Genomic DNA, 532640 nt, shown 5'->3' with positions numbered 1-532640 from the left:
CGACTCGACTCGACGGCAGCTGGCGAAGTAAAACAAAACGTCAATCGGCGATTGTTTTTAAGCACGGCGCGGCGATCGGAGAGGTGCGAGCGAGATAGCAACGGCGGCGGCGGCAGAGTTTAGTTAATTTGTTTTGTGTTTTTTTTTTTTTTTTTTTTTTTTGTCACTAGTGCGCCTCTCTGTTTTTTTCGGTTCAAGTTATAATTTTTTATATTTTTCGGGGAGCAGTGCACGGAAAAAGTGAAGTGAGCGCTGCGAAATTTGAGAGACGAATGAGTGGAAGTCCGAAAGCGATGGCTTTTTTCAAAGCGCCAGCGAAGCGACGCCAAAAATAGAGAGCGGCTCCCCAAGAGAGCAGCGCGTTCTGAGTGAAGAGAGCGCAACGCCGGCGCACTGAATTTTGAGTGCTTTCCACCCAGAAGCACTCGTTCTGTGACTGAATTTTGAGTGGAAAGCAGGAAGCTGAAATATTTCTCTCATATTCACCAGCGATTTATTATTGTTTTTATGCCAAACAAATCAGCTGAGCACCGCAAACGAAACCTCTGTCACTCAAAAATCTCCCTTTCTCCAAAAATTAAAGAGCAGAATATTCTGTCTACAAAAATTAAGCATTAAACGTTGAACCCGCAATATCAGCTGATAGTGATGATAACGCCAAAACGTGTTCGTATTACCAGTGTCCAGGTATTTTGTATTGTATTTATTCATGGCCTTACAGGCGCCTAAAAGTATGACAGCGGTAATGCAGGGAAAAAAGTCCTAAATGGGCAAAGCGGAAATCGATGCGTGGGCCAAAGGAATCGCCCTCCCACTCCACAGAACGAAAAGTCGTAAACAGACCCCACAAATATTCATGTTTATCAGTTGGAAACAAGAACTTATTGCTTTTTCAATTTCCCGTACAGTAACAACTCGAAAGCAGCTGCCACACGAAAGGATTGTCTTTAAATAGAGAACAAATTTGTAAAGAAAATTGTTAGAAGCGATCGAATACAACGAAGATGGCGGATGAGTGATATTCCCTATTCAGCAGTGTGACCATGCAATTAAAAATGTGGTGTCATTAAGGCATCTTTAGTTAAAGATCCTGCTACATCAAAGATAAACTTTATGTGCCAACTAGTTCTTTTTCTCTGTATAGCTTGGTCATAATCCAATATTTCACAAATATGAGCTGGCATTGCCCAAGTCGACATTCGCTAATTTCGCCATAAAACTAAAGCCATTGCGTGATAGGCATAAAAAAGGACACACAAGCCCACACAAACACACACACATTCAGAGAGAGAGAAGGATAAATAATAGGCCTGCCAGGACGAAACACGAAGTGAAAGAGAGAGCAGACACTCGTCTGAAAGAGACGAGGCACGAGCAAAGTATTTGCAGAAATTTTACGATTTGCCTTGAAAACGAAATAAAGCGTTTAAGTGTGTAGGTGAGTGCGTAAGTGTGCGTCAGTGTGTGTGTGCGTGTGTGTGAGGGTATATCGCCTTTAGTGGTATTTGTCTTCTCACTTCTCGAGTGCATCAAATTTACACAACTCGCTGATGAAATCTCGTGAGCCTCTTCGTTAAAAGCTCACTTAAATGGAAATTCTTGACAGAGGAAAGGTGAACGAATGTGGGCGGTGGAAAGGTGATTTCCACTCCCACACGCCCCTCGAAAATGTCAGAATATCACCAGAAATGTGTTTCCCAAACCAGAGCAAACACATCCGCAGGAGAGCAGAAAAGAACATGGCAAACACCATATTAAAGTCGGAATGAAGGCAAATAAATTCGAAATGTTTATGCAGTTTTTGCTGCTGAGGAGGACAGAAATAAATTCAAATTAAATTCGGGCCAAACATTTTCTCCACCAAGGCGAACCATAAATAATTGGAGGCAGAAAAAATCAGACAAAGATACATTTGGCAACATACTACTGTCCATTGCAAATGTTGTTCAATCTAAATCTCGACAAATTAACCTTCTTATAAATATAATATCAATTGAAATATCAAACTTTGAAATGTTATTTAAATTCTTAAAATTGTTATGCTCTTTAAGTTCTTAAGGCAACCACCCCCTTTGCGTCTTATAGACAGTATATTACCATAGTGAACTCGATTCTGGCTTGCTGCCTGCGATAACCATTCCCATTCAATCCATTATCGACCCCTTTAATGAATCGATTATTATTTATCTTGTTGACTGGACAAGATCGAGCAGTTATCACCTTGTCAGTGGCTACATTTTCCGCATCTTTGATGGGAATTTTTCGCAAGCCATGAACGAACAGTGGAAATTGTTTTAAAAATAAACTCAAAGTGTGCCAAAACCAAACAAAACGAGCCAGAAGGAAGGCGAGCAAGTAAAAGCCGGACGAAAAAGACATTTTTTTTGGCTGGCTGGAAAGGAATTTTCACCCCTTTCGAGTTTATTTTCGGATGCTGCATTGGCGTCTGCGGGACTTTTGGACGGAAAGGGGAGGAAATGGGACTGGATGCCGCCGCAGACAAGCTGAAGCGTTCTGCAATTCACTTGGCCACAATACAAATCAACCGTCGGACTTCAATCACATTAAAAGCATGCACCCAGGAACTCCGGAATATATGACCCAAATAAATCAGTCGTCCAGATAAACCGGTCTGAACACTATGTATATACTCCATGGATTGTATACTCCATATACATCCACTCACCCCGCCAAATGCAATCCGACTGTCAGATCGCAAAGTGCTGCATCATGCTCAGTCGCCTTTCGGAATGACAAGCCCCCAGAAGTCCATTCGGCTGGAAGTTAGTCGTAAGCAATATAGTCCCATGATGACTCAAGACCATGACACAGGGATTGGTCAAAATCGGTTTAGGGGGGGGATAAGGTTTCTTATCTCCACGAATTCGACCGCAAAAACAAATGTTTCAAATGTTTACTTCAAATCGGAGCTGACGAACCTGGCTGGATTTATATGCGAATTTATAGAGGAAAGCGTTTACATAATACTTCTATTGAACACATAATACACGCAGTTCGATCAAAGCTGTTGCAATTAGAAATTGTGAATCCAAAATTTGGTTGCCAGGTGAGAAATCGAGCTCTTGATTTATCTTCTAAACAAATTGGTTTTATCACCATCTTTTGCAAACCCGCAGTGAACGAAGTACATTCATTAGTCGCAATAATTTCAGAAAGTAATACCCTACTAAAAGTTTGCTGGCATCCGGCAATCAAACATAAAGCAAATTGACTTATGTGCGCAGATAGCTATTGCACATCTGCCCACATGGATTCTAGCCAGATCGACATCGAAACCCATGACCATATCGAGAGCACTGGGTCTAGACTCGAGTGAGTGCAGTAAATCATATGCGCAGTTGCAAATCGGTCAGATGCATACAGACATACACACATATGTGCATATCAGCTAACCCCCAAATCCCCTGATGCCCCAACTTGTATATGCTTGGCATCTGGAGAATTATTTCATAAGTTCCGCCGGTGGTTGCAGCCCAATGTTGTTGCTGTCTCGCTCAGCTGCCACGTAATTCTGCCAACAATTTGCGAAACGAGCTCAATAGACGACGAATTCGTGAAATCGAAAGGGGCGACGCCGTTTCACTCACGTCGCTTCTACTGGATTTGCAGACAAATAGATAGGCACAGCAGGGGTCAACATAGTAGCATACAAGTATTTCAATTCCGAGCAGAATCAATATCTTCAAGATACTGCATCCATAAAGCGAACTGCTCATTGCTAGTTGGTAGTTGGTTGGTTTCCGGCTTGTGGCCCTATTCAATTAACCACAGGTGTGGTGGTCCGGCTAGTCACTTATGGGGCAGCAGGTGCAGACGTTGTTTTGGAATTCCGTGGAAATGCCCCCAGCAGAGGTCTGGGGGTCTTGGTCTGGGCCCGGTCTGGTATGTATGGACTTTTCAAAACTGGCATACGTGCCGAGCCGGGCACCATGAACGGCTCGAAAGCCCACTCAATGCGGAGCGAGTGAGTCGAAGAGCCGTCGTGTGTTCCGGCGATCGAGAGTCGGGATCGGAGGGTATGTGCTTCACGGGGGGTTAACCATGCTACCGCTCGAAAAAGTGCAAAAAGTGAACAGGCCGAGGCGAATGTGTGCCGCCGTCTGTGTTTCGCCGTTTGTGTGCCGGCCGGCATCTGGTGGAACTGGTTTCTTCTTTCCACGGGCGGCTCTCCCAGCACTTTGCGAAAATAATGAAAACAAAAAGTCGGCGAAAGATTTGGCAATGCACAGACACAGACACGGACACGTTCATGGGGAGTGGTGTGGAGGTAAACGAGAAACCAAACCGAACATCAGATCAAGTTTTTTCTGATTGCAAGAGTAAAAAACAATGGCCAACGACGAGGCAGTCACACAAAAAAAACAGAGATGAGGAATGGGAGCGGTAAGGGGGGGGGGGAGTTCTCCAGATAATTCGGGGGTTCTCTTCCGATATCCTCCCTTTTTCTACCTACTTAAACAGCTACTGTGTGCCGGGTTCCGCTTCAATCGATGATGCGGAATATCCGACCCGAAGATACACGATCAATCAAACAGATTTGTTCAAAATGTTTGGGCAAACAGGTGTGTTTGAATGGCTTGCGGAGTGGATAGGCAGAAAGACACTCAGATAAAACTGGTTTATAATTCCATTGTAGTCTTAAAAGAAAGCTGCCTTTAAACTCAGGAATGATATGCATTTATCACTATGTACGTGTGTTTGCTATTATTAAATGGAATCATTTTGCCCAGTGCACATTGAACTTCCGTTAATGGCTTGCTGAATGCATTATAAATGGGCCATAAGTTGACCAGAAGCTAATTGCGGATTGGTGGCACAGATAAGATTATCAAAGCTGACGCAAATCGATCGGAAAGTCTCGCCGTGGGGGAGGCCATTGGATAATACGCGATTTACGAGCAACCGTATCAACAGCGAATCAAAGGCCAAATCTTAGTGGTAGACCAATATTGATTTATCCTTTTGTGACAGCCCATGGATTTTATGTTTTTCGCAGGACGAAGGACAGCACAACACGCCACTCAAGTGTTGACAACTGTCGGAGAAAAAACTGCGTGGAATGGAAGGAGGCAGCTGGCTATTATATATCACACTTTTTGTGTGCTCTCGACCAACAGAGGCCGAAAAGGCCTCCACGTCCTGCTGCCCCATAAATGTATCTGGTTCCTCGGTAGCTGTATCTGTATATGTTTATCTAAGCGCCGCGAAATGAAGCCAACAAAAGGTACAAAAGCCACCGCTAAGAGAGATGGTGCAAAAGTGAGCGGGGAGATTCACCGACGCGCCAACAGGAAAGCGGATGAGTTATAGTCGAGATACAGATACGACGATAATGATGGATGTTTGGGGGAACACATATAAACAATTATCATCTGTTGTTGAAAAAAAAAAGTGGCAACACTTTAACAAAAGGTTAGTATGGGCTTGGGTACACAGAAAGAAATATTTAATACCTTTGCAAATGGAAAATGCCACAATATTCACTACTTATCTGTGCAATTTTATTTCTCTCTCGAATTTCGATGACCAAATATTGTATGGATGACGATCAAGATGGTATCGCCATCGAATAATTGTGTAGATTACAAATTGTGTGTCACGTTTTCTGCTGCCGAATCTTTGTCATGTGTTTTTGGTTTAGCGTTTTTTTTTTTTTTTACCCCCAGCTTTAATTTCAACAAATTAGCGACATAATGAAACGCTTAATTAAAATAACAAGCCACCGCAACAAAAAGCGAGAATGATTCCAGACAGCCGACACGCAAGTAACAACAAAACAATAATAATAAGTTAAAACAACATTTATTCTAAACAATTTGGCGTGGCATGATTGATGGCTGGCATGCCGGAGATGATGGTAATGATGATGATGATGATGATGATGATGAGTACTTCTCTCCATACAGCGAAATTCTAATAAAAAGGCCAAGAGCGCCGCAATTGAATGTCGACGGCGGTCGGGAAATTGGCTCCAAAACGAAGTCATCAAAGGAAAAGCCATTTGCCCATTTTCATTCGCTTACTCATTTATTCATTCGGTTAGTTAGCCAGTCCGGGCCAGAAGACTGGGCCATTGATTGCTCCCCTCCGGTGGGCGGGCACTTTTTGGGGGCGTTGGGTCACGAATTAATATTAAACTTGGTCTACTGTCCAAACAATGTCTGGCCAAAATAATAAAAGAGCCCACTAATAATGACCAAATGGCACGCGATGGTCGAAAGTGCACACAATCGGATTGGGAGTGGTTGGGATCAGCTGTTATACATAGGTACGAGAAACTTAAAGAATTGTCAAACTATAAAAATATATATATAACTCCTCAAAAACTCCTCATAACCAAAACTTCCCGCAGATGTCCAACTGATTTATGCACGTCGTTATGCGGGACAAATATAAATCTAGTTTGGGTCGGCAAAATTAATAAACTGGCTCGCAAATTGATAAGAAGAAAACGGCCTTTAAAAAAAGGGACAATGGGCAGCATAAAAACCGAGAAGGATGGAAAAACAAATAAAAGAGGGTCCTGCAGGATGTAGGATATACAGCCGAGGCGTGGCATCCATCAAAAGTCACTCAGGAACATGTGTATCGGATGCTCCAGCCTCTTCCCTGCGCTCTTCCATCATTTGGATTCCGGTTTCTCTTTCTCTGGCTTTTCGCTCGCTGGGAAATGGAATAAACCCACGTGCCTCGCTTTTCCCCCTCGACTCCCGCGGGCATTTTCATCGTTCTGCATGTGACCAGAATTATATTCTGCTTTTTTTTATTTCGGCTATTTTGGAAATACTCATGCCACGCGCTGTTTTCGATGCCTCCCACTTCTATTTTCATTCCTATTCCGCGCTGCACGGCAACAAATTTTCCGAATGTGTCGTTATCCCAAAGGAAAAAGAAACTGTGAAAATTCGACAAAGCTATTTAAATGGGGAATGTATTGTATATTTTTCAAACACATATAGCAGCTGTGTATGCATTTTCCATATTTTAATATCACAAATTTTTCTCTGTGTGTGCACACGCTGACCGCATGAAAGCGAAAGTGAAAATGAAAATGGGTTTCGGCATCGACAAGACCGCGAAGCATTCGAATCAATCTAGACACGGCGACAAAATTCATGTGACTCGCATTTGGCGCGCACTAATTGTTATTCGCTGCTGTGATACCCTGTAAAAAGAACATCTCGATATCTATGAGAAATGTAGAGCAGACTTGGTGAGATTCTGTTTAATGACGAAAGTAGCTAAAGTCCCCTTTCTTTTTGTAGTTTCCAATATTTATTTAGCTCTAAACACACTTAAATCTTTTCAAAATATTGCAATAATCCAAAAATGTTCTTTTCGAACAGGGTAATATAGGGCACCATATACCTATTCCACTTGCCCGCTGCTTTTTGTAAACAGTTTTTTATTGAATTAAGAGAAGCAGAGCGGAATGGGATGGAAAAAATGGAATGGGATGGTGACAAAAAACAAGAGGCTGGCGATTATTAAAATAATATTAGATTTAAAGCGAATTGCGTGGGATACTGGCATCCCCATCCTCCCATCGGGTCACATGTTGCAAGTGGAGCAAGAAGCAGCAGCAACAGCCAAATAATAAATAAAAGAATTAATGGAAAAAAAGTGAGGAGGCCAACGATTTATGCGTTCCCCTGATCCGATTATAGTCAAGCGGTTTGTCGCCCGATGTCGAGCACGGCAAATTATCATTAATATAAATAGCCAGATCGCCGGAATTTGTTTATCTAGCGCCCAGCTTCTCTGTAAGATCTTAGCACATTAATTTCAACAATTTCAGGCCTTGGCATTGCTCCAGCTCACGTAGGCCCAAAAGGGGCGGGGGGGAGGTGCGAGGAGCTGACCTTCCATCGGAAGGGGAAAGGATATATATTTCACAAGCTATCCGTGTCGTCATAGTTATGTCTTTGAATTTTTTGAATTATGCGTCTAAATGTACGCAAAATAAAACAACAAATTGAAATCAACAGTGTCATTAAGGATTAGAAAAACATAATGGAACTTTTCTTGAATATTTTATGGCTTGATTTGAAAATATATCTATATATCTAAAGTAACTAACCCAACATAGATTGATCTGCTAAGCTGGAAGATATGACTTACATCTTACGAACAATTGTAAAAATATTTTTCATCCCCTTGTTTTCTTAGGACCCCACTTTCCCCAGAACTCTTTCATTTCTCTATTTATCGAACCGCTGTTTGTCTTCTTTATTCTTCTTCGACAGTGGCTTGTGTCAACTTTGGAACCGAAAGTTCTTTAGTTTTATGCGTAGTTGGCGTGTTTTCCTCACTTCCCATTGACTTTTGTCTGCTTTTCGGGGCCGACGCTTTGACGCCCTCAACTGCCGAAAAACATTTCCATTTTGATAACTCGGCTCTGTCTCCGGGTTTCCCTCGGTTCTCCACTTGCGTAATTTGCAATTACGATGGGAAACTTTTCCCACCCCCTCCGGCTTTTCTGCTCACCACACTTCTGTCTTGGGGGCTCAGAGAACTTGAATATTTGCCAGCCGTTTGCGCCCCAAATTATGCAATGCCAAATGTTTGAGCCCGATAAGATGCTTGTCTCTCCTTCCCCTTCCCTGTTTTATCTCTTTTTTTATCATCTTCTTTTAGCGTTCCCAAAAAGACTTTCTGCTCTGAGAACTCAAAAATAAAATTTGGAAATAAACATTTAAGTAATATCGATATTGCTTATCGAGTCGATTGATATTTATCGATAACGAATTTCTTTTAAGACTCTTATGGAAATTGTATTTTTTAGTCGTCGAAAAGAAAACGTAAAGTTTGAAAGAAAGAACACCCCGAAATCAAGAAAAAATCCTCATTCCCTGAATCATTCTTCTTTCTTTTATCGCTGAACACAGCAGTTGAAACAACAAAGCAAAAGTCTGGCACAAAAAGGAGGTGCCACCACCTGGAGACAATTTACCAGATAGCCGTATTACCTGCAATCGCTCTTCACATTTAGAATAACGGTACACGTGCCGCCCCCGCCCCCAAAATCTCACACCTCCAACATTCTCCGCTCAGCTGTTTTCTGATTTTCTGGTGCAAGCAGGAACTTGTTACCCACGCCCTGGGAAGAGAGAGGAAAGCAGTGAGTGGTAAATGGTGGGAGGGGGGAGTGGTGCGGAATTTGGGAAATCGTCGCTAGCTCCAGTTCACACCAATGCGGCCTACTTTTAGGCTCAGAAAGAGAGCGAAATGCTCTCTTTAACGGCACAAATCTCTCTTGAGCATGCGGCCTACGAGGGACCTTGAACTCGAATTTTCTTTTTCCTGAAACACTCGGCTTTCACTTTCGCTTTTGCCGCGTTATGTAATCCCCCGGGGAGAGCGAGCGAGAGCATTAACACAAGAGAGAGCACCGTTTAGGCTCGTGCAATGGCATGGAAAATGAGCAGAACTTTCACTTTCACCAGTCAACGACACTCACACACACACACTCACACGGGGAGAGGAAAGAATGCGTAGAAAGTGAGAACGTTTGGGGTACAGAAAAAAAATAAAAGGCAAACACAAATGCGACGCAAAAATATTTGCAGGAACAACAAAACATATGATGATGTTGTTCTTATTGTTTTGCCGATTTTCCCCCTTGTTTTTCCTGTTAAATCGAAGCGCCATAAAAAAAAAGCTCAGCGAACAAACAAATAAATTTTGTAATAGGCGGCGAGAAGGTGAAATTGATTTGCCTTTTGCTCATGCTTTTTATTGTCCGACAAATGTCAGGGCCGGCCCCCAAAAAAGTATGCTAGGTAATTGTCACATCATTGGCGATGGATAGAGGGGCTGTTGTTTGCATGATGGGGGGAAGAGGAGGAGGGTGTGTTTAGTGAGGGGGAGGACCTTTAGGAACATCATTGCCCAAATCGCACGGCACGTGTATTTATAGCTGTGTGTTGGAGGGATTTCCTTGACCCCGAATAGGGCCTAAAAATAGTATCCGAAAATATTAATTAATATTAATTAATATTAATATTAATATTTTCACTAAAAATTCCCTATATATGGTCTGAAATCAAGTTGTTTATCTTTTGTTTTCCGTGTAAAAGGAAAAATGCGTAAAACAAAGTATTAAATCTACCAGAATTATGCGGCTACAAACGGTCTACGGTGAAAAACCAAATGGGGCGGATGAATAATGCTGATGTTTATGGGCCGACTCGCCCGACTCTTGGCCAACTTTAAAATGATGGCAAAGGAAAATACATTTCGTGAGCTAAATTACACAATTTGCTGGCCGAAGGACGGAGGACAAAACGGCCTGTCAGAGACAGGTGGAAGCGGAAATAAACAGGTAAGCACACGCACACACACACACACACACACTTAGGAGACACGCGTTCAGTTCGTTGACTTCCGCTTGGAAGGGAAAATCGGAAACCCCACAAGATTGGCCAACCAAACAAAAAAAAAAAAAAGAGGCAACGCCCCCACCCTTTTTTCGCTCATCTTTGTTCCTGCTGCCTTCTCCACTTTCTTCCACCTTTCACAAGCCATTCGCATTTCTCCGCTAAGTGTCAATTACATTGACGTTTATTCAAATATGCAACGCACGGCCTCGAAAACTCGACATTAGGAAAAGAAGTAAGGAAGCACAGGAAAATAATTCCACGGCGTATAAAAAGCTCTCAAGTGGGAGCGAGAGCGCAGTAGAAAGCGGGAAAAGCCCTGTGTGCGTGTGTCCCCCCGCACTCCGCCGGAAAAGTCACCTCTTTGCGTGTGAAAAAGTCTTCAAGTTGGCAACATTTTGTGATTTCGGGCGGATTTATCGGGTTTTATTGTGCGTATCACACAGGCCTTGCCTTGGCATTTGCCGCAGATATATGTTAATATGGTAATCCGGCACTTTTCCTCCCGCTCTTAACCTTCTTAACCCTCTACCGAACCCAAAACAGGCCAAAAACAAGAGCACTCCATCAACTTTTAAAGCCTGCTCTTAAAGCGGCTTCCCATCAAATTATGAACTGCCTAAAAGGAACCTAAAGGCCATCAATGTGGGCTTACAATAGAGATGAAAGTTAGATTCCACTTGGAAACGTGTAAGCCATAATTTTGCTAAAAGGCACGGATCATACCTATTAAATTCGTATTATTTAATCTATAAAGGTGGCTAGAACTATGCACCAGCATACTCTTTTGAATGAAGTGTGCAAAATATATTTTTTTACAAATTATTTTCTGTACCTTCAGTGTTTTCAGTGTATTAGCCAAACGATTGCTTCGCAATTCGATAACGTTGAAGATCCATTTTTGATGCTGGCAAATTTACAACGTTTACGTTCCGTTTGTCCGAAAGAGCTTGGCTTTGGCAACGGAAATTTTATGCGCAGCATAAAAACGTTTTCATGTGCAATCAAACCCAACTCTTCGCCGGCGAAATGGGGATCCAAATAAATGAGGAGTGAGCTCAAGATGCTGTCCTATCTGCGGCAGCAACAAGCCAATCAAAATGCAATTTCCACTCGTACACAGGACATAATTTAACGACACACATGTGGAGCTGTAACAAGCTTTTCATCCGCATCCGCCTTCCCCCTGCTTTTCCCGGCATTCCCACGCTTTCCTCGCCGTTTCCATCAAGGTACAAATAATAAATATGCAAACAAGTTGATTCAGCGGGCTCAGCTGTGACTATGAATTTGTCATTTTGTTGCCGCATCAGCAGGAATGATGAAAATATTTATACAAATAATGGGCGGCACTCGTTGCGTATACGCAATGTTGACGTTGATGGGGTCACAGCACACAGGACGGATGTAAATATAGAGATAGAGATAAAGATAAAGAGCCAGCGACTTCATCAAAACAGAATCAGCTGCAAGGCTGTGCGATAAGCAAACAATTGCCCAAGGATACGAAAAACTCATCCACAAACTGGCTTTTCCGTTTCTACTTCCCAAATTAAATTCCTTAAGTAGAGACAAAAATTCTTCACATCAACGTCAAGTGGTTGAAAATTCCCATCGCTTTACGTTCCAATTTTGTTGAGTTTACACGTGTGTGAAATGTTCCTTGCCCTCCCTTGCCACCAGCTGGATTTTCCGAGCATACCCCTAGTGTTTCCAACTGTGTTTCCAAGTGTTACCCCATTCACAGTTAATTATCCCGACGTCAGAGCGGCCACTTGAGTCCGCCCGGAAATCAACAAACATTTCCGCTCAACTTTGGGGATTGCAGGCTAAAAAGGGCAAAATTAGAATAATAAATTGGGCCAGAATGGTTTATCGAAAGCGAGTGAATAACTTCATCGCTCAGCCGCATTAATAACGCGGCTTTAATAAGGACTTGCCCAAGGATTCCACGATCGAACTGCTGCCGACTACGTGACCAGATAACTAAGCCTGCCTTATCGGTGCGGGAAAAGTAGGGGGAAATTTATAAGCAACGTTATTCTTCATTCTGAAGTACACCGAAAATATTAATTGACTCGAATGGTAGATATCTGTATAAACAAAATAGCTAAGCTCTAGAATCACACCTATGAGAGATGAGTTAAACAGAATATCATCGGGAAATCCGTTGGATTTATTTTTGTACGTTTTCCCACTGTGTATTTATTTTCTTGGCAACCAGGGATAGTTCTCCCACAATTCCCCACTCACATCTATGTGCCATTGTAACAGCCTTTTGGTAATTGTGCGGCCATAAATCTCTCCTTTGGCTTACTGCACTGACTCCGGGGCAATTTAGCGCCTGTCCGGCTGTTGCTGCCAAATACCATTCCATTTCCATTAAAGAGACACCGGAGTCAGGATGTGCAGGTGCGCGGATTGAGTGGAACATCGATCCGAGGCAATTAAGGTCAACGGGAAAAAGGAAGGAAAAAAACTCCAAGACTGCCTTCAACTTTTTCAATTAGCCAGGTGACCGAAGTTATCGCTCGGAAGAAATCAAAATCAAAATTACGACCACGCAAACATCAAACCCTAAAAGGGAAGTAAAAGGAAAGAAAAACTCTTTTGGGCGTAGTAACACAAACTTAGGAACTTGAGAACCCTTTGCCGTTGAGGAGAAACCCGTCAATAATCCCGATTAGAGCATGTGTATATGAAATATTTATGCTGTGGTCTGCAAATGGAATTTCTCTCTGCGAAAAGGTCGCCCATGAAAGCATGAATAATGCAATGAATGGTACAAAGTACAAAGGAATCGCAGTCTTTAATTCTCTTTAAAGCCATCTGGCCATCTTTCAGTTCATTTTATCGGGAAGGTCGGGCAATCATAATGAAATCCCCCTTTTATTGCCCCAAAGTATGCAACACATTTTTGGGCCTCCTGCTCGATGTCCTTAATTTATTGTTTTAATTTTTAGTCGCTCGGCCACAAAATGGCGTCCTGAGCCCAAAAAAACCATTCGAAACTTTGGGGGAAAGTGTTAAGAACTCGTGTAAATTCCATTAGGGCCAAAAAGCAGAGAACTGCAGCCCGCCACTCGCACTCTACGTCCACCCGATAAACACTCGGTACTCTAGGCACCCCGTTTTTTTTGACACCCTACTTGCGGCAACACAAAATACTCGAGTGTTTTACCGACGTTGTGTTTTTGTTACGAGTAAAAAAACCACCCGAGGCCTGCTGCGCAAGAGCCGTATGGGTGAGTGGACGCACAGTCAACGATCGGCCGCAGGTCATTTTTTGTATGCGGGCTGCAGTTCTCTGGTCATTTTTTGTACGCCTAAAATTTGTATGGGTGGAAGCGTGACGGGTATAAGAAATGAAGGGTAAAAGGGAATACCCAAGAAAATTTTTGTGCTCATGTCTTTGCTCTTTGATGGACTCAATGGGTGCCTCCCATTTCAAACACATAAAGTAATTGCAATTAAAGACGGCATTTGTTGATTTTTACGTTTTTTAATGTCTCAATCTAAATAATAAAAACATAGTGGGCTTAAAAAGTATCTATTAAATATAAGGACTTAATGTTGTTGGATCAGGTAGTAAGTCATCGACGTCTACCTGTTCCCCATAGATAGCGCCGATTTGTAGGAAAAACTTCACCAAATTTTTAAATCCGGCTCCGGTTACTGCAGAAAACGGCCGACAATCTTGGACAACCCATTGGGTGCATTTTTCAATAGCTACTTTCTTGTCGTTTTCCGAAACAATTTTTAATTCCGTTGGTCGTCTTAATGTTAGACAACATTTATGGCGGGATAAATTGGAGGTGTTTTTGTGTAAAAATTTGAGCACTTTCTGGCATTGCCTGCAGAACAGCCATCCGTCCAGAACAGTTTCATCTTCCTTTAAAATGTCACATAAAATGCTCCAAATAACACTTTTTCCTTTATGTTTATTGGCAACTGAGTATGTTCCATTGTTAATTTTATTTTTAACGAAATCAGCCGCTTCTGCCATTATTGTGACCTTTTCCTTTGGCTTCCAAATAATACTGAATCCTAACAAGCTAGTAATTGCATCGTAAAAAACAAAAAAGGGGCAATTAACAGCCGAGACACTGGACCAAAGACACAAGAACTCAACAATCATTATGTATGGCGCCATTTGACTCGACTACCTACGAGACCACTCGAGTATTTTTGGAAACACCCGAGTATTTTTGGAAACACCCATGTGTTTAACGGTATACCCACAAGTGTTTTTCTCACTCATCCCTTTTTAGGCACTGTGTGAGCGGCACCCGCGACGCAAAACACCGTATTGATTCGGGTGCGCACACAACGGGGTGTCTTGTCTGCATGTTCAGATTTATACTGTGTGTTTGTAAGTACCCGCGATGTGCGTGGCGAGTAGCACCCGCACACAAAATTGTAGGGTGTGAGTCGAGTGGTAAAAAAGTGCCACCCTTGCAGTTCTCTGCCAAAAAGTTTCAGGCAACGAGCAAAGCAAAACACAGGGTGTGTGATTTCAGCCGAAGGCTCTGCGCTGCGTCAAGTGCGATAAATCAAGAGAGGCAGGAGAGCAAAAACCTCTGCAGGACAAAGTGAGAGAGACTTTTGGTAATTAAAAGCAACGCGTGGCTGGAATTATGCAAGGACTACGGCTACAAGCTATAAAAATGCAAATTTCCTCCAGGACAGCGAGCGCAAAATCAACTAATCAATGTTAATTGGATTGGCGTGGGAAAATCGCGAGTACTCGCCGCTTTTCTTGGCTTCGCCAAAATGTGGGAATCTATAAATATGCAGCGGCAATTACGCATCTGAAACAGATTGCACCGCTCCCAAAGATAAGCGACCTTGAGTCAGCTGCCAACTGAGTGACGAGCTCGTTAAGAGAGAGCGGAGCGAAAGAGACGGAACAACGCTCGATCTGCACTGGGAAAAAGCTTGTGAATTTGTTAAATATAAAATATTACTAGAGTGAAGAAGTTAGAAAATTGAAATTGAATTACAAGTACTAATCCTTTCTTTGATTTATTCATTCATAATACTTTACTGCTCATTTTAGCTTGTTATCATACTGAAATCTTTGATATTTTTTTATCGTGCCACCTATCACATGTCTGTTGCGTTTTGAGAAACTGCTATCGCAGAGTTAATAAATCAAGCCAAGCTCCGAGTAAATCTAAATCCAAACAACATCCCATATATAATTATGCATATCGTATATAATGAGTGAGAATAACCCAAAAGGTAAACAAACAGTTCAAAGAGATTTTTTTTTGTTGGCAGTCTTTCAAAGGCTCACTCGCTCTCTTTTTGCTTGTGTAATATTGTTTTATTCAATTAGGCAAACAACATTTACAAAAACAAATAGGTCTAATATTTACAAGCAAACCAATATATTTGTTGTCATTCAAATGCACACGAGTGGAAAACGGATAGCAAATGAATAGAAATGGGTCGAATAGCTGTCACACTAAACATCAAAGATGAATAGAAGTGGTAAGTAATATTTAAGACAAAAATCTTCGTTGTATAATGCGAATATAATGCGAATATATAATTCAGAAACTAATTTATGTGTATCCTACTGATTGGTTCACATTCCCTACTTTCTAAAACCAATCCCCCATTTTTTGTGGAACGCACACGCACTGCGTAGTTACACAATCGATTTGTAAGAAGTTTAATCAAGGATTGAACAATTGAATCAACTTGATTGACGCAGTTAAAAAAGAACAATAAAGACACGAGAGAAATGAATAAAATGAATAAAATGGGGGACAGTGGGGGTGGAGGCTAATCACATGTTGTGTGAATTAAAGCAAATTGTCAGCATTCATTTGCACCGCATCACTGCATTCGTCATCATGTGCGGGTAAGGGTTACACCGAGAGAAATCACTGCCAATTTTAAAATTTATATTGTCTCTTTTACCACAATACAATGAGTAGTGAGTAATTAAATTCCATTTTAACTATTTTCTCTATTTCATCTAGAATTTGAATCATAATAAATCCCCTGGGCTACGAAATAATCGAAAGTGTATGGGAAACGACACGAGTTTTTAAACCCACAAAAAAGGTGCACAATTAAAAATGAATTTGTACTTTTGGTACACACGCACCTTAATAAAAAAAAATTAAGAACTTATATACTGCTCTTTTTATGAGTATATTTTATTTTTGGGGGGCAGGCGAGTGTGAATCTCGAAAAGGAAGAAGCGAAACAATGCACAAATATTTGCTCATACACGCTTAAATTAAGTAAATACAAATTGGTGCGGGGTACTTACCAGTCGAGCTGAAAAAAAATGGGGGAAACTGTTGGTTTTTTGGGGGGTAGGTGGGGGGTCAGAGGAGCTTCTTCATTAGAGACATTGTTAATTTATTATTCATTGTTGACCCGCACGTGGACTCACGCAACGTCCGTTAAAATAAAATATATATTATGTGGAAAACGCGAATGGAAAAACGCAAATGGAAAAGGCACGAAACGATGTTGTGCGCACGAAGCAAATCGAAAATATCGAATGGGATTATGAATATGGAAATTGAGGGGAAGGAAAATCGATTGCGGGATGCTAATTTGGCACTGTTATCAAATGGAAAATCTGGGCCACTCGCCGGTGACAATTCAATAAATGACGGATTAGAAAACCAAATCGTTGCGAAAAGTGGGGAAAACTTACATAAAGCGCCAGCTGAGGCGCAGAATTCTTTATGCAAATGCCGAGCACACGCACCATCGACCCACCACCACCCACAATTACCGCCCCCCCATTCAAGGCTGTTCAAATATTTGAAATGGAGAGGGGAAATTTGAATTTGGTCGATTAAAAACGGCAGGATTAATACGAAGAATTTCACTTCCTGTTTGGTGGCTTAATTAAATGATAAAATTAACTTGCCCAAAAATGTAATGAGCATATATCCGGCATTGTTCCGCGCCAATTGAAAATCCCGCCCAGTGAAATGGCTCAATTCGGTATTCTTTGGGACCCGTTTGTTGTTCTACGGTTAGTATATATATATATATATTGGAAATCTGACTGACTCACCTTATGACATAGTTAACGCAAACGACGCTCTGCGGCTTTAACTTATCGTAGACGATCGTGGCCTGGCTAAGAATCCAGCAGTAGCCACCGTATTTTCCCAGAAATCTGTAGCGGGAGGTCTCGCCCTGTCCCTTGCTCAGCACTAAAAGATACAGATACGCAGAGATAGATGATTAGATAGAATTAGTAGTGGCAAGTGGATGTAATAGATTGTTTTAAATGTGCTTCAAGTTCTGGTTTAAGTTCGCCCACTGCTCTTGGCAGCGAAATCGGATTACATTCGCCACCACAAAAAAAAACAATAAACAAAATCTTCTGCGGTCTGCCGCTCCGCCCATTGAATCTGTCATAATAATCGAGCCACGAAGCTCTTGAACCAGATACAAACCCGAATCGGTTACAATTTTGGCACATTGCGGATATTTTTAGGGATATTTAGGCAGCCAGGAAGGATATAATCATGGTCACTAGCCTAGCTACACTGTAAAGTATTTGTTCTAAATATCCAATTACCCATTGAAGTTGGGCTTTCGCACTTAAGACTTCGTAATTAAATTGTTTGACATATTAAAATATATCTTTGATATTCAAAATAAAGTGTAAATAACAGTGACATATCTCATTAAGTAGACATTTTTCATTACCGTGTTTTCTGCTGGTTGGCAAATTGTCAAGTCTCAAATTACGGCGCCAAAAGCGCTGGGGCATAAAAATTAAATAATAGCAACTCGCTGTGTGGGGCGTTAAAAAAGAAGGGGGGGGGGGCGTGGCATAAGGGTCTTAGGCATTTTCAGTGGACCAAAAACGTTGCCAAGTAATTTGGCCCAACGAGGACGCCACATAAACCCGATTTTAATTAAAAGCGCCTCGCAAAATAACAGGAATAAAATAAATATATATAAGGGACCAACCGCGCACACACGCGTAGGTAGAGCTTTTATCTGTATTTTTGCGACAGCTCCTTGCCTCGAAATCATTTCAATCAAATTTTTATGGATGCCACTGGCAGCGACAAGAACATTAAATAAATGATGAAAATTCATAGGAATTCGGGCCAGGCGATTGAAATTCATGGATGCTTTTGTAGCACGAGTCCAGCCACCATCGGGATTAGCTTGAGTGCACAGAAGGACACAGGTGCGCAAAACAGGGTCATATCCTGTTTAAGTCGCAGCAATAAAAATAAATTTGCATAAAGAACACCACGAACTAATTGAATCACCAAAGTTCGCAAGTGCCGAGCGACCTTTGCTGCAATTAAACCAAAAATGCGTAATAAGAGTGACTTTAAATCCTGGGAAATCAGGACGAACTTACTATGCGGTCTGAGATAAATCTCTAGCTAAACATGCTTCGTCCCACTCGGATTCGTGCTTTTATTTATTCATTCAGTTAATTCGAAATCAGCAGCAGAAAATTAGTTTTTCTTCTCTTGGCTCCTCTGGCTTAGAACTCAACCCAAACAAAACAAAAAAAAATGAGTAGAAAGTAGCGCGGAAACGGTTGGGGTAATTATGCGGGGTCATTAACAAGACAAGATCTAAGGAGGCCCAGCCACTGGAGCCGCCTTGGAGCCCCCGAAGTCCGCTGACAGCTCAGTGAGATTGATGCGAACAGGACATATGTGGCAACTAGTCCAGTTGAGTCCTTGGCTGGACCAGAAATACACAAAAGTGTCGAACAGAATCGTCAGTGCTGCCCTACTATTTCATATAGAAAGTAGCTAAAATGTAGCACTTTAAAAATTCAAAAAATGTATCTTTTGAAAGAAGATCTTTTTGGAATAGCCCAGTTTCTAACTGCCAAGATAACTATATCTAACCAGAAAGTAGCTAAACCAAGCAGCACCGCCTCAGAGCTCAGACGATTGCCATTTGGCAGTGTTTATGTGGAATTAGCAAAGTGAGCAGACAGAAAAGCAGCAGCAGCAGCAGCAGCGGGAAAAGCAACTGCAGTTGCTGCGAAAGCAGCTGCAGCAGTGAACTTGATTTGCCCTTAGCCAAGGACTTTTCCCAGAGTCCTGCCGGCATTTTGAGCTTGAGCTTGAGACGGAAAATATTAAAATATCTACGCGCGGCAGCAACAGCAAAGATCATTTATCAGCAATTTTTTAGCAGCATTCCTTGGCTGCCATTTGGAGCCATTGCCATTGCTGCCTTCCACAATTTATGAACACGAATGCAATCCGCTTTTCGCATGGCAATGGCCATGGCCATGGCAGTGGAATTGCCAGGACTTCGAGACTGGCGGAGTGGAGTGGAGAAACTGCGGAGAGAAGCTGGCCATTTGTACAAATAATCAAACAGAGAAGTTGGCAAAAGGGATAAAACCAGACTCTATTCGAGTCGAATGCAAGACAAACATCAAAACCGCATTCAAGGTTATGTATCAAGCGGGATGAGCACGGAACTCGAAGGATGCAGGATGCAGGACGCATAGGATGTGAATGTGGGATTCAGGATGCGCACAATGCATGCTCAGACACGCTCGAGTACACGGGCAAATCCTGGCAGCAACACAACAGTAAATCATCATCAACGCAGCGCACGAACCGAGAGTTGCCAAAGGAGCAGGTGCAGCAGGTCCTTAGTAAGGTGAATCCTTGGCTGGGTCAGTTTCAGGCGTGCACTGCGAGGATTACATCAAATGTAATACTATGTAATAGCCCGAATATAGTGAATGATTGGTCATTAAAAAGCTTTTGGTTATTGAACACTTAATAAACATTTGCTGACATATGTAATCTTATACATAATAATGGTTAGCACTTTTAATATTCCCGATTTAAAATTATTCCAGTATTCAGTAATTTCATCCTACACTCTCCAGAGTTCACTGTACCCCATTCGTTTGCTCATCCTGATTGCTGACCAGAGTCCAGGATGCCGAGTTGAGAGCCAGGAATGACGAGGATGGGTCGAAATCACATTGGCACAAGTGGATAAGGAAATAAATGTTTGGCTTTGGCTGCCCAAGGATGTGCGCATAAATCAAGGATTTGTTTGCGGATTGTTTCGACTACTCCGAGGCACAAAGGTAGTTGACTCGGAGCGTCTTCGATTTAGACGTAGCATTGACCTTTTGGCCTTCGCTTAGGGCGGCCACGTGGCGTATGCGTAATCTGTCCTAATTGAATTAAGCCGTGACATAATCCCCAATCCACCAAGCAAGCGGGCTTAAAGTCAATATGTGCTGAGAATCTATGCAAATTTCTTTTGCTATATATTTTTTACTCCAGCTTATTGAAAAGGAGCTGTGGTCTGACTTTCCTGCGTCTTCATAACCCGCCAGTCGTGTGGAAAATTGCATTTTACCACCTTTTCTTTGGCAGCCAAGACAGGACATTACACAGGACCGGAGAAACAGGAGAGGCAGGGAGTGCAAATCCCAGTTAGTAGCCAACGACTTGAAAGGGTTTCGGGCGTAATGTAAACTTACTGCCAAGAATTATAGACTTAAAGCTGGCCATTATAAGTTGGAGTTGCCTGCAGTGCCAATAAATGGGATAATGAGTGTTCCAGGAACCCCATGTTAACCAGAAGCAGGAAGACGAAGTGCACATAGAATAGGCCAAGTTTTGTGGTTGAAGGGGCGAACTATTTCACATATTGGCCAAGGAAAGGACATTCTCTCGATTCTATGGAAGACCGCCCGCAGCGAGGAAATCGACAAGTTTGTCGGGTTCAATGGAGCCCATTAAAAACTACTCAAAATGTCAGCGGGAGTGCAAGCCACATGGGTGATGCGGTAAAGGACGACCACAAAATGTAACAAATTTGCTTAATTTGCCGACCTTAAATATCGTTTCGTGTTTAACTCAAGTCAGTCTGCACAGCACAAAATCAAGATTACTTCAAATAAAATGAATTTACTTGGAAAGTAAGCTCAACGTAGAAAAGAATATTATTTAACGATTTTAAATGGTAAATTGTAAATAAGTAAGAAATCATTGAATTGCTAAGAATCTTTTTCAATCGAAAAAAAAAAACTGTTCTTTTTTCTGTGTGTCAAGGAAAACAAGTTCAAATGAAAAGCGGTGGAAACAAAAAGACCGGAAAAGCGGGGAAGGCAACAACGAAAGTGGAGGAAAAAAGTAATTGAAAACAAAAGTCAAAGAATTTACATATTTATTTGACGCACAGCCTCAGACTTCGACTTTGGCCACAAGTCAATATTTATTTATGCGTGCGGAAAATTTAAATGACTAAAAAGCTGACGAGGCAGAAGGAAACTAGAGTGCAGCGGGCTATGCGATTTGCAGCACCTCTCTTTGTTTTGCATTAATTAGAATTTAACAAAAATAAATGCTGGGTAATTGAAAACTTTCGCCGCCCCCCGCCCGCCCCTCTACCCAGTGAATCACCCCCATTATGCTCATTAATTCCATTCGCGGAGCGAAAATACATATCTCCGCCTTCATGCCGCTCATTTAATTAACTCAATTTGAGCGGAAGGAAAGTCATCATCAAGACATCAAGAGGAAGGAAGAAACTGGGATTGGGAACTGCCTCCAGGTGCTCTGAATTTGGTACCCCGTAACTGAGTTTGGAGGGAAACCCCGTTTTTCTCATTTTCCCTTAGACTGTTCAAACAATTAAGTGCTGATGGCTGGTAATTTTTTTCCCAGTTTCCTCGCTGAGGAGCAGCTGCAACTTTATTAAGCAAAATTTAATGGCGGTTGCCGTGCTCTGCCCCCCCTTAAACTATTTTTCCCCCTCGCATCCTGTCGTTTTTCATTAGCGCCGCCAACTGACTTGCAACAATTGTTGCACAAACAACAAGCTCACGAAACTTTGGCTGCAATATTTTCCGTAGGAGAAGCTTCCTTTTTGTTTTTTTTTGCCGCTTCATGTTGAGCAATTAGTTTGACTGGACTTTTCCGGGCACGCTGCTGCTGTGTCCATTTGCCAAACGTCTAATTGGACTTGCTAAAGATTTCTACAGAGATTTGGGGCAAGTTTTTTCATTTGCCGGCACTCCCAGTTGAACGCTTTTTTCCCGGCTAATAATTCAGTGAGAGAATGCTGGCTGCCAAAGCCCCCTATTCTTTCGTTCTTGCTCAAATCTTCTTCTCTACTTCATTTTGTTTGGCTTTATTAATAATTTAGGTAGAGAAAAGGCTTTCATTCATAATGGAATTACTTTCGGCATTGGTCAGGCAGGCAACCAATCAATAATGAAGGGTCCCAAATCCTTTCAAACAGCATTCGGTCAATGAACAGAGTTTGGGACTTTAGCTGGACTTGTGACGAAATTAATATACCTTTATTATATTTATGTATCTTTATAAATAACAAATATCGGGGTAGGGAACTGCCAGAAAGCTGAAAAGTATGCAATACCCTTGAGGTAAAGTGCTGAGGCCCATAAAAAAACTCGCGGTTAGAACACAAAATTTTATGATGCATCCAAATGTCAGCGAACGAGAGAGACGGAACGATCCACACGGAAAGGGACAGAGCACCCGAGTGTTGCTTAAATGTCAATCTATCTGTCTGACTGTCAATTTCAGCAATTGCAGCGGCGACGTCGGCAGAGGCTAAATGCGTTGAAGGAAAATTTCATTTGCAGATATCGTGCTGTCATTTAATAAACGAAATGTGAGACGGGGATGTGCGAAAGAGACGGCAGGGTGGGGGCAGAAAGAGACGGACGGACAGACGGACAAACGCAGCGATGCAGTAACAGATATTGGCAACACTTTTCCCACAGACATTGAAAAGAGTGAGAGAGACGGGGAGTGTAAAAGGGAAAGAGAGAGGGAGAGGGAGAGTACACACACATGTAAAGGAAATGCGGCAGACTGGAGAAAAAACCGAATGCTGAGCGACAGGCGGAGAAAAGGGAGGTTGGAAAAGGGGGTCTGGATTGAACGGGAAGGAAATTTCTCAGCGGGACATCGCGTAGGTGAATGCACCCATTGTATAAAACCAGCGCAAGGCAGACAACTTTCACAGATATGCGGGTACACTTCGAAAAAACAAGTGAGAACGCCTGATGTCGAGTGTCGCGACTATCAGATACCCGGTACTCAGATAATAAAGTTCTTAATGGATAGAGATATTTCGCACTTGGTCTTGCTCTCAAAAGGAAATTACTGTGGGAATATATTAATAGTTTTTCGCAGTGTACGTGTGCATTTCAGATTGGTTTTCTGTGTGTGCGTTCGCGGGTGAGTTTTGTGTAAATCCCGCTCGTCGCCAACTAAATGCCAATTTCAGAAAATGACGCGGAAAAAAGGAAGGCACACAGTGTAGCTGACACGCAATGCTTAATACAGAGGGGGGGGGGGGGAATGGGCTCTGGAAAGGTGGACTCAAGGCGCGGAGGAGCATGACCAAAACCTGAGGCGGCCTCCCTCATCCGCCCCAGCCAACAAATATAAATAATTGACAATGACAGAGCGCACCAAAAGACCAGCGCCAGGAACAACAAATTTAAAATCATTCTCGTGTCGAGCGACAGGCCAGAAATCAACGAGGGGCACAAGGTGTGCGAGTCACCATCAATCTGTCAAATATTTCCACGCCAAAAGTCAAAACTCCTTACGAAAATAGAGCTCGTCATTTTCACTTAGGCGAGGGGAAAATGATGTCGGAAAAATATTGACACACAGTAATGATGCCAAATTAGTTTGACAAATGCATCCAAGTTATAGATATAGTAGAGCATAAATTAATATAAATAAAGTTATAAATGTAAACTTTTATTTTCTTTTTACAACTTTAGGTATAAATAGGCTTAGTTTAGTCTGAATATATAAAGTGTAACAACATCCTTCAGGATTCCCAGAAAAGCAGGAAATGAAATTGATATTGATGGAAACAAACGCGGACTTTGGCATAATTTCAACATGCTGACCTGTCAACGCTGCGAATGGCCGATGGCAATGGGCCAAGAACAGTGTTCAACACTTCATTAGAGCCATCATGGAGTGAAGAAGGCCCAGGTCACGACGGGCAGGGAATCCTTCGCCAAGGACCGCAAATATTTTGCCAGTTTACACGACTTATTTAGCAGCAGCGGATCAAAGGGGGTTCCCAAGTCACAAGCGCCTTTTGATTGATTGCGCAGAGCCCCGGGGAACAGAAACGCAGACAAAGTCCAAAAGCCCAAGTCAAAAGGTTTTTTGTTAAGCAAATTGTGGCTGGCATTGTGAAAGGTTTCTTAAGCAGTTTGGGCAAAGGCCTGACATTTTGTTTTCGATTGTGAGGGGATTTGTAAGGGGATTTGCAGAGGCAGCAAATGAAGTGGGTCGCAAGTGGGTAAATATTAGAAATAGTAACCCTTAAAAATGGGCATATATAATAAATACTTTTGAAATAAACTATTCAAATGTTTGTCAAATGCACTTTCCAATTAAGTTCTTTCTTCTTCTTAAAGATCCCACTGTACCAGCAGCCAAAAAGCGTTGCATACTTTCAGGCTCATCACTTCTTTATCGATAAGAATTTTGCATGCAATTTCTGCGCTGTTTTTCTTGCTTTTTTCCCGCTTGCCTAAGCACATTTATTCGTTTTGTCTGACAACCTTTCCGAAAATGAAGGCCGAGGGGCTGAAGCAGAGAATTGGGAACGACTATCATCAGCACCCCCCCCACCCACACACAAGCAAACCTCAATGCAACTAAAAAAAAAACGAAGAGGAAAATTGGCAAAAGGAAAATCTGCGCCCGGCAGCCAAAAACATAAAACTTTGCACATTCATTGGGTTCGCTACTTTTTCCTTTAGATTTTTTGTTTTCAGTTCTCCTTTGCTGCTGCGACAATTTTCCAGCAGTGGGAAAATTGTGCGCTTTCTTAATTTAATGAAAATTTTCCACTTGGTCGATTGACATTTTGTGTTCTTTGTCGTTTTACTTTTACCTCCGCCCGCGAAAATCGTGTGGTGGGTGCAAGCAAAGTTTCCTCTGAGGTTTGGCAAATAAACACACAAATTTACTTAGCTTTCTGGGTGGGAAAAACGAGGAAAATGGGCGGGAAATGGCGAAAAGTCGCTGCACACTCTGCGGCGGCTGGCGCACAACTTTTATCATTTTGCCTTTGTTTGGAGCGTGTAATCAAATGCATATTTGCATGCCACCCACCTACGCAAAACCCTTAAGCTTTGCCTTCGCCTTTTGTATAATTTTCTGCAAGACTTGCGAAAATCTTGCAAAGGCGGCAAAACTTTGCTACCCACCCAAGAGCACAAAAGTATGCAACCCAAAGTCGCCGATAAAGAGGACATACAGTGCACAATGTCCTGGAGGTTACACGAATTTATCACCATCAGCAGTCAAAGTATATTTCACATTTTTATATTAAAAGTGAAAATATACTAAACGAACAATTGAAACAGCAAAACAATCGATAGTACATCGATATTTTCGATAGTAAGTTAGCTTGATTTATCATAACTCAAAATCATTTTGGAATGCATTCAAATATTGAAACTCTATCATTTGCACCAGTGTGCATGGCCGAAGGGGAAAGATGTGCGAGTGGGCGGGATGCCAAAGCGATTGAAGCGACTATAAACTCAATTAGCCAGCCCCCGGACTCCGAATGGCGGCCATAAAAGCGTTGAAGGAATCGAAATGAACTTGGCCAAATGTCATTAGCGCGGGCAGGCACATTAAATGTTATTAACGCATTCGCTTTTGTTGCACCAGCAGCAGTGCAGTTCGATGGAATAGTTATCTAATTTGATATGCCGGGCGAAAGGGGAGGGCAGGGTATAAATGCGAGGGGCTTGCTGCCATTCAATTGTTGCCTCAATTGTTCGGAAAAAGGGGAAGTTAACTCCCCAGCATTGTAACGTGACAATGGACGCCAACACGTAGCGGAAAATTGTGCAAAAGGATCTGCAACTTTAAGGCGTGAGATCCCGCCAGCTAAACTGCAAAACTGCCTGAAGGTACGAAAAGTGCAGCATTTACATTCATCATCATAAGTCACTGCCCGGACACAAATGAAATGAAATATCTGCAGAGGTGCCCGGATGGTCCAGGATATATTTCGGTGAATGGGTGTGGGCGGCATCCCCAAATAGAGCCATTCAGCTAAGCCAGCAACACAACACAAAGTGCATCCGCCGGGAGTCGGGATCGGGCAGAGCAGGAATTCTCACTTCCCCCCCAAAACTAATGGCATCCTCCGCAGGACTCACAGGACTCCGCAGGATTCCGCAGCAGTCGCTGGATGCAGCGCGGCACTCACGTAGAGGAGTTGCAGCTCCGGCATATTTAATAAACTCTCGCAAATTAAGCGGCGCGGGATGGAGGATGCCATAAATCAACAGGTAAGAGGAGCGTGCGTCCACCTGGGAGGCAACGCCACCATCGCAGTTCATTAACATTAGTCGAGGCATAAGGGTCCAAGGACCCGGGCAGATAATTTGGCCAGAAAGGAACCTTAACCAGCGCCATTTAACCGACGCTTGGATATAAATACGCTAATGGTTTTAGGTTTCATCAGTTGCCAAACATTAATTATGGAATGTATTTGGAATGAATTTACTCAAAAATTATTACCAAAGTCTAAGATTACACTTGGAAAGTCTTAAAGCCCCTTTGTTGCGACCTTAAGCCTATGTAATAAAGAGATGATGGACTTCCGAGCTGAGCTGTGACCCACCTGTTGGCAAATTGATGGACGAAAAGTGGAAAAAGTTCAGCTGGAAAAGTAATTTAGTTGGCAGCGCGCACAGGAAGCAGTCAGTTCCTGTTGCAGCCAAGTCAGTCAGCCACATCCGGCGCAACTTAAAGCCGCATTTCCGCTCATGCAATTTTAATTTGTCAAATGCAAGCGACGCGCTGAGGACGCTAAAATTAACTGGAAAATTTTACAATCCTTGCGAGGCGAGGCAAGGCGACGCAGGATTACAGAGCAGGACATGGCAGCATGAGTCGCTGCCGTAGCTGCCGAAATGAGGATGCCGACGAGCCACTCGAATTGGACCATTAGTTTCGACGGCATTAGTTTGGCGCTTTCATGGCCCAGACGATGCAGACGAATAAATAAGAGACGAGCAGCGGGACGCTGATGGAGACGAAGTTGGGAATAGATGTGGATTATCCAGGAGTGGGGAACGAAGTTCCGTGGTTCCCCCGCCCAGGGGCCGAGTGGACCGAGGCGGACCAGCGAGGATCCCCTGGCGAAATTATGCATGTAATAAAATGCGGCTGCCTCGACGGCAGCTGCAACAACCCGTGCCCAGCCACGCCCCGACGCCCACTTATGCCGCGAGCCAAATTTAAGTGCATTAACATAAAGCGGTCGAGCCACAGTGGGATAAACGCTTTCGAAAACATATAAAATACAAATATTCAAATGGCTTCATAAGATTCCAAAATTATCTACAAAAGTGTTTTAAAGTATGCAACAATTTGGAGTTCAAATGCCCCACAGACCCATTCCGATGGAACATTTTCCCAGACCACTGTGCACTGTTAGCCCCAACAAGATAAATAAACTTTTGTGTGAAACCGTTTTGGAGCAGGGCATGGTTTCCACTCCCCCCGAAAACGGAGAATTCGGCTGCTCTGATGAGTGCAACGACTTGGCAGCAGCGCTAAGCGTCAGCATCATCGACACTTTTGGCAGGAAGCATTCGCGGGGCTCAGACGTATAGTTTATATAGCGCCGACGACTACGGGACATGGCCAGGAAGCTCGTCTGGCTGGGAGTCTCCGGAGTGTGTGAGACATTAACAGACTCGTAAACTGGCAGTTGCTTGTTATGTTGATTACACAACTCGTGCGGGCGTGGGAGCAAATGAAAATAAAGTTCCCTAGCCCGACTTGCACTTGAAATCCACGCAGTCAAGTCTGAGTAAAGGTATTACACTCAACTTGAATACAATAATTCCTTGCTTCGTTTTCAGCCAACGGTCTATAGAACTTTGAGTCTTAATGATTCCTCTTCTTCTGTATCTTGGGCTACACGTTTGCAGCGGTTTAAAGTCACCTCGCGTAGGCCATCACCGAAAAGTATGCAACACTTGGTGCCACGCCCCATTGGTACGTGCCTGGCCAGGATCACACGCCCTTTCAACCCACAACACTCGCGCCAGCACAACTGTCAGCTGCCCTCTCGGAAAAGCTGGGAAGGAAACAGAAACTAAAAAAAGGAAACTTAAACAGAAACAAACAGCGGGAAACTAGCAACTGGCTTGTGGCAAGAGTTGAAAGTTGAATGTCTGGCAAATGCCGCGGCAATGCCCCCAGAATGCAGCGCCAGTGGAAAATGCATTTTCCGAAGGGGAACTTTTCACACGCAGCGCCAAATCTGCCAAAGCCACTTTTCGGTATTGTTTTTTGTTGCTTTCCAAAATTTATTGCAACACTCGCTGGAGGAGCTGCTATACTTCACCCGCACTTCCATCTCCATCTCCATCTCCAACTCCACCTTCATCCCTAAAAATCCAAAGCGATGCTGGCTTTATCTCTTCGCTGTCTGTCTGTCAGAGGATATTTATCTGGCACGTTAAGTTTACTTTTGCCCCCTTCGATCCACTGCCACTTTCCTCGAACATTTCCCTCGCTTTCCACCCGCTCGTTTCATAATTTTTCGCCTCGCGGCCAAATTGTCGTCTTTATTTGCAGCATGGAAATGCTCGAGCGCAATTTCCCATTTCCATTTCCATTCCACTACACACACACACACACACACACATCCGAACGGCAAACACTGCCCGATGCGAGATTTTCCCGCATGACATTTGCGATTTTCCGCACATTTTGTACTTTATTGAACTGTTTGTCACATGACGTTTAGTATTTTGCGAGCTGCGCCAGCTGCATGCGAACACAACCCACATGCACAGCATGAAAGCGGGAGGAATCGGCTAGGATTGGGGAGAAGTACTCCTCCAACTTGAAATCGGATGAAACTTAAGGGAGCCTAAAAGTAACGAAGGTACTTGATACTTCCCCTAAAGGTGTCTAAGAGTATGCAACAGTTATTTGACATTCATTTTCCGATTGATACGTAAGTGCATTTTATAGCAGACCATCCTTTGGTAATTCCACTGTACCTTCCATCACCATCATCATGCTCGAATTTTAAGGGAATAAAAGGGGAGGATGGTTGAAGCTTTTAAGGATGCACTGCACCAGCTGACCCCCTTATTACAAAGCCATGTAAACTTGATGAAAATCAAATGGAAATAAAAACGGACAGCACTCATAAACAATAATATTGCGGGCAAGCTTTCGCGAACGGAAACTTTTTGGAAAAGCGGGAAAAAGGAAACTTCCATCAGAGCGGCGAAAGCAACTTAATAAAAACAAAAATGTATGAAATACTTTTACGACTTTCGAAGACATTTTTACAACTTGCTGGCAAGTTTTGCTAACGATATGCGAGATGCACACAGAACTCGGGATCGCCAGCTGCATCCTAGGACTCGAGCGTCCTGGTCAAATGGATACGTCGCATCATAAAACCGAAAGTCATTTCGCGCAGAACGTGTCTACACGAAAACCAGGAGCGGGCGAATGTCCGGCCAAGAAGCCAAAGTCATCGCAGCCAATAATAATTCCAATTGTAGTGCAGTGACAATTTTCTGTTCCTTGGCTGCAAGGATGCGCTCTTTTGGGCACTTTTGGGTACATTGTACCCCGAACAATGGTCAGCAGAAGACTTTTTATTGCCCAGCGTTGGCATTTTAAGTGCAGCCAGCCAAGGAGCACCATCGTAGCTCCATCGCCGCTCCATCGGCAGTGGCAACATTATTTGGCCAATGTAGACGACATGACGCGGCCATTAAGAGCAACAAATAAGCAAACAATAACAAGAAGCCGCACCCGATGAGCTGGGGAGAAATTAAGAAAAAATGCTTGCAGCAAACACTTTCCCACTCACACTCTGCAATCGAAGATGTGGGACTTCATTGCACGGAAAGAAATAAGAGGTCATTTAATATCGAATTGACTCCTCTCTCTCTCTCTCGCATGACATTCATAAATTACAAAGAAATTACAAAGAAACTTACTTCAAAGTTGCTAGTTATCTAGCCAATATATATCACTATTTTCGTATTGTTAAGTGCCACTGGCATAATTCCTTAGCAAATAAATATAAATTCTTTTTTGTATAGAGAAAAGTGAAGATACAAAAAATATTTGCTCTCTATGGTCAGGCCATTTATCTATCGATCTGTTTGGATATTTCGACGCGGTAACGATACTTTGGCTTATGAAAATTGATTGCAAATGAGCTGGTGGCTTTGGCGCGTCTTCCATTTCTAAGCAAGATGGGTGGGAATATTTCTCTTGTGGCATTGCTGATAGTGAAGCAATAAGACGTAGCTGGATTATACAGATTTACTAGCTCAGGCATACGATATGAAATGGCGAATAAATAAACAAAAAAACAAAATCTAACATAATTGAATCAGCAAAAAACTCGTTGAAATGAAGAGATAGAGGAGATATGAAAGTGCAGATAGCGATAGATACAGAGATTTCAGCTGTCTCGCTGCCTGACCAATTCGTTTACTTTCGCAAAAGCTAATTAGCAACTAAAGTGAAATTAAAGCAGAGCCAAGTCAAGCCAACGACTAATGGTCTTTGTGTTGCAAAAAAGTGGAAAAGGGGCAGACAAGAGGAAGGTGCTACAACTAATTAAATGCAATAAGCTATGGCAACTGCTGGACGTGAACAGGAACTGCTTGGGATTCTAGGAGTCAGGATGCGGAGCAGAGCACAGGACAGGTAACGCCGCCGGACGAGTGACAACTTTGTTTTGATGTGCCGGACTCTTCCGGCTTCCTTCCTGTCCTCCGCGTCCATTGCAACCCACCAACTAACGACGAACGCGTTTTAATTTGCACATTAAAGTAATTAGTTTAGCATTAGTTAGCTGTAGTTTGTTTTAATGAGTCGCGAGTTTTCGGAGTTGGACGATGCCACTTACCGCTCTTGAAGGTGGCCATCAGGCGTTCGGAATCTGCTCCATGCTGGCACGAAAACAAAGAGGTGTCAAGTAGATCCTTGGGCGAATATCCCAGTAAGTCATGCATCCTGAAATCAAAGCAGGGAACAAATGAGAATTAATGTTACTATCCTCTAGACGGGTTCCCATTTTGATGCTTTTCTAGGCTGCTTAATATGTTTACGTAATCTATTAATTTGTGCTTGTTCATTATGAGTAAGTAAATGATAGTTAAGTGCCACTTTTGGCAGAGCAATTAGTCAATCCCTCAAAAAGAAACCTAAGCAGTTATGGTTTTTAAAATGGGATTTGCGTCTTTAATTCTGTATGTATCTCACTTGTCATCCACATAGGTGAAACGCATATCCAGGGAGTGTTTGGTAAGGAAGGTGCTAGTTCCCAACGGAATCTCAATGTTCGAAGGATGCGGAATTGGTCGGCCAATGGCCATCAGCAGACGTTCGCCCTTTGCATTGACCACCAAGTGTCCCGTGATGTGAATGACCTGAAAACCCCAATAAGGCATGGGTTAGTTGGTGCTATGGTGTCTCAAACTCATTTAGCTCACCTTATACGAAGCGCTCTTGATGTTGATGCTTCGTCCACGACTGGTCAAGGTGCACTTCAAGCGCACAAACAGATCCCGGTGATGGGTGCTCACTCCAGAGTTCTGCTGCGGCTCATCCTTGACCTTCTGGGCAAGTTCACGCTTTAGGCTGAGAGCCTCCTTGATCTCGGCGTGATCGCACTGGTGCGAGTACTCCCAGATCTGTTGGCCAAGTGTGTCAATCTGCGCAAAGTTGAGAGCAAGTTAGAATCTTCTTCAATGAAGTATTTGGATACATTTACCTTGGTGATGCCCAGATACTCGACTACGTTTTCGGACACGTAGGTGATGTCTCCCTCGTGGGACAAGACCAACAGGAATCCGTCCATGGTCTGTTTGAGGAGCTCTCTGGCCTCAGCTCCGTTGAGCCAATCCTCAGTGCCCACTTCCAGCTTGGGCTTGACTTCCTGCTGATCCTCTGCAGTTTCAATGTCCTGCTTGATGTCATCATTGCAGTCGCGCAAGCTGGGCACTGAAATAAGTAATATATTAGATGGTGCTAACAAAGATTTCACATCCTAAGGGAAACTCACCGAACTGCAGCATTTCGCGAATCTTGAGGAAAGCGATGGTGATCCTCATCACGGAGGCCTTGTCCAGTTGGTTGACATCGTCGGTTTTCAATGGCAAAGCAGCCGAGAGTTCCATGAATATCTCTGTCTCCTTGGAGCGACGACATCTAGCCGCATCGCGAGACTTTTCCTTGCGTTTTTCATTGTTCCTGCAAAGATCGATCGGATGGAAAATTAGCATAAGCTCAAAACGAGCACGTACGCCAATGATCAGTGGGAAAAGGGGGGATCTAGCACGGGGGAGGCTGCCTGAAATATGCGTGCATTTGCATGGCTGCACTTTTATACCCGTTTGATTGCTTCTGATTCAATTCACGCGGCCAGAGCTCGCAATTTTTCAATTAAGCAAAACGCTTGTAATTTTCGCGTTTGTTGCCAGGTCGAGCGAAAAAACAAAAGTCGATCGACACGGCGCCAAAGTTCTCGGCAGCTATTCCTAGCCGTCTTTTCGAAAAACACTAACTAATAACAAATAAATAAATAAAGATGAAGATCAAAGTAAATGCTGGTAATCAAAATACTACTGCAGAACAATAAATTATATTCAATTCTAATAAAGCCTCATATCTGAAAAGAATCTCAATGTCGCGACTTTGTAAAAGTATTTTTCTTTTCAACGATGCTGATAAGGAATTTCTACGCATTCCTCATCTACAGAGTCTTAAAAAACATTCGAAATAAATCCAATATTGCCTAGAGGATCCTGACATACAGAGACGACCTCCCTTGGGATGGATACCTGTGCATTCCGAGCTGGCAGAAGAGCCCGGGGACTTAGATAGTTTATAACGTCTGTTTCGGATTCCGAGAATAGCCGGCAGTCACACGTTCCACTGATAAAAAGTGGCTAAGTTGCCTTGGCACCAATTTTCGTGGTGGTGGTCTTTTGGAATATTTCGCCAGGGGATTGACAAAACACCGATGATTTGGCAATTAGCGACTCTGCAGAGTTAGTTGTCTTCGCTGGATGAGTAAGTCCCATTTAAACCCTGGGTATCGACTCGTCTACATTGGCGACGTGTTTTAATCGGCAACCAAGCAGGCAAATCGATCGTACACACTTGTAGGACGACAGAGCACTGACCTCACACACACGACTGACACTATCTTTATGCCAATACGAGTATATTGCGGGAAATTCTAAGAAAAGACGGATGGCCCTCCCGCGGGACTGCGGAAAAACTGTAGTCTGCCAAGAAAATCTCTTGAGTAGCCGCATGCAAGAACATAACTCGTGGCTCTTAATATTTTCTTTATTATCGATATAGTGGGCGAACTTGTATAATCCACGGGTGACGCCCATTTCAGCACGTATGTACATTTATTTCCTGGCATTTTGTTCAAAATTTGCCAACGCTGCTTTATTGATCCGCTGGGATGAAAAAAGACCTGAACACGTCAGGTGGTTCACTTGGGAAAATCTGCCCGGTAACAACGCGAAAATATCAAACTTTTTTGTTAACAAACCCTAAGTACCGCCTGTCAACGGAGGAGTCGCAATCATCAAAAGTCCATCATATCAGCCGACAAAGTCACAGTACAATATGATCTATTGTCAGTCTGCCGCCTGTCTAATAATGGCTTAAGTATCTATTAAAAACAGTATTCCCGTTTTCTTTTACTGTAAGTAAATAAATTGAATAAATCGAAGCAAACTACTTAGTTGTTGAACATAATCTTCTATTATGACATATTTAAATATGAGATAGGACCCCACTAATCGATCGATTGTAAACAGAGGAAATCTTAACATAAACAAATGCTAAACTTGACTTTGCACTCGAAAGAATTTCTATTATTAAAAGAGTATTCTGAACGCCCAGATAAAACGTTGATTAGGAAACTCTGTGAAAGTGAAGAAACAATGCATTCAAATAAATCAAAAATAAATAAAACAGAAACCAGTTTAGATAAGAGGGCTTTTCATTGTCAATCAACCAACTGATGGATGGAAACCAAAGTTTGAAGCGAAACTCGAATGGCTGCTCAAATAATTATTATATAGTATTATATTACTTCGCCAGCAAAGTGAATACTAATATAGGCGTAGACCCGTGGATTTCTATATATATTATATATGCATTAATAAACACAAATCCGATAGTTGCTAGCTCGTGGCCCATAGAAAGCGGCGGAGAGTGACTTTGAATTGCATGCTAATGGCCTGCTTAAATGGTGGGATATTCGCCGGGGGGGTGGGGTTTTGGTTTGGGAGGTATGCACATACATATATATATTTTCGATCGGCCCCATTGTCTGTTCATTAGAACAGAGGCAAGTACGGCATGTTAAATATTCTGCCTGCGCCAGCAGAATTGCCTTGTTATTGCCGCTGGTGCTGCTGCTGTTGTTGTTGCTAAGTATTTCCGCTCCAAAGCAGCTCAAAACACTGAACAAAATTAAGCTATAATATTGAAAGCACACCTTAATATGTGTACTACCCTTCCGTATGATGATTATAATGATGTAGTATGCTGATCTTAAGATACCATTTTCCGCACTTTGTGTATGAAATGAGTTTGAATATGCAAACACCACGATCGCCGCACGTGGCCATCTAAGTCCTGCTGGCTTATCCGACAACACCTTAGGATACTGACCCGCTGTTGTTTGAGTTTGAATTGCGAGCATTGCGAAATGTTGGCCAAGCTACCTCCAAGTGCGCCGTATCTCCGGGCGAGATATCAGCGAAAACACATAAAATACGACTCGAAGTGCTAATGCCAAGTTCATGGGACAGTAAATCGAGGCGCAACAGCGGGTCAGGGATGTTTGGTCTCTTCTTGGGAGCACCATATTGTGGGTGGAGTTCTTCGGGCAGCGCCGTCCTGCAATTGCGTCAGTTTGGTTTCGGCTCATTAGCATGGAGATGGGCCAGCCGAATTTGGCTTAAACGTGTGCAAAACGTAAATAAACCAAATCCGACTACCATTACGAAAACATTTGCTTGCTGCGCACGTTGCATGCAAAGTTTTCAAGGAGGTGAAGTCCAGGGAAAGGGGCTGTAATCTGCGTCAATCGCCAGATAATCGTATACATCAACCAGATGGATTGTGAAACCTTCAGCAGACCCCTAACGATAACTCCTTGGGAAATACCCCACATAAAATCATCGGCGGCAGATAACAATTACACAACAGCACAACTGACAAGCAATTTACTATTTCCACGCAACAATCGAAGTGAGAGAAAAAGTCTTTTCCAGCCCACAATCTTATAAACGGTACCTCTCTTGGGAATAACCCACCGAACCTTGACTCATACGACACCTCTCTCGCGCCATAGTTCCGTCCCCCTCGCCCTATCTTTTGCTGCGTATCTAAATATTATTATAAAAGCGATTCACAAATAAGCATAGATAAGTGCAGCGCCGTTTGCTTTCGGCTCGGGTTTTACAATGGAACACGGCCAATTTTCTAGGAGCTCAGCTCGTTCAGGTGCCTCCAGGAAAATGTAAATCGCTAGCGGCATTCGGCCACCGATTCTAACTGGTTTTTGTTTTGTTTACTTGAATGAGCTAGAGCTCTCCACAGTTATGTAACAACAATTATTAAGCAAAATTGTGTAAATATTCGTACTTGAATACTATTTGATAATGAGATTAAGGAATACCCTTCGTGAAAAACGCAAAATCACAGAATTACCCAAAACAACAAATTGACCAACCACTTTGGTCGTCACTCACATGAAATCCTCGATGTCGACAAACTGGGAGAACTGGCAAGGTTGAGTGTTCGTGGGCGCGTAGCCATAGCAGTAGGCGTAGCTCCAGGGGCGGCTTTCGCGACAGGGCGTGGCCACGTTCAGAAGCGATCCCCTCTGGCGATAGAAGGCGTCCTGGGGCTGCTGCTGATGGTACGGATGGTACCTTTGCATCCCAGTGGAGGACATATTGGGGCCGAGCATAGCGCCCACGAAGGGTTGGCTTCCGGGAGCAGGGCCATTGTAGAATGACCCGTTGCCAAAGTTCACAGTGGGTTCATTGATGGGCATTGGCCCAAAAGCTGGGCCATTTCTGCTCAGCTGCCGCTGCCGCTGCGGCTTGGAATCGCACTCGTAGAAACTAGAACCGGGGATCACATCTTCGCCGTAGAACGAAATGTCGCCGGTACACGAAAAATCGCAGCTCTCGAAGGAATTAAACATTGAGTGCGCTGGAATCCGGCTAAGCCCATCGATGATGAACACACACACGCGTGCGATAAGAGCTGATAGTGTTTTGATTTGGCCACAACTTCACTGCTCCGGATATTTTGGTAGAACACGACGTACGGGAGTTCGAGCGCTAAATGAGCGAAAGGTTCCATAGCCTCGAAGCCATCATATTTATACCTGGGCAGCCGCACCAAAAAAAATCGCAAAAGAGCGGAGAGCCGACGTGAACGTCATATTCCGTGTGCTATCAGACAAGTTTGCCTATCCGGACAAGTGCGCTCCGGCCGGAGTGATAAGATAAAGTCCGGTCCGCCCGCCTCGTAGAAGCATTCAGGTGGCAGGGAGCCAGCGCTTCGGTTCTGCCCAATGGGACGATAACAGCGAATCGAGTGAGTGGCGGATTCAAATTAGAGCCATATAAATTATGTCAGTGCGCCCCACTTCAGTCGATAATTGGCTCGGACCATATAGTCTACTTTGCAGCGACGCCGGAAAATTTCCGCACGTCCAGGACCCATTTTCCGCCCATTTCCCTCGCTCACAAAGTGCAGTGCACGGCAAAGTCATGTTATAATTTTAGAATCTCTGCACCGAGAAAACAGTGCCACTCACTTCGAAGTGAAAATTTGATATAATATTCCAAAATTTTGAGTATTTAACCGCAGAACTGATGAACCATTTTTAGGTATTTCGAAAACTAACCAAAATTCGCACACACAAAATGAGAAGAAATATTAGAGAATTGATCTTTTTCACTGTGCGAGAAAAGCTGCTTGGATGACTAAATACTATCAGACTTATCCATGATTTCCCTAGTCGGCCGATAAGAACTATAACATAGGAGTTAAATATTTGGATTAGTTTGGCAAACAGCACGGAAAGTGAAACGAGATAAGGGAAGCTAGTTCCCCAGACCAAGCAAACGTAATCAAATCGCAATGTAATCAGCTCGTGGAGAAGGCAAAGGAACAGGCAGGGTCAACTTAAATCACTACGATAACCCCTTGTTTACCTGTTTATGCTACACCCGTCTATCACTAAACTATTTCGATGTTTAAATGTATTTCATATAAAAAAACAGTAAAAGTAGTTATTAACATTGTGAGCTTCTTGGGCTTCTCTTTTTGCAGATTGCCAGGAGTCCTTGTGATCGTTAGCTATGGTCTCATCTTGCATCATTCAAGGACTATCTTATAGAAGGTCTGTCAATCCTTTAGGTTGCTACAGTAACACCCGACGACGACCAATTAATTCGAAAGATGTCGTAAGAAGTTCATTGAGTTGTGGCAAGACCAGTGGTTAATACTTAATCCAAAGGAATAGCTGTTTACAACAGAACATCGTAAAGATCTTATCCATTCCCAAGAAAGAAGTTCCTTTGTTCTTGTTAATGTTGTTAGCAAAAAAATGACTTCCAAACAGGTTTCGCAATAATCTTAATCCGAAATTTTTGCTCATTTCACAAAACCTGTGGGGAATTTTCAGCGACTGATTCCAATTTATCGCCTTAAATATAAATTTAAACTTTCCCTGCCAGCAATTGCCGAATCATAACTTACACCGAATGCGATGCATATAGACCTCACACGCAACTGAACAAACGAAAAAGATTCGGAAGCTGCGCTACCTTCACGCTGTCTCCCTCACTCCGCTTATATACGTCTCTCTCGCTGCATCAAGTTCAATTTCATACAGAGAAAGAAAATTAATAGACAAATATATTGAATATGGTACAGTAAGACTAATTTATCTTTTTCTAAGAGAGCGACTGAACTTCGGATTTTACTATTTGAAATTTGATTACCAGTTATTTTTTTCAGTGCTCCAGTAGCAAGCAAGAGTGTAAGCATGTAAGGAGAAGAAGGAGAAGATCAACAATAACTCCACGAGCCTAATACTTGAATACAATGCCATCCATCTTTCTCTTTCTCCCTACATATACAATATATATGTAGTAGCACCATAACACCCCCTCGGGCGTTTCCATCCTCCCCGGATCGTCACATTTTTAGTTCGATTGCGCAAAAAGTAGGTCGTCGTGGCCAGACATGAAACAACAACAACAACAACAATAACAACAGCAGGGCATATCATTTAAATATTTTACAATACACACATGCTTGTGTGTAAGCGTGTTTTACTTTTGTGCGTTTCTCTGCGTTGGTATTGAAATTTATTTATTGCCGACTTGTTTTTAAGTTTATTCATTAGCTTCTTGGCGCAGGCCTAACAGCTTATAGAAATAACGTAAATAGAAAAACAAACATGAAAAATCTTGATTCAGATTCTTTCCTCCTCCAAATTCCGCCAACCAAGTCAACTTGTAATAATTCACTTTTATTGAGGTCACACCGTAGCTGCAGTTACGATCTGTTCAAGATCGCGTGTGCTGCAATCGAAAGAGTCGACCGATAGGCAAAAGGTTAGCGATGAACAATCGGAAAAATCGATGTTCAAAATGTTTGGGAAAATGCAATAAGACAATCTAAATTGACGTATTTCACATGGTGAGACGACTTAAGTCAATTGTTTTCATGTGTCACACTGCAAAATACATTGGAACCAGTTTGGAACAAATGGGAAAGACTCGATTTGTCGGTCAATGGGTCTAATCGAAGCTAGAGCGCATTTTGAAAATGGTTATAGAACCGCTTTTCGGCTTTTCCACACTTATTTTACTGCAGTTTTACGGTAGTCACGTAGGCCAAAGCGAAACTTTGTTTCAATCCAATGTAAATGTCTTGAGTGAAACATAAACTTATCGGTTTATGGGCTTATAAAATAAATAAATTTAAGTATTCGGAGGGGCGTGGACCAAAAACGAAAATAAAACAAAGCCAACAAAACGAAACACGAGGAAAAAAAACGGGTTGATCTTGGAGCAGGGGGGGCAGCATAATCGAACAGGTTTTCCTCATTGTGTTTTGGGTTTTCGCCTCACTTAAAAATAACCCATAAGTGCGTAAGGAAAAAGAGAACAATGCACTCGTCTAAAAATAAATCGCATTCAACGGGGGGGCTTGTCTTTGTGAGCCCTTTAAGGATAAACCTTCTCAAGATAGCAACAAGTGTTTTCAGGCCTCTCTTCTTGCCGCAATGGGCACTCATTCTCCTATCGTATACCCCCTAGATATCATATTCCACAGCGGAAACCAACCATGCATATGCAAACTGAACGATTTCGGTTCGTCTCGACTTTTGTCTTTGAAAGCCTGAAGGTCGCGGGTCTCGGCCATTGGATTCGCCGTCGCCATCGATCGTATAATAATTGCCGCGAATGCAAAAATTAGTTGAACGCGTGATTAATGATTGGCTTTCCATTATATCCCAATGCCTGTTTCGTCAATTAGTGACGCCCATTGAGGGAAGTTCACAAATTCCAGCCAGGCGGGAATTGAAATTCATTAAGTGAAATGCAATTCGCTCCCGTAAGGGTTAAAAGCGCTCTTATTTTTGGCTCAAAATCAGGCAGTAAGGTTGACTCATCTATAAGATACTGATTGCATACGAAACCCATGAGGACCTCAACGAAAGAAAATCAATCAATGTTGATAATTAATTAATTAATAGAGTGGAAATATAAATTAAATGTCAAGACTGAAATGTATGTGTAAGTTAGGTGTCCAGTTTGTGAAAATAAACGAATAAACATTGTACGTAAGGGATTCCCGATTGGCACTAGATTCCATTGATGTATCAACATTCTGATTCCAGATTGTTAAAATAAACGAAATACCGCATACGCACTAGGAAATTGAGAAGAAACGCGAGAAGCGGCGGATGGCAACGAAAGCCGCGACGAGCAATAATATCGCGACGAAGAGCGGGCGAAAAAGAAAGCAGGCGCTTATGCAATGGGCAAACAAGCGATCTAGGCAGATCCAACCAACGGATGGGATTGTAGATCGGCGGTATCCGGATTGCAGATTCGTGTGACTCACCTTCTTTTCTCCTTTGGTTTGCCGCTGGCCGTGAGATTGGTTTTTGGGGCGCCAGGAGATGGGGAGCCAACGGACGAAGATGGTGGGGAGGACGAGAACGAAGAGGAACAGGAGGAGGAGGAGGCGGAGGTGTTGGTGACCACCGCTTGGGACTGCTTCTGTTTCTCGGCCGCCGCTTCGATTGTGTCAATTAATGAAACCATTGTGTCTCCGGATTTCAAAGTGCGGCAGCATTCAAAAGATCTGCCGATGTGGAGGTTCCTGTTTTCCTTATCGCGAGTTTTTCCAGCACTTTTTGAGACTCTTCGTTGTTGTTTTCTATTATTTATCGCTGTTACTTTCGTTGTTTTCCTATGTATGAAAACTATTGTGCGCTTGTATTGGTTTCTGCGTTTGTATTGTTGTCACTACGCACACACACACTCGCACACACTATAACTCTGTTTTCCTGTTAAACCGTTATTATTTAATCACTTTTACACCGTTCACCTCGATTAACTTTGTGTATATCTGATTTTTGAGCCACAAAAAACAAAACACAAGGTTATATTATTATTTCACTGCTGTTGCTGTTGTTGTCGTTGTTATTGTGGTTGTAGTCTCAACTGGCCAATTGCACTTTGCTTTTTTCGATAATTCGGATATTTTTGTTATTGCACCTTGAAGTTCTGCACCGACTTGATGTTGAATTCGCGTTTAAGCATCTCACAAACGCGATTTATCCGCAATATATGCATTTTACACTGCGCCTACAGCATTTTTCCTTTCCACACGAAATCTTAATACGCTTTTATTTTTCCGTTTTCTTTGATTGCTGCTTCGTAAACAGTGTGGCAGCAGGGTGGAAAAATACTGCCAACGAGGTGGGAGCGCTTCGAGTATATACCAGAAATACACAACATATGGAAATAACGGCCTATTGGCTACAGTGAATACAAGATACATTTACATTTTTTTATTTGTGTATTTCGCTATTTGTAAAAAAAGCGAGAATTTAATTGAGAAAACGAGTATCTTTTATTTCTGAAATAAGCACTATGCTGTTTCAACAATATCTCTGTTAATTCCAGACTATCTGGCTGATAAATGTTTCCCAGTCACGATCGATAGTGTGGGGATGGATTGAAGTTAATGACAAGTTTTATTTATTTTGTACGAAGTCACACCTAGCTCTTATCTTATGTACTCCCACCTAAGCCTTGGGCACCACTGAACTGCTATTGGGGGACACCAGCTCATCGCCGCCTCCGTTGTTGCCCACATCCGCCAGCGGATCCGCGTTCTGGCCACCAACTGAACCGGCATCCGTGTCCAAGGCCTCGCTCAAGCCATCATCGTCGTCGTCATCACCGCCAGATTTGTTGTACACGGTGGGGTACTTCTGGAAACAGTCGCGCATCTTGGTGAAGGCATCGTAGCAGTCCGATCCCTTGGGATCGGCGGTGCTGTTCTGGAAGCAGGAAAATGCCTCACGGAAATCGACGCCACAGGGACCGGTGGCCATGCCGCCGAGGCAGGGACAACTCCAGTTGATCTTGCCGTCCTTGGTGATCACGCCCTCCGGCTTTTCCGGCGGCGGCAGCTCGATGGTGCTGGGCGTGGCATGGTCCTCCTTGGTCACAAAAATCACCTTGTCCTTGCCGTACTCCTTGCAGTAAGAGAATGACATCCTGATGCGGTAATGCTAGTTAAATGCTACAAACTCCTCGGGGGATTCCTCAAAATCCAAGGGCTTTCGGGATGTGCTGAGCACCTGAAAATGGCAGGGCACCTCCTGGTAGTATCCTATTAGGGCTATAGCTACGCGAACGCGATCCAGGACGTTCTCGGGCACCCGGAGAATGGAGCGTTTTTGGCTGGAACTAAATTTCACAATTTCCAGTATGGTCTGGCCACCTATTTCGCCAAAAATACTAGCCAAGGAGCTATGGATGCAGCCACAGAAGAATACGGGCGTCAGAGTCACGGAGTCTGGATCACGGAGTTTTCTGGCGATTAAAAACGTGAATTATCTTAATTATATTTGCATGATGCACGTGCGCACGTGGGAAATACGGGGCTTTAAGGAGCGGGGCTGAGTGCCCGGAACTCACATCTTCACGTCCAGATATTGGTAACCACTCATGCTTTGGGTGCAAGTGCCAGTGCCCCTCTTTTTTTGGCGGAATCTTCGGGAAAAGTCGTCCAAAAGTTGCCGGTCAGTGTGTTTTTTTTATGTAATTACTCCCCTTTTTTGCTGTTTCTTTCTGCTTCTCAAACAGCTGTGCGCCGCCAGAGATGCCAGCTCGGCTCACAACGGACATGAGTAGTTATAAAATAGCTAAAATTATAGCCATTTATTAAAACATTTAAATTGTTATTGGAACTACTTAAATGCAATTTTATTAAAATGGTTACAAGTTTATGGGGTTTTTCCGCTTTTTAATCTCATTTAGTAGCCATCACAGAAATCATTTCAGTTCGTTGTGAATGACAAAAAAATCAGATCACAGTAAAATCAGTTAGGATTCAAATTCAAATTCTTCATGACGGTTATAATGTATATTACACTGAGTATTACAATTCGCTAGTCCTAATCATCGGACACAACCGCGACAGTCTTTTCAATGCTCTTCTCAAAGTCCAGCGATGATTTGGATGTTTCCAAGATCTCAAAATGACAGGGTATCTGCTGGTAGTGACCGATGAGCTCAATGGATATGCGGGTCATGTCGTGCAGTTGCTCTGGCACTCGAAAGATAACACGATGTTGCTGGGCGCAGAACTTCACGATCTCCAGTGTGGGTTTCTCCTCGCAGAAGAAACTGTCCAGGGCGTCAAGAACGCAGCTTCGAAACAGAGATGGGGTCAAAGCAACTGCAGTCGGATCCCGAAGTTTACTATTAAATAAATGAATATATTTACTGAATTTAATAACAACCAAGTTTATATTAATGACCGCAGAACATCATTCTACTCACAGTTTGATGTCGAAATAGTAATAGTTCGCCATGGTGATCTTGCGCGTTCCTTTTAAGCGGGATCCTCTGTAGTGATAGAGTTTTGTGCGTTCGGGGCGATTGGCAAACTGATTTTGCAGTGAATTGCGCGCCGCGCAGTCTTTGTCGAAATTCTCTCACGCAAGACGTGCAATTTAAATAACGAAACTCGAAACAACAAATAGTCAAATTTAACTTCGAAACTGTCAAATGGAGAAGCTAACGAATGTTCAGGCACAGCAGGAAGAGGAGGAGGAAGAAGGTCCACTCAGCGTGACTAAGTTAATAGTGAGTAGGCTGCGATCTCGACCAGGATTATTATGGGCATTCCCTACGATATCCTCCTCCTAGGGCGGCAGCATCACGGCCAAGGACATCAAGCTGCTCCAGCAGGCCAGTCTGCACACCGTGGAGTCGGTGGCCAATGCCACCAAGAAGCAACTGATGGCCATTCCCGGCTTGGGCGGCGGCAAGGTGGAGCAGATCATCACGGAGGCTAACAAACTGGTGCCTCTGGGCTTCCTTAGTGCTCGCACCTTCTATCAAATGCGTGCCGATGTCGTGCAGCTGAGCACGGGCTCCAAGGAGCTGGATAAACTGCTGGGCGGCGGCATTGAGACGGGATCCATTACCGAGATCTTTGGCGAGTTCCGCTGCGGAAAGACCCAATTGTGCCACACTCTGGCAGTAACCTGCCAGCTGCCCATCAGCCAGAAGGGCGGCGAGGGCAAGTGCATGTACATCGACACGGAGAACACCTTCCGTCCGGAGCGTTTGGCTGCCATCGCGCAAAGGTACAAACTGAATGAATCCGAGGTGCTGGACAATGTGGCCTTCACCCGTGCCCACAACTCAGATCAGCAGACCAAGCTCATCCAGATGGCGGCGGGCATGCTCTTTGAGTCCAGATACGCTTTGCTGATTGTGGACAGTGCCATGGCGCTCTACAGATCCGATTATATTGGTCGCGGGGAGCTGGCCGCCAGGCAAAACCATTTGGGCTTATTTCTGCGCATGCTTCAACGCCTGGCCGATGAGTTCGGAGTGGCTGTGGTAATTACTAACCAGGTTACTGCCTCGCTGGACGGCGCACCCGGCATGTTTGATGCCAAGAAGCCCATTGGCGGGCACATCATGGCCCACTCCTCAACCACGCGGCTGTATCTGCGCAAGGGTAAAGGCGAAACCCGCATCTGCAAGATCTACGACTCGCCCTGTTTGCCGGAATCGGAGGCCATGTTCGCCATTCTGCCGGATGGAATAGGAGACGCCAGGGAGAGCTAATTGTGCTCACTTATAGGTTAATTAATGCTAGGAATAGAGCTCCCTAACTTTCTAATGATTACTTATCCCTAGACTAAGAATTAAACTTCGTAGATTGTTTTTTTTTTTGTTTTAATGTTTACTTAGAATGTTTAGGATAACGACGAAATAAAACAGCCGTTGCGAATTGTATGTACCATCTATATTTAATTCAATATTATTCAAATCATCTACAAACTTAGAAAATATTTAGGGGTTTCGAAGCAAAAACCTTTTTTTTAGTCTGGTAATAAGCGGATGCAGCAGGAAAAGCCCCATCAGCGCAGCGTAACACGACATGCACCTGGCAGGCAAACAGAATTAAGGAATTTAGCTGAATTTTTAACCTAGAATTAAGCATAGCCCACTTGGCTCATCAAAACTTTGTCATCCAAAGCACGGTCTTTAAGTTGCCTGGTTTGTAACGCTTACGAGTAACTGCAAGAAAGAGGATTCTTGAAGATGTGTTTCAACTCAGCGGTTTGCGGTTTCCCATCCTACCTTATCATGTAATTGGTCCAGCAGAACTGGTCCTCGATCATTTACTGTGGAGCCGATCCGGCTGAAGCGGCGGCCTCCTTGGCCAAAACCAGGCTATTATATCCGCGCTCGTTCATCCCGACGCGAAGGTTTTCGTTGATATTTTTCGTATAGGTCTTGTAGATTTTTACCTTTTCGCAGAAGTCGATCCAAAAGTTGTCCTCGCTCTCGGGCTCCGGATTGAAGAGACTCTTGAAGCCATCGTATATGCCAGAGGAGACCTTGCGTATGGTCTGCGCCCTCTCCTTGAACTCCACCTCGTCGGACAGGTCCATTTTCCAGAGCTCCAGATTGCCCACATACCGGCGAAGTCGGCGCATTATGTCCACGCACTCCGGATTGCGCAGCAGCATCAACTTGGTGAACTCCACCTCCTTGAACTGCTCGAGGATCTCCAGGCATTTGCCCACATTGGCGCGCCGCAGGCCCAAACATTCGCGCAGCTGCTGGGAAAGTTGGATGAAGTCTCGCTCCATGAAGAGGGCATCCTCGTGCTCAATGAGCTCCTCGATGAATCGCAAAGCCTCCTGCTTGGGTATTTCGCTGCGTGTTGGCTCCACCACGATCCTATCGGGCATGGACTCCGGATTGATTTGGCCGCTCTCTAGTTTCAGTTTGAGCTCCAAGGCTTCTTTGCGGGCGTTCTCCATCCAGGCTTCCTCGGCAGCGGCGCTTTCGAAACTCTCCGGCTTTTTGTAGTTTATAACGATTCCCAAACACTTGGCTGTGGGCATGTACACCATGAGCATCTCGTTCCGGATGTTCTGTTTGGGCAAAAATGGAAATCAATGTATCGTAATTCATACTAGTTTATGTCTGGTGGTATTTCTGCATCGCACTTACATTGACTGGCCGCGACCGCTTCTGAATCGGAGTTACTGCAGCCGTGGGCTTGGATTTCTTCACTGATTTCTTGCTGGAGGTGGGGGTCGCCGCAGCCGGAGCAGCGGGGATGGCTGCGGCGGTAGCCAGACCCTCGGTGGGAACCCTTCGCTTGGCCGGCGGAGGTGCTAGTTCCGCGCCTGCTTCACTATCCCCGTCCACATGGCGCGGTGGTGCCTTGGTCTTCCGGGTGCCGCTCTTCTTGGGCTTCTCGGCCGCTGCTGCGACTGGTGCAGCAGTGGCTGGCTCCGGTCCCGGCTCCGGCTTGGGCTCCTCCGTCTTGACGCCATCACCAGTTGTGGGCGGAGCAACTGGCTCCGCGCCGTCGAGCAAATCAATGGGCGCCGAGTCCTCGCCGCGCAAGGCGCTCTCGATCTGATCGATGGCCTCGATGAACTTGGCCCGCTTCATGATCTTCTCGGTGGCGAAGCGCTCCTTGTTGCTGGCGTACGGGAACAGATCCTCCAACTTGATGTTGGCCGTTTCGCCCGTGCCGTAGAAGTAAACATTGTACTTCTTGTTGTTGTTGCTCTTGGTGATTTTGGCCGGCCAGGGCGGATAGCCCTTCACCTTGGCGAACACCAGGTCGCCAATGCTGTAGGAGGCGGCCGCCTTTTCCTTACCCATTTCGTTTGACTTCTAGCTCGTTTGGTTCGCGTGCAATACCAATATCTTTTGCCGTATTTCTGCGGCGTCTGCTTTTCTTCTTTTCGTCTCGCGCTTTCTTAGATATGGCACTTGGCTCCGATAACAGCGATGTCGATCGACAGTGTGGCCAGCTCAAGAGCCAGCCAGCGCTAGCAGTGCTCGTATGTGCGTTGGTCGTTTGCGGTAACGACGAAACTGTAGCTTGGCGGGCTTTTAGCTTTCGAATTTAAAAATGATGGAGCTCAATAAAATATAAGAGTTTTTCGTTAAATGTTTATATGTTTCTTATTACATAGTGAAACACACTGCTTACTATTCTGCATACCTTTTCAAGTTGGTATCCCAATCTTCTTTAGCTTATAGTTATAAGTAACTTTGAATGTTTTTAAGCCTAAAATTGTCGGCATATTTAGCAGGCATTGCTCATTTCATTGGCCAATTACGAGTTCAAAATCGCTGGCACAGCTCCCACAGGTGGAAGTTCGTTGGCAGGCGATGCCGGATTCCCACCTCGTCGCACCCACACAAAACACCTTTGGCGCACGCACCTCGTCGCGCGAATTCACCACATCAACTCGAACTGAAAACATTTTTCGAAGGCATTCCTATTCGTCGGCCAGTCGTCGTTGGTTGGCCAAAAAGAACAGTGTTGTCTCTCCCACGAGTTCCCAAAAGAACTTCAGTTTGTTTACCGAATCGAATCGAATCGAATTGAATCGTTGGAGAGCGAGCAAGGCGGAAAATAATTTTTAATTTTGGCCTGGAATCCGCGGAATTCGTTTATTGTTTAGCGCAAATTCCCGACTAAGTGGCCAGCGCGAATTTGTGAGCCCATAAACATGCAGGAGTTAATAGTCGGCGGCATCGCCATCAGTGGCGTTCCCTTCGCCAATGAGACGGTCGAGAAGGAAAGTCGCCAGAAGTGAGTAAATGCACGCACATTTTGCAGTTTGCTGCCAAGTACAAACATTTGTGGTCGACATTTGAGCCCGTTTTGTTAGCCACAAACACTAAGCACTAGATTTGCTCAAGGTCGCCATGATGTCACCTCGACAAACCTTTGTGGCTGCCTACTACCTAATTTGCTCGCTATATAAATAATCACACCTGAATCGAACAGCTAGTCGTGTTTACCTGGCGGAATAAAGCAAATAGAGTGTTAAAACAAAATCATAACAATGCCTTAGAATTATTACCTATTATATTTTATATTGAAAATCAGCTTTGAAATATCCATTGAAATACAATTCCCCCCTTTTTACGGAAGCACAAACTCCATAAATTTGGCCATAAAGCAGCATATGCAATACATTTGGCCACATGCGTTTTTCAAATCCGATTCGTTTTCGAGCAAAATTCCATTCTGAATTCCGATGTACTTACATGCGAGCATATTTCCCGCTTTTCGCCAGTGTCCCAAATTTGAATTGAAGACGGAAATCGATTCGGAACTGAATGCCTTTCATTGAATTGCACAATGTATTCGAATATTACAAATTATTCTTGAGTTTTCGGCGCATTCTTTATCGGTGGCCCTGACTCTGACAATTGAATTCAAGGACGGCATAATTGCCAAAATGAAATTAGTCATTTATCATTGAGGGGCAGACGGAGGTCTGTCTGCAGGTCTGTCAAAGTTTTGGCAGTCGAAAAATGCGGATTTTGAGGCCCCGAGGTGGATATTCATACATAGCTGGGATGTAAGGCATCTTGTGGGTTGGAACCCCATGCAGTTCTCTAGATAAACTGGGGAATGACTAGATGGATAGGCTCAGAAGATAAGCGAATACCGTCCATCCCGCCCATTAACCTAGATTCCCTAGAAAACAAAAAAAAAACAATCATGTGATGGACAATGGAGACAAGGATTTCGGATTCCAACGCTCGCTGGCGAATTCATAAATAATGGACTTGGAATTCGAAAACAGCTCAATTTGTTCTTGCCTTTATTTTTGCATTCGGCGATAAAGTGAATAACGAACGGAACATCGGGGGCGGTGTGAAATATTTTAATTTCACTTATTTTCAAATCAAGAAATTTTCTGCCGATGCCACTGCCTCTTTGGTCTAGTGAAAGTGACCGATGATTAATTTTGGCGCCGTGCCAGTGGAATTTGTGATTATTATTTAATGACGACGCCGAGTCGCCGTAAACATATAATAAAACCGAAAAGAACAAGCCATTTTGAAACAACACACAAAATGGCAATACTCTCGTTCGAATAAAGTAGTTTCGAGATGTTATTTTGGAAGAAATGTAACCTCCCAGGTGTTCAGAAGTATGCAATATAATATTTTCAGCTCGAAACTCAGCTGAAAAAAACTTCAATAACTTGAGTGTTTTGAAATCTCTGCGAATTTCTTTGGTTTCTAGCGAAGAGTGTAGACTTATTCGTTTTGAAATCAGCCGAGTGCTTAATTTTACATTCCTCAGTGGCAGGAGCTTTTGGAGGGCGATGACAGCAGGAAAGGCGGCAGGGATTGGCACCTTCTATTTGATCTCTATTTGATTGGATGACTGGGGGTGCCAAGGGATGAGAAGATGGAGCGGGCAAAGGGAAACCAGATGGCAGACCTCTGTTTCCATTATAAGGTTGGAAGTCAGGAAATGATATAATATGAAAATATGACTAATCCCAATGCTGCCTTCGCTGATCCCTTACTACATTATATATATCGAAGGTAACTGACCTCTTGGATTTTCCCAGCCAAACGGATTTGGATCCAAAAGATCGGAGGTGCAGTGGTTAATATCCCATTATGCGATGACTGATCTGTTTGTTTACGCATTCGCCAAATACCATTTTAGAACTGCGCTATTTTCACATCGCCTCCATTTATTATACACTCCGCGAAACTAATTATAAACAAGCATTTCTGAGGTGTACAGATACAAATTTGGATATAGTATATACATATATGTGTATATACTATATGTAGGTATTTTGGCAATATGTTTATTGTTTGTGCCTACGCAACGAACTCATAGAACCATGACGTCGACCCATAAATACGTAGGCGATGGGATGGGATGGGATCGAATGGGATTGGATTGGATGGGCTGGGATGGGTTGTTTTTCCATTCACAAAAACACACACGAATACCTGCCATTTGTTTATGGCCCATTTGTTTTTGGCTTAGCACCAGTTGTGCTCCTTTGTTCGCCCGCGAAATGTTCTTATTTTATCGGGTTTTTCACCCACTTTGAAGTGCACCAGGTTGTCCAGCCAAATATTTGCGCATTTATGCCATTTGGCAGAGCCCCCCAGAACTTTGTAGCTATGTAAATTTAACGCATTGCATAAGCTTTCTTTTGTTCGGAAAAAGAATGAGAACTCACCAGTATTCCCTCTTTGATTCCTTGCAGTCAGCTGAGTGCATCCACGCTAGAGGATCACACGCCGTTTCCCGGTCTGTCCCGCATCACTCCATCGCTGATCCTTTGCGGTGCCGCGGCGGTGGTGCCCGCCTACATGGACAAACTGGGCGTGAGCTGCGTCATCAACGTGGCGCCCGAGCTGCCGGACACACCACTGCCCAGCCAGAAGAACCCGCTCTATCTCCGCATCATGGCCCAGGATCGCTCCGAGGTGGACTTGGCCAAGCATTTTGACGAGGCGGCCGATCTGATCGAGGAGGTGCATCTCTCCGGCGGCTGCACGTTGATCCACTGCGTGGCCGGCGTCAGCCGCTCGGCCAGCCTGTGCCTGGCCTATCTAATGAAGCACGCCGGGATGAGCTTGCGCGAGGCCTACAAGCATGTGCAGGCCATACGTCCGCAGGTTCGCCCGAACTCCGGATTCTTCCAGCAGCTGCGACGGTACGAGCAACAGCTGCGGGGCAGCAGCTCGGTGGCCATGGTGTACTTCGCCTCGCTGGACAAGGAGATCCCCGACATACTGGAGCCCGAGTACAGGGCCATGGAGGACTTCTACCAGCGCTACCGCAGCTCCCTCAAGAGGCGATAGGCCCGTTGTGCCGCAATTAATCTTACTTGTGATACTCGTACCCTACCACTAGCCTTAGATTAGATGTTTAAGTTGTGTGTGCTTAATGATAATGAAATGAAATGCTGAAACTTACATAAGATGTACGCTTAAGCCTCGTTCGTAATTACAAATACACTTTTATTTTCGTTTAAGAACATTGAATCTACCGCGTTAATTAATCAGTTGTAGTATCTTCAATCAATCACAAAGTTATTGGCGAACACAAACAACACACTCGTATTATATCGCACATCATCTAGTATTATTTACACGTACACGAAAAGTAGCTAACTAAACCGTAACTCGAAGATTGGGTACCTTTAAATGCTCACGTTGTATTGTACTTGGCATCCGCGAGGCGAATTGAATAGATCTACAGGTATACAGATATACAGATATGAGTAGGAGGAGCAGGCGACCTCCGCTTGGGATGCGTGTATGTACATTAACACCTAGAATTCAGCATCTGTGCACAAGCGACTTAGGCGAGACTTAAATCGAACGAAATAATTGGCTAGCTAAAGGCAGAAGTAACCGTTTGTGTACAATCAGCTAAGTTAACTCTAGTTCTACTCAGAGGCCAGTGGCAACGGCGGCTGCTGCTGCATTAGTTTCTTTAGGTTTTCGTACGCCGTATTCATGATGCCCCAGCTGATGAAGGAGCGGCCTGTGTTGAAGGGGCATCCGCGATAGAAGTTGCCAATGCGGCGATCGCGCTCTACGTAAATTCGCTTGCACGCCTGCCAGCTGCCCTCAGACCTCTGGCCCATCTCACTCTGCAGCGACACCTTGATCACATTGAGCGGGTAGAATATTGTGCTTATGCTCGCACCGATCACGGCGCCCGCTATGAACTCCTGCACTGTTCGAGTGGATACGGATTTCTGTGGATGGGCAACGGATTGGTTAGTATCTTAGTAGGTTCGTATGTGTGATAGGGTCAACACTCACTCTCTTAGGCAGCCGGACGCTGGCCTCTTCTCGCAGTACGAAAAATAACGCGTTGGACAGGCCGTTGCGCCAAAATACTGGTTCGAGTCCCCTGTAGAGCTCCCGGTAGCCGTGGTGGGAAACCACATACCTGTGGAATGATTAAAAGCCATAAGAAGATCCCATTAGCAAACTTAAAGATCCGTCAGCTCACCTGAATGCGTTTTGTGTGTTGGAGAAGTGCTGGTGGAACTTGGAGTCCGCGAGGAGGGTTTGCACCCGTTCGAAGGGCAGGAGGATGGACTCGGCGCTGCCGGCCACCACGGCCGCTAGCACCTTGGCCCCGTAGTCGTTCAGGCGGTAGTCCTCCACGAGGTACCTCCTCGTCCCGTCGAACACACCGAACATGATGGACAGGGATATGGTCTTCTGGGCGAGCGGCGGCAGCATGCCGCGGTACAGGAAGCCCAGTCCCTCGTGACGCAGCTGTGCAAAGGCCGAGGTGATGGGCACGCCGTGCAGCATCTGACGGAAGATCATCTTGTAGATGGGATAGGTGACCGCGATGTTGACGAAGGCTGCTCCGCAGCCGCAGGCGAACTCCTCCCACTGAAAGGAGCCGAAGAAGCGCTTCGAGAAGACGCTGCCATGCAGCAGTTTCCCCGCCTCCCCGTCTCCATGTGGGCTGTGTGCTCTTCCGGATGGAAACCTTTTAGGGGGCGGTGGGTCGGTGGTTTTCGCGACGTTTGGTGCTCCATCGTCTTTCATCTTGCTGCTGTCCTGTGTTTATTTCGGGCGTGTGGAGAAGTGCGCATTTGTCACCGCGTTACCATTGTAACTATTCAAACACGGGGATTGCGCTGGTTTGGTTTGTTTTGGTTTCGATTCGCATCGGTTTTAATTATATAATAATGAAGAAGAACCACGGTTTGACGGCCACGGCCAGTGTGACCGTCGCTGGACCTCTGCTGCATACCAAAGGACTCTGTTATCCAAATTGTTCACAAGCCAACCAAAATTAATTGTCGAACTTAAATTAGCAGCGGCGGCTTTGAGTTTTGTACTCGCCCTTTTCGGTAATTTACAAACTTAATATAACACCGTATAATTAAAATATTCTTAGCAGTGCGTTTAACAGCACTGTCACTTTATTTTGACCGAATCACCCTGTGTACTTGTTCCACTGACGCAAAGACCACCCTATGGATCAGAAACTTATCATGTGCTGGTATGCATTGGGTGCTCTAAATCCACGACTTGGATGCTTTTGTATTAGCCTCCTAAACCTCGGGAACACCTGCTCCTTGATCGCTTCTGTCAGCTTTTTACTTTTTCATTCCCAGCTTTCTTATCGTTTTTTATCAGATGACGGTGCTGCAAAACATCTATTGAACAGCTGTTGCATCCAGTGTGTAAATGAAATATGTTCACACTGCACAGTGGGTCAAGAGGCAAAGCATATTTAATTATATAACAAACTCCACCAAGCTGAAAATAGTTCCATATTTTGTTGCACATAGTTGCAATCGTCGCAGTTGCTCGGATAGTGATTAAACCTGCAACACCTTATTTGACGCGCCCAAGTTTAAATTCATTACACGATGATCCGCAATATATCGCTTGGCATCGCCATGAACGAAACTATCGGCGAATCATCGACGCACGACGTATCGATGTTTTTTCACACCACCAGCTTTTTCTTTTCGCTTCTGGTTTCCGGCAAGGTATGTGCGTGATTTTGGGCCCACGTGTATTTCCATTAATTTTAAGCCGTAATTGTCGTTTTTGGCGGTTTCGAGTTGAACTGCGTTAGTCCGTGCGCTGTTCGCAAGTGTGCGGCTCGTATTTCGACCGAATTCGGATCGATTCCTGTGAGAGTTCGCCAAATGGCTTCTGTTTGTGATGGGAATTCGTGGGGCGACACACCGGAAACTCAATGGATACTGCCCAAGAAGCTAGCCCAACCTGGTTGAATTATGCATTAGTGGGACACCTTGTGTGTTATTAGCTTGATAAGTGATATTTCCAGTGGGTCAGTGCACTAATGGCTACTTTTGTTGTGTCCTTCCAGCTTCAAGATGACCATCCGCCCAGCATACAGGCCCAAGATCGTGAAGAAGCGCACCAAGCACTTCATCCGCCACCAGTCGGATCGATATGCTAAGCTGTCGGTGAGTGCCAACGAGGATTGTGCCAAATTGTACCCGTGTTTAATCAACATGTCTCCTTGCAGCACAAATGGCGCAAGCCCAAGGGTATCGACAACAGAGTGCGTCGCCGCTTCAAGGGACAGTATCTGATGCCCAACATCGGTTACGGATCGAACAAGCGCACCCGCCACATGCTGCCCACCGGATTCAAGAAGTTCCTGGTGCACAACGTGCGCGAGCTGGAGGTCCTGCTCATGCAGAACCGCGTTTACTGCGGCGAGATCGCCCACGGCGTCTCCTCCAAGAAGCGCAAGGAGATTGTCGAGCGCGCCAAGCAGCTGTCGGTCCGCCTCACCAACCCCAACGGTCGCCTGCGTTCTCAAGAGAACGAGTAAGCTTAAGATTCTTGAGAGTTCTTGTAACGTGGTCGGAATACACATTTGTAAACGTTAATATACCGGACTTTTAGTTAAAAAATGATGTGCGAGTGCCGAGTTCAATTGTCATTTCTGAGATTGGGATAGCAGCACCATTGATAACATGTGCATTATCTGGATGGATATCAGTTAATCCAGACCATTGCGGTCTTTCTTTCTGATAGCAACTGCCTCGAGATATTAGACCAATATAAATTCCTTGACGTGCCAAAACTAGACAGCATCAATCCTTATCAGGGAATTTTGTTATATATTTTACATTTTTCCCCCTTAGTATTGAAAGAGGTTGTTTATATGAAATCATATATATATTCGCAATTATTTTTACAGAACAGTGTACAATTATTATCGGAAATGCTTCTGTCTAAATGAAACGCAGTAATTGAAATACCAGTAAATTATATTTTGTAGGAATCTACAATAATCAAGTACAAAGAGGAGGAAATACACTAGGGAAAGATAAACAATTACTTATTGTAGGCAATGTAGCTTATTTCAAGACCACGTCGTGATCAAATTGCAAGTGGTGTTCGAGCTCCTTCTTGTTCTCGAAGTTGGTATTGCAAATGAGACAGAAGCCGCTGTTCTCATCGTTGTCGGACATGATGACGGTGACGGCCGCCTCCGATTCGTCGACGTCCACATGCAGCTCCTCCACCACCTGCTGCTCGTCGGCGGGCGCCTCCTCGCGAACCCCGTAAACGACGTCGCCCTCGTGGGTCTTCATGTGCATCTTGAGGGTGTAGCGCTCGGTGAAGGACTTGGGGCAGACGGAGCAGTAGTGTCTTGGGCGGTTCTCCTTGTGAATGAGCGTGTGATGGTTGAAGGTCTTGCGCGACTTGAACGACACATTGCAGATGCTGCATATGATGGGGTTCTCCTCAGCCTCGTGGCGCAGCCGGTGGTTGTAGAGTAGGTTGTCCTGGGAGAACCTCAGGCCGCACTTCTCGCACTGGTACTTCTTCTTGTCCCAGTGCATGCGCATGTGGCGCAGGGTGTTCACCGGGCGCGAGAAGCTCTTGGGGCAGTAGCGGCATTGCTTTTCCGTCTTGCCCTCGTGCAGATTCATGTGCAGCTCCAAGTACTCCTCGTCGCGCCGGATCACCCCGCAGATGGGGCAGATGTGGTTGGGCTGCTTGGAGTGCTCCTCGCTGATGTGCTTCTGCAGTTGATACCAGGAGTTGTACACCTTGCCGCAGGTAGTGCACTCCTGCTTGACGCGCTTCTTCGTCGGCCTGTCCTCGCCATCGGAGGACTTGCCATACAGGGCCTCGGAGTCGCCCACATCCACGTCCTCGCAGATGAACTCGTCGTCGTCGTCGTCGTCCTCCTCCTCCTCCTCGTCCACGAACTCTCTCTTTATCTCCGTGTCGGACTCCTCCTGATCCTTGACCAGCTCCACGAACAGGGCGTCCGCCTCGGCATCGGCGTCTGTCTCGACATCGCTTTGGGGTATCTCCACCTCCTCCACGAGTATGTCCTCGCCGGACTCCGGCACCTCGAACTCGGACTTTAGAGCGCCCTTTAGCTGGGTCGTCAGCCTCTTCTGGGTGGTCATCAGGTTCACCATGATCGTGTCGTAGTCGGAGAGCTCCTGAAAGCAGCGCGGGCACAGCCGGGCGCCGGGCTTCAGGTCCAGCTGCGTCTGGATGCAGTTGGCCAGGTGGGTGAGCACCAGGGACACTGTTTTCTGCGACGACGGCACCTTGGCCGACAGCGTCTCGTAGCGCATGGAGCTGGAGGAGCCCGTGTCGCTCAGATCGACGGCGCCGCAGAAGAAGCAAGTATCCATTGCGCCGACGATGGTCCTTTTAGCGATTCCGTTTCGTGCGGCGTTTGTTTACAATCTTTTAAATTGTGTATGAAATTTAATAGAGTTGGCAAAATGATGAATATCGGAAGCTATACTAAAATGCGTGAAATGCAACCATGGCATAATGCCCACCAGGGCTGGCGAACGATGCCGATTGATGCCAGGAACGGAACGGTGGGAATGGAACAGGGTGTGAAAACTGAAATATATGAGTTGAATAATAAAAATATGTGTTTGCTCAATATTGCAAACGGATATTCAATTTGCATAAATACATAATTTGTTGTTGATTATTATGGTGGTGTTGGTTTCTTTAGTTATGAAAACGAGTAGCATTTAATTTATTGATTCCCTGAAAAAATTGAATTGAATTATATAATTTTTTTATAATGGTATGTTTTAATTGTATTTTATATAAATTATGCGAATGGCTTCAACTTAATGAAGTAATTACATAAGTGTAAAGAACACAATTGACTTAGGTAGCTAATTAGAATCTTTGTAAGGATATGTTTAATCTTAATTAAGCACTTCAAGCCAATGAAGTATTAAAAAAAATCTCATACAGATAAGCCCGCGTATTTAGAATATGGCTCGCCCCACTCAATCTAACCTAAGAATCTCAGTGATTTGGAAACTAATAAGATCGCTTTCGCTGTGTCCGGATTCAGCAAGTGAGTCCTGTGGCCCGAAAACTGAGCAATTTCCGGTTTGTTTTACAAAGGATCGATGCCGTTTGCCAAAGGATCGACTGCTCCGCACAAAAGTTCGGGTTGCACTTGAGGGCACTTGAGCTTCGGAAGCAACTGAGGAATCGGGCTCCAGATTATCCCTGCATATCAAGTCCCTCAGCTTGGCCAGCACGGAGTACAGTATCTTAAGGCGCTTCACGATGCGCTTGGGATCCACTGGGACGTCCAGGTTGACCACGGCCTGGCACTCGCGCAGGATCAGAATGAGGTCCTTGTGCACCCGCTTGCCATCTTCACTGAGTCCCGAGTAATTGACGGGCAGCCGAAAGTGATCCACCACCACTCCGCCCCTCTGGACAATCAGCTTCAGATGGCTTTTGTCCTGTACGTGGATCCTCTCGCCCAGCATGTCCAGGTAGTTGTTGATCAGGGAGCAGCTATCGATGATTTCGTGGATGACGTTCCTAAAGATCAGCAGCTCCTGGTTAAAATGCTCCTGCAAGACCTCCGCGTGGTGTGCGGATGAAGTGGACTCTGGCAGCTGGAGAGCGGGCACAATGCACGCATCCAGGGATTCCAGTGAGGCCAGGCAGCTCCTGACAATCGTCTTCGTTTTGATGTCCTGCGAGAAGGCTATGGCCAGAACCCCAATCTGCTGAATGCGATCCATGTTCGTGTCGAATGCGGAGATTAGCTCCTGAGCTCCCGCAGGATCCCTTTGCAGTGCATCCTTTAGCTTCTCCACCGAAGCGTTTTCCAGATCTATCAGACTGACGAACAGCAAGTGCAGCAGCGCCTCATTGAGAAAGGATTCCAGGGCATAGAGGGCACGTTCCAGGGAGAGGGCCTCCAGCTTCCGATGACCACTGTTGGGCTCGCCCGCCTCCTCGTGGAAAGTGGCACATTCGGCGAGCAAGGTCTCGCACAAAGCCGTCAAAGCCTTCTTGTCCGAATGAATGGCCACATTGGCAAAGGCCAGGGCGTGGCGAACGATGTGATTAACTATGCTGGCCAGCTGGTAGGTGTCTTCCGTGAAGCTCTCTTCTAGAATGTGCAGCGAGTTGTTTCTCTGCTGGGCCAGCTTCTCCATGTAGTCATCCAAGTGGTCCAGAGCCAGGTCCATGAGCTCAACGAAGGAGTGATCCTCTAGGTTCTTGACTGGGGTCACGTTGCCTTCCAGTTGCGTCAAGGAGACGAGCAGTCGCCGCAAGCACCAGTCCAAGCGGTCGAGGAAGTGCTGCCTGGTCATATGCGGTGCCTCCATGCTGATGGTCCGCTCTAGGTGGGTGATGCAGGTTACCACCTGGGTGAGGCACAGGAAGATGGTCTCCACATCAAGGTTTGCGCCACTGGGCGCCACCTCCGGCAGCCTAGCCTTCAGATCGCTGGCGAAGTCCAGGAAAGTGGCGCAGAACTCGTTCAGCCAGCCAATGTTGCCGGTGCTGCTGTAGCCCTCTGCAATCAGCTCACTGCAAGTGTGTAATTGGGCCAATAGCTGTTCCATGCTGTTCTATCAGATGTGCTCCGGGAAACAGAAATGTTCAACTAAGTTCTGGCGGACGACGCAACACCTTTATATACTTTGCCAAGCGCACAGGTAGAAAGGACCTATTTTGGGGATTAAAAAACATCTGCCTGTTTTATTGCCATACCCGCGAAAATTCGCGAAATCCGCTACTTTACCTACTGGGGTTCCTGGAAAATGGGCGAAGAACGGCAAAGAACTGGTACTTTCCGTCAATAATTGTTTAGATTTAATTTTATGATACATACGCGCGCTAATGCACCCATGAGCTGGGCTTCTTAGATTAATCTAGCAAAGGACTACCCTAAAAGAACGTGACGGTGGCTTCCTTGGCCTCCGCCGACTCTGGCTTCTCGACCGGCTGGTGGACCCGCTTGTGCACCTTCAGGGTGTACTTGTCCACGAACGATTTCTCGCAGTCGGGGCAGGGGTAGCGCGGCCGGTCCGTCTGGTGGGTGCGCAAGTGGTGCTTGTAGGTGCGCTTGGTCTTGAACTGCTGGTGGCACACCTCGCAGATCAGGGCGTTCTCCTCGGCGTCGTGGCGCATCAGATGGTTGTACATCAGCCAGGAGAGCGAGAAGCGTTCGCCGCACTTGTCGCACTGGTACTTCTTCTTGTCCCAGTGCACCTCCATGTGGCGCAGGACGTTCCGCTTGTGCGAGAACTTTTTGTCGCAGTAGCGGCATTCAAGTTCTGTTTTGCCCTCGTGCAAGTTCATATGCAGATCGAGTACCTCGTCGTCCTTCACTTTCAAGCCACACACGTTGCAGGTGGCCTGCTCGCTCTTCTGGCAGGTGTCCGCCTTGATGTGCCGCTCGAGCACCTCCTGGCTGGAAAACATCTCGCCGCAGATATGGCAGGGTATCTCGGTGGTCTCGGTGAAGAACTCCTCCTCCGACGACGGCATGCTGTCGTCCGGCTCGCTGAACTGGAACTCCTCGTCCAGCATCTCCTCCTTCATGAATTCCTCGCACTCATCCTCCTCGCCCGGCTGCCTTTCGGGCTCCTTGAGGGCGGTGGCCTGGACGATCTTGAAGGCCGGCACCTGGACGCGGGCCCTCTTTGCCGCCTGTTGCTTGGTCTCCGCCTTGCCCTCCACCTGCCTGCAGCCGAGCAGTGCGTCCGCAATCTGGCGCTGCACTTGGCTGAGATTCCTCACCAGCCTGTCGTAGTTGAAGAGGTACTCCAGGCAGTCCCGGCAGGCGGCCGAGTTGGGCAGGAGCTCCAGCCGCTGGTTTATGATCTTCTCGAAGTATTTCAGTATATCCTTGATGGGCTTAAAGGTTCCTGGCACAATGCAGCCTGTGAAAAAGTCGGCTATCAGGACTTTCGAGTGCGGCGTAAGCGAACGTTACCTTCTATCAGCTGGAACACCCCCACGGACTTCTCCTTGCCGCAAACGAAGCAAAACGGACGCGTGGAGCTCATCTAGTCGCCGTGGAATCCAATCGAAAATTCGGCTTAAACAATTTAATTTGTGTATATTTTGTTGTGAACGCCAGAGCTGTGCCGATAGTGCCGATAGTATCGACTGCGTGCTGTCGGCGTAATCGATAAATTTGCTGTCACTGATAACAACGTTTTCTTTTTGAGTTTATTAATTATTACTAAAATATACTGAGTAGTACAAAAAACGTTTTCCCAAATGTACTAAAGAAATAACTGAATATTATAATTTTAATAGTATCGATACATAAGGTGAACGAGAATAAAAGTATCTGGTCACATTGCTGGACTAAAGCAGCGTTTTTGGAAAATTTGCCGGTTGGTAAGACATTAAATTCTGTTTTCAAACACTTTTCCACAATGAATCGCCTCCAACTGCTTTCCAAAGGACTACGACTGATTCACAAAATGTCCGAGGAAGCACTTGCCGGCGTGCCACTGGTGCACATCAGTCCAGAGGGCATCTTCAAGTATGTCATGATCAATGTCTTCGATGGAGGAGATGCTTCAAAGGCGGTGATCCGCGGATTTGCGGACTGCACATGGCATGGTAAGTCGGATCCTCATCACCCATCAAGTGCCCACTTAGCTTGGTTACTGTCCCACAGCCGACATCTTCGAGCGCGAGGAGGAGGTCTTTAAAAAACTGGGGCTGCGGGCCGAGTGTCCTGGCGGCGGTCGCATTGAACACAATCCCGAGAAGAAGTACTTGAAGGTCTACGGATACTCGCAGGTGGGTCTATTCCCTTGAGTAAAGGGGTCGCTGGGCAGTGGATGGACTGATGTATCTAACTACTTGAAAAATTTTCTGGAGTTCTAATCAAGTCTTTCTATTTAAGGGCTTTGGAAAAGCTGATCACGCGCAGACCAAACGCATCCTGGCCACCAAATACCCGGACTACACGATCGAAATCTCCGATGAGGGATATTAGCTGCAATCAACGAGAGAAGACTCCACATAAGCACACTGACATGAATTTATACCATTGGCTTTGATCCTGTGTGCCATGATTTTATTGGAAATGGCATTTAAAATTGAGAAATGCTCTGAAAGGCAGTTAGTCTGTAGCTTTGCAACTGCTCGCACTAAACCTTTTCGGATCTAAATTAATCAGTTTGTACACAAATTTCGTTTCTTTTCCTTTGGTTAAATAAAATGAAAATGTTCAAGTCATTGCGTCTGCTTCCTCATATTGTTTCTCCGTTTCGTAAGGCTTAGGAATATTCAATATTAAGATTTACAAGCCCTAATATACTTGGTTTTAGAAAAATGTTACTCAACCGATTTGATAAGTTTGGTAGGCGTTCCCCGGGTCAAGATAACCAAGGGTCAGAATCGTTATTTGTTGGTGAATATTCATACGCATGGCTTCACGAAGTATGGAAGAGTTATTGTCCGTGGCGCCGATGTTGACAATCACTGTGAGTTTCCACTGCTGGACGCTTAACCTTGAGCAGTCTTACAAATCCTTCTTTCAGTGGCGGTCTTCGACTCGATTTTGGAGGAGCTGGAACCCGAGGGCATATGTGCCAAAATCCTCGGTGGTGGAAGGATTCTCAACGAGGCAGAAAATAAAAAAATTAAGATCTATGGCACCTCCAGGGTAAGTAGAGGATCCTTGGTCCTTGAAGCACCGGCTAATGGTTCTTGATGGGTCTCCCTAGACTTTCGGCGGTGCTGATCACACAAGGACAAGGAATATACTTCAAGCGTGGACCACTTATAAGGACTTTAAGATAACCGTTAAACAATAAAGTTGCATAAATTTCGAAAATGGAAATTCAGTACTAATAAAAAGAAAATAGAATATAAAAGTAGCGCTCTTTCAATATTATTAAGGGGTAATCGAACAGGCGATTGTAATTGGCGGAATATGGTTGATATTTCCATTTCTGGAGAGAGTAGAAAGAAGAGTAATTTTGCATTTATAGTTTAGTTCATACAAAAATTTCTTTCACAAGATACAAGGGCTTAGTACTTTTTGAATGATCACATGTGCTCCGATTTTCGTGTCAGTCTTGAATTTAGCATACGACCGGAAGGCTTCTGACAAAATCAGTCTAGCTGGAGCCTTGCTACCGTTCATACCAGTTTCTTTTCGGAATATTTCATCTAAATTCCAGTGCGTTTTCCTAAAATTTTTCCAAAATGAAAACCTTGAATCTTTTGGCACCTGTTTCACAATTGTTGAAGCCCCTTCGAAGGCAAAGTTCTTCGCGCGTAAACGCCCTTTTGATAAATGTTCCTAGAGTTCAGCTTTCTAAAGGCAAGAACAAGTACCTTTTGATGATGATTCACATGCACGGTTTAACTAGGTTCGGCAGGACCATTGTAAGAGGATCCGCCTCCAAGGACCACGGTTAGTTCTAATAATCAGTATAGCTAATACGTGTTCTAATCGTTCTGTCGCCAGAGGAAATCTTTGAGGAAATCCAAAAGGAGATGGACAAAATTGGAATTTGCGCCAAATGCCTGGGTGGAGGGTTCATCAGCAACAAGGAGGACAAGAAAGTAATGAAAATTTACGGGTGCTGCAAGGTAAGTGGATGAAGTTGGCTACGATCAACCTGATTACTAAAGAGACTGCCTGCAGACTTTTGGGGAGGCGCCGCACGGCAGGACGAAGGACATACTGCTGTCTTGGACCAAATTCCAGCATTACAACATCATCTTGCCCAAAAAGAATCTGAACGCGTATCAGTGAAGGCGTTTGAAAGCTTGTTTTATTTTTCCTAACTGCCCTGTTGGCAATTTATAATACAACAAAAAATTAGTAAATACATGGCTACATATCGATTTGTTTTTTCGCTGGGTGTTACAAATTTTCAGCTTTTGATTTTGAGTTTCAGATCTGCTTTGTTGGTTAGCAGCCAAAGTTCAAATTTGGAAATTGAACCAGATCACATCGTCGATAACCGATAGCTGTGCAATCGGAGCCTTCTTCAGGGCACGGTCACACTGCCCCGAAAGTGTAAATAAATTTCAATCAAATATGAATTGCTGCATTTGTCAATTCTCGGTACGCGTACCGAAGGACATTCACACCGATACCGTCGGACATCCGCCGGTGCTGATCAGCGAACTGGTACTGCAGTGCACCCGGGGCACGAATTACGTCCTCACGGAGGAATCGTCGACGATCTGCAAGAAGTGCTGCGAGAAGCTCGCCAGATACCACAAGTCCATACAAATAGCGCGCAAGCTGCGAGGGGAGATCCTGGAACTGATCCACAGTCCCTACATGTCCAAGGACCACAAGCAGACCTCCTACAAAGAGGACGATCTCGACCGAGAGACCACCATAAGCAAATTCGATGGGAATATTGAGGAGGCACAGCAACAGGACGAGGAGGAGCAGGAACTGGAGAGCGTGGGCACCACCGTCACCCTGGTCGGTCCCGCCGGCATCGTGGAGGAAGTGGCCGAAGAGGAGCACACCTTCATTATCAAACAATCAGAGGAGGAGGATGAGTTCCACTCCGTAGACTTAGAGCTAGATATCGACAACGAGATTATCATTAACGAAGAGGAAGCCCACGAGGTAGAGGAGGTGGCCCACGAGATAGAGGAGGTGGCCCACGAGATAGAGGAGGAGGATCTGTTGCCACATGACAAGCAAGAGGCCCAGGAGGAAGACTTTTTTAAGGAAGATACCATGAGTGACTTTGACGAACATCTGGACGGCGCAATAGAGTACATAATATCCGATGGCGAGGACCAGGAGCAGGACAACGAAAGCTCCGGCGAATACACGGTCAACATACAATGCCCCAGCTGCCCGGAGAAGTTCAGCAGCCGGCGCGCTTACAATGTCCACACGAAACGCGAGCACTTTCCCGGCTACGTCTGTGATCAGTGCGGCAAGACGCTGCAATCGTACTCCGGGTTCATAGGGCACCTGCAGAACCACGAGCCCGTGAAGCAGTTCGCCTGCCCAGTGTGCCCGGAACGCTTTAGCCGCAAGTTCCGGCTGAAGCACCACATGGCCTGGCACTCCGGCGAAACGCCATACCAGTGCGATGTCTGCTCCAAGCGATTCGTTCACAAGGTGGCCCTGTACAAGCACAAGATGATCCACGACAGCGAGACCAAACGGCTGGAGTGCCAGGTGTGCGGCTTCAAGACCCGGACCAAGGCTCACTTGGAGCGGCACATGCGATCCCACACGGGGGACAAGCCCTTCGCCTGCCCGGTGTGCAACAAGCGCTTCTCCCAGATGTACAACATGAAGGCCCATCTGCGGGAGCACGAGAGTCCCGGAACCAACCGCCATCGCCGCTTCCACTGCTCCAAGTGCACGCATACTTTCATCAACGAGCAGAACTATGATGCCCACGTTCAGAGAGACGACTGCACGCCAGTTTAGCCCACTATATTGAATATATATAATAGATAATTATATATTGTGTAAGGCCCAACCCATCATCGACCATCATCGTGATCACCACCCAACCGAATGCAAGCGAAATCATTTGGATCATTACGTTCTATCCATGTACTTTTTTATTAAATCTATATGCATTTTGCTCACAAATAAAATATGTTTGATATAATAAATTTATCCGTTACTTGCATATTTCTGCGGTTATTTCAGTTTTCTTAAAAAAATATGTATAGTAAGTGTGTGTGTATGCATTAACTTATTTGAATAAATCAATCGATCGACCTCGTCCGTTCCGGCCAAGGGCCAATAAACCACCCACCCATTGTATTCCAGTATTGGTCGCTGCTGGACTGATCGAGCCCCAAATGAAATGTGCCTAATGGTAGATCGGTAGATGCAATTGACGCAATTACAATACATTGTATAAATACATAAAGTTAAGTGTGTATGCTGTGCTATAGATATACAAAAATAAAACAGATTATCTTTTGATTTTTTGTCGAGTTGAATAGAACTTTGTTAATATCATCATATCATCATCATAAAATGCACATTACAAAAATATTAACAAAATTTATTGCAGGCAGTCCGTAGTTAGTAAAAGGTAACAAACAAATCCCAATCGAGGTAAACCCATAAATCTTCCTAATAATGTGATTTTGTGCAGTAGTTCCTAAAGATCTCAGTCCCTGGCTGCGGGACTGAAACGCTTTTCGGACTCTGAACGTACGGCCGCCAAGGTGTGAACATAAAGAGGATCGTTCTCTCCTACCAATAGCTCCGAATATTCTCGTTATGGATTTACAAACGTAGAACCAACCACCACCTTTGTTTGGGTGGCTGGTGAATAGATCAGTTTTTGTTGTACAGAAAAATACATTGCCCCCGCAGAGAGTAGTTTGTGATGCTTACAAAAGCCGGTCGCCCGTACATATATAGCTTTTGATTTGTCGGAAATAGCTTCTCCAGTTGCTAGCTCTAAGATGCGTACACTTGGTGCGTTCGTTATCGTATTCGTATCTTGCCGAGTGCATCAGTGCACCAAGCCACACTCACGATTTGCCTTAATACAAAATCTACGCTAAATGCTTAATATTAATCGGATGGCTTGACAAGACCCATCGCTTTGTCTCCGAATAGCGGCAGTATGTCGGAGTCGTTAACAATCTCTTCCTGAATCACTGGACTGTCCGGGTCCTCGCAGTGCGTCTTGAAGAAGAACCTATGGATGCCACAAATTAGTTAGTAAGCATTGAGTTCGTCGAGTGTATAAGTAGATTTTACCTAAAGTGACCTCTTCTGGGCAGATAGTCCTTAAACTGACGCAGGGTTGGCTGAGTACCGGGTATTTTTATCCTGTACGGCACTGGCTCCTCGCAGAACGAGAACACCACGATCGTCTCCGGCGGCTTGGCCGGCAGAGGCGGTGGCTGGTGTGGCAGGCTGATGCTGCCGCCACTGCTGCTGCTGCTGAAGGAGGCCAGTGGCTGTTGCGACAGGTGCTGCATCGGCGGTTGGGCGTATCGACGAGAGCGCCGCGGCTCGTCTTCCAGTCTTCGTTTCGCCTCCTCCAGTTTCGAGGCCGTGCTAGAGCCAGATCGAGAACTTTAGCGGATTTGTTTGGTTAGTGGGTGGTGGGGTTAGTATTGAAGCCAATTTGACCTACCTCGCATCTTTGTACTTGGTAACAGTGTCGGCCGAGAACATGCTAATGCCACTGTCTGTGTTCATGGAAGGCCATTTGTTTGTCAACTTCCTCGAGCAGGAACTGTGATCCGGCATGGACTTTGAGTGCTTCATTGAGTGTCCGCCTGTGGGTGGATTTTGGTTTAGAAAATTGTTATTCCCTTAATCGTTCTGTTAGGCTTACTTAGACTCATGGCGCCATCGCTGACCATTCCGGAATCGTGGGTGGCTGTACGTCGGCGCGACGGTATGGGTGGGCAGGGCGACATCGTTCCCGGCGAGCGGTGCGGCGTTTGGTCCTTCCACACCCGCGACACATGCTGGTCCAGAATGTCTTGGTCGTTGTCTTCGTCCAGTGCAAACTTCTCTCGTATCGCCTCGGCGAAGGCTCGATCGCTGGCACTGGATCTTTCGTTGGTAAGCAGAGCAGCACCGGGATTTCTCTGTTTGGAAATTTAGCATAGTGTGGTGTTTGGTGCTTTTAACCTATTCATATCCTAAACTTACCTCGCGAGCTCTTTCCTCCAGGTCTCGCTTTCGCTTCACTTCCTCCAACTTGGGTATCAGCAAGGACACCAGCTCCTCTTCCTTCAGTGGTCTGTGCTCGTTCGAATGTAGTCGTTGTGTGCGAGGTATCACCTGTGAATCAAACTAATTGATGGAGATCAGTCCATCGATGATCGTTTCTCCTTTTACCTGAAAGGTGTTGGTCTCCTTGTTTGCCATCGCGCTCTGGCGGATCGCCTTGCTCTCCGTGGAGCTGTGTCTGCGTTGGATGTACGGGCGACCGTCCCTGAAACGAGGAATCGTTAGTCAGTCAAGCTGTGAATTGGTCTCCTCGTTCCGCGTGTCAGGTATTCATCCCAATTGGATCTTTAGGGAGACGGCTTCTCTACTGGCGCTCCTACTCACATGGAACAGCTGGAGATCGACATGGTGTCGGAGTCGGTGCGCCCGCCGGAGCTAACGCTGGCCCTCTCCGAATCAACCCGCGAATTCGGCACATAGGAGGTGTTGGTAGTGCTTGGATTGTACACGTAACCGTGGGCACTACTCGCATGCAGATCGGACCAGGAACACACAGTTTCCATGCAATGGCGCCCAATTGTATGATCGTGTGTATGTGGGTGGGGGATTCGTCAAGATCCACAAACAAAAATGTTCAAACAAATAAGGAAAACGCAGTGTATATTCATCGAGTCAGTGGTGTAGAGGTAATCATATGTACAATGCATATGCGGGTGGTGTTTGAAGGTCCAATGAGTGTGGTGGGTGGTATATAGTATATAGTATATAGTATGCGGGTGGGTTCGTGTTTTTGGCGTGCGTGTTTTTGTGAGAGTTCATGTACATATGTAAAAAATAAAAGAAACAAATATAACAAATTAGGAGTTAATCACAGAAAATCATCATTAACAATAAAGAACTTAAACATAAACATAAGAGTAAGGTGGATCTCGTGTGGTTTCTATATTCTATTTGAGGATCTTCTAAAGAAAGTTTAACTATGACTTGCTCGATTTCGTTATATACTAGCTTATATACAACGTAGCCTAAGTTTTGTTATCCACCAACGGTTAGAGTGGGCAAAAGAGAGCTGAGCTGACTTACCCAGGAGGTCGGATTTCCAGTCTTCTTTTCTGAGTTGCTATTAGTAGGTCCCGCGTGAGGCGAATCGGGTAGTCGGGCGCTCGCGCACCCGCGCCCACAGATCCAGAGCCGAGGGATCCGCCGCCCTCCTGCATCTGCACCTTCTCGAAGTCGTCGCAGAGCGACAGCACCGAGTCCTCGTGCAGCGTGGGCAGCGTGGAGCTGCGGGGCAGTGTGTCGGTGGCGCTTATTGAGCCGCTGGAGCTGGCCGAAGTCGAGGGACCGTACACACTGCCGCTGGCACTGCACGTGCCAGCTGGCGGCCCGCTCACGCTGCTCACCGGCAGGTTGATGAAGGCACCGGGCGGCACCAGCTGCGGGAGCTGCTGCTTGCCGGACGCGGTGGTCGGTGGCAGGGCACAGGCACCCGCTAGGCTGCTGCCGCCGCTGCCACTACTCCCGGCACTTCCCGATCCCGTGGCGCCGCTGCTGGTGCAGCGCTCCTGCTGGGCGGACATCTGCTGGATGTAGAGGATGTACATCTCGGAGCAGAGAAACGTGGGGTAGATGTTGTCGCGGATGGTGACCTCCACATGGCGCTGCATGGGATCGAATATGTGTGGGCTGAGCGGGATCTCGGGATTCGTCTTGATGGCCTTGATCTGGGCGCGCAGGTCATCGGAGATGGACAGCTGACTCTTGCGCAAGAATCTTTAGCAAGTGGGGAAGGGCGGCAAGGTAAGTGCTTCACCATTGAGCATTTGGCATTCTTCTAAGCATTCCACTCACCTGTAGATGGCTCCGATTATCTGCTTGATTTTCTCCGGATCCGTCTGCTGCTTGAGGCCCTCGCAGGCGAAGTAGAAGTTGAGGTGGTCGTTGTAGGCGGGCGCCTCCTCCTCCACGTACTTCTTAAAGAGCTCGACCCCATCGCGGTCCTCCAGCAGGTGGTTCAGCGTCCGGGCCCAGTTCAGGTAGGATGGCGACGAATTCTTCGAGGTATCTGCTACCCCTTCGGTCATCTGAGAAAAGGTATGATTATGCTATATCGGACTTCCATGTACAATGATTCCACTGGTCTAAGCACCTTTTTAACACGGCTCTCTTCTCCGGGTACTGGTGGTCGTGGGCCACTACACTCATTATCATCATGTTTCCGGATTCCCGATGGATGGCCACTCATGCCACTCTAAATTGGCTTCCCACGACAAGCGATCGCTGCTAAATATTTACCTAATATTACGCTTAAGTTACCAGTTACGATCAACGAACGTGTTCTCGGTTTCAAATCACAAACGCCCGTATTTTACAAATAGCTGGGACATGGAAGATGCGCTCGTTTGCGAATTTGGAAGGCAATTAGACAAGGCCTGCAACAAAAGAAGCACAAAGGATTGTATAAGTGGATGTATTCTTCGTGTGACTTCAAGAGGAATTCCAGTTCTGATTAAGGCATAATATCAATAGTATATCAAGTCGTAAGTAAAGTGTATTTGCATGAAGTTTAAGGAATGCACAACTGACTACTCTAGTGGCCCACTTTTGCATCTCAGGATCGCAATTTGCGGTGCAGGTATCGAAATCGAAACCGCACTGGTAATTGGAGCCGTAATGGGCATGGGAAATCCTCAAGGATGCGGATGCGAAGCCAGAATGAATGACCACTTGGCGGCGACGGCTCCTTCGCCTTTCTTCACAAAGGAGGACGCACGCAAATCGGCAAAGTGAGGAGCGGAATCGAATGGCGGCCATTTTGAGGGCGCTTTTGATTGGTTGACGTTATCGACCAATGCAGCAGTCGGGGCGCATGGCAAAGGGAGAACGGAAAGGCAAAAGGACAATAATCCATTATGTACAAAATTTGAACACAAAATACGCACACACTCACTCGCTTGCCACTCGGGCACACACCCCAATAAACCCATGCTAAACTCGGGGATGGTGGCAAGGACTCCGCTCCTTTAAAGTCCCCGGCCGCCTCCGGATTCCTCGAGCTGTCTGACGCGTTCGAGAGCAGGCGGAAACTAGAAAGTAAGCATCGCGTCGCGCTTTTGGTAAATCAAAAATATTCCCTTTTCTTCGTTGTTCCTTTTCCCTCCCCATTTGCAATGAGCACTGCTCAGGGCTGGTTGTTCAGCTCTTTTCCGGTTGAAAATCAATCTAAATGGTGGCCAAGTACAAATGAAACGCATTTGAAAGCTAAAATAATGATATAAGCTGATGATTAAGTACTAGATCTTGTAGCGAATCAGCTCTAAATCATTTAATCATTTATTCAAAATATTTAATTCCCTTATTTACCTCCACTTCGTTCCATTCTCTAACTATCAGATTAAGAACAGATTTACTTTAGGAATACATCTATTATATGTAGATCTATAGGATTTCTAACCATATAGCTAGCTTTTTAGCTGCTGAAATCGGTCATCACTGCATAAGTTTGCCGCCAACAACAGAGCAGCGACAAACACAACAACAAGATGGCACAAAGGACATGAGCAGAGCCTGGCGAGAAGTGGAGAGCAGAAGGGTTTGGGTTTGGGTTTGGGTTTGGGTTCTGGTTTGGCTATGAGCCTGGGCAGCACTTTCCTGCCAACCATGACTTACGGACTCACATACACAGGCGGCGAGCCGATGAAAGGGGATGAAAGCTGCTCTTGTTTGTTTTCGTTGTTTTGAGCAGGCAGGCAGGCAGGGCCGGGACAACTGGGGAAGCGAACAGCCAACAAGCATCCACAAAGCGATAGCGCCGGCGGAGAGCCAAGGAAATTCATCAAAACGCCATTTGCATAGCACTCCATTACGGCAAAAAGAACAAAGAAAGGCACAATTAAAACGCTCGGCACCGCAAAGGAACGCGGCGAAGGACTCGGGAGGCGGCCTGGCGATGGCGGCGCTTTCTAGGAGTAGGACAGCCCACGGCTCGGCCACTTGAGGCCCACATCTCCCCCGTGGCCAAGGCATCCGCTGCACAAAGACAGCGCCAAACAGCAGGGGAAATCGGCACCTCTTTGGTGCATCATTTCGCCATCTCACCAACCTGGCATCCTTTTGCATCCGTTGCATCCTTGCAGCGCATGCCGCGCATCTCAGGACTAACAAGTGCCATCGCCGACATCAAAGATTCGGCTCGACCTTAATGGCGTAATTGCTACTGAAAGCCCCGTAGCTGCTTTCTCTCGGGTCACAAAGAAAGTTAGTTGCCGGCGCCTTTTAAGGCCACCGCGATGGCGAAATGGAGAAATGGCGAAACGGGTTGCGGAACATTCATCCAAAAGAGGGAATTACCTTTGACTGATGCGAGTGGTTGCCTAAGCGGTTTCACAATCACTCAAGGAATACTTAAAACGGCTACAACTTTTCCAAATTCTAAAACTTGCAATGGTTCTTGGAACTAAAGAAATGCCATGCTCTTTCTACTTACATAACGTACTAAGCGTATTTCATAAACTATTTTATGCTTAAAACTGGCGAGATCAATTATTAGTTCAAAGATAAAAGGATATCTTGCTCTTTTGTACAAAACTAAACTAAGTTTAGTTTTATCTAACCAGGAACTCTACGATTTTAAAGTAAAAGTCCATGCTACACCACATGCTTGTTAAAAAAGATCCTAATAAATATCACTTATCATCATAATTAAATATCATAAAAATCTACAAGTCCAAGATAGACTCTATAGAATAGTAAGCTAAACCAATTCGTTGAACTATTTATCCAAATTAGATAGGAAAAAGGGTTTTAAACAAAGTTTAGAAGGATAACGACATTGTTCAAACCCAATTTTACATTGTTTGCCAATCTGATTGAATGTATCTTGGAAAAACCAGGAAAAGAAAGGTGTTTCGCACAAAAAACTATAGTTAAAGTGAGACAGGAGTATTTGGCAGTTAATTTCAATTTGATTTGCATAATAATGTCTTGATCCAGCCTCCTGCTAAACTATTTAAATGTGCCGCCGGTGAATGGCTACTATCTAAAGCCCAAAACAATCCTATTGAGAATCGTGTAAACTGTTTTTGGAAGCCATGAAGACATGGTCTCGCCCGATAAACGAATGGATTACAAATTGAAGGCACTCGGAGTTAAAGTTCAACCCCCGGCGAAGCAACTGGCAGCAACTAGTTTGTTTCATTGTTGTGCGGATGCAGTTGAACGGAAATTATGAAATAATTAAATAAATCCTTATTGATTTTGCTGCGAGCGAATGTTGAGCCGAGGAACAACAATGAAATATGAGCAGACCCTCTCGAGGGCAGATGATGATGATGATTTTTCTATCCCTATTAGATTGCGTACGCCTCGCCGGATAATTCTTTCCATTCTTTTCAAGTTATGAGTTCCGATGATTGGCAGGTAAGTCTAGCGTGAGATGAGGGCTTCCCATCCAGTCGCATGCCGGAGGCTACAGCTACTGCTCTGCCCAGGGTTTCCCTGCGAACGGTTGCCCAGGTGCCCAGTGCCAGGAGCCCTCGAAGGATTTGGCTTAGTTTCCTTTCAACCGAAGGATCTCAATACCGCAGGTATGCTGCGGCCCAACGCATGACACTAAATCACCTTTGATGCATCCACAATGCCGCGACAGGTTGCTCACTTCGGATCCGCGCGACTTTTCGGATTACTATCGCCACTAATTGTTGACAAATCTCGCCACGAGCCACGGAGCACAGGGATTCGGTGACAATGCCTTGACAAGCGGAAAGTCAAACTGAACGAGTGCCCGCGTCCCGAGCTGCGATTATGAATCCGAATCCTCCTCCAGCGTTGACAGCGATGGCAGATTTCACCCTGCCAGCCACGTATGTGCGCCCATGCCGAGCAGCCAGAGTACATAAACCATTTCGGGGTTGCGCTTCCTGGCCAGTCCTCCACTGCCGCATCCTCCGCTTGATCCTCATCATCGTGCGCACCCACCCACAGCCTCTTCCATTCACAATTGTTGCATGCGGACAGCGAGTATGGCGCTTACGTCGTTTATGTACGGAAATCGAACTTAATCGGTGAGCACATCGACACTCAGGGAAAAATCTAGTACTTCAATACCTAACTATTTGGGATTGAGAAAGTGGGTTGTAATCAATTCAACACGATACTGGAATATACAAATTGTAAATATTCTTACTTCACCATTATCAATCAACGATTAGAGCTCTTGAGTTCTATAAGCCAGATTGTATCTATATCGCAACTTGTAAAACTGAAAAACGAACAATGGCTTACTTTTTGGTAAGCTAGTTACGAATGTATACAGCTTAAAAGTTGCTTTATCACTTAAAAATAGTTTATTTACGAGCAATTGAACAATCTGAGACCCTCAAACAAACTTAAGCTTTCTGTACTGGACTGCACTTTGATTCTGAAACTCACTATACATGTTTGTGTTTTAAGAACGAATACAACCATTTCGAGGATTTTTTCTTAGTGGAGGACTACTGCCCCTTGAATATCCCGACCAGCTGTTGATGGACTGCCCTGCGGAGGAGCAGGAGTGCGAGTGGCGGTGCTGGGACGACCTCCAACATGATGATGCTCCATGTACATTGTACAACAGCACACAAAGGATGTTCTTTTCAGAGTGTCCGTGGTTGCGGCGGAGCAAGCGAGACGGCAGCAGGCGAATAGGAGTCATTGTGTGCAACCAATATGCGCAGGTCCAGATTGAGTCCCCAGACCCTGGTCCCCCCATTCTATGCCCTGCTGCCCAAGCCCAGACCAAATCCTGGCCCACTGCCAGAGTGGCAAGGCAAAGGAAGGACCAGACGCCCGCCCGTTCTTATTGTACATAAACAGAGCAGCGGAGTTGGGTTCGCATTGTAGTCCTTCCTGAAAGCCGAGGGGTGGGGCAAGGGTTGAGATGGAAGACCCACCTCCGGAGTCCGATTCCTCCCCTAAACACAAATGTGGAAATTATTTTCGAATAAGTTTGAAAACAATACGAAGGGAGGAGCGACCGGCGGCAGCCTCGTTTGTTTCTAATGAGGTTAAGACCGCCATTGCTCAACCAACCGCCCGATGAACGGCGTCTGATGGCGGTCTAGACTCCACGCCGGCATGGTCTGGCCCGGCAAACTGGGGGAAACACGGGCACTACTCACTGCGGCTGCGAGTATTGCCGAAGGTCAATAGTGGCACTTTGTGCGCGGCAAAAGTTGCCAGCACAGGCGGAAAAGTTCAGCGCGGAAGCGCCTACTTTTCAGGTGCAACGCCCATTACAAGGACACCGAAGGACCCGAAGGATGCACTTGGGCGCGGTCAACTGTTGCTCCTCTCCGAGACAACGGAAACTTATTCAATTCCTTAATCAGAGTGCTGCAGCCCAATAAACAATAGTGAAATCATGGTATCCTTATTGCACTAAGAGGATTTTTCAATTGAGTGAAAAGGTAGTTTCCGAATAATAACCAATTAAAAAGGATTTATTAAAACCCTTCAGGATGTCATGATTATTAGGTTTCGAGAAATGGAAAAGGACCTAAGTATATCAATGTAAATCAGTTTTTCATACTAGTTTATATTTCTGAGATTCTCGCATGCAATCGTAGTTGTCTTAAACTTCAAAACCATTGACAAAGTAAAAATAAGTTGTATACTCACATATGTAATTTGCATAAAAAATTCAACATGAAATCAGGGGAAGATATTGGTATTCCGAATGGTTCCAGTTGTTCCTGAAAGAATAGTGAAATGAAGAAAAGATTAGATCAATTGAAATCATTTTGAAATAAGCTAAGACAATATATAATACTAAAATATTTGTTCGAAAGACTAAGGTTGTAAACATATAGTTAAGAGTTTGGAAAAAAAAAAGATTAGAGCCATTGTTATCCATTTGGTATAAATTTATGTTATATGTTAAAGTTAAAGTTTTATCTGAAGACTAATGTTTCTAGCCTTACCAAGCATTATGGGATAGTTAAAAAAATTATGAACACTTTTACTCTGTTTTAAATATACATATATATAAATAAATGTATATAAAATATGTATATATAATAGGCAAGCTTTATACATAAGGATATTATCAATTATCAATTGGGAGAAAAGAGATTTGGCCATTGGGTATATTTTTGTTCGCCAAGAAAGTAAGTCCAAAACAATGAAAATAATTTTAAGAAAAATCTTTAGTCTCGTGCATCTCATAAATAATCATTCAAACCAAAACATAATACAAATACCATAAATAAATTAAACAAAAAAACTTTTTTATATGCCAGTCATAAATATTGCATCAAAGATAAAATTGGAAGGTATTTTAATAGAGATAAAATTGTATAAATATTATTTTTGGCTCAGCTTAAATAAATTTACATTTCAGAGCCCAAATCGAATTAGTTTTCAACACAGCGAACTTTAAATCAATCAGTAGCAACCACCCAAGTGCCTCCTTTTTTTCAATAAGCCATACATATTGGATTTGTGGGGGAGAAAATATTTCGCGCACGGGTGCATCCAATAAACGCCTAAATAAATCTAAAGAATGCTTTGAATATAAAGGGTGATAGAACACTAACCGATTAAACTCAAGTGAGAAATGGCCAACGCTTGAGAACATATCAATCCATAGCGCTGCAAGTCCTTTAAGATGGTTGAATCTTTTTATGTCCGGTTTGTAGAAATGTTTAACTACACGCTTCACTTAATTACTCTTATTCGCATAAATTCCTATTTACGTAGCTTATATTACAGTTGATGCAGTACATTCAGTACCTGAAAGAAGAGGATGTGTAAATTGTTAAATAGGTAACATTGTATATTATGGATATGAATGCAGGATGATAATATAATTATGTTTTACTGTTTTGTTAATTAATTGATTTGTTAATGAAGTTAAAAGATATATACAGTTTCTATGGGATCCCATTGGCACATACACCTCAGAAATAAATTAAATGTGCTGCAAACTAATTAATTGAGCAATATTTTAGTTGGATGATTAGAATTTGCATGGCGTTCTAAATGACTTTTTCAATGATCAGGTATCATCCTTCGATTTAATGAAATATACATTTCATAAAGTTACTATTATTGCAAAATATATGCTCACATTTCTTACAAAGGATCATTCAAATTACTATTAATATTTGAGATATTAGTTAGACGTGAATAAATTGTCTAATTCCAATCATTTCCCTTGATACAACTAGATCATTAATCAGACTTATGTTGTGCCTTTCTTAAAGTATTAATATTAGTCCTTAAGTAAGTTGTGCAAATCCAATAATCCACAAACTGCGTAAGAAAGTAATAGCATTAGTTATGGATTGTGCATGGGAATTCCAAGAGCAGTACTCACCCTTAGATTCGTGTATCCTCGGCTTCACTCAATTGGGATGGCAGACGACTGATCCTGGCGCAGTCCTGACGGCCCTGGCTCCAATCTTCGATGGCGGTGACGATGGCAATGGCGATGACGAGGTGGGTTTGGACGGGTGTAATTTGATTGTAGCTTTAACGGCTGGACGCTTCGATTTCAATTGCAACTTAGCTTTCAATTTCGATTTCAATTTCAACTTCAATTTCGATATCGACGAGGATGCTTTCATTTTGATTAGTGTGCTCAACGAGAGGGACGCGTGACTAACAATTAATGGAAGGACGATTTGTGGAGTTCAACAAACAAGCAAACGTAAACAAGAGAGTGTGGTTAACAAGGCGCTGGCACGATGACCGGACTAAATGCTAAACAAGGCTGCAGATCCTCTCCTCGCGCACGGATCCCGATCCTCTCCTCTGCTCTCCTCAACTCAAGTGGGCTGGCCCGAGGGCATATCCTATCCTATCCTATCCCGGTGTCTGAGCTGCCTGCTGTAAACAATGGCTGTATGTCTCTTAACTTAATGCTTCGCCAGGAGCAGTCATCCTCGTCCGCTGGCAACTTTGGGCTCTCCGCGGGGAGAAAATCGTGCTGAAGCGCCGCCCTCTAGAGCATTTCGGCGTCTCCGGGCTCCTGCACTGTGAGAAATCTGTGCTCGGTGGCCTTTCCACTCAGTTCTGCACCATTTGTGCACTTTTCCGTCTGCTGCTTCTTTATTTTGTGTATTTTGTTGCTGTTGCCTCCGCTGGTTGTGGGTGCTGCTGCTGTTGCCGTTCGATTTTCATGGACGTATCGCTGCGGGCCGCTGTGCGCCGAGTCTCCGGAACGCGCACACTCTTTTAGGGCTCCGTGGCGCCGCTTATTCAGTGGTAAATAATAGATTTATTGAATGGCAAAACAAAATGTAGTTCGACACAAATGTTAGACGGCGAGACGAACGATTACATGCTAGAGTTGCGTGGTTCGAAATCGAACTGGTTCGATAGCTCGCCTCGGGGATGCCAACTGGATTGCCAACACTGCGAAAGGTGGCAGCTCGACTTGGGGTCACCTTGTGGTTCGCGTCCGCACTTATGTTGCGCTACAAGGCCTACAGGTGGCGCCAGGGATGATAGAAGGGTAGATAGGTTTTCTATTTTCATCGACTGGAAAGGCAGCAGCACTCACAGCTTCAAATTCAAATCTTTTATTGTCGAACAATTCTCGAATTTCGTATTCAGCATGGACAAGCCTCAGTACGCTCGCGTGGTCGAGATCCTTGGACGCACTGGATCCCAAGGGCAGTGCACCCAGGTGCGGGTGGAGTTCCTCGGCGACCAAAGCCGCCAGATTATTCGGAATGTCAAAGGACCTGTTCGCGTGGGCGACATCCTGTCGCTGCTGGAAACTGAACGCGAGGCCAGGAGACTGCGCTGATGTATGAATTACACCTGTTTGATTTCCCAAATCAAGTTAATAAACGATTTTGTTTGTTCAATTTTTAAATCCCAAACTATCGATTTCCTATCGCTAAGCTATCGATTCTTGCCATCGCAGCCCTAACAGCTGTTTGTGTTGATTCCGATTCCGCGAGACACTCGGATACAGATACTCACGCTCAGATACTCAGTTACTCAGCTACTCAGATACTCGTTCGCAGCGGACGGCCGAGCTGAGATACTCGATCGCGAGCTTGTTGTTGCCCCAGCCAGGCGAAAGTGAAAACGGAACGCCCAGATGAACGCCGAATAAATCAAGCGAAGTAGCAACAAATGCGGGAAATGTGAAAATGCGCGCGGCAGTGGGTTGAAGCGAGACGGGTAGAGCTAGAGAGATGCCCGTTTGCCCGCTGTGCGTGTGTGTGTGTGCAGCGGCGGCCGTAGCAGCTGCTGGTATGTGTGTGTACCGCAAGTGCAGGAGCCTGCATTGCAAAAACAAAAGCGAGTGCGAAAAGAACAGCAAACAGGATTAAAAGTGACGGATTCGATTCCCCGGGGAATCCTACCAATTAGTGCAAATTCCGAAATGCACGGAAAAGCGAACGAAAGCTGCGAATTCGTTACACTGCTGCACTTGGACTTTTCGGGGCGCTCTGAAAAATCGATTGACCGCAAGGAAAGTGGCGACCGCGAAATAATGCAGGCATTGGGCTCCTTCGAGGCAGCTGCACTGCGCGAAAAGTCCAGCAAAGGTGAGTGCGGACAGCTAGGGCAATTAAAGCAACAAAAGGCCAAAGATTGTCGTTAAATTCGATCCATAAAAAGTGGGCGAAAAAACAATGCAAAGCGTACGGCGCATTTGCCTGAGTTTTCGTGTTTGTTTGTTTTGGTTTTTTGCCTTCGCTTTCGGCACGTCAATTTTCGCCACTTATTTCGTAACAACTAAACCGAAAATACCTGTTCGTTCCACGCCCCCTGCCACCGCCCACCTCCCACCGCCCCCCGACACACCCAAAAAAAAAGTGCTTGCATTTGCGAATAGAGGTGGTTCCTACACCGGAAGAAATTACTGCCTGCGATTTAATGTTATTATTCTAATTAAAAAGCCTATGCATTATGAATATTTCATTCATAAATAAATCAAAGTCAATGAACTTTTATCTGTTGCTGCAAGCGCTCATTTATTCATAGAAACTAGCTTAAATGGTGAATATTTCATTCGGTTTTCCAACTTCAAAATCACTTTCTAAGTGGTATTCGAAACTCCGCACAGTGTACTGCTATTCCTAGACCTTTCATTGCCTGAATTTCAAAGTCGCGTTCAGTCGTCAGTCAATTGGCCCACTTACAATTTATTAATAAAGGGACCGGGTCATTAATGTTCATTGATTTTCCGCACTTAAGTGCGTCAGATTGACGTTACCAGGAAACATGGTAATTAGTGGCCCCTGGCACAAAGGGGCGTGATTAGCTATTCCGCCGGAGTGAGAGTCCTGAGATCGGGAACTCCACTCTTCCACTGGCTTGGATTCGCAGTCAGTATAGTATCACATCTCATTCGTAATAGCACATTCCAGGGAACTTCGCATGTGACTTGGTTCTGGAATGTCCACTTGTGAATCGAAACTGCTTTCAACTGGCGGCAACGTGACTCCAAAGCAAACTAGTTAGGTTTCGCGGAAAAGCTGTAAAAACTACATACATATTATTTGCAGTGCCTCATTTTCAAATATCGTTTTTGGTTCCTCATGTGAGTAGTTAAGGCTCGGGGGAATTTTTAATGTTTATACAGATACATACTTGTATGTAGCTTATTACTTAGTTTCGACCTTGAACAACATCGCTGATATGAGCTAATTTCATTATTCTCCTCAGAATAAAGTGCGCTTCATATGTGTAAATATGAAAAAGTACATACACAGGCACGTTTATGTTGTATAGAAGTCTCGCACGTTACTCATGGTTGGTGGAATCATCTCTTAACTCTATAAGATGATTACAGCACAGCTCCAAATGGGTCACTGCGATTGCATCCAAAAACGCCCCCAAAAACATCACAGCAAACTTGCTGTGATGTTGCATGATTCTAGTGACTAGTGGCTAGTTGCTATAGTGGGTATTATCTAGTTCTTTCCCGATTCTGCCACACAATTGCGCTTCCTCGAGGCAAAGGCGTTCCACTTGTGAAATTTCGCTGAGCCGCCCGCCGACGAATCTATTTTTACGCCAATTGACGCGAGGCCGCGGATTTGTGATTTCAGAATTGAGATTTCAGACGCGTTCCGCCCACTCGGCAGGCTCTCTCGCCTCCACGCGACGTCCATGTGCTCCTCCACTCCGACCCGCCATGTCCACACATCGCCATTCATCTGGCGAGCTGTGAGCCTCCGACGCTAATTAAACTCAAGTGCCCAGTTCCAAGTGCCCAGTGCCCAAGCACGGATCCCACTCGTTACCCTTCTGATTAGCATTCCCATGCCGAGCTCCATTGTCCGCTCTGGAGAAACTGATCTCATCGGAGACAGGGCCCAACAGCCCAACAGCCAGCCTATATAAAAGATATTCCATCTTAAACTTACTTCTAAATTATGTTGGATTCCTTCACAAACAAAGCGAAAGTTTTATTGTGGTAGTATGCTTCTGTATAGAAGGTTATCATCTATGAAAGCATTCGAATCGTAGGAATGTACGTACTATCAATAGCTCAACTAATTCCAGATGACGAGATGAAGGCGCTCACCCAGTGAAGAGCCAGCAGTTACTCGAATCCGAGGAAGCGAGGAGCGACGAGATGTCGAAAATGAGGGGTAATTGTAATTGAATCGAGTTTCCGGCTTAGAAAAGCCAGCCTTGCTAAATCCATTAAATGTTTGCCATTGAATAGGTCGCATTCTGATCCCACTGCCCAATACCGGAGCGATGGGTCGCAAGCGCAACAACTTCTACATGCGGAGTCTGTTCCTGCTGGCCCTGGGCATTTTCGGTCTGCTCCAGTACAACAACTTCAATTATCGTAAGTAATAGGCGCCAGCAGCTCGCATCACCAGGTAAATCTTTACTTCTGTTGCAGTGGACTCGCGGGACAATGTGCTGGGCGACGCGGTGACCAACGACTCGGACGACGCCATCCTGGCCATGGTGCCCGCCACCCTGCACAAGTATCTGACGCCCCACTCGCGCAATCACAGCGCCTCGGGAGCAGGAGCCCTCAACGGCGCGGGTAAGCCTTCAGCGAGTTAGCCAAGATAATGAGATAGTTTAACTGGATTCGAATCACCCTCTAGCCCTGCTCCTGAATGCCAGTAGTCCGGGCGCAGCTACTGCCAGCACCATCAGCTTCGACGTGTACCATCCTCCGAATATCACCGAGATCAAGCGCCAGATCGTCAGGTACAACGACATGCAGATGGTGCTCAACGAGGACGTCTTTGGACCGCTGCAGAACGACTCTGTGATAATCGTGGTCCAGGTGCACACGAGGATCACCTACCTGCGCCACCTGATCGTCAGCCTGGCGCAGGCCCGGGACATTTCGAAGGTGCTGCTGGTGTTCTCGCACGACTACTACGACGACGACATCAACGACCTGGTGCAGCAGATCGACTTCTGCAAGGTGATGCAGATCTTCTACCCGTACTCCATTCAGACGCATCCTAACGAGTATCCCGGCGTGGATCCCAACGACTGTCCGCGAAACATCAAAAAGGAGCAGTGCGTATTGGCCATCGCTATATGTATGGCTATTTCTATAAGTATCCCTCGTTCCAGAGCTCTGATCACCAACTGCAACAATGCGATGTATCCCGATCTCTATGGCCACTATCGGGAGGCGAAGTTCACGCAGACGAAGCACCATTGGATCTGGAAGGCCAACCGGGTGTTCAACGAACTGGAGGTGACCCGCTATCACACAGGTGAGAGCAGAGAGCACTCTGAATAAGTACTATGCCATACTTAACCATTCAATGTCCACAGGACTGGTGCTGTTCCTCGAGGAGGACCACTACGTGGCCGAGGACTTCCTGTACCTGCTGGCTATGATGCAGCAACGCACCAAAGACTTGTGCCCCCAGTGCAACGTGCTGTCCCTGGGCACCTATCTCAAGACCTTCAACTACTACACGTACCACAGCAAGGTGAGCGGCGGAGCAGGGTGTTCCAGTGCCCATAAGTGCTAGCCCATCTTATGTATATCCTTCAAGCTTCCGTTGCTACAGAACACATTCATTCAAAGCGCATCCAAGCCATCCATTGTCGGGAGTCGGATGGCCAGCCAGAAGGGGCAAGGAGTTGCCCTAATGGCTACTGGCCACTCGATCATAGACCCACACGCACACACACACTTGTGTTTAAGCTCACCATCTGACTATTGTAATTTACCATTTGTATCTGTTCTATTCCGAATTCTGGCACGCAGACTAACAAGAAATCCTATGCTTCCTCGCTGATCTCGACAAACAGTCTATTAGGATACAATAGGAATAACAATAGAAACTCTGTGCAATTAGCTGTGTCGTCCTCTTACTCCTCCTCATCATCTGCGCAATCACCACCGCCATCCAAAGTCTATGTGGGCGACACATCTGACAACCAGAGAGCCAGTGACTCCAGTAGCAGGCGGGGCAACCTCATCAACACTGTCACCGACACAGCCACAGCCACCGCCGCCACATCCGACACCAGCAATAACGAGCAAAGTAGCCATAGCAGCAGCAAAAATGGTGCACAAACATGGAACTATCATGTCCTGCCGTCATTGTATTCCGTCTATCAGAAGGTAGCGACACCACCGGACTCCTGTCCAAGGGCTCCCGGCTAACCACCGCACCAGCCGCTCCCAGCTGCTCCCAGCTCCTCCGTATCATCCCACCCGATCCACCCCGATCCACATCCCTGTTTGCGTAGCTAGTCGGTCCCCGTTTACCATTCTTTGTTGCATACGCTCCATCCATTTACGCTTTGGCAATATGTTCTGCATGATCTGTTCTATCCTGTATACGCTATCATCCAGTTGGCAGCGATGGGAAATGAGTGAACTATTGGAACGGCCAATCCAACTCCTCTGAAGCTATCTAAGTAATAGCTGCCCATCGCTGCCTCCATGTTGTAATCGTTGTGTTTAATTGTACTTGTCTATGTGTCTGTGTTGGCATGCCACATCTCTGCCCCAATCCGCTCCTGATCGCGATTCCATCTACCAGCTGCACGCCCGCGTACGCACCGCGAAGATCGACAGGCAGAGCATCGTGAATGACTATCGCAAGGTATTTGGTATGGCGCGCACTGTACTCACTGTACCACCCCCGCAAATCCGGCTTAAGCACTTTGAATCCGCCTAGTGGTTAGTCCAGGACGAAGACGGAGCAAGTGCCCGTGGAGAGCGGAATCCGAACGACGCGGAAATTTGAAATTTGCATGCCTCCACTCCACCCCCAACCTTACCTTTTGCTAATCCGTTTTCTATATTGTTGCTTGCCCCATTATTTTGTGCATTGTGCTTGGTTGACCTGGTTCTTCTCTTCGGCAGGTGGAGGTCATGCCCTGGGTCAGCAGCAAGCACAACATGGGCTTCGCCTTCAATCGCACCACCTGGTCGAACATCCGGAAATGCGCCCGCCACTTCTGCACCTACGATGACTACAACTGGGACTGGTCCTTGCAGCACGTTTCGCAGCAGTGTCTGCGGCGAAAGCTGCACGCCATGATTGTCAAGGGGCCGCGAGTCTTCCACATCGGAGAATGGTGAGCATGTGGACCCCTGTCGTCCAACGGAGCGCCATAGTAATTCGTGTCCTCCTCCCTTCCAGCGGCGTTCATCACAAGAACAAGAACTGCGAGTCCAACCAGGTGATCTCGAAGGTGCAGCACGTGCTGCGCATAGCCCGCAACTCGCACCAGCTCTTCCCGCGCTCCCTCACCCTCACGGTGCCCAGTCTGATGAAGAAGTCGAAGCTGCGCAAAGGCAACGGCGGCTGGGGCGACATGCGGGATCACGAGCTGTGCCTCAACATGACGCTGGCCACGAGGTAAGGCCGGGGAGCCCACGGAATGGAAACCAATCAGTCAGCAGCAAGGAAGCCTAGCTAATAGCGTTATCTAAGTAGGATTATTAAGCAGTAGTCTTAGTCACTGTAAACGAACATTCAGCAAGTACTCTGCATTAGCTAACTAACCGAAAATAATCAAAGGCCAGAAGGCAGAAGCCGGAAGCCAGAAGGCATGAGCCGGAAACCGGAAACCGGAAGCCAGAAGCCCAAAGACCCTCGCCTCCGGCGCTGCACAACTCATACTATAAGTAACCCTCTAGTCACACATTCAATTGGAATCGCCGTGTTGTTGCAACCTCCAATCTTGTGCCGTTCGCCCTTCAGTTTGTCGATCATCACTGGAAGTGTTTAGGCTCCGTCCAGATCCAAAGATCGACAGAGTTCCAAGCGACGGGGCGGCAATCCTTCAAACTGAAACCAGAAACTAAACCTACGAATACTAGCGATAGACCATACACATACATACATATGTACTAACTCGTATCCCCAGATTGTGCCGAAGCCGTTTCGCAAGCGGCCAATTAATTTGAGTCTAGATCTAGAGGCAGCAAATCGCATAAACTAGTCATAGCAATGTATTACAGCACATGCGCTATAATACATCATAGATCAAACTTTTGATATATCTACGAGCCTACGTTTTAAGCCTGTACATAGAGGAATTGCGTTGTATACATCACATAAGGTCTTTTTATGATATTAACGCGGAACTAATGTAATTTGTTATTTTTTAATCGTTAGTCCAAAGCGCTTTTATGTATTAGGAATTTTGATTAATCGAACGAATAATCCTAGTGAATAAACGCCAAGTAAATGCTCTACCAGTATAGACTTTAAAAACCAAAACAATGTGTTTCATTCGCCTAAGAATTGCACTTATCAGCGTTCAAAAGTGGCGCCAAATGCACCAACAATCGATAAATATCGATAGCCGGTATTATCGAACTGCCCGTGCGTTGCTCAACACAGGCAGCTGGTAGTTTTTGAAATATCAAAATAAAATGTGGAAAGAAACAATAGATTTCAAAATTCCTTACCACATTGGAACACATTAAACAATCAAATGAGTACATCTACGTGAGTGCTACGAAGTGCAGAGGAGTAGGCCGCAGCTGGGCGGGATTAAATTGCGATCGGTGGAAGAGAGCTTTCGCCGCGGAGCTTTTATGGCGTTTTTGCTTGGCGAACCAGTTGCAAATTTGGTGCCGCAGCGGACGGAACTCAGCGCAGCAGTCTCTCCCCAGTGAAAACCCACCACTCATCGCCTCCTGCATCTCGCGGACTTCTCGCTTAACCCTTTGCGACGTGCGTGCCTACAACAGAGTACTCAGTACACACTACTACACTACACAGTCCACCATGAGCAAACAATTGGCGCGCCATGTGGGCCAGCTGAACAGCCTCCTGAAGACGGCGGCCACCGCCTCCTCGGTCTCCGCCCACAACAACTACTTCACCTACGTGCGGGAGCTGTCGCATCCCATCGCTCGAGAGCCTCCAATCGTCAAGCCGGAAGAGGCCGTGGCATGTGTAAAATCCGGTGAGTCCCACTGGCCCCCATATCATTTGGCCAGGAGCCCGCCACGCCCCCCCTTCCACCGTCCTAGCGGAACTGGCCTCCCAGTTATCGCTGCCTTGCGCTGTTTGCAATCTTTCGGTTATGTAACCTTCTAGTGGGCTTGCTTATGAAAACAGAATGAAAACGAGAACACCGGGTTGTGGGGCCATGCAAATGTAAGCCCATGTGTGCCCGCAATCCAAACTACTTTGGAGCACATATGCATGTACATACGTACATATGTACGTAAATAGGGAAGGGCACTCACAGGGTGCTGGGTATATGGATGGCTGGCATTTAATTGACCGTGATTAGGAGCCACTCGTGGGGATATATAATACACAAGTTAGAATCAAATATTTAGTGTATTGTATTACCTTGTGATAGGGAATAGGTTTTTAGTTGATTGGGGTTCTAGTATGATAAATAGTTAGGGGAGTTATACAATAGGGAAATCACACTTCAAGTAGCTGCCCTTATCAAAATGCTATCCTCCTTGTGGCGGCTATCAGTAGACCCCATGTTTTTATTCGTAATTCCTGGTGTTGCAGCAGCACAACTGTAAGTTATATTCATTTAATCGCGTGAAACCAGCTGTGCGTGCCCCTACCACGTACATATGTAGATATTTATACACATTTAATAATGCATACGAGTATACTCGGCGCTATAGATGAGTTTCCAGCCAAGTTGTACTTTGTACCCCGGGCAAAAAGAAGAGAAAGGTCCGATGCAAAGCTCAGCTTGGTGGCAAGAACAACCTTGTATGTAGCTCATAAACAAGTCAGCCGGCCTCTGGATGTGGTGCTGATAAGGCCTGCTCTCTGTAGGAACCTATATACCATATACTATGGTATATAGCAGCACCTCTATAAGAAGGCAAGGTTATGCAACGTGTATCAGCAGGTGAATTATGGAAACAAAAGCATGAATGGAGTGCTTCGAAAAATATTCATTAATTCCTAACAAGCTTTCTTATCAAAACGATAAATCTGTTAGATAATTTGTATATGTTCGTTTAACGAAACCAGTCATCTGATTTTTGGGAACCCTCTGCTCTGATTAAATTCAATTGTCCCAATTTGGAGGCGAGTCTCCTGGGATTCAGATGCAAACAAATATGTGGACACGCCCTCGGCGCCCGCTTAAATCTCAATTTCTTAGCACTTCTACGGCATCTCATCAGCAGGTCCCTGCAAATTGGTGATATTGCGGAGGGGGGCGGGTCTTTGGAGGGGGAGTGGCACATCGCAGCGCCCAGCGAAACGTCACCCAAAATCGGTATCTCTAATTTTAGCCAAAATCACCAACACGAGCCATGCCAAATCTGCGACGTAATTTGATTTGGAAAACTTTTTCGTTTGGCACGTTTTTGGCAGATAATAAGTGGTACAGTAGGCACTAGCTAACTAAGCCTATGCGTAAGAAATGCATAATTGGCCTTTTCAAGTAACGGTAAATAAATAAATAAATTGATTGTGAAGCCTCGCGGAAAACTTGACCGTGTGTGTCGACGTGGCTCAGACGTCTACCGATAAGAATCGCACTTATCGCATGATTACCCCAGTTGAAGGGGCTCGCTCGTTCGACTTAATGTACATCATGGTTCTTTCTATTCCCTCATACAGAGGAACTTCGGAATGCCAGCCTCTTCAGGGGGGAGACCAAAATAGATTGGCCAAACATGTTGCATGTGCTTAAGACTGCATTAGAGATGCAATTCAGATGTGTATTAAATAGATACAAAATTTATACATTTTTATAGACCAAGTATACAAGTATCATTCGTCCCAAAGTTCCGATTAAAAGCTACAATTCTCTTACGTAACACAGCCCAATCAGATACATTTTGATCAATTGATGTGCTTCTACTTTCTGGCTCGTTAATCAAATGACAAAATCTATATATTATACTATAATCTCGAATCGACATGTTTGCCATGTAATGCCAACTGGGAAACCGGTGTTATTTATTTACAAACATTCATTATCACGCGTTTCTGGGCAATAAGCGCTCCCACTCCTCGCATTCGCATTATCACTCTGCCTATTAACTAATATACATTTTTACATATGAATGTATGTATGTATAGCTATAGCTTTTAAGCTTTCGAGAGCAAGTGGAATGATCAGAGAGAAAATTACCGAATTTCGGAACAATTCGTTTTGGAAACAAATTTATAGTCTCAATGAAAGCATGACCAGCGCAATAAAAATATGTAAATAACCATGAATGACTTAGAGAAACATTATTTGCTGATTAAAGCTCTAAAGAATGTTTATATTACTATTTATAACAATTTTAATAACAATATAAATATATATATGAATGTTTTTTATTATCAATTATCAGAGAGTGTTCTAATTTCAAAACAAGTTTTTCTCTTAGCGACATTATAAACTTATTTTATTTCGAAGTGCATTAATTGCCAGCTCAGGATTCCATTGAATGGATTAGGCCACGCTCTTCAAATTAAGATATCATAAAGTTCAAGAACTGATAGTAATCCTGGTTATTTCGTTATCATTGAACACTCAAAGCATAACTAATTTAATTAGACAATATTGAAAAGCATTATTTGTAGGCGCTCGGATAGCATGTCATGCAAATCTTTAGATAAGACCTGCTGAATAGATTAAAGTGTACAATAACTGCCGATTGACTGATTAGCAGCGTGTGCGTAATAAAAATATTGGTAATAAAACCTGCGGTTTCTCGCCTTCATTCCATTCAGGTGACACGGTTTTCGCCGGAGGAGCAGCCGCCACGCCCGTGGCTCTGCTGAACGCGATGGCCAAGCACGGAAAGAGCAACAACCTGGAGTGCGTCACGGTGTGCCACATGCACACGGAGGGTCCTGGCGAGTACGCCAAGCCGGAGTACAAGGACCATTTCCGTTCAAACTCCTTCTTCATGGGCGCCAACGTGCGCAAGGCTGTTGCCGACGGTCGTGGCGATAATGTGCCGATCTTCCTTCACGAGATCCCGAATCTGTTCTACAAGCAGATCGTAAAGCCAGATGTGTCCTTCATCCACGTGTCGCCGCCGGATAACCACGGCTACTGCTCCCTCGGCACCAGCGTCGATTGTGTGCGCGCTGCGCTGCTCAACTCGAAGCTCATTGTGGGTGAGTTGCGTGAACGTCAGTTGTATGATTTATAGTGGGACTAATGCTACTCCTTCTTTAGCTCAAATCAATCCCAAGATGCCGCGCACCTTCGGCGATGCCATCATCCACAAGTCTCACTTCGACCTCGCCATCGAGGTGACCGATGATCTGCCTCAGCACGGAACTGGTAAGATTTCCGAAGTGGAGAAGAAGATCGGCAAGCTCATTGCCGAGAACCTCGTCAAGGACGGCGCCACCCTGCAGATGGGCATTGGCAGCATCCCAGACGCCGTACTCGCCGCCCTGCACAACCACAAGGATCTGGGCATCCACTCCGAGATGTTCGCCAACGGTGTCGTTGAGCTCGTGCGCAAGGGATGCGTCACCAACAGCAAGAAGAAGATGCACCAGGGCAGAATTGTGGGCTCCTTCCTCATCGGTGACAAGGCTCTGTATGACTTCGTGGACAACAATCCCTTCATCGGTAGGTTTAGTTCTGAAACACTGAAGTTGAATTGAAAATGTATGGGATATGAGCTCGATCTAATGCCTCACTGTCCACCTTTCAGAGATGTACGCCATCGACTATGTGAACAACACCAGCATTGTGAAACAGCAGCCTCGCATGACGGCCATCAACAGCTGCATCGAGGTGGATCTGACTGGACAGGTGTGCTCAGACTCGATTGGTCCCCGCTTCTACTCCGGCTTCGGCGGACAGGTGGACTTCATTCGCGGAGCGGCGGAGGGTCTCGATGGACTGGGTGTGCCAATTATTGCCATGCCATCGACCACCAACAAGGGCGAGAGCAAGATTGTTCCCACGCTGAAGGAAGGCGCTGGCGTCGTCACTTCGCGTGCCCACGTCCACTACGTCGTCACGGAGCATGGAATCGCCTCGCTGTTCGGCAAGAACGTGCGCCAGAGGATGTACGAACTCATCCAGATCGCCGATCCCAAGCACCGCGAGACCCTGGAGAAACAAGCCTTCGAGCGCATCAAGGTTATGCCCTCGCCGAACTAAGCAAGCACTGAAGAAGCACTAGAGATCACTATTTACTAGCAGCGACCCGCAATCTTTGAAGGCATTCCCGATATCGCTTTGATCCACTTCATAGAACTGCAATCATGATAGCCCTTTAGCATTACCAAATCTGAAATTTCAATTGATGAGTAACGAATTGATGGGAGAAATAAAACTGAAATTGATTAAATGCCTGGTTTCAAGAATGTTTGCTAAACGGGGAAGATAAGTATTTATAGTTGCCACTTAGTTCATCAGTGTAAGAGAGCGTTTAAAACGAACTCCCACTTTAGTAAAATGCAATAATATTGTTTGTATTCCGACAAGTTTATTTTCATACTGCAAATATGAAGGGGCGCGTACAGGAAGTCCGGCTTAGCTTTAGTTATACTTTAATATATATACAAATCTGTGTGTTCGATTAGTGTCCGGATCAGTCACAGTCCGATCCGCTCCCGCTTCCGGGTGCGGAACTCCTGGCTGAGCGACAGACCATTCGCTGGGGAAACACGACCGAGCACACAACGTTGTCTTTGAATTGAATGTAAAAGGAGCTGTTCAAAAGGAACTAGATTGTATTCTCAGTATGCATCGTATTGTATTATAGGGCCTAAAACTGTTTTTGCTTTAAAATCTACACGTTCATAGCTTAAACCTCGATGGATGATTGGCGGTCAGCAGTTTACTTCTTCTTGTTGTTCTTGGCATTTTTACCATCGGCGGCGTTCTCGATCTTGGCGCGCTTCTTTGGGTGCTCGTCCTCCTCGTCCTCGGCGACATCATCCTCCTCGTCATCCTCCTCCATGTCGACCACCTCCACATCGTCCTTGATGTTGTGCCCGTGGATGTAGACGGGTCCGCTGCCCTTGATCAGCTTGAATGTCACCTTCGACTCGTAGAACTCCACGTCGGGATTGACGGCGCGGGTCTCTCCGGCCTTCAATACGGCGATGGGAATTTGCACGGAGTCCTTGGGTGTGTTCACCTGCGTAAACAAGGCGAAGATTCGCAAATTAGATAGATTCATTGACTTTTCAAGTGGCTTATAAATAAATTGAAGTTAGACACGTTTCGAATGTTATCTATTGTTCACTTAGGTAGGAACATCAATTGAAACATCAATCTTTTCCTGCTTTTAACTGCATAAGATTGCTGGCCAAGATTGACCCATATAGATCCCCGTCATATGCCTTTCAAGTGGCCGAAGATAGTTGTTGAATTCCCAGATTACACCAATTTCGGATCCAGCGAGCAGATAGCGCGAAGTTCATCACGACTGGCCCACTTAATCGCTCTGCAGTCTTCGTCTTCGTCTCTATCTCTTATCGTTGTCGGCCGAACAGAACACCTTCCCCAAAACTAACTGAACTGTCCGATGATAACTGCCTACGCACTCACATATTCGCACAGTCGCTTTCGGTAATAACACCGTCGACTGGCGGCCGCCTGACCACTCGTCTGCCCACACTGGAGTGGATCGGTTCGTTCCCTTTAAACTGTAGCCAGGCTCATCTGAACCGGAGTCCAGCAAGCGCGAATCTAACAAGTGACTGCTAATTAATCATCCGCAACGTGTAATTCGAATCAAAACTAGTATTGGCCGATCGTAAAGTGCTCCAAAGATCTTGTCGACATGCGCGATAACGAAGGTAAGTGGAGAAGCGCGTTCCCTCAAGAGGATAAGTGAAAGCAGTGTGATACGAAGGAAACTACTCCTTCCCCTTCTATTAAAACCAACCAACTGAATATCAGAAAACACAAACTATTACTCAATGGGGCTATAATTAGTGAAGGAACAAACACTGTTTGATTGTGCTGTGATAAATAAAGAACTAGTTTACCTAAAACTTGATGAGATAAACTACAATTAAAGGAAACTAAACAAAGGTCTTCGGAGACATTACATTATTTATGGTAAATACCCGGTAATGAGTCCGTAATTAGACAAGAGAATCCACAAGATGACAGTGCTATTACGAGCTGCGAAAGATGAGTTATCAGTGACAAGCTGGCTTCCTGGGGATGAACGTGTCCATCAAGCAAGAAGGGATCAAAACGTAAATTTCCCCCGTTGAATAATATAAATGCATAAGATACAAACTAGCCAAGGATACTATATGCGGCTCACTAATTATCTAGAATATGAGACACCAAAACAGAGGGTTCAAAGTGCTAACATCAAGGCATTGTGCTGCCTGCTGGATGAACTTGTCTATCAGCTTGTAGACATCTTTGGTATTTTTCCAGAAGTCACAAGACCACCGAACCGCAGGAAATCATCGAGGCACTTCAGATCATGTGCAGAGATTGCGAATGGGTGTACATAAAAGAGCGTTTTTCAATCAAATAAACCACTTAACTATGGCCATATCAAGATTTCAAGGCGCCCCAGGAGGCACACCTACTAAATAGCCCACTTGTGCTTTCCAGATGATCTCTACCGGGAGCGTCTGCCGAACGTTTGCGGTGCCGTGAGCTCAAAGGCGAGGAGCTGCTGCAGCATGCGCTCCGTCCACAGATACCTGCCCGTCACCGATTGGCTGCCCAAGTACCAGTTGAACTTCCTGGCCATGGATGTGGTGGCGGGTCTCACCGTGGGCCTCACAGCCGTGCCACAGGCCATAGCCTACGGAGCTGTGGCCAATCTGCCACCAGCCTATGGGCTCTACTCCGCTTTTATGGGTGGATTTGTGTACATACTGCTTGGAACTTGTAAGGATATCACAGTGGGTGAGTTGGGGAGCCTCTGGTGAGGTGGTGCGCTAAGTAATTCAAATCGTTCTTCCACAGGCCCTACGGCCATCATGGCGCTTATGGTGCAGCCATATGTGGACGGCAACCCAGCGTATGCGGTGCTAATATGCTTTCTGTCCGGCTGCATCATCACCCTAATGGGTTTACTCAATCTCGGAGTGCTCATGCGGTTCATATCGGTGCCGGTGACCACGGGTTTTACGATGGCAGCCGCCCTAACCATTGCCACCGGCCAGGTTAATAGCCTCTTTGGCATTAGCAGTAGTGCCAGTGGGTTCCTTAACAGCTGGATATACTTCTTCGGTCACATAACACAAACACGCCGAAATGATGCCATCCTCGGCTGCTGCACACTTGTGCTCCTGCTGCTCATGAGGGTGGGTAATGCTTAATTAAATTGCTTAATTAGAAGGTTTGATTAGCGAGACTATAAATGTTTAAATAATTTCAGCAACTGAAAAACCTAACTTTCGGCTTCAAAAGCGTGTGGAAGTATATTTCACTGGCCCGCAATGCTGTGGCCGTGTTAATTGGCATACTCCTGTGCTATCTTCTGAAGAACGATGGCAAACTGCCCTTTCTAGTCAGCGGCAGCATCACTCCAGGCCTGCCGCCTTTCAAGCTTCCCCCTTTTCACACGGAGGATCCAGAGACTGGAGAAACCATTAGCTTCGGTGGCATGGTATCGAACGTAGGCACTGCCCTGGTGTCCATACCACTGTTGTCCATATTGGAGAGCATAGCTGTGGCCAAGGCCTTCTGTGAGTGCGGAGGAATAACTTCAGTTCATATTCCATAACTTGAGCTTCTTCTACTTTCAGCCAAGGGCAAGATAGTGGACGCATCGCAGGAGATGATTGCCCTGGGCGTCAGCAACATCCTCAGCAGCTTCTTCTCCTCCATGCCTATCACTGGATCCTTTACAAGGACAGCCATCAACAACGCCAGTGGAGTAAAAACCCCGCTGGGTGGTGCGGTTACCGGCGCTCTCGTCCTCATGACCCTGGCCTTCCTCACCACCACATTTGCCTACATTCCGAAGGCGACCCTGGCAGCCATCATCATTGCAGCCATGTTCTTTATGGTGGAGTACGAGACCATTGGCGAGATTTGGCGGGCTAAAAGTGAGTGCTACATGGCATTTGGGATCCCACGTGAAGTTAAAGTAAGTCTGGTTATCTTACAGAGCGCGATATGCTGCCTTTCCTGGTTACCGTGCTGACCTGTGTCTTCTGGACCCTGGAGTACGGAATGGTGGTGGGCATCGTCTTCAATGCGCTTTTCCTGCTCTACAAGAGCATGAAGCCGCAGTTTTTCTTGACAACCGAGAAGGTGAGCTGACACACTGCATATATAGGGCCTAATAATTTCTATTGGCAATCAACCTAGTTTAACGGCATTGAGGTGACCATGGCCGATCTCAAGGGCAGCGTGGACTACGCGGCAGCCGAGTACTTGAAAATGTCGCTTGTGTCGCACGTGACGCAAAGAAACAGCGAGGGAAGTGCCCCCACCACACTGGTGGTCATTAAGGGACACGAGATTGCCTCAATTGATACGACAGTGGCTTTGGTGAGTGCCAGCTTTCTTTGCTGCAAACTATGACCTTTGACCCGAAACCTCTTCTCTATTCCTCGCGAAGAACCTCAAGTCACTGCGCGAAGATCTCGCCCTGCTGAAGTGCGACATGATCTGCTGGAATTGGAGTATTCCGGCGGCGGGAGTGATTTGCCGGATGGACAGGAAGCTGCGCAGTATGTTCAAGTTCTCGAAAAGCTTTCCAGACCTAATGCAAACAATTGCGGATGCCGAGGCAGCCGATTCGTGTATCGCCGTTGACTTGAGTCAATAAAGAGTGCTCTTTTGTCTTGCCGTATGTGTATCTGCGTACAGTTGCGCCAATGAATTTGGTTCGGAAAGGTGGGGTACTTAAACTATGAGGATCTTGATGGTTAAGGTATAATGATGGTTAGGTACAACTAATGAGAAATTTTAAAGCACAAATTAAAAATATTTATTATAATAAAAATTATATTCTTTAAAGAAGATGTGCTTTGATAGTTATTCTCGAAAGTTCCTAACAATATACAAAACACCTAAGTCCCTGGATTTACTGGGACAGTTGTAAAGTACCTAGTACTTCTTTGCAAGTACCTTGTACTAAAAAGAATTTATGTACCTAGCACATCCCATTGGTAATGTACCATGGCAATCGAAAGTCCGGGGCTGGTTACTCGGCGGCCGTTTGCAGATGTACAGACACAATTACCCTAGCCCACCACAACGAGCGAAAAGTTCGAGGTTGTTCTGGTCTGGGGGAAAAATGGAAACCGGTCCCTGCCCCGCCGGCCGGAAAAATGCAACGAAAAAAAAAATGAAAAAGAAAAAAAGAAGAGGACACCAACCGGCGCGCGCATACACAATTTATGGGATTTACTACATGCACTGAATGCCCCGTTTCGCATACACAATGAATGGAGTACTCACCTCGACCACGTTGAACTCGTTCTCCTTGGCCTCGGCGCCCAAGAGGATCTGTTTGATGACCAGCTTCTGGCCGCGTGCGTAGTCCTCGTCCACATCCCACGTGACGCTGTCGCTCTCGGCGGTCAAAGTGACTCCTGCGGAGGGGATATAGTCGCCATTATACTTTCTGATTCGTATCTTATTCGCGCACTCAAATCCGAGGGTTTGAGGCTAGACACACACAAATTGGCCAGCGGCAAATCTTAGAGCAAAAACACCGGCAAGCTTCGCAGACACTCCGCCTTTTCGGTGGTAAATACGCCTTCTACGCGTCCACTTTTGCCCCCTTTCGCTGCCTATAGAGTGCAACTGCTAAATTGTAATTACCGTAGAATGATTCCTCAGCCATGGTAGGTAATATTTAATATTAATTCCACACAAAACCAGCGGCGAACACGTGTTGAGCAAAATCTTTTGCAAAATGGTAGCTGTCGCAGGGTTGCCAGGCCGACGTAAGGTGCCGAAATCGATGATTGTCAGACTGGGAATCAAAATCGCAGGGCTGCCACTTGTAGTGTCCAATCGAATGTGACAATCTATATTCGTTTGTTGCAAGCTAACGCGACAGTAAAATATATTAAAAAATATTTCAAGTCTTCATTACCAGTACTTGCGAAGTTCCCAACAAATTAAACGAATAATATCGATAGTCCTGCGCTTCGATAACAGCACCGCTCAACGCTTCACACAACTGCAGCCATCGCCGTTTTACGGGCACGTGTAGAGTACAAAAGGTTCTTTTATTAATTGACTGTACATCTGTGTTCCAAGGCCTGCAAATGGAGTCCGAGTCGTTTTATGGTGAGTACCATTGCCATTTGGGCTGGAAGAGCGCTCCAATAGCCATCCCATAGCCACGCTGCGAGCAGCTCCCCTCCAGCCGGCAAAAAGCAGTCGGAAATCCAACCCTTCTCGCCGTTCGTCCACTTCCAGGTGTCACACTCAGCGAGAAGGAGGCCATCGCACAGTTCGAGGTCCCAGATGTACCCGAGGAGTACATCGTCCACTCGCACAAGCTCATCATCAAACAGATTTCCCTCGGCCCAGAAGCGAAGACCGGCGAATTCAACGTTGTACAGGTGAGCCTCGATACCGGCAATCTGCCCCGCGTCGCAGGTCGTAAATTTAAAGGCGACATGGCTGATTTAACTCATATCATATTTCGCGAAAAACTCGGAAATTATACAGTGATAAAATGCACACAAATTTAATGTTTCGCTTCCAGGCGGAGACGAACATAAACGACGATGGCGAGAAGAAAACCTTGAAGATCCCCATTGCCGTGTTGAAGGTCGGCGAGACCCGTAGCTTAAGACCAAATGTCGAGTTCCCCAATGGATCAGTGACCTTCAAACTGGTGCAGGGAAGTGGACCCGTACACGTATGCGGCAAGGTGAGCTCCATCCATCCATCCATCCATCTATCTATCTTTCTATCTACTTTGGGTTCCTGTTCCTAACAAATTGCCGTACCCTCAGGTCGAGATGAACTTTGGCGAGTTTGACGACGGTCAGATTTACGAGGAGTATTCGGACGAGGAGGAGGATAGCGAACTGGAATTCGACGAAGAAGCAGCTCCTCAGACGAACGGCAAGAGTAATAAGAAGAAGTAGAAACACATTACACTCCAGTAAGCTAACTAAATGATCCGAAAAAAATAAAAACTTCAATACGACTTTAATAATGTAAAGAAACCATCCAATTATAATGACCTTTTGTTTTTGGTCTATATTATATGGAATTTTATTCATTCTGTGTTGCGTATGTTCAAATATGTCACTTAATGTAAACGAATTGTGGCAGTTTTAAGAAGAATGCTCACGGAAGATTAAAACAAAAGGAACCCACTGGGTTTTTGTGCTAATTACAGGCTCGGGCCACCGAAATCTTCTGGCGTGGCACTCTGAAAGTATAGATTGGTGGTTGGTTATCAGTATATAATTATAAAGTAGGAGGCTGAGCGCCTACCGTATGTGAATCACTCGACGCCTCTCGTCACTGGGATGTATAAGGTCCAGTTTCTGGCTCCACTCAATCAGCTTCATTTCATGGCGCAGCTTCTTGCGGTCGAAGTAAGATATGACGCAACTGATGGGAATCCAAAAGACTGCAGTGACGAGGACAACGGCCACTGAAAATATGATTGAGCAAGTGTGGCTTAGTGGGGATCTTCAGAATGTAATATTTAAGATTGCAATACTTACTGACAATGTTGTCCTTGAGAAACCTCAAGGTCTTGGCCACATTTATCTCCTCGATGATGTCCCAGAAGCGCTCCACCACATCCTGTATGGTCTTTTCGCATACGCCCTGAAAGAAATCGCAGCTTAGCATAATTATGGGCAATGTAAGGAGTCAATCCACAAGCATACCTTGTTGCAGAATCCTGTGATGCAGGGTGTGCCATCGGGTAGGACATCAGGTGGCTCTACGGGGAAGCAAGTCTCATTGATGCTCATGCGACAGCACCGCTTGCAGGCATCCGCGATGATATCACACATGCAGCTTTGGAGACCCTGGGTCTCGCAGTACGGCACGCATTTGCCATTCCGGCACTGACCCCGCTCCTGGCAGGTGGTTCCGTCCGCCATGGCCGGCGATTTGGGGCACTCGGCGTGGGCGCCGGTACAGCGAGCCTCCTGCTCGCAGGTGGCGTACTGCGCCTCGCGGCACTTCATTCCGGAGGCCATGAACTGACAGTTCTGGCAGCACGGTGAATTCTTGTCGCTGCACATGGCTCCTTGGTTCCGGCGCAGCTTGCAGTTCTTGTCGCAGCATGAGTCGTTGTCCTCGGTGCCCAAAAGACCAGCATCACACTGCTCGTCGCCCTCGACTCGCAGGTTGCCGCAGAAGGACTCTTCGGGCTCTGAAAAGCATCTGCCCGATTTGGCTTGCAGCACCTTACGGATCGAACGCAGGGAGCAGGGGGAGAATTTCTGTTAAGGAATGGAAAGGCGTTAAAAAATTCTATTGGTGGAGGTACAGGAGAACCATACCTTATTGTTCACATCGTAGCCACTGACGGAGTACGTGTACATGAGGAAACTGCCTCCTTGCGAGGCGCTAGGTGAGCACTCCGGAATGTCGGGGTCGTGTTCCGAGCCCCAGTTGTGTCCAAACTCATGGGCCGTGACCAGGTCAGCCTCCCTGGTGATGACCCGCTGACCATAGTGGTTGCGGGAGCTGCTCAGACCCGAGTTCAAGTACAGAGTGTAACCATTTTTGAAGTATTCTTGGAGACGAAACGAAAATAAATTAGTTTGGGATACACAACTTAAGGGTATGCAAGAAACCCTCTTGGGACTTCTATAGCACCCCTAAAAAACAAGCTGAAAACTAAAGAAAAAGGAAACCAAGGAAACGAAAGTCTATAAGCCAAATGAAAAGGACAAATATGAGAGTCAACTGGGTGTAGCAACCTGGAGTGCAAATGCCGCCAACGGAGTTGCGACGGGGGGAGCCCACGTAGGCCAGGCCCAAAATGCCGCCTTCGAACTTGAGATCGGTAAAGAGATGGGCAAGGCAAAAGTCTTTGTGGCTGTACTCCCGGGAGAAGACCTAGCCGGTGAAATGGCCACGGAGGAGTCGGAGTTAAAGTGAGAGATACAAGAGTTAGATGACCATGAGGTAGAGCAGCTACACGAAAAGTGACGGGGCTATGATGAAGTCAACTCACCTCCAGGAGATTGCGCACATCCCACTTCTCACGGATCATATTGTAGTGTGCCTCGCCTCCTCGCAGTCTCGTGGGCTCCGAGTGCACCACGATCTTCTTGATCACAAAGCCCATGCCCTTGAATCCCTCCTGATCCGAGCGGTCCTGCCACACAGTGTCGTTGTAGATCTTGTGCACCCGATCGATGAGGCTTATCTAAAGATTAAAAGTTACTAGATGATAGAACGTGGATTCTTTAAGAAACTCACCAAGTAGTTAATGGTGGTCTTGGTGTTGCCACCACCCATTTCCTGAAAGAATCGATAGTCTGCCACCAAGAGCAAGGGACACCGGGTTTTGGTGGGCGTGTACTCGTACTGATCGGACTGACGCTTCTCCCTCGTGTGCAGCTCATTGTCCAGAGTATCACCGTGCTCCTTGTCCTCCAGCTCGAGACCCTCCTTGATGTAGCCACAGGTTTTGGGGGTGGCACCCGCCTCATTCTTGTGCACTTTCACATCCGAGGCCTTGTAAGCCACCATGGTGTCCTTCTTGGCCTCCGGCAGGTGTCGCCAGGAGGGCTCAATGTGATAGGTTTCCTCCGGCAAATGAATGGACATGGTCATGGTACCGTCTTCGATGTGGGCACGCACAGAGGACTCCAGTTCGCCAAACACCCGACCCGAATAGAAGCTATCGTGATCTGCGGAGATTAAGTGCTTAGAAATTTGCTATGGATCTATATATACAATAGATCTTACCCATATGCACCACCGTTTCGTTGCCATCCGCATCCACGGCGTAGGCCCTGAATTTGCTGTGCAGGACATCCCTGTGCGGATGCAGGATCAGCCGGAAGTTCTTGCCCAGCGTGGTGAACTCCACTTCCTTGATGGTGTTGAAGGGATTCGTGCTGTGCTTGGCACCCCTTTTCACCACCCTGTGCACCACATCGTCCTTGTGAAAAATTTCGTAGTGGCGCAGCGTCTTTTGCAGGGCCGCTAACGGAAAGAAAAAGGACACTTTATCAAGATCCTTGCTTTTTATGGTCTATTTCTGTGCTCACCGCAATTCTCGACGAAAAGGCAGGCGAAAAAAACCGAGATTATTGCGAGGCCACAGCAACTAATGCATTTTGTAAACATTTTTTTTCGCCCGCTATTTCTGCATTATTGATTTTTACCGTTTGCAGTGTAACCGTCCACTTAACCGTTAGAAACGTACAGCTGACGAAATAACGGTAGTCCAGAGGTTCTGTTAAAATACGACAGTCCGGCAATATCGCTGATTTGAATTTAAATTGAAATTCTTTTTTGAAAAATGTAGGCATAGAACAAAAAGAATATTATATTTATCTAAGCAGTAATTCCACCAAAAATTTTAAATTGCTTGTTAATTTATATCACTACTTTCGGTGCGGAGGAGAGCGAGGATCTGCGACCGCCGGAACAGGAGCCAGTTTGTTATCCACCCCGTAGAACTGGCCATTCAGACTCTTTCGCCTCGGCTTGGGCATGCTAGAAGAGGATTGTTATTTCACGAAGTGCTTTCTAATACATTTTTAAGAAGATAACCCACTTGCTCACATTGGAGCCATACAAGGAGATGGTCACATAGCTGCTGGGAACATTATCTAAAAACTTCTGAAAGCGGCACCGCATATATTTGCTCTGGCGGCAGGAAAGATACGGGGTCAAGTGCTCGAATTGGTACTTAAAACTGGGCAGGACCACCCAGTTGTTGTCGGGTAGGTGGAGAAAGTCCCGCGGCGACTTATCCTCATCTACCTGGCGCCCCTTCTCCTCGGGCTGGAACTCCTTGATGAGCTGGTTGATGTCGAACTTTACCGGCCAACTGGTGAACGGTTCACAAATGGGATTCTGCATCTTGAGTGCCAACGAAACAATGAAATAAATTTCCCCCAAACTCGAAACAGAATTAAACGGGCCTGCTGCCAATTGAACTTATTTTTGAAATTCCACTAAATTTTATATTTGGCTTAGTATTTAAATCGTTACATACATATATATGTTAAATGTACAAATTCAAATGAGAATACAAGTCACGGGGGACGAGGCCTATAAAAAGCACAGAGACAAAGGCCTTAAACCTAAAGTTGTAGTTAATAGCTCTAGCTAAGTGATCAATCTATTTCGGGGCTATTTCGGCCATGCTAGCCTCGAAGATGGCCGTGTTGATGCGGTGCTTGAGGGCGACAAGCACCTCCCGATTGCTGATGGCGCGCATCTCGTTGGCCACGTACTCTCCATACGTTGCAAACTCGTCGCGCGCTGGCGGCAGGCTGACAATGGTGGGCGGAGGTGGACTGGGGATGGCTTGGGCCTGGGCTGGTTTGGGCGGCGTGTTCACCTTGGGCAAGCGCAAGTTACTCATGGTTATTCCGGGCGAGGTGGTCAGCACACTGCTGGCTGTGCCATTGGCACTGCTTTCCAGTGCGGGGGACAGAATGGAGGTGGTGTTGTGCGACGCTGGACTGGCTTCGTAGTACATGCGTTTGACCGGCGGCGGATGCAGTTGCGTGTGCTCCTCAAAGTAGCTATCCTCCTGCCCACTCGACGTGTCCCGCCGCTGGATCTTAATGATTCGTGTGGGCATTACGTGCACTGAGCTGCTGCCCGTGCTTTGGGTTGGTGTGGTCTGGTAGTGCAGTTCACCGCTCTCGTTGGCCTGGAAGCTGACGGCTTCCACGGCGTTGCCCTGGTGGTGCAGGTCCATCAGCGTCTGATGATGATTCTCCAGCGGCTCCGTCTCTTCCTGTTCGTTGAGGCTTACAAAGCGGACGCTCATCTCTTTCGCCTGCTTAGGCTTGACTTCGCCCTCCTCTAGCTCCGACTCATCAATGTCATCCACGTCTTTGGTTGTCTCCTCGATAAGTTTCTCCAGCTCTTGGGCCCGACTGCTGGCGTGGTTCTTGCGGAGGTACTCCTCGTTCATGTTGGCGTTCGTGTTGCTGTTGTGATTGGCCGGCGTGCTGCTGTCGCTGTTATGATCGGCGGTGACCTCGCCCAGGACAAACTTTCGCTCGTCGCCCTGCAGATCCGCCTTCAGGCGACCCTTTGTGGAGCGGCAGGCGTAGGGCGAGCTGAGAAACACCAGGTTCTTGAAGCCAAACCACTTGGAGTTGTAGGGCTCCTTGCGTTTCATGCGACTGATCTCGCGGTGGTACTGCGTGCGCAGCGTGTGGAACTTCTTCTCCAGCTCGTTGATCGGGATGTTCCCGCCCAGCACTTGGCTGACTTCGTTCAAGAGCCGCTGCTTGACGTCCTTCTTCCGGTACTCGTCGCAAGTCATGTCCCACAGCCCGCGTCGGCTGCGGTACTCACTGATCAGCTGCAGCGTCTTCTCGCGCGTCCACTCCATTTTTAGATCGCTGAGTCGGATCTGGCCGGGCAATCTAGAATCGGTGTCAGAACAATGGGCTGTCGGTTCTCCCTTTCTGTCGGGGAAGGGATCGCGCACTGGTTAGCCGGCCACTAATATTAATAGACCACAGAAGTTACCTCGATGCGGATCGGGATAGTCTCTGTGCTCGGGAGCGGGAGCGGGAGCTGTGCTCTGGTTTATTTTTGCTACTCCAAACAGCAGCTGGTTGCGCTCTGCCGATGTCGCTGCGCCAATTGGCAGGGACGGACTAGCCGCCGGGCCCTGGAACGGGTGCCTAGAGGAGCTGGAAGGATGCTGGGTCCACTTCCATCGGCTATAATGCCTATTTGGTTTGTTTAAAATGCACGAAAGTACAGCAGATTTCCGATTTCCACCCCCTTGCGCAAAAACAAACGCTGTGTATCCATCTTGGCCGCTATCGATTCATCGGTTGTTTCGATCAGACCGTATTCGTTGTGGAATGTGGTTGCTTTCGTCACTAAAGTAATTATGTATTTTTAATATCTTGATACGCCTCCTTAATCTTAAATTGTAATAAATAAAATAAAATCGAATCTTGTATAACAACAAATATCTTGTTGTAAAATAATAGTTCATACCTGCATAATTCCAAGCTGGTAACGAACGCGATTGTAATCGATATACGATATATGTATGGGAAGAACAAGAAACATAACAATAATAAATAAACGTAAAGACCCCAGACTCAAATTTAAATTAATTGTATTATCTTGAGAACAAACTTCACATGGGCATGATGGACAACAATGGCGTCGGCAAGCTGACACAAGAATCTCTAAAACGCAAGGAGCGTCTGCAAAAACTCCGGGAACAAGTGCAAAACAAAGGAGGAGACGCTGCCGAGTCCATTGAAAAGTTACCCAAGTCAGCAATACAATGAAATGCTATTATGAATCCCTATAAACCAGTTTCATATATCTTTGCAGACCAGTTTTCCGCAGCTACAAGCCCCAGAATGAGACCACCGATGGCGAGATTCTAGCACAGGAACCCACGGGCAACATAGAATCAGCTGTGGAGGATCAATTGAGTCTGCTCCAGCAGCCCATGGTGATAGATGAGATTGACATAACCAACCTGGCTCCCCGAAAACCCGACTGGGATCTGAAGCGGGATGCCAGCAAAAAGTTGGAGCGACTGGAACGACGTACCCAGAAAGCTATTGCTGAACTCATCCGTGAGCGACTGAAACTGAACCAAATGGAGGATATCAGCCAAGCGGTGAATGTGGCCACGGCTCATGCAGGTGAAAGTGTTCAGGAGGATTATGACTAGAGCTGAATAATACAACTAACTTTACTAAACTGGTACAAAAAACGAAAAAATGCATTAACAATAAGTAAAACTATCGCCGATTTTCTTTGCCCGTGGGTATTGCAAGCCGTTCTTTTAGAATGAGGATTTCTGAAAAGAGCAAGTTGTAAGTAGGTACACTTAAAGATTGGGGTCTCAGCTTACGTTTGGAATACTTCTGCTCCAGTCCCTGGGCAAAGTTACGCATGGATTGCAGTTGCTGGGGGATTTCCTCCCTCAGTTTTTCAATAGTTATTCGAGCCTCGCGCAGCTCATTCTCCCGCAGGGATAGTAGGCTCTCCTTGGCCTGAACCGCCTTCTCTTGCTGCAGAGCCACCTCTGTGCGCCAGGCAATGGTCTTTTTGAGGTTGAGCAGCTCCTGGCTTTGTTTAACGATTATCTGGTTGGCCTTGGAGATCTCCTCGGAGGCCATTTCCAAAGCCTGGCGCTTGGTGTGCAGGATCTTCTTCTCGGCCTCCAGTTCAGCGGCTATGTTGGCCTGCAAAATTAAAAGGGATATACTCTTCTGATGTGCATTATTCTTTTTATACACATACCTTCTCTTTGTTTCCCTTTTGAATATGTTCCTGCAGCTCGACAGTGTGCTGCTTGAGGTCCTCGATTTTGTACTCCAACTTGCGTTCATGCTTCCTGATATTGGCCACATCCCCGTGCAGTTTGTCATTTTGCTCTTTTAGGGTGCACACTCTGGCTTTGCAACAGGACAACTCCTCGGACAGGGTTTGACATCGTTTCTCGGCCTGCTCTTGGGCCGACTTTAGTTCTGCTTTCTCCAACGAAGCCTTGTCCAATTGGGCCTGAAAGCCGGAGATCGCTCTACGATTTCTCTCCAGCTCATTGCTGCGCTGCTCGTTTATTTTGGACAGTTTTTCCTGGTATTGATGGACCTCGGCAGCATGCTTTTCCTCTAAGATGCGAGTATTTTCGGCCAAAGCTTCCCTGATATTTGTGTTTTCCGTGGTCAACCTTTCCGCATGCGCGCGTTGTGCGTTGATTTCAGCCTGCATTTGCTGCATACTTTGCTCGAGAATATATTGCTTTTTGTGGGAGGCTTCCAGCATGCTGTTTATGTAGAAGAGTACGGTGTTCAAGGGAGCAGAACGACAAGGCAGGCTAAGGTGAACTAGGTTCTTAAAGGACCGAATTTCAACAAACTGAAGATAATAGTCGTGGACCTCCCTGCCGGATGAAAGGTTCTGATCCCGTGTGGTCAGGTGCAGCTCCAGTTTACCCGACTGGCAGTCCTTCAGCATGCGCACTACATTGTCAATGAACCCAGAGAATGACACATTCAGCGACTGATCCTGTTTAAGATCCTGAAAGGAGGCGCTGTCCACTGTGGTGATGTACATGCGCCGTTGATCGGACTTCTCCGTTAATCGGAGTTGCTGTGGGGCAGAGGATGTATTGAAATTTGATCGGAGGAGGTCTTGACAAGCATATTTACCAGCAGCTCCTTGAAGTCCACTCTCTCCGCGTACAGTAGACATGACCGTTTGCTAGACCGCGTCATTTCGCCATTAAAGTTCACCAGCATCTCTACGCTGGGCAGGATGTTCACCACGCTCTTGCCATAGTCCATTTTGGCGGAGTAGCTATCCTCGCTCCCTGGAGGCCACATGATAGATCAGGCTCGTGAGAAACCTTAATTTTTAAAATTTTAAAATTGGTAAACAAAAGTGATGGCTTGGGTCTATCGATGTCGATAGCTACCGATATGGCCGTGGAAGTAGCCATCGCTGGTCACACTGCCGGTCAGGTGCACAGTTGTCCATCTCCATTTCAATAAAAGAAAAAAACAGCGAAAAGTTGTAGAGAAAAATAAATACATGAATACTGTACGTAAGAAAGAGGCAGCGCCGCCGGATTGTCCATAGTAATCCGGAGTAATGCTAGCTTTATCCTGCAGACCGCCAAGGTGTTCGTCGGCAGCCTGCCGCGCTGCAAGCCGGAGGAGCTGCGTCGACTGTTCACCAACTATGGATCGGTCGTTGAGTGCGACGTGATGAATCGCTGCGCCTTCGTCCATCTGGAGAACACGGACATGGCGGAGGCGGCCATCGCAGCGCTGAATGGCACCATCTTCAAGGGCCAGCCCATTGTGGTGGAGGCGGGCAGGCCAAAGTACGGCCCGGGAGGTGGCAGTCGAGGTCAGCCGGGCTCTGGGGACAATCCGGGGCGCAGGCCCTCGCAGGGTAAGCTTTGATCACTCCAAAGATCCAGCATCTAAGTATTTCATCATCCTCAGTTCAAGGTGGCGGGGCGGACAAGAGACCTCATGAATCCAATACCAACTTCAAGCGCAACTTTCGTGAGGAAGTCGGTGGCAGATTCTCCAACGAAGGCCCAAGGAGCTCGAACTCCTCGGCCGCCAAATTTGGTCCCGTGAGAAACGAGTCCAACTACAGACAACAGCGCAGTGCTCCATACTCGAAAGGACCACCGAACAATGAGTCTTCCAATCAGGGACAGGGCTTTAGGAACAAATTTGCAGGCGGAGGCAAGTTCGGTGGAAGCGCGGGCAACGAGGGACGCTTCGGCAGCAATCGGTTTCAGCAGCGGGACAACAGTGGACCACAGCCTGGCAGAAGAAACTTTAAGAACAGTCCAACCAGCGGATATAGGGGAGGAGGCAATAATAGTGACTTTCAGGGAGGCAGCTCCAGCAGCGGGGGAGGAGGATCCGTAAATCAGAGGGCCGGCGGCGGCGGCCCAGGTCCAAGCCATGTGCGACAGGATCGACGTGGATTTGCCCTGCCTGTAGAGCATCAGCAGCAGCAAATGGGCTTCGGACGCTTTGGCAATGGACCAATGAACTCTGGCAATCGTGGGACTAATGGGTAAGTTGTGCATAAGATTGGGTTCTAAATTATATATAATATCTTGTTTTGCCATATAGAGGAAATCCACCGGGAGGACGTGGATTTTTCAATGGAGGAGGAGGCGGATTCAATGACAGACGCGATAGCAGTCACGAGACAAGCAGTCCCCAAGGAGGCCCAAGCAAACGCGGAGGTTCAGGAGGTAGAAATCACAATCAGAATGGCATAAATGCATATCACTCGGAGTTCCCGCCCTTGGGCAGTGGCGGCGGAGGTCCAGGCCAAAGAAACCGGTAGGTTCATTCATATCGTCTGCATAAAAACCACTAACCCCAATCATCGCCATTTCCAGCTTCAACGGGCCCAGACCCGGGCCAAATATGGGCGGCAATAGAAGATTTTAAGCAAGTGCAATGCAGCAACGATGTTTGCCAGTCCACGTGTACTCCACTTAATAATGTAATAGCCGAATTTTGTTTTTCATTGTTCCGCGCGCAGAATCTTTTAGTTAAGCCAACGACGACGACTTTTAATTTGTCCTATAGCCGTGTACTTTTAAGACCAACATCAACAGTATATTTGTTATTCGTAGTCTAAGATTGTTTCGATATTTATGCAATACTTAAATAATCATATTTCTTGTGTGCAACTAGATACGACGAGTCAATCAATCAATACAATCATAAACACCATTTGCGTTTTTAAATCATCCCGCCAAAAGATTACTGTTAGGGTCTAGGGTTGGTTGGGGACAACTATCGTTATCGAGACTTCGAAGCTTTGTGTGGTTATCAAACAGGTCCCCAAAATTATAAACAAAGAAATCAGAAATTTGGTAAACTTCAGACTGCCTGCTGTATATATGCGAACGACGAACGAACAGATCGCCAGTTATACGGTCGAGGTAAGGGAACTAATACCCGTTATAGCCGTAGACCAAACGCCGTAACCTGTATTCGCATGCTCACATATGTTTTCCCGCAGTCGCTGTGGTTCACTTGTAACAAGTGTGGCTCGCAAAATGTGGAACCACCCAAGCCAGCGCTGGCTCATCTTGATCTGCGTTATATGTTTGCTGTCTTTTGCGCTGGCCAATTCGCTTCATGGCTATGCTAATGCTGAAGGTCATCCAGTGGAGATTTCGGCCACATTGCCAGGCCAGCTGAAGTTTGTGCATGTCGTAAGAGTTGCTATGTCTATGTGTGCGTAGCTCCCGCTTTATCGGTTATGCTTTGCAGATATATCGCCACGGCGACAGAACGCCCGTGGATCCCTATCCCACGGACCCCTGGGGCGACAGGAAGTTCTGGCCCACCGGCTGGGGAGATTTGACCAATGTAAGTAAGGCTCGCACTAGTGACGGACCCAGGCTAACACGGATTTCGACCTTTAGTTGGGCAAGCAAGAGCACTACGACCTGGGAAAATGGCTGCGGAATCGCTATTCAAACCTCCTACCGCCTATATACTCCAACGAGAACATCTACGTTCAGTCCACCGACGTGGATCGCACATTGATGAGTGCCCAGTCGAATCTGGCTGGTCTCTACGAGCCGCAAGGGGAAGACATCTGGAACACGGACATCAACTGGCAACCCATACCCATTCACACCTCGCCCGAGAGGGAGGATCCCATACTGGCCGCTAAGGCACCTTGTCCTGCCTATGACTATGAGCTGGCCAGCCTGGAATCATCGCCAGAATTCAAGGCCTTGACCGAAAAACACCGAAATCTGTTTGCTTATTTGAGCGAAAAAGGCGGACGCCCCGTGAAGACCTTCATTGATGCCCAGTATTTGAATAACACCTTGTTCATTGAGAATCTGTACAACATGACACTGCCAAAATGGACTAAAATGGTTTATGGGAGAGAGGAGCTCACGTATGTATCGAATTTCGCTTTCGCCATCAGCTCTTATACGCGAAAGCTGGCGAGACTGAAGGCGGGGCCTTTGCTAAAGGACATATTCCAGCGGTTTAAAGAGAAATCCTCCGGGAGCCTAAAACCAGATCGTTCGATGTGGGTCTACAGTGCTCATGACACCACGGTAGCCAGCGTTTTGAATGCGCTGAAATTATTTGAGGTAGGAGTTTGACAAAGTTTTCATATGAGCAGCGGATTGAGGCTTTGTTCTTTTTTTTTTTTATCCCCAGCTGCACAGTCCTCCCTACACGGCGTGCATAATGATGGAGTTGCGTGTGGATGAGACCAACACCCCGTTGGTCTCTATTTTCTACAAGAACACCACAGCTGAACCCCTGCCTCTGGACATACCTGGTTGTGGGCCTTCCTGTCCGCTGACCAAACTTATGAACATCTACGAGGACGTTTTGCCCGTAGATTGGGAGCGCGAGTGCAAGCTATCCACGATGATGATGACTTATGAGGAAGCCAATCTTGGAACTGCGACGGGTAAGTCAACGGCAATTGGTTTTCAATGGAATTAAATCATCGAGTTTCATCCATCCCCAGGCATTCTCATTTTAATCGTAATTGCGCTGCTGTTCGCCAGCTATGGCCTCATGATCTACTACCGACGTCGCAACTACAAGCTGTATTCCTCGTACTCTCAAATGGCTTAGGAGGCTTACCCATGCCATGCAGTTGAAGGCCCTACTTAAATCTGAATTAAGAGCCTTGCCCGCTCTCTAGTTGCCAAAGTGATTTGCCTTTCTTGGTGTTTTCTATATTGATTTTGGAAGTCATTGGAGTCTCAGGCGACAGTTGTTGTTATTCGTGGTTACTACTTAGTTAAGCCGTGCATTTCACACAAAGTCAGTTTGTATTGATTAGTTTTGTTAGTTTAAGTTTGTGCATTTGAAATTGAAAAACACAAGCTCGATAGCATTTAAATGGAGTAATAACTGGTTTTGTTGTTATTCAGTGAAAGATATGGAATACAAAGACTGTGAATAGCGATCTTGAAGTTGCATACATATTATACATAACATATTTATACACATATACATTTTTATGAAATTATCATGAATGATAAATTTATTGTATTAAAATCGCTCAAATCAAAGACTTGTATGATGTTTGAATTTTTCTGGTGCCTAGTAAAGATAAAGGGCTTGTTGTCCAAAGATATTTTTGGAGAAACTCTTAACAAAATCGGCAAAACTTTATGGTTTAGTCAATTTAAATCAAGATAAAGTAATGAATTGCTTTTCTGTGTACGTTTGATAAAGATCCCGGAAGAAACAACAACATAGAACGAATGTTTTTGGGCTAGGAAGTTAAAGAGCTTAAACAATTGTTGTTTACAAGGTACACTTTGTGGGTTAGTTGGTAGTCTATAGCTTGTGGCAGGCATACCTAAAAGACGGCTGAGTAAATAAGTTGGAGTTTTCCCGCCCGCCGTCAAAAACACTTGAAATATGAATTATACTAGATTTGTTTATTCCGCATAAGCGACTTGGTTGCACTTAATTATGGTTAGACATAGATACAGTTAGGGTTACGGTTAGAATGCTTTAAGGCTATATACAACGTGGCTGAGAGCGGCGATATAATGTAGAACCTGTTTGCGGCGATGCGCCTGACTGACTGACTAAGATTGAAATGGACAGAATGGAGGAGTGGGAAAGATGAAGAGCCCCTCGATCGGCCGGCTGGCTGGCCGGCTTATCTGTAGGCCTTGTCATCCGAGTATATGATGTAGGGCTGGTGCTGGTGCGGATGCTGGTGCGTCAGGCTCTCGGCTCCATCGCCGTTTCCGCCGCCCGCTCCGCTAAAGTACGACATGCGGGACATGGTCGAGTAGGCAGCCGCTGCTGCAGCCACCTGCTGCTGCTGTTGCTGCTGCTGCTGGCGCTGGGAGAGATTCTGGCTGGACTGGTGGATGGAGGCCGCCTTGTGGGGCAAGGTGGCGTGGTAGGGAGGCACCGCGTACAGGGCTGCTCCCGCGCCATTCTTGTAGTTGTACGCCGCATTGTGGGCTCCCATTTGCATGCCCGCCGGGATGCCAATCATTGTCGCGTTCTGCTGGTACTCCGCATTGCTCATGCGCAGCCTTATGATGCAGATGATGATGATGAGTATGGCTATGAAGGCCACCACTCCTCCCACGATGCCTATGATTAGGGTATCATCGTTGCTTATAATCGGCGACTGGGCCTTCATCAGCGGTGCCTTGGTCTTCATCTTCTTCAGACTGGGCGGCTGAGTAGGCTCCAGGCTCCAGATGATCAGTGGCTCCTCGGTGGTGGAACTGCTCCTGGTCACCAATTGGCTGGAAGTCTTCAGTAGGTGTGGCACTGATGCAGTGGGTCTGGAAGTGGACGAAGTCATCCTTCGGGCATCACAGGTCAACTCATCATCCCCCACTTCAATGAGTTTCCGGTTGAGCAGGTAGGCAGGCGAGGCACAGGTGACATCCGGCATACCGGAACTGGGCAACCATCTTCGCAGAGCTCGAGCATTGCAATCACACACTATCGGATTGCTGGCCAATCCTTGGAGCTGCAGACTGGCCCTGCGATCTTCTAGAGCGTTTAAAAACTGTGGCACCAGCACGGTGATCTTGGATCCCTCGACATTCAGGCTCAAATGGGACGATCTCGGCACGGGGAAGAGCAAAGCTGGGGGCAGGGCATTTAGGGAAGTATTCCGCAGCTGGACGCTCAGATCGTTGCTCTTCAGACCAGCCAGCGTGCCAGAGGATATGGACTTCAGTCGATCACCTCTGATTCCCAGGCTCTTGAGTCGTGGATGCTTCAGCGGTTGTATCTGCTCGCTACCGATGCTAGAGTCCTTTACTTCGATATCGAGGACCTCCAAGCCGGGCAGGAGTTCCAGGATTCCCTGGAGATCTAGGTAGCCAAGCAGTGGAAGATCATAGGCCTCCAAGCTGACCAGATTGGGCAGCTGCTTGAAGGCGTTCTTCTCGATCCTCGTGCACTGGGGCAGGTGGCTCAAGCGCAGCGATCGCAGCATCTCCAGCTTGCCAAAGTTGGACTGTGAGACGATCTCAAAGCTGTTGTTGGACACGTCTAGGGATTGGAGCACCTGAAGTTGGGGCCAAGCCATGGAAAGATCTTCCAGGGACTCCAACTGATTGCTGGAGAGGTCAAGCGTTTCCAAAAGTGTCACCCTTTGGAACACCTCTGGCTTGACATTCTTCAGCTTGTTGTGGGAGAGATTCAGGAACTGTAGGAAGGGTGTCTCCAGGAGTTCCAGGTTCTCAATGCCCGTGCCCGCCAGACTGAGCTCTCTAACTGTCTTGGGTTCGTTGAGTACATTATGGACTGCCTTGGAACTTAAAGGATTAAAGGAAAGGTCAATCCTCTTGATGTTCACCATGATGCTGTCATCTCCTGGCAGCTCCTTGATCTTGTTATGGCTCAAGTCCACGGAGGATACAAAGAAGAACTGTCTTTGCAAGGCATTCAATGGAGCGTACTCAAAGCGATTGTGGGCCAGGTTGATGTTCTCCAGCATCTGGAGCTTCGTGCGCTCGAAAACTCCATCCGACAGCTCCGACAGGCGGTTGCCCTCCAGGTTGAGCTGCTCCAATCGAACCAAGCCCTCAAAAGTTCGCTCCCCAATGCGATCCAAGTTGTTGTGGGCCAGATCCAGGATCTGCAGTTGGGTGGAATTGTGGAAGGCCATTTCGCTGACCATGTCCAGTTGATTGTTGGCCACTAGTAGGACGCGCAGGCGTGGCAAGCGGGCAAAGTCGAGTTCCTCGATTGTCTTCAACTGATTGTGGGACAAGTCGATGTGCTCCAGGTATTGCAGGGTGGAAATTAGTTCCGCCGGGAAGAAGGAAAACTTGTTATTGGCTGCTCGAATTTCCCTAAGTCTCGGATGGATTCGGAAGGAGGAGGGAAATAGATAGCTTAGCTGGTTATCCGAAATGTCCAGCTCCTCTATTCCCGTGCCCGTATTGAAGTACTCGCCCTTAAAGGCGGACAGCTGATTACCATGGAGATCCAGCTTCTGGAGCTTCATCACATTCACAAAGGCTCCGGATCGAATGGATCCAATGCGGTTGTTGGATAGATCAATGGAGCTAATGTTCCACAGGTTCACAAAACTGCCATCTTGGAGCTCCTGCAGCTGGTTGTCATTGAGGTAAATATGCTTGAGATCCTGCAAGCCGGCCAGGAGGTCACCACTTATCTGCCGAATGTTGCACCCACTCAGATCGATGACCTGCAGGCGATCCAAGGGCTTGAAGAGAGCTCCAGTCAGAGGAGTCAGGTGATTGCCACTCAGGTTGAGGGACTGCACGTTCTCCAGCTCCTCAAATATGGTACTGGGCAATTCCGTCAGCGTATTGCCACTTAGGTCCAGACTTCTCAGCTCTGGAAGCACCCAGGGAGCTCCTCCTAGACCCGTCAGTCTGTTCTGCGACAGTTTCAGGGCCATCAAAGTGCTCTCCAGTCCGGCAAAGGTGTCCGCATTGATCACAGCTAAGGAATTTCCAGACAGATCCAAGGTGTGCAGGCTGCTGAACATCTGGAAGCTGCCGGGCGGTAGTTCCCGAATGACATTCCTCGACAGGGATAGCGTTGTTATATCGCCCGCCTGGAGCGATCCAAGGATCTCCGCGGAAAGAGCAGCAACTCGATTGTAGTCCAACTGGAGGGATGTCAGTTGGGGCAGGCGACCCAGAGCACTGCCGGGAACCAACAGAATATTGTTGTCCTTGATGATGAGGGTCTGCAGGCTGTCCAATCCCTCCAAGGCGTCGTCTTCGATCTGTTCAAGGATTTTGATTTAGGTTTAAATGTAAAACTTGGACTTGGTTTAATCAATATGGGCATACCGTTCTCAAGGAGTTTAAGCTGAGGTCCAGATACTTCAGAGCACCCATCTCCCGGAAAGTTCCTGGTGTAATGGTGGTTATGGTGTTGCGACTGATGTCCAAGCTTTCCAAGCTCCTTACCACCTGCATGTGGGTGTAGTCCAATTGCTGAAGGAAGATATACGTTAATAATTGCTCTTATCAGTCGGCGGCTGTTTTCATAAAAACATACCTGTAGCATATTCGAGGACAGATTAAGGTGCTTCAATCCGGGAACCGCGGCCAGTGCCACCGTGGGAAACTGACCGAAGAAGTTCTCGGACAGATCCAGTTTTTGCAGAGACTGCAGCTTCTCGAAGACGTCGCTGTTGAGGTGACTGATCCGATTCCCGGCCAGCTTGATCTCCCGAATCTTCTGCAGTCCCTTGAAGGCCAGACTGTCGATGCTGCGGATGACATTGTGGCGAAGATCGATAATCTCCAGCTGCCGCTGGGCATTGAATGAGTCCGCAAGGAGTGATCCTGAGAAAAGATTTTACGATTGTACTACTTTAAATTCCCGCTTTGATTGGTGAAGTTATAGGCTAAGAATTAATTGTTTATGCAAATTCAAGGTGCCAGGTAATTGCTTTCTCTGCGATCAAGATTACTGATTTCACTTTCAAATTTTCGAGTTGCGGCTTTGATTGCACGCCCCGCTGTTAACCATGCATTTAATTGGCTAATCAGTCTTACCAATCTGGTTCTGGCGCAGCGACAGGTGTCTCAGGGCACTTGGGCCATTCAGAGAGTTGGTGGGCACCGATGTCAGGCTATTGCGATCGATGTAGAACTCCTTCAGATCCATACACCCCTTGAGAAGACCCTCCTCGATCAGCTTGATCTTGTTTCCGGACAAATCCAGGAGACGCAGGTTCTTCAGCACATGCAGTTCGGCGGTGGAGAAGATGGGATTCAGATTGTCGCCCAACAAATTGTTCGCCAGTCGCAGTTCGTTCAGCGAATCCTTGAGGCCATCGAATGCCTTCTCCGGTATCCTTCGGATGAGATTGTAGGACAGATCCAGCTCCTCAATGGTCAGTTTGAGTTGACCAAAAGTCTGCGATTGGAGGGATTAAGTATTGCTTATTGGTTAAATTATAGAAATATGATCTTAAACGAATGGAAAAGTAACATTTCGACAGCATATACATATGAGTCAAATCGGTAAGAAATAAGATCTAATTGACCTCCATTTGGGGGCATTTATTGTGCCTGTGAAATCATCGAAGAGTGTCGAAATCCCCGATCTCTTCACAGCTTCACAGCTTATCTCCATTCGATTGCGACACTCACCTGGGCGGGCAGCACCTGTTGGCCGCTGTGACGTTGTGTATACGCCACGATGGGCGCTCCATAAGGCAGTTGCGGGGCATCGCCGTGGAAGACAACGCGATCGCAGTCCATGGCCACGGCTCCCAGTTGGCCAGTCGCCGCAAACGGAACCACATTGCACCTGTAATTGTCGTCAGGCCGTGGCAGGTGATTGCAGAAAAACAAAGCCAAATGAAATTGCAGTTGGCGGTAATTTAGTGATATTAAAATAATGCCCGACCGACGGCGGAAATTCGCTGTCGCTTTTGCTATGGTGACCACTGAGTGAATGGCATACTGTGGTCTAAGTGCTATGAAACTCACCTGCATGGCAGACGGAGGGCGGGACTGAGCTCCGGACAGGGGCGCCAGGCGAGGATTGGGTGGCCCAGGTGGGCGATGCAGGCCAGGAGAAGCAGCAGGAAACGCCCTCCGTTTGGCAGCTGTTTCCACGCTTCCATGTCGCTGCAATTGAGGAATGACACTATTATTACTGGGTTTCTGGCCCGAACGGATTTGGCCGCGCTGATAGAAACTCGTTTCGAGAGGAGATCTCTATTCCGCATCGTATTTGGTCATTTGGCCATTATCGCCGCGTTGGCTTAGAACATTTGATTTGCATACCGATCTCCGGCATCTCTGGCTATTTCGATACAAGCCGCATACTTGCGCCCAACAACAATGGTCCAATACCCAAGGTCCGATCGAAAGAACGAAGGCTATAATCCAAGCGATCTGGCCAACAAAGAGCCACGATTGCCCACGAGTGGTATGAGTAATTTTGGTGAACTTGGACAAATTAGAGGCATTTGTTGTTGTCTTATTCGTCATTCTAAACATCGAAGGTGTGAATCTAATGTGTTTTGCTGTCTATATGCCATGTATCTGCTAAAAGTAACTCTATGAAACATTACTACGCTCATTCAATTCAATTCATGAATATATTTCTTTTAGGCCATCAGCGAAATTCCAGTTTATGCTTGATAAGTAAGCGTTAATTACTAGAGCAGACAGTAGAGCCTTTCTATAAGCGAACACATCTCAGCTACCAAAATCTAAAATCTAGAAGATAATGAAATTCTACTTGTTGATCATAATCCAACCGCAAGGAATTTGTATCTCAAAGTTCTTTGATAAATGTTCTTTGATAAATACAATTTACGAGTGAATGAGTATCTGTGGAAAAGATTTATCTCCTGCCTTTTGTCTTATATATGATAAATTATTTACGATATTAAATAAGATCAACCCATCAGTACATCACTTCATAAAAACCACAACTGAATGCATAATCACTTGCTGAAGTTCGACTGTAAAGTTCCTATACAAAACGCCTTTGAAGCGCAAGAGCGGTTCGGTGAGCCATGATCTTTGGATTCTCGGCACTTGGGACCTGGATTCTTGGTTCTCACTCTCGCAGCATTAGCTGTACCGTTATTGCTAGTACGGTCGGCGGTTGCTGGTGGTTGTTGGCCGTGTTCATTGGTTACTGTTTGCTTTTTAATGCGCACTGACAATACAAAAAAAAAAAAATAAATACTTTTACGTCTGGCCGTATTTCAATTTGCATTACTTTCGGCTCTGCGTTTTTCAGCGTTATTTGTGCTATTTACTCTGCGGTCCATGGGCAAATCATGGAAGGTATTTGGCCAGTCTGTTGGCCAAATACACGGCTATCCGCTGACAAACAAGCCAGTTAACGTATGTAAATTTATAGAGACCATAAAGCGGGCTTTCAAAACCCAAATCTCCCCGAAATCGCTGTTTTGCTCATTGAAATGCATGGGCAATGTGCGATTCAATTCGATCCCATCCGATCCAAACCGATTCGATGTGGTGGACAGATCTTCAAGGTTGCCTTGCCACACGGAATGGGTTCGAACTGGGATGGGATGGGATGGGATCGGAGTGGAGTAGAGTGGATTCACTTCTTGTTCCACAGACACCGATGCAGATCGAGATACATCTGTAAGAGATACAGATACAGGTTCAGTTCGCGTTGCGTTGCGTGTAAACGCTTGATGGGAAATATGCTAATCACAGACATCTCGGTTTTTCTCCTCGCGTAACCTGTTTCATTATATTTTTGATTTATACTCTTGGCTTACATTTTCCGTTTCTGTTTTGGGCGCTGCTTGTAAATTGCACTTCAAACTTTTTGTGGCCTGGGAACTTGGCAACTTGGCGGTCTTTTGTTTTTGTCGCTGGTTTGGGTTTGGGTTTGGATATTGCACAAGTTGGCGATGCCGTGTTTACGTTTGTTTTTGCCCAGTTCTCTTTTGTTATACACAAAAAGAAAGCTCCGCTCGGGAAGAATGTTTTCCCAGAGAGATGGCCTCTGGCACACACTTGCACACTCGCACACACACTGGCCACCGCGGAAAAATGCAGACAAACCACTAAAACGGGCCGCTCGATGGGCGGGGGGCGTGGTAATTAAGCCGCAACAAAAACAAGTACGCCTGTCTGCGCATGCGCAGCGGTAACAATTCGCAGCCTTCGCGTTGCGTTCTCCGCCCGCCGGAGATTCGCTTCTCCCAAACTGAACGCTAGTCACTGGAATCCGGTCTGAATGGGCCAGCTCTTTTCACTTCCGCCAAGTCCGATCCGTCGGAGCGCCGCAACTCAACTGAAGCTGCCCGAAAGCCGAGCTCACTGGGCTTCGCTTTTGGGCCAACTCTCTGCGCTGGAGCCGCTCTGTAGGGGAAACTGGTTTGCCCCCCATCCCCCCATGCACGGCGCGAAATTGGAGCACTGAGATCGCATGGTAGAATGTCTGGAAAAAAATGTGTCCTAAGCCAGTTAAGTTAGTTGAGTAGGAAATTTATTTGTAAGAATTCATTTTCAATATATATTGTAAAAATCTAAATTGTAATAGATGTGTTTATACTTTACCTAACTTTAGTTTCACAAAACAATTATATATGCATGTGACCCCCCTTTTCTTTCTCTGCATCGACTGAATGGGTCTAAATCCCATAGTGGTACTAAAAGTGCGGGACCTGCCCCCGAGATGCAGGTGCTCTTCTCTCTTCTCCGGAGCAACACCATCCCAGACTCGTGAATGAGTTTACATTGTTCGAGTCTGTTTTCTTTGGCATTTGATGAGGTCTTTTCTTCTCTTCTGTTTTTTTATATTATTATTTTCTGGCGCTGGGTAAAAGTTTCGCTGGCTGTTCTTCGCAGAAAGTTTGGCTTCTTCTTCTGGCCCTTGTCTACCGGTTTCTTCTCAGTCGGTTTCTTCGATCTGCGCGCCGATTGGCAAGTGCGTCAATTCAGCTAATGGGGTTAAGCCTTCAATAATGCCGCAACAAAGTGACAACCAACAAGAGTTACTTTCCTCCTCGCAAATTGCTTGGCGTGGCAACTAATTACCCGAACAATCGCAGCACGCACCAGCCATTATCCATTATCCATTGGCCAGGTTATTCACACCAGACCTAACAGGTACAAGTGCGAGTTGCAGGTTGCGGGTTTGGGATGGAGTGGAGTGCAGTGGAGTACAGCTCCAACTCCAACTGCGTGTCCATGTCCAAGTCCAAGTCCAAGTCCATGTCCATGTCCAAGTCTCAATCAAAAGCACATACTGTGGCAGGTATGTGGTTATAATTTTTATGTTTAGGCATGCATGTTAGCATTAACATCCCAGTGGGCCGCAATTTCTTTTTCTTTCGCGCAGACCATATACTTTCCATTTTCATGAGCAAGTGCTCCACAAATGGCAGCCAGATAAAACACACATAACATAATAATGAAAAAAAAGAGCCAGAAACAACGAATGCCGCACACTCGAAACAAAAGCAACTCAAGAGCCCAGAAAAGTGACAGTGATAAGTCATTCTGGTTCTTCGCAATGAGAAATAAGAAGAGTTCTCTTCTAAAACTTGCACTGTAAATGGTTACAAAATTACTGAATATTTCTTATGATGTGATATGGTATTTCTGCAAGTGTATCTGCTAGCGCAGCAGCCCTGACGTGACGCATGCCATGTCTAACCATATAAATCAAATCGTTCAGCTGATAAATTGTGTCTAAGCTCAACACTTGACTGGCTCCTGGCTCCTGGTTCCAACTTCGTCTGCAGTCGCTGCTATATGTTTTGTGAAAACGCCACGCCCACCGCCGGATCCGCCTTAGAGCCCAAAGTCGCCTCTTTCTAATAAAAAACGGCATTGGCCGGTTAGAGCCGCACTCCCGATTGTTGCTTCAATCTGCATAAATGCAAATTGAGAAAAATGAATCATGGCCAAAGGTTTGAGCACTGACAGACACTGAGAAAAATCGCAGGTGATTATTGAATATGTTAATCACAACATATCTTAAAGGGATATGGCACCTCTATTAAACCTAATTCTTCTATTCAAATTGTATCTATAGCAAAGTTACTTGCATTCTTATTGGAATAATAATAAATCTTTTTAGGTCATGGTGTGCATTTTTTCCATGTGCATAACATGTCGGTTGTCTCAGATACTTTTTCATCTGCAAGTAGGCCGCCAGATGCAATCTGCACTCCAATTTTCAGCCCACCAATGCGGCAATGAAATTCGCGCAGCTTAATTAACCTCACGTAATTTAATGTTTGTGTGTATGTTTCAAATGCAAATTCAAAGACAGCCTCGATGACTTACCCATTATGATTTTGGGATGTTGCCGCTGGGGATGTGGCATGTCGGCCAAATGAATGTACTTTTCAATGCCAATAAAGATTAATGTGTCCGCATACAGGTCGTATATTATTGTTTGGATGGCGCATCCACACGTGGCCTGAATGGCCCACTGGGAAGGTTCGTGTTAGACGAACCTAATCAATTATAGCACCGCCTTAACCCTCTTCCGATATCCGAATAGAATGTCAACATAATAAGGCCAGCGTCCTTGTGGCAAACTGCTAGACCCCTCCACCACCACCTCCATTTCCATCTCCATTCCCATTCCCATACCCAGTCAGATGGCTCGTTTCCTTTTCCTGTTGCGTTTGCCTTTGTCGTTTCCTCTATTGGTAGTGTGGTTAATTTCAGGGGCGTTTCTAAAGGGGGGAGGGGGTGGTCTTGCCTTTAGTAATTTGCATTTAATTTGAATCCTGAAATAATACCTTTATATTAGATTGTAAGCTAAGTACTGCCTCATTCCCTACATCCTTTTGATTATTTGACATTTGTTCAGCTTTCTAAATGTGAAATCTTAGAAATTAACATGCCCCTGGTGGCATGGAGTTCCACCCCTGAAGATGCTCTCGTCCTTTTGCATAGCTCGTCCATCACCACGTTGGATTAGGAGGAACAGGCAGCCGAGTGGGATTATGGCCCCTTTCCGGATTTTTATTTTGATAAATTATTTAAACGCACAACTTGTGGCATTCGGCCGGTTATTGTTGCCGCCGAGCTCATATTTAATGCCAGACAATGTTGGTTCAGGATGGCCAGGATATACACAGAATGTCGGATGTACATAGGCCGGCCAGGACATTCAATCAAATTAGACGGCGAGTGACAGCAAACACAATCATGAGCGTGGCCAGCTCGGTTTATTGATCGAGGACAATCAAAGGAGCCTACATTTGGCCAGAAATTAATACGCTGCATTCGCTTTAATTCCCGTGTTTATTTAGCCCTTAAATAGTATATATATTTCTGGAACTCTGTGCAAATAGGCAGGGGGAATAAAATGTTTATTTTAGGAGCGACTTTATGGCACCTGTGTTTGCTGGAACGCCATTCACGAAATTACATTTACATTCAATTGCATTTGGGCCAAATTCGATACTCTAACCAAGTTGGATGTGCTCGTAAAGTGGGTTTAACCCTTCTGCCACTGACACCTAGCCAAAAAAAAAACTCAAAAACCCGATGGCTGAGCTATTTCGGGACGCACACTTTGGCCGCCGGCAATTGACTTTACGGCCGAATTGTTTTAGCCAAAAACTTTGGCCGTAACAAGCTTGGCCCGGCCTGCCACATCAAGCATACCGCCAAGGTGGCCCGTGCCACCTGGAGGCAGGAATACCAAGTGCTGCGGATCACAGGTGCAAGAGCACAGGTGGAATCGTTAACGGCAAACGAGTCAGAGATTCCAGGCAATCAAGTGTGTTAATTGCACCATAATTGGTCAGACAGGCAGTCAATAGCAGCAGCAAGCGCCCGATGCAACCGATGCTGCAATCGTGCACTGAGAGAAAGTTCAGCGGCTTACATCTTGGCACATTCCAAACACTCGAGAGCTGTTTTTATGCTGGACTCTTATATGATTAATAAAAAGTTACTGAATGGTTGGACGAATCCAAGGGCTTCTGTAAAGCCAAATGCCATGCACTTAATAAATGATAAAAAGGTATTAGTCCAACTCTTTATCTTGGACAGCTCTTTCAACAATTTCAATGCGGTAATCCCTTAAGCCTCATTAATTAGCGCGTAATTCATCTTTTTTCCGTGCAGCTGGGAGGTGTTCACAGTTGCGTGATTAATTCAGTTGCCTTATTGACGGATGCATGCGCAAACAAGGCAAAGGACTCAACCATGCCCCCTTTCGCCTACTCTCACCCCCTTTTGCCCACCTGACGGGCAGCTTAAAGGTGGAATCAGGTGCTATGGCAAATCAAAGCCAAACGCAAATCACACGCAGACAAACGCTTTGCAAAAGCATTTGCAGCTCATTGGCGTTGAAAAGAGGACAATAAAGCTTTAAAAAGGACACTGAGGTGACAGGTAACTGGCAAATATTTAAACCAATTTCGCAATGAGTTTGCCCAGCCGCATTTATCTCTTCCGCGCGCTGCGCTTTTCACCTCAAAATAAATAAATTAAAAAGCGAAAATCCCGAAAATATAAAGGTAAACAACTTGCCAAGAACAGATAGGCAGGTGTAGGTGTGTGGAAAAGGGTTCCTCCAATGCCTGATTGGAGCAAGGATTTCTGGGCAGATGGAGAGAGTCGGAAAAACTGGTAAAGCCCAAAAGTAGAGCCAAGTCAACTTAACTCGGCCGTGCGCCGTATTCGCAACAGTCAATTAAAACTTTTTGCGCTGCTCAACAAACGAAAACGCAAACCACAAACAAAGGCGAAATTAGTGGAGAACGAGAAGGGGTGTCTGCCAGCCAGCCAGCCACCCATCCAGCAAACACCCACCCACATCCCCACCACCCAGCACTCGTCCTTTCGCCATCTCTCTTCAGGGTCTAGATATGCACTGAGAAAAAGTGCATTGGGTTAGTTAAACATCTTGAGAATGTCAACTGGTATTTGAACGTGAATTCATTGGGTGATTCATAGATGGTTCATTTGATTCACTTTACAAATGTTTTCTATTCCTTTACAATATCAATACCATATCATATTTTTTTCACTCTGCAATGGAAGAGTAATGGAGTTGGGCTTTTCTACCCTATTCCTGGCATGCTTGAGTTGAGTGATTTGATTTGGGGCGCTCTGTGTGCGCCAATGAATGCGTAAAATGTAAAACTTTTCGCACGCGTATTTTATTTAATTTAAATGCAATTAAATCGTTTAATTTCAAAGCAAAGCGCCAGCAACTGGCGAAGCTGCTCCGCAAACGAATTCTATGGAATATAGGTGCCTCTGGAGGGGTATTTTCAATGCCCCAGGGCTCGTTTTTGAGTTGTTGGGCTGTCAAACTAGCACACCCATGTCATACATCAAGGAAAACATATACTCCTACACTCGGCACATTAGGAGGGCACCTGGTTCGGGTTTCAGTGCAATTTGCCGGCAAACCCGGGCGACGCTACTGGATATCCATTCCATCCATCGGTGGTTCCCGGTAATTGAAATACTATACGCCATCGAAGTGGTTCACCCCATTTCAGGTTGGCCCGGTCGCAAGGCATTGACTTTGGCCCCGAAAATCCCAGTGACAAGCCAACGCCTGGTCCCTGGGCCAGAACATTTGCATATTTAATGCCCGGGGTATGTTTTTCATATTCATTTTTTATCCGTATCTAAAATCAGGCAGGGCAAACAAATCGAACTTTTGCCGCACTCCCACACGGCATCGAGTATCGAAACTCGAATAACAAACACCCACCCGAAGCACACAGGCTGACATATTCGCAGTATGTTCGGATGATGGCTTCATCTTTGGGCCACAATTTCTAGTCAAGTCAATTTCTAGTGCGCCCCTCCAACGAGGTGTGAAATTGAAATTCGTGTCCTTGTTGCATGCCAAGGGTCCTGTACACTTGTTGTAAATATATAAAGGATCCCGGCACGAAGGCCTAACTTGATTACATTGACCCTGTCCCGGAAAATCGAGTTCATAAGGCAATAATTAATGTCTAATAATAGATACAGGGCTTTATCTCTGGGCAAAAACAATTAGATTTGTTTTGTAAATTTAAATTCACATTCCGAAGTCTTTAATAATCGAATGAAATTCAAATTATGCGTTCAACTGAAGCTGGTTTGCCATTCAACTGGCTCGATTCACAGTATTCCTTTGCAATTTGCATTCGGGGCACCACTTTGTGATGGGAAATCAATTAAAATTTATTGACTAATGGCCATAAATACTGGCTATAAAATACACAAACAGGTGAAGCAGCATAATGAGCACACAAAGCATACGCATACATATTCATGGCTTTGTGTGTCTGCGGATTGTGCAAACTTCGCCGATTTGACGTGGCATAAATTAGCGAATATTCTGCGGCTTACAACCGCGTAATTGAATTCATAATTGAGTCAATGGCGAAACAAATTTGTTGCCAGAATCGCCGAGCGACGGAAGTCGAAATAATAGTACCGTTAGGCGGAAGTTCACAGTGGCGCCCCCGTCATTTCGAAACTAATTTCGAAACTTCTAAAGGCCGAGTCTGAAACCAGTATGCAAATCGACTGAAAAGTGCTCATGAATATGCAACAGAGGTTTTCAATAAATGACTGGCCGTGCAAGAAAGAAAGCCGCCCAAATTTCCATTATCACGGCTTTAAGACAACACTCAATTTGCCGCAAAGTGGCACGACTCTTTAAGTGGCACGAACGGCGATGATACAGCTGGTTTGCAAAAACTGACAGATGTGCACCAGAAAAATTAGTAAGGAATTTAACGCCATTCGAACATAAATATCAGGCCACCAAAAGTAATTCAAATATTTCACATTTCTATTGTCTAGGGAATGTAGAGGGTTATTCCCTATTGCCAAATAGTCTTTGGTGTTTTTAGCTAACCATTAAAGTGGCATATGATTTTTCCTGGTGTTTGGATCCGACACCCGGTGCCCGACGAGGACCGACGAAATTAACTTGTGAGTGACTTTCGACATGGCTGCCGTCGCCGATAAGTAGGCAATACTTTGTCAGCATTCCTGCAGAGAATTCCGATCCAGCCTGGCTGCGAAGGAAAATGGCAGCAAGGGACGTGGCTTGTGGCAGGAAAACTATTTTTTGTTGGGAATCCCCATCCACCGAAGCACATGTGGATGAAACACTTACGTAACTTTCGGGCGATGTAGTCGCGTGGAGTTCAGACAAGGCGTCGCCACCTGTCGATGGCGTGACATGTGCAAATCTGTGAGCGGTGTTTGACAACTTGTGAAAACAAATACAATTTTCCGGGGAAAAGCGGGCAAGGAGCAAGCGACCTTTACGCACAGCTCTTTAAGACTCCGGCTGGCAATAAAAGCTCACAGGACAAGTGTGTCCTTTAAGTACGATGAGTGTGAGCAATAAAGTGGCTGCAAGAAAAAACCAAGTCTTTATTGGTAAACATAATTCATTGATAATAAAGTACGAAGTCGAAGCTTCATTATTCATGAAATTGTACGACAAGAATAGGCACTTCAGCCTTAAAATCATGAATATTAAGGACATACTTGTCTCCAAAGCCCCCACATCAATGAAAATTCTCAGGAACTCAATCTTTTCCTACAGAATGTGGTTCATTAAAATTTCCGTTTTTTACTTTTGTACACAGAGATACTTTCAATATCTCATTCATATGTATAGGAAATGATTTCTATTTTTATATCCATCCAAAAACCAGCCAGACTAACAGCTCTGATCCACTGATTGCCGGAAAGTGGGCAGCTCCAGAAGTCGAGGACTCCGTTTGACCAAGGAATCCAGCCCACATAAATAGGCATAAATTCTGTCTGCGGCAATCTCCGTAGGTCTATATATACATTTGTATATATATATATATATATATAAGCCTAACTGGCCGCGAAAAATTACATTAACAGTACAAAAGAAGTGCGGTAGCTTGGGAAGCAGATGCGCCACATTTGGAGAGCATATTAATTTAATATGGCGCGTCGTCTGCTCCGGGGGCCAAAATGGAGCTCCCAACTCTAAGCTCATTTGCCTCCGATTGTGTGAACATTTGCACAATGTGCCACGTCTAAGGATGCCGAGGACTCGGCCGCTTCTGGCCAGGCTTCAGCTACTCTAGGCCTAGATAAGGTCTCCTGCCAATCGCAGGCTGGAGCTTACAGAAGGGTTAAGAGCTCGACAAGGGCAAATGGTGTTAATGAGACAACAATGGGGATCATAAATTGTACGAAGGCCAGAAAAATACGCTTATCTTAGGCATTTAATACTAGACAATTTAATTAGCAAGCTAGTGCTAACTTGATGTGTCTTTATGATTCATTTTTATCAAGCTGTTCTAATATTGAAATAATATGAAGCTCCTCCTGCCACAGAGGAATCTCATATTGGGAATACCCACTGAAGTAGATAGACACACATCCCATCACCTGGCAAAGAGTATGATAACTTCATCTTAGGATCCCCAGTGTTTTTTTCCCGCCTGTCGCCGTCGCCTGAGCGGCAATTATGTTAAATTATTCCAAGTTGAATTACCATATTGTCGGGATGAAGCCGCCTGCCGAGGAATCCTGGTGGCAGCTAAGCTGAATCCGAGTAGGATCGCTGCAGAATGGGAGCACTTTGAGCGGGAAAAAGCGCTCAAGGACTGGCGTTCGTCGTTTATATTTTCCCCATCTAGGCCGCTGTGAGATGTGGCGTAATTTGTTCAATATTATCCCTTTAAATTCCCGGCTCCTCCGCCCCTGGTGGGGGAATTCTGCTTGACAGGCAAATTGCTCGGCTCAGTTCGTTGTTATTAAGAAAAAGGGGGGGGGGAGGGCTTGGATACATGCCCTAACTACGCTTTTCCATCCTTTTTTTTCTGAGATTACGGGCCGGGGCTTATGAAATCCGGCTGGGGCACATTCACGCTCAACTTCATTTGGCCATTCCGGGATGGTGGCTTCATTACGGAGCCCAGTAAATAAATATAAACTCTTAATTTTTCTGTGCTTCGATGGCCGGTTGCCGGGAACTTTGTCCACCAGTTTCTGCAAAATTTTCTTTCAAGAAAGGATATGAACAAACAAGGGTAGACAAATTATGTGGCTTTCCGGGGCGCAGGACGCGATGCCGTCAAAGATTTCCATCTGGCCAATGCGAATTACGTAAACTGTAATAAATCTGTCTGTCGGCACATTGAAGGCGCTGACGTCGCTTTAAAGGACATACTGTGGGTTTAGGAAAATGTGTCACCAGCGGAAGGAAGTCCTTCTCCTCCGCCAGCTGAGGCATCGTCGAGTTTTACTTATTTTCCAAGCATCCCGATGGCCCCGGGGGAAACTCCTCGGTGCGTTCTGTAAGCCAAAGGACAAGGACAAAGTTTTTATTGCCGGCCAATTGGATCTTGTCTTTCCGCCAGGACTCCGCACAGGACTCCTCCCCAGAGCCACGTCACCATTGCGGTTACAAGTTGTATTTTTATTGAAAAGCTGACTTCATGGCGCACAAATATTTGCCGGAGCATTCCGAAACTACCCTCACTTTAAACCAAAGCCACAGGCCATTTGTACTCGTAGTCCCCAAAATGGCATGGGACTACTCTTTATTTTCGGGCACTCCATGGAAATGAAAATTTAAATGGGTCAAGTGCTTAGTTAAGTGCACCCAGCAGTTAAATTAAATTATAGTCCAAACAAGGCCCCATAAAAAAAACCAACCCAAAGGGGTACACTTCAGCTTAACTGACGTCGTAGCTCGTAAGCAGACTTCAGCTTGTTCTGGGATTACCTTTAAGCACGATTCTCTACCAGATTACAGGCACCGCAGACAGGGACTTCCACTCTGAGGAACCTTCCTCCTTTCCGGCACGCAATCTAAACTCAAATCAAAGTTTTTCGCAACAATAAGTCTAGTGCTAGCAATGTTTCACACACAAGCGTCGCTCGATAAAAGGGAACTTTTGTGGGGATAAGCACAGTAATCCCTGACATGTCTACAAAGTCCATCTTACCTACAAAAATGCATACTAACTTATCTTTGTTTCAGTGTGTAATCGTGTACATGAAAAGGAGATCATAAATCTGTAGTCATTGCTAATCCCAAGTTGATTGTATCTCAAATGTGATGGGTTCTGCAAATGGAGATCCTGCTGTAGTACGCTATTCCCTCTGTTTCTGCAACTCCCATTCCCAATCACCGCCTCGCATTCCGAAACTTTGCACTTCAATTTGTGAACATGCATGCAAATAACGAGCGGCAGTTTGGAGGTGACCCACCTCTCGAGGGAAAACTCCTGGTACTACACTCGAAAAACATGGAGTGTACATAAAGTTTGTCTGCATCAGTTGCTGGTGGATGCACAGAGGAAGTTCGAATGGAACTTCACATATACCACCCATTCCCAAAGTTCATTTCATACCCATTTAATCCAGTTTACTCTCAAAGTTTGTGCAGTGTAGTCACAGTTGCCAACGGCTCCGGTTGAAGCCAATTCGCATTGATTCGGCGACCTGGCACATGGTCCTTGGGATGCTGATTAGATGCTTAGCTGGCGGGGTCCTTGATAAATGGCGGCAGTTTAAAGTCGAGTGCGTCTGGCACTCGTATGATTTAAGAGTTCAAGGTTCAATCCAGGACCCAAGACAGCAAGCGGACGTCCAGCGGAGCAACAAGTGGATGTGATCTCGAGCTGAATGACACTTCCAAACGCAGAGCCAGACGCATAATTAACACGGAATCGGGCATCGGGAATCGAATCGGGCAGAAAAACTGCCAACTGCTGTCGCACACTGTAAAAAAAAAAACAGTTCTCAAAGGTATGCGGTGGAAATTACCAGGCTTTGTACCGAAAACTTGGCCAAAATGCGACCTACGCGCTTGGGTATAACTTATTTTTGCAGCTTTTGACCTAAATAATCGATCCAAATCACTTTTTGGTTCATTTCGAAAAATTAATTTTTTGACCAATTTTCGAAAATTTGATAAGGGGTACCATCACTAAAATTTGTAAAAATTGGCCAAAAATGGATTTTTCAAAATCAACGAAACTTGAATGCCAATCGATTAGGCATTCAATTACGAGCTCAACGAGGTATTACATTCCATATTCCGAGCATTTTTTCAAAAAATTTCATACTGGCTTCCCCTGAGAGTTGGTCAAAATGTTGATTTTGGCCTAAGGACCAAGGATTTGCATCTTGGATTTGGGGTGACTTTATTTTCGAGTGTTACTGCTAACCAACTTCTGGCTTTCATCTTGGAGCATTCGTGCGCGCGGGGAGATGATGAGAAATGGACTACCTAGATTGCGATACCTTCATATTTCATCGCATCCCGCGCACACATGGCAGTCGAAAAAGTTTGGCCCAATCTGCTCCAGCTCCTGGTCGTGTCGTAGTTGATTTGCTGCTCCTTCGTGGCGCTTTTTCCTTTACGAGCAGCTGTCTAATGTAGCCGAAGGAAAACAAAAAGAGAGCCTTGCCTTGGCTGCGCTTTATGGAGATTTAACTTGGCCTAATGAAGCAGTGGCAGAAAAAAGCGGGTTCCGCCGCCTCGCATATTTTAATACAGTTTTGGCTTTATGAAACTTATGTTTGCATTTTGTTGGCCATAAATTCTGAATGGGAGGCGGTGCCTCCGACTCTGCCAAGTGACACCTGAGCCCAATGAAATTTTATGGCCCGACCTTGGATGCTGGAGGTGGTCTCACTCCTCCTCACCGCTCCACTTCGCTTTTCCGGCTCCGAAAGTATGCAAAACATTTGGCGAATTCTTTTGCATTTTCCGAGGACTTGTGGCTTTTTCGCCGCGGACCAAAGGGTAATTGGAAAAACGTGGCTGCCTAAGTGGAAATTAAAACAACCGAATGTTTCACATAGCTGGCGCCAAATCCAATTTGAAAGGCTTCTGTCTGTGCTGGCCATTTCGGTGGTCAGCACGGCCATCGCTAATTGCCGCGAAACACTCATGCAGAAACTGGCTAAAACCGCAGATGCGGCGCAGTGAGCGAGTTTATTAGAATGCACAATTTATGGAGCATCATTTAAAATTTCATAAACTCGCTAAAAATGTTTATACAGATTAAAAATGGCTGGGCATATTGCATGCTTTACAAATGAGTAATGATATTTGGAAAACAGATTGAATGATTCTTTTGATTCGTATCAACTAAATAGATGCTCATTCCAGCTGACCCTGTGGTGTCTGTTGGTTTTTCCAATTTATCCATCACATTTACAGCGACAGCCGCCCAGGACCGCCGAATGACACGCACTTAAAAACAGCGGGATACGCGACCAGATAGCCTGGGGAAAAAGGAAAATTAAATTTCCAGCGGCCGTGCGGTGGTCATCAATCAAACCACTCGTCACATGCTGTCGGGGCTGGCTGGTATTTAGCCAAATATACATTTTGCCAGCATAATGTTGACAAACAAATTATCATTCTGGCGGTCAACGAGGGGGCGGGGGCGGCAGGGAAGGATGATGATGATGAGGTGCAGGACGAGACGGGCTTAGCGTTGATTAAATGGGGTCATCAGCAGGGCATGGCACTGGTAACGAGCGTTATCCTTGCAGATAGTTAATGATGCCCAGCTGCTCGGGATATTGGCCATTGCAGGCGTACACTCGGACTCGCAGCTCGGTGCGAGCCACCAAGTTCAACTTGGTCCATCATAATCATTATGGATGTGTTCAATGGACTGCACGTCAGCGAGAGATAAAGAAATTTAATGACCTCCTGCTTTCACTGTGTATCCTCCTTCCACAAAATGTAAGACGAGAAAATAATCTAAATGAGACATCGCCTTCAAAGCGTTGGAAAATAGTTACCTAAGCTAGTTAAGTTGACTTGTTTCATCTTGGATCAGTCGAATATGTGTGCCAAACCATGGTGTAGGTCATCTCATTTTACATGCAACCCATTCGTTGCTCAGTTGTTACAACTAAATGGAGTGATTGATGGGACATTGATGCATGTGCAGCGGATGAAGTTGCGGGATTCCATCTCCGCCAGCAAATTAAGACGTCCGAATCTGGCGAAGAGGGGGAGGCATTTCGGATTCATTGCTTACTTTAGGCATTTTTGGCCAGATCAGCCACCAACACCTGCGGCTGTCTGGTGTGAAAGAGCCAAGTCATTTGGCCAAAACTAACAAACATACGCTCTGCACTGAAAACAATTTCTTTGTATGTATGGTAATTGTAAAATTGTAATTGTTTTATCAAAATGTAAATAGAGACATATTCTGTATGGAAAATAGGAGAATTTGCGGTTTTATACCCATAATTTGGCTAAAATCATAATTACAGTCAGTTTTATACATGTTTTTTGGAGCCTGTGACCTAAGCAATCGATCCAAATCACTTTTTAATTGATTTCGAAAAATTAATTTTTGGACCAATTTTCGCAAATTTGATAAGGGGTACCATCATTAAAATTTGCTAAAATTGGCCAAAAATTTATTTTTCAAAATCAACAAAACTTGAATGCCAATCGATTAGGCATGCAATTACGAGCTCAACGAGGTATTACATTCTATATTTTGATAAATTAATCCAAAATTTTTCGTAGCCTTTCCACTTGGGAAAGTGGAATTTTAATGGGAAATGGGAATTTTAGCCTTAGGACTTGGCTACCTTAGCAAAAATAGCAAATCACTTTGCACTGATAATCAAGATGTGTAATCTATTTCAATGATATACCCCTATTGAATTTGTAAACATGCATTCTAAACCTAAAACAAATTATTCGAGTGTATTGATAAACATCTTCCTTTGAATGTGGTATTAAACGCTTTGAAAGTGCTGTTTTGGAAGCGATATATTCATTGTGCATATGTGTGTATATTTTGTAAGACATCTTGGTCATTTGATTTTCCGCTTGTGCGTGGCGTGCACGTGGCAGAATCGCCGGAGTCCGGATTGTTTACGAATAGCCGTATGACAACAGAGAGCGAACGAAGGCAGAGCGAGAGGAAAAGATAGGGCGCAGGCGTAGAAAGAAAACACTCGGCAACACTGGTGAATTTGGGCGGGTTTCCGTTCGATTCCGTCGCAGATTTCAACGCTTTTCAAATGGAAACGTTGCTCATTGCTCCGATAAAATAAAAGGCCCTCAACGCAAAGGGGTTACGTGAGCCCTAGTCCCCAGTGCAACATCCCAACATATGCAACAAGCGGCCGGAGTCCCCGAGGTCCACGGGAACCCCCCCCGCCGCAGAAAAAAAAACCGCCCACTTTTTTGTGGCCCTTATTATAACACCGACATATCAGCGCGCACAGCCTCAGAAAATTCCGGCTGGCATTCAGTTTTCCGCTTTCCGTTCAGTTCAACGGCAGACTCGCGCGCGTACGGTTCGAACTGAAAAGGCGACGGGTCCGGATTTTTTGGACTTGTCGGTTCTCCGGGTTCTCGGTTCCTGAAATTCGCTGATGATAGGTGATAGCTGAAGCTGGCGGAGAAGTGTTGGAAAAATGCTGGAAAATCAGCTTAGAGCTGGCTGAAATGCCGCCGGCAGTCGATCCGTAAACGTAATTGAATTCGGCCCAGTGGATTGAAAATCAAATTCAATTTCGTAGCGAGCAAACACGCAAAAACGATAAACTAGTCGTTAAAGTGAATATACAAATTGGTGTTTTGATTAAAACTAATAAACATAAACACCGAAACCACAGAGCAGCAGAAGGCGAGCAGCGGAATTTATTTTTAAATACGATTTCTTTGTTATTCGCTGCCTGCAATTGGCTGACATTGCTCATACGCCGCGTTGGCCGAGCGAAGAAGTGGGGATTTCAGCATAGTTCCTGGTAAGCGGTCTCCCACTGCCCAAAGTATTTTGTTTTTTTTTTTTCATTCTCTTTCCACTCATTATTGTTTTTCCATATTACAAAAACATTGTTTTCGGGAGGTGGTGGCTTGAATTGCAAAGTTTATTGCACAAACCAAACCGAAATTGGTTTACAAGTTTATGGAAATTCGAGTCGCCAAAGTAATTAGAAAACTGCTATTTGTGGACAACTTTCGGCTGCCCTGGTAACTTTAGCTCGAAATGTAATTACATCGAGAGCCTAATCAAGTGACTAACCCAATTCGAAAGATCAAACTGTAGGCCATTCCCATTCATCCCGATTTTCCACTCAATTTGAGCAACGAGTTCCACGACTCCAGTGAGCTGAGAAATAGTTAACCGATGGCCAAAAACCATCACACCCAATTGACTTTGCCCGATGAAAAGGTTCTCCGATGATCTCAGATTTCGGAAATCTGGTCGGAAGAGCAAATCTCCTGGAATGACAATTAATTCGATTGCGATTTGCGTTTTTTAGGCCCACGGCGGAATGGAAATAATCTTTTTAAATAACGCACCAATTCCGTACATCCTGTGCCATAAAATAAAGTAAAATAAAATAAAACCGTGCGCATTGGCTTATCCCTTGGGTATTTTCACATGTGCCCAGCTCTGATGTTTATAATGCAAATAAGCAAAGTGTTTCAAATGTATTTATTTTGGGGTCGAAGGCGTTTCAGCGCTGGTTGTTTTTTTTTTTAAGCCATTTAATTTTAAGGGGAACGTAAATAGAAGCCTTAAATGCATGCAAACTTCCTGGCTGGATTTTATAGAGTTCATACACAGTTGATATTTAAGAAAAATGTAAACCAAAGGCAAACGAAAGTGTATCTCTTCGTTAGATGTTAAAACTTGATTAAGTGTTTGAGCAGTTAATTAATTGAATTTAATCAAGTACTTGTGGCCAAATGAACTCCACCCTGCAATCAATCGGAAATTTAAGTATAAATCATCAATCAAATCAAGGCATTCATTACCTCGAAGGTATTTCGCTTGTGAACTCCCGACATAATTGCCACTTTAATTGAAGAAAATTAATTCACTCGAAGTGTCCATTTCCAGCTTTCCTTCGAATTCGAAGTGAAGCGCTTTCAAGTGAATCCGCTGGCCAAACAGCACACTTAATTGCTCCTCCGAGATTCCAGACATCATCTAACTCAATCAGTGGCTGGCACAACTTTCTCCGCTTCTAAATATTTAATGTCAACTATGATTAGTGAGGAGGCAAAGTCCTGTGGTTTTAGGCATGTCGATGTGGGATGTGGGCTGTCGGATGTGGTCGGGGGTCTTTGGATCCGGATAAATGGCTGTTTGGCGGCCAAATGAACGCATCCGCACAAAAGCTTTGCCGACGGTCAGCTGAGCAAACCGAAATCCTTTCAGCGCGAATTGCTTGCGGAGGAGCAGGAGGGGATCCGAGGCCATTAGTTGGCCCCAAAAGGCGGCCTTTAAAGATTCAGGCAGGCGTGAACGGATGGGTATCTTTAAGCGAATACGAATGCGAATCAGTAATAAGTGAGTGGGGTGCCGTATGTTCCGTATGTCCAGTGCTGCTCCACAGTGCTGTCATGCATCAAAACATTTAATTAAATTGAAACCGATGCGGCATCCGCCCCACTGCTGACGTCTTTGCCCGGCCACACTGGACATTGGCCAGTGGACACTGGACTTTGGACATCGGAGCGAAGGAGGATGTGCTGCTGGAGGTGGAGGGCAGCATAGCAGGTCCTTTGGCGCCGGAGACGTGTGTAACTTCGGCTTTCTTCCCCAGCTTTCAGCATTCAGCATTCAGCTTTCAGCTGGACACCAGTTCACCATCTCCGCCCCGAATGAATTTAAATGAAGGCAGTGCCGGTCCTAAACAAGTCCGTGAATCATGTGCATATTTTAGCGGTGCTCAGTTGAGTTCGTCCCTCTTTTATGCAGCCCCATCGAGCTATGCAGTGTCCTTGTCGGTGGACAGGACGTGTATTCCACAGGGATAGCCTTTAAATAAATGGGTTAATTCGATGGCATTGTTCGCACACCCAGCACATGTGTCCACAAGACAATTGTCCAATTTATTGGCATTGAACAACTTTGTGTGTCTAATATAAAATGTTGCACATAACAATATGCAAATAACACTTGTGGCAGCATGTTATTTATGACTTTGTGAAGCTTAACTTTAATTTGGCATTTGGCCTTTGTCAAATATTTCATTTGATCGTAGATCCGAATAAAAATTCAATTTTTTCCCAAATGAAGTCGAGCGAATTGGTTAATATTTCCGGAGACGAAAAAAATCTATCAATTTTGAATAAGTGAAAGTTAAAAGCTCCAGCTGAGAAGTCATTCAATGGGCAAAAGCAATACAATTCAAAACTGAAATGTACTCAGTTGCCCCTCGGCCTCGCCACTGCTCCCCATCTTTCCACGCCGAGCAGATCTGCCAAAGAATATACACCGACTGGCAGATGATTGAAATGGGAGTGAGAGCCACAGCGCTGGGAATCGAATGGGGGGAATGGGGAATCGGAGGTAGCCTTTCTTCACTTCTGTCTCCGCTTTGTTCCTCAATTTACACATAATTGCAATAAATTGACTAAGTGGGTGCTGGGGCACTGAATTTATTGTAGTCCGAGTCCAGAGCTCCAAAGATCCATAGCTCCAGAGTCTTGGACATTTGGGCGGAACTGCAGCACCCGTCTATTTTCTCTTCTTACGTATTTATTTTTGCTCGGATTGCTAAGCAGGGCACACTGATAGAATCCGATAGCTGATAAGATAAGACATTGAAATGCCCACAGACCCCACTCATCGACTCACCAACTCACCAGTTCGCCAGCTCACCAGCTCACCAGCTTACCGACTCACCTGTTTGGCCTGGTTTATGTCCACTGGTGGTGGTAATTGGTAATGGTGGCACAAAGGCGATTGCCCGTACAACGGGGCGTATGCGTATTGTGGGTCGCACGAGGGCCGCAAGTATTTCTTGCAATCACTGCCATGGCTTTTGTGGCTTCTTTATGGGCCAGGAGAATGGCTTAAATGGCACATAATACTTAGGACTTTAGGATCTTCGCTTTCCCGCAATGCTAAGCAGCTTTAATTTCAGCAAAAGTATTCGAGCTGATTCATTGGTAAATACTTCCAATGCTCGTTATCTGTTATTGACCATACGACTTTAGAGGCAAACAAACACGAAATGCTCGACAATTAAATTCGCGGAGGCAACTTGTCCTGCCCCAACACATTCGATTGCGTTGCCAAGTTCACGAGGCACGCATGTGGATATATGTATATCTTCTGTTTATATAGTATTTTGGCGCTTTTATCACCGGGCTTTATTTATATATTAAGGGGATTGTTTAATTTCTGCGCTTGTTATTGTTTTCTGTCTGCTCTTCGGTAGGTGCGAAAGATAAATCCAGCTCGCAAATGAATTCTTGCTCCCGGCATCGCGAGCAGCTCATTAAACAATCATTTTGATGAATTTTACCCGCCTGCCGAGATACGGGAGCTACGAAGAAGGAGGAGGAGCAGCCCGCTTCCAGCGCCTCCAGCGCATGTGGCCAATTTGCAGCCCCATATATTTAATGCTCGTTTTGTGCCTAATTGTTTCGCCAGTGTGTGTGCTTGTGGGGAAATTAAAAACGCTCGTTTAAGCCAGCAAAAGGCGTTGGTAATTACAATACAAGTTCACTTTCGGAACCCCCAGAAATGTGCTTATTACGTTTCGCCTCGGCCTGGGCCCTTTACTTCACTCGCTCTGCTCGTATTTTTGTTTTTTAATAAATTGTTTTAGAACAGTACAGGCCGGCAGCAGGAAGTGAAAGTACTGCGAATGTGGACCGACATGCCACGAGGAGTGGGGTTGGGGGGAAAAAGGACGAAAGGGGGCGGGGCAGGGCACTAGGACAGCGGTCCCACTCCTATTGACACACATGTGTAGTGGCACACACACACGTCTATTCAGAGAAATATGTATTAATCTTATTTAAATCGAATGATTTATAACCAGAAAGAAGCAGGCACAATTCCCTCCATTTGTATAAATAGAATATTACTAGCCTGAATTGGTTTTAAAATGGAAAATACATATATATGTATATTAGCTTTGAAGAGCTACCCAACTTTTCTGCCAGTGCACTCCTAAGGGACTGGGCTGCCTACATGGAGCCGCACTGTTGCTGCAGTCACACTTCCCACCCACTGGGCCATCCACAAGCTCACAAAGACCCACCAACTATGGCGACTACCCTGGCCACCCTGTACTTGACTTGTCAAACACAAAAAAGGAAAACTGACGGTGGCGCGGGGAAGTGGAAAAGCCCGGACCTTTTATTCTGGGTCGCAATGAACGCTGCATGTGCTTTCCACGCTCCAGCGAAATAAGAAATACGAAATATGTGAAATGCTGTAAGCAGCAGTGGCGAGTCGGCGGTCCGAGGGGAATCGCTTTATTTTAACAAAAAAAGGCAGCTTTGCATTTCCACATAATCAATATTGAACAGATTTTCAAGCTCTAACTGTTGTCAGCTGAAAACCTGATTACCCACAAAGTCACATCGAAGTTAAAGTTGCTAAAGTGGAATATTTGCGTTTCCCGCCTTGAGCAAGCTGGTCCAAAGTTCGGCAGAGCCCGGTGTTGAGTGTTTACCCTGTTCTGTACGTTCTGAGGAAGCCGACGACGTCTGGAGCACTGGCGTACTCCAAGCTAGTGGGCTTCCAATGAGCTGGCAGTGCTACTGTCGTCTATCTGCGCTGGATGCGATAAAGACAGAGCTGGTGAGCTGCTGGGAATGGAGCGGGAAACAATCGCCAGTCAGCGAGACAAATTCGCTTAAAACTTTACAGCTCTGCGGCCGAAAGCTGCTGGCACAACACGGCGTATACGCAACCAACAGCAGCAGGACACTTTCAGCCGTATCAGCACTTTCCATCACTTTCGGTGGCTGCCCAATGGAACGTGACATTTTGGCCATTTTTCAAGTTCAGTGAAACTGCGGGCGAATCTAATTTTTTGCGATTATTGCAGAAAACGCAATTTCAACGGACATCGGTCAAAAAGATGCCCGAACATTGCTCAACTCGAAAAAAGGCGGACAGCTTTCAGTTGGCGTTGCGTTTTTTTCAAGTGTTTTTCAAATATTTGCTCGAACGATTAGTTTCGGGGGCGTGAAACGATCTGCCAATTATGGTGAGCATTCTTTTGAAGATTGTTTGCCCTTCATTAAGACTGCATCACTTGCACTTCAGTTGCCAGTTGCCAGTTGCCATTTGCCAGTTGCTAGACCGAACTAGAACCAGAACCAACTTAGTAATTTGTCTGTGGCATATGCTTTATTTTGTCTATTTGCAGTCATTATTTGTAATCGTTGCTCGGCAGACAAGCTGCCGGCAATTGATTGCTGCTCGCCTGGGTGTTTGTTTAATAGCTTTCGATGCATCGACTCGGGAGAACGGGATGCATCTTTGTTTCCTGGGGCATTGACTGGGCTGATAGAGTGTTCTCCCGACACACTAAACGGTGCACGGGGAGTAAAAAATACTTAAAACCTGATATCTCTTCTTTTAATATCTGATGAAACTAAATATCACTGAAAACACTTGCATTAAGGTGTCTAAAAGCATGCAACATAAAATGTGGTGCAAATGCGCACGGCTTTAAAATTGTAGCATACTTTTGGGCTGCGCACCCAAGCCGCATGGATCCCTTTCACTTTCTGCGGTCGCCGGAATTTGGATGCGCTATTCCTGGCTTACAAATATTTTTCTGCCCATACCTTTAACTTTTTGCGAACAAACACAGTTGGAAATTTTTCCATTCCTGCTGGCTGGACAGTAGCAAAGTACGAGTATGAAAGCCAGCAAAGTAATAAAAACGCCTCCAAGGAGAGGAAAAGTTGCTACTCGGATTATCGTTTTGTCAGACTTCAAGTGACGCGACTGGCCGTCGCAATTATCTCGAGCTGCCAAGGACACATCCGAGGCATAATTGAAGGACGACCAGGTCGCTGGCGAGTAAGGACCTTTCCCCACTCCCCACTGCCCTTTCAAAACGAGAAAAAAGCCATCGAAGAGAGGGTTTACTGTCGTTCTGAAACAATTGTTTGCGAGCCTTCAGACACTCGAAAGGCAGGTGAACTCAGCTCTGGGGACTCATAAAAAGAAATAGCTCTGCTCGGCTTTTTCAATTGGTTTTGAGCTATTTTGGTCACATAATAACGCACAAGATACAGATAATAACAAATTTATTTAGGCTTTAGGGTCATTCGTCACGTTAAATGGTTAATATCATTTAGCTAATAGAAAATTGTTTTTCATATAGCTTGAATAATATTTCACCAAGGAAATGTTTTTATTAAAGCAGCTTTAGTTCTTTTCCGATTGCCATTCATTAGCGTTTACAGTCATAAATTAGTATTATTGGCCCGAATGCGAAAGTAAAAGTTCGCACTGGACAAATCACCGGCATTTAGCGCTCCCGAAGTTTCCAAGGTATCCGATCCACTAATGGCCACCACATCGCAACCTCATCAAGAGGCACATACTTGGCAACTCTGCCGGGGGACGAGTAGTTAGGTTCTAGATTATTCAAGGCACTAGAAGGAAACCATCGAAAAGTTCTTGGGAGCAGGAGCAGAAGATAGGGCGAAAATGAGTCACGTAGGGCGAGAAGAGAAACAAACTCAAGAAGAAATCAAAATCGATATGAATCCCTTCATGAGCACGTAGCAGGAATGTGCAAAGTTTTCACTGAAAATGAGCATCAAAAAGCATTGTTTGCAACAAACAGCTACCAAGAGCAGCCAAACACGAGGCCATCAAAGATCACAAACCAAAAAAAAGAAATAAAATAAAACGAAACGAAACATGCCAGAAATGAAATTAGATGGTCCTGCCACCGTTTTCTTTGCATTTTTCAGGTCGAGCAGTTGGCAAATGGAAAGCAAATAAGGCAAGGCAAAGGGATACGCAACATTAAGTCCGGAATCGTTCAGTCCGGATAAAGACAAAGGAAAACACTCCGGGGTGCGGAAAACAACATCAGCAGCAGCAGCACCAGCAGCAGCCATGGAGAATCGCAGTGACTTCGAGGCGGATGACTACGGCGACATCAGTTGGAGCAATTGGAGCAACTGGAGCACCCCCGCCGGCGTCCTTTTCTCGGCCATGAGCAGCGTGCTCTCGGCCAGCAACCATACGCCTCTGCCGGACTTTGGCCAGGAGCTCGCCCTATCCACCAGCTCCTTCAATCACAGCCAGACGTGAGTTGAACTCGGATCCGCCGGCATGCCTAATTATGACACAAACTCAATTAATAATCAAACTCACGCACGAACAGAGCACTCGAATCATGGGAGTCTGGAACGTTCGGTTCAGGGAGGCTATCCATTTCTAGACCACCTTTAATATTTGTTTATTATTTTATATATATTTTCATTTCCCTTTCTCCCCTTCAAACCAATGAAACTTCTCATTTAAAGCGATATCAATTAAAAGAGTCGTAAAATACGCCTGCTACTTCATTGCTCCCAAATGGGGGATCCCTTACATTGCGTGGCTTTTTGATGGGTCCTGATGAGTCCGCCTCCGTTTCGGTTTTATCCGCGATTCAGCCATGATTGTGCCCACACCCACGTGCATCTCTAATGACGCCTGCGTTCAGTCATTCCGGCATTCAGTCATCCACTGGGGCATTTCCCTTCCGCTCATCACTTCCGTTTGAAGTACACAAAACGGCGGAGAAGGCAAACACATTTTATGCGGAGACACTTACTTTTTCCGCATACATATATACACAAAAAACTGCGGGTCTATGGCATTCAACTCTATTCTTTCCGGCTGAAAAAACGTCGGCACTTTTTGCAGACATGTCCCAAATTTACTGCCCCACCAGCACCAACAAATGGGTTTCGCTGGCACTGGAAGTGGAATAATTATTTGGATATGTGGCTATGTGGATATGGGAATATGGCTGCGTCTGACGCATCGAAAATCCATTCTGCGAATAACTTTGGTTTTTTTTGCTGGCCAAACGGAGGCCACATATATCTGCCTTCAGGCAGTGCTCAACAGTCGATCCTGGTAGTTAACTGGCTGCTCTTTTTCCCATCCGAGTTGTCCATTTCTGATGTCCGATTTATGTGCAAATAGAGACGGCCAAGATGGCTTAAAATTGGCAGGACGAAGGACTCAGCCTGGCATATTTTTCGGCACAAAAGAATCCGTGCATCAAAGCGTAAACATATTTGTACACATTCCTCTGACTGAAGTGGCACAATCACAATTTATTTGCCAAACTTTCCACATTCCCATAACAACTAATATGGAATACATGGGCTAATTGCTTTGATGGTCTATTTCTGGCTGAGGTCACACGTATTTGTTTGAAAAGAAGAATATATTTTTAAGGGAGAAAGTATTTACAACAATGGAACAATAGGTCTTCACTGTGGCATAAAAAGAACTTTTTAAATTGACTTTTTCCATCGTTATCAGGCATTTTAGAGGTATTTATTCTATCTTAAAGATCTTGCTTGCAATATTATTTATTAATTTTAGGAAACTTCCCACACCGACTCACATTTCTCTGTACTATTTAAACCGCAGCAGCAATATCAACAAGAATATAAGCTATGGCATAGTGAAAATATTTTTGTCGTGACATTTTCTTTGGCCCAAGGCATTCTGTTTTCCCATTTTCCTCGGCAGCCATTTCCCATTCAGCTCGTCATAGGCCTGTCGAGGCCCCACAAAAAACAAATCAATAATCCTCTTTGCATTTGGGAGCTCGAACAAAGGGCATTTTATGTAAATCCCCGCAGTTTGTCATGCGAAAAGGGTGAATGGGGTGTGTAAAGTGAGAATTACTTATGTGGGCATCTTTTAATTGCTCTGAAGAGTGAATAAACAGAGCATTAATGACCACCTTGCCAATCTAGTGTCGTCTCCCGCACACTGTGTGCATATTAAATGACATGACCTCCGTCCTGCCCCATCCTCCATCGCCAGTTCGTGTATCCAAATGGCGGACTAACCGGGATCTAGGCTCACAAATCCGATGGAGAGGATTCCGGCCGAGATTGCCAACCCTCTATTTGAACACTCTCCTAGATGCGAGCCTAAGCAAACAAGCCAGGACCCACAAAATATTAAAAAGATGACGACAGCCAACGATGAGTGAGTGGAAAGGAATGGAGTGGATGGAGTTGAGTAGATGAGGAGTGGGACTCCTGCCCTCCGGCTTAGCTGAACCCCATGTTTTATGTGGCAGACGGCGCTGCAGAAAAACACGGATTTGTCAACGCACGCACAATTACACACGCTTAATAGCGACAACATCCTGGAGTAGCACATATAGCTACACAGAGAGAAATCCTTCTAAATAATATAGAATAAATTCTATACACCTTTTCTGTTGTGATAGAGATGAAATTTCCGATAATTTGAGCATAAGACACATTCAAACTAGTATGTGGAATCACTTTTTGTTTTCCTAAATAATTCTCTTGAGTTTTTCTCCCAGTGCACATATCTTTTAAGCTAAGAGCACCCATTCGCATGCTTACATAGGCGCATCACCCACTTGGCACTCGTTTATGGCGGAGCGGGGCACACCGTGAAACATAACACACACACTTAATCTCGATGTCACTAATTCCCCATCGTAACTCTGTGTCCCATCCACATCCACAGCCTATCCACCGACCTGCCCGCCGTCGGGGACGTGGAAGACGCGGCCGAGGATGCGGCGGCGTCCATGGAGACGGGCTCGTTTGCATTTGTGGTCCCGTGGTGGCGTCAGGTGCTCTGGAGCATCCTCTTCGGCGGCATGGTCATTGTGGCGACGGGCGGTAACCTGATTGTTGTCTGGATCGTGATGACGACCAAGCGGATGCGGACGGTAACCAACTATTTCATAGGTGAGTGGGCTGCTGTTGTGTGTGCAAACGTTGCGTATACGCAATAAAAATCACTCATACGTCGCGTTGGCCGTGTGAGTTTAGTTCGTAAAGTAAATATTTGCTTGGTTAGTCAGTGTAATATGCAATAAACTAGACAGTTCAGAGCTTTGTAAGCATGTGATAACCGACCGATTTTTGCTAGAAAGTCTCGTTAATTTCCAAATTTTCCTGCAGTTAGAAAGTAACTTTCCCTCTTAAGTTTGTCCAGTCAGGTCGACGAGCTCTTGTCAAGAGTTTGCTTAAGTTTTGCCCGGGAAACTAACGAAAGGGTGGATTACCTATTTATGGGGCACCTAAAGAGTAGCTCCGCCTCATCCGTCTGCATTCCGCATCCGCCCCGTTGCATCTCGCAGATATTAACTTCGCAACCCTTCCATCGTTGGCAATTTTGATGAAGTGGCGGAGCAGCCCGGCAATAGGACGGAATTAATTTTAATTTCCTCAGCTTTGGCCATCAAATCAACTTATGCAGTTTGCCGGCTGAAGACTGAGCTCGGCTCTCATTAATTGAATGTGCTTTTAGTCACGTTTCAGAGTGCATTAGATTTGCATTTTGCAGCTCATCCAGCTCGTGCACACTAATCACACCTTTAATAATACAAATGTGCTCTTAACGAGACTCTGCCAAAGTTTGGTCAAAGTTTAGCAGCGTAATGACATTACCGCCATTTTGCTGGCTTGGACTACAACCACTTGGTTGGATACCTGATTGCCAGCTTTGTGCATGCGCAATTATTTTAATAAAACACCCAAGCAACTTGAGACGAAGGGCAATAAAAGAAACGTGGAATTGATTCCGTTTACTCAGAGCTTACCGCTAATCCAGCTCTTCTTCTTTAACGATCTCCTTCAGATACAGATACAGGTTCAGATACATATATGTATATATGTACATGTACAACAATGGCAGGGCACAATCATGCCGTCCTGAAGCATCCTCCTTCCTCTCTGGAATTCCATTGTCTGGCTGGGTAATGATTATTATTATTATTACGTAAACTAAACGTCCGTTGAGCTCGCAGGGCTTTTCGAATTTGCATTTATAAATACACATTGGCAATCATTATTAGTAACAAGTTCTGACGTTTTAATCATTTTCGGGCCCACGGAAATTTCAAATTCTCATCACAGACATCTGGAACGAACCGAGCTCGGGGTTTTTCGTGGGTTTGGGTTTGGAGGAAGTCAGTCACCGGATGATAATCTTCTTTGGCTTCATTATCAATGCGTATTTGCATCTTTTGTTCGCCGGGTAGAGCAGCGTTTGTACTCGGGGTCCACTCACTTTTGCATTAAGTAGAAGGATAAATTAATGTTTTAAAAAGGGAATTTTGTACGAAATGTTAAATGGCTTTTACTTAGGGCTTCTATAATCCTTCCTGCGAAATTATTTCCTCATTTATTCAGTTCAGCTTAGAGTTTTACAATTGAGATAGGATGCTCTGTTGTAGTTAGTAGTGTTTCAAACTCTGTAGGACAAAAATCATTTAATTGTGCTCAGATTATAAATGATTGTCCTGCTATCTCCGAAAGAGAAAGTGTAACCCCTGACACGACTGAGCGCTTAAAAGTAGCATTTGGTTATTAATTAAAATGGGCCAGAATCGATATTTGGGTACGTGGCTGACAGGAGCAGGCCCCGGGGATAATGGAGGCCAGATAGCCATGACGCAGCCACATAGTCAATGGCCCCAGGAGCCAGGGTGATTGTTAGAATGCGACACGTCGCCTCGTGTCGTCTTGTAGGCGTCGCAGGACTCGCAAGATCCACAGGACCTGCAGGACCTGCAGGAGGCGAGGAGGAACATGAGGACACGGGCTAATGTTCGGCAAAAGGACATTTGTTTTATTGTAGGTGCTGTTTCGGTTTCGTGATGCTTTTTATGCGCCGGCACTTCGTCGCCTTATCTCCAGTAGATAATGAAAAATAAACAAAGGCAGACTTTTCTTTTCCATTTTCCATTTTCTTTGCTTATGCCCCATGTTTTGTTGTCTATGGCATGTAAATCGTTCCATGCAAATGAAACACGATAAAAGTGTATCCATCGGTGGTGTACATATATACATGTACATATACCATTCATTTCCTGTTGATTTCGGTAGAAATGTGCGGGTGAAAGTGCACTTTATTCCAGTCCAATTAAAAATGTACAGCATTAATAAAAGGTAAGTGTAGGCCCTCGAGGCTGAGTGATTTTACAAAGTCATCGCTGTTCTGTTCTGCATAATTTTCCCAATCAGATGGTAATGCTGCGTACTCTTCTCTTCCTGATCCCCAGTGAATCTCTCCATCGCGGACGCCATGGTGTCCAGCCTGAACGTCACCTTCAACTACTACTATATGCTGGATAGCGACTGGCCCTTCGGCGAGTTCTACTGCAAGTTGTCCCAGTTCATCGCGATGCTAAGCATCTGCGCCTCAGTGTTCACCCTAATGGCCATCTCCATCGACAGGTGAGTGGATTACGGACTACGTGGACCGTGGGCTGGGCGATTATGTATGTTGGACCATTCATATGCATATGCATTACCAATATGCCTATCCGACCTATCCGAACCCATATCAATCACGGTCAGAATGCCGGGCCAAATAACCCATTCGCTTTAATAGGATTTCATAGGGCTGCGGACATGGGTGCACAATTGGATTGCCCGTCACAAGGATCAAAACGAAGCCCATCGAAATACGCGTGCTACAAAGTACATACATAAATAATGTTCCACCTACTTGGGCATTTATGGATGATTCATATATCTGAAATATACGGAGCTAAAATCGAATTATTCTGTCGAGTAAACATAGTAATCGACAAACGACTTGAAATATTATAAATAATCTTTCTTTCTTGTTCATTGTTAATTGGTTGGGAACTGTAATATATTTCCTATTTAATCCAGCCTATGCATCGAATCGATTTTGTAGTAAACAAAACAGTCTGCATTCGAACATATCTGCTGGAAATGTTTATAAATTATTCTCGATTTGCGTCGCAGCACTGAATATGTATTGAAGATTTATCTGTTTGAAGTCGTAAGCAGGCATATAAATTAAAATATACTGTCAAATCAATGCGTGTACAAATTACAAATGTACAAGTTCAACGGACTGGAGTCCTGAAAATTGAAATAGTATCAATACTTATAGACCAAAACAAAAAGTTTGACGATAAATAATGTTTCAGCTGTTTAGGCGAAAACAATCAGTGAAAGTAGAGTAATGTCTTGGCGATGGAACATATAAATTGAGTAAATTACAAACAGGCGACACATGAATTATGTTTGTTTTTAGCACATAAATTAAGGTAATGCCGCAAAAGAAATCATGAGTTATGTTCCCCAGACCGATGGAGCCATTAAAATTAATCACGGAAACCTAATCTTTTTAAAGGCCTGACCCAAAATCACAAAGAATGAATCCCGCAGGACGAAATACATATGTGTACCTCCACAACGTGATGCCATCCGCTGGCTATTAGGTTCCTATATAAACTCCCTTAATGACTGCAACTTTTAATGGCAGGCCAAAATTCCGCAGATTGAATTACTTTCGGGCTTTGGCGCGCTTCTGCAGCAGCGCCGTCCTTTAATTCCATTTCGAGGGTAATTTTTTTTTTTCGGGTGGCTACCCGTGCATTTCGATAATCAGCTTATGGTCCCAGGACCCCACTTCCGGCGTAAACTCATTTGGAGTGGCTGCCTGCAGTGGCAGTGGAAATTGTGTTAAGTCGGCACCTCTCGTTTCAGATACGTGGCCATCATCCGGCCACTGCAGCCGCGGATGAGCAAGCGGTGCAACCTGGCCATCGCGGCGGTCATCTGGCTGGCCTCCACGCTCATCTCCTGCCCCATGATGATCATCTACCGCACGGAGGAGGTGCCCGTCCGCGGGCTCAGCAACCGCACGGTCTGCTACCCGGAGTGGCCCGATGGGCCCACCAATCACTCCACGATGGAGTCCCTGTGAGTATCCTTTATCCTTTATCTGTTCGCTATTTATGGGCATCGAAGCTGTCGGACTTTGTTGGACACACCAATGCAGTTAGAGAGGACAATGGAAGGTGGTTTTGGACACTGCACTGAGAGGAAATGAAATGGGATCCATTCGTTATCTGGGTTCTGGAGAAGCTAGCCTTTAATTTCGTAGAAAAGTTAGGATACATTGAGATGTTCTTGAAATTGTAAACTAAAGTTATTGAATATTGCTGAAAAGCATCCAATTTGAGTGGTGTGCATAGAGAACAGTCACTGTTTTCCTTTCCATCGAGATGGAGGTGAAAATCAAAAAATCAGGACGTCAATCAGAATGGCGGTTGCACATGCAGGGACAATCGCAATCCTGATCCGCACTGGGAAGGGGGGATTACGGACGGACGGGGGAGGCAAAACTGAAGCAAGAAGTTCTCGTAAAAAAACGAACGAACGACTGACTGGATGGGTGGGAAATTGTGGGTGGTGGCAAAATCTTGGGGCAAAAAAGGAAGAGCGGCAAATAAAACGTGTTGCTTTTTACAACCATTTTGTATGGCAATTTGGTAGCAGTGGGTGTCCTGCGTTTTGCGTTCTGCGTTCTGCGTCCTGTGGCCCCCAGTGTTATGCATTGTGTCCCACATGCAAGGCCATTAATTTTAGATTCATTCCAAGTTGCTACTTGCTCAATAAAAATAAAACAAAAGCCGAAAGGCAGCAACAATGTCCGATGGAGCGATAGGGGCTTTTAAAAGCATTGCCCGCCCGACTAACTGAAAGGCTTGTAAACACCGTGTTTGGTCTCTGCTCTCGTTTAGCTACAACATCCTCATCATCATTCTAACCTACTTCCTGCCCATCGTCTCCATGACGGTCACCTACTCGCGCGTGGGCATCGAGCTCTGGGGATCCAAGACCATCGGCGAGTGCACGCCCCGCCAGGTGGAGAATGTGCGGAGTAAGCGAAGGGTAAGTGCTGGCCGGGATTTGGTGTGCTCACTGGCTCTGGTCGCCACCAATGAGCACCTGCTGTTGGCAGACCACCAGATCTGGGAATAAGCTTTTATTTTTAGGCAACTTTACAGATGTGCGAATAAATATACTAAGATTAGTTGTACAATTCCATTAAATGCTGTTAAATTAAATTCCTCTAACACGAACTGCCTTAAGCATGAAATTATTAAAAGTCCCCATTCCCATTATTAAATCCCCAGCTGATTTTATTGCACTCGTTTCCCGAGGGTTTTAATTGTTAGGGATTTTCCGAAACTTCTGTTTGAATTGGCTGCCCGCTGTTGTTTAATGTGCAGATTAACTTTACCTGTAGTTTCCGAACTATAAAAACCAGTCAAGGAAAGTTACAGCAATTAAGCAATTATATATTGAAATGTAGCTCTGAATTCTGAGTAAGAGAAAGAGCAGCTTAGAAAATTCCAGTTGACATCACACTTGATTATCCTTCTGGCCACAAAATAGACTAATGGCTTTTGGCTATTTGATAAGACTTAAACATTGCACTCACTTTGCTCTTCCCAGGTGGTGAAGATGATGATTGTGGTCGTCCTGATATTCGCCATCTGCTGGCTGCCGTTCCACAGCTACTTCATAATCACATCCTGCTACCCGGCCATCACGGAGGCGCCCTTCATCCAGGAACTTTACCTGGCCATCTACTGGCTGGCCATGAGCAACTCCATGTACAATCCCATTATATACTGCTGGATGAATTCGCGGTGAGTAGTAGCCCACTCGATTGCCACTTTATTTGGTTGCAGGATTAGGGCTCCATGTTCCTGTCCATGCCATGCTCATGTGGTTGCCTTAACCCGCAGCAAATTGGGTAATTTGCGGCTGAATTAGCACCATTAGGGCACTAAGTGCAGTGGCGGTGGCAGTGGCATTCAAGACATCGGCTTCTCGGCAAGATTAGTTGATTGGTTAGCCGGCTCCCCGGAAATTAATGAGCTCGTCATCATTACTGCATTACTACTGAGTGGGTGCCACTGCCTCGCACTTTGAATATAGTTTGTGGACACATGACAGCATGATTCCGGAAAACTGTCGTACAGCTGCGGCTAAAATAAAAGCACGCAAGTTGACATCCATTGGTGGCAAGTTTGCAAACAGCTGGGGTTACATCCTCGTTTCTTCAAGGAGCTGAACTTAAAGTTAGAACTTAAAGGGGTGCCAAGACTGAGAGAGATCATAGTGCCACTTTTGTGGAACTATTCTTGTGCCCCAACCTGTTAGTGTTGAAACGCTACATATATCATATATATATATCCGCACTTAAACAAAAGGCGTTGTTCAATATATATGGACGTACAAATTGGCAGTCGGTGCTCGTGGCCGGAAAAACGTAGCGGATTGCAATTAATTCCGCTCAGTCAGCGGATATCTGACTGATGGATAAACGTTGGCCTGGAAGGGAGACGGATAATGGGGTTACTACGTGGAATAAAAGCCAACGGGCCAGCACGTGAGCTCCGCCGCCCAGGATCACGGACAGCTTCCCACAATTGATGGCGCTCCATATGCAAATGATGACGACAACGTCAACGACAACGCAGCTCTTTATTTCCATTTACTACATTTACTACCCATGGGGGGGAACACGGGTATATTAACTTGCCGCGCTGGCCCGTAAAAAACACTCCCGTAGCACCATAGATTATATGAGTAAGCGGTGTCTAGCTCGGTGTGCTGGATGTCGGTGGGATGGATGTGGCAGCCAACGGAAAAGCTGCTCATAAATAAAAGAACTTGATGTCGTTCGGGGATTGTCACAATTGAAGTCCATAAATACTGGACTAAGCTAGTTAGGGTGAAGGTATCGAAGTGCCCTTGGGGCAAGTTAAAGTTTATTGAGCTATAAGTGGTATATAGCGGACGGAATGGGAACGCATTTAAGATTTGAATGATAATGGACTTGAGTTCTTCTATTAATCATTTAATTCATTTATTCATTCATTCCATCCAGCTTTCGCTATGGTTTCAAGATGGTCTTCCGCTGGTGCCTGTTTGTGCGCGTGGGCACTGAACCCTTTAGTCGGCGGGAGAATCTGACATCCCGGTACTCCTGCTCCGGTTCCCCGGATCACAATCGCATCAAGCGCAATGGTAGGTTTGAACACTCACAGTTGAAACAAGAAGGAGTGTATGCTAATGAGTTACACATTGATAGATACCCAGAAATCGATACTTTATACCTGTCCCAGCTCACCCAAGTCGCATCGAATTTCGCACAGCGGTGAGTTTGAGTCCAGTCCATCCTTAGTTGGATAAGGTGGCATCTAATCATACTTTCCCCCACTTCCAATCCCCAGGAACAGGTCGCAGTGCGACGCTGAGGAACAGTCTGCCGGCGGAGTCATTGTCGTCCGGTGGATCTGGAGGTGGAGGACACAGGAAACGGTTGTCCTACCAGCAGGAAATGCAGCAGCGGTGGTCAGGACCCAATAGTGCCACCGCAGTGACCAATTCCAGCAGTACGGCCAACACCACCCAACTGCTCTCCTGACAACCGGCCATCCAGGTGGTGCCGCCGGAGATGCAGACCCAGATCGTCTGCTCCTCGCCGTACAACAACAACTATCGGCGGGCCAATCCTGGCCTCTCCGACCGCGACTCGTCCGACGACAAAACCTGGCTCTAAGCTACTTTAAGGTCTCGAATTTACACTATTTCAAAGGTCCTTCGACTGGATGCCCACTGTTTCGCCCTAGTCTAAACTTCAATTCGTTCTTAAAGAAACCAAAGCTAAGTTAGGATAGCCATCCTCGACCTCGACGGCCCCTCGAGCATATCGGATATAGCCGGGCTGAAAATCCACCCACTAATTGGGTTTCCAATCACAATGGCTCACTGTATATCTGCATTGCCCAAGGGAAACTCGATACCTTGTTGGGACTCAGTAAGGAAAGGTTGTTGCGGTCAGTAAAAGACTAGAACTAGGACCTAGTGCTATGTAAGATTCCCCATCCTTTGGCCTCCTTATTCGGCGGCTACTGATCCATTTGAATCGCTGTACATATTCGGATTTGTTCCTAACCGTAAAAACCGTTTTTAACTCTTAATTCTCAACGCTTACGGCTGCTTGCTTAAGTTGCAACAAATAAGAAACAACAGATAACGAATAAACAAATAAATGACTATGAATGTGAGTGTACGTGTAAATATAAATGTCTGAATATAAACGTTATTGTGAATAAAGCGACTTGCTCCATCACCAAGTGGTTCCTAGTTGTATTGGGTTTCCTCCTTTCAGGCAGCTCGAAAATAGGGACTACTGTCAACATTCCAGAATGAGTGCGTCCCCGACTTTGTTTATTCAGCTATTCCATCCATATTATATTCGGAGTGTGAATGGGGGAATGGGAGTTGGGGAATGGGGCAACCGGGCAACGGGGCAACGGGAGTCGCCAGGAGTGGCAAACACTCTCGAAAATCCAGCAACCCTCAGCTCCAGCGAGGGTGTAAGATGAATTTAAATATGAATAATCCAACTGCCGGGGGCTGGTCTGGTCTGAATACACGGGTCTGAATGCGAACGAACGTATTCGAATGCACATGTGCCTGTGTCTATGCGAGTTATGCCCGCAAGTCATCTTTCCCGCCCGGCGTATCAATTTTTTATCAGTAACCATTTTAGAGAAAATTGCATTTGATTTTCGTTTTTTACGTTCCGTGTGCTTGACGTAAGTACTTCCACTTCCCCAAACCAACGGAGCATGAGCGAATTTCCAGCACATTGGGCGAATCCCTAACTCACTTAACTCCACGCCGCCTTATTCCTATAAGTTATGAATTATTCCGGTCTATGAAAATACCTGTCAAGTGGGAGTACAACGTTTTTCGGATTAATGGATGCGTTAAAAGGAGAACACCAATGGATTCCCACAAGGCACTAGTACGAGTAACAGGTACTGAATTTGAATCAACTCCCAGTACTCTTATTTATGAATAGTTATCATCATATTATTGTAAGAGTATTTTGAAGTCTTTACAAACATGGTTAAATTGCTTTCTTAAATCCCGAGAAACCGTGTATTTAAAGTCCCGTAGGATTGTTTTCACAATATTTGCATTAGCGAATGTCATACGACTTCGTTCTTTGACCAAATATACTTAAATACTTGCTGTTCCATTTCCATACATTTCCTCGGAAAAGGTTTCAAGCACAGCCTCTTGTGCTGCCGACAGGAACTTGCTAAAGGGTTTCGCATTCTGTCACATGGGCGTAGGCTTGAAGTATAAAGCGATGGGCTTCCGATGAAAGAAACACTCATAAATTTTAAACATAACTTGAACAATCGTGTTTAAAAAGTTTTCTAACACATTTATGGTACCCATAACAAGTGCATTTTGTGCATAAACATTACAATTTCATTGCACTTTATGCTACTTTAGCTTTAATGGTACCAGTAATCCTGGAAAGGCATAACATATCTGGATTAGTTTTTAGCCATGTAATGACCACTAACAATTGACTTATCTTAATGGCACATTCTGAGCCCCCCAAGGACGAGAATAATACAAAACACGAAGAAAAGGCCGACGTAATGCATTGGTTGATGGCCTTGCGGCCACCGCTGCGTATGCGTGATATGTATGAAAGTTGGCGGGAAAGCCCTTTAAATGCAGCTCGTTAGCCAGGCCTCAATCAAAGCCAGACGGGTTGTATTGGCCAGGGCTCATTAATGAGGATCATCAGTTTCCGCGGGCGTGGTCCCACATGGAGGAGGAATAAGTCGCAGCCCACTGTTGTGGACAAATCACAAGCAACGACCAAGGAACACACATAATGCTAATGTGCGTCTGCCGCATAAACATGTGAGCTGGGACAAAAGGCGGAAGCGGACACAATGGGCTCGACTTTAGGGCCGGGCCCAGCAGAGTCGTTAAATGCCCACCTTTTATAAGCATAAAACAATAGACGTACCTACATTTGGCCCACGGAAACGGTGTGCAAATCTGTGTAGCCACCAGCTAGGGCACGACGCCATGCCCCCGAGACATGTCAAACACATAAAGAAGGCCAACGGGGGAATCGGGAACCGGGGGCCTCAATAAGCAACCTGTACGGGCTGACTTGCGGATGCGGTGAGCCGACCACCAACCAACCACCCATAATTGAATCTTTGGGTCGCGCTCTGGCGCACATACAAGGCCAAATCCAGGCAACCAACCAGGAAGGATATCGAGCACACGCGGAGAAATAATCAATATACATAAATATAAATGTAGCATCATCTGGGTGCAACAAATATAACATTATGAAACAATTTCACACCTAATGCGGAAGATGTTAAATAGCAACGTCATCTTATCGGTTGAATTCACATCTTTCACCTTTCACCTTTGTTCTGTTTAATAAGAACAATAATAAGAACACTTGAAGTAGGTAAGCTTTTGTTTTCGCTGTAACAACACAGCCACGCAAATTAAATTTAACTCGAAAAATAGGAAGCGCTTTGGTTGAACGGTTTTGCAGAAGACAGGTTAATTTTTACAAGTTCCTTCCAATTGCAAGGGTTTTGCTTTAGCTTCATTTATCTGGCTCTGATTAAAATGCATCCATGCTCTTGTTGTAAGTTTTAAGTTACAATGCTGGCTTGTGGGCGGCTTTAGCTAAAACCGACGGAATTGATGGGATTTTGCGGAATTGGACAGCACATAGAATAACTGAGTAAAAGCAGAGGAAAATAATATACACTAGTTCCAGAGAAAAATTACCTTGTAATTCAGCAGTCATTAGGAAAAAAGACACGTTTTCTTTTTAATTTTTATTGCAAAAATTGTAACAAAAAATGTCTTTTTTGGCATAAAATACACAGGATTCTAGGAATACTTTGGACTAATCCGAAACGTACGCACAGATGCATATTTACTATCAATGTTGAATCCGACTAATTACCTTTAGGTAGTGGATCAGGTGTTCACCAATATTGGGCTTAATGTAGAAGATGCACTGCGATTGCCGCTGGATTCGGTCGTCCACATCCAGTTCGTGTAGCTGGAGCAGATCATTCAGCGAATCGTTGGCGATGCTTTGAAGTCGAGAGGCATTCAGGAACTTCATGATGCGCTCATTGGTGTAGTTGAGTTGCTAGAAACGCACGAATGATTATTTATGAGATATAACTAATGGCCGATCTGTTACTCACCCCTTCAAAGTCATCCCTCCTCTCGGATTTCAGACTCAAGTACAGTTTGGAGGGATCTTCGCGGTCCGCCAACACATCCACCTTGGAAATGGGAGAGGCGAAGGCCAGGTCTTCGCTATCCGACTGCATGATGGCCAATACTGACGAGGTTAGAAACAGCAAGGCTGGGCGCAACTGCGTGCTGATCTGCAGCATGATCTCACTAAAGAACAGCATCTGATCGCGGCTCAACTCCTCGGGCAAATAGCTCCATATGCGATTGGAGCTTCCATGCAGGGCAACGTTTCGAATGAAACTGGGCTCAACCTGTTGGGGCATAGCATTAAAGCCCACCGTATGCAGAACACCCTGGCCCGTGAGGGCTAGCATTTCAGCTGCTCCGCTAATTGGTTTCGTTAGTGCTCCAACAATGCCCTTGGTGAGACCAGCGATAACACCAACGGAACTTCGTGCCTCCAGGGTGTGATGGGCCAATCCGCCAACAGCGCCAAGTAAACTAATGCCCAATCCAGTCAGACCTTGGGTCAGTCCATCGGCGAAGCCCTGTGGCCGAGCTCTACGCCTCGCCTCGGTCAGTTCGATGTGCTCAGCGTCCAAAGTCAGCCGGTCGAGATTCCGAGCCACTGAACCAGCCAGTTTGGTCACGGAATTCACGGTTCCTGCTGTCACATTTCGCAGCAGAGAGGCAGAACCTTGCGTCACTCCCACGAGGAAGCCCCAAGGTCCGCGGAACAGACCCTGAACGGGCATGGACACAAAGTCTCGCAGACCGGTGCTGAACGAGCGCGCCAGCCCACTGGGACTTCCCAGTATCTCTAGGGAACCAACGACCCAGCCGGCTCCGAAAATCGCTCCGCTGAGGTAGTGCAGTCCTAGAGATTGTCCGAATCGGAGGGGAACTGTAAGGATTTGCTGACGCTCGTAGCGTGAAAAGGATAGGGGAGAGTGATCTAGTGCTATATAGAGCCTCGAAGATGTATGGACGGATAGCAATAGATTCAGGGGCTCTACCGTAAAACTATTAAGACGCAAGGGTTCCGATATGTACAATGATTGGGCCACAACTTGATCGGGCAAAAGGGTCATCCCGGCTGGCAGAAGAATTTGATCCTGCTCCACAGGGGGACTATAGACACAATTGGACGGTTCACACTCTACCAATGCTTCCAGCAGTTGATTCAGGTAGGCATCTTCGATGTACACCCTGAAGGGTGGAATCTGACATCGCACATTCTGCAGTTGCATTTCATCTTGGTAGAAAATGAACGTGAACAGAGAGACGGGAGTTCGTTGTGCCTGTTGCTTATATACATGGTCCAAATCGTAGACCTGTGGCAGACTACAATTCCTTCTGTACAGTTTTTCCGCACAAAGCAGGACGGGAAAATCATACTTTCCACTGGAGTACAACTGGTTATCTACCTGAAGGTTTGGCAACTGCAATCGCAGCTCTCGCTGATCGTCGTCGTCGTCGTAGATAAGCATGGAGTCATCAGCATAGATATTGCACACCTCCGTCTTCACGAAGTCATTTTCCCGGTTGTCTGTCTGCAGGCTGAACACAAAGCTCTTGATGAAAATTTTGATCCTTGTCTGCGTTTTGCTTTCACACTCTTCGTTGAAATGGGCACACGTCACCATATTCGGTAAAGTTACCCTTTTAGTGTCGTTCTCTTGCTCCGAGCTCTCATCTGGTCTCGGAGCAGCCTGCTCCTGCGATGGCATCAAAACATTCTCGGGTTTTGTCAAACGTGATCGCAAGTCTTTAACCGAAAACTCCAGCTGCTGAGCTATATAGTAGATGTTCAGTCGTATAGCTCGATGCTTGTCACAGACAACCACTTTCACGTCGCCGTGGTGAGGCACATGTAGGAATTTCTGCCAAGACTTGTCGGTGCGAATGGGTTTTGACCAAGCGATCTTGTTCTTGGCACAAAGCTTATCTGAAAAATAAAATAAAAAACTCATAACCTATTCTAGATGGCATATACTGAACTCCAAACCTTTGTAAACTGCCAAGGATAAATTACACATTGTGAATTCCACATCTGGAAAGTTAGCGTACATCTGCGGAGGGGTATAATAGCAATTGCTGTGAGGCAGGACCAGCTGATTCCACTCGAAGTTCCTTCCCACAAATTCCGAGTTTGTGCAGCTCACATTGCTGTTCTCCGAAGCACTCGTTTGGGCCACAATAAACTTGACATTCGTGTTGTTGCTAATAACAATGGCAGGTGCTGTGTCCCGGAACACATTTAAGTAGTGGACATTATCCTTCTCTATTAGGGTGATCATCAATGGGATGGACTCGGGTCCCGCTTGCAAGCTGAAGCAGCGTCTGGTGAAGGGTACGGCCAAGGGAATGGGTATGGAGATCTCCCGACTACCACCAACACTAAAGCAAACGAAATAGACGAATGCTGTATCACAGTTATGCTTAGCCTTATGGGCGTTAAGATCGTAGAAGACGTCCATTGCATTACCCGAGCTGCAAAGAAAGAAAGTTAGTAACAAAAAAAAAAACACGTATGACTGTAGTCCATACCAATTCTTGGTTGATTCGGATGAAACAAGACTGCGGGCCTTTTTGCAAATTGAATATGCCTCCACTTCTTCCCGCGTAGAGTTCTCCTTGTGGTCCATAGCAAGGGTCAGGGCATTAAGGACCACATCCGTAAAATTAGTGAATACGAATTTTGATCGCAATTTGAACAAACGACGTCCGTCGTCTTCCTGCCTGTATTCCAGTATTAGGCGCAATACTTCATCCCTTTCTACTATAACTATATCCACGAATGAATTGTACCGCAGATACAATGATCGCCCGGCGTTGCTGGACGATTTTTGGGTAAAGTCTTCCAAACAGATCGGAGTTGAGGATTTCCACCCGTTGTCAAATCGGACATCAATTGTGAAAGCACTTTTGAGTTTTGGCATCATTTGCAAACTGTTTGCTTTAAGATCAAGGCGCGCCTGCTCTTGGATCATAAAAATGGCTACATATAAGCCCGTTCCATTGATGAACATGCCCCAGGCAGTCACGTCCAGTCCTTGGCAGCAGGAGAACTCCCTCGTCGCCTTAGTCTGGTACTTTACATCAAAGGCATTTTCAAAATCTAGCACGCGGCTAACCCGCAATTCTTCAGGATCGTTCAGTGGCCATTTGCGCTTCGATGACTTGCCAAGCTTATGCAGAGCATTTTCGATGGTCCACACTGTGGGATCATAATAAAAGAACTTGTGCCAGTCCATTGTCCTTAACATAAGCGAATATTCATCTTTTGAAGATCCTCGCAAAATACCCCTGAAATTCAAGCGTCGGTTTAAATTGGATCGGATTAGGATGTTTCTCAAACTTACGAGAATGTAAAGCCAATGTTATGCTCCGTTGCATGGGTTGTAGCAGTGTTCAGTGCCCATCTGCCTCCCATGGCTTCGATTGTGGAACTTTCCCCGGTAGTACTTTCGGTAGCCTTGACCGCACAGCTGAGCATATTGCATATCTCAAAGATCGGCCATATGCAGATCAGAATCTTCTGCGGCTGAAAGTCCTCGGCGGGCTTATCCATTTTAATGTCCTCACGCAAGATTCGCACCCAAATGCTGATAAACTGCTGAGCAGATTGCGTAGGAACCTTGACCAGCCAAGGCAAGTTGTTGTTAGTTTTCAGTGGGATGTCGCCAGTGCGTCCTCTTCCAAGTCCGGCGGTCAGCTTAAGCCTAAAGAATGATCACATTTTTAGAGAACTTATAGAACTTACATTTGAAAGCAGTAAATTACCGCATGTTGATATCGGCGTTCCGCTTGACATTTTGGTAGTAGGATGATCTTTCTTTGGACAGGAGGAGATGCTCCGGTGGGGTGCTTTCGTCGTAATTTATTTCCTCCTCGCGAAACTCAGTGACCAGATTGAAGGGAACCATGCTAACCAACTCTATTTGTCCCTTGACCAGAATATAAATTTGGGTGGTGGAGAGTTTTGCTAACTTGAGAGTAATACAATACTCTCCGACCCGCAAATTATGGATTTTTTCTTCGTCCTCGAACTTAAGTGCTATATGTACTGAATCACTTGAATCCACCAGAAGAGTTTTGGGATTTGTAATGAAGAAGGTTAGTTCCTGGACGTGGGAGCAGCTGCGGAAGTGATAGAGCTGCACTTCACCAGGATTGACGGGGATTTTTTCGACAGTGTTCGTTTGCCCAAAGCTTATGGGCGTCTGTATCCGGTTAACTATAACCAACTTTGGCATCAAAACGTGCCGCACATCCTTCTGCTGCAAAACTTCCTGCCAGTGGTATTTGGAACTCAGCAAAGTGTGGATCACATGGGGTCCGCAGTTCAACCGAAGCTTATCCACTAGGAAATTAGCTTGCACTAGAGAGCGTGGATAGTCGGTCAGCCTTACATAGCTTGAGAACTTCATTGGTTCTAGAACATCTAGCATGTTTAGGAATCCATAGTCCAAGCACTTAACTCGAGCGCGCATTTCGGTCTGCAAACTAAAATCGTTTCTGGAATATATCCTCGAATGCATCTGTAGATCCTCCACGTGCACAGTAAGAAAGGTTTGCGTAATATTAGGGGTCTGCCTAAGGCGGTACTTGTTCAATTGTTTAGGCAGTTCACCAGTGTTATCCGTCTGGTTCACAAAATTCAGTTCGATGTCCTGGCAGCAGAGCAACAACTGCAGTTTTGGCACTTTTTCTGCCCTAAAAACGGTATCGATTCGCATGCAACCCACAAGAACTTTTGGATGCAAAATAAAATCATTGTTTTCGTCCACTTTGAAGTCCGACTGGAGGTACTCGATCTTAAAATAATAATTAATTATTAGGGACTTCATTTGTGTAGCCTTATATTAAAACCCTACCGAGAGGTCTTCATCCTCACTTCCTTCAAAACATGTACCGTCTACAGATATCAACGATTGCAGTATTACAACCCTCCAAATGGTTGCACAGATCGGACGATCTGGTGGAGTCAATTGCTTAGTAGAGGTCTCCGAGAGCATAAAATCGCAGTAATGCAGGAAAGTTTCATGCGTCTCACTAAAGTACTCCATGCGACATCTGATATGTATGGGTCTGCTTACCTTTTCGCATACAACGACATTAATAAGACAATGAAATATGCATTATCATATCATTAACTTACTGGCATAGGAACCGGATATATGTGTATGCTTGTCATCTGGCGCGGCTGCGGATATCGCCAGCAGATGATGCCATAGTTTTTCTTAATGATCTGCACCTGGTAGGGCATTGGCAGTACAGACTCGGAGTTCAGATACACGAACTGGAAGGCGCCAGCTCTGATGTGTAAAATGCATTAATCAGTGAAATATAGTTAGTTAGTGTGTTGAATATCTCACCTCAGGTCATCCTGATAAAATTCCGCGTTCGATTTCAACGGTCGTTTAATCCGCTCTATCGATTCGTGTGAGGGAGTGCACTTAATCAGATTGCAGGGTGAGACATCTTTCGGAGTGCCCAGAACAGGACGACTGCGCAGGAACTGCTGCCATTCCCGATCGGCATATTCGCGTATCCGGTTCACTCCTTGCTGTGCCTTTTGCAGTTGCAATATGCTGAAAACACCCGCGTCGATGTGAAGGTAATTTAGCTTGAGTGTGGCATTGACCAATAGCTCCTCAGACCATGGCTCACTGACCAAATCTACGGACAAACGCATAAGCAACGGGTGGAGCAGCATCTTTTCTCCGGACTGCACATAGAATGATCCTATGTTGGACCTTATAACCGCCTTCTGAGGGCGACTACTAAACTTGATGCGGGTGCTGACATCCAGCCAGACGAAGCTGCATTTATAGCTCCTTTCCTCATCGTAGAACTTGGCAGTTATACGATCACATGACAAGTGAAACCTATCCGCGTTGTAGCAATTCATCTTCAACTGGCGGAGTTGGGATCCTTCGGGCACAGGACGCGGACTACGGACATTAAAGCAGGGAGTCTCGTGAAGAACAGTGTAGATACGGAAAACGTCACTTGCCAATTGTTTGATAGTGTTTTCGCAAATCCTTAAAAGGATGGGTTTCCGAAGCTCCACATCTACTTCCTTCTGATGGAGGCGGTCATATTGAGTCTTAATAGTAAGCAACGGAGGCGGAATACCCGAGCTTCCCAGTTGTCCGGGTAATGTTGCAAATACCGACTCATTAAATCGTTCCGAATCTACTTTTCCATCAACATCTGCCTTGGCTACGCTTATGTTTACGTTAAAAATCGAGGCTTGTGTTACGGCTGCTTTGAAATTTTGGGTAGACATGAAACTGGGCTGAGATACAGTCATTAAAAAAAGTGGTTTCATGACAGGTCTTTCCAGTTCTTCCAACTCCAAAACGTCGTAGATCTTAAGAACGAATATACCGGCCACAAACGATACGCTACTGGGGTAACTCAGGACAAACGGTTGGCGTCCACTCCGATTAATCTCTTCCGCTGCAAGCGATCTTGAATATCCTTTCATCCGAGTGCCCAAATGAATTCCAGAATCGCTTTGGCAGGAACCGTAGAAGTAGTCACTACTGCCTTTGGCATCAGTAAAACTTGTGCTTGCATTCGTGTAACTTAACCTCTCGCTGACCAGCTTTTTAGATGATTTTGGGATCCAAGTATCCTTCTTAAAAACTTTTGGATCTGCTGGAAAATATATCGAGTTGTCCACGCTGTTGTATTTGGAAATGTTTCCCAGCGTTTTATGTGATCTCGCTTTTGGTAACTCAGCATTTTTAACACAGACCTGGTCGATTATACAACCCAATCGCTGCGCGCGCACTATGATGCAGCTAATCAGACTGATTTGGTGAGTGTTCAAGGAAGCCACAAAATCGGTCGCGCAATTATACTCCACACTCTGTCCACAAACCAAAAATCTATCGTAGCTTATAGCCGGTGCGTAAATCATGATAAAATCAAAGTCTTTGAATATTTCCATATGATCCAGCTCGGTGGATTGACTTTGATTGTTCCACTCGAATGCGGGATTGTCATGTTTGCTTGCCAGAGTCTTCTCTATGCGATACTCTTGAGTTTGCTTCCAGTTTCCGGTGGACAGAGATACCCTCCGAACACTAAGCTCATACTGGCGGTCCTCCACCAGTGCTCCCGGAGTGCTGAGCATGTTCAGCTCTGCTGCTTTTTGGTAGATATCTGGTCGGACAAGCTGACGAACTAGAGGATTTTCGAGACTCGGAGTAAGTTGAATACTTTCAATCTGCAATTCACATATATACAATAAACATGCTAAGGTTTAACAAGTATCGGCACACTTACCCTTAGCAGCAGGACACTGCAACTCTTTTTGCCTGTAGACAGAGGAAGATAAACATAGATTCCCTTGCTGTTTAAATGCACCATTGGTAGATCTTGAACTGTTGTGATCTTGCTTGGAACTGGAGCACTCGGTTTGTTCGCTGACTGTGCAGAGGCAGAATTTCCAATAATTTCAAGGACCTCGCATATTGGGACCATAAACTCGGTAATTTGGTCCAGGTTCAGCACCATTTCTATCGGTTGCACCTCGATGAGGACCTCAGAGATAGTGTGCTGCTTGTTGTGAGGGTTTCTTGCCCCAATCTTTGCGTAAAGATCCTCAAGGCTCACAGTGGTGATCACCACACTAATCAATGGCAAGTTTGTGCTATCTCCCAGCATTTTGATATGCAAGTCGTCGATCTTTTCCCATTCCTCATGCTTTTCCTCATAGTAGTTAAGGCCGAAGTTTTCTATTTTGGTGGTAATTTTGTTGAAGTCACTATGCTTGTCGATATTCAGGAGTAAGTCCTCAAGACTCATAACGATTTTGCTGTGTTTGAAATCATTGGAGTTTTCCATTTCAAAACTGATACGCGGAATTGTCCATTGGCAAAATAGTATAACTGAGCTTTTGGGAGCTAAATGGGATAATACAATTTTAATGCATTTCTTAAACCAATGGGTATTTATTCTTACCACTTTTTACTTTCGGTGCTTCGAAGTTTGGATCTAGCTCCAGGAACTCCTTAATAACCGGATAGTTTTGCGCACTCCCAGTGTACACTTCCAGTCTGGGTTTCATTTTTCCTGTCTGCCACTTGGATGCAGGTTCGTCCGGGCACAGCGAACCGTACATCTTGGAAATAATCAAGCAGTGCTCATGTAGCAATTTCACCTGGAAATGGGTTTACTTAAGCAAATTTAAATAGGTTTTACGAAAGCTTCGCTTACCCGCTGGGCAAAAATGTTAATGGCAGACATATCCACATGCACATTTATAGAGCACGTGTTAGCACACTTATCCTCTTTTCCTTTACTTCCGTCAACTTTATCAGATGTCTTGAAAGACAGAGCTAAGGTTATCGTGGTCCTCACTGGAGCTATAATCATCTCGGTCACATTAGCTCTGCGATAGCAAACGTTAAACTCGTTTAGGTCGAAGACCCAATTCAATAGCTCAGTGTTACTCGCAACTGGAATAACTCCTCTGATGTTTCCTCGTTGGATGGCCTCGCAATTGCCCGATTTTACTTTCATGTGCGGCAGGCGAATGGAAGTATACTCCACATCGGTATGTCCAGGAGTTTTTCGCATCATTACTTCACATACGTCAATCTTAGCCTGAGCGATCTCTACCAGCACTACCATTTTTGTCAGCCGCTTCACAAAATCGGTTGTATCGAAATTACTTGGTTGTGGCTTATTGGCCACTGGTATGGTCAAAGGTTCTGCCTGGGTGTGCCTCTCATCTCGCTCGGAACTTAGATGAACTGTCTCCTCGGGGACCGAGATCTTTCGACTATTGTTTCTGCTGATTCGACGCGGTTGAAAATCATTGAAGGCGATCGCAGATGCAGAAATCGTGGAATAATTCGAAACCGATTGTGTAATTGGTGGCTCCGACTGGTTCACAGACTCCAAATCAGTTTCTACTTCTGAAACCAGAATTAATTACTTTTATAAATATTAGTGATTTATATAGAATCACGTACCCTTGTCTTTTGTAATTTGCCTTCCACTGTTGTCCGAAAAATTTAGGAACTGCAGCAAATATATGTCCGTAGTGATGCGAAATGGTTCCAACCAAAGGCACACCACTGTGCCGGGAATTTTTTCCTGCTCCGAATGGACCTCCTCCAGGGGAAACTGACACTGCATCTCAAGCCACTTATTGTCTGCATTCTTTGAAGTGGACAACACCACATTGCGTATATTCATTTTGGTATGGACGGCATCAGTGTGGACACCTTGAAGTGACCCCACTGCAGCCAAATGTGTATGGTACTTGTGATAGACCAGGTTTAGTTTGGTGCCCACACTCTGCAGCTTGATCACATCAGAATTGACGTTGACATTGGCTACAATGTGGGCCAGATCACAAAGATCTTGGCCACTGAAACTCGAAATTAACGGCACCAAGCGCTTTGCGATGATTAGCTCGCGCTTTGAGAACTCTAAAGTTATGATCTCTGATTTTATTTCCGAAGTCTCTAAAGGCGCCTCGTTTTGACGCCAAAGATGAGGCGCCAAAAGGCGGTTCCAGTTCACTTGAACGCGTGGAATATTCAAAAGCTTGGCACGTCCATTATCCGGAGTTGTATTCATAATCATAAGCGCCAAGTTTTTCACATTGAAGTGAAAACAGTTGTAGCAGGCATTAACCACGTCCCGAGGCTTCTCTTCTAGATGAGTAATCAGTTGGACCAGGCGAACAGGATTCACTGGTCCACACATTGTGCCCTCGACTAGGGAGATCTTAAGCTGCAAATATGGTAGCAAAGATTGTCTGACTGTGGTCGTCAGTTGGTGTTGATTGATCGCGGATGACTCATCTTGCTGCTGGCGGGGATACAACTGAACCACAATGTTACGCAACTCAATTTTGTAGTTACAAGTGGGCACCAATCCCATCAGATACTCCAGATCAGGTATAGTCATTTCAGAGTTCTTGTTTTCCGGCTCGGGGACACCGCGATCCTCATCCTTCATCGATTCTGAACGATATCCCGGGTAATCGTAAGGACGAATTAAATCACTAATTACCTTTTTAACCTGGACGAACGACTGCGAAAAGTGGAACGTGATTCCGGCGGACAATAGACGATACTGGATGCGAACTCCCAGATCTCTGAGCTGGCTCTCCGCCACGGGATGGCTGCTGGGCTTAGGCACCCGGTGCTCGATGACGTCGAAGGCCAAAACAGGACTGCGAAACAGCATGTATTCATCCGTGTTCCTGGCCACGTAATCCGCGTAGTTGTAGCTGCACCAGGACCGTTCGGCGAACATGTAGTTCTCGTCAAACAGACTCTTGTCAATAAAGGATCGCTCTTGCTGAAACTTTATATAAAAAATAGTAAAGAGTGAAGGCAATAAACAGTCTTAGGATCAACTCACTTCCTGGGTATTGACCAAGTTGCGATCCACGAGATCGTCGCTACGGTAAGCACCTAATGGCTCCATGCACATGCTAGAAAGGCCCGCCTTGACGTTGGCCCAGTCGCACTCCTTTAGAATTGTCCGCTCGTAATAAAGTCCGCCCAAACTAATTCGCAATATTGGGGTGTATCGTATTCGCTTGATGCCACCCATGCTCTGGTCGGTAAAGTACTCCGAGTTTTTAAGCTGGAAGTTCAGCTCCTCGGCGTAGACTCCCAGATCGAAGGCGTGACCAGTGGGAGTGTCGCAGGACGAGGAAGGCGCCTCAGTATCGAAACTGGGCAGTAGGCTCCAGGCCCACCAAAAGACGCTTCGTCCTGCGGATTCGGTCCCCTGTTGCGACTCGCTGCCCTCAGCTACCGCCTCCTGATCTTCTGGATTCTGGGGGTCATCCTCAAACTCGGCTGGCTTAAGCTCGAGCAGCATTTTGACCAGCCTCATCACCATGGGGAACTGCAGAGATGACACGTTGATATCCAGCGACTTCGTGAAAACTCCAATGCGTGTTGTGCTTGTTGTGGACACCGTGTTGGCGTTGTACTTGCGGAGAACCCGGCACTCCAGAGTACATCGGTAGAGAACCGGCTCCTGGCACACCTCTATCCTACCAGCTGTGTTGCGCTTGTCCAAGCAGATGGTCAAATCTGAGACCTGGAGCAACTTGCGCATGACGACGGACACCGGGTGTATGTCCACCATAGTGGGCTTCCAGTCCTCGCCGGCGGAGCTAAAGTTAAGGGTCTGCACATTCATAGAGACCACGATGTCGTCCTCCACATACTTCAGGATGATGTTGTGGCACTGCAGGTTGATGTTGTTGATGATTTTGTTGACCACGCTGGAAGAGCTTGCCGGTCCAGGACTCTTCGTCTGATCCGGCTGCTCCACGGACTCCCGCTTCGATTTCCTTCGCTGCTCCCGCTGGAAGGAGGCCCTGCGCTGCTTGCTCTCACTATCCGGCAACTTGGCCACGAATTCTATGGTATTGATGACGATCTTCACGGGCTCGGACATAAGCTTGGTCCACGGCACCAGGATGCTGAGTTCATGAATGTGGCCGGAAACTAGTTCTACTGGGAGGTTCAGCTCTTCCTCGAGCACCTCCAGGCGCAGGTCCAGATTCTGGAAGGTGACCTCGCCTTCCCACAGCGACACTTGGGCATCCTCGTCGCGGAAGTTCTTCACGTACTTGGCCACGTAGCTCAGCAGAATCGGAGTGATGTAGGACTCCAGTTTGAACATGGTGTGGCGACGCCGGAGGCTCAGGCCTCGATCCCAGCGCTGTTGACTGCTCACTTATATGACACTCTTCATTTAATGCGTTGCCGGCGGTTAACTTGAATTTACATGCTGTGAATTTTGCTACAATTCTGGGCCGAATATGTTTAACAAAACAAACATAGCCATAGAATTTTGGATTGTTTACGTTTCAGCCCCGGCAATCTGCCAATCGTTATCGTTATCGGAAGGTGCGAATTGGCAATCGATAAATTAACCTGTGAATTGCGAAGTGTAAATAAGCCTTCGAACAGCTGATTATTTTGTTGACGTTTAACGTGCAGCGGTAGGCTTTCACAATTTCATAAAAATGCCGCAAATTACGGAAAATGGCCAGGATTTTGGTGAGCTAAGAATGGGTCTAAAGTTACGCAGAAGTGATAATACAAGCTTTCACCCTTAGATGTGGTCAAATACTTCCTGCAGCTCCTGGACGAGGACAAGGATCTGTCCTCCGGCATTGCGGCTATCAGGACTCTGCTAATGATCCTGGAAAAGAAACAATGTTAGTGGGCTAATAAACCTCTTTACTGAACCATTTTAAATCATCTACAACATATTCCTCAGTTGGAACCATTCATATTCTACACACAACCATGAGGGAAGCGGTGGCTGCCATGCGGAATACGGATTTGTCTATAGCAGCCATTGTTTCTGCCGGAGAGCTCTTTTGCAGGTTCATCACCCTCAGTCTGGACGACAAGCACATGGAGGAGTGCCGGCAGATTATGTTGAATCGCGGAAAAATCTTCCTCACCAAGTTGCTCAATTCCCGGCAGGTTGGCTCTCATACGAAAAGCTAGTGCTAGCGCATGAACTAACCCCTCATTGTACCACCCAATCCAGGTGATTGCCCAGCAGGCCCAAAGGTTCATTACCGATGGCTGCCGTATATTGACGCACTCCCGATCCCGGGTGGTCCTCAAGGCGCTGATTACAGCCTCGCAGAACAAAAAGTCCTTCCACGTTTATGTGACGCAGGGCGGCACGGGAAACTCTGGGTAAGCTAGGGTGTGTTTCCGATAGAATTCAGGTGTAAGCATTGTCCGTTCTTAGCGAAGAGATGGTTAAGGATCTGCATGCGGCCGGCATCGATTGCACGCTCATTCTGGACTCAGCCACCGGCTATGTTATGGAATCGGTGGACTTTGTGCTTGTGGGGGCTGAAGCCGTGGTGGAGAGTGGTGGCATTATCAACCGCATTGGCACCTACACCATGGGTCTGTGCGCCCGTGAGATGAAGAAACCTTTCTACGTTCTGGCCGAAAGCTTCAAGTTCAGCCGTCTGTATCCACTCAATCAGCGCGATCTGCCAAACGAGTACAAGGTAGGTTCTTACTGCGTCATTAAAGCAGGAACGGCGATTAAGAGTGGGTTTATTTATAGTACTCCCGCAAACACCTAAACGATGTAAGCAAAGTGCACCCGCTGGTCGACTATACGCCACCCGTCTACATCACCCTGCTCTTCACCGACCTCGGAAGACTAACACCCTCGGCCGTAAGCGACGAGTTGATCAAACTCTACATGTAAGGGCGAATAAAGATATTGCACTTAAATACCTTTGTTTAATATGACTGTTTGAGATGAATAAATAGGGGCTCGACATTACTGAATGTACATAAGCTATAAAGCTAGTTACTCTCGCTTACACCTATGTAGAATTTATATTGTGTCTTAGAACCGCATCCTTCGCGAATAGCTCGCGTCTACCTCGTCTTCTGACCCCCAGGGATCGTAGATGTCCACGCTGTAGTGGGACGCTTCGCTGTTGCCATCGTCGTTTGTGTACTCCTCATCTGTATAGATGTCACTGCCGCTTTCGTCGTCCGACCAGTGATCGTGCATCCTAAACTGATCGTCGAGGCCATCCTGAACGTCGTCCACATCGCTGGCATTCTAAACAAAAAAAATACCAATTTATAATGCCACATATGCATTTTAATAACAAGCAACAATAACCGTAAAAAAAACATAACAATCAAGTAAACAGGTTTTAAAATACGAGTATCAACGAATTAGATTTGCAAGACAACTGCATCACTCACAAATTGCCCGGACTGAATGTTGATCTCGATCTGCAGGCGGATGTCCATGACGAGAAATGCAGTTGTGACTATGACAGGGATGGTGAGACGACTTTTCCAAGCGAGGTCCGTGAGAAACATGAAGACTTTACCGAACGTGGATTCCATTGTGATTTTGTTAATGCTCAACCGAGGGCTTATCCTCCTACTCCTCCTCCTGAGCTTCTTCTGCCGACTGCTGCAGAGCGTCGTGCTCCACTATGTGGAAAGTTTCGCCCACGTTTACGGCCTGAACGGGCAGCAGGTGCCGATGGAGGCGACCGCTTTCGATGGGCGCGTCTAGCTCAAGGAACTGCTCGAAAATGGAAATGGGCACTCCCTCCGAAGACAGCAATCCCCGCATGCAATCCTGCCGCTTGTCTCGCAGGTTGTCCAACAACTTGTTGCCCTTCTGCACCCGGGCCAGCTTCCGCTCTGAAATGAATGCTATTTAGTGGGCTGCTCTTCGTTTGACAAACTGTGTCCCCGTACCAAGTAGCTTTAAATAGTCGCTGGAATCCGGAAGGGGCTCGATTTTCCCGTCCTTTTGGACGTTGCTCTCGTTTCCAGAGGGCAAGGGCGTGAAGTTGTCCTCAAAACTTTCGCTATTATTCGCGGACCCGGAGATTCCTTGCTTAACTATAGTATTTTTCAAGTGCCAGGGATCGGCATTGCCAAGTGACATGTTTTAAAAACCAAATAAACCTACATAAATCCAAAAAACTCCTACGAAAATATTGTATTATTTGCAGTGTGCCCGTTAGGGCAATCCTCCTGAAATACCAAAACGCCCCGCGAGCATATTCGACATCCGCACGACATCCGCAATAATTTAATTTTAATAGGTTTCCTCAAATTTAATAAAAAATAATTGTTTAACTAAGATCGTAAAAGAACATATTTTCATGTATCTGCTCTGCATAATATTTAAAGAGACTAGCATTAAAAGTTTTCGCATTTAAACAAATTATCCGCAAATTACCCACCCGGTATTTTCACGCTCGCGACACGGTCATACTGCTTGGATCAACGCCATCAACACCATGGATGTTTCGGCTCTTTCGGAGACAACTTTTAGTCCTGCGGAATGGATAAACGCAAACTACAAGAAGTTTGTGGAGGAGAATGGTCGCGATGATAGCGAGGCTGCCTCCGCCTTCATCAGGAGTTACGTGGCCAAGTTGCAGCTGTATATATTCAACGTAAGTGGAGCTGCACATCCATGGATCTGTTGTAAACATTATCGATTTCCAGGTAAACAATGCTGTGGAGGAGTCAAGTCGCCAAGTGGTGGCCAGCATGCCAAGGATCGCTAAGGAATCCGCAGCGCTGCAGGCAGATGTACACCGGCTGCAAGAGAAGATGAGTGCCATGCGATTGGAGGTAGCTGCAGTGCAAAGCGAAACCGGCGAATGCATGGCCACCTTGGAGCGCTTGAACACCAAAAGCCAAAAGCTCCAAGTGGCCAAGGAATCGCTACAGGAGTCTGATGGCTGGGGAAACCTACTAGCTGAACTAGAGGATGGATTTGAACGCAATGATCTAAAGGTGTGCATAGCAAAGCAGTCTCACTACTGAGATCCCATATTAATTAACTCTTTACAGGGAGTCTGTGATAAGCTAATAGCCCTGCAAAAGTCCCTGCACGCCCAGGAACAGCTGCCAGGCCACGCTGAGCGACAGACCCAAGTGGAGGACTTCAAAAACCGCTTGGAGGCGCTTGCCTCCCCCAGCGTGGTACAGTGCTTTGCTGAAGGCAATACGGAGCAAGCCCAGCACTTCGTTCAGATCTTCACCAGCATTCAGCGGCTGCCACAGCTGCAGCAGTATTACCGAGCTGTGCAAAAAAATTTTTGGCAGCAGCAATGGAAGCAAACTCTGGAGTTGCAGGGCACGGAGTCCCAGCCTCAGCAGCAGCAGTTTCTTACCCTTTACTACGATCAGCTGCTCGAGCACTGCCAGCGCCAGGTCAAGTGGTGCTCCAACCTTTTCGGCGAGAACTCCCCGCAGCCCTTCCTGGTTATTGCCGAACTATTGCCGGCATTGCAACCCACACGGGATGCCCATATTTTGCAGCTTTTGAAGACCTCCAATGAAAGATTAGAGATGCTGGCCTTGTTCGCCAAGGTTAATCACAGTTTTGTGCTGCACTTAAACTCCCTTCTTGAGCAATCGCACATAACCTTGTCCGAGGAATTGCATCGCCTGCTCGGTGAGGCGATTTTCGAGTATTTCCACAAGTTTATCCAACAGTACCCGCGCCTGGAGGAGACCCAACTATCCACACAGGTAATGCCATGTAATAGCTAAGGAATTTTGAATTTTATTCATAAATATTCCATCTCAGGTGGATCGCCTTTCCTCCAACCAAGCCACTCCCAGCGATGGTGTGCGACATCTAGAGGAGAGTACCCGGAAGCTCTACGAGTGGCTGAAAGAGGCCTGCGAACGTTGTGCCTCTATTACGAGTGATTTGGCTCTTTGCAAACTTATCACCTTGCTAAACGGCATATTCAAGCGGCAGCTGGAGAGCTTTGGGCGCATCCAACGTCAGATTGGACTCAGCCTGGGATCCAGCAGCTATGCGGCTCAGAGTGAAAACTGGTCGCTGTTGCAGTACACCATGTCTCAGCTGCAATGCCTGGCCGACTTTCAGGTTCAACTGCATCAGTTCGAACAGGACTTGCACACGCGCATGGTCATGTTGTCCAATAGGCTGACTAAGCCATCCAACCGAGGCCCCATCACCATATTCCAGACCTGTGACCATGCGGCTCGCACCCAGCTATTGAATAGCATAGCTGATTATCAGCAAAAGAAGTCGGAGGCAACGGATAGCCTGGGTATCTTTCCGCAGATTTATGCCACGTTAAAGAGTCACTTTGCCGATACGCATGACATCACTCTTAATATATTGCTGCAACCGATTGAAACTCACTTGGCGCACATTCGTCCGCCTGTGCAGGATCACGCTGCGTCGGGCATTGAAATGCCCTCGTTCAGCTTCGCCCCGCAGGAAAGCATCACCCAAATAGGTCAGTATCTACTGACTTTGCCGCAGCACCTGGAGCCGCTGCTGCTGTCGCCATCTTCTCTGCTGAAACAGGCTCTCGAGGTGTGCAACATCAAGTATACGCAGGCCATTCCATGCGCCGACGTCCTGCTCTCGCTGGTCGTAGAGCAGTGCTGTGTTCTGTACGTTACGCAAATACTGCAAATCAAGTCGTTGCCTTCCTCGGCGGCTACTCAGCTCAGCGTGGATATCGAGTACCTGTCCAACGTTCTTGAAGAGTTGGGCTTGTCCATCAACCTTCAGTTGTCTCAGATCCTCACGCTGCTAAAGGCTGCTCCAGATCAGTATCTGACCCTCAGCAGCGGATGCGAGCCGCGACTGGTAACAGCCATTCGGCAAATGCGCAATATTATATCTACACAGTAGTTTTCAAATAGTTACATTCAATATCCAAACTTATATGTAATTTTAAGTATGTATTTATATAAACTATTTTGTTGGCCTACAGTTAAACCGTAGATAACTTCAGACATGCATTCGTACTTAAAGTAGAAACAAAGGGAATTCAAATGTTTAATCAAGTGTCCAGTAACTTGGGTCGGTTCAGCTCGTTTTAGCAAATTGCACTTACTTCGATCTCACTTTACGTCAAACGTAGGCTGACTTAGTCTCAGAATGTACTTCTTTTTCTTCGTTATTCGACGGGCGCAATATAATTGGTATACGGCAAATACCAAATCGAGAATTCGGATCATAGCTACCGGAATTTTCACAGTCGGCGTAATAGTGATTACATATATTCAGTGCCGTGCAATGATGAGAGAATCCTTTCAGAAGAACATACCATCGAATGACAATTCATTGAAGGATATGAATCCTGACGATATGCGGGCGAAGATAAAGGAGATGATGATGCACGCCTGGCGAAACTATGCTCGCGTTGTTTGGGGCACCAACGAGTTTCGTCCGATTTCCCGTCGTGTCCATTTTGGTGGCGACTTCGCAACCTACAAGCTTGGTGCCACTATCATCGAGAGCTTGGACACTTTGCATTTGATGGGTCTGAACAAAGAGTTGAGGCGTTCTCGGGATTGGATAGAGAAATCCTTCCATTTGGACCGGGTTGATGAAGCGTTGTCCGTTTATGAACTGACATCCAGGCTGCTGTGTCCCATGCTCACTCTATATTCCCTCACCGGGGATTCCCTCTACATGGACAAGGCCATCCATATTGCCGATAAGATCCTGCCTGCCTTCGACACGCCAACTGGTATACCCAGACGACTAGTGGTCCCAAAAGAAGGCAGCACCCTCACGAAGTACCTAAGTGATATCTCTCGCACTTCTGAATTTGGCTCTCTGCACCTGGAGTTCTACTATCTCAGTGAAGTCTCTGGATATCCGGTGTACAGGGAGCGAGTGGATGCTATCCGCGAGATATTAGCTAAAACAACCAGGCCCAATGGCCTTTATCCCAATGCCTATTGCACAAAATTTGGTAAGTGGGAAAATTACAACTGCTCCATGCACCGACTTTATGATACCCTGCTAAAGTCATGGATTCAGTCCGGGAGAACTGATACTCAAAATGCTGATACCTTCAAAGAAGCCATGCTAGCTGTGGCTCAAAATCTGGTTGTCATCAATCCCGAGGACGTGACCTACGTGTCCACGTTCAGGAATGGCACTCTTTTCCATCGTATGAGGCACTCCGATTGCTTTGCCGGCGGGCTTTTTGTCCTGGGAGCAGCAGAAACCCAAATGAAGCACTGGGAAAAGTATGCCCATATTGGCATAGGCCTCACAGATACTTGTCACGACAGCTACTGGAGTTCTCCCACTCGGTTGGGTCCGGATACGTTTGCCTTCACGGAGGAAAGCCAGCAGGAAATAGAGCCGCTCCAGAGGAACTATTACAATTTACGGCCGGAAGTCGCGGAAACTTACTTGGTTCTGTGGCGCATAACCCATCATCCACAGTACCGCTTGTGGGGATTGGAGATGGTGCAGGCGATAGAGAAGTACTGCCGAATGCCCTACGGATATACTGGAGTGATGGACGTTAACAACGTTACTTCGGAACCGGATGACGTGCAGGGGTCCTTCTTCTTGGGCTCCACTCTGAAGTATTTGTATCTGCTCTTCTCCGACGACGACGTGGTTTCGCTGGAGCAGTGGGTCTTCAACAGTGCAGGCCATTTCCTGCCCATTAAGGGCGTGAACCCAATGTATCGTCAGCATAACTCATCGAACTAAACATTAGCCAATTACCAAAATAGTTAGCATCTATTTAAAGTTTAACTTTTAATGCAGACATGTATAAAAAACTTGTGTGATCTAATACTTTCACAATGAATTACAAAACCTAATTTCTAATTAGCTGGGAGCACACACATTGAGCACACCTAAAAGCACATACACACATAAATGTCAAATGTCGAACATTGGCCCGCTAAACCATCGCTGGCATCCGCCCTAGAGCTCTAGAGCTGGCTGTTGGCCAGGTGGTTGTCGATGACCCGCTGGATGATCATCAAGCAGTGGCGCTGCCTGGCCACCGTGTTGTCGATCAGCTGTTCCGTGAACTGACTGGCCGCAATGTTCGTGTTGGGCGGTATATCCTGCGTGCAGGATATGTACCTGTTGAAGATCTCCGTGTTCAGCGACGTGGCCAGATACCGCTCGCTCTCGTCCTGCTGCTGCAGCTTGTCCAGCTCCTGGGCGGCCAGCAACAGCTGATCCTTGGCCTTCTGATATGATTGCAGCTCCTGCAGGCTGGCATACTCGGCGCTGCTCAGTTTCACGGACCTGCCGCCGTCTTTCGTCATCTGGCGAATGTGGTACTTGCGCTCGGCCACAAAATTACCGAGCAAGTATCCTGCGAAACCACGACACACAAGAGTGACTCATTAGGCGCTGTCCTGTGAATGCACTCACCTGTTATCAGCATGAAGAAGCCAATCGTTAGCACCAGGGAGGCACAGGTGCGCTTGGAAACGTACTCGCGGAACTCCCGAGAGCTGTTGGCCCGCACCGCCGTCTCGTAGCTGAGTACCTGGTGCATCCTGATGACCTGGTCCCCTTGGGGATTATAATCTGTGGGGCCTGCTTGGCCTAGTCACGTCGAGACACTCGGATGTGTCCTTCAGAACTGGGTGGGAACATGGTGCTATCGGTGGTATCTAGTGCCTAAAGCATGGAATTTGTAATTAAACATTAGAAACTGTATCTGTGAGTTACAGCTGTAAGTTTCTTAATTACTTCGATATGTTCAAGGATTTAAGAGCGCGGAACTTGGAATGATATAACACCTCTTGGTATGTCATGTCAGGATTTAATGTTCTCCTTTCACATTTTTAGTTTGAGCACTAAAACCGCAGTGTCAATGCCCCGAGTTCCTGTTCTGGCGATGCCGCTGATACGGAGGAGCGTGACTTAATCGCCCCACCTTAAAAGGCAATCGCGAAGCCCGTTGTTATGGGCATCGCACACGGCAAACAGCGCGGTCCTTTAAACGCTTCGTCGAACACTTTTCACTCACTCGCTTTATAGGATATCGTCGGCTTGGCTCGACTCTTGTGCTGCCAGGATGGGGTACATATGCATTAAATTAATTAATGACTGCACTTTTGTGTTGCACTGCCCGAAGGAAGTGGGCTACAAGTGTGGGAATGTCCTTTGCGAAGGGAGCGCGCTCAACTTTTAATTGTATTATTTATGCTTTATTTACTCGTCGCGTTCGCTCGGATCCTTGCGCGTTATCCTTGCGAGCGGTCTGAATGCCCGGACGCCCAGTCGGGAACTGACTCACGCTTCGTTGGGGGTCGGCTTTAATAGCTCTCCGTTCTCCGTTTTCCGTTCCGTGTGGTGAGTTTCCTGCCCCGATATGTTGCACATTTCAGCGTGGCACTACGTCGGCGGAAGGACGGTCAAGGGGAAGCTCGGAGAATGCAAACAAAGGCATTCCCAGTAGCTTCCTAATGAGGAATGGGTCCGCCATTTCGCCCACTCCGCCCGAGGCGTTCCTCAGAAACTATATCGGATTTCAAGCCATCGCCTCACTTTGAGTGATACTGCTGCTCCGTAGTTCCGAAAGTGGACCTCCCTTTTGATTGCCATAATCGTATTTTCTTTTCTGCTTCACTATTCCCTGCAATACTTCAAGGATATCACATGACCCTCGATTGCCATTTCTGTTCCTTGGGGTTCTTTGAAGTCCCCCCCATGACACCTTGCTTGCACATTTTCACTTGTTGTGCTGTGACATATATTACTGGGAATTTATGCATAAACTCAACCATTGCATACAATTTGAATATATATTTTGAGGTACGATTATAAACTTTTGCTTTTCTGAACTTGAAGTACATAATCCCATAACGCACTCTATTACTAAGTTAATCCATTGGGTGGCATAAATTAAAATAATTTATTGCACGATAAGCTTGTACACTTCTATATGTGCATCGATAGTGACTTCATTGGTCTATATAAAAGTGTGAGACCAACAGGAGATTTTAGTATACAAAATGAAGGCTTGCGTACCCATATTGGCAGCCCTTTTTGGATCAGGGAGCAGACTGGCATTTACTATTAACCATGGTTAATAATTCTTTATGATTTAATAAAATTAAATGAATTAAATTGCTTGAACTTGTATCCACTCAGAATTGATTGAAGCACTCAAAACACTCTTATTCCCTTTGCTAACACTTCATTCATACTGCCAAACACTCGTCTTGAGTATCTGCTAGTATAAATCAAACTTTTTCGTTGATAAAAGTGCTGCGAGATAAGATTTCGCACTTTGAATTAGCATCGATAGTGATTATGGCTAAGCTATATAGTATTGGGACCACCATGGGAGCCTTTTAGTCTTTCAATATGAGGGGTCTTACACTCTTGTCGCTCGCCTTCCTTGGGGTCTGTAGTGCCCTAACTGTGCCCCATTCGCTGGTCCATCCACGCGATCTGGAGATTCGTCATGGAGGGATTGAGGGTCGTATTACCAACGGAAACCTGGCGTCCGAGGGTCAGGTTCCCTACATCGTGGGTGTGAGCTTGAACAGCAACGGAAACTGGTGGTGGTGCGGCGGATCCATAATCGGACACACTTGGGTGCTCACTGCTGCCCACTGTACCGCTGGGTGAGTTATTTGATTTCACAAATAATTAACGCTCTTTGATAAATCATCGTATTGCAGTGCTGATGAGGCTTCACTGTACTATGGTGCCGTCAACTACAACGAACCTGCCTTCCGCCACACAGTGAGCAGCGAGAACTTCATCAGATATCCCCACTACGTTGGACTCGATCATGATTTGGCCCTGATCAAGACTCCCCATGTGGACTTCTACAGCCTGGTCAACAAAATAGAGCTTCCCAGCCTGGATGACCGATACAACTCTTACGAAAACAATTGGGTTCAGGCCGCCGGATGGGGTGCCATTTACGATGGCAGCAATGTGGTGGAGGATCTGCGAGTGGTGGATCTGAAAGTGATCTCCGTGGCGGAGTGCCAGGCTTACTACGGAACTGATACCGCCTCCGAGAACACCATCTGTGTGGAAACTCCGGACGGAAAGGCCACCTGCCAGGGTGATTCTGGTGGTCCTCTGGTCACAAAGGAGGGTGATAAGCTTATCGGAATCACTTCCTTCGTCTCCGCTTACGGATGCCAGGTTGGAGGACCGGCTGGCTTCACTAGGGTCACCAAGTACCTGGAATGGATAAAGGAGGAGACTGGAATCTATTATTAAAAAAAAACTTTACTAATTTCAAAGCAAAAAGGTGCTTAAACAAGTTTTAAATAAATGAAGAACATATGCTGTTATATTTTGTGTATTATTAATTTCTTGGAAGATAGTGGCATATTCATGTTTAGAGATAAAATTACCAATAATACATAATCAATACATTACATATTACATAATACATACCATTTAATACATTACCTATGTAATATTAACCTATTAGTGTTTTATTTTTTGATAATCTAAAAATCAACTTGTTGAGAACAAAAACTGTACAATGTGCCGTATGAGTAATATTTTATCACACTTTTTTTTGAAATTGGTAGTAAATACTTTCAATAAACATTATTCAGAATTTAAATTTCTTAAAGATCATAAAATACTTTACTCCTCATTTGGGTAATCTGAGTATATAATATATTTTAGGTGAAGTGAATGTCCTTACATGATACTATCATACTGAAGAGTAAGTTGCAAATAAGGCACATGTCATTCCACTTCAAATTTAGGCCATAATTTACAAAAAAAAAAAATCACCTGTAGTGGACTTATCAGTCGACGATGGCTCGCGATGATAACTTGATTAAAATTTACTGCCCTCCCATTTTACATACGTGTGGAAGGAAGGGCTCTTGGTCGAGATAAGACTACGGACCACTTCTGTATATAAAGGCGCTTCGACATCGGAACACCATTGAGTTGCAAGACTTGACCAAGATGAAACTGTTCGTATTCCTGGCCTTGGCCGTGGCCGCAGCTACTGCTGTGCCCGCTCCCGCCCAGAAGCTGACCCCGACGCCCATCAAGGACATTCAGGGTCGCATCACCAACGGCTACCCAGCCTACGAGGGCAAGGTGCCCTACATCGTGGGTCTGCTCTTCAGCGGCAACGGAAACTGGTGGTGCGGTGGCTCGATCATCGGCAACACCTGGGTCCTGACCGCCGCCCACTGCACCAACGGAGCCAGTGGAGTGACCATCAACTACGGAGCCAGCATCCGCACCCAGCCCCAGTACACCCACTGGGTGGGCAGTGGCGACATCATCCAGCACCACCACTACAACAGCGGCAACCTGCACAACGACATCTCCCTGATCCGTACCCCGCACGTCGACTTCTGGAGCCTGGTCAACAAGGTTGAGCTGCCCAGCTACAACGACCGCTACCAGGACTACGCCGGATGGTGGGCCGTGGCCTCCGGATGGGGCGGCACCTACGATGGCAGCCCACTGCCCGACTGGCTCCAGTCCGTCGATGTCCAGATCATTTCCCAAAGTGATTGCAGCCGCACCTGGTCTCTCCACGACAACATGATCTGCATCAACACTGACGGAGGCAAGTCCACCTGCGGAGGCGACTCTGGTGGCCCCCTGGTTACACACGACGGCAACCGCCTGGTCGGAGTGACCTCCTTCGGATCCGCCGCTGGCTGCCAGTCTGGTGCTCCCGCCGTCTTCAGCCGCGTCACCGGATACCTGGACTGGATCCGCGACAACACCGGCATCTCCTACTAAGCAGTTGATGTTCAATAAACGATTATAGCAAAAATGAAAAATTCGACCAAACTATTTATTCAGTTGTAGATTGAGGGGCACATTATTGAGAGCTAAATATTTATATATTCTATTATGTACATTAAATGTACATATATTATAAAACTAAAAGTAATCTCATATTTTCCTTAAATGTTTTTAAAACGAGATTGTTTAACTTATTTTTATATCCTATTTTTATATTCTATCCATATGATAGCTGTTGAACGCTAGTAGCGACTATAGGGTATTCCTATATTTAAAACTGTTTAAGCTAGGAAAGTCCACTTGCAGCTATTTATAATAACATAAATTTATATTATGTTTATGCACTTTAATTATGTTGCAAATATAACAAGTCCAATATTCTACATACACCATTTTCAATCCAGTTTGCTTTTTATATACATAATATACATAATAATTATAAACAATACATAATAATAATACATAATAATAAGACGTATGATCCATATATATATATTTGCATATAGTCCGATGGTTCGTCATTATGTGTTCCTAAAGCTTGATTTTTTCCGATACATAAATCGGAAATCGGAATAAGTTTATTTCCGTTTGCAGTTTAATATATTTCCCTTCACTTGGAAATATTTTATTGATTTCATTACTTAAGCAAGAAGACATCTGAATCCCATCCCAAAAACAGAACTTGAGTTGCTTGCTATAATCGTTTATTGAAGAAACCCCTCAGAATTAAGGAACATCAACTGCTTAGTAGGAGATGCCGGTGTTGTCGCGGATCCAGTCCAGGTATCCGGTGACGCGGCTGAAGACGGCGGGAGCACCAGACTGGCAGCCAGCGGCGGATCCGAAGGAAGTCACTCCGACCAGGCGGTTGCCGTCGTGTGTAACCAGGGGGCCACCAGAGTCGCCTCCGCAGGTGGACTTGCCTCCGTCAGTGTTGATGCAGATCATGTTGTCGTGGAGAGACCAGGTGCGGCTGCAATCACTTTGGGAAATGATCTGGACATCGACGGACTGGAGCCAGTCGGGCAGTGGGCTGCCATCGTAGGTGCCGCCCCATCCGGAGGCCACGGCCCACCATCCGGCGTAGTCCTGGTAGCGGTCGTTGTAGCTGGGCAGCTCAACCTTGTTGACCAGGCTCCAGAAGTCGACGTGCGGGGTACGGATCAGGGAGATGTCGTTGTGCAGGTTGCCGCTGTTGTAGTGGTGGTGCTGGATGATGTCGCCACTGCCCACCCAGTGGGTGTACTGGGGCTGGGTGCGGATGCTGGCTCCGTAGTTGATGGTCACTCCACTGGCTCCGTTGGTGCAGTGAGCGGCGGTCAGGACCCAGGTGTTGCCGATGATCGAGCCACCGCACCACCAGTTTCCGTTGCCGCTGAAGAGCAGACCCACGATGTAAGGCACCTTGCCCTCGTAGGCTGGGTAGCCGTTGGTGATGCGACCCTGAATGTCCTTGATGGGCGTCGGGGTCAGCTTCTGGGCGGGAGCGGGCACAGCAGTAGCTGCGGCCACGGCCAAGGCCAGGAATACGAACAGTTTCATCTTGGTCAAGTCTTGCAACTCAATGGTGTTCCGATGTCGAAGCGCCTTTATATACAGAAGAAGTCCCTTGTCTTATCTTGACCAAGTGTCAAACTACCCATATGTTGAGCTGGAGGGCAGTAAATTAATGTCATCCAGATTACATAGGAGCAAAAAGACAAAAAATAAACAACGCAGAGGCTTGTACAGCAATATAAAAAACGTAAACTTATCAGTGTTCAATGATTTGCGAATCAGTTAAAAATACAATAAATTTAATGTTAAATACTACTCATCGGATGCAATTCATAAAATCATTTTCTACGTGGGTACATTCAATTTGTTTAAACACATAAGTATCTTATCGGTGCCATAAAGCAAATCAGCATTGATACTATAGATTTTTACGATCATGTTGAGGGCTTAGAGATATAATTTTAATACAGATGGCCATAAAATGAATTTTATCCCGCAATCTTGACGGTTTCCGGTGGGGAGACAGTGAAAGTGCAACCTGCTACGCAAACCCAGGGAAAATGAGCTCTTTCGCTTTTCTCGTGGAGAACTGAGCACATAACTCACAAGGGTCCTTAAAAGCTAAATAAGGCAGGAGTTTTGTTGGAGGCCAATGAATCATTGAGTGCAACCCAGTTGTACACTGCAGAAAATCATGTATAAACCCAACATAGCATTTAGTTAATGGGAACTTATAAGAAGAATGTGCATTTAGCCACATTTGTGTAATGAGGAGTACCTTTATATAATTACGAGAATGCCATCCAGGTATTTTCAGCTATGGCCTCTAATTAATTCGCACTTAATGAGTTCCCCTCGACAGCTGTGACTTTAATTTTGAAATTCCTTGGGCCACCATCACTTCCTTCCTCTTCTCTTGGAAGCCATGCGAGTGGAGTGTGGAGTGCATTGGCCCCGCTAAAAACCCCGTACGACTTGAACACGTACGATGCCATTCCGCCCGGAGCTCCATTGAACCCCACCTTTCGAACACACACATTCATCTCAAAGGGCTGCTCCGTGAAAGTGGGCTTGTTCCTTTTCCTTTTCTCCGCCTTTAGCCAGGAGCTGGCATTTAGTTCCAAGTGCATTGACACACAAAAGCCCTGCGAGCGCCCTGAAGTAAGCAACATTCAACATTCAAGGCTCAAGACGCTCGGCTGCCAAGGACGAGTTGGGTCTTAGATGTACACCACCCCACCTCCCCCTCCCACTTCCCATGCAGATTAATCAATATTCATCAATCACAAAGTCAGAATCACTGACCCAGTGCCCAAAAGGCATTCGAAATCATTTCAATTCGGTAGATACTCGACTGTAAACTGCAGGTGTGGTGTGTTTTCCGGCTCTGTTGGTTAGCCAAAAGCTTAAAAGCTTGCATTTTCTCCTATTTTTAAGGGCTTTTCTCGGTGAATAGTTCTAGGATATGAACCCAAGTCCATGAATCCCTATTTACTCGCAAATTAACACCCTCATGCTACTTTTTGAATATTAAGTAGCTTTGAATTTCGGCTTGAATAGGTGTCAAAAAGTATGCAAAGTGCGTATTTTTTTTTTGGGCATTGATCTATATTGCTGGGTACAAAATATTAGACACCTATTTAATTTCATATCTCAACTGTATGCATCATTTCATCGAAATATAAGCAGATAATATTGTTCCATTTAGCACGTTTTGTTTTTCACTTACATATAAACCCACTGGGCAGTATTGATTTGGATTTTCAGGCATAAAAGTGGTGCGATTCCGTTGCTGGGGCTTCGAAAATCGAAAGTCGCTCATCACGTGCAATGCAACCACAAATGGACGAAAGATTCCTGAACTGAAATCGCTAAAATCGGTTGCTGCCTCCAAATGCAGCCCCACAATTACCGAAGTGCGGTCAAATGGGCCCATTGACTCGGGGTTCGCCCACACATTGACCGAGTTTTAGCCACATTGGGCACTAATGTAATTAGTGGAATATAGCGACCCGTGGCTGCCACTTTTCAGCAGTGCAACGCGGCTAATTGGAGGCGGAACATCGCCACGATGGAACACTAAAGGATACAGTGCGCGAAAGGATTACGCCAAGGCTCCCCGAGGAGCAGGGATAAATGCCCATAGTGTTTGTGAGATGTGAAGTGACCGAGTGATCCGATCCTGATAATCGCGTTCGCATAGACCAGTAAATCAGTGCAGATATGGGCAGCAATACGGAATCCGATGCCGAGAAGGCGTTGGGGTCTCGCCTGGATTACGACCTGATGATGGCCGAGGAGTACATCCTCAGCGATGTGGAGAAGAATTTCATATTGTCCTGCGAGCGGGGTGACTTGCCAGGTGTCAAGAAGTGAGGCTTCCTCCCTATGGCTTCGAGTAACTCGGCTAATATGATTTCGTCCTTGAAGGATCCTCGAGGAGTACCAGGGCACGGACAAGTTCAACATTAACTGCACGGATCCCATGAACCGCTCCGCCCTCATTTCGGCCATCGAGAACGAGAACTTCGACCTGATGGTGATCCTGCTGGAGCATAACATCGAGGTGGGCGACGCCCTGTTGCACGCCATCTCGGAGGAGTATGTGGAGGCGGTGGAGGAGCTGCTGCAGTGGGAGGAGACCAACCACAAGGAGGGCCAGCCATACGTAGGTCACATCCTGCCGCAGAATATGCCACAACTCTTACTCTTTTCCCCTCCTTTGGCAGAGCTGGGAGGCGGTGGACCGCTCCAAGTCCACCTTCACCGTGGACATCACGCCCCTTATCCTGGCCGCCCACCGAAATAACTACGAGATACTCAAAATCCTCCTGGATCGCGGGGCCACGCTGCCCATGCCGCACGACGTCAAGTGAGTGGGGTGGTGTAGGGATGCAGTTGCTCGGTGATATGGCTATGTAGTGAGCTTCCTCGTCCTTCGAGCGGCACGTTCCATTGTTTGTCCAATTGGCAACACACTTATGTAGCACATCGCTGGGTGCCTCTAATTTTAGATAATTGCGGGCAAATTAGGGTGAAATATTAATACAGGGTGTAATGTTGTGTGTGGGAAGAGCAGGTCCTTGAATGTTCTTAAATTGGGTCAATGGACTCAAGCCTTTAACAGCGTCATAAATGTCCTTGCTAGGAGAGAAGGTCCTTTGTACTCCTTTCAGATTGATTTAAATGTATTTATTATTATAGAACTCTTGGGTTCCGTACACTTTGTATATCATCGCTTAATCTCAATTGTTTCTAGGTGCGGCTGCGATGAGTGTGTGACCTCCCAGATGACGGACTCCCTGCGCCACTCGCAGTCGAGGATCAACGCATACCGCGCCCTGTCCGCCAGCTCGCTGATAGCGCTCAGCTCCCGGGACCCTGTACTGACCGCCTTCCAATTGTCCTGGGAACTCAAGCGCCTGCAGGCGATGGAATCGGAGTTTCGTGCCGAATACACGGTACGGTAGTAGTGTGCAATGTAAGCGGTGGCCAGTGTGCCACTAGAGTCTATGCGAATGCGAATGCGAGCCTTTGTTTGTGTTTGCCCAACAGGAGATGCGTCAGATGGTGCAGGACTTCGGGACCTCGCTCCTGGATCACGCACGCACATCCATGGAACTCGAGGTGATGCTCAACTTCAACCACGAGCCGTCCCACGACATCTGGTGCCTTGGCCAGCGGCAAACCCTGGAACGACTGAAGCTGGCCATTCGCTATAAGCAAAAAACGGTGGGTTCGGACTAATCCGTGCACATTAAGGAACTGTGAAGGTTACAAGCTTGTGGCTAGATACCCATGCCTAATCCACCACAGACCAACTGGGATTTAATAGCTTTATATATAGAAACGGATCTTAGTACCCTGCTTGAATTTATAAACATTACTCCCCCTTCTAGTTTGTGGCACATCCAAATGTCCAACAATTGTTGGCCGCCATTTGGTACGACGGACTGCCGGGCTTCCGGCGCAAGCAGGCCTCCCAGCAGCTGATGGATGTCGTGAAGCTGGGATGCAGCTTCCCCATCTACAGCTTGAAGTACATCCTGGCCCCGGATTCCGAGGGTGCCAAGTTCATGCGCAAGCCCTTTGTCAAGTTCATCACGCACTCCTGCTCCTACATGTTCTTCCTGAGTGGGTAAAGTGGGTGCTTAACACTTCATCCATCTAAATATGCGCCCATTCACAGTGCTCCTGGGTGCTGCCTCCCTGAGGGTGGTGCAAATCACCTTTGAACTCCTCGCATTTCCCTGGATGCTGACCATGCTGGAGGATTGGCGCAAACACGAGAGAGGTTCACTACCGGGTCCCATTGAACTGGCAATCATTACCTACATAATGGCTCTAATATTTGAGGAACTGAAATCTTTATATTCGGACGGCTTGTTTGAGTACATCATGGATCTTTGGAACATAGTGGACTACATATCGAACATGTTCTATGTGACGTGGATTCTTTGTAGGGCCACCGCTTGGGTAATCGTCCATGTGAGTCCATATGAATCTAATGAATAAATTGGAGTTACTGAAACGAATTGATTTCAGCGTGATCTCTGGTTCCGGGGCATAGATCCTTACTTCCCAAGGGAACACTGGCATCCGTTTGATCCAATGCTTCTATCAGAGGGCGCCTTTGCTGCCGGAATGGTCTTCTCCTATCTAAAGCTCGTCCACATCTTCTCCATTAATCCCCACCTGGGACCCTTGCAAGTTTCACTGGGTCGCATGATAATCGACATCATCAAGTTCTTCTTCATCTACACACTGGTGTTGTTTGCCTTCGGATGTGGTCTCAACCAGTTGCTATGGTACTACGCTGAGCTGGAGAAGAACAAGTGCTATCACCTGCATCCCGATGTGGCTGACTTTGATGACCAGGAGAAGGCTTGTACCATCTGGCGAAGATTTTCCAAGTATATTACATTCATTTCTATGTACTTTATCATATTGGCATCCCATTTCAATTTACTTTAGCTTATTCGAAACATCACAATCGCTCTTTTGGGCCTCTTTTGGCCTGGTGGACCTGGTCTCCTTCGATCTGGCGGGAATCAAGAGCTTCACCCGCTTCTGGGCACTGCTAATGTTCGGCTCCTATTCGGTTATCAACATCATTGTGCTTCTCAACATGCTGATTGCCATGATGTCCAACTCCTACCAAATCATCTCGGAGCGAGCCGACACTGAGTGGAAGTTCGCCCGATCCCAGCTGTGGATGAGCTACTTCGAGGATGGCGGCACCATTCCACCGCCCTTCAACCTCTGTCCCAACATGAAGATGTTGAGGAAGACCCTGGGCCGAAAGCGACCGTCACGAACCAAGAGCTTCATGGTAAGTTACACTCAGAGAAATTCAATATTTCAGTTTAAGTATTATACAAATCCACACATATATATTAAATTCAGTGTACTCTACTTTTAAATGATATTTCTTATCATATTACTTTTAAATGTAAGTAACATTTCGAAAGTTCGATTTTTTCAAGTTGAATCACCTCACAGTGAGAGGCGGCTCACAATCAATACAAATCTTAAGCGAAATCATTTTCAATCAAGCCCATGCAGAGCTATCTGTGCGTCAAATTGACGTCTAATACATCCTTTCTGTGTCCTTCCACCCTCTAATGCTCCCTGTTCCAACTCCCAGCGAAAGTCCATGGAACGGGCACAGACGCTGCATGACAAAGTGATGAAGCTGCTGGTCAGGAGGTACATTACGGCGGAGCAGAGGCGGCGGGACGATTACGGCATTACCGAGGATGATATCATTGAGGTGCGCCAGGACATCAGCTCCTTGCGGTTCGAGTTGCTGGAGATTTTCACCAACAATAACTGGGATGTACCCGACATTGAGAAGAAGTCGCAGGGTAAGGGAAGCCTACCCACATCCAAATTGGCAACTTACACGTGTCTTAAGATAGAAGTAGCAGTATATATGAATAATTATTTACAATTAGCTTTTGAATACCTAATAAAGTTCACCCCATCTTGAATATTAATTTGAAATATGTTGTGCTAGAAGACTACAAAGCTAGAATGGATTTTAATGGATTTTATTCACTAAACTTACTTTTGAAGGAGTTGCTCGAACCACCAAGGGCAAGGTGATGGAACGTCGCATCCTTAAGGACTTCCAAATCGGCTTCGTCGAGAATCTGAAGCAGGAAATGAGCGAATCTGAGAGCGGACGAGATATATTCTCATCGCTGGCCAAGGTCATCGGCAGAAAGAAGACCCAGAAGGGGTAGGTCCACTTAAATCTGTAAGACGCTTTGAATAATGGTTATTATTCTCAACAGAGACAAGGATTGGAACGCCATTGCGAGGAAGAATACTTTCGCCTCCGATCCCATTGGCTCCAAGCGCTCCTCCATGCAACGTCATAGCCAGCGAAGCTTGAGGAGGAAGATCATCGAGCAGGCGAATGAGGGTCTTCAGATGAACCAGACCCAGTTGATTGGTAAATTAATAAAGATGTGCCCAATGTATGTATATTTCCATACCCTTGATCTCCTCCAGAATTCAATCCCAACTTGGGTGATGTGACGCGTGCCACAAGAGTGGCTTATGTCAAGTTCATGCGGAAGAAGATGGCTGCCGACGAGGTTTCCTTGGCCGATGACGAGGGTGCTCCAAATGGCGAAGGCGAAAAGAAGCCACTGGATGCCTCTGGGGTACGTTCCAATCAATATATGTATATGTATTCCCTGGCTAATATATAATCTCACTTGCAGTCTAAAAAGTCCATAACTAGTGGTGGAACTGGAGGAGGAGCTTCTATGTTGGCTGCAGCTGCTCTAAGAGCATCGGTTAAGAATGTGGATGAAAAATCCGGAGCCGATGGCAAGCCCGGCACGATGGGCAAGCCAACGGATGACAAGAAAGCAGGTGATGATAAGGATAAGCAGCAGCCTCCCAAGGACTCCAAGCCGTCAGCAGGTGGTCCCAAGCCCGGGGATCAGAAGCCAACTCCGGGTGCGGGAGCTCCAAAGCCCCAAGCAGCTGGCACTATCAGCAAGCCCGGTGAGTCACAAAAGAAGGACGCTCCGGCACCACCAACCAAACCTGGAGACACCAAGCCTGCTGCGCCGAAGCCTGGAGAATCCGCCAAGCCCGAGGCCGCTGCCAAAAAGGAGGAGTCTTCCAAGACCGAAGCTAGCAAGCCGGCAGCCACAAATGGAGCAGCCAAGAGCGCAGCTCCCTCCGCTCCTTCGGATGCCAAGCCGGATTCCAAACTGAAACCTGGAGCAGCTGGAGCACCAGAAGCAACTAAGGCAACCAATGGGGCCTCCAAGCCGGACGAAAAGAAGAGCGGTCCGGAGGAGCCAAAAAAGGCTGCAGGAGACTCCAAGCCAGGAGACGATGCCAAGGACAAGGATAAGAAACCCGGCGACGATAAGGACAAGAAACCTGGCGACGACAAAGACAAGAAACCTGCTGACAATAATGATAAGAAGCCAGCCGATGACAAGGACAAGAAGCCGGGAGACGATAAGGACAAGAAGCCGGGTGACGACAAGGACAAGAAGCCGAGCGATGATAAGGACAAGAAGCCTGCCGATGACAAGGACAAGAAGCCAGCAGCAGCTCCTCTGAAGCCGGCGATCAAGGTGGGTCAGAGCAGTGCCGCAGCTGGCGGAGAACGAGGCAAATCCACGGTCACAGGACGCATGATCTCCGGCTGGCTCTAAGCCGCGGAATCCACTTTCATAGCAATTAAATAGTTAAGTCCTTTGTTTGTGTGAATAATAAAAAAAAAGAATCTCAAGTACCACGTTTCTGCAACTTGTTGCTAAAGGCCACCTGTTGCCAGCAACATCTCATTTGCATCGCAGCAACATTCATCATCCGCCCCGTTGTTCCGATGGCAATTTGTTTGTCTGCCATCCATCCGCCTGCTTTTCTGGCCTATAAAAGAACGTGAACTTCGACCAGAGGAATCAGAAGAACCGTGACCGTTCCGAGGATAACATCAGACCGAAAAACATATTCGCCAAGCCAGTGTTTCGTCCTAAATAGTCTTGCAAATATGAAATCTATGTTGGTCCACATAGTTCTAGTGATTTTCATAATCGCCGAATTCAGTACAGCTGGTGAGTGGTGGAAACATTACAAAATCGCTTTTAAGGAAATCTTAAACAACAAACTAGTCTATCTCGACTAAGTGCTGCTGCTATCTTTTGTTAACTTTAAAGTGAAAATAGTTAAATGCTTTTTAATAATGTTCAATAATATTTTGCAGCACCTTTAAAAGAAAGAGGTAATGGTAAAAAGACCTTTCCAATTTTTCATTAAAATGTTCTACTTAGAAAAGTTGTTTATTATTATTTTATTAACTTTTTTTTTAACACTTAAAGCACTTCTTGAAGAGGCATGCAATTTAAGTCGTACACAGTGTCTTTTTATATCAAGCTCTTTAAATCAAAAAGGTGATTTCAAATCTAACCGCTGAAATAATAAAAGCCACTTAAGAAGAGTTAAATATCAAAGAAATAGTTGTGGCACTCTAAATCTATAATTCAAATTTAAAAAAGGTTTTAATCACAAAAAGCCTTAATAAAAATATTCAAGTCACTTGAGTTACTTTGGCGGTTAGGCTACGAAAATAGCTTATTCCACGGAGACTTAAGAACAATAAGATGAGAACATTTGAATAAATTGCAATCCCCAAACACTCCATTCAGAGACGGACCACGACAAGAACCGACGAGGTGCCAACATGGGGCTCTATGCCTTCCCGCGCGTTGGTCGCAGCGATCCCAGTCTGGCCAACAGTCTGCGCGACGGATTAGAGGCCGGAGTCCTCGACGGCATTTACGGAGATGCCTCCCAGGAGGATTACAATGGTAAGTCGTTGCGGCCGGATACGGTTGACTAATTGGTCCTAACGCCCCGGGGACGCATGTGCCATTCCAGAGGCTGATTTCCAAAAGAAAGCCAGTGGTCTGGTGGCCTTCCCACGCGTTGGCCGCGGTGACGCCGAGCTGAGGAAGTGGGCCCACCTTCTGGCTCTGCAACAGGTGCTGGACAAGCGCACGGGACCCAGCGCCTCCTCGGGATTGTGGTTCGGTCCCCGGCTGGGAAAGCGCAGTGTGGACGCCAAGTCGTTTGCGGACATCTCCAAGGGACAGAAGGAACTCAACTAGACACACTGACTCCCCCTTTTGACACTCTGAATGTCGTAGATACTTTTGTATATCAAAGAGAACGCTTCTAATTGAATATTGTAACGGGTATACAGCAAATATGTTTTTCGGTCAAATATATATTATGAATAAGGGCTGGTGAGAGCTTGTAATTAATGTCTTTGCGTGTCCTTCTTGCCATTTCAAGTATGTAAATATAATAAATCATATAAAGTAGCCTGCTCAAGTACCGCGTTACAACTGGGATTCCTTTTGGAGTATTAAGAAAAGTTTATTCTAAATGAATTGCAAACAGTTTTGGTTCGGACATGAATGATACGCCATTGCCATGACATGGCTAAGATCATCCGTTGTGGGCTCTACTCCTGCTGTTGCTTGAACTTTCGTAGCTCGGACTGTATGGCCTCGATAAGGGGTGCAGTTCCCGTTCTACTGCCCGATGGAGCAGTCGCATCCAATCGGGCCTCCATCCTCTGGAAGGGTCCTGCGCTCACTGGACGATTCAGGGTGGAGTGGGAGCTGTACATACTCCCACCTCCCCAGGCACTGTAAGTAGGCGACGGAGGTTGCGTCGAGTGCGCCGACTTGGACGTCTTCTCCGGCTGAGCGGTTGCCGGACGTTCAGCTAAGCTCTTGGGTTCCGCCGAAGGATGAAAGCTGGAATATCAATTACTTGAGTTGAGAATGATAGTCATTTCCAGGATAGATCCGCACCTCGGCAATCCCGCAGATGAGCCCCTGTGCTCGCGCTTCGTAGCCCTCCGGTTGTTGGTGAAATTCTGGGTGGGCAGGGGCATGGGTATGTCGTCCTGGCTGGAGTACATCTGCAGGGCTCCCTCCAGAAGCCCCTCGTAGTGGTTTCTAATGGCCGACGGATTGTGCAGCGGACTGGGGTTGTAGTCGGCATAGGTCTGGGCCTCTGGGGAAGATCGATTGGAGAAGTTGAGTACGATAGGCGGAGGAATGACTTTACCAGGTCGTCTGATATGGAGAGGACTGGAGAGGTGGGTCTCTACGTTGTTAGTAGCTACGTTTTGGTTATCGGGTTATCAGGATTGGTGCAAGCAATAACAATAACTAAATCAACGACTACGGGTTGTCCTAGTAACGCGACTTGGCCCCAAATCGAACGTCGCCATCGTCCTCATCGTCATCGTTATTGTTACTCTTTGGGGTTTCTCCGCCCGGCTCACCCTGCGTCTGTTTCTTCTTGTGCCGCTCCCAGACCACGGGACCCACGACTCCCGGATCCGGATTGTCGCTGTGCGAGGCGGAGCGGACATTCCTCACCGACGGCGGTGCCTTGGGACTGGGAAAACTGGCGATAGTGGCAATGGTGTTGTCCTTGCTGCCCTGCGACTTGTGGGATCGCAGGGATCTTGTGGAGTTGTGAGGCGCCACTGCGTTCACGTTGTCGTAGTAGGTGACGAAGACGGGATCCAGTACGCGGTTCAGTGGTTCCGGCAGAGTACTCTTGGGAAAGGCCCGGACCGAGGCCATCGACAGGAAGGATCCCACACTGGCCGTATCCGACTTGTCGGATGGCTGAATATTCCGGATCATCTCGCTGTTGATGGCCTCGGCGGACGCCCCTCTGCCGGTTTTTTGGGTCAGCAACTTGTTCCGGTGGTAGTTGTTGTGCGGATTGAAGGCTTCGCTTCGTTGGAAGTTCTCGTAGCTCCGGCGCATAACTTCGGGGGACTCCTCAGCGGAGGAATGACCCGCCAGGGAACCTTGGACCGGACTCGTCTCCAAGGAGCCCACTCGGTTCTCGTTCAGGTAGCGCCTTCTGGACTTGTGTCGCATTTTGTCGCTCTTCTTCTCCGACACCACGGATGTGTAAACGGTTTCCTCGTGACCTTCGGCTCGATCGTACTGATGACGCCTCTTATGGGCGTCAAACAAGCGGGCAGCCTTGTCGTCCAGGATCCTTTGGACATCGGCACTCGGCGGATTGATAGGGCAGTAAACGGAGGAATCGGAAGTGTTGTCCGTGGACGAGGAAATGGACTCTCGACGGGATCGTGTCTCCTGCGGCGGAGCTGGGAAACTGATGCGTGGCTCCCTCTCGTAGGAGAAGTTCCTTACTCCTGCCTCCCGGGATTGGGAATGTCCTGGACTTGGTTCTCCTTCGGTCCTCTCACTAGTCGTAGGTCGCATTGATTGACCATCGGAGAGGAGTTCGTTGCGGGAGGAGTTTCTGAAAAGGGTATATATATATATATATATATTCCTTGCAAAAAATACTTTCATTCCGCAAAGGAACATACCTGTTGACTGCACTAAGTTCTCTTTGCCGGGATCGGGTTCGTCCCAGGAGTAGAACCGCCACGAGGAGCAGCATCAGCAGCAGTATGGCCAAAGAACTGATGACAACCAGGGCCACGTTGTTTTTGACCGAGTTAAAGAATCCAGCCTGTCCACTTCGAGGAACAGGAGCCAAAGCGGTTGCCGTGGGCTCCCTGATGTAGGCTATATTAAAAGAAAATACGATACATACGTATATATCGGAACTATTGCAGATAAATCAACTCACGTTCAGATTTCATATATACGGCCTGTCCAAATGTCTTCACCGCTTCGGATTCACTGACCAGTTCCATGTCCTTTGCTGCTGTTGTGGCCAAAACAGGTCGACCATTCACCAGAACCGTGTAAATCAGCTCCGTTTGGTTGGCTATCGGTCGATCATTGCTGCTAAAAACAAAAAATATAAATCAAACAAATATTACATGAATTCATTCAAAACTCGACTCATGCCACTTTAGATGTTTATGTGAGTGCACTTTGTGGGTTAATCAAACTCATAATATTGAAAACCAGTTCGGCAGGCACTCACAATTTGAGGTTGACGTAGTTGTGCTCCTCCATGGTACCGAACCCATTGGTGTTGGTGCTCCACTTTTGCACATCCGCCTCGCTAATTTGTGTTAGGTTGTGTATGACAACTCTGACGTGCTCGTCCCTATAAAGTGGCTGGGACTGGGACTGGGAATGGGGAAGGCTTTGGGGATGGGTCTGGGGTGGTGGTTGCGCCCCCTGTTGTTGTTCCTGTTGTTGTTGCACCGGCGGTTGCTTAGTCAACAAGGTTTCGTGCATTTCCCGCAACTTTTCCGATTTCCCATTCTGCTGTATGAGCTCCCAGGGGATCAGAGTAACGTATGCTCCATAATCTATCGATTCCGTGCTGGTCGAGGGTGTGACCCCCAATGGGAGCTGCTCCTCGGACTGCTCCTGCTCCTGCTCCTCCTGCGAGTGGCTGGCCCACTCGGTGTCTTCGCCCAGTCGCCTCACACTCTTTATGTAGTGCTGCTCGTCCTCATCCTGCATGTCCAGTATTTCGACATCATCTGCTGGCGATCCCGTCGTGGTTTCCACTCTCGTCGGTAGCGTCAAAGACTTTCGACGTTCTCGAGGTGCCGGTAGGTTAACCCCTTCGATTTGTTGAGCTCCATTAATGCCAAGGTGCCTGGTTTGTTGTCTACTTGTGAGATGTAAGTTAAGTACTTCTTTCATACCTTGCTTAAACTATTCTTACCTGGTAAAAGCCAGACGATATAGCCGTGCCAGCTTCTCCTCCAACGTGGGATTATCCTTGGCCGTATAGAATCCCGACATGACGGTCAGCAGCCAATAACGTCGGTCCGTGGCGGAGTAGTTCAGAGGAGGCATTCCTGGGCCACCCATGTCCCAGGTGCCGCCGCCATCATCTGGCTTGCAGTCCAGACAAATGGGTATGTCGATCTCCTGTAAATCAATCTTTAACATAGGTCCTTTGTTCGGAGTTATCCCGTGCTTTAACTTACATTATTTCCATCCACATAGATGGTGGCCACCACCGTTTCGGTCTTGAAAACTGTTTCCTTGCCCTTGGTAATCCCCGTGTGCACCTTCTTCAGAAAATCCGGTGGCCCATCCCCCGAGCCAGTCCAAAAGAAGTCTTCCAAGTGAATTTCGTCCTTAACTTCTGGATAGTCATCGTCGTTGTTGTCTGGAAATGTCGTGGATTTATTTTTGGCTTACAAGTTTCTTGAACTTTCACCCCGTTTCCATAGAAAGTAAACAACACACAGTATCTGATTTGATAACTTTATAGAGGGGTTTTAAACTTATATTGGAAATAAATGTATATATGTAATTCATATCCTAAAGTTTAATATATATTCTCGTGTCTTTCTCATTCTCCAAGTTGTATTAAGTGCTGTTTTTCGGTTTTATTACCCCTATTTTGGTAGCAGGCTTTCGAGTTTGTTTGATCAATTGCACTAATGGCAACATATTTCCCACAATGAATGCAGTTCCACCGCACAAATTATGCTCCAGCGACAAGTTCGTCTATATGCATTGGTTTTGGATGGTATACCCCCTCCTCAGGGACAACAAAAGCATAACTTATCGATTAGCACCTGCGTTTCCGAAAACCGAAAGACAGGAACTTGACAATTTGCTTGCGTGTTGGGCCCGCAATTAGGCATACACCTGCCTTGATTTGGCAGGTCGAATCACCTGGGTCAGTCCTCTTTGCCTTTCGGTTTTGCAATTAGCCCATATTGATTGTCCCAAATTTTTTGCTGCGACCAGTGATGAATTTTGGTCGTATGACATGGCTCTCAGCCAGTGCGTAAAGCAAGGGAAGCGTTAAAGGTCAAAATACTTGCACCCTAAATGCGGCAGAACCTCTGGTTCTGGTCAAATATACATCGAAATTTCACTCGGCGGATGCTCAACTCACCGTGACTCAATTGTATAAGCGGCTGACCAAGCTGCGACTTTTGCGTAGCTACACAATTGGATTGGAAGGCCAGAAGCGAGAAGGAAATGAGCAGAATCGCGGGATTTGCTTTCATTTTCACTGGATTATTTATGAGCGTTCTGGTCACTTTCGGGTGTTCCTAATTCGGGCCGCATTTCCCTTTCCACGCGGCTACAGCAACGGTGCGATTGTGGAAAAGTACACTCTATATGGGCGATATCCGATATCCGAACTATTTGGAAAAGCTGATTCGACACCGTCGAACGTCGACCGGGAACTAAACGTTCCATTGTAATCCAAGCGTTCTCGGGGCTATATGGTGGTGCGGATGCGGGTGACATTGTTATAGCCCGCTCTCTGTTTGGGCCGCTTTATGCCTGGTCAGTTACCTGGGGCAACCGACACTTCCGCGGCAACAGGCACAAATCGGAAAAGCGCGCCAAGCCACAAAAACCCCCTTCCACCAACAATGGAAAGCTTTTGCCGTCAAGTCCGACTTTGTCCCAAACATTTTGGGACAGCACTGGATTGCTTAGACACAGCTACCACGTACAATGTGCAGTCATGGTTCCAGTCACAAAAGCTCGTTTAACTATGTACAAAAGCTGATTGTTACACGAAGAAGGTCTTGTAGAAACAGTACAACGGTATTCGCAGCTTAAAAAGTATTTTTCAATCATATAACTTATTTGGTAATAACCCTTCAGGTGATAATTCAAATTAAATCGAATTTATATAAATCAATATAATGCAAATTTATTACTTTATTCAAGTATAAACAATAATGAAATAACATATTATTTTAACGCTCATTTTTTAGGTTTATCTACATATGTATGTACGACTATGATTACAATTTCAAGAGACCTTCATACCATTACTCGGAGTATAGCTTTACTGTAAGCACACAAAAGTGTTAAAAGCTTGATTAATTAACAATAATTAGCCATTAGGTTTAAACAAGTTTCTTAGCTTGCTCAGATGGCAAACATGACAAACCAACTGGCAGCATACATTTTATGCCATACATATGTATCTATTGTTGTTCTTCTTCCCATTTTCATTGTAATCATTAACTTCAGACGACCTAAGAAAGGGTAATATGGCTAAGTTTTGCAGGTGGCCTTCGTATTACTAATCGAGTAATTTGGGCACTCAAAAACCCACTTGATGAATGAATAGCTTTTTTATAGTAATTTAATAAGGTTTGCCGAGCGACTTCTGCAGAAAACGATGGGCAGCCTTCGTTTAATTACCAAAGGTATTGCATTTTCGTATCGCCGGCCGACTGGTGTATAGATGATTAATTATTAATAATTATGAAGACGTACTCAGTAAATTCCCACCCACATCTTTTGGTAAACTTGTTTCCTTTGTAGCTGCCAAATAAGCCAAATACGTCACCCGAGCGGACAAGGTTTCCCATGTAGGCTTACAAAAAACCCCCGAAAAATACATAAATATTACCTTGTACCTCGACTAATCATTTATCATGGAAACAAGTTTCTTGGTCCAAATGCTTCCAGGAACCAGTCTAATTTTTGGATCTCCATTGTTCTTATCCGGCGATCACTAAAATAAGAATTTGATTATACGTATGCTAAGAATTTAGTCTGTCAAATCTGGCCATAATTTTGAGCTGTAGGCGCTTATTAAGTCGTGTGCTTCACCTGACTCGACATTTCTTTGTGTATAGATACATCGAGTGGATGGCATGAAGTGGCGAAAACCCACCGAATGTGCTTGTCCATGGATACGAGATTCTTGAAACTCGTTTCGGGTGTCGGGTCCATCATTACTATAGAATGCGCTAATTTGTCGGGCGTAAAGACTTTTTAAAGGTCACAACTATTACGCAACAGAAAACTCGTCTATCCAGAGTGCGGTCCACTGATATTGAAACAACTAAACTTGATCTTGGCCAGTGGCGAGTGGAAATGAAAATTCTTAGCAAGCAAGCATATATTTTGGACTCATTTATTTACAACTCTAATCTACAAGCTCCTTATCCAGCAGCGGACTTCAGGGCTCCGGGGCTCAGTTTCCGGTTCTTGATCTGGTAACGGGCCTTGTAACCATCCTTGTCGGCGGTGTACATCGTCACAGTCTCGGTGTCAGTCTTTTCATCGTACGAGGAGTACATACCCATGACCACCAGTTGCTCGTCGGGAGTGCCGGGGTTCATGATCACGCCCATCTCCTCGCGCTTGCTGCCATTTGGCTCCTCCGACCTGCAATCGAATGGCACATTAACACCGATCTGTGTCTATAAGGCGGAAAGTACTCACGCGAAGCGGTATCCCTCCTTGGTCGGCGCCTGGTTGTAATACTCCGACACAATGGTGGGGAAGACGTAGTCCAGAAGTCCCGCCGAGCTGTGGGCGGCCATAAGGGCCACCAGGGCAGTGAAAAGTAGCTGTGAGAAACGAACGGGTCACATTAGTCTTGGATCATATTTGACTAACTAATTATGCCTATGTAAGTGATGCACTTATAGCGTGCTAATTCAATGTTTTGTACACCTTTAAAGAATTGAATATCTCACTCACTACTTTGCACTTTTTAAATAAGATCACAATTGAAACTAGTTTTATTTAATAGATCCAATAATAAAAATCCAAAAGTTAAACTGCGAACTGTGTAACTTGGCAGCAAGACGGGCTATTAGCACAGCTGCATCAATATCGTGTATTGGATTGACAGCCACTATTTGGATTATGCACACACTTCACATGCCAGGCCAGGCCACATTGCCGCCCCCTGGTCAATACCAAGTCGTAGGTCTGGAACACGGTCGAGGTATCCGGATGCGAATCAGCATCAGTAGCTGAATTCGAATCGGAATAGGGTTCCGCCCTGAGCAGCTGCTTACCAATTTCGCTGAGGCCATGTTGATGCGCGATGGAGTTACCGAGCTATACTAAAGCATCCGAAGTGCGACCCCTAATATATAAAAGTTAGGATCTGCATAGATCTTTCAAGCTCGCGACGCGCGAGGCACACACACAGTGGATAAGTCATATTTTTCTGCTTAGTAGCAGCCACTACTTATAGAGTAAAACCGGTCGCTTCTCGATCCGCAAGTCAAATGCCGAAAGAAACGCCAACGCCTTTCTGTAAAAATGTTATATTTAAAGATTGATTTCGAGGAATATTCGGCAAAGGAATCGACTTGGCGACATCTGCTCCACACACATAATGGGTTCTCCCTGCTGTGCCAACAGATGGAACACTATTTCTCAATTTGTTATCAAAATGCGGTTATCCTTGGTCTTAAAGCTAGCGAAACCAGTGATTTATAAAACGATATTTGCATATATTCGAGATGCCAAATTAAACAAAATTGTTTTGATGCTCACAAACTAGTTTATTTTTAAGTTTATAGTCGCCCGTGATTTCACTTTCTAAGCTGAAGTTTAGCATCCGATGCTCGTTCTGAACAATTGCCTTTTCTTTCAGCGATTCAGGTTTTTCTTAGCAAAGGTTTTCGCGGTTTTTTACATGATTGTACGTTGGGATGAGTAATTAGTTGTAATCAACCATCAATCGTGTTTAATTACTGAGTCATCTTTGCAACAATTCCATCCAGATTTGTGTACAGGTCCATTGGTGTTGAATTGACGTTTTCCTGATTGGCAATAAAATGAAACTCAAACTTAAGCGATTGCTTTTTACCCATTAATTAAAATCTCATTTTGAGGTTCAACGCTCTAGACAGCACCAATATAATTAAATATTTCTTTAGAAGCCGAAAAGTCGAAGAGATTGCACAGATTTGTATACTTGCTATAAAGCAGGAACTCTTTACCGAATTATTAGTTTGGAATTGAAATGTATCTGTTTGACAAACTCTCAGAAAAAAAAAACAACGTACAAAAGTCCAGTTCTCTGAGAACATAACACAACATAAAAGAATACAAACAAACAAACTATTGATAATTATGTATATTTCAAACTATTGTTTTCATTTTGAGTATGGTTTACAAATATGCTTGTGTGAACGCAAACAATTGAGCTCTCGTTGCCCAAAAGTATGCTTTAAAATTTTTGTTAATATCACGTTGAATTATCATATTTTTTAAAATAGTTATTTATATATCTTTAACATATTTTTATTCGTTTACTGTTATTTAGTGCTTACGGTTTAAAATATTAGGGGTTTGAAGAATCTAGTAAGTCAAGTGAAAAAAGCTGGCTCCTACGACACTCAATGTATTTATACACAATGTATACATCTTTTTTACATTTACTACATTTACACTTCCTCGATAGATGGCAGCACTCAAAATGCAATAGTTATCCTATTATACGAATTTCAACAATTTATAAAAACAAAATATAAAAATTCAAAAAAACCCCCAATGTATTAATTTTTTGGTGTTGCTTTTAATTGCTCGACTTTTGAGCTAATCGCTGACTAAATTACAAAGTAAATGAACCAATCGGAAAAATAATTAAGTTGTGAAAATATATATTAAATTAAATTATGGACATTTAATATTTAAAGTACTGATTGGCAAGTGGTGCTGGACAAAAGCGTATTGGCAAAACCTCTGATGCTCAGACGTTTTAGAGGCGTCTTCACAATGAAGTCTCACGTCCTGCTGCTTGGATTCCTGGTGATCCTTGTTGGAATCCTTAGTCATGAAAATGTCGATGCAGCTGGACTTTTATCCTCGTCGGCACAGACCCAGGGATGCCAATGCTCGCTAACGATGTCCTGCAGCTGCTGCCAGAGTGTTTCGGTTGATCTCCTTAGTCAAAATAGTACCGGTATGTAGCTAGGATACACACATTCATATAACCCTTACCTTATACCAAATTCCCCTTCAAGTCTGCCTCACTTTGGGCATTGGCTTGACCAGTGGAACCATCAATTTGGGGGCCACAATGGATGGAAATTCGGTGGCCGCGCTATCCATCAGCACCGCCAACCCGCCCACATATTGCATTCCCGTCATCTCAATGGTTTCCCTGGACATGTGCATCAAAGTAAACATCAAGGTGGCAGGAGTGGCGGTCAAGGCCTGTCCCACCTTTTATACCGATTATGCCACGAACCAGGTCGCCAGCTACGATTTTCCCTGCATCCAAGTGGGCATGGATGGAGTTAGCCTGATCTAGAAATACAAATGCGACACCCAAAACAAACAACGCTTCTTTCAAGTTTTTTATTCTGTATGCTCTTCGTTAGGTTTATAAAATGTTCAGCAGCTAGCCGGGAAAATCGCTATATACAAATGTTACTGGTCAAATGCACAGGATCCGCAGATCGATCCAGGATACACTGCATTCGATAGCTAAGCTTAACGAGTAAGGCTATTAAACAAAAACAAGTGTTATCGGTGAAACCCATCAGCCCAAACCACAAGAGAAAAATGTACAATAAACTTACAACTGAAGATCACAAAGGACTCCTAACCACAGAGGCTGGTCTCACGAATTCTACCAATTATACATATTATGTTGGGTCTTCCTATATTGAGGTAAGCAGCAGATAATCTAGGCTTCGCAACGGGATTCTTTGTGGGGGCACTTCGAGAACTGCTGCCAGTGCACCCAGAATTTGGATCAGTTCGCTCGTAATCGCTCGTACACCTTGTTTATCGGATATATCAACTAAAACTATGCTTGGAGGACCTGGCCAGTCTGGTTGCCCAAACAGCTCTGCGCGTCCCGGCCAAGCGGGGCTCCATCGCCTCCAAGGGACGCGGACGCGGATGAGGCGGGCACATCGCTCACGATCGCCTTGCACATGACCATCCTGACTCCGGCGAGGAAGTCCGAGAGGTAACATCATGTGGGTCGTGACGGAGCCGGCGGTTTTCGCTCCAGGGACAAGGATTGCAGCACGGCGGGAGGTGGCGGTGGCGGGGCACTCCGCATCCTGGGCACCGGCTTCTGGTCCTTGCTGGCCGTGGCCAGTGAGTCCCTCAGCACCTTTGGCTGCGTCGTTATGACCTTTGGTATGGTTCCCAGATGCTTCGACGTGCCATCAGCACCGCCCTCCAATCGCACCGACTCGATGGACGAGGACACCCGGCTGTTGCCCTCCTCGTCCAGCTCGTTTCCCACCTCCACCTCCACCTCGTCGTCCTCATCCTCGTTCTCCTGATCTTCGATCAGGGCGCGGAACTCTTGGATCGATTCGTTAAGCACCCACAGTTGTGACAGCAACGAGAGATCTAGTTGACGCAGTCCGTTCTGGAATGAAAAATCGAGTACAGGATTACTACTAAATTCGGGACACTTTGAAAGTTACTTAGTTATACTCAGTGTGGGCGTAGCCCGTTGATTTATCTCTGCAAAGTAGTTACTTTACATTTTATTGATTCAGATTGCCTTATCCGAAATATATATCTCGTCTGGCTGGCCGGCCGACCATGAATAATCCCAATACCCATGTCCTCTTTTAGTTTTTGGCCTGTATTTTCGTGGCATGACGCTTGTGGTCAAAATGAAAGTTCCCCTGTCGCTGTCGAGTAGGAAGGAAAAATCTCATTTGTCAATTAATATCGCGGCATAATATCGCGCCAAAAGAAAAGCAGAAAAACTTTCTGCAGCCGCCGCAGCATCGTGGTATTAGCCAAATCCGCTCAAGCCGGCGTTTTTGCTGACGACCAACTCAACTCCCACCTGGCTTACTAATTCATTCAGATTGACTGCGAAAGCAAATTAAAGTTGAGTTAATAAGAAGTGACTGTCACTTAATAAATGAAAATATTAAAATATTTAAATATTTATATACACCTTTTATGGCCATAAGTCAAGTGAAGAAGCTTTCCCTTTGCGATCGCTCGCCCCAGAAAAACCACAAAACTCAATTTTCCTCACTTCCGTCTAGAATACGGTTAGCAATTAGTCATTTGAGGTTTCCTCTTCAATATTCAATACTTCTGCATCGGCTAATTTTCCGCTTTTCCTCAACTTTCCCAACAACGAGGAAGTATCTACGTGTTCTCCGCTTAAAACAGCCCATCTTAGTTTCTTCTTTCTAACCATTTGCCGTTGGCCATGTTAAGTGTGTGTGTGCCAGTTTTTGCCGGATTAATGCCAGCTGTACAAAACCTTTCGGCTTTTCGCCACATTTTTGGCGGGGGCGTCGCCTCGGGTCGAATGTGAATTAGTTGCAAATTAACATACTGGCAGGGTTATCCGTGGAAAGTCGATCCAAATACAAGTGTGCTAATACTATTAGCGAGCTTGGCCAGAAACTAAGTAGGCCAATCGGGTGATAGGCAAGCAATCTTGATTAGAAGTCATGCTGGTTAGGTATGAAGTACCTTTAAGTATATGTATATAATCTACATCTTTCAATAATATTGTATTTCCATCTTTTGGTATTTCTTTTAGTTTTAGCAATTCATTTGCTGTCATAAATCGAATCGATACGTGTGTAGTTGACAATTTAATTAGCCTTAAGCCCTTTGCGCTAAAATTGCTTTGTGGCTTATATTGAGTGGTGGTAGGAGGCTTTGACACAAGCAGAAGCCCTAGAAGTATCTTTAAATGCAACAGCGCCAAATGGCAATGAACGCTGCAAATGCCAGACAAGGCTGCCACCGCCCTGCCGCATAAATCAGTGCATATGTATATATATATATATTTAGCTGGATATAGACACACGGATCTGCCCAAGATCCAAGATAAATACTGGCGCGTTCTATCTTTAGCCGCGAAGCCATTCAGCTCACATCAAACATTTCTGCACCGATGCGTGAACTCTGCAGCCGAACGCGGCACCTTTTCGCGAAATGCGGAAGATCAGGAAACGGGAAGGAATCTCAGCGATTTTCTGGTGTCAAATGGAACCGCCCAGATGGTTTGCCATTTAGCTATTCGAACATTTGCGAGTGCCATCTATTGATGATTTGTATGCTTTACGATCAGATCCGTAAGGCTTCTTCGCACCCTTTTATGTACGTGTGTGATTCGCCGCACGGATTTAATTAACTCGAGAGGCAGGCAAATGTGGCAACTTGGGATTGCAGAACGAATGTGTATCTTTATACATACTCGTATGTGGCAGAGCCCTCGGCAAGAGGTTGGCGTGTCATGTTCGCGGTCTGATAAACTGAGCTCGGTTCGCATGTGCCAAATAAAGTGGAACAAGTGAGAAGCGATTAGCCACAAATGGGGATATTTCTTGGCCAAGTCTCTTCAGACTCGAGATTCGAGCTGCGAGACTTTAGACTTGAGACTTGGCCTAATCGCTAGCCGACGATCTTGGAGCCGGAGAAAGAATGCCCGGGCCGGGCTTGGTCGTTCAAGGCCGTTTTATGTAAGCCGTAAAAATCCATTTCATGCATTGATGCATTTCTTCTCACAAACTGTCCGCTGGCTCTTTAGTTGCTTAGCTAGCTGCCTGCTCTTGCTTTTGCTGCCTTTTTTTTTTTTTTGTTCATAAATTTAATTTGCTGCCATAACCGAGGTATCTGGCAACATAAATTAGCTGAAGCGGACCCGCCGCTTTGTTGTTGCTTTGCTGCCAGCTTGCTTACTTGCTCACTTGCTTACTTGCCCACTTGCCCGATTGCCAAGTTGCCAGCTTGCCAGCTTGCCAGTTTGCTGGATTGCCTGGCTTAATGGCTGCGCATGCGCTGATTAGTCGTACTCCTGTTTTCTCCCATTGTGGCCCCACTCGGGTTTATTTCTCCCCGATGCGTTGTGTTGCATTAACCGGGTTTATTACTTCATTTTCATCGTTGCTCACATTAGAGATGGTGCCGCTGATGGCGCTGGGAATGGCGGCTCTAACAATTGAGCGTAATTTGACTTGACAATCATCTATTAATATGGGGGGCATAAGGTAGGATGGTTTCAAGCTCTGCAACTATGCCAAGGAATAATTGCAATTGGGGTTACAAGATACATACATATACCAGAAATACAACAAAAATCTAGGTCTAAGGGAGCCAATAGATCGAGTTGAACTTGTACAAGCATCCGTTTCTTTGTTTAACCAAATGTAAACGCATTAATTGTGGTAAGAAAAGCATGCTTCTGTAGAATGGATAATCGCATTATAGGTGGCAAGCCAAAAGCCCATTGTGCCACCGACTGAAAGCCGATCTAATAACCCAATAATAGCCCCTTTACCGCACTGACCTTCGGCAAATATTTACTTTCAATTCGTCTACAATCTACAATATCGAATGAGTAAAAGCGGCTTTATATCAAATAAGGGAGTGAGTGAACAATGCATATCAGTATCTTGGGTTCACCAAGAAGGCTAACCACTCAATCTCTGCCCAGTATTCGGCATTCGAAAGCAAAAGCACAGCGAGGCAAAAGCAAAAGCAAAAGCGGCCAACTAGCATAATTGCAAAATAAGAAACACATTCACACACCGGACCCATAATACCCATACCCATACTTACTGGCTTACACACCCACCGAACTGAGCGATCAGAGCTTGAATCGTTAATCAACCGACCGAGACCGAAACATTTGCGAAAACCATGGAAAGATAGTTCAGATAGGTCAGCACTGCGATACCCTAACAAATGGTGCTGGTAATTAGTTTAAAAAATAAATCCAAAATCACTTCCCCCATTGATGCGGATCTATTTTTATTTATTTTCTTTTTTCTTTGCTAAGAAACGAGTGTTTTCCTTCGAATGCCAGGGCTTTATGTCCGCCCGATGGCATTTCGATTAGATTTTTGCGGCCCAACTTGGCCCGAAAGTGACTAAGACCCGGTAGAGTTAGATAAACAAAGCCCGCAGAGATATTGTGGCAACAAATAGATTCAAATGCCCCGCAGCAATAACACACAATCACAAATGGTTGGGCAAATACAATGACCAATTAAAGTGTCATTGGATTTAGGCTTTGTGGCGGCGAAATCTACGAGCTAATAGAATCGCTTGAACCGCGTGAAATGCGCGTGTAACAGTCATATTGCACAGGAAATGTGGCCCACAAATATTTCACATTTGCGCCCAAGACCGCGTCTCGGCCACGTCCTAAAAGCCATATTGCACAACAGCAGACATGCAAATTGCGCAAAATGCTTTAAATGGTGCACAATTTAGTATTTATTTCCAATTGTTGAGCGCCGCCACAGATCGACGTCTAAATCGGAGCAGCACGAAAAGTCAGCGTTTTTACTCAGAAGACTTCGCTTTTGATTTGATCCGAGACTTGAATACCGCCGAAGTGGCCGCTCCTAACCCAAGGCTTACTACACTTGTGGGGGGTGCTTACACCTACGCCTAAGCGGGCATTAAACAGGTTCTTACGACCATAATGCCATGGAATCTATCTAACTATATGTATCGAACCGCAGCCACTGCCAGCCACCAAACCAAATTAAATGTGAAAGGTTTGGCCAACATTTAGACTTTGCCCCGCCGCAGAAGTTGCCATTAGGCGGCTGAACTGCGGCATACCCAGCAGGTCAATAAAGTTCACATCGAAATGCAGCTCGTACCCTCGAGAAGTGTGTTATATTTCGGCACTACAGTGACAGCACGCGAATAAAAATAGCTTGCTTCGTCACTTCACACAACTGGTTCCTGGCCGGCGAATTAAATTGCTTCGTTTAAGATGCAAATTTTATGAAATACTTCAGTTCCAAACTGAGTCAGTGGTCGAAAGTAAGGTGTTTCGGCATTCTAAAGATACTTTTACCTATTATGGAAACTCTCCAACATAAACTATAAATATATATGGAAGCAATCGTATGGCACACGCTTTCATCCCAACTATTGTACAATAAAATATGATTGAGATCTCACCATTTCCTTCCGCAGCGTCGCAATCTGGGCATCCAGAGTGCTGCCCGCCTCGACCGCCTGGGGGTTTCCTTTGGCGGATAAGCTGGGGGACTTGGCCTCGGATTTGGCCACCAGCATTGGTGGTATGGATGTGTTTCCGTTCGGCGAGGAGGGCAGTGACTTATCGGTGGCATGCTCCTTGGTATCCTGTGTCTCCACAGCAAGATTGTCGTTTGGTTTTCGGCTGCCATCGCTGCTGTTATTGTTTCCTTCCACATCACTCAGGAGTCCCGAATCGGAGCACAGTAACTTGTTGAAGCCGATGAGAGATTTCGGCAGCGGGGGCAGCTCGCAAGCCGAGTTTCCACTGCAAGGAGAAGATTGATTGGAAGACACGGATCAATATCATGGAGTACAAACTGGGGTTAAGTACATACAGTTTAGTTCCAGCCCAACTATACCTTTGCTTGCCACCCAAATAGCCATAACCCTGCCAATAACCAATCACATGACCATCTAGACCATCATCACTCTCCTTCTCAAAACCATCAGTACCATCATCATCGTCATCCTCCTCACTGCGTTGGATCATTTCACTTAGGATCAGGGGCAGAACGGTCGCCTCCCCGCAATCACTGTCATCATCGTAATCACTGCAGGTGGTGGGCGTGCCGCCATGCCCGATCCTCAGCTCCTCGTCGTCCTTCTCGTCCAGATTGAAGAAGCCGTCCTGGAACCGCTGGTACCACTTCGCCACGTACTGCGCACTGGGGCAGAAGGGCCCAAAGGCGTTGCGGCACTCCTCGAATATCTGGGCGGGATGAAGGCGGCGCCGGAAGCCGAACAGTATGCACTGCTGCAGCTCCACGGCCGAGGGCGCCGGAATGGGCGTCAGGAAGAGCTCGTCCAGGTCCTCGGACATTTTCAGCGGCTTTGCGAGACGGCGCTTGAGACTCCTTATGACATTAGCTGCAAAGTTTCCGATTGAGGAAGAGGATAGGTGGATCTTTTAGATATCATATCGCAAGCGCGAGAAAGCTGGTGAGGCAAAAACTCCTTGGATTCAACGCATATTCCTCGGTTTCAACAGAGAACAGAACACAGAACACAGGAACACAGAACAGGAAACAGAACACTGGATGAGGTGATGGATCTTGCGGCATGGGATATTATCAGATGTTGGTTAGGCACAGCAGATGTTATGGCTTATTCGGGTTATTTTCAGAGAGAACGACTTATGACATAAGCTGCTAAGTGGATTGAAAGGTAATATAACTTCATTAACAGCACATCATGGCTAAGCAATGAGTCTGAGACCTGACTTCACAAATCATTAGAAATAGCTGGGAGAATAAAGTAATTGTAGATTACAGTTCGAACAGATAGTGATCGCCAGCTCTCGAAAGATTGGCCTTTCAATCTCAATCTGTAATATTAGCACAGGCATTCGTGTGTACAAAGATACATGAGAACATGGCCGGGTATGCGAAAATATAAAGTTATGTACATAATGCAGGCCCAACTCCAATCGTCGAAGAAACCAGACACGAAGGCCATCAACTTATGGCTTTTAGAATGCTAGCGAACGAGTTCAAAAATTTGTTAAACAGTCGGTTCAGTCAGTGGCATCAAAGGCCATAATATAGTTGCAAAAACGTGGTCAATGCAAGAGGTAATTTGGTTTGTGACTTCATTTGAGCGTAATGGAGATTACGAGGCCAATAAACGCCATGAAAACAGCCCAATTCTCAGCGTAAACTCGTTGTATCTCGTATCTCGTACTATTATGAAATCTATCTAGAGATTTAAATAGAAGGAATGTTTGATAATAAATATGTTCGCATATTGTGCAATCCACCTGTTTATTATTTGCCCATATTAAAAAGTCGTTTAGCTAAATAAAACCCAGCTGGTTCTACATTATTTCAAAGGGCTGCCCGACAATATAGCCATAGTCAACACCTTTCATCTATTTTCGACCCACACACGTCCGACTATTTTGAATATGCGAATTGAATCCGTCAGCATCCAATTGGTTTCTAATTAAAGCGCATTTCAACTGCCATTCGAACAAAGAATCATAATCATACAATAAATGGGATCATAAATGGGATTTTGTGCTGAACCGATTATTACGTCATGGGGAAAAGCGAACTATGCTGCGCAGGGCAAGGCTAGAGGTCAACGAAGACCGAGTGTGATTTATACAAACGTGGGTGATGAGTATATCCTAAATGTCTCACATGTCGGTTAATGAAAACACATGGATATCATACGAATCCGCAGGTTGTTACTTTTCAAACAGCCGATGATGTTGTGAAGTAATAACACATTGGAAAAACACTGCGGCAACAACATATTTCTTGAACAACACACAAATCAACACGAAAACTTTGTATTTCTGGTATTTATTTATTTGCGAAGCAGAGGCAGCGGATAGATATTATTTTTACTACTCGCACAGCATGTCTAATTTAGTTTGCTAATCTGTCATTTTTATCTGAAGAATTCGAATTCACACAGCTGCGTAAACATTGTCATTAAAAAGGGTCTGCGATTCAGCGCGTACTCACAAATCACGATTTGAACAAACAGTATGGGAAAAATGAACATATAATCTGTGTTTCCTCGTTCCGTTTGGCGTGAATATATTGTTTGTTTCGCTGCGAAATTCGCGTGCAACTAAAAATTAAATGCTGCCACTTTCGGCCACGTTGGAGCGCTGAGCGATGAGCGTTGGAGCACCCAAATCCCAAACGAATCACATAGAGAGCGGTCCCAAGGAACAGCAACCTGAAGACAGTCAAACAGAGACACGAAGCCACGAGATTCACGCGATTCACGCGATCCAAGAGCACGGAACGGATCGCTCTGCTCTCGAGAGTGAGCGTTGGGGATCGAGACAAAAATAATACAAATATATAAGAAATGAGCAAATTGATTTAATAAAAAATCAAATGACAAACAGGGTGTATTTGCGGGGTATAATGGCTGGAAGACAGTATCTATACAGATCTATCATAACAAGGCATATCATTCTATGCTGATCCTAAGTTCCCCTCTACTCGAGTAACATAAACTTTAAACCCTTGAAAAATCCAATAAAATTCAGGTACTGGAAGAACAATTGTCGGATGTTTCTGGAAAGTCGTAAAATCGTCATAGATCCAGATCCAGATCTGTAAGATACCCAGTTGTGCACCACCCTGTAGAGGCCCTGTCACCATCGCATCCCCGGATATTTTTAGATATAACAAAATAACACGCTCACGCCGCTGTAGTACATCATGTACGGAATAATCGGACGACTCTTCGACGATCCCAATCCGTATAGCCGGCAATCGCCGAGGAAGCGTTCCCATTCCCATTCAGAAATGCCCCAAAATGATGGCGAGTGATGCAGCCGTCAAAGACTTGTCTTGTTTCGGACCCCAACTGCGTCACTTTTTTGTTTTTTTTTATTATTATACGATTTGAATTTTGTTTAGTTTCAGCCGTAGCCTTGCTAGAGGCGGGGCAAGAGACCAAAGCGAATTGGGACCGTGCAGCGGAATGCGGCAGTCTATATATAACCCGTTAACCGGGTGGAGCACGGATCCACGCAGCGCTGTGACCCACAGAGGCAGTGCATCGAGTGGGCAAATTATGCGGACAATTGCGCAGGTGGCGAATCGGAGCACGCACATTGCAGGATGCGGCATTGCGGCAGAACAATGCGATGTACTATATAGTGGATTTATTTATATACTATAGTATAGTAGCGCCATGGCGATTTCTCGACGGACTGACTGGCTCTACGTACGTGATCATAATATCCAATGGGTGACCCAAAAATTTCACCACTTCGCATTTATGAGCTTTCCTTGGCCAAAACGCCCGGCTGACTGGCACAACAAATGGCACTCGGCTGGCTGAGAAGGTGATAAAAGGGGCATTTAAATGGCTGGCGCAGATCTGTGGGTCAGTTGTTCGAGACTCAGCCGCTTCTCAGCCGTTTAATGAGGGCACGGTTAAGACTAATAACGCCGCCTCAACTCACACAATCGGGTTCCAGTTTCTCACAGCAGTGGCTTTCTCACGCATTCTAATAAGGCATCGTTTTCCATTGTCTTCAATCTGCAGTCACCAGTCTTCAGTCACCAGTCTTCTGTCTTCTGTCTTCAGTCTTCTGTTTTCTGTCTTCAAGACGGACTACTGGTGAGCCGAGTCCGGTGCAAATTAAGTGAGAAGTTGCAGGGTCTTGGGGGAGTTATTATCGCCGGTTACTCACGTATTGTCGCCTCTACGTGAGCCACTCCCACTGAGGGGAAAAAAAGAAAGAAACCTTTGGGGGCAGCCACAAAATCGCTCATATCATCGCAGCGTTTTCGCTTTCATTCGAACAACTCAACGCAGAGACCATAAATTTCTATTTTCTACCCGGGAGTTTCTAAACAAATAACCAATAGTAGTGGTATGCAAATGAGCCAGCGACTAGAGCGGTTTAGTTACCCAAATAAATTGTATTGGCCTGTGCGGCATAGCATACATACGATTAGTCGCGCGTTTCTCTTTCGAATCCAACGAAAAGCGAAATTTTGATTTCGGTTTCCTGATTAGTAGAACGAACCAACTTGGCCAATGGACGCCGCCTAGCCACTGCCCCTGCGAATGGCTTAATTTATGCAGATTCACCGTGTTCAGACCTTATTATCGTACATATAGCACGATATCGGCAACGGCAAAAGACCACTGCTGAGACTTTGTTAGCCAGAAACTGAACAACTCAAAGACTCAAAGACTCAAAAGCGAAAGCACCGCAATATGAGCGGGACATTTTTGAGAATTCAAAAATATGCAAGACACGCTATTGATCCCATTAAAAATACACGTATTGATATTGAAAAGAGGGCCTCTGATGATTAATTGCCTTTGAAGCCGTAAAGGTATTACCACTCGAACTCTAAAAGGTGTTACCAACGAATGGGTCAAGTCTATATTCTATAAAATATGCCTAAACACGATTATAATGTATGACTAGAAAAGGTTATATCTTAAACAAGAAGTCTCCTACAATTTACATCGATTTAACAACCGAGGGCGTACGAATAAACAAGACTAATGCGAAAAGCCAAGAGCTATTCAAATTTCCTTATGTGAAAGTAAAAAGTAATATGTTCGCTGTGCAGCGTGGCGACCACAAGCGAATAAAGTGAATAAAGCGAATAAATCCGTCCACTTGACCACCGAACGGAACAGGAAACTTGGGCAATACTCGGCGCACCTGAGATACGAATCTACAAATCTGCGCCAGCTTGGCTCGGACTGCCATTTGCTATTTTTGGCCAGACATCTGCGTGAAGTTGTTGGCATTAAAAATTAAACAAAATAAGGTAACGCGACTGCCGAGCGGGGGCAAATTAAGTGGGAAACGAGGTCTCAACGCGGGAAACATGTGGAAGCAATTCGCCTCAAAGGCCCTTTGTTTCAGTAGAAAAAAAACAGCAACTGGAGTAAAAACTATCAATATAGCACGATACAAAATCAGTAGCTACTGATTAGATAAATACATGTAAATGCAGCCTTATCTTTGCTTACTTAAAGCTACAGCCTAGATTATATCATTAGTAGTTCATAAACTGTAACAGAGCGTACAGATACAAATACAGATACAGATACAGAGTCTTGGCTTTATGTAAGCCAAGTCAGGCAGGCAGGCAGGCGGCCCACACTCGTGGACGAAGTGGAGTGGAGTCCAAGACTTCATCCACTTTTGGCTTCCAGGTGCAGGCTGCTTTTCCGCATGTTTGTTTTCCGCTAAAATCAAGTTTATGCTGGCTCTCTGGTGCAGAGTCTCTGGTTATTTTGTCCACTTTCTGGCAGGGTTTGTCGTCCGTACTCCTCACCTTGTAAACTAGTAACACTCATTTGGGCACGCGTTTCTGGTACAAGACGCGGGCACTCACTACTCGACCAATCACGCAATTAATTGAGTTGATCTTTCCCAGAAGTTTCTCTCCGAAAGGTCTTGGGACGGAGCTTAAGCTATCCATTGACCTGATAACTGCGAGAACAAAGGGGTAGTTGAACTCCGTCTATCTGTCGCATCATCTTGGGATACTAGCTGCTAGCCAACTGAAACGGAGGCATATTACGCAGAAGTACTACGAGTATGAGTACGAGTATGAGTACGAGCACACCTGAAACTCAGTCAGTCAGCAGTCAGCAGTTTGCCGAGTCACCTGTCGTACTTTAACGGTTCTCACACTCGTAACAGCCTCAAAAACCAGACTTGTGTATCTTTGGCAAACACAGAAATTACAACGCCGCCACCTGAAAACTGCCGACTGGCTGACAGCCATCAAGAGTCAAGTCTCAGCTCTGAATCCGAATCGGACTCGGAATCCGAACCGGCCATGATTTTAATCGCAGTTGAAGGTGTTACTTCGACTAGTTTCTATGGAGCTACACATAGATTTATGATATAGGTAAGTCTGAAAGGATTATAGATCGGTGTAAAATCCCAAATAAGAAGACTTTACTCGTTGAGTTTTTGTAAGAAACTGATTTTATTTGGAAATATCTTCGGTTTAAATAGGTGACATGAGAATCGCATCTTAAAGTAAATGGCCTACGCAGAGGCCTAAGTAAATAGTCCCCGCCTTATCGAGGTCCCACGCTCGGGCACATCTGCCTATCTTGAGCGGCGAGGACCTTATCTGTGGTCTCCCACTAAGGGACTATTTTAGGAGGCGGGGAAAGATCTCAAGTGACTGACTCATGTAGTGTGCACTTAAATTACATGTTTTTGAGCAATGCACCCATGTCGCCTTAGATAACAAAATCCTAAATATAATTTATCGCTCTCGATTCATTTACATAAGATATGAACGGAGCCCAAAATTGTAAGTCTTTAAATATATTCGTGTTCATGTGTGAACATTCTGCCAAAGGGCCAGCAAAGCTGAGATGTACATTAGTATATTAGTTGCATTTATAACAGTAGTGGACTGTATTTATTTGATATATGTTCATTTATTTTGCAACTAAGATTTCAATGGGCCTAGTTTTTCTGGCTTTTAATTTTATTGGATTACAATTATGGTTTATATTATTTTTAATTCAACAATTTGTACTCAATTAACTTATTTTAAACATTTTGCTTTTTCTATGTAGAAGTACATTTTCTATTAAACAACGATATAGTGGACTGTATATTTTTATTTGTTATATTATTTTATTGTTTATTTACTATTGATATTTATAGTACTGGCAACGGACCTGCAAAGGTTATTGCTTGCATTCTTTGTTGCACAGCACATTTCCGTATGAAATATATTATTAATACTATCATTAGTATTAAAGCAATAATTAATCCAGCATGTCCGGAAATATGATGGAAATGTAAATCTTTCAATTTTTGATGGTTCTCTTTCATAAATTTAATTTCATTATTCAATCGTTCAAATTCCTCAGTATGATTTAATATTGATAGTTTCAGCGGATCCCAAATAATCTTCGGCGCTTCACTAACTTCTCCTATATAAGGTGTTGATAATAATTCTTCACTTTCGGACTGAATGTTATGGTGGGCAACTAGAATTTTATCGTCGGTTCTTGCCGTACAATATGGCGCAATGCTTAAAACTCCTTGCTGAGGCAAATCAAACAATTCAATTTGAGAGCCAGTACATTGCAGACGGACTTTTGAATTCGCAGGAACCTTAAACAACCAACTACTTTTCTTTTCTAACTCTACCCAGTAACTTTTAGAGTCGACTACTGTTTTATAGATGCAGTTCGCCGCTTTATCTGGCTTTAGAGGCTGAATCTCACATGCATTATCATTCGCTGAATTCCAGGGCCAACTTCCTTTGCATATTCTCTTATTTAGTTGCCATTTCTGACATTGATTTAATGTGGCTTCCGTCATTATGTGATAGGAATCTATCTCAAAATTATAAATTAAATATTCGGACGTTGTATGCACCATTATTATCCGATCTTCATTTCGAATTGGCACCGGAATAAGCCTGAACAATTTGGATGGATGCCTGCTAAACAGAGGCACTTTTGCACTAATGATCAATTTATCGTCGATGAATAAACCCCTGGCTGTTAACAGTGTATACACCTCCTTAAGTTCCGTACCTGACCGTTTTCCTGGAATTACTAGGTTCTCCGAAAGACTCTGCTGAATTTTGGCAATTTCTTTTTTAAGCTGATTTGGCCTGAGAATATTTGTATTTAGCCTACCGTGATTAATATCAATCAACAGGCTTATAATGCCTGCTTGAATTTTTTCGCCTTCTTCAATCAATGAGTGTAGCTGTTTCGTAATCATAAAGAATTTTATTGATTCCTTATAAACATAATAATTTTCTTTAAGAACTTCTGTCATGTTCTCAATTCTTATTTGCATACTTCTAAAATTGGAGTTAACATCTTCTGTTGTTCTCTTTAATAGATTAGAAGTTGAATCAACCACAGATGTTTGTTTTTGAATTAGTTTATCAAGGTTGTTCTGGTTATCTAACAAATTCTTCATATTTTCTTCTAATTGCTCTCTATCATCTTCATCCATTATACCAAATAAAATATGATACAAGGAACCCATAAATTCGAAAGGAGCACGCTTGCTTCTAGATCTAGACTGTATCATAAACAATTTATTGTTTTCTTCAAGTTCCGATAACTGACTTTGCATATTATCTAAGACTAGACTACATTGCTCTTCAAAGCTATGAAGTCTTTCGCAAACTTTCCTCATACTTTGTATAAGCGCATTACCCTTTGTTAACATTTTAAAATATGGATCCATTTTATAATAGATAACCAAATTCCAAGAAGTACTCACAATCTCAACATCTCCTAGCGGGTCTAGATATATTGCTGAGGTTTTATTTATTTTGTCTATAGAATATCTTGGTGCTATATCTTTAGGTAATGCGCTAGAAACTTGACAACTTAACACAAACAACAACATTGCCATAATGATTCCGATCTTGGACATTCCCGATGTCGCTCTAGTTCGTCTTTTTGGCTCTTGGTCAGCCTCATTTTTGTCAACAGACTTTATTCCTTCCAAGGGACAAATTTTAGTAATGGGTCTAGTGATATATCCTTCCTGCATCTTTACTTTAGCCACTCGGACCTTATCATCATTCCCCTTATGCACCTTTTCCACCTTTCCTAAAGGCCATCTTGCAGGATGACAATTCTCATCCTTTAATAAAACTATTTGCCCTTCTTCTATATTAGGAATTTCCTTTTTCCATTTATTCCTTTGCTGGAGCGTATGCAAATATTCACTTTTCCACTTAACCCAGAAATCTTTCTTCATTTTTTGGATAAGTCTCCACCTATCCAAATTTCCGATTTTTTCATCTTCCATTGGTTCGACTATTTCTAAAGGTGGTCTTCCAATTAAAAAATGACCTGGTGTTAAAACTTCTTGTTGGTCCTTCTCACTAACTATAGTGTATAATGGCCTTGAATTTAAGCATGCTTCTATTTGACATAAAAGAGTTGACATTTCTTCATAAGTCAAAATAGTGTCGCCGATTATACGCTTTAAATGGTATTTCATTGACTTAACTCCAGCTTCCCAAATACCTCCGAAGTGAGGTCCTGCCGGGGGAATAAAATGCCAATCAATCCTGTCCTTTTCAAGCTGCGCTGCAATCGTTATATTTTCTTGTATTGCATTAAATAACTCTTGATCTAATTTTCTTGCAGCTCCTACAAAATTTGTTCCGTTGTCTGAATAGATATTGGAACATTTTCCCCGTCTAGCAATAAATCTTCTGAGTGCTGCTAAAAATGCGTCTGAAGTTAGATCGCTTACCATTTCTAAGTGTATGGCTTTGGTGGCCATGCAAACGAATACAGCAACGTATCCTTTAAATGTTTTTTGGCCACGATTTTTTGAACATTTAACATAATAAGGACCTGCGTAATCTATTCCAGTATTAAGAAACGGGAATGTCATCGTCACTCTATATTTTGGCAAGTTACCCATTATTTGCTGAGCTGTATTTTGTTTATACCTTGCACACGTTACACATTCTCTTAAATACTTTTTCAACGAATTTTTCAACCCGAAAATCCAATACTTTCTTTGGATATAGTTTCGCATTAGGTTTATCCCTCCATGCAATGTTTCCTTATGAGCATTTTTTATTAATAAGCTTGTTAGGTGGCATTTTTCTAAAATGATTGGATGTTTAACATTAAATTCTGCATTGGAATTTTGCAATCTTCTTCCAACTCTTAGAACCCCATCCTTGTCCAAAAATGGATTCAATGACAATATTTTATTATTTGTCTTGATTTCCTTTTTGATTTTAAGGCACTTTATCTCTTGCCTAAACTGGTATTCTTGTTGTTTCTTAATAACAACTGTTTCCGCTATTCTTATCTCCTTTACTGAAATAATTGATGAATAGGCTTTATTTCTTGTTTTCATCTGCACGAATCTATTTATGTATGCTATTATACGTATAAGTTTTTCTATACTGGAATACCTTTCTATTAATTCGTAAATAGGATCATCTATTTTGTCATTTAATACCGTATTTATTAAGACAGGTTCTTCTACAGACTGCTGCCGAGGCCAAAGTTCTTTTGGGTCTGCTAGCCATTTCGGACCTTTCCACCAAAAATCACAGTTGATCAACTGGTTAGAATCCACTCCCCTGGATGCTAAATCTGCTGGATTATCCTCTGACTTAACATGATTCCATTCAGTATTTTTTAATTTCCGAATGTCATCCGTTCTTCTTTTTATAAATTTGATCTTACTTTGACCACTGTTAATCCATGCTAAGGTAATCGTGGAATCACTCCAAGCATAGATCTCCATTATATTGTCAATTGATCCTTTTAGTCTTTGGATTAATTCACTAAGCAGGTGAGCTGCACACAGCTCGAGTTTGGGAATTGTCTTCCTATTTTTTATAGGGTTGACTCTACTTTTGCTAGCTATTATATTAACATGAGGTCCTACTTTAGCATAGACTACTGCAGCATATGCTTTTTCGGAGGCGTCCGCAAATCCGTGAATCTGAATGACTGAAGAACTGTTTGAATTAATCCACCTTGGGATTCGAATATTCTCTAACAATAATAAATTTTCTTTATATTTTTCCCAATAATTTTTATCTTCTATGGATAATTCCTGATCCCATTCACTTTTATTTATCCAAAGTTTTTGAATAAAAAGTTTTCCTGAAACCGTGACTGGTGCCAACCATCCTAACGGATCAAATATTTTTGCTAGCGTTGATAACACAACGCGCTTATTTATATTTTTTGATTCATCATTACAATTTACGCTGAACTTAAATAAATCCTTTTGAGGTTCCCATTTTAGTCCTAAAGTTTTAACACATTCATTTTCGATAATATTGAGAACCTTATTGTCCCCTGTGTCCTCCACAGTGGTTAATATTTTGGAATTGTTGGAAATCCATTTCCTTAAGTTGAATCCAACTTTCTGCAATTCATGGGGAATTAATGTTATTAATTTATTAGCTTCTTCTACCGAATCAGCTCCAGTCATTAGGTCATCCATATAGCAATCATTCCTAATTAATAGTAATAACTTGGTTTTTACATTTATCTGCAATATCTACCAGAACCCTGGTAGCCAAATATGGTGCAGATGCAGTTCCGTAAGTGACTGTGGTTAATTTATATGTTTTAATTTTTTCTTTTGGAGAATTTCTCCATAAAATATATTGATATTTTTGATCATTATTATCTATTTTAATTTGTCGGTACATCTTTTCAATGTCTGCCGAAACAACAAATTCCCATTTTCTCCATTTAATAATAATGTCAAAAATATCTTTTTGAACTCGTGGCCCAACCCACATTATGTCGTTCAAACTTTTGTTATTCGTAGTTTTTGCTGAAGCATCAAAAACTACTCTCAATTTGGTCGTAAGGCTTGAATCTCTAATCACTGCCTGGTGCGGTAAAAAATATTTGCCTTCATCACTCACTTCAATCATGTGTCCTAAATCCATGTATTCATTCATGAATTTAGTGTAGTCAACCTTAAGTTTTTCATTTCTTTTTAGTTTTTTCTCCAGATTCATGTAACGAGCTATCGCTTGTTTCTTTGAATCTCCTAAGGTGACATCCTCCTTGAATGGAATTGACACAATGTATCGCCCATCTGAATCTTTTTTTGTCGTTTTGATAAATTTATTTTCACAGATTTCAGACTCGATATCATCTTTTTCTTCTTCTTCCACTTCCCAGTAGCGATCTAACTCTTTTATTTCTATTGTTGTGGCTACAATGGTTTCTTTTCCTTTGGATTTTTTACATCCAGAAACTATCCACCCGAAATCAGTTTTTTGCCCAAGGAGACCGTCTATTTTTATAACTCCATTTTGCAGAATGTGAGTATATACGTCTGCTCCAATGATTAAATCAATGCGACCCGGTTTATTAAAATCGGGGTCGGCTAATTTAAAGTTCTTCCATTTTTTCTGATCAACATTAATCGTGTTGACTGGAAGTGCCTTCATAAGTTTTGGGAGAATAATTGCTTCAATTTCTAAATTTTTCGGAGAATTTCTTATCGAAATAACCGCTTTGTGCTTGGAGATGCACGTTCCTGTGGAAGATACTCCACTTATTTCAGTATGAGACCGAAATTTTTTCAATTTTAGAATCTGTGCAGACTCTTCTGAAATAATTGTGCTTTGAGAGCCACTATCAATCAATGCTCTTAATTGTTCAAAGCCTCCATACCTCGACTTTACTTGAATCAAGGCCGTGGCCAACAAGGCTTGACCTGTTGTTCTACACGTATTCACTTTTTCTGGATTATGACCTGCAAAGTGAAGTAACGTGTGGTGAGGTTTACGACAAGTCGAACAAAGCTGCTCGCTTATACATTTTTTACCAAACGGATGCCTCAGACATCTTAGGCAAATCCCATTTTTTCTTACCCAGTCAGACCGTTCTGCTGGATTCATTATTTTAAATTTATGGCATTGAATTAAATAATGCCCTGGTAGTTTGCAATATGCACAATTGTCACTATAATTTTTATTCTTGTTATTATTAATCATTTTCTTTACAGGTTTTACTTCCTGTGAGAATGATGATATAGAATTGAGCCTTTGCTCTAAAAAGTCCATGACATCAGAAAGTGCCTGTATTTCTTTTGTCTTTTTAACATGGCTTTCATATAAATTGAGTGATTCTTTATTGAATTTCCGAAGAATTATGTGAGCGAAAATTGCATCCACATCTTCTGGTAATTGTGCCTTTAATTTTATAATATAAATTGACTCGTTAATCGTGTCAATAAATGTCTTTATTTGCTTATTGGATTCTAAATTTAAATTTGGCATATCCATAAGCCTATTCATATGATCTGAGAATATGTTTCTTTTATTCTCATATCGCTTGGTCAAAAACTCCCAAGTGGCTTCATAATTTTCTCCAGAGCCGAGCAGTAAATGAGTAACCACATTTCTGGCTTCTCCTTTTAATGCTGACTTTAGATAATTAAATTTGAGAGAAGGACTGAGATCCTCTCTCACATGTATGAGCTCTGTAAAGAGTTCATTAAAAAGATCCCATTCTTTGGAATCACCAAAGAAAGTGGGAATCTGTATTTTAGGCAGGGTTGGTAACTCCTCCGCCTTAACAACCGTCGACATTTCAGCTTTATTTATTGTGCCACTGAGTCGACTATTAATGGCTGTAAGAATATTTTGTTTGTCAAATTCAAGTTCGCTAATTTCTTCTTCGAATAGCGAACTCTCAAAATGACTATTCACCTGTTCAATCAGGTTATCTATTTTATGCCATAAAAATTCAATTTTATTTTTCCTTATTTTAAGGAAATCTGGACTACTGTCTATTAGTTTAGACGTATCTTCTAGATATACTCGAAATTGGCCAACATTATTACGAAATGCCTGCTCTACTTTTAAAGCGTTGTTTTGTGCTATACCCTCTTTTTCAGGGTGACCACGCATTTCAAGGTTTAATGTAGGGGGAGGGTTTGATTTAGGGACAGTGTTTGATTTAGGGAAAGTGTTTTCTACCGACTCGCCCTTAATTTTTTCATTTTTATTTTTAATTTTTTCTAACACCATCATTATTAAATCATACTGCTTCGCGTTAAAATATTCATGATCGACAACGCCGATCTTTAACAAATTGCTATGATTAGCAATGAAACATTTTTGAAGCTCATTTAATTTTAGAATTTCTACATCTGTTAATGTTGGTTTTACTTCCAACTTTCTAATTTCCAAAATAATTTCGGACTGCTTCTTAAGGAATTGAATAGTCTTTTCTGACATCATTTTGAAAATTTTTTGTAATTTCTTAATATATATAGTACGTGTATATGTATTTTATATGTATTTATATATATATGTGTGTTTGGATAAACAGAAAATTCTTGTTTTGACTTAGCTGATGTCGTTGTTGTTGCTGCTGCTGTTGCTACTGCTGTTGCTGCTTCTGCTGCTGCTGTTGTTGCTGCTTCTGCTGCTGGTAGAGGCTCCTTTGAATTTGACTTCCTTCTCTTCTTTAAGGCTCCGTCGATGTTTAAAGATGATTTTTTTTTTTTTTTTTTTTTTTTTTTTTTTTTTGGCACGTTTTATTATTTTTGTAGTCCAGTCAGATTTTTTGTTTTTTAGCCATTTATTTCGGCATTTATGCTCTTTTGGCATATACACTGCACTCTATTTATGAGCTGATTTAATGCTATTAGAGCATTTATAAGGCACTGTTTTCAGGCACTTTTTATTTAATTTATGCTCTTATGGCATATACACTGCACTCTATTTATGAGCTGATTTAATGCTATTAGAGCATTTATAAGGCACTTTTGTTATGCACTTTTTAATTTCACAATTGCTGATGTATGGCCTCAAGCACGCCTTACCACAATTTATAATGGTACACAAAGCAACCTTTAGCTATAGACTATAAGGTGCTTGTTTTAAAACATAAAAGATTCTTTTGTATCTTTTTGCTTTTTATATTTATACTCTGTTCCTTACCTTTGGTAGGGGGAAACAAGAGTCACTTATTTTTGCTACCTTTAGCTGTAAGATGCTTAAAGGAGCTGGCCTTTCTCTGAGTTCCTTACCTTTGGTAGGGGGAAACTGCAGAGTCGATTAAAGGCTCGATTGACCAAATGTAAAATCCCAAATAAGAAGACTTTACTCGTTGAGTTTTTGTAAGAAACTGATTTTATTTGGAAATATCTTCGGTTTAAATAGGTGACATGAGAATCGCATCTTAAAGTAAATGGCCTACGCAGAGGCCTAAGTAAATAGTCCCCGCCTTATCGAGGTCCCACGCTCGGGCACATCTGCCTATCTTGAGCGGCGAGGACCTTATCTGTGGTCTCCCACTAAGGGACTATTTTAGGAGGCGGGGAAAGATCTCAAGTGACTGACTCATGTAGTGTGCACTTAAATTACATGTTTTTGAGCAATGCACCCATGTCGCCTTAGATAACAAAATCCTAAATATAATTTATCGCTCTCGATTCATTTACATAAGATATGAACGGAGCCCAAAATTGTAAGTCTTTAAATATATTCGTGTTCATGTGTGAACAATCGGTATTCATTTAATATGTTTATGCTTTCGGTGAAAGCTAATCACTTGTTCGAAATAAACGAACTATTGGCCCAAGTTGAAGCCCATCTTAAATGGAACTTAGGTAGCAGCTAATAAAAGCAGTGTTTCTTTAATGGCTTTCAAAAGCTTTGCTTGCATTTGTGAGATATGTATGTAAATCTCTGGCCGATTTCGTGGCTGGCTTTCATTCGCCTTGCAATTCCCAGAAAATTATGTTGGAAAATGATTGGTGGCAACGAGCAGAGCGAAGCAGTAATCAAGTTGCAGTCGTCGTTATTCAAGACATTACCACATGCAAGCATTCCATTTCGCTTTTTAATAACACTCACTCACAAGTGACAATTAGGCTCGTTTTTCAACGAAATATTCCATGGCTAGCTTCATTCGTTCTTTGGGTGCCAAACAAAAGGTGAATGAATGAATTTTTTTGGGTATGCAGAGCCACACGAAGTTAAACTCACGGAAATGTCTTTATAAACTTTAACGACCTTTATACGAGCATTCTATATACCACTATATAGAATAACGAACGGAAAGCGGTAAGGCATTCCTGATAACGGCAACCATTATGCAAATCGAATTGGAAGCAGCATTAACTGGTGCCTCATGTAGCGATTGCCATTGGGATTGGACTGATTGAATTGGAATTTATTTTATAACGCTTGCGTTGCACTTGCAACAGTTAGCCACGCCAATGGAAGTGGCCATAGATGTGAGAGTGCCCAACATCCGCTTATCCGTGTATCAACTCGTATGCATGAGACCCAATCCACACGTTCGGGCATTTGAAAGATGCAATTTGCAGTTGCATCTCGCCTTAGGAAATGACTTCTCGACAGTGCTCGCTTAAATATGCATTGATTGAGTGAGTAATAGATAAAGTGAAATACATTATTATTATCGGCACAAATGCCTGCATGAAGAGAGTGAGTCGCACCGAGTTATTTCAATTATATACGTTTCGCTTTTGAAATGCACTTGTGTAATGCATGGAAAAATTCAAATTTTTTCCCGCATTATACACACATTTAATGAACAATAGAAATTCCCTCATATAATGTGCCATTTTTTGAGTTATTTCCAAGGCAGGAAAATAATACAATCGATTAATTATTATTAATATTATTGAATCTTATGCGAGCGGAGAACTTAAGCCCGTGATTTATGGACAGTGTAGTGGCGACTTCTTTCGGCCATTCTGATGGCTATTGGAGTCAATGAAAGCTATGAATCGTGTGAATAAGCAAATATTGGAACATACATATATGCACGATATATGAAGTATCTTGGTCGTGTGGCGATGGCGCAAATGCCAAGCCAAGTGAGTCACGATAATCACTTTTCGCCGCGACAAACACGTACCGCCAGCGGACTATGGCAATATATCTATCTATACGGCAATATGGAAATACATACATGCGAGTATTTGTATTTATATGTTAATATGACTTCTGGCCCAGTGTGTGTACCCGCTAAAATCCAAATTCGAGTCGTAAAAGAGCGCCTCCAAACGGGTTTTGGCCACTTCGATTCTGCTGCTGCTGCTGCTGATGCCGCTGTTGTTTTTGTTGCCGCCGTTAAAATACTAACGAGAAACCTAAATTGTTAATATCGCAAGCCTTTGCGGCTACTTGCTGCAATTGCAATCGGCATCGGGCCCAAAAGCTCGCACATGCAACGTGCAATGTGCAACATGCAACAAGCAACATGCAGCGAGCAGCAAGCAGCAAGCCACACTCGGAATGATGTCAGCAGAGATAAATTAATGTAAGCCAAACCCGCTGCTGTGAGAGATCTCACTTGGATGCGAGCTGCACAACAATGGAGCACCTGACGATGAAGAGGTGCTCGGGATTGGGACTTGGACCGCGATTCGGATGCGGATTCCGTGGGATGCGCACAGCCGATCAAAACCATGTCAATGGAGCCCAGCGAAACTCGGTGAAATAATTGCGGTAGCAATGGGCGATCTTGGATGATCGGGCTCAGCTCGAAACTATTACGACCTCCAACGTATGGGGCCGTTTTTAAAGATCTTCAATTGATGGTCAAGATTTTGTTTTCCCTCGGCAAACAGCTAATTTCCATACTCATTAACGTTTAATGAACGGCAATAGCAATAAATAATGTTATAGCTTCATTTATGGATGCTAAAACTATCTGTTCCTTCATTATCAACGAATCTCATTAGATGCACTTACTAGATATAATTTTAATTATAGTAATAGTTTCGAGACTCACCGCTTTCCGTTGCGAGAACGCTTCTCGCTCTCGGCCTCCTTGACGCTGTCCCAGCTGTCGCCCACTCCCGAGGACATGTCGTCCAGCCGCTCCTCGTCCTCCATGCCCGAGTCCTCCAGGCTGATGTGGCAGCTAGTCAGAGTAACTGCCGTGCCGTTGTCGCCCACCTCGATCCAATCCGAGGTGCGGATGCGCTGGGATCGCTCGGTTCCGTAGGGCGAGGAGTCTGTGGAGCAGCCCGAGGGGCAGCGCTTCCTCGAGGACGAGCCCTCCTTGCCAATGTTCTCCTTCAGCGATTTATTGACTGCGTAGGTGAGGGTGTCCTCCTCGTCGACGTCACCATCGGCATCCTCCACGTTGTCCGCATCCACATCCTCGGTGTCGGCATCATCTATAGAGTTGTAGCGCCTGCGAGATGCCACGCTTTTGGGCGTGGAAGTGGTGGGTGGCGGCGACTTGGCGGTGGGTAGCTGCTCCAGGGAGCAGGACTTGTTCCGCATGGCAGCCAGCTCCGAGATGAGCATCTCGTGGAAGGCTTGCTTCTTTTGCGGCGTGTTGCCCACGCTGATCGAGCTCTTCATGGTGCTCGTCTGGCCGCCGTTAACATTGATCCTCATGCAGTTGCCCGATGACTGGATGGCCAGGACATCGGACTCCTGCTTCAGGGCCTCGTGCTTGGTTATGATGGTGGTGTCGGTGGCTGCCTGTTTCTGGCTCTGGTTGATGATTATCTCCGAGAACAAACGCTCGGCGGCGTTCTTCAGATTATTCTTGATCTCCACGGTCCGTCCGGACAGGAATCCTCCTCCATTGTGCGGGGAGGATGCCGAATCCTTCTGGCTGCCATCCAGGGTGGTCTTTGATCGCCTGAAGAGTCCATTTGATGATGGGCTGGGAGCCACCACTGGTATGTCTTCCACATCTAGAGTGGCCACGGGCACTTGAACAATTTTCCGTGGCCTGGGAAGTGGCTGACTGGCCGGCTGGAGGCCCGCCCTCTCGAAGTCCACCTTTCCCAGGCTCAAGCGGGTGTCCTTGCGGGGTGTGGTCTGTGGCGTGCTCCCGATCACGCTTATCGAGTTATGCCGGTTGACCGTGACCACCGAGGTCATTGAATCCCTGGGCTTGGCCGTGGGCACATCCGGTGCCTTGCGCAGCTTCAGGGGCTTCACCGGCGGCGTTGGCACCGCCGTGGTGGGCGTCTGGGTCTGGGCCTGTTTCTTGGGCAGATTGACCGTTGGCGACTTGTAGACCAAGGTACGACCCACTGCACTCAGCTGGCTCACGAAGGTGGGCTTCTTCTGAATGATCGGAGGGGCTCCTGCTCCATTGGCCAGCTGAGCTGCTGCTTTGGGCCTGGGCGGCACTGGTGGTCCTGGCCGCTTCACCACCATCGTGTTGGTGGTGGTGGCTGCTGATCCGGCGGCTGTGGTGGCCATTGGTGGTGGTGGTGGTGCCTTCGCTGTGCTACACGTTCTCACGCCAAAACCGCACTCGAAACCAGTATTTTTAGGTCACTTCTCGAACGGCAAGCCAGAGACTACTGCGCTTATTTATTATTATTACTTAGCATAAGCGCGCAAATGGGAAACTAGTTTTGCTCTTCTCACATGGCGATCTCCTCCGCAGCTCCTCGTCACCACCTCATCCACATCTCCTCCGGTCTCTCGAGTCGATCTCTGATCTATTTTGAATATAGGCCAATGCAACGGAGCTAGTTGGATGCTGGATATTGTAAGTTGGATTGCTAGTTGAACGTTGGATGTTGGATGTGCCAAGTAACACTTTATTGGTCGGCTATTCAGTTATTCGATATGGAATATAAGCATGGCCGCCGCTCGGCTCTTTGCTCTTTTGCGAAACTCGTTTTCGATCTTTGGGGTTCTGTGGATTTTAAAGTGAAAGGGTTCCGTTTATTTTGGTTTTGGGTCTCTGCATCGGGCAATGGAAACTTTGCGACCAACAACGCCGTGCCATTTAATTGTTCATTAGTTTGGAAAAAGAATAAGCGACCTAATCCTTGGATTCTGATCTGTTTAAAGTGAAAGGGGATTGGTTTTCTGACTTGGACCTATGAGATGGGAACATTAACGCTTAAGGCTTGTTATATCAATTAACAAAGCTCCTCCATTTAGATAATTATCTATATATTGATAAACTGAAAACAATATGGGTACAACGATAAACAAAAGACTTAAGTAAAACCATATAGGCACTGAAAACACTCTTTATAAGTCGGGGCCTTTAAAAGAATGGCGCTGGCAATTAACGGTTTTTGTTGTTTGCACAAAGAAGTTTCACTTTAGCACTGAATTCGGCACTAGCTGGATCTCGAGTTTACGATTTTTTAACAGCCTTTATTTGTTTAAATTTTACGTGTATAATTTAAGCACTGCACCCACACCCACACGTAAATCACTGAACCGATTTTTAAGGCGGGGGAGCATGAGTTTACAGGGTTTCCATTTTATCGGATCGGTTCGTTGGGAAAACCCCAAGATATGATAGTTATCTCTTGGGTATTCTAATGATTGAGTGAATCACCAAACAGTAAATACTGCACTTTTGCGCTTCAAATAGCCAAGACCATTGCAGCGGACACACCAACTCGCACACACCCGGGCACACTCACACACACTAGCACGCAGATGCGACCGACACGGATGCGAATACGATTCGTTTTACGATACGATACAGATGCGATATATCCGCTGTACGATGCGCTTTGCACGAGAGCCAGAAGTGAACTGAAACCGAAACGGAGAGAAAGATTCGAAAGAGCGAGGCTCAGCGCACCTTGCTCAACATTGTTGTTGCTACACGGCCGCACTGGTATGCGTGTGTGTGTGTGTCTGCGAGTGCGACAGTGTGGGTGCCTTGGGTAAACGAGTGACGCGGCACAACTCGAAAAGTCTGCACTTCAAAGATAATTTTGCATCGCATGCAGTCACGCAGTTACTCTATTATTTACCAAGCTGAATGCAAATAAATTCGGTTTATTTTTATTTGTATGTAAAATGAATTATATTTCGTTACAAAAATATAGGTAAGCATTTTAAACTATTGAGTAAGTTCTTGTATTCGTGTACAAAGGATTATTTTAGGAACAATTATTTCTTATATTCCACTGTGAGCACCTACGTAAATAAGGAACTTGGCTTCTTAATTAAACAACAATTTGAAATTGATTTCAACGCAAATGTTTCGTATCTTTTACTACTGTACCAAACTATATAAACCAAACCCAAAATACACGGTTAAAGTTCCGAAAAGTTAGAAACCAAACGGGTTGAACTTTAAATTAACTTTAGCTTTTCAACCGCAACCGAATGGAACCCAACCAGCTCTTATACACCGCTGCTCCTCTCTTTTGGCCGATTCTCTGCTCCTCTCCAGGTTTTCGGAAGAGAAACTTGGCACATGGCCAGAAGTGCATTGATTGCTTCTTGAAACGGGTGGTGCTGGAGTACGATGACGATGATGAGGTTCCCCGGTTGCCGGCGTCTGGCTGCTGCTCGGTTTTCCTTTTTTTGGGGGGTCGTCTGGCGTTGCAACAGCTGTTGTTGCCGCATCGCGACAAAGCACCCGCCACCCGAACTCCCCAAAAAAAAATCTTTATTGATTGCCTGTGCAAGTACCGGAGTACGTGCCGTAGGGTGGACTTTCATGGGGAATCATAGCCTATATACAAGTTAATGATCAGATATAACAAGAAAGCCAAGCGTTTAATAAATTACTCATACGACCTGTTAGGCAAGCTAACATAGATTCCTAACACGATTCCTCTTTCGGAAACATCCCATGACTTTATTTTTATGGAGAAAGTAAGATCCCAACCAGGACATTTATTTTACTTAATATTGCTTTTGGATACTGACATGCCTTTCCTTGTGAAAATCAAATGAAAAGGTCCACACTACGTATGAGTGATTTGTATGAGTACTCATGAGTACAACTCAGGTCCACCCTAACAAATATGCAGAAATTTTGCAGAATTGCTGCGCCATGAATGCATACAGTACATATAAAAACATAAACATAGCCAGTGTAAGTAATAGCTCTAATCGTGCTTCCCTTTCAGCACTTTTACTATTGTCATTGCTAAGCAAAAGGACCCAGAATGCGACACTAGAATGGCCACGTTATTTATGGTGCCACATAGCATTGCACATACTACTTGTCGCAGACTATCAACTTCGTTTTCGGGGGTAATGCCATTTGAAACTGACGCATTCATTATTGAGCGAGTAGACGGTCAGCCCCAAACTATGCAAATCAGGCGGGACGGCAAAAAGGCAGTCAAAGGGAGTCAAACCATTCAAACCGAAGGCTGTTCCACTCAAGTCTTGCATTTCACTTGCTCCCTCATTAATTATCTATACGTCATCCCTTCCCGGAATTATAATACCTAAGATTTACGAATGTCTGCAGTATCAGTATAGAATTACAACCGCCTGTTTACTTTGCCAGCTACTTAACTTTCAACCAGCTCGCACCTCAGGAAGCCCCAAATATGAAGGTTAAGCTTTGCTAAATACCATGCCTGGCTGGAGGAATGAATGTTTAGACGTACTCTAATCCGGAAGCACTTCAAAACCAAACCCCCGCCAACGTAAGTTTCGTTGGTAGAATTAAAGTTACATTTAGCGTCCTGGTTGCACATATTTACTTTACACAAAATATATATCATTTAAAAGTTAATTATAATAGGTTAGTTAGGTTAAGACTTTAGGCGATAAAATAACTTATTTCGATTCGGCCCACCGATTCGCTCGTACCCTTGCAGGTTGGCCAGCAGTACATTTCTAACTAGATTACATATCAAAGAGGTTAATGGCCAGACGGACAGATTTAATTGTAATCGAGAGTAACGAAATCAAAGCATCTGTACAGTCAAAATGTAACTTACAAGGGCATAACAATATACAATTGACTTTCGAAATAATCAACTTGTTAAACAAATATCTATACACATATTCACACACTCAGCGTTAAAAATACATAACATATTTTGCGTAATATTAAACAGTTCGCGCCAGCAGCAATTGTTAACAACTTTTACAAGGGGAATTATGGGATTATTAACTTAAAATGGGCGTGGGGACAGACAGGAATTAGTAATTACAGATTATGCATACAAATCAGCAATGGCGCTAGTTACTAACGATACAAAATGTCACGAATACAAAAATAAAATAGTATTTCACTTTTACTCTTCTATATCTCCCATCCTCTATCTAAAGACTAATCCGCAATGGCCGTGTAGGGTAGACTGCTGTGCTTCGGCTTCGTCTTGTTGATGAACACCTTGATGGCGCCATTGAAATCGGCGCTGACCAACACATAACCACATCCCTTTTTGTGCTGCTCGACCAGTGGATCCGGCTGATTGTGAGCCAACTGCAAGCGGAAAACATGTTGAATAGAACTGATCTCGAAAAATATAAAGAACAAGATTCAACGCGATTGGGACCCACCTTCTCATTGGAGATCTCATCCGGTTCGGGCTTGATGATAGCCTCTGGGTGTGGCGCGAATATGGCACAAGTGACCGTAGCATTGTGTGCTTTAATGCCTTCCCAAAAGTCGCTGCGATCGCGGCGAACCTGCAATGACAAAGAAAAATAAATACCATTTTATATTAAGCAAAAGGTTTTGCGCCACCCACAGAACTGAGTTTTGAGTAATCGTGGTTTGTTTTCCAAATATAGATGCACTGATTCTCGGACCCGGCTATGATGTACTTTCCATCGTGGCTGAACGAGCCCTTAATTTGCGAGGACACATTCAAGTAGCCCTTGTACTTGCAGGACAAGTTCAAGTCCCTCAAATCGTACAGGCGCACTCTGCTGTCGTTGGATGTGACTAGAATCTTGTCTTCGCCGGGCATCGGTTCAATGCCACTGATCTTGCGGCCAATGCGGTTTTTACCCCTGGTGGAGCGCACATGAATCTGCGTGTGGTATTTCAGCTGATCCGTGTTATAAAATATGCAGCGACCATCGTAGCTCCCTACAACGGCGAACTGTCCATTTTGGCAGAAGTTGGCAGCCGTTATAAGCTTTGTCTGGCCATCTACCTCATTCCACAGTGCCACCTTTTTGTCGGGTATGTTCCACAACCTTAGTTTGCCATCGAGGCTGCCACTCAAAAAGTAGCGATCATCGCGTGGATGGAACGCAATAGCGGTGACAAAATCGATATGCTGAAAACAGCAAAGGCACTCCTTTCTGGAAATGTGCCAGAGCCGCACAGTCTTGTCCATGCTGCTTGACAGTATGAAGTAATTCTTTGACCAGCTGACGTCCAGTAAATCGGAGGTGTGTCCATTGTAGGTGCAGAAGGGCTTTGGCATGAAGGGGCCCGTGCATTTCTCTGCGGCAGTAGCCATGGCAATGGCTTCCTCAGCCGAATGCTGCGAGACGAGTGACTCTTGCGAGGGCGTAGGTGAGGATTTTTGGTCAGCATTGTATTTGTTGCGCATGTCCTAAACAAATAATATAGGCATTAGCGTAATGTATAATTGCACGGATAGAATTTGCTTACCTGGAAAAACGGATAGGCATCTTTAAGAACCCAAATCCTTAACACCTTGTCCTGTCCAGCAGTGGCCAGGAGTCGACCGCAGGAACTGAACTTCATGCACCACACGGCACTGGTATCTTCGCCACTCAAATCCTGGACGTGCTGCAGTTTGGTAAACTCATAGGGTCCCTTGTTGGACGAGGAAGCCTTGATTTTGATATTTTGCTCGGGATTCATTGCATCAACAATATCAGCCACATCCTCTTTGTGTCGCGCATGCGACACTTCGGATGCAATCGACTTGGCCTTGTCCACCGTCTTTCGCATTGTGCTGCCAAAGAACCTCTTGATCCGGGCCGTTTTCTTTTTCAGTCGACTGCCATCTTCCGTTTCCAGTTCTTCTTCGTCGGGCTGCTGACCCTCGATGCTAGGCGGTATGCCAATCACACTCTCCTCGTCGGACTCCTTCTGGATCACCTCCAGGTGGGAGGTCAGCTTAAGGATGTGTAGCGAGAGCGGATTCCATCCCTCAGGCACTGGTGGTGAACGCATTTCGGATAGAGGCATATTTTCTCCCGTGTCTAAATTTTTAACAGGAACTTGTTCAAGGATCTCAAAGTCGGTTAGCTGCTTGCCTGAGCTGGTTCGCGTGCGCACATAAATGTTCATCTGTTTGAGCACATCTTCGTCGCCAGCGGACTTCCGGCGCTCCTTATCGTTAACACCGCGATAAAATCCGGGATAGCTGCGGAAGGATAGGTATTTTTAAATGCCATAAATGGAAAAGCATACGTAACATACCGTGTAGAGCTTCCTAAACTGTTGGATCCCGTTCCCGCCAGCTTTGGTCGGTTCGCGCTTTCCATCAGCATTTTCTCAATGCGCTCGATTTCATCTTGGGATGGGCCTTGCGCCTTGTTGCTGGCCTCGTCGCGTGGTTTCACCACATAACCTCCCTGGATGGCCTTAAACAGATTCAGACCCTGATTCGGATCAATGGAACTAGAGAAGATAGTAATCCATTAGTAACTTTAGGCCACCAAAGGTTTAACATTCACTTACCTAACCCTCGCTGGTGCGGAATTGCTTTTCGCTGAATTTGATGGACTTGGCTTGGAGTGGACCGACGTGGAACTGCTGCCCAGAGATTGAGTGAGTTTTGGACCAGCAATGGTGACCGAAGCGACCATGGGGCGCATATGAATTGCAATTGTTGATGGCAAGGACGAAGATGCTGCCGAAGTCGAAGCCGATGCAGAAACAACTGTATTGGTGGAGGAGCAGGTCAGGGTGATATTGGAGGCTGAACTAGTTGCATTGTTAAGAGAGCTCTCGAACTCCATGACAAAGTCATCCCGCAGCTTTTGCTGAAGACCCTGCACACTCTTCACAGACCGCGTATCACTATCAGTGTCTTCGTTGTCCGCAGGAGGAAGACTATACTGATCTGAGGAACTGATGGAGCAATTACGAGACTTCTTCTTTCTTCGCGGTGGCGCCACGGGTCCCGACGAGGTGATGGAATCAGTAGTTTTAGACTGGGCAAGCTTTGTGCTTGCTATCACATCTGGTTCCTGCAAAACCATCGAGCCAACACCAGAGCTCTGCGCGGAGGATGCGGCACTAGGAATCCCTGTCGTGGTGGCGGCTACTTCCTTACCACTCTGCTGATGCTTGGGCGACACCCTGGGCGTGCTCATCCCGGAAGAGGTGTTTCCAACGCTCGGTGGAGTATTGGAGCTGGTAGACGATGTAGGCTGCGCCTGTTGTTGCTGCTGCGCCTGCTGCTTCTGCTGTTGCGCATTCAACGAGGCCAGGGACTCGCGATCTATGCTTATAGCTTGAAGCAAATGAATTAAGAGTGTCAGTGGCTGCTATGTTTTCGTGAAAATACTGATTTCTACTCACCAGATGGATCAATGCTGCCCGCCAAGATTCGGCCCACGCGACCCAGTGATGTCATGCTCTGTATGCTCATCGCATCTGTCTCAATGACCTTAAACGGATGCGTCGAACGGTTGGTAAAAATGCCATCCGTTGAGCTATTCTGCAAGTTTAATTTAAATCATAAGTACACGTGGGTAAGCTGGGCAAACGGAAAGCTGAGCAAACAGGCTAGATTACAAAAATGTATACCTGAGAATCAGGTGTGAGTGTATTTCCTGGATTATCATCTTCATCGTTTTGCATGCACTGACGTAGTTCGTGAAAGCGCTGTCTACCCAACTATATGCGATATATTTATGTCATTTTTTTTAACGTATGCATATTAACATTGGTAGAGATTCGAGTTTAAGTTGGTTTCCATTTTTAAGTTGAGTATTGTTTTTTATTCGTTGGATTTACGAAATGAGGCGGAGAAAATATGAAAGTAAAGAACACAAATATGGACACAAAATTAAGGGGGTGATTTGGTTTTTGTTCATTAGATTGTGCTTTTTGGCTATTAAGAACTAAAAATCACCCAATTCTAAAAAATTGCAGTTCACCTGCCCAGGATTATGAAAAATGAAACAACAAATGTGGCCATAGGTTGGCAGATGTGCAACTGCTAAGTAATCATGAACGAATTTTTTCAGTGATGATGCAAAACGTGTGATAGGGGTAAATGCAGTACCTCAAAACCTGCCATTATCTTTACACCTTGAAATAAATGTTCTCTTGCTAATTAAGACTAGGTAAATTCCATAAACCGTATCATATCGGTTTTTAATCAATTTCTAAGGCAGTGACAGTTTTTAAATGTCGCTAAGGGAGCGGTTGAGAAATGTATGGCTGTGAGCATTGATAATAACTATGGGAAGTTGGCGCGAAATGGTAGGTATATGACCATCTATATGTGGAAAGATAAGGAACAACAATAATAAAGACCTAAACATAAAAATATACTTGCTTTACCAAACGAATGGTTCCTAATATTGTACATATATCTCATCCACTAGTGTTTAAAATAGAACAAAATAAATGAAAAAACTGCACATGATGATCACAGACATTGGACAGAGCGCAGTTTTTAACCGCTTTAAAAATTTAGCCATAAATTTAAGCTTCACATGGTAGTAAACCTTCTACAAATTACACCACCAGACATATGAGCTGAATGAGGGCTTTCACACGTGGGAATGGTGTTCCAAGGCCACTGATGATGGATCGTTACCCTAGTAGATGACATCATAACTGGGTCTAGCAAAACGGAAGTAAGAGCACTCCATGTGGACCCCATTCACTTACAGGTCCTATCACGGGCTTGGGCTCAACGAAGACCCCTGCATCCTGCGGCTTTAGCCGGGCACCCAGGCTATTAGTGGGACTCCGGGTGGCGGGCGTTCCAGCGCCAATGGGCGTAGCATCGCTGTCGGATGAGGCGGCGGCATTCACTCTCACGGCGGGCTCGGGAAAGATGAACTCCTGGGCCACCTCGGGCGGCAGCTTTCGACTGAAATGGCCAGGGATTAATTAAACATTTTTACGGGGTAAGCCACAAGAACCTACCACAAAGTCGAATGGCGATTGGGCGTAGTGTCCTCGGCATCGAAAAACTCCTCTGAACTGTCCGAATCCGTTTCCAGCTTACTCATTTCGTGATTTGTGCGTTTGTGATGGGTTGTCGGCGTTATCTAACCACCCAATCGTATGCAAATTATCCACCAAATTACGATTTTCTCTATGGTTTTTTGTTATTGATTCCCTTTTGTTGCTGCGGCGCCCCACTGTCTTTTGTTGTTGTTGCTTTGTTGCTTTCTACTCGTGTGACGTCACTCGCTGCCGCACTAGCGCTGAATGCACTGCATTTAACATGTTGCTATCGCCTGCGTTTTATTACACATAATTATACTGCTAATTTAGTTCCTAATCAATTGTTAATTGAGTTTTTACGCTTGATACGCGTAAATACTAGTGGTGTCAAAGATGCAATAATGATTTCGATTGCGTCAAGTATGATTAATAAGCAATCGATTGAACTAGCGATGGGCTATTGGTCGTGCTTGCTCGTGACACGCAAAAATGCGGCGAGAGTCCGCGCGTATTTTAAATTTATACACTGTATTAAATTTATACAAAAACCTAATGTTTTATGTTTATATTCCAATATTAAATCGAAAATATATATATACAAAATTTTTAATTTCCTACATCTCGCTTTGAAAATAACGTATTTGAGGCAATAGGGGGCATTTAAATATTTTCTACATAAGTCGGATTTCTACATATATGTGCCTAATTTTACTATGGTATTTAATTATCGATCACTGGTAGTCACACAGCTGATATCAAGCTCCCCCACCATTGTTGGGATCTCTGCTAAGATAAAATTCAACCTGTTATCGATAACCGACATTTTTGATTGTGGACTGCCACCGCTATCGAAATGCACCATATTGCTTTGTTATTGTATTTTCCGCACGGCCCTCGAACAAAGTAAACAAATGTATAAATGCATGTGTTTTTGGCGAGCTTGTAACTGTTAGTGAAGCGACGCGCGGAGCGACGACATCAACATTAAGCCCGTGTTTCGAGTTAGGCGAGGCCAGGCGTACGTTTAACCCACGCAGAGCCCGGGCGAAATAAACGTAAATTCACGCAATTACTTCGCAGTAAAAAAAGCATCGGGTGCCAATGATCGCTACTACGCAATAGAAAAGTAATTTATCATACAATTTCGCCACTGCAAAAATCGAAAGTTTCGGGTTTTATTCCCTGCTATAAAAGTGATAAGAGCACGTTAACCCGTTCCTGTTACAGCTGAATAACGGTAAAAATAACTGCACACCCATCCCAACCGATTATCTGAAATCGGGCTCGAAGACAAAGTCTGGTATTTAATGGCAGCCACCTAATGATTATGTGACATTTCGCTTTGTGGTGAAAGAGATCCTAATCCATTAAAACTATATACTATATGCATGAATGTAGGATCTAGAAGATGAAAACATAAGTGCTTAAATCGACTCAGCTGGTGTTGCTTATCAGTTATGTACAAAGTACATATGTTTCTCTGTAGATAATTCCATTGTTTTATCGTGCGGTTTCAAATAAAAGCATCAGAGACGTTTTCGAAAAATGTGTTGAATTTTTAGAAGTACATGATACGATACTTCTTTTGAGCAAACTTCCAACTTCCGCATAGATCTCTTGATATGCCGCATAACTAACCTAGTGTAAGATTATCATCTGCACGTCACTAATAGCGGCCATATTTGAGTAATTTTGAACAGTACTCAATCTAATCTCGAATCTGTGCTCTGAACACTATAATCATATTGAGCGTATTGCGTTTTATCAGCGGTACATATATGTATGTATGTATATAGAAAAACAAATGGACTAGACTTTGTTGAACAACAATACAATGATAACTTGTTTGGCAAACTGGTTTCGCGGCTTCAATCTTGTTTATTAATAATGTAGAATCGAAGGGTTTGCTTCTCCGTATGCTGGTTAATCAAACTCAAAGCCATGTGATACTCAGTGCTCGGTTGTGGGTGTAGACATATGCACATAGTACCCTGATCGGAACAAAGAACTTTCTTCGGTGTTCTAGGTGATTTACAAGGGTGACAAATCTATTTATGACTAGTGCAGCAAAGCTGAAGCTCGATTAAAACTCGGGAATGTACCAAGTTTCCTTTTTCCCATGCCATACACTTTAATATTCTTTGTTGATGAATTCCCTTTATCTATACTTTCTTTATATCTGCTCGGGCACACTCCTTATCACCCAAGGGACCAAGTTTCTCATTCGGATTGTTTGCCCCGCACGTTTTGATTGATAATCAAAGCATGTTCACTACGCCATGTCCCAGTTTTAGTGCAGCGTGCAAAATAATCTCTGCCATTTTGATGATCCATTCAAAAGTTTGCGGCCCTACTGGCGACAATAATGATTCACAAGTGATTGGCGAGCTAGCAACTCTTTTAATTGCATCTTTACGCCAAATTGTATTTATAGCACGAGCTTTGGAGTCCCCTGTTTATATTTTCTTTTCAATTCATCTATAAGAAGGCGAAGAAGACGATAATTGCACCACAACGAGCTCAGTTACCGACGCGATAACACACGAATTGTGGAGCTTGGAGCATAAATTTCCGCATTAGCAACGCTCAAGTGTGATATAGTTTACTGGTATTGTGTTAACAGTTGGCAGTATACAAATACCTCACGCCACAAATCAACTTTAAATCGCAGAAGAATCTATTGTCCTCTAGTCTTCCAGCAAAATAGTGCCACATTATGTTTATTAAGTACTTGTGCGATTCGCCATATTCGTGAATAACTAACTAACTATCTGAGTGTAATTGACAGGATTCCCGGAATTAATCTGAACTGTCTTTTCAGTGAAGGCTCGCCCAAGAAACACAGCAATTAGTGCAACAGCTAAACAGATAATCCCGAGTTATTGTGCCGAAATTGAATTATTTACTCATCTGATCAAACCGTAAAAGCAAACTTGAGTGGCTTCCTAGTAGCGATTTTCGACTAATTTAAAAGAAACCTGAATCTGAACAAGAAGACTCTCTTTGCTATTGTTGTTTTGCGAATCTTTAAAGGGCAAATACAGTAGAATAACAATAAAAGCGTGAAACAGTCATAGTTCGCATAGAGTATTTGTAATATTGGAACAGATGAACTGAATGATAGTTAATACAGCCTCCTAGTCTCAGTCTTTAGAGATATTTTGGGTAACTCAAGTAATTACACGATGTCTAAATCTAATCTAGCTCATTTGCTTTCTGATAGTTCAATGACAACGACACTGCGAAAGATAAGAGTGTAGTATATACGTATATAGTTATTGTATAGCCATAGCTTACCGGATTGATTTCGCATCTCGCTACTGAAGTTCCGAGGCATTCCCATTCTGCCCGTTCTGTCGGGGATTAGACATCATTCGTCCGCTTCCAAGTTTGATTCCCCAATACACATGCGGAGTATTGCCGCTTAGCAAAACCGCCGAAATCATGTCACTCCATTGTGCCAGCGCCATCGTAATCTTATCGCGGCAAAGTGAACAGTTTAAGCTGCATCGTGCACATCAAATCGGAAATCAAATGGAAACAAAGTATCTTGACGTGGGCGTTCCGAAGCAGCGTCTCCTGAAAATTCGTTTAGTCTGTTTCTGCACATTGGAAGCGTCGGTTATCGAGCTTGGAAATTAATTTTCGCCCAATTTACAATCTGTTTTGGTTGGTGGCAGTGATATAAAAGTAGTTTACGATCGAGAGAAGTTTGATTTACAAGTAGAATTCTTCTACTAATCGTACAGCAGATTCTAAAATAAAAAATCCTGGAAAGCAATCACATTCAAACTAACTAACTGCATCTAAATTGCTTATTAATTATGGAAAAAGCCAATTAATTATTGCTCGAACTCGAACAAGCCATATTGGCAAATATATATTTATCATTTAAGTACCTGCATTTTAGATAAAGTCTACCAGGTTCGCTGTGATACGGGTAACAAGTTCCACAACGAACAATTTGATATTTTATTGGTTATAGTGAGGCAGGACACGCTTACTCATCCTGATGGAGTAGCTATCGGGCAATGGTCTTAGTTTGATTGACTGCCGTTCCCTATGAAGCCGTCTAGTCACACTTAAGTTGCCATGATTAAATTTTACAGAGACTCGCTTATCGAACCTGACAACGAGCGCAGTTGAGAGAGTTTTTCCCTGCCCCTTTATTGATTATGGCTGACATTGTCCATATCTAAAGGATTTTCGCATCACCGTCTGTCTGATACTAAGAACCGCATCTAGTTATTCAATGATTTTGTTGCCAGGTGGCGGATTTGGGGAAACATTTGCTTAACTGGCTATTTGTATCAAAATTTACGTGTGTGCTGACATTTCTTAAACCATTTAAATTATATTTTCTTTACTAGCCGAGTCATCATCGATCACGGCACATACTCCACCGAAAGTCACTGGACATGAGCAGGCAGCAGTGACTGAAGAAACCCAACCCAGTTCCAGCACAGAGCAGCGCATAAGTAGCCGTAAAAAGGCAGCCGAAAATGACCACGAACAGCAGCTTCTTCGATGAACACATCGCCATGATATACTCCAACCTGATGGACCAGTACATGCCCGAGTACTTCAAAAGCTTTGAGTACACGCCATGGGTTTTCTCCCTGCTGGGATCGGTGGTAATTGGACTGAGTGGCATATTCCCGCTGATCATCATTCCCACGGAGGAGAAAATGGCTAAGGAGGGATACAAAGATCGTAAGTCACATGCGTACGAAAAGTATATCAATTGAACTTGAATCACATCTCACCCTACAGCTGCAGATTCAAAACTCCTGCGAGTGCTTCTGAGTTTCGCGGTCGGCGGTCTGCTGGGCGATGTGTTCCTTCACCTGTTGCCAGAAGCCTGGGAGGGCGATAATCAAGGTGAGTTGCGGGGAAATCCAAGTTGTGAAATCATCTCCATAATATTCGTTTTCCTCCTAAAGATCCTTCTAGTCACCCATCCCTGCGCTCGGGCCTTTGGGTACTTTCCGGCATACTGATCTTCACGATCGTGGAGAAAATCTTTTCCGGATATGCCAGCGCGGACGAGGAGAACCCTCAGCCCAAGTGCGTGGAGATAGCCAACTGCCTGTTGCGTCGACATGGCGGCCAACTACCAGAGGGCGAAACCTCTGAGAGTTGTGGCGGCGCCTGCGACATCGAAGATGTAGGTAAAGTCTGTTTCCTACGCGAGCAGGAACAGAAGTCAAAGGAAAGGAAGGAACAGCCGAAGAAGGTGGCTGGTTATCTGAACCTCTTGGCCAACTCAATTGACAATTTCACACACGGTCTAGCCGTGGCTGGATCCTTTTTGGTGTCCTTCAGACACGGCATTCTAGCCACTTTTGCCATATTGCGTAAGTACTTATAGATACTATTGAAACATAGGATAGTTCCTCACTTATTTCCCTACATACAGTTCATGAAATTCCGCACGAGGTGGGGGATTTCGCAATCCTGCTTCGATCCGGATTCAGTCGCTGGGACGCCGCGCGTGCGCAACTACTCACGGCGGGAGCTGGCCTGCTCGGTGCTCTGGTGGCCATCGGAGGCTCCGGCGTAACGTCGGCCATGGGTAAGCTTAAATGGGCTCTCCGTGTGACAAACAAGCAAACTTATCTTTACATTTACAGAGGCACGTACTTCGTGGATTATGCCGTTCACCGCCGGCGGCTTTCTGCACATTGCTCTGGTCACAGTATTACCTGATCTCTTGAAGGAGGAGGAGCGCAAGGAGTCCATTAAGCAGCTGCTAGCACTGGTATTTGGCATTGCGTTAATGGCCGTGATGACCATGCTATTCGAACACTAGGAACTTTAGCTGACAGCAGTATAAGAAGAAAATTGAAAGCAGTTTTTAGTTTGTTCTAAGATTGTCATTGGCAGTTTTAAATTAACATGAATTTGTTGTACTTTATGGGATTCGACATCCTGTCTGCGTTATGTAATTATAGCCAATATGAATGATATTTAAACTATTATTAATGATTACGTATTACTGTATCATACTTATGAAACGAAAATTCAATAGACATTTAAGGGAGAGTCCTTTGCCCTCCACTATCCACGAACATTCTTATCTTTTATCTGGACTTTATTTGGGTAACAAAAGCGTCCACTATTTGGGCTGCATTTCTTTGTCAGCAGGAAAATTAAAGAACAAAATCAGAAAAATGCACTTCCTATAAAAAACAAGTTGTTTTATTCCGTTTTTGTTTGCAAATCATGTCTTGCAAGCTTATCTAGTGCCTTTATTTCTTAGACTTGATCTTCTTAAGGTAGAATTCCAACTCCTTGCCTTCCAAAATGTAGCCGTCGGAGCGACCGCACTGTCCGGGGCGGGAAGAAATGCAAGCTGAAAGGAAAAATAACAGGGAATTAGAGCGGGGCTTCCAGTAAATGGAAAAGTATAAGTTTAGTGGTCTGATCAGAGTAACTATGACAAGCAGAATCACACCCAACAGGCTTGCGTCTCTCTTAAAACAAGATCAACACAATAAAGTAGCTGGATCGCTAGGGTTTTTACATCACTATAACAAAAATCATTAATCATGAATTAGAAAGAATACACACCCAAGATGCGGCCGGAGGTGAACTGATCCTCGAGGGCCTGCTCGACCTTGCCGTACTTCTGGCGCTCCAGGTACTTCTTCATAACCTTTTCGCTGCGCTTCTTGGTCAGCACGTCGTTCTCGTCCTCTTTCTGGGCGTGCTTGGGGTTACGCTTGCGTCCCAGGGGCAGCACGTAGTGAGCCTCGTACCACTGGCGGAAGGGCGTGGCATCGATGACCACGATGCTGTTCTTCACCAAGGTCTTGGTTCGCACCAGCTCGTTGTTGGAGGCGTTGTACACAACATCGGCGATACGGGTCTTGCGCGCCACTCCCTCGGAGGCCCAGGCGAAGTTTCCGGTTTCCAGGCGCAGAGCACGGAGCTTGGTGTTTCCACCACGGGTGCGCACCTTGTGCACGCGGCCGGAGCCAAGCTGAAAAAATGAGTTCAAGAGTTAGTCCGGGCATACAGACGGGAGACCTTATGGAGGGAACGATATATTTATCAGTAGTCCGAACATAAAGCTTTTCAATCATCAAGAAGAGTACTCGAGAGCACAATTGCAGTTGACACGCGTTAACATCATTTAACATTGCATTTGTATATTAGGACCAATTATCTCATACTTTTCACAGATTTGTCGGTGAATTCCAACTTAAACTTAGATAGGCATGTAAACAATCTCTTAAAATAAAACATGGTATAACGATCATTGAAAACAATCGCAATCGTACGACATAAAAACCATGTGTATACTATCCAAGTCACGATGGTAAGATAAAAACAATGAAAATGTGCTTGGTTTTCAAGCACACATTTCGGCACCGACCAATAAAACTTAATGGGAGTATGAGAAACTGGACCCTGGCATTCGAATACACGCCATTGCGATTATCCGGAGATTATCCTTACCTTGGTGTTGGCGGCGGGGCGTCCCAACTCGAACTTGCGCTTCTTGCGGAGCGACTTGCGCTTGCCTCCGGTGGCCCGGCGTTTGTGTGCACTATCGCGGCTAATACCTGGTGATTGAGAAATAGGTCCATGTTAGTACAAGGCGCACGGAAAAGTCGAAAAAAAACCAAGAACATGGGCACGTTTGGGGGCGCACTAAAAAGAGCCGCACCAAGTTAAATTCACGGATATTTATTTAAATTCACACATTCCCCGTTGCTTTTTTCTCGATGCTGTTGTAAACGTACTTTGTGCGCACTTTCATGGTGTTTGCAGGCCGTATTGAGCCCATTTTCTTGATATTTCGACGCAATTTGCGAGAGTCGACTTACCCATGTTCGAGTAAAAAGCGAGAAAGAAAGGAAAAGACACGCACAGCACCTCGTGTCAAAAAAGTAGGGTTATCTTTTTGACAGTTGCCGCGGTTGGGCAACTCTGCGCTGTTAGCGCGCGCTCTACAGTACACTCGGTGCTGTTACATTAATTCAAATATTAATTTTTAGCACCTGGAATCAGTGAAATTTAGTTAAAAATGTATGAAGCAATGTGAAACCAATTATTTTTATGAGCCATAGTGGTAGATTGTATTTACTAATATCTAATTATATTGCTTTACAATTAAGATATATATCAGGACATGTATTTTGGAATACAACAGGAGCACTTATTTAATTATAAACTTAACATTTGAGAATACCACTACTGCTGTCGAAATATATTACCCGTTGAATAAGGTGTGGCCAGCTTGCGTTCGTAACAGCTCGGTAAAATGTTAGCTTGTGGCTTCGCGCACACGGTCACACCCTCATTTTGCACCGAAAATAAAAGCAATTTGATAAATAAACGCGACAATTGCCACCAAATTGGCCAGGAGCAGGCGAAACTGCAACTCCCGGATTTGCGGAAGCAGCTATGGTTGGGAAAAACTTCAAGGCTCTAGCGCACTTCCACCGACTGACCGAGTACATAGTTCAGTGCAAACACTGCGAGAAGACATTGTCCTCCAAACACACATCCTCCAACTTGACGCGCCACTTAATCCGGAACCACAAGCTCTTGGCCCGATCAATTTTTGCCGGCGAGGAGGGTAAGATGCTGGCGGAGCTGAAGGACGAGCTGGAAGCCTCCGCCTCCGAGGACCTGAGCATGGAGCTCGGAGAGGGCGAGACCAAGTCGGCGGTGCGCGGCATCATGAACGCGAAGCTCGAACAAGAGCAGATGGAGCGGCACAGCCAGGAGGAGATGCGCAACAAGGTCATTGGGAAGAACAATAAACTGTGGGCGCACTTTATCCGCATCTCCGAATTCATGGCCAAATGTATGCACTGCGGCAAGACGCTCTCCTCGAAGCACTCGTCCTCCAATCTGATGCGACACATTGTGCGTCGTCACACCAGCCTGGCCAAGACGCTGAATCACTCGCACCAGCACCTCATGACACCCAAGAAGGACTCCTACGCCAGCCTGGAGCGTAGGCAGGCGGCTGATCCCCTGGAGAAAGTCAACTTTGACGATGTGGACAGCATCATCGAAAAGGTGGCCGATCACCTTGAAGAAGAGGTTTGTCCACGGACCACTTCCGCTCCCCTACCCACATTTAGCCTCTACATGCTTTCGATCTTTGATTTAAGGTCACTTCGATTTCGCTGCAGGAACCCTTCTACGAGTACGTTGTGGACAACTCGGACTCCGTGGTGGTGGACAGGTGCGATGAGCCGGAGCCGGCGGAGATGCAGAACATGATTCCGCAGGACAGCGCCTCGCTGGCGGAGTCCACCACACAGCTGGACGAGAAGCTCAAGGCGGAAACGATATACTACAACGAGATGGCCGAGTTGGCCAGGGCCAAGCGGCGGCTCATTGATCTGCAGACCAAAAAGCTTCTCCTGGACATGAACGTAGTGGACAACTAGCCCATCGACGATTGGAACGGCTTGTGTTTGTAGGTGGATAAGGCGGGCAATATGATTATTTACACTTAGGTATGATTATACTTTAAACGATTTTATGATCTGAGCATTTATTGTGCGGGGGATTAATTTCCACGAGGGAAGGGCATAGAAATTGAAAGAGAAGTAATTTGGCCATTGCATGTTATTCTTATGTCCTTTTATTAATTTATATATTATTTGTAAAAAGTGCCGGCTTAAAAGCGATCATTTCAGCTCGTAAATAAACTTCACCGTTACGCTTAGAGTTAGTAACAAACTGTAGCTCAATTATGTGTTATTAATATGCTTAATCTAGGATTCTACTCATTGTAACTAAACGCACATTCAATAGTGAGCACTGTACTTAAACGGTGGGAAATACCGGATATTTGCACTACAAGATTAATAATTATGTTGCGGTCACACTCCTCGATAACTTCCAATATCGAAGTAGGTTGTGTCAGTTATCGCTAGAAAGCAGGCAGAGATTTGTTTACTTCTGCGAAGATTAATTCAGCAGAAGCACGGAAATACGGATCCTTAATCATGACTAGATATTCACGTAAAAACCAGGCCTTGCTTCAACTCCCCGTTCCTTGGAGAACAGGAACGTAAAACCGGCCTATAAGGGTATGTTAGCCGGGTATCTGGTGCACCCACATTATTAAGTTGAGACCCCTCTTAGTTTCCTAGGGCTTGGAACGGAGGGGGAAAGTGATACTTCAAACGTGTCAAGGAGTAGGGTAGAACGCTCTTGATGTGTTCAGCGCAGAGCACCAATCAGTAGCGATCAGCAGCAACGTAAGCGAAACGGACCATCGGACTCAAATGGGAAGAATCACAAACGGAGATGCAGATGCATCTGTCTATTTAGGCCTGGAAGTACAAGGAGTTGATCCAGGACAACCCGACAATGGCCCTGGTAGACGAGCGCCACGCAGACGGCTGCTTGCTCTTCGAAAAGTGGTGTCAGATCGAGGCGAGGCTGGCTCGCATTGTGGCGGATAGACGGGCGGCGGTGCCTCAAGGACCTCACCCGTTGCTTGACTCCTCATTTGTTATTCGAGGACACCGGATGATCAGGTGCTAGGACGGCTTCTCTAAGATCTTCCTAGAGGATTGCATTGAGCAATTAGCCGACGCATGGGATGGACTATGCATTAAGCTTGTTCACGCCAGCGAAATACCCAGTTCAAGTCAAGCGGCCCGTTTTGTTCATCAAGTAAGTAAGAGCTTTTCCTGTTTGTACAAAGACAATACAGTTTATGAAATAAATAAACGATTGAAGGAACGAATTTGGATTGTTTTTAAATTCCGCCCTGGTTTGCGCCACCGCTGATTGTCTATCATGGGTTGCAACCACGTGGAACTACAGTTATTTTTAGGCCTTTTTTCGCGCTTCGATGGTAAACACATTTTGTTTATTGCTTAGCTCTGAGAAACCAAGACGCAATAATTGACAAAATGTCCAGTATTTGGACAAAAAGGAAGGACTCTTTCTGCAATAACGAAAATATAAGGGCTCAGAAGTTCGAGGATGTGATTGTAATCGATGACAATGGTAAGTCGTGTGTTGTCAGCCTTCTCGATGCTAACTGCTACACTTGGTCCTTCAAGATCGTGGCGACTCTCTCCGGAGTGTAAAATCCGAGCCCCCTGAAGAAAAGCCCCGCTTATCTCCACAGGACGCTAATCAAAAACGTGCAGTAAAGGAGGAGAAGGAAATGTCCAGGCGCGCACGCGCTCGAGCCAAGAAAATACGGAATACAGAGGCAAGAGCAGCGAAATCGGTGGTTACCAGGGGTGCGGGTAAAAAAGCAAGGAAGCGTAAGAAGCAAAATAAAGCGGCACTCAAGAAGGCTAGTGAACTTGAACCCAAAAAGGCAAAGGGCTCCAAGGAGGCTAGTGCCCACAAGAAGGCAAAGGGACCCAAGAATACAAGTCCTCCTATGGCTGCGAAGCCCAATTTGGCAAAGAGTGACAACCTGACGATGGCCCTGGTGGACGAGCTCCACGAAGACGGCCGTCTGCTTAACGAAAGGTGGCAGGAGGTCGAGGCCCAGCTGGCGTACATGGTGACTGACAGAGTCATGGCCATGCCGGGGGGTCCCGTCCCGTCCTTCGATAGCTCAGACGTAGTTCGTGGCCACCGAGTGATCCGGTGCGAAGACGGATTTTCAAAGGTATTCCTGTCGGACTGTGTTGCCGCGATTAGCAACTCGTGGCATGACATGCGCATCAAGCTCGTCCATGTCAGCGATGTACCATTTGCGCCTCAGGCGCGCATCTGGTTGCCCACGGGTCAAACGGACCACAACCGGATCATGATCTGCTTGAGAGCCCAGAACCTAAATGTGGACATGTCGGACTGGTCCATCCTCAGGGCGGAGGAAGTCATGGAGATCAGTCAGAGTTTCCTGCTCCTTATCAACCGGAGGTGCATCCCGCAACTGGATGCAGTGGACTACAAGTTGCGCTATGGCATACGAATGGCCCAGATCCAGCTCATTTTAAGCGAAGCAGACGATTTGCCATCGGAGTTCGACAACTACCACCCATTTTGCCATTTTCCCCATTAAACCATAAATCCTCAGGCTCTAAGCTATGTTTATTAGAGTAATAATATTGTTAGAGAAAGAAACGAATTTCATAACCTAATAAATCTCCAATTGGTTTTAGATGCCAACTTAGACAGCATTTTTATCAAATTTAACCTTAATCTTAAGATATTTTTAAATATAGAAACTCAACATGGGAGGTGGGATACCCTCTTTTGGTTCATGGCGATGCTGACTGGTTGGCAAGCGTGACAACGTGTGGGGTATTTATGCTCTACTTTGCTGTGGTCACACTGTTTCCACAGCATTTTATTTCATTTCGCTTCGTCTGAAAAATCAGAGAACAATTTCTAAAAAGCGGCAAAAATCTTGAAAGGACGATGTCCAGCTTTTCGCCAAACCAATTGCGGCAGTGCGCCCGCTTCACCGGCACGCCCTGCACTCCGGACAAGGAGCACCAGCTGCGGGAGCAGATCCACAGCGAGCTGGTCAAGATTAAGTACTGCGCCAATCCCACCTACGAGTGCAGCCTGATGCGGATCGAGGGCTACGAGTATTGCATCCGACACATCCTGCGCGACCCGCGCTCCAACTTCCGACAGTGCTCGCACGTCTACTCGAACGGCAGGAAGTGCATCAACGCGGTGGCCAAGTATGACAACAAGAAGGAGCTGATCCTGACGACCCTCTGCTTCGAGCACAACCGGCAGACGCAGCTGCAGAAGACGCACATGAATGTGGGCCGCATTCGCAGCCGGGTGGAGACCAACGAGACCCTGCTGCACAGCCTCTCATCGCACATTAATGTGGAGGACATAAAGCCAGAGGTGAAAAAGATCGAACGCGATGATGATGAAATCGATGTGGTCTCACCCCACGTGACGCCATTTGGTATGTCTTGCTGACTATAAACCGAGCTGAAATCTAATTTTCCTCACTTCTAGTCACTCAGGATCACCGCAATTCCATAGGACATGTTGTGGAGAGCTCTCGCAAGCGACGTCGCATTTTGGATTATGCTTCCGATAGTTCCAGCAACGATGCAGATCCGCCCTGTCTCAGGAACACCGCCCAGGACATTGAGTTTTACGAATCTGACCATGAGAGTATCGATTCGGAGGATGATGATCCTTTGAAGTAAGATTTGATTTATTCGTAGCACTATTTTTTAAGGAAATTTTAATTTTTTCTTCTCCCTTGTAGACACGCTGGCGTCTTTACACGCGCAGAGGCAGTAAAGATTGCCGAAACGAAGCTGATCAAGCTTCAGGGTCTTTACCGCGAGCAGATTTCATATCTGCAGAACGTGCTGAGGCAGCGACGTCGCAAGTATTTGCACGATATACGACGCGAGCGAGAGCTATATTGTAAGTTTCACTTGCCTTTAGGTATGCAGGATAATGTGTCTTATGCCACACTTTCAGGCAGCATTCACGATCAGCTAAAGGACACGCCACACGAGCGAAAGCTGTACGAGCAGCTAAAGGCGCTGAATAGCTATCATCGACGCCAGGGCGTCGAGGCGGTGCTCTACAAGAAACTGAAGGAGAAGCGAGCTCGCGACGCCTTGTACGCAGCCAAGTCGTCGAGCAACCCGAAGTGCGTCTTCACCGAAGGCGGTGTCAAGTGTGGTGAGCGAACGCTGCCCTGCTGCAAGCACTGCCGCAAGCACATTCTGGAGGATAAGCGCCAGGTGCTGTTCCGAGCCTGCGGCGTGGAGCGGAGTGGGGTGGTCTGCCAGGAGCCAGTGGCTAGCATTCTCGAAGACTCCAGTTGCGTACTGCACCTGACCGTGGCGCCGGCTAAGCGCCAGTATATACAAAAGGTGCGTTGATCAAACACTAACCCAACCCACGCCATAACCACCACAAGTAACTGCTTATATATTCCAACTGTCCACTCACCCATTGCCATAAGTTGTGTTGCACATGACTGCTGAAACTATAGTAAGCCAACTGTAAGACAGTTCGAACAAACAATACTGCGTAACTAGTATTTAGGCTTGATTTGTAGTAAAGCTAAGTATATCTAGAGAAACAACACGAAACACATGTATATAAGTGCTAGTACTGTCTAAGCAAGCCCTTTGTGATCGACCCTGAATAAATTGCCGACCTCTCATCCCCCAGTTTTATGAAGTTCCCAGCACTCCGCCGGTAGAAAGTATTTTCGCAGCAGGCCGTGGTCTCGATAACTTTGTCGGAGAAGACCCACGGAATGAGCCGCAGCCGGAGGGGGATGACCTCTTGGATTTTGCCAATGGTATATTCGATTTTGACCTTGACGGAGTTGACGATCTGGCAAACTCCCTCGACGATGATTACTCCATGTTCCTGGACATGGACAGTGACCTGGGCTTAGCCATTGAAGATGACGGTGTGGAGAGCGATCCTGTAGACTTAGGCCTCGAGGAGGAGGGCGATGGCGGGTCCAACGACTCAGTTGGTCCAGCTGAAAGTCAGGCTCAAGATAACCTCATCGCAGACAACTTTGAGTTAGAAGAACCATCCGTGCAAGACAATAACGAACTTAACTTTGATATCGACGAGTCGGAGAGCAATGTGAACGAAGTGTTGCGCTTGCTCGAGGGCATAGAACACATGCCCTGGTTCGATGCCCTCATGAACTAGTCTAATAGCGTAGTAAACGTAATAACCCACCATACTAACCCAAATCCAGAAAAAAGCCCAAAGTATCTCTTCTTCTCATGCTTGCAATTCCCTTTACTTCACAGAAATGCGAATCGGAGACCGAGGAGGAGGAGACCCAGTCCACCAGCTTGATTAGCACCATAAAAAAGGAGGAGGAGGACCCCTCGGATAAGCTGTATACGAGTCAAGCCCTCAACGTGACCACCGCACATGGCGAAGACAACAAGGGCGACGTGAAGCCCAGGGAGTACGCCCCAAACAGATCTTAAACTAATTTTTAAGCCCTCGTAGATTAAATGTTTACTGTTGCAATCATAGAAACCTAGATATAAATCTCCGACACGAAAATGTCAGTTGGTTTTGTACTCAGCCATTGTAGTTTTTGGTGCATTCGGGTGTAAGGAACCCCTAATAAATAGGCACTCTTAAGTTAAAAATCTATTTATTTACATTTATTGGCTTTCCATAGTTTATACAACTTAAACAGTTTATATTAATGCATGTACATGTTTTCAACAATTCCTAAAGAAAACGACTGCGTCTGGCAGTTTCGTAAGTGTGTGGGAAGTATGCACTCTGCGTTCGCTTAAATATAATGACTGTAATTATTTGATCTTAAGCACGGTTAAATATATTAGTTATCAGTTCCTCCATTCTGCATCTCCGCTCAGGTATTTACAGATTGCTCGTGCTATGATCATAAATTGATGGCAACCGCTCTCGTTGTTAAAATGCACTATTAAAATTACAAATTGGCAGCTAAGTATATTAACAAGTCTGTAAAATGTATCGAAACCAGAATATTCCTAGTGTATTCCCTACAGTTCCGTAGTTGTTTCCACCTCCGACCTATCCAGATCGTTTAGATATGAGAACCCTATTTGGCCATAGTCCCTCTTCCCGAAGGACACGTTCTCATTGGTGCTGCTCAGGTGGTTGTGATCGGAATTGGATCTGCAGGATAGAGGGTGTTACCAATTATAGTTATAGTTATAAACTAGGAAGTAAGCTATGCATACCTTTGAAACAGCGGGTTGGTGATGGGCACCTCTCCGCCGTACAGGCGATTGTTGAGCTGGCCATTCCGACCCAGCGTGGCGTTCATCAGCTCCCCGTTGCCATTGAGCAATCCCACGTCGCCGAAGGTGTTTCCCCGCCTGCCCATGGTGCTGTAGGCATTGTTCTTGGCATGGGCCATGTTGTTGGGCCCAGTTGGGTCTATGTTGTAGGCGCCGTTCTGGTAGTGGTTGCTGTTCTGGTGCTTGATGCGGCCCAAAGTCAGGGTGCCCGAGAGGGCTCCGTTCGGCGGAGATGCCAGCGGATTGGCGTTGTTGCGGGTGTTCATCTCCAGGGTTCTATTGAAGGTGTTCTGCCTGTTGTTGATGGCCAGATTGTTGTTCATGCTGGCGTTATTGAGATTCTTATGGCGGCGCAGAGTGGCAATCGTGGCCGTGGTGGCATCCGAGTGGGAGGGACTGGACTGGCCACCGCCGTTGGTGTTCTCCTTGTGCGTTATGTAGCTAACATTGTCCAGCGAGAAGGCATGGTTCTTGGCACTAAAGTCCAGCTGCAGATCATCGTCCACATCCGGTGGCACTGCCATGGCCAGCATCTGGGTCTCGTACTCCTTCATGTTGGCTATGGTTTCGCTGGCACTCGAGGCCTGCTGGTTAACGATCACGGGATCGTAGCGGGGAGGATTCGTGGAGGAGTACTGGCGCATCCGCTGCTTGAAGTTCTTGTACCTATAAAGAGCAAGTGTGTATGCAAAGATTTAAGTAAAAGTAAATAGAGGTTACATGTTATCCACTCACTTTGACCAAGAGATGCATATGTAAATGATGCCAATCGTGCCCAGGATGAGTATAACAAGTGATATGGCAATCAGAGTGAAGGGGAAGACTTCGTTGTCGATGGCTACGGCGGCTTTGACCTGGAAGTGCCAAAGCTATATATAGTATATCCTAAGAAAAAGTAGTAGTAGAATTAGTTGCCCACCTTGTGAACGTGCTCCTTCCTCTCCAGGGGAAACGATATATTCTCGGCTGTGGCTCGCGGCAGGGCTATGTTCAGCTCCGATCGCGCAGCCGGTTCCAGTAAAGTGGTCTCCACAATGCTGTCCTTACGGCTGACGAGCTGCTCCGTCTTGGGATCGATGAGGTAGAACCATATGTCCGTAGCAGCCGGGTTCTCGATCACCGATCCGTTCTTGGCCAGGTACTTCTGGCTGCTCATCCGTTCAATGCCGCTGACCAGGCCGGTCTTCTTGTCCAGCAGCTCCTCCAGCTCCGTGTAGTAGTTGCGGAGATCGCTGGGCGCTGCATTCGGGAAGGATAGCGCCATGCGGTTGATGTCCGCCAGCTTATTGACCACTATCCTGGCCCTCGTGCGATGGGATCCCTGCTCCTGGCCATCGCTATCACGGGCTTCCACCAAAAAGGTGAGTGGAAAGTCGTTTTCGTTCTTGAAGTGCTTGGCAGTTCGTAGAACTCCAGTGTCTTCGGACATCATGAAGAAGCTGGTGGGCTGGAAACATCATATGATAATTATCAAAAAAAAAAATTCATTGCCTAATGTAGAGTATAGATTTCTCACCATGTTAACCCGGTTTTCATCGTCGTCGTAGAGAGTGTAGCGAACGGTTCCAAATTTCCCCGAATCACGATCTGTGGCTCGCACCTGCAAAATGGTTGTGTCAACATCCATTTCCTCCGTCACCACCGTGTAGAAGGTGTCTTGCTGGCCGCGCAGCCTGTTAAACTCGAACTCCGGTGCGTTGTCGTTCTCGTCCTGGACTATGATCTCCACGCTGGTGGTGTCCTTCAGGGGATTGACGAAGTAGCGATGCGATGTCAGGCGCAACTGGAGGCTGTACGAGCTCTTGTTCTCGAAGTCCAAAGGTTGGATGAGCAGTAAGTTACAGCCATGATCGGCGGAGCTCAGATTGAAGATGCCCCCCCCGTTGCCACTGACGAATTCACACCTGAATGCCGGCGGCCCGTCGCCAGACGTCTTGGAATTCACAATCTGAATGAGCTTAAGGGTGCTATTGGCTTCCATTGACTCCGGCACACTGGTGGTGTAGCTGTCGTCGCTGAAGGCCAAGCCTATACTTTCACTGCTCATGCCCGTTCCACTTTCCAGCTTATTGTCCAATTTGATTTCATTATTGCCGCTGGACAAAAGATGGTGTACGTCGACGCGCAGTGGAGCCACCGAGCTCAGCTGTGGTTCCCCCAGGTCGTATGCCCGTATGTCCACCTGGTACTCCGTGTCCTCCTCTTTGCGCAGTTCATCTCTTATGCGCACCGCTCCGGTGTCGGGATCCACTTGGAAGTATTTGGGCGCCTTGCCGCGACCCACGATCTCGTAGCGCACCACATTTCCCGGCGAAGTGCCATCGCCATCGATCGCGGGCAGAGTGGCTATAATGGTTCCTATGCCCTGGTCGTCGTTCACGGTCACCGGATCGGGAACTGTTATAAACCGCGGAGGCAGATCGTTGCGATCCTCCACATCAACCACCAGCAGGATTGTGTCGCCTGGTCCATTGCCATCGTTCTCTATGGTTCCAATGGTCAGCTGGTGCTGCTTCTGGCTTTCATAGTCCAATCCCTTAATGGTCCTCACCTCTCCGCTCTTCTCCGAAACCTTGAAGAGCTCTGCGTTGCCCTTTCGGAGCACATAGGTGATCTCCGGCATGGAGTCGGGATCGAAGGCTTGCACAGTGGCCACCAGGAAGTTCTCCTCGTTCTCCGGAATGTGGACATCAATGCGGGCATCACTGAACTTGGGCACCTCGTCCGGAAGGTCGAGCACCATCACCGTAACACTGGCAGTGCCCAGTCGCGCATCCGGAGCTCCATCCTTGGCGGTCACCACGAACTTGTACTCGTTCAACTGCTCGTAGTCCAGTTCCTTGGCGGTGAGAATCTCGCCCGACGTGGCATTGATGGTGAAGGGTATGTCGGTGGGAATGGAGTAGGTGATCTCGGCATTGATACCTTCGTCGGCATCGGTGGCGTGAACCACTCCCACCGAGGCTTGCGCTTTGCCCTCCTCCACTTGGAAGACGTACGGCAAGGTGGAGGCCTCGAACTCCGGGTTCTTATCATTGATGTCCGTCACCTTGATGTTCACGGTGGCGCTGCTCGACAGACCTCCGGTATCCTCCGCCTTCAGGATCAGTTGGTAGCGGGTCAGGCTCTCGCGATCCAGCTTCCTTATCACTATGATGACGCCACTCTCCTGACCGACGGCGAACTGGCGTAGATCATTGCCCGATATGATGGAGTAGACCACTGCATCGTTCTCGGGATCCTCGGCGTGGACCACTGTGACCGTGGAGTTGATCTCCGCTCCCTCACTGACCTGCACCTCGTAGATGGGCTTCTGGAAGCGCGGTGGCTTAGTGTTCGGTCCCGGGGTCACGCTCACCTCAACGATCGCCTGGGAGGAGAGTCCTCCGATGTCGGTGGCCTGAACTGTGATGCTGTACTGCTCCCCGGCCAGCAGGCGACCCTGGGTCCTGATCTCACCCGTCGTCGCGTTGATGGTGAACTTCTGGATGCCGTTGTTGGACACATGGTAGATGGAATAGGTCACCACGGCATTGGGACCCTCGTCGTTGTCAGTGGCCGTGACCTGGGTGACCAGCCGGCTCTCGCTCTGATCCCCGGCTGTTATGGAAATGGGCGCCACCATGGCCAGCTTGGGGGCATTGTCGTTCACATCCCGCAGGTGGACCGTGAGACTCAGCGGAGCACTGGCCGCGTTGGTCCGCGGTTCCCTGGCCACCACCTGAAACTTAAAACGACCCGGTGCCGGAGGGTCGCGATCGAGGTTCTCCTCGTTCACCACCAAGATGCCATCGCCAGTCACGTTGAAGGACGGCGTCGTCAGCTCGTATATGTAGTCTGGCTTCGGATCGCTGTCGCTCAGGTCGGCGTCGGTGGTCATGAACGATATCGGGTTACCGTGCGCGTCCAAGACCCTGGTGCCAATGGGCGAGTTCTCGTCCACGTAGCCCTCCGCTTGGGATGACGATATCACGGGCGGATTGGCGTCCACTGGCTTCACGAAGATTTCCAGCTTGGCCGTTGTGAATCGCTGCGGTCCGGGCGAAACCTCCTCCGCTTTCACTATGATGTCATACTTCTTCGCCGTCGAAGTGTCCACAGCTTTCGTCTGCTTCAGCACCCCTGTGCTCTCATCGATCTGGAAGTAGTCGGCGTAGTTGCCGGGCATGCCGCTGGCGAAGCTGTAGCGTATTGGCGAGTTAATGGTGTCCAGATCCACTGCCTGAATCCGCTCGGGCAGCACCGTGAGCACACCCAGCAGGGAGCCAGCCGGCACGGATGCGGAGTACTCCGGATTTATGCAGGCGCCGTCAAGCGAAACGCAGCCGCTATAGATGAACGATGGGTCCAGGTCGTTGGAATCGGCTATATTGACCGTCAACGTTGTGGTCGAGGAAAGACGATCCGCCGTATTCCGTGCTCGATCCTGGAGAGAAAACATATATATAATTTATTACGAATAGGGAGCAAACATATGGTCGTTCCCCTTCTATAGCGACTCCAGTTGTCGAGTGAAAGGTACTGAAGCCACATGAAATGCCGACGGTAAAAGTAAGCACTTAATTGCGGGCCTTTTCTTCGCAAACTTTAATTGTGGTAATGCCGAAGCAGACGGCTTAATTAACCCTTTGTAGTATTTAAATTATTAGCGCTGCACTTACCGAGGCCACAATGGTTAGGTAGTACGTTTGAATCTTCTCAAAGTCCAGAGTCTTGGCCACCGTAACCTGAGGAAAGGAGAGGCTAAACTGTATCTAACCCAGATATGTGAGAGGATTTGGTTCGGGTACTCACTTGACCCTGGTGTGGAAACGATATGGCGAATGTGCCGTACCCGTCCGCACTGTACTTCTCTACGTTGGTGGAGTTGGGACTGCCCTCGGCTATGAAGTACTCGACCAGTCCGTTGACACCAGCGTCCTTGTCCAACGCCTGGATATTACGGAATATAGTGGTTCCCACCGGAGTGCTCTGTGGAAGGCAAAGAACTGTTATACTCATAAGCCAGGCCCATTGGAATGCCAGTTAATTCGACGTGGCAAGCAGCGGGTGGTAATTCGGAGTGGTTTCCTCCGCGCCCAAGAACCGAAAGTGTTTCCTGCCCCCCATTAATAAGTAATAAGTGTGTGGTTTCTGGTTCAGCGTGATATAGTGAAGCGTTCCTAACGCTTCCCATGGAACCCAACTGGGAGCCAACGGAAACTTGCGAATCATTATTTCACTCGCACTCGCACTAGCATTGTTTTTCGGAGTCAAGTGGCTGCAGTGCATCTCCTCTTCACAAAGGCCTGCTGGGCTGTTATGTAACTAACGGTGGCTGCTTCTCAGCCGAAGTTAAGGAGCAAGTCTGCCACTTGCATGGAGATGGAGCTGTGGAGCTGCGGAGTTTGCGGAGTTTGCGGTTTTCCCACTCCACCTAACGATTTAGTACCCAGAATTGGCAGACATTGTTCATCTGCTGAACTTTGCGATTTGTTTTCGGGTTTTTCCGCTAAATGGCATGCACGCTTAGCTCATCTTTTTCGCTTTTCATAATTTTTTATTTTCGGCATAGCCGAGAGCCCCACAAATTCCCATGACTATGTCTGTGGCTATTGATGCTGCAGATATCATATTGTTTCGCCCGATCTCTGGTGGTATATAATTTATCTCGACTCTTGTAATTATTTGACAGAGCGGCGGGGAAATGCGATGCTGTTGTCTTGTCCTCGCCGGCTGGACAGCGGACGCAGTCCCTCGGGAGTGTTCGCCCTGGCCGGCAAGTGCATACCAATTATATTCCAGTTTGACTGGCAGATCGCCTTATAAAGGGACCCCATAAAGGCGGACCGATCCGTAGAATGTAGTGCAGGCTGGCTTCGCTTTTGTTTATTCCGCACCAGGCTTCCTGAACTCGAAGGCTCCGCACATTGTTAAATAAATTTCGAATGATCGAGGGTTTCTGAGTGCGACGAATTCCAATGAACGATTTATATTCAGCTGTGTTGCATTGTATTGGCTTGTAATTTTATTTACCATCCAAAGGGGTTTCTTCAAGGTTTGCAGGTCATAAAAGATATAAATAGTACATATATGTAGGTCCTTATAGCTTTCGTTTGCATTTCAAAATGATTGCAAAGTGATTTCGGATTGGAGATTTCAATCTCTTATAATTTCCATCCACAAACGACTTAACTCATTATTCCGTACTTTTTATGTCTTAATGGGTGTGTGTGTGACTAATTATGTGGGGTTTCTTCAATTCCATACAAGCCTATATGGTAGACATTACTCTGTCCACGGTAATGATCTCGCAGGGGTTCCTATATAGCACGTTTCCGCTTTGTCTTCAGCTTTTTGCCAGCTCTGCTGCTTTCTAATATGTCAACAGTTCTGTAATTGAACGTTATTAGTCTAAATACGTGATTAAGAGCCGGCAGGCGATTCTATTGCAACTCTTGCCGCCGATCCCATGATCCCCTCTGCGGATTCTGATGCTGGGGCAGAGTGGGTATACTTGGATGCCTGGATGCCTGGGTACTGGGCATCCGACATGCTATTGTGTTGCCGAAGCGCTGAAAACATGTTCACTACCACTTCATTAGTGTTCAGTATGTAGTTGCTGCTGTCGCGTCGAGAAGACTATGCACATTCACCTGACTAGTGCACTGGAAAAAATGACACAGCATATGTAGCTACCGAAAACCACATACGGATATTTAAGATGCTCTGAGCTAATACAAATACCGTTCAGGTACACCAATCTGTCACGACAACTAAAGCTTGAACCTAATCTGGGTGAATGGAACCCTATTTCCCGCAGTGTACTTGTGTCTATTTCCAGCGTGATTGTCCGTTTGGCACCCGGTTTGAAGGAGCCAGCGGCACCACGGCCAGGAGAAATGCGGGCAACTTTGGGGCGACGAAATGCTGATCGTGCGCACGCTGCAAAATGTCCACTTTCCGGTCGTGGACTCCAGCGGTAGCACTTACTCACCTCGGGAACGGTGACCTCGTAGGGCGTGTTCATGAAGCGCGGCGCATTGTCGTTTATGTCCGACACCCGAACAATGATGGGAATGGTGCGCTTCTTGCCCGTGGACCTGGTGGTGCAGGAGACCTGAAACGAGACGGGCAGACGTGGAGAGTCGATGATACCTTGCAGTGGAAAGTGCTTCCGGAGAATGGTCTACACACCTGGAAGACGATGTGGCTGAGGTTCTCCTCGTCGCGATCCAGGGGCTGCAGCAGCTGCAGCTTCTTGCCGTTCAGCTGGAAGATGGGCTGACCCTTGGGGAAGACCAAGTTGAGAGCAATCTCCGTATCCGGATCGCCGAAGATCGGCAGCTCTGGCGGCGTGGTCGGCTGTCCGATGACTGCGGAAAGCACATAAATAATAAAGTAAGAGCCGGGATCTAATGGACCAAGCTGGGTTATTGGTACAAGTATGGCCAAACCGGCAAACGGATCGGCGGGAAAACGCGCAAGCCGAGAAAACTGCAGACAGCAGCCTTTCTCTTTGCATTTGGGGTCAAGTTGCAGCGATCACTTGCGAAGTATCTCAGTGTGTGCACATATATGTACATATGTGGGCACACGTCGTAGGTGCATCATAGATGCACGAGAAAGTCTTTACCATTCGCGTGCTCTTGTTATTTGGCGCCACTAGTGAGCTCTGAAGTTGCATAACGAACTAAAAGTACTATACACTATTATATCTTATAGTTGCATGTAATGAATTTATTCAAATTGTATCTGTAAGAGGGAGATACATCGCTTCCCTACACTAATCGCATGTACAACACGTCGTATGAGCAATATTTGATGGCTATTCTTGACCCCACATTCTTTCTAGCTGCAAGCTTAATGAGGCTAAAAACCAATTAAGGTTTTCCGAGGTGCACCTCAGCGGCATGTAAATTGTACAATGTATCTTCGAAGTACACTTAGTTTCCCTGCTCTGACGTGCTTTTCTTTTCGTTCTTTGATGCGATGTGGATGTGATGGGCTGCCTATGCGCTGGAACACGTCTAAAATTATAATTACGGTGTTGCACCTTTCGTGCTTTTAGTCTATGATCTTGAAGTCGAGGTTGGCCGCAGAGCATTTTGGCTGAGAAGCATATGGCCATTCATGTTTTAGCATCCACGTAATAGATTTGACGCCGCAGTTGTCTTGAAACTCATATTTCCAGTTTAAGGCCATGTTAAACGACTTAAATGGGCTGGCTAGTCGATAACACGGCCGTGTTTATTGTATTTTCATATGTATTGTATAATCCAGTGAAGAAGGAGGGTGGTGTACTTACAAGACTCCCGGCTCTCCTCGATGTCCAGGATGATGTTCGTCTGCCCCGTTTCCACTTCGCACATCTGCGACTTGCCCAAAACCGCCGAGCAGAGCAGGATTAGCAGCCCAAAGAAGCCCAGTCCCTGCTGTGGAGTGAGTGAGTTCCTAGCGGCCATGTTATCTGTAAAATAAGAGTAAACAAATACGTTTCTTGTACTCCATGCATGCATACATCTATCTATCTATCCAAGATCCCCATTTAAATATGTAGTACTTCTTGGCCTACGCTAGTGGAGCCCACACAGCGAATCTGGAGAGCGCCGCCGAGTGGAGCTCCAGACTGTGGTTGCTTTTGTATGCAAAGACGGCTGCTCTTGCCTTAAATGGTGTGATATCAATATGCAATAAACAATTTAGCCAACTTGGCGTTGTCCGCGCACGTTGTGTGTATATGGACTTGTGGAAATCCAAGATGCCCCGATCCGCAGCTCCAATCAATACCAACTTGGTGTCGAAACTGCTGGCCAAATTGAAAACAGCTTCAGCAGTTCCGTTCGAACCGATCTAGCTACTTGGCTGGGGCAATATTGACAGTGAGAAGTTCATAACGGTGGCATCATAAATTGGCTAATAAAGTGGCAAGCCAGCCCGCGGAGTACCCAGCGATCAGGTGCACATTCTGCCCATTTTTACCATTCTTCCCATTTCTATCGTCTTTCTCCCATTTCACTTATTTTGCCCATTTTGCCCACCTCATCTCATCGAGCGCCTAAATGGCCAGCTCGCCAACTGGCCGATCAACTTTTGCGGCTACGGCTGGCATACAGTTAGAACCAAGAGCTTGGGAGTTGGGAGCTGGGTGCTGGGAGTTGGCCATCCCATGCTGCGGCTTAGGTTTCTGCACATCCGTTGGCTTTCTAGCTTTCTGACTTTCTGCTCCATCTGCGATCTCCATTGAAGACTCGTTGGCACCAGGAGCCACTTGCATCGTATCCGTTACTCGGATCGTTTGTTTAATGAAACGGATCGGAGTTAATCTTCTGGTTTTCGCGCTCCCTCCTCGATCGCATCCATTGGATATAGATAGCACTGTCCAGAGCAGCCGGGTTCCGTTGTGCTGGTTAACCGAAACTCATAAAATAGGGGAATAAAGTGCGCGCTCTAATGAACAAAGCGAATTATTGAATTTCAACTATTGGCTGACAATTAAAATCCAAGCTGATGGATCTCTTATCCTTAGCCGCCACTGACAACTATTGTCTTCGATGGCCAATTGCAATTCGATTTACGCAATTAGCCAAATAAACCAATCAAAATACCCATGATTTCCCAACGATTTATTTAATTTCGCCAAAGTGTGCTGCAATCGCGAGTGGAATCAAACTTGTCTGCAAACGCAACTGCTGCTGAAATTATCTCCGAAATCATAAAAGCCCCGATCGCCCATTGCGTAACTTAAGTGCGAGATATCACATGGTATTGATATGGGGGCTTAAATGCTCCGTCGTGCCGTTCCTGCTTCCATTTGCGAGGAAATCGAGAAAATCGGGAAAATCGCGAAAAGCGCTGCAAGTCCTCCGCTTTCACTGGACGGTACACAAAATGCCATTTTCCATTTCCCCCGCATAAACAAAGGCGCGAAGCTGGAGGAGATCGGAGAAGGAGCAGGAGGAGCAGGAGCAGCCAGAGGAGGAGTTCGGCGGTGGCCACCACAGAAAGTCAGTTGCTGATTATGTTCAACCGGAAACTTATAGAAAAAGCCGAATGTGCCAAACTGGTTTGCAAAATAAACGAAAGCCGAGGTATCGCTTTGAATGCCTGTGTACTGTGTGTGTTGTGTGTGTTGTGTGTGTTGTGTGTGTTGTGTGCTGCTGGGTGCAGATTCGATATGCGGCAAACCTGTTGCTTATTGATGCTGTTTTTGCCAACATTTTCTAGTTTTGAATGTGGTACAATACGTAGCGAACTTAAATCTCAAATCTGCTGGAATGCGAACGATGGTTGCCACACAAATCTTAAATAAACAAGAAAGGAACGCCAGCATTTGGGCACCGAATGGCGGCATACCCTGGTCCACCTGGCCACTCGGCTCCCCTGGATGATCACTCGGATCACTTGGATCACCTGGATACATACATTCATGTATACACCATCGTTCTGTCAGCTCCAACTGCGATTGTTATGCTAATTCGCTGAGTGTTTTATTGTATTTTAATTTTATTGGACAGAGGACGCGCTCTTGGCCATACAAAGTATTTCTCCTCACGGATCCGTGAGATGTTTCATAATATATATCGAATTCTATCAGCATATAAAGTATCTCAATCTATGCCATTCATTTTGGCTGTCCATATATTTATGACTCCTGTGGGAGTAAATATATGATCGTCTTCAAAATGGCCATTTGTCGAGTTTAATGACTCAAAGTGCTTTAACATTCTAATCGTTCTAATGAACTCGACAAGTATCTTAGAGCCAATTTGCTGAGAATCATTTTTCCTGATGATTAATTTTAATGATTCGCCTTTTTATCGAGAACACGTCTAACGAAACTTAAGCAACTGCTGAGTAACATAAACATTCTACCATTATGATTGTCTTAATTGGCCAAAATAAGTTGAGTTTAGAATAATTAAAAACAAATCTTTGAATTTAGATGATGGCCAAAGACATTGAACTGCAAATTCTTGGGTGACAATAAAATTAATCGACCTGACTTTCCGCTGAAGAAAAAACGGTTAGGTGATTATGTTTTCTGCTTTATAAATGGCTTCTAGCCATTTAGCCAAATGAAGATTAATCTCCGCCGCCCGGAGAAAAGAACATTATTTCATCATTTTGCTTCTCCCCGCCTTTGGATGCTGAATAATTTAATAATAATAATACTAATAATACTCCGCACTTACCGTTTGGTCTAAAGATTAAATATTAAAGCAGCTCAAAGTATTTCAGCTGAGTATCCAACGTGAAAAATGGAGTCACACGCCGTTAACAAAGGTTATTCTTGGTCCTCAATTACATTTCGATTTACTATATTATTCAATAGATGTTGTATCTGCGCATTAAAAAACAGGGTTAAACTCGATTAAAAACACTCGCGACACAAATTTGAAGGTGTTGTAATACTTATTTTATGTATTTCTCTGTCATAAAATTCATATTGAATCCGAAGTTGATCATTTCGAAGTTGATGATCACCGGATCACCGGCTTGGAAGTGAGTTTTGCCGCACTGAAGTGAATTTTAATTACTGTTTGGAGGTTGCCCTCTTGGATTAATTATAAGCCATAATGTTTCGCGAAAAGCTGGCGAACAAAGCGGCGCGTGGGAGTTTGGTAGCATGTAGTAAAAGTAGCATGGCAAGTCGATGACTATCTACGTATGCCTGTACAGTGAACACGACTGTGTAAGTTTCTTACACAAATCTCGACATACGTGACCTCATTTGCCGTTTTTTTTTTGTTTTTTTTGGCTGTTTTATTGCTTGTTTCTTGGTTCTTGGCAAATGCCGCAGAAATCCCGGTCGATAAATGCGATTTGCTTAATACGGCGATCACGTTCACATTCCACATTAGTGTTCTATCCTTTGATATTCGGCAAAACGATGATGGTTTCGTTTGTTTTCTGTTTTCACTCCACTGTGAGTTGTGTTGGGTAAACAAAAAAACTGAAAAATTGGCAAGAGAAAGTCTTGCTCTCGGGGGTTAAAGTGGTGTGTACAAAGGTATGATTTTTAGATTTAATGATGGCGTGAAGGCTTTGTTTGCCTCTCGGGGCTTCTTTGTTATTTAAACGGAGCGCTATTTCGAGATATCTGCGTGGTATGCCCTTTTCAGGCTTCTATGGCTACAGCTTTAGGTTGCCTTGGATCCACCGGACACACCTCACACATCCACACATCACACGTCGCCACAAACGGACCATTCTGAACTTTACACATTTTCTTGAGAGATAACTCTTAAAAAATTAGCTCTTGGGCATATTCATACCAGCTCGAAAACCGGTATCGCGCCAGCCACCTTATAGCAATAGCGCTGCGTTGGGGCACAAGCTCATACTCGTCGTGCTACACTGCGCGAAAGTACGTGGTACGTGGTGTCGGCTCGGCGGTTGGATCGGTACTGTTTCGCTTTACCTGTCTCGCGCAGCAGCGGCAACAAGTGGGCGCTACCCGATCCAAGGTGGAACGTATTGGAATTGAGCTGGCATTCGCTCGCTTTGCGGTAAAACTGGTTTTTCGGGGGTTACTCGTTTGCCAGCTGATGGATACCACACCATACTCAAACACACACACACACACACACACACACATGCGAAAGGCTTCGGCTGTGGAGCACAGGTACTGCGATCCACGATCTGCAGGTGCATGTACATACACAGCTATGTACATATGTATATGTGTATGCTGCGCGGACAGAGAATCTCGAGCGGCTAACAGCGTCTGTTAAGTCAAAGGTAAATATGTAAGAGACCACCATGTTGCATTTTCATAGGAGTTGGAGCCGTGGATCGGGCTTAGAGTTAGCCAGCCAGGCCAGGAACCAGTTTTGGGGCTTCGGCTCGGCTTGTCGCTCGCTTTGTGTTTGCTTTTCTGTTTCAGCTGCACTGCAGCCGTTGCTGTGTAAGTTTTTATTAAAATGTTTTAGTCGATGTTGCCGCGATTTTGGCCGCTCACTCCACTCCACTGCAATCCACTGCAATCCACTGCAATGCAATGCAATCCGAGCTGCGATCCGGGGCATGAATGAAGTTCACCAAAGGGGCAGACAGCATTTTTGTACCTGTCAGGCGGGCAGGGAGTCGTCGCATATGCATATTCCGTTGCCATTGTACTGGGACAATGAGACAGTTGCACCCGGCTGGCTGGCAATCCGCGAAATTGGCATTGCCATCATGGGTAGGTGTTTCCATCGAACACCACCATCGAATACCACCATTTCCATTTCCAGCCGGATGCTGCCAGAACAATTGAGCCAATATCGTTATATTGGCATTGAAAGCTGCTCAGATCGATGGGATCAGCCAAATATGATAATTTGCGCAGATCTTGTTTCTCGAAATGTCAAAGCACCTAATTATAGCAAACATAGCATATTCATATGGCACACAAACTGTACGGTAAGATTAAGCCATGTGCTAAATGGCTATTAGCGGAGTATCTTCATGGTGCTAAACGCATGGGAGTCTGCCATCTTCATCACAACTGGCTGGAGGAGAAAGTGCAAGGGTTTTCAGCAGATGTACGTCATTAGCTCGTTTTACTGTTTGCTAACAAGCCAGTTGGCTGTTAGCTCCTCACCTGGCCAAATCCGCATCCCACTGGGTTGGGATTTAATTAAGGCTTAGCTTCTTTCGTTATTATAAAGAGGCAGTTTCTTGCTACATTTATTGGGGGTTCTTGGATTACCATAATGTCTGTGCTCTTCCGGCTTGGTCATCACTTTTACGATTCGAATGGCCCATTTTCGCGATAATTTGCCGATCGGCTTACATATGTCAAGTTCGAAAAAACAAAGTGCCAACTGTTTGAATTCGCTACTCTAACAGGAAGTTTTTGGATTATGAACAAGTTGGTTAGGAGGAGCTTGTAAGGTGTATTTCATTTTAGCCATTTATGCTGACATTTAACAAAAGTGTAGTTCAGTGACCCAAAGTTACACGCTGCTACTGGAGTTGTAGCCAAGACAGATTTGCTTGTGATTCTGCAAAATGTTTTTGGTAGTAGCAAGCTATATGCTGATATGCTCCATGAGTACCGGATATGAAGGTATCAAGCGAAATGTGTCAGCCAAAACTGTAAGGTTTCGCATTGACCATGCGCAAAAGCTCGAATTGCTGGTTGAGCCAGTTTAAAATCATTTTTGCCTTCCTGAGAATTTTCGATTGCACAAACGACAGGTGCAGCATAGGCAAAATAAATTGTGGTGCATAGCAAATATCGTTTCGAAAATGCTTTATTTCAGCCATATTACCAACAGACAGTTGCAGACTAGATTTTATTGGCTCCTGGCTTAACTTCTTTGAAGAAAAGTTAAGTGGGAAAAGCGCAACAAGTCAGTGAACGAGTAAAAAAACATGCAACCTGCTGGCTTTAAAAAATATTACGTTATCAGCGCAAAAAGCGAATGAACTAATAAAGGCAAATAATAAACCGCCTGGTTTCAAATTACTTCACTTTGGCAGAGCTCCACTTCTGCCCGTAAGCAGCTCAGTCTTATGATTGCAATTATAATTTATAATTTCTTTTATTGCCGCCAATTTCTTTTATGAAAGCCAAGTCCCAGTCCCAAACTGCATTGTTCTGCCCCTCACATGCTCTCGTTTTGTCTTTTGCCTGGCCGGGTAAATCATTCCTGGTCCGCTTAATTGCTCCACAAGTACTCCACTCTCCACACTGCATGCCGCATTCCTATTCCTGGCCAGCAGTTCCGAGCTGCAGCCCAGAGTCGCAGCAATTCGATTTGGGACCAATGCGCACCAAATAACCAAAAGATGCCTAGCTGCCGGACCGAACAATCACTTTGCCCAGATCAGTTTCGGCCAGGCCAGAACATATATACAATATATACATATATAAACAGATGGCAGGGCGAGTGTGTGTGCACAGTTGCGGTCAGCAGAAAAGTTCGAAACGGATGGCGGATCTATGGATCTATAGGGTGGAAATTCAATCCGGTCTCGGCGAGAACGGGCAGTACATCTCCTGGATGCTCACGTTATGTGGCTTCCCACATAAGTAAGAATTTGCAGGGAAAGAAAATATGACTCATAATGGATTGATTGATTCATAACTCTTCATATAAACAGAAAAAGATATCTTCTTAATGAAAACAACTTTTTGGGACAACTTTTGATGTGATACGATTAACCATTTACTCAGTAGTTATTTCATATTTCTTGTACCAAATACTTAACACTATCCATTTATGAGGTTTTTAATGTAACTACTTGTTTTCAGTGCACATACCCGAGTTGCTAGCTTCCTGACCGCAGCTGTACCCGTCCCGCAGCCAAGCCATTAACATTGCTTAATTGAATTAGATTCCGAATGCAGATTATGAGTACCATCGCATGCTCACTTCGGGACAAAGCGAGTAGAGTATAGAACGAATAACGCCGCCACTTCCACTTCCCAGGCTCCAGCGATCCACACTCCACTCCATTCCGAGCCAACTCAACCCAACTCCGATCCCATACCGATCCCGATCCCGATCCCGACCCAGCTGCCATGCAAATGAGTGCGCTCAAATGCCCGCTTATAGGGCATAAAATACAGATTTGAAGTAATATCCAGCCCTTGCAATATGTGTACATATATAGTTCAGTGAACCCCCAGATCTAATTAGCCAAAGTTTTCGTACAAAAGCGGTTTCTGTAATCTAATTCGATGGCGTCAGCGGCACTTTGCGGACCACGAAGCATTTCTGCGGGTTCCAAAAACGAGCAGATACTTGTACATTCGATTGCACTGCCTTGCTAGCTTGCTAGCTGGCTAACTGACTGGCTGGCTGCAGCAGTGTGCAGCATTGGACCATTGGTATTAAAGGCCAACAATTGTGGCATGTCCTAGTGACAGCCTCGCCACAATTGCACCAATGCACCAGTGCACAAAACAGCCAGCCAGCAGCCACCAGTGACTTGGAGTCGAGCGTCGTGCTGGAAACGTAGGAGCTGCTGGTTCATTAGTTATGCATTAAGCATACGATATGTTGTACAAGCCGGCTGCAATGGCCAAAAGGGTACATGGCCTGGCTGATTGCTTTGGCAACGAGGTGTTGTTATGGAAAAGGGTGTTCTCCACTCTCTATTTGAGCTATTGAAGAGTGTGTGCTCCGAATATAAGAGGGAGCTAAGGCAAGTGCCATCTTATAGCTAAATTAGAATGTTATTGATTGAATAACTCGATTCAAGTGTAGCCACGTTTCGGTGGCACCGGCGGAGGAGGCACCTTTCCTGTTTTCCCGCACTGGGCTGCTGCAGTCAATCTTTTTGTGGGATGTCCAGCTCCCTGTTAACTGCGTGCAATTCGTGGGGGTTCGTATGTCGCTTAAAAATTTTAATTGCCTTTGCGTGTTTAGAAAACTTACACGTTCTGCGTAGTTTAGCAGCTGACCAAATGCCACGCCGGCTTTCTAGTCGCTCCAGGGGATTTGTGTCTGCAGCAGCATATCGCAGGCTATTTTCACACTTCTCCACACGATCGCCAATGCTTATCGATGTGGATTAAGGCGGCTGCGAGTTTACCGGCCAATTATTACTACATCCATTACTAGTAACGTTTTCCGCACGACCCAACTAGTTGGGATGGGCTTTCAACTAAAACAAGGGAGTTGGATTGCTCTAACATGAGATTTAATTTAATCTAGAAAAGTGAAAGTGACTTATAGTCTTGAGAGCTATAAAAAAAATATATCATATCATACTGCTTACTCCTAGCCTAGGATTTTCCTATTGTAACAATCCTGAAACAGAAAAACGCTCAGTCTATGTACATAGTATATCCATGGGGAAGCTTACCAAAGTGGCCTCTCAAACGCATGGCGATGCCTTTCGGGCAACCGGCACCACAATCTAGTTGCCGTCTTCAGCAGATCGATGGTGCGCAACTCAGTATTCTTCCTTTGGAACTTGCGCAGGAAGTGGATATATGCCACTGCCGAGCCCATGTGACTGAGCCTGCGCTTGCTTTGCTGAGGTTTCGGCTTCCCTCGCTGACGATTCTTTGCTGATCTGCACAAGGTCTTCGATCTGGACGATCTCCTCTCCGATTCCCTCAGCCGAGCGCTTGGAGACTGTCTTTGGCAAGAACTTTGCTGTCCTCCGGCGACATCGCTTTTCATCTCACAGGCCACGTACTGTGCTGGACTCTTCAAAGTAATCGTCGATGGTTTCTTTTAAATATACGTTTTGGATAAATCCTCAAGGGCTATATATATATCCGATTTACCTTGCTCTTGAAAGCTTCCTTCTCAGCCATGGACAGCTGGGTCCACTGCTTAGCCGCATAATGCACCATGTCCTGCGGAGAAAGTCCGTAAAAGCGTTTCTTGTACTCGGTCATAAAGTTGAGGTATCCATTGTTAGTGACGCGCGCCACTTTCTGGCGCTTGTAAATGGGGGGACAATACTCCTTTCGACCCCTTTTTCGCCCCATTCTTTGAATTTTGTGTAGACTTTGAATTTCCCAAAATGCTCCAGTTACTGTTTTCACCCGAAAACGAATTTTGACTGAAACGATGTTCGCAAGCCTGACTGGAAACTCTCAGTTTTAGTTTTACATAAATTGGTAATTACAAATTATAATTTGTATATGTTAGTAAGAAGCCTAAGAGGTCGTGAGCAAATCAAGTTTATTTTGGAGAACTAAATGCAGGGCTAGAGGTACTCTTATAGCCTAAGAAATCGTGAGCAAATCAAGTTCATATTGAAGAACTAGAGTAGAGATACTCAAAAGCACGGTGCCAAGCAATCGTGTGTATTTAACTCGTATACAGCAAGATCAATGTTTGTAAAATTGTTTTTTGAAAAAGATTTTTGAAGATGGCTTCTTATCAAGCGGTTTGCATTGCTGCTCTGATTCACCTCGTGCTCGGAATATCGGTAAGCCCTTGGCCACCTAAAGATACCTGTTCACCTGCTCCGAAAGTGGGCGCTTGGATCTTCACGTTTGCCATCCTTCTTCTGGTCGCCGATGTAAGGATGTGTCCGAAAGGTTACACGCACGTGCCGTACATCATTCAGGTTCTTGGGGAGACGGTCGGATCCCTGATTATCATCGAGTTCTCCACATCCGTGGTGTGGTGCGCCTTGGAAAGTGTGACCCACCAGCTGACTAGGTTGCTACTTTTATACTGGGGAATGAACGGTGACACTTACCTGGCGCTGGAGTATTGGATCCTTTTGATTCCTACCACGGCTGTGGCCAGCACTTTTCTATACATTATGATAAAGGCCATTATACCCTACTAGATCTATGGAAAGCAGATGGTTATGATGCATCTGAACAAGGATGTCTCCAGCGACATGGTCAGCAAGTGCTGGCAAAACCAGAGAAAGAATATATAACTGTTCATTAAATCGCGAATCAGTATTTTAGAGCGTAAATTGTTCGTGTAATTAAAATGAATATTTCAATTATACGTTTTGATCACATCTGTTCAAATTCAAAAAGTCGTTTCTTCTTTTTAGCGGGTTCTGCATTTTAACCGGTTGGATATTAGGCAGCACTTAAAAAAACGTTGCCTAATACTATTGTTTTCGATAACCACAGCACACCAGTTTTGTTGGCGCCCAAGTAATCGATGAATCCAGATAAGAAAAAGCTTCCAATTTTAAATAGTTTAATTGGAATTCGATGATAATAATACAAGCTGTACAAATATATTCGAGCGCCTTACCAGGACCGAAGCCACACTACCTATAAGGATCATTCTTCATTCATTGGAGGCAATATATCCTATACTTACTTTACTATACTTTACTTTACTTTCCTTAGTATACATACCAACAAAATATTTAATATATGTGATTTTAATATTAGGGCTTGTGGACCTGAGGCTAATAAAAAGCTTTTTATCATTATATATCAACTTAACATAAGATAACGCATAATTCAGCTAGAGTTTTATACATAAAATCATTTTTATTCGAAGCCGATGTCACATCGATAAGTATCGCCAATAACATCGATGCATCGATGTGCCGTGACATCACTAATATGAACAGCTGAACAACAATAATCATATTTGGTTAAAAACAATTATGCGAATAAACGCAGCCGCCTTATAGCGCCCGTGCCACACCCCCTGCGATGCGAACAGGCGACCACGCCAAGGTGTCGCCACGAATCCTGCAAGCAAGGAGAACCCAAGCCAAGAGTCCGGAGTCCCCAGTACGGAGCACCCAGAAATTCCGGGCAGAAACCCAATAAAAACATGTCTACGGAGGAGCATGTGTGGCGAGCGCACGTCGTGCGGCGCTTACGCGAGCGAAATCGCAAGGAGTGCGACAACTTCAAGGAGATCATCGAGCAAAGTAAGCATCTGGGTCTCCAGCGAAGTTCCAGTTGGCTGGCCCCGCATCGCACCAGTTAACCTCCGATCCGAATAGACTCAGAACTTCATGGTCACACGCATTAATTGCCCGCGTCTCTTGCAGACAACCGACTGATTGACCATGTGGCGCAACTGAAGGCGGACAACCTGAAGATCTCCGTCGAAAACGAGCAGCTCCGCAACGCGGTGTCAACAGGTGGCACCGGCTCCAACGTGGCTATCGCCACCCTCGAAAAGAAGCTGCTCAGCCAGCAGGAGGAGCTCACAGAGCTACACAAGCGCAAGGGCGAGAACTCCCAGATGATCGTGGACCTCAACCAGAAGGTCGAGCAGCAGAGGATCATAATTTCCGAGAAGGAGCACAGGTAGCTGTCCAGGGTGTTCCGCATTTCGAATCCGCCAAAAAAGTTTCAAGCAAATGGTACCTAGAATGACGATTTACGGAAGAGAACTCGGAAAAACCCTTTTGTGATTTTAATAGCCCATACAACCATTTGTTTATCGCACCCTTGATTTTTAAATTCAATTAAGATTCTGCTGCGTAGAGAATGACTAATTATTTGAAGCATAAACCTTAATCTCGGCGAGATTACAAATGAAAATGCCTACTAATACATATATTTATTTTAGCCTCGTCGAACAGCAAACGAACAACAACCGATTGCGCGCGGAGGTGCAGCTACTTCACTCGAGTTTGGAGGAACTCAAGAAGCTGAACAACACAATGCTGGACGAACATACGGCGCTTCAATTGGCATTTAGCTCCCTCGAGGAGAAGTTAAGGGGAGTGCAAGTAAGTTGTCCAGATTATTAACACCTTATTACTACTACTGAACCAGAACGGCTTTGTTTCATTTGTCTATGAGCAGTACATAAAGTAAATTCTTCGTAGCGTATAAATTGGGAAAGTAAATTAAATTCTTGTAAGTTGAAGTATTCAGTGACCCAACGAAATGACCGGGGATTCGCTATTCTCTATATTTCTCTATTTAAAAGTTGTCAGAATATAAGACCATTAATTATTGTTTATAGGCCATTTAATAAAAGCACTTAAACCACAACGATAGACAAATCCCGAACGGGATTTTTTGCTGATCAACTGTGTGTTACTCATTGATCGCTAATTAAATCCTCAAAACTGTTTATTCAAAATAGCGTATAGAATATCATTTTATTGGTACTTATCGAGGCTTCCGAGTCCCATTGAGCAGGTCTATTTCTATGGTATGGGGTCGGTTCGATAAATACATTGCAGATGGCTCGAATCGCTATGCCTCGCCGTCTACAGACGCGAAAAGCTTGCTATCTTTCCGATTTCGATCCAGTAGCATATTAGCGTTCAACGCGGAAAACACGAAAAACACGACGGCGCCAGAGATTTGCATATATCCCCAATATGAAAAAGCGTCTATTAAAAAGCTTTTCGTTCTCTTACAATTCACAGGATGAAAATCGGCGTCTACTGGAGCGACTTATGCAATACAAGTCAAAGGATGCCGACAAGTTGAACGAGGAAAACGAGAGCATAATTAGGTACGTTCCATTCAGTATGATACCATTGTGACCCTATTATCATGAAAAACATAACTTATATTACTTATCTCTTCGATCATTAATGTACATGTATATAAATGCATTTTCGTAACTAGATAGGTACTAGGTACGCAGATACACATAAAATGGTTAATCGCGCGGCTTATCTAATGCTTATAAAAGAGTGATAAAAATTCCATGTAAACCATTGACAAATACACACCAAATAAATGGAGTTTCTGTTGATCAAATAGCTTTTTGCTTTGATGTTTCACCAGACAAATAAATCATTACGAACTGCAAACAGGATCATTTGAATAAATATTTTAAGTCATTACCTACTAAAAAAAAAACACTTAGAAGGAAGTTTTAACAATGATATTGATTCTGTAAATATCCGAATATTTAATTAATCAGGAAACGTCAGAATCCTTTGTAGCTTCGTTGAGTTTTAGGGCATGTATACTAGGTTATTATCTTAACTCCCGATTAGAGATTGCAGTGCCCATCCACCCGACCGCTGATCACCCATCCAGTTGTGTTAATAAACCACTTATTGCCCACCCACCCAACGTCATGCAAGCAAGTTAACCGAAAAATACGGAGCACGGGAACTACCAAATCGCAAAGGTTTACGGAAACTACACGAATGCATGTAATCAATATTGACCTACATACATATGTCTTACTAACTACTTAACAAGTCGCCAAGGAGTAGAACGGACCATTTAGACGAATCTAATCGACTGTGTCACTCATTCTGATTTGTTCCTTTTATTTGGTTTAATATAAATGTATAACCGTTTTTAAACATATCTAGAAAAAGACTGCCGTCAATTTTCAGGAAACGTTCGGCTAAACTGAAACGTGACCTAGAAGACGCGGTTCGTGAGCCCAGTTCGTCCAGCAACGCCGCCTCCTCGCCCGGCGCCGCATCCTTGCAGCGCAACTCCAGTCCCGCCCAGTTCGTTGGCGGCCTCATCGGCGACGAGGATTTCGACGAGGCCGCGATAAATGGCGCCATGGAGGCCATAGGTCTCGATGATAATGAATATATTAGCGCTCGTTTTACAGCAGGCGAAATCGCCGAGAACTCGCGGGCTTCCATCGACACCCTGAAGGCCACGGGCTACCTGGGCCAGGCCAATCCCACCAAGATCCTCATGAAGTTCGAGGCCCACGAGAACGAGTCGCACGCGGTGCGCTGGAGTCCCGTGGAGCGCATGGTGGCCACCGGTGGCGCTGATCGCAAAGTCAAACTTTGGGACATTGGCAAAAGTGAGTCAGCAGTCGCACGTTGTTTATTACACCTATAAATAATCATATATATATGCAACTATTTTGAATGATGCCGTTTTAGATTCCACCGAACCACGTGCCGTTCTAAGCGGGAGCAGTGCTGGGATTAACTCCGTAGATTTCGATTCGACAGGCGCCTACATCCTGGGCACCTCCAATGACTACGGAGCCAGAGTATGGACAGTGATGGACAATCGCTTAAGAGTGAGTAAAACCAATGTTTAAATACTCTAACACGAATAGAAAAAGAAATTATACTACTCTCCTTGCTGTTGCTCTATACTCACAAAACCAAAACGCATTTTATAAAATCATATAGGAGGGAAAACACTTTCCACATTCGTCATCCAGTCTAGACGCCAGATATTTTCAATGATAACGCAATTGCAGGCTGAACTTTTGAACTAACTCACTCGTCTACCCCATCATTCCAATTTCGGAATTTAATTTCGGTTTTTAACTTCTGTATATAATAAAAATGGAGGATAATAATTTTAAGAAGCAATGAGTGTGCTCCACAATGGTCATAACAATACTTTCATTTTCCTCCCTGGCTGCGCTAAGCAGATTAAGAAACCGACTTCTTTGATGCCTTGATTTATAAAGAATTTCTCAGCCCTCGTGATGATTCTCGTTTCGCCGTTTTGTTTACTCAAGTTGGAACGTATATACATACATACATATAGCCACACATTCATAGCAATGTCAATGTTTATAAATAAATTTTGCATGTTTGCCGCTTTCTAACTCGGAAAAAGGCGAAAGGCAAATAAGTAAACATTACAGAGACGCGGATGGCAAACAAAAGTGTTTACTGATATAGTAAATACAGCACTTTAACTATGATATACTCGTATGTGTATCGTGGTGGACCCGTGAGATTCATCTTGGGAAGGATTAGAGAAATGGTTTCATGCCTCGGCAAGATTTCGTAGAAATTTAATGGTAACTGCTGCACTTGGAAGCGAATTCTTTCAGCCATTGAGTTTCATCTTGCTGTGAAGTGAACTTAAAATTAAGAAATAAGCGATTGTTAATTGGAGCTTAAAGAAAAGTATAGCAAAGTGGTCTACCCAGTTCTTGCTACCCATATTGCAACATTTAAGTGCGTTTATCGCACGAATCGATTTCAATTGGCGGTCATAAATAAGAGTTGTCTATGAGTGCCACGCGGGGAAACTGGCCATTGGCCATTGGCCATTGGCAGTTGGCCTGAATTGCAGTGGAATAATCTTTGCTAGCCCAAGGTTCATCTCTCGCCTGGTCAGGCCAGATCCGCAACTTCATCCATTTATGCTGCATATCGTCAACATGCGAATGAACATACAAGTGCGGTTCTTCCTGCTTTTCTCCGTCAGCTTCAGCTCCAGCTCCAGCTGCATCCCGATTCCCCCAGCGGATCCCCAACCCGATCCCCCCATCCCCATCCGTGTGATACACCGACTCTTCGCTTCTAACTGGTATTTCTGGATTGACATTTAAACGGTTCTTTTGCGCACAACTGGAAAAACTGTAACTGAAGAATAGCGCCGCCGATCTGCAGCATTGAAATGAGCACACTGACTTGTACGGCCTCTGGCCACAATGCGATCAAAACGAAATGGCCAACTGATTATCATCATTAATATTAGCCACTTTTTACGATTCACACACCGTAATCGCCGGAAGTTTATGCGGGCGATATTCCATTAATCAGCGCATAGCACCTGCTGCTGAAAGATGCGAAGCGATTTGCATAGCTCAATCAATCATAAGTCGGAATAGATTAGCCAAAATACTATGATCGCTTGTTTACATGGATCGATATGCCTCGTAAACAAAGGAGCAAGTTATGCCAAAAATGTATTCAAAATGTTTTCCAACTCGGAAGCAATATTTATATTCATAATTCGATTGTCTTCATGTTTCCAACTGGGAACATCAGACATTGAGCAAATTCGGGTCGAATGGCATTCGGTTTGGGGCTTAAAAGACTTAATTTGATTGGACATTAATCCAATTCAATCCAAATCAATCGCTCGTTCAGCTGCTCACAGGTGTTGCTGTGATTTATGCTGCTGTTGCATTAGACTACGGCCATAAGTCATGCATTGGAAATGTTTTGCTAATTTATGGCTTGGAAAAGAGGACATTTCCACCTTTGCCACCACGCAAGCATTCCGATCAAATGCGGAGTAGCCTGCAGTTTGGTTTCAAACTCACCGGTTTGCGGACAACACGTTTTCGAAGCCAAATCAACCGCTGGCCAGGCACCTCAAATAAGACGTTTTAAGAGAACGTTTCAATCCACGTTATTAGCGGCAAACCGGCTAAGCTAGGCTCGACTGGGCTCTTTTCACGCGCCGAAGACGCTCTTGCCATTCAATTCTTGGCTCTCGAACTCTCCACTCTTCGGCCGCAAGCTACGGCCAAACATGTTTGAGCCACCGCCGCTGCTAGGTGGAGTCGCTGGTCCGCGATCCCAGCGATCACAAGGCGCGTACATTGACCGTTCGACTTGACCGGTTGCCGGTCGAGAATCGGACTCGGATGCTCTTCGCTTGCTGGGCTGCTAGGCTGCTAGGCTGCCAGAGAGAAAGAGCGAGCGACTGCACCTATAAGGGCAGCGCCATGGAACGGCTTTTACTTAGCAATTAGTAAAAGACTTTTATTATTTATTTAATAGTTTAAGCGGCTGCCTTCAAATGCCCTTCAAAGGGCTCGGCAGCCATTTGCTGCCAGCTGCTGCGATTTATAGTGCCCTTCCCAGCGTCAAAGTATTTCAAATAGCAGATTTATGTACGTAGCTGCATGCAGCTTCCTCCGAATGTTATAAATCAACAATTTCGCTGATACGCAGGAAGTCTTTTTTTTTATCTTATCTCGTCTCTTGTTTCCACCATTAGGCATCTCGCCTTGGAGATAAATAATCGGCAGTTTACAGTTCTCAAAGCGAGAATCCCCGCTCCACAGTGTCAATGACACGGGTTCAGGTGGCTCCAAGATGACGGAGTGGCACTTCGAAATATGTCCCACCATGCTACGACCTATGTCAATGAATTTTCCGCGGCAGTTATGCGTGGTGTTTTTAGATCCTGGTTTATAACGCCGTAATTAAATGTCTGTAGTCGCTTTAATGTCTGTGGACACTATTTAATTGCACGCCGCGTTCTAGTGAAAGATACTTCGCGCGGCTAATTAGCCGGTTTCCAGGAGAAGAGAAGAGGGTATGCCTGAAGAGGTGTTTGGCGGGCGGTCTTCTGGCCCGAGTTACGCTTTTAATGGTTCTTTCGCTGACTGACAAGATGCTGGGTCGGGATGTCTGTAATGCCTGCCCTATAACGTAACTTCCCACTAACTGTTCGTCTCGACCTCTCCGCCATTGAAGCACACGCTGACGGGTCACAGCGGCAAGGTAATGGCCGCCAAGTACGTCCAGGAGCCCATCAAAGTGGTGACCGGTAGCCACGATCGCACACTGAAGATCTGGGATTTGCGCAGCATCGCCTGCATAGAGACGAAGTTCGCCGGCTCCAGCTGCAATGATCTAGTCACCACCGACAGCCTCGGATCAACGATCATCAGTGGGCACTACGATAAGAAGATCCGGTTCTGGGACATACGCACCGAGAAGCAGGCGGACGACGTCTTAATGCCGGCCAAGATCACCTCTTTGGATTTGTCAAAAGGCGAGTGCTGAATGCTAGTTGATCTGCCATGCCATACTAATCCCTACTACAACATGTTAATTCCACAGATTGCAATTACCTCATATGCTCTGTAAGAGACGATACTATTAAACTGTTAGATTTACGCAAGAACCAAGTTATATCCACGTTTACGTAAGTGTGCGCCAGCCAGCCAGTCATATACCCTAACTTTTTACACTTTTTTTTTTTTCAACATTGCAATCACCCATAGAAACGAACACTTTAAGATCAGCTGTGATTTTGCTCGAGCTTCTTTCAACTCGAGCGGCCTAAAGATCGCTTGTGGATCAGCGGATGGCGCTATATACATTTGGAATGTGAATGGGTTCCTGGAAGCCACACTCAAGGGACACAGGTGGGTAGTAAAAGTTTAGTGATGCCTGGCGGGCCAGCTTGGCCTGGTTGGCCTGGTTGTCTTAGTTGGCTTAGTTGGCCTGGCCATAGAATCCAGGTGAAGTGCTTACTTCATTATGGCCGAGTTCTCGGCCCATCCTTGGTGGCTTAATTGCGATTAATCCTTGAATGATGCGTTCTCTGCTCCCATTTAACAGCACCGCCGTAAACGCGGTCAGTTGGAGTCCCAACAACAACATGCTGGCCTCCGTGGGAAAGAACAAGCGCTGCACCATCTACTCGGAGTCATAGCCCTAATGTTGCCATACACGTCACTCGAGCCAGTCGGATGCAATCCAATTCCGAAACTGAAACGCTTAAGAAGTCAGAGCAGTGCTGCAATCTGCTGTACATAGTAAATTCGGTCGACGTTTTAACAACTTTACTTGATTATTTTATTTATACGTGAATCGGATATAGTATGCAAATTGTATCAATTCATATAGTGTTAGTCTAAGTACATGTTTTCCTATTGTAAAAAAAAATAAACACACATGCGCATATTGGGTTGCATATACGAGCAATCTAAGCAAATGACTCCGCCTCTGAATAGAAATTAAATTGGGGCAACCCAATAATTCTGCTGAGTGGCCTTCATAGCAGCTCTTGGCTGCACGGAAACCAGTTGCCTTAGGCGACATTACTCGTATGTGCTCTTCCTGCAGCACCACCTGTCTTTTGGCCATAAAGCTGCAGAGGAGACCGTAGACCTCGCCGATTTCAGACAATAATGCTCAGCCAGAAAAAGTCTTATGCATCCTTCGAACGTGATGCATTTTAATTTCTGCATAACTATATATGTGATCAATTCTCGGCACGAATGCTGCTGTTTGGAGCTATGCTGATCTCCACTGTGGTGTGCCATTGGTGTGCCAGCAGAAAACACATCCAATTATTTCGTGTGCTGACGGAGCACAATCGACACTGGGGAATCTCTAATTGAGCGAGGAAAATGGCCACGGCACCATCATTACAAATCTAACGTACATTCATTTTTATCGCCTTGCATGCATGCCTTAATTAAGAATCTTTCCAGATTATGCCTGAAAAACAACAACAGCTTGGCGTTAAGTACCGCCAGCGATCTGGAATCTCGTGGCGCTCCCAAGTACTGCCACCACTCGAGGTAGTGTCGTTGAAGGCGCATTGCCAAGTAAATTAATTGTGAGGAGAGGCATCCAGTCGCCTGGAGGAGCCAGCCCATCCAGCCCAGTCGTCCAGAGTGACGGGCAGACGTTCGGACTTGGACAGGAGTCACTTTCCCGTATGCGAGAGCGCTCCTCCAGCAGATAAAGATACAAATCTGCACGAAGCCTGTTTCCTGTTCTGCTGAGGGTGCATTTATTTGCATGATTCACACAAGCGCTCAGCCTAACGATACTTGTACAGCTGCTGGATGGATCTTCGTACAGGTGTACATCATGCATACTCCACACTCCACACTCCATACTCCACACTCCAAACTCCATAATGAAGACGGGACGTCGAGTCGCTGGGAAAAGTTGAGAAAACAAGCATGACATTTGGACCTTCTGCCCACATCGAAAAGTGAATCGCTGGCTTCCCTGACTGGCCTCTGCGCCGAGGATCGGGACTCGTGCATTTTGGGCGACTCTAAGTGAGCATGTTCCTGGAAGCCCTCGACTCGCGTTTACAGTTGGATGCATTTTCAGTGCCATCGAGTTATAAATAATAATTCGCAGGTGTCTGCATTCCACTGCCTGCGATTCGCACAATTCGTTATGCGTGGGTAACTGCTAGGCTGCTAGACTCCCAGACCAGATCAGACCAGGTCAGACCACAGCTCATCCATTCTTATGCTGCTCCAGATGCAGGCAATAAAAATGATAATGTTTGCTCTTTTGTTCCACCAATAGAAAGTTGATTTCCATATATGAAAGCCAAATTTCAGATATGTTTACTGCATGAGCAATTTGTTCATTACGCCGGCCAACTAGTGACGAAGCGCACCCGCACCTCCGCCCGAAATAAGCACACAGCGTGGGTAGTTCATTAAAAATCTTAAGTTTATTAATAATAATAAGATGAGTTCGTTCCGTACAATTAGAGGGAAAATGCGAACAGCAAACTGCTGTCACTGATATGCAATAAATTATAGTGCTTAATTAGGATAGTCGCATTCGATACAGATGAGGGGTGGTAGTTATGGTAGATTGTTTGAAGGGTAATGTAATATGCATTAGTTTTTACAAATGTCAACCAGTCAACTTCCGAAGTCGCAAAAGGAGTTCAAGGAACCCACGGGCTGTCGTCGAACTGCCTTTGCAAGTAGGGAACGTGATCCGTTGGGGGAGTACTCAAACCCAAAAACACCGTGGCTGCCATGCAAGCAATCTGAATTCCACCGTGCAAGACACGCAGATTTGAATCTCGTTTTCATTTCATTTTCTCTAAAATCGTGCACTGACTAGATAAGGCAAATATAGCGGATGTTGTATCAGGACGACGGGTATTCGGATATTCGTGAATATTCGGATGGATATTCGTGAATATTCGTAAATATTGATTGCACCTTGTGAAGCTTAGACGTCTATGTAGATTAATGGGCATATGGATTTGCTTAGTAGGAGTGCTGATACGGCTGCAGCTTCTGCCGGCGTTGGTAGCAGTACGTCCAGATCGCGATCACGGCCAGCTGAGTTAGCAGGAAAATGGTGGCAGCCGTGATAAGACCTAGTGACGAGGAGAGAGAGAGAGAGAGCGCACGGGGTTATTAGTATATTAGGCCACTAATCCGTTCATCTGCCAGCTGGCAAAGTGGTTCTTTAAGACGCGGTTTATGGCCAGCCGCCACATTGAAAGTTATTAAAGCTTACCAATGGCGTTAACGCAGAATCCGTGACCCTCCTCGTTGGCAGTGAATGTGGTCTCGTTACCGTCGTAAAAGTCTCCGCTTTCCTGCTTATCTTGCTTGAATCCGAACTTATCCGTAATCTGAATGGACTGAACCAGCAGCATGTCGCTGGGGGCGGACTTCTTTGAAGTGTCGATGTCGCGACGTGGTCTCGGATGATCATCTGTGTGCGAACAGGTTGTTGAAAGTTATAGCAAGAGAAGATAGCAAGACCATCAGATGATCTGTGATCTTACCTGTGGTGTTGAGCGATCTGCGTTTCCGGCCATAGGACAACAAGGACCTGAACTCCCCGCTGGTGTCCTCCTGCTCGCACTGGACGGGCTCGCAGCTGGGCATGCAGGGCGTGACCAAGGCGCGGAACTGGACCACCTCGCTGGAGGGGAACTTGAAGGCATCGAAATTGGAGAGCAGCATCTTGCCGGAAACCGATCCCTTGTAAATGGGACCCATTATGAAGTGGTCGGTTGGGCAGCCATTCGAATCGATTAAGGTAATTTCCGAGTTATCCACGCCATCCATGGCAACCAGCTCCCGAATGAAGATCTCGTAGGGGCTCTGCTCGTCGACGATCTCGAACTTGAGGGCCAGCGGGTCGCCCACCTCGGCGGAGCGCATCATGTCCGAGCCGTCGCGCGACGTAATCCGCATGATGACGTTGGGCGACTCCACAATTACCTCCTCGGACAGGGCCGGCATGATGTCGCCGCGCACATCCAGATCGACGCCATTGCTCACCGACTTGTTGGTCAGGTCGTACTGACAGGCCAAGGCCAAGCCCAGATCGGAGGATGTCACAATCATGTCGTGGTGCTGGATAATTATATCGTTCACATAGCGCCCGGCGGTGCTCTGGCGCACATTGCACTCCAGATCGTGGTAGTTCATGCGCAGCTCGAAGTCCAGCGCGCTCTTCACGTCCACCGAGCAGGACTTGGGCGATCCCTTGGCGTACACCTTGCCGTTGAAGAGCTTGGAGGTGCGGATGCGTGCCAGCATGTCCCCGCCGCCGCACTCGATGGTCACATTGTAGCAGGAAGTCAGTTCATAGGTCGACGCCTCGGGCACCTCCAGGAAGGGTTCCTGCACATCCGCCAAGGTGGCACGACTGTGATGGGATAATCTACACACCATGTCACCCGTGTCGTTGTAGTCGTACGAATGGCACCTGAGTTGGATGGAAATGTCGAGGATGGTGTGATATGATATCGCCTTCAATCAAATAGTCTAATTGGCGGACCCAAAGGGTCTAGTCCCCTTAAATCCCCCAAGATCAGGGAGAGCTGCTTATAATTGGACATGTTACTGACCTATATGGCGAGTTGAGGCACAGTTCCCGGCACTCGTCAATGCTGCTCACTTCTTGGTAAACCGAGTCCACCGTCTTCAGTATGCGACCAGGTAGACGTTTGAATTCGCAGAGCTTGTTGGGTTCATCGACACAGTGATTTTCAAGGTAATCCGACCCATCGTTCACCTGGAAGGCCTGGGAGCCGGCCAGAGTCAGGCGATCCAGTTCGCTCAGCTCGCAAGCTCCAGAGGTGCGATCGTAGTTGGCAGATCTACAGGGGACATATGTACATAGTTGAATATGGAATAATCGGTTTCGGGTTGGGGGTTGCAGTTTTCTGCTTCACTTGACTTTGTTGAGGGTGAAGTTTGGGTGTTTGGACTGTACTACTGGGCGCTACCTACCTGCATGTGAAGTCGTTTTCGCCGAGGCAGAGTTCAAAGCACTCGCGTCTTGACGCCACCGACACGGTACGCTTAACTTCCGTCTTGAGCTTGTAGTTCTGAACACGATCGACGTACCAGGCTCGGGAGCAGGGCTTCACGGCCAGGCATGATTTTTGGGCATAGATAGTGAATACGGGGAACTGCGACTTTGTCAGGGCACCTTCGTAATGATTGTGATTAAGTCGCGAGCTGGTTTGTTTAGCGGCATAAGTAGCTTACCCGGTAATTGATCAGCATGTGCCGAGAAGAGCACGCAAAGCCCGGTCTCGTAGTTCACTGACTGGCAGGTTTTGTTCTTCCTACAGGTGTCCAAGCAATCAGTGAGCATTAGCGTGCCCGGCTGGGAGTCCATCAGCTTTTCGGGCGCCGAGAAGACGTATCTGGCGAAGGACTTGTCAGTTGAGCAGCCATTAGGGTAGGGTAGCAACCACCCGTCTTTACTTACCCTGTCACAATTTCAAAGCCCACCAGCTCGGGATTGCAGTCCACGGGAGCATTGTCGTAGTAGATGCTATCCTCCTCGGAACCCAGAGAGCTGGACAAATCCGAGGCGGCCGGCAAGTCGAAGCCCGAGTTGCGGGTCTCCACGTTTTCTACGGGCCTCTCAGTCCTATTGATTTCGGTGGAGGTTTCTTTGGCGCCGGGCCACTCTGTCTTGTCCTTAATCTCCTCGGAGGCCATCACCTTACTGGCATTCGGAGCTGCGGCAGTCACCGATTCCGCAGCCTGTCTTCGGATTCGCAGGTGCTCCTTGGCCGTGGCCGCACTGTACAGCATTAGGGCCAGGAAGAGGTGTCGCAGTAGGTTTATCTTGGCCATATTTAGAGTATCTATCACTGGGCCTGTAAGAAACAAGCTGCTGCTGAGTATCTAAAGATAGATAGAGGGCTGTTACTTAAGATACATTATCTATCCTCAAACATTCCAAGCGTTCTGAACCAATAACTGCAAATGGGTATACCTGTTTATAGAACATCTTAAATAAGCAAACATTGTATTGGCCCATAATCGTAAGGCATAACGCTAAGCTTTATTTATAAAGCGAGCCAAATTGACTACGCAGGCACTGTCTCAATCTCTTCAAATTAATTTGTTTGCCATAAGGCGTAACGCGAATTACGAAGTCGCAGAAACAATATCACGGCCAGTTACTCCACTCCACTCCACTCCATTCTATCCAGTCGGATTGGATCCATTCCGTTGGGAAAACGGAGCTCACGTCGATGACCCCGTGCACTATTCACCAGATTCGCCACTATTCGCGATCCCCTGATTTTTTTTCTGGTCCGCTGAGCTAAACTCTTGCGCAACAGCCAAGTTAATGGGCATCGCTTATGATTGACGGTTGCGCTGTGGAGACCATCAAGGGGTCATGAGCTCTAATTTTTCGCCAAGTACCATGTAGAGCTTGTTTCGCCAGAACCTCAGGTACCCAAAGGAACCGAACCTTAGGGACTCAAGAAACCCGTAAGGAATGGACAATTTGGAAAATTATTAATACAAATACTTGCGAGGCGGGACAACAATTCAATTATAGAAAAGAATATTATTACGAAAGGGAATACATTTGGCTTTCGAGCCGCGTAATTGCCATTGGCGAGTATCTCGTTAGGAGCCCACTTGAAGCATGACTTATTACCATGATAACTGTATTAAGAGATATACATATATAAAGTTCCTAGCTGGCTAGCTGGCTAGCAGCACAGTTATTCCATCAGAATTCTCATGAATACCCATGTGTGCAGAAAACTTTGGTGGGTAATAGATACGGATAGGATGGCATACGGATACGGATAGCTGATATGTAGAAAACGCATGACTGCCGACGCACCAGACACACTAATCCGCTGTGGCGACTTTCCGACGGGCCGACGTTCCACCCAAAACTGAGCTTCTTCATTCTTTCAAGATGATATTTAGAAACATACCGTTAATTCATCGGGTGATTCATAATTCATAAACCCTGCAGCGGTCAAAACGAGCCGTACTTAATTAGAGATAAAATGCTTGAAAGACTTTTGAATTCTTCTTTATTCTTTTTCCCTTCCTCAGTGGATTCTGGCCCGGAATGGCATGAATACGAATATGTCGGGGTCCGGTGCACATGACCATACAGCGTTCGGCATTCGGCATTCGGCAGTGCCATGTAAAGAATGGCCACTCAGGAAGCTGCATTATAACGAGTCCATGACCATGTTATTGTACAAAAATCTTGTAGAAAGCGGCAGAAGAATTGGGTCAATGATTATCGTCAAAAGCTGTTTCTGCCGAGCATAGACACATGCATGTACATGGCTACATGGCTACATGGGCACCTGGGTATGGGTGTTACGCCCGCAGCGATCAGGTCGAGCCCCAACCCAATCCCAATCCCCAAACGAAACCCAAACCGAAACCGAAACCCAACCGGTATCCAGTGGGTATGGGGCATCGACATGAACAGCCCAAGGAAACAGCGCCGCCTAACTGTGTCGCTGATCACAATCGATTAGTGCGAACAGTCGTTTATTGCCCAAATTACTGTTAAATGATCGTAGTTTCTGCGGGGCCAAGAATGCGGGGCCCCACTAAGCGTTCTCCCAACCACTGTGGGTTGCGGCTACTGCAAGGTTTAGAAAAAGGAAACTGAGGGAAGAGGCCAACTATGCGTGGATGGGCAGTAAAAGTAGGGAGTGCTGAAGGACCTCGGAACTCCTCTTTACTAACTAGAGAAATGGGTTTTGAAATTGGTAACAAAGGTAGGGGGAGATTAGATGAATCCACCTTGCAAAAACATTCTTGTCATAATAATAACTAAGCATAAAGAATACTTCTCTTCAATGTGCCGCTTTGTGCATATGCTACTACTATCTAGATCAATCAATCAGTCGAGCTAACACATCACAATACCGCTTTTGGGTTCACTGTTTTGGGCCAATCAGCACTTGTTAACTGTTTAGCACTTTCGAACTTTTTCTTTTATTTAACTGCCTTTGTTTCTGCGACCTTATAGCTCTTTTGGGTTTTTTTTTAATGTCGAACAGCGTCTAGTCTACACCCCTTCTGACCAACTTCGGCTCCATTCACATTCAGCCCCAATTCCAGGTGCATGATGTAATTAAACGATCTGCCAAGCGTCAATAGAAATCCGATCTTCGAGAGGGACCGCGCCATAGGAAAAAACTTTCACCATTCTGAATGTGTTAATGACTTCATTTCTCCGGTGACTAAAGCCTGCCAAAAATTTAACGGCAGGTATCACACTGTTAGATTAATTTCCCATTCGGCGAAACTTCGAATGTGGCCAATTTGGGATTCGTGGGATAATCACGGGACCACTAACGAACTACTGTGCTAATTTCCAGCTCTTAGGATTCACTGACTCTGAGATTTCTGCCAATATGCGTGAGTATCTCAGAATTTAGCCAAGAAAGCCGAACCAAGTCAGTTGGCATCCGTCGGGGGGGGAACTCCCATTCCAGGACGGAAGTCCTAATGTTTTGACGGAAGCCGCAGACTGGCTGCAGAACCTTGAAGAATGGTAAAGAATTGCGAAGAATCGTGAAGAACGTATATGTAACTGGGGCTGGAGTCTTTCGAGTCTTTTGCATTCTGCACAGTTTTTCTCAGTTTGCTGCGTTTTTGCAGTTCACTTTTTCAGAATGATTGTCTCCGTTTTTCAACGCTGGCATAGGCATAGTCATCCGTCAGTCCGATCACTGCCGTTTAAGTAAACCGGTTAACGTTTTTTGTTCAGATTTTTCTTAGTTATTCCTCAGTCGGTGCATCTGGGCAGCATCTGCTGAGTAGCGGTTCGATCGGAGGTGGAAAAGGCATAGCTCTGTTCCCACACCAGTGCTCATGATGTGAGGCATTCTAACATCTTCGTTTCAATATCCATATCCATATTCATAGTCATATCCATATCGTCAAACAATTACCTAATTAACAAGTTCGTTGCCTGAGTCTTTCCCGAATTTCAGCCTAGTCACACTGAGACAAAACACTTTCGCAGCCCAAGATCTTTCGCAATGGGAACAAGGGAGCACCGAACTTGACCATTCGATGGTCGCCGCAGAACTGAAGTCTTCCACGCCGCCGAGTGACTTGTTATAAAAATTAGATAAAGAAGTTCTGGGAGCAGCTCGGCTGGCGAAGGAAGAGAGAAGGCGCGAGAGAGCGGGACGCAGTTCGTCGTGGAAGTGGAATTCTTGCAAAAGAAAGTCTCGGGGCGATGGATGTGGATGATGCTCGCAGACGAAAGAACCTCAAACAGAAAGAAATTGTTAGCATGGTAAACACACTCGTGCTTGGTAATGGTGAGGTATCACCTGTGGCTGGATCTCTACACTCCGAACTCGAACGTGTTGGAGATGCAACCATGGTGATTGCGGTCAACGATCGAGAACAATGTGCACCTGTCTGCGCTCTTTGGCTCTCTTTGGGCCTAACATAGGTAACATATAAAGTTGGCATTATGGCTCCTCGAATAATTTTCTTATGGGCCTGTTAGCGCCCAAGGGCTGCCAGAAAAGCGACGCGTAACAATGGGTTTTGGCTTATAACTGTCGCTTGCGTTTTTACTATTTTTCACTTTCACTAATGAGAAATGAGGAGTGTGGAGTTGGGAGTTGGGAGTGAGAAAGGTACGTACGCAGGTGTCGCGTGAAATCGCTCGTCACCCATTTTCTCCCATTCTAGCCTAATCGGCTTAGGCCAAATCCACCATAACGATTTGTGTGGGCTTATGTTCGGTGTTTACTTTTACTCCATTTCGACTAGCCCCCATCCCCATCCCCCATTCGCACTGGCTGGAGATCAGTGATATCTGCCGATCTCGAATAGCCCACTTTATTGGCGGGGACAGCGCTTTCGACGTGGATATGCCAGTATGCCAGACCAGAGCCAGAATGGCCCATCAAACGGTGTTTGATTTCCAAATTTATGGGTCAAGCCAATGCAAATCAGTTGGCCGAGTCCGTTCGCCGAGAAAACGGGTCGTGCTTTGATAACAAATTGGGCAAACAATAGATGAGTGGAGGCCAGATTTGGCCATTAATGCTATTCAAATGATATACATTTGTGAAAAGCGAGGAGAATCGGACCGAAGAAAGCCCTAGTTATTGAAAGATGATTCATGGCAGATTGCTAGGTAAGTGGCCCCTTGGAGCACCTACTTGGTAGTTAAGTATTCCCTAATTTAATCCATTTGGTCCATTCTTTCCTCGCATTTCAACTATTTTGAACTTTAATTAGTCCGGCTCTTAATAACTGACGGCACGAACGGAGCTTAGTTACATATATTGTATATTCTGTCTGTCGGCGAAGCTGAAACAGTTGCGAGATAAACGAAACCTCTTCCTAATTACAAAGTAATGGGCACTTATTGAAATGCTTTTTCTCATTATTTTTCACGTTCTTCCGTACTTAAGGTGCGATCCAAAGACCGCACATTCCTACTTTAAAGCGATTCTTTCTCCGTTTAACTGCGAATGATGTACAAGTTATGGTGGAAATTGCTTCTCCTCCAGGCTTCTGGGTGTCTATCTCTGGAGAGTCGCCCAGATCCACGCATAGTCGGTGGCTTCCCAGCCGATATCGCCAACATTCCGTACATAGTGTCCATCCAACTGTACGGCATCCACCATTGTGGCGGCTCCATAATAAATAACCACACCATCCTAACGGCTGGCCATTGTCTGAACGGAGTGCCACATCGCCTGCTGAAAGTTAAGGTCGGCGGAACGTCGCGCTACCGAAAAGATGGGGAACTGTTCTCGGTCGCTGACCTGCAAGTCCACGAGAATTTCAATCCCAAGACCATGGACTATGACATCGGTATCATCAGGTTGACCAAAAACCTAACACTATCTAGAAAGGTTTGAAATACTCTCAGCTAAAATGAGTTAGTTCAGCAATTTGCTCTGTAGGTAAAGGCCATTCCCATAAACCCAGAGAGAGTAGCCGAAGGCACCTATGCCACCATTGCCGGCTGGGGATTTAAGTCCATGAATGGTCCTCCCTCGGACAGTCTGAGATATGCCCGAGTGCCGATCGTGAATCAGACCGCCTGCAGGAACCTACTGGGCAAAACTGTGACGGATCGGATGCTCTGTGCAGGCTACCTCAAGGGCGGCACGGATGCCTGCCAGATGGACTCCGGTGGACCCTTGTCGGTGAGGGAGCAGCTGGTGGGCATCGTGTCGTGGGGAGTGGGGTGCGCCCTGGCGGACAAGCCGGGAGTCTACTCCCGCCTCGATGCACTGCATCCCTGGCTAGACCAGGTCTTGAATAAGTCAAAGTAATGCAACATACTTGATTCGGGCAGTTTCACTATTTTAGCAGTTGGCACCCATGAAAGACGCATAAAAACGTGCACGTAAATGCTTTCTCGCTTAAAGTGAAAAAATCTACGCGGATTTAATCGTACAAAATAATAAAAACTTTAAGGTTCATTAAAAGCCAACTATTTGTGAATAAAAGAAAGCGAAAAGAGTTTATGATGAAACTTGATGTTCTGCTGAATTAGCCGTTGCTAGTTTATTGCACAAATCAAATGCGTTCCCGTTTCTAGCCAATTTGGAAAGAAGTTCTAAATTCTAAATTGCTTAATTTTCTGTGTCAATCGTTTGATTCAACGAAGATTATAAACAATTAACAGCTTTTTCATAACGGATTTCACTGAAACTATTTTTAAATATTTGAATAGCCGAAAATAGTGCGACCATGTCTGTGCATTAAACGGTAAATTCATTAGCGCAGCCACACTGGTCGTCACAAAATAGAACCTTACATTTAATAACGAATAATAACAATGGACCTGCAATTGGACAGCGAAAGCTATTGGAACCGATCCTCTCGCGCAGCGTTCAGCTTCGACGACGAAGACGAGGTGGACCTCGCCCCGGATCTGGTCAGCAATGGCATCCTCGCCGACGACACCATTTCGGAGGCCAGCTTCAATAACAGTGTCGCCCTGAATCTCTCGATCAAATCCATTCTGAGCGAGGAGGCATTGAAACTGGTGCTGCAGGAACAGGCGCTGGACGACAGGGTCCTGCCCAAGGGTGTCTCGCCGGAGGAGGAGCTGAAGCTGCTGCGCCGACAGCTTCAGAGCACCCTGTACAGCCCCAATCTAGAAGCCACTGCACAGAAGCTGCTGCAAGGAAAGACTGCGCCCTTGGAGATGTTCAAGTCGCTGCATGAGAAGCAGCAGCTGCTGGACACCCTGATGGCACAAGGTGGTGGGCATGCCGTCATTACAGTGTTGCTCTTCCTCAAGAGAACTCTGAATACCACGCAGTTTCATGGCATTCTGAGGGAGAGACCCAAGGCCTTGGAGCAGTATCTGAGTTACCTGAAGGAAAGTGGCGACCTGGCGGGCCATATTGAGCTACTGCAGCTATTTGGACGCCACCAGGAGGCGGCTCTTAAGCAGTTTCAGGCAGCGCTCGCTTCCGGAGATACGAGCACCAGGAAGAAACACCTCCAGCTTTTGGTGGATGCCTATGCCACAGCGGGAGTGGGTGTAATACCTCTCTACGAGCAGGTTTTTCACGCTGCCCTCAAGATGCAGCAGCTAATGGAGAAGGATAGCGCGCTCGGCAAGCTGCTTCGGGATCAACCCACTCCAGTGGAAGTGCTCTATGCTTGCTGCCAGGTGAACAGCAATTGGAAAGAGCAGGATATGCTCAAACCAGTGTCACCTCAGCGTTTTGCCGCCGACCAGCAAATATCGCCGGCCCAGTACGAGTGGACGGCGCTCAATGAAAGGGCGCAGGCACAGGCTTATGCGGATCTGGAGTGCATATTTGAGCGGGTGCCCAGTTGGCATCCGCTGAAGACCAAACAGTTTCACATCAGCTTCGATCTGACGCTGGCCGTGCTCCGGCTGTACGAGCTGCAGGCTCCCTCGACCGTCCTTCAGCTATTCCTCTCCAAGATGGGCAACAGCGTTGAGAAACTGGCGCTAGCCCAGCGGGTGAAGTGCATCAAGGCGGTCATAGATGCCATGGCCGGGTTGAAGCAGCAGCAGGAGCTACAGCAGCTCAAGGACACCCTGCCCGAGCGATCCGAGGAGCAGTTCTACTGCGAGAATGCGCTGAAAAGCCTCCAGAGCAAGCGATGGACTACGGACAACATCAAGCTCAAGTTGTAAAATTGACTTTCTTTTACTTGTATAAACGTATTTTATTGTTAATCATTTATATGTGTATATAATTATATTACTACTACTCTGGTTTTATTAAATAATTGCAAATCACAAGCTGAATATCGAATAAAAAACAAAAATTTGTATCATTTGTATGTTTCATGTGTATATCCTGCAGCCTCCGTTGATCTGTTCGATGAGCAGTTTTGGATTACTTTCCTTCGGTCTCAGATTTTTGTGTAGTTTATTGAGTAAACAAATAAAAGCAGGCGTGGCCAATGGCAAACAAAGCGTTACAAAAATTGGATTCTTTAAACAATTTGTTTGTCTTAAATATTTCGTTTAAATAACAGCGCTGTAAAAAGCATTTGATGTATAAATAACCGCAAACAACAATTATGGTATATATATATAGTTACGCGTAAAAATGTAAGGGAAGATGGGTTCTAGGAGTTGGGAGTCCGGGAGTCTGTGAGTCTGGGGTTGTGTGTGCTGGGGGCAGTCCTCGGTTCTAGGTCAGAACTCATAACGAAACATATTAAACAAGACAGACGGGCCCTCAACTGATGCGTGTTGAACGAAATTTCAGAGGATCCAGGATCTGAACCGGAAACGAAGCTCCAGGGCCCAGCCACTGCTAATTGGCAGCATCGCAGTCCGAGTAGCTGAGCAGGCGCTGGCACAGGATCGTCTTGAACTTGACCGTAAAGCTATCGAATATGACATCGGTGTCCTGCAGCTGCTCGAGCTCCTGGCCGGCGGACGTGGCCGCTTGATTGCTGTCCGCAGCCGCGATGAGCTGCTTGAACTTCTGGTTGAGATTCTGCTCCAGCGTCGAGTTGTTGTTGTTGAAGTAGAACACGTAGGCCAGCTCCAGCAGATAGTAGTCCAGGTCGCCCATGAAGAACCGCTCGCACTCCAGCATATCGAACTTGCGTTCCAGGAAGTGCAGACACAGGTGGTAGATGAGGTGCTTTAGGTCGGTTCTCCTCAGCGGCACATAGCCCGTGTCCTTGCTGAAGTACTCAAACAACTTGAGGGTGCGCTGGGCGGAACCGCAGCTTTGCAGGCACAGCCGGAAGGCCTCTACGAAGCGAAAGTTGAGCATGCAGATACGTATGCGGTACTCGTTGCGATGTGGACGGGCGCACTCGCCAATCTTGTCGGGATTATACAACCCGTGAAAGGCGTACAGACAGTAATGGATGTAGTGGCGCAGATGCTGCAGCGACGACTCTCCCATTCCCTCGGTGCTCTGAGTGTAGGTGCTGCCATCGTCATCGTCGCGGCCCAGCAACTGCTCTGCATTCGCGGGCATACCAGATCCAACTGCCTGTTCTGGCAGCGGCACGTAGCTCTGCTCCTCGGGTGTGTAGTCCATGTCCAGCGAACTGTGGGCGTCGCCCAGCACAGGAGCATTGTAAGAGAAGCTGGCATCGTTCTGACTCAGGTTTTCGAGGCTACTCAGCATGTCGTCCGAGTCCTGACCGGTGGCCGCGTGCTCCGTGCTGCTTTTGTAGTTCGGAGTGCCCACCGAGCAGTGCTGATCGAAGCTTATGTTTGCCGGCTGCAAGAAATGCGGCTGATATGGTGGCATAACCTTAAGGTATCTGACCGGATCCTGGTCTAGTCGAATGCGCGGTCTCGGCAGATTGATCTCCACCGGTACTTCCACGCACTGGCTCTCGAATCGCACCAGACGCTTGGTCGCTGGAAGGCACACCACCCTCTGACGCATCCTCTCCACACTGGGCCCCAAGTCCCGACCGCACTGACCGTTCGAGTTGCCGCCGAAGGCACGCACAACGTGATCGGTGGTCATGACCAGCGTGAAATCCGAACCACAGTCTACGTACATCGGACGCTCGATGCTGTCGATGGGCGAGGGCTTAAGCACCGCCCTTCGATCTTTGTCCTCGGTGCCGAGTTGGTGTTCCAGGTTCTTGCCCCACGTATAGAGTGTGCAGCTGGACGAGATCAGGCAGAAGTGGAACAAGCCACTGGAGATCTATAAAAAAGGAGATTTCAAATTAAAAAAGCAAGCCATGGCTGCACTCTGTCATAAATTACCTGCAGGATTCGTCCTGCCACCTCGCTGGTGTCCACTAGATGGGGCGTCAGGTGCTCCGTGGGATCCGGTTCTGGGACAAGAACTGGCGGAGAAGCCACGGGCACTGGCGGTGGCGCCGCTTTTGCAGACGCCGGTGCAATTGTTTCCGTAGCGTCTGATGGCGCAGCCTCGTTCTGCACGTCCTGGCAATCTTTGGTGTCGCTGACGCTGGACTTCGGAGTGGAGCCGGCCACCACCGCCGCATATGATGTGGTGGGCTCCACCAGAGTGCTGGTACTCGGGATGGGTGCCGGCAGCAGGGTAGCCTCCAGTTGCTTGCTCAACAGCTCCCGCTGCTGATTCTCCTCCATCTTCTGCTTGGCATTGGCACGCCGCTTGATCTGATTGGCCAGACGCAAGGCCTGCGGCGAGCTTCCCCAAGTGAACAGACGATCCTGTTCGTCTACAGCTAACTGTGGGGGATTTTAGAATGTAGCTTGGATCCCATCTGTAATTGCTGAACACTTACATTGGTAAAAAATTTGGTGTGTATCAGTCTTAGGCTGCAGTCGCCCACTTCCAGGCGCACAGGCAGGTTCGTCTTGGTGTCGCCATGGTCACTATTGCCGGTGCCCAGCTGGCCAAAGTGATTGGAGCCGAACACGAAGAGCTCGTTGCCGCAGTGGTTAGCCTCCATGTGGCTGTTGGGTGCTCCACACAGCACCAAGGTGTGCGCATGCCCTAGCGATATTTGTAAAATTTTCTGCAACATTGAGAGGCATGTGTCAATGTAGCAAGACTATAAAGTGCATATGGATTAAATGACGCACCTTAAATTTGAAAAAACTGACTAGTTGTGGTGTAGCTATATTCTCGCAGCTTCCCTGTCCAAGCTGCCCATAGATGCCCCATCTGCAAGCGGATCATTAAAAACAAAGTTCACTAGACAGGGTTTCTTAACTCACCCCCACATATAGAGCTTCCCATCGGCCACAGCCGCATTATGATATTGTCCCGCCTCGAGCATCGTTATGTTCATGCCGTCCAATGCCGTCACCAGCATCGGCTGCAAGGCCATCTGCATGTGGCGTCCTATGCCCAGTTGGCAAAGGTTGTTGTTTCCCAGGGAATAGAGCTGCAAATAGCAGAGTCAGTTAATTTAGAGGCCATTGGGTATCGTGTTTGAAAAACCTACGCCATTATTAGTCAAAATAAGTGTGTGCTGACGACCGCACTTGATAGCGTGCACCTGCAAATTGAGCTGCGAGAGGAGATCTAGACTTTTTACGGCGTGCGCAGGCTCAGGTGGCTCTGAAAAAAAAAAAGTTTTTAATATATACCAACTGAATATTTATAAATCATCGTACGAACCCGTGGACTTCTGAGCACTGTAATAGCTGGGAATGCCGCTGGAGCCCCAGAAGTAGGCGGTACCATCCACAACACAGGCGCAGTAGGCACAACCAGCTGAGATCGGTTTGAAGCGTGATGATTCAATGGCGAACTAAAGGATTTCAAACAAATTAGATATGAGGGATGATTGGAAAATGTCCTAAATACTTGCCTGATTGTCTTCATAGTTGATGCGGAAATTGGATAAAGCATTTACAATAGAGTCATACTTTACTCGCTGGGATTCCATATGTATAAGCACTGCCAGATAGGTTTCAATTAGACTCTTGCAGAACTCAAACAACTGCGGATTGTTATCGTTTGACATGGCGCAGTCACTATTATGGGACACAATGGGTCTCAGAGCGGGAGAAAAAGGATTCAGTTGCTTCGACAGGCGCTGAAAGATAATTATTTTACGTAAGTAAACTGTTGAAGATGTAGAAAAATAGTCATTACCTGCAACACACACGGTCTTATATGATGCAACTTCTCCTGAATGAAAGCAAAGTAATCCATGGATACATGCGGCAAGTAAGTTATTGTCTCCAAAAATATATTCTCGCTCAGATTGTACAGGCAGACGTTCAGCTCGTTGTACCATCCAAACTCCTGGGCCACCACGCTGATCAGGGCATTGAAAGTATCCAGGCATACGCCCCGTATCTTAGCCAGTATAATGGCCGACGAGAAGAGTCCACTTTGGCAGAGAACAATGCTCGTCATGTTGGTGTGATATTTGCTATTGGTCACCAGAAAGTTCCTGCAACAAAATAATAGTTACACTGGGTTCGAAAAGCAAGCTCTTATGCACCTACCACAGCGGAATATAGTTCTTATCGTTTACCGCCTTCTCGGCCAACGTGATGAGCAACAAGTTGGCCAAATGGAACTGCGAAGAAGGCGACATCTGAAGCGCGCTAATTGACTCGTCCACGCCATAATGATAATCGCTGCAGAAAACACCGCTGTTCACATCCTCCTCCTCATGTTTCTCGGGCAAGATTACACGGACATCCTCCGAGTGACGATACGTAATGTCTCCCAAAATACCCTTGAGCAGCGGATGACCTAAGTACCGCGAGCGCAGCAGATATGTGGACTTGAGGGCCATAGCACTTAGCTGCATTAGAGCGTAGGTGTGTCCATACATGGCCAGTTTCAAGGCTGTGCGTATTGGTTTCACCCGCGCTTTGTTGTACGTGAGCAGAGCCTGAGTGATCTTCTTCCGCCTGAGCAGGTAATCCCCGGCAAACTCGATGCACTGCTCGAAGGAGAGGTCGAAGGTGTTGCAGAAGTCGCGGCACTGGTTGAACTCGTTCTGCAATGCGGCATCCAGGAACAATTCGAACGGCTCCTTTCTGCAAAAAGTAATTTCAATTCAGTAAGCGATTTCGAGCGTAGCAACCAATTCAAAACTTACTTCAGCTGTATGGTGTACACATTCTTATTGGTGATCACATAGCTTGGATCGTAGTTAATTTTCGGAAACTCGGACTGCATAATCTCCATTTGCCGCAGAGAAAACTCACTGCTAACATCCGCCGTCTCGTAGAACTGGATGTAGTCCATGGGCGTGTGGATATCCTTTAGCTCAAAAGCCTTGGCCTTCTCCTCTTTGGTAAGCGTCTCTGGTTCGGCGGAGGGATTGCGATACTGTGCCATCTGATATAAATGCAGCACAGTTTCATTCTCGAAGCGGAAGAGACCTAGCTGAGCCAGATTATTAAAGCGCTGCCGAAATCAAAAGAGTGTTTATTAGGGACTCGTAATCGTACAGGTCTTTGAAAGCGCCTTCAACTCACATCTTCGTCGGAGGTATGCAGGGAGGCCATTGCGCTGCTGATCACGGACACGGCATTGATGGCAGTACTGGGCATGTCGCTTTGATCTAGGCTCGATGTGGCTGTGGTGGTTGCGCTCGTCGAATCGCTCTTCTGGGCACTCACATCCGACTGATCCACCTTCTCAATGTCCGCGTCGCGGTTCTCCTTTTCCGTGTTCGCGACTAGCGGGTCGTCCAGCAACGATGCCGCCGTGAAGTGGTCCGAATCGCTGCGGCAGTGCAGGTCCACGTAGTGTATGCCGTAGAGTATGTTGGAGCTAATGAGTATTTCCTGGGTGTGCTTGGGTATCTTGTAAACGAACAGCGGCTTCAGGCTGATGTCGATGCTGTGCACGGTCAAGCTGTGGCTATTGCTGTGCAGGGCACTCAGCAGAAAGGTGCTGCGCAGGTTCTGTATGTTGTAAAAGGATCCGGAGGTGGTGCCTAGGGGCTCCGGCGTAACCGACGGCGAATCCATGATTGCAAACGAGCCCATCGTGGAGTCCGGCATAACTGGAACAGAGGGAATGGATTACTTTTGATATCATTACATGGGATTGCAAGTCTCGAGCTGTTTCTACTTGGTCTGTCAAGTGTGAGAGTTGTGCAAACTCACCACGCAAGCGACGCTTCAAAAGATGCAACAGTTCTCTTAAAACTGCACACCAATAAAAAAAATGAAAAATTCACAATAAAACGGCAATTAAATTAACAAATATAAACACAATGTAGGCGAGAAAATATGTTAAAGTAGGGAGTAGAAAAACGTATATCTTGTTACGTCAGCTTACGCACATTCATCGAACTTTTGCCGCTGATCGGAAAGTCGCATCTTGATGGCCTGCAGCTTCTTCGATCCCAGACTCTTGAGCGAAGCCAGTCGGGCTCTCGTGGCGGGCAGAATGCCATCCATGCTGCCCGCTGGCAGCTGTTGTTGCTGGAAGCGAACGCCGCCTTGGTCACCGGATTGCCTAGCCACTGCCTCACTGTACGAAGGCGGCGCCGGTGGTGGAGGCACGTCTGCAGTGGCTGCCTCTGCGGATGCCGAAACAGTGGACGGGTCTGAGTTGGCTGCTCCTGGACCACTGCATACCACATCATCGCTGGACGGAGGCGCGAACACATCCTCTTCCAGTTGGCTACTGTCCGAGGCCGGATCGGAACTATTGCTTTGTCGGGCGCCTGTCGCCGCACTCTGATGCTTGTCCTGCACGGACATCACGATCTGCCAGGCGCCCTCGCGGGTTGTCGGGGAACTGTCTCCGGGATAGACGTATTTGATTGCCTTTTGCTCCAGCAAAAGTTTGTACTGCTGCTTCAGGGAGGAAGTTATCTGAAAGACGGTAAACCATATTCTATCATCTGGAAATCTATATTAGTAGAATAGTTCCTTACCAGCAGCATAACACCATCGTAGGCTTTATCTTTGCAGATAACCAGGCGCATCACAGATCCGTTTTCGATGGCAGTGCTCGCAATCATGGGGCAGTTGGGACTCAGGCCCACAAAGCAGATGGAGCCATCCGAGTAGCCGATAATGGCCCTATTCTGTCCACTGTTGGTCTTCCACCAGACGACGGACAAGGGATAGGGGCAGGTCTTGGACGCCATGAAAGAGGCTGCCATCACCTGGCTATTGCCGGTGGTATCGATCGTCTGCTGCTGCTGCGGCAGTGGCTGCACTGCATCCTCAGTTCCGCTATTTCGCACCAGCATGTGCTCGGGCAGGTCGTGGCCAAGAGGCTCCTCCTCTTCGCCTTCCTGCAACCTGGCCTGCTCTAGGTTCTCAGCCAACTGATCCATTGGCTCCGCCGTGGACTCTTCCAGACCGGTGGAGTGATTGGGGCACTTTTTGGAGTTGGGACACTCGTGGGGGCCCACAAAGGGGATGATGTAGGAGGTGACCTGGGTGGTGCTGTAGAGCGAGCAGGCGGACAGTCCATGGGCCTTGTCCACCAACGCCAGGGCGGGCACGATGTGCAGTGTGTTGTCGAAACCTGTTGACAGAGCAGTGGATAAGTGGTGTTTGAGCAAGGACTCCATTCGATCGTTAAATCAAAACAAAGGGGAGGCAGCAGAAAATCAATAACCATACACGCACACATGGGGGCAAAGTAATTTTAGCAGCACCACCACAGCAACCACCCACCCAACACAAAAAAGTGGGTGGTGCTCATGCCATCATACGCTGAAACTCACATAGCACCAGCAGCCAAACGCCCGCCGGATCGAAGCAGACGTCGTGGATGACGCGGTTGCGGAACCAGGATATCATCTTGACCACCTCCTGGCCGGAGGCGGCGCTTATGTAGCGCAGCAGGATCTCGTTTTCCTCAGAAACGAGGCATAGGAACTGTCGCTTTTCGTCCAGCCCCGCTGTCACCGCGGACAGCTTGCAGCTGATGTTAGTGATCAGCGGGCGCAGCTCGAACATGCCCAGCTCCTTGAGCTCCGCCTGCCCCGACATCTCGGGGGGATTGGCGGACGTGGGGGAAGCCAATTTTAAAATTCACAAAATCAGTTCGATGGGAACGAGCCTTTTCCAATCCGAATGAAAACAAACTAGAGATGGTCGCGTGAGACCTGCGGCCGGTCTGGCAACGACCCGATCACGCAACTGCTTTCCAACTGGAACGCAATTTCCACAGCTTTTTCGAGGCAACAAATAAATTTCAGAATAGCGCGGCCTTCCTTCACACCGCACAAGCTCGCAAAAAGAAAGCAAAACGCTTTCAAGAAGTTCGCCCCGGATTGCCGCAACCGTCCGGCAACGACACTAGTGCTGCGCACAAGACTTCACTCTTCAGGCTGTTGAACAGTCCGCCGCGACTTTTCCACAAAATGAACGGTTCGAATGCAACAGCCACCGTATTTCACACCCGCTTGGGTGAGTTTCACGCGCCGAAAACCTGCGGGATGCACGAGTCAAGGCGAAAATTTGTGCCCGAGGGCCAAAGCTGCAGCACTGAAAACATCTGATTGACAAACTGGAAGTCGTCTTGGCTGGCAACGCCGTACTCTCCCGACAAATGGTCACACTGCCCCAGAGCATCCCTGCAATCAAAAATAACGGCGGGAATCGACGGCGTCGCTTGTCAACAACGCAAAACTAATTGATAAAATCGGTTGCAAGGAGGCAGACGTATCTTCTAAGTTAGGCACAACACAGTTGGCGATGGAATCCCGGCTACCGAAACCGTCGGGCCTGAAGAAACCCCAAATGCCGATTAAAACCGTGCTGCCCACAGATCGAATTCGCGCAGGATTGGGAGGTGGAGCCGCTGGAGCAGGCGCCTTCAATGTCAATGCCAACCAGACATACTGCGGCAACTTATTGCCGCCCCTCTCAAGGGACCTCAACAATCTGCCCCAGGTGCTGGAGCGTCGCGGAGGAGGAGGTGAGTAAAGAAGCATCCTTCCAAAGAATTCACCTTAAGTCCTTGCTAATTTCCGATAGCACGTGCCGCCTCCCCAGAGCCCATGAAGTTGGGCCACCGGGCCAAGCTGAGACGTAGCCGTAGCGCTTGCGACATCAACGAACTGCGTGGTAACAAGCGCACTGCGGCTGCTCCTTCATTGCCCAGCATTCCCAGCAAAGTATCCCGCCTGGGCGGTGCACTCACTGTTTCCAGCCAGCGACTAGTGCGTCCTGCGGCGCCTTCGTCAATAACAGCAACAGCTGTCAAAAGACCACCAGTAACGCGTCCTGCTCCACGGGCTGCAGGAGGAGCAGCCGCCAAGAAACCAGCAGGAACAGGAGCAGCAGCTTCGTCAGGAGCCGCGGCTGCTGCTCCCAAGCGCATCGCTCCCTACGACTTCAAGGCCCGCTTCCACGATCTGCTAGAGAAGCACAAGGTGCTTAAGACAAAGTACGAAAAGCAAACAGAGGACATGGGCGAGCTGGAGTCCATGCCTCAGCAACTGGAGGAGACGCAGAACAAGCTTATCGAGACGGAGTCCTCGCTGAAGAACACCCAGAGCGACAACGAGTGTCTTCAGAGGCAGGTGAAGCAGCATACCGCCAAAATTGAAACAATCACATCGACGCTGGGCAGGACCAAAGAGGAGCTATCCGAGCTGCAAGCAATACATGAGGTGAGTACTCAAGTAAACAGAAACCCAGGTTAAATGTAACAACAATGTGTGTGTTGCAGAAAGTAAAAACGGAGCATGCTGCTCTAAGCACAGAAGTGGTGCATCTGCGCCAGCGCACCGAGGAACTCCTGCGCTGCAATGAGCAGCAGGCCGCCGAGCTGGAGACCTGCAAAGAGCAGCTCTTCCAGTCGAACATGGAGCGCAAAGAGCTGCACAACACGGTCATGGACCTGCGCGGCAACATCCGGGTCTTCTGTCGAATACGACCGCCGCTGGAGTCCGAGGAGAACCGTATGTGTTGCACCTGGACCTATCACGACGAGTCCACCGTGGAGCTGCAGAGCATTGACGCACAGGCCAAAAGCAAGATGGGCCAGCAGATCTTCTCATTCGACCAGGTCTTCCACCCGCTCTCCTCGCAGTCGGACATCTTCGAGATGGTCTCGCCGCTCATCCAGTCGGCCCTGGATGGCTACAATATCTGCATCTTTGCCTACGGACAGACGGGCAGTGGCAAGACCTACACAATGGACGGAGTGCCGGAGAGTGTGGGCGTCATACCGCGCACGGTGGATCTGCTCTTCGACTCCATCCGGGGATATCGCAACTTGGGCTGGGAGTACGAGATCAAGGCCACCTTTCTGGAGATCTACAACGAGGTGCTCTACGATCTGCTGAGCAACGAGCAGAAGGACATGGAGATTCGAATGGCCAAGAACAACAAGAACGACATCTACGTGTCCAACATAACGGAGGAGACGGTTCTGGATCCAAATCACCTGCGCCACCTCATGCACACGGCCAAGATGAACCGTGCCACCGCCTCGACAGCTGGCAACGAGCGCTCCTCTCGTTCCCACGCGGTTACCAAGCTTGAGCTCATCGGACGCCATGCCGAAAAGCAAGAGATCTCCGTGGGTTCCATAAACCTGGTGGATTTGGCCGGCTCTGAGTCTCCCAAGACGAGCACCCGGATGACCGAGACAAAGAACATCAATCGCTCGCTATCGGAGCTCACCAACGTAATCCTGGCGCTGCTGCAGAAGCAGGACCACATCCCGTACAGGAACTCCAAGCTGACGCACCTGCTGATGCCCTCGCTGGGCGGCAACTCGAAAACGCTTATGTTCATCAACGTCTCGCCGTTCCAAGACTGTTTCCAAGAGTCCGTCAAGTCGCTGCGCTTCGCGGCCTCCGTAAACTCCTGCAAAATGACCAAGGCCAAGCGGAATCGCTACCTGAACAACTCGGTGGCCAACAGCAGCACACAGAGCAACAACAGCGGCAGTTTCGATAAATAAAGAATGCATTCTGAGCCCAGTTTTAACAATTTTCAAATTTCTAACCTGTTATTGCTTAATTTATGTGTGTTTACTTTTAGTGCAAATAAACTAATAAAGTGCTGGAATTCAAAGCTATCTCACTTGGCTCCCACTGCTGCCCGCACCTCGGCGGGAATCTTTTCCACCAGCGCGGCATGGTCCTGTCCCAGGCTGGCCAGCACTCCCTGTCGATTCACGTGCTCCACATCCGCATTGTAGGCGTAGTGCTCGCCGTTGATGTTGGTGAGGCAGCCGCCCTGGGCCTCTAGAACGGCCTCGGGTGCGCAGGTGTCCCACTTCTTGCAGCCCGGCGTGGCGAAGACGTACGCGTGGGCCTTTCCCTCCAGCAGCTGGAGCACTTTGAACCCAGCGCCTCCGACTTTCAGAACTTCTGTGGATGCGAATGCGTTGAGGGCTTGCTGATGCAGGGCATTGGAATGCGAGCGAGTGGTGGTTATGATGAACTGGCCGGCTGGCGCGGGGACTGCCGTGAATCCTCCCGTGCCCAGACCCTTCAGGCCCCAAATGGTGCGACCCATTTCGCCATCGGGCTGTTGGTAGAATGGCTGATGAATGATGCCGCCCACAGCAGCATCCTTCACGGCTATGCCGATCAGGACGGTCACGTGTTCAACGTGTCCTGCGGATGAAAGGAGAACATTTAGTTTTATATAAGGAGCTCTACAGGTATCTCCAGATCGCACCCTGTGTATACTCCGCTGTGCCGTCTAGGGGATCTACCCATATGACAAAGTCCTCGGGCTTGACATCCTTCCACTCAGCGGGGCAACTGTGCTGCAGGAATTCCTCATCCAACTCGTTCACCAGCCAGTCGTCGCAGACATTCAGATCGGATCCACCCTCCTCGCCAATGATCTTGACGGTGGGGAACTTTTTGGCCAAGGAGGCGATAATGCAACGCTGGGCAGAGCGATCTGCCTCCGTCTGCGGATCGTTCTTGCCCTTGTCCACTATGCCCAGGTCACCCTTCTTGAGCACGTCGCGTATGATGCCGCCAGCCCGCTTGGCGGTGCTGATCGAGGACGCCATGACGCGCATAATTACCGGAGCAGTTGCAGCCATCGTTATTTTATTTGTATGGGACAAGGATGCGGGAGATCTTTTCAAGATTGGAATGAGATGTTTTCGTCGCTGCAGAGAAGTGATTGCGGTGAAAGTAGAACAGCTGTTGGCGGCTAGAGAGGAGCGAAAAGCACAAAGTTTAGCTACTCCCCCGTAAATAGTTGAATTCGTAATTCATCAACTCCACAGTTTCAGAAATTATGTTTCCTAGTTTTGCTTAAAGTTGTTAGTCCTTTAAGATACATGAATTTAAAAATGTATTTCAGCGGGAATATTTGGACATTTTATAGCTGCAAATAATCGGCTGCTCTGTCTGGCAACGCTGTAGCCGGAGAAGACCTTTGGACCACCCGCGCCCCCGCCGCCAACAAATCAGTTCATTTCCATCTTGAAGAGGTAAGTTCTTGAAACTCAGTAAATTTCCGTAAATTTCATCAATTTTATAACTAATTTGGCAGAAAATGGCGCGTGTTTTGGTTGGAGTTAAGCGTGTGATCGACTACGCCGTCAAGGTGAGCCTGAAAAGTCGCCTGTTGCGCATCTTGTCCCATTGTCTTTTTATCACTTGTTGCGCTCTGTTTTGCGTAATCGCCTTAATTAAGCGGCAATTAAACTAATTCAGGTTACATTTATCATGTCCAGGTGCGCGTCAAGCCCGACAAGACTGGCGTGGTCACCCAGGGCGTGAAGCACTCGATGAATCCCTTCGACGAGATCGCCGTGGAGGAGGCGGTGAAGCTGAAGGAGAAAAAGCTGGCCGAGGAGGTGATCGCCGTCTCCGTGGGCCCGGCCCAGTCGCAGGAGGTGATCCGCACCGCCCTGGCCATGGGCGCCGATCGCGGCGTCCACGTAGAGATCCCGGCCGCCGAGTACGAGCTTCTGCAGCCCATCCACGTGTCGAAGATTCTGGCCAAGTTGGCTCTTGACGAAAAAGCCGACCTGGTCATCCTTGGCAAGCAGGCCATCGACGATGATGCCAACCAAACGGCCCAGATGACCGCCGCCGTGCTCGACTGGCCGCAGGGCACCTTCTGCAACAAGATCGAGAAGACAGACGCCGGTCTGACCATCACGCGTGAAATTGATGGTGGCCTGGAGACAATCAAGACCAAGACCCCGGCTGTGCTGAGCGCCGATCTCCGGCTGAACACCCCTCGCTACGCCACGTTGCCGAACATCATGAAGGCCAAGAAGAAGCCGCTGAAGAAGGTTACGGCCAAGGATCTCGGCGTGGACACCTCGCCCCGCATCGAGGTCATCTCCGTGGAGGATCCTCCTGTGCGCCAGGCCGGCGCCACCGTCGCCGACGTGGATGCCCTGGTGGCCAAGCTAAAGGAGGGCGGCCACATCTAGATGTTCCTCAACTAGAAAATTGTGAGCGCATATTCTACGTTTTTAATTAGTCGAAAGTTATCAGAAACGTGCATTTATCTAGCCGGAGAGTCGGATTTGCTGACAGGCTTTAAATTTCTCTGAATTCAACCCATACCCGTGTGCTTTAAGTGAACTATAAATTGGAATTTATTCTCGTTGTGTCCAGCTCTAAGAATAAAGTGATTGTAAGCTCTGAAATCGTACGATCAGGGTCAGCCAATGGCTGGACTCGTCTATTTTTCCGTCTCCGCGTGCTACCTTTTCGGGAAATGCCGCTCAACTTGGCGCCCAAAAGAGGCGACAGGGTCAACAGCAAACAGCCAATGGTCATTGATTTCTCATTGTTTTCAATCGGATTTATTAGCGGTTAACTTGAAAGGAGAACATTTGCTAATGTGCATTATATAAGAGTACAAATGGCATAGAAATAGTATATATTGTTCATAAAACACTCGACTACAGGCTAAAATCGTTTGTTTTCGTTTTGGACGACCATGACACACAGGCTTATACTATAAAGATATCTATGTGTATAAAATTGTAAAAAGGTCTTGTCTGTAAATGGTCTAAGGTAGATATAGATAAGGGTGGGCCGACATTCCTGATCGAGAATCAAAGAGGCGCAAGTTGTTCTATGATAAGGTTTAGTAGAGAATTTAAAATTTTGAGATCGTCTTTGTTCAGTTGGCAAGTTAAAATTGTCAAAAAATTTTGGCCGGAGTAAAAACCTCTTAGATTTCTAAGTTAAATCGATCTACTCTACCCACCCCAAAAAATATAAATACAGACGAGTAAATGCGACATTAATAAATGTCAATCGAAAGATACTTTGTGCCTAAATAAAATAAAACGGGCAGTGGCACCAATCTCGTCGAGCAATTGGGCAGGTTAAAAAAGTGTTGTATAAAAAATATGCTGCAAGGCCGATAGCCCATGAGGTTCTAACTTAATTGCGACTTGGTTTATCACACACCTCGCCGTACCCACCGTTTGATCCATACCATTAGCCATCAAACCCGTCCGGCTGGTGCCAACTGCTTGTCGCTGAAACGCAGAATGCGCGTCAGCATGGTGGTTATGCAGGGTATCTGCTTCTGCTGGTGCATCTCCGGAGTGTCCGGGGTGCAGGACTCAAAGTCCACGGCCACCCGCTGGCACACGAATGTGAGCAGGGTCAGGATGTCCAGCCGCTTGCCATTGGCCGCCAGTTCGGCGCACAGGCTCTGCATGAACCAGCTGCCGCGGGTGGTGTTGCGCCACGAATAGAATCCAGGAACCGTCGAGTAGGCGATCAGAAAGTCGGCGTGCACTGGAATCTTGTAGCTCATCGAGGAGTCGCCATCGGTTTCCGTCTGAGAACGCTGCATGGTCACTCCGCCATCCAATCTGTCGCCCTGGCAGGCCTGTATGAAGAACAACTTGGGTTTGCCGGCTAGCGAGGGGCAGTGATTGGCCGTGAAGAAGCTCCAGATGTTATCCAGCTTGTACTGTGTGTCCTTGGCGTAGATGTAGCCCATCTCGCCGTGCGACAGGATGGCGACCAGGATGCAATCACTATCGCTGTGATTCTGCGACGCTGCATACTCGATTGTCCTCAAAATGTCCTTGTAGCGGCAGTCCTTGTACACGGTCACTTCGAAGTCCAGCTGCTTGAGCACCCGAGTCAGATTCTCGCAGTCCACATTGGTTCCCGCGCGAGACTTCAAGGTGGGCACCTCGAAGTGCTCATGGTTGAAGATCAGTGCCATTCCGCGGTTCTTGTGGCGCATGTTGTACTCGGCTGCATGGCGGTCGGTGACCATTTTGGCTACATTCTTACGGTAGCTGGACGAGGGTGAGCTGTACCCGTTGGCCAGCTGCCCAATGGCTCCGCTGCCGTAAGGATGCGAGGATCCTGCGACCAGGCCGCTGCTACCCGCTCCTCCGGATCCCACGGAGCCCAGGGCATCTGTGTGATCGTTGGGCTGCTCCGGATTGCCCACCCTGATGCCCACCTGGTCGGCGGATTCTCCATTGTTAGTGGCGTCCATGGCTAAGTTCTCTCCTTGAGCCTGCGAAAACTGATGAGTCACAAGCACTGCGAAACAGGTTTTTCCAAATCTGTGAAAAGCTTGGATGCACGACTTGGGCAAATTAGCTTCGTTCTGGGGAAAGTCCGTGTTTACGCGCAACAAAGACAGCTAGTTATTAACTAATTACTTTAGTCGATTGCGTTTTTGTCTTTAATTCTGTAAGACCGTTGTTGGCAGTTGAAAAACACCAAATAGCGCCTGATTTGGTGATGACACTTCAGCCCTCGTGTCACGATTACGGTAAACAAAGAAAGTAAATAAATATAGGAAAAATTATTAAATGGGTTTTAAAAAATATTAAAATAATTTGAAATTAAAAGCTTGGAGGTAATTTTGTGGGAACTTGTATAATCTACATAAAAAACAGGCCTGCTTCCATTTATTATTGTAGAATCGAATTCGCATCCAAAGCTAAAACGTAAACATCAGTTTATAAATAAGGCAGACCGCTGCTGGATTTTCGAAAAATAACGTAAAATACCGTAAAATACGCTCTTATGCACGGTCACACTCTCAAAGAGGTTTGAGACGCACTGTAGAATTTGTTGAATTGTTTCAATTTGTTTAAAAATTAAGAAAATTACCAATGTTCTGGACACCAGAGCAAGTGGAGAGCATGCTGGAAGTGCTAAAGACCTCCACGGATCGAACAGTCATTTACAAATGCCTGGTGAAGCTGCGCACCGATCTGGTGAAGGATAAAAATGGCATTGTTTTATTTCGCACTGCTGGGGGCGTTCACATCATGGTGGGTTTGGGAGTCACAACGCTCATGGTGGTTTGACAGCCACTGCCGCTCACATAGGATCGTTATTCGAATCGATTTTTAAATCATTATTAATTGCGTCTTCCAGGTGCGACTGATCACCAAGCTGAATGAAAAGATAATGGAGGTGGTACTGAGCATACTGGGGAACTGCTGCACCGACGAACAGTCCTGCATTGAGGTGGGATTATCAGATTACATTTTTATCTTTATTTTGAACCACAACGGTTAAAAAAATTTAAAACTTTCCACTTTAAGGCTGTTGAATGCAAGGTGATTCACCCGCTGGTGACCATTCTGAAGACCATACCTAATCCCCTGATCCAGTGCCGCGCCTGCCGGATGCTTGGAAACATCGCCAAGAGCAAGAAGGCGTCCCAGTGTCTCACAGTGCACTATGCGGCCATTGCACCGGCCATCTGCCACATCATTGAGTCCACCAGTGCGGTGCAGACCCGCATCATGGCATTCCGCGTCTGCCGTTTCCTTCTGGCCAGCAGCCAGTTCCTGAAGTACTTCCTCATGGCCAATGGGTTCCAGCAGCTGATGCGAATTTTTCTGGCCGTGATGAAGAACGAAGAGGCATCCAAGGAGCCCGTTCCGGACATCGAGATGTCCACGCTGATTGGCCTGAAGAGGAACCAGCACCGTGAGAAGTATTTCGAGGAGGTAGCCCGGAATTTGGAGGGTGTTCGCAGTGACATCTTTGACCACCAGATGCTCAAGAATTCCACAAGGAACTGTGACTATGCGCTGCCCAAGGAAAATGAAGCGGCCGTTGAGCTGGCCCTCGAGATTCTGAAGTGTCTGGTCCTGATATCCGCGCAGCAAATTGGACTGAAAGTTTGGGAGGTGAGACTGTTTTCTAAGTTCTCCAAAACGTAGTACATAATAAACATTTCTTGTTAGTCCATTTCCTGGAATACCTCGCTCGCCTCCATTGTGTGCTTCGTAAAGGAGGACGGCGACCAACGGGCCTCTGCCCTTAAAATCCTCTCTAACTTCTGCAAGGATCCCTTCGCCTTCTACATGCTGAGCACTGCGGATGCCATTGTGGCTGCCTGCGAGATGCTCATGGCTGTGAACATGGCAAAGCCACTTAGCGAAAGCGAGAGCCGGCACTGCATCAACATAATCTTGACGCTATCCACCGATGCCTGCAGCCGCTCGAAGATCCGGAGATGTGGGGCACTGCGCAAGCTGGTGGCCATGATCCGGGACTCCAACTCGCAGAGCGAGCGATCATCGGTGAGATGGAAACCAAATCCCTCTTGACATCTGCTATATATAATGGCTTTCTTCATACCCAACAGCTATTTCACATACTTTACAACTTCCAATATGATAACTTAAGCATGGAACTCATGCTGTATGAAGGACTAATGCCCATGTTGGTGCGGGAACTAAACGATTACCTGACCAGCGATGATGAGCATCACAAACGTCGACGAGACGAGAGACTGCAAGGTGGTAAAAAAAGAAAACTGACGGATCCCACAACGCCAGAGACGCTGAGCAAGGTATTTATTTAGCAGCATAGCAGCTAGCATATGTTTACAAGCCACTTGCTAATTATACCCACTTTTTGCACACAAGTTCTCAAAAACCCACGAGACCTTAGGATCGGACTTTGAATCGCCGAGCAGTTCACCTAGGTCTTATCGCACAACCAGTCCCTGCAGTTCGCGCAGCATGTCACCGGTGTGCACAGATCTGCTGACGAATGATGACGACGACAACTATTCTCCGGCGTGCAGTGATGACGACGAAGATGAGGATGACAGCACAAATAATAGCAATTTGGACACAAGAGAGCGGCGCATAGCCGCCAATCGTTCGCAGCCTTCGAATGTTCTGGATATACTGAAACTAATTGAGGAGGGCAGCGAACCCATAGATGATCCGCTGTCCGACAAAGAGGATCTCGAGGAACTGAGCTCGGATGTACCACCGAAACTAGCCCCGTTCCGCAATACAACATGCAACACCATTGACATAATAGAAAACCTTATCTATCGCATCACGCTGATGGTGAACAAGCGAGTGGAGCTGGGAAAGCCAGAGACGCTCGACACTCTGATTAGAGCCATCAAATTGTTTGGATCGAACAATAATTTCCCAAATGCCCTGACAAATATTCTACTGTAAGTTGTCAAGCTGAACTAAGGATAAGCATGTATTCTAATTGCACGTATATCCTTTCAGTGAGAGCCAGTTCTTTGCCCAGATAATAAAGCATGGCGTGGTCCATCAACTGTACCAGTTTACCAAGCTGAAGGAGGTAAAGTGAGCCCATTCATCTAATGTTCATCACAGTTAACACCGCACGTATATTTCAGATTCGCAAAGACGGCTTCGCCTTCTTGGAGACGTTAACCAATGTGGGAGAATCGAATTATGGCAAGGAGGAGCTAGTGCGTCTCCTGCGCTGCGACGATGTGATATCCCAACAGAGAGCCGCCATTTCGGTGGCCTACATAGTTAAAAGCCATCGATTGCTCTATCAGTTCCTGTACGACGGCAATGCGCTGAATATGCTATTCGACATGATGCTGCGCAAGAAGACCGAGGACCACTACGCAGATGAGGCGGCGGATGCGGTGACATCGATGGCGCGATATACCCTGGGCATCGTTATGCCAGAAGCCGAACCAGCGGAGAGTACAGCAGGAATCTGCAACCAAATTGCAAATGATACCGCACCGCTGCACGCCAACTGCGACATGCGATTCCTCGTTGGTCATGGAGCGGATTCCACCTCCATTGGGTTTAATAAGCAGCTGCTCTGCGACACCAGCGAAGTGTTCAACAAGATGCTCAACAGTGATTTCCGCGAGGGTCACCAAGGCGAGATTCAGCTGCCAGATTACACTGCCAGTGGACTGCGCTACTTTCTGCATTTAATCGTGTGCCAGGAGCGGCATCTAACCGAGCCGGATTACCCCGCCCTGCTGCAGGCCTACGAGATGGCCCGCGTGTACATCATGCCCGATATGGAGGCGGTATTGCAGCAAAGACTCATCCAGTACCTGGACTCACACAACTGCCTGCGCCTGCTCGAGTGGGCGCTGAAGAACTACCATGCCGACCTGACGGAAACTGCCATCAGCTTTTATCTCTGCTCCGCGCTGCCCGCGCAGGAAAAGCTTCAGCTGTTCCGGGCAGCGGAGGACTCCACCTATGCCAGCGAGTGGTTCCAGCTGCTCAACGATGCGGTGTTCGAGCGCTGTCGCGGCTATGTCTTCTAGACACCACCACCCAGTTGCGTTCTGTGATCACATTTTGGCGTTTTCCATTCCCTGGATTCAGCTCGTTTTATTTGCCACAGCCCTTAGCCAAGTATTCCAATGTGCTACAATGTATATTTAAAATGTATAGACTACGGATTAATCTAAATCTTCTCCTGCCTGTTCGTTGACTCGTAGGTGGGCATCGCGCAGAAACGCACCGTGAGCCAATCCACTAGCGGAGTGGGGCAGAGCGTAAAGAGCCAGCGATAGAGGCGATATCTACGGGGTTCCTCGATGTACAGAGCCAAGGGTTGTGAGCTGGTCAATGCATCCTTAAACTTTGCCAGCAGCGACTCGTTCCTCAGGCGATTGGGCGGCTTGAAGCCGCTCAGTACTTTCAGATAACCATTGAAGGCCTCGAAGTAAGTGTCGTACAGAGCGTGTTGCTCCGCACTGAAGGCTTCGCGCATCTTCTGAGCATGCTGCTGCTGTCTGGCCGCAATGTTGCTGTCCAGGACGAAGGAGCCTGGTATGAAGTTGACCACCTCCATGCCATACTGCTGCAGCTCCACGCGGAGTGAATCCGTCCAGAAGCGAAGGGCTGCCTTGGAGGCGGCATAAGGACCCAGTGCCGGCAGAGCCTGCAATCCGCAGTGGCTGGTCACATTGATGATCCTGCCCTGCTGCTGCCGGAGCAGGGGCAGCAGTTCATGTGTCAGCCTCATGGTGCCCAGCAGGTTGCAGTTGATCTGCGCCTCGATCTGCTCCGTTAGCTGCCACTCGAATTCCCCGAAGCACATTACTCCAGCATTGTTTATCAGTGCCGTCAGCCGATAGCTGGGGTCTTTGGCCAGTATGTCCCTTAGCTGGCGATGCACCAGGCGAATGGAATCGGGTTCCAATAGATCCAGTTCCAAGGTGTGCATTCTGCTCAGTCCATCCTTGGCCGAGGCTAGGCCCTGCAGCAGTTTAGCTCCTTCCGACTTGATGTTGTGGCAGCAGGAAATCACGGTCATGTGCAGCGATTCGTGGCAGTAAACTGCCATGGAGTGGCTATCGAGATCATTGCGTTATTAGGCTCCACTTGCTCCCGCTTCGCTTAGCTTACCCCAATCCCGAATCGCAGCCCGTGATGAGCACCACATGCCGGCTATCGACCTTCAGCTGCTGCCTGCCCAATCCCAGGGATCGTCGCAGGGCGCGAAGAAGTTGACTGCCGCTCATATCGCCGCTTCTCGAGTAACTGAAACAGAGATCCGCGATTCGTGGCTGCACCGAAAGCAACAGATCCCAAAAAAAACAAAAAAAAATGCAAAATAAGGCAAACCCGAAAATGAATATATGCAGCGTGTGTTGTATGTACATATATACTCGTTTGTGCCATTATCAGACGAGTGGAAGAACACGGCTGCGTTTACCTGCCCTTCAGACTGGTCTTTATGGCAGCAACTAGGTGTTTCTATCTCATAATGTTTTCATAACTTGAATGATCGCATTTTCACATTAGAGCCATTTTCTCAATGAGGTTTACTTCCATAAGTAAGTACTTCAAATCGCTTGAAGAAGTCTGCAGAAATTGAGAATGCAGCCTTTGTTGGTCCACCCTAATCTACCTGATATGTTTACCTGACGACGAGCCAGCCCATTTGCAAGTCATGTGAATCGCTATAACTTCAGAAATAATTCCACAAATCGTCTTTAGGTTTTGTCGGTCTTTTTATTTCTATTTTATTCCATTTCATTTTTAAATTTTGGTGTTTTTCTGCCCTTATAAGTGCATTTATTTGCTATCAATCGGTTTGGTTTTGTATAGATTAAAATTTTGAATATTCTGAGAATTTAGTGTGGAAACTGGCGAGAGTTGCTTTACCTGATCAGCTTTTGTTGAATCGTTTTGGGTTTTTTGATTTAAGGTTGTGGGTAGGTAGATATAGGTATACATAATACATAATTACATATTAAATAATTGCTTTGCTTTTGTCATTTCTTATAAATGGTATTTGAAAATAGCGCAATGTTGCGTTTAGTAAAAATATATTTTGGTTTCTACTGCAGCTTACAGAGTACACAATAAGTATATTTATCTCATTTCACATTTGCTTTTGCTCAATATAAAACTCGCTTCAACGCCATTATTGTTTAGCTTTAAATGTACATGCATACATATATGTATGTAGATCTCTATATATAAAGGTTTGCATTTCTTAATTCTCTCTCAAGGCATTGTATTTAGTTTGTATGCTGAATATATATTCACTTTGTTTTGTTTTATAGTATATTTACGCTTTACGATTCGTTTAAATGTACAATTTTAAAACCGGCTTAGTTCCTTTCATTAGACGCTCCTGTTTGCTTTCTACTTTGTTTCATCCTCGCATCTTTTGTATTCGTTTTATAATAAATATCACAACGCATCCTGCAAATCTACACGCCCTATTATCATCATTATCCTTATCATTCTCATCATGCATCGTCGGTCGTTCGCGTTCGCGTTCGCGTTCTTATATTTTTTGAAAATATACAACGCGCAATGAAGAGGTTTGAAAATTGCACAAATTACAAGTACATAACATATGTACATAGCTCCTCGGCGTATGTAAAAGACATAGCGAAATCATAAATTAACCATAATAAAGATAATAATACAAAAACATTAGAGTTAACGAAACAACACATTCGTCACGTTTACGCATATTACAGCATATTACAAAAATGAAAACATCTCCTACAACTAGAAAAGTGCTTCGCGGTTTCCTTCCGTTGTTTGCCTGCCAACTATATAAAACTTAACTTAATCCTGACTCGGCCCCCATCCCCGTCCCAGATCCGGTCCGGTTATAAGCTGACCAGCTTGGACGGCTCGGCGGTGGGCGTGGGCAGCTCCAGCGGGTGCTTGTTCGTGGAGGAGCTGTTCGGTACGAGGGGTCCGGAGACGGGCGTTAGCCCAGTGCCGCCGTCCATCAGGGAGTCGAAGTTGAAGGTGCCGGTCGAGGGCGTCTGGATGGGCACGCCCTGGATCTGCGTGGGCCCACCCGCCTTGTTGTTGGCCATGGTGAGGTGCATCTGGCCCAGAGGACGCTGGAAAGCCAGCGTATTGGGCCGCTCCTTAGGCACCTTGTTATGCGCATTCAGCGTGGGAGAGTTCATGTTGTTGCCGATGCTGTTGATGTTGTTGATGCTGCTGCCGTTGGAGGTCACCGGGAAGGCGCTGCCGAATCCGCCGGGCGCCGTGCTCGTGATCGGCGTCTGCAGAGATCCCGACGAGGCGCCGGTGGGCGTTAATATCGTGGACAAGTGAACGTGCGGCATCGTGGACATGGGCGGCAAGGTGATGCGCTTGCTGGGCGGCGGACCGTCCTGGTCCAGGCTGGATCCTGAGTCGATGGCGCCATCGAGTGGCTCGTCCTTGATGTGCATCAGCAGGCTATCGATGTTCGCCGCCGGCTTGAGATCCAAGGGTGAATTGCTCCTCCCGGTGGAGTTCAGCGTGGCGTCCATGCCCGTAATCGTGCCGTTGCTGCTGTCGTTGCTGTTGTGGTTGTGATGGCTGCTCGCGCCGCTGCCGCTGCTCCCTGCACTCAGGAGTCCGGCCGGGGCAATCAGACCGTTGCAGGTGACCACGCTCAGCATGTCGGAGCGAATCTTTTGGCAGGTGGCCCGGTGGGTGGCCAGAAGGTACTCCAGCTGATTCTTGCTATTCGTCAGCACCTCGATCTCCTTGCGCATGCTCTCGCCCCGCTTCTCCAGCTGCTCCACCTCCTCGGTGAGCTCGTTGGTCTGGTCCACGCGCCTCTTGCGGCAACGGGCCGCCGCCTGTTTGTTCCGCTCCCGGCGCACGGCCCGCTTCTGCTCCTCCTCCGGGGTCATGTTCGTCGACCGGTTGGGGCGTCTGCCACCGCCACGACGAGCCGGCGTATTTGAGGTATTCGCGTTGCTGCTGCCCACCGACGCCGATCCGCGGCTAGAGCTCACGGCGGCCAGGACATTGGAGAAGTTGTTGACACCGCCGCCGTTCACGCTGCCCGCCATGATGTGGCCAGCTTGGTACGAGGTGCTGTCCGTATGGGCACTTGCTGCAGGCGTATGAAATAAAAGGGAGTTAGTAGACATTCGGAGCAATTCGTGCCAGCTTCACTTACAAGTATCGGTCGTGTCCTGCTCCTCGTTCATCTGCGTATCGTTGTACGAAGCGTTGGAGTCCTCGGACTCGCTGCCCTGCCCCAGGCTCAAATCGAATGTCTGCTGAAGTGGGAGCGACGAAACACCGGTGGGAATACCCATGCCCAGGACATCAATGGCATTGGGTAGCACCTTTGGCACTGCAAATCCCGCGCAACCAGCCACACGATCGGTCTGCGTGTCCGAGAGCAAGTGGCCCAGTGTGTCCTCGATGTTGCGCGTGGTGGTCGGCGTCAACGTGGGCGTCGTCAGTGTGAGAACACTCTGGCCGGTCTCAAAGTTGCCGAGCTGCAAGAGCAGAAAAGGTGCATGATTAGTAAAGACATCTATGAGTGCAAGTATCTGAGAAGATGGATTACTATTAACGCTCATTAAAGCTCATGACAAGCACGAAACCCTCTACAATGCCATATCAGTATACATATATCACGCATACGCAGTGTTGCCCGCGAATAGCTTAAGGATGTTTGGGAATTTATTCTTATCACATGAGTAATTTGGGTCGAGTTCAGATATCAGTCAACATCAAAAGCTATTGCTAAGTCTGTAAGACCTCTTGCTTATCCGTACATTTCTAGCGAATTAGCGAACGTGTTTTTGGCCAAACAAAAAACGAAAAAAAAAGAGGCGAAGAGAGATGAAGAAACCGAAAGAGAGGCGGCCAATCCATCACTTTGTTTATATTTGCCCACCCCTTTGTTGTTCCGCATTTGTTCTATTTTCGGCGATGATTAAGTACGCATGCCGCTTGCCAATTGTTTCGCGCCCAAATCTATCCCAATCTCGACCAGAATCGGAGGCATCATCATCGATCGATCTGTGGTACCTGCTGTAGGAAAAGCTCGTTGGCGAGGAAAGTGGCTATCTCACTGGCGTCCATTGCAAAGTTGTCGCTGTGGTTGTTGTCGCTGCCAGCGGCAGCAGATGTTGCAGTTGTGCTCGTTGTTGCAGCTGCAGTGGTGTTGCATGTTGCAGCTGCAGTGGTGTTGCATGTTGTGGCCGTCAAGGCGAGTTGCGCCTGCCCAGGGGTTTCGGGATTCCAGCCGGAGGCGGAGGACTGGGACTCGGAAGGGTAATGTTGCTGCTGCTGCTGCTGGTAGTAATTAATGGGCATGCAATTGTTGTTGAACTCCAGTTGCTGCTGCTGCTGCTGTTGCTGGTTGAAAAAATTCTGCATTTGGCAGACGGCGGCCATGGCAGCCGCATTGTTGCTGTTGTGACTGCCGCTGCTGGCAGCGTAGGCGCTGCTAGCAACATGGCCATAATTGTTGCTGCTGCTGCGCAGTGGAAAAGCATTGTGGGCAACCGATTGCGATTGCTGGTAGGCTGGCTGCGTGGGCAGTTGCCGTTGCTGATGACGCAACTGTTGCTGCGGCGCTTGCTGTTGCTGCTGCTGCTGCTGCATATGTTGCTGCTGTTGCTGCAGATGATGCTGCTGCTGCTGCTGCTGCTGCTGAGCAAAATGCAGCGATTGGTGGTAGTAGGGATGGTAGCACGCATTGTGCGTCCTACCGTTGAGATTTTTCATCATTTGTTCGCTGCTTATCGATCTAAACCTAAATATTAAGTATACGCACTCGCGTTGCGTATACGCACAGTTGGGCGGCTGACTAGTATTCGTTGGGGTTCTTAGCCTAGCTAAGCTAACACAACAATTGGGACAACAATGATATATGCGAATTGTATTCAAAATCAACAAAAACAATTCAACAATCTAAGAATCTAGTTACTAGCTAAACTAGAGTATATGTACAAATTGGGACTCTGTTCCCAAAGTTTCCTAACAATGTGCTGATGATCCTTTCTTGTCTTTATAATTCCGTTCGTTTGGATGCTCCTATGCTGTTTGTTGTCGCAGTGTTGTTCTAGTTGCTTAGAAATTCGTTCGTTTTTGGCTTTGTTTCATAGCTTCTTTTTTTTGTGTGTATTGTGTATTTCGTTTGCTTTCTGCGTTGGCTCTTTCCTAATAAAGAAAAAGGGTTCGTTTGATTTGACTTCTTGCTAGCTGCGAGCCGTGAGCAGATTTCGTATATGTTCGTTGTTCGATTGCTCAGTTCTTGAAGTTTTGGCTCTCCGGCGGTCTCAGCCGCTTAACGATAAGCGTTTGCTGATTTCGCAAAGGATTGAAACGCACATTCCGCTCGGCGAAAGCGCTCATAATCGACGCAGTTTATCGTAAGTGTGCGAGGCCCAAAATCCAGCGACACGTGTCCAGTTTAAGTCGCTCCACTGTGTGAGCCGCAAATTCGATTATTATATAATTATAGAGATTTACACGGACATGGAGCCTTGAGCTAGTTCAATTAATGCTGCATTTGTTGTATTCAGAAATTCCTCGGCCATGGGCAACGCCTCTCAACACAGCGAGTGTTATGCCTCCCTTTGCGCTTTTATTTCTGGGTTTGGCTATATTTACATATATATATATATATATATGTATATTCGTATGGCATATATATTTCGATCCACGCGCTTGCAGCCGAGAAATGTGCGTTGTTTTGCGTCTATATGTATATATGTACATATAGCCGACTGATTCGTTTTTTTTGCTCCTGATTCGTTTTGGCAATGCACGCGCACCGAAAACCCAACGACAATTGCAGTTTTCCAAATTTATTTTCGTTTCGTTGTTTGAGTTTCGCGTTTCGATTCGATGCGATGCGATTCGAGGAAAAGCGCGCGCGCGATCGCTTTTAATTGTTAGATATTTTCTAAACTTCGATGGTTCGTTGTTCGTTTGCGACTGAATCGCATCAGAATCTCCGGCGAGCGAAATTGGCAACGATCGCGATCGAGAGATCGCCGCAGATGTATGCATATATATGTATATATATACATATCATATATATATTTATATATCTTGAGAACTACTAGAGAACCCGAACCCGCATCCGAATCCGGAGAGCTGTCTGCTGTCTGCTGGGCGTGTGTTGTGCGAGCTGGCTGCTCAAATTAGAAGACAGCCGCTGGGAAATCAAATGATCCTAAACGCTGGCTGCTCTTAATTGAGCGGCTGCCCACACGACGACCACGCTCGCTTTTGCCGCATTCAAAGCGAAATATGTACATTTAGTTAGCTATAGTAGAATGTGGTGGTGGCTTATGTACATATGTATATGCTTCTGCTTCCGATTTGCCGAACTTGCCAGAGGCTCATTCTTCGCTTCCACGGAAAAGCCTTTCAGTTGCCCATAAATCAGGCCCAATGTTTTGGCCAAAAGCGATGATTCCGAGTAAACATAAGCTACATACATATATACACATGTCCGATTCGACAGATGTCCCACGAACAGGTGTGTGCGTGTGGCACATCCACATTAACTATGTTTTCAGTTCAGTTCAGTTCAGTTCAGACCCCCTGTCTCGCCAAGAGCGTTTATTTCCGTCGCCAGCAAGTTGGCCAATACGCTAATTGCTGGCTTTTGTTGTGGGCTAAGAGCAACACACACACACACACATACCAGTTGCACTGGGGCTACATTTTTGAAGTAGTATGCCTTCTTTTCTCTCCGTGCAGCGAGTTCGAGCGGCTTGTGTGCTTATTTATTTGACGATCTTATCGCAGCCGTGTTTCCCAATCCCAAAGGCCGTTCCCTTATTGACAGCAAACAATCGATTTTATTCTTTGTGATATATTTACTTTTTAATTTCGTATGCGAAATTTACTTTCAACTCGGCCGCCTTGGCTGTTTGGCCACCTTTGTTTGGCTGGCTACTTTCGTTTTAACCCACTTTTTTGCCATTTGAACTTGTCCCTCGCGAACATGAACCGCATTTAGCCGATGATGAATCAGTCAATTTGGAAAATGTACGTATGCAAAACAAGTGATGATATAGAATGCTGGCAATCAAGCGCGGCGAATTGAATTGTCTAAATTGCTTGCCAGCCAGCTCGGATGGCGATCTCGATTCTCCTATCGGAACGTTGGACAGAGTCATATCTCCGGACACCGAGTTCACATCTGGGGGTCAATTATGAACCAAATGAAACGAGCAGCGAACATCGAACAGCCAGCAGTGGAGAGTAAAAAAAAAAAAGAAAAAGTAAAACACTGACGTAGCGAAAAGCAACAAATTGCTGACTAATACACGCGACTGCTGCAAATTTGATTTGCGGGCGGTTCAAGCCAAACCAAAGTGGCCCCTAAATAAATGTATGGTGACTGCAACTTACAAAAATATTTCAAAACCTAAAAATTGCCACTTCCCAAAGGAATTCCCTGAAAACTCAAACTTATCAATTGCCTGTAAATCCGCGCTATCATTTTGATTAGACCATCAACTTTGACCTTGGCTCTAATTAGTTCAAAAACACATTCACATGTTTTTAAACGCTGGGCAGAGGAGGAAGGTGAAGATGCAACAAGTTGAGTGGCTAAGAAATTCTCGGGCCCGAGACTTTGCCTTCTGCTTTCAGCTGACGTGTTGGGCTATTTTTAGACCAATTTTAGCCTGACAATGACGTAATGACGGCACAAAAAAAAACAAAAAACTTGGCATCATCGAAGGCAAAAACAAGCGTTGGCAAAAACGAAAACAGCGACGACAATTTGCATTGTTTATATCAAAGCGGCTAATAAGCGTTTGGAGCGGCCGAAACAAAGGCTAACAGAGCGCGTTAGCATAGGCCGCCGTTTTGGCCAAATGTTAACTTAAAGTTGGCAACTCCAAGCGCGCATTTTGCTTTTGTTTCAACGCTTTACTTGCTGTGGCTGTGGCATACATTTGTTGCCAAGCTTGTTAAATACAGAAATAATAATACAGAAATTGCATGCCGAAGGTCGCCGCTTGTTTAGTTAGAAATGCGCATAATTATCCGGGCTAAATAATACAATTTTGATTTTCAATCGGCTAAGACTGAGTAAATTGTCTACTCAGCATTGTTTGCTCCAAGTTGCAGCAATGTCACAGCGAAACTAAATAAAAAAAACAAAAGAGACTTGAAAAGTTGACAAGTTCATGTGCGGCATGTTGCAAAATGCACTGCGAGAAATGGCGTGCAAGTGTTAATTGGCAAATTTGTTTAGTAGATGCAAACTTAAATTATGATACCATTTGCAACTCAAATATTACCATTTCTACTTAGTTAATACATTCCGCTCACATTTAACACCAATTTTATTCTCAGTGCACCTTCAACTCTGTAAGTGCAATCGCACTTCCCTTGACGATAAGCATAATTTTCAGATAGGAACCTTTGACGGACTCTCGTACGAATTGCAAATTCTGCGAATAAAACAATTAACGCAGGGAGGGGCGGCAATCATATTTTCTGTTTTATTTAATTTCATTTATTTTCGCTTATTTTTTTGTTTTTGTTTTTTAGCTTGCTGGCAAAGGCAAAAGGAGAACGTGACCGCAATGCCCAAGCGAAATGGCCGATTGTCGTGTAGTGTTGACTTCGCTAAGTGCCGCCTGTCTGCTGTCTGCAGTCTCAGTTGCCTTTCGTTGCTCGGCTGATAAAGCCCCATTCCCCCAGTCCCCAATTCACCACCCCCCCCCCTCTGGTTTCTTCCCTGACTTCAAAGAATTTTGGAGTGGCCCAGAGTCAACGGCCGGCGAAAAAGTCGCATCCACACGGCTGGCCGGCCTTTTTTAGGCACGCAAAACAAAACACCGAGGAGCCCCCCCTTTATATAAGCAACATTTATGCAAAGTACACACACACAGATATACAATATATTCATATATATATATTAAGTAGATTTTTTGCATGAACAGAAAGCAGCGCCGTCATTAAAATCACTTGACGTTTGTCCATTTTCGAAACGCCCACACGACCCGAAATTGAATTAAAGTTTAACATTCGGCCATAATTCAAAATTTGCCAAAAAGCGCAAAGCAAAGGCAACGGAGTTAAATTAATTTGCAGGACTCGAAGTCCGCCGGCTTGGAGTTTGGTGTCAAATTAATCAGACTTTTGTTCCGAGGGCGTGGACAAGGCAAGAAATAAATTTGCCAGAGATATATACACATATATATATATATATTCAGAATGAAAAAAGGGTGAAAATATTTTCTGTTCTGCGTTTTAAGCAGGGCAATGAACCCAGTCGTAATTTGTATTTGAATACTACTTATCAATCGATAGCCCACTTCGCTCGTTGAGATGGCTTAATTAAGCCGATATGGCCAACTACAGTGGCCACTAGCTAGCAGCACATGCAGCTAATAAAATGACGCGACAAAATGGTCTGGGAATAATTTATTTAAATGCATTTCGGCGCGACAGCAAACGCAGAAGCGGGGAAGCCCCTGAATTTATGGCGAAGTATGCATTCGAGGAAATGGCAAACAAACGGCGCGACTTTCGGGCGCCACAAAGGACAACACCCAGCAAAAAGCGCAAAAAGCACAAAAAGGACGAACAGGACGAAGTGCAAGCCAGCAGACAGCAGTAAAAGTTGTTTTCACTTTCCATTCGACGGGCTATTGGTGTTTTCCTTTTCCATTTTTCCATTTCCATTTCCAACGCTTGGCCAATTCCAAGAAGGACGTGACCGCAGCCATCAAACGCCAGGACATTTGCCAACGCAAAACCAACGATGGCAGCTCGAAATAAAAGGCAAGGAAAAAAAACAGAGTCCTTCAATTACAGGACAACCGCTCGCTGTCAAATTATCTGCAGCAAACTTTGCTGGCAGCTAAAGTAGATGACGCCGAATGCCAAATGCATTTGATTGCGCCGAGAAGAGAGCCCATTAAATCGACTGTAAATGCAATTAAGTGCGCAGACACATTTAATGCTTAATTCGAACCTAATTGAATGCACTCCAGCAGTTGCACGCTCCGCAAGCATGACGATCGCTCCAACTTCACATCATCGCTGTTCATATGTGTGTGTGTGGTTGGTTGGCCAAAAATGTGCGTTTTTAGGCCAGTTCTAGGTGCCAGTGGACTGGTGGGCAGCTCTAGACAAAGGAAAGTTACTGTCTGCCCTCGAAAGCAGCGCCTTCAAGTGATTTCATTCATCTCAATGCCTAAAAACTCCAACTCAAAACCAATCGAAGTCGCCCACAACTGAGCCACCGAAAAAAAACAATTGCGAAAGTAAACCCCCCACGTAAAGCCCCTCGAAAAAGCACAAAAACATTGCTTCAAGAGCGGACCATATACGGCGGCCATTCGGTTAATTAAAAGAAAGTTGGACTTTGGCTCTTTCTGCGGCTTTGGGGATAATAATGTGGGGGCGCTACATGTGCTGTTTAATGGAACCATTTGGGGGGCTAAGAGCAAGTGGTTTGACTTGCAGTCCGTCACTTTGAACCGCCCCAATTGTAAGACATATAAATAAAATATATATGGGATTAAAATGAAAAAACACACACACACACACACACACACAGCTGTAAAAGTCGAGTATCAAGTGTCACGCGAGTGTGTTTGAGGTCCACGAGTCAAAGGGTCACTCAATCGGACCCTCTGTTCACTTTCTACCATCAAATTAAGCCCCCCACCCCCCCTCATTTTTTGCCGTCTTTCGCGGCGGAAAGTGAAAAACAATATTGTATGCACAGAAAACTTGATAAATTGTCACGAAAATCGCACGTGTGCGATATCAGCAAATGGCGCCGGCTGTTCCATGTTCCACCAAACCAAGCCAGACCCAAAAAAAAAGAAAACCAAACCCAAGCCCAAAACCCAGACGCAGTCGCAAAACCCAGACCGGATCACTCGACTGTGAAGTGTGCAGTGGGCAAAAATGGCTAAAAATGGGTAGATATGGCCAAAAGACAGCAGACAAAACTGCAAGAAGCCGACTTTAAGCCGGAAAATGTTAACTGTTAATGGTGGCATGAAATCGCAACGTGCCTCGCAATCGAGGGTGATTTTTGGCAATAACTTTTTATGCTTTTTTTATGCAGCAGGGTGCACTTGCTCGATTTAATGAATCCGCACACGCAAAAGTTAATAAATTAACAAGGGTGCGAGCAAGAGTTGCCCAAAAGAATATAACACAATCTAAGTTGATTTGAACTGAATTATTTCGAATAAAAACACACATTTGTACATACATAGCACTCGAAGGCAAAATAATGATTTTCAATAATTACGAAACCAATGATGGATGTCCCGCACTAGCCCCCAAAAATAAATCATAAAAAAAACACACACACTTGCCACAGCCAACAATAATTCCCTTATCGCTAGCAAAGAATAAAACAATTCATTTTTCGAATAATGAGCGCAAATCGGCCGATCGAGCGTATCGGAATAGGTTGAAATTTCTTATCGCAGGGCAAACACAATATAAACTATAGCATACAGGCCCATAAAAATGGGGCTTTGGAAAGGCATTGAGAAAAAGGGGATCTCCGGCTTCCAAGAAACCAATTCGCAAACGATAACAGCCATTTGAATGCACACTCGTTCATATATGTACATACATATGTGTATCAGTCCACTCTGAGGAATTCTAGAAATTTCATGGCAAACACCGATAACGCTGGCATTTAACCAATTTAACCCAAAAAGGGCGGGACCCTGCTACCCTGGCTAACTCAAATGGCATAGACGTAGGCCCATTTCTTACCACTTTTGGCAGCGGCGACAGCGGCATGTTGAACAAGTACTCATCGTTGAAGATGTTGTAGCTGTCCAGCGTCATCTTGTCGTAGATCAGTAGGTCTTCCGTTTTGACTGATTTTTATTGAATAACCAAAGGTGTTTTGAATATATTTGATTCGCTTTTGATTCGTATGGCCGCACAAAGTCTGCCAAGTGACTCAAGCGATTTCTGGCGAAATTCGCCTTTGTATTCCGCACACCGAAGCACTGGCACTATAAAGTATCTGTACCGCAGGCTAAATGTATTTGTATCTGTATCTGTATCTGCGTTCCGCGAGTGGCGCGCGATCGTGCGAATTATTTGTTATTTGGGCTGTCTGTTTTCAATATTTCCTAGAATTCTCGCTCTGTTTTTGTTGAATTTTCATGCTGAGAGAGTCGCACTGTTTGCATTTAGCACACACTACAAAACTTTTCACGTAATTCGCACGACTTCAGATTCGAACTATCACTACTATCACTCTATTCCCGAAACGTTTGGCTCGGCCAACTTGTTTAGACTAAATGCGTCATCGCCGATGGCTCGCCTTTTATTCGAAAAACCCGGGCCATGGCGAATGAGTGTTTTTTTTATCGCACTCAGAGAGCGCAAAGAGAGCGAGTGAATCGAATGAGTGAGTTGAAAGCTCGGTCGCTCTGGCATTTCCTGAGCAAGCTCGACAAAATGCAAAATAAAGTGAATAGTGCTCACATAAATACGTGTATCTCGTGGGTTAAACCCGCTCTGCTCGCTGACTTTTGGATACTTTTCGAGATATTTTTTTTGTGCTTTTTTTTGTTTAGTTGATAGAGGCGGTTTTCGGTCTCTCACGTGCCCAGTTTTTCTTTGACTACGCTTTTTGTTTACCCGTTTCTTGGGCACCCGATTGCCGATGCCATAGCCACATTTATCTTATCGCCCCGGCCAGACAATTTAGTTATGACATAAGCAACTAAATTTAAAGCGCCCGGTAAACCCCACCGACCCACCGAATGCAGCAACGCCATCAAATGAATGGTGCGCCTTTGTGGCTTTGCTCCTCTTATCGGGGAATGGCTTTCCGAAATGGGTCGCCATAGCCAGGCGGATCGGATGTCGCCGCCGGAGGCTCAGGTGGCTCCACTCCGCTCCATTCCATTCCATTCAATTCGATTCTCCGTTGTTGCAGGTGTTGTTTCTAGGCATTTATCTATTGATATGCCAGCTTTCAATAAATATTGATGGGGCCCCAACGGCCGACGGCCATGTAAAAAAAAAAAAGGCCACACTGACCTTGTGCCGCCACTTACATGAGGAATGAGAATCCAAACCGAAATCAAAACCATTTGGTAAAGTAAATGGCATGAGGGGGGGCAGGAGAAGGGGTTGTGCACCCAAATGTGGGTCATGTGACACTGGACATTTGTGGCTCCACTTAGCTCTGTGGTCTCTGCTCTACTTACCTGCAACGAGAGAGCGAAATTCACAGTCAATTAGTGTGCAGGATCAGGCCAAGAACTACATAAATGACCCAAATCTATAGGAACCCACGAAATCTAAAGCCTCGCTTGATACGCAACCCTTATCGCCATGAATCAGAAGCTCGGTTTCCAATTCAAGATTCGCTTTAAGTTAAGCCTGGCCTGAATCTTAGTGATTCAGAAAATTTCTACACATGAAATGAAAACAAAATCGTGTGTTGTTTTTGTCTGAGTTTCCTGTGCTTAAAGAGCTCTACTAGCGATAGAACAAATTTGAATGCTGGGTAAAACCCCGATTTCGGTAGCATAATGTCCAATAATTGTTGCTAGTAATATCATTTTAACCACGATAAAACATATTCCGGAACAGTAGCCGCTGCAGGAAATACTTTTCGCATTTTTTTTTTTCATAACGTCACAAAAAAAAAGGAACTAAGGTGATAAGACCTTCTGACGTCTCCGCTTCCAGTTTCAGATACGAATTCCGAGCTCTTCCAGCTCGGAAGCTAGAGCTGATAGAGTAGTCTGATCAGCTCTTGCTGGCCAGAATCACGTATCGAGCATTGGACAGGAAGTCGGACCTTAGAGTTACCGACAATTTAACAATTTGGCAAACACAACGAACGAAGAAAAAAAAAAACAAATCAAATAATGAATAATGAGCGATTCCAACGAATGCGTTTGGGTATAACATGATAAGACGCCGTATCTGAAAGGCGTTTACATCAGGGGTTTAAAATAAAGTTATCATTGCGTATTGTTTTCCTTTGGGCCGATAAGAAAATCCACGGCGATAACATTTGCAGTTCCGTAGCGTGATCAAAACTTCCGGTGATGATGGGGGTTCGATTCCGATTTCCATTCGGAGTCCAGAGTGTCGTAGGCTCCATCCAGATAAGATTGAACAAAGAAATCAAATCTACCTATGACAAATGCCAGGAAAAACAGACCGTGCCAGCCCATCTAGAGTGTATGGTTTTCGTATCTGGGCCTTACGATTAACCAATGTTTATGGTGTAAACAGAAACCCAAGTTGGCAATTGCGTTGTGATTAATAATTTTTATAACTACAAAGTGCCCTTTTGCTCCAATTACGTGGAAAGTGTACGATTTCATGGTATTATTCTAGTCGATGGGTGGCTATAGCAAAATATTTATTGAAATATAATATACATGTAAGCAGGCTGTTTAACTGTAGCTGTTACATTTTTGGAACTTTCATACATAAGTAAAGTGAATATTCAAACCCAACTCGTTGAAGTAAATTTCCCAAAACTTAGTTTTTTTCAAATTCCAGTGCCTAAGAGCGAAGAGAAATGATCACCTGTTTGAGAAACTGGCCGCTCCTGCTGAAACGCTTCTCGGTCCACCAGATCCACCAGTTCACCCAACTGTCCGGCCGCTTCGAGCGTCCGCCTCAATCCGGTAAATCCTCGCGGGATCCCTATCTCGTCACGGTGGTGCAGGGAAGATCGAAGAAGCCGCGATTTCCGGGAGAGCGGTCCAATCAGCGTTTCGGCGAGGATAGCTGGTTCGTCAGCTCCACGCCGCTGGCCGAGGTGATGGGCGTGGCCGACGGCGTGGGCGGTTGGCGGGACTTGGGCGTGGATGCGGGTCGTTTCGCCAAGGAGCTGATGAGCTGCTGTTCCGGGCAGACGCAGCTATCGGATTTCGATGGACGCAGTCCCCGGAACATGCTCATCGCCGGCTTCCAGGAGTTGTCCCACCGGGAGCATCCTGTTGTGGGTAGCAGCACTGCCTGCCTGGCGACGATGCATCGGAAGGACTGCACCCTGTACACCGCCAATTTGGGGGACAGCGGCTTCTTGGTGGTGCGAAATGGACGGGTGCTGCACCGCTCAGTGGAGCAAACCCACGACTTCAACACGCCCTATCAGCTGACAGTGCCGCCGGAGGATCGGAAGGAGAGCTACTACTGCGACAAGCCGGAAATGGCCGTGTCCACGAGGCACTCCCTACTACCCGGTGACCTGGTGCTCCTGGCCACCGATGGCTTGTTCGATAACATGCCCGAGAGCATGTTGCTCAGTATATTGAATGGCCTAAAGGAGCGTGGAGAGCACGATCTACTTGTGGGCGCCAGCCGGGTGGTGGAGAAGGCCAGGGAACTGTCCATGAATGCCAGTTTCCAATCACCATTCGCCATCAAGGCCAGGCAACACAATGTTTCATACTCCGGCGGCGGGAAACCCGATGACATCACCCTAATCCTGTCCAGCGTCGAGGTGCCAAATGCCTAGTCATGTCGGGTGTCTGCGGCAAATATTAGTCCGTGTCCATCAGCAGTTGGCGATAGAAACCCAAATATACTTTGTTTATACAGATATAGGTTTTGAAATACATACATAAACTGGCATATTTATAGAAACCTCCAGTGACAAATTCTCATTTTGGCATTTTTATTAGCATATTAAGCATACGCAGTGTTGCCTTTAAGTTTAGCCTTAATATTCCCCCTAATCAGAAGTCGTGATATCATCGTAATATTAAACAAAATAATTAAAAATTAACTATTTAAACGGCTAATTACGGCGTACAACAGGTAACACTAGTATTAACTTATTATGCATTCAGCTATTGTGAAATTCCGTAATTGCTTTTCTACTATCGCGACCGCAGCTGTACTATATATTTGTTTATAAAGACGCCGATTCGTGTGTGCCCATATAGATGTTCGTTCATTCAGCAAACGCGATTATGAATGGACGGGCTACAACCGATTCTACACACACACACACACACACATACATCACCTCGCAGTGCGGATGACTCATCGCCGTTTTAACCAGAATTCGTGCGTTTTGTTTTGCTGTTTTTCATTTTGGCCCACTTGGTGTGGGAGAGAGGGACGTGCCACGGCCTAGGGCATTCAGCTCCACACTTGGCACCCACTTGCCAGCCGAATGCCGAAGCGACCAGAACCCGTTTCACTCGCACTCTGAGTTCCACTCACTTCGAGTGGAGCTCAAAATGAGTGCTCCCCAAAACTGGTCCACTCAGCTCGAAAAGAGAGGAAGCCAGGCTAAAAGCCAGGCCAAATCAGGCGATGCGAGGCTATGGCATGGCTATGGTGCTGCTGCTGGAAATCCCAATGCAGCATTGCGAAATTCCCCCCGAACATAAGGGATTCGATAAGAAACAAGGAGGTCGACGAGGAGATACCTCGGAAAACGCGGATAGGAAATTTAACAGGCACACAAGGATAATGATAGCCAAATGATAGCCATTACATTATATGCAAATATTTACTAGTCATTTTGTCTCAATCGATTTCTCATCTAACTTTCTAGTTAGTAAATAGGACGTATATACAATCATTCGAACATTCCAGAAGCCTATGAACTCGGATAAGATGGAATCACATCGAAAAACACCAGATTAGGCAGGTAAATTTTAACGACTTAATGGATGCATTTGTCAATTTCGTTCGTGAATCCAGCATACCCCCATATTTCAGTTGCACTTCAAGGAGTTGACACAATCTGGGGAGTGTTGTACGCTGTTGGTCGGGCGTCAGTTCGCGATAATTTCCTCCGGACTTATCTTCTCCTCGCACTTTTTCGTTTCGCACTTTTCAACGCCATGGCGTATCGAACCCGCTGGCGATGGTGCAGTCCCTTCGACGACGACGATCCCTCCTGACCGACCCCCTGGCATTCCAGCGCCCGATGCTGCGCCTCTTCTTGGAATTCCGCACTGGATGACGCGGCACAAAGTGCATTTGGTAAGCCGGGGGAACACACAGGATCGTGTAAATCTTTCACTGGCGAGTGCACTTTCTGCCACACTCCACTCCATTCCAGATGTGCTCGAATTGCGGCGGGCAATCCGGCCAATTCCAATTCCGAATCCACACCCATTTCCCAATCCCATTTGGCGGCATGTGCCATTTCCGCCGGCATTTCGCCTGGAATTAGTTGTTTTGCCGACGTATAACTCAATTAGTCGAATAGTGGGTATTATTCTTTGGCACTTAGCATTAAGTAGCCACATTCTAATTGCGAGAGTTTAGTAAACTCACAAAAATATAAAAGGGAATAAATACATTTGCATAAAACAGCAGATTAATTAATAAATTTCTATTATACTGCTCATTTACGATAGATTGTGGTTTGTATTCACTATATCTATTTAAATTTCAGATGAAAGCGTGACTCTTGTGAATTTTTGCGGTGTCTATGTATGTAGGAGATAAGCCCTATCAGTGCCCCATCTAACCCCCACCCCCCTCTCAGCGGTCCTGATAAACGTATTTATTTCTCCCACTTTTGCTACCCATGACGGCCCCATTTTGATTCCGAGAAAATCGAAAGCTAGTGCGAAAACACGCAACTTCTGACATTTTCCTTTGGCTGCTTACATATTTTTTTTTTTTACCAGCTCGTTAGTTCGAAATGCTCGATTGGGTGATGACATAATGCTCTCGGTCTTATTTTCTAATGGTATGGAAAAGCGATCGCTTTCCTCTGGCCCCCAAACTTGTGACGTCATGGCGCGGAGTAACCGTGTTGACCAAATTTGGCTCTCAAATGAATCGCGGCCCGAAAACCGGCTTCTCAACTCTAAAGTTGTTTTCTTTTCAAAGGCCTCAACTTATGCTAAGTTCAAGCCATTGACGTCATGAGACGATTTCATTAGCGTAGCGCCAAAATGCACAAGCTAAACGCTCTTTGAAGTGCAGATAGCCATGTATGTACAAAGTATCTTTCATACCGATGATTTTAACTAATTGAAATAGCAAATCTAGCGAAAGAACACAGATCCAGAGATAAGCTAAGCCGTCTTAGTAAAGATCTGATAAAAAATGGCCAGCTCATCCTATAAATAATCTTGTTATAAAGTTTCTATTCTTACAGCTGGAGTTAGCTAGCATTCGTAAGCTATATTATTTTAAATAAAATTGTTATTATTTCGAAGAAGGAAAGCTAACACATAAAGTTGATAAGTAAAACCAATTGATCATTTCCCAGTTTTCACTGGGCACTAAGAGTTATATTTACCTTTTTTCTTATCAATTCTGGCAAGGTGCACATTGCACATTTCCCCCGAAACCCACAAATTAATCAAAGAAATCGCTTTTGGGTAACAAGTGCATTCTGCTATCTACACAATCTATTTATATGGATTTTAATCTATGAACGTGCGTGAAGCAACGCGGTTGAATTTTCGAAATCCCCGGAAATTTTCCTGGAACAATCGAAAGCCATAATAATAAAAGCAAATAAGATATAAGAAATGAGAAAACGAGTGCGAGGACAGCAAAGGCGAAATGTCGTAAAAGATTCGCCATAAAAAACGTAGGAACCGAAGACGAAATTACAACAAGACAAGAACAACAATAATTAATTGTTTATTTTGTTGTGTTTTGTTGTGATGTGTGTGCATTTATTTATTTATTTGCTGGCTAAGTGAGCACGCTGATGTCGATGGCAACAAAGGCGGCGGCCGAAGCATTGGCAATTTTATATTTATTTATTTTTAGTTGATGCGCACATTAAATTGGCAATTTCTGCTGGATATCCGATCGTGATTATAAAGCGCTAAAAAAAACGAATCTGCGGTTCTGTTCTGTACAGTTGGTGTCGCAACGAAAGGGCTTTTTTTTTAAATCAATACTAAAACGAATCAAATATAAATGTAGGCAATTATTATTGGCAGAAAGTGGTTGTGATCACCTAATAACACAATCTCTAGGATTAATCCTATCCTATACCTATAGTGATCTCATGTGATCTCCAGCTTGTGTTTTGCAATTAATTAAACCCTATTCTCTTGACCCCGAGTGTGCAAACATAAAAATCCGTAAAAAGGTTATCTCCGAGGAGAGTTCGCTGCTCGTTAGCCGATTTGCTCGTGACTTTTAATGCGTTTGCTTTTAATGCATGGAATATTTATGTAGCACGCTGCATGTTTTATGCAGCGCAATGCGAAAAAGGCAATTTGAGTTGTTCAAGTGCACAGCACCATATTCAGTATACATATAATCGCAAAATACAACCCCAAGCCCACCATCCCGATCGCCATATCCCCATCCTATCACCATACCCAACATTGCATCTCAAACATTTCGACGCGTGAGTCGCTTGACATTCTAAGTGGAATACCAGCGAGATTCGAGGGGGGATTCGAGGTATTCGGGGGGGGAAGAACGGGGGTGAGCCGCAGCATCTGAGTGCCACTTGACCTTGGCATTGGATTTAATTCTATGGCAAAATCAACTGCAGCATAATTTCGAATGTCAGCCGAATGGGAAATCGGGGTGGAAAGATATATATGTACATATATATATTTCGCTTGTCAAGTCTGGTATTAGCCGGGGGATTTGCGTGCCGAACAGAAGACAAGTCTATTTTCGCATTCAAGATTTCCCTTTGAATTCTAAAGGCAGCCGAAAGTGGCAGTCATTATTGCTAATAAAATAAAAAATATATATGTCCACCTAAGGATATAGACAGTTAGCATAGACATTTAAAAACATATCTTTGAAAATCAATAAGCTTCGTCAAAGTTAAATTTAAAATCACACCAAAATGCGGCAAATACAAATTTCAGATAGATATGCTATCCAGTATTTCATAGCTTGCCGCAGTCCCAAGTGGAATCCAATTAGAAACGGAAGCGAAAGCCTTGACCTCCGAGCGGTTTCTTGGCTTATTGGCCACAGTGCAGCAATATGAAATTGGCGATGCACGTGTTGCGAACGAGAATCAAGCAGCAATAAAGACCGCACCTACGCCACAAAAAAAGAAACAGATGCAGGGTGCAAATATCTGACAGATACAAGATACACAGGGGATGGCGATGGATGGTGAGGGGAATGTCCGAAAACCAAACGAAATAGAAACAGAGAGATAGTGGAACAATAGAAAAACAAATGCAAAGAGGGCAACCTTGGCTGCGACTACGAATCAAGTGCAACGAGGGAATGCACAATAAGCCACTCACTCGCACTCGTCGCGCTCTCCCACTCACGTCTGCCTCTCTCGCATGCGATAAAAGTATCTGTGTGAGCTGCTCGCGCTCTCTGGCTCTCTCTCTCTCTCTCTCTCTCTGCCATTTAACTGCCTTGTGCGCGTGAGAGAGCGGCACAGTGACAGCGCGAAACAACAACAAAAGTGTAAATTGAAATTCCAAAGATGTCGACAAAGTAAATACGAAATAAAAACCAAAACGAGACAGCGGCAACAATAACAATGGAAAGCTACAACAAAATGCGCACCACACAATTCGGCGAATAATCATAATAAAAAAAAAGGCAGACGAGTATACAAGGCAACAACAAAAAACAAAAAGTTCAATATATTTTTTAAACAAGTTTCCAGACCCGTATGTGTGCCGTTTTCTATATGTTTTCGCCTCACAGACAAAGTCAGCCTTAGCATTCAGACGCTTTCTGTGAGATATGTTGAGATTCATATCCAAAACCGGGGGGAGTACGGAATTATTGCGTTCTATGCAGTACCAGTTTGTACCGCCCGACCGTACCTATCCTCTTCTATCCCACTTCCTCTTTATTAATCCGAGTGAATAGCAATAAAACCAGATGGCAACGAAGCGCGAATACCCTTTCAGTGTGCGAATTCATAAGTGAATAATCATCTTATTTTCTAGATTCAACTATCTGCAAGGGAATTTCAAGGCAACCATTCGCTATTGGTAGCACAATAATTTTGGGCTTATTGGTCAAGTTTCTTTAGATTCTTTTAGCATATGACCGAGCTACCAAGGTGCATGTGACCTATAAGAAAGTAACAGTTGTAAAGTCAACCCGTTCTCCGACTGATAATACTCCCGCGTATGTAGGGTACACAAATAGAGTATCGCACTTACGATAAGATTGCGCGTCGGTGTTGCTATTTTCGTTGTCGCCGTCGATATCGCAGCGCTTAGATCGGCGGGCAGAAAGTCCAGCTCCTCCTCATCCACCGCCTGGTTCTCCTGGTCCTCTGGGTCATCCTGCACCATCTTGACCCTGTCCTCTTCCGCCGGATCTGGATCCTCGGGCTTTCTGATGGCGGGCTTTTTCGTTGTGCGCTCCACTTTGACTTTCATTGTTGCTGCTCTCCAGTTGGCGATTATAAACAAAACTTACATGTGCAGCTGGCACTCACACACACAATCAAACACCAGCACACGAGCACACACACACACACTCTCTTTTCGCCTTTTTGGCCTTTTCCAGTCAATTCTGTAGATTAAAGTCGGGCGAACCACGCCCCGCTCCACACACCGTTGTTTATCGAACTTTGAACGACTTTAGGTTGAATATTTCGTAATTATCCACGGATTTCTACCGCTCTGCGGGAAAAAAGCGTTGCTGTATTGCAGATATCACACAGTTTTTTGACGGTTTGTTGGGAATGTTCTGGCTTTGCACTTGTGAAAGTGTTAAACAATCAAGTGTAACAACAACAAGTTGGCTGGATTTCCTTTGGGGGGCGGGGAATCTTTGTCTCGCTCCAACCAACGTGGCTCGCGGCGCGCGCGAGCGGGAGAGCACTAGTGGGCGTGGGGCGTAGGGGCGGGGGAGGTTGGGTGGCACTGATGGACTGCGGCCGATTAACGGGGGTGAGAGAGAGAGACAGAGAGAGTGGCGCGAGCGAGAACGAGAGTGAGAGGGAGACGGCCGCGTGGCTTTCCGCTGCCGTTTGCTGCAGTCGCGTTTCAATAAGTTGCCTTAACAAAAAGCGAAAAATAACTGAACAACTGGCAACTGGCGACGGCAAAGACCGACCGCTCGCTCCATTCCGCTGCCTCTGCCTCTGTCTCTCCCGCTATCCACTCCTCTCTCTTTCCCACTGCAGCGAACAGACGGGTGACGTCTTGGCCATTGCCTCGCATACACACGCACACACACGCTCGCGAGCTGCGAGCGGCCCACACAGATACACGCACACAAGCGGCAAGCCTGGAAATTCAAGTTGCGTAGATGCCAGGGATGCAGAAGATATTGAAATAATCGGAACCAGTTGCCAGAGATATTTAAAGTCTTACTCTTTATAACTAGAATAGTATCATTGATAAGTTGTTGAAAGGTATGGATTAAAAGATTTTCAATATTTTGCCCACTTTTATCTAATAATACTAATTGATTATATGTTATTGTCTTAATTTAAGCTTTTATCCAATCTTTTATTTTATTACATTTTTTTGTTATTCCTTAGATATGTTAACTTCCTGCTTCATTGAATTCATTTCACATGCAACTCCCTTGACTTAATTTCGTTTTAATAATGCCAATTTGCACCTTGACTTTTTAAGTAATTCCACACTTCCGTTAGCCGTCACGGAATTTCACACATCCCAAAATATCTCCTTGACCAGCGCAAAAGCAATGAAAAACAATCGGTAGTCCGAAAAGTCCATAAAACCGCACAAAACCACATGGAAAATCCCAGCTGAGCGATTTTCGTATGCTCCGCATGATTCTCGCGGCCCTGGCGAATGTGGGTGTGAAGCGGAGACCACACAATAACTGTCAGAATGATGCGGCAAAAGGGGGAGAGCCAATGAGAGAGCGCGAGAGAGGCAACAATCTCACAGATACAGATACAAATTGGCTGTCGTGCGGTTATCGCATGCGATTTTTAATTCCGATAGATAGTGGCTCGATTTCGAGTGCGATTCACTTTCCACTCAACTCAATGTGTATGCACTCAAAGTGGCAATTTGGCGCGCAGCTCGTTTGTTGACATTTTCCACTTGAAGATACGTTTTTGTTTTGGTTTCTCCATTCTCTCTCGATACATATCTCCCCTCCTCCCTCCCCAACCAAAAAGCAAACACTCAAGAGAGCGGGCACATGTTGGATTTTGTTGCTTTTGAATCCGATTTGTGTGTTATGTATGCCAAAGTGGCGCGGCACGCATCGCCACTCTGAAATGGATGACGGCGATGACTCATCGGGGTTTTTACCCACGGATACATGGGCATAAATACCAACACAGCGGCATCTGGAGAAACTGAGAAACTGTTGTGGGCCGCCCGCAATCGCAATCCACTGATATTCAGAGACTTTCAGGGGCTGAGATACGCGGACAGCTTACCTGTGTTTATTTCCCTTCCATTTTCGATTCCAACGCCAATTGGCGCCCAATGCAAGTGCCATAGGTCGAAAAAAACAAGCATCTAAAGTTACAAAAATCCGGAGAAATCGGTGCTTCAATATTATCATATTCTTTTTAGATATTCTTTTTGATGTTTCAAAATATGGTGAAATTAAAAAACTGTTGCTTCTTTTGTGGTTGTTATGATTATATTTCAAGCTAGGAAATGTCTTCCCACTTCAATCTCTTTGCCACATTTTCTCCCAGTGTCGACATTTGCCGATGCATTTGGGCGCGTGCTAAATGCTAAATGTGTCTATTAGCCTGCCCGAAGAAATGCACTGCACACGCATTAATATCCGTTTCCATTTCCATACCCATTCAGTTTTCGATTCCGAGTCCGATGCGAGGCCCATTAGGTGAGGTGTCCAGGTAGCCGAAATGTTTTGTGCCCATTAGCTGTGAGCAGTGAGTCTGGAACTTCGGCCTGGCCCGAGACTCCTTTCACAGCACGAGCCCGATAAGACATGTCTGAGTGCCTGGCGACGCCCTAGCACTTCCCAATCCAGAATTCCCGATTCTGGCCTCCAAACGAGGTATACATATACTCGTATCAAGGCTGGGGGTTGAATGCCTTTTTCTCGATGCTAATGTGGCTGCAATTTGCCAGGCGACTTCACGGGTGCAACTCCGATTAGGTTACAATTCTAGCTCATATTTTATGGGCCAGGAATTCGCTGGAAGTGCCGCTCAAAATCGGAAGCGGAAACGGCTTAAAGAGTGTGCAGCTTATCACAAGAGCGAGTTACTGACTTAAAAAAAAAATAACACCACATACCGAGTGTTCTAGCTTTCATTTCTGCGAATAAGCAATAAGGTTGTACAATGAATCAATGAATTTATATTAAGATTTGTATAATAACGTTAACCCGTCAAACATTTGCAGCAAACATTTGTTTTCCCAATCACTTTAACGATACTCTGATCTCAATTCAGTGTTTGCATCTTAAAGATTAAATTACAATATAAATATATGTATATTTCACTTCAAGTACTTGACTGGCGTGCAATTTATTTAAGTCCACACAACTTGAGTTCATACTTAATTATTTACTTGACGATATGATCGCTTGAATATTGTTTACATTGATTAAAGTTTCGATCACGTCATGTAGCGACGTCATCGATTCGCCAGTAAGTCACTGAGTTCGCAGAAAACTGTTTATATTTCTTGGTATCGAATGAATAAGCCAAGAGAGTTCCAGGTTTTCTAAAACAACCGGGAATTTAAGGTACGGATAGGGGTATATATTATATATAGGGTATTAATCATGTTCAGAGCTATTTCCGTTGCAACAAAAGTGCACGTGCAATTTCAAATGAAAAGTGCTTGCTTTTTTGCATTGGATATATTGTAGGTAAGTCTATTTCAAGGACAAGCACTTTCCCGGCCATTGATTGGAAAACAAGTCCCAAAACAATTGCGCTGAAAATCGAAGAGACCTTCACTCAAAAACAGCTGATTGTTGGGTCCGCTAATGGGTTTAATGTGGGGAGGCGGAGGGGCGTGGCTGTTAGCCAACTAGCTGCAGCTTAAATGATTAAGAAAACTTAATGAGTTTGTTGTAGAACCGTTTTGCAGCCAGAAACGAGGCAGAAACAAATCGAGCGACGCTCATTAAAAAATTAAGCATACGGAATAATAACAGATATGGCAACAATAAAACCTAAACGACTGCAAATTAAAGTTGTTAATTTCGAGCGCTTAATTGTTTTTGTAATAATTAATAACAACAAAACAGAGAGGCCACAAATTGCCACACGAAATAAAAAGCAACAACACAAGTTCAAGGACAGCTCGAAAATCAACATAAAAGTTTCCATTTCCAAAGGGCTCAGTGTCGACTTAAGAGTTTCCCAATCACTTGCGACATTAATAGCACATATTTTCCTGGAAACCGATTAATGGTTTCGCCAGCAAATGTACGCATATACATTTTAGAACGGCTTATCTTCATAAATGACCTGAAAAAGCTACTTCGAGGGGAAATTTACGGATACGCATACAACAATTTCGCGCACAACTTTTATTCATGATTCCGTTGGGACAGCAGTTTCTATGTGGCTTTCAATTGTGTATACGAATGATTTGAGTACTCATACTGCTATGATGTATTATACCATTTCAAGATGAAGATGAGTCGGTTTTTATAGATCTGTGATCTGTGATTAAACTATAGCAATACCTAATCAAATCAAATAGCTGCAGTTTGTCGCTGGCATTTGGCTAATTATTTGATTAGCCTGATTGATAAGCAAATGTATGACCCGTAGGAAAATTGTGAGCCTAACCAATGCGAATCCATTTGGCCTAGTCATGGCAGCTCTACACAACGAGGCCCGAAGATAAGTGGCGAAAATCAGCCCGTTTCCGAAACCCACACACACACACGCACACAAAGCACTCTATACTGTGAATGTGAGCATTTCTTGGCATTTCCGTTCTACGCTTTCGCTTTCCAGCTGAGTGTGTTATATTTCTCCACTAGCCCGGCGGACTCGTGAACCTGGTGCTGTTTACGGCGCTAGCACTTCCTGGCCAACGGTTCGTGACTTTGCCAGTGGCTGCTTATCTGGAGGAAGGTGCTCCGAATCCGTCAACGACGTGCGTTCGCTGTCACCGTGCTCAGGTTCAGGTTGTCGTATTCTGGTTGCTTAGTGTTCCGAGGCAAAAGCGTAGACTTTCCGGCGCGACTCGGACACATGTGTGGGCATGCATCACCAACGTATTTTTACCCATGACGCTATCAGGTGCGGGGACTCTAGAGCAACGACGATCGGCCAGATTAAAAGACAAGCAAAGGGGTTTTCTGCCAAAAGATAATGTGCACCTGACGGCACGAAAAGTAACACTTGTCTGGCTATCTCTTTGCCCCGAATATATTCGAATGGATTTACAGAGAGTAAGTAGTACCTACTACTTCCTAGCTAACAATAAAGGTATTTCTAAGAATGATTTGCCTAAAAATAAAGTGTGAATCTGAATTCGACTTCGGAAATGGATATTAATCATTAAGCATTTGCGATGTGCCTGCGTGACTTTAGCCACATAATTGTAATAATTGATCTGATTTTAGCTGCTTGAAATACACTTTAAGCTCAGGAGGGCTAAAATTAAATGTCACCAACGTGATTTTGCTGTAATGGGGTGAGCACAGGTCAACATCACTTTCGAGAGGTTAAATAAACCCTTTTGTGATCGCTTAAATCTGTAACTGTCTGCCGCCTTAATTTAAATTTATTTAAATCGCCTCTATATATATTTTCAGCTTACATATACGTACATATATGCGGAGATCCAGTTTGTTTTTGTTCGCAGTTGAAACAAATTAAATTACGCGAAATGTATTTTTTATTGTTTGTTTTATTTATTTATCCCCTCGTTTTGTGTGTGTGTTTTTGGGGAGTGGCTTTCCCACGCCACAGCGAGCATTAAATATTTACTTCAGATAAAGTAAGTATGCGCGCCTAATTTTGGGGGAACGCTGCGCTCCACATGTCGTATGCGCAACGAAAGCTCAAGATCAAGTATACGCCCCCTGGCCGCCATTTTGGCTTTTTTGGTTTTCCAAGCTCTGAATTTCCAACTATCGCACACAACTAGCGCGCAATTAAAAAAACAAGCGAAAATCCAACGGAAACAAAAGCGAGCAACACTTCAACTTGGGGCGAAGCGCCGCCCACCAAACCGCAAAACAAAAGCATCCACAAATCATGAGCTCTGGGATGAGGGAGATGGCCAATCATAATGCCGCCTTGTGCACTTGTGTAACTGTATGTTACACTGAGCGCAAATCCGATTACTAACGCACAGGGAAGTCGAAGACTACTGAGCATCTATTAGGAAAGAGTTTCGTATATAAAACTACTTCCTTCGACTACCTCGAATATCGGATACCCTCGAATGACAGACAAGCAATAGTCCCTTTTATCGTACGCACTTAACTAGTCCACTCACTTGTCTGCCCATTTGAAGGGATGCATAATCCTGTCGCTGATGCTGTTGCTGCTGCTGCGACTGATGCTGCTGTTGCGTCTGGTGCTGCTGATGCGCCGCTGCTACTACCACTGCTGCTGTTGTGGTGGTGGGCGCCAGGAATTGCTGCTGCTGCTGCTGCTGGTTGCACTGGTAGAAGTGGCTGTTGGATTGGGATGTTGTTGCGGGCACTAGATGCTGCTGCTGCTGCTGTTGCGTGTAGTTGTTGTAATTGTGTTGCATGTACTGCGTTTGCTGCTGCTGCTGCTGCGGCTGTTGCGTCAATTGCTGATTGTAATTGACATTCATGCTGTTATTGTTGTTAATGTGGTGCTGCTTGTTGCAATCGGTTATCCAGGGGGCACGCAGTTGTTGCTGCTGCAGCTGCAACATTGCGTTGTTTCTGCTGATATTCGCATTGTGCGTGGTTGCCCAAATATAATTATTATCGGGCGAATTGAGCTGCTGCTGCAGCTGCTGCTGATGCTGCTGCTGATGTTGCTGCAGCAGTTGATGCTGCAGTTGCTGCTGCTGCTGCAATGCGTTGTTGTTGTGCTGCATCTCGGTGGCCTTTAGTGCAATCATTCAACGGGCAACAAATTGTCAGCGTTTATCACAAGATGCTGCAATTTCCTGCTCTCCTTTGTTTGTTTCTTACTCTTGTTATTTTTTGCGAACTTATTTTTGGCTTGATTTATCTCTGCTTGTGTTTTGTTTGCCGCACTTACTACATGTATTTTAATTGTACGAAACTTAGTAACACGCTTTTGTTTGGCTATATGTAATTTTTGGCAATTGGTTTGGATTGAGGGGGTTTGTTAAGTATTATTAAGGCTTAATGCAGGCACTTTACGTTAGAAATTCACTAGTTAGTCTCAAAATATTTGTAAAAAATGTTTCACCATATATATATTTTTAGGTTTCTCAATTATTTGCATACTAAGTTTACAAGTTTACAAGTTTGGCTGTATTTTATAGTAGTATTAAATACTTTTCCTTATTGACTCTAGTGACTTTTGGTTTTAGTTCCCGAAAACTCCAAAGATATTTACACAGAAAGTTTTGCTGCTTGCGACTGAGTTCCTGGCAATTTCACGCTGATGAGTCAACCGCTACATCACTTTGCATATTTTTGAACAGCGCTTTATTAGGTTCGCGATCGATTGTCCTCGGATGGCCACTCCGATCGATTGGCAATTTTCGATATGCGATTGGCGATCAGCACGTGCGGGCCAAGTGGCCGGGTAACGGTAAACGAGGCGTAAACAAACACCGAATCGGGCAAACAAACACGGATTAAATTACGTGATTTAGCCATAAACAGGCGACGGAATCGAAAAAACCAGACACTGCATGTTCTTTTTAGACACACATATGTACATACGTAAGTACTAGCTTTTCGCTAGCCAGACATCCATTTGCTTTTGTTATTTTTCGAATTAAATCTTTCACAGCACGTTCGCATTCACCAACTCGCGTTGTTCAATTCGAATTATTTGGTTTTTCAGAGCCAGGACCGAACCGACTGACTGGGGAGGCAAGACGTCCACACGGCAGCGCGGCAGAAAGTGTATTAAAACTCAAAATGAAAATTTTGATAAACCTGCGCTCAAAGGCGCACACACACAGGCGCACGCACACAGGCGTACGGCCGAAGGCGGCCGACGCGATCCGAAGTGCAATCGCGATCACTGTGTTTTCGTTTTTCGCGTTCGTTTTTGGGGGCTTTCAATATTTTACTCGCTGCGCTGCGAAACCAGGTAAAAACTGCGCTGAAAGGCTACTAAATGCGAAAACCCAAACAATAAAAACAAAATATAACACACACGAGCCGAAGAAACAAATTATTACGAGGCGCGTTTTATTTCGGCTCTTTTCTCCCTGCGTTCTTCTTCTTCTTTTTGTGACTAATCGCATGTGCGCGGGGTGGTCCAGTATTTGATTTTCGCCAACACCTCTGCCTACCGACACCTATGGTACCCTCTAATGAGATTTAGGGCCAATTGGCTGAACTAGCCGATCCGCTCCGTTCGCTCGTCCATAGATCACTGCGAACTGCGGACTGTCGCCGTCGCCGTCGACGTCGCACAACTATGACTAATCCCCGCTGGCACGCGGCGGTGGCTCCAACTACAATAACAGTATGTAGAACAGCCACAGCCGCAGCAGCAGCGCCGCACACAACAAGAACAACATCAGCGGGGGATGGAAGACAACAACAAGTGCGATCGGAAGACGGCAGCTTTTCAGGAGCAAAACATACAGGTCAAGATATGCAGACTAATCCCATCCTAATTGGAAACACACACTATTTATTCGGGTTTTTTTTATTAATACCAAGCTGACTTGTTACATTTAACCTTAGGCAAATATGTAGATGGGCAGCTAATAGGAGTTTAGGATAATATTAATAATAAGTAGCTGCATTACTACCGTTTAATTTTGTATGCATATCTGCTTATATAAATAAGTATTCTTAGGTCCCTCTTTTATCTGAATTAAGAGATAAGTTATAGTTACTTGCTTATAGATAGAGCTTTCTAGATACAGAAAACCCATTGCATACTACCAAGCGCCTTATCATGGATTTCGAACCACTGACTCGAAAACGAAACATGAAATCCATGCTAAATTAAACTTAAAATTGAATCATCATCTTAAGCACACGTATAAGGAGATTTTACTATATATAAAATCTTTTAACATATATCAAATTTGGCCCCAAAATAATATATGAAATAAAGTTATATTCAGCCTTAAAATAGCTGAATCGCTCAGCACTGCCTATCAACCCCCCCTCACAAATGTTCAAAATTTTGTTTTGCTGATTTTTAATCTATGCAACAACAACAGCAAAGAGAACAACAACCACAAAGGGGATCACAAAAATATGCACGACGTGCCCACTTTTTTGCAGCAGCGAAATTTGTTCTTGTTTTTACCTCTGCTTGTTTTCTGTTGTTGTTGTTACTGTTTCCTTTATGCGACACCTTGCGAAAATGCAAATGATCCTGGCACACACACACATGCGGACATGCACACACGTGCACTAACAGTTTGGTTTGTCACGCTCTCTGCGCGCTGCCTCGCTCTCTCTCTCTCTCTCCCTCTCTCTTTTACCTGTGCGAATGTTAATTGAAGAATTTATTGTTGTCTCATTGTTGTATTGTTGTATTTCAGCCTGGCGACGGCGGCGGCCACTTTTTTTCTTCAAATTTTATTTGTCGGGTTTAATTATGACAACAGCAGCAATAACAACACCAACCAGCCAGCGCCAGCCGATCATTGACTTTTCTGCTCTGGCGTCACATAGTTTTTGTTGTTGCCCGCTGTTTCTGTCGCTGTGGTTCTTGTTCCTGTTGTTGTTATTCCTTGCTGCTGGAAGTTGTTTTTGGCAAAAGAGAGAAAGAGTGAGAGAGGGATAGGCGAGAGGGTGGGGGTGGCCGAGTGGGAGTTGGTGGACGGAGAGCGGGAGAGCGGAATGAACTTTGGGCCGGTTACCGTTTAACTTTTGCGCTTGACAACAAAAGGGAGAAAGGGTACACAGCAAACAAATTAGAGCAAAAATGCAAATATAAAAAAACAAAATACTATTTTGTAAATGATTAAACTTAGTGAAATTCGTCATACGCTTAATGACTCACGATAAGAATTTTTAATACGATATGCTTGAAAGTTTATACAAACTTATTTCTTGTTTTAGACTATTGGTTAATAAAAATCTTTTGATCGTTAAGGGTTTTATTTCCCTCCTGATTAAAATTAATAAAAACGCGACATTTGCATAAGCACAGCCCCTCAAAACAATTGGTGGTCGTTCGCAAACATTTGAATCCAGTTGCATGCTCGTTTTGCGAATAACCGAACGCACCCCACCCCACCCCCAAACAACCAACCACCCACCGCAAACACTGGGCGAACTTTGGCGACCCGTTGACATGTTAATGACACTTTTATAACGCCAACAACAAGCTGGCAACAAAAACAAAGGCGGATGCAACATTCTCCATTGTTTATGGAGCGAGCAGCGCGAGGATACAAATTGTTTTTATTCCGTTTTTGGCGAGGGAGCGGTCCCATCGCCGCAAATACTTACGCACAAGTAAATACCGCAGCGCATATGTGCACATACACTGCAAGAAACACAGATATCGGGTGCAAATTGGCAAAGTACTCAGGTATTAAGTCGATAGATATGCAAATGACTCATGATTTATGCAGAAATACTATTGTACCATGGCATCACTGTTTGGAATAACATTTGCTAAATTTTTTTTTAATTTCAAACTGAATTATTTTTTCCAGTCTACCGAACGCATTTATTCCATTGACGTGTGGCGGGGCTTTAAGTCATTTTTGATGTACGAGTGGTTCTTGTTGTTATATTTCGTGTATATTTGAGTTAATAATACGCGCGAAAGGTAACGGGTACAGTGAACTCAAAACACGTACAGTGCGTACACCTTTAATTGCACTGCGAATGCGTTTGTGTGCGCCACTCAATGAAACAGCCAGTTTCCTCGTCCTCCTTTCGCTCGGTTATTGCTTAAGTTGCTCTCCTTCGCGAATATTGCGAATATTGGGAGCCAAAACAGAAGAGCAACCTAAGAAATGTGAGAAGAATCCGCAGAAGAATTCGGGCGCCGAAGAACAGAAGCCATTCTTCTGCAGATGCCGTGGGCGTTTTAAATCGCACGACTTCTGCGGCGGTAAAAATCGTTGATCACAACAATACAGAGAAAAAATGACAACCATTTATTTTTGAAAAAATAAAAACAAACATTTTTGATAACAAGCACCATATGGCTGGACCCAAACTATATTTTCTTTTGAACATTTAAGAAAGCAAAAATATATTTTGTGCCACATGGATAATCTGGGTGAGTAACTGACATTATTCATAATTATTTCTGGTAATCAAGTCAAAAGTTGAAAAACGCAGTTAGTGCGCATTAAGTTAGTCATAATATTAAATCTTGAGGTTACAGCAAAAACAAAAACTCCAACTATAGGATTGGCCAAGCTCAGCCCATTAAATCAGATCATTCATTAGTAAAAAATGTTACATTTAAAATTAAAAATATAAATAATCGGTACGATAGTAGAGCGTAATCTTTAAGTTTTTGATGAAAAACTCTCGCACTCAGACTTCAGCTATCCAATTTCTCGCAGTGCATCTGAGGTCGTGGCCATTGCTTGCCTTGGCCTCATTCTGCGTCCGAATCTGCATCTGGCTCATCAGCTGGAAAAGATCGGCGGCATGCCATCGCAGGTCTGGACTACGGATGCCACCTGGGTTCAAGTGCAGCTCCTCTAGGGGTTTTCCTACCGCTGGGAAGCGCGACTTGCGCTTTGTTGTAGCTTTTGCTTTTATTAGCACGTTTCGCCTTTATGATCGTAGCGTGATTTCTCCGTTCTGGCCGCTTTGTTGCTGCTGCTGCTGCTGCTTTATTGCGCCGCAGCGTTTTGTATTTTTATTGTAGTTTCGGCAACAGGTGTGGCCCCAAGCCATCTGTACGTTGAACCCGACGCGGGTTATGTCCCCATCCCCATCACCGTCCTTTTGCCCAATTTGTTTACCACTTCCCCCATTTTCCAAGGCAGCCATGACGTGTCCCAGTCCGAATCCTTATCGGTGGTTTTCTTAACGCAGTGACGTCTTCGGATTTTTCACCCCATTGCTCGAGTTCCCCGATATCGTGCGGTATTGACGTCTACATGACTCATCCCCGTGGAGTGGAGACTTGTTTTCTAGCCCATTTTAGAGAACAGCGATTGGTTTATGACACTGGCCTACACAAGATCGGTTTATTTTCGATTTCCGATTCAACGTGGTTTTGAACTACAAATTTCTCTTAAGCAACTGCAACATAATTCCATTAAATTAAAGGTTTTTAATAATAACTGGAATAACAACTTAATGGAAATTTTAATCCGTCATTGTTTAACATTTTGGATTAGATGCACTTCTTAGTATAAAAGGCTTTATTTAAAAGATTTTAAGTTATACAGTATAATTCGCTTAGCTGCCTCGAGTACTTTGCACAATGCCTCGATGCAGGTAACTTAAAAATGCAGCTAACTTAATTTTTTTTTTTTTAAGGAAAAATAAAGAATTTATTTCTTTATAACAATGTTAAACATAAAAGGAACTGATAATTTCATTCTTAATGATAAGTAAGATCGACATATAAATTTAAGTGATGGTGAATTGATTAAAACACTTTTTAAAACTAACTTAAAAATAGTCAGTAATTTTTTTTTGCAATACAGCTGAGTTTATATGTAAATTAAACAGCTTGTCTTCCATAGAATTCAAGTTTTGCAAAAACTCATCATTATTGTTTCGCATAAAAATGGACTTTAAAGCCTTAATTGCTGCAAACCCATCCTTAAAAGTAGGACGCTCAGTATCGTCCACATCTTCATCACTATGGCTTTCTTCGTTATCGCTGGTTTTTGCACTTGAACTAAAGAGCGCACGATTTCATCATCATCTAATTGACCATGGCAAGCCTCATCTGCATCAACATTGGCATATTCATTCCAATTAATATTCGATACAATGTCAACTTCTACGCATTGTTTGTCTTTTTCAGCAATGGTGTCTCCTTTTCTTTGACGCTTTCTTTTTAAACCTGACGCGGCCACAGCTTCATGAATTTCATTTGTTTTTTGTAAAATGCGGTTGACTGTGGATCTGTCGCATTTGAACTTGGCACAAATTTCCTTTTTGTCCACTTTGTTGGTCACTAACTCGATTATTTGAAGCTTTTCCTTTAGTGTTAGTCCAACGACACGCTTTGTTTTACCCATTTTAATAACTTTGTGTCATAAGAAACAAAAACACAAAAATCACGATCAAAGCAAAAACAAAAACGGACATGCGCAGATACTGAAACGAGTTGGCATTCTTGCCATCTTTTAGATATGCAAAAATGATTCATAGATGGCGCAGCTAACTTTGATGATATTCATTGAAATTGGCAAAAAAAACAGCTGATATGATGCACTTAAGTTAAAAAGGCTGTTATCTGCGATGCAGCAAACGTATGAATTTTCGTACAAATTTTCTATTCACAAAAAAAATGGAAAAATAATGCAGATATCTTGCCGATGCAGCTAACTATCGATGCAGCTAAGCGAATTATACTGTATACGATAACGCTTATTCGCAGAATTGCTAGCTTGTGGATAAATTTTGGATAAAGTTTAATGGGAATTTCGATATGAGTATGCACTGAAGTATGCTCAGTGAAAAGCATGCTGTCTAAATTTAATTTTTTAATTTAGTAAGTGCTATTCTTCGAGCATTTTCTAGTAAGCTAGTGTAACTCCTCTCTCACCTTCTCTCTCTCTCTCTCTCTCTTTGTTCGACTACCGGACCTAGGTCTATAAATATTGAGTATTCCACGCGGTGGCCGCGCTCTGGTTTTGAGAGCCCTTAAAACCCATCCACTCACAACAATTGGCGGTCGCACCGAACAAAGCAAAGCCCAAATGGCTTAATGGCTTGCCAAAACAACCATAAAATCAAAAGGCCTGCCCAAAAACAACAGCCACAAGCCGCTAAGCAAATCCAAGCCAGAATCAGAAACAGAAACAGAGAAAACAAAAAGTTCAGATTGGTTCTGGTATTTTTATGCCCCTCGCTCGAAAGTGTCCGACGCATATTTCAACTTGTCAGGCGAAGAAAAGACGGCGACCAGCGAAAAAAAAAAATTAAAAAGGCTCGTAAAGCTGAAATCAGCAAAGCCGTTTCGAGGGTAATTAATCGCCAACGCCGCCGCCATCGTCGCACATGGAGATCACCATCGGAATCGGGATGGGGTTTGGGGATCTTGCCGGCGGTACGGACGGAATTACTTGCGGACAGACGAATCATAATCATCCAGACTCTAAAAAGAGCAGCCCCAGCAGAATCGACCGATCCCAAAAACCAGGCAGACAGACCAAAGAGTCTCCAAAAAGCTGGAAGGAAATAGGGGATTGGTTGGACAGCAAGTTACTACTATCTGTACATATGTATATGCCAAAGAGTCTAGCTAACATAATAGATTAGAAGATATGTATGTAGATACATAGATATGTATTCTGACCACTGTACGTGTCTGTCATATTATTAACATGGTTTGACCACTGTGCTTGCAAGACGCAGCTGCGCAATGAGTTCGGTATATTGAGAGGTCATTCTTAGAATTTGACTACCACGAAAAATATGATTGGCGACAAAGTACCGTTACGAGTGAGGCGACGGCGTTGTCGCGCTGTCGCCTAGTGTAGTCCAGCTAGCGTGTGTAAAGGATAGATCGATGCGTAGAAAATACGATCAGTTGCATACAGACGATCGCGCACGCCGGTTGGAATTCGCTTCACTCAAATAGTTTAATTGCCAACATGGGAGATTAGGCACAAGAAAATGTCAACGCTGCGACATATATAACATTACATTTGCACCTTGAAACAGAACAGATATAGGTATAGATCACTGTATCATGGTATTTCATTTAAAGCAGTTTCCTACCAAAGTTACCCGGAATGAACGTCTTATCGGGGCCATGAAAACCATTGGGAGTGCGGTTAGTGCATCCTAATCTCTAGCGAATGGCGTACGTGTCGCTAATCAGGTGACCTTCTGCATTCCGGACGAGACTATGGCATCCATGGGAGCTTTGGTAAATACATACATACATATGTAGATACATATTTTCAAGTAGCAATTTAACCATCATTAAGTCGGAAGCGATTTACTATTTATTAGCCCTGCTTGCTTGGCTTGGACAGCGATACAGGGACCCAGAATTTCACAATTAACTTAGGCGCTTGGTCTTGGCCGTTTTTGGATTCGATTTTTAACCCATTTTGTGAAATTGAATTTATTATTTCGCAAGTTTAGAGTTCGCTGCGACGGCGAACACATGCGTGCACTGCGAGAACTTTATGAATTTTGAATATGATGATGACATAAGTGATGACACTTTAAGATATACTAAGTAATACTTATAGACTGGGAAATGAAATACACGTTTTATTTTATATCTTAATAACCGAATGCATGAATTAAAAACGTGTAAATATTTTATAGTGTTTGAAGTTTAACTCGCTTCATAGTTTTTTGCTGTGCATGTGGCAAGCGCGACAATGGCAGCCTGTAATTGACCCACTTTCGGTGGTGATGAGGCGGGTGGTTGGTGGGGGCTTGGGGCAGGACAAGGGGCTCCGTTTTAGGGGGTGCCAGGTGTGCGGGTGGCGGGTGCTGGGAGGTGGGTGGCTTGTCAGCTGGCATCGCCATCGAAATCAACACGTGTGCGGCAAGCCTCGAATTGTGCGCCAATTCGCTGCCATTTACATTGTGTCTTGTGCATGTGGCCAAAAACCAGTTTGCCGTGGCTCCAAGTGTCCACGAGTCCCCCGCCAAACGCCCCTTGGTCCACCACCTCTGGCAGCACGTTTTCATTCATCGACAACAAACTGTTGCATGCAGCCGCCAGTTGTAAATTTATTTACTTATTTGTTTACAGACATCGCGATTTCGGCGACAGTGCTGTCGTCATTTTAACTAGACTTGGAAACTTGGAAAAAAATATAAAATAAAAGTAAATTTTAAGCAATGCAGATAAAAGCGGAATTTAATCACTCGCTTTAACTAGTTTGATATTATTCGTGAACAAAACAGGCGGATGTGAGTCAAAGAGCTTCGCCTGCGCATATATTTTAAAGTTAAATTTTGAGCTTTATGGTAACGAATTTCCCTATAGACTTCCTATAGAGTTAGCTTTTTACTGGCCAAACGGACATCACTGATCTATCGTGGCGCTCGTGCCGAACTTGCGGAACACTTGGGCTTCTGGTGGCCACGGGCCGCCATGCCCACCGGCCCATTGGTGGTGACTCATCCGTATCGTCTTGTCTGCGGTCTGGACTCCCCAGCGGAATTATCAACTCGGGCACGCACCGCACTCGGCACATCGAACGAGGTCCATATAGTCAGTTAGACCACGGGCTATAGTCAGCCCCTTATCGCGGTTTTGCGCCTGCGGTTTTGCTTTCTATGGAAGACGCAGTCTAACCACCCCCCCACCATCCCATCCGATCACCGATCGCTCTTTGTGTTTGCCTTGGAGGCTTGTCCACTGTCGCGGATCAATATTTGTTCATCGCAATTGTTACTTGGCTGTTTGCACGTATTTGCACAAACGGAAACTGGCTCAAAGTGCGTAAATATGAACGCCCAAGCGTGGCCTTATTCGGGGTTAATGCCGGGAAAGCCCCATGAGTCATATATGGGGATTTTCACTTCTTGAATCTTTATGCATTCGTATAAGTAAACTCGCGACTTGGATTAGATTAGCACATCAGTTCCACATTTACACAGATTAATGTATACGAAGATTTGGCAAATAGACTATACTAGGTATATGTTAAAAAAAAAACAAATTTTAAGAAAAGCTCTTTCGATAATATAATATATGTATAAGAATATATCTGTAATATATATTATGAATATATTAAAACCATCCGACAAACCTATGCCTTGTCATACCTAACCAGCTGAATAAAGGGCATCTGATAGTCGAGGCATTGCTTTCAGTAGAGCCATATAAATGCTATCTTATTCTGAACATTCACGCCACTTGCAGTACTTTTTCCTGAATATAGGGTCAAGAATTAAAAGTAAAAGCACTTATTTGTTGGCTCTCTATTAACTTGCAGGTGATAAGTGATTGTTGTTCCGGTTATTAAAACAAAAAAAAAACGCTTAGCACCACGGTGCACCGCCCTTGAAAATGGGTTATGTTAATATGGGAATGATTTATGTGCAACAAGTAGAATGTCATCATCATCACCCACAGTGGGTGGCAGCTGGGCGGTGGATGCCGGAATGCAGGGGCTGTGTAAATGCTAAGGAGACCGCTCCTAGAAATGGCAGCACATGCAGCGACATTACCACTGCGAACTGCAGCTAATTTGAAATTTTAAACAATTTTTGCAACGACTGCAGCGGCGCAACAACAAAAGACGCCGAAAACAAAGCCAAAGGCGAGTCGAGCGGAGCGTTGCGCTTTGATTGAATTGAATGCGCGAAAATTGTGGAAGTCAAAGTCGCGAAATGGGAAAAAGGCGCGAACGGCTCAAAATTATTCGAATTTTGGCTGGCATGGAATTTAGTCTAATATAAAATCATTGAAAAGATTTTCATAACATAAAAAAAAAACTTTTAAAAGTACTATGCTATATTTTGAATAATATTCATATTTATTTGCTTGTAATTTTACATAATTTTTTGCCATCCTTGCTATTCCAGCATTCAAGCATACCCCACCTACGATCGCAGGGTATCGAAAACAAATGGCAATCGTAATAGTAAGAGCGTTTAATGCATTTGGCGAGGAAATTACGCGAGTTTGTATAGAGTTGTTTGGAACCGCCGCACACCTGCGTGCCAAATCGCATGGCTCCAATATATCGGTGACAAATCCGAGCATCGCTGAGCGCCAAATGAATGCCCAAGATGGATGGCTGAATGGCACTGGATGGTTGCAGGGCAGCCGGAATTACCATAATGATCTCAATATTTGCTCAACTTTATCACGACGACCATTTAATTGCAGCGCGCTAATCGCGGCCCGTTCGCCTCAGTTTCAGTATCTCAGCACTTCAGCCTTCCAGCCATCGCAGCATCGCAGCATCTCAGCACAATTAGACACGCGAGTGGCGGCAGCAGGGCGTATGAGTAATGCGGGCGCAGTGCAGCGATTCTATCGCCCGGCCTTCATCTGTACCCCCATCTGCGGCATCTGAAGTCAGTGCCTATTAATAGCATTCCGCGATCGCCTGCCACTTAATGTGCTTACTCTGTTTTCTTAGCCACCACCCTCGACTTGGCGTCACTTATTTTGGGCACCACTAACCGGAGCATTTGTGGCACTGGGCGAGGCAATTACTCACAGCAAGGGCAGCTCCGTCAACAGATTGGGCAGCTGCTCCACTCCGGGGAGGCGGCGGACAAGTGGGCGGCACCAGCGGTGGCAACAGGGGCGGCGCCAAAGGGAGTCCTTCATAGGGATAAATGCTATAATCGAGGTATTAGTATTGCTCCTTGCTCTAAATCTCTAGAAACTATTATTATTTATTTCCCATATTCTCAAACAGCCCCCTTTGGCCAACGCCCCTGTGTGGCAGACCCACTGCAACAAAAGTTGCAACAAATTAGCTGCGAAACGGGCGCGTGAGAAAAACAAAGTTGTGCGGTCGCAGGTCTTAAAAATAGTTCGCAAAACGTGACGTGACATTGGGGATTACCAAGGAGCACCAAACTGGGCAGATTGACTCATTTTAATGAGCCGAGTGGGCGGAGTGCGAAGTGAGCCAACAAATTTGGCCTCCTTGGCTCTGATAAGTATGCTATGAAAATCATGCAGCACCAAATTGAAATATATAGATTAAATCATCATCAAATTTAAAGCACTAGTATCTGTAATGCTGTAAAATATTGTTTTGAATACAATGTACGCTTAAAAAGTCACGTCTTCATTTAAAAGTGATGTCACCAGTGCTTTTATCAAAGTTCAATATTATATATATTTTTTCCCCTTTTTCTAGCAATCTATTTGGATTTTTTATGATATCCCCATCTACCCATGTGAACTGTCCTCGAAAAAACTGCAAAAAGCAGCTGCGCCAACTGCAAACTGCCAGTAATAAACAAAGACTTGCGTTTGCATTGTTGCAATTATCGCGTGGCCATCGGAAACATTTGCCAAAACAGATGGCATTTGGCCATTAAATACGTATATTTACATATATATTTATCCAATTGATCAGATGTGTGCGAAAAGCTGGAGAGTGCATCCATCCATTTGAGCCATTTGGATTTCCACTTACCACTTGTTGCGTTAGCATTGGGATTTCCGAAGAGAAGAACATGGTTATTATTTCAAAATTTATTTTACTGATGATTAGTACTAAATAATTTAGTTTTCTTGTAATTTACCATTACCACTTTCAATTGATTTTTGGTTTTTCTTGTTTTTCACTTTTGCAGTCTTAAAAATTTGTCTAAACAATACATTTTCCATGTTGCTTCAATTTCTTGTTTATTTTTCAATGAGTTTTTTGAATAGTTCGTTACGCTAATGTTAAATTTGCTGAGAGAATTTGCTATAAGAAAATGAATGCCAATAGGTGTGGTTGGTGGCGGGGAGGGCGGAACGCGGGGTAGGCGTGGCATATTGGAATCGAGAGTTGCATTAATTACAAATATACATATGTATGTGTGGCGTTTGCTCCAAATGCAAACAGACGCGGCGACAACAATGAGATTTTTAAAAAGTCAACATTTTCACATCGTATTTCCTCGCTGCGGGTTATTAGTTTCGTTTGTATTTCAAAAATATATTATGGAAAAATTGTACACTGATATTGAGGTATTGGAAAAAATCGGCATATATGTTAGGTATATGTATATCTGTATCTGCATATGCACTTGCATCCGTATCTGTATCTGTATCTGTATCTAAGTGTATGTACAGGACATCCAAAAGTGTAAGATTACGCTAGGTAACGCTACTAGTTCGACATGCAAAAATGGCCTTGCGCTTGGTGCTGTTCTTACTGGGTAAAAATCGAGGAGTGTCCAACGGAAAGTGGGCCAGTTGCCGCAGCGAACCGACCGGGAGGACATCGATTCCTGATCGTTCCTATTTATGGCAACGTAGGACATCTATGTAATATAACAAGTGCAATTCTACTACAAATGTATCGCTGAAAGGCTTTAAAATTGTTTCCTTTTATAATTGCTTGCGGTTGTTTCGATTTCGGTTGTTTCTATTTGGTTGGTTCTATATCGTTTTCGTTTCCCCTTTATTATGCACTATATAAAAATATCTGCTATCATTTATGTATTAAAATTCACAATTTTGGTTACGCTCCATTCGCAAAAATACGTTTAGTTTAGATTTCTAAATATTCACTGTCCCTCGAAAATCGCGTGGATTGGCATCCATCCATCCATCAAGTGTTAGCCTTTGGAAAGGGGCGACTAAAATGGGTTTTGAAATCAGACACACGCACATCCATATCCATTCGCTCATTGATAGTGGGATTGGAAAAGGACCTCGTATCCACTCCTCGCTGATATCGATTGAGTCCCCGACTCTCAATCCTGTCACTCTGACAATCACGCTTATTTAGTCGATTAATTAGGGTATAAATTTGAAGTAATTTACTAGCTACTGGTTGGTTTATAAATATAAATTACAGGTTTAATTACAGTGCTTTACATTGGAATTTTCGTTAGAGACGCTGAATATATTAGCTAATATCGTGCCAGCATTAGAAATACAAAACGGCTATATTTTACGGAATCGAAATGGAGGCTCGAGACACTGAGATTGCATTTAATGCAAACTGGCACCCAATACAAACACAAAGCACACACAGAGCGGCCAAATGGGCCAAATGGGGCAAATGGGACCAATGGGACAAATTGGACAAATCGGGGCCGGGACAAGACACACACGCACGGAAATATACAAAATACACTTTGGGCTTAGATGTACGATGCGAATAACAGCTAAGCAACACACGTCGCTGTTATCGGCTGATTACTTTTAAAGCTTTTTGGCGCCCAGCTTCATGGGGCCGCTCGCCCGCTGGGCCCGTCGCGCCTCCAACTCCCGCTGCCGCTGCAGCTTCTTCTCCTCCCGCTTGCGTCGGGCCTCGTCCAGTTTGGCATTGCCTGAAAAGTATCGGTTTCGTTAGTGGGTCGATTCACCAAGTGGGTCGCCAGAAGGGAAATCTGATATGGCAATAGGCATGTTAGCGTGAGGAACTCACCGAATCCCGATTCATCCAGTGGCTCAAACTCCCCGTCGGCCCACGAATCGCTATTCCAATTGGCATTATGCGTCGAATTATTCAAATGCGACGAAGGCGGGCTAATGTTATTGCAATTGGCAGTGGCCGACGTGGGCGATGTGTTGCTGCTGGATAGATTGGGCAGCTCCTTTGGCCGGAGCATCGACTGCTTCGACGGCGAGGTGACGTGCGAGTTGAGCTTGGCCAGCGGCTCGATCAGATCGTTTAGCTCGTGCTGCTGCAGCTGCTGCTGATGTGGATACTGCTGCTGATGTGGCAGCAGCGGGCGCTGATTTGGCTGACTGGATGACGTGGATGATATCGATTGTCTAGCCAGCTGTTGTTGCTGCTGCTCCTGCTCCGCCTGCTCCTCCTCCTCGCACTGAAACCCACCCAATTGAGTTAGTAACAAGTTTGAGTTAGTTAGTTTGATCAGATCTCACCGGATCCTCCTCGAGACTGCCCCACTCCTCGTTGTCCCAGCCGTCGCGCACTTCGCTCAAGGCATTGGCTGCCATCAAGGCGCCATTATTGGAGCTGGCCGCCAGCGGACTGCTGGGATCCTGAGAGGTCTAAAATTAAAATAATCGAGCATAATTAGCAGCATTCAAAAGCCAGTCGATTCGAACACCACTACTTACATCCATTTCGCCCCAGTTTTCGTTGTCCCAATCGTTGTTGCCATAATCGGAGGCCGAGGCGGAGGTGTCATTGCTTTCATGCTCCAGCGACGTCATTGAGGTAACACTGCTCGTGGTGGTCGATAAACTGCTGCTCGATGGTTGTTCTGCTCGCAAATGCAGGCCGGGTTAATTGCATTGTGGTAATTGCATAAGCGAGGCGAATACTTACCAAGCGACGCTGGCTTGGACAGATTGCGTCCAGTTAAAGGCGGTCGTGGTCGAGACGAATCACTTTGGCTGCGATAGAACTTTGCTGTGACGGCCGTCACCGCCCATCCCGCCCATGTGGCCGCCGCATTGCCAATCGAAGGCGTGGCCGTGTGAACATCCGCCTCTGCGAACGAAATATTTGATTAGTAACCTAGTTAGGATTTCATTAATTAACAATATTGTAAAGTACTCACCCATCGTTTCCCGCAAACTGGGATCCTCGGAGACCTTCTCCAGTTTGCCCAAGAAGCCTCTGATAGTTTTGAACGCCGGATCGCGCACCGTCTTCTCCGGATCAACGGTGAGGGAACACAGTGATGGCAGAACGCGGTTGGCCACCTCGCTGAGCAAAAAGTACTGCTGTGTGGCGGCCAGCGCCAGGACACCGGCGACTCTTGCCGGCGGAAAAGGATCCCGCATGGCACGAATGAAAGCGGAGACCAGCACACGCTGACGCACCTGCGGATGCAAATGCGGCGCAATCTTGCCCAGACAGACCGTCGTATTGGTGCGAATTCCACCTTGGTCATCCCGCGCCTGCAGCCTGGCAAAGTGACGCAGGACCTCCACATTCAGGTTGTTGTAGTTGAGCTTGGGCGCCAAGTGGATAATCGACTTGACCGTCTGCTCACGTATGGTGGCGTTGGTGTCTAGGAACCCGTGAGCCACCTGTGGGAAAATCTGATCGTTGACCACCTGTGGCTGCAAGTGCGCGATGAACAGATCCAGCTGCTGCAGCAGGCGCGATCGCGTCACTCGATCCGTGGAAGCGAACAGTTTGACCACGCAGGGCACAATGCGTTTCTGGTACTCCACCTCGTCCAGCAGTTTGCCCAGCTGCAAGATTATAACTCTTTGTGAAATCAAGTCATATAGGAGTATGCCAATTCAATAGACAACCTTAAACATGGGAGCCAGCACGGCAGAGCCCGCATCTCCGTACTCGTAGGCTGTTATCAGCTGTGGAAGAATCTTATGCCTGCACACGTTGTCCGGAAAGTTGTCGAGATGCGTGGTCAGACCACTGAAGAAGCGATTCTTCTCCGCCTTGTCCTTGATTTGGATCTCCTCTAGGAAGAGCAGTGTGTCCACCAAATCGTTTTTGAAAAAGCCTCCAGGCTTGCGGCAACGTGTGATTATATCCGCCGGGTTGGGACGATTCGAAGGCGAGGCGCCAACCAGCTCACAATAGAGCGATTGCAGGGACTTGGGTATGTGTTCTATATCCTTGAGGTTGGAGCGTTGCTTGAGCACACCGTTGAAAGCTTCCCACACGAGGCAGCCCAGGCCCCACATGTCCACGGAGCTGGTAGAGAATCCGATTTGAAGGATTATTAAAATAGTCTAAGGTGAGAGGATTACGTACCATTTGGTGGCCGCCTTGAGCTTGCTCGGATCGTTCTTTTCGGGGGAATCGTAGACCTCCAGGGTCACAGGTATTTTGGCGGGCGGCATGGGATTACCATCCGCCGCTGAGACGTACTCCAGGCTGCCCAGTTTCCATTCGCCGGAGGCATTGACAAACACCGACCAGGCGGAAACATTGTTGTGTCGCAGATTGCCATCGTTGTTGAGAAAGGACAGGGCGCGCTGAAAGGGATTGGTGACTTGGTTAGCTAGGGCAAAATATCAGGGATATGGATACCCACAGTGATCTGGAAGATGCCCCAGGCCAGGTAGAGGCCCTTTTGGACATTGTCGCTGCCCAGCTTGGAAAAGTAAGTGCCCAGCGGATCCACCGCCTCGGTGGCCACGTACAACATCTTGTCCGTTTCCAGCGAGTCCAGATACTGCAGGATGCTGGGGTGACGCAATGTCTTGAGGCGCTTCAGCGCCGCCTTGGCCAGCTCGCACTTGGTGTCGGATCCGCTACGGATGTCGTAGACGAACACAGACACCTCCTCCAGCGTCGTCTTGCGCTTGGCCTTGTGCAGCGTCCATATGGAGTATTGGTCAAAGCCGCCCACCGGTTCGCCAATGTCGTAGGGGAAGTCTTTCGAGGAGTCGCGCGAGAAGAACGACCACATTATGTGTTTTGCTCGGCGGCTCAATATTTTGTTACTGTTGTGTCACACAGCAACAGCAACAACAACAGCAACAACTGGCGATTGCAACTGCAACAACAACGCACTGCGCAGGCAACACACGCACGCACACACGCACGCACGCACTCACACACACGCACACCTTGTTGCTGCCACACAAAGGCACTGAAATCGGTGGAGCCCCGATTCTCGGTTTATCCTCAAGCACTATGCCTCTGTCTTTAGCCTTGGCTTGAGCCCTATCCTCCTCATGCCAATCCAGCCGCCTGATGTCCTTTATTTTCCTCCGATGCGCAGCAACAATTTTCCAGCTTTGCTTACGCACACACACACGCACACAGCTAACTTATCCGCTGTTTTTCGTCCCCAGAGGTCTCATCCCTGGGATCCCGGGTGTCCTGGACAGGGCGATCGTGTCTATGTGGCTCTGCTGCGGGTCGGGGGAGTCAGTAGATCGGATCGGGCGCTCGTCTCCGTCGAATTATCCTAATCTTTTTCCCGAGTACGTCAGCTTTTTTTTGCGTGAGGCGTTAGTGACGGAACTTCGTGGCTCGTGCGTGAGCAGCTGATTCCAAAACAGAGCTGGCAAGGAGAAGGAAAACTCTGGTCGAGGGTAGAAAACAAGCTGGCATCTTTGGCAAACCTCTTAATCCTTATCAATTATTATTCTGTTTTTAACTCTATTGTCATAATTATGAGTTACATAAATTCAAATTAATTTCAAGCTTTATTGTGCATTCTGAAGCTTTCCAAAGAAGTTTTGTATTTTATCCAATATTAATAGTTATATGTAGCACAAATCCATTATCCGAAATTTCCATAATTAAAATAAATTATTTAATATAATATTTTACCGTTCACCACGAATCGCCACCGCGTTAACCCGAACTGGGTGGCAACTCTGCTCGGTGTTATAACACTCGTTGTGGCGCAGCCAACTTAACGCAAGGTAGGTGAATTTTCTCAATTTTTGCCGAGTGAATCGAGCTAATTTTCGCGACAGGGAATCTTCGACAACTCACAGGATGATGATGCAACGCACCCAGCTCCTGCTGCCCCTGGCCATGGAGGCCACCATGCTGGCCCAGCAGCAGCGTGGCATGGCCACCCTGAAGATGATTTCCATCCGCCTGAAGTCGGTGAAGAACATTCAGAAAATTACGCAATCGATGAAGATGGTGTCCGCTGCCAAGTACGCTCGTGCCGAGCGAGACTTGAAGGCGGCTCGTCCTTACGGCATCGGCGCCCAGCAGTTCTTCGAGAAGACGGAGATCCAGCCGGACGAGAAGGCGGAGCCCAAGAAGCTGCTCATCGCAGTGACTTCGGACCGTGGTCTTTGCGGTGCCGTCCACACTGGTGTGGCCCGTCTCATTCGCGGCGAACTGGCCCAGGACGAGGCCAACACTAAGGTGTTCTGCGTGGGCGACAAGTCGCGCGCGATTCTGTCCCGTCTGTACGGCAAGAACATCCTGATGGTGGCCAACGAGGTGGGCCGACTGCCCCCCACTTTCCTGGACGCCTCGAAGATTGCCAACGAGGTTCTGCAGACCGGTTACGATTACACCGAGGGCAAGATCGTGTACAACCGTTTCAAGTCGGTGGTGTCCTACCAGTGCTCCACCCTCCCCATCTTCAGCGGATCCACCGTGGAGAAGTCGGAGAAGCTGGCCGTCTACGACTCGCTCGACAGCGACGTGGTCAAGAGCTATCTGGAGTTCTCGCTGGCCTCGCTCATCTTCTACACCATGAAGGAGGGCGCCTGCTCGGAGCAGTCCTCCCGTATGACTGCCATGGACAACGCTTCCAAGAACGCCGGTGAGATGATCGACAAGCTGACCCTCACCTTCAACCGTACCCGACAGGCGGTCATCACTCGCGAGCTGATTGAAATCATCTCCGGTGCCGCCGCCCTCACATAAGCGAATGGAATGTGTTCGAACAGCTCTAACGATTCATACAGCTAATTGCATATGGTGCCAGGCACCTGGAGCTACGCCTGGAGCCCTAGTAATGTTACTCTTTCAGAAAAACCCCAGAATAAATAGCGTGGAACGAACGAAAATAACTTTAACCATGGAGTCCTTACCTAATTGGAGTGGGAGGCAAGGAATTTGAAAGCACTTGCACAGGTCTGTTTGGTTTTTACACATTGATATCATGGGATTCGATTGCATTCTTATGCAAAGACCCATTGATATAACTTAATGTGCATAAAGTCTCAAATTTCAAGTGGCAATGACTAATGACCAAAAAACTATTGGAACGTTTATGTATATTTTGATACTCTTTAAACTTTCAGAAATTGGTGGTATCTACACTTTGTGCTTATCTATGGAATTAAGGCGTGGGATTTCAATGGGATGCTTCTTCGTTGCCTAGCACATATTCTGCAGCACATTCAGTATGTAGGCTCCAATGTCCTCGTCCTGGTTGGTCCACGATATCAAAATGTTCTTCTGCTTGGGATCCTTCTCGTCCTCCTCCACCTTCACCTCAACGGATTCGATGGCTATGGAGCCGTTCTCCTGCATCGTCACCGTCCAGCCGGCTAGCTTTTCTTCGAGCAGAGTCTTCAGTCTTTCGCTTGTGCGAATGACCGGTCCGGAGTCGTCCATTTTGACCTTGGATGTAAATCGCATAACATGTCGATTAATTCCGATTTCCTTCAGGGCATCGGTTAGGTTTTGCAGCATTATTCGATTGTCCTTCATTACGAGGACGCCATGGATTAGTCGCCGCCTCTTGGGATCCGGTGGCTGGGCGTTGTAGGACCGGGCCTCTGCTTTAAGCAGGGAAACGGACGCATCTACTGGTATCTTCACAGGCGTAGAAATCACACAGGTTTCGCCGTTGGCCGGCATGTAGGTTTCCAGGTTGAATTCGTCTTTGATCTTCGAGCGCAGGAACTTCATCTTCCCTGCTTCACCATGGACGAGCATGACGTTCTTTGGCTCACAGTTCTGAATTAGCTGCATAATGCCTGCAATACAGAAAATTAATTAGTATCAGCATAAAAGTGCTAAGCTTGTAGCCACCTTTGGCATCTGCATGGGCCGAGAAGCTCATGTACTCCACGGCCATTTTGACCTCGACCACCTGGCGGTTCTCGAACTCCACCTTCTTGGCGCCACCGAGAATCTTGTTGCCCACGGTTCCCTGCACACAGTAGCCGGGCATAATCACCATGTTGTTCTCATTCGGCGCCCACTTCTTGAAGATCTGCAGGGAAAGACCTGCGTGCAGCATGCCTGGCGTGGCGAACACTACCATCGCGCCAGGATTGTCGATGTAGGCCTTGTCAAAGGGCTTGATGTGCTTGAAGTCGAACATGTTGCGGTGAACGAAGGTCTTGCGGATCTTCTGGTTCGTCCAGGTGATGAACATTTTGTAGTAGGTATTGGCCTTCTCGGTAAGACCCAGAGCAAAGTATATGGGGTACTTGAGGTTCATGCGCTCCCAGTACGTCTCCAGCAGGATGCACAGCTCCTGGGCGCGACCCAGGGCAAAAACAGGGATTAAAACCTTGCCGCCCTTAGCCACGCACTCGTGAACTTTCTTGAGGAAGTCCCTCTCGCGACACCGCTTCGAGTCCCTAATGGTAGTGGCGTAGGTGCTCTCGGAGATCAGCAAGTCCGGCCGGCACTTGTCTATCCAGGCGGCTCCCAGATGCCTGTCTGGAGTCATGTTGTAGTCCCCCGTGTAGACAACGCTCTGGGAGCCCACCTTGATCCAGAACATGGCGGCGCCCAGGACATGGCCTGCATAGTAGGCTTTGATCTCAAGGTCCGTGTCCACCATCATACTCTGGTGAAGTGTGACGGGAATCACCTTCTTCATGCAGTCCTTGATCATCTGGGTGGTAAAGAAGTTCGACTCGCCTTTCCGCTCTACGGCCACCTTCCGCATGTCCTCCAGGAGGATGGGTGCTATGGCCTTGGTCGGATGCGTCATGTAGATGGGCCCCGTGTAGCCCACAATCTCTGACATGTAGGGCAAGGCCCCGCAGTGATCTGGAATGCATGCAATCGATAAAGAAACGATTAGAGCCAGTTGACCAGATAAGAGCGCCTTTGGGAGGCCGAGACTCACCCAGGTGGAAGTGCGAGATGATCACACAGTCAATGTGGCTGGTGATCGGACCCTCCGGCACTATGTAGGAGAAGTCCGGGAAGCGGCGCTCGTCGTTGTAGCCCATATGCATCCCGCAGTCGAGCATTATGTTCTTCCCGCCCATCGAGAGCAGCAGACAGCTGCGGCCCACATCCTGGCCGGCGCCCAAGGGCGTTATCTTGATGTCCGGCATTTCTGGAAGGGATCAGGATCACCCGGCTCCACTCTCCTGCTTTCTTGCGGCCACTTGTTGCGCTGGTAAATGAAATTGTCGAAAAAGTCGACCGTGATTTTTGTAAACAGCAAGGCCGCACGAATGGCGTTGCCACTCCGTCGGTGTGGATGGTCCGGCAACGACGCGCTCCAACTGGCAGATCTTATTGGAGTGTTCCAAGAAGTTTCAAAGAATTTAATAGCTTAATTGAAATTAATGTTTCTGTCTGTATATGTATAGAATACATTAATTATATGTGAATAATACAACTTTAGTACAATAAGTCTTTTGTTCAAACAATATTCAACATCTGCATTTGGGAACACTCGCGCCAATGGTTTGCCGCTCGAGAAACGGTCATACTGAACCGAAAGGAAAATAAAAGATAGCGTCTTGTCTTATCAAATCACTGTTTTGCTTTCTGCGGGCGAACTTGCAACTGCTGCAGGATGCCCGATTCCGTGGAGGACACCTCCACAATCTCGCTGCGGATATGCCTGGAAGGACACGCGAACGCCCTGGCCCTGAATAAGGACAACAACCAGATTGCTTTGGCCGGAAGAAGCTGTAAGATTAGAATTGCCCAAGGTCTTTCTATAAATACACATAATTTGCTTCCGAACAGTGCTTAAGGTGTACTCCATAAACAGCAATGGCTTCACGGAATCGTGTAATATGCGCGGAAAGAACCAGAATCTTAGCTACTCCGCCAACGATGTGGCCTGGTCCACCTTGGATAGCAATCTTTTGGCTACGGCGGCCACGAACGGAGTGGTTTCCGTGTGGGATCTCTCCAAGTTCGGCAGGCAGAAGCAGCTGCTTGTCTACAACGAACATGAGCGCACCGCTCATACCGTGACCTTTCACAGCAGCGAGCCCAACATCCTGATCTCCGGTTCTCAGGATGGCACCATCAAGTGTTTCGACATCCGATCGGATAAGTCAATCAACACCTACTTCTGCAACTCGGAATCAGTGCGGGATGTCAAGTTCAGTCCACACACACAAAACATATTCTCCGCCGTCTCCGAGAATGGAACTGTCCAGTTGTGGGACATGCGGAAGTGGGACAAGTGCATGGTGCAGTTTACGGCGCACTACGGGCCAGTCTACACATGCGACTGGCATCCCACAAGGAATTGGCTGGCCACCGGAAGTCGGGACAAGCAGATCAAGGTGTGGAACATGGATGGCAGGCCGGGATTGGAGCACACCATTCACACAATCGCCGTAGTGGGACGGGTTAAGTGGCGACCAGAAAGAACGTAGGTTTTTCTAGCCAGGTTTAACAGTCTTATTTATATTAAATCTGTTTAATCCTTTCCAGTTATCACATCGCTAGTTGTGCCCTTGTGGTGGACTACAGCGTTCATGTGTGGGACATCCGCAGACCCTACATCCCCTTTGCCTCCTTCAACGAGCACACCAATGTGACTACTGGAATTGCGTGGCAGGGCAGCGACTCGCACTGTCTTCTGTCCATCAGCAAGGACTCCACCATTTACAAACATGCTTTTAAGGATGCCACGAGGCCAGCGCTGAAGGCAAATGCCCAGGGAGCTAGCCTGGGCAGATTTGGGGACATCTCCTTTGCCAACAAGATCAAGGAGTATGAACCCAAGACCAGCGGTGCATCCAATACCAAGTCTTCTAGCTTCATGTATGTCGTATTTGTTGTATCAACTTGTATGTTTATATGTATGTGTATTTTAGAAGTCGCCGTAAGACGAATGTGGCTGGCAGCATTCAGTTCCATTTGGACCATTCCAAAATGTACAAATTCATGGTAAACGACACGGTTAGTATGACACTATTAGGGATTTCTTTGCCAAATCTGATACTAATTGATATATTTCAGTTTTCCGGCTATCCCCTAAGCGAATCTGTTTCAAGACCCACCCAAGAACACGAAAGTTTTATTGGCTGTGCCAGGGAACTTGTTATCAGTGGGAAAAAACTATCGGAGTTATGCGAGCACAATGCAGAGGTTTCCAAGAAATACGGCAAACATAATGTAAGCGCTTGAGATTATTCCCAAAATTTGCCAAAACTTAGCATCTACATTTTTCAGGCCACCACATTGTGGAACTTTATCAAATTGTTCTACGGCAGCAATCACTTTGAGCCTCCCTTCGAGCACCGCTCCTCCTTCTCGAATCAAAAGAATCCAATGAACTCACGACGTGCCACGCAAGTAGCCAGCGATTGGCCACAGCAGCGAACTGAACTAGGCCAGGATCTCAATGGAAACACGCCGGAAACAGCCCACGAAATTGATGTGGCGAATGTGGACGATGATACGCTCGGCAGCAGTGGTGTGGAGCATCCGCCTACGAGCTCAGTGATTCTGTCCGAAACGCAAATCATCAGCGAGATTACCTTTGACAACTTTGAGCTCTTGCGCAATGGGTTTATCTACGTGGGTCCCACAGAATGCCCGAAAGCTTTGGCCTTCCCCGCCCTTCATCACGATGTGCAGGCTGCACGACCACAACTGGATCTCAAGGCGTCCGATCACGAAAAGTCACCTGTTAGTTGAGATTATTGAGAACTCGATGTATTTACAGCTTAACTAACTTATTCATCCTCTTTTTAGCCACCGCATGTTCCCACTGTCCTAAAAGTCAGCCATGTCCCGCCCATACCCATGTGGGAACCGCATAAGTTCGTCTCCGATGCCCTCATGCTAATGAACGATGTGGGCGATGTGCAAACAGCTCTGACAGTCCTTATAGCGCTGGGAGAAGCTCGGAAGCTCCTGCCCATTGACGATGCATTGGTGGTGAGTTCAAAGACAAAGTTGGGATCAGAACGGAGTTATTCATCCGGTTTTCTTCCTTTTCAGGAGCACTGGTTTTACACCTACGTGGACCAGCTGCATCGCTATGAGCTGTGGAACGAGGCCTGCGAGGTTATCAACCGCTCCTGGCTGAGATCGGTGCAGCAGCTCAACCAGCACTCGACCGCCATGCACACGAACTGTGGAGAGTGTGGACGTCCAATGGGCGGCAAGGTGGGATGGTACTGCGACAAGTGCAAGTCCATGCAGTCCGCCAAGTGCTGCGTCTGCGGTCTGATCGTCCGGGGAGTCTACGCCTGGTGCCAAGGATGCTCCCACGGCGGTCACATAGAGCACCTGCAGAAGTACTTTGCCAAACACTCCAAGTGCCCCAAGTGCGGACACCTTTGCGCGTACTCATGAGACGCGGAGGAGGCTGGGTTTGCCCAGCTTTTGCCCCCCATTTGAGAGCCTTGTAAATAGAGAAGACTTAAGCCCAATAAGTACCTTGCACTAGACACTAAACAGATTTTTATATAAATGTAGCTCGAAGATGTAAACTTGTAAAATAAGCTCAACGTTTGTGAAGTAAATTAACAGACAGGTTTAATCGATCTTCTGCAACTTTAAATAGCACAAATGTTTGTTACTTAACTTTTTTTGAAATATTGGAAAATAAAACTGTTGTCTGTTGATGCAAGTAAGTTTATAAACATTCTGGGCTTTTGAAAAAAGTGTCCACTTTATTGAATTTCTTCAATCATTAAAGGTTTTTGAAAGATTCGTATTGGGTTTTAATCGCTATTGTTGATTAGTGTTAATAACAGTTTAACAGTTATGCGAGTGTTTCAATCTTAGGGCTACTTGATGAAGGTGCTCTTAAAAGGTAATATTACAACCACCTTGGAGTTGAGAGGTCGAGCCGCACATTCAGTAGCAGAAAGGGGAGAAAAAATTATAAAATTGAGAGTTCTGTAGGGATTAAAAACAGAGAGCAACATATGTTGCGGTTGTCTTTAACTAAATATCTAATTGTATGTCCTCGCGGGTGGGTGGACAAGCACGTCCGTCCACAAGGACACCACCGCCAGCCAGCGCTGTCCAAAAATCCATCATGCCCTCAGCGCAATGGAATTTTGGCAATGCCTATATGCATTTAATGTTTTCTTAGAATCCAATTTTAGTTTTGTTGCATTGCGCTTCGCGCATTTGTAACTTTGAGATGGGGTGCTCCCACTCAAAGCTTGGACTTTGGAGCAGCGTTGGCGGCTAATTGTCAAGAGGCAAAATCGAGGCTCACAGTTTGGCAGGAGTCGCCCACTGTTCCACTGGAGCCGGCTGAGGTAGCATTCCGCTTGAGCGTTGGCCCCTCATCGTAGCGAATCGTCATGGAGTTGGAGTTTCCGGGAATGGCCACATAGCCCAGCGACTCATAGAACTTGATCAGCTTGTCCTTGCAGTCCAGCGACATTTTGTAGCAGCCCAGTTCCTCGGCCAGCAGCGATACGGTGACCACGATCCTGAATAGTAAGTCCGCGGATTAATGTTTCTTGTTGGGAAAATGATATACAACGCTTACAGTTTTCCCAGTTGCTTCCCGCGATACGTGTCATTGACCACCACATCCTCTAGACGGCCACGCTGAAGAATGAATCATAAGTTAAGCTAAATCATGGATCCTTTTCTCATCTTCTTCACTTACCACAGCACAGTTATGGATGAACTTGCGCTCGATCACCAAGGATGCAGCTCCAATAATCTCATTCTTGCGAGTGTCCTCAATGACGGTGACAAAGTAGTCCCCACTGGCTTTCATCTGCGAAAAGCGGGCTAGAAAAGATGGAGGTGGTCAGTACAAATACTACATTCCTAACTGAAAGTCACGACTCACTCAAGAACTGCGTACGATTCACATTGCCGACATGGGTGAGTTGCGAGAGCAGCTGCAGGAATCCACGATCGTAGTCGGTGTCCTTGAGAGGACGCACTTTCATCCAGGGCTCGCCGGGATTGGCCGCCGATATGAAGGGCTTAAAGTTGGCGGGACTGCGATGAAAGTCCAGCTTTAGCAGCAGATTAGGATCGTACAGATATGTCTCCTCCTGTAGAATTCAAAGTATAGAGTTTAAGTATATAGTATCTTTAAAATAGTATCAAGATGGGAGATAATTGTACATATGTACTAGATTTATGAGTGATTTGCTGATTAGGGATGCTTTCTATGGACTGAGTTTTAGTGATTGCGACTACCGTAAGTTGCACCATTTTCGCAGTGGACTTCACACGTCAGCAAGTGACGCCGATGGAGGCAAAACTGAAGGTAAAACTCAGTCAACAGGTAAGAAGGTGGAGCCGCGATAACAGGAATGGTATCAAGAACTGGTTTCTTGCACCCAACACTTTCGATTCGTTGGTGGCCAACTGGTTTTGCCTCATTTGCTATCATTTACGTTCAGTTCTCCTATTTTTGGCGCATAAATTACATAGTACGAGCAAACCGGTAAAGTGCGTAGATCCACCGACTAGTATCGATTTAGTTTGTTGTGGTTTCAGCAAGGATTAAAACGAACAACGTGGGCTCGAGGTCGCGGTGACTGAACTGCCACATGGTCACGTTTTTCATATATTTTTCGTACGGCATTGCACAGAAAGTATCTATGTGCCACTAATTATTTTTAAAAGCCTCTTACCATGATTTTATCTAATGTCTGATAATGATAGTGAAGCACCCGTTAGCACTTTTCCCAATCTCCCGCAACGAAACTAACAAAATGAAGCGGAAGTTTTTCCGGCCGCTTTTATCGGTCGAAGTTGCGGAGCAGACTGAGCGAAAAACACAAGCCGCGCACAATTCCCGTTGAAATACAGAAAGCCAGGCGCTAATTGGCAGTCAAGAGAGGCTAAAAACAACTGGAAAAGGTAAAAAAGTTGCAGTTTCAACCAGAGAACTGCAAGGGTGGCACTTTTTTACCACTCGACTCACACCCTACAATTTTGTGTGCGGGTGCTACTCGCCACGCACATCGCGGGTACTTACAAACACACAGTATAAATCTGAACATGCAGACAAGACACCCCGTTGTGTGCGCACCCGAATCAATACGGTGTTTTGCGTCGCGGGTGCCGCTCACACAGTGCCTAAAAAGGGATGAGTGAGAAAAACACTTGTGGGTATACCGTTAAACACATGGGTGTTTCCAAAAATACTCGGGTGTTTCCAAAAATACTCGAGTGGTCTCGTAGGTAGTCGAGTCAAATGGCGCCATACATAATGATTGTTGAGTTCTTGTGTCTTTGGTCCAGTGTCTCGGCTGTTAATTGCCCCTTTTTTGTTTTTTACGATGCAATTACTAGCTTGTTAGGATTCAGTATTATTTGGAAGCCAAAGGAAAAGGTCACAATAATGGCAGAAGCGGCTGATTTCGTTAAAAATAAAATTAACAATGGAACATACTCAGTTGCCAATAAACATAAAGGAAAAAGTGTTATTTGGAGCATTTTATGTGACATTTTAAAGGAAGATGAAACTGTTCTGGACGGATGGCTGTTCTGCAGGCAATGCCAGAAAGTGCTCAAATTTTTACACAAAAACACCTCCAATTTATCCCGCCATAAATGTTGTCTAACATTAAGACGACCAACGGAATTAAAAATTGTTTCGGAAAACGACAAGAAAGTAGCTATTGAAAAATGCACCCAATGGGTTGTCCAAGATTGTCGGCCGTTTTCTGCAGTAACCGGAGCCGGATTTAAAAATTTGGTGAAGTTTTTCCTACAAATCGGCGCTATCTATGGGGAACAGGTAGACGTCGATGACTTACTACCTGATCCAACAACATTAAGTCCTTATATTTAATAGATACTTTTTAAGCCCACTATGTTTTTATTATTTAGATTGAGACATTAAAAAACGTAAAAATCAACAAATGCCGTCTTTAATTGCAATTACTTTATGTGTTTGAAATGGGAGGCACCCATTGAGTCCATCAAAGAGCAAAGACATGAGCACAAAAATTTTCTTGGGTATTCCCTTTTACCCTTCATTTCTTATACCCGTCACGCTTCCACCCATACAAATTTTAGGCGTACAAAAAATGACCAGAGAACTGCAGCCCGCATACAAAAAATGACCTGCGGCCGATCGTTGACTGTGCGTCCACTCACCCATACGGCTCTTGCGCAGCAGGCCTCGGGTGGTTTTTTTACTCGTAACAAAAACACAACGTCGGTAAAACACTCGAGTATTTTGTGTTGCCGCAAGTAGGGTGTCAAAAAAAACGGGGTGCCTAGAGTACCGAGTGTTTATCGGGTGGACGTAGAGTGCGAGTGGCGGGCTGCAGTTCTCTGGTTTCAACGCTTAAATGACCCTGAATATTCGGCGATGTGAATGTAAACATTTAAACAGCTGATTGCGAAGAGAAAGGTTCTGCAAAAGCAAAAGAAATATAGAAAGAAATAGAGATGGAAAGAGAGCAATAACCAGCTGAGGGTACAGTTGTAACTGCCTATGAGTGATGGTCTAAAAATTTTAATTCGTGAATTTACTATTTATATATATTAATAAATATTGAATTTCCCAAATGTAAAGGCAATGTGCATGTTTCTGCTAACCAATCTTTACTGCTCTTCGTACGTTTCTACAATTAAATAACACAAACGTAACGTAAGGCGGTTACGTTACGTGGCCACGATGTATTTGGGAGTCTGGTACATTTCGTAGGCGAATTCCTCGCGGTGACTGGGATCGTACTCCAAACCCACATAGTCTATTTCCAGGCCAAACGGGCCATCCATTCCCTTCTTTGCGGCAACGGAGAATCCGAAGTGGGTTACCCTGTTCAGCGGTATGGCGCCCTGGCGATCCTGGACACGTCCCTTGGAAGACAGGAAGAACTTGGAGAAGGGAATCTTCGCTATCTGCCAGTGGGGACCTCCGCGCGTGTACAGAACATAGTGGTAGATGTCGTTCCACATCAGGTCGAAGTAGCCTTCGGTATGCAGGTTGATCAGGTAGCTGCGTCCATCGCCTCGCACCTTCATGACCAGCATGTTGTACTGCGTCCAGTCATAGGTGGTCTCGCGCTTAAAGGATTTCTGAGGATAATGAGGCTTAGTATCGTTACATCCAATTTGAAATCAACAATAAACTCACCCGCACTCTCTTCGTGCGAATGTTCGCATATCCCGTCCTTTTGATAATGCCATCCTTGGTGTGATCCGAGTTGACTTGGCCATGGAAGAGTCCAGCACCGGCTGCACTTAGTTCCAGAGTCGCAGTACTCTTGCCCTCGCCGTGATCCGCATCGGTGGTCACCGTCCACTTGTCCAGCACATCCGGCGCCTTGAAATCGAACACCACATCCGTTTCACCCGGCCGGAAGACCAGGATGGGATCACTTTCGAACTGCTCCTTGACTTCCTGGCGCCACAGCTTCATCTCCTCCTTGAGGTCCCTCAAGCCGTCCATGATCATCTGCTTCTTCGAGGGTTCCGGCAGCTTGGTCTTGTAGCCGGACTTTTTCTCGCGCTCCCAGAATGTCCTGTGCACGGCGGTGGTGTGGATTTGCTGCTGGACAGCCGGAAGGCAGCAGCCCAGGCGGAGTCCTTGTCGCAGGAGACTATTCATCGTGGCATTGGTTTAGGTTGAAGTAAATCTTATTTCTCTAGCAGCCTGTGCAGCAAAACAACGTAACAATAATCAGCTGGCCCAGTTGCCATTCTCAGCGAAACAGCAGTGCACAGTAGATATTCGATAGAAGATAAGCACAGTTGAAATGTAATAATGAAAGTCAAACTTACATACTTTGCCCACTTGATGTTACAATAATTATTACTTCCCATGTGGCTCACTTTTGTATTCTTCCTTACACTTAGAATTCATTTTCTTTCCTCTTAACTAAGCTCCCCTGTGCCTTATTCGCAGTGAATGACAATCCCGGTTTTGTTGTCATTGCTAATCATTTTGCATTCGGCTTGGAGTTCAAAGGTTTGATCATCGAATCGCGTCGGTTTGGGAAAATGAAGGTGCAGGACATGGACAAATGTGCTCCCAGCAGCGACTGGAACGTTCTTTACTGGGTGCTGGGCACGGTCCTGATGCCGGTGGCACTTCCACTGGCCATCATCAACATTTGGCAGCGATTCCAGGCCCAGAAATTCCGCAATCAATTGCCCGGCAAGGTGACGAGTTTAACTTAATGACTGATTAGCCCGGTAATTATGTAAACCATTTGCAGGTGGTGCTCATCACGGGGGCCAGTTCGGGCCTGGGCGAATCTCTGGCCCACGTCTTCTACCGCGCTGGATGCAGGGTTATTTTGGCGGCACGTCGCACTCAGGAATTGGAGCGGGTTAAGAAGGACCTCCTCGCATTGGATGTGGTAAGTTCGGGACCCGTAGGTTATGTGGTTCGCATTATAATGCACTAACCATTTCAGGATCCCGCTTATCCGCCGACAGTGCTTCCCCTGGATCTGGCTGAACTGAACTCCATTCCAGAATTTGTCACCCGGGTGCTGGCCGTGTACAACCAAGTGGACATACTCATCAACAACGGAGGGATCAGTGTGCGAGCCGATGTGGCATCCACGGCAGTGGATGTGGATCTCAAGGTGATGGTGGTTAACTACTTTGGCAGCGTTGCCCTGACCAAAGGTAACTAATAAACCCTTTATCCCGGAAAGTCAACTTACTCTTGTACGCATTCTTAGCTCTACTTCCTTCGATGGTGAAACGTGGTAGTGGTCACATATGCTTCATTAGCTCTGTTCAGGGAAAGTTTGCCATTCCCCAAAGGGCTGCCTATTCCGCCTCGAAACATGCCATGCAGGCTTTTGCCGATTCCCTGCGAGCCGAGGTGGCAAATAAGAACATAAACGTGTCCTGCGTGAGTCCTGGCTACATACGCACCCAGCTGTCCTTGAATGCATTGACAGGATCGGGAAGCAGTTACGGCAGTAAGTGATTTACCCTTTATATTCATATGAAAGCTAATTTCTATCTCCATGTCTGCAGAAGTGGATGAAACCACGGCCAAGGGCATGTCACCGGATAAACTTGCAGAACGCATTCTGCAGTGCATTCTTCGCAAAGAACCGGACATTATTGTCAGCGATGTCCAGGCCAAGATCGCCTACTATCTTCGTCATCTTTGCCCGAGTCTCTACTTTTGGATCATGGCCAAGCGCGCCGTCAAACTGGAGAATGCTGAGAAAAAGTCCACTTGAGCTTAGAGTATGTTAAGTCACACGTCCTTAAGTATTAGTTTCATTTTTATTGTTAATTGAATTTCGCTTAAAATGAGGAAATTATAAAGTATCGCATATGTGTGTGTTTGGGTTAAAAATTAGTTACACTCGTGTTATTGCCTAACGATAAGATTAATAAATAATGTATTGTAGTAATCGTAACATAAAGTACAACTGAATTGTCACACATGTGCTTGTTGTTCGCTCGTCTTTAAAAATGTTAATCGTAAAATTCTAGTATTCACTTCTTTGCTCTTCGGTTTTTGTTTTGTTCGATACACTTAATTTCGTTTGTGTTTCATTCGATTTCTTAAAGACATTTACGCGTTCTTTTCTTAATTGACAAAATTACATATTATTCATTTAGGTTCTTGGATGGGTGATGCGGTCTTGGGCAACATTTAAAACTGGCCATTAACTAGGGGTAGACGATGGTTTCGTGGGGAGTCGGGAGACGTACATACGTGTTTATAATTCATTTAGCTAAATTATAAAAATAGCATTAATCCATCTCGTGAAAAGTATAAAAATTAATTACAATTGAGGTACACAATACACATACAGATTTAAAAATCGGTTGCAGTTTTACAATTACATTAATATTTATGTATATTTAGATTAAAATCAATCGGTTTCTTATGTACAATACACAAAAATTGTTCTTTTCGCGCTAAATAGTCTTTTTGTCACGCTCAAAATACTCCGCTCCATTCGCTTAGACAATAATCATTTGCATTTAAGTATATACAGTACACACAAACATTGGCAAAATTCGTCTCTTCAATACACTGGATAATAAAATGTGTCCTTTGGAAATGCCCAGGATGGGAGTACGTGTTCCTTACGTTTGATCCTTTCAGTTTGAGCTCAAGTATCTCAAGGTGCAACATATTCCCGCTCCGGTGCATTTTGTGTTTCCTAGTGTTTATCTTTTTGGTTAGTTTCAATCTTTTGCCTGCCATATTTTGTATAGTTTCGTATTGAAATATGTTGTCAAGACAAGGTAGAAACTAGACGTCTCTTCGACTTTGGGTTTATCAGTATTTCTCATTATGTTAAGCATTTCAAAGCGATTGTCGCGTACTCGTTTTAACTATTTCCGTTTCCGGTTTCTTCACTGGCCAACGCGTTAACTGTCTGTCTGTTTGTCTATATACGATACTCTGGGTCGGTTTTTTTTTGGGTCATGGGTCGGGGTCCTGGTTCGCTTGAGCTGAGCTTTTGGCTGCTATCTTGTATCTTGTATCTTGTTTGTATATTCCACAAAAATATACCCAAATGCTCGTACAGTTGCAATGGCTATTGCACGCCCCACATGGATGTATGTATATACTCTTGATACGCCTTTGATTTCCTACACGTTCATATAGCTACAAATATCAATTGATGTCCTCTTAGCCTAAGATCCTTATTGCTGGGTGTTGGTGTCTAACTGCGGAATGTGACTCTATATCCTACGCGTTATGAATATCGATAGGTGTTGGGTGTCTCCTTATTGTTTGCTTTCATTGCTCTAACTGGATTGCATATAAAAACTATGTCCATTCGATATCCTATGTACACTACAGGCTGCTACGGGATCGATGCGTGTGTACAGGTGCCGTGCTCGCGGGGATCGGGTGGATAAGTGTCGGTGTTCGGGTGGCTAACTTCCTATGTGGCTGGCTGGGAGTTCTCTAAGACCTACTTTCGATGCATGATGCTTTTGATTTATTGACAGTATCGTTGGTTATCTTTGTAATCTAATCCGTACAGCTATTTGCAACTTTACCCGGCTCCCCATTTATATTTTCCTATATGCTACTCCTCCTGCTACAGCAACCTCCAACTTCCTCTAATCCTTTATTCCCCTATTCCTCTCTAATCTTAGTTTTGATCTTCAGAAAATATGCAAAGTATTTTTGAAATGTTCTCGGCTAATATTTTATCGTTTTAGTTCCTTACTAAAATAGCACCTTATATTGTTTTGTGTGTCGTCGTAGTTCAGATGAATAGTGATCGTTGTTCGAAACTTGAAGAGCAGGCAACTTAGGCAATTTACGTGTATAGTAGGTACATAACAATGCAGTAATACTGTTTTTGAAAATAACTATCGATATAGAGTATAGACCAAGTTCAGGCAAACACAAAGAGTGGGCATATAATCAGGTAATTCACTTCGGGTTTCTTCTTATGGCGGCTTCTGAAATGGAGTATCTGTGAAATGCGACTTTGACTTTACGTAAAGCTCATTAAAGTTTTGGTTCGATAAGAAGAAATCGTCAGTGAATCACGAGCATTTGCCCCGTTTCCAGTTCGTAATCCGATCAATGTAGGAAGGATGCATACATACATATATGTATGTATCAACTTCCGCCAAGTTCAATCAAATCCGGAAACCGGAACTACATATACAGACTGGCTAAATTTCAGTTTACGCAATAGAATGCAAACAGTAAACAGTAGAAGGTACAAAGTGCGGTGAGTGCGGCTGCGGTTTGGATTGCGGTGGCATCAGTGGGTGGGGATTGGGTGCCCTAGTGGGTGTCGATGCATTCGAGGTGCTGGGGCGAGCCTTGGTCGGGGATTAATGGGCGTGTGGAATGCGGTGGAGTGTCTGTTCGTGTGAGTGGGCGTGGTATTTCACATTTTCAGCAGAAACGGCAAGTTTAAGGCAGTGTTATGCAAGTAAACCTATGCGACAATTTGTATAACTAACATTAAGACTTATCACTTTCACTTGGTTGGTTTTGGAAACTGGAACGGGAGAGCTGCCCTTAGCTAACCAAGTTCTCCACATCGGACACAACCACCTCCAGATCCGAAGGCAGCTCGTTGTTCTCGTTCGATGCTGCTGCAGATGAGGCTCCTGCAGAGGTTGCTGCTGCAGAAGTGACTGCTGCTCCTGGCTTTCCAGCTGCAGCCCCTGTGCCTGTGGAGCGCGTCCTGAAGTTGTGGAGGCTTCTCCTCGTGGGCTGCGAGGGCGGGTGACGCTGCATGGCGCTTGTGGAGGCGGATTGCTGCAACGCCACTCCGCTGGTTACGCCTGCAGTGATGGATGAGCTGCTGGTGGCCGTGCTGCTGGAAGATTGGCGAGAGAAACTGGGCGGAGGTGCTCCAGTGCTAACGGCGGCATTGCTGTTTGCTCCTCCCAAACTGGCCCTAGGAATATTGCTAAAGCTATTCCGCGAGTTCCTTGTGGGCGGAACAGGCACTGCCTTTGAGGAGGACACGCTGCTGTCCCTGCGGAGATTGGCATTGGACGAGGAGCGTCTCTGTGGCGAGGCAACTCCCATAGTTGGTGGATCTTTCCCGCTTCTGGTGGCTCCACTACCGCTAGCCTTCAGGTTCAGACTGCTGCGCTTCTTGTTTTTGGACAGATTTTGACTGAGATTAATCAGATTTTGCGTGCTGCCAAAGTTCCGCGTGAGGTTCACCGATCCGCTGGCCTTGCTGCTGCTCCGGCGAGGAGCGGCCGCAAATGGATTGTGGGTGGACAGGGAGTTAGACCTGCGATAGGAATTTCGCTGCGCAGTAACTGGAGGAGTCACCTCTAAGCTGGCTCTGTTCTGTGAGCTAGGAGCCACTTTGCTGCTACTGCTGGGCTTCGAACTGGAGGCCTCTGCCTGCATATCCACATTCTCGTAGCAGTGTTCCATGGAACGTGGAGGCGTTGGTGGTTTCAAGGTCTCGTAGTTGGGTTCGTTGAGGGTGAGAATCTGGTTATCGTCCTCCGCCTCGTTGCAGAGCAAAAGGGCACTTCTCTTGGCGCGCGTAGAGACTTCCTTCGAGGAGGACTGTCCCCCAGTTCGGTTACTGGTCTTTTGGCTTCTCTTTGGCCTTACACCTGCGCCCACCACATGGGTCTTCACTTTCGGTTTCTTGGACAATCTCAGGGAAAACTTGAAGGGCGGCTTGTAAACCACCTGCAGTTTGACCTTCTCGTTGGACAGATTACCCATGGACTTGGTTTTCTGCGGTGTCTTTTGCACCAGTCTCTCTGGCGTTGATTGCGACTTGCTCATCACCTTGCGAACTCGAGAGCTGTGCTCTATGTGGGACAGGGGTTGAGCCACAATTGGCGACTCGAGCAGCCACTTTTGCACCTTGCCAAAAGTGTTGGTGTGGTTGTTGGTGGTCGACAAATTGGAAGCATCGTCGCCATTGTTGTTGCGGTTTGAATAGTCGATGATCTCTTTCATGTGTTTGCCCACCTTCTTGCTGGACTTCTTGGGCTCCTCCTCGAACGATTTCTTCTTGGCCATCGCTTGGCTCCTAGTGGTCTTCTTTGGCTCCGGATTGGCACTGCTTTTGGCTGCATTTCGGGTTCCAACTGCAGCAGCGGCTGTTACTCCCGCTCCCGTTCCTGGCTTCTTGGTTCGTTCGCCACGAACCTTCTTCTTGAAAGGTACCTTTGTCCTCACGGCTGTATGCACTATCACGCCGTTGTTGTTCTCCGGAAGACGCACTGTCTCCGTGGTGGCGCTGTGTATAATGGTGACGGATTTAAGCTTCAGATTCGACCGTTTCGCCAGCAGCTTTGTGCTCAGCGCCTGTGAAAGACAAATCATGTGTTAGAAACAAATTCTAATCAAATTTAGAATGTGGTAAATAGCAATGGTAAATGTTTCAATGACTTCTAGACTAAAGCTGCCCTCAAATTAGCCACAGACTAGATGAATGTTCTCCAAACACTCTAAAGGATTATTGCGGGCACTGAAGGTCTAAGTGCTCACCCAAGGTCTGAGCCGTTGCTTCCGCTTTGGCTTCGACCTGATCCCTTAACATTTGCGTGAGAAGTCTCATAAACTTATTGTACCAAAGAATAGTTAATAGTGTATTAAAGAACCTTTTTACGCCAGTTTCCTGCAGTGTTACTTACCAGGAGCAGTATAACGCCTACAGCAGCTAAGGCTACTGTGTACCAGTTGTGCTGCATCCACTTCTTAAAGCTGGCGATGCTCTCTTCGGAAAGCAGGAGCTTGCGCAACGTGGCCAGTGGTCCAGAGGGATCCACCTCCCTGCACTTTTGAAAGACATCACAGTATCTGAACAAGTAAAAGATATATTAGTTTTGTAAATTGTGGTCTCCAAGGTAGATCAAACGCACCCATTATAATCATTGCAGGGCGTTCCAGGCTTTGAGTACATATCGGGCACATCGAAGGGCGCCTCATTCCATTCGAAGGAACTCCGGCAGGGACTGTCCTCTCCCGGCAGCTTGCAACACAGCTCGCATGACTTGATCCGATCGTCCTGCGGTCCGGGAATGCACTGGCACGATTCCAGACCATAGGCCAAGCAGATGCTACCCGTACAGTCGCCCATGTAGCAGACGAATTCCTTGTTGCAGATGGTTTTGTTGGGCTTGTTCACCGACGGCGGACACTGGGGCACTCGCCCATCACAGAATGAAGGATCCCGACAGCCGTTATCATCCCGACACTTGTCACCGAACTTCAGCTTGCAATCGGTGGTGCAGCAGGGACCTTGCGAAGGACTGCAGCGGGCATGCGGCGTCAGCGTGCACGGAGTTTCATCCAGACGCGGTTGCCTTGACATGGGAAAGCAGCACGAGTCCTTGCAGTCCTCCTCCCAGCCGCAGTCGCACTGCTCGCCCGGCTCCACCACGCCATTGCCGCAAATCGATGACTGCGGCTCGGTGAAGCAGCCCTTCATGGAACGCGCCTTGGCATTCAGCACGGGCTCTATTGATTTCAGCGAGCAGGTGCTGAACTTATTGTTGTTCTTCTTGTCGCCCGAAGTGGCGCGGGCAAACATAATGAAGTTACCATCCTCGCCACCAGGCGTACACTGCTCCGGATCGTGCTGAAATTGGAAAGTACTCTTAACAACGTGTAATATTTTATAAACAATTATAGAATTCTCACTGGTGATCCAAAGTTGTGTCCAATTTCGTGGGCCAAAGTCACGTGGGAGACAGCCGGTGGCACATGCTTTCCATAGTTCAACAGAGTGACTATTCCTGTATTGAGTGACTTAAGGGACCCCCGGTAGTGACCATTCTTTTCGCAGACTCCGCCAGCGTTCTTGAGATCTCCCGTCCAGGCCAATCCCAAGGTTCCCATCTCGAAATCACGGTAGGTGAACATGTAAGCCAAACAAAAGGCATCGTAGTCCTCCTCTGTAAAATAAATCAACAAAAGTTCATATAAATTATACACGCAACACAAATATAATTAATTAAACATGTATCAAGAAATCACAGATAATGTTAATTGCATATCAATTAATCAGAAGATGAAGTCAGCACAGGATCTCAAAACCGGATCAATTATCCAGAAAGTTAAGTTCACTCACCCGAAAACAGCTCCAGAAACTTTTCCACGCCGTAGTTACCGGGGAATCGGTAGCTGGGATCCTTCATCGCGTTCATGTTGTGCACCTTGATGCGCTTGATCATGAAGGTGATGTTGTCCGGCTTCCCATCGTTGTTGAAGTCCGTGTTCCGGTAGATTGTGTTCGCACGCTGTACGTGCCGAGTGATGGCCTCTATGGACGCCTCGTCCGAGCCCATCTTCTGGAAGAACGTGTGGTCCGCCTGCAGGTATAGCATGCAAGTGGTCTTGCGGTCGTAGAGCAGCCTGGGAGAGCTGTGAATGTCCTCGCCACCCCTTCCACTCAGCAGGTTTGTCATCATCATGCTGTTAAAACTCGGATTGTGCGGATTGGGTGCGAATATGATCTCCGGATTGTAGTTGTTCACAATGATGTTTGGCTTCTTGGTGGCTCCGTTCTTCGTGATGATCTCCACATGCGTCTTGTGGCTGGGCCGGTCGTTGCCATTGTTGTTGTTTCCCAGAAAGAGCGTCGTCCAGTTGGCATTGAAGAAGTTACTGGGCAGCTCGCGGGTGCCATTGTTATTCGGCTCCTCGTAGGGCGTTCCGAATTCCGGTTCGATGGGTCGGTTGTACGTGCTTACAATAATGTTCTTGTGTTTCGTGTACAACTTCCGCACATTGTTATTACTATTATTATTATTATTGTTGTTGTTGCTGTTATTGTTGTTACTATTGCTGTTGGCGTTGTTGTTGCCGCTGCTGTAGCTGCGACTTCCCTCGCCGAGATTGGAGGGATTGTAGTTATTTACAAGTATGTTGCGGTTCGACGTGGGCTTAGTCAGAGTGGCCAGGAAGCTCTCGGTGCTGCGCACAGTGCTCCTGGTTGTGGACGTGGTCGGGTACTTCCGCGGCGACTCCTCGCTCTTGTCCTCTTCGGAGGCCAGGACGCGAAAATCATCGTTGTACGGCACCTCCAAGTCCAGCGGCAGGGGCGGATTACGATTGTACGTGGGGGCCGGAGCATCCGACATGGCCAGCTAAAAGGTGAGATTCATTAAAATGGGATTTAGAGTGCATTCTTCGGATACTCACCTCCTCTGGCAGCCACCGCTTCTTCCTCAGCTTTTCGCTGGCGCAGTGCGTCTTGGCGGGAGTGGCGGAGTTGAGTCCTCCGCCGGTGAACTGCTGCTTCTGCATATTTACATCGCTTAACTTATAGACTATGCTGTGGACACCGCTCTCGGCTAGCTGCTGGGAATACCGATGCGCCGGCTCGATGTAGTAGTGCTCCGCCTGGGTCTCTATCGTGCCGTCCAACAGGTTGTCGCTGGTGAGGATCGCCTGGACGTGGGCCGCCTCGTCGTCCTCCAGGCTGCCCGTATAAATGCGCGACACATCGTAGTCGATGGGGCCCAGAGTGTTCTCGATCTCCACATCGTGGGCGAACACCGAATGCGGCTGTTGACGCAGCACCAAGCGGAAATCTCTGCGTGAGGAAGGCGGTTTTAGGTGATTAAGTGATTACCTTTTCGGCTGGCGATATCGAGTGCACTCACCTGTCGTGGGCGGAGAAATTCAAGCGGATGGTGTGCGCCAGTCCACTCGCCGAGGGGGTCACCTCTCTCTTCTGCCGGAAGCGAGCCTGCTCCAGGTGCCTGACCTGCGCCGCCTGCAGCACCTGGCGATCGAAGTTCGCCGCCTCCCAGTGCTTGATGTAGGGCGTCAGCCTGTGGGTGTAGCCTGTAAGAGGAAGGGGGCATTTTAGGGGTTAGTGGGAGCGGGAGAAAGCTGCCAGCGGCGATGACAAGATGAAATTTCTCTTAACTAAGTGATGAACAAATTTGTGGGTAGGCTATAGAAAGCAACTGATTAAGAGGATTACAGTGTACTTAAGAAAACAAATATTGATACGATGATGATATACAAATAGCATATTTGAGGAAGCCTCTTTGTAAAAAATCAGATTGTTTAATTTTTTAGATTTTGGGTTATCTTTTAAAGCCCGACTCACCTGGCAGCTTGAGCGGCGTGGGAATGGCCAGGATCTCGCCGGGCAGCCACAGGAGCCAGAGGAACAGGACCTGGAGCCCGAGGAGGCCCAGCAGCCAGCTCATCGTGGGTGCGATCCGGGTGCGATTCTAGATGGCCTGGACTACTCGAAGGTTGTGTTTTTCGAACTCGACCCCTGCTGCTGCATCACATCATTTGTTATTCGTTATTTGTTATTGTTGTGGGATTCGCTGCGAGGAAGTGGCTCCAATCGGTGACATCTCCGCGGTAACTGGAGGAGTGGAAAAGTGCAGAATGCGGAGTGGAGAGGTGAGAATCTAGAACGGTTATGATCGCGAGATGATTGCATTAACGGTCCGTGGCACAAAGAAACTGCATTGCGTATACGCCGTGTGCTCGCATCTCCAAGTGGCTTTCACCTTTTACGTGAAATCTTTTGTTCAGCTCGAAAATCTGTGTATTTTGTTCTGTTTTTTTTTCGCTGTTTTGCGTCTTTTTGCATAAATGGCAAAAGCAACAAACGGCAAGAAGAAGAAGAGCGTCACAGCATCTCATTAGCACCTCACACACATACACACACGAAGCAGTGTCGCTCGCATTGGTGTGCCCGTGAAAAATACTGTTAGTTAGGCGCTCTCTTCGCCACTGCTTCCCTCTCTTACGCGCAAACCTATTGGCCAATGAAATTAAATGCATTCTTTGACAACCGTTTAATTGGATAATTATTGTTTTTGCCCAACAATCATGCGTGTGTGTGTGTATTCTACCTGAGCTTTGGGCCAAAAAAACCCCCACTGCTCTCCCCACTCTTTCTACTCGTTGCTCGCTGTTGTTGTTGCGCTGGTCGAAAACCAAAATAAAATACACGTAAAATTCAATTAGCCACAAATTGTTGCACTCTTTTTTTCCGTTTGCGTTAATTGGATTTGCGGAATTTAGCCAAATATATTGGACCAAACACACACCACACACACACAGGGATAACCATCGACCTCCGTTAATGGCGTAAATGGTATAAGCCAGTCGCAGGTTTTTTTTTCTATTTTTTTTTTTTTTTCGTTGTTGCCACGGCCTAAAACCTGTTCTTCTGCCCAATCATCCAGGCCTAAACCGAGCGAATTTCACGACTAATCGTGCCGTTTTAGGACTTTCTGATCTGTTGATCTATGTTTTGATTAACTTATTTGCTTGGCTGCTTACTTTTCACAGTCACTGGAGCAATTGCATTACAATTGCTTTTTCTGCGCTTTTAACAACTTTTTTCGACCACCTTACCATCCACCAAGCAGTGTGACCACACCGCGCATTGACCGTTAAAATGTCAGGCTCAGAAAAATACACCTCGCGGTTGAAAAATATACCGCAAACGTACTTTGAGCTGAAGTTCTAGCCGGGACTCGAACCACAGTGCAGTGGGCCTAAAGTGAATATTCTCAAGATTGTGGAGTTTTTAGGTTTTACTTGTTACCCGCTCGTGCATTCAACAATAGTTTAAGATAAGGTAGCTTAATGATAGATTAACATTTAAGGGCTTCTTTGACCAGTGCCTGCTGCTTTTGGATGTCCGTTCTCAGTTTATCCGCGTTATTTTCCAGCTTCGCATAGCATTCTTTTAACTGATTTCGTTGGGTCTCCAGATCTCCCACGGTGGCCGACAGTTTCTTCACCTTCTGATCGTACTCGTCGAACATCTGCCACCATGTTGAAAGGGGAAGATTCTCTGGTTCAGTCATGAAAGCGTGCTCCAAGTCCAAGTTGTCTGTAGATCCGCTTATCGTAGGCTGATTGACCTCGAACGTTTCCATGTCCGCCAGCATTTCCTCTACACTGGGAGCCGTGGGTGGAGGCTCTACTTTGGGCCTGGACTTCCTAAACATCGTCTGTTTCCTTGAAACTACAATTTAGAGAACTGGAAACGTCAGCACTTGTTGAATTGGGGATTCAATATGTGGGGTTACCTGATGTATCGAGTCTCGTAGTCTTAGTGATATTAAGGTTAATTATCGTACTAACAATTTAGTCTAAAACCCGTATATAAGCCGTAAAATGGAATTCAATAAATTTTCTGCAATTGTTTACAAAACAGTGGTAAATAATGAAGTGGCCAGTAATTATTATTTCAAAAATACCAATTAAAGTTAATCTGTGTAATCGATAGCAGTCTCTATATAAGCAATAATAGTTTGTTTACCACTGTGTGCCATCCCTAATTTGCGCGGCATATTTTTAGTCGAATTGCCATTTTTACAAAATTTTAAGCAAACAATGCGGAATCAGGACGATCTAAGTCAGGGCGCCAAACAGAGATTTGTGGAGACGGCTGCCAGGGCCAAGAATCCCCTCGAATCTCTGAGCTACCAAAGCTACAAAGCCCCCAGCGGAGAGGAATTCAAACTCATCTGCCGAGCGAAGTCGGATGCGGACTCCAAACTGCTGAAATGGGCCTTTAAGCTGGCCGAGACGAACGTGGGACCCTATTACAAGCAACTCAAGATGGGCTGGCAGCCCAAGATCAAAGCCGCCGAGCTGAACAAGAACTGGGCTCGCTACTTGGTGGCCCAGAACGAAAAGAAGGAGAACGTGGCCTACGCAATGTTCCGCTTCGACATGGATCACGGGGACTGTGTCCTGTATTGGTGGGTATTCCATAAGTAAAGCCCTTATGCATTAATTACGTAGAACTTCCTTTCAGTTACGAAATGCAAGTGGCTGCAGAGTATCGTAGAAAAGGCCTGGGAAAGTTCATCATGAGCACTTTGGAGGACTGCGCTCGCCTGTGGCATCTGGAAAAGGTCATGCTGACCGTTCTCAACAACAACGAAGCCTCCATTTCCTTCTTCAAGCAACTGGGCTACGTCAAGGACGAGATCTCGCCAGATGTCCTGGAACAAGCCGACTACCAAATCTTTAGCAAATCGATGCTAAGCTGAGTATTTATTGGACACCGAAGATTATAGATATTTAGCAACTAGTATAACAATGCGTTTATTTCAACAAATTGGCCGTGGTCTCCAAGTGCGTGGCCATGCGAATGTCCTGCGAACTGAGACCGCCCACGTCGTGCGTGGACAGGGTCACGTCCACCTTGTTGTAGCAGTTGAACCACTCGGGATGGTGGTTGATCTTCTCGGCCAGCAATGCCACGCCCGTCATGAAGCTGAAGGCCTGGTTGAAGTCCTTCAGCACGAACTGCTTGAAGATGGCGTCGCGCCCCTCCACCAAAGTCCAGCCGGCGTCCAGGAGGGGCTGCAGCTTCTCGGCGCGTTCCTGTTCGTTTAGTCGTACCTAAAGGGCAGCGAGCAACAAGTATGTGAGTGTTATTGATTCATACGATATATATACAAAATAATTTGTGAGCGAAAAACCTCCATTTCTGGCCAAAATCACAGTGATTCTATTTGTTAGGGCATAAAGCACTTTCCGAAAGTCCAAACCTGTCCTTGGGTGGTCGATTGATTTCAGTTGGAGGCGATAAGGGAACCACTCGATTTCGCTGAGACTCCGTTCACCTTGATCTCAAACTCACTTTCGGCTCGTACTTACCACCATTTTGCGCTTTTTCGCTGTGATTGCGGTTGCTGTTGCTTCTGTGGTTGGGGTGTTGTGGATTCTCCGGAGATTCGCACTGCCACCAGTTGCTGCCCGTGCTGCTTCTCTCGCTGCTGGCGAATACAGAACTGAGATTTGCGACAGGCTGCGCGAAAAATAAAGCTCAGATTTAAGTTTGGTATTTTTGCCCCTCCCTCCCCTTCCGCACATTCCACCTTTTGAATACCTTCTACTCGTTGCTGTTGTTGCAGTTGTGGGGAATAAACCAGCTCTGCGGCTGCTGGCAAGCAGATTGGCCACTTTCTGGCAGTTCGGCTTAATCACATTCTGAGCGCATTTAATTGTTAACAACATTTTCGATCCAAAACTCGTTTGTTCTTAGCTGCTGTTTTTGTTGCTGTTGCTGTCGGCGCGGAACAGCTGACTTGTGTCGTATGTTAGCTAACATTGAGTTAACATGGAGCTGTAAAAACTGCCAACTTGTTTTGACAACGTCTGCTAGCAACATAACTGTTATAAAGTCTAATGCCGCGTAATTTGAATTTAGATTTCTTATTGGATTTCTTATTGATTTCTAGAGATTTGACATACAGTTTATTTATTAAATGGCCTTCTCTTACATTGTTATGACATTAAAGTCGCTCTGATTATATCAAGTGTTAATATATAGTCATATGGCTGGAATATGACTATTACTTGTGCACCACATTCTCCGTCTCCCCATTTCCGTAATAGTCGTAATCCGAACTGGCGGTGGAAGTGGCCAGCTTGGGATGGTCGGTGGTGGTGACCGTGTTAACGGTTGATCCACTGGATCCAGTGACCACTTCAGGCGCCACAGTGGTTGTCTTCCTCCAACGCAAGCTATAGCGACTGCGAATGAACGGCGGCTTGGTCACCAAAACCGAGTCACCAATCGCTGCATATTGGATATTGTTATTCATTGGGTATCCAAAGACCAAAGTTGTAGCTCACCCATTCCGATGAGGCAACAGCAGAGGATCAGGAGCAGGGCCAGCTTCATTCTGAGTTCCCCTTTCGATGTTAACTGTAACTTTTCCCGGCAACTCGACTGCCTTTATAGTCCCATCAGAGCTGAGATAAACGGCTCCCAATTCCCCGACGAAAGCGAAATCGTCCCCTGGTTTCCCTGGGGAACTGGGGAACATCCATCCAAGTTCAATCACCGCCAGTGCGATTTTATGTTTTTTATTCGTTATCTCTGAATGAACTCTTACTTTAGCTTACGGGTTAAGGCGACATTGTACAATCGAATCGATATTATGCCTAAGCGAAATGGTAATAAATACGTGTGTGGAATTTTGGTCAGCCCGCAATCAGTTGTCCGTTTCCGGTTTGCGTTCCGCTTCCGGTTCCGGTTCCGGTTCCGCGGGCCGTGGACGCTTGGGTCCGGAGGGTATTGGCGGAGGTGGAACATCCGGCACCGCGCTGTTTTTGCTCTCCGAACCGTTGCGAATGTCCTCGAAACTGGGCTGCGCCGGCTCCAGATTCTCCAGGGGAAGTGGCTGTGGCGAAGGTGGACTCTGGACGGGATTCAGTGGCTGTTCCTGCTCCGCGCGCGGCAAAGTGGCTGCCCGCAGGGGATAACCCTGGCTGGGATAGTAGTCGTACGGCGGCAAGTAGTTCTGCCTTATGAAGCCCGCTTGGTCATAGATCACTGGATACTGGCTGTAAGGATACGGTGGCAGGTGCATGGGTTGGCCTCTGAACTGGGAGGGCAGTGGTATCAGCACGGGCGGCAATCCCTGCTGATTCAACGGCACTGGCATCTGCTCCTTGGGCATCTCCTGGCGCTCCACGGTTCCGGGTGGCGACGCCGACTGCGGCTGCTGCTCCACTGGCGCCTCCACCGGTTGTTGGGGTTCATATGGAGCATAGCCAGCGGGATACTGGGCGGCAGATGGCAGAGGGTAAGGGAGCTGTAATATTAAGGTTTCAATAGTTTAAACTACTATATTTCTTTTTTGAGTGCGGTTCATTGCTCTAGTCAGAGATTTCTAGAGTGAGCTTTTTATGATACCTATTATTAAATTAATCATTGTCTTATTATAGCTAGCAGTAATTTAATCTTGCGAAATATTTCGCTAAGTTTATCAGTGTTAGCAACTTAATGAAACCCATAAGCTCACCCTCTCATTTGGCGTCAATCCCGGGACAATCGGTTGGCCGAATCTCACAATCGGCGGACTGTAGAATCCGTAGGGATTGTAGGGTCCAAAGGGGGCGTAGCCCGGCTCGTGAATGGTGGGCTGGATGACCGGATAGGCGCGGCTGGAGGTCAGGTTGTCGTCGGTGGTGATGAGAGCGTTGTAGACCTTGGGCTTCTTCCTCAGGCGACGGGCGGCCAGCGAGGAATCGGTCCACAGAACAAGTCCCAGTAGCAGTAGGAGAATCAAAATGGTGTGCTGCCGAGAATAGAAATCGAAATCGAAGTCGGCGTTTATATATTGTGCATATAGAAGTAGATACAAGTGACCATTGACAGCTGTCCCTGGGTTTGTCACTACTGCTGCTGGATGGCGATCAATGAAAACCATAATCTGTCTAATTGATCGCCATATCGACAATCAATCAATGAATTGTTTGGACTACGCACAATGTGTGCTTGTGCTGGACGGAAGTTGTGCAGCTGGAACTCTGGGTGCTCTACAGGGAAGCTTGTTAGTAATGGCTTTAAAAAGCCAGGTATTACGTGTCTGTATGGACTATATGGAGTCAGAAGAAACCCACGACTTTCAAATACCAGCACTGCAGTCGTCGAAACAATCAACACATGTCAGCCTTTGTTGCGAATTCTCTACACTTCATTAGTTTTGAATTGAAATGTAGATTGTTCCTTTAATTGGATTACGGAGTAGCCGATCGAACCGGACGGCGCTGCTACCTCTTACACTGAGCGAAAAAAGTCTATTCAGAACGTGTACATCGTTCACTTGAAAAGGTTAAGGCATACTTCATTTCTACATTCCATCTTCTATTGAGAACCAATTCTTTTGCCAGTGCATGGGTTCAAGTGGAGCTATGGCAAAGGCATTTCCTCGGAGAGATGGAGTCTAGGTCCGGTTAGACGAGTTGCCCATGGAGGAGGTTTGATGGTAATGGCACTGCAGCTGGTACTGGAGCATGGAAATGCACTGGGGCGATCTGCGGAACTGTGACCGCGTTTCTGATCTCGATCCCCCGATCTCCGGATCCCCGGGGGCGGCACTCTAATTGCCGCTATTGGATTACCCAGACATCCAAGTCGGGTGTGGCTGGGCCGCCCTCCTCCTTGGATCGCCTATTGCTATTGTTGTTTGTGAGTTTGTGGTCCAAGAGACTGACTGACTGACTAAGTGACTGACTGGCAATTTGGTTTGCTTTCCAAGCATTTCACTTTGACTTTCCTCCACATCTCACCCACTCCCACTCCCAATGGCCGTGATCTTTTCACTCGCTTCGAGGGAGCAATTTTCGACGCTTTTCCTTTTCCTTTTATTTTCTAGTTTCTAGTTTCGATTTCGTTTTCGTTTTCGATCTCGTGGGCATCTGGCAGCAGTGAAATTAAATGGATTCGGCTCGAATCAGCAGACAATAATCGGTGATCAAGTGCACTCCAAGCCACGAAATTGGGCCACCTCGAGTGCCATTGTAATGCGCGTTAAAAGTGATAGTTCCAAATGGTTCAATGGCTCGGAGTCGCCTCTTGGCCATGGGTGTTTCCATAGGCTCAGTGGCGTGCCGATAAATCCAGGTGGGTGGTCACTCGGCGGTCACTCAGTGGAGGAGGGAGAATCGAGTGACGAACCCACTTGACCCATAGACGATCTTAAAACCACGTCGGTTAGTTGAGAGATTATTCTAATGACTAGTGATTTTAAAAGTTTGTGCTTTGCAACTTAATTGTTTGACAGATAGTTCAGTGTTATAATTGCATAATTGTTGTTATTTGTTTTTCAATCAAAGTAGTTAGATTAGATTAAGTACTGAGTTGATAATTTCATGATAATAAAGAGAAGCTTGAACTACATTTATGAGTAAATTTAAATATTTAATTGAATGCTATGTTTCACTTCAATCGCTTTTGCTGCATAAACGTATAGTAATATTTGTGAAATTACTAAAAGTACTGCCATTTTAAGTGATTCCTTTGGTGGGTTCTAAGCCAATCTCTTGGTTCATAGAGTCGACTGCATGTGCACATTGTTGGCTCGTTGTAGGCTGACTCAGAGCCAAATGGCGTTGGATTCATGGCTAAGACCAGTTCAAAGGCAATCGATGGCAGTGGCGTAACCTTAAACCCGGGTCTAAACTGGATCTTGGGCTGAATCTATGATTGAATCTTAGACTGGGCGTCGAAAGTGAAAGTTCCAAGAAAGTGTGGCGGCCACTAAATGCTCCCTTGTGCAACTCGATGTGTATTTAATTCAATGATTAATCAGCGCATAAAGTTATCACAGACGCCGCTTACCTTTTCCATTTGCATAGTGGCCGTGTGATTTGATTTCCCCGTTTGCTTGTGATCTGTTTCCTTGGACTTAAGTATGCAAGTGATGCAGTCAGATGTGTCAGGAAGCTCCAGAAACCGCCAAAACAAAAAGAGATATCATAAACTGTCTGATTCGCACATGCAATTGTCTTTAAAAATGCACAATTTGTTTAGCGACTGGCCGCCGACACGAAATACGAAATGACTTTGAAAACAAGTTGCTGCAAATGATAATGTGTATGAAGTGCAGTTCACTCGGGAGAACACAGATCACGATTTCAATTCGGTTGGGCCGACTTGAGTGGGATTCAGTTGAGTTGACTTCACGCGGAGACTGCCGACGACCGACTGGCTCTTTTTGCGGCTGCGCACGCGCGTTTCTTGGTTTTCAGTGGCGATTCAGTGGGCTTCTGGGGACGTTGAGCGAACGCTGGGCGCGCTCCATGGGCAACCTTTTATACCTTCGGCGGCGGTGGTGGTGGTGGTGTTGGTGGTGCCAGTGGTTATAGTGGCATAGTGGCCAAAGTGGTGGCAATGAAAAGCTGGCTAAAAGGCTGGCAAATAAACATCTGTGTTGGCTTTGGGTGATTTTTATGGGCGTACGAACAGGAACTTCTTGGAGTTGGCCTACTTTCAGCTAGCCTTGCACCGGGCATAATGACTTTTTTATGACTTCTCAGGAATAGTAAAAATAAATTTAATAACTTCTAACGACTAGCTGTAGCCGGAATAGAGTAATTAATATTAAATAGAGGAAAGGATTCGATTATAGTTACGTTTTATGGCAAATTGCTCATGCGCCATGGTGTCCTCATATAAATGGAAGTTTGCACATGTTTATAGCATAGTTCCCAAATATTAAACCATTACATTCCAGCTTCATTTCACTCAGGGTATTCCCACTTCGAGTGTATTGAAACTGAAATACAATCTGAACAGATCCAAATGCTTTTCCATTGGAGGCGGCGTTTTCATTAGCTTCGACTTAAGTGCTCGGCGGCATCAAATGAATGCAATAAACGCGGCGAAAGTGTAGAATAGGGGCGCTATGAGCAACAAACCGGGCGGGAATTCGTTCAGCTCTCGACACTCTGGAAATGCAATTGTCAATTGGCAGTTGTGGTCACAACAAGTCTTTATTCTCGGCCAAAACAAATGGGTTTACGGGCTTCACTTTCGTTGCAAAGTTCAGAATGGCTGTTCATTTTGCACTAGAAAAAGTGGTTTTAGTCATTCCATGCCAGCTGTCGGGCCCTCAACTCTCTGTTGTTAACCAGATTGTTTATTAAACAAGGTTTATATTTGCACTGACACTGGCAGAAAAATTATAAACTTTTCAATTGTATGCCAAAGCAAGCATAAGAAACTATACTAGTACTTAGTTCAATTCTAAGGTATACATTAGAATGTAAGTTTGTAACCACATTCGTTAGAATATGTGGTAAGCTTATAGTTTTTCCTTCAGTGTACTCCTCCATCTCCAGCATGATAGTTTGTTTTCATTTGGCGCAGTCACGTTCACAGTCAAAAGGTGATAAGAGTGATCCGATCCAATCCGATCCGGTCCTCACCCACACTCGTGCCGCAAGTTGTGGGGTTTGCTGAGTGCTGGTGGGGTCAGTCCCGAAAACTTGGAGGTCTGCTGGGGCCGTTTGATAAAGCATTGTGGTGGGCGGATTTTCCTTGACTTGACTTTCGGACGAAGTTTCGCTTTCCCTTTTTCTGTTTTGATTGGCACAATGAGTCTACGAACTCGGGTGACCCCAAGCCTAAATGTTTTCTTTCGAATTAAATTATTTTCACTGTTATTGAATCTGTATAGGGATAACGTTAAAAGCTATTTGCTGAGGCTAACAAAAAGACGAAGAATATCGTTTTGTTTGCGTTCTCAAACTGATTTTGCTTTCGCTGCTAGACGACGGATGGCGCCACTGCATGAACTAGTCAGGTCTCGCTCTCCCGATTTCGCCACCTCGCGACAGATGGCGCCAGTTCAGCTTGAAACTTTGATTCAATTGGAATTTGCTCAAAGTCACGTCACATTTTTGTGATAAGCCGTGATTCAGACTTGTTGATAGCCTTGCATCTGGAGTCTGGCATCTGGCAGTGGCTTTGTCGTTGCTTGGGGGCCTTTGGCCCTTGATAAGGGTAATCGGTGGGCCAGTCAATCACCCGAAATCGACCCGATGAAAGGTTAATTTCACTTTGATTGCTTCGGTAGGTACTGTGTACTGTGTCTATAAAAACAACTGCTGAGCTGGGCAAAAATTGCAGTTGCAGTTGTGACAAGGTAAACATACATCAGCATGAAGGTTCTCATCGTTCTCCTATTGGGTCTGGCCTTTGTCCTGGCCGATCACCATCACCATCACCACGACTATGTGGTGAAGACGCACGAGGATCTGACCAACTATCGCACGCAGTGCGTGGAGAAGGTTCACGCCAGCGAGGAGCTCGTGGAGAAGTACAAGAAGTGGCAGTACCCCGATGACGCGGTGACCCACTGCTACCTGGAGTGCATCTTCCAGAAGTTCGGCTTCTACGACACCGAGCACGGATTCGATGTCCACAAGATCCACATCCAGCTGGCCGGCCCTGGAGTTGAGGTGCACGAATCGGACGAGGTGCACCAGAAGATCGCCCACTGCGCCGAGACCCACTCCAAGGAGGGCGACTCCTGCTCGAAGGCCTACCACGCCGGCATGTGCTTCATGAACTCCAACCTGCAGCTGGTGCAGCACAGCGTCAAGGTCTAAAGGGAGCATGGATCCAGCCATCCAGAACCATCTGATCGCTTGTCTAAAGTTCAAGTCGTAAATAAAGTATTTGTTTAACGGCCCAAATGTTTTTACTCGCTAGTTATCTCTTGCGTTTGTTGTCGGCTGCTGTTGCATTGCACCCTCGCCTCTGCTCAGCAACAGATGGCGCCAGTGCATCGTAAGCAAACTCAGGTTTCTGATGGTCTTATATATTTATTTATATTTGGGAATTCAATTACAAGCCTAAAGTGGCTTGATATCCTAGTACATAGTGTGTTCCGGCCAAAAAACTCACTATTTTTAGAAAAAATCATATATATTTTTGAAATTTTGCTGTAACTCAGCCGAAATAGGTCCCACAATTATAAAACAGACTTTATTAAGCAGCTAATTACCACAGCTAACCATATATATCCCTTTTAAAATGTTTTTTAAAATTTTAAAATTTTGCAATTTTTTGCATTTTTTAAAAGGGGTTACATCGTGATTTTTTGCGAAAAATGAGTAAAAATTAAAAAAGTCAGACGCAAAATCAAATCGATTCTAAATTTTGCTACGAGTTTAATGATGCAGGAGATTTCCATTTCGGTACATTACTTTATTTTTTATGCCAAAAAAACCGATTATATGAAGACGGAAAATCGGAAAATGACTTGTAAAAGAAATAACACAATTATATAAAAATTATCTTTTTTTACTTTCTTTTCTTAACTAGCTTTGTTTCAAAACATATTAAGCAATAAAAATAGCTGTACCATGAATACGAATAAAGAAATGTTTTATCCTAAATGACTATTAGCAGTTGAGATGACACGAAGTTTACTAATAGGAATGGAATATAGCTGCTCCCTTCGCGATTTACATAGATATTACATATTGATTGCCTGGGCATGCCACGGCATATTCCAGTCAATTAGCTAGTTGGATATATATAGAGAAGGGAAAATGTTTCATATCGGTACAACACAATCGTTGCCAATCCGTCATGAAGACTCCGCTATTTCTCCTCTTGGTCGTATTGGCTTCCCTCCTGGGATTGGCCTTATCCCAGGATCGAAATGATACGGAGTGGATCCAAAGTCAGAAGGATCGTGAGTAGTTTAGGCTGCCTTTTCAGTAACCTACTGATTGCATATTTGAACAGGTGAGAAGTGGTGCCGGCTAAACTTAGGACCCTACCTCGGTGGCAGATGCCGAAAATAAGCATATTGTTGTAATTAATAAACAATGGGGATTACCAAAATCCAGTAGTGCAGCTAGCTAACTTAGATTCTCACCATTGCTCATTAACTCAATTATCAATCTTTTTTATGGTCTGAAGTCCTGTATTACCCCTTAGAAATTGCACACTCCTTGGGTTTATTTTCTATCACAATTGTATTTCATCGTTCCACTTCCTTTTGACTCATGAAGTCCTTGACCCAATGGCCAAACTGCCCGGAAGTGGCGCACCTGTAGGCCAGGAAGGCCCAGTCGTCCAGGTGGCTCGTGTCCTGCTCCATCCGGTTGCAGTGCTCCACCACCAGCATCAGCTCCTCCATCTGGTTGTGTCCGGCAAAGATCTTTGCTATCCGCCTGGCATTGTAGCCACTCTCATCCGTCCAAAGACCCAGTTTCTTAACCAAACACCTCAGGGTAGCAGCATCCTCTTCTTGGCTTTCTTGGCGACACTTCTCTAGATCCTCGTAGACCATCTGCGCGGTGGGTAGTTTCCAAACAGAAGCAGCTTCCGTGCTAACAGCCATCGCAATAAGCAGGCAGCTCCAGCAGATGATCTCCAGTCTCAAGTGATTCATTGCGTTTGCGACAGCTTTATGTTTGTAAATGGCCACAGTTCTGGCGAGCACGGCTCATTTATACACATAACGCTCTGGGAAGACTAGGGAAACCAGTTCTAGAAGCGACATTGGCACTAGCCTAGAATTCATGGAAAATGCGTCTACCGGCCGGTATAATTGCTGTCAGCGCGGGAACATCTGGTGTGACGCAATCGGAGTCTTTAAAAATCTCTAAAACGATGCTGTATCTTAAAATGATCCATACTTCGAGTACACCTGTACTGGGATGCGAGTTCAAGTTCATGAATGGTGACTGAGTGACTAGGCAGTTGGTATCGAGTGTCACGTATCGGTGAACAGTGCGATTAAGATGGAAATCATATTTAATGAACGGTGTCTGGTGTTTTTCCTTTTGACGGATATAAGAATAAAAAGTACTGAAAGTAATTCATTGTGCATCCAGTTGTCTTAAGTGGAACTAGAGTCTAGAATATACTTCATAATGAAATTAGTATGCCATGTTACTTAACTAAATCTGTTTACTTTAGCATACATCCCATATCCTTACACATTCTCCATTTGCCTGATTTAATCGATGCACTTCTCCATCCACAAAGAAATCGACTAAACTGCAACAGCAATTATAAGTGCGCGGCTGACTGCGCAGGGCGACAAGTTCCCAGGACTCAGGATCCAGAATCCACGACCCGCCCACTCTGCGCCCGACTGAAGGACGATTGCCGGATATTCCAATCACACGTGAATTCCCCTTTGTGGCCGTGTGTTTCTTCCACCTTTCCTTTGACTGCCTCCATGGGCATTGTTTTCCGCGCTGCGAAATCGCAAATCGCAAATCGCTAACCGCAAATCGGAGATCGGGAATGGGATATCGAAGGGCCTTCGACTTTCTCCGCCGACTGTGATACTTCATTAAACAACTCGCAGTGGCGTTTTCACGCTGCAATAGATCTTTCCGCACCACTCAACCCGTCCCATGTCAGCCGCATTTGACAAAGCTAATTTCGCCGAAAGCCAGACCTCTCCGGGCACCCAAGCCCAAACCCATTCCCCCCAGATCCACCATATACCATATGGCACATCCGATGTTCCGTATGCCATATTCCATATCCACAACCCAGACCTCAGCCAGCCAAACGCCAAACAAACACTTGACGCGACCTATTCAATTATTTCTCAATTAAATGTCGTGTAAAGAAGTCATCATCGCCGAGTCGGCATTCGTCATTGAATGCAGGGAAAGCCATCAGCCAGGAAACAGGGAGAAAATTTATGACACTTTATAAATATTTCAATAAAAACAATTTCTTTTGAGAGAAGTCAGTTAGTCTAGGGAATCTTCGGATATTACTTAGAAAAACTTTTAGATCTGGCTAAACTATTTACACTTCAAGAGCATAAAAACATCGAACTCGGATATTTCTCTCAGTGCATCCGCAAACACTTGGCACATTTGCTGATCCACAAAAGGGGCGTGGCACTGCACGAGTGTCGAAATAGTCAAAGGCAAGGTAAATTCAATTCGGTTTTTCATTTTCATTTAGCTTTGCCCGTGTCGAGATTGCGTTAGTTTGCCCAGGCAGCATTAAGCACTTAGTTTCAAAGAGTTTCCAAGGATCAAGGCAGAATGAATCGAACTAAATGGATTGGCAAATCTCAGTTCCTTTGACTTCACGGTGATTGTTTTCTGATGAATTCGCCTGGCAATCGGTGCTAAGGAATTACTATTACTAGAAGGCTTAAATACAAGTACATAACTACACAATCTCTGCAGCTTCTTCGAGATTTTTTTTCGTTTCGTTTAGATTCCCCTTTTATGGGTTCTAACAATCCTGGCCATTCAAATAAAACACTTTACGTTGTGCATAGGAGAAATGCCTTTCGAGCTTAATGGTCTGCGACTTGTTTCCTTTCAATGCGCATTGTTTCACTCCCAGCGGAGTGGCACTCCTCCACATTTCCCACCTCCGCACCGCACCGGACTCAACTGTTTCCATTCAGAGCGCAGTTCCAGCTGTTCACCTGGCCACCCACAACACACAATCGCTGGGAAATGGAAAAATGGGCAGTAGTCGTTCATTCAGACTGCTCTAATTGCAACTTTGAAACTCAATTGGGTAGACACAAGGCCACAAGGGGGCGGCCTCTATTCGAGCATAAACCACCAATTAAATATAAATGTTTGCGCTTTTCTGAGCAGCCTCCTGCTCCTTTTTTTCCCATTTTTTTCATACTCGTATGTTTTGGCCGCTTTCAATTTGCACATGGCCTGTTGTGTCCGAGCTGGAAGGTCAGTTGAGTTGCGTGATGAAAGGTGCTTCGCAGGACACGTGCTTTTTGTTTAAGCCAGGCCAGGCAGCTCCTCTTTATTCCGCCAAGGACCTGCTAACGATGCGGTCTTCCTGACCACTCGGCGCCTGCATTTTAGTGCCGACTTCTCGGGAGTCGGAGAAATGCGACAGTAAAAACTTTGAGGCTGTGGGGTAAATTTGCGCCAAAAGTTTTTCCAGCTCGCTCGAAAGTTTGCCGCCCACAAAGTTCTGCGCAAAGCGGACGGAGAAAATGCTAGAAAATTGGAATACTTTCAAAAGTTTCAAACCGAATGCAAAGGCATCTTTCATTCCGCATTCAGCTGATGGAAGATGGGCGATGTCGGGGACGGTGGTGTGTTTGGCAATTTTTCCAACTTAATTAATAATTAATTAGTGAATCTTCTGAAAGCCAAACAAGTGGCCGATGGCTGGCCGAAAGAGGGAAATTTTTATATAAAATAATTTCATGTTAAAACCTCGCACAAAAGGCCATGGCAATGCAGAGTGGCGATTGGCAGGGGCTGCACTGGAAAAAATGATTAGTTTAAGCGTATACCAGATTCACATGATTGGTACATATATTAAAGGCCACACCTTTTACTTTACTTACTTTACTTACTTACCTAAACAATGGTTATAAACAACTTACTGCATAATGTAGCACACTTTTTTCTGCCAGTGTACTGGGTAAGCCGGACACGGACTGAGCTGGAGGTCAGCGCGTGCGGCGGCTTTTGTTGACCGCACTCCGCGCATTAGCGGCTAAATTACTGGCCAGTCCGATGAGTGTGCTCGTCCGCTGGTCGAGATGGTCAAGGATGGAGGATGCAGGATGGCGGATGGCCGATGGCGGATGGAGAATGCAGGATGCAGGAGCAGGCGGCACTGCGGTAATTGGAATTAATTCAGCATTAAGCCGCATTTTCTTTGGCCAACTCTGCGTGTCCGTGGGCGGGGACATCGCGACCACCGGCGCTCCATTATGGAGTACCAACATTTTGTATAATTTTTTTCTATTCCCTGTCCCGCTTTTAATGCAATCCTGGGCTGGGTTGTTAATTAATTGCGCTTAGTTGCCGCAAATGGCAGTTGGCAAGTGCCCGTGTCCCCTGGATGGGCGTGGCCGGCAGTTAGTGGCCAGGATATGCCGCATAGAGTCATTAGCGGGCGAGCAATTAGCAGAACTTGGCAGCGAAATGCAATTGCAGGAATATCTTTGCAAGAATGCAGTGCCGCTCTTTCAACGAACTCGACATTTTATCTCGTCTCAAGCAAATGAAAAAGTAAAATATTAATGGCATTGCCCTCAATTAAAATCGCTTTTCTTTATTATTGACACAATACTGCATAGAATGTCCATTTAAGTGGAAATCAATCTTTGTGAAAAGTTATCCCAGCATAAGAGTCCAATTACTCCTAATCACATGTCAATTATGCACCCGCATAATCAGCCCCGGAATGTCTGCACTTCAAATCAAAGGCAACAATTGCAGTCAGCACCAAGCTCACATTGCAATTGCACATACACATACACATACACATACACATACTTGTGTACTTTCAGTGGCCAATGTGGCGTATGCGCAATGTGCAGGCGAAATTTGAGACAAGTGGAGGAGGTCCTTTTTGAAGGGCGAGTGAGACGGATACACTTTGTCTGCAACTTATTGATATTTAAGTTGCAGCGAGGGTGGGTCATCGCATTCAAAAACGGCCTTTTAAATTATATAAAACAAATAGCAAAAATTCAAGTGCATAGGTAATGACAAAACAAGATTCATTACATGCGAAGTTCATTTGTTTAAGAACTCTTCAATCCACCCGCTGATTGCCCGAAATCCCATCGCATCGACTTCTTGTAACACTTTGGTCTGTTTTGCTTGTACGCCATGCCACGCCCCCTGCCAGCCGAAATGTGCGCCGCCCCCTTGTGCACTGATGGCAAATGCCTTTGTTTTTCAACTGACAATCGCCAGTTTTCCTCCTGCCTGCTGCCAGTGTCTTCCATTGTCCCAAATATATTGTAGATAGTCATTGTGCTATTTTCCGCTTGATTACGGCCAAAGGATTTTTGGCACACACGTACTCACACCCACCCAACCAGGACCACCCAGCACCCACAATTTGGCATTGTTCGCAGGCATTTGACCGCGGGTTTGGCACTCGCAGCTCCACATTGCTGGTGCTCCCGCCGCCTGCTCCACCTCGGCACCTTGGCAACCATTAAGTGGATACGCTTATTATCCATTGTTGGCGTTGATATGAGCCAGATCTAACCCCACACACACATCCACTCCTCTGACCTCTGCGACCTGACCTCCGTTGCTGCTGTGTAATTTTATTCATAAACTCAACTAAAACACATTGCCGGCTTTGGCTAAGTACCGGATTTTGTGTGGGCTTTCAAATAGTGGGGATGTGTGCACTGAAAACAAAGGTAGGAAAGTACACAAAAGGTTGTTATGATATATATAACTTATCTTAAGATAATATATTTTAAACCAAACCCGACACATCGAATTGGTAAAATCTTAGCAAGTTGTTATTAGCCCCATTTAGTCTACGATTTTTGTGTTAGTGCACTGGGCAGTGGGAAGATGTTTTGTTTTTCGGGCTTATTTGCTGCTGGCAGTTGGCAAGGCACCAAAAAACACGCAGCAGGCGGCTGGCTGGTTTGGCTTTTGTGTCAATGAATACAATAACCAAATTAAATAACCAAGGTGATGCAGCCAGGCCCATAAATCCGCTGCCTGCAGGCATCGGGCAGGCAGGCAGGCAGGCAGGACTCCTTCTGCGAGTCCTTTTCGATGGGGTTAACAGCCTAGAAGCAGGGGTAGCCGCAATTAGCGTACTCAACAGCTAGTAGATCTTATCTGCGGATCATAACTCAACAATGGCCTGGGAAAATCCACTATTCCGTCGTTTTGATATCCAATTTGTTTATTTGCGTTTATTCCGGCATAAAATCAAAATAAACGCTGCAGGGCGAAGTTTCCACACATGTTCGTCCCTGAATGTCCTTGTTCAAATGGCAAACAAATAATGACTATCAACTGGCTGAGTATCTCAAGTGCAGCCTTCCCACAACAAAACTGTAGATCTGTGCATCCTTTGGATACATTCTTATCCGCAAGATGAACCTTTTTTCCACTCGACTGAATCGCCTGCGAAATGAAAAACCACTCGAGTTCCTCTAACATATATTGTGACCCCCCCCCCCCCCTCCAACACCGCTTGCATTTTCATTTGCTTGTTTACCTTGCTGATTTCTGTTTTCACAAGAAGAAAGAAATCCCTTGAGGTTTGTGAGCAAATTGCGAGCAATTTAACTGCAATTAAATTGCAATTTTACCACACACAAAGTCCGCAGTCTGCGGCCGAGTTGCCTCGATTCCGCGAATCCCCACAAAGGCGTCAGTTTTCCTCGCCAGTTTTTCCTGAAGAGGCGGCTTTCCATTGTGCCACCTTTGTGTGGCGTTGGCCAAAAGGAAATAACACTGCAAACCTTTTGCATTTGCACATTTTACAATTATTTTCGCACTAAAAAGCGGTAGAGGCGCCACGCCCCCTTCTTCTGCACGCCCCTCGACTGTGCTGTTATTTCAGATTTTCAGTTTTTCAGATTTGCACATTTCTTTGTGCGCGGCGCATAAACAAAATGGCCGCCTTCTTATCTCGCCCATTGTGCAGCGTTCGCCCGTCTCCCTCACACACCCCCTGCCCTCTCGCTCACTCGCATTGTGCAGCGGCGCGTGCTTTATAAATTGTATTTAAAAGATATTGCAAAAGCCAAACAATTCCTTTGAGCGAATGCCACAAATTATTGCTGGCCTTGCCGCCGCAGCCTTTGTCTCGACATTTTGAATCTCGAGGAGCAGAAAGGACTCCAGGATCCCCGAAGGACCCGCATACAGAGGTCCTGCCGAAGTGGCGGCGGCAGCTGGTCCTTGAGCTAGGTGCTCTAATCGCGTTTAAGCCACGAAAAGCAAGAGTTATGGCCACCACCAATGGCACTCGAGTGCTCTTTCTTAAACAGGCAGCTTTAATACTTATAACTTATAATTTAGTTAAAAATGATAGCAATTATCCTTTTCATTGGCATAACTTAGTGTAATGTAGGCTTTGTTTTATGAGTTCATTCGATTTTAATTACTTGTCAACCGAAACACCTTGTTCTACGTGCTCGAAATGCCTAATTCCCATTGGATACCTGGTTTTTATGCATGAATATTGAATATAAATATTAATTAACGACGATAGAAGACTTGGTCTGAAGTCAAGATGCCAAGATGGAGGCAAGTGCGAAAGTTGTTCTGGCTCGGCTGCCATGTGCTGAATATTTAATTTAATTTAATTAAATTCACGCTGAAAATAACTTTGCAACAGCAAGTGCCAGCCGAGCAGCGTAATGAGATAAATTTGCATAAAAATGTCTTGACTTGTCGCCTTTGCGAGCATATCCTTGCATCCTTGTAGCCGAAGGGAATGATATTTGCCATCGAGATGGTTTTCTGGTCTTCGCTTATTTCGGAGAAAGAAGGTGGCAGTCGCTAATCCTTTCCAGGCCGAAATGCTGGCATATGCCAACACCAGAGAATCGAATGCCAAATTAAATTTTAAATAACTCTCCAGCGGAGCGGCGAAGGATAACAACATTTTCAAATGTTTAAAAAATTCGCTACTTACTCGAAAGTGGAAAGATGAGCACGTGCCACGAATAAAGGACGCCGCTGGCCCATTGTCCTCGCAGGATGCTGCCTCTAATCCTGATTCCGTCGGCTTAATGTCACCAAAACATATTTCACTTTCACGCAAATCGAAAACAAATTCAACCCGCTGCTAGATACAAACTGTGTGCGTGTGTGCGTGTGTGTGTGTGTGCCTACATTTCCCATTTTCCCTCTTGTGACAAATTGTTATCCTTTCAAAGGCTCAAGTGTGCGTCAAGTCATTGTTGTTGTTGTGGTCAGTTTGGCTCGTTAGCTCGTTGGTCCTGCAATTTATCTGAAGTAGCTTGTATCTGATGCATGAATTATGCGCTTTGGCTGTTTTTGATCATTTTTTGCCATCATTTTTATCCCAAAAAAAATTTGTATCCCGAGTTCGAAAACTCAGAAGAGGTACAGTGGGTTTTATATTATAAAACCATTAGAGTGGTTTAATGTTGTGGTACACAACATATCAAATCCATCTATACAATCAATCTTTCATTCATTCCTTTCATTAACTCAACGATTTTTGCCCAACTTCAGTAGAATAATCTCCCGAGTATCCTTGCTGCATGTCTGCATGTCAAATGGCAACCACTGTGCCACTGCGAGTGTCCTGGCTGGGTCGCACCCCTTTTTCCCCTTTCCGGATCGCCAGTCAGCTCTAATAAACTTAACAATAACCGCTTTTTTACGCCCCTTCCCAAGCGCTGGCCATAAATAATTCTAATAATAAATTAAATGCATCCGCAACCGCTTTGGGCTGCGATTCGGGTCAGTGATGACTGAGTAAGTGAGTGAGTGAGTTCCACAAGCGATTTGCACCCCCATTTGTCTTGCCAAACTCAGACAGTTATCCTTGGCCATCGGGCAGGGGCACACAATGCGTGGCAGCCCGATCCACCGCAAACCCATCCTCGCATCCTTAAACCTTTTCAATCGCTTTCAATCGCAAACTCGTATTTTGAGGGAAAGTCAGTTGAGCGTGGCCTGTAAATTGAATTAAATGATTGTGTTGCCAGTCGAGATACATTCTGATTTCTAATTACCCATGGCCAGGCACCAAATACCACACACCTGGCCACAGAGATCCGTATCCTGCCTAATGGAAGCTGGGGAGCTGAGCAGAATCCCCCTCTCAATCAAATGTGTGTAATGAACTTATTTACACACTTTCCGTGACGAAATTTGATGGGCGCTTGCGGTTGAGCTGCGCTGGCAAATGAAATTCGGGAATGTCACCCACAGACACTGCCGAAGCATCCAAAGATCCCAGCCCATTCCAACAGGCCAGCATACCGACAGCCCCGAGCATCCGCATTCGCATCCATTCACCACCAGAAATGGGCCAGACCAGCCCACCCACAAAACACCCCACCAATCATTGCGGCCTTGCCTTTTGACACGAGCATCCACACTGGGGATAAGTATCTTATAGAAAATACAAGTGAAATGTAAATTTAAATATCTATTTATATATATATTTAGCTGAAGATACTAGTATTTTAATCGTTTTGCCTTGCATTGATAGGACTACGATAGAAGATAGAATTTGATTATGATTATGAGTATGATTCAAAGTTATTCTCTACAAAAGGGTTCCTTATAATTTTCTCCCGGTGCAGGCATCCCGGAATCGAGTGGCATCCACCTCTCCACCCGATCCAAATATTACAAAGTGTTTTTGCGCCCCTGGCAGCGCGTCGCTGAAAAGGGAGGCGTTCTGTTTGGCCGGAAAAGAAGGTAAGAGGGGGCGAAGATATCCTGGGAGCGGAACGACGTTTATTGCCAATAATTATGCCGGGCTGCCGTCGACGTCTGACCGGAAACACCAGCGGATCAAACGCCCAGTTGGACTGACTGGCGGGCAACCCCAATGCCGAGCAGCTCCATTCCGCTGGGTCGGCAGACAATGTCAAAGTGTGATTTTTCGCTTGAAATACTTTTGCACAACTGCCTTGTCTCCCCGACGAAGTCGAGATGGGAAAATATGTTTAACTGGCATTTTGAATTATGCTCGAGTGTCATTGTATTGGGTATTGGGAAAAGGGGGCGGTTGTGAGCTGGTGGCGTACTATTGAAAATTTAAATTTATCTTGTATTTATTGAATGTGGATTGTGACAATGTGGTGAGTGAAGTGGCTCTTGCGAAGTTCATAATGGACTAATTGGGAATTGTCTCATTACGAAGTGTAATTTATATGAACTTAAATTCTGTCATTCCCATTTTGAAGTTTAAATTTAATTTTTTACATATGTATAACGATAACTTAAAGCTTACTTCCTTAAAAGACCCTTACTCCATATCCAATACTATGTGTATGAATAGCACACGGCGGTTATTTTTCCTGGATTTATATATACAATAGCATCCATAATCATTAAAATATAATTATTTGAAAGCTCAAGCCAAAACCGTTTAACGTATTTGGCACCGAGGGTCTCTTTTTCAGCACAATTTGGAAACGCATTTAGCTACATAAAACGTATTTCCATCTGCCTGCATTTCAAGTCACTTCTGAAGTGGACGCGACTCGAGCACAAAACCGATTTTAATGTATATTATATGCAGCATTTAAGGATTTAATTTCCTGGAATTGAGTGTGCTTCCCGGAGCTTCCACGACCTCTGCGACTTCATCTGCCAGCCCCCGCTCTGCCAGGTACACTGCAATTAAATGGGTGTACAATCAAATCGGGATCCTTAGTCTTTACTATTGGTTTTAATCCGACTCTTACTTTATTTACTTTGATTATTTATTAGCAAATGCAACATATTATGTTAATGTCGAGCACACATTTGGAACATTTACCCATCAATTAGGGTTGCTTTTCTCTCAGTGATCTCTCTCAGAGATCGGCGGCCATTATGCGAGGGCTGCGCCTGCGTTTTCGGGGCGATTGTATTATATAATTGAACGATTCTGGTTTCGAGAAGCCATCACAATGGAGAACCGGCGCGAATCACTTGAAGGTATAAACTTGGGCATTGTACATACATGTATACTTTACACATAACTTCGTTTTGTTGGCATTATGTGCGCATTTCAATAATCGCAATCACAATGAACACGCGAGTGCCCACAAAGGACGCTGCCATATATGTATACTCGTGTGTATTTATTGTGCGGAATGTGAGATCGATCCATTGTTCGCGTCCTTTGTGCAATGTGTTAAAAAGTTGTAAGCATTCTTCATTATCCGATACCGATACCCAATTGCAATTGGTTCTTTGGGGCTGTCTGCGCAGGCGCAGCGTCTTGAATTTCCCTCGATTCGAACGCATCCTGCACCCAAGCTGCGCTATTTCCAGGGAATCTATCTTGTGGGTACTTTTGTGAAATTGTAATTCAATTAAGCACGGAGCACTTCCTCCTCCGCATCCTTTGTGCCAATAATTGTGGTGGTAATTGATATTCGCTCGCTGGATGACGGGGCAATTCAATTAAGTGCTTCGACAAAAGATTAATTGTGCGTGTGGGCGAGTCCTTGCGGCGAATTGTTCCACTATGCGCCATATGTGTATCCGTGTACATTTATATGTATGTATGTACATATATATGTATACGTGATGGGAACCAGCTGCAACAGAATGACAAGGCAGACGGCATTGCTCATACGCCCGGGATGCCGACACGAGCCATCATATAAATTGTACTATGTCACACGCATGACGTCAAATCGAAATGCCTGATAATGCGAGAAGTTAATGCCGCACATGGCGAATTATGTTTTGACATCCTGGAGAACAGATCACAGCGAACAGCGAACGTAGAACTGAGCAGCGGGCGATAAAAGACAAAATAACTTTGTTAACGAGGTCCTTAAGGACATGCACACGCCCGGCTCCCGTTCCCGTTCCCGTTCCCAAAAACAAATGCTTGTCACTCGGCTGTGCCACTTGCAAAAATCCGCCTTTTTCCGTCCTGCGAACGGAGAGAGGAGTGCTGGATGCGTGGAGATGCCAGTGGAAAAATGCCAAACGACTTGGGCAGGAATGGCTGAGCGGTGGCTGGGGGCTCCGGGTGGCACATTATCCTTTTGAGAAATGCTAATGTTATAGCTAACAGCTAGCAGCCAGCACTTATAACCGAAAAAAGATAAATATGCAAATGTGTTTTTTCCCGCCTGTTTTCTACTCCACATTTCCATTTGGCATAGTTGCGGTCGCTATATGAAGGGTCGTTAATGTCCTTGATATTCCTTTTTTATTTCTTAATTCGAAGTCCTTTCTAAGGGTCTCACAGTTCGCACACTGCGTTTGAGAAGTAATTGTAAGAACATAAAGAACATAAATCTAACAAATATTTAATGAACTTCCCTGTGTTACACATACAATAACTGAATAACAAGAATAAATGTAAATTTAATTGAAAAAGTAGTGTTAATATAGGTAAATCATAAATGTAGTGCACTTCACAAGTCCATCAATGGATTTTACTATGAAATGCTCAGCAAGTCGTCATTGAATTTCAATATGAAATATCTTTCAGTTCGCCGCCGTTTTTTGTGGGGTTATTCGTTGGATTTTTTTTCCTTTTCGCTACAGCAGTTTATACACTAAGCGAAATTTGAATAAAAATCAGCGTAAATTACAGACATGTGCCGTCCTTCGGGGGCAAGAGTTACAGACAAAGGATGCAGGGGCTGCTGGGAGTGCATCCTTTGTGTTCGAATAGTAAATCGACTACGGTTTGAAGGGCGATAACCATTAGCATTCGGTTAACTGCGCGTGTCATTACAAATTATTAACAATTCCAGACCGAAAAACGACAATCGGCAAACAAAAGGGTCGCTAGTCAAGGCGATTGAGTCGAGTTGCCCAAGTATTTTCCACCGTGGTGCGGGATGTTGGCGGAACAAGAAGATCGCATGATTTAAATGCCATTTTAATTGAGTTTCAGCCAGGCAGAGTAGCTCGCAGTGCCCATGTATATATATATACAAATATATAGCCATCTCTACCCCCCGCTGCTCTGCAATGCCAACAAGCAGTTTGGACGGCATTCAAATGAAATTTGCCACCAGCTGGGAAAGCTGGAAGCTCTGGATATCCTGCCTCTCTCTGCTGGGGAAACATGTCGCATGCCGCTCGCAGGACGAAGTAACAACGCAAACTATGTACTAGTGGGCTCACACAGATGGGGTCACAAGTGTAGATTCATTCAGTTTTAAACCAAATGAACTTAAATATAGGGTCTAGATATATAGTGATCATTAGATATAATAAACTAGACTTCGCAACAAAGAAGATGCATGTAGTGTACTATTACGTAGTTATATTGTATCATAATGTGGATTAGAGTATGCTAATGATATTTCTATTAAATGTTACTATCTATCATTTTTGATTTGAAACCCCTTCCCTACTTGTGTGAACGCGAGTGTGTGCTATCGGGCCAAGGGGGCGTTGCAACGCCAAGTGGCCAGGATGCGGCGGCCTTCCAATTCGGCGCCATTGCCGTTCGCAATTATGAAACTATGCTGGAAGTGCTCAATGCGCTCGTATTGGTGAGCGTTTCCGGCTGCCATTGTGTAGCCACACCATGTGCCATATCTTCGGAACTTTTGCCATTGGCTGGATGGTTGGATGGTTTGCCTGTTCCTGGGCTGTGAGTTCTTTGTGCCTGCGGCAAGCTCGAAATCAATATCAGTTGTATCCTTCGGCAGCAACAAAAGAAGCTGCTGATTGACAGAAACAATCCGCACAATCACACACACACACACATTTACAGTGGCAGGATGAATGCCATCGGGAACTTGGAACACAATCGCAGAACAACCCTTCAACACTCAACTACATTTTGATTAAAATTTTATTTGTTGCTGCGCTTCCAAATACAATACATTTATTTCCTTTGAGCTCACGCACACAGAGAAGCGGAAAACAGAGCACTGAGCACAGAAAACTACTCGAGCAACAAAGCGCACAAAAGCGAGTCCTTTTCAGTTTTATTTGATTATTTTTATTTTTGTGTTGCTCCTGCTGCTTGTCAACATTCCAAAGGGGTTGGCTGCCAGCCCGTGCAGGACTCGTCGAGTCCTTCGACGCTCTCCCCGCCCCTCCCTCTCGCCATCCGCCTGCCACTCGCCTGCGAAGTAAAATGTATAACTTCCATTATTATTTTTTATTTAGTCCGCTGGCCGTTTGTTGCCGCCAGTGATGATGACCCCATCCGGTGTCCTTTTCCGTCGCAGAGCAAAAAATGTATAGGATACAAATATAAGCACTAAAACAAATATAAATAATATATAACATAAATATGCAATATCTATACACAGGTTTGAAGTAAGGTGCAATAATATCTAATAATGTAATTTTAAATTCCTTCGTAACAAACTTTCTAATTTATTCGTTTTTTTCCTTTTTTTTAAATATCTTTCACATATCTCTTTAGCTTTTAACAATAAAATATTGAATCAATTAATAGACATCCTGTATTTTCCCGTGCATCGTCGCTCTTTTTATCCACTTTCGCATTTGTGAAACTTTTGGCTTTTCCTTTGACTATTTTCACTGGCTGACACGCCGACGCTGTATTTAAATATTATTTTAATAGTGTGTGCGTGTGTGTCATCTGTGTGCATTGTTTCGTCCATTCGTCCTTTTCGCATTTGGGCGGATCCTTTGTTCCTGCGCTCGCTTTTGGAGTAGCTCTTGAGTTACGTTGCCATTTTCGTGCTCCGTACTCCGATTGCTCCTCGCCTTTTGCACTTTATTATTTGAGCATTTATTTTGCATATTGTGTTCGGTTTGTTTTTTAACCGGCTTTTGTGGCTCAAGTGCAGGGATATAGTGGAGAGAATTGCTTTTTAGTGTCGGGCATTTTCCGTATTGCAGTTTACTTTCGAGGTGTTCGAGGGGTAGGGCGTCATTGTTGGCCGAGATTCAGTTTCAATTGACAGCTATCTTTTATTTTTATGAGTTTTTTTTTATAGTAAGTCATCGTTATAAACAGCCTGATCACCCTTAAAACATCAAACAATCATTTAATCCAAATCATCTAGCTTGATTCACGCGTGCCAATTACTCGCAAGATGAAGTCAGATCGCTCCTGAGCAGACCACACTTTTCCACGTGTCCTGCACAAAGGACTCGACACACTCACAACCCGATCCGATGTCAATTAAACAAACAAACAAACAAACACACTGTTGGATAAACATCAACGCCCCTTGATGAGGCAAATCACGGCATTTAGATATTTATCGCACTCTCAACTCGGCTAACCCCATCGCAGCAAGGCCAATCGCAACCACTGCACCCAACCCAACCACCCAACCACTGAGCCACTGCACCATTGGGCCACAGAATCACACGTCGATGTCAGCCGCAGACTACACGTGACATTTATGCAGTTGAAAGAGCAAAATCAAAACGTTTGACGAGGATCGTGGATATGCAAATGCAAACAATGGAGTGCAACAACCCCGTACAATTCATCCCACGCTATTTAAAATCCATTTAGCACTTTTTCCCTGGGCGAGTTTTAAGTTTTAGGGAGTATTGAGAACATCCTAAGGTACAGTTGCCATCGCCAGCAGCGACACATATTTCCATAAAGAGCCCTGTCGTCGGCTGGGATAAAAGAATCGAACTAGCCAAATGTAGGGAATCATCACAGCACAAAAACACACGGCAATATGTAAATTATGAGTTTTGTGTAAACAAAACGCGCAGTGAGTGCATCAAAGAACAGGTCTGCGGGGTAAGCCATTAGGCAGCCATCCCAGCTACTGTATTCAATCCCAATTCACAGATGGGCACATGGGGGACTCAATGGTCGTATCATCTGTTGGCTGTTTGGGCGGCACACACTACCAACTAACCAATAGTCGAAATCAAAAGCAAAACAAACCCAGGCGATCCGAAAAATTGATTTCTCATCGTTTTGGCAGTTGCCCAACAAACGGCGCAGGTTTCACTATTTCTGATGGACTCTCTGCTTATTAGCCGACTGTGACTGACTGAAAAAATGCCCCCAGCCCCCACCAAAAAAAAAAAAACAGAAATGTAGCCACAGTGGTTGTGATATAAATGAGTTTCTTGAAAGATAATATACTGAATATTTCGATACCTATTGAATAAGATACAATCCTTCAGGATACAATTACTTTACAAGTCAACCAACTTTAGATGTTTTACTCTCAATTACCACTTGATTCTGTTCAATTATCTAGCTGGTTCCACTGTCATTTTCAGTGTGGGCCACCTACTTTACACGTTTGCTACTTGAAATGGCATTTGTTTTCTTTTCCAGTTTTTCCTCACTCATCCGTCGACGTTTTCCCCGCGCTGTTGGAAAAACAAGGCATCCTCGTTTTTTTGGGGGCTGCCACATTAGTTGTGGCTGCCTGGCCTCTGACCCGCCGGTTGACAAGCCGCAGGTTGGGTTACATTGCCCAATGAGCCGCTGCATCTTGTGATCTTCGGCCTGCCGCATCCGAGATGTGGAGAGCAAATAATAACAAATCAGTGAAACTAAAGCCCCGGGCGAGTAGAAACCTCGAAGAGACCACCCTAGAATTAGCCAGGAAAAACATATGCCCGCCTAATCCTAAGCTGTTAAGTAACCCTTTTCGGCTAGAATCGCTTGATGGCCTTGGGGTGGGCCACTTCTTGGGCGCTTCCTTGGTTTTTAATTGACGGCGGCACTTCTGGAGAGGCATGTGCCATCTGCCAGCAGAAACAGAAACCCCTTTTCGGCACAACTCCTGCCATTTTTTTGTTGTACTTTGTTCCCATTGCCGCTTTGGCTCTATCTAACTCTCTATCTGCGGTTCGATCTTCCATTTTCCAGTCCGTTTTTAATTTTCTATTTTCTGACTAGGATTGTTTGTTGGCTCGGCTTGGCTGACTGTCACCCCCCCCTGGTAATCGCCTGCTATTAATTCATTGTCTATTATCAAGAATTTCCATGCCTGACATTGTATGCATTTTGTGCCGCCACTCGAGGAGCATATGCATGTTGCCTGCTCCTGCTGCTGTGGATGCGAAAGGTCCTGCTCCTGCTGCTGCTGTTTTTGCTCCTGTTTCCGGGCTCAGTGCTGTCGGATTTTCAGTCGGAGATGGGATGGGATGTTATGACATAAGAAATACCACTTGCAGCCTCTATTTGTTTTCAATATATCAACAAGACTTTTTATATCCCAATAGAGAAATATTACAAAACAATCAAAATAATCGAATCATTATTACTGATTAACCCTATCTTCCACGGGGAACCAGTTTCTGCGGCGAGAGCCAAAGTAGCATCCCTATTCCAGGCCATCCTCCAGCTCCATTGTTCGGCCATAACTACATGGGCCGCTGCTACTCTAAGATATTATCGACAGCTCGTCCTCCAACGAGCGGCTGACTGACTGGCCGGGCTGGCCAGAGAGTCCTGCGCCCCGCTCGTCCCTTTCGTCCTTCTGGCTTTGTGCCGGCCATTGTCCACTCGAGCTGAGGATTCTGTGGCTGCGCTATCCTAACCCACCGGCATTGTTGGCCCCTGACAATGGTGCACAGAGTACTATCGGGCTAACAATGGACTGGGCACACAAATGGAAGGGGATGGGCGATATAGCTGGCCACACATCCTGGCCAACATCCTTGTTGCTGTTGACTTTTCGAGTTCGCAGGGCGCACAATGGACAAATTGATATCCAATAATTTAATTTTGTTATCCATTCAGTCGCATGTTGGAAAATAGTTTTGTAATTTGCACTCGGCATGTGTGTAACCGATATTATTGTGCCCGATGTGAGGGTGTGAGTCCTGCTCGTCCTGCGAGTCCTTGGGCCATTGTAGAACCACTGGCAATGTGCTGGTCATGTGTGTGGGTATTAGTTTTATTATAATTTTGTTTATCGTGCGACGTGTGTCCGAGTGGGGAAAACAAAAACAGTTCGAACCGCTTGTGTGTAAAAGGATTTCACACTTTTCCGCACACAGCCCTGCCGAATAGTTTTCCCCGTCGATTTTCCGGGGTCTTGTGGCACTGCCCTCAAAATAGTGGCAAATAGATAATGATGATACGGATTAACGCTTCGCATTATTATTTGGCCATCGCGTGATGACCAGTTGGGAATTTTGAATTTCGAATCGTGGGTGGCCTCTATAATCGCAGTAGTTTCCTATTTGTATTTCAATTTCTTTGGGGTGCTTGTGGGCGGCCCATTGTTATCCGGTCGACTTCTCACGAATATACATTACGTGCTGTGAAAATTGTTTATTTACCCAGCTATGACCCGGACTAAGGGATTTCCGAACAATGGAAGTTTTGTATTAAATATCCTTATTTATTGATCTGATTAGTCAGGCATTTAGCGTAGGCCCAAACGATTTAATTGGAATGCATTATGCATTCATCAAAATAATTACACTATAATTGGGCTATTCAGCACATTCATCAGTACATTTGCAGACTGAAGATGTATCTTATCTATCTATCTATGCATGTAGGAAAAAAAAACACCAATATTCCCCGACAAAAAAATAGCATCGAATTAATTTCTTCATTATTTTATTGAATTATTTGTAGATTTATTAAATACTTTAACACAGTGTTTGAAATGTACTTTATCTAAGACATAATATGATGTTTAATATAATTATATATATGCTCATATTCATATGGTACACACGGATATCTCAATTAGTTGGTTGCAATCAACAATCGCTTACACAATAATCTCATCATCGTCATAATGTTAATTTCAGCTAAACAAATACTTCTTATAACTGGGATCGAGTGTATGGTTTTTCTTAAGTTTTAATTCATTAAACGTATTATTTACTTATACGGTCTCTATGTTACAATACTTGTGCTAAGAGTCGAGGGCAAATGTAATTTACACTTAGTTGCGGGACGTGCACTGCGAGAAACAGTTGCTCAAAAATCAAGAAAGTTCTTTCTGCAATGAAAAACTTCTATGGTTTCAGCTGACTGAAAATATTATAAAAACAAACGAGAGCTCTAAAACTCATTGAAGTTAAGAATTGTGTTCTTGACTCGTAAAGTGTTCACATTTTTCCGCAGTGTAGCAGGGGTGGGAACCTTATTCGAAAGGCCTGAAGACGGATGCGCCGCTGGCCTCCACCTCGATGCCTCAATCCTGGGAGTCGCCAGCATTGCTGGTGCGATCCAACCCTATGCCGCCCGCTCCGTTGGACTCGGATTGCTCGATATCCGCCGCACTGAGCACTCCCGGAAGGTAGCCGGTTCCGGCGTAGGGAGCAGTCAGGAATCGCTTGGCGTGCGCCTGCATGAAGGGATGGTAGCGATGGGTGGGGGAGCCGAAAACCGAGGGCGGCACCAGCGGGGAGAAGGCGGACTTCATGGGAAAGGGCGGCGATGGCGGCACCTGCGGCGGAGTCTGTCCCAAATCCTCGCCAGCCAGCATGCACTCCATGGCCTGGAGCACGTCGCCACGGAACCGCTGCATCAGCTGCTCCACATCGCTGCGCCGTCGGTTGGGGAACACCCTCATCAGGACGTCGATGGGCGATCTCTGCTGCTGTTGCTGCTGCTGCTGCTGTTGCTGGTGGTGCTGTGGCAGGTGGTTCTGCTGCTGCTGCTGCTGCTGTTGCTGCTGCTGGTGGTGCGGCGAGTGTGCCGCTGGGTGGTGGTGGGCGGGCAGGCCGGCGGCGGCCAGGAACTGCGTGTGGTGATATGGCAGGAAGCCCTGGGCATGACTGCTGCTGAAGGATCGCAGCAGATGAAGATTCTCGGCGGGCGTGTTGGGCGGCGACTGGCTGTCCTCCTTCTTGAGACTGAGATTCTCCGGCGTGGCCTCATCCGGCGCCGAATCCACGTCCAGATCCGATTCCGGCGAGCTGGGCGGTCCAGTGCGGGCGGGCGACAAGCTGGCGGTCAGATTGAACAGTCCGGCGACCTTGGGCCGGGGACTACTCGGCGATCCGGACTCGGAGCCCGTGTCCTGGTCGGTCTCGTTCGACAGGGCTGCTCCGCGCTTGGACACTGCAAGCAAGGAATACAATGAAGGTATATACAGATTAGTCGCCAGTTGATATGTAAATGCATTAAGAGTAGTATCTTGTAATAGTTCTCCTACGAGAGTGTGTACTTCCTATTGAGCAATTGTTTTTCCCAAAATCGCAGGTATCGATTTCCATCGACGAAGCGATTCAGGTAGCCAGTGGAAAACCGCACAGTTTCCACTTGGCAGCTTAGAGCAAATAAAAGTATCAAGTGTAGAGATGGGAAGGAATTTAATCAGGGGCATCGCAAACAAAGGCGGTGGAAGGAGCAGGGAGTTCAGGATGCGATGTTGACATGCCAACGAGGGACAACCTGCTGTTTTTTTCCACAAATGAAACAAGCTATATGATATTTTTGTGCGAGTCTGTTTAATTTTGCAGTTGACGAAGCCGCAGTAAAAATTTAATTAAGTCGAGGGTGCGTGGATACCAATACCCAACTCGAATGCCGCACTCTTTAGTCGAAAATAAAAATTCAAGCGTGAAATCGTCTTGGATTTCATGGCAAATAATAGAGTCCGGTACTTAAATAGACAGGTTTTCCCGATTGATTCGCGTGAGAATCCTGCTGTGTTTTTCTTTCTCGAGCTGGAAAAAACCACTTCCTCCGAAAGGGCAAACAAATAAAGACAAGTGAGCTGAGTCAGGGGGGGTATCTCACGTTTCTGGCCTGCCAGAACCCTTGGCATGGGGTTACCTTATGGGTAATAACCCCCATCTGCACAGCCGATAGTCCTAATAAGCAGGCGGGGTCGAAGGTCCTTTCAAATTCTCGACAGACTTGCAACTGTTTGGCGTTTAATGGGCCAGTGGTTTGAGTTGCGATGGCAGGGCAATCTGAGATGATCTGGTTGGAATTGATTGGCTTATTTCGGATAATAACAAATAATGTTGGATAATGTTACAATAACTTTTATTGTTCAGCTATTGAGAGGGTTTTTTTGTGGGAAAAAGAGTAAAATTCTAGCACACAAGTGTTTTGAGACGACCAGCATTTCAGAGTTTGCCATTTGATATTATATGATGTAATGGAACATTTTTGTCGGAAATTTCAAGTTATTTGCCTTTAAAACCTTCCCTGAAATGAGCACCACGTTAAATCAAGTGTTTTCCTCCTAACGAGGACTTTAACTCGATTGTTGCAATTTGCGCCCCTTGATGTCCTGGCCTGGCTGCAACCCCAGGACCTTTTCACGCGCCGCTTGGCAAAGTGCACGACTGCAGCTTGGCTGGCTAAGTCTTTGTCAAAACAACACCTATGCCCCGCTCACTAGCACCACTTCGCCACTTGCATACACGCAGCCAAATGCACATGCAACCGCGAGTGTGGCACTTTATGCACCGCTGATTTCTGAACAATCGAAAACAAATTTTTCTTAACGCGCTTTTAACCTGCCCTCCCCCAAGACTCTCAAGACCTCTTCTTGAGATGGCCAGGCGTGAATGGCTTCTTAAGCGGCTGCACTGCGCAAAATAAGTCAGTGTGTCCTTCGAAATGGAGTGTAATGGAAGTAATGCTATTTCATAAGCAGTAAACATTTGAAGAACTTCAAGGAAAACTGTTTTCTTGGTTTTAGAATAGATCTCAATTTATAAGATATGTGCTGTGATATTTGATGTTACTTCATTTCCCAAGTCACACAGTCACATATTCTCCCGGTGTTAGCTGTGTGCAGTATTCTTTACTTCACTCACCAGGACTCTCATCCAGCTCGGTTCTGGTGGGCGAGAAACCGACGCTGAGGTGCTCGGAACGGGTGCGTCCATCCGTGTCGGATTCATTGCCATTGAACCGCTGGGACTGCTGGTGTGGGTGGCTAAGGTGCTGTTGGTGGTGCGCCTGCTGCTGCTGCTGCGACTGCTGGTGATGATTGGGAGTGGAGCTGGCCTCGAAGCCGTCGCTGGGTGGCGAGGGAATCCCGCCGTGGAAGACGCCGTTCTGGCCCGATCCTCCGCTGCCCGAGCCGCCGCTGCCGCTGTGGTTGGGGCTGTGCGGAGTGGGCGTAGCACTGTCGCTGCCATTCTGCTGGCCAGGAACCGAAGTGTAGAGCAGGCCCAGCTCGCGGGCCTCGTTCTCTTCTTGGGCCTGTTGGCGTCGAAGGGCCACCTGCAACAAGGAGGGCATGGGCGGAAAGCGGATCTTTGATCAGTGGCGTGTAACAGGGAGATGCATTAATATTACTATGATTTTTAACTGAAGTCAACAGAGGAGTTTTGCAATTTTGAAGTAGTACTTGATTTCCATGCTATACTATAAAAAAAAACCTGCTTTTAAGCATACATAGGTTCTCTTTAACTGAACTATATAGATGAATTCAGCAATCTTCTTCATTCTATAACATTTATTCCAATTCTTTCCACGTAATTCCTTCTATATTAAAGTAGAAACCCACCTGAGCAGCCATAACCCTTTGGCGTTCCGCGATTAGAGTGCATTTGGCGCAGACGCAATCCCGCCAGCGGCAGTAGCGTTTGTGTCCCTTCAAGGCGCTGACCTGCAAAAGGTTCGAAATGGAAAGGGGATCCAGTGGGTAAAGAAAATCTCCAGATGCCGGATGGTATATGACCGAGGGACCTACCACTCCGTGGTTCCTGCAGCGGGCGCACTTGGGCGTCCTTTGGTAGCGTTCCGAGGCGGCTCGCAAGAAGAAAGCAGGTGGCAGTGCTCCCAAGACCGGATGCTGGGACATCAGATTCTGCATGTCCACACCCGACGGTAGACTCATTTCGACGTGAAGATCAGAAACCTCGATGTGGATTTAGTTGTTAGGTCAAAAACTTCTGAGCACACACTTCACTTTAGCTTATTTGATTAGTATTTAATTGTTTGTTGTTAGCTTGTAGTTTGATTGTTTTATTGTTTAACTATTTATATCCGCATAGTTCTCGAATTCAATCCACGCGCGCTAACGACATGACACAGTGAGCCCTCGATTGCAACTGATTCAACTTTTGGCCAAAAGGCCGCAGCGCACGACGCTCGACGTCGGACGTTCAGCAATGGCGGCAAGCGGCAACATTTACCAATACAAAAGCGGCTGACGAGGGTTGAAAGTGCGCGGATACGCTCGTGGGCATGTACATGCAAACTGGATATAGGGGATATATCCCCGATTCCGAGAGTGTTGCAACCACCTTTGTGCGCCGCAGCTGCCTGCGTCGGCGTCGCTGCCTGCGCCAACGGCGACGCCGGCTGCGACGGCGGAGGGTTGGCAATTAAGAAAAAAGTTTCAAATCTAATTTGGTACTGTATACAAAATTGTGCACTCGAGGCGGCGACGCGGCGTATGAGTAATGTGGCGGGAGAGCACTCCGCACTGGTTGGTTCTCAAAGGGAATTGCCATGGTAGTGGTGGTGGTGGTGGTGGTGGTGGTGCTTCGGTGGTGTGGTGCTGTTCTGGTGGTTGTTTGGGGTTTCTTTCATTTTCTTTGTTGCCTTTGTTTCACAATTATTTTTTATGCCGCTCTTCAGCTGCTCAACTGCTCAGCGGCTTGCTGTGTGCGTGAGCGCTTGGGGCTCTCGGCTTTTGGGCTAATGGAATAGCCAACCAAAAGCGTTGTTGTTGCGACCTCGCCGCTGGTTGGCATGGCCAACACACACACACACACATACAAACACACTCAACTGACACAGTTGGCAGCGCAGTTGTTGCTTTTCGAGGGGTTTTGGGGGGATATCTAAAATTCCCAGGCCCCTGTTTTTGAAAAACTAAAGTTTCTACCTTAGGTTGTGGCACATCGCCACTTGCTTTTCATTTCCAGCTGCCGCTGTTCAAATGTCTCAAGTGTTGAAATCTCCATGAACAAAATTGACAAACAGAGGCATAATAATTACTTATTTACAGCTGCATAAAAGTATAGACATGAGATGATATGTTAAACAAGAAACAAACCATAAAGATAGGTATTTAACAGAAAATCATAACGTATATTAACTTTTATAGCGTTTAAAAGGATATACAATGTGATATCAATTTGCTACTTTAATCTATTTAAAAGAACAAAACCCATTTTACATAAAGAGTCCTTTACATAATGTGCCGCATATCCCGCTGCGTCGGAATGAGAGTTTTCGTTAGGTAATTTTTAACTTTTTTTTGGCCAGTGGGTTGGGTCTATTGGCCTATTGGAATGTTACAAAATAATTGCAATTGAAACAAACTGAGCACTCGTGCTGAGCGAGCGAGACAGCCGCGTCTGCGAAAGAGGCAGCTGCGCGCGCCTCTCTCTCTCTCTCTCTGACGTTCTTCGTTTCTCCGAGAGATGTTCGCTCTCTCGCGCGGAGACTCCGCCCACGAAAAGAGGAGGAGCCATAGGACTCACGCACACGCTGTAGAAATAGAAGAACATAAAGCGGCAACAATGTTGTACAAGTTGACCAAAAGAAACAAGTTTCCAGTCTGTCTGTGTCGGTGTTTGCGCGCGTGTGCTTGTGTGCGAGTTGCCTAAGGACCTCTACACACACACACACGCACACACACACTGGGAAATAGGGGGCAGTTCCAGTTCCGCTGGCATCGTCTTTTTGGGCAGGTCACAGTTGTTGGCAACAGTAAATGGCCAGAAGCTGCTGCTGCTGCTGTTACCGTGGAGCTACTGGTGTTTTGCGCAGGGCCAATTTCTCGCATTTTAACTTTGTTTAAAGTGCGCCTATGTACACACACTCACATCTACACACAAACACACGCAGGCTGCTGCCCTGGGTGGCCACTTATAAAGTGTTTTTACTGCGACCAAATATGCAAATTAGTTGAGCAGCGCTGGCGATGACAACTTACTTAGTTGTTGTTGCTGCAGAGAGAGAAAATAGTCATGGGTATTAAAAAAAGGTGTAGAGATTTATTTCACGTTGAGATGGTAAGAATGTGATAGAAAATATTATGAAAAATATCTCCTTGGGAAAATGAACACCTATTTTAACAATTCACTACAGTTAACATATAATGATAAATGTATTAAGGATGTACCACCTTTTTTCTTTCTCTGCAGTGCTGCCACCAACAAAAGCTGAAACATGTCCATTATGTCGTCGGCTTGGCTGGCTCTCTTCACGCTTCAGCGGCTCCCGATGGCGGAAGCGGCAGGGTGACTGGGAGGGGTTGGGGTTGGTACCATGGAGGCGGGGCAGTGAGAAGGGAGGTGGTCGAGAGAGGTGGGAAGAGGGGCTGAACGGGCGGCGGTCCAATACAAACAATATGAGGCGCGCACACAGTGGCACACAGTAATCATCAACAGCCAAGGCAACATGCGCAGCATGGCAACAACAATGGAAATGAAATCAACAAAAATCGTAGCAAGAAATGGAAATCAATCAAATAGATATGGGAAATTATAGATGCTCTACCTCACAAGCTCAAAAGAATCAGCAGGGAATCTAGAAGGATTCCAAAATTAAAGGGATAAACAAATAGGATATCAATTGAGCGGAATACATTTCTTTATTCAATAAAACTGGAATAGAACTTTAAAATAGATAAATCTAAAACCATTGTTTATCGTAATAGTAAAAAGTCAATAGAAAAATCCTAAAGATACTCAGCACAGATACTTTTATAGCTATCAAAGTTATTATTTTACGAACTTGAAAGGGTATTCACCGTGTGTCAGTAGAAGTTAAGATGGACATGCGGTGTAATAAGTAGCCGTTGGCCATCGACGAGGAAAGTTGGAATCACCGCGGGATCATTGCTACTTTACTTAACCCCGGTCTCGACTTGACCACATACTCCCAACCCAGCGACTCGTCTCTCGGTGCTCTTTTGATGACTCCGACGGCTGGACATCTCAAGTGGCCAACTCGACTGCTTCTGATTCAGTGGGTAAAAAAAAAGCAGAAAAAGGGAGGATCTCCGGCGGGGGAACAATGGAAAAGTGCCTTAAAATGTTGACAAATATTTAACGTGCAGTGGCCGCAAAATTATTTGATCAAGACCCCCGAAAATATATACAGAGAAAGATCTTTTCACCCGAAACACACAGCACAGCCAACAAACACACCGAGATATTGTACAAAATTAAAACTGAAACTTGAAGACATGCGGCTAATGAGATTTCCTTGCGTCATTGCCCCATTCATGCGTTTCGATTGCGATTTGTTTGCTTTGTGTTTTTTTTCGGTTTTGGTTTTGGATTTGGTTTTTGGATTGTGATTCGCCTCTTGCTTGCTTTCGGTTGCCGCGACCCCAGCCCAATATTTGAGCAATCGGCGGATGCGATTGTCTCTAGTTCTGTAAGGTTTCCCCGGTGTGCTGCCCACCAGGTCGCAACCAACTCCTCTCAGTCTCCCCTTGCTAGTGGAAGCTGGCAACTGGTAAGTGGTAGCTGGTAACTGGTAGCTGGGAACAAGGAACTTGGAACTGTCAGCGGCAGTTGGTTGTGAACAATGCAGGCGACGGCGGCACTCCAAAGTGGACAGGGTCGAAAAAAGTTAATTTAATTTCGAGTGTGTGCAACAATTGTCGTTCGTCCCTCGGTTCTCGTTCTTGGTCCTTCGTCCTTCGTCCTGTGCGTATCCCTTTCAGCCGGAGAATAACAATCGCAGATACAGAGAGCACACTCAACCACCCGCCCAGCAGCCCGCCTGCTTTGCATATTGTTTTACAAGATTGCAGGCTTCGGAATCGCTCCTTCGACTTATCTTTGAGCCACAAGGAAATCTCATTAAATAACTTCCTGCGCTTTCAAGTCCTGCCAGCATCCTGTGACAGAATCCTTCGCTCGTCTTTGCTCTCCTCGGCGAAAGCAGCGCAGAGGGGGGCAGGGGCAGCAGAAAAGCTGAAACTTTGAACTCTCATGTATTCGGATTCGTTCAGCGAGCCATGAAATTACATTTTGCTTTTCTTGCGGCGGAAGTCTTCCTCTTGCGGAAGAAGCTGGCAAGAAGCAGCACACACGTCAACCGGAAAGCCATGGAAACGTGAAATTTTGTTAAAAGTTCAAGCAAACTTTATGTTTGCCACTGCTGGCCTGGCATTTTGTCAAGCGAATTCTCTGCTGGCAAGTTGCTAGAATTATTGTGTTGTGTCAAATGCAGATGCGTACAGCGGAGGCCAAGATAATAGTACTACTAAGGCTAAGAGGTTAATAAAATAGTTTAAGCTAGTATGCATAAATTTTATTCTCAAACATGAACTGCCAAAACAAAACCCTCTCATATGACACACGCCAAGTAGGAAATTATCCAAAATTAGTGTCACAAAAAACGGCATATCACATTCTCCTCCCAGCCGGAAACTCAAATTTCAAACAACAAATGGCTCAAGCAGCTCACAATTTATACAATATTGCGAATTCCGGCAGCCGAGCATTTGACACCTCCAACAGGCCGATTATACAATCGTTAACTGCAGTTTTCCAATCTAAGTCCCCATCCCCATACCAAATCCTATTCCCACTCTCAGCCGAGTAATTCGAGCTGGCCAAGATACTCAGTTCCTGACTTTGGCCATTGACACGCTCTCAGGGTGTTAATATAATTTTCACCCAACTGTCTGTATATATGTTCTGAATAATTCCTCTAATATAATATAACATGAACCGAGTGCCGAGTGCCGGGGGAGAGAAATTGAGAGCTCTATGAAGATGGTAATCATGACCATTGTTTGGGCTATTCGCATAAACACTGTTTCCTATTTTTTAACCCCGCTATCTAACCCTCAGTTGAGAGGACTCGCCTCCTCCCCCTGGAATAGTAATAATAGTGGAGTTGCACGCCCCTTTGAGGCAACTGTTATTAGTTGGAAGGGCGCGTGGTTTCGTTCCCATCGGCTCAATACTTACCACCCGTGTTATGTATGCCCATGTAGTGCTCGACTTCATCCCAAACCCAGAGTAATGACATCTCTGCCTCGCCGGGGGCACTATTTAGTTTTGAACGCGACGGCCAGCTGTGAATTTTATTTGATTTAATTAAACACGATTGCATGGCCTTGCATAATGGCCGTCGAATTGACAGTTGGCCACTTGGATCGCTCCTCGGTTTGAATGGGTGAAAGCTATCTATAAGCTATACTATCTATATAGCTCGGCATTTGTATGGAAAATCGGGGGATTGACTCGATCCAAGGCACTGATAACGGGTCAAGTGCAATGTCATACCCAACGGCAGATTTACTAATCTAATTTCAGTTCAGACACAGATAAAACAGCAGATTAATTTGTAGTTATATTAAATTAAGCATAAATGAATATGCTGTTTAAAATCTACGAAATACTATTCCAGTTCGAATATGATTGATTTTTGGGAAAAACCATATTACGTGATTAACATTGAACAGATGGTATTCATTATATATTTTCAAACTTATAGTTTTCTACCTTTTTAGTTTTCTATCTTTAAATTTTAGCTCAATACAAGGCAATATCATTTAACTCATAATCTTGAAGCAGTCGATGCATTTAGATTTCACGAAACAGGAAGTAAATTTCTTCGAAATAATTCAATTGAGGAATCACTTAACTCAACCCACTGCTGGATTATCGGAAAATCTATTCAATAAACAAGTTAATCGGCAAACCGCTTTTGCATAGCAAATAGAGCTGAGCAAATGCTCACATCGAATCCAAGTCTGGGTCTCATCCCAGACTTATCAGCTGGCGGGGATGCAATCAAACAGTGTGGCTAGGAACTGGACTGGAGCGATGATAAGCAACTGAACTCTTGACATACAGAGCGATAGAAATATATAGACATACATATATAGACATCCAGCGATCTGAAGCTATAAAGTCAGGCACTTGGCCGTCGGCGCCTCAGTTCAGAACCTCAACTTCGCCGCGATCGTGCAACTATAACTAACTATATCTCAATATGCTCAAGTATCTGATCGTAGCTCTGGCCCTCTGTGCTGTGGTGTGTATAGTATATATGTTTCAAATCAATCAAATGTGAACGAACTGATCCAATTGGAACTTGATTTATGAAATACCCAAACTCAAAACCAACCAGTGCAAGAAATTCAAAATGTATTCAAAAAATTTCAAAATTGTAGAATGTGCTGATAAAATAAAAAGTTTAACGTGCTCACATTTATTGCTGATGTCTATTGCTACAAAGTCTCACAGTTTTGCATAATTTATCATTTATTTAACGCAGGCCGGAAAATTCCGATCAGGCTTGACTCAATGTGTACCTTGATATAGGGGGTTACAAAATGAATTAACAAAACAATTTGTAGTCAAGCAAAAAACGATGAATCATAAATATTTATTTCTTAAGGTTAAATACAATTTATTGCCCAATAGCTCAGAGTTTTTTTATCTAAGTAGATAGTAGATAGCTCGAACTGTGTACTAACTAAGTGAAACCTCTTTCGAAACAGGCCCATGCCGATGACTGGACGCCCAAGACTGGTGAGGAGATCAGGAAAATCCGCGTTGATTGCCTCAAGGAGAATCCGCTGAGCAACGACCAGATCTCCCAGCTGAAGAACCTGATCTTCCCCAATGAGCCCGACGTGCGCCAGTACCTGACCTGCTCGGCCATCAAGCTGGGCATCTTCTGCGACCAACAGGGCTACCACGCCGACCGCCTGGCCAAGCAGTTCAAGATGGACCTGTCCGAGGAGGAGGCCCTTCAGATCGCCCAGAGCTGCGTGGACGACAACGCGCAGAAGAATCCCACGGATGTGTGGGCCTTTCGCGGACACCAGTGCATGATGGCCAGTAAGATCGGCGACAAGGTCAGGGCCTTCGTGAAGGCCAAGGCGGAGGAGGCCAAAAAGAAGGCCGCCTAGGTCTGAATTTTCGGTCTCAACCAATAAAATGTGTTCATCTCTATGCTGAAATGCAACCATTCGAATGGGATATTTTATTGATTCTAGGCTAAGCAGGCAACAGGCAAAACCACAATACAAGTGCACCGAACTAGGACTACTGAGCGTGTGGGTGGTCTACGGGGGGATTGGAGCTACGGGGGGTCTAGGCATCGCCGCCCTCGGATATGGTCTTCATGGACACATTGATGTGCTCCACCAGCGGCAGCTCGCTGTCCAAAGCCGGGTTGCGGAAGCTCTCCAGGAAGTAGCAGGTCTCGGTGCCGCCGGGATTGGGGAATTCCTTGGGCAGGAACGATGGATCCCGCGGCTGCAGCTCAAACTCAAAGCCCTCGTGCTTGGTCAGCCAACTGAAAGTAGGGAAAGCAACATGATATAGAGGTGGAGATGGACAGTAGAGTACACCACTTACTCCTTGGTGGTTGGGCTAACATTAATCTTCAGCGCCTCGCTGCCCGACTCGAACTTGTTGGCGATGGTGACGCTGTGCCCGAAGAGGCAATACCTGGGCATCTTCCTGCCCACCACTCCCGCCAAGACAGTGCCCGTGTGCAGGCCGATCCTCATTTTAATTTGCTCGCCGTCGTGGGTAATGTGCTTCGAGCAGGCGTCGATCATCTTCAGGGCCATCCAGGCAACCTTGTGGGCGTCGTAGATGGAGGCTCGGTGGAGTCCACTGGCCACGCAGTAGGCATCCCCGATGGTCTCCACCTTGTACACGTCGAAGAAGTCGCAGAACTCGTCGAAGTCCTTGTACAGCCCCTCCAGCATGCTGATCACCATGAAGGGAGTGGCCCGCGAGCAGATGCTAGTGAAGCCAACGATGTCGCTGAACAGGATCGTAACATCGGGATACGTCTTGGCGTCAATGGAGGAGCCCAGCCAAAGCTTCTCGGCGATCTCCGCGGGAAAGATGAGGTGCAGCAGACTGACGTTCTTCTTCCGCTCCTTGGTCACCGCCGAGTTGGCCTCCTCAATGCTGTTCTTGATCTTGTCCATGCGCCGGCGCAGTCCATCCTGGGCCCGAGCCTGTTCGCCCACCAGGATCACCTCCCTGGTGGCGTCGTGCAGCGGTATGTCCGAGATGAAGAGTCCGTTGCAGGTCAACCCATCCAGGCCGTCCAGGAAGGGGGATCCAATGAAGAGCAACGAATTGGACTCGGGACAGTGCACCATCTGTCCCTTGATCTCCAGTCCAATGGCCGGGAAATCCACAGCGCCCGGCGGATTATTCAAACCGATCAGGAAAGGCGTGTAGGTGCGCCTCACGATGTCCCGGAATTTCATGGTCAATCCCTTGGGTCGTTTGAAATCAAAGTAGGTGGTCGCCTGGCAACCAAAGTCCGCCATGTAGGGCTTGTACAATTTGCTGAATCCCCTGCCCAACTGCACCAGTTCCAGCTGCTCGTTCATGATGAAGTGCCAGGGAAACATCTTGCAGAAGCTGGACGAGTTCATTTGCAGGTCGGAGGCGTTGCTCGAGTTGCTCCGCTGCACCGTTTCCGGGATGGTTTTGCTCACGGAAGTGGGACGACCCATCAGCATGGTCTGGGAGTTGTCCTTGACCAGCGAGAAGAGGTAGCGATACCGCCGGGCATCGCCCTCCACGGGCTCGATCTTGATGTTCACGTCCACCTTGTAGAGCATGCGGGTGAGCGCCTTCAGGGAGCCCAGGAGCAACCAGGCAATGACCGGGCGCTCCGAGGTGAAGATCAGCTCGCCCTCGCCGGCACACACGAATCCGGTATCGGTGACGTCCTCCTGGTTATCAAAGCGGACTTAGTTTAGCATTTAGGTAGGAACATTATCTATAAGTCTGACCTCCTGCAGCTTCAGCACATCGTAAACGCCATCGAGGGAGCCCAGGAATTCCTGCAGATCGGTGCCCAGGCAGCGGAAGGCTCTTTCAATGATACCTGTGCAGCAGCAGGTGATCAGCTCCTCGCCGAGCAGCACCAGAATCTCGCTGGCGCTGGCCTCGTCCATCTTCAGCAGCAGCTCCTGGATGTCCGCCAAGTAGTCATAGTTGGCACAGCTCTTGAAGGTTTGCGGATCCAGTTTGCTAGGGTATATTTAGATATAGTTTATATCTAGTATATAATTTCTTATAATGCTTACTTACAGCTTGTGGATATTGGGCCAGTTCTGGCGGTACTTGGCCACCAAAGACGTTACAGCCGTGTTGAGATCCTCGTTCGACGGCGCCGTCAGCAGCTGGATGGCCATCTGGAGGTGGGTGAGGGTCAGGGCGTCGTCCGAGAGCTCCTCGTCCTCGAGCGCCCAGTGGCCACCAGGCTCGGCGATGACCGAGGGCTGGCGTGTCAGCGAGTCCGCACGCCTGAAGAAAGGACACGCCATGTCGCGTGCTCGCCTCTCGGGTGGCCTCTATTCGATCTATTTTGGGGGATTTGTGTGGTGCAATTAGTGGCTTATACAATTTAACAATTCAATTATTGAACGCAAATCAATCAAACTTGATAAAATACGCGTTTGCATTTTATTGCATAATTTGAGGTATGAGATAAAAAGAACACTTTTCAATACTTTCAAAAACCCATTAAGAGCATTTAATCAATTCAAGTGAAATTATAATTGAGATGTGTGTTTTCTCCGGAAATACAGTCATCTAATCGATGTGTATCGTGCATTTTCCGCCCGGGGCTTTTCTCTGCTCTTTTCTCAAGTTCAACGTGCACTTGTGTGAGTGGGTGGCTGGCCTGCTACGTGCACCACCCACTGGTGGCCCACATAGGCTCGAGTCCCTGCAGTGTCTTGTGTGGCTTTGCTCCTTGGAGGTCAAGTGTGTGGCAGTCCTTCTTTATTTCGTTCTTGGCAAGGATCCCACTCGTGCTTTCTGGCCAGTGGCATTACCATAATTTCGTTTTGCATAATTTACGAGCTCCGCTCCTGCCCCAATCCCCGCCAGCTGCTGCTGCCCGATGTGTGTCACACTGGTCAGCTTTAATTTTCACCACCTCCTGCTTTCTACAGGAGTGTGTATTTGCCTGCAGGAAGCACCCACGGATACACAATTTTCCAGCTCAATCAAGCAAGGTTTTTCCACTTGGGACACTCGAACGCCTAACAATAGCATACTTTTGGGCTAGCACTTACTTGGTTAAGAAAATAAAAATTCTTTCGCTGGCCTCTTGGCTTTATGCTCACTTTAAAGCAGTGACCAAAATTGCTGTGGAAATTCTTGGAGCGCTGAGGAATTTTTTCGCACGCCTGAAAAATGCCACAATCCGAAACGGAATGAACTTTGGGCCACAGTAAGGTGGCGAAAAAGTCCGGAGCCAGCCAAGCTTTGCGGAGAAAGCTTTGGCAAGTGAAAGTGTGCAGAGGTTGTTGCATTGTTTTGAAGATACAAAGAGAGCGGAGAGCGGAGAGCGAGTGCGCATGAGTGTATCTCACGGATACATTCTGATGCTGGCGGAAAAGCTCTGCCCAACGGTCAATTCTCAATTAACCTGTTGCGTGAGCAGCGCTCTCCGAGTTTCCCGCTCTCCACCAAACGGCAAAGGTAAGAAATAATCAATCTGCCCTCCTGGGCCCGCAAAATGTATCTGTATCTGTATCTGTGGGATATCCGTATCTGCAGAATGCTGCATATGCTGCACACCACATGTCCGGCTGAAAACTTTTCACTCTCCAGCAATCGGAAACTTTTCAGTCCAGCGAATCGAAAATGTATATGATACGCCTCAGTTTATTGACGTTGGCCGACCGTGCGCAACGTGTTCTTTTTCCATTGTTTTCATTTTCGGGGGGGCACTGTATAGTTTTGTTTATTTTCCATTCCGCGCTCGCATCGTGTGAAAGTGCAGCTTGGCTGGCTCGGATTTTTTTTTAACCCTCTCTAATAGTTGTAATTTGCACTAATTACGGCCGCAATGAACGATTTCGGGCAGTTCGTAAGTAGCGCAGGTTCTGGAATTCAGGAATCTCACGGTCTTAAGCTTCATTGATAATATAGAAATTATGCGAAATATGTATATGTGTGCATTGCGGATGCTCTATCTAAACGCAGAAAGTGGAACCAAGACGCAGCACACAAAGCTTCGTCCTTGACCTTGCACATCTCTCGGTTCTCCGGACGGGCGCACTTCGAAAGCTCCTGCATTGAAAGCGAAAGTTTGAAGGACCACTCGAGTGCCGCCCACCACCCGAGCCCATTAGACCCCCCCTTAATAATTCCATGCAAAGCCCATTTATGTTTGGTGACGAGGTTCCGTCGAGCCAACCCCAAGAACCAACCCTAATCTAATCTGCCCCCCGAAACGGTTCGATTTCCCTAATCACTTGATTTGGCTGTAGTTTGGACCTCCGTGGCTCGATTTGTTATAATCGTTTAAGCTATTTTAAGACCAGGCAACATGTTAAGCCTCGTAATCATATTAAGATAATTATTGTAAATACTTAAAGCAATATATTTAAAATTATGTACTATGTATCGATTATAGGCTAAGTCGCAAGGCCCAAAGTTGGTGCCATTCCTGGTTACTATTGTCCTATACTTCTCGCTGGTGAGGAAGGATCCTCAAGGAGAGCTATGGACCACCGTGCTCAAATGCCTGCCCATTTTCGCGCTTGTATTCTATGTGGTGGCCAAGGGAATCTCGCTCAAGAAGGAGTAAGCTTTATAGCATCGAAATACTATATACTACTTACTTATTAACAAGAAATTTTTAACAGATACCGTCGCTCACTTTGGATTCTATTGGGTCTGGTTTTCTCGAGTGGTGGTGATGCTCTGCTCAACATAAATCTCTTTCCCTTCGGAATGATCTCCTTTGGAGTGGCGCACGTGTTTTATATCAGCGCCTTTGGCTGGAAGCCCATAAAGTGGTTCATTGGACTGCTCTTGTACGTGGCCGTATCGCTTTGTAAGTTTACTGGTCATTATATACGTATACCTTACCTGGAATATTTGAAACCCCCAGTTGTTTACTTCGTGCACACGAAACTGGACGAGATTCTCATCATCGGAGTGCCCATCTACTGTTTCCTGATCACCACAATGCTGTGGAGATCGCTGGCCCGCGCCGTGGACTCCAGGAACTTCCTCGCCGTGTTCTGTGCCATCGGAGCCATTCTGTTTGTGATCTCCGACGCCCTGATCGCGGTCACCATGTTCGTGGGCGTGCCCCTGCCCTGCGCCCGCCTCCAGATCATGATCACCTACTACGCCGCCCAGTTTGCCATTGCGCTGAGCACCGCGGACGACGGTCCTGCCCTCCAGCGCTCCCTTCGCAAGAAAATTAAGTGAAGCCAGTGCCCAGTGCTCATCTGTCGGAGGCCCAGAGACAACATGAACGCAACCACCAAACTTAGTACTTCCAAAGCGTCTAGAGTATTGCCATTTACGTGTGTTGGTTTCCCCATCCCAGTAGCTTAGTGCAACCAAATATTTGTTCCCTTTCTGATGGATGTGGAAACGGATCTTAGTAGTTTACTAGATGTTTGTTGACTTCAAAGTAATAAATATATCAATAATAGGTTCTATTAACTATTTTATTAAAAACCATCTTTGTACATCATTAAAAACCCGCTCAGATCGTAACTTAAGATGGAGCACGAACTAGTCGCTGCTGCTGGAACTGAAGCTCTCTTCTGAGGTGGAATCCCGGCGAGCACGTCTTCCGCGTCCTCGCACAGTATTGTTCCTGTTGGCCGCCGGCTTGCGACCACCCTTCTTTGTCCTTGGCGCCGCTCTGGTTCTGTTGCCCTGACCTTCTGGAGTGCTTTCTTGATCACCCTGGGCAGCGGTATCCGGGTTGACTTGCAGGCACTCGTTCAGTCGGTTCTCGAACTCGGTGACTACAGCTTTGAGCTCCGGCTTGGCCAACTTGTTGGTGTTGCTAATGATGAGCTTGAAGGACTGATAAACCTCGTCCACCTGGACCTTGTCCCTGTAGTGCTGCATATTGTCCATTAGCTTCTTCACAGCTCGCTCGTTGTAGGTGAGCAGGCCGAGGCAGTAGGCGATGTCGCGCCATTGACGCTCCACCCGCGTTACCGGGAAGCGCAGACACAGCTTCTCCACTAGCGTCTCAATCTGGCGATCCTTCTGGATGAGACCCAGGATATAGGACATGATAATGCGGTACTTGTCCTCATCCAGGTTGAGGTTTATGTCCCCCAAACGGGAGATGATATCTGGCAGGACGTTGTACAGAATGTTCGACTTGTTGGCTATCTCCTTGAAGAACTGCTTGGTGATATTGCGAATCTCCTCGTTGCCGTCCACAATGCAAAGTGCCATGTCGGCGATTTGACCCTTGACGCGTATCATCTCGTTGAGGATCAGATGAGATAGCATTTTGACGGCAGTTAGCCTTAACTCGGTGTTCGATTCGTGCAGCTGAGCGTAGAAGTGCCCCGTCCACGGCTCGATGATGTTTGGGAAACGGAAAGTGAGATCCGACAGCCCCACCACCGTGTTGCACTTGATTCGAATGTTCTTCGTTAGGTTGAGGATGTTCATCAAAAAGCTCATGTTGGACTCGCAGAAACGGGAGGAGACGGTCATGAGCCGGGCCAGAGCCAAAGTAGCGGCCTGTTGCAACGTGGGATCACCAAACTCACCTGGACGCTTGCAAATCTCTATGATAAATGGCGCCAGCTTGGAGAGCAGAGCATCCGGGTTGTAAAGCAGCATGTCCTCGCAGATGCCGTGGATTTCCTCGGCGATGTTGTCCTCTGCAGTCGCTCCCACCAGATCGTCGTCTGGCTCCTGCTGTGGTTCCGCTGCCACTCCGGACAGCCTCTTGCGCACCTCCATCGCTGACATATTAAGCGTAAGTCTGGCCGCATTATGTGAACTTCCCGCCTGCTGATTGCGGTTTTTACGCTCTTCAAGAGCCGTCAGCTCGTCGCGATACTTCATGTTATTATAGATATCCATGTCGAGAAAGATCATCTCCTTGATGGTCATGTAGCCGATGCAAAAGATTAAGCGGGAGACGAGATACACGGGAATCAAGGTGCCTTGCATCTGCGATTGGCTATCAGCTTGAGTCTGAGTGGGAGTAAGGGTCTGCGAATGCGGAATCTCCAAGGGCTGCGAGTCCGGAACAGTTTCCGTATCCGCTTTGTCTGGAGAGGGAACTATTGCAGCCGCTTCCTTGACCAGCCAGCTCTCATTGAATTGCTTGAGTAAAGCCGTCACCAGTTGCTGCGCAATCACATCCGGCGCCTGGCACATCCTATAGAAGTATTCAAAAACACTCATGGCCAGTGCGTCGAAGTCGTATAGACTTCTGTGGAAAAAGAAGTCGAGGAAGAGCCGCGTGATCTTTCCCACGAATTCTGCATCGCTGTTCTGACGCTTATAATACTTGGCAGTGTTGTTTGCATCGATTGAGTTGACCAGCAGCTGCAGACAGGAGGTAAATATCCGTGGATCCCGACGCACCCGCTCTCCGACGGCGATATCCTCGATGATGGCAGTGTTGGCCGAAACAATACTAGACTTCGATTGCGAGGCCATTATCAGGAGCTGGAGCGACAGGCGAGATTCGTTGGATGTAGTGCCCTCCAGTTTTAGCGTGAAGCGCTCAAAGAGCACCTGGATGACAGCAGCATCGATGTCGCCACCCAACACCCACTCGGTCATCAGCGACTCCAAGGCCGTGTAGTGACCATACTCGATTTCCGAAAGAAACTTCGACAGGTTCTGCACCACCTTAATGGCATGAGCGCGACCCGTTTGGTCCGTGGAGAACAGAACGCGCTTGTAGGCATCCGACACTGCATCTCGTTTCTCCTTGTCCGAAGACCAGACCAGTTGCAGCATTCTCTGCATTCCCGACTCCGTGCCGTGAATTCCGAACATGTACCCGGTGGTGAACAAGTCCACCGCCTCAAAAACATCCGTGTTTGTCTTGGACATGAGCATCTCGTGCAGTTTGGGGAAGGCTGAAGTCATCAAGACGGCAAAGTCAATGCTGTCTTTTAGGAACTGCACCGTTTTGATTTGCTGCAGCATTTCCTCGCTCTAAATTAAAAGATTTGGTTAGAAGGGAATATAACTTTCTAAGATTAAACATACGCTCTGTTTAAATCCAGCAGCCAGCAGGTGATATGTCTTTAGCAAGGCCAGCACATACACGCAATGCTCCTCGTGCTTCAGTAAGGAACTGGAAAGTAAATATATTTATGGTAAAACAAAACCATCTTTGATTAGCAACATACCTCATATTCTGATTTCCCGCCAAAAAGTCTACCTTTCGCACTAGAACAATAACATCCTTGTAGTTCTTTTCGCGCATCAGCGGAATGATCCGCTCCATCAAGGTCTCGTCGCTCTCCTCCTTGTCGAACTGCATATCGGGAACTGTAATATAACAATAAACTTTAATATATACGTCGAACTAGCGGAACTGCATGAACTCACACTCCGTAAGGTTCTCCTCTATGAAAGGCAGCAGTTCGGGCGCCAAGCTGCTAAACTCGTCGTTGAGCTTCTCCTCCTGCTTGCGCTCTTCCTCGAGTACCTCATTAAGTTTCTCCATTGCCTGCACCTCGTGTTCATGCTTGGCACGGAGTTCATCTATGGAAAGCTTACTGCTGTATGGATTGCTTTCCAGGGCGGATTTGATCAGATGCATGGCGGCACGCCGCACCAGCGAGCTCTTGTCTTCCAACCTTCCGATGGCTTCCTCCAGCACTCTGGTCAGGAAGTTAAGCGGAATGGCGTGCTGGGTTTTCAGGTGATGCCAGATACTGAGCACCTTGGAGCGCACGTGTGCAGAAATGTCTAGGATGTGGGCCATTAGGTGCTCGAGGAACTCATTGCGTACTTCCTTCAGTTCTTCGCTAAGATCCTCCGAGGTCAGTTCGCTAACCACGGTGTCGCCGATGATCTGGAGCACACAATTTCGCAGCGTGTGAGACTGACAATCTAGTAAATCTTCCGCCAGCTTTTCCAGGTGCGGTACGATCAGCGAAGGTGCTATGTTCGAGAACTCGGCCAGGAAATTGGAGAAGTGTTTGGACACCGAAGAGTCAGAACTGTCCATCCTTAGAGCATCCACAATGCTCTTGATTAGAATGGAGAAGACCGAAGAAATTCCGTACTCCTCGTGCAGAAGCAAAATTCCAGCTGCTACTGAATGGGCTGCATGCTCGGTACCGCGTAGGATCTGCAGAATGCGCACCGGGAAGGTCATGGCCTGGTTAAAGCGCTTGATCGATGTGCCCAAGATCTGGAAGATCGTGTCGAATACGTGTTTGTTGTCCATGCGAAGCGGCAAAAGTTCGATTGTTCGATAGCAGGGGTCGCAGAGCAAACTGGGGAAGATGGATACATTGCAGATCGAAGAAATAGGATGCTAAATGCTTTGCTCTTACTTTATAAAGTCCTCCTCGGCTACGGGCGGACTCCAGAGCTTCTCCAGCGGGCACTGCAGCACGTTGAAGAGCTGCACCAAGAACTTGCCGCGCTTAACCTCCCAGTTGGGAAACTGCTCCAATCCCTCCGATGGCTTGGCACGCTTCTTCTGAACATTGAGCTGCTGATCCCGCATGGCCTGCTGGACACTGTTGTTGATCTTCTTGACGGTGCTCACCTGGAGGAACAGCGTCATTTTGGTCAGGTTGAGGTAACTATTGCGCTGCTGGTTAGACATGGGCTCACTGGCCGTCAGCAGGGGCTGCAAGTCTTGGAACAGTTTCTCCACGGTCAGGTAGAGCAGGTCAAAGGACCTCATTAGATTCTGTGCAGAGGCGCCATCTGAACCGCGGGCCTCGATGATCGAGTAATACAAGTCGAAGTGCTCGAATATATAAAAAGGATCGCCCAAGTGCACTTTGCGCTTGCATTCTGGGAAGGAAACATGAAGATTGCGCGTCCGAAAACTGTACTCAATTTAAAAACCAACCGCGAAAACGGAAACTTACCTTGTAGTTTCGCGGGAATCTCCTGGGCGCCAAAAATCTCCTTCACGTAATACTGATCTCCGCTGGAGTTGATCAGATCAGATGCATTCAGGGGAAGGACGAACTGGAAGTCGTGCGATTCCTCCATGGCGGTTATTACTCCTATTTACCGCGAAATAATAATTGTATCTTCTGAATTGAGTGGCGTCGCTTATAGAGATGGGCAGATTCGCCGCCAAATCGATCGCTTGATATCGGTTATCGGTTACTGCTGACTGCAAGCTTACAATGCTCATAATGAGAGGGTGTATTTATCAGATAGATACTTACCACAAAAACTAAATTTATATTGGTTTAACAGGGGTTTGTAAAATTTTTTACATTATTAAAAGTGTACCTGTTTAGGGAGTCCCCTTGATGCAAATATGCAATGTATCGATAGTGATATCGAAATACTCGCATCTCTTCTCCAGACGCCGTGCAAATTCGGAGTTTGATTTGTTTTAAGCAGTTTCTGTTTGAATTTATTGTTTTATTATCCACAAGTTGCTAGCAGAAAACTTGACAAAATGCGTCCCCCAGAGTTCAAGCTTAACAATCCGCCGGAGGACCTGATCTCCGCTGTGAAATTCGGCCCCAAATCGAATCAATACATGGCGGCGTCTTCTTGGGACGGAACACTTAGATTCTATGATGTGCCGGCAAACCAGCTGCGTCAGAAATTCGTGCAGGATGCCCCTCTTCTCGACTGTGCCTTCATGGTGAGACTCCTTCGTACACATTAACAATCCCCTATTCAACCAACGATCCGCAGGACATAGTGCACGTGGTCAGTGGCTCCCTGGACAACCAGCTGCGTCTCTTTGATGTCAACACCCAGGCGGAAAGCATAATTGGTGCCCACGAGGAGCCCATCAGATGCGTGGAGCACGCCGAGTATGTCAATGGCATCCTCACGGGTAGCTGGGACAATACCGTGAAGCTGTGGGACATGCGGGAGAAGCGCTGCGTTGGAACCTTCGAACAGAACAACGGAAAGGTGTACTCCATGTCCGTGATCGACGAAAAGATCGTGGTGGCCACCTCCGACCGCAAGGTGCTCATCTGGGACCTTCGCAAGATGGACAGCTACATCATGAAGCGGGAGTCCTCGCTCAAGTACCAGACCCGCTGCATTCGTCTATTCCCCAACAAAGAAGGCTACGTGATGTCCTCCATCGAGGGACGGGTGGCAGTGGAGTACCTGGATCACGATCCTGAGGTGCAGCGCCGCAAGTTCGCTTTCAAGTGCCACCGGAATAGGGAGCAGAATATCGAACAGATCTACCCCGTTAATGCCTTGAGTTTCCACAATGTCTATCAGACGTTCGCCACTGGCGGATCCGATGGCATTGTGAACATTTGGGATGGCTTCAACAAGAAGCGCCTTTGTCAGTTCCACGAATACGATACCTCCATATCCACGCTCAACTTCAGCTCCGATGGCAGCGCCCTGGCCATCGGCTGCTCCTACTTGGACCAACTGCCAGAGACGCCGGCTACAGTGCCACATCCGGCTATCTATATACGCTATCCCACGGACCAGGAAACTAAACAGAAATAATGTTATATATACTTGTTTACGGCAAAGTTTTACATCATTTTTTAAAGTAAGCTACTTAGTATACTCTTTCAATTTTATGCGCGCATCTCTGATGAAACCCCACATCAGTTTTCCCAGCACAAATAAAAGCTCTATAAAACTCATGACGGAGGCCCCTATATACAGACTTATGATCCCGCCAAAGTTGGCCAGTAAATCTATATTGGTGTACTTGAGTTTCGTAATGATTTTGGTCATGACACGTTGGCCATAATAAACCTGGGCTTTTATCAATTGATCTGTCGAGTTTTTTGGGCTAAAAGAGAGGGGAATTTAATTATCTGTTCTTTAAGAATATATACATTGAACTTACTAATCCAATTTGCGCACATTAAGTGACATTTCGTACAGCCGTGAATTGCAATTGTCTGGGCAATCACAAAAGTGACCCTGTCGTGAGTCGTTAATGTATTTCTCCTGATCACCCATCTTCACGTAAGTGAATATATCGGAATTGTTGCCCAAGCATTGTGCATCGTTGATTCCACATTCCGGAACTCCATCTAAAAAAAAAAAAAATTTAAAATGTAATAGAATAATTACGATAATTACCAATGGGAGGCAGAAAAGCTGGCAGCGAGCACTGGCAGGTCTTCCACACAACTAAGTGGAGGCACACCACCAGGCAGTTTTCGCGGTTATAAGTCAACGAAGTGTTCTGGAAGGTAGGGTTCTTTTCATCCTATGGAGTAAGGAATTATTATTATGATTATCTTTTCCTATTAGTTGCAAGCTATACACACATCAAAGTAGCAACGTCTTTTTTTGGGACTCATTTCATAGGTATTTGGAGAGGTTTCCGTGACCAGCGGATGCACAGCAACAAAGTTCTCCGTATCCGGGTACAGGTGGTACATCATTTCATTGGACCACTGGCGTGGTTCCTTAATCATGAGCTTAGTAACCAAAAAATAAAATTAAACAAAATATGAGCAAACTGTGACGCAACTAAGGGACTTACATTCATTCCAAATGGAGTCAGAGCGTCTATGTTGTTCATAAAGGAGTAGCTTGCATTGATCGTGAACTTCAGGCCCGAATCCTCGCCAGCGGTGCTCAGCTTGTGGGGATAGAACTGGTTAATCAGGTGCTTTTTGCGCGAGTTCTCCGAAATCATGGAGTTGAAGACCAAGCACTGGCCCTTCACCGTCTGCTCCCGTACGAAAAGTTTGCAGCAGTCGTAGGGAGTCTCATCGAAGACGCAGGAATCGGCGACGAAGAGTTCATCGCATCTATAGGTCATGAAGTTCATCAGGTCCGTCATTTTTAGATAACTAATTCCCGTCAGATTTCGTTTGGTCAGAATCCGTATCCGGTTAAAGTTGGAGAAGTTCATAATGTCCATACTGGCGAGTAGCTGGCGAAATGTTTCCCGGAGCTCGGCATTCGGATGACGTGGCAGAAAGCGGATAAATGCCGACGGAGCCCTCTGCCAGTTGAAATGATTCCAGGGGCAAACGGCCACAGCTGGAAAGTCGATGTGGTACACTGGCAACTGGGTGGTCTCTATCAGGCTGACCAGGAGCTGCTCGCTGTGGCGATGCATCAGCACGGTGTACAGACTGAATCCTGTGATCACCGCTCCCAGGACGATGGCGAGCCACAGGCAGCGCTGCCAGAGATGCTGCTCCCCGAAGACGTGCTGCATCCCATGGATGTTGGAGTGGGCAAAGGAGTTGCACAGTTTTTCCCGAAACTTAATACCACGCGGATTGTTCCTGAAGCGCAGTAGTCCTGGTCTCGGCCGCGGAATCACAAGTTCCTTGGTGTACAGCAACATGACGAATGGAAGTAGTTGGCCAAAGTTTTAGTTTAGTTTGGCTGCCTAAAAGCATATCCTCAATGTAATTGCTACTCGGAGTTGTTAATAAGTAAATTGAGGCCCCCATTGAAGAAGAAATATCTACATTCTGTTTTTCCCCACTGAATCGAGAAGGAATGCTCGAACTTGTATGGGAAATCAATTACTTTATTAACTAAACTAATGCTTATCGTTACATCCGTCCAACTAGGACCTAAGCCACTAGGCCTTCGGGGCCAGGCTCTTCTGGATCTGGGCCAGGTTCTCCTTCAGCAGACAGGTGGCTCCGCGGTAGGCCCACTCGCAGGCATTGGATCCCTGCTCGTTCTTGTCCACGCAGGCGGCCAAGGAGGCGTGGAAGGCCTCGTTGTGGTCAGCGTGGTTGCCCACCAGCTGTTGGTGGATGTTCTCCACGTTGAAACCGCTCTGGACGTCGAACAGGCCCCACTTGGTGAAGACGCACTTGATGTAGCACTGGGTCTTGGCGTCGTTGGGGTACTCCCACTTCTGGTACTTCTCCACCAGATCCACGGGCACGGCCAGCTCCTTGACGCACTCATCGCGGTAGGCCAGCATGTCGTGTCGGTTCTTCACCACATAGTCGGCGGAGGCCTATAACCCAAGGGAAGGCGTTGAATTATTCTGGTCCTGGTCGCCGTTTATCTGTATCGAGCACTCACCAGTCCAATCAGCACGCAGATGGCAACGAAAACCTTCATTTTCACTTTCTTTCCACCTATGTATGTATTCCTCCAGCGATCGAGCGAAGACTGTTTTGAAATAGGGCCAGGCAGCCCCTATTTATACGAGAGCGAGGGATCCGATTTGAGTTCGGGAATGGACTTGGTACCTGAGGGGTCTCCAAGGCGCGATTATGCTTGTAGATCCCCAGTTTATTTTTATGCTCAACTCCAAGCTGGGCATCTGATTCTTTTGTGATGGGCTTTTATGCTTGGGGGCACAAGTGGACAACAAAGAATCTGGAATCTGGATGGATGCCTTCTAATAACCTCCATGGGCTCAGTCGCTGATAAGACAGCTCCCCTTTAATCTTTGGCAAATTGGCGCGCTTATTTTTGTTGTTGCTGAAAACAGATTAATACCCACGTTTAGCAAACGCAGCATATTTGGGTGCACTGCAAAAAATACAGTCGCTGTGCAGAAAATTAAAAATACTTGCAATTACATTTATTTTCGGCATTTTATTGAAGGCATATATAAGTATGTGCTCTATAAGGAATTTATTTACTCAATGTTTCAAGTTACAAAAACAGACTTCTAAATTGAAAATGGATTTCTGGGACTTAAAAACAATATTCTTATTCAATTTCTTTTTCTGAAGAAAGCCTACAGTTTTGTTATGTCTGGTTGGAGCTGCACCTGAAAATTTTCCACTGCCATGCAGGTAGCTCTCCGAATGCGTTTTATTTTCTGGATTTGTTTATGTGCGCATCCCAAGAACCAGGTGAGTGGTGCATTTGTGTGTGCTTCGGTTACAGGTAAGTGTGGGAACGTGAGAACCCAGCTGCCGATGGCTGGTACTTCATGGTGCCAGCTTGGGCCTAGGAGCCATGGGGTATGCGACAACAGGCGAAGCGATCCAAGAGTTCGTTGATGCAACCTAGCACCGAGATGCCCATGATCAAACCGGCTATTCCTCCATAGGAAACTACAAGTGAAGGGTAGGGGGTACATGTCATCGCAGCTGTGATTGATCCCAAACTCACCCATTAAGTCGATCAGCGTGAAGCGGAGCATGGAGCGGTAAGAGAAGAGGGTCTCCTCCTGGAAGTACACATCTATCTCGATCGCTGCGGCAAGGTTGGTGTGGGCGCTCATCTTCTCCGTGTAGGTTGACGTGTGGTACTGGGTGTGACCGCACTGAGGAAAGCAACCGCAATCCACGGTGGAGAACACATTATCACGGGACTCTTCGATGATGTTGCTCATGGAAAAGAGGGAAACTAAGCGGAATTCAGTACATATATATCATATATATATGATTTAAGTTTAGAATTAGACCCACGTCGGTGCTGATTGAAGCAGGCCAGATCCTTCACACCGCAAATTCTACGTCCGTTGCTTTCCTTTGCAGCCGCAATGTTGTCCTCATCTTGAGTGGCCTTCACCGGCAGTTCCAAGGAGCAGTTGCACTTGCTGATGATGTAGTTGACGTGGCACTTGTAGATGCACTCCGACCGGGACTTTCCCGTTGGTATCTCATTCTAAGGTAAAATTAAGTTTAAGAGCTAGTATATATTTGGCTAAGGAAACCGACCTCAAAGTAACAACGACGCATTTGAACGGGACGTGCCCGGACATCCAACTCGGCTGTGAAATGAAGTGGTTCCACCGGAACCACGATGCGATCCTCTGAGGAATAGTCAATGCTCATGCCCAGCAACTGGGTCGGTTCGTGCACTATCACCTGGTGTGGTAATTACTCCATGTCATGACGCACTATCTATGTACATATGTCTTATCGGACTCACCCCCATTGTATTCAACGTATACAGACCCTGCTGCCGTTTGATCTTCACATTGAGTCCGCTATATGATCCGCATGAAGCCACGGACCAGGGCCACGTTTCATCTCTTCCCGAGGAGACCAGTGAGTTGAACTCGAAGGCGAAGCCATTGAAGGTCTTGGTGGGTCGGAATAGGTCACAGCAGTTCATCGCCTTGCGACGCCACTGGCACTCGGTGAAGAAGTGCTGGCAGTTCATCTGCAGCGCCTGGTAGATTCCCCAGCTCTGCGCGTTCCAGTTTTCCAGTTCGGAGAACTCCGTGAAGTTCTCATCCGTGAGGCGGGCGGACATCGGTGTTTGCCAGACCACGGACTGAACCAAGTTATAGGCCTTGGAGAGCTTCTCGGCTTTCAGGATGCTCAAATTGATCGGAATGATGGTCACGGCTGGGAAATCGATCTCGGATACATGCATGTCAGTCCTTTCGATGGAGGTCTGCACCCAGTAGTAGAAGTACCGCTCCGAGGAAAGAATGCTCACATACACGGTGGCCAGAGCGGCCATTATTTTAAGGGGGATTCTGGCGTATCTATAGATTAAAAAAAAACCGAATTTCATGGATTACTTTTGGAACACAAGAGATTATGCACGGCCAGAGTCATGGATATTTTTGGAGCGAAGGGTATCACTTACCGCCTGGTCGAAGCCCATCCACCTGCCCCCTCCTTCTTCAGCTTTTTTTTTGACTCCTTGTGGTCATCATCATTATCCTCGGAGGAGGGTTCTGGCTTCCAGGCGGTGGCACTCATTTCACTCAGCGGACGAACTGCGACTGTGGGAAAATCGCGCTAATTGGTAGTTCGATCCGCTAATCAATGCGCAGACAACCACTTCTGTCAGCGGGCTTATCAAATGGCAGGAAACATAACTACTCAATTACAAAGCTTGTGAGCCATAATGGATGGCCTGGCCGTCGGAACTTTGTCCCCTCACATACAATTACAAGTCACCTGGCCTTTGGAACGTGGCCTTAAAAGGGATCCCCGAATTCCGGCCAAAAGCTCAGTGATTGAGTGACTCGTCACCGGAATGGCCAAGGGAGATAATTCGGTCAAACCGACAGAGGCAGCCGGTTTTGGTGACAACGAGAGGTGCCTCGCGGATTTGTTAAAGGTCCACTTTCGGAGCTACTGCGAGAAGTCCACCATTCACTGCGTTCGCTATCTGTACGATTCCCACCTGCATAACTTGGAGAGGTTTGTGGTTTATCCTCTATTCATATCTACATTCAATTTTAAATTGTATATAATCATTGTATTTAGAATCATCTGGTCGATGCTGCTCATCATTAGCATCGGGCTGTCCTTCTTTTTCTACCTCCTGCTCTCCGAGCGATTCGTTTCCCAGAAGCTGCAGACGGTGGTCCACGATCCGCAGTTCCCCGTGTTTCTGGTGCCATTTCCGGCCGTGGGAATCTGCACGGACAACCGCATCAACTGGAACAAGCTGGAGGCGGCCAAGGAGCAGTTCCTGCCGACCAATGCCAGCGTGGAACTGGTCGAAAGTTTCACCGTCCTTGTTTCTCGGATGGAAACTTTGCGCTTTGGCAGTTACCTTTCAAGCTTGGCCGAGCTGGAGGACGATAACCTGGAGGCGGTGGGCTTTGTGAACCTAACTGAGCTGGCCATATTTATGACTCTTCAATGCTCGGATATCATGGTACCGAAATCCTGCCTGTGGCGCAGTTCCTCCTTCAATTGCTGCGAATACTTCGTGTTGGAGAAGACGGAGTTTGGATTTTGTTTGGTTTTCAACTCGGAGGTTTCGCCACGCTCCAAGGCAATTAAGCAGAAGGAGGGTAATAACTTCTATCCGAGGCACAATGCCAAAGCAGGCCAGAGTACGGGCTTGAATTTTGATCTAATCTTAAACGAGAGCTTCAGGCGACCCGATTCGCAGGCGAATAATAATGTCTACGTAAGTATCTGCCAGGCCGTAGAATATTACTAGATTAAACCATTTTCAGGTTATGATTAAGAAGCCCGACCAACTGAACAATGTCGTATATTCAATAACCCAAAACACGGAGACCTACGTGACTGTCCGTCCGGGTCTCACTTGGACGGATAACACCACGCGCAGTATCCCGCCGGAGCGCAGGAACTGCCTCTTCGCGGACGAGCAGGGCGAACTGGACGCCAACGATTCGGCCAAGAACTTTGGAAAGCCCTTCCAGCTCTCCAACTGTCTCAACCGCTGCCATGAGTCCTACCTAATTCAGCTCTGCAACTGCTCCTTGCCCATTTTCTTCCTGTACAACCACAGAGGTAAGTCTAATTACTCTTTTCTTAAAAAATATAATATGATTATGATGTGATTATTATATAATATAGTCCCAATATTTTCTTTCAGTTCCGGATTGCAACGCAGTCAGCCTGCGCTGCCTTGCGCGTCACAATGGTAGGAGATACATATAAGGGAATAAATTAATTCTGGAAATAAAACCCATCTGTTGCAGACATCTTCAGCTACGACAAGCGAAGGGACGAGGATGCCCTTTTCAGTGCCACCAAGCTGGGAATGACCTGTTCCTGCTTGGTGGACTGCTACCTGCTCGACTATTATACTTCCACCACCACACTGCCTTTGTCAGCCCATAAACTGTATGAAACTTGAATGGAACCCTTCTTTGATTTCTTGAGATATCTGAAACCATTCTTTGCAGACCCAAGGATCCGCATCAGAAACTCTTCAGGGTGGATGTGCACTACCAAGTGGAGACCACACCTTTGTATCGCACAAGCCTGGAGTTTACCATTATCGATCTAATTGGTAAGAGATTCAGCATGGCGAACCACTCATATATCTCGTATATTCGCAGCCAATCTGGGTGGAATCTTTGGACTTTGCTTGGGTGCTTCTATGGTCAGTGCCTTCGAGTTGATCTACTACCTTACTGTGGGACTTGCTATGCATCTATATGACCACCAGTACTATGGGGTCTTATTTAAGCACCTGAAGGCTAAGTGGGTCAATTTAAAGGGCTACCTAAGGAACGAAGTTGGCCATCTGGCTGAGAATCCCGCTGCCCACAAGGATACCAATGACAGGAAATTGAGGCATCCTTTTAACTACAGAAAGAATGTGTGGTAATGATATGCTGTATTTATTAAATGTTTAATGTCAAAATTTAATTGGTGTTATTTTTCTCTGGCCAAATTGAATAGTTAATACGCCGGGTTCTGGTTTTCTTAACTTTCTCTTGCCATGAATGTACAAATAGAGGCCGATGGAGAAGTAGTAGGCCAACTCAAAGGCACTCAGTAAGGAGGCTCCCAAAAACAGTCCGATTATGCCACCAAAGCTAGCTGAAATGATAAAATAAAAATTTAAGATGATACTTTATTAGATAAGTATAGCCAACCTAGTAGTTCCACAAAGGTAAATCTCATGTTGGTTTGGTATTGGATAAACCAACCGGATTGGTAGAAAATATCTAAGCGCATTGTGCCCGCCTCTGTGTCCGTTTCATTATTACTGCACAGGATTTTTTAAATTGTTAAAGAAATTGCAGTGGATTACACACATAGGATTCACTTACTCAAGCGTGGTAGTAGTGAAAACCCGGTCGAAAACCAGCTGACTGCAGCTGGTGAAGCAGTCGCAGATCATGCTTTCCTTAAAAGGATTTTTAACAAAATCGTCCTCCTCGGGATGCCGTTCAATGCTAAAGGTAACTATTTGGAAAAGGTTTAAATTATTTGACATGAAATGTCCTTGAAGGGATATCTTACATCTGTTGTCGTATAGACACTTGAAGTCTGAGGCTTTGCATGCAGTAAAGTTATCTGTGAAGAGAAATATATATAGAATTATGTATCTGCAGTAGATCTTAAGTTACCTTTATCTGAGATGGGAAAAAAGATCGAGGGAGAGCACTTGCACAGATTGAGGACATGCTCCTGATGGCACCTGCTCCGGCAGTTTCCCACCCAGTACTCAAAGTCTGGAAAATTCTTGTAGTGCGGATTGTCGACCTCATCGCCAAAGATACATCTTCTGATCTCCGGAGTCACCGTCCGGGTTCGTTCATCCGTGACTGTGAAACGGGGTGTTATGCTAATCCTGGTGTGCGCCTCATGTGGCACGTGGCGCACCACGTCGCTCCACTGCTGCGGCTGCTTGATCATCACATTGATGCCCCGCTTTCCAGGTCGAATGAAGGATCTGTTGAGCCGCAGAAAGAGATCCAGGCCGGAGCCCTCGCCATAATGCGGGGTGCGGAGCGGGTAATATTTGTCTTCCCTCTGGAGTGGTTAATTATTAATTTGTCCTTTATTATTCCCATGGTGTGTGGATGGATGCGTTTACTCACAGCTTTTTGTCGCGATGCCGGACTGATTTCCGTGTTGAAGACAAAACACAATCCGGCTTCTGTGAACTGATATTCAATAACTTCGCAGCAGTTCACTGGGTTTCCCCGCCAGCGGCAGGTGTGAAAGAGGTCCTGGCACCTAAACTGAATGAATTTGTAGACCTCGCGAAGGTCGAGATGATCTAGCATGTGAAGCTCATCAGTCAGAGTTTTGTTCCCAAAGAAGTTGGACATTTCATTGAGGCGCGACAAGTGTGGATCGCCTGCCGCAGTGAAGAACTTTACGAAGAGGTCCTTTTGGGCAGCAGAAACGTTGGCTCCCAGGAAGTGATCAACTGCCTCGGTCTCCAGTATTTTCCAGTTCAGGCGGTTCCTCGGACAGAGACCAATCGAGGGGAATGGTATGCGGAATATCGGGAGCATCGTGTTCTTAATGGTGGTCTGTATGCGCACCGTTTGATAAAGTTCGTTGAGGTCCACATAAACCACGATGGCACCTATGCTGGTGGTCAGCAGAATCAGCAGCCAAATCACCCTGATGTTCAAATAGCTAGAGATTGATTCGAAAAAGGTTAGATCTTTTGGTGCAGCTCACCTCTCGAACTTTCTCATCTTCGGATCGGCCAGATATCGTATGCCGTGCACGGAGGACTCCGCTGCGTAATCCTTGAGATATGGCAGCATGAAGTGCCATAGTTTTCCCAATCGACTGTTCTTCCTCGCGTCCCGCTGCGTCTGGATGAGCCCCGATTTGCCGCCGTAATCCCTGTAAAGTGGACGACGGGCTCTTGGCAGTTCCAGTGGATATAGCATAGCTTCACTTTAGAGGAACAAAAATGCTCGGATGCGCTTCACTCGACGGGTGCAATTAAATTGGACATTCAAATTTAAGTTAGCGCGGAGGAAATGCTCCGCAGCATTGAACTCAATCAAAAAGCAATTATTCGAAATGGTCGGCGGGTGGCTCCGGATCTCGACTGTCTCCCCTGCCCCGTCGACGCTTAAATCACGCACACAATTAACACTCGAAGGGGCAAGTGCGGGGGGGCGCAGGACTAAAAGTGGACAAGGACGCGCCAGTTGTTTACTTAACTCGACTCGGGATGGCGGGGTGCAAGTCACTGTCCATTGGCAGCGTAATCCTCTGTTGGTCCGACTGTTTGTTCGTTCATTAAAAGGAGCTGCTGCAGTCGAAAAAACCAGTGAAAAATGGAAATCATTTTCCAAACGCTGTTGTACATATTTTTGATTATAAGTTTTAATACCTTAGCACATTATCAGTTATAGAATTTGTTTTATTTTGTTCGATATTTATTCGACCCCATTACTGTAGTTTTCTCGTAGTGTAAGTGACCACGACTGGTGGTTGGAGGAGTCTGTGTTACTTTTTATTGAGTGCTGGTCAAATGGAAAACTTGGGAAAGATGTTGGACATTTTTGTCAAGCTTTTCTCCGATTGTCTGTCGCTCCGAATTGTTTTGTGTAAACAAGTGAAAATATTTTCGATTTATCATTGCGTGCATTCCCATTCCTTGTCTACTTTGTTGTCCTCTTCGATTGCCAGGATTTCGGTGGCTTTGGCTGCGTGATTTATTTGGCCAACAAACTATGCCCCAAGTTGCTCCAATTTGATTTTCTGCAGTTGCGTGCTTAGCGCCACGGATTAAAGTCGACTTTTGGGGCAAAGCGGATAATGTTGTCTTGCATTTGCGTTGGCTTGGCTCCAAAGATACCAGCAGTCACTGGCCAAGTTAGTTAGTTAGTGGAAATACATGTAATCAGCAGATGAAAATGAACTTTTCTGGAGCTACTTGGCTTAAAAATGGTCCAGAATCGAAGAAACTACTGTTTTAGTCAGCTAAAAACCTAAGCTATCCATATTTATCGTTTTTTGGTTGATGTGGTAAAAATAAATTTTTTGCTCAATTTTCACTTTTTTATAAGGGGTAACATCATAATTTTTTGCGAAAATTCGTAAAATATTTTTTTTTTCACTTTTCAATCTAAATTGATTGGCGGCTTAAATATAAGTTTAAACAAGCATAGAAATTCGCATTTTGAACATTTTTTTTTCCATATTTTCCTCACCGAAAGGACAGAATTTCAGGTCTTTTGGGTTCATAATTCCACACACGAGGACTAATCGAACACATGCACACGTGGTTTCCTGCTAATCCTGGCATTATGGACAACCCGAATGGTCGCCAATTAGCGTGGTGTCAATCAAACATCCCGACTGTCTGCTGAGAATCTGAATGCCAATTGATTTGTGCGCTCGTCCTCGATTTTTCGGTTATGCTCTGGGGTTTCAGGTGGACTGAAGCTTGCAAACCGCTGAGCGGGGAAATGACAATTTCAGCATTTTCAACATTGATTGATGGCCATTAATTCGAGTGTATCACTAGTCAAACTAGTTTGCAACTGCATGTGATTTATGTGGCACATACTGTGGTCAGTCAAATAAAATGACTCAATGGCATACACGAAGATTTTCCATCCCAACTTAAACGCGTGCCTCTTATATTTTATCCTCATTATCCTGCCATCCACTTAGAGGCCTTTTCAACGTGGCTTTAAACTCTTAGAGGTAACCCAAAACCCCTTTCATCCGGCTGATTAAATCGCCGCGGGCCATGAAATAAATCCGCCACAGCACATGCACAGTGGGGCAAAGTCCGCTGATGAGTGGCTATAAATAAAATGGAACACACACACATGACACACTTAATCGACTCCGAACACACGTTAATGACTTCCGCCTTGGCCAGAAACTTTCGGGCACACTTTCACATTCACATTCACTTTCACTTTAACTTTGGTTTTTGTGTTCCTGCGCGTGTGCAACAATTTCGCATCCTCGTCGGAGGCGTCATCATCATCTCCTCGTGGCGTGGTGGATTCAAGTTCATGTGGCCTATTAAGCACAGACACCCGGGATGGCAGAAAGTTAGGGCGATTGCGAATGAGAAAGGAGGGACTTTCGTGGGCCACCCGTTCAAAATTCAATCTCACTTTTATGAGCCAACAGAAACGTGACGAGGCACCGACTGTCACCGGAGTGACAGGATCAAGGAGCAGGAGCAGGAGCAGGAGCAGCAAGACCAGGACCCAGTGAATGTTGCCAACTGCCAGTTAGACTGTCAAGTGTCTGGCGCAAATGCCATTTAAATATGCAAATTCCTTTCAAAAGCGAACTTTAACTCGTTCGCTGGCACGCTAATTTGCATGTTTCGCCGCGCCGCAAAGTCTTTGTCTTTCGTACGGTTCCAAAATGCTCGAAAACTGCTCCGTAATTGCGTTTATCTTTTGATGGCTAAATCTTGGAAGACAAAAGTCTGGGCGCCATCACTTCCGGTCGCTAAGCTGTCATAAACAAGGCGCAGTAACGCGTGTTAATTATTTAATAATATTACGCGGATTACCAGCCATGAGCCCATTTTGCCATCTTGCCATCTTGCCATTTCAGCATTTTGGCTGATTGATGGGCCAGCATTTGCAACATTTACTCTGCTGCCTTCTGCTTCCTCCTCCTCTCCATTTCCGTTTCCGGCGGTTAGCAAAGATTTGCCCACCTCCCATCGATGGGCTGTCAAACGGCCAAGGCTGCCGACTTGTTTGGCCAACGGAAAGGTGTTTTGTTTATATCCAATCCATGGCAGGACGAAAGGCAGGCAGCAAGGACTCGTTGCGAGTGCAGCGCTTGTCGCTCGCAAGTAATTTGAATAATTTTCTGAAGAAGTGCAAAATTTGCATATGAAATCTGCAATCTCGCATGCTGAAAACGGGGTGGCAGGAGTTTTTCCACACATTTGCAGCGCCAGCTGCATTGACTCAGGCGCATTCAGGCAGCAGGAAGTTCGTTCTGCTCCTGATTCTGGTCCTTCGGTCCTGCAGGCAGAGAAAAAACGTCCAGCAAAGCGTCTTTAAACTATTTTTAGCACGAAAACATAAATCATTTGACCAAATCTTACCACAATCTTATTGAAATTATTTTAGCAAATAGATGTATGGTTCTTACTTGCCGTCCTTAGAGGTCTTCCCATTTTCTCTCAGTGTCCTAGAGATTTGGCGGGCGGGCGGGGTCGAGATGATGCTTTTAACTTGTCTATGCAAATGCAAATGTTTGTACGCAATCGAGGAATAAACAAATGTGCTCTCTGCGAAAATGTGTGCATGTGCGTTGCCCTTGTCGAGTAGTTCGCATTGGAAAAAGTTGCTGGGTGGAGGGGTGGACGAGAAGGGGAGTGAGTTGTGGGCGGAAGGAAATTAAGAAAACTTCTTATAATTGATGTCATGCATTTTTAATCTCATTGCAGACGGCCTGCCATTTGCATTTTCCTATTTTCTATTTTCCTGTTTTATTTCATATCGTTTCATTTTGACATGCTTCGCAGCACAAAATTTGCCCACATATGTATATTGGAATGCTTCCTGGCGAAAGGATAACACTTAAGCTCTCAATTAAAACACTTTGCCGGGTGCTCGGCTCAATTCGCTTTAGTTGGGCAGTTCTGCAATGTAAACACATTATGGCTTTCTTCACAATTTTAATTACTCCTCGCAGACGGTATTCCTTAATTTGCTGCTCTTCACACATCCTGGACGTGGGTAAAATAATAAAAACGCTCTTTACACATGCAAAATGCAATAAATGAGAGCAGAATGCACTCTGCCAGGCACCAAGTGCCAAAGACCGGGCTGCCAGGACACGCCGGAGATACTTGTGTCCCCCGGAAATACTCGTGTGCCTGGGGAGCTCGCCCCGCTTAAGCCCCGGGTATTTAATTTGAAAGTTTGCTTAACAACTTTTTAAATACCTAATGTGCCAAACGGGTAGACAAGTATTTCATGTGCCAAAAATGCTCCACGTGGCATAATTCGAAGGTGGGGGCCCTGGCCAGGATAACCAAATTACTCGAATTGGCGCTGGAAAGTTTGCCTTAAATTTTAATTTCAGTATCGTCGAAGCTTTAAAGTTATGGAATAGCGTATTAAGATAGCCAATTTTGATTGAATAATAGGAGAAAATGATGAAATAAGAATAATACACACAATATAATTAAGACTTACAAGAAAGCTCTTCGGTGACCTGTAGAATTTTCTATTTTACACATTGAAGGGAAATATTTTGTATGAGTTATTCTTCACTGAACCGCTCCTGACATATACTGTTATATCGGACTGAGCGTAAAAGTTGTATAACAAATTGGAGTCTGCGCAGTAGGGACTAGAATTTTTGGCGCCAAGCGAACAGCTGGAAAAACGCCGGGCTTTGGGCCGAATTGGTTTCACGAACGAGCGGCCCGCAAAAGTGTGCTACACAACTCGCGTTATCCTGGCGGTTGCAACAAATGTCCGTGTGTGCGACGGTGTGTGTGTGTGTGTGTGTGGGTCGGCTGCTGCTGCCTCCAAGCGAACCGTCAATGGTAGCTTCTTGCAGGCAGAGCTGCCATCATCGTCCTCGTGTGTTATCCTACCAGCTCGTCACTCCACGCAGGCCGAGCCGAAGTCCGCGGCCGAGCGTCCTCGTCACTCCTGTGCTGTGAGCCTTCGCGGCAGGTCCTGGCCGCGTTCTTCCTTCGATTTCGGGCGCCTTCAGTCGCTTTCAGTGGCGTCCTGGTCGCGCTGGACTCTGCTCCGCCAACTGCCCAAAATCGAAATTTTTGTGAATGAAATTCGCGAGCGAACTAAGCGAGTGAATGAATGTGTGAATGAACACGGTGTCGCCAAATAATCGCGCAGTGATTGCTTCAAAAAGTGCTGTACGAATAAATTACTCATATTAATGAATTCTCAAATGGTACACAAATGAAATATATATTAACTTTTTTTTTGGTGATTCTTTATTTCGCGAAATATTGTTTCATTTCCTTTTTTAATGAAAGGTTAAGTTTCTGGCAATGTTTTGACTTTCTTTAACTTCTGCACCTAAGTGATTACATTTCAAATTAAAATGGTTTCAAAAAAAATCTTTATTACAATTTAGACGAATATTTATTGAGTATTGAAATTTTGAATTAATTTACTTTTTTTAAACTCTTCGTTGTCGTAGACTTAATTGGCTTAATGACTCAAATAAAGATTTACAAATAGTTATAGAATAAAATTCCAATTAAAACTAAGAAAATATTCTAAAACGTATATTTTATTTAAATCAAAATATTTTATCACTACATTACTCCTTTTAATAATAATCAGAACTAGAGACTTTAAAATTAATTAAAGTACTTGCAAAAATATATAAATAGTAAATCAAAAGTTCAAACATTGGCAAAATTAATAAATAATATATCGAGAGTTGAAACATTTTCGAAAGAAAACACTTAAAACCTAATAATCGACTGGAATCTGGCAAATCGAATCAGCTGCAGCAAATCAAACGAGTTAACGCAATGCGGTCCTTCTTGTCGGCAGTCGGGAACGGCTAGTGCGGGTTGGATATCCTTGGTCCTGGCTGAGTGTGCGGCCAGAGCGTCCTGGCTTCGTTAAGTGATTAATCATGCTCATATATTTTCCAAGTGAAATTCAATTTGGACCGCAACGTCAGTGCAAGAACCACAACAGCCGTCCGGGCGACAGCAAAATATAAGGAACACAAAAAGGAAAAATAAGGCACCGGAATTTTCGAAGGACATCGCCACGGGGCAACGGCAACAGGACGTGCAGCTGCGGCATCGATAGAGAGAGCGAGTAGAGGCAGGAGGCCCTGCATCCGACGGTGAGTGTGGATTGGGCCATCATCATCGGTCCAAATCCTCTGCAACTGCTGTGTTGCAGCTGAAGGAGTCAATAGGAGTTTAGGCGGCAGGACGAATAACATTCGGGCTCGAAATCCAATAAACATGGTTGAAATCAAAGCTGGTTGGGGTAAAAGTTCGTCAATTTTCCTATATTTATTTGGCTCTTTATTTGTGCCAAGCAAATTAGTTGCGTGGCTGTCCTTTTTGCCAGCACAAACAAGCCGGAAAAGAGCACACAAGATACACGAGGATGTGCAGACAGGACCTTTTTCGCAGCGGGAAGTAATTCAAGCCACGGGCGCTCTATTTTTTTTTTAGTTTGGCAATTTAAATGTAAAGCAGGGGGAAATCATGGCCGAACATTTAGGTTAATCATACGCCATGTTGTCCCGGGGCAGTTCCTCAAGCAGTCCGCCTGCTTTGCATAAATTAGTAAGTTTTTACTTCGGTTTGCCTCGCTCGGAAAAGCGGAAAAGCGGGCCAACATAATCAGGACACAAGAGGCATCCGTCTGCTAGTTGTTCTCGCCGCTCCTGCCATATAAATCAATTTTAATTTAATCGCTTTATCGCTCCAATAAATCATGCCGTTTATGAGGATGCGAATGCGGATGCGGATAGCACGATTGTTGTTAACAATAAAGCGGCGAAGTGCTGGCAAAAAACAAAATTTAAATATCAAGTTGAGGCGGCGCCAAAGACGACGGATGATGACGGCGACAACGGGAAACAAAGGAAAAAACTTTCTTCATTAAAATTTTTAATGACTTTCCCTCTATTTGCGCAAGGTAATGAAAGTCAACATCGTCACTATGTTGGCGTACACAAATATATATAGACATTTTTTTTTTGCCGATGCAAATTCTATTCGAAAAGTCTTTTGTTTTTTTCTCATTCGCCGCTCTGGTTTCTGTGGCCAGGTTTGGGTTTGTTTTGATTGGCTCTTTTGGCCCGGCATTTAATTACATTACGCTCGATTAAGGCGCAAGAAACCTATAGCATAACATGTATCGGCATACCACATCACAAAAAGCTGACATAAAAGTGAATTTCATCGAGGCCAAACAGACATTCTGGTTAATTAGGCGGCTCATTCTTGTGCAAATTCCAGTTGCCTTTGTTTGCCCATTGATTTTATAATTAAGACACATTCCTGGCAATTAAATCGCCTTGCCCACTCCACCCATTCTCGACCTGAACTCATACGAATATGATTCTCTCTAATGCCGGGGTCTTAGTCCCAGCACCTCGAGGTCCTGTCCTGGCACTAATAGATTAGCAATTAAACGCCGTACACTATTAATGGGTAATAGTACGCCGAGCTCGAAGGATACCCTCTCTAACAATCTGTGAGCCATGTAGATGTCTATGTGTGTGTGTGTCTGTTGTTTATGACACGCCCCCCGCCGAGCACCGCCCCTGATATGTGTACACTACGCATAATGACAATGGCAGCGCACACGCACACATGCGAAGTTGATAGCTCGCTAAACTATTTATTTGCATATAAATATTTCAGCGCCGAGTTGCTGAGCAGAACAGGTCCTAGCTCACAGTCCTGTGTGCACAGCTGCGGCCACAATAATAGCAGCCTGCAGCCAAGTTTGAGGCTTCGCATTCTGCAAATCGAAAATCCGGTGGTTTGGCAGATCAATATAATTATTTGGAACATATTAGGCCTGTAGACACTTTGTGGTAGATCACAGCCATCGATTGAATTGCATTCTATTCGCTCCGGAATCACTGATGCATTTCGCATAGGTGCGAGCTTTGAAAGTCATATCCATTTGTTTGGCAAATATTTATTAAACTAAAATTAATTTCAAGCAAACGCTTGAAAAGAGCACAATTTGTAGTCCTACATTTATTTCCGCTACAGTGGAAAGCCGCGTGAATTTAACGGCACTTGTGCGTTGTTGGCAGCGGAAATAGAAAAGCCCTTTTCCCGCATTTACCCAAGAAAACGCACACAGGTACGCGACGCACTTGTAGCAGCCCAGTTTCCTCCTCTTTGTAATTGAAATAGTTTGTGAATTGGATGTTTATGGGCGCGTGTGTGTTGTGTGTTGCTAAAAATGCTTTCGATAACACAAAGGAAATCCATTTGCCACAGCGGAAGTGCCACACTCACATGTACCGAGTGTTGCAACTCAAGCCAAAGGTCTGCCAAATCCCGATATCCTTGCAAGCCCACAGATGAGCTTCTGCAACTTAATTGAATTCTCTGCAAAGCAATTAAGGTGTTGTGAAAATAGGCTTGTCCTTAAGTTTTGCATATTATCCTGCCAAACGTCGAGGTGGACAACCTAAATTAAAAAACATTAAAGCCTTAAATCCAAACCATAGACAAATCTAAACTCAACTTGTCTAGTTTGTAACTTTTCCCTGAAATTCTTTTACATTACCTTTCAAATGAAGAGTGACTTACAGAAGCTCCACTGTAGTAGCAAGAAATGCCTGAGGCTTTTTCCCTCCGCCATTAAGGATATTTCGGTGCGTCAAATGCAGAGGCATGGCGATTTATTTGTGCCGCATTCCTTGATTGTTTCGTTTTTACTTCGACACCACACATGCAAACAAACAATGACACAGGACACAAAGGACGAAGGACAACAATGTATGCACAACGCAGCACAAGAACACACAAATCCGCTTTCAGTTCTGTTTGCTTAGTGCTGGCGAAACCAAAAATCCCCGATAAACGTCGACGGAATAATGTCAGGTGGAATAATTTGGCTTTTGCCTGTTCCGGATGGAACCCCATTCCCATATATACTTATAAACATACTATGTGCAACGCTTACCGACATTGACAGCAGTCAAAAATTTTGAGGGCTACGCATCGGCGGAGCCTCTGCCATATTTAAGCACTTACATCATGTGCATTACATTTTATGGCTGTGTGGGTAATAAACCAGCAAGTGCAATTACCGCAACAGCAACAAAGCGGGCGGCAATTTGCAACATTGTTTTTAGGGGGGGAGTAGTGGGCGTGGCACTTAAATAGTTTTACACACTATCGCCACTCCAAAGTTGGCTGGCCACCGAAACTGCGAAAAGCCAAATTGATGCAATTTTGAACATTTTTTAAATATTAATTACACTTGGGTATGAATTAAATTTTTTAAATGGCATTCGTTTTGGATGTTTCTAATCTTGTTGCATACTTTTCTACACTTTAAAGTGAAGCTCGTGAACAATAGAAGCTAATTCAATGACTCAATTAAAGTACGCACAGCTTTTAGGCGTGTCCTTAAGTCCTTTTTAACCGCATTTGTAAGCGGATCCCTTGCAAGGATGAATGCTGTTGAAAACGCCCCTGAAAGCATGCAATGCCAAACATGCGAAACTTTTGCACTGCCCGCAGCACATTTATCTTGAGTCGCATGGGAGATGAGCAATCGAGTGGACGTGTTCACAGAAGTCGCGGATAAAACAAAAACGTAATTGTGATCCATCACAAACATTTGCGCAGATCGTGTGCTTATCTCACAAACAAAATCTATTTTTAGTCACTGCATAACGGTGACGGCTTCGGTTCGCGAAACTTATCAGCAACTAGCAATTTCTAAGCTGTGTTGTTTTTGCCCCTCGCCCTGCGCGCTGCGCAAGCGGGAGGTTGTTACAATTTACCTTACAAGTAAACCGGTAAATCTTATCGTGTTTAGTAAATATCAATTGCATTATACGGCATAAGTATAAAGACAATTGATATAATGGAGAATTCATTTGCTCAATCGCGACCTAGCAATGGGTGCGATAAATTTGAGAAAATGAGGAAAGTAGCAGGTGTTGAGCCAGGAGAATTACGCTCCCAACTCCGCGCCAGCTGTGCAGTTGTTTCCCCTAACCTGGAAGGTATGCCAACTCAATCTACGGTCTCCAGCTTAATGGTGACAATCAGCAGCAACACCAATGCAAGTGTTACCTGCACTATTTCTAACGTACAGGCCAACATGATCTGTACTCCTACATACACTGATTGCACAACCGTGACCACTAGCATTTGCCCAACTACGCCTTATGACAATGGACTGCCGACACCTCTGTCATCACTGCCCAATAAGCCATCTAAAGCGAATTGCCCCTTTCAAGCACATGATCGTACTGTCAACAGGAAACGAAAAGGCGTGTCTCAGCCCCCATTACCTATCCTCACCCCTTCTCCAAGCCGTAAAACTAAAAGGCAGGCCACTATGCCACTCAATGAGGAGGCCTCTACCTTCACTGCAGCAGCATTAAATAACAATCGCTTCGCGCTTTTGTCTGCTGAAGCGGAGAATATGGAGCAAGACGTGTCGGATGCTGATTCTGACATTGAAGACTCTGCTGCCCGAGATGATGGTGGACAATCCGCTAAATATAGCAAACCCCCAGCCATATGCGTACCAAGTGTAAGTGATCCGGTCACCTTGGAACGGGCTCTTAATCTGAGTATTGGCTCCTCAAACTACTACATCCGCACCTCTAGATTTGGTGTATCCAGAATCTATACAGCCAACCCTGATGCTTTCCGCACCGCTGTAAAAGAACTAAATAAGTTAAATTGTCAATTCTGGCATCACCAACTTAAAGAAGAAAAACCCTACAGAGTAGTGCTTAAAGGAATCCATGCTAATGTTCCTAGTTCGCAGATAGAACAAGCATTTAGTGATCACGGCTATGAGGTCCTTAATATCTATTGCCCCAGAAAGTCTGACTGGAAGAACATTCAGGTAAACGAAGATGATAATGAAGCTACAAAAAACTTCAAAACTAGACAAAATTTGTTTTATATTAATCTTAAACAAGGCCCGAATGTTAAAGAGTCTCTTAAGATAACTCGACTTGGCAGATACAGAGTCACTGTTGAGCGCGCTACACGTAGAAAAGAACTGCTACAATGTCAAAGATGCCAAATTTTTGGACACTCTAAGAACTATTGCGCCCAGGATCCTATTTGTGGTAAATGTAGTGGTCCCCATATGACCGGGTCCGCTTTGTGCATAAGTGACGTATGTCTGTGTATAAATTGTGGTGGTGATCATGTCTCGACAGACAAAAGCTGCCCTGTCAGAGCAGAGAAAGCCAAGAAGCTAAAACCAAGGTCCAGGCTACCGATGACTAATAATATTGCCACACTCAAACCTCCACAACGTTCTTCAAGCGGTTACATACCAGCTGAGGCATTAAGAACCAACATCTCTTATGCTGATATTGCTCGACGCAACACGACTCAATCTAGGGCTCGTGCTACTGTGCAGGCTGAAGTTATACCAACGTCGGACAATAGCCTTAACAATAAATTTATGACGTTAGACAACTCCATTCGGGCCATCAATACGAGAATGGACGAACTATTTAAGCTTATACACGAAACTGTAGAGGCTAATAAAGCTTTCAGAGAACTGGTTCAGGTTCTAATTACACGTATTCCTAAATGACTCAACCAACCTTAAAAATCGGATTGTGGAACGCTCGCGTTTCACCACCCTCATGACCTCCCTAACCTGGTTTTGACCTAGAAAGTCTTAGTTTTAAAATTCATTAGAATAATCAAATAAATAATAATTACTATGTTATATCAACTATTATAATTCTCCCTATCTTTTTTAGGATTAAAAATCTGTTAGTCTTAAGTAACCAAGACACATTGTAAAATAAAATAATTTAAGCAGATCAAATTAAGTTGCCGCATGGGTAACAGTGCGTTGATCAAATAATAAAAACATCATCATTAAACAAGTAAAAAAAAAAAAAAAAAAAACAGAGCCTTTTAAGTAATAAAATAATGTTGCATACTTTTGGGCACCTTTAAGGCTATTGCTCTTTCCTTTCCTTTCTGTGTATTTAGGCTCTTGTTCAACTGTTTGCTTTAAGTATTGTCTTGAATTGCACTCCGTGTGCTGGTGTGCGTTCGGTGTGTATCTGTGTATCTATCGATGTGAGTTTGTGTGTGTGTGTGGGGGCGTGAGTAAGCCTGTGATGGCACTTTACGAATTGCTTTGGCGTATGTGGGCTAAAGGGTCGTTTTGTTAATAACTTATGACAGGCCAGCAGTTCGGGCCCAAAACCCACCTGGCCAAAAGCGAATGTCTGCTGTTGTTGCGGTCGAGTTTTCTTTGTTTTCTTGCTAGTGGCCACTGGGGGATGATTAATGTAGCAGCTGGACGACTTGGGCACTTGGCCAAAAAGGATTGAGGCCTGGGAAATTGATGGCACGTCGCCCGGAGAGAGGCCTCAAGGTAAGCCAGGAAAAACGAGACATTTTCCACTCCGATATGGGCATGTGATCCCGCAAATAATCGTACATCAGTGTGGTGCTAATGAAGAACGAAAGCCAGTTGCTGCTCCTTGTAAGGTCGGTTCAATGGAACTGCAAGCTCTCTCAGCCATCAAATGGCTTTCCCAATATTTTGCCGGCTCGCAGGCGAAGTCCCCAAGGACTCGACTGTTCATTTTCATTCCTGGCAGGATCTGTGAGCCCCCTCATTTACTTAGCTAATTCCCAACACGTGCTGTCACTTACAATTGTCCGCTCGCTCGAATATTCGGCGGGCGGCAAAACTTTTCGATTTCCACGAACTGGAGCCCTGCAATTTCTGGCGCGCCAGTTCAATTGGTCTAATTGACTTTTCTTTTCGGCGGCTCACTGGGCAAACTTTTCAACACCCAGCCAACGAGAAGAATTAACAGGCAATAATCGATGGAGTGGCCTGTTTCTTGCCAATCCAACCATCGAGTCCACCCACACTCCGTAGTGCCAACATTTTTTCTTGCTTCGCCCTGGAAATTATGCCACAAATTTGAAATGCCACATGGAAAAAGGCGACTGGTGGGCGGCGGTTCAGCGGATTTTCTTTTTTTTTTTTTTTGCGCCCGAGGGTGGGAAGCGCGGCGACAACGGAATTAAACGAAAATCGTAATAAATTGCAAAAATTTACGAAAATTGGCTCCGCTAGGGACGAAACACTTTACAACAGCCAGAAACGGGCAATGGAAACTTTCTGAATTGAAAAATTGAAAATAATGAATGGCACGCATACACACGCACACACAAACCCAAAGCACACGGATTCCGGACGCACACACACAAAGGCGGCCAAGTCAGGGTGGCAAAAACACAGCGAAAAATTATGGCCGACAAGATGATATTAAGGTGTAACTCATTACAAGCTCTACGATTTTTAGCTTACACTGGTTTGTACTGTTAAACGGGAAATTTATCTTAACGAAGCTAGGAACAATTTTTTGGAAAACTTTTCCATTTTTTCTCTCCGTGTATGTTCAGATTCAGGCGGCCGCTAAGCGCAAAACGCTCAAAATTACAGCAACAAATAAAATTTGCAGTAAACTGCGTGCTTGACACGCCCACCCCCTGCCACGCCCACCCCGCCCAGTAGGCGCCGTGGGCGATGCGACAGATTTGAATGACAATTCGCCGGTGGCAGCCGCAGGATGAAAGGATGGGGCTGGAGCAAAGCGGAGCAGAGCGGAGGTCCTGTCCTCCAGTCGGTTGGCTCTCCCTGATGAGTTTGGATGAGCGTAGATGCGTGTTTTCCGTGGCAGCATTACGAGGTGGAAAACCGGGATAGGGGGTGGTTAGATGGTTGGGTGGTTCGGTGGCTCTTGGTCGACGTGGGCACGAGCCACGTTCAGGTATTTAAATTCATTTTCGTGCCATGCCAAGGATAGACATCTACCATTTGGCCTCTTTTCGCGCAAGGGGGGCCAAGTGGGTGTTGGTGGGGGGGGGGGGTTTATGAAAATGATGTTCGCTTGCAAATTATTACACCAAAATTAAAATAATATTTCTCATGATTGCAAATAGCTGAGCGAAGCAGATTTTGTTCTGCCAGCCAGTGCACGTTTTGTTTTCCTTGGCTTGTAGCGCCATAAATATACATGCTTATTTATATTTCTAATTTTCACCTTTTTGTTTGGTTTTTGGCTCGCCCGCTTTTTGTGTCGAGTTTGCTCAGTTGGCATTTAATACCCGGACTTTCTGTTGGACTGCGCTCTTCATGATTCTTTCTTTTTTTTATTATTATTTTCGCCTTAATAAACTGCCTGAGTTGGCAGAAAACGAGATGGCTAAGGAATATTGCCGGTGACTGTGAGCAATTTTCATTTTATTTCGCCGCCGAACGAAATGGGAAATGCTGAAAAGTGAGCTGCCCTGATGAGAGGGGGGGGGGGGGCGTATCTTTTTGGCAGAGGGTCAGGTGCTTCGCTCAACTAATTATGTCGAAATGAGTTTTTCGCAGCCACCACGCCGTTGCGAAGCGCGGTCTTAACTTGTCTGCCATAGTTGGCAAATGTCAGGCATCCGCAACCCACACATATCGCACACATACACAAACACACACTCACATGTGGACACATGCGGTGGTGTGTGCCATATCCTTGCACATCCTTCCTCCGACTTTCGCAACTTTCTCAACTTCCGTGCCGCGCAGATTGGCATTTAATGTTAATTTCGCGACCTAATTAGCCATAAAATCTGCGCTCCGCCCGGCAGCAGGGTAAATCTAATCAGCTGCAGGAAAGTGTGGCGTGTGCTGTTGCACGACTGCCGCGGATCTTAGCCCCACTTCGCAGCACTCCTATGGCAGCATGCTAATGTGCACTTGATTAGAATGTCACTCCAAGCCTGCCCACATGCACTTCCAACTCTGGGCCAAGATGCCCAGATTAAGCTGCAACCAAAGCCCAGAAACTCGTGCAGTCACAGCCACGATAAGCCCTCGGCCCTCGGCAATTCCTGGCCAGCAAAATGGCCAAGGCCTCCGGCTGTCTGGCGAAATGGTAAAGTATGGCCAAGTCCGACCGAGTGCATTATGTGCCGACAGGACCTGCGTGCTCGCTGGCCACAGGACCTGCATGACACTTATTGTGTAAATCATGTTAGAGCGGCAGCACTGGGAAGAAAATATGGCTTTCCGTTGCTTAAATGAATCCTTGAAAAAGTTCCATATCTATCCCCAAAGCCAGTACTACTTATCAAAAGTTATTGACTATCTAGAATTATTATTTGTGAAGTCATCAGTTCTTAGCATCGTCTTTCTATCTATAATGAAATATTTTTTCCCAGTACATAGGAGCACAAAATTGATATACCATCGCAAAAGCCCCACAGATATGGCTGGCAAATTATTCGTAGAAAATTGTTTTCTCACGACAGCCAGCAAATCAAAATGGATACGAGGCAGTAATAAAACTATAAGTGGCCGTTTTGCGTGGCCATTAGGAGCAGTTGATAAGTGGGGAAGTGTATTAGATATTGGAGGGGGATGATATTCCAGGGGAGAAGCGGAGAAAAGAAAAGTAATGTAGACCCAGTGTCATTGTCTTGCTATATTCATCCGCCCGAGGCAACTCCTTGTGTTTGTCCTTTGTCCTTTGTCTTTGCCGCCTCCGCTTTCGTCCTTATCTGCCATCCAGCAGTCAATATTTCAGTTCGACTTTGACAGGACCGCTGATGAGTTCGCTTCCACTCGTCCTGGCGGAGTGCCCACACCCACCCACGACGTGACTTCTGGCATCTTGTTATTATATCGAAATTATCCTGCAACCGAAATTGTTTCACAGTCACACGTGCCGAGGCCATTTGGAAACTTTTGGCGGGAAAATTGGATACTACAATATATAGGCAATCATAAGCGGAGAAAATTTGGATTAGCTAGTCAATGTTCAATAATAACTATTTAGTTATTGGTAGTAATACATCTACTATTTCACAGCATAAATTAGAAAAATGTATATTTTTTTAAAAGGACTTTCTATATAGCTTTATGCCTCGTAAGAGCAGTCCCAGCCATTTTCCCTCCTAATTAGTAAACTTCGCCCATTTTTCCGAGCCAAATCCGCAGCACCGATGGGAACTCCGATGAGGATTGGGTTTCATTTTTGTAACTGGCATTGGAGCATTGGGGATGCGGACGGCGTGTGCAGACGATTTGTAATTTGCTCATTTTTGGAAGGAGGGATTCGCCGACGGAGGGATTCTTTGAGTTGTTATCATATCAGGCAGCGCCGAAAAATATATGTCATGCGGTCATGTGACTGGAATTCATTACCCCGAAAATTATGCAAAACCCATTAGAAGAAACCACCCCCGCCAGTTTGCCGGATTCCCAGTTAGCCTGCGATGTGATACATTCTTAATTCTGTGCCCCATGGCCTTTAGGCTCCCGATGCTCATCGAGCTGCCTCATTCGGCATGTGAAGAGCTGCGTCAAAGGGAAACTTTGGGCGCCGCTAATAAAACTGATGCCAACTCATCAAAAACTAACTTTAAATATGTCCTTTGGGTTCTCAATCAAACGAGTGCGTGCGTGCGTCCTGAGACGATGAAATGAAAGTGAACCTATTTCCTGGAAAAAGTCAAGGGGCTGTGTAGTTTTAGAGCTGGAGCTCGTTAGTTTACGGGCCCCATTTGGCATTTCCGGGGATAATATTGCAGAGTGGCAAACGGAATGCGAGAGCAGGGGAAAAAAACACACACACTGAAAGCCGTACACATTTCATCTGACGACTGCAACAAATTAATCATAATCCGTATGCGATGAACTCGAAAACTCAGGTCGTGGCTGGGGGTATTGATTTCGAATTATGCAAATATTTGGTCAAATGATTCGCTCATGTGTGCTCAGCCCGACAGCTCACGAGATTTGGATTAGCTGGCATTTTTCCGTCTCTCCGCTTTTCCGGATGACGTCAGGGCTCTGTTTCAGTTGAATTTCCCCGGCTTGCTGTGCATTCCGCGACTGTCACGGTTGTCAGGACATTCCGTGTGGTAGCCAACATGACCGTTTGGTTGGTAACTTGATTTGCCACGACAAGGACGGACAAAAGGCGGAAGCCGCACGGGAAAAACTTTCAGCGAAATTGGTCATCAAGGGGGCTTGTTTCGCAAATCAAAACAGATGCCACATTGTGGAGCATCAGCATGACATAGTAACGTTTAATAAACTTTTCGCATTGAAAGATTTATTCGAATTTGGTTAAAGACTAACTTTTATTTGGGAGTGCCTATAAATGTTTGCCACCAGACGATTTCTCCCTGTGCACAGTCCTGACCCACATCCAATTTGTGACAATAGTTAATTATTAATCACGACACATCGGGGAGCAAAAGGATGGCAAGATGCTGACATCTCTGGTCGGGGGACCACATGTCGTATGAGCAATATGCCACTTAAAGTAATGCCCGATGCTCGATTGGCTCACTGACAGCAGGCAGACGTTGGTGTAAGTGTATCGGCGCCTACAGCCCGAATATCCTGAATGTCCTGAGCATTGCCGTTGTCATTCACCTTGTTGTTTGGCGAAGAGTTCGCTGTAGTTGTCGTTGTCGCTGTCGCTGTCCTGGTTGTTGTCCTTGCCGGTTGTCGTCCTGTCCAATCATTATTCATTGCGTGACAAGCGCGTTAAATGTGTCTTTCTGCCGGGAAGCATGTATGAGTGTGCCACAGTCGGCAATAACTTTTAACATGCCAAAGGTATTTCCGCAACAATAGCAGCTGGCAAGTGAAGGGGGCATCACACACTCGAAGAATCGAAAGGCCAGGGTAATAAAATAGAGTTGTTTCAGATTCGATTGCCAAGCGTTTTTTTAGTGAATTCAGACTTAGGCTGCATATTACGTATACGCAAAGTGGTCCGGCCACTTAACTTAGATTTTCCATATTTTTTAACCTTGCCATTTTTCGAGTGCAGAAGCAGAAGGATAATTTGCGTGTTTCTCTGCTGCCGCTTCCGTTTTGGGTGCCAATCCTGAGGACCGGAGTTTGGGCTGTCGATTCCGTCTCACGAGCTGTCTGTGCGAGCCACAAATTAATGCCAGCCATTATCACGGAATCCACTTTCATGCCCACCACGCCGCCATCATTATTCGTCCTTGATTGCCCCGAATAGCGAACAAAATGTATATATAGTATAAAGTATATCCGAAAAACAAAAGACCCCCTCCCTGCCCGTTGTTTTGTTTGATTTCTGTTTGCCCCGGCTAGATTCCTCGCGTGCCATGACACTCTGCCACCGGTGTAAATATTTGTGACATAATTAAGCAGCCCGGTACCGAGGGATCTGGGCTCTGAAGGCCAGGAGCCAGGGAGCAGAAGCCGGGATATAGAAGGCATTATCAAATCGGTCGGGGGCACACAAGTTGCAAAGCCGAAAATAAAGCAAACATCGGTGCTCTGAATGGCGAAGCGTTTTCGCCACGCGCGTGATTAAATTTCATTTGTGGACCCAACCAAAACGGAACCCAACTGACTGACTGAATGACTGGCTGACTGAGTCCTTAGTCCTTAACTCGCAGTATTTACCGTCGTTTTAGTGCCTCGCCTCGCTCGGGTTAGTCGGGAAAACCGGGCTTTTCCCCCACAGTGCGTGTGTTTGACTTGGATTCGCATTAAGATTGTCAAAGATTTGGACCCCGGTGGGGAGCCACTCGAACGCTTCACTTTGTTTCGCTTGGTTTACCTGAAAAAAAAGGATCGAAGCCCCAAAAGCGCCAAAAAAAAAAAAAACGCTCGCAGAGCAATTTTGAAGATTTTAGGCGGCGATTTATCGCCACTGAGCGCCTGAGTGGGTGCCACCGATACTGATACTTTGGGCCCAGAGATAGTAGTCTATTCCATCCAGTTAATTTGAATACGAAGGCTATGAAAAGGAAAAGGTTGTTCAATGTCACGGCGGCTTTGCTCGTCTATGCGCCATGCGATTCCAATTCAGCGATAGTGCACGAAATTAATGGATGTCGGGACAGGATCCCAATACCACCTACTTGCACATGTCCTTATCGACGGGAAACAACAATGGCAGCTCCACTAATAAATTCTGGCATTAGGCCTCTTTTCCGTGGGGGCGTGGCACTCAAGCTGGGCATTACACTTGACAACAGCGAAGTGCCTCGTCAGGCCGTAAAAATTGTGTTGCCTACTTCACGGGGCAATTCCAGAAACATCCAGGAACATAGGAACATCGAGCGTGCAGGACACATTGTACTCAGTGCTCAACTGTCAGTGTTTTTATTAGTTTGTTGCAGTATTAACACGCATAAATATTTATGTAAGGCGGTGTGGAGTTCCAAGCAAAATATTAGTTCATTTGTGTGAAATTTAAAGCTCTCGCACATTTTCCATTTTATTTAAATTATCAAAAAGTTAAAGTAAGTGAAATTTGAGCAAAATAAGCAAAAAAAAAGTTGCCGACTCGCACGAAAATTCAATTTGCCCAAGTTCGAGGCCAAGAAGTTGGACTGTATGTAGTGGCAGACTCGGCCGCTTTTCCGCTTTTCCGCTTTTCCATTTCCCCAGCCAGTTCTTAGGTGCCAGTTGGCAGGCAATTTCAATAAACACATCGACTCGTCTCGGAAGTTTTAATAATTCAATAGGCAACAATGGGACATGGAAAATCGCTTCATGTAATTACGGCTCGCATAAAAATTCAACAAATGGCCGGCGGCTGGCACTTTATTGAATGTCTGGCGAACGGGAATCGTCCATTCGGTTTCCTTGACTTCGATTTCAATTCAAAGACTGTTATTGCAGCTGTCACAGCGGAAGAGATACATGCCAAACATTTTGCCACGAGGATCTAGAATTTTATGTTGTGATTTGGCGCGATTCGTTGCTGCAGTGGGTCCGAATTTCCGAATCCAATTCGATGGCATAGACCGAATGCCATTGCAGGGAATTCATTTTGTGGGCCATCGAAAGAGGATGGCAGGGTCCTCGAAATTGAAATACTCTGTACTGTATGAAATTTTTGGCGAAATAAACAACTAACTCGATTCTCGCATGCATGCTGGGCACGATTTTCCCACCGCTTTTCCCGGAAAATCTCTCGCTGGCCATTTTCGGTATACCCGCATATAAATGCGGCACGGGCGTTTGCTTAACTTTCATGAGGCTATTCAATGACTTAACCATTTCCACCCCGCTGCCTTTTCCAGCTTTTTCACGCACGCACACAGCGACCAGCTAACTGAAAAGGGTCAAAAGGTTTTTCACACATATACAAATTGCTGGCCTGGCCGAAAGCATTTTGCATAGAGGCCAGACTTGGCTTTCGGCCAGCTTTGCCCAGCTTTTACTTTCACCAACAACCTTAAAGGTTGCCTCAATTAAATTTCTCGACCCAGACGCAGAAAAAAATATGAGAAAATCGCAGAGAGCTGCAGGCCACCGCCCACTTGTTCATATGAATTTCTTTCACACTGGGAAAAAAAAAACGTTGGCAAATTTCGATATTTCGAACATAACTTGGCTTAAAACGATCGCAAAGCTAAAAGGATGACTGTTTTTTAAAGCTAATTACCTATGCTAACGATAAGTTTTACTTTTTGGAGGATTTAGAAAAATTAATTTTTGGGTCAAATTTTGCATTTTTTATAAGGGGTACCATCATTAAAATTTGCAAAAAAATCGAAAAAATTAAAACTTTCAAATTTGAATGCCAATCGATTGGGAATTCAATAACGAGCTCAACGAGGTATGCCAATACGTATTTGGCCCAATATTTCCAAAAAAAACTATAATTTCTAGATGAAAAATGACTTTTGGCCAAATTTCGACATTTAAGCCTGTTTTTTTCAGTGCAGAATACGTTTGTAGATTTGTTTGCCCAGTGCACACATATTTTCGTGTCTCTCGTTCGGTTGCCCTGTTTTATGCCAACTTCCTGAGCCCTCGTTCGCATTTTGACTTACTGCACATCAACAGCCTCATCAGGCGGAGCGAGTAAGTGAAAAAAATGTTTGCTTTTTTAGCCAGGACGAGTGAGAAATGTGCCAGGAAATTGTGCTAAGCTGCTGAACAAAAAACGGCGAAAAGACGCTGCCTCCGCCGTTTCAGCCATTTCAGCTCCAGCTGCCATGTGGCCAAGGAAAACATAAACCATAAACGTGTCAGACTTGGATCAGGTTCGGTTTCTGCTCCTGTTTCTGTTCTGGACTCCGTTTACCGAGGGGCAGGAGTTCCAGATAAGCCAACATAAGGCAGCAGGCAGCTGAATTTATGGTATTCGCGACCCGGAAATGAGCAACCAGGATGTTGCGGCAGGAGGCACGAGTCCTGCGGCCTTCGTCCTTCTCCGCTCGATTGGCTGCAGACTACAGCCACCACAACTCCACGCCTGGCGATGACAGGTGATAATCGGAGGAACGGCACAAGCGTAACTAAGTAACAAATGATATGGACCTCCTGAAAGGATCACAAATTTGCGAATTAAGCCCATTTTAAGGGTCCCATTTAGGCTGTTATGGTAAGCCAATTAGCAAGCAATTTCACACGTAATCATGCAACGTCAGCAGGGAAAGGGTTTCGAAGGATGTACATCTTATAATTATTAAAATCTCGAGTGGAGTCTTAAATTCTAAAGAGAAATGTGCAGCCTTGAAGTTGAAGCAATGTCTCTGACTATTTCGTTGATTGCTTTCGCACACATTCAAAGTAGAACAGCAAGCTTATTCCCAATCCACTGAGCTCGTCCACCTTTAGTCTTCGATTCGATTAAGCCAACCCGAAATTTCTTCTGCTTAAATGGAAGCATCTGTGGTGGCAATGCAGGAACTTGGTGCAATGGAAATCCTGGATGGAGACGCCAACGCCAACTGTTTACATTAGACACGGGCCTTAGCAATCAACTCGCGGTGACAGGGGCCAGGACTCTTGAATAATGCGGCGCACAGTTGTTGACTTCCTCTGTCAAAAGCCGCTGACAAAGGCAGCATCCACTTAGTCATCCTGCCCGGCAACTGGAGTTCAAGTCCTGGTGGTCGCACGCTTCACTTCCTGCCAACAAGCTTGGCACTCCAAATGTAATTTAATTTGTTTATTTGTGTGGCACTCGCCTCCGAAGGACCTCCACTCCCCACACTCCACATCTGCAACGCCACCTCCTGCGCCAGGATCTCTCCTCCAGCTGGCGTGTCTGCTTGCCAATTAATTGCGCACCTTTTGGGCGCAGGAGAGCAGCTGAAAGCTGCTGAGCTCCTCCACCTGCAGATTTCCGACCAGGCGGCGGCAGCCCAAAAAATCCTCTAATTAATGTGTTTGTTTAGCTTTTGTGCGCGGGAAATTTGCTTAACTCGGTTACCTGTGGATGCGAAAGTCAACATTTTAATTGAATGAAATTTATAGCCCGCCCCGCCCAGCGATTCAATTACAATAGCTTCATTAGACCGACGAAAACTTTTGTCAAAAGAATCCAAACTTGATTAAGTATAAAAATTAGAACATGCTCCCAAAACGGCTACACATCATTTTATGCCAGAGTTTGCGCATCCACAATTTCGCTTTCCCTAAACTCAAAACAACTTTAATTGGTTTTCATATTAATTTGCTTACTAATGATAATATTATTGCATTAAGGCTGTCGATATCGACATGAAATGTGCTGTTTACTTTGCGATGAAATTATAAAATATTCAGAGCGGCATTATGGTAAAGTTTATCAAAGGGTTCAGGATGTTCACTACTCAAATCCACAGTGGCTACAATAAATCTGCCGCTCCATGAAATGTGTAAAACCGACACTTTATCTTAAGTTCGTCCTGATTGCATTGTGTTCACCAGCCTTCCTGTCTCTTTTCTCGACAGCTTGGCAGCCCGCCGGCGAGTCCTGCTGAAGGACATGAAAATGCGCTTCATTAATTTGGCTGGCAGCCGCGAACTGCAGCAGCAGGAGCAGCAACTGCCGGGGAAATTGGAACAGGAACAGAATCAGGCACAGGAACAGCAACTGAAACAGGGACTCGCGTCAGCTGCAGCGACACAGCACTGAGTTGCAATGGTGGACGACAATGGCTCGTCGCCGGAAGTGGAAGGAGCGGAAGGAGCCGGCGCGCCCCTCCTGGCGCTCCTCCGGGTGGATGGGCTCAATCAGACGCAGACCCGTTCTCCCTCGCCGTCGTTCTTCGGCAGCTACAACATCTCCGAGGATGTCTACTTCTACTTCAATGGGCTGCCGACGAGCACGGAGCTCGTGCTGAACGCCACCACCTCCGCCACCAGCGCCACCTTGAGTCCTGCGATGGTGGCAACAGGAGGTGGCGGCACCACCACGCCGGAACCCGATCTCTCCGAGTTCCTGGAAGCGCTGCCCAACGACCGTGTAGGCCTGCTTGCCTTCCTCTTCCTGTTCTCCTTCGCCACGGTTTTCGGCAACTCACTGGTCATCCTGGCCGTCATCCGGGAGCGGTACTTGCACACGGCCACCAACTACTTCATCACCAGCCTGGCCGTGGCCGACTGCTTGGTGGGCCTGGTGGTCATGCCCTTCTCGGCGCTGTACGAGGTGCTGGAGAACACGTGGTTCTTTGGCACGGACTGGTGCGACATCTGGCGGTCCCTGGACGTGCTCTTCAGCACCGCCTCCATACTGAATCTGTGCGTGATCTCACTCGACCGCTACTGGGCCATCACGGATCCCTTCAGCTATCCCATGAGGATGACGGTCAAGCGAGCGGCCGGACTGATAGCCGCTGTATGGATCTGCTCCAGCGCCATTAGCTTTCCGGCCATTGTGTGGTGGCGAGCTGCGAGGGATGGCGAGATGCCCGCCTACAAGTGCACCTTCACTGAGCACCTAGGCTATCTGGTCTTCTCGTCGACGATATCCTTCTACCTGCCGCTTCTAGTGATGGTCTTCACCTACTGTCGCATCTACAGGGCAGCCGTCATCCAGACGAGATCTCTTAAGATTGGAACCAAGCAGGTGCTCATGGCCTCCGGGGAACTGCAGCTCACATTGCGCATTCATCGTGGTGGCACTACGCGGGATCAGCAAAACCAGGTCTCCGGAGGAGGAGGTGGCGGAGGAGGAGGTGGCGGTGGCGGAGGATCTCTGAGCCACTCGCACTCCCATTCGCACCACCATCATCACAATCACGGCGGTGGCACGACGACCTCCACGCCGGAGGAGCCGGATGATGAGCCGCTATCCGCTCTGCATAACAACGGACTGGCACGCCATCGGCACATGGGCAAGAACTTCTCGCTGTCCAGGAAACTGGCGAAGTTCGCCAAGGAGAAGAAAGCGGCCAAGACGCTGGGCATCGTGATGGGCGTGTTCATCATCTGTTGGCTGCCCTTCTTCGTGGTCAACCTGCTGTCTGGGTTCTGCATCGAGTGCATCGAGCACGAGGAGATCGTCTCGGCAATCGTCACCTGGCTCGGCTGGATCAACTCCTGCATGAATCCTGTGATTTACGCCTGCTGGAGCAGGGACTTTCGCAGGTGAGGATCCTTAGTTATCCTTGAGCCGAAGCATTCAGCTCCACAAAACGCAGTTTCTTATTTTCAAATTTTATTTTATTTATTATGCGTCAGTGCACACAAGGATTTAGCTTATCCTGGCTCCTGGGCTGGAAGCTTATATATTTTTAGCCAGAACGAAGATGTTTATTCAACGTTTACCTTTGGTGGAGTAAGCACAGAAAGTACTCTTTTTTTGTGCTGTTTTTTTATTTTTTTATTTGGGCTGCGTTTTTGTGGCTTTCGAATGCCGAGCTTAACCCAGCTGGCCCCGATCCTAACTGGCTTCTCTTCCAGGGCCTTTGTGCGTCTGCTGTGCATGTGCTGTCCACGCAAGATTCGCCGCAAGTACCAGCCCACGATGCGTTCCAAATCGCAGGTGAGTGTTCTCCGACCCACTCCATCCACTGCCATTCTCATCCTCCGACAGGCGATGCGAGTCGATGTGTTTCGATTCTCTTCCTCGTTTTTACGGTCTGGGAAATTGGGAAACTTGGCGGTTTTCCACATTTTCTCCTTCGCTGCTGTCTTGTTGTTGCATCCACTTTTTTGGGTTTGATGGAGACCGCTTTCGTGAATTAAGCGCTCCACTTTCGTATGCTCCAAAAACGAAACTCAACGAACGGCGAAATTAATTTACAAACTTAATGAATATGCAAAAAAATAACTGACATTTACCGCCCAAACCCCGACCCACGATTCTGGCCACCACATCCGTTCACACATGGTAGGCAGCCATGAAAACTTCCTGACATCCGCAGCGGATTCATTCTCATCCACCGACATCCTTACATCCCCAATCCTGCATAAATCATCCGGGGCGCATCACTCAACCTGTCGACCCTCGACCCTCTGCGTGATTTTAATGAATAATTTTCTAATGTTTGGCAACTCTGGCTGCACCTGAGTGGGTTGCCGTGGGTTGAATGGGATCGTTAGAGCGTTGCACCCGCTGTTTGCCGACGGAGAGATCCATTGTCGTCCGTCAAGGACCCACTGTCAATAGGATCCCTAAGTAATTACACCAAAGTCACGGGCTTACTTTCCCCATTACAGTCGAACTTGTCTGAACTTTAGTATAAGAAAGAGGAGTGTTGAATTAATTTTAAGACTTGCCAAGAAAATACATAGTCTCATCTTCCGTTCAACGTGGCGTATGAGTGATGAGTTGAAAGCTAAATGTTGAAGTTGGGCATGCCCTTAAACTCAATACCATCTGATGGCGAATAACTTTATGATTGCCAAGTTTTTTGCTTAATAAATTGTGCAAGTTCGACTGTTCGGCAAGTAATTTGGCAAACCTATCAGAAACGCTTAAAGTGTCAGTTTCGGAAACGAAGGCCTGTCCCAAAATAGCTCATGTCACGACAGCATTAAAGTCATTACGGCTTCGCCACGGATCCCCATCTCACACCCATCCCATAGACAGCATATATATATAGTATAGCCATGTCTGGCGAATCGAGCTGATTGTGATTCCGGCGGCGTTCTTGATTTTGCAGAGATTCGCGACGCGGCGCTGCTACTCGACCTGCTCGCTGCACGGCATTCAGCACGTGCGACACAACTCCTGCGAGCAGACCTACATATAGTTTAGCGTAGATTTAGTTGACAATGATTAAGGCGCCGAGCCACGCCCCCTAGCGCCCTCCATTTGTCCGTAAGTCAATGGCAAGGTAAGCGAGCTCTGACTCTGTGTCTGTATCGGTGTCGGTGTCCGTGTCCTGCGACTCTCTCTGTTCGCCGTTCTCTGTCTGTGTGTCCTGTTGTCCCTTGAACGGCACCCACATGAAGAACCGGGGAATAAGCACGAGCATCCTGTCTGTGTTCTTCGGTATCTGCATCTGTTACTGTTGCCGTCTCTGTCTGTGGCTGCGCTATTTCACTCACTCCTGTTTGTTGACTCGGACATGGCATTGTTGTTTGTGTCCTTGTTTCCGTTTCACTCTAGTGTGTTCTCGAAATCTCCAGAGATTTGAAACTGCAAAGTATGCTACGAACAAGAAGTTTGCTTGAGGATAATCTTAAAAAACATTTATGTTCATCCTTTAAAATGTCAAACGATTTGAGGACTCTAGAGATTTCGGGAACACCCTGTTATGTATGTTTTCTTGATTTGCTTACCTTGCTGCAAAAGAACATGATGCGAAAACAGACTCTGATTCAAGCACCTGTTGAATGTGTTGCACCCTTACACACACACACACACTCACAAGCACACACACACTGGGACACTGATAAAGCTATCCACCCACGCAAAAAAGTCCCTGGGCTTCAACACCTGAGCCCTCTCTGTTTGATGATGTTGTTTTTTGTGTGTTGTTGCAGGCAAGCTGAATGAAAATGAAAAGAGCACAAACAAAGAAAAGAAAAATCGAAAGTTTCCACAAAGTCTCTGGGCACTCAAACACACTCGCACACACACACACACAATCTTGCACACTTGCAGGACACAATGTCCTTTCAACGTTTTTGTCACCGTTTCCTGTTGCTGTTTTTGCCCACCATGTTCCTGCTCCTGTTGATGTTGTCGTTACTGTTGCTGTCGCCCCTCACAAGAGATTTTCCCAGTGTACACAATGACGAAACAAGAAAAAACCGAAACACCAGCACCGCTCTCTCATAACGTGTTTGTTGATCTTTTTATACTCGTTTGTGGCAGAGTAAAAATGGTTTATGCGATTCGGGAAAGCAGATGAAAGGGCCTAAAAATAGACTGGACTGGCTTTAATAGGCAGGAACACTTGTGGTGGAAAAACACGAGTGCTGGAAATCTGTGGAAAAACTTAAGATCTTTAGAAAGAAAAGCAAATTTTCATTTAACGATAGGCTGTACTACAATATTATTATTATTTTCATGTGATCTTTTCTTATGATTTTTACTTTTGAAATTCATTATTTGCCGAACTTTTTGGCTGACTGCCCTACTAATTATATTGAAAGCTCATTCGAAAAGGTTCAGTTAAAAGGATTCTTAATTTTGCCAAAAATGTGTGTTTAACTTTCTGGCCATCTTTTCTCTGCGATTTATGACCGAGAAGGAAGGGTTTCACATTTTCAGTTCGTTTTTTATTATTTTGGATCAATACATACTTGGCCGGCCTCTTGACCTTCTCGACATAGCATCCGAGTCAGGATGCTACCTTTTCCCCACCGGAGGCAAGAAATACCCGCAAAGGAGTCACGCACAACCGATACTTGAGAAGTGTTATCAAGTGAACCATAAACATTTTTTGCACTTAAAAATTTCCAACTCAATTTTCGCCCGCCGACAAGCGTACACAGCCCGCACACACACCACACTCGTACATACCACACACATGTAATTGTATTGATGAAAATGTTATTTACAGCAATCAACAGCCAATATGTGTCTGGCCTCGGTGGTGGTGCGGGTGTGGCTGTGTGGGTGTAGGGATAAGGATGCGGATGCGGATGCGGATGCGAATGCCTTTCCGCATCCGCTCCTTTCGATTTTGGGGGTTTTCTTTGCGATGTGTCTGTCATCATATCAATTACACCCAAGAGCATGCCAATTTATTTGCCAAGTGCCTCCACTGCCAATTCAAAGAACGCGGATATGAAGTTTCGGGCACGACTGAGTCGACACTTGAAGCATTCCGTTCAACGGGCGGGATTACTTAAAATAATACCTGAATAAAATGCAGGCATTTGCCGGCATTCGATTCAGTTGTTCAATAAAACATCATAGGATTTAAAGCTTGCTGGTTGGCACAACAAGAAAGCGAATTGATTGTCAAAGGATAAAGTTTGTGCACTTTATAAGTTTGCCTGTTGGCTGCAGAACGTTTGCCCAGAACACTAAATGCCAAATATAAATCAACAAGAAAGCACTTAATTTAATAGAAACTTGTATCAAAAATCTTCAATTTAACCAAAAGAGGTTAAAGGTTATGACTCACCAGCGAGCTGGGGAAAATGGGCAGCAAGGAGATTGGAGATTGGCCCAGAATTGAAAAAGCAAAACATGGCGAGGAGGATAATACGCATACGACCCGTTGTACAAGGGCAAATTTAAAAGATTAAAGTAAACTTATCAAACAGGTCCTAGCTGGTTCTACTACCCGACACTTTTGTCCTTGCTAACTGCTTGCAATTTGTATAATTTATGACAAATCCTTTGCTCAGGAAGGACCTGCCCTTTGGCCGACAAATGAGGCGACTTCCGGCTGCCGCAATTTGCTCGCTCTACGGCAAGTGGAAATGGCTTTGGTCAAATGAGGATATTGCAGATGTGTGGTTAGGTGCCTGGCCGAAAGGACTCGATTTCCGCCCTCAAAAGTCGGGCACTTGACTGCCCCACTGTTGGCCATCTTTGTGCCACCTCAAGCACATTGCGGTCAGCCGCAAGTTGCAGCTGTCTGTGTGCCACTGGGAGTCGCCAGTCCCAATTCGACACTTAAAAATTAACTTTACACGAGTTCCATTCAACTTTAATGCCACCACCGCCCACACTGCCACGTGCACCCTCAACACGCCGATTAATCGCCGACTGTCGTCTGTGGGCCGCCTGACATTTGTGACCACCCCTGACCGCCCACTCGGTGTCCTAATGAGCCGTAAAGGATTCCCACCCATACACACACACATATACACATAAGCGCACTCTGGCCGCCAGGGCCAATTTGCATCCCATTTCGACTGGCATCCTTAGTGGGCGTGCACATGGGAAAAAATCCACTAAAGGTCAGCCAATGATCGTTTTACATATCGAAAATTATTATACTTGCGGTATATCATAGCGACATTTAAATGGCATAAAGTCAAGTATCGTTTACGTACTTGTGTCCTACGAATTTCATATTCCTAGCAAAAATATTTTGAGTGTTAAGTGTTACCACACTTTTAATTACAAATCTTACATTAAACATATTGGTGAAACCAACAGCCTAATTGTATATGATTGTTAAGATTATAATAAATGTAGAACATAAGAGGTGGTGTTGATTTCTCCCTGTGCACTTGAGCGCAACAAGATGTTTTGATTGAAAATGCCAGTCAGTCATACCGAGCCCACCCAAACATACACACACACACACAAATCGGAGCCACACACACACACGCATACACATTTGCAGCTGAGGCTCTTTAGCATAAATTTGGCAGCTTGTAAACCAGGAATTTGTGCTTCTAACTGTTTGCAGAGGAAACCACTGGCCAGCCGGAGGCCAACTGCCACATCCTCGGAGCTGCTGCGTTTCGGGGCCTTCGAGTAGCGAAAACTGCAGGGAAATAGCACGTACTTTAATCAATCCTTGATAAATATGTATATACTCTGCTCCTTGTGGCTGCCAGTGTTGCTTTTGCTAAAATGCTGCTGCTATAATCGCTGCTAATTGCATCAATTATTGGCCAAGTCTTTGTGCTATTTATGAGAGGCGGTCCAAATTGAATTCGAAATCGAAATTGCTTAACCGATTAATCAAACCGATTTCATGCCACCGAAACGAACTGAGGCGCACTAAATGGAACAATAATCGTGTGCCTTCTATATACACACAAATACATCCCGAATACGTGGATTCGATAATGGCTCATTTCTCGGGCAGGACGAACATCAAAATGTAATTTACCACAAATGTTGCGCAAACATCAATTATCCCTAATTGACTGTGAACGTGAAATTAACGTTTATAATTATGTGACAGAGTCGTTGGAGCGGAAGTCCGAGCTCCAGTCCGTGGGAATTCTCGTAGGCAGTCATGTAACTTTTAATGTCCTGCCCAGGCTCCAAAGGGGGAGCAGCGAAATGAGGTCCTGGCAATCGGGCATTTTGTGACTGTCAACGGACAAGGTCGCCGTTAAGCAGGCGGGATAGGGATAGCGATAGGGTGCCCCCGCAGCTTAGCCTGTGGCCCCAGTCAGGATCCCGGGGATACCAGGACCCCGGAGTGGTTTATTGAGTGCCAGGCAATAAATTAGCCAAAGGGGCGTGGCCGCGACAAGTTCGTGCGCGAAACAGCCCACTTGGAGCTGCCACGGTGCCATTGACCTTTTGGCGAAGCCGCACGAAAGGTCCTTTTTCGGTGACCAGCCCCTAATGAGTCACTAAAATGTTATGATAAAAATACTCAAGGCAAAATGAAGTCTAGATAAGCGGGTTTTATGAGCAGGTCCTAAAACAACGTAGATGGCGGGAATTAGTATTTAGAAAAAGGTAAGAATATGCAGATGGCCAGGAAATGATTTCAACTATCGATTTATATGTAAATCAAGCAAGTAATAAGTGTAATTTATTATTTCTACTTTAAATCAAATCGACTAGATTAGGTGGCAGCTATTAACTTTTCAGACGTATAGGTGCAAGCTTACTTAAAGCAAAGTGTCTACAGCAAAACTAACTCAAGTGATTATCTAACATCCCTACTCTTGTATTTTCGACATCGCCGGGGGGCTATAAAAATTGCAAATTACCAAGTTGGCCTGGGGCGTCTGCTAAGCGGGCCATCCGGTCAGGCTCTTCAATTATTTAAGCTAATTGCGACCGCACTGCGAAGGGCGACGGACCACTCGGCGTATACGCAATGCAAATTGAACGCAAATGGTCGGGGGATTTAAGAACTTTAGGCGACGTGGTGAAGAAGGTGGTGCCTGTGAGCCTGTAATTGAATTGGGCAACCAAAGATGATGGGTTTTTTGTTGGTTTGGTTTAAGGTGAAATCGGGTTAGGAGCAGCAAAGCACTTGCAAGATGGGAAAAGCCCTTGGAATTTTCCCCAAAAACACACACACACGCACACTCACAAGTTTTTTGATAATGTTGTTGTTACTGTTATAATTCTCAGCCCCAAAAAAAAAAATAAAATAAAAGAAAACAAAAAGGAAACTGAAAATCAGAAATTGGAATTTCAGCTACCGCTTTTCTTTGCCCGTTTTCCCGCTCTTTTGTTGTTGCTATGGCTGCTTGTTGTTGCTCTTTTCCTAGTTTTTCCCACACTCTTTTATTGTTTTGCTGTTTTCAATCATGCATTTTGCTTTGACTTTTACTGCACCCAAAAAAAAAAATAAAATAGTAGAGGAAAAGCCTGGGAAAATGGTTGAAATCAAGGGGAAATCTGCCAGGAAAAGCCGCAACAGTTTTCGTCTCTCTTCTTGTTATTGTTCTTGCTGTTGTTGTTGTTGTGACGCCCCCTCCGTTTTCACCGCCCATCGCCCACCACCCACCTGGTGTTGTTGTTATTGTTGCTCTGGCTGTGCATTGTTGTTGTTGTCGTTTCACTTTGTTGCTTTGCTGTTTGCTGCTGCTGCGTTGAAACGGCAATTTTGTTTACAGCCACACTCCACAAAACAAAAAATTAAAAAAAAAGGAAAAGGAAAAGAAAAGAATAACACCCGAACTTTTCCGGAAACACTGCCTGCAAATTGTATGCAAACACTCGAAACGAAATAAGACAACAAAATGTTAATTAAACGCTTTTTCTCGCCTTTCTACTCTTTCACTCCTCTCTGTCTCTGTCCCTTTCTCAACGAATTGTTTTTTAACTTCATTGTATTCAATTGTTGCTTGTTTTTCCGCTTACTTTCCAACTTTATTCGGATTACTTCGACATTTGTTTGTTTACTTTGAACTTATCTTTTCTATATCTTTACTTAACTAACTTTACTTTATTAATTCAATATTTCCTTTTTTCATTTTAAACTTAAATGTTGTTAAATATGTTTTGCCCACTTATTTTCAATACATTATCATTCCTTTTTGTCCCTTTCTGCCCCCTTTTTTCTCACAGTGTCACGTGGCCGCTGCAATGGTGGCCGCCTCCACCTCCTTCGGCTACCACTCGGTGAACCAGATCGACCGGACGCTCATGTGACGGCAGCTGAGCAGTTGCAGCACCTGCAGCGGGGGCAGCAACTGCGGCGGATCACGGTCCGCCCATCACCAGCACCACTCCTCGGGCACGGCCACGCCCTCGTCCTCGCAGCGATCCTGCACTAGATGCCAGAGCTTCCACCGCCACCACCACCGCTCCAGGCGCCGCAGCTCGGGGATGCAGATGCGCGGGGACTACAACTCCACCACGGCGGTGAACAGCGCTCTAGCCAAGACCATAGTCACCATCAGTGCTCCTCCGGTGGCGGCTGCCTCGGCCAGTTCGCTGCACCTGGGCGTCGGAGGACGTCCTTCCTCGGTGTCCACCCTGACGATCGCTTCGGTGCCGCCCACCTTGAGTGGCAGTGGCAGTCCAGGAGGCTCTGTGAGCGGGGCCACTACTCCGCTGGCACCCAGTCTCAAGGCCCTGACCCCGGGACCCTCCAACTCGTCGGGTCACCACGTGTCCTTCATGCCCATGACGGGCATGAAGCGGTTGCGCAGCTCGAACGCCTCGCTGGGATCGCCCAATGGAATCATCAGCACTGTGGCCGGAGCGGACACCACCTCGGCGCCCTCGCTGATCGACGCCAGCGAGGATCAGGTGCAGATGCGGAACCAACACCGAATCCTGGAGCAGTGCCAGAGTGTCCAGAGCCAAATAACTACGCTGGGCGACGTGGAGGACGACGACGAGGAGGTCAGCGACAGTGAGAGCGAGAGCGTCGGACTCGCCCTGGTGGTGACCACGCCCCAACTGGAGAGCCAGCCCGTGGAGGCATCGAGTTCCTCCAGCTCCTCGGTCAAGTAAACTCAGCAACAGAACCACGGAAACAAGCCCAGACATTAGCTTTAAGATTCAACCATATACATATGTGTGTTTATCAGAAGCGGTGATCGATGGAAAGGCAATACTTTGGACAGTTCTAAGCCAATCAGATTTTGAATTCACTTTGTTGTCTATTTATTTTTTTACTAGCTCTTCAGGTTTCAATAAGGATATGAACTGAATTTTATTATCATTTTGCCAGCAAAGATTTGTGTATGTATGTATGTTATTTTTACCTTCAAGCGAATCAATATAGCTCAATCCGAATTGCAATTGGCTTAGAGGTGTCCATTGAGTTTCGCCAGCCCATTGGTCGACCCATTCGAAGTGTGTACATAGCAATCTAGACTCGCCTAGCCACTCATTAGCTTATCGATCGGTGATAGAACACTATGCAACAGGAAATCCTCCCTATATCGACACCCAAAAACACGGGGTTGCAGTTGCAGTTGCAGGCGGTAGTTGCATAGTGGGATTAGTGTAACTGTTAGCTCTCATATCTTAGATCTTCCATTATGTAGTTGTTCGTTCCGTTTCGTTCCGTTCCGTTCTGTAAATGTCTCAAACGTCTAGCAATTGAATTCAAAAAGCTACGTCTTCAACCTGTCCAAGTACCTGACTCTCTGAAATCCAAGAAGATACTATGCATGTATATAGCTTAACTTTGACTCCTCTGTCGCTCAAAACTAGCTTTCTGTTACTCGAAACTCGTTTGTTCGTTTGTTATCAACTGAAATTCTACGGGTGCAATATGAATTTATACCAACTTAAGGACTCGAACAATCAGGCAAACAGGCTTCAAGACCAGTTCCCAGTCGTAGGAGATCCAAGTACAAAGTCATAATCACTGCAATTGTTGGCTAGCTAATTAGCCCATCCTCCATTACGTTCTTTGAACTACATATATACCAATATAGCAATATGAATAGGGTGAATTTTAATTGTACTTGTCAGACAGCCGAAAGTTAGGAAATGCGGCAGCTTAATGAATTAATCCCTCAAAAGGCTCGCCCATCCACTTCTGTACCACTCTACATGTATGCTTATGATGGCTAAGCTCCTCCGATTCCGATTTTGCAATAATTAATGTGTGCAATTAGGATTGATTGCCCCGCCCCCACAAGGTCGGCGAATAAATCGAGTAGAAGAATGGGGCTCTAATGCGGGAAAAACTAATAACAATGGCGAGACGTCAGTTTAATGGATGAGTAGGAACAAGCCATGGCAAAATGTTGCTCATTGTTTTCAAAAAACAAACAAAGCGAAATGGATGGTCCAAGGGATGGTTAGGTGGGGAGGGAACAGAGATGGGGGAATTTCAAACAAATGGCAATTATTAATATTGAATATGGTAGCGCATAAGTGACATACATAGCTCATAGAGTCCTCGTTGTGTCTGTATCCGTGTATCGGTGTATTGGTGTGTAAGCATGTCTAGTCTAAGTGTACATGTAAATGCATTATCCTTAAGCATTATCCTTAAGCTCCGAGCAAGATGATTAAACTCAATTGATTGCCATGCATACTAGGCTAAGCTGCAACTGCAAACGGCAAACGGCAAACCTAGATTTATATATTGAGTGTACTATACTGTAACTACCATATACAAACTACGCAAGGAGATTAAAAAGCGACAACTAAGACGGAACTCTCGGCGATGACTTGTCTTATTTAAATTTCAGCCCGGGCACTAAGGGTATCTTTGCGGACTTGCGAATTTGTGGTCCTCCAGGGGGACTGACGGTATGGGGCTGTTTAAGGATTGCTCGCAGGACTGCAAATGCCATGAGTTGCCACACTTGATGGCGATGGCGATGGCGTTGGCCAGCCAAGCAGGAAGACAAAGTGCAGTGCCAGTTCAGTTCAGTACAGTTCAGCAAACAACTGGCAAAAAGTTTACACTTTACATTTTCGGATCATGGCCCCCGGAATCCGTTGCTCCCTTAGGGGATTCAGCGGGTTCAGGGGCTTCACCAGGGTGAGTATGCCAGTCAGTCAGTCGGTTGGTGGGAAAAACGGATATGGCCAAGATGGATAGACAGCTGCACGAGTTGCAGTCAGCAGTCAGCAAAGTGCGAAAGTGCGATGCAACGCATCTTAAACAACTCTTTGGGGGGCACTAGCTCGCATGTGTGTCTGTCTGATTTTTTACACTTTTTTCGCCCAGCTTAGGTCCTTGTGTCCTGCATCCTGCAAGGATACAGTGCCCGTCCCATGGGGCAAGCGTTTGATGTAACAATGTGGGGACAAAACGTGCTGCGTGTATTGACTCACTAATGAGAAAATGAACAAGAAACCAGCGGGCAAACCGGGGCAAACTACGCAGCTCCAGCTCACTAATGACCCACAGCTGAAGCCCGAGATACAAATGGAGATAGGGATACACAGATGGAGATACAGATGCACGGCGAGAATATACGATTTCAAAACGGAATTAGTGCGAGAATGGTAGGTCTTTGTGTAACCTCCAGCTAATGAAATAAGCTTACATTGTTTTTTCCAGTGCAGGAGATTACTTTTAGCTGGCAATCTGCGACTTCCACACCTTCGATTGCCGCAACACTTTGTTGTGCGAACGTTGTAAAAATGCAGAAAGGAGGTTACAGCACATCCAGCCACTCCTCCAGCTCCAGCTACACCTCCATCTGCCGTTCCAGATGTATATAGCAGATATATAGCCATCTGCAGTTGTGGATGCAGCGTGTCCTTGCCCGTAATCAGCCAAATAACGACTGCCAAAATGGTGGATAAGCGCGGAACTAATAAAATGAGGAAACGTTGCAAGCTGCACACAATAAGCGGCGACCGGAGCTCATCCTTCGGTTAGGTCTTTGCCCCCCAAAAACCCCACTTTCTGCCACCTACTCGTAATCCCCCATCTCCACCACCTTTCAGCTTATCACTAGAGTTGAAGGCTGCGTCAAACCCTCGACGACATTTTATTTGCTCGCTGGTAATTTTGTTTCCGTTAGCTACTAGTGTTTTCCCCCATTCTCGAATCCTGGCTATCTCGTTCTTTTGCTTCCTTTTTGTTGGGTTTGGTTAATGAACCGAAATGCGTGTTTGTCTCCCACGTTTCGGGTTTGTATTCTGTGGCATTTCCACTGGAGTTCGCTGCTCCGTCGTCCTTCGTCCTTCTGATCCTGCTCCAGCATGGTGGCGAAATTGTGTTGCCCCAAATATGTATTGCAATCATTGTTTTGATGACTTTGTTGCTGGGCAAAGTCGATGTCGCGTCTCCAGGGGCGCAAGGAAGGAAGGGTCGAATTTTATCCGGTTGTTTGGATTATTGCTGGTAGCTTATGTTCCGGAATCGCATTCTATTTATGGCCAAGTCTTTGGCATGTGACTGTCTCGCACACACACGTACATAATTACAAATCGCTGTCTGGCATTTTCGCTCCGCCAACGCTCTAATGCCCTTAATTATAGACATAAGGACATTAAAAGACTAGTATTGGGGAATGCAACATAAATGCTCCATATATATATAAATATACTTAAATGAAATAGATGCACAGCTATAGATAAATAATAAATGAAATTCATAGCAATATCATTCCAGCATATCATCATTCTGAACTCATTTTTATAGCGCAAATTTGCAAAGATACATACATTAAGCTGCGAAAAAACCGACTTGCCGTCATAAAAATCGATGTCAAACATGGCGACAACTGAACGGCGTAATGAAATCAAAACCCACTTACTTCACATCAGAAATCGGAAAACCGCACAGGCTAAAAAGTAACAATGTTGTGTTCAAATTCGCCGAGAGCAGTAAAAAGTTGGACCCCCCCCTTTGATTACATTTTTCTTTCGGTTTTTTCGAGTGCGTGTTTTTTCAACATTTTATGAATTTTTTAGGTAACGGGAAAAAAGCTGCTAACAGCGATTTATTGCATTCGCAATGGGAATTATTAATGCGAATCCTTTGGCGAGCGGCAGTGGGTAAAGTCCTCTTGAATATGCAGTGGGGAAATTAGTGTCCTGCCGCCGTCTTTATGGGTCCTTAAAAGCCGCTAATGAAATCAATATAGCCGCTCTAAACAATGCCGCTGGAGCGGAGCGCATAAAAATGCTAAATAAATTGATGAACTGCGACAGGATGACGTCCGGAAAAGTGGATGGAAAACGTGGGGCTGGATGGAAAACTCAAGGAAAAACGGTTCGGGGGTGACGAGATGAATGGCTGCCTGGCTGACTGCCTTTTGTCGTAAAAGGCGCCATTCCCTTCCTGTTGTAAAAATGCGAACGGACGACCCTTTCTTTGTGTTGCGATTGAGAAACCGGCGACTTTCGTTACTTTTTTTTTTTTTTTTTGGGGTGGACCACAGGCACTTGCACTCGCCTTGGCCAAGGCCTCCGAATTGTATAAATATAAGCGACATTAGAGCGCGTCTCGAAATAAAACAAACATCAAGTCGAGCCCAGTGAACTGAGCACAGGACCTTCTGCACCTTCCCCGGAAAAATGTAAAAAAAATGGGACAAATAAAGAGGCCCACCTGATGTGGCAATTCAAGCGCAGCTTCATTGTGCTCCCTGTCCCGAGGTTCGATTTTCCATATCTGTACACAATACACACAGCTATTTTCGTGGGATCCGCGAGGGGGCGGCTGGCTAGGTGGGTGTGGCAGTCCTCTGCCAATTTGCCATTGTTCGTTTATATTTAACCATTTATAAATATATGTGAGCAGCAATGACAATGTCCTCGACATAAGTCGTTGTTATTTCGGAGCCAAAAAATGAGCAGTCGTCGAGAAAAATAGATTTACAGTGGAACCAGAATGAAGTAGATAGCTTTCTGAAGAATATTCATATTGTTGTAAATCAATTCATTATTATAAATGCAATATTCTCGAATAGCTGAGATCATGTAAGCAGAGATTTTAAATAAGTTACTTAATAGATACTTTGTTTAGAGCCCACGGTTTCTAAGATAATAGATACTATAGTTAGTTTTTGTTAGTTTCTCGAACCACTGTGCCTGAAAACTGTAAAAAGCCCTCAACGACGTGTCAATGCCAAAGGTTCACACTTGCTGACGGGCGTGGGAGATCCTTTTTGGAAACGGTGGGGTTATTGTTGCGGAGCAGGAGCTGCTGCCCCTGCGTCCTGACGGCTGTGATGGCAACACATTGTTCTAAATATCTAATGGTGCCCAATACGGGGGAATTTGCAATTGAAGCGTGAATTTGCCCTGCCCAATTCCGGATGCGTGAACAATTTCCCGAGCCAAGACAAACAGACGGCCCCGAAAGGAAAAATGATATCTGCCCGGAGTTCCAGGCTGTCGATGGAGATATGAAGTTCACTTGGCGGGCGGCGGCAGGCGAAGGATATGCAGTGAAGCAGGCCAAATGACATCAGTGGATTATCGGCTACATCGGGGGGGCGCATAAACCAAGCAATTTCCTGGCCCAGCCCCGCATATCCTTTTCTCTTTGTGCGGAATAAAAAGCTGAATAAAACACACGAAGGACTCTGCTCGACTCGAACCCAACTCGCTCGCCATGTGCATGTGTGAGTGGAGCGAAACAAAAGGATGAAATATCGCTGAAAAACAGAGCAGAACACAACGCAGCACATCAGGCGCCCCTCTAAAGTGTCGAAGTTTGAGGGAGCACGTAAATTTGCGTTATCCTTGGGCTGACCTTGACTGACGACGGGACAGCGGCGGCAGGAATGACTGCGACTTCCAGTGCTTTGGCCTTCACATTGCCTCCAAAGGCCTCGCACATTCTTTCGCCACTCGCCTGCGAGTATATGTTAAATAACTTCACGCACTCACGCAGCCGTGCACTGGGAGAAACGGAAGCGAGTTAGGTATTATAAAAGATTTAAGATGAGTATCTATTTAAAAGGAGTTCGATACCATTGTCATGTAGGTTTCTATATAGAACCCACAATTTATCAAAAAAGTTTTTATCTTAATGGTATAAAGTATTTCTCTAAGTGCGGCAAAAAGGCGAGATGAAGAGCTGGCTGCTGTTCATGAATGCAAGTACAAATTACGGGCTCATTCAGTTGGCCAAAAGGCGGTGGCTCGCGCAGCGGGGGGCGGCGGGTGGTGGGTGGTGTTTGGATGGGTGGATATGGAGGGGCGTGTCCTGACAGCGGGAAACACGAGTCGAGCGCTGCTCTTGCGGACCGCTGGGCCGCTCAGCCTTTGCTTTGGTCGGGGGAAAATAAAACGGGAAAAAAAGCAGAAAAACCCCCGCTGATGCAGTTTGTCCTTCAGCGGAATTCACACGTACCGAGCATGTCCTGTGCCAACGAAACACAACAACAAGGACAACTGGGATGATGAGCCGCAGGCTTAACACCGACATTGACACTGGTAGTTGTCGGTTTGGCCCGCGTCCACGCCCCCCTTCTCCCGGTGGATGGGTCGTAAACTCTCCGCTTCCACACTAAATTACAAGTCTTAAATTTTATGCTTCAATAAATCCGCGAGCGACAAAAATGCGCGCGACTCGTTCGCAATTTGTGGCAAATTGAATTCAATTAAATAAATTAAAATGCATTCTACATAAGCGCGGCCGTTAAATTGGAATCAAGCGGAAAAAAACTAAATTAAAAATTGCTTTCGAATTTGGGGCAGGAAAATCTCACCCCACCACTCCCGCCATTCGTCTGCAGCTTTCCGTGAGCCAATTTGCAGAAGAAGCGAGTGCAAAATCAAAGCGAAAGTTGAAACAAGGGAAAGTTCGCAGGGGAAAATGTGGGGGAAAATGGTCGAGGTAGCTGGGATTTTTTAGATAAATAAGAGTGTGTGCAAGGTCTTGAGAGCGCATTAATAAAAGCTGAGCATGTTGAAAACTTTTTGCCAGTCAATAGAAAAGTTCGCCGGGAGTTTGCTCTTTTTTGCTTGCCTGCTCGTATATATACTTATTTTGAGGTTTCTGGGTTACTGGGGGGCGTGGCTGAGCCCAACTTGACAAATGACAATTTTCACTAAATAACTGTAGGAACTAGGAGGAACTCATACAAAAGGCAAACGGAAACCCCTAAAACGAAGTCACCACAAATGACAGGACACGTGAAAACAAAGGAGAGTTTGGGGAATCCTGCGGAAAACTGGCGAACGGGGCGGATACTTGACAAAGTAAGGGGAGCCAATACATTAAAAGCCTGCCTGCTTAGTTTGCCCAAAACCACTTCAAGAATTATCCAAGCAAGCGGCAAGAGAGTTGGTTTATGCAATCCTTGAGGAAATCAGCAACTTATTGAGAGCCTCTTTGGATACAGAGGATGCTGGCTATCCTAACTCACCTGTAAAAACGAGTAAATAACATTTAAAAATAACATTTATAATTCTGATATGCCGACTGTTTCTGCTATTAATCTACAATAAAATCCACTATAAAGTGAAAGCCACTGCATCCTCGCAAATCCCTTAAACACCGCGAAGAGAAAACAACACTTTCAGAAGTTCTCAGTGCATTCAATTGAGCAGACAAGGAGCTGAAAGTCTCGGCAAACTTTGAGGTCCAGATTGCCATCCCCGCCGATTCCCCTATAAACATGTTTGCCCGGCCGGGCTAATTGAAATGCAGCCACTTGGCTAATGTCGATGGGCGGAGATGTGGGCGGCGGTGGATGCGAATCTGGGGGATACCAGGATGCAGTTCCACTTCTGGGGGATCGCTCAGAAGCCTCCTGCGATGGCTACAAACTAATCAATTTAAAAAGTTTCAACCGGCAGCAAAGTTTTGCGTGCGATGAGCACTACTCGTCTGCCTTCTAGTTGGGTAAATCTCGAGTCTTCTCTAGTTCAACGTTTTTATGTACACGCCTAATGGGAAAACGGAAGTTGCAGAGGAAATTCGGGTTGGCGACGCAGCAAACAGCCAACAGCCGGGGGAAAAAATATAGAAACAGCGCTCGAACACGACAAGCAGTTGTTCTGCATTTCCGTTTCCGCTGCTGCCGCTGTTTTCAGCTTGGCTTCCCGTCCCCCTCCCACTCCGCGGTGGCCCTATCCTTTCGATTCAGGACCTGCACACAGAAATATACTCGATTGCGAACTAACAGAGCGCAGACCACTTCCTACTGAATTTACTTGAATTTATTTAGCAAGTTATGGAATTGATTTACAACAAAAATGAATTTGATTTGCCATTCTCCAACGATTATTCTCTGTCATTTTATTGGTTATTTATGTACATACGACATGCGCAACTGGCATGCGAGCTTCACTTTAAGTTGACCTCAAATATTTGTGGGTGAAAAGTTATTTGATGGCAAATCATTATTCTGTAAATTGCCAAAGATACCAGAGAACCACAGCTTATAAATAAAACATCCATAGTACATCTAACGCTACTTTTCGCCCAGTGTAGCTAACCGAAAGTGCATCGGCATTGTCCTTGCTTATGATAAATCCGCGTCCATGTAATGGAACACTCGAGTGGGCGGAGGACATTGTCGGCAAATATTCGCAAAGGACGAAGGACGACGGGCCACATCGCTAAATAGATAAATTGAAAAAGTTGCGCGTTTCAAATGCTTTTTGCAAAAGCAATTAGTTTGGCGCTCGGGGCCGCCAGATCTGCTCCACTCCACTCCACATCGCTCCACTCCATGCAGCATCGTATTGCAATTAGCGCGGCTAAAGAGCAGTGGAATAACAATACAAGCGCCAAATGGCCGGCAAACCAGGCGAAAGCCAAAGCCAAAACCGGGCCAAAACCAAATCAAACCGAGCCAAGCCAAGCTCGAATCGAAACCAACCGACCAACCAGTTAACTGAAAACTCTGAATTATGAGCCACGACCGCGGCAGGACGAGTGCCCCGCCCACTGTGCTCCCCGATCCCAAATCCAATTCCTGCGGCAATCCCAGTGCTACTCCACCCACTCTGCTTCTACTTTACCGCCCAGTTCCACGCCATCCGGATCGATTGGGGACTCTCCCTTGGGCGGCCCAAAACGCATTAATACCAAAATCAATCGGGCCAAATTTCGAGAAATAAAACAGGCATTTGGTTGGGAATGTGTCTGCACTATCTTACCACTTAATACCCTTAATTATGGTTTTTAATTAAAATTTATTACTTATTTTATCTTTTTATTTGATATCCATCGATCATTAAAGTTAGCTTCCTTACCCGAAAACTTTTTTATGGCTAAGTTCGATTTTTGCTTTATGGTAATAAACTTTTTATGGCAAGTTTGAGTTCTGAACTTCGAAGAACTTCAAAGGCTTAAAAATATTTGTTCTTATATTAAATCTTTATGTTTACAAGAATATTTTGCCAATCGATACTATATTCCTTGGTCTCAAATTAAGAATGCTATTCGATATGGAAAAATTAAACTAATTTATCTGGTATTTGACTGACCTTGACCGTTGTCCCTGCAGGGTATTCCAAATGGTCGCAGATGTAGTCGTGCCAAATATTTCCACGAAATCGGAGCGATTTTCCACAGGGCAAAAGCAAAGATAGTCCGTCGACGGGTTTCTGTATCGGTCTCTAATTGAAGTTCGTTTGAAATAGTGGGTGGCAGTGGCCAATGGATGGATGGATGGTGGGTGGATTTGGCCCAATTGGCTTGGCTGCTCGTGTGGGACATTGAATTAATTACATTTACACGGCCCACGACCGATTTCCCCCTCTATTTCCCTGAATGGCAAGCTGATGTTTTGAGTGTTAATTAAAAATTGCATGTTAAATAGGCGTTGACAGTTGCGGCTTTCATTGGTTTCAGCTTGTTGGACGCTGAATTGTCAATAAGCGGATACCTAAATCAAGCCAAAAAAGGAATAATTTAGCTGCATAAATCTTTGTTTATGCACACTGCCACCAGAAACTTTCTTTATAATAAATGAATTAAAATAATTTCTGTAGGAGCACGAGCTTCCCTTCTCCCGTTCATGGCTAAAGTCGAATGTGGCTGAAAGGAAATTCTTGGCCCTAATGAAGCCACTTACTTTGTTCGCCCCTCGGCTGCTTTTAATTACCCCAAAGTACTGTAGCCAAAGGCTAACTAATATCCCGCAGAATCATTGGCCAGCTTAAACTTAGCAGGAAACTTGGTTCCCAGAAAGTATCCCCAAGTGGGAAGCTTAGTTCCTATGGGCGAAGTGCAGGCAAATGTTTCAATACAAGCTAACTGGACGCCCCCTTTGGTCAAGTAGGAGTACGATTTTGCTCATTTATTTACGAGATAAACTTTTGATTTGTTGTACCAGCTGGATGGCAATGAAAGGGGTGGGGTGTGGTGGAGCGGTTAAACGCCGGCCAAGCTGAAAACATTTTATTGCCCAAGGAGTATTTGGTAAGCGGCGAAACTCTGGCCCCCGCCACTAAGACCCAATAAAATGAATTTAATATGCGATTCTTGCCCTTGGCTCTGGGTAATTCTCGCTTATTATAACCCCCTTACAAGCCCCCCCCCCCTCCGCGCGAAGCCCCACTGCCGCCACAGGAAAACTGTAACGCTCCAGTTAACAAACTTATGGCGTAATAAAAAACTCTTTAAATAAATTCGCGCGAGGATTTTTATGGCCAGTTTGTAATAAATAAAAATTCACCAACCAAAGACAACCAAAAAAATGTAAATTAAGTTTTTTGTGGTCTGTGGTGGTCCATTGGCCGACTGCGGGAATAATCAAATGCATCAAATGAAAACAAATTAAATAACCCAATTACCGACTGTCATAAAGCCAAAAGCAATCAAAACCGAAATGAAACCAAAGATCTATGGCCGCTAACTTTATGGCAGCACTGTTTATTGAACTACAACTTGATCAAAGGTTATCGCAATGTTCCCCCTTATCAATAAAACCCAAATCTGTCGATGGGCGGGGGCTTGGGCACAACCAATGCAATCTCCAGCCGTGGAGTTTATCGTGGGGATTTATACTTTGCACCGGCAGTGAGCCAATGATAAGGTTTATCAGGGGAATTAGCAAACAGTAGCTGTGTTGAACTGTGTGGCGGGGAGGGGCGTCTTCCACATAGACACAGGGCATATAATTAATTTGGCATAACAACATATGGTCGGGCCCACACCCACCCACTTCACACTCCACACACATGGCTGAAGTGGGCAACCCGAGTGACTTTGAAGACTAGATATGGTTGAGTAATCATGCGCACGCGAGGTACAGGTGGACATCTATAAATACCACTGAGCAGAAGTTGAAAATATAATATTTAGAAGCCAGGTTTTTTTTTTTTAACATTTTGTGCTTTATTGAGAATCCACTTTATACTTATGGCGCTAGAAAAACTGTTTCAACATTCAAGCTAATCGTTATCATGTAATATTGTCACCGGAATTGCCGACATATAAATGCCCTAAGTTTTCTTTAAACTTAACGTCGTATATATACACGCATGGTTCATTCTTCGTTAATCGTTGGATATGGGATATTGGTCATTTACAGGCCAGTGCTCTTGTTCGAGCCCAGGACGTACTTGTTGTAGCCCTGGTTAAGCTGCTCCAGAATAATGAAGGTCAGCACGGTGTGGGGACCCAGGCGGCAGTAGTAGGGCGTGAATCCCTTCCACAGCGCAAAGACTCCCTCCTGGCGGGCCACGCGCAGCAGGACGTCGGCGGTGCCGCGGTACTCCGGCTTGCCATCGACCATCTTCATGTTCTGGATACGGGTCTTGGCAATGTCCAGCGGCATGGAGGTGATGGTGGTCAGTAGACCGCTTAGCATGCTGGCGCAGAAGTGCAGCTTGATGCCCTCCTCCATCTGAAGGGGTCCGTGGCGGAAGTAGGTCTTGAACTGCGAGTAGCTGGCCAGTTGGGTCATGTTCACGACCATGGCGCGACCCACTGTGGGCAGACTGCCTCTCCACAGAGCCGTAAGTCCCTCCTCCCTGGTGATCCTGGCCAGGGCGTTGGCCACATTCGTGTAGTTCCTCCGCTCGGCCACCGGCAACCTGCCGTCGGAAGTCATGCGCACCAGGGCCACCTCCGCGGGCGTGCCAATAAAGGCGCCACAGGCTCCGGCGATCGTGCCCATGGCCATGCTGTCCGTGATGCCGGGACTCCTCTGGAACTTCTCCCTGAACAGGTCGTTCAGATACGTGTACATGCCCAATCTTCCCGTGGTGTAGGTTGCCTGTCTCAGCAGAGCAGCTCCGATGCCCTGGTAAAGGGCCAGAGGTCCTTCCTTGCTCACGATGGTCTGGATGCAGTGCAATGAGCTGCGGTACTCCTTCTTGCCACTGCCCGCTCCAGAAATCTGCATGCGGGTCTTGACCTGCGGATTTGGGATCACATATTCCAATAGATTAAGTTATTGGGCCAGGGAGTTTATCCAGTATATCTTACCAAGTCTAGCGGCTGCACCACCATGGTGGCTCCCATTCCGGAGAGGCCGCCGAAGAGGAACTTGATGGCATTGGTGGCCACCGCCTTCTTGGGCGCCTCCTGGACACTCGTAGCGCTCATTTCCGCGGGACTTCGATTACACAACACTAGGGTAAATGCGTAATATGCTCGCAATTTCCAGTTATCGTTGCCCGGAAAAATCGACTCTCCGCCGCGGGGGAATATGGAAAATGCGGAGGGCAATGGGAAAGCGCCTCTATTCGCCGATGGCACAGTTAATAATGAATTTTCACCGCCGCACGCACTTGCCGAACAGCTGATATCGCCGTTTGTTCGTGTGGGTTTTAGTTTTATTTCCTAGATTTATTTTCGCACCGCGAATGTTGTTCAATGTCAAATGCGGCGCCTTTCCTCGCCCGGTTTATTTTTATTCTGGGAGCAAGTGGCACGTGCTGCTTGGCTGCAATTTGTTGCGTGGTCGCGGAATGTTTGGCACCGAATTCCTTTTTTATTTGCCTTTTTTCAGCCTGCAGTTGAGGAGAAATCGAATGCAGCCAAACCACCAACAACACGAAAATACATCTGGTGACGACGGGCTTGTTGTTAGTGGGCCACAGCTGATGACGTGTGTGCGAGTGAGAGGGAGCGAGCGAGAGCGACGGCGCGAGAGCGGCGGCGCGAGAGCGCAGCAGGGTTGCCAGGTGTGGTAAGAGAGAGTATAAAATGGTAATATAACAAACTGCATGTCAACTTATTTGTAAATGTATAAATTTTGTTAAGATAATGCAAGAGTTAATATATATTTTAAAAGTTCGGGATTTTAGTTTATATATAATATAAATATAATGTATATAAGCATGCTCTGGAAACTCTGAAGAGTAGCCGACGGTGTTGCTAAACGCCAAACAGCTGAGCGCCTTGACCGCACTTTCAAACTAGAGAGCGCATCGTCCAATTAGCATTTCCTAGGTATCTTGTATCTTTTTGTCTTCTTTTGTTTACACAATTGATTCACCCACACACAATTAGAATTCGCCAGATTTCTCACAGAATAACACCTTTGCGCACATATGTTTTCTTTATCTCGATTGCTGCCTTTGTTTGGAGTCTGCTTATCGACGCACGAAGCAGAATGTTTGCTGCGCTTTTATCGTAATTGCGATAATTAGAATTCCAATTGGACCGATTTGATTGTGTGCCATTTCTGATTTGCTTTATACATTCGTCGTTAATGGAACTACAGTAAAACCGGCTGAAAAGAATTCTGATAATAACGAAACATATTGTATCAAATCAACTTATAATACTTCCATTATAGCTTTTCCCAAAATAAATATGTACCGCCTTCAATTCTGTTGTAAGGGAATGTAATATAGTTATTTTCGCTTAGTATATTTAGACCATCTCTGCTAATTTGCAAGATACATATTATGATGAACGCACGCTTGCAGATACACATACTATTGCTTTCTACACGCTCGACAACCTCGGCAAGGCCGTACCGCATCGAAAGACGTTCCACGAATACGGATCAATGGTTTCCGAGAATTTACCGAAAATGACAGATAATGACGGTGGAGCTTGTCGCACAACATGTTATCATTAAATCGCACTCGTATCTCGGGACGGCATTCACTCAGCTTGCCGGGGATTCAGCCATCCAAGCGCATTACGCGCATTCGTTCCGCATTTCTTTTGGAGCACCCAGTGCCCATCCCACTTCTCCACCCCCAACGACGACCTTGGCCCCGACCCCCTCATTCAATCAGAGGCGACTCAACAGATTGCCTGTCGTTTGCCTGCCATTGGAGCCGAAGCAATTCCAATTCAATTTTAGCTGCGATGACGAAGCCGGCGACAACGCTTGCTCCAACAGGGATTTTCGCATTTTTTGTAAAAAGAATCCAAGTGGGCAGGGGCAGCTGGAGGTGGCGGTGGCGGTGGGCATGGTTCCAGGACAGGCACATTGTAAGCTATCAGCAGAGGAAGGAGCCAAGCGAAATCTCCAGCTGTCAACCGGGCTGTAGATAAAAACTACCTCCCGTGCAGGACACTTTCCGCAGTCCTGCCCCCCGCCTCACACATTATAAATACCATTCACGAGTGGAACGGACCCCCAGCCACTGTAAATATCCTTCGACTGCTCAGACTGTCGAGCAAACATGTAGTTCACATGCACTTGCGGTCAAAATAGTAATACTTCCTCCTGAATAAATCTTAAAAAATATCCTATTATTCATTTATATTTTATGATATATGTTGGTATTGTTAAAAGTTACTCTAATCATTACTCCAAAAAGGTTTTAATATTTTCAAAATGAGTTACTATCCATTGTTCCGCTGCTGTTAAAGTAAGCAACCGGTGTGAAGGACATCGTAAGTGAAATCGAACGCTTGGACTTACGGCGGGAAAAAGGCGACGAGGCATATAACCTGTGTGGATTCGATTGTGACAATCTATGGGCACAGAAAAATATTGAAGAATAGATAAAGGGTTCAGAGGAAGCGAGTTGTTGCTTTTATATGTTCATAGTTTTATTTAAAGATTTAAGAAAAAAGCTGTGGCGCCATCCATTCCATCATTTCTCACCAGAAACTGAAATTAAAATAATATACATATGAATTGTTGTGATATATATAAACTATATACTAAGTGTGCTTGATATTAGCATTAAAGATATAAGAATCGTATGGCGTATGACAGCACTGGAAATCGTTCAGCTCAAAGTAAAAGTTCGCCGTCGAGTTTAAGTAATGGAAACCCCTTTGAGATGCCCACTTATCAGCTGCACTTTCGAAGCATCTTCGGATTGCTCGCCTCAGCGAGTGCATTCAATCTGATGGTTGGCCAGGTGGCAAGTGGCTGTGGGACAGGGCATGTGGATGTGAATGGGATACAGATGATAATGCTAATAGGTGGGTGGATGGGTTGTCGACTGGTGGTTAGGTTCCATCGCTCATGTGGCGCTGGCTGCCTGGCCAATCAATAAAATTTCACGGCGCAGTAATCAAAGCATGTGACATTAGCGCAAAGTTGAATGAGTCCATGGCCCCGGATCTGGTTAGGCTTTTGTGTGGTGGTCTAACGTGTAGGGGTCGCTCGATAAATAAGTTCCCCTCCTTCGGCTTATACATACATAGGTATGGAAATGAGCTCCCCTGCAGAATCAACAGTTTGTCGCCTGCTAATTTTAAACCAGGAAGAGTTGGGGGCCAAAACCGGGACGAAACGGGCCAGCGAAGTTCACCTGCAAGTTTGTGAACATTTATTTTCGTGCAGCGCGCGCTTAGTGATGCGTTAGGGTAAACAGCTTACAGCTCCAGAGGCTCCGGTGGCTCCAGAGGCGGCGGAGGAGGAACTTGCCAACCGGTTTTGGTCTTTCGGTCGCACTTAACCGGGCCCGGTTTTTGGTTTGGTTTTGGCAACGACCAACTTGGACTGCAAATCGAGTGGAAGACTTCAATGCGTTGGCAAACGAAAATAAGTTGGCTCTGCCGTGGGAGCTCTCCTTCCTGTCTGCCACCATTTATTCTTGGCTCCGGCTCGAATAAATAGGAGTCCTTGAAGTTCAGACAAAGGTCGCACTCCTCGGTAGGTATTCGTATTCAGCGATTTGTGTCACTGCCAAGCGGCGAAAAATGATCAAAGTGCGCCCCAAATGGAAGGCCAAAAGGAAACGCCCTGGCGCGTGTTGGAAAGCCAAAAGGCGAGCAAGGAAGTCGAACAATTGGAAACCGGCTAGAAATGCCAGAAATGCCGCATGATTCAGCCGGCAGCAAGTGCATTTCGACCAGAAGTGCGGGCCAAATTAAACGGAAACGCAAACGAAAGCAGCTGAAGTGAGGAATTGTTTTGGCAAACTTCGTTTCAGCCAAGTTTCCGATAGAGTCCATCTAAATGGAGATTTCAACAGTGGAAAGGGTTCAGAAAGAACAGACAGTATATCGCAGGATTAGGAAACTTGAATCAAAACGAAGAGGTTAAGTTACAACGATAATCATATAAACTTTTATGCAGCAGAAGCTCCTTAAACCATGGATATTTTTACTTAACTTAAGTGTTCCTTCTGCAACTTATATGGAAACATAGAATCCACTCACAACTTGAAAGAAGAACAATATTAATACACGAAAAATGTTGTCACTTCAAGAGGAAGTGATGTGTCCAATAAAAAATGCAGTAGAAGGTCCTTAAATCTACTGCGAACATTACACATGAGTCATCTGTTCTTGGGAATCTCCCACTTAGCCTGGAGCACCCCATCCTTGCGCAATTTTCTGCTGACTGTCGCTTAAATTAGAACAGCATTCAGAGATCCTGCAGTATCCGCGCAGTAATGAAATCCGCTTTAGGAATTCATGTGGGTATAAAGCCGGAAAAAGAAATGGCTGGGCAATAGCGGCACCAGCCCGAGTGGAAAGTTGAAATTGCTTTGCCCAAAAGGACAGCGGAACGGAGCGGAGTTAACCCACCAGCTTGGGTTAACCGAGGGTGTCCTTTGGCTATTTGCAATATGCAAAATGCGACAAAATAGTTTGGGGGGCCACGGCCACGCCCAGCCACTCAACTGCGCTGGTTGCGTAAATAAACATTTAACTTTCTATTAGGATTTGCATGAGAAGCGAGGGAAAATTGGTGGTGCCATGTGCCATGAGGAGGACGAGGAGTAGAGCTCGACAGGATTACCGCGGCCGCAGCCAATTTAAGCGGACTCCTAAGGGGCAGAGCGCGGCTTAATCAGATTGTGGTCTAAACATGCTAATGGCATTATAATTATCCCCAGGGAATGGCACAGCCACCTGCCCCAGCGATTTGCGAATTGCCAACTTTTTGCCACTTAAAGCAGCTAAATTGCACTGTGGCTGCAGTCGCTCCAAGTGCGATCCCTCCGACATTAGCGAATAATCAGCATTAATGGCCAAGATACGAGCGCATCATCCGCCGATTCTGCGGATTCAAAGGGCCATTGTGCTGCAGCTTCTGTTTTCCATTTGGCCCCCCCCCGGCAGCTCGGGGATTATATCCGCAGCAGCTCAATGAAAAATTATATGTACATTGTTGTGGGTTCCGTTCCGTTCGGTTGGGTGGCCTGCCATGTGGATGACGCCCCTTGGCCCTTCGGCCCTTTTGTCCGCTCCCCGGGCGACATTGAAATTAGTTTGCATTATTCGAGGCAAGCGCTGACAGTTAATTGTTCTCCAGTTGCCCCTGCTGCAACATTGCTGATCTCTCTTGACAGAGCAAACCACAAGTTTGGTGAATGTAACGAGTATTCCCTTAAAAAAAAAAACCATAAGACTGAAATGGAAGTTTAACCTTCAAGCTTGCACAATCGGAAGTTTCTAGGAGAACTAGAAACTCGTCTTGCATTGCAAACATTGGACTGAAAAAATTACTTTTTTATTAGCACTTTAATATTTACATTGCATTCAAATTCAATATATTTTACGAAACATTTTTCTCAGTGCACTCTATTTGTTATCCATTGGCTATTGTCACCCACCTCGTGATTACCTTTAGGCACGGGCCAAATCTCCTGGTCATGAGCGCAGAAAAATACGTTCATACGCCCCATTGTCCACATTACGTATACGTAATACGCCACGGGCAGCCTGCAATCCACATCAAGAGCCACCGCCTGCTGATTAAGTACGAAAATTTATGGCTCCTTTTTGTACTGGATTCTGAAAGGCACTCTTCTCCACTTTGTTGTTTGCGTGTCAACCTTTTGGGCCATATAAATTAAAAGCAGCTCAGTCTCGGCCTCAAACAACTAAGCCACTTGGCTAAAATGTCTGTGGCTTCAACTGTGTAACTAAAGTCGGTTTAGCATCATTGTCAGGCCCAGATAAAAACTTGAAATCTGCTGCGGGTGCAACTTTGCGCTATATAAATGCGGTGGGACGGCCAAAACCACTTTCAACTGCTCCGAGCCGAAGGAGCACTTTTCCTCGCATTTCCACCCATTCCACCCCCCAATTTTCCAAGAGCACAACATCAGTGCGGGGCATCACGCAGCAGAACAAACAAACCAGGACCAAGGGCGACAGAAACAAGAAACAAAAAGCGAAAAACAACTTGGCCGCCCACTTTGTTTCCCTTTCCCCTCCCCGCACCAACGGAAAAGTCAATGGCAAAGGCAGCATGCCAGGCATAGTTTAGGCTACAAAATTTATGGTGTTAATTCCAAGTGTGTGTGTGTGTGCGTAGGTCCTGGGGCGAAACTTAATGTGTGTGCGTGTGTGTTCGGGTGTCTCAATTCGGGAGCCTCAGCATGCCACTTTGCACCATGAGCGGCAATAAGCTTCCAGCAAATCCAAAATGTCTTCTCACATGGCAGTGAAAACAGCAAGGAACTTGGTCAGGAAAACATTAAATGCCCTTTTGAGTCAAAATAAAGCATATAAAAATAAAGCAGATGAGAACTAAGTAAATTTGACACTAAGATTGATAAATATCTTCTAGGTGACACATACACTCGCATTCGAAAGGATTGGAGTTAAACTTGTAGGCCCTCAAATTGATTGAATGATGACGACAGAAGCGAAACTTTTAAAGAGCATATAAGATGGGGATAATTCGCATAATAAAAATATTAGAGACTTGCGAGGCGAAAAAGTGATGACACCAGCTAATCCATCATCAAAGCCGACCTTGAGTCGTCAGTCCATCTCGACTGGCCAGCACGAAAGTGAATCAGAGCCTCGTTCCCAAGAGTATTTGTCTGCGTAGTCGACTCTATTTATACTTTCTTCATTTCCTTTCCATTTTCCCTCACTTTTCCTGCTTTTTCCCATCTTAGGAGGCTGGGACAGGAGCTCAGGTTCAGCAGACAGAAGGATACGTGGTTGTCGTCGCAGTCATCGGTGATTTATTGTTTCGAAAGTTTTTCCCTTCCTTGCTCGGCCGTTGAAATGGCATAAAACTTTATTGAAATCCCAGCCACATCCGCCTCATCGGGAGCGCATCAATCAGGGCCCAGTAACATATGTCGGCAGATTGGTTAAATGCCACGCCCACTGCGTCAGAACCAGCTCCTAAGGCGGCCCAAATGGAAAATTGACTTTGAGCCGCATAAATTAGAAGGCCATAATGAAACTGGCCGCCGGACAGAGGCGGACTGCAGTGAAACAGTAAAAATTGCTGCAAAATGCCAAGAAGAATACAAATAGAGAGAAATCTGCCCTTAAAGTTAAACGCCTGGAGCGGGTCGAGGAGGTCATTGGGGGTCGGGTGAACCCAAGCGCAGCTGCAAACAATGGCATTTTAAAAGCTCAGGGCAGGACGAGCTCCGGCTCTTTGCCCGACCTCAAAGCCACAGACAGACACAGAGGAGGGGTTGAGAAAAATGCTGAGGGGATCGCAAACGCAGTGGGAAAAAAAATGCACTCTTTTGGATTCTTCTCAAGTGCAATAAAGTTGTACATCCACTTTTCGATAGATTAAAGTAGCAAATTAAATGGTATATAAACTTGTTTATTACATTCAACTTATGTTACGCGCATATTTTCCCAGTGTAGATGGCGAGTAATGCGCGGACGACAAACCTTTAAAAGACAAACAAGGCAGCACGACGGTGACACAGCGGCACACATGGCGTATGCGTAATAACATTTTGCGTTACATTTGCTTTTTATTGCATACCGCAAGGCGGATGCTCGCCCTCCTGTTTCAGTTCCAGCTTCTGCTCCTTTGTGTCCTGCGGCCGCCTTAATTTCCGTGCCATGAGGCACGGTAAATGTAAATGTCATACGGCTAATGCGAAAACTTTAAACTGCCCAAACAAATGAGGACCTTCCGGGGCCCGGAATAAAAAAACTTTCCCAAATTCGCCGTGTCATCCGGACATTATAGCACATAATAATTGCCAGTGGCGTCTAACGAATGGCCTCCAGTGGCCCCTTTGACTGATTTAAGAGCAGCCAAAGCACTTGTTTATCTTACGGACAAACTTTTCTCAAAAAAAAAGATATGAGCTAGGAAGTTTTTGTAGTGGCTTTAAAGTAACAAAAATGATTTAAACTTTATTAAGTCATGGTCAGTTTAAGCTCTACCAAATTTGATAAAAACATAAAGAATGATGCACATATTCGTTAAATGTATTTAAAAATACTTTGTGTCGCATAAATTGTGCCTTAATTAAGTTACAGTCAGTCAAGTTGTCGTGGCACTATTCGCCCAATAACTGGTCAAAGGCTGACAGGCTCCATTGAGCAATCAAACAAGGCCGAGAATCATCAGTAGTGGCGGAATATCCTTTCGGGAAAAGGCGAGTCCAACTGACGAATGTCGGGCACAGCCATCGGCAGTGGGTAATTGGGAGGCCAAAGTGGCGGAGAAACTGGCAAAAAAGCAGCAAATTGTGTCATCCTCCATCTATCTGTATCTGTATCTGTAGCTGTATCTGTAAGTTTGCTGCTCGAAAACTCGATTGAGTGGGGCTGGAATCGCGGGCGAAAAGAGGAAGGAGGATGTGGATGGAGTGGAACGCTACTGAAACGGAAGCCGCGATTAAATACAAATAAGGCATTAAGTGCAAAGGCGCTGAGGCGCATAATACAAATTGCGTCGATTGGGGAGCGACGGGGAATTCCCGATGATTGGGTGGGTGGCCCCTTACCAGCAACCCCCCCCCCCCCACTCACAGCAATGGGTGGCTGGCAGTTTGTCTGGGTGCTCCTGATTGCCATGTCGCTGCCACTTTAATTCAGAGACAGTCGCGCTGAGAAATGAAGGCAGAAACTATGTCTGTCGACAGCGGGAAGACTCAATGGTAAGTTAAGTGATTTAAGAATGTACATTCAATAAGTAATGTCAGTTAATGTTACAATTCAAATCAGATATTTCAGCTATTTCTTAGAACACGCTTAGAAAAGCCAACAATGGCAAGGCTCATTAAATTCATATATTATGTTATTCCGTGGCCTTTAAAATGTAATCTAATAGTCAGTCAGTATTTCATTAGTTGCCACTCAAGCAAACTCAACTCCTTGGAGAGAGCGTGTCCTAGCCAGCTTTTTGTTGCCAATCTCTATACATTTTAGCCATGGCCCGCCAATTTATGCTCGGCAATTGCCCAGCCCCTAAGTAGGCAACGCTCTTCGCTCCATCCGCTGCTATGCAAACTGCCTGCAGTAAAGGACACGAATTGAAATTGGAAGAACAGGACACTGAGGATACGGAGCATGCGGCGGAGTGGAGAGGATGGGACAGACTAAGGACATTACATTGCGGCTGGACGCGCTTCGTGGGGCAAGTATACCAACAAATATATATGTAATGAAAACAGGAGAACTGGCAATTGAAAGTGGTCTGCTTAGTGGAAGAAGAAAGCCACACTGGGCTTTAAAAGTTGATGGCGGGTGACGGGTGCGTACTCGAGATTCAGCTCCAAGGCCGAGTCACCGGGTGCAAGTATGCCAATTTATATTTAGCCTTATATTTAGACGAGCGTCCTCTTTCACTATGATGGTGGATTCCTTTCTCGCTTTTCTCGCTTTTCTTCTTCCCGCTCGGCCAGCTGCACAATTTTGCGGTTCATTTAATATTTTTTCGTGTTGTTTACCTGGCCGCTTGGCCAATTCTGTGTGGGCCAGGTCGAGTGGCGGCCAGCGGCCAATGGCATTGGCATCGGCATTAGTATAAGTCATAGTATTGGTATTAGCCCTGCCATTAGCCTGCTCCGCCGCGGGCTCTTTGAAGCTAACGAGCTGCCATGGCAATTAGGGCGGGAGTCTGCACCGCCGGCGGCAGGAGAGCTAGCTCTTGGTTTTCCATTTATATTTTATTGCCACGAATTGTGAGCTGCCAGAAAAAGTTGCGCCAAGTCATCACAATATGAATAAGTCAACGTTCGGTGTGCACCGAGTTCGATTTGCAGGAGCAGGAGACTCGCAGCACTGAGAAAAAGTTGCCAGTACTTCAAGGGGAGTCCAGGAACACCCTACACTCGAAAACCTTCACGGCACACCCGTTTCGCGCAGTGCATCCGAGTGAGTGAGTGGGCATTTGTCGTGGTAGGTGTCAAGCACCTGAGCGACGCTGAACTCAACTCGAATCAACTCGGCGCCCTGTCAATAATGTGTATGCATTCAGTTTGTGTGTGGAATCAACAGGGCGTGCAGTTCCAATTAAATCCAAGCATTCGCATTCAATTACTGAAAAGGCGACAAATGCACACACCTCCAATAGAATTTTTTTGCAGTTCGAGATGAGAGCAGGAAATCCACATTCAGGCAAAGTTTTTCCATCAAGGCTGTACAAAAAGCTGAACAGAAATGTTCCGGGAATGGCCGGAAGTTTACAGACAGGTATCGAGGGAAATATGAACTAAATTCTAAGAGATTCTTAATTCTTAAAGTACAAACTTAGACAAGAATGCTAATCCTAAAATTTGAACTCCAGTTGATGGACACTCGAGTTGAATTGATTGAAATTGACAGCCGTGTAGCAGAGTGTAGCGTAGAATCGAACTAAATCTGAAGGACGGCGTTCGTATGGAAACAATGCCAGCCGCGCTTAGACAAAAAATATCCAGCTGGGGGATGTGCCGCATTTTTTATGCCATTGTTGTTCGGATGCCAAACTAGTTCCATATGCGGATGTTTTTCATTTAGGGCTGGCGGAAAAATAACCGTACGGGTGGCTGTTGGCAGCGGAAAATCCAGTTTACATGTCGAGTGGAAAAAGGGAGCAACAAAAAGAAGGACCCTAAATGATTTTCCGCTACCAATTCAAAGTATGGGATTTGAAAAATATTTTCAGACTCTATTTTCAATTGAAAGTGTTCAGCTCTTTAATTTATTTCAAATTCAATCTTCTTAGGTATGTATTGGCACAAAAAGCACAGCTCGGTCCTTTCTGTGCCCAGCAATTCGATGCCGTGTATGTAGTTCTTTTTCAAAAAGTCCTTGGCAAAAGATCCTTGAAGGCAGCCCCTAATGCATTGGCATCCAAATACATCGCACGCCGCCTTGCCACAATAGCTTCCCACGAGGGCCTCTCCATTGGGGCAAATTGTGATCTTGCAGCCAGTGCCATTGCTCTTCGCACCCACCACTCCACAGACTCCGCCACGGATCTTGAAGTGCAGAGTCGCCGCAAAAGTGCAGCAAGTCGAAGAGGCGAAGTTAATGCATGCCAGCCAGAAAATCGCGATTGTTAGCTGGTTCATGGCGAGAGATTCAGAGGAATCTGAATAATCTTCTCCTGCTGCACTGCTACTTATAGCAAGTTGAAAATGTGGTTATTTGCTGGGAACTGCGTACTTTCTCCAGGCGAAAGAGGTCAGTTCGCTCGGTATTGAGCGTTCGAATCGAGTATGTAAATTACAACTCTTTTTTGTTTGCCCTTTCGATTAGCAAAACCAAATGATTCAATATGCAAGAGAAGTGACAGAATTCGGCTATGTATTTAAGCAAGTGCATTGTATGCCTACAGCTTCATATTAGTTTGGCAAGCAAACTGCTCCGATTTTAGTATCGCCTGCTACCCACTAGTTTCTTGCTAAAAATACCTTCGGGTTACTTGGGGTGGGGTGCTTGAATTACATCTGAATTGGCAACGGATTGGATTAGACTCGAGCACAAAGTTGCGCTGGCAGGCGCGTATAAAAGTGGAGCACACACGCAGGAACATAAAATGTGGGCACTGATTACATTTGCATATTACGTATACGACCGGGATATCGATGCAAGCAGCTAACCCTTTCCCTCTCCGTTTTCCAGAGCAGCGAGGAGGAGTGTGTTTACGCAAGGAATTTAATTTCCAACTTTGACTTTGGCCAGGCGGTGCCCGAGAAAAGTTCGTGTCGTGTAAACTTCGTCCTGCCGGTGGGCTACTGATCTAATAAAAGGACTGGGCGCCATGTGTGTGACACTTGTGGAGCAGCCCGGCCAGGCCAACGGGATTATGCAGCTCCGTAGCGAACTTTAAATTATGTAATTCAACACGTTGCAGGGGAGAGGGGGCTGGTGGCGGCGGTGGTGGAGGTGAACGGAACGCAAGGAGCAACATGCAACATGCAACGCGCAACGAACAAGCGGCAGACGCACACGAGCACGTAATATTTACACAGCGAAAAGTTTCAGATGAATTCAGAGATATATATTTATAATATATTAACTTAAAGAAATTGATATATAACAAACGTCATATATATATGTATATATGTATACATATAGCTTAACAAATACATTTATTTGGAAGTGGTAACCATTTTTATCAGTGCCCGCATAAATTGTGGCCCTGTTGCAGAGCCAGCGTTCTCCTTGTCGATGGATGAGTATGCCCCACCTGGGATCCACGAATTTCAATTAACGTGCCAACACGAACGAGTTGCTCCCCGTGGCGTCCACCAGCCAATTTCCCACCACCACCACCACCTGCTTGATGGTACGCAATAAATTCGCCAAAAAATAAAATGAAAAGCAAGTCGGGCAGGTAAAACCACCCACGAGGGGGGGATATGGGGAGTCTCGAAATAGCCTACTTATCGCAGAATTTTGTAATCCCCTGCAACATATATGTTTCCCATTTCTGTAGCACTTCGCACTCACATCCTCATTGCACTTTTGAGTTTATTTTAATCTCTCGAGCGATTAAAACGTGACAGAGCGATTTCATTCAGCCCGGCCACGCCCACTGGCACGGGGATATGCCGACTGAAAAATGGGCGAGATTTATATGTATTTTTGGCTGCTGTTTGGGAAAAAGCGCTTCAGCTGAAAGCGATTTTATCTAAATTGCAATGCGAACGAAAATCATTTATAAGAGTTGTACGAAAAGCAAACAATGGAGAAATCGTGGCAACGATATGATTGGATTTTCAGCGAAATTCCAAATGCTTTAAATTAATCACGGCTAAACCTTATCCACAGGATATTTAGTTTAGCACATTATTGAAATAATCAAGAACCACACCTTAATCGCCACAAGGGCGCCATAGATCCCATTTCGATTAGCCGCACATTAAAACAATATTCGAAGTCCTTCCAAAAATTAGCTTTTCGAATGGCCCGTGATTGCAGATAAAAAACCTTAATAAAATCCAAACGCAAGCCTCGTTGGGTGAACGAACTGAATGTCCTGGGGCAGGATCTGCGTGCCGAGGTGTTGCATGTGCCTCGGCATACATAAAAGGCAAACGTGCGGGTGCTAAGCAAACACACACACACAAACACACACACACACGGGGAAAGGACATTCACACACACGCAGGATGGCAAGGAAAGTCAGGCAGCTAAGCTTATTTTACAAACGCCAAAGGCTGACTTGAAAGTGAGCTTAATAGGCGACGTGAGAGGAACTTTGTGCGCCAGGAACGAGCGGTTGAATGACTTACTCCGCCACCTCCCCCCGTTGTCCTTTGATCCCCTTGCCCGCCAAGCTGGCTGCGTGGGTGGGCCATATCATTGGATTAGGGCGATTATCTTCCTCAAATATCATTTTGCACGAATGCCAACAATGTCTAAATTTGCCGCGATTACATTTAAGGTGCCCTACGAAGGTGGGCGCTTATTTCGCCGGGGGTATGGGGGCGTGGCCCTTCTGCAGACCGCACACAAATGTTGCAGGTGTGCGGTTGCGTGCGTTTTTGTGGTTGCCAAAGGACCGTCGAGCTAACCGAACACCACCCACATTCCCGCCCAATTACACACAGAGAAAAGATGATGTAACTATTGAGTAAGTAGACTTAATTGGATACGAAGATATCTAAATCCTTAAGCCTGCCAGAGTAAATAATGAAAACTTGCATCCCTGATTTAAGCTATTTTCCCAACTTTAAAGATCCACATTCAGTTGCTGTGGAAAATATGAGCTCAGCCAGCTCCACGTTGCTGGCTATTTACTTTTATGGCTTGTTTGCCAGCTCGTGAAAAGTTTCGGGCCGCACGCCCAAGTGACCCATTAAACGAATTGAAAATGAACAACAGCTCGTCGAGAACTACAGAAACTCCTTAAACCCTGTGATAGGGCTGCTCCGCAACTCGGCTTTGTACCACGGCGCGTATGTGTAATAAATGTTGATTGAGTTGCACTGCACTGCATGCAGGGCACGGGCGTAGTGAAGTCACATCAGATCGAGATTGCTGGGCGAAAGTTGTGGTCATTGCGGTCGAACGGATTTCATTGAATCCACCGCCCTGCTGGAACTCACAAAAATCCCAATATGCCATGGCAATGAAGGAACTTTGCCAGCCAGAAACCAGAAAACTTTACCCATAAGCACACACAGTATGGCGAAACACGACCAACCAAATGCACAAAGCACAGGAACAAGCAAATAAACAAACAAAAAATGAATTCACAAACTCGTGCCAAACAACTGGCAAACGGAATAACAAAAACGTTTGGCATTTGCCACTTGTGGCCCTCGTGGCGGCAACGTGGCGTATACGCAATATGCAATTAACTCGACCATTTCCTTTCGGTTATGTTCCACTCTCGTCGCTGGCACAGGTGCAAATTGAAAATATGTTGCCAATTGATGTTAATTAAATTCATATTTGTGCACTTTGAGTGCCAAAAGTGCTTCGTTTCTTTGAGCCATAATAATTTATCCGAATTTATTACGCCACTTGCCCTGTTTTGATAAATTGCGTCAATGATTTCGTAAATATATTCATAAATTGATTAAGATCGTCAGTGGTGAACCTATTGCATTTCTTAGCAAGATTTTACCTTATACTTCCATATTAAAACTTTACCAAATGAAAATGCAGCATACATGAGTGGATGCGACTTACATAAGCGGCTTCAAAAGTCATTTGCACACACGGTATGAGCCAGCCGAGCGACAACCAACAACCATTTTGGCCAATGTTCCTTGTTTGCATAAATTTCACGCACATTTCCCATTGCATACTATTTGGGGCAAATGAATTTTGCATAGATGGCCCACCATTCCGCTGTGCGGCTGCACCCACACACACTATACACTATGTATGTACACTCTAGTATGTGTGCTGGCTGCATTAATGGATTCCATTTTATAATTTACAACGATAACATTTTGAATACATAATAGTGGGGACTGGCAACACAATCGTATAATTAAAAGTGCTCACCTTTGGGCCATGCGAATGTGGGCAATTGATTTCGCTGCTCTAGAATGGAATAAAATATGAGATTCCATTGCCCTGCAAGTGAGAGATAAACAAAGTAATAATTAGTTATATCGATTATGAGATACAAAGAGTATTATTTTTTTTTGCAAATAGCTTTTTTTAAGGTAAATAGCAAGCATTTATGAGTGTCCCACAATCCTAAATTTTCTCTCTGTGATGCGAACTGAGAACTTGTTGAATGCCTAGGGCTAAGATATGGCTTATTGCACGTTTGGCCTTTCGCATAATTAATTGTTTATTACTTTGTCATTCGATGTCAAGTGCAGGCGATCGTAGGCGACATTCGTAGCTGAATGTCATCGAGTTTGAGTTGAGGCCAAAAGCGAAGCCCCGCAGAAATCAGTGGAGATAAATGGCCACTATAATGCGCACAAATTAACATGCCATTCATCTTTTAGCCGGCCCACTGGCGTTGGTAGCAGTTAATGGCAGCAAAATCTCGGCCAACGAATGTGGCCTGCAATCAGTCTTTGAAAACACACACGCGTTTGCTGGGCCACGTGGACGAGGGTAACCGGTACATATGATTTAATATAATATCTGCGGAGGGCAATGCATAATTCATTTTAAGCACCACTTACCGTTATGACGAACGGTCATGTAGGCGATTTAAGAGCGCGCTTAATGCCTTTAATACGCTGTTTTGTCCCGAAAAGGGAGCTTCTGCCGGTGCTGACCCTGATTTATGGTGCGTATACTTGATGCGGCCGCTTAACCGCACAGAGTGCCTGCCAAACTTCCTGCTGCCGTTTAATAAAGCCCACAATAAAACTTCAAAACATGAGCACACATATACCCACACAAACAAACGAAGGATGGCGAACCTGCAGAGAGGGCCATTATTAAATTTATAACATTTCGATGCGTCTGCATTTCAATTGGGAAGTAAACGGTTTAAGGTTTCCAGCCTGCACACAATTTGGCCATAAACTTTAGTCGACTGCCTGGCTGCCGGGCAACTCGGATTTTGATATATTCAAACCTTAGGGATGGCCAGGCAAACTTGTGTTTTAGGCCAAGCAAAATTTCATTTATCAAAGTCGTAAACTTTTCAGTGGCCCGTCCGCAGAATACGTCATAAATGGGGATTCGCACAGGCTCAGGTTTGTAGGTTGTTTATTTGCTCGGCAACTCGCTCTCTTGAAGTTTCGATAGTTAAAAAGGTGTCTAAATATCCTACTTTAGAGTACTCCTTTATTCCATGGATTTCTCTCGTTCTTCCTTCAATTTCGAATTAAAATGGCTGAGTTCTCCATTTGTTTTGCTGATCAAAGGACATCAACCGGATGCGAGAGCACAGCAAACAAATATGCATAAAAATCTATACCATTTAACTACCACTCAGATGACGATGGCTGCGCTGTGAAATCTGTGAAAATGATTTTAGTGCCGCATGGCACGGCAATTCGATTACCAACCGTTTGATGTCCTGCCAGCCACCCAGCCAGCCATTCAGTCTCCCTCTCCAATTAGAGAGCCCCTAACGACTCCTTTTAGCTGAAAGCCTGAAAACCGGCCACACACGTCAAAAAAAAACAAATACCAAACAACCGCGGGCAGGACAAACCGAAGGGAGAGGAAAAATCGAATTCAATGTCGCTTAGTCAAACACAAACCGAGAATCTGTTTATAAATCGCTCATCCTTCTAATTCGACTGGTCTATCGGCTTAGCAAATGTGGTATCGCCAAGTTTTTGTGCCACTCAAGCAGTATTTGGTCCAAATGGTTAACGATGAACCCGGCTCTCAAACTGTCAAACAAACGGGCATAAAATGCGGCAATAAAATCGGTTTTTGCTCCTTTTGTTGGGGGCAAAGGTAAGGATCGTATGTGTGTCTATAATTTATGCAAGCCGGCATTTTCATGGCTAACAACACACAGAGTGATTGCGAGTGAAGCCGCCTGCCGGAAATCAACAAAAATTTATTGAGCATAAATTCAAATCCGACCGCTGCTCTTCGCCTGCCCCCGACTGTTGCTTTGTTTATGAAAGCGTTTTATGGGCTTTTAAATTGATTTTATTTCCATTCGTACTGCCATTTACTCGTCTCTGATTTCCTCAAAGCTTCCGCTTGCCACGAGTCCTGTGGCATCCCAATTACCCACTGTGCCTCCAAATGAAGAGATGAATATTCTGGAACGGATCACAGCTGTTGCTTTTGCCCCATCCGATTATTTCCAGGGGATGGCAGACCTCCTCTCAGGTGCCCCGGCTCCATTTCCATTTCCATCTTAAAATCCTCGACATGTTGTCACTGCTCCCATGCTCGCCACTCAATGGACATTCAATGAAATGTTTTATTATTGACCAAGACAAAGACTCTGGCCGTCTTATCGCTTTTTTTTCGACCCACACAACTTTTCTGCGCGATTTTCCAACATACTGAGAAAAAACCTTAAGAATTTCAAATTTTACCATCTGATGGCATATTAGTTTGATTCACTAACCGGGTTTTGGTTTTTCTCAGTGCTCCTTAGATATCCTCGCACTTTTCCCTGTCCACTTAACTTGGCGCCTGTTCGCTTTCAGTTCTCCTGCCACTGTGCAGTGAAATTGGGTGCGATAATATCTAATCATTACTTATCATTTTGGGCCACGCAGAGGTGGCACCCACATCCCCAGTAGTACCTCCACTTGGCCTTTTGTGGGCTGGCTAAGGCGCCTGGTTCCTTGGGTGTCCGACTCGATTCTATGGGACTGTCGTCCTGTGGTCGTCACACAATCCCGTTCACTGCCTTTCTCGAACCCGAGGCACCGATTACTGAACAAATTAAATTAGTGAAAATGCCGAAACGAGCCAGGTGAAGCAATCTAATTGCATGGTGGCCGGGGATTTGCGGATGGGTGCGTGTCTGCCCACGTGGGACATATGGTAAATCTGCTAAAAATGCGACCAGGTGTCGGCAGCCAATTGGCCTCTGGGGTCCTTGGCTTCCGTTTCCCATCTTGAACAAGCTAATTAGGTTTAATGGCCAGAGACCATTTAGCCGGTCGCTCCTGTCAAATGCCAAAGGGGTTCCCCGAAGGACAATCGGAGGTCAAGGGTTAGTTAGGGTTCACACAGTAGTTGCTGTCTGGCAAAGTTAATTAGTCATGTGCTTTTCGTCATTAAAATCGACTTGACCAAGAAAGACGAGAATTTCGAACAGAAATCAATAATGCAATTACTGAGTATTAAAATGCGTGACTAATGCATTTTGTAGGGTGCTTATTAGGATTAGGCAGAATCTTATACATTTAAAGATCAAGCTATCAAGCAAACAGATTTTCTTTTTTAAAATATAATTTACAACAAGTAAGTAAGAAAAACTTTACATACAAAATGGGGTTCTATGAATGGCTGAGTAGGAAAACCGGCTAGGATAAGCTTTTGTTAGAAAAGCTTCGTTTTAAATGGGAACCAACGCAAACAAGAGGGAGTATAGAGTCACATTCTTGCATAGAATCCGAATACATTACCCTACATCCTTGAACCGCCCGATGAGTCCTCGACACAGACCTAGCACAAGGAAGCCAAGGTGAATCGATCAAACAATACCTTTTGGCATGGCAGCCAGTCCAATCAACAATGGCTCAATTAAAGCAGGTCAGCAAACTGACATGCAGCGGAATGCGCCGTGTTGGAATTCTTGAGTTGCAAGTCACAACAACCTCAGAATGAGTGCCACCAAGATCTTCCTGCGCTACTATCCGCCAGGTGGGAAGGATCATTAAACCAAGTGCTAAGTAGCTATTGACTATCTTGGCTTTTTCCAGGACTGGCAGTTAACTATAAAACCACGAAGGGCAATGAACGGCTGCGTCACTTCGATCTACTTGACCTAGATTCAAAGTAAGTAAATCCTGCAAGGATACAGTTTATGCAAGTACTTCTTTTGTACAGAACCAACATTGAGCCACTGGCAGACAGGATCCTATTGCAAACCTTAGCCGAAGCGGAGGAGGAGCAATCACCTGCGGATTTGGAGAAGTCACCTCCACCTCGCCCTGTCAGCGGAAGTGTCGCCAGGTCACAGAACGCCTTTAGTGCTCTGAAACAGGCTCTGGAAAAGCTGCAGAAGAAACTCCGAGAGCCTGTGAAGAAGAAGTTCTATCTGCACAAGTGCCACAACTCTCACATCCTGCCTCTGACCAACGTATCCTTCGATCGGAGTGGCGAACGCTGCCTCACCGGCAGCTATGATCGCACCTGCCATGTGATCAACACCCAGACGGCTCAGGTGGAGCACATCCTCAGTGGCCACGACAATGTCGTCTTTTCGGTTGGATTTAATTTTCCCCATTGGTTAGTTTATCTACAAAGCGGTGGATCTGGAAATAACCTGACAACTTTTTCAATTATTTTCAGCGACAAGATAGTGACCGGATCCTTTGATGGCACCGCAAAAGTTTGGTCCGCCACCAGTGGCCAATCTCTGTGCACCTTCTATGGACACACCGCAGAACTGGTGGCCGCTGAGTTTCATCCGGTGGATGGGAAATCCATTGCCACTGCTTCCCTGGACGGATCAGCCAGGATCTACGACGTGGAAACGTCTCATGAGCTTCAGCAACTGACCCATCACGGAGCCGAAGTGATTGCCGCCCGCTTTAATCGCGATGGTCAGATGCTGCTCACCGGCTCATTCGATCATTCAGCAGCTATTTGGGATGTGAGGAGCAAGAGGTGGGTTGAGATCTGAGTTCTGAAAGATCACTATTCGAAGTTCCCCTTGCAGTCTAGGGCATCAGTTGCGAGGCCATAGCGCTGAGTTATCCAACTGCGTTTGGAATTTTAGCGGATCTCTGATTGCTACTGGCTCCCTGGACAACACCGCGCGGATCTGGGACACTCGAAAGCTGGACCAGGAACTTTATCTGGCTGCCAGGCACAGTGATGAGGTGCTCGATGTCAGCTTCGATGCAGCCGGCCAACTTTTGGCCACCTGCAGCAGCGACTGCACGGCCAGGGTCTGGAGGCTAGAAGGATCCTCGGAGTTGGAGATGCTCTCCCTAATGGCAGGACACTCGGATGAGGTGTCCAAGGTGTGCTTCAGTCCCAGTGGCTGCATGCTGCTCACAGCTTCAGCGGACAACACGGCTCGCCTGTGGCTCACGGAATCCGGACAGTGCTCCCAAGTGCTGGCTGGTCATGAGGGTGAGGTGTTCAGCTGCGCCTACAGCTACGCAGGAGACGCCATCCTGACCGCCTCCAAGGATAACAGCTGTCGGTTCTGGAGATGATACGACTGGTACACTGTGCAGCTGAACGATGGTTCCATTGACTGATTAAAAGCTTCGGAGTGTGTGTGTGTTTTTTTTTTATCAACATTTACTACAAACTCGAGCGTAATTTTGCTTTTCTCTCTTAAGATTTTCTTCATCAACTCGTTTCTTATAAATTAATAGTTCTTAGTTTTCATTCTCGTTTCTTTAAGATCGGACATTATTGTGGATTTCTTTTGTTTTGCTTCTCTTACTTAAGGTTTAGGTATTACTTTTTCGTTTCCGTACATAGATAGTTACAGGTTTTGTTTGCTAGTTTGGTTTCCTTTTACCATTTTTTTTTCTGGTTTTCTTTTAACATTTTTTTACTTTACATTATTAAGTTTCGCTGCTTCTGGCTTGGCGACACATCTTCTCGTACACATATAAAGAAGGTGAACAAAAGGTGTTTTAGATAACAAACGTTTTACAACTTACAAAGGTCCGCTTTCGGTTCGGAATCAATAGTTAATACATGGTTTTTGTTTTAATGAAAATATAAAGTTCTTTTACACAAAAAATTTGAGCGAGACTCTCGCGGTTTCTTAACTGTCCTCCGTTCTCAATAACATTTGATACCACATTTTCCATTAGTTTTTCCTGGCGCTTTTCCTACTGCTGATAGCTGATTGATGAGGAGAAGTGACGGAACGAAAGGACACACAGAGGGTTTACAACGTTCACATAGATGGATGGGTCCTTCAGAGGGATCCGATCGGAGTAATCTGTTCGGTGTGGTCCTGGTGCTGGCTTTTAGCCATCCTTTGATTTCGTCCGATTCCGAGTCTCTGAGGTCTGCTCAGGTACGCTCTGTTCTAGATCTCTCCTATATCTTAAAGTTGTGTGGGCGTGGCTGTTCGTATTGTTGTGTTTAGGACTGCTTCGTACAAACTATAAATGTATCGTTACTCTTATTATTATCATTATTAGTAGGTTTTTCTTTTGTGTTTATCAAAGTAGAAAACTGTTTGGTGTGTGTTCTTGTATGTTTTTGCTTCGTTCAAGTTGTGTGGCTCTGCTTTCTGTTCTGTTCGGTTCTGATCTGATCTGGTTTCTGCATTTGTTTAACTGGTTCTGTTTCGTGTTTCGACTGCAACCTAATGCGTTGGACTCTGCAAGAATAACAAATATCTGGATTATTGACCGTGATGGGCAGCCGATGGGTTAGGACATTTTCAGGCAGGATGCACACTTGCGGCGGAAGCGGAAACGAAAGTGGGTTGATATGGATGAGACATGCAGTGACAGACATGCGGTCCTTCCAAGTCTTGCAACAAAGGAAACAAAACATAGCGAAACAGAATGGAAGGGGGTCGATGATGATGATGTTGGGGCTAGACGAGCAACATAATGAATTATCTGCTTACATTTAGAGTATGTGAAGCATAGGGTGTTTAGTTATCTTTGTTCTCTTGCTGGTTGGTTGTTGGTTGGTTGGTTGGTTGGTTTAAAAATGAACAATTAGCATTACAAAATTCATATATCATCATATGCATACAGCTAGAAAAAAAGAAAGAGAATAGGCAGCCATGATTAGAGGTTACGATTAAGGGCCGAGAGGGGAACCCAACTAAACATGGAACAATGGTGAATGGTGACGATCGAATGAACTGCTGTGATAGCTCTATCATTACCAAATCCTCTGGTGTCGATCTACTGATTGAATCAGAAAAAAACAAGGCAATTTCAAAGGCTACGGCTATAATGGCCAAAAACGGTGCTATGCAAGCGATAAAATATATGTGTTAGCATTGGCGAAAGCGCAGCGAACTGAGTTACAGATTATAGAACAGATTTCGTACTTCACATGGTCGATCCGGAAACTCTTGCTTGAATGTGCGCTCGATAACGTGATATCTGCAAAGGTAAACAAAAAAACACCACTGATTAGCAATCGCCGGACGCTATTTACGGGCATGAAACACTCACTTGGACTGTAGACCTCCTCCGGGTGGAAGACCTTCGATGTCGTCTCTGTTCTGCAGACACTTCAGCAGATCCACGTAGTCGGTTATCTTGCTAGACTCTATCTCGTCTGCAACAAAATCAGAGAGAAGTCGATCATTAGTAATGTGCGGTTTAGCAAACACTGCGTTAGCTCGAATGGCGTTTATAAATAAATATTTATGTACATAAATGGTCCATAAAGAAATATGAATTACACAGTTAAGCTACTTTAAGTAAATGCAATATATAGATACGAATGCTGTCATACAAAATATCAAAAAACGGGTATGTGTTGGCCTCTCAAGCGATTGGAAACAAGGGAATTTACTTGATTGCTATAGAAAAGCGCAGTCATTAACATGTTTTGAAGTCTTGGCAATCTCGCATTGATGGTATCAGCAAAATTTTTTTGTGAAATAAAATGCAAAAAAGCCTTAGGTACATTTAAGACAATCCAATTGATCTGATCATAGCAAACTGAAAACTTCAAATACAGGATTTCTTAGCAAAAGGATTGCATAGAACGGTTTTTGTTCAATTCAATTTTCCATTGTGGCTATGGGATACATGCATTCTCGATTATCTGCTGGATTGTGTGGATCACTTTTTACAATTAACACACAGATAAGAAATTATTGGAGGCGGGTCTGGGTGGGTGTAGGCAAAACAAAATCAAACCATTTAACCGATAAGATAAACGATAACGTAATGACAAAGTGGCTTCGAAAAGTTACAAACTACAAAAGTATAGACGTACCTTATGCTCACTCATCTTAAATTTGAATTGCTTTCTGTTTCTTGTTCTTGCATTGACAATTGGCCCATTCGGCTAATTCGCGCTCTGATTTGGTGGCAATAGTGTATTGGAAATTGGGAATTGTAGTACGAGGCGCGATCAACAACCGGAAAACAACAACAGCGAATGGCTAAAATTTTCCTTTTGCCAAATTACTTTAGATAAACGTTAGGCATTAGTTGAAACCTGCTCTCACGAAATCAGGTGGAGCTAAGGAATGTTTAGCTTTCGAAATGAACATAATAAAAATAAAGCAAAGAAACAAAAGTGTGAATAGAGAAAATGGAAATAAGCAAATGAAAGCCGAAATGATTCCAATAGAACAGCAGACAAACACTTTGGCTTAGGTTTTTAAATCTTTCGTTAAGTTATATTTTTGACTATCATCAATGGTAGTTCATTAATCTCTAAAAGTCGTGTATGTTCGGCTGTGTGGGATGTGTGTGTTTTACACTTTTAACTGGATCACCAATTTACCAGGGCACCCAAGTACAAATATTTCGGGGAAGTTGCTTAGATTGAATGGAATATGTCTGATCGATTTGGGTGGAGTAATCGTTTGCCTTCGGTTAACAACAAGCACAACAGTTGGTGAGCATAAGGTTTACAATTCGGTTTCGTTAACCTACGTATACATTCTATAACATTTCAACTCCTTTGGCTACTCTACTCTAGGCTAAGTAATTCGTCTGGACACTGGACATTGGTTTATTGCTTAGCCTAAATAATTTCTAAATGGGTTAGCTACTGTGACCAGTGGTGGGCAATGCATGCTCTAAGTCTATTCACTAACTGGCTAATTGTAAATCGTACGAATTCGGTCTAAAGTAATTGTCTATATCAACAAGGTCGGCCTGCGGGTTTTTGGCCGAGTTTCACTTTGGTGCCTCGAATACTGAAGTCTCGGATAAACACCACCAAGGGTTATTCATTGCTTTAAATACGTAATTCAAGTAATACGACTACAGTTCATCTGAGCGGTTGCTAGTTAATAAAATATATGTTTTCATTGCTTCTCAAAGTTTTTGTCAGCTATTCAGCTTATTTACATTTCTATCTACAACTAATCTTCTCTGAAGACATTATACTCTCCTATTTGATTTTGCTTAGAAATTAAGATTTAATTCGCTACTCCTACTTAGATACATCAATTCCAAGTGTTTGTTTTGAGTGTCAATACCTGCGTACGTTAAGTATTGCAATTTCGTTTGATTGATTCACATCGCGCCTAGTATCAAATGGGGTATACGTATATGCAAGTAAATGTATATACAAATTGGTTGACGGGTCATTTAACTACTTAGCTCGGGCAGGTTCGTCGATAATTGTTATTATTTAGGTGTATATGTACGACTAAAGCTAAATGGGCTGGATTTCGCATACATGGAACGCTTTTGGCAGTGGCTGTAGTGCACACAGGCATGTATAAATAATACTATAACTCAGGCTCACACACGGGGCAGACGAACACTGGTCAGCCACACGCACAGCCACCAGATATGACAAACTAACACGCTATACAGGTATTTGCTATGCATTAGTGATAGGATATTGGTCGAACGCCCACACACACCCCATTTACATATTTATACAGGCAAATATCGGTGAAAGCTCTCTAAGGGAATATATAACTAAATGTACGTGATGTCTAAGCACTAAGAATATGAGCATAAATGAGCCACATTATGTAGAGTATACAACATTTATATAGCACTCTTGTAAAAAAAAAAAAACGGACTTCAGCCTTTTTGCTGTTGATATGAATTTGTAAATTCGAAAGGTTTCAAATAAGTATTAGAAATACACATATAGATTATCAGTGCCTATTATTATCCATCCAATAGAGCTTTCACTGTACTTGAGGTGGGTGTGCGAGGAGTTCATTCTTGGCATTAGTAATGGCAATGGTTTGGTTTTCGTTTTGGTATTGTTTTTCGTTTTGGAACTACTTCGGAAAGGAATTGTTTTGTAAGATTCTAGTTTTGGACAAAGTGGGGCATATACAGCTCTAGAAGCACTTTGGGTCGGGACTGTAGGCCATCGAGGAGCCCATATAAAGTACTCGTGACGCTCAAGGTACAAAATATACGTATTTCGGTTCAAAAGAGACGCGAAGACGGAGGAGACCACTACGCCATGGGTCAACAGTTTACGATTAGTTATAAACAGAGTAGACGACTAAGACAACCTCTTGTGATCTTCTCGATTTGCTTTTCCAGACGATGTTCAGCCTCTATCGCCTCCTCGGTGGGCTTCGGAGCTCCGGGGAAGGCAATGATGATGATGCTCATGTTGTCGCGGCTACCCTGTAGTCAAGAAATGAACAGCATGTGAAAACTTTGACGATATGCATGGTAATCAAGACTCACCTTGTGCAGGCAGGTGTCCACGACCTGGTTGGCGATGCTCACTAGGTTACTGGTCACCCGCATTCGCGAGTGGATGAAGCTGCACACGTCCTCGTTGGACATCACATCCCAGATTCCATCGCAAGCGAGCACCAGGAACTCATCGCTATCCTGGCGGCTCTGACAGAATATCTCCGGTTCCGGCGATACCAACTGCTCGCACTGTCCCTTCTCCTTGACGTTCTTAAAGTCGTAATCCCCAAGGGCTCTCGACACTGCCAGGGTACCATTTACGCGCTTTATCATAACACTGCCACCCGCATTATAGATGCGCTCTTTCTCCTCCGGCAGAATGGGTTTGTGATCCTGCGTGGCGAACACCGGAACACCCTGGCGGCACAAGACGGCCCTCGAATCACCACAATTGGCGATGTACACTTGCGTGAGGCCGACAAAGGCGCACACGGCGGTAGTTCCGCCGCATTTCTCCGACTCCCGGGTGAATTCCGGCAGTTCCCGCATAACCTCGTCGATGCGCAGGAAGCCGGTGCGAATGCCCTTCACGTGGTCGCCTCCAATGAATTCCTCGGTGCTAATAATGCTCTCCAGAAGGTGCTTGGCACAGTGCTCCGACACCTTGCATCCGGCATGCCCGTCGAACACGGCAAAGAAGCTCCAGTCCGGCAGGGCATCCCCCAGCCCGGCACGAGCGTAGTAGGCGTCCTCCATCTCCGACCGCCATCCCTGCATCGAGCTGACCCCGAAGAGCAGCTTGTTGCCCTCACCCTCGTCATTGTGCTTGGCGGTTTTCGGCTTATCCAGGAATCCGCCCATGTTCACTGAACATGCTGTGTGCTGTGTGCCGGGCGGGTGCAATTTCTCCTCCTCTTACGGCTAGCCGGTGCCAAGGAATCTACGGATCGAGGACACAAGGGTATGCAACCATTAAACGACTGCCAATCAATATCAACCAGCAAGACCTTGAACTTGAACTTTCACCAGCGGATGACTAAGCAAAGGTCATGCCAAAATAGATAGTTTATAGTTTTCCACACACAAATAATAAACTGAATACTGTGTCTGAATATTCCTGTAAATGGTATCTGGATTTTTCTGACACAAACGGATGTGCAAGTCTCGGCTTTTGTAAAACCATTTCATTTCATAGAAATTTCTACGGAAGTTAAGTTGACTCATGGCAGTTTGATTTCAGCTGAACATGAAATAATTATTTGCTATACTCTTTCTAATTCTCGACCTGTATGAGTCGTAAACGCATCTTGACCGTCAGTAGGATGCTGGTAGAAAATCCAAAATAAGTATTATCTATTGATTTGAATACTTTTACTATAACTTGTGTTATTTTAACCTGTTTTAACCTGAACTGTTGAGACTGAAGGACTCCAAATATAAGGTACTAACTACATATATATAAACCGGCAAAAACATGTGAATTCCGAACTGGAATCAGCTGGCGCTTCATAATTAATATACATATACATGCTCATACATATGTACAGGGTACATTTGCGGGGCTTCCCCCTGTTGAGTTTTGCACTTGTGCCACAGAACAATAACTGTAAGCCGACTGCAAGGACATGGAAAAAAGCGCAAACACAAATGGGGGCGGGGCGGAAGACCTCGCGGCAGCTGCCCGCCCACGCTTTTCACCGCTATTTCCTCTGTGTCCCGCGCTTTTTTGCATTTCCTTTTGACACATCGATTTATCAAGGACGCGGCTTCGTCCTTCCGCTTGGCCGACTAAATTTAGCACTCGAAAGTGGGCGTTAAATACATTTTGTGGAAAATGTGGGGAAAATTGCGCGCAACAGCATCCATATCCCATTCACAAAAAAAAAATTTGTTTAGTGGCCAGCAAGTTGGCAGCACCGATTTCAGCAGGGGCGGGGGGTGGTGGAAATCCGGCATGGCCACCAAAAAATGGGAGGTAATGAAAACGCACTCGCGATTTATGATCTTCGGTGCTGGGAAAACCTTCGCCTCTCGTTATTTTCACCTCGCAAATTTTAAGTTTGATGATCTGCTTCTTCTTCCTCCGCTTGCTGCTCTTCTCTCCGCGTGCGAGTGGTTGTGTGTGTGCGAGTGCGTCGGTGAGCTGCGTGCGTGTGCGTGTCTGCCGTAAGTAAAAGTTTAAGAAGAAAAAACGATCGTTTTCCACTTGATTTTCATCGCCTACTAGCGCTTTTAAGATCAACGAACGAGTCGCGCACTTAATAACACTTCTGCGCGATCCCGAAATGCACTTTCGAGGCGGAAATGGAGTTTTTTCTAATATTTTGATTAACAAAGTGACTAGTGATGTAAAAAAGCATCGGGCATCGATGTACTGAGGGCGATACTTATCGATGATATTCGAAGAGCTATTGGCTATCGATAGCAACCGAAGGCACTCTTCTAGCGAATACACGCAACCCACCTAAGCAAGTACACCATCCTATTGGCGATGTTAAGTGCGATGCAGTTAAGAGACACCATCACTCTATGTAGAAACAGATGTTAACAGATGTGTTAAACGAGGTCCTGGCAGTGCACTCAAAAAAATTAGTTGTTCAAATCCACTGCATTTAGTTCTTGTGGCTTCCGCCAGTTTAAGTATGCGTTAATTTATGAGTGTCCATACTCCAAAAGTGCTTCCTGCACGAATTCTTAGAATTGTGTTATCTTTTATAATCTGCAAGTGATTAATACAAATTGCAATACAAAATTTGTGAATACCCTCTTAACTGATAGTAAATGTAATTATTTTAGAGGTGACGTAAATAAAAATTGCGTAGGCATCTATATTTACCATAAACAGAATTCCTGATATGTTTTATATAAAATTGGTGTATAAGCCATGCATTATTAGTATACACGAGCTAAATAATAAAACTATTAATTATTCAAAGAAAAATATCAGCGAAATCTAGTGTCTCTTATTTACTACCTTTCTCTAAACATATATTGTATAACAAGAACACGAAATTATTTTCCATGGTGTTAAATTTCTAAAGTAGATATACATATGTAGCTCTTTGCCTATAATGGGTAAAATATATTTAGTTTATTTGATGGAATGAATATTGTTGAATTGATATTGGGGGTTTCATTGACACCTTTTATTTGAAGAGCTTCCACAAGGCGTCACGATAACGGGGTCTACATCAGGAACTACCCCAGATAGTTTGTGGATCATAAATATTAGTAATCTAGTTGCTGGAATTACTACAGTATAAAAGCCAAGTCTGGGTCTTTGGGCCCCACACTCCAGTTGTCCAGTTCTCCAAGTGTCGAAAGTGAATATGTCGTTCAAGGCCGTCCCCCTTTTGTTGGCTATCGGCGCCGTCTTCGTGGCTGCCGTGCCCACTCCCGTCGAGACCGAGAGGGAGTCCTCGCTGGTGGAGCTCCTGCTCAGTTCTCCGGCCATGCGATCGGATCTCTTCAACGTCGAATGCGTGGACTACTACAGCCCGCTCCTTAAGGGTCACGTGGACAAGTACAACGAGGACTTCACCGCGTGCAAGGACAATTACGACGGGGCCTTCTCCCTGATCGACTCAAGCTACCGCAGTTCCCGCGACGAGCTGTCCGTATCCGTGAGGGACACCTGCCTTTCCCTCCTGACCTGCAATGGCAGGACCTCGAACTCCGATGCCTTCGAGTGCTTGGCCTCTGGGGTGAGTGATTCGTACAATGGTGGCTTAATCTATGATCTTCCACGCATACTCTAATGAGTATTTTAAAGTGTTTTAAGCCGTATTTTGTATAACTTTTTGCGCTTAATAGCATTAATAATATCACCACCCAATCGCAGGGTCCTTCGGCATCCAAGGAACTGGAGAAAGCTTCCTACAACGCATCCGACAACCAAACCAGCCTGCTCGCCGAGGTGTCCGTAATCTCGGAAACGCTATCCAGATGCCAAATCGAAGCCTACCGGACCTACAACACCAACCACGGCGAGTGCTACGCCGACATGGTAGCCTGCCTGGGTGATCCCAACTGGGAGTTTCCCAGCACGAACTACGTGCTCTAGGACTCGAGTCAAGATTCAGATCACCTCGAGCACCCTGTATTCGTGAACTTTTATCGCTGTAAATAAAAGACTTTGAGTGAATATTAATCAAGTTTAAACGATTAAATCCTATACCTCTGAAACTAGCTAAAGGATTGGACGACTTATTCATTATCAGCTCAATATGAAGGTGTTTTTCAAAAGTGTATCAAGAAAGCTTAAAGGTTTTTGGCAGTAAAACATGAGCTTATCTACTCTCGTTTAACATTGCCATCCATCAAACCTTTAGAGCCATCATTATCAGTAATTGAAAATATATAACATTAATGTGTAATTAAAAAGATAATGATAAATGGGAGTATAAATACGTCTGGGTGTCACATCCACCGTCAACTAACCTGGCCAAGATGTTCGCAAAGCAAGCCAAGATCTTGGTCTTCTGCCTTTCCCTGGGCCTCTCGCTGGCTGTGAAGCTGCAAATTCCCTTTAGACCAGACGCCCACATCCAGGAGCTGCAGCTGCAGAGCAGGGAGCTGGCCGAAGTCCACTCAGATCACTCCACGCAGTGCTTCTCGATCTACAAGCCCAAATTGGCCAAAATTGCGGATCAGTTCGAAACTAACTTTACGGCTTGCATCTCGGCCTATGACAATTGCACATCCCATATCAGCGAGAAGTATGCCGAGGATCGCCAGATCCTTCTCAGGTCCGCCAACATCGGCTGCTCGTATCCCAACTCCAATTGCCAGGTCTGGACTCTTGAGCAGCAGCCGCTGGACACCGTGGTCTCCCGCCTCGAATGCGCCTCCACCAACTCGGCCGAGAGCTCCAAGACCTTCTATGCCATTTCGGCCAATGCCACGCAGATTGCAGTTCAGATCCAGGAGCAATATACGATCCTAGAGAGCCGGAAGAGTGTTTGCATCAATGACGCAAATCGCTCCTATGTGGAAGACACCTCCGATACCTACGAGCTTTTGAACAACTGCCTCAAGAACGGACCAACCACCACAACTTGTAATCCATTGACTTACCCTACAACAACCACAGCAACAACAACAACAACAACAATAACAACCGCAGCACCTTTACTTCGTTAAAAGAAAGTCAATCAATAAATATATCAGGCAATTGAATTCTCTGTTTTATATAAATAAATAATATAGGAATGCAAGCTATTCACTGTGGAGCTTAGTTGTTTAATAGATGACAGGATTGAATAAAATATAGAGGGTACCAACTTATTTATGAAAGCATGACAGTACCTAAGATTATTGTATCAGCTATTGTTAATAGCTGCCATACGAAAAATAAAACTATATTAATTTTAATCATAACATCAGTCGGTGAATTATTTAATTTAAAAAAAAAAAATTTAAAAAAATATGCTAAAAAATTCACAGTTTCACGTCTTATAACAAAAACTGCTTTAATCCGTATACATCAGTTTTTATACCCCTTAGTCGTAGAGTAAGGCGGCATACTTGATTCCATGAAGAGTATGTAACACCTAACCGAGTCTATTTGACCATGTCCGCCCATCTGTCTGTCAGTCTGTCCTTATAAGCGTATCTCTACTATAAGAAATCATAGAAATCATAACGCAGATTCCAGAACAAGTTTGTTCCATGGCGTTGCCACGCCCATCCAGCTAAGTAACGGGTATCTGATAACAAATAAACTCTTCTTTAGTTACTTTAGGTACTGAATTGGCTTGCAATTCAAAAACGATAAATTTGAATTTATATTTCGGCACATTGTCTACGCTGGTTTCAGTTTATGATACAAATTGAACTTTTCTCCAAAAGCAAAGATATTTTTAAAAGTCCATGAACAACATTTTTTCAATTTGAAGTAAAAATTGAACCCTTGTTACTGCTACCGATTGGAAACGATTTCTGATAAATGTAATTTACTTTGTTTGAGATTAAATTAAGAAATATTTACCAATTACCGGAAACAACAAATTAGCGACATGCGACATTTCCTCCAACAAGAGGCAATTGCTTTCAAAAGAGATAAGAAGCTCGAGAAATGGGTATAAAATCACTGAGCTCTGCAACCGAGGTATTCAGTAAGAAGTGGAATCTGAGACTTTTAGCCATGTTTTCCAAATTCTCCCTGCTCGCCGTGGTTCTCGCTTTTGGCCTGGTTTCTGGCCTCAGCCTTAGCCTCGTGGTAAAGCCTTCCAAGCTGAAGCTGCCCACCAACAAGAAGATCCTTGGCCTTCAGCAGCAAACGGAAGAGCTGGCTGCTCGGGATCCTGGCACTTCGGTACGCTGCTTCGACTACTACATACCCATCATCAACGGGCTGTCGGCCCAGTACGAACTGGACTACAATAAGTGCGTTAAGGACTACGACACCGCCAGCGAACTGGTCCTCGCCGCCTGGAACAGCACTCTCTTCGGCATCCAGGCTTCCGGGGATCGTGGCTGCAACACCTTCTTCGACTGCTCCTCCATTGTGGACTTCGTGCTCGCCTTCGAGTGCTTCGCCAACGTCGTAAGTTCTAGAAAGTCAAGGAAACTTTCAGCTTCGATACGACCTAACTATAGTTTCCAGTAGTTAAATATAATTTTAATTCTGCTTAATTTTCGTAGGGAGCTGAGCAATCAAAAATCATGTACCAAGTCTCGGCGAATGCCACCGAAGCCGCCGTCCAGATCAAGATCCATTTGCAGACTTTGGACAGCCAGTTGGAAAGCTGCTTGAACTATTCCGAAAAGGATTTCGTGGAGGGCACCTCGCTCTACTATGGAGAACTCAACAAATGCCTTGCTGGAGCTCCAGTTCCGCAGGATACCACTGCAAATTGGTATTATACCACCGCCTAAAACCTGATAAGGTTTATTCTAAAAACTAAACAAAAAGAAATATGATTATGCCAAATTAAAATGTGTGCTTTCATGCTTTACAAACACACAAAAGTGATCAGTTTGTTGGATACGATTTGTAGATTATTTATATTAATAGGTTAAATTGATAGGTGACTTCAAAGGTTGTATCAGTGTTATAGGATTGCAATGCACTTGCTGGCATCTCATGATTTCGAACACAGTTCTTTTCAAAACCCGACTCGGACCACCCGAATTTGGAATCATATCAGTGCCGAAACCGAAACTATCCAGCTAATTTCTTTTATGTCCGCATTTAACGACAGTCGTCCCACTGCGTTTCATCAGTTTTCCCACAGTTGGCGGGAGATGTTCGACGATATCGGGACATCTATCAATGGTGGCTTTCCATAGCCATCCTCTGACCTCTGACTTCATTCTGTCCACACCCCAAAAGGCAAAAGAAATCACCGAGTGACCTGTAGCGGTGCAGGTATACGGAATCAGTTCGCATCTTATCCCAACCTGCAGAACGTGTACTTGTAGGCATTCGCCTACAATTTCTTTTGTCTGGACTGCCGACACACCCCGACTTTGTTCTCAAATTTTGCGCTTAATTAATCGTAAAATATTGGCTGGAAAATCAATTGCGATTGACAATTGAGTTGTAATCGCAATGGCCAAGTAGGCGTTGAAGGATCGTCGAACTCTGGGTCTTTAGCGGAGCTGGTTTTAGGCCGACGTTGCAACGTTGCAACTACAATTGCCAGTCATGTCTTCATAAATTTCATTGAATTCAACCGCCGCTCCGAGTCCAAGTTGAAGTCGGACTGCGACTCCTCAACATGCGCCAAAAACCCACCGAGAATGGGGTGGGATGCGAGGGGACCATTTGGGGGGGGGCTAGGATATACTCGTACCTATGCCGACTATTGCGACTATTTCATCTTTTGCCGACGGCGTACGGCTCATGTTGTATGTAGCCTTAAATTGAATCGTTACAAATTTTGTTGCTCGTTATAGCAAGCGTTTTATTGCCCAACCAGTTTTGGTCGCCATGCAAAGCAGTCGGAAACTCGGGATCCCGGGGATCGGCATCGGGATCGGAATCGGGATCTCGGTCCTGAGATTATGATCACCAAAACCGAAACCGAACAGAACTGAGCTGAACTGAACTGAACTGAGCAGAGAACGGTACGCCCCCTTCGGGAGAAACGGTAGTCTCTAGGGCCGCAGCGTTTAATAACTTCATTAAATGCCCTTTGACATTTATGCCAGACACACTTATTTATGTGGCACTATCTGCTCGACGGATCGGCACAGGTAGCTAGCTGGTGGCCCAGGAGCCCTATAAATTACATAATCATCAGATAGTGAAACTGTTTACAAGCCGAGACTCGAGACAGGCACACCCACAGTAGCCGCACGAGAAATGGTTACGAGGGTTAGGGGTCACATGAACTATTCCTATTCCAATTGATTAGTTTGCCTCGTTTTTATACGGAATTCTTGGGGTTTTCATGTGACATCCGCGGCTCAAAGCTAATTGCTCTAATTTCCAGCTAAGACATTCTTCTGGCTCCCTTACTACATCAGCCATAAATATTGTCGATCTAAAGATCAGTGATCGCAGCTTGCGCCCGCCGATTTTTATCAGGAGTCGGGCCAAAATGTCTCCCGCCGAATTTGTCGTCGGCCCTTTGGCCAAAACAATGGCCATTTGAATTCGAACTGGCCCAGAGGCCACGGCCGAAAAGGCCAAGATTTATTGCGCCCAATGCCCTACAATCTGGCGGGTACATTGCACTGGGTCGCCTTATCTCGCCAGACACTCAACTATACAGATACTATATATACATATGTCAGTCACAAAAGCACGAGGCAGCTGCTGGCTACAATCGCAATCTGAAAAGTGATAGTACCAACAATTCGTAATTGGCCGACTAATTGGAGCTGATTCTATGTTTTTTTTTGTTTTTTGCTGAACTAACATCAGACAGTCACTGAAAAAGTTCCATTGACAGCTTATAGTTTCTCGGGTAAAATTAGATATCCTACACAAACACCTATGTTTGATCTCAATTAATTAGTTCGAGTTGCAAAGAGTTATGGCTATAAAAACTATAAATACAGTGAAATATGCTGCTTTGTAACTAATACTCTGATATACCGGCATATGTTTATAAAATTAGCTATGGCCAGGAAATGCAATAGTGGGTTAGAGCATCCATTAGTCGCCTTGAAAAGCCATTTCCTTTTTTGACTTCGATCTGCCGCTGTGATTTTTGCGTATTCCGTCCGAATCGAAGTTCCCCTAAAATGCGAAATCCAGAAAGTGATCGATATGCGGCGGCCAGTCCACAGAGAACTCGGCTATCTTGTGGCCATTGTGGTATTCGGATTTTTGGCCCAAAATTATTATGTATCTCGAAGCGATTAACAGACGCATTTCAATTTTATTGCGGCAGATCATTATCGGAGCGCGGATTGGACCTTTTTGTTCGGCCGTCGCTGCTGAGGCCGAAAAACTCAGCAGTGACAACAAATCATTAGATCATGATCACAATCATAACAAAATCATAAAAAAATCGAAAGCACTGAAGAAACCCCAGGCAGGCTTCAAAGGCGGCCCGAAATTAACATGGAGGCGCGAAGAGAAACTTTCCTTTCGCCGGACAACGCCAATGATTTCACCCAGTGCCACAAATTGGCCAATGCCACAGCGAAGGAGAACGCGACACAACTAGAGGAGTGCACTGGGAGAAAGTGTAGCCAAGTTGAATAAATCATATTCATGATGAGATCGGTGCTACAATGGGATTCAATCTCTGATCATACGATCAAGTTTCTAAGTAACAGGACAGATTTCAATGCTATTAGTTAGATCAATTTAAAATCACTTTTATAACAAGAGAGCCCCACTTTCTCGCTGTGCAACCTCATCATCGTCACTTCTCGACGAAATGGAGACGTGCCATTGCGGGTGGCTTTGGCAATTAGACAACAAGTGCCTGCAAGGTAATAAATAGCGGCGGTCGCTTCAAAAGCCCCCGATCCACTAATCAGTTGGCCAAATGGCAGAAAGCCAGAGGGCCAGAAAGCCGGAAAGCGAGAGGAAAACCCGTTGAGGAGGTGTGAAAATCGTTTACCGATCGCCGAGAGCAACAACGCGGCCATAATGGGCTGCAGTGGAGCGGAGTTGGGCAAATAAATTAATCAGAAGGAAATCGACGGCGGATGCAAACAGCGGTGGAACGGGCTACCCGCCGTTGACCGCTAATTCACATATGATTTATTTTATAAATTAGGCAGCCCACTCGGAGATCAAAGCCACCATCGTACTTAGCCCCCATTGGCTTGTCAAACAAACAGTCGTCCTCAGCCGTTTTCCCTCCACTCGTAACTCTTGGTTTTTTAATTTTTTTGATCGCACCGCCTCTAAGACAAAGCACTTCGGAAGCGGCTTCTGAAACCTGAAAATCCGAAAACCCAAAAAAAAAACAGCCGATCGATCGAAGCGAGTAAATTTGTTTGTGCAGCGGCAGCGTTTGGTAATGAAACGCTAAGTGGCCAACAGTTGTTTGGCCAAGAGCCTTATTTACCATTTACCAATCGGCCGGACTCGCCTGACAAATTGTTTAACTGGCTCTCTCTGTTCATAAGCTGGTTAAAAAAAAAAAAAAAAAAAAAAAACTAAAAGCCAAGGGTTACTGGTAACAGTTCCCAGCCCCCGAACATCCCGCTTATCAGCTAGGAATACAACTTGATCGCTTAATCCCCGACTTTTCCAATTATGGCACTGAGAATATGTTTGCCTCGAAATTGATTTGACTTGCACCCTTTATAAGGGGGGTGTTAACCACCCGTAGCCTCTGTTTATCCCATTCGTTCCAACCCTCGGCAAAATGCGCTATGATATATGTAATTTTGATAACGAGAGCATTTAGCCCAAAAATGGGCGGAGTGAACGGGCAGCGTTGTCCGACATGAAACCAAAAAAAATAGCTAAGTTTAAGATAATTTGCTTATAGAGATTCTTTCTAAAATAAACATTTTAAAACGTAAATAAAGAGACTTAGTAATACAATTGTAGAATATACTATATGTATATTTTACTTCATATTTGTTTTGAAGAATCATGGAGTTTCTTTATATCATGTCTAGCTAACTAGCTTAGTTCTCAGAAAGCCAGCTAGATAATAGCCAACTGGGCAGCTCTGAGCAAAGGAACTTCCTCGGATGCCATCGTAATTTGCCCGCCTAACGAGACCCCGAAACGAATACCAAATTCCGAGTTCTGAATCCCCAGAACCCACAATCCACCCTCGCTGCTCAGATTTTCCCGGGTGGTGGCTGCCACATCCTCCGGCTCAAATGACTCCAATGCTCTGTTCTGCTGGCTGTCGACGCATATTAATCCAATTATCATGCACTGTGCACGAAATCACTTAATCGTTTCGAAAGGCGAAAGACCGAAGGGCGGGAAGTGATGCTGCCCCACAATGGTTGCACTTGGACAACCCGTTCCGAATAATTTCGGTTTAGTTGCATTTAGTCAGTGACCTCTGATTATGATTGATGCCAACTGGGCAACTGTCGCATTGTGACAGTTCCTAAATTGGTTATAAATTCAATAATATCAAGATCTCTCTCTTCAGAAACTAAATAATGTGGCGGAAAGTATAGAAAACTAAGTGGCTTAAACATCTTACAGTGCTCGTAGAAATGCTGACTGTAAATTATTATTTTTTAAATCACCGCTTACATTTTTAATTATTCTCCTCGAGATTTCAGTTGACCTGTGAATCTGTCAGAATATATGGCATCCACTATCCCACGAGCCTCAAACGAGAGCGAAACAATTTGATTTAATTAAAAAATTATGGGATTACATACATTAATGCTTGTCAAGCAATATATATGCAAATTTCCCACACGCACAAAGACACACAAGCAAAAAGGGGCAGGGAAAATGGGAAAATGGGAAAACAGGATGACAGCGAGCAGACTGCGGCGAGTGTCGCATATTAAAGAATATTTTATTTGCTTTTATTACCCAGCACGCCCAGCTTCACCCTGGTCGAAGGCCAGTTGGACCGCCCACTTTGCCGCCCACCGCCCACTTTTGCAGCGCAGACTCTGATGATATGGAACAAAACGGAGAAAAAATGGCAACGTTTTTCATGGAATGGGTGGAGGGGGGGGGGAGAGGAGAGAGGCCAGACGAAGGCGGAGGCTGAGAATCTAATAAATTGTGGCACTGTCACTTGGCTTAGTGAAGGATAACTGGCCACACGCCCTGCCAAGGAAACGCAAACAGGAGCAACAACATCGCGCCGGGCTCATTAGAAATTCATAACGCGCCACGTAATAAAAATTATTCAAATTTTTCGCAGGGTTGATGGCGTGGGCTTCGCTTTTCGGCTCGCAGAGTCAACTAAATTGCGGTGATGTTTCATAAGGATGCCTGGCAAAAAGGCAGGCGACAAACGCTGAAAAAGGACAAATCACACCCTCGATTATGACGCACACAGTAAAGCAGACCCACAAAAGCGTACAGTTGCGGGAAAAAATATAGGACACTTAGATACTCATATATGGGCATTGAATAGTAACGAAAGACGGACGCATTAATCTAAATGGCTTGAAGTTACTAACAGTAAGAATTATTATCTGACATTTAATCACACTCTAAGAATATGAATAATATAATATATAAATCAAACTAGAAGAGCGCACAATTAATATAGAATTAAGCTTGATCACACTATTTTGCCCGCTGCTGTGAACATATCATCCCATATCATAAAAGGGAAGGTCGTGGAGGCAAGGATGTGTATTCATGGGTCGTGTGGCCGAACGGAAATTGAATGATTTTGCGCAACAGTCGCGGAAGTTGCTACTTTATAGTCATTTAGTGGTTGGTCGGCGGACAATGCATCACGGCTTATCACATGGCCGGGCTTTTCTCCCCCGCCGCCGTCGCCGCCGCTCCAAGCGGATTATGGCCAAAAACCAAATGCTGCAAGAAGGGGCTGAAATGCTCAACTGCTCAAAATTTTACAGAAATCGAGAAATCGAAACCTGGCTAGGATGTCCGATAACAAAGTAGAAGTGCCGCAGGACGAGAGTGACAGCCATGTCGCTTCCCAGGCGTCGTCGCTGTTTCCGCCGGAAGTGTAATTTGATACTTTACAGCTAGAGCCTGGCTTTTGGTTTTGGAAAAAAGGGTTCGCCGTGCTCGATGCTTCGCGAGGCACGCTAATTTTTGCAATTGACTTTTAAACCTGGCGGATGGCCACGGCGCCTGTCAGCCTCCTGCAGAACGCACATAACGAGCTCCTTTTTTGTGCATTTCAATTCAATTTCCTCTCGCATGCGGAGTTGCACTGTGGCAATGTGAAAGGGAGGGGGGGGGGGATGGGCAGCTAGACCAGAAGTTTGGCTGAATGACTGTCATGGCAGCAGGGCCAATACCTGGCCCAAGTACAGTGGTCACTGCCTTGGCACATCCTGCAAACGAAATCTATAAGTTTCTTATCTCATTGCACATAAAGTTATATATGCATCATCTTTTGGAATTTTCAATATTAATTTTTTATTGTATGCTTTTAAGTGTAATCTTTATACGGAGCTTATTTCATTAGAACTTGATTTGATTTAATATTAAATTCGATTTTTGATGGCTGGAATTTTTGGTGAATTTGTTTTCTTGAGAACTTGGTAGGTGGTAGGTCAATTGTGAAATTGAATTCCTACATAACTATAATCATTTGCTGATATGAAAAAATACTATATTTTTTAATATAGCTGAACATGCAGAAAACTGGCGCCCACTGTATGTGGTTACTCGTATATTTGCAATTTCGTTGGCCGGTTTCCATGGCCCGTTTTTGGCCATTGAATGAGTGGCTTTGGCTCCGTGGCCAACTCCGCATACCCCTTCGTTCCCGATGCCCGATCCGTCGTCTATATCTCCGTGGTGATGTCCGTGAGTGAGTGAACTGTCACAATTGACGTGGGGCGTATAAATTTTACATTTAACGAAAACGTAATCGAATTGCGCGAGCTGTATATGGTGCGGCCAAAAAATTGGTGGACGGGGGGAAGGCCAGAGGGATCGTAGTGAAGGAGCAGCCAGTTAGCCAAGTTGGCTGTTAGCCCCGTCTCTTTCGCAGTGCACACATACCCCTCTCTTTCGCTCGCCATGTGGGTTATGAAGACATCAGGCGAGGCGCATGGCAATTTGTGGGACGCCACGAAAAAAAAAAAAAAAAAACGAGGGGATTTCGGAGGTGGACTATGCCAATTTGATGGCAGCATGCACAGAATGCATTCATCAGGCCAAGATTGTTAGCCATCGATGGCGTCTTCTGGGGATTGGATATGCGCGATTGGATGTTGGATATCGGACTTTCGGCATTCCCAGGCTCACATTATTAACTGCCTGGATGCGTGTAATGGGTCACCTTGGAAAATAACATTCCATTTAAATGCGGCTTACGGGCTAAAGGCTACAGCCACCTGGGGACACATTTGGCCAACGTTTTTCAATCAGCATAAAAATTTATCAAATCAAAGTCAAATACCTGCTACCGAAATGCAAAATAGCTGCGCTGAGAAATAAAAATCGGATGACAATCAAATGCCACCCCAAATCGCCGAGGGAAATCAATCGGGACGTGATGTTTGCTAGCCCGGGAAATTTGCATGTGAAAAGCTGTGCTTTTCCATCAAAACGTCGTTTGGCATGCAAATCGATTAAAATGAAATCCAAATCCAATCAGCAAGCCAATCGCAGCTTTGTTTGCCCTCGGGCAAATGGCCAAATCATTGCCGCCGGCTGGAAGGCAGCACATCTCCATCCGTATTGGAGGTAAATACATATAGAGTCGTATATACTCATATATCTGATTCCTGCCTCCGTTGCCAGCTGCTCACAAATCGTTTAACTCAAATTGACTTGTCAATATTTAATTAGGCGTTGGCCGGGTAACAAGATGCGGGCTCCCGGCGCTTTGATGTCCTGATGCAGGACGCTTCCTGCGGATTAGTTAGCGGTTTCCTTTAGTCTTCGTGTTTAAACAGTCATTGCCCAGCGCCTAAGGAGTGTCCTTGCTCGCTGAGAGGTAAAACACACTGAATTTGCTCGTCAATTTGGAGATCTTCCTAGTGGAACCACATATGTACATATGTATATATGTGGCATATCATATAACAACGAGCAAAATCATTAGCTATTTCAAATAGTGTTTGAAATCATAGTATAGCAATATAGTATTTAGTGACTTCTTTCTTGTGCCACTGGGCGTATGCGCAACCTCAACCTCGCTGCGCAATCAATCATTTGATTGGGCAAACAACTAGCCCAACATCTTCGATTCTACCAATAAATGTCAAATGGCCGCTAATACAATTAAGGGCCTCGATTCTGGTGGTGGTAGCAGCCAAGGCATTAAGAGGCTTAATTTTTTGCTGGCCCTGATTTCGCTTTCGATTTGATTCCGATAGCTGCAATCGCCTTGTCGTGTCCTTTGTCAAAAGGCACGTGAAAAAACGTGTCCCATTGACGTTCAGCTTGATGAATGATCAGAGACTCCTGGCTTACACTCGGCATTCCAGTATTTGGCCTTTTTCCCAGATATCGACGGACCTTGACTGACTGCTGACACGTGACTGGCGATTGACGAACTTCCTATCCTATAGAATTTCTGGGGGAGTGAGACGCTGATTATCCAAAACGCCAAGGGTCTAATGAGAATAATGCGAAATTGAGATTGCCGATTGGCCTCAAAAGGCGAAAGGTGAAAGATTTAGAATCGGAGAGTCAAAGTCAATCCTTTTGAACTCTGTTCGAGTGATTAATTCATATATTTCATGTGTGAATAAATATCTTTAGCCAAACGTATTCAATGTAGGAAATAGGTATCTTCTTTCCATTTTCTTCGTCACATTTGCACACCTTGTTTAGCAACTTTAGCCACAATTTGCTGCGATATTGACAAAAGTGTCAGGCGATTTGCAGTCCCCTGAGAAGAGTGAAACATGGAAAACTTTGGAAAACAGCACCCCATCCCCATACGATCTCATTAGCAACGTGGTATAGACCAGTCAAAGGTGCAAAAGACAACGTCAGTATCTAAATTCGATATTCACTTTTTGCAATAGTAAACGGATATTTCGCACAACAACGCTGGCGAAACTTTTTGTTTCCTGTTGTTGTCAATAACTAATTCGTTTGTCATTTTCCGTTTACATAACATATCAGCCAGGCGGTGGGGTGGTGGGTGGTCGGAAAAGAGGAAGCTCCGCAGCCACAACGACCGCAATTCGAGCAACAAAATGCTGCACATATAAGGACAAAGTTTTTGCCTGGGGATTCTTGTGGCGAGGTCCTTGTTGTCCTGGGTCCTTGTTGTTCTTGCTGTCGGTTTGTTTATCGCTTCCAGGCTACAACGACAACATTATTGCAAGAGTGTTCGAAGCATATTGAAAGCCCAGAGCCAACCCTCTATCCCTCTCTATTTCCACTCCCCAACAAACCGAAGAATCTGGAGTGGATGGCACATCGCCACTGTTCTGTAGGCGTTTTCACACACTTCAAGTGTCAATTTTGTCGAGAAGCTCATAAAATGGCTGACTTTCCGCAACATCAGTGGTGGAGCTGAAAAAGCAAGATTGTGCCTAAAAGCAGCTGAAACACTCCAGTTTAAAGCAAGTTAGCATGAGCAACTGGGGTTTCATTCAATTATCCTGTGATTTTGAACAATAAACACTCAAAAAATTTTCTAAAATATTTTCCAACCCCTTTGAACACGCCCCTGCTTTCGGCCCATGTGAGTTTTGTGTTGCCGCTGCGATTTACATTAATTTGCCATTTTTCATGCTGTGTCGGCACTTGAAATTTATGTCTATGTGCGGGTGAATCATAAAAAGTACGTCAAGATTTTCCTATGTAAATGATGGTGCGGCAATGAAAGGATCAGCCTTTTATGCGATGGCGTAAACTATGTCCTGGCAGCCTCCTGCTGCAACTGCCAGCGGAATAATGTGGCGGCATTAAGAGCCGCCAAGACATTCGGGTGCGTGGAAATATCCTGGCAACTGCCAACAGGTTCCCGCGCGAAGATTTGCATTCCGAATAAGACGGGATGGGATGGCTGACAAGCGCCTGGAAAAAATGTTAATTTAGTGCACGATGCGTTGACAACGACAACGAGGCTCTTATGCAGATATATCAGTCAATCCGCATCCGAATCCGAATCCAATCCAAACATCCAACCAACCAACCAACCATCCAGCCGGGCTGCTTGTCATAAAGCGATCAAGCAGGAGGCTTGACATTTCAATTTGCAGGCCGAGAGGAGACGAGCGAGTTGATTCGAGGAGCCAAAGACATCAGTGCACTTGAAGAAATTTCATAGGATTATATTAAAGGTCGGTTTCTTAAGTGCCACATGTGAGAAGTTTCATAGTCTAATAATAAAATCGGGCTGTTAGATTAGATCTATCTATCTATCTATCTATCTATCTATTAGATAATAGATCTCTATTATCATCTAACTGAGATCTGATCAGCATACTCTATACGTTATACTATTTAGGTTCAATTTTTAAATAAATATACTGATATCTATTTTTCAAAGTGATAAAAAGCAACAACGACATCGCGACAACGACAACGCAACGCAGCAAAAAAAAAAAAAAAAACGAACGAGTCGCTGAAGACAGGACAACATTTGCGACAACATGCAAATATGCAAATCGATGCGCTGACAATTTTCAAGCGAATCAAATATGCAGTTTTGGCCGAGAATCGCATGGCATCCGCAGCCAAATCTATGCAAACTATGCCCAGCTTTTTGCACACTCTCACGAGATTTGTTAATTTATTTTGGCCGCGTGCCGCAAAGAAATCGCCAGTGGCAACAATAGAGCTGCCGTGGCAGCTACAAGCAATTACGAAAACGTTACTCTAATCCTGAGGGTCCTGGTATCCTGAACTACTGATTCCATGATGCTCTGATATGTCCTGAGAGGCTGAGAGGCTGAGAGTCTGAGGGTCCTGCGCCTGCTCGCTGTCAGTGGAACAAGCGGTAAGCGGCTTAGGATTGTTGACTTTCACATCGCAATCACTTAGGGGTTGGTCCTGCGACTCCTGTTTGTTGTTTTGTGCCTCGCTTTTTGCCCGATGTGTGATTAGCCTATTAGCCAAACAAAACAAAAAATGCGGCATAGAATCCCCTAGTAACGCCAGACTCATGATGAGAAAGGTAAATATTGAATGTGATGCGCTGTCATCTCCAATAGCAGCAAGTCCAATAAATATAAATGCCCGCAAGGCGTTAGTTATTATGGCAAATCTAATAAAAAAAAAAAAACAGCGTGGGATAAAGGATAAAGGAGTTTTTGTTAGTGGGAAATGGGATCTGAATACTATACTATACTACCAATCAATCGTGGAATTGCAACGAGTATCTATAAGATTGTTCAACTTTAAAGTGCACATTCCCACTTAACTCCTACGATTCGTGGCCAAGTTATATGTGGACCATCCCGATATACTCGCCAGATATCAGGCCTATAAATCACAGACTACAAATATTTATGTGCAAGTATTTAAAAAGAGGTAAGCCAGAATCGAAATCAGAATCTCGATGGCCAGCGAGTGGACCATTTATTCATGGTTTCGCTTGGGCTTGCATTGTTTTCCGGGCCGCTTATTGACGAAAATTTCAGAAATTTTAATTTAAAATATTTCTTTGAATGCTAAATTGTTGACTCTTTGCACCGTGGAGCTTTGGGGCACTGAATGGCGGCTCCGTGGATGTGGGACTCCGAGGCCCGAGCGCAAAACCAGCTAAGCAAACCCCACGACAAAGACACAAAAGAACAAAAGCGCGCGAAAACAAAAAGCCAGGGCAAACACACAGCCGGCCGCAGTGGGGTTAAGGGGGCCAGCGAGGGGTTAAGCTGGGGGTGGGGATGGGCATGGGCTTGTCGATGAGGAGGGGAGGGGAAAAGCCCGGCCAAAAGCCAGGCTAAAATCGGCTAAGCCCAAGTGAAGTGAACTGAAAGCGAACTGAGACATTCGAGGGGCCGCAGGATCGTGTCGCTCGTTTGTTTCTGCTGAAAATCTTAAAATTCTCGCAATTTCATGTTCGTTAAATTTTGATGTTGCAAATAAATTGAATTGTTAAACGTGCAACTTTGGATGTTGTTCTCGTTGGCAGTTACTTGCTGTTGTTGTTGTTGTTGTTGTTGTTTTTCCCCGCTGTTGGCGGATTGCTGCAGGCGCATATTTAAACAAATGATGGCCAGATTTGGCGGCTTTTGCCCTGCAGCAGCTTCAATGCACTGCAAAGATTGTTCATCTCGCTGTTCTATGAAACCAGCGAGGGTGGATCGAGCAGTATGGCAAGGGGAGAGCATGGGAACATGCTGGGCAACACAAGCGATTAATTTTCAGCCTATGTGTTGGGATCATCCACAAATATTCTATAAACATTAACTTACTGAACATTTTGCAGGGTATCCTTTGATCGGTCAACCCTCGTGCCCTTTTGGTCATCGCTGTCCCAGCAATCCGACTTCTCGTCCCGTCCCCAATTGTCCCCAAAGGCCGTCCGGATTGGATTGGATTGGATCGGATGCTCCTCGTCGTGCCTTTTGTTATTGTGAGTTAAAATATTTATTTGTCGTAGCGCCTGGCCGGAGTGAGAAATTCTGATGGGTTTCTTATTTGCTTGGCTCGGCTTTTTTGCATATGTCCAGCCAGTCAGTGAGTCCAGCAGTCAGGGCAGGGCAACAACGATGACTACATTAACCGCATGCATAATAAACCCGGCCCAAAGCGAATCGAGTCCCCCCCTCCCCAGATCCGCTGTCTATATGTTTGTCGCTCTATTGGCTTCGATTTTATATGGAAATGCGGCATCAACAATGGCTTCATATTTTCCTCTCTCCCGAAGGCGCATTCAAATCCTTGCTGCACCTTTGACATGCTCACTTTGGATGCGGATTGGGATTGGTATTGGTACTGGGATTGGGATGGCGGATGATTTATGCAGCCATGGAATGTCGTTTGCTTTGCGGTTTTTCTGCATTTTTATTCGGCTTTCCAGCCATCGGCAGCAACATGTGAAAAATTAAGTGATATTTCGGAATTTGTTGGCAGCTACGCCAGAATCGAAGTGGAAGTGCAGTCCTACGATTTGGCCATGGTAATTGATGCCAGTGCTCTCGATCAATGCCCAAGTGCCCATCGACGAAGATCGTCGACTGTTTCCCACAGCTGGAAAATGGAAAACCGATTTTCCGTCCCACTAATAGAAAGATTATTAAACGCTGTGTACTTTTTGCCGGCATTGTCGGGCCATTAATTCATCATTATTAAGATGTCAGCATTGTGGTTGACATTTGTGACCAACCATCCGCCGATCCCCACTCGCAATCATGCTCACTTATGCGGGCCACTTGACATCTGTTGGCCGTCACTGAGATTTGGAACCCGATTTAGATGAGGATTTGGATTTGGATTTGAGACTTGCTCATTTCTGTGTATGTGCTGTCCATCGGCACCTGCACTTGATTGATGCTAATTTTCCACGACATTATTGCAAGTCAATCGAATGGCCCGAAATGACGGATGTCCCAAGAGCTGCTGTTCTTGGGCCATGTAATTAATAGATGTGGGTGCCCTCTTTAGCCAGAAACGAGATGGGAACCACTAGATATGCTCAGTAGATCGGGGACAGATGTACTGGAAGACCTGATGGGTCCTTTTAACACACTCATTTATCTTGGGATGGGAATAGATGTCGGGGCGGTTTGAAAAGTAAAGCAGATCAGTTGTTTATAATGATGGTGATATATGTATATTTTAATGATGATCTATAAGTGATTATCCGATAGCTTAATGTTACTTAAACAATTAACATCTGAGATACTTTACTATACCTTACGAGTTTCCATTTAGCCGAAATTAATTGGATCCAAAAAATGGGACCACTCAAATGCCCCCGCCAGCGTCGCACTAATTAATGCGAACTGTGCAAAAATTTACGTTTGAATGCTTAATTGGCTGACTATCTGAGCCGTCGCATCAAATCACATGGCTATTTGTTACTCCAACACCCGGACAAAACGAGAGGAACCGGCGATGCGGCGGGGGTCACAATGTAATCAGAGGGCCAAAACACGCAATCCCCTTTCGCACGCACAGAGTCCACAGGCCACCTAAAACCATCTAAACCACCGAGTCAACGAACCACCCACCCACTGGATTCGGGACGCACTGACTGGACCCACAATCGGGTGGCTATATGGTATATAATGACCGCTGGGGGGCGGAGGGAGGTGGATTCACAAAATGTCTTCCTCACTTTTCGCGCTTAATTAAACAATTAAATTTAATTACGGTTAATATGGCCCTAATTGCTGTATTTCCTACGTCCACACGCACAGAAGGCGTTTTTCCACCCCCCCCACCTGCTCAGAAAGCCAACTAACTGTACATGGAACTATATGGTATATAGAGACAGTTGCACATAGAAAAGCTGGGAAGCTGGGTCTCATCGGGGTCTCCTTTTGTGCTCGATACATAAAGGCATCAAATTAAAAGTGCCAACGCCAGGTCATTTCGTGTGGGCCAGAGAGAGACGGCAACAGGGGGTGGCAAGAATCCAAAAAGAGAGCGAGAATGAGTGGGGGCAATAGCAGTCAAAATGTCCTTACACGGACTATCTGTCTGACATTTCCCCCATTCCGAGAAGCAGAACACAATTAAGCGGAAAGAAAAATTATTATAACTTTATGTTTTGTCATTCCAGCCACGTTCGAGTGTGCGAAAGAGATGGCTGTACGGCTATGTGGTATATAAGACAGTTGGGGTAGTAGTACATAAACTAAAATCAATAAAAAAACTACCCCCAGAGTTTCGGTGGGGATTGCAATTCACCACGACTGAAGAAAACCGCTGCAGATGTGTTGAGTTTGCGCAGGACGATTGGGAGAATGAGTGTGTGTGAGAGAGAGAGGGTTGGAGCTGTAGCCAGAAAGGGATGGCCTGTTTGAACACTTTGTCCTGTTTTGTCGCCCGGCAATTTTCTTTCGCACGGGAAAATTGCAAAAATGGCGGCGCCTCAGCCGCTGCCGCAGCCGCAGTCGACGTCGACCATACTAATATGTCCAATTGTGGAAAATAATTATAATGAAACAAATTTCCACTCACTTGCCGAAGAGGAAGGCAAAACGTCATATCCTTTTGGCCGCACTGACCCTTCTCGCTCGCACACTCACGTCCTCTCCCTCTCTCTTCCGCTCTCTCTCTCTTTTTCTGCACCGGGGGGATCTCCACCCACTGGGAATGTAATAAATGGCTGCGTTTACCGTTACTTTTTCCACCAAGGGGTTGTGGTGTAAAGTGCTTCTGCGTGTGTGTGAGTGTGGTTGAGTTGAGCGAAATTAAGTTCATATAAAATAAAAGCAACAATATAATGGCAGTGCAGCCGTGGGAGTTAAATCGTTTCTACTTGAATTAAGGTGAATTGTCTGCCAGTTTATGTTTGCTTCTGTGTGTGTGTATGTGTGTGTGTGTATTTACCCTTTACCTCCTTCCATTTTTCGCACAGTGCATCCGTGTGCGTGGGCATAAATCTCCGTGTTGGTGAATTTTATTGTCTCCACTTGCCATGGATTTCTGAGTTATAATTGGAAGTGTAAAGCAATAAATGTTGCTCTTCGGGGAGACAAAAGAAATACATTTACCGTTTTCAAATGAGAAAACCAAACAAACGGAAAAAATATGCAAAAGATTTATCTGGTCGGGGAATATCCAAAGGGCGAAATTGAAAATCGGCATTTCCGACTGTCTTTGTGTTTTTACAAATATATTTTTAGCTTGGATAGACTTCTTCGGATACATTTGCAACTCCTTAGTTGAATTCTAGCTTTTTCTAAAAGCTAAAAGATTAATTAATCTCAATTACCTTCTTGCTAAGTAAATTGCAATCAGTTTGAGGCCACCTGCCTCAGGATATTCATTGCACTGCATCCTGTCTGTGGGTCCCGTTGTTATGGGATTAGTGGGTATCTTTATCTCCCGGAAGCAATCAAACTTAATCAACTGAGCTGTGGCAGAAGCCCCCATCATTTTCGCCCCTCCCCTACGGAACGCCCCTGGAGCCGCCACAACTCGAGCTCGGATTGATGAATGAGAAATGGAGCCCATCAATGGCGCCCCTCGTTGTGGGGCAATCTGGCTGGAATATCTAAATGCCCGCTAATTTGAATAATAATTGCATTTGGCATTAGAGCAGCAGTAGCAGGCACATCGGCTTACAGTGGATCGCCTTTTTCCATTTGCCAGCCAACAATCAACGTCATTCAGCGGTTCCCTTGGGCGCCTAATGGCACCACCAGAATCGCCAGCTCCACCAATGTGGAGCTGCCCCCCCCCCACCCCCCCTCTAAGCAGTAATGGCAACAATATGCAGCAAGACGGGAGCAAACAGCTTCATGTGGCAGGCCATCAATTCTAAGTAGATGACACCGCGCAGATAAATTTGTCCCACTAAATTGGCCAAAACATGAAATAATTGCGAATGTAATTAGTTATTGCCCACAAGAGCGAGAAGTCCGCACACACAAAGAGCGAGACAGACGTCAGAAGGCCATGGGTGGTGGAAGGGGTGGAGGCGACACAAAGAAGCTGATGCAGATGGGAATGAATGTGGCAGAGCGGCGGAAAGGGGGGCTATCTGTAGCTATGAGGCTGCGAGGGATCACACTCAGAAAAATAATAAATCATAATCTTACTTGATATTCATAGTATGTGATATTGTTGTGTCTTAAGTAGAAATCATAAGCAATGACTTTGTTTTATGCAAATGAAACTAATTTATTTATTTACATTAAACTAAGTTAATATAATATAATAGTAATAAACTTTTTCGTATATTCCAACTTATTTTCATAGTTTTAAGATGGTTTTTCTTGCAGTGCCACCCTGCTGGTGGAGTCAAGTGGAATGCCATGCTGCAGATGCCACTTAATTTCGCACAAAAGTAAATTGTCTTGTTGCAACAACAGCAACAACAACAACTACAACAAACAGGAACAGAAACAACAACCATGGCACAAGAGAAACGGACAAACATTACATGCTCTGGCTTTAAGTCTAGTTGTGGATGGGGATGTGGCTGTGGATGGGGCTTTGGATGTGGCTACATAGCAGTTAGCTGGCTTTCCACTCCGCCCACATTTCCCGCCGCCCCTTTTTAAATCACCCTCTCCCCTCTACACCTTTCTCACACCATCGCATCCAGTGGGCTAGAAAACATTTTTGACCCGGCTGGAAGTAATGGGAACAGAACAGCCTGTTACCAACGATCTTAGCTGTTCTTTTTCTTTTTTTTTACAGCCGGACGAGGCTGTTTTGGGGCCGTTTTGGGCGCGCATGCCGACGATTAAAATCTTCAGACAAATTTTGCATTTTGCTGGCGTCTCTGTCGCACACAATCCGGCCGCATGAATTAAAAGCCGTGGCAATGCCAAGTGGCAGCAACGCATAGAAGATACGAATACCCTTACAACAAAAAGGAAGTATGAAACATTTTTGCTTTACTTTTAGAGTATCTTCAGAATGATTGCACTGCTAGCTTTGCATAAGAACTTCAATTTCAAGTAGTTAAGCCAAAGCAGGACAACTGCGCGCCAGCAAGGGCATTCGGAATTAAATTGTATCTGCAGCGGCGACCTACACTTTCGCTAATGTATCTCGCAGATACAGATACCATTCCGCCGGGAGTACGTGCGTTCGTTTTCGGTTTTTGGGGCGCAAATTAATTGTGCGCCCAAACGGAGCGTGCCGACGCAGACGACGACGCGCTTGATATGCGCGATTCCTTGAAATTGTTCGCCTGAAAATGCAGCAGGCAGCACTGCATTTAATTCAATTGAAAATAGTGCGAAGCTGCACTGAAAGGCAGCCACTGCAGCGGGCACAAAAATTTAATTGAGTATTCGAAAACGTAAAGTCCGCGGGAGGAGCGCTGCCTCGTCTTGGAGCGTTTTCGCAGAATTCTAAACTTGGAAATTAGGTTTCAGACACGACAATGTTACTCGGCTGCCGGTCCTCCAGGTCCTCCACGTCCTCCACGGTTATCGGGCGCGTATCTCACGCTATTTTGTTTAATTGCATGCCCCACAACTCAATTCCAGGAATGCCAGCAGTTGACCAAAAAAATTAATGCCCACCTTTGGTGTGTGGGATCGCTGATCTTTCGGCCTGAAAAGCGGCTTGACCGCTGAAAATTATTACGCATATTTTCCATTACTCGCTCGCTATGAAATTCAAATTGTAATTACCAATTAAGAGCGCTTAGCCCGGTCATAAAAACCACAAAATGTAACTAACTCACCTGACCCAAAGTCCGTGACACCAGAGGGGAAATTTCGGCTAAAGTGAAAAGTAAGTGGATATGGAATTGTTTTTTATTTGCTCGCCCCGAAGTGCGAACAAAATGAGCGGAGGAATGGAAAAAAAAGGCGCTCGAAAAACTTAATTGACGCCAGGGAATTCCGCGGAAAATGAATCATTTGCATAAACGAAGTTGAGGGAAATGGCAGGTTTGCTTTTTGGGACAATGGCTAACACAAGGGAGCGAATTCTGAATGCCCTTTATGAAGGATTAAATTGAAAGTAATCCATTCTGAACTATATTTTCTTTACACTGGAAAATGCAATTTCCCAGACACTTCTGTTGATTTTCCCATCACTCGCATAATCTATCCTATCCTATCTGCTGCACATGTGCCAAAGACCGATGATTCCGAACTTCTGAAGACTCCGGAGATTCTGAAGAATCAGGTGGTTGCAACGCTTCTGGGAAATCGTGGAAAGCAGCTGGGCGTTCGCATAACGAGGTGAAAACATTATTTTTATTACCTAATTACCTCAATTTATTCGCGGTAATTGCGAGCGTTCTCCATTCGAGTGAGTGGATCGCCATGCTGTCTGCAGAGGAGTCTTTACGACCATCGAGAATGTGCGCCTTTTGGCCGAGAAGCGGGTTAAGCAAACGGATTTCCAATTCACTTGACTTAATGAATGGATCTTCTGTGAATTCTTCTGGATATAAGTGTATCTGTCTCTGGGCAATCATCGTTTGTTGAACTTGCTGTCGGCTGATGGAGATGTTGGTGTTGGTCTGGAAAAACTACAATCTGACCAGCGAGGAGTTGGGGGTGTTTTTCCACTATACATCTTGCATAATCAGCCCATAATGAGCTCATTTGCATGTGTCCGTGTGTGGGTGTTAATTAAAAAATGTTATGCTTGGATTTGCACTCCCCGAAGTTGCTACTAAATGTCTGTTTTGATTCTGATGTGAAATGTGCTAGTGTTGCATGAAAGAAAGAGTGTTCTTCAAATATGAATATTTCGAAGTTTTCCCTCTGTGTAATGATTCTCTAACATTTGTCTGTTGTTAATCCACCTCAATCCGCAGTTAATCAATTAAGCAGAAAACAACTGAAATCAAGTTGTAAGCAGATCTTAACTGCTTTGCCTCAATTGGGTCTTTCCCCTTCCCACTCCACCATAACCAATCCCCCCGACTAACCCCTCCTCCACTCAACCCAATCGATTCCCATTCGGAATCCCTTGGCGGCTGGCCCATTGATAACTTTGAACACAAATATTATCATTGTAAATGCGCCGCCTCACAGTTGGGCGTTAATATCAAGCTGTGATTTCGGCAGGGGGGCGGGGGAGTCGATATATAAGCGAAACATATACATACATATACGTTTGATTGGGCCCCAAGCAGTGGGGCACAAAGACAAAGACAGCAAGAGAATGAAAGAGTGAGAGGGAGAGGCAGAGGCAGAGAGAGAGACGACGCCAAACAAATGCCCGCAATCAGCGCAGGCGGCGCTCGGTCCATTAGGCCCGATATAAAGCTTAATTGCCGGACTCGGCCAAAATCGCAGCAGGCTACCAATGTGACCAGGCTGTGATTGTGCTGCCGACGCAGCTCATTTTCCCGACGCTGTCCACACTGGCCGAAATTGAGTTTGAGATACAATTTTGAATATAAAATCTAATAAACTATAGAACATTTTGTACAGATAGTTCAAATTGCTTATGCCTACTGCCCTAAAGTTGAATAACTTGCACTTGCCTTATAAGCTA

The 532640-nt window shown here is 45.7% G+C and overlaps 105 protein-coding genes, 5 long non-coding RNA genes, 5 other non-coding genes and 1 pseudogene across 223 annotated transcripts in view, besides 7 other annotated features; 57 read left to right on the top strand and 59 right to left on the bottom strand.

Moving 5' to 3' along the window:
• sima (similar) overlaps window positions 1-41465 on the bottom strand; it is a 63488-nt gene extending 22023 nt beyond the window's left edge. For 2 of the 4 annotated variants that reach the window (NM_079845.4, NM_001144657.3), the window contains exons 1-7: window positions 40649-41465; window positions 32514-32701; window positions 32223-32452; window positions 31942-32163; window positions 31712-31878; window positions 31356-31462; window positions 17455-17596 (exon numbers count right to left, since the gene is read on the bottom strand). In NM_079845.4, coding sequence (NP_524584.2) covers window positions 17455-17596; window positions 31356-31462; window positions 31712-31878; window positions 31942-32163; window positions 32223-32452; window positions 32514-32701; window positions 40649-40851 — 1259 coding nt within the window. In that variant the 5' untranslated portion in view covers window positions 40852-41465. Of the gene's footprint in view, window positions 257-17454; window positions 17597-31355; window positions 31463-31711; window positions 31879-31941; window positions 32164-32222; window positions 32453-32513; window positions 32702-36237; window positions 36855-40648 lie in introns of those variants that run through there. The other 2 variants (NM_001300670.1, NM_001276171.1) reach the window with 2 other exon arrangements.
• Window positions 13463-14868: a mobile genetic element.
• Window positions 23437-23494: a mobile genetic element.
• A 179-nt stretch (window positions 41466-41644) lies between the features above and the next one.
• Window positions 41645-42917, bottom strand: CG7950 (uncharacterized protein). 2 transcript variants are annotated; one of them, NM_170464.3, is made up of 2 exons: window positions 42742-42917; window positions 41645-42660 (listed from the first exon to the last, which is right to left on the bottom strand). In NM_170464.3, the coding sequence occupies exon 2, from the start codon at window positions 42315-42317 to the stop codon at window positions 41841-41843; it is 477 nt and encodes a 158-aa protein (NP_733343.1). In that variant the 5' UTR covers window positions 42318-42660; window positions 42742-42917; the 3' UTR covers window positions 41645-41840. The 2 variants fall into 2 exon arrangements, with proteins under 2 accessions (NP_733343.1, NP_651770.1); NM_143513.3 differs by having other exon boundaries at window positions 41645-42636.
• Window positions 41645-42917, bottom strand: Rpp14a (Ribonuclease P/MRP subunit p14 a). The gene is made up of 2 exons (NM_001104507.3): window positions 42742-42917; window positions 41645-42636 (listed from the first exon to the last, which is right to left on the bottom strand). Exons 1-2 carry the CDS (start codon window positions 42771-42773, stop codon window positions 42333-42335), a joined length of 336 nt encoding a protein of 111 aa, NP_001097977.1. The 5' UTR covers window positions 42774-42917; the 3' UTR covers window positions 41645-42332.
• Window positions 42918-43172: 255 nt separating this feature from the next.
• Window positions 43173-43819, bottom strand: Rpp14b (Ribonuclease P/MRP subunit p14 b). Its single transcript, NM_143512.2, has 2 exons — window positions 43609-43819; window positions 43173-43527 (listed from the first exon to the last, which is right to left on the bottom strand). Exons 1-2 carry the CDS (start codon window positions 43638-43640, stop codon window positions 43221-43223), a joined length of 339 nt encoding a protein of 112 aa, NP_651769.1. The 5' UTR covers window positions 43641-43819; the 3' UTR covers window positions 43173-43220.
• Window positions 43739-45080, top strand: spn-A (spindle A). 2 transcript variants are annotated; one of them, NM_079844.4, is made up of 2 exons: window positions 43739-43914; window positions 43978-45080. In NM_079844.4, the coding sequence occupies exons 1-2, from the start codon at window positions 43837-43839 to the stop codon at window positions 44908-44910; spliced, it is 1011 nt and encodes a 336-aa protein (NP_524583.1). In that variant the 5' UTR covers window positions 43739-43836; the 3' UTR covers window positions 44911-45080. The 2 variants fall into 2 exon arrangements, with proteins under 2 accessions (NP_524583.1, NP_733342.1); NM_170463.3 differs by having other exon boundaries at window positions 43739-45080.
• On the bottom strand, window positions 45079-47262 carry Jasper (JIL-1 anchoring and stabilizing protein). 2 transcript variants are annotated; one of them, NM_143511.3, is made up of 3 exons: window positions 46312-47262; window positions 45430-46232; window positions 45079-45366 (listed from the first exon to the last, which is right to left on the bottom strand). In NM_143511.3, exons 1-2 carry the CDS (start codon window positions 46975-46977, stop codon window positions 45471-45473), a joined length of 1428 nt encoding a protein of 475 aa, NP_651768.1. In that variant the 5' UTR covers window positions 46978-47262; the 3' UTR covers window positions 45079-45366; window positions 45430-45470. The 2 variants fall into 2 exon arrangements, with proteins under 2 accessions (NP_651768.1, NP_001263099.1); NM_001276170.1 differs by having other exon boundaries at window positions 46312-47104.
• A 302-nt stretch (window positions 47263-47564) lies between these two features.
• asRNA:CR44046 (antisense RNA:CR44046) lies at window positions 47565-50483 on the bottom strand. Of its 2 annotated transcripts, NR_074066.2 has the most exons (3): window positions 50340-50483; window positions 49949-50278; window positions 47565-48132 (listed from the first exon to the last, which is right to left on the bottom strand). The 2 variants fall into 2 exon arrangements; NR_074067.1 differs by lacking the exon at window positions 49949-50278.
• CG15528 (uncharacterized protein) lies at window positions 47664-51141 on the top strand. The gene is made up of 2 exons (NM_143510.2): window positions 47664-47920; window positions 50367-51141. Exons 1-2 carry the CDS (start codon window positions 47838-47840, stop codon window positions 50965-50967), a joined length of 684 nt encoding a protein of 227 aa, NP_651767.2. The 5' UTR covers window positions 47664-47837; the 3' UTR covers window positions 50968-51141.
• Window positions 51111-53306, bottom strand: CG7943 (uncharacterized protein). Of its 2 annotated transcripts, none has more exons than NM_170462.3 (3): window positions 52133-53306; window positions 51940-52069; window positions 51111-51872 (listed from the first exon to the last, which is right to left on the bottom strand). In NM_170462.3, the coding sequence occupies exons 1-3, from the start codon at window positions 52684-52686 to the stop codon at window positions 51558-51560; spliced, it is 999 nt and encodes a 332-aa protein (NP_733341.1). In that variant the 5' UTR covers window positions 52687-53306; the 3' UTR covers window positions 51111-51557. The 2 variants fall into 2 exon arrangements, with proteins under 2 accessions (NP_733341.1, NP_651766.1); NM_143509.4 differs by having other exon boundaries at window positions 52133-52884.
• A 308-nt stretch (window positions 53307-53614) lies between these two features.
• On the top strand, window positions 53615-54547 carry RpL32 (Ribosomal protein L32). 4 transcript variants are annotated; one of them, NM_170461.3, is made up of 3 exons: window positions 53615-53642; window positions 53990-54089; window positions 54152-54547. In NM_170461.3, the coding sequence occupies exons 2-3, from the start codon at window positions 53997-53999 to the stop codon at window positions 54461-54463; spliced, it is 405 nt and encodes a 134-aa protein (NP_733340.1). In that variant the 5' UTR covers window positions 53615-53642; window positions 53990-53996; the 3' UTR covers window positions 54464-54547. The 4 variants fall into 4 exon arrangements, with proteins under 4 accessions (NP_733340.1, NP_733339.1, NP_001138127.1 ...); NM_170460.2 differs by having other exon boundaries at window positions 53636-53886; NM_001144655.3 differs by having other exon boundaries at window positions 53636-53914; window positions 54152-54519.
• A 342-nt stretch (window positions 54548-54889) lies between these two features.
• Sry-delta (Serendipity delta) lies at window positions 54890-56435 on the bottom strand. The gene has a single exon (NM_079842.3). It carries the CDS (start codon window positions 56295-56297, stop codon window positions 54996-54998), a length of 1302 nt encoding a protein of 433 aa, NP_524581.1. The 5' UTR covers window positions 56298-56435; the 3' UTR covers window positions 54890-54995.
• Window positions 56436-56704: 269 nt separating this feature from the next.
• Sry-alpha (Serendipity alpha) lies at window positions 56705-60057 on the bottom strand. 2 transcript variants are annotated; one of them, NM_001316561.1, is made up of 2 exons: window positions 59891-60057; window positions 56705-59837 (listed from the first exon to the last, which is right to left on the bottom strand). In NM_001316561.1, exon 2 carries the CDS (start codon window positions 58512-58514, stop codon window positions 56922-56924), a length of 1593 nt encoding a protein of 530 aa, NP_001303490.1. In that variant the 5' UTR covers window positions 58515-59837; window positions 59891-60057; the 3' UTR covers window positions 56705-56921. The 2 variants fall into 2 exon arrangements, with proteins under 2 accessions (NP_001303490.1, NP_524580.1); NM_079841.3 differs by lacking the exon at window positions 59891-60057 and having other exon boundaries at window positions 56705-58559.
• Window positions 56705-60057, bottom strand: Sry-beta (Serendipity beta). 2 transcript variants are annotated; one of them, NM_001316522.1, is made up of 2 exons: window positions 59891-60057; window positions 56705-59837 (listed from the first exon to the last, which is right to left on the bottom strand). In NM_001316522.1, the coding sequence occupies exons 1-2, from the start codon at window positions 59961-59963 to the stop codon at window positions 58840-58842; spliced, it is 1071 nt and encodes a 356-aa protein (NP_001303451.1). In that variant the 5' UTR covers window positions 59964-60057; the 3' UTR covers window positions 56705-58839. The 2 variants fall into 2 exon arrangements, with proteins under 2 accessions (NP_001303451.1, NP_524579.1); NM_079840.3 differs by having other exon boundaries at window positions 58745-59837.
• Window positions 60058-60242: 185 nt separating this feature from the next.
• Window positions 60243-61154, top strand: janA (janus A). 3 transcript variants are annotated; one of them, NM_206588.2, is made up of 4 exons: window positions 60243-60303; window positions 60370-60531; window positions 60590-60714; window positions 60821-61154. In NM_206588.2, exons 2-4 carry the CDS (start codon window positions 60390-60392, stop codon window positions 60911-60913), a joined length of 360 nt encoding a protein of 119 aa, NP_996311.1. In that variant the 5' UTR covers window positions 60243-60303; window positions 60370-60389; the 3' UTR covers window positions 60914-61154. The 3 variants fall into 3 exon arrangements, with proteins under 3 accessions (NP_996311.1, NP_788763.1, NP_788762.1); NM_176586.4 differs by having other exon boundaries at window positions 60260-60299; NM_176585.2 differs by lacking the exon at window positions 60243-60303 and having other exon boundaries at window positions 60312-60531.
• janB (janus B) lies at window positions 61048-61792 on the top strand. Its single transcript, NM_057236.5, has 4 exons — window positions 61048-61189; window positions 61248-61403; window positions 61461-61585; window positions 61647-61792. The coding sequence occupies exons 1-4, from the start codon at window positions 61138-61140 to the stop codon at window positions 61734-61736; spliced, it is 423 nt and encodes a 140-aa protein (NP_476584.2). The 5' UTR covers window positions 61048-61137; the 3' UTR covers window positions 61737-61792.
• A 253-nt stretch (window positions 61793-62045) lies between these two features.
• On the top strand, window positions 62046-62773 carry ocn (ocnus). Its single transcript, NM_079839.3, has 3 exons — window positions 62046-62341; window positions 62396-62520; window positions 62576-62773. The coding sequence occupies exons 1-3, from the start codon at window positions 62131-62133 to the stop codon at window positions 62684-62686; spliced, it is 447 nt and encodes a 148-aa protein (NP_524578.1). The 5' UTR covers window positions 62046-62130; the 3' UTR covers window positions 62687-62773.
• A 132-nt stretch (window positions 62774-62905) lies between these two features.
• On the top strand, window positions 62906-64536 carry ZIPIC (Zinc-finger protein interacting with CP190). The gene has a single exon (NM_143508.2). The coding sequence runs from the start codon at window positions 62975-62977 to the stop codon at window positions 64346-64348; it is 1374 nt and encodes a 457-aa protein (NP_651765.1). The 5' UTR covers window positions 62906-62974; the 3' UTR covers window positions 64349-64536.
• Window positions 64465-76934, bottom strand: Axn (Axin). 7 transcript variants are annotated; one of them, NM_170457.3, is made up of 13 exons: window positions 75936-76934; window positions 75154-75349; window positions 74237-74310; window positions 68730-69012; window positions 68432-68664; window positions 67664-68353; window positions 66965-67102; window positions 66749-66845; window positions 66560-66691; window positions 66237-66495; window positions 66033-66177; window positions 65651-65971; window positions 64465-65588 (listed from the first exon to the last, which is right to left on the bottom strand). In NM_170457.3, exons 4-13 carry the CDS (start codon window positions 68823-68825, stop codon window positions 65462-65464), a joined length of 2238 nt encoding a protein of 745 aa, NP_733336.1. In that variant the 5' UTR covers window positions 68826-69012; window positions 74237-74310; window positions 75154-75349; window positions 75936-76934; the 3' UTR covers window positions 64465-65461. The 7 variants fall into 7 exon arrangements, with proteins under 7 accessions (NP_733336.1, NP_001138126.1, NP_001263097.1 ...); NM_170459.3 differs by having other exon boundaries at window positions 64857-65588; window positions 65651-65953; NM_001144654.3 differs by lacking the exon at window positions 66965-67102.
• On the top strand, window positions 64869-65236 carry asRNA:CR44045 (antisense RNA:CR44045). The gene is made up of 2 exons (NR_074065.1): window positions 64869-64970; window positions 65037-65236.
• On the bottom strand, window positions 72904-73558 carry lncRNA:CR46111 (long non-coding RNA:CR46111). Its single transcript, NR_133482.1, has one exon. It is a non-coding gene; the product is annotated as a long non-coding RNA:CR46111 (long non-coding RNA).
• A 193-nt stretch (window positions 76935-77127) lies between the features above and the next one.
• Window positions 77128-77431, top strand: RpS28a (Ribosomal protein S28a). The gene has a single exon (NM_143507.2). The coding sequence runs from the start codon at window positions 77178-77180 to the stop codon at window positions 77370-77372; it is 195 nt and encodes a 64-aa protein (NP_651764.1). The 5' UTR covers window positions 77128-77177; the 3' UTR covers window positions 77373-77431.
• A 123-nt stretch (window positions 77432-77554) lies between these two features.
• Window positions 77555-84263, top strand: Mgat2 (Mannosyl (alpha-1,6-)-glycoprotein beta-1,2-N-acetylglucosaminyltransferase). 3 transcript variants are annotated; one of them, NM_001276167.1, is made up of 10 exons: window positions 77555-78126; window positions 80093-80181; window positions 80259-80387; window positions 80445-80594; window positions 80659-81085; window positions 81143-81288; window positions 81350-81510; window positions 82576-82638; window positions 82902-83116; window positions 83182-84263. In NM_001276167.1, the coding sequence occupies exons 2-10, from the start codon at window positions 80166-80168 to the stop codon at window positions 83402-83404; spliced, it is 1530 nt and encodes a 509-aa protein (NP_001263096.1). In that variant the 5' UTR covers window positions 77555-78126; window positions 80093-80165; the 3' UTR covers window positions 83405-84263. The 3 variants fall into 3 exon arrangements, with proteins under 3 accessions (NP_001263096.1, NP_651763.4, NP_001014684.1); NM_143506.4 differs by lacking the exon at window positions 82576-82638 and adding an exon at window positions 81792-82151; NM_001014684.2 differs by lacking the exon at window positions 82576-82638 and having other exon boundaries at window positions 77555-77827.
• A 228-nt stretch (window positions 84264-84491) lies between these two features.
• CG7920 (uncharacterized protein) lies at window positions 84492-89300 on the top strand. Of its 2 annotated transcripts, none has more exons than NM_143505.4 (4): window positions 84492-84961; window positions 87715-88107; window positions 88169-88573; window positions 88659-89300. In NM_143505.4, the coding sequence occupies exons 1-4, from the start codon at window positions 84781-84783 to the stop codon at window positions 89111-89113; spliced, it is 1434 nt and encodes a 477-aa protein (NP_651762.1). In that variant the 5' UTR covers window positions 84492-84780; the 3' UTR covers window positions 89114-89300. The 2 variants fall into 2 exon arrangements, with proteins under 2 accessions (NP_651762.1, NP_001263095.1); NM_001276166.1 differs by having other exon boundaries at window positions 84611-84961.
• A 123-nt stretch (window positions 89301-89423) lies between these two features.
• On the bottom strand, window positions 89424-94991 carry Nlp (Nucleoplasmin). 2 transcript variants are annotated; one of them, NM_079833.2, is made up of 3 exons: window positions 94721-94991; window positions 94355-94488; window positions 89424-90098 (listed from the first exon to the last, which is right to left on the bottom strand). In NM_079833.2, exons 1-3 carry the CDS (start codon window positions 94740-94742, stop codon window positions 89796-89798), a joined length of 459 nt encoding a protein of 152 aa, NP_524557.1. In that variant the 5' UTR covers window positions 94743-94991; the 3' UTR covers window positions 89424-89795. The 2 variants fall into 2 exon arrangements, with proteins under 2 accessions (NP_524557.1, NP_001263094.1); NM_001276165.1 differs by having other exon boundaries at window positions 94721-94825.
• CG7912 (uncharacterized protein) lies at window positions 90587-93742 on the top strand. Its single transcript, NM_143504.3, has 8 exons — window positions 90587-90762; window positions 91544-91843; window positions 91904-92244; window positions 92319-92628; window positions 92689-92991; window positions 93054-93199; window positions 93257-93439; window positions 93510-93742. The coding sequence occupies exons 1-8, from the start codon at window positions 90747-90749 to the stop codon at window positions 93717-93719; spliced, it is 1809 nt and encodes a 602-aa protein (NP_651761.2). The 5' UTR covers window positions 90587-90746; the 3' UTR covers window positions 93720-93742.
• On the top strand, window positions 94915-96095 carry Nph (Nucleophosmin). Of its 2 annotated transcripts, none has more exons than NM_143503.2 (4): window positions 94915-95194; window positions 95327-95472; window positions 95619-95786; window positions 95872-96095. In NM_143503.2, exons 1-4 carry the CDS (start codon window positions 95173-95175, stop codon window positions 96004-96006), a joined length of 471 nt encoding a protein of 156 aa, NP_651760.1. In that variant the 5' UTR covers window positions 94915-95172; the 3' UTR covers window positions 96007-96095. The 2 variants fall into 2 exon arrangements, with proteins under 2 accessions (NP_651760.1, NP_001097975.1); NM_001104505.2 differs by having other exon boundaries at window positions 95077-95194.
• A 2-nt stretch (window positions 96096-96097) lies between these two features.
• Window positions 96098-99246, bottom strand: Tace. 2 transcript variants are annotated; one of them, NM_170455.3, is made up of 10 exons: window positions 99115-99246; window positions 98810-99049; window positions 98318-98751; window positions 98070-98264; window positions 97813-97951; window positions 97390-97625; window positions 96766-97329; window positions 96598-96703; window positions 96362-96524; window positions 96098-96296 (listed from the first exon to the last, which is right to left on the bottom strand). In NM_170455.3, the coding sequence occupies exons 1-10, from the start codon at window positions 99191-99193 to the stop codon at window positions 96254-96256; spliced, it is 2199 nt and encodes a 732-aa protein (NP_733334.1). In that variant the 5' UTR covers window positions 99194-99246; the 3' UTR covers window positions 96098-96253. The 2 variants fall into 2 exon arrangements, with proteins under 2 accessions (NP_733334.1, NP_651759.4); NM_143502.4 differs by lacking the exon at window positions 97813-97951 and having other exon boundaries at window positions 98070-98751.
• Window positions 99247-99372: 126 nt separating this feature from the next.
• On the bottom strand, window positions 99373-99981 carry CG34298 (uncharacterized protein). Its single transcript, NM_001104506.2, has 2 exons — window positions 99627-99981; window positions 99373-99565 (listed from the first exon to the last, which is right to left on the bottom strand). The coding sequence occupies exons 1-2, from the start codon at window positions 99932-99934 to the stop codon at window positions 99454-99456; spliced, it is 420 nt and encodes a 139-aa protein (NP_001097976.1). The 5' UTR covers window positions 99935-99981; the 3' UTR covers window positions 99373-99453.
• Window positions 99982-100020: 39 nt separating this feature from the next.
• CG11504 (uncharacterized protein) lies at window positions 100021-101876 on the bottom strand. Of its 3 annotated transcripts, none has more exons than NM_170454.3 (2): window positions 101570-101876; window positions 100021-101505 (listed from the first exon to the last, which is right to left on the bottom strand). In NM_170454.3, the coding sequence occupies exon 2, from the start codon at window positions 101427-101429 to the stop codon at window positions 100197-100199; it is 1233 nt and encodes a 410-aa protein (NP_733333.1). In that variant the 5' UTR covers window positions 101430-101505; window positions 101570-101876; the 3' UTR covers window positions 100021-100196. The 3 variants fall into 3 exon arrangements, with proteins under 3 accessions (NP_733333.1, NP_788761.1, NP_651758.1); NM_176584.2 differs by having other exon boundaries at window positions 100021-101501; NM_143501.4 differs by having other exon boundaries at window positions 100021-101876.
• Window positions 101877-102099: 223 nt separating this feature from the next.
• On the top strand, window positions 102100-102815 carry CG15525 (uncharacterized protein). The gene is made up of 2 exons (NM_143500.4): window positions 102100-102338; window positions 102401-102815. Exons 1-2 carry the CDS (start codon window positions 102202-102204, stop codon window positions 102747-102749), a joined length of 486 nt encoding a protein of 161 aa, NP_651757.1. The 5' UTR covers window positions 102100-102201; the 3' UTR covers window positions 102750-102815.
• On the bottom strand, window positions 102742-104419 carry Sas-6 (Spindle assembly abnormal 6). The gene is made up of 4 exons (NM_143499.3): window positions 104236-104419; window positions 103325-104176; window positions 102933-103266; window positions 102742-102878 (listed from the first exon to the last, which is right to left on the bottom strand). The coding sequence occupies exons 1-4, from the start codon at window positions 104407-104409 to the stop codon at window positions 102820-102822; spliced, it is 1419 nt and encodes a 472-aa protein (NP_651756.1). The 5' UTR covers window positions 104410-104419; the 3' UTR covers window positions 102742-102819.
• Window positions 104420-104544: 125 nt separating this feature from the next.
• On the top strand, window positions 104545-106301 carry CG7903 (uncharacterized protein). Of its 2 annotated transcripts, none has more exons than NM_001276164.1 (5): window positions 104545-104626; window positions 104698-104983; window positions 105043-105628; window positions 105688-105903; window positions 105963-106301. In NM_001276164.1, exons 1-5 carry the CDS (start codon window positions 104618-104620, stop codon window positions 106012-106014), a joined length of 1149 nt encoding a protein of 382 aa, NP_001263093.1. In that variant the 5' UTR covers window positions 104545-104617; the 3' UTR covers window positions 106015-106301. The 2 variants fall into 2 exon arrangements, with proteins under 2 accessions (NP_001263093.1, NP_651755.2); NM_143498.3 differs by having other exon boundaries at window positions 105037-105628.
• A 63-nt stretch (window positions 106302-106364) lies between these two features.
• Acph-1 (Acid phosphatase 1) lies at window positions 106365-108632 on the top strand. 2 transcript variants are annotated; one of them, NM_080178.5, is made up of 6 exons: window positions 106365-106514; window positions 106595-106790; window positions 106849-106947; window positions 107004-107693; window positions 107764-108022; window positions 108083-108632. In NM_080178.5, exons 2-6 carry the CDS (start codon window positions 106632-106634, stop codon window positions 108190-108192), a joined length of 1317 nt encoding a protein of 438 aa, NP_524917.1. In that variant the 5' UTR covers window positions 106365-106514; window positions 106595-106631; the 3' UTR covers window positions 108193-108632. The 2 variants fall into 2 exon arrangements, with proteins under 2 accessions (NP_524917.1, NP_733332.1); NM_170453.2 differs by having other exon boundaries at window positions 106500-106790.
• A 358-nt stretch (window positions 108633-108990) lies between these two features.
• On the bottom strand, window positions 108991-116350 carry CG7896 (uncharacterized protein). The gene is made up of 7 exons (NM_143497.3): window positions 115826-116350; window positions 114042-114182; window positions 113700-113859; window positions 113100-113463; window positions 112597-112886; window positions 112386-112532; window positions 108991-112318 (listed from the first exon to the last, which is right to left on the bottom strand). The coding sequence occupies exons 2-7, from the start codon at window positions 114176-114178 to the stop codon at window positions 109238-109240; spliced, it is 4179 nt and encodes a 1392-aa protein (NP_651754.1). The 5' UTR covers window positions 114179-114182; window positions 115826-116350; the 3' UTR covers window positions 108991-109237.
• Window positions 116351-130328: 13978 nt separating this feature from the next.
• TkR99D (Tachykinin-like receptor at 99D) lies at window positions 130329-148980 on the top strand. 3 transcript variants are annotated; one of them, NM_079832.3, is made up of 10 exons: window positions 130329-130793; window positions 137746-138087; window positions 140519-140745; window positions 143067-143241; window positions 144532-144747; window positions 145572-145722; window positions 146290-146486; window positions 147734-147873; window positions 147938-148003; window positions 148080-148980. In NM_079832.3, the coding sequence occupies exons 2-10, from the start codon at window positions 137894-137896 to the stop codon at window positions 148271-148273; spliced, it is 1560 nt and encodes a 519-aa protein (NP_524556.2). In that variant the 5' UTR covers window positions 130329-130793; window positions 137746-137893; the 3' UTR covers window positions 148274-148980. The 3 variants fall into 2 exon arrangements, with proteins under 3 accessions (NP_001163772.1, NP_524556.2, NP_001263092.1); NM_001170301.1 differs by having other exon boundaries at window positions 148086-148980.
• Window positions 148981-151568: 2588 nt separating this feature from the next.
• Window positions 151569-163798, bottom strand: Vps13B (Vacuolar protein sorting 13B). Of its 2 annotated transcripts, NM_143496.4 has the most exons (14): window positions 162319-163798; window positions 160914-162261; window positions 160153-160856; window positions 159898-160096; window positions 159220-159839; window positions 157296-159160; window positions 157079-157235; window positions 156795-157016; window positions 155701-156734; window positions 155280-155639; window positions 154465-155223; window positions 153923-154407; window positions 151920-153862; window positions 151569-151861 (listed from the first exon to the last, which is right to left on the bottom strand). In NM_143496.4, exons 1-14 carry the CDS (start codon window positions 163600-163602, stop codon window positions 151646-151648), a joined length of 11196 nt encoding a protein of 3731 aa, NP_651753.2. In that variant the 5' UTR covers window positions 163603-163798; the 3' UTR covers window positions 151569-151645. The 2 variants fall into 2 exon arrangements, with proteins under 2 accessions (NP_651753.2, NP_996310.2); NM_206587.2 differs by lacking the exons at window positions 151569-151861; window positions 151920-153862; window positions 153923-154407; ... (7 more) ...; window positions 159898-160096; window positions 160153-160856 and having other exon boundaries at window positions 161384-161915; window positions 161965-162261.
• Window positions 163799-163887: 89 nt separating this feature from the next.
• Window positions 163888-165194, top strand: eIF2Balpha (eukaryotic translation initiation factor 2B subunit alpha). Its single transcript, NM_143495.3, has 6 exons — window positions 163888-163982; window positions 164042-164143; window positions 164206-164417; window positions 164485-164639; window positions 164695-164965; window positions 165025-165194. The coding sequence occupies exons 1-6, from the start codon at window positions 163949-163951 to the stop codon at window positions 165169-165171; spliced, it is 921 nt and encodes a 306-aa protein (NP_651752.1). The 5' UTR covers window positions 163888-163948; the 3' UTR covers window positions 165172-165194.
• On the bottom strand, window positions 165189-166489 carry CG42557 (uncharacterized protein). The gene is made up of 3 exons (NM_143494.4): window positions 166197-166489; window positions 165687-166139; window positions 165189-165537 (listed from the first exon to the last, which is right to left on the bottom strand). Exons 1-2 carry the CDS (start codon window positions 166387-166389, stop codon window positions 165871-165873), a joined length of 462 nt encoding a protein of 153 aa, NP_651751.1. The 5' UTR covers window positions 166390-166489; the 3' UTR covers window positions 165189-165537; window positions 165687-165870.
• Window positions 165189-166489, bottom strand: CG42558 (uncharacterized protein). The gene is made up of 3 exons (NM_001043309.3): window positions 166197-166489; window positions 165687-166139; window positions 165189-165537 (listed from the first exon to the last, which is right to left on the bottom strand). Exons 2-3 carry the CDS (start codon window positions 165831-165833, stop codon window positions 165316-165318), a joined length of 369 nt encoding a protein of 122 aa, NP_001036774.2. The 5' UTR covers window positions 165834-166139; window positions 166197-166489; the 3' UTR covers window positions 165189-165315.
• A 229-nt stretch (window positions 166490-166718) lies between these two features.
• On the top strand, window positions 166719-169225 carry Cog7 (Component of oligomeric golgi complex 7). The gene is made up of 4 exons (NM_143493.3): window positions 166719-166906; window positions 166959-167252; window positions 167310-167993; window positions 168052-169225. The coding sequence occupies exons 1-4, from the start codon at window positions 166748-166750 to the stop codon at window positions 169141-169143; spliced, it is 2229 nt and encodes a 742-aa protein (NP_651750.1). The 5' UTR covers window positions 166719-166747; the 3' UTR covers window positions 169144-169225.
• Window positions 169226-169389: 164 nt separating this feature from the next.
• On the top strand, window positions 169390-171075 carry alpha-Man-Ic (alpha-Mannosidase class I c). Its single transcript, NM_170452.3, has one exon. The coding sequence runs from the start codon at window positions 169393-169395 to the stop codon at window positions 170971-170973; it is 1581 nt and encodes a 526-aa protein (NP_733331.1). The 5' UTR covers window positions 169390-169392; the 3' UTR covers window positions 170974-171075.
• CG15522 (uncharacterized protein) lies at window positions 171010-172521 on the bottom strand. Of its 2 annotated transcripts, none has more exons than NM_001276162.1 (3): window positions 171979-172521; window positions 171655-171906; window positions 171010-171595 (listed from the first exon to the last, which is right to left on the bottom strand). In NM_001276162.1, the coding sequence occupies exons 2-3, from the start codon at window positions 171779-171781 to the stop codon at window positions 171201-171203; spliced, it is 522 nt and encodes a 173-aa protein (NP_001263091.1). In that variant the 5' UTR covers window positions 171782-171906; window positions 171979-172521; the 3' UTR covers window positions 171010-171200. The 2 variants fall into 2 exon arrangements, with proteins under 2 accessions (NP_001263091.1, NP_651749.1); NM_143492.4 differs by having other exon boundaries at window positions 172259-172521.
• A 1065-nt stretch (window positions 172522-173586) lies between these two features.
• On the top strand, window positions 173587-174550 carry Jon99Ci (Jonah 99Ci). Its single transcript, NM_079831.4, has 2 exons — window positions 173587-173864; window positions 173922-174550. Exons 1-2 carry the CDS (start codon window positions 173602-173604, stop codon window positions 174475-174477), a joined length of 819 nt encoding a protein of 272 aa, NP_524555.1. The 5' UTR covers window positions 173587-173601; the 3' UTR covers window positions 174478-174550.
• A 610-nt stretch (window positions 174551-175160) lies between these two features.
• On the top strand, window positions 175161-176022 carry Jon99Cii (Jonah 99Cii). Its single transcript, NM_079830.4, has one exon. It carries the CDS (start codon window positions 175189-175191, stop codon window positions 175984-175986), a length of 798 nt encoding a protein of 265 aa, NP_524554.1. The 5' UTR covers window positions 175161-175188; the 3' UTR covers window positions 175987-176022.
• Window positions 176023-176320: 298 nt separating this feature from the next.
• Jon99Ciii (Jonah 99Ciii) lies at window positions 176321-177560 on the bottom strand. 2 transcript variants are annotated; one of them, NM_001300669.1, is made up of 1 exon: window positions 176321-177560. In NM_001300669.1, the coding sequence occupies exon 1, from the start codon at window positions 177532-177534 to the stop codon at window positions 176737-176739; it is 798 nt and encodes a 265-aa protein (NP_001287598.1). In that variant the 5' UTR covers window positions 177535-177560; the 3' UTR covers window positions 176321-176736. The 2 variants fall into 2 exon arrangements, with proteins under 2 accessions (NP_001287598.1, NP_733330.1); NM_170451.3 differs by having other exon boundaries at window positions 176724-177560.
• A 1926-nt stretch (window positions 177561-179486) lies between these two features.
• On the top strand, window positions 179487-185255 carry trp (transient receptor potential). 2 transcript variants are annotated; one of them, NM_057420.4, is made up of 14 exons: window positions 179487-179861; window positions 179920-180157; window positions 180219-180361; window positions 180749-180950; window positions 181045-181221; window positions 181389-181623; window positions 181679-181977; window positions 182035-182402; window positions 182464-182821; window positions 183137-183356; window positions 183568-183733; window positions 183789-183949; window positions 184009-184163; window positions 184224-185255. In NM_057420.4, exons 1-14 carry the CDS (start codon window positions 179713-179715, stop codon window positions 185178-185180), a joined length of 3828 nt encoding a protein of 1275 aa, NP_476768.1. In that variant the 5' UTR covers window positions 179487-179712; the 3' UTR covers window positions 185181-185255. The 2 variants fall into 2 exon arrangements, with proteins under 2 accessions (NP_476768.1, NP_001263090.1); NM_001276161.1 differs by having other exon boundaries at window positions 180749-180970.
• Window positions 185256-185429: 174 nt separating this feature from the next.
• Window positions 185430-186785, top strand: Capa (Capability). Its single transcript, NM_079828.3, has 3 exons — window positions 185430-185582; window positions 186174-186335; window positions 186406-186785. Exons 1-3 carry the CDS (start codon window positions 185519-185521, stop codon window positions 186633-186635), a joined length of 456 nt encoding a protein of 151 aa, NP_524552.1. The 5' UTR covers window positions 185430-185518; the 3' UTR covers window positions 186636-186785.
• Window positions 186786-186883: 98 nt separating this feature from the next.
• Window positions 186884-191669, bottom strand: CG31036 (uncharacterized protein). 2 transcript variants are annotated; one of them, NM_170450.2, is made up of 9 exons: window positions 191368-191669; window positions 190442-190626; window positions 190174-190382; window positions 189475-190116; window positions 189172-189332; window positions 188906-189107; window positions 187829-188835; window positions 187350-187554; window positions 186884-187292 (listed from the first exon to the last, which is right to left on the bottom strand). In NM_170450.2, the coding sequence occupies exons 1-9, from the start codon at window positions 191480-191482 to the stop codon at window positions 186995-186997; spliced, it is 3024 nt and encodes a 1007-aa protein (NP_733329.1). In that variant the 5' UTR covers window positions 191483-191669; the 3' UTR covers window positions 186884-186994. The 2 variants fall into 2 exon arrangements, with proteins under 2 accessions (NP_733329.1, NP_001138125.2); NM_001144653.3 differs by having other exon boundaries at window positions 189172-189329.
• A 1658-nt stretch (window positions 191670-193327) lies between these two features.
• On the bottom strand, window positions 193328-194312 carry CG15515 (uncharacterized protein). Its single transcript, NM_001276159.1, has 3 exons — window positions 194261-194312; window positions 193677-193804; window positions 193328-193619 (listed from the first exon to the last, which is right to left on the bottom strand). Exons 1-3 carry the CDS (start codon window positions 194276-194278, stop codon window positions 193394-193396), a joined length of 372 nt encoding a protein of 123 aa, NP_001263088.1. The 5' UTR covers window positions 194279-194312; the 3' UTR covers window positions 193328-193393.
• A 1638-nt stretch (window positions 194313-195950) lies between these two features.
• CG15517 (uncharacterized protein) lies at window positions 195951-196536 on the top strand. Its single transcript, NM_143488.2, has 2 exons — window positions 195951-196161; window positions 196223-196536. Exons 1-2 carry the CDS (start codon window positions 195975-195977, stop codon window positions 196510-196512), a joined length of 477 nt encoding a protein of 158 aa, NP_651745.1. The 5' UTR covers window positions 195951-195974; the 3' UTR covers window positions 196513-196536.
• An 8-nt stretch (window positions 196537-196544) lies between these two features.
• On the bottom strand, window positions 196545-222717 carry CG31038 (uncharacterized protein). Of its 8 annotated transcripts, none has more exons than NM_001414075.1 (4): window positions 222598-222717; window positions 219966-221849; window positions 202131-202476; window positions 196545-197592 (listed from the first exon to the last, which is right to left on the bottom strand). In NM_001414075.1, exons 2-4 carry the CDS (start codon window positions 221402-221404, stop codon window positions 197014-197016), a joined length of 2364 nt encoding a protein of 787 aa, NP_001400985.1. In that variant the 5' UTR covers window positions 221405-221849; window positions 222598-222717; the 3' UTR covers window positions 196545-197013. The 8 variants fall into 7 exon arrangements, with proteins under 8 accessions (NP_001400985.1, NP_733326.1, NP_996308.1 ...); NM_206585.2 differs by having other exon boundaries at window positions 222661-222717; NM_001276157.1 differs by lacking the exons at window positions 219966-221849; window positions 222598-222717 and adding exons at window positions 202547-203078; window positions 204353-204795.
• Window positions 208603-217701: a mobile genetic element.
• Window positions 222718-224616: 1899 nt separating the features above from the next.
• CG34133 (uncharacterized protein) lies at window positions 224617-230411 on the bottom strand. 3 transcript variants are annotated; one of them, NM_143485.3, is made up of 11 exons: window positions 229983-230411; window positions 229722-229926; window positions 228627-228716; window positions 228399-228537; window positions 227553-228330; window positions 227292-227492; window positions 227126-227235; window positions 226512-227071; window positions 225634-226452; window positions 225443-225571; window positions 224617-225365 (listed from the first exon to the last, which is right to left on the bottom strand). In NM_143485.3, exons 1-11 carry the CDS (start codon window positions 230066-230068, stop codon window positions 225210-225212), a joined length of 3273 nt encoding a protein of 1090 aa, NP_651742.2. In that variant the 5' UTR covers window positions 230069-230411; the 3' UTR covers window positions 224617-225209. The 3 variants fall into 3 exon arrangements, with proteins under 3 accessions (NP_651742.2, NP_001036772.2, NP_001036773.1); NM_001043307.3 differs by having other exon boundaries at window positions 226512-227235; NM_001043308.3 differs by lacking the exon at window positions 228627-228716 and having other exon boundaries at window positions 224959-225365; window positions 226512-227235.
• Window positions 230412-230880: 469 nt separating this feature from the next.
• Zip99C (Zinc/iron regulated transporter-related protein 99C) lies at window positions 230881-236075 on the top strand. 9 transcript variants are annotated; one of them, NM_001202386.2, is made up of 6 exons: window positions 230881-231061; window positions 234377-234719; window positions 234780-234887; window positions 234950-235363; window positions 235426-235581; window positions 235640-236075. In NM_001202386.2, exons 2-6 carry the CDS (start codon window positions 234509-234511, stop codon window positions 235816-235818), a joined length of 1068 nt encoding a protein of 355 aa, NP_001189315.1. In that variant the 5' UTR covers window positions 230881-231061; window positions 234377-234508; the 3' UTR covers window positions 235819-236075. The 9 variants fall into 9 exon arrangements, with proteins under 9 accessions (NP_001189315.1, NP_001189314.1, NP_733323.1 ...); NM_001202385.2 differs by having other exon boundaries at window positions 230881-231132; NM_170444.3 differs by having other exon boundaries at window positions 230881-231243.
• Window positions 235874-238194, bottom strand: RpS8 (Ribosomal protein S8). 4 transcript variants are annotated; one of them, NM_001300668.1, is made up of 5 exons: window positions 238126-238194; window positions 237842-238015; window positions 237471-237577; window positions 236580-236991; window positions 236193-236361 (listed from the first exon to the last, which is right to left on the bottom strand). In NM_001300668.1, exons 2-5 carry the CDS (start codon window positions 237843-237845, stop codon window positions 236258-236260), a joined length of 627 nt encoding a protein of 208 aa, NP_001287597.1. In that variant the 5' UTR covers window positions 237846-238015; window positions 238126-238194; the 3' UTR covers window positions 236193-236257. The 4 variants fall into 4 exon arrangements, with proteins under 4 accessions (NP_651740.1, NP_001287597.1, NP_001247362.1 ...); NM_143483.3 differs by lacking the exon at window positions 238126-238194 and having other exon boundaries at window positions 235874-236361; window positions 237842-237879; NM_001260433.3 differs by lacking the exon at window positions 238126-238194 and having other exon boundaries at window positions 237842-237909.
• On the bottom strand, window positions 236432-236477 carry snoRNA:Me28S-A2564. The gene has a single exon (NR_002504.1). It is a non-coding gene; the product is annotated as a snoRNA:Me28S-A2564 (small nucleolar RNA).
• snoRNA:Or-CD8 lies at window positions 237059-237150 on the bottom strand. The gene has a single exon (NR_003914.1). It is a non-coding gene; the product is annotated as a snoRNA:Or-CD8 (small nucleolar RNA).
• Window positions 238195-238281: 87 nt separating the features above from the next.
• Window positions 238282-239721, top strand: CG15514 (uncharacterized protein). 2 transcript variants are annotated; one of them, NM_001276155.1, is made up of 2 exons: window positions 238282-239069; window positions 239162-239721. In NM_001276155.1, exons 1-2 carry the CDS (start codon window positions 238422-238424, stop codon window positions 239420-239422), a joined length of 909 nt encoding a protein of 302 aa, NP_001263084.1. In that variant the 5' UTR covers window positions 238282-238421; the 3' UTR covers window positions 239423-239721. The 2 variants fall into 2 exon arrangements, with proteins under 2 accessions (NP_001263084.1, NP_651739.1); NM_143482.3 differs by having other exon boundaries at window positions 239141-239721.
• Window positions 239722-239910: 189 nt separating this feature from the next.
• Window positions 239911-240735, top strand: CR31032 (annotated as a pseudogene).
• A 104-nt stretch (window positions 240736-240839) lies between these two features.
• CG7824 (uncharacterized protein) lies at window positions 240840-242124 on the top strand. Of its 2 annotated transcripts, none has more exons than NM_001202383.2 (2): window positions 240840-241001; window positions 241126-242124. In NM_001202383.2, the coding sequence occupies exons 1-2, from the start codon at window positions 240993-240995 to the stop codon at window positions 242017-242019; spliced, it is 903 nt and encodes a 300-aa protein (NP_001189312.1). In that variant the 5' UTR covers window positions 240840-240992; the 3' UTR covers window positions 242020-242124. The 2 variants fall into 2 exon arrangements, with proteins under 2 accessions (NP_001189312.1, NP_651738.1); NM_143481.3 differs by having other exon boundaries at window positions 241058-242124.
• A 160-nt stretch (window positions 242125-242284) lies between these two features.
• Window positions 242285-245081, top strand: dgt1 (dim gamma-tubulin 1). 3 transcript variants are annotated; one of them, NM_001300666.1, is made up of 6 exons: window positions 242285-242889; window positions 242943-243135; window positions 243202-243365; window positions 243423-243823; window positions 244128-244646; window positions 244733-245081. In NM_001300666.1, the coding sequence occupies exons 1-5, from the start codon at window positions 242379-242381 to the stop codon at window positions 244626-244628; spliced, it is 1770 nt and encodes a 589-aa protein (NP_001287595.1). In that variant the 5' UTR covers window positions 242285-242378; the 3' UTR covers window positions 244629-244646; window positions 244733-245081. The 3 variants fall into 3 exon arrangements, with proteins under 3 accessions (NP_001287595.1, NP_651737.1, NP_001263083.1); NM_143480.4 differs by lacking the exon at window positions 244128-244646; NM_001276154.1 differs by lacking the exon at window positions 244733-245081 and having other exon boundaries at window positions 243423-244147.
• Window positions 245077-258119, bottom strand: Cad99C (Cadherin 99C). 2 transcript variants are annotated; one of them, NM_170435.2, is made up of 12 exons: window positions 257986-258119; window positions 256903-257051; window positions 254016-254177; window positions 252905-253083; window positions 252705-252827; window positions 250523-250699; window positions 250390-250455; window positions 247245-250154; window positions 246648-247175; window positions 246464-246582; window positions 245669-246394; window positions 245082-245603 (listed from the first exon to the last, which is right to left on the bottom strand). In NM_170435.2, exons 3-12 carry the CDS (start codon window positions 254170-254172, stop codon window positions 245468-245470), a joined length of 5121 nt encoding a protein of 1706 aa, NP_733314.1. In that variant the 5' UTR covers window positions 254173-254177; window positions 256903-257051; window positions 257986-258119; the 3' UTR covers window positions 245082-245467. The 2 variants fall into 2 exon arrangements, with proteins under 2 accessions (NP_001189311.1, NP_733314.1); NM_001202382.1 differs by lacking the exon at window positions 256903-257051 and having other exon boundaries at window positions 245077-245603.
• Window positions 258120-262328: 4209 nt separating this feature from the next.
• Window positions 262329-263826, bottom strand: Prtl99C (Protamine-like 99C). 3 transcript variants are annotated; one of them, NM_143478.3, is made up of 4 exons: window positions 263579-263826; window positions 262944-263244; window positions 262514-262887; window positions 262329-262458 (listed from the first exon to the last, which is right to left on the bottom strand). In NM_143478.3, exons 2-4 carry the CDS (start codon window positions 263148-263150, stop codon window positions 262434-262436), a joined length of 606 nt encoding a protein of 201 aa, NP_651735.3. In that variant the 5' UTR covers window positions 263151-263244; window positions 263579-263826; the 3' UTR covers window positions 262329-262433. The 3 variants fall into 3 exon arrangements, with proteins under 3 accessions (NP_651735.3, NP_001287594.1, NP_001163771.1); NM_001300665.1 differs by lacking the exon at window positions 263579-263826 and having other exon boundaries at window positions 262944-263208; NM_001170300.2 differs by lacking the exon at window positions 263579-263826 and having other exon boundaries at window positions 262514-262863; window positions 262944-263208.
• CG42592 (uncharacterized protein) lies at window positions 263488-264166 on the top strand. The gene has a single exon (NM_001170299.2). It carries the CDS (start codon window positions 263537-263539, stop codon window positions 263963-263965), a length of 429 nt encoding a protein of 142 aa, NP_001163770.1. The 5' UTR covers window positions 263488-263536; the 3' UTR covers window positions 263966-264166.
• Window positions 264167-264674: 508 nt separating this feature from the next.
• On the top strand, window positions 264675-272495 carry Atg16 (Autophagy-related 16). 4 transcript variants are annotated; one of them, NM_170434.4, is made up of 10 exons: window positions 264675-265030; window positions 265154-265415; window positions 265681-265843; window positions 266495-266583; window positions 267428-267861; window positions 267944-268086; window positions 271250-271550; window positions 271619-271703; window positions 271783-271926; window positions 272123-272495. In NM_170434.4, the coding sequence occupies exons 1-10, from the start codon at window positions 264931-264933 to the stop codon at window positions 272214-272216; spliced, it is 1815 nt and encodes a 604-aa protein (NP_733313.2). In that variant the 5' UTR covers window positions 264675-264930; the 3' UTR covers window positions 272217-272495. The 4 variants fall into 4 exon arrangements, with proteins under 4 accessions (NP_733313.2, NP_001138124.2, NP_733311.2 ...); NM_001144652.2 differs by having other exon boundaries at window positions 267404-267861; NM_170432.3 differs by lacking the exons at window positions 264675-265030; window positions 265154-265415; window positions 265681-265843 and adding an exon at window positions 265884-265973.
• Window positions 272496-273975: 1480 nt separating this feature from the next.
• On the bottom strand, window positions 273976-280645 carry neo (neyo). 2 transcript variants are annotated; one of them, NM_206583.2, is made up of 8 exons: window positions 280497-280645; window positions 277022-277446; window positions 276796-276956; window positions 276535-276736; window positions 276150-276401; window positions 275076-276007; window positions 274802-275002; window positions 273976-274658 (listed from the first exon to the last, which is right to left on the bottom strand). In NM_206583.2, exons 2-8 carry the CDS (start codon window positions 277393-277395, stop codon window positions 274546-274548), a joined length of 2235 nt encoding a protein of 744 aa, NP_996306.1. In that variant the 5' UTR covers window positions 277396-277446; window positions 280497-280645; the 3' UTR covers window positions 273976-274545. The 2 variants fall into 2 exon arrangements, with proteins under 2 accessions (NP_996306.1, NP_651733.1); NM_143476.3 differs by having other exon boundaries at window positions 277022-277418.
• Window positions 280646-282011: 1366 nt separating this feature from the next.
• CG7829 (uncharacterized protein) lies at window positions 282012-283038 on the top strand. The gene is made up of 2 exons (NM_143475.4): window positions 282012-282434; window positions 282486-283038. The coding sequence occupies exons 1-2, from the start codon at window positions 282048-282050 to the stop codon at window positions 282858-282860; spliced, it is 762 nt and encodes a 253-aa protein (NP_651732.1). The 5' UTR covers window positions 282012-282047; the 3' UTR covers window positions 282861-283038.
• Window positions 283039-283324: 286 nt separating this feature from the next.
• Vps16B (Vacuolar protein sorting 16B) lies at window positions 283325-284855 on the top strand. Its single transcript, NM_143474.3, has one exon. It carries the CDS (start codon window positions 283370-283372, stop codon window positions 284711-284713), a length of 1344 nt encoding a protein of 447 aa, NP_651731.1. The 5' UTR covers window positions 283325-283369; the 3' UTR covers window positions 284714-284855.
• ca (claret) lies at window positions 284729-292965 on the bottom strand. Of its 2 annotated transcripts, none has more exons than NM_170430.3 (15): window positions 292174-292965; window positions 291370-291971; window positions 290770-291307; window positions 289955-290487; window positions 289573-289883; window positions 288968-289510; window positions 288609-288912; window positions 288322-288549; window positions 288129-288261; window positions 287953-288068; window positions 287723-287892; window positions 287588-287669; window positions 287287-287520; window positions 286778-287230; window positions 284729-286715 (listed from the first exon to the last, which is right to left on the bottom strand). In NM_170430.3, exons 1-15 carry the CDS (start codon window positions 292439-292441, stop codon window positions 285345-285347), a joined length of 5886 nt encoding a protein of 1961 aa, NP_733309.3. In that variant the 5' UTR covers window positions 292442-292965; the 3' UTR covers window positions 284729-285344. The 2 variants fall into 2 exon arrangements, with proteins under 2 accessions (NP_733309.3, NP_001287593.1); NM_001300664.1 differs by having other exon boundaries at window positions 284930-286715; window positions 292174-292538.
• Window positions 289251-289305: a mobile genetic element.
• On the top strand, window positions 292649-295486 carry ncd (non-claret disjunctional). 2 transcript variants are annotated; one of them, NM_001300663.1, is made up of 3 exons: window positions 292649-293372; window positions 293432-294069; window positions 294129-295486. In NM_001300663.1, the coding sequence occupies exons 1-3, from the start codon at window positions 293150-293152 to the stop codon at window positions 295368-295370; spliced, it is 2103 nt and encodes a 700-aa protein (NP_001287592.1). In that variant the 5' UTR covers window positions 292649-293149; the 3' UTR covers window positions 295371-295486. The 2 variants fall into 2 exon arrangements, with proteins under 2 accessions (NP_001287592.1, NP_476651.1); NM_057303.5 differs by having other exon boundaries at window positions 293029-293372.
• CG7789 (uncharacterized protein) lies at window positions 295387-296580 on the bottom strand. Its single transcript, NM_143471.3, has 2 exons — window positions 296096-296580; window positions 295387-296031 (listed from the first exon to the last, which is right to left on the bottom strand). Exons 1-2 carry the CDS (start codon window positions 296472-296474, stop codon window positions 295490-295492), a joined length of 921 nt encoding a protein of 306 aa, NP_651728.1. The 5' UTR covers window positions 296475-296580; the 3' UTR covers window positions 295387-295489.
• A 250-nt stretch (window positions 296581-296830) lies between these two features.
• Etfb (Electron transfer flavoprotein beta subunit) lies at window positions 296831-298177 on the top strand. Of its 2 annotated transcripts, NM_143470.2 has the most exons (3): window positions 296831-296870; window positions 296933-296986; window positions 297117-298043. In NM_143470.2, the coding sequence occupies exons 2-3, from the start codon at window positions 296936-296938 to the stop codon at window positions 297825-297827; spliced, it is 762 nt and encodes a 253-aa protein (NP_651727.1). In that variant the 5' UTR covers window positions 296831-296870; window positions 296933-296935; the 3' UTR covers window positions 297828-298043. The 2 variants fall into 2 exon arrangements, with proteins under 2 accessions (NP_651727.1, NP_733307.1); NM_170428.2 differs by lacking the exon at window positions 296831-296870 and having other exon boundaries at window positions 296932-296986; window positions 297117-298177.
• A 14-nt stretch (window positions 298178-298191) lies between these two features.
• Drice (Death related ICE-like caspase) lies at window positions 298192-300118 on the bottom strand. The gene has a single exon (NM_079827.3). The coding sequence runs from the start codon at window positions 299876-299878 to the stop codon at window positions 298859-298861; it is 1020 nt and encodes a 339-aa protein (NP_524551.2). The 5' UTR covers window positions 299879-300118; the 3' UTR covers window positions 298192-298858.
• A 303-nt stretch (window positions 300119-300421) lies between these two features.
• Window positions 300422-304079, top strand: Rnb (R and B). Its single transcript, NM_143469.2, has 8 exons — window positions 300422-300668; window positions 300775-300867; window positions 300945-301538; window positions 301596-301934; window positions 302000-302206; window positions 302283-302830; window positions 302892-302967; window positions 303026-304079. The coding sequence occupies exons 1-8, from the start codon at window positions 300507-300509 to the stop codon at window positions 303932-303934; spliced, it is 2928 nt and encodes a 975-aa protein (NP_651726.1). The 5' UTR covers window positions 300422-300506; the 3' UTR covers window positions 303935-304079.
• Window positions 303971-305179, bottom strand: sro (shroud). Its single transcript, NM_143468.2, has 2 exons — window positions 305025-305179; window positions 303971-304969 (listed from the first exon to the last, which is right to left on the bottom strand). The coding sequence occupies exons 1-2, from the start codon at window positions 305138-305140 to the stop codon at window positions 304078-304080; spliced, it is 1008 nt and encodes a 335-aa protein (NP_651725.1). The 5' UTR covers window positions 305141-305179; the 3' UTR covers window positions 303971-304077.
• Window positions 305180-305662: 483 nt separating this feature from the next.
• Window positions 305663-333781, bottom strand: kay (kayak). Of its 5 annotated transcripts, NM_001300662.1 has the most exons (4): window positions 325955-326884; window positions 317933-318085; window positions 308056-308383; window positions 305663-307989 (listed from the first exon to the last, which is right to left on the bottom strand). In NM_001300662.1, exons 1-4 carry the CDS (start codon window positions 326174-326176, stop codon window positions 306752-306754), a joined length of 1941 nt encoding a protein of 646 aa, NP_001287591.1. In that variant the 5' UTR covers window positions 326177-326884; the 3' UTR covers window positions 305663-306751. The 5 variants fall into 5 exon arrangements, with proteins under 5 accessions (NP_001287591.1, NP_001027580.1, NP_001027579.1 ...); NM_001032408.3 differs by lacking the exons at window positions 317933-318085; window positions 325955-326884 and adding an exon at window positions 332189-333781; NM_001032407.3 differs by lacking the exon at window positions 317933-318085.
• fig (fos intronic gene) lies at window positions 319324-320503 on the top strand. Its single transcript, NM_143467.4, has one exon. It carries the CDS (start codon window positions 319420-319422, stop codon window positions 320362-320364), a length of 945 nt encoding a protein of 314 aa, NP_651724.1. The 5' UTR covers window positions 319324-319419; the 3' UTR covers window positions 320365-320503.
• On the top strand, window positions 324725-325452 carry lncRNA:CR46110 (long non-coding RNA:CR46110). The gene has a single exon (NR_133481.1). It is a non-coding gene; the product is annotated as a long non-coding RNA:CR46110 (long non-coding RNA).
• A 4434-nt stretch (window positions 333782-338215) lies between the features above and the next one.
• Window positions 338216-339361: a mobile genetic element.
• A 1374-nt stretch (window positions 339362-340735) lies between these two features.
• Window positions 340736-344586, top strand: lncRNA:CR44953 (long non-coding RNA:CR44953). Its single transcript, NR_125293.1, has 4 exons — window positions 340736-340881; window positions 343512-344009; window positions 344075-344290; window positions 344360-344586. It is a non-coding gene; the product is annotated as a long non-coding RNA:CR44953 (long non-coding RNA).
• A 661-nt stretch (window positions 344587-345247) lies between these two features.
• On the bottom strand, window positions 345248-350557 carry yata. Of its 2 annotated transcripts, none has more exons than NM_001276153.1 (9): window positions 349608-350557; window positions 349325-349548; window positions 348859-349264; window positions 348153-348795; window positions 347918-348082; window positions 347707-347852; window positions 347509-347637; window positions 347045-347447; window positions 345248-346946 (listed from the first exon to the last, which is right to left on the bottom strand). In NM_001276153.1, the coding sequence occupies exons 1-9, from the start codon at window positions 349983-349985 to the stop codon at window positions 346819-346821; spliced, it is 2622 nt and encodes an 873-aa protein (NP_001263082.1). In that variant the 5' UTR covers window positions 349986-350557; the 3' UTR covers window positions 345248-346818. The 2 variants fall into 2 exon arrangements, with proteins under 2 accessions (NP_001263082.1, NP_651722.1); NM_143465.2 differs by having other exon boundaries at window positions 346448-346946.
• Window positions 350558-350612: 55 nt separating this feature from the next.
• On the top strand, window positions 350613-352072 carry ATPsyngamma (ATP synthase, gamma subunit). Of its 3 annotated transcripts, none has more exons than NM_170425.4 (2): window positions 350613-350952; window positions 351007-352061. In NM_170425.4, exon 2 carries the CDS (start codon window positions 351029-351031, stop codon window positions 351920-351922), a length of 894 nt encoding a protein of 297 aa, NP_733304.1. In that variant the 5' UTR covers window positions 350613-350952; window positions 351007-351028; the 3' UTR covers window positions 351923-352061. The 3 variants fall into 3 exon arrangements, with proteins under 3 accessions (NP_733304.1, NP_524550.1, NP_733305.1); NM_079826.4 differs by having other exon boundaries at window positions 350907-350952; window positions 351028-352061; NM_170426.3 differs by having other exon boundaries at window positions 350907-352072.
• A 190-nt stretch (window positions 352073-352262) lies between these two features.
• IntS11 (Integrator 11) lies at window positions 352263-354439 on the bottom strand. The gene is made up of 3 exons (NM_143464.4): window positions 354093-354439; window positions 353039-354013; window positions 352263-352983 (listed from the first exon to the last, which is right to left on the bottom strand). The coding sequence occupies exons 1-3, from the start codon at window positions 354304-354306 to the stop codon at window positions 352379-352381; spliced, it is 1794 nt and encodes a 597-aa protein (NP_651721.1). The 5' UTR covers window positions 354307-354439; the 3' UTR covers window positions 352263-352378.
• asRNA:CR46109 (antisense RNA:CR46109) lies at window positions 353693-354567 on the top strand. The gene has a single exon (NR_133480.1).
• A 116-nt stretch (window positions 354568-354683) lies between these two features.
• Wdr24 (WD repeat domain 24) lies at window positions 354684-357804 on the top strand. 2 transcript variants are annotated; one of them, NM_143463.5, is made up of 8 exons: window positions 354684-354894; window positions 354953-355592; window positions 355655-355987; window positions 356044-356125; window positions 356186-356341; window positions 356399-356857; window positions 356924-357109; window positions 357173-357804. In NM_143463.5, the coding sequence occupies exons 1-8, from the start codon at window positions 354777-354779 to the stop codon at window positions 357527-357529; spliced, it is 2331 nt and encodes a 776-aa protein (NP_651720.3). In that variant the 5' UTR covers window positions 354684-354776; the 3' UTR covers window positions 357530-357804. The 2 variants fall into 2 exon arrangements, with proteins under 2 accessions (NP_651720.3, NP_733303.2); NM_170424.2 differs by having other exon boundaries at window positions 356041-356125.
• A 19-nt stretch (window positions 357805-357823) lies between these two features.
• On the bottom strand, window positions 357824-361501 carry Gnpnat (Glucosamine-phosphate N-acetyltransferase). 7 transcript variants are annotated; one of them, NM_001276150.1, is given in 6 exon segments: window positions 357824-358626; window positions 358686-358747; window positions 358809-358936; window positions 358998-359208; window positions 359797-360047; window positions 361462-361501. In NM_001276150.1, coding segments are annotated over 5 exon segments (648 nt in total). In that variant the 5' UTR covers window positions 359800-360047; window positions 361462-361501; the 3' UTR covers window positions 357824-358382.
• Window positions 360048-361453: a mobile genetic element.
• Window positions 361502-361705: 204 nt separating the features above from the next.
• On the bottom strand, window positions 361706-362811 carry CIA30 (Complex I intermediate-associated protein, 30 kDa). Its single transcript, NM_143461.4, has 2 exons — window positions 362259-362811; window positions 361706-362200 (listed from the first exon to the last, which is right to left on the bottom strand). The coding sequence occupies exons 1-2, from the start codon at window positions 362730-362732 to the stop codon at window positions 361784-361786; spliced, it is 891 nt and encodes a 296-aa protein (NP_651718.1). The 5' UTR covers window positions 362733-362811; the 3' UTR covers window positions 361706-361783.
• Window positions 362812-363030: 219 nt separating this feature from the next.
• On the top strand, window positions 363031-364507 carry CG7601 (uncharacterized protein). Its single transcript, NM_143460.4, has 5 exons — window positions 363031-363286; window positions 363343-363486; window positions 363544-363760; window positions 363817-364062; window positions 364121-364507. Exons 1-5 carry the CDS (start codon window positions 363125-363127, stop codon window positions 364330-364332), a joined length of 981 nt encoding a protein of 326 aa, NP_651717.1. The 5' UTR covers window positions 363031-363124; the 3' UTR covers window positions 364333-364507.
• On the bottom strand, window positions 364416-373946 carry Kul (Kuzbanian-like). Of its 3 annotated transcripts, NM_001300661.1 has the most exons (10): window positions 373845-373946; window positions 372646-372915; window positions 372191-372374; window positions 371727-372120; window positions 370654-371671; window positions 370224-370477; window positions 369443-370161; window positions 369215-369380; window positions 369069-369141; window positions 364416-368885 (listed from the first exon to the last, which is right to left on the bottom strand). In NM_001300661.1, exons 2-10 carry the CDS (start codon window positions 372746-372748, stop codon window positions 368839-368841), a joined length of 2958 nt encoding a protein of 985 aa, NP_001287590.1. In that variant the 5' UTR covers window positions 372749-372915; window positions 373845-373946; the 3' UTR covers window positions 364416-368838. The 3 variants fall into 3 exon arrangements, with proteins under 3 accessions (NP_001287590.1, NP_001287589.1, NP_651716.1); NM_001300660.1 differs by lacking the exon at window positions 369069-369141 and having other exon boundaries at window positions 372646-372961; NM_143459.3 differs by lacking the exon at window positions 369069-369141.
• A 139-nt stretch (window positions 373947-374085) lies between these two features.
• CG18731 (uncharacterized protein) lies at window positions 374086-374749 on the bottom strand. Of its 2 annotated transcripts, none has more exons than NM_001300659.1 (2): window positions 374603-374749; window positions 374086-374553 (listed from the first exon to the last, which is right to left on the bottom strand). In NM_001300659.1, the coding sequence occupies exon 2, from the start codon at window positions 374519-374521 to the stop codon at window positions 374162-374164; it is 360 nt and encodes a 119-aa protein (NP_001287588.1). In that variant the 5' UTR covers window positions 374522-374553; window positions 374603-374749; the 3' UTR covers window positions 374086-374161. The 2 variants fall into 2 exon arrangements, with proteins under 2 accessions (NP_001287588.1, NP_652716.1); NM_144459.3 differs by having other exon boundaries at window positions 374086-374538.
• Window positions 374750-374825: 76 nt separating this feature from the next.
• Window positions 374826-375617, top strand: Naa40 (N(alpha)-acetyltransferase 40). Its single transcript, NM_143458.3, has 2 exons — window positions 374826-375280; window positions 375337-375617. Exons 1-2 carry the CDS (start codon window positions 374910-374912, stop codon window positions 375572-375574), a joined length of 609 nt encoding a protein of 202 aa, NP_651715.1. The 5' UTR covers window positions 374826-374909; the 3' UTR covers window positions 375575-375617.
• Pcd (pterin-4a-carbinolamine dehydratase) lies at window positions 375550-376613 on the bottom strand. Its single transcript, NM_058012.4, has 3 exons — window positions 376420-376613; window positions 376188-376338; window positions 375550-375929 (listed from the first exon to the last, which is right to left on the bottom strand). The coding sequence occupies exons 1-3, from the start codon at window positions 376545-376547 to the stop codon at window positions 375630-375632; spliced, it is 579 nt and encodes a 192-aa protein (NP_477360.2). The 5' UTR covers window positions 376548-376613; the 3' UTR covers window positions 375550-375629.
• Window positions 376614-376762: 149 nt separating this feature from the next.
• CG34296 (uncharacterized protein) lies at window positions 376763-377238 on the bottom strand. Its single transcript, NM_001104503.3, has 2 exons — window positions 377169-377238; window positions 376763-377112 (listed from the first exon to the last, which is right to left on the bottom strand). The coding sequence occupies exons 1-2, from the start codon at window positions 377215-377217 to the stop codon at window positions 376886-376888; spliced, it is 276 nt and encodes a 91-aa protein (NP_001097973.1). The 5' UTR covers window positions 377218-377238; the 3' UTR covers window positions 376763-376885.
• A 149-nt stretch (window positions 377239-377387) lies between these two features.
• CG15506 (uncharacterized protein) lies at window positions 377388-381113 on the bottom strand. The gene is made up of 3 exons (NM_143457.2): window positions 380665-381113; window positions 378344-378619; window positions 377388-378133 (listed from the first exon to the last, which is right to left on the bottom strand). Exons 1-3 carry the CDS (start codon window positions 380677-380679, stop codon window positions 377531-377533), a joined length of 894 nt encoding a protein of 297 aa, NP_651714.1. The 5' UTR covers window positions 380680-381113; the 3' UTR covers window positions 377388-377530.
• lncRNA:CR46108 (long non-coding RNA:CR46108) lies at window positions 378585-380063 on the bottom strand. The gene has a single exon (NR_133479.1). It is a non-coding gene; the product is annotated as a long non-coding RNA:CR46108 (long non-coding RNA).
• Window positions 381114-382879: 1766 nt separating the features above from the next.
• Obp99b (Odorant-binding protein 99b) lies at window positions 382880-383522 on the top strand. Of its 2 annotated transcripts, NM_001276149.1 has the most exons (2): window positions 382880-382899; window positions 382957-383522. In NM_001276149.1, exon 2 carries the CDS (start codon window positions 382989-382991, stop codon window positions 383436-383438), a length of 450 nt encoding a protein of 149 aa, NP_001263078.1. In that variant the 5' UTR covers window positions 382880-382899; window positions 382957-382988; the 3' UTR covers window positions 383439-383522. The 2 variants fall into 2 exon arrangements, with proteins under 2 accessions (NP_001263078.1, NP_651713.1); NM_143456.3 differs by lacking the exon at window positions 382880-382899 and having other exon boundaries at window positions 382949-383522.
• An 876-nt stretch (window positions 383523-384398) lies between these two features.
• On the top strand, window positions 384399-384708 carry Dup99B (Ductus ejaculatorius peptide 99B). Of its 2 annotated transcripts, NM_206582.2 has the most exons (2): window positions 384399-384532; window positions 384586-384708. In NM_206582.2, exons 1-2 carry the CDS (start codon window positions 384427-384429, stop codon window positions 384642-384644), a joined length of 165 nt encoding a protein of 54 aa, NP_996305.1. In that variant the 5' UTR covers window positions 384399-384426; the 3' UTR covers window positions 384645-384708. The 2 variants fall into 2 exon arrangements, with proteins under 2 accessions (NP_996305.1, NP_001247359.1); NM_001260430.1 differs by having other exon boundaries at window positions 384399-384708.
• Window positions 384709-384771: 63 nt separating this feature from the next.
• On the bottom strand, window positions 384772-385271 carry Obp99d (Odorant-binding protein 99d). The gene has a single exon (NM_143455.2). It carries the CDS (start codon window positions 385235-385237, stop codon window positions 384824-384826), a length of 414 nt encoding a protein of 137 aa, NP_651712.1. The 5' UTR covers window positions 385238-385271; the 3' UTR covers window positions 384772-384823.
• An 826-nt stretch (window positions 385272-386097) lies between these two features.
• Window positions 386098-386498, top strand: lncRNA:CR45569 (long non-coding RNA:CR45569). The gene has a single exon (NR_125292.1). It is a non-coding gene; the product is annotated as a long non-coding RNA:CR45569 (long non-coding RNA).
• A 16252-nt stretch (window positions 386499-402750) lies between these two features.
• On the bottom strand, window positions 402751-407185 carry dmrt99B (doublesex-Mab related 99B). The gene is made up of 4 exons (NM_079825.2): window positions 406823-407185; window positions 406637-406738; window positions 405939-406350; window positions 402751-404223 (listed from the first exon to the last, which is right to left on the bottom strand). Exons 1-4 carry the CDS (start codon window positions 406967-406969, stop codon window positions 403352-403354), a joined length of 1533 nt encoding a protein of 510 aa, NP_524549.1. The 5' UTR covers window positions 406970-407185; the 3' UTR covers window positions 402751-403351.
• Window positions 407186-410464: 3279 nt separating this feature from the next.
• Window positions 410465-414040, top strand: Obp99c (Odorant-binding protein 99c). Of its 2 annotated transcripts, none has more exons than NM_001276148.1 (2): window positions 410465-410553; window positions 413564-414040. In NM_001276148.1, the coding sequence occupies exon 2, from the start codon at window positions 413792-413794 to the stop codon at window positions 413975-413977; it is 186 nt and encodes a 61-aa protein (NP_001263077.1). In that variant the 5' UTR covers window positions 410465-410553; window positions 413564-413791; the 3' UTR covers window positions 413978-414040. The 2 variants fall into 2 exon arrangements, with proteins under 2 accessions (NP_001263077.1, NP_651711.1); NM_143454.3 differs by lacking the exon at window positions 410465-410553 and adding an exon at window positions 412992-413094.
• On the bottom strand, window positions 414018-417273 carry Gycalpha99B (Guanylyl cyclase alpha-subunit at 99B). The gene is made up of 5 exons (NM_057740.4): window positions 417131-417273; window positions 416139-416410; window positions 415838-416078; window positions 414429-415777; window positions 414018-414366 (listed from the first exon to the last, which is right to left on the bottom strand). The coding sequence occupies exons 2-5, from the start codon at window positions 416372-416374 to the stop codon at window positions 414162-414164; spliced, it is 2031 nt and encodes a 676-aa protein (NP_477088.2). The 5' UTR covers window positions 416375-416410; window positions 417131-417273; the 3' UTR covers window positions 414018-414161.
• Window positions 417274-417497: 224 nt separating this feature from the next.
• CG7582 (uncharacterized protein) lies at window positions 417498-419535 on the top strand. 2 transcript variants are annotated; one of them, NM_001260429.1, is made up of 4 exons: window positions 417498-417539; window positions 418480-418649; window positions 418712-418902; window positions 418960-419535. In NM_001260429.1, the coding sequence occupies exons 3-4, from the start codon at window positions 418800-418802 to the stop codon at window positions 419283-419285; spliced, it is 429 nt and encodes a 142-aa protein (NP_001247358.1). In that variant the 5' UTR covers window positions 417498-417539; window positions 418480-418649; window positions 418712-418799; the 3' UTR covers window positions 419286-419535. The 2 variants fall into 2 exon arrangements, with proteins under 2 accessions (NP_001247358.1, NP_651710.1); NM_143453.2 differs by lacking the exon at window positions 417498-417539 and adding an exon at window positions 417735-417930 and having other exon boundaries at window positions 418712-419535.
• On the bottom strand, window positions 419519-424125 carry Cap-D2 (CAP-D2 condensin subunit). Its single transcript, NM_143452.3, has 6 exons — window positions 423920-424125; window positions 423371-423842; window positions 422415-423310; window positions 422213-422354; window positions 422070-422157; window positions 419519-422015 (listed from the first exon to the last, which is right to left on the bottom strand). The coding sequence occupies exons 1-6, from the start codon at window positions 424044-424046 to the stop codon at window positions 419598-419600; spliced, it is 4143 nt and encodes a 1380-aa protein (NP_651709.1). The 5' UTR covers window positions 424047-424125; the 3' UTR covers window positions 419519-419597.
• A 229-nt stretch (window positions 424126-424354) lies between these two features.
• Window positions 424355-425769, top strand: Bub3. 2 transcript variants are annotated; one of them, NM_001300658.1, is made up of 2 exons: window positions 424355-424659; window positions 424713-425769. In NM_001300658.1, the coding sequence occupies exons 1-2, from the start codon at window positions 424468-424470 to the stop codon at window positions 425499-425501; spliced, it is 981 nt and encodes a 326-aa protein (NP_001287587.1). In that variant the 5' UTR covers window positions 424355-424467; the 3' UTR covers window positions 425502-425769. The 2 variants fall into 2 exon arrangements, with proteins under 2 accessions (NP_001287587.1, NP_477381.1); NM_058033.4 differs by having other exon boundaries at window positions 424713-425643.
• On the bottom strand, window positions 425553-427320 carry ppk19 (pickpocket 19; the record flags this gene model as incomplete). Its single annotated transcript, NM_143451.2, has 5 exons — window positions 425553-425796; window positions 425854-426043; window positions 426093-426222; window positions 426284-426436; window positions 426502-427320. The coding sequence occupies 5 exons, from the start codon at window positions 427318-427320 to the stop codon at window positions 425553-425555; spliced, it is 1536 nt and encodes a 511-aa protein (NP_651708.2).
• Window positions 427321-427441: 121 nt separating this feature from the next.
• Window positions 427442-428119, bottom strand: Obp99a (Odorant-binding protein 99a). 2 transcript variants are annotated; one of them, NM_143450.3, is made up of 2 exons: window positions 428022-428119; window positions 427442-427953 (listed from the first exon to the last, which is right to left on the bottom strand). In NM_143450.3, exons 1-2 carry the CDS (start codon window positions 428058-428060, stop codon window positions 427564-427566), a joined length of 429 nt encoding a protein of 142 aa, NP_651707.1. In that variant the 5' UTR covers window positions 428061-428119; the 3' UTR covers window positions 427442-427563. The 2 variants fall into 2 exon arrangements, with proteins under 2 accessions (NP_651707.1, NP_001287586.1); NM_001300657.1 differs by having other exon boundaries at window positions 427491-427953.
• A 178-nt stretch (window positions 428120-428297) lies between these two features.
• Window positions 428298-430627, bottom strand: ppk30 (pickpocket 30). Of its 2 annotated transcripts, NM_001276147.1 has the most exons (7): window positions 430503-430627; window positions 429834-430398; window positions 429620-429769; window positions 429368-429566; window positions 429069-429305; window positions 428528-429010; window positions 428298-428426 (listed from the first exon to the last, which is right to left on the bottom strand). In NM_001276147.1, exons 1-6 carry the CDS (start codon window positions 430616-430618, stop codon window positions 428904-428906), a joined length of 1374 nt encoding a protein of 457 aa, NP_001263076.1. In that variant the 5' UTR covers window positions 430619-430627; the 3' UTR covers window positions 428298-428426; window positions 428528-428903. The 2 variants fall into 2 exon arrangements, with proteins under 2 accessions (NP_001263076.1, NP_651706.1); NM_143449.2 differs by lacking the exon at window positions 428298-428426 and having other exon boundaries at window positions 428526-429010.
• A 271-nt stretch (window positions 430628-430898) lies between these two features.
• ppk20 (pickpocket 20) lies at window positions 430899-432962 on the top strand (the record flags this gene model as incomplete). Of its 3 annotated transcripts, none has more annotated exons than NM_001276145.1 (7): window positions 430899-431065; window positions 431132-431786; window positions 431836-432136; window positions 432222-432269; window positions 432328-432472; window positions 432535-432641; window positions 432691-432962. In NM_001276145.1, the coding sequence occupies 7 exons, from the start codon at window positions 430899-430901 to the stop codon at window positions 432960-432962; spliced, it is 1695 nt and encodes a 564-aa protein (NP_001263074.1). The 3 variants fall into 3 exon arrangements, with proteins under 3 accessions (NP_001263074.1, NP_001263075.1, NP_651705.2); NM_001276146.1 differs by having other exon boundaries at window positions 431132-431804; window positions 431851-432136; NM_143448.2 differs by having other exon boundaries at window positions 430899-431804; window positions 431851-432136.
• Window positions 432963-432992: 30 nt separating this feature from the next.
• Window positions 432993-434997, bottom strand: ppk21 (pickpocket 21; the record flags this gene model as incomplete). Of its 2 annotated transcripts, none has more annotated exons than NM_001276144.1 (7): window positions 432993-433177; window positions 433234-433346; window positions 433411-433546; window positions 433604-433657; window positions 433711-434116; window positions 434185-434719; window positions 434780-434997. In NM_001276144.1, the coding sequence occupies 7 exons, from the start codon at window positions 434995-434997 to the stop codon at window positions 432993-432995; spliced, it is 1647 nt and encodes a 548-aa protein (NP_001263073.1). The 2 variants fall into 2 exon arrangements, with proteins under 2 accessions (NP_001263073.1, NP_651704.2); NM_143447.2 differs by having other exon boundaries at window positions 434185-434734; window positions 434789-434997.
• Window positions 434998-439791: 4794 nt separating this feature from the next.
• Window positions 439792-469472, top strand: Dop1R2 (Dopamine 1-like receptor 2). 3 transcript variants are annotated; one of them, NM_079824.4, is made up of 6 exons: window positions 439792-439984; window positions 440383-440902; window positions 457513-459150; window positions 459466-459547; window positions 460671-460844; window positions 466916-469472. In NM_079824.4, exons 3-5 carry the CDS (start codon window positions 457703-457705, stop codon window positions 460758-460760), a joined length of 1620 nt encoding a protein of 539 aa, NP_524548.1. In that variant the 5' UTR covers window positions 439792-439984; window positions 440383-440902; window positions 457513-457702; the 3' UTR covers window positions 460761-460844; window positions 466916-469472. The 3 variants fall into 2 exon arrangements, with proteins under 3 accessions (NP_524548.1, NP_733299.1, NP_001263072.1); NM_170420.2 differs by lacking the exon at window positions 460671-460844.
• Window positions 444306-446662: a mobile genetic element.
• Window positions 469473-479017: 9545 nt separating the features above from the next.
• Window positions 479018-480711, bottom strand: CG1907 (uncharacterized protein). Its single transcript, NM_143446.3, has 2 exons — window positions 480126-480711; window positions 479018-480054 (listed from the first exon to the last, which is right to left on the bottom strand). The coding sequence occupies exons 1-2, from the start codon at window positions 480243-480245 to the stop codon at window positions 479221-479223; spliced, it is 954 nt and encodes a 317-aa protein (NP_651703.1). The 5' UTR covers window positions 480246-480711; the 3' UTR covers window positions 479018-479220.
• A 1907-nt stretch (window positions 480712-482618) lies between these two features.
• On the bottom strand, window positions 482619-507945 carry alph (alphabet). 6 transcript variants are annotated; one of them, NM_001260427.2, is made up of 8 exons: window positions 507609-507945; window positions 505613-506504; window positions 505432-505549; window positions 503205-503288; window positions 502430-502535; window positions 502303-502357; window positions 501868-502000; window positions 500834-501612 (listed from the first exon to the last, which is right to left on the bottom strand). In NM_001260427.2, exons 2-4 carry the CDS (start codon window positions 506423-506425, stop codon window positions 503221-503223), a joined length of 999 nt encoding a protein of 332 aa, NP_001247356.1. In that variant the 5' UTR covers window positions 506426-506504; window positions 507609-507945; the 3' UTR covers window positions 500834-501612; window positions 501868-502000; window positions 502303-502357; window positions 502430-502535; window positions 503205-503220. The 6 variants fall into 6 exon arrangements, with proteins under 6 accessions (NP_651701.1, NP_733298.1, NP_733295.1 ...); NM_143444.4 differs by lacking the exons at window positions 500834-501612; window positions 501868-502000; window positions 503205-503288 and adding exons at window positions 482619-482721; window positions 495195-495266; NM_170419.3 differs by lacking the exon at window positions 503205-503288 and having other exon boundaries at window positions 500542-501612.
• On the bottom strand, window positions 490922-491299 carry Diedel2 (Diedel 2; the record flags this gene model as incomplete). Its single annotated transcript, NM_001260428.1, has 1 exon — window positions 490922-491299. One exon carries the CDS (start codon window positions 491297-491299, stop codon window positions 490922-490924), a length of 378 nt encoding a protein of 125 aa, NP_001247357.1.
• CG7568 (uncharacterized protein) lies at window positions 498914-501106 on the top strand (the record flags this gene model as incomplete). 2 transcript variants are annotated; one of them, NM_001276142.1, is made up of 4 exons in its annotated part: window positions 498914-498953; window positions 499013-499088; window positions 499140-499922; window positions 499975-501106. In NM_001276142.1, the coding sequence occupies 4 exons, from the start codon at window positions 498914-498916 to the stop codon at window positions 500522-500524; spliced, it is 1449 nt and encodes a 482-aa protein (NP_001263071.1). The 2 variants fall into 2 exon arrangements, with proteins under 2 accessions (NP_001263071.1, NP_001097972.3); NM_001104502.3 differs by having other exon boundaries at window positions 499975-500479.
• Window positions 507946-508869: 924 nt separating the features above from the next.
• On the top strand, window positions 508870-509706 carry CG31041 (uncharacterized protein). The gene is made up of 2 exons (NM_170415.4): window positions 508870-509268; window positions 509406-509706. The coding sequence occupies exons 1-2, from the start codon at window positions 508894-508896 to the stop codon at window positions 509625-509627; spliced, it is 597 nt and encodes a 198-aa protein (NP_733294.2). The 5' UTR covers window positions 508870-508893; the 3' UTR covers window positions 509628-509706.
• Window positions 509707-510013: 307 nt separating this feature from the next.
• On the top strand, window positions 510014-510783 carry CG11470 (uncharacterized protein; the record flags this gene model as incomplete). 2 transcript variants are annotated; one of them, NM_001300656.1, is made up of 1 exon in its annotated part: window positions 510014-510783. In NM_001300656.1, one exon carries the CDS (start codon window positions 510014-510016, stop codon window positions 510704-510706), a length of 693 nt encoding a protein of 230 aa, NP_001287585.1. In that variant the 3' UTR covers window positions 510707-510783. The 2 variants fall into 2 exon arrangements, with proteins under 2 accessions (NP_001287585.1, NP_651700.2); NM_143443.3 differs by having other exon boundaries at window positions 510014-510740.
• An 888-nt stretch (window positions 510784-511671) lies between these two features.
• CG7567 (uncharacterized protein) lies at window positions 511672-512539 on the top strand. The gene is made up of 2 exons (NM_143442.3): window positions 511672-512111; window positions 512210-512539. Exons 1-2 carry the CDS (start codon window positions 511710-511712, stop codon window positions 512441-512443), a joined length of 636 nt encoding a protein of 211 aa, NP_651699.1. The 5' UTR covers window positions 511672-511709; the 3' UTR covers window positions 512444-512539.
• Window positions 512540-532640: the final 20101 nt, after the last annotated feature.

Source organism: Drosophila melanogaster, chromosome 3R, assembly GCF_000001215.4.
Source record: "Drosophila melanogaster chromosome 3R".
Classification (NCBI taxonomy): Eukaryota; Metazoa; Arthropoda; class Insecta; order Diptera; family Drosophilidae; genus Drosophila; species Drosophila melanogaster.
This window is presented reverse-complemented; position numbering and strand designations above follow the sequence as displayed.

Bases quoted from the DNA above. Each gene is read 5' to 3' on its own strand.
- Sry-delta (NM_079842.3), bottom strand. From the start codon at position 56,297: ATGGATACTTGCTTCTTCTGCGGCGCCGTCGATCTGAGCGACACGGGC.
- RpS8 (NM_001300668.1), bottom strand. The intron at 236,992-237,470 runs GTAAGGATAATC...TCATTTTTTCAG, and splicing joins GCCCCGCCGCCAACACCAAG to CTTGGCTCCGGCCGCGTGCA. The intron at 236,362-236,579 runs GTGTGTATTCTT...TTTTCCTTTCAG, and splicing joins CACCTCCGGCCGCATCTTGG to CTTGCATTTCTTCCCGCCCC.
- CG7943 (NM_170462.3), bottom strand. From the start codon at position 52,686: ATGAAAGACGATGGAGCACCAAACGTCGCGAAAACCACCGACCCACCG. The intron at 52,070-52,132 runs GTGAGCTGACGG...ATCATTCCACAG, and splicing joins AACACACAAAACGCATTCAG to GTATGTGGTTTCCCACCACG. The intron at 51,873-51,939 runs GTGAGTGTTGAC...GCCCATCCACAG, and splicing joins GCGTCCGGCTGCCTAAGAGA to AAATCCGTATCCACTCGAAC.
- CG31036 (NM_170450.2), bottom strand. From the start codon at position 191,482: ATGAAAGCAAATCCCGCGATTCTGCTCATTTCCTTCTCGCTTCTGGCC. The intron at 190,383-190,441 runs GTAAGTTAAAGC...ATTGATTTACAG, and splicing joins TCTATGTGGATGGAAATAAT to GAGATCGACATACCCATTTG. The intron at 187,555-187,828 runs GTGAGCCGGGCG...GATCTTCCCCAG, and splicing joins CAAGAAGAAACAGACGCAGG to AGGCCCAGACCTATGCCGAC.
- CG18731 (NM_001300659.1), bottom strand. From the start codon at position 374,521: ATGTTTAGGAAGTCCAGGCCCAAAGTAGAGCCTCCACCCACGGCTCCC.
- alpha-Man-Ic (NM_170452.3), top strand. From the start codon at position 169,393: ATGTACTTCTTTTTCTTCGTTATTCGACGGGCGCAATATAATTGGTAT.
- CG15506 (NM_143457.2), bottom strand. The intron at 378,134-378,343 runs GTGAGCTTATGG...TTAATATTACAG, and splicing joins GATTGACGCCAAATGAGAGG to CTCCCTTACCCTCTGCCATC.
- CG31041 (NM_170415.4), top strand. From the start codon at position 508,894: ATGTCGTTCAAGGCCGTCCCCCTTTTGTTGGCTATCGGCGCCGTCTTC. The intron at 509,269-509,405 runs GTGAGTGATTCG...ACCCAATCGCAG, and splicing joins TCGAGTGCTTGGCCTCTGGG to GGTCCTTCGGCATCCAAGGA.
- CG15515 (NM_001276159.1), bottom strand. The intron at 193,620-193,676 runs GTGAGTACTTTC...ATTCGATTGCAG, and splicing joins AAGGAGGGATACCGCTTCGC to GTCGGAGGAGCCAAATGGCA.
- Vps16B (NM_143474.3), top strand. From the start codon at position 283,370: ATGGACCTGCAATTGGACAGCGAAAGCTATTGGAACCGATCCTCTCGC.
- CG31038 (NM_170447.2), bottom strand. From the start codon at position 221,404: ATGGCCACCACAGCCGCCGGATCAGCAGCCACCACCACCAACACGATG. The intron at 202,477-219,965 runs GTGAGTCTCGAA...TTCTCCTTGCAG, and splicing joins CGTTCTCGCAACGGAAAGCG to TGGAAACTCGGCTTGCGAGC. The intron at 197,593-202,130 runs GTGAGATCTCAA...TTTTCATTCCAG, and splicing joins CGACGCTGCGGAAGGAAATG to AACGGACTGCGTCAACTAGA.
- Bub3 (NM_001300658.1), top strand. From the start codon at position 424,468: ATGCGTCCCCCAGAGTTCAAGCTTAACAATCCGCCGGAGGACCTGATC. The intron at 424,660-424,712 runs GTGAGACTCCTT...AACGATCCGCAG, and splicing joins TTCTCGACTGTGCCTTCATG to GACATAGTGCACGTGGTCAG.
- Obp99c (NM_143454.3), top strand. From the start codon at position 413,053: ATGCTCAAGTATCTGATCGTAGCTCTGGCCCTCTGTGCTGTG. The intron at 413,095-413,563 runs GTGTGTATAGTA...CTTTCGAAACAG, and splicing joins CTCTGGCCCTCTGTGCTGTG to GCCCATGCCGATGACTGGAC.
- Pcd (NM_058012.4), bottom strand. From the start codon at position 376,547: ATGTTGTTAACAATTAAATGCGCTCAGAATGTGATTAAGCCGAACTGC. The intron at 376,339-376,419 runs GTATTCAAAAGG...TTTTTCGCGCAG, and splicing joins ACAACAGCAACGAGTAGAAG to CCTGTCGCAAATCTCAGTTC. The intron at 375,930-376,187 runs GTAAGTACGAGC...GCTGCCCTTTAG, and splicing joins CGAAAAAGCGCAAAATGGTG to GTACGACTAAACGAACAGGA.
- Gnpnat (NM_001260432.2), bottom strand. The intron at 358,937-358,997 runs GTGAGTCGTGAC...CATCTTTTCTAG, and splicing joins GAATCGTACGCAGTTCTTGA to CCCGCTTTTCGCAGATGAAA. The intron at 358,748-358,808 runs GTAAGTGAAGAA...TTCATTCTTCAG, and splicing joins TCATCCATAACTGTGCTGTG to CGTGGCCGTCTAGAGGATGT.
- ppk30 (NM_001276147.1), bottom strand. From the start codon at position 430,618: ATGAGTGCCACCGCCTGGAAGCCAGAACCCTCCTCCGAGGATAATGAT. The intron at 429,567-429,619 runs GTCGGTTTCCTT...ATTTTACCTTAG, and splicing joins TGCGTCGTTGTTACTTTGAG to AATGAGATACCAACGGGAAA. The intron at 429,011-429,068 runs GTGAGTTTGGGA...CTTCACTTGTAG, and splicing joins CACGCTGATCGACTTAATGG to TTTCCTATGGAGGAATAGCC.
- Zip99C (NM_001202386.2), top strand. From the start codon at position 234,509: ATGACCACGAACAGCAGCTTCTTCGATGAACACATCGCCATGATATAC. The intron at 235,364-235,425 runs GTAAGTACTTAT...CCCTACATACAG, and splicing joins AGCCACTTTTGCCATATTGC to TTCATGAAATTCCGCACGAG. The intron at 235,582-235,639 runs GTAAGCTTAAAT...TTACATTTACAG, and splicing joins CGGCGTAACGTCGGCCATGG to AGGCACGTACTTCGTGGATT.
- Rpp14b (NM_143512.2), bottom strand. From the start codon at position 43,640: ATGGCGAACTATTACTATTTCGACATCAAACT. The intron at 43,528-43,608 runs GTGAGTAGAATG...TTTATTTAATAG, and splicing joins TACTATTTCGACATCAAACT to TAAACTTCGGGATCCGACTG.
- CG11504 (NM_143501.4), bottom strand. From the start codon at position 101,429: ATGGAGTGGACGCGCGAGAAGACGCTGCAGCTGATCAGTGAGTACCGC.
- Mgat2 (NM_143506.4), top strand. The intron at 81,289-81,349 runs GTGAGAGCAGAG...CAATGTCCACAG, and splicing joins GGTGACCCGCTATCACACAG to GACTGGTGCTGTTCCTCGAG. The intron at 82,152-82,901 runs GTAGCGACACCA...TCTCTTCGGCAG, and splicing joins TGTATTCCGTCTATCAGAAG to GTGGAGGTCATGCCCTGGGT.
- ca (NM_170430.3), bottom strand. From the start codon at position 292,441: ATGTCGGGGCAGGCGGAGCTCAAGGAGCTGGGCATGTTCGAGCTGCGC. The intron at 289,511-289,572 runs GTAAGTTTTGAA...TACTTTTTGCAG, and splicing joins GTGTACACCATACAGCTGAA to AAAGGAGCCGTTCGAATTGT. The intron at 288,913-288,967 runs GTAGGTGCATAA...ATTTTGTTGCAG, and splicing joins AAGAACTATATTCCGCTGTG to GAACTTTCTGGTGACCAATA.
- TkR99D (NM_079832.3), top strand. From the start codon at position 137,894: ATGGAGAATCGCAGTGACTTCGAGGCGGATGACTACGGCGACATCAGT. The intron at 146,487-147,733 runs GTGAGTAGTAGC...CATTCCATCCAG, and splicing joins TACTGCTGGATGAATTCGCG to CTTTCGCTATGGTTTCAAGA. The intron at 147,874-147,937 runs GTAGGTTTGAAC...ACACATTGATAG, and splicing joins CAATCGCATCAAGCGCAATG to ATACCCAGAAATCGATACTT.
- ATPsyngamma (NM_170426.3), top strand. From the start codon at position 351,029: ATGATGATGCAACGCACCCAGCTCCTGCTGCCCCTGGCCATGGAGGCC.
- CG7789 (NM_143471.3), bottom strand. From the start codon at position 296,474: ATGGCTGCAACTGCTCCGGTAATTATGCGCGTCATGGCGTCCTCGATC. The intron at 296,032-296,095 runs GTGCGATCTGGA...TTTCATCCGCAG, and splicing joins CACAGCGGAGTATACACAGG to GACACGTTGAACACGTGACC.
- CIA30 (NM_143461.4), bottom strand. From the start codon at position 362,732: ATGAATAGTCTCCTGCGACAAGGACTCCGCCTGGGCTGCTGCCTTCCG. The intron at 362,201-362,258 runs GTGAGTTTATTG...CATTATCCTCAG, and splicing joins TTCGCACGAAGAGAGTGCGG to AAATCCTTTAAGCGCGAGAC.
- CG42592 (NM_001170299.2), top strand. From the start codon at position 263,537: ATGGCTTCTTATCAAGCGGTTTGCATTGCTGCTCTGATTCACCTCGTG.
- CG7829 (NM_143475.4), top strand. From the start codon at position 282,048: ATGATGTACAAGTTATGGTGGAAATTGCTTCTCCTCCAGGCTTCTGGG. The intron at 282,435-282,485 runs GTTTGAAATACT...TTTGCTCTGTAG, and splicing joins ACCTAACACTATCTAGAAAG to GTAAAGGCCATTCCCATAAA.
- IntS11 (NM_143464.4), bottom strand. From the start codon at position 354,306: ATGCCGGACATCAAGATAACGCCCTTGGGCGCCGGCCAGGATGTGGGC. The intron at 354,014-354,092 runs GTGAGTCTCGGC...CATGCATTCCAG, and splicing joins CATCTCGCACTTCCACCTGG to ATCACTGCGGGGCCTTGCCC. The intron at 352,984-353,038 runs GTGGCTACAAGC...TCTGTATTGCAG, and splicing joins GGCCCATGCAGATGCCAAAG to GCATTATGCAGCTAATTCAG.
- Rnb (NM_143469.2), top strand. From the start codon at position 300,507: ATGTTCTGGACACCAGAGCAAGTGGAGAGCATGCTGGAAGTGCTAAAG. The intron at 300,669-300,774 runs GTGGGTTTGGGA...TGCGTCTTCCAG, and splicing joins CTGGGGGCGTTCACATCATG to GTGCGACTGATCACCAAGCT. The intron at 302,968-303,025 runs GTAAAGTGAGCC...CGTATATTTCAG, and splicing joins AGTTTACCAAGCTGAAGGAG to ATTCGCAAAGACGGCTTCGC.
- CG15517 (NM_143488.2), top strand. From the start codon at position 195,975: ATGAAGTCTCACGTCCTGCTGCTTGGATTCCTGGTGATCCTTGTTGGA. The intron at 196,162-196,222 runs GTATGTAGCTAG...TTCCCCTTCAAG, and splicing joins CCTTAGTCAAAATAGTACCG to TCTGCCTCACTTTGGGCATT.
- janB (NM_057236.5), top strand. From the start codon at position 61,138: ATGAAAATGTTCAAGTCATTGCGTCTGCTTCCTCATATTGTTTCTCCG. The intron at 61,404-61,460 runs GTGAGTTTCCAC...TCCTTCTTTCAG, and splicing joins CGCCGATGTTGACAATCACT to TGGCGGTCTTCGACTCGATT. The intron at 61,586-61,646 runs GTAAGTAGAGGA...GGGTCTCCCTAG, and splicing joins AGATCTATGGCACCTCCAGG to ACTTTCGGCGGTGCTGATCA.
- Prtl99C (NM_143478.3), bottom strand. From the start codon at position 263,150: ATGGGGCGAAAAAGGGGTCGAAAGGAGTATTGTCCCCCCATTTACAAG. The intron at 262,888-262,943 runs GTAAATCGGATA...TATATTTAAAAG, and splicing joins AGGAAGCTTTCAAGAGCAAG to AAACCATCGACGATTACTTT. The intron at 262,459-262,513 runs GTAAGCTTCCCC...TTTCTGTTTCAG, and splicing joins GCGTTTGAGAGGCCACTTTG to GATTGTTACAATAGGAAAAT.
- spn-A (NM_079844.4), top strand. From the start codon at position 43,837: ATGGAGAAGCTAACGAATGTTCAGGCACAGCAGGAAGAGGAGGAGGAA. The intron at 43,915-43,977 runs GTGAGTAGGCTG...TCCTCCTCCTAG, and splicing joins TCAGCGTGACTAAGTTAATA to GGCGGCAGCATCACGGCCAA.
- CG15514 (NM_143482.3), top strand. From the start codon at position 238,422: ATGGTTGGGAAAAACTTCAAGGCTCTAGCGCACTTCCACCGACTGACC. The intron at 239,070-239,140 runs GTTTGTCCACGG...CTTTGATTTAAG, and splicing joins CCGATCACCTTGAAGAAGAG to GTCACTTCGATTTCGCTGCA.
- Dop1R2 (NM_079824.4), top strand. From the start codon at position 457,703: ATGGTGGACGACAATGGCTCGTCGCCGGAAGTGGAAGGAGCGGAAGGA. The intron at 459,151-459,465 runs GTGAGGATCCTT...CTTCTCTTCCAG, and splicing joins TGGAGCAGGGACTTTCGCAG to GGCCTTTGTGCGTCTGCTGT. The intron at 459,548-460,670 runs GTGAGTGTTCTC...TTGATTTTGCAG, and splicing joins CGATGCGTTCCAAATCGCAG to AGATTCGCGACGCGGCGCTG.
- neo (NM_206583.2), bottom strand. From the start codon at position 277,395: ATGGCCAAGATAAACCTACTGCGACACCTCTTCCTGGCCCTAATGCTG. The intron at 276,008-276,149 runs GTCAGTAACATG...CATCCAACTCAG, and splicing joins TGCCTCAACTCGCCATATAG to GTGCCATTCGTACGACTACA. The intron at 274,659-274,801 runs GTAAGCTTTAAT...CCTCGTCACTAG, and splicing joins ATTCTGCGTTAACGCCATTG to GTCTTATCACGGCTGCCACC.
- Sas-6 (NM_143499.3), bottom strand. From the start codon at position 104,409: ATGTGGCCTCCAGGGAGCGAGGATAGCTACTCCGCCAAAATGGACTAT. The intron at 103,267-103,324 runs GTATGTGTATAA...TTAATTTTGCAG, and splicing joins AAAAGGGAAACAAAGAGAAG to GCCAACATAGCCGCTGAACT. The intron at 102,879-102,932 runs GTAAGCTGAGAC...TGCTCTTTTCAG, and splicing joins GGAGCAGAAGTATTCCAAAC to AAATCCTCATTCTAAAAGAA.
- CG34298 (NM_001104506.2), bottom strand. From the start codon at position 99,934: ATGCAGAATCCCATTTGTGAACCGTTCACCAGTTGGCCGGTAAAGTTC. The intron at 99,566-99,626 runs GTGGGTTATCTT...ATCCTCTTCTAG, and splicing joins TATGGCTCCAATGTGAGCAA to CATGCCCAAGCCGAGGCGAA.
- CG7582 (NM_143453.2), top strand. From the start codon at position 417,910: ATGAACGATTTCGGGCAGTTC. The intron at 417,931-418,479 runs GTAAGTAGCGCA...TATCGATTATAG, and splicing joins TGAACGATTTCGGGCAGTTC to GCTAAGTCGCAAGGCCCAAA. The intron at 418,650-418,711 runs GTAAGCTTTATA...AATTTTTAACAG, and splicing joins GGAATCTCGCTCAAGAAGGA to ATACCGTCGCTCACTTTGGA.
- Nlp (NM_079833.2), bottom strand. From the start codon at position 94,742: ATGGCTGAGGAATCATTCTACG. The intron at 94,489-94,720 runs GTAATTACAATT...TCCCCTCCGCAG, and splicing joins GGCTGAGGAATCATTCTACG to GAGTCACTTTGACCGCCGAG. The intron at 90,099-94,354 runs GTGAGTACTCCA...TTGTTTACGCAG, and splicing joins ACGAGTTCAACGTGGTCGAG to GTGAACACACCCAAGGACTC.
- Jasper (NM_143511.3), bottom strand. From the start codon at position 46,977: ATGGGTAAGGAAAAGGCGGCCGCCTCCTACAGCATTGGCGACCTGGTG. The intron at 46,233-46,311 runs GTAAGTGCGATG...TTGCCCAAACAG, and splicing joins AGCGGTCGCGGCCAGTCAAT to AACATCCGGAACGAGATGCT.
- Gycalpha99B (NM_057740.4), bottom strand. From the start codon at position 416,374: ATGGCGTGTCCTTTCTTCAGGCGTGCGGACTCGCTGACACGCCAGCCC. The intron at 416,079-416,138 runs GTAAGTAAGCAT...AATATACCCTAG, and splicing joins TGGCCCAATATCCACAAGCT to CAAACTGGATCCGCAAACCT. The intron at 414,367-414,428 runs GTAAGTGGTGTA...CCCTACTTTCAG, and splicing joins GTTAGCCCAACCACCAAGGA to TTGGCTGACCAAGCACGAGG.
- Etfb (NM_170428.2), top strand. From the start codon at position 296,936: ATGGCGCGTGTTTTGGTTGGAGTTAAGCGTGTGATCGACTACGCCGTC. The intron at 296,987-297,116 runs GTGAGCCTGAAA...TATCATGTCCAG, and splicing joins TGATCGACTACGCCGTCAAG to GTGCGCGTCAAGCCCGACAA.
- Cap-D2 (NM_143452.3), bottom strand. From the start codon at position 424,046: ATGGAGGAATCGCACGACTTCCAGTTCGTCCTTCCCCTGAATGCATCT. The intron at 423,843-423,919 runs GTAAGTTTCCGT...TTTCCTTCCCAG, and splicing joins GATTCCCGCGAAACTACAAG to AATGCAAGCGCAAAGTGCAC. The intron at 423,311-423,370 runs GTAAGAGCAAAG...CATCTTCCCCAG, and splicing joins GCCGAGGAGGACTTTATAAA to TTTGCTCTGCGACCCCTGCT.
- sro (NM_143468.2), bottom strand. From the start codon at position 305,140: ATGAGCGGCAGTCAACTTCTTCGCGCCCTGCGACGATCCCTGGGATTG. The intron at 304,970-305,024 runs GTAAGCTAAGCG...TGATCTCGATAG, and splicing joins GGCTGCGATTCGGGATTGGG to CCACTCCATGGCAGTTTACT.
- CG7920 (NM_143505.4), top strand. From the start codon at position 84,781: ATGAGCAAACAATTGGCGCGCCATGTGGGCCAGCTGAACAGCCTCCTG. The intron at 84,962-87,714 runs GTGAGTCCCACT...CATTCCATTCAG, and splicing joins CGTGGCATGTGTAAAATCCG to GTGACACGGTTTTCGCCGGA. The intron at 88,574-88,658 runs GTAGGTTTAGTT...TCCACCTTTCAG, and splicing joins GGACAACAATCCCTTCATCG to AGATGTACGCCATCGACTAT.
- CG15522 (NM_001276162.1), bottom strand. From the start codon at position 171,781: ATGCACCAGGTACTCAGCTACGAGACGGCGGTGCGGGCCAACAGCTCT. The intron at 171,596-171,654 runs GTGAGTGCATTC...GTGGTTTCGCAG, and splicing joins CTTCTTCATGCTGATAACAG to GATACTTGCTCGGTAATTTT.
- CG7824 (NM_143481.3), top strand. From the start codon at position 240,905: ATGTCCAGTATTTGGACAAAAAGGAAGGACTCTTTCTGCAATAACGAA. The intron at 241,002-241,057 runs GTAAGTCGTGTG...TGGTCCTTCAAG, and splicing joins GATTGTAATCGATGACAATG to ATCGTGGCGACTCTCTCCGG.
- Jon99Cii (NM_079830.4), top strand. From the start codon at position 175,189: ATGAAACTGTTCGTATTCCTGGCCTTGGCCGTGGCCGCAGCTACTGCT.
- Jon99Ciii (NM_001300669.1), bottom strand. From the start codon at position 177,534: ATGAAACTGTTCGTATTCCTGGCCTTGGCCGTGGCCGCAGCTACTGCT.
- trp (NM_057420.4), top strand. From the start codon at position 179,713: ATGGGCAGCAATACGGAATCCGATGCCGAGAAGGCGTTGGGGTCTCGC. The intron at 182,822-183,136 runs GTAAGTTACACT...TCCAACTCCCAG, and splicing joins CACGAACCAAGAGCTTCATG to CGAAAGTCCATGGAACGGGC. The intron at 184,164-184,223 runs GTACGTTCCAAT...TCTCACTTGCAG, and splicing joins AGCCACTGGATGCCTCTGGG to TCTAAAAAGTCCATAACTAG.
- alph (NM_143444.4), bottom strand. From the start codon at position 506,425: ATGGGCGGATTCCTGGATAAGCCGAAAACCGCCAAGCACAATGACGAG. The intron at 502,536-505,431 runs GTTGTCTTAGTC...ATTTTGTTGCAG, and splicing joins AATCGAGAAGATCACAAGAG to ACGAGATAGAGTCTAGCAAG. The intron at 495,267-502,302 runs GTACGAAATCTG...TCTCACTTGCAG, and splicing joins TTCCGGATCGACCATGTGAA to GGCAATGGAATCTCATATTT.
- RpL32 (NM_170460.2), top strand. From the start codon at position 53,855: ATGGATACTGCCCAAGAAGCTAGCCCAACCTG. The intron at 53,887-53,989 runs GTTGAATTATGC...GTGTCCTTCCAG, and splicing joins CAAGAAGCTAGCCCAACCTG to CTTCAAGATGACCATCCGCC. The intron at 54,090-54,151 runs GTGAGTGCCAAC...GTCTCCTTGCAG, and splicing joins ATCGATATGCTAAGCTGTCG to CACAAATGGCGCAAGCCCAA.
- Vps13B (NM_143496.4), bottom strand. From the start codon at position 163,602: ATGTTCAAACTGGAGTCCTACATCACTCCGATTCTGCTGAGCTACGTG. The intron at 159,161-159,219 runs GTAAGTGTGCCG...TGTGAATTGCAG, and splicing joins GCAGTGTCCTGCTGCTAAGG to ATTGAAAGTATTCAACTTAC. The intron at 153,863-153,922 runs GTTTGGAGTTCA...TTTATTTTTCAG, and splicing joins ATCCTTGGCAGTTTACAAAG to ATAAGCTTTGTGCCAAGAAC.
- Acph-1 (NM_170453.2), top strand. From the start codon at position 106,581: ATGTTTTCCCGCAGTCGCTGTGGTTCACTTGTAACAAGTGTGGCTCGC. The intron at 106,948-107,003 runs GTAAGTAAGGCT...TTCGACCTTTAG, and splicing joins GCTGGGGAGATTTGACCAAT to TTGGGCAAGCAAGAGCACTA. The intron at 108,023-108,082 runs GTAAGTCAACGG...ATCCATCCCCAG, and splicing joins CAATCTTGGAACTGCGACGG to GCATTCTCATTTTAATCGTA.
- ocn (NM_079839.3), top strand. From the start codon at position 62,131: ATGAAAACCTTGAATCTTTTGGCACCTGTTTCACAATTGTTGAAGCCC. The intron at 62,342-62,395 runs GTTAGTTCTAAT...TTCTGTCGCCAG, and splicing joins ATCCGCCTCCAAGGACCACG to AGGAAATCTTTGAGGAAATC. The intron at 62,521-62,575 runs GTAAGTGGATGA...GACTGCCTGCAG, and splicing joins AAATTTACGGGTGCTGCAAG to ACTTTTGGGGAGGCGCCGCA.
- CG7601 (NM_143460.4), top strand. From the start codon at position 363,125: ATGAAGGTGCAGGACATGGACAAATGTGCTCCCAGCAGCGACTGGAAC. The intron at 363,287-363,342 runs GTGACGAGTTTA...AACCATTTGCAG, and splicing joins GCAATCAATTGCCCGGCAAG to GTGGTGCTCATCACGGGGGC. The intron at 364,063-364,120 runs GTAAGTGATTTA...CCATGTCTGCAG, and splicing joins ATCGGGAAGCAGTTACGGCA to AAGTGGATGAAACCACGGCC.
- Obp99b (NM_001276149.1), top strand. From the start codon at position 382,989: ATGAAGGTTCTCATCGTTCTCCTATTGGGTCTGGCCTTTGTCCTGGCC.
- CG7903 (NM_143498.3), top strand. The intron at 104,984-105,036 runs GTAAGCTTTGAT...CATCATCCTCAG, and splicing joins GGGGCGCAGGCCCTCGCAGG to TTCAAGGTGGCGGGGCGGAC. The intron at 105,904-105,962 runs GTAGGTTCATTC...CGCCATTTCCAG, and splicing joins GGTCCAGGCCAAAGAAACCG to CTTCAACGGGCCCAGACCCG.
- Axn (NM_170457.3), bottom strand. From the start codon at position 68,825: ATGAGTGGCCATCCATCGGGAATCCGGAAACATGATGATAATGAGTGT. The intron at 68,665-68,729 runs GTGCTTAGACCA...ACCTTTTCTCAG, and splicing joins AAGAGAGCCGTGTTAAAAAG to ATGACCGAAGGGGTAGCAGA. The intron at 65,589-65,650 runs GTAAAATCTACT...TGGCATCCATAG, and splicing joins CCCAGAAGAGGTCACTTTAG to GTTCTTCTTCAAGACGCACT.
- fig (NM_143467.4), top strand. From the start codon at position 319,420: ATGATCACCTGTTTGAGAAACTGGCCGCTCCTGCTGAAACGCTTCTCG.
- CG34296 (NM_001104503.3), bottom strand. From the start codon at position 377,217: ATGAAGCTGGCCCTGCTCCTGATCCTCTGCTGTTGCCTCATCGGAATG. The intron at 377,113-377,168 runs GTGAGCTACAAC...TCCAATATGCAG, and splicing joins CTGTTGCCTCATCGGAATGG to CGATTGGTGACTCGGTTTTG.
- Cog7 (NM_143493.3), top strand. From the start codon at position 166,748: ATGGATGTTTCGGCTCTTTCGGAGACAACTTTTAGTCCTGCGGAATGG. The intron at 166,907-166,958 runs GTAAGTGGAGCT...ATCGATTTCCAG, and splicing joins TGCAGCTGTATATATTCAAC to GTAAACAATGCTGTGGAGGA. The intron at 167,253-167,309 runs GTGTGCATAGCA...AACTCTTTACAG, and splicing joins TTGAACGCAATGATCTAAAG to GGAGTCTGTGATAAGCTAAT.
- dgt1 (NM_001300666.1), top strand. From the start codon at position 242,379: ATGTCCAGCTTTTCGCCAAACCAATTGCGGCAGTGCGCCCGCTTCACC. The intron at 243,136-243,201 runs GTAAGATTTGAT...TCTCCCTTGTAG, and splicing joins GAGGATGATGATCCTTTGAA to ACACGCTGGCGTCTTTACAC. The intron at 243,824-244,127 runs GTGCGTTGATCA...CTCATCCCCCAG, and splicing joins AGCGCCAGTATATACAAAAG to TTTTATGAAGTTCCCAGCAC.
- kay (NM_001032405.4), bottom strand. From the start codon at position 309,623: ATGAAAAATCTCAACGGTAGGACGCACAATGCGTGCTACCATCCCTAC. The intron at 308,384-308,921 runs GTACCACAGATC...CTGCTCTTGCAG, and splicing joins ACGAGCTTTTCCTACAGCAG to CTCGGCAACTTTGAGACCGG. The intron at 307,990-308,055 runs GTAAGTGAAGCT...ATACGCCTGCAG, and splicing joins GCAGGACACGACCGATACTT to CAAGTGCCCATACGGACAGC.
- Cad99C (NM_001202382.1), bottom strand. From the start codon at position 254,172: ATGGCCGCTAGGAACTCACTCACTCCACAGCAGGGACTGGGCTTCTTT. The intron at 252,828-252,904 runs GTGTGTAGACCA...GTCTCGTTTCAG, and splicing joins TCAGCCACATCGTCTTCCAG to GTCTCCTGCACCACCAGGTC. The intron at 245,604-245,668 runs GTATGCATAGCT...TCTATCCTGCAG, and splicing joins ACCAACCCGCTGTTTCAAAG to ATCCAATTCCGATCACAACC.
- RpS28a (NM_143507.2), top strand. From the start codon at position 77,178: ATGGACAAGCCTCAGTACGCTCGCGTGGTCGAGATCCTTGGACGCACT.
- Jon99Ci (NM_079831.4), top strand. From the start codon at position 173,602: ATGAGGGGTCTTACACTCTTGTCGCTCGCCTTCCTTGGGGTCTGTAGT. The intron at 173,865-173,921 runs GTGAGTTATTTG...ATCGTATTGCAG, and splicing joins GCTGCCCACTGTACCGCTGG to TGCTGATGAGGCTTCACTGT.
- yata (NM_001276153.1), bottom strand. From the start codon at position 349,985: ATGTGGTCGTTCTTCTCGCGCGACTCCTCGAAAGACTTCCCCTACGAC. The intron at 349,265-349,324 runs GTACGTAATCCT...ATTCTCTACCAG, and splicing joins CTCAAGGCGGCCACCAAATG to CTCCGTGGACATGTGGGGCC. The intron at 346,947-347,044 runs GTGAGTTCCTCA...GATACTTTTCAG, and splicing joins ACTGGATGAATCGGGATTCG to GCAATGCCAAACTGGACGAG.
- CG7896 (NM_143497.3), bottom strand. From the start codon at position 114,178: ATGGAAGCGTGGAAACAGCTGCCAAACGGAGGGCGTTTCCTGCTGCTT. The intron at 113,860-114,041 runs GTGAGTTTCATA...CGACAATTACAG, and splicing joins GCCCTCCGTCTGCCATGCAG to GTGCAATGTGGTTCCGTTTG. The intron at 112,319-112,385 runs GTATGCCCATAT...ATCCTTGAACAG, and splicing joins GCTTAAACTCCTTGAGAACG to ATCGAAGACGACGCCTTGGA.
- Obp99a (NM_143450.3), bottom strand. From the start codon at position 428,060: ATGAAGGTTTTCGTTGCCATCTGCGTGCTGATTGGACTG. The intron at 427,954-428,021 runs GTGAGTGCTCGA...CTTGGGTTATAG, and splicing joins TCTGCGTGCTGATTGGACTG to GCCTCCGCCGACTATGTGGT.
- CG7567 (NM_143442.3), top strand. From the start codon at position 511,710: ATGTTTTCCAAATTCTCCCTGCTCGCCGTGGTTCTCGCTTTTGGCCTG. The intron at 512,112-512,209 runs GTAAGTTCTAGA...TAATTTTCGTAG, and splicing joins TCGAGTGCTTCGCCAACGTC to GGAGCTGAGCAATCAAAAAT.
- CG1907 (NM_143446.3), bottom strand. From the start codon at position 480,245: ATGAGCGCTACGAGTGTCCAGGAGGCGCCCAAGAAGGCGGTGGCCACC. The intron at 480,055-480,125 runs GTAAGATATACT...CCAAATCCGCAG, and splicing joins TGGTGCAGCCGCTAGACTTG to GTCAAGACCCGCATGCAGAT.
- Atg16 (NM_001144652.2), top strand. From the start codon at position 264,931: ATGTCTACGGAGGAGCATGTGTGGCGAGCGCACGTCGTGCGGCGCTTA. The intron at 265,416-265,680 runs GTAGCTGTCCAG...TATTTATTTTAG, and splicing joins ATTTCCGAGAAGGAGCACAG to CCTCGTCGAACAGCAAACGA. The intron at 268,087-271,249 runs GTGAGTAAAACC...CCGCCATTGAAG, and splicing joins TGATGGACAATCGCTTAAGA to CACACGCTGACGGGTCACAG.
- Drice (NM_079827.3), bottom strand. From the start codon at position 299,878: ATGGACGCCACTAACAATGGAGAATCCGCCGACCAGGTGGGCATCAGG.
- CG34133 (NM_001043307.3), bottom strand. From the start codon at position 230,068: ATGAGTAAGCTGGAAACGGATTCGGACAGTTCAGAGGAGTTTTTCGAT. The intron at 227,493-227,552 runs GTAAGTGAATGT...TATCTTCTCTAG, and splicing joins TCCGCACCAGCGAGGGTTAG to TTCCATTGATCCGAATCAGG. The intron at 225,572-225,633 runs GTGGGTGGCGCA...TTGTCATTGCAG, and splicing joins ATTACTCAAAACTCAGTTCT to GTTCGCCGCGATCGCAGCGA.
- Wdr24 (NM_170424.2), top strand. From the start codon at position 354,777: ATGCCCGATTCCGTGGAGGACACCTCCACAATCTCGCTGCGGATATGC. The intron at 355,593-355,654 runs GTAGGTTTTTCT...AATCCTTTCCAG, and splicing joins AAGTGGCGACCAGAAAGAAC to TTATCACATCGCTAGTTGTG. The intron at 356,858-356,923 runs GTTAGTTGAGAT...TCCTCTTTTTAG, and splicing joins CCGATCACGAAAAGTCACCT to CCACCGCATGTTCCCACTGT.
- ZIPIC (NM_143508.2), top strand. From the start codon at position 62,975: ATGAATTGCTGCATTTGTCAATTCTCGGTACGCGTACCGAAGGACATT.
- CG7912 (NM_143504.3), top strand. The intron at 92,629-92,688 runs GTGAGTGCGGAG...TTCTACTTTCAG, and splicing joins AGCTGTGGCCAAGGCCTTCT to CCAAGGGCAAGATAGTGGAC. The intron at 93,440-93,509 runs GTGAGTGCCAGC...TTCCTCGCGAAG, and splicing joins TTGATACGACAGTGGCTTTG to AACCTCAAGTCACTGCGCGA.
- Capa (NM_079828.3), top strand. From the start codon at position 185,519: ATGAAATCTATGTTGGTCCACATAGTTCTAGTGATTTTCATAATCGCC. The intron at 185,583-186,173 runs GTGAGTGGTGGA...CACTCCATTCAG, and splicing joins CGCCGAATTCAGTACAGCTG to AGACGGACCACGACAAGAAC. The intron at 186,336-186,405 runs GTAAGTCGTTGC...GTGCCATTCCAG, and splicing joins CTCCCAGGAGGATTACAATG to AGGCTGATTTCCAAAAGAAA.
- Obp99d (NM_143455.2), bottom strand. From the start codon at position 385,237: ATGAATCACTTGAGACTGGAGATCATCTGCTGGAGCTGCCTGCTTATT.
- eIF2Balpha (NM_143495.3), top strand. From the start codon at position 163,949: ATGCCGCAAATTACGGAAAATGGCCAGGATTTTG. The intron at 164,640-164,694 runs GTAAGCTAGGGT...GTCCGTTCTTAG, and splicing joins GGCGGCACGGGAAACTCTGG to CGAAGAGATGGTTAAGGATC. The intron at 164,966-165,024 runs GTAGGTTCTTAC...GTTTATTTATAG, and splicing joins ATCTGCCAAACGAGTACAAG to TACTCCCGCAAACACCTAAA.
- Dup99B (NM_206582.2), top strand. From the start codon at position 384,427: ATGAAGACTCCGCTATTTCTCCTCTTGGTCGTATTGGCTTCCCTCCTG. The intron at 384,533-384,585 runs GTGAGTAGTTTA...ATATTTGAACAG, and splicing joins GATCCAAAGTCAGAAGGATC to GTGAGAAGTGGTGCCGGCTA.
- Kul (NM_001300660.1), bottom strand. From the start codon at position 372,748: ATGAGCTGGCTGCTGGGCCTCCTCGGGCTCCAGGTCCTGTTCCTCTGG. The intron at 372,121-372,190 runs GTGAGTGCACTC...TTCCTCACGCAG, and splicing joins AATTTCTCCGCCCACGACAG to AGATTTCCGCTTGGTGCTGC. The intron at 369,381-369,442 runs GTGCGTTTGATC...TTACTTGTTCAG, and splicing joins CCCTGCAATGATTATAATGG to ATACTGTGATGTCTTTCAAA.
- Tace (NM_170455.3), bottom strand. From the start codon at position 99,193: ATGTTTACAAAATGCATTAGTTGCTGTGGCCTCGCAATAATCTCGGTT. The intron at 98,265-98,317 runs GTGAGTTTCTTA...TTTAATCTTTAG, and splicing joins AGACCACCATTAACTACTTG to ATAAGCCTCATCGATCGGGT. The intron at 96,704-96,765 runs GTATGCTTGTGG...GATTTCTTTCAG, and splicing joins TCACAGGATTCTGCAACAAG to GGCGTATGCGAAAAGACCAT.
- dmrt99B (NM_079825.2), bottom strand. From the start codon at position 406,969: ATGAGTCTACCGTCGGGTGTGGACATGCAGAATCTGATGTCCCAGCAT. The intron at 406,739-406,822 runs GTAGGTCCCTCG...AACCTTTTGCAG, and splicing joins GCTGCAGGAACCACGGAGTG to GTCAGCGCCTTGAAGGGACA. The intron at 404,224-405,938 runs GTGAGTGAAGTA...CCTTGCTTGCAG, and splicing joins CGAGCTGGATGAGAGTCCTG to TGTCCAAGCGCGGAGCAGCC.
- ncd (NM_001300663.1), top strand. From the start codon at position 293,150: ATGGAATCCCGGCTACCGAAACCGTCGGGCCTGAAGAAACCCCAAATG. The intron at 293,373-293,431 runs GTGAGTAAAGAA...AATTTCCGATAG, and splicing joins GGAGCGTCGCGGAGGAGGAG to CACGTGCCGCCTCCCCAGAG. The intron at 294,070-294,128 runs GTGAGTACTCAA...TGTGTGTTGCAG, and splicing joins AGCTGCAAGCAATACATGAG to AAAGTAAAAACGGAGCATGC.
- janA (NM_176585.2), top strand. From the start codon at position 60,342: ATGAATCGCCTCCAACTGCTTTCCAAAGGACTACGACTGATTCACAAA. The intron at 60,532-60,589 runs GTAAGTCGGATC...ACTGTCCCACAG, and splicing joins TGCGGACTGCACATGGCATG to CCGACATCTTCGAGCGCGAG. The intron at 60,715-60,820 runs GTGGGTCTATTC...TTTCTATTTAAG, and splicing joins AGGTCTACGGATACTCGCAG to GGCTTTGGAAAAGCTGATCA.
- Naa40 (NM_143458.3), top strand. From the start codon at position 374,910: ATGCGGAATCAGGACGATCTAAGTCAGGGCGCCAAACAGAGATTTGTG. The intron at 375,281-375,336 runs GTGGGTATTCCA...ACTTCCTTTCAG, and splicing joins GGGGACTGTGTCCTGTATTG to TTACGAAATGCAAGTGGCTG.
- CG15528 (NM_143510.2), top strand. From the start codon at position 47,838: ATGCAGGAGTTAATAGTCGGCGGCATCGCCATCAGTGGCGTTCCCTTC. The intron at 47,921-50,366 runs GTGAGTAAATGC...GATTCCTTGCAG, and splicing joins GAGAAGGAAAGTCGCCAGAA to TCAGCTGAGTGCATCCACGC.